Raw genomic sequence first — 467,978 nt, 5'->3', positions numbered from 1 at the left:
AGAAGAAATAGTAACACTGAGTACTTGTCAAAAGGCAAGTTGATGATTCTTAGAAATACTTAGTCAAGTTTGCTAGGTTTCCTTTTTGTTTGTTTTAAATTATGAAAAATTGCTTCTTTGTGTTGGCTGCGGATACTTCAGCCAGGAGCAGAGTGTAGAGGAATCAAAGGGGAAAGGAGAAAAACCTTACTTTCACTTTTGTTTATGGTCAAGCAATGATCACATTTTAACTGAACTGCTTTAAAAAGAAATGGTTTGGGAAAAAAAAAAATGGTTTGAGTAGAATAAATTGCTTTTCGCACAATCTAGTTTTATCTAGTTTGAAGTGATGAAAATCATCAGGTATATTTGTTCTCCCAAGACACTAATTTTTTTGTGTGTACAACTAACTGTAAAGCTTAATTTGCAAGCTAATAAGCACCTATTTAAAAGGCTTTTTTTTTTTTTACTACAAGCAAACTGATTTAGAACATTGCCTTTAAAGCTTTCTGTAGTGAAAGTGAAAGTCACTCAGCTGTGTCTGACTTTTTGCAACCCCATGGATTATAGTCTGTGGAATTCTCCAGGCCAGAATACTGCCTTTCCTTTCTCCAGGGTATCTTCCCAACCCAGGAATTGAACCCATTGCAGGCTGATTCTTTACCAGCTGAGCCACAAGGGAAGGCCAAGAATACTGGAGTGGGTAGCCTATCCCTTCTCCAGCAGATCTTCCCAGCCCAGGAATTGAACCAGGGTCTCTTGCATTGCAGGCAGATTCTTTATCAACTGAATTATCAGGGAAGTCCTTTTATTTCCAATTAGAAACTGAAAGTTTTATAAAAAGTGAATTAGTGGAGGGAGGAGGAAATGAATTTTTTAGTGGGTAGAAAGTTTGTTTTACAAGATGACAAAAGTTCTAGAGATTGGCCACACAACAATGAATATACTTAATACTACTGAATTGTATACTTATGTGTGGGTAAGATGATAAATTTTATGTGTATTTTACAATTAAAGCTTTTATTAAATTAGAATTTAAAGATTCAATTAACTCACCAAATTAACAGAATACAGAGAAAAAAAACATTATCTTAGTAGATGGCAGGAAAAGTATGTGTTAAAACTCAACATCCATTCATGACAAAACCTCTGGGCATGCTAGAACTAGAAGGGAACTTCCTTAACAATACAGAGCATGAAAAACCTACAGTTAGCCAGTTAGCATCATGCACAATGGTTTGTTCTCCATCTAAGATTTGCTTGCTTGCTCAGTCGCTTAGTCATGTCTGACTCTTTGCAACCCCATGGTCTGTCCATGGAATTCTCCAGGCAAGAACACTGGAGTGCATTGCCATTCCCTTCTCCAGGGGAGCTTTCCGACCCAGGGATCAAAGCCGGATCTCCTGCATTGCAGGCAGATTCTTTACATCTGAGCCACCAGGGAAGCCCAAACATCAAGTATTCCAGGCCAGAATACTGGAGTGGGTAGCCTTTCCCTTCTGCAGGAGATCTTCCCAACCCAGGGATTGAACCCAGGTTTCCCACACTGCAGACGGATTCTTTACCAGCTGAGCCACCAGGGAAACCCAAGAATACTGGACTGGGTAGTTTATCCCTTCTCCAGTGGATCTTCCTGACCCAGGAATCGAACTGGGATCTCCTGCATTGCAGGTGGGTTCTTTACCAGCTGAGTTACCTGGGAAATCTAAGATTTGGGGAAAGGCAAAAGAATTCTGGGCTTCCCCAGTAGCTCAGCAGTAAAGAATTTGCAGGCAATGCAAGATACTTGGCTTTGACCCCTGCATCAGAAAGATCCCCTAGAGGAGGAAATGGCAACCCACTCCAGTATTCTTGCCTGAAAAATCTCACGGACCGAGGAGCCTGGCAGGCTACAGGGCATGGGGTCGTAGAGAGTCAGGCAAGACTTAGTGACTAAACAACAACGAAAGAAATACTTGCTCTCACCATTTCTAGTCAACACTATACTTAAGACCCTACCTGGATATAAGGCAAGAAAGAGAAGAAGCATATGTATTGTAGGAAATGAAACTGCAGAAGACATCAAATGTAATGAAAATCCTAAATAGATTTAAAAAAAAAAAAACAAAAACTAGAATTAGTTTAGTGAGGTAAGATACAAGATCAGTATACAAAACTCAGTTGCATGCTAGCAACAAATAATTGGATATTGAAATTAAAAGCATGAAGTAATTAGGGAAACAGCAAAATTTGTGTAAGACTAAAAAAGTAGAAAGATATATATCATTATTGTGAATTGGAAGACAATTTTGTAAATGTTAATTGTCTCTAATGCATAATCAACTCAAAATTCTGATGGTTTTCTTTGTAAACATCATAAAATATATATGTAAATAATATGTAAATACAAATGACCCAGAATATCCAAAATGATTTGAAAAAAAAATTAGAGAACTTGATCTATCTATAGAAAGGTTTGCTATTGTTATACTGCAAGATACAATGAGATCAGGATAGATACGGATTAGTGAACCAGAAATAGACTTCCACATACATGGCTAATTGAGTTTTGATAAAGGTAACAAGGTTCCTGAACAGGGAAGAGATAGCCTTCTCAATAAATGTTATGACAACTATATATTTATGGAGAAAAGTGAACCTGTATCCTTACTTCATGTCACATAAAAATTGGATGGCTCAAGATGGATCAACCTAAACATAAAAAGTCTCAAACTTCTTGAAACTGATACAATGTTGTCAATTGGCTGTACCTCGATTTGAAAATAAAAAATCTTGTTCAGTTGCTCAGTTGTGTCCAACTCTTTGTGACCCCATGGACTGCAGCACACCAGGTTTCCCTGTCCTTCACCATCTCCTGGAACTTGCTCAAACTCGATTGATGTGGCAGTGCCATCCAACCATCTCGTCCTCTGTCGTCCCCTTCTTCTCTTGCCTTCTATCTTTCCTAGCATCAGGGTCTTTTCCAGTGAGTTGGCTCTTTGCATCAGGTGGCCAAAGGATTGGCTTCAGCTTCAGCATCAGTCCTTCCAATGAATATTCAGGATTGATTTCCTTTAGAATTAACTGGTTGGATCTCCTTGCCGTCCAAGAGATGCTCAAGAGTCTTACCCAACACCACAGTTTGAGTGCATCAATTTTTCAGCGCTCAACTTTGTTCATGGTCCAACTCTCACATCTATTCATGACTACTGGAAAACCCATAGCTTTGACTACATGAATCTTTCGGCAAAGTAATGTCTCTGTTTTTTAATATGCTGTGTAGGTTTGTCATAACTTTTCTTCCAGGGAACATGCATCTTAATTTCATGGCCACAGTCACTGTCGGCAGTGATTTTGGAGCCCAAGAAAATAAAGTCTGTCACTGTTCCCAAATCTTGAAACCTCTCAAACTTCTAAAACAAAATTTTCATGACCTTGGGATAGTCAAAGATTTCATAGATAAGACAAGCAAAATCATAAACAAAATAGTAAAATAGACCATCAACATCTTTTGAAACCTCTCTTCTTTGAAAGACACTATTTAAAAAAAAGACAAAACAGTAGAAAAAATACAAGCACTACACTTAAACCTTACAAAGTTCTTATTTCAAAAAATGTATGGATCTCTTAATAAGATCATCCAGTAATATACGGTCAAAGTATTTGAACAGACACTTCACAAAAGTTGTACAAATAGCCAATAAGTATATGAAAAACTGCTCAGCGTTATCAGACTTCAGGGAAACACGAAGTCACACTTTGCTGCTAAGTCACTTCAGTCGTGTCCAACTCTGTGGGACCCCATAGACGGCAGCCCACCAGGCTCCCCCGTCCCTGGGATTCTCCAGGCAAGAACACTGGAGTGGGTTGCCATTTCCTTCTCCAATGCATGAAAGTGAAAAGTGAAAGTGAAGTCGCTCAGTTGTGTCCGACTCTTAGCGACCCCATGGACTGCAATTAATTGATAAGAAATGTGAATACTGTTTCTTAATAGATCTTTTTTCAACATAAGTTTTTAAATTTTTATGGTTTTTACCTATGGTCTAAATTTCTTTTATTTGCTTCTATCTTTTTTATTGCTGTTTCAACTCTCGGCTTACTCAGTGGCAAGCATCTTTTTTTAAAAAATCATTTATTTATTTGTTTTTGGTTGCACTGGGCCTTTGCTGCTGACTTGGGTTCGATCCCTGGAGAAGTGAATGGCAACCTACTCCAGTATTCCTGCCTGGAGAATCCCATGGACAGAAGAGTCTGGCGGGCTATAGTCCATGGGGTCGCAGAGCTGGACACAACTGAATGACTGACACTGTTTCACTTTTTCATAGATATATAGATCTCTCTCTCTGTCTGTCTGCAGCTCAAAGGAGGGTCCTCATTTGACCACACTGGCACCCTAATCTTGTAAATTTCTGTTGTTTATAAGCCAGTCTGTGGTATTATGTTATGGCAGCCTGAATGGGCTAAGACACAGGACTTCCTTAAACAAGTGTAAAACCATAAAAAGAAAAAGTGAGACAACATTTTCCAGACCTTGGGCATCAAGCAGCACAGGACAGGGATCCTAAGAAGGGGAAATACTGGAGGTAAGCCCTGTGATTGCCCCAGCTTAAGCCCTGGAGCAAGAGTCCAAGGAGCAGCATGAGGCAGAGGAACTCGGGGAGACCCCACTGGGAGGTCAAGACAGGTAGGGTGTGCAGAGTGTGGTCCCAGAGGGAAGAGGGCTGCACAGAGATGGAGCTTGGAAGAGGGGTAAGGGGTTCCCTGGGAGTCTTCAGCTGATCTGTGCAAATAAGTGAGGACATTACCCAAGGATGAGGAAAGAACCACCAGACAGAAACACAGGGACCAATGCTCAGAGTTCACTGAGCATTGGAGTCGGTTGCCATTTCCTTCTCCAATGCATGAAAGTGAAAAGTGAAAGTGAAGTCGCTCAGTCGTGTCTGACTCTTAGCGACCCCATGGACTGCAGCCTACCAGGCTCCTCCGTCCATGGGATTTTCCAGGCAAGAGTACTGGAGTGGGTTGCCATTGCCTTCTCTGTTGGTTCTACCTAGTGAAGATTGAAAACAAGCTTAGTCCCAGAACAAAAATTCAGATTCCTGGTAAGAGTTAAAAATAATATAGCATTGCTTATTTTAATAATTAGCATTATTTTGAAAATTCTTAATCTTCAAATTTCAACTAAGATACTGATTTTCTTCCTCTAAGCTCTTCCAGTATGCTTTTAATGGCATTTGATACACCCTACATTTTATGGGTTTTGTCCAGTTGTATCGTAAGTGGGTTTTGTCTAGTCCTCCTCTGTCCAGGAGGTAGAGCATCCAAGAATAATGAGTATTTGTAGCTGTCTTGCATTGTTGATGCCTTACATGTAATCTGGTTTTAAAAGCTTTATTGCCTAATAAATGAATAACTATTTCAATAAAGCTTATCCAAAAGTATTAAGTATTAATGGGATGTTAATTGTATGATGAATATACTTAGAAATCTACATTTTGAAAAATGTAAAAGCCAGTAGTGTAGAAAATGATTCATTTGGGGGTTTCTGTGATACTCAGAAATTCCAGTTCCAGCTTTTTCCAGTTGATGTCACTATGGCAAAGGTATCGCAAACATCTGGCATAAAACAGTAGAGGGAGGAGAACACATCTAATAATATGGTTGAATCAAGAGGAAGCCTGTATGCTGGAGGGGAGCTGCTAAAACGGGAATGGGGAACAAGGCAAAACATTAGAACTCAGTTCTTGGAATCAGTGGCTAAGTGAATGCATTGATCTGATTTTAGAAGAGTCGGTGAAACAGTAAGCAAATAAGTCTGTAATGAGTTTGGAAGCTGTGGAAACTGCTGCTTTTTGCGAAAACACCACAGGTAAATCTTCCCCGTGATCTGAACTGCCATGGTGTGTTGAGGGAGCTGATAACAGCCTTTCCTCTGGCTTCTAGGCTCTCTACATGGACCCCTTGAGGCTAAACTTCCAGCAATGGGCAGGTGGACTGTCTCTCTCCTTCTTGGAAGGCAGGACAGAGAACAGAGTACGTCCAATGCAAGGGCAATGTGTATTAAAAGGAGTGTAACTGCTCAGAGTGTCTGAAAATTAACAGAAGTTAAAATCAAAATATCTGCTTGGGCACTTTAGGCTCCAGAGTAAACAATAAGTCCCTGAGTTTCAGCAGCTGCGTAGGGCCTCTTCTATGTGGTATTAGTTGAAATGGCAAGGTAAAGGAACTTACGTAAGTAACTAAAACACTTTGTCCACAACCACTTACTGGGTGTTTTTCTGAAATGGGAAAATACAGATCTGTTTTCAGATATTACTCAGCTGTGGAGGGATGCAAACAGATGTATTCATTAGCACTCCCTGCAGAGCATATTGAGATATGCACGAGTGGGAAGAGCTTGAGCTGAGGTTACACAAATGTTTTTTGTTATGAAACCTGCCTCCACAGGACCATGCTTTTCAAGGAGAATCTCATTTTGGACCATTTCCTGTTGTTACAACTTGATGTGAAAAGTGATTATTCTAATTAAGATAATAATAGGCTGCATTTTACCTTATTTCAAAGAACGACTACTCTTGGTTTTTAAATTTTGTTTCTGTTTTTCTTCTGCCTAAAAAGAGGAAATGAAATCTGTCTAAAATTCAATTTTCCACGTCAAGATACTAGATGCCCCAGGTGAAGAAAAGGGTTTTTTTTTGCAAAATCAAAGGAAATTCAAGACAAGACTACGTGATGTGGTCAGGGTTCAAGCTGTAACTAAGCACAGCAACTCAGAGTTGCTATTTCTGTTTTAAATCTGTGAACTGGTAATAATGATGAACATGGAGGACATTTATTTGGAATTCAGCTGGAGAAAATCAGAATTGTGCAGTCTTCATGGCCATTGACAGCTTAAAATGCTGAAGTACTCCATTGTTAAGGGTCATTTTGCCCAGAGAGGGGCATCAGGCTGGGTTCTTAAGGGGAAGGTATCAGTCCTGAGATGAAGAAATGGGGGAAGTCACTCTCCCAGTGCTCCCATAAGTGTTTCAGAAGCAGTCACTGAAACTATTGCAGGAAGGGGGACCCTTTCCAGGGCCCAAGAGGGGGCTCTTGTCTAACACTAGGAAATGAATTATCCAAGGAGACACACATACTGACAAAGCAAGAGACGTTTTTGGGCCAGGGCGCCTGGGTGGAGAACAGGAGGGTAAGAGAACTCAGGAGAATCGCTCTGCCACGAGGCCCACAGTCTTGGGTTTTATGGTAATGTTTTTGGTTTGTCTCTGGCCGTCACTTTGACTCAAGGTCCTTCTTGGTGGTGCATGCATCGCTCAGCCAAGATGGATTCCACCGAGGAGGATTCTGGGAGGTTAACAGGACATTTGGACTAAAGTCTCCTCTGTCCTTTTGACCTTTCCCAAATTCCTCTGATTGGCGGTAGCTTGTTAGTTCTATATTCCTTACCAGAACCTCCTATCGTTAGATAACTCATGAAAATGGCTACTATCTTGTCTGGCCAGGGGGAGAAGTTTTACTCACTGTTTCCCCTAATGAAACTATGAAATGGGTTTTAAAGGCACAGAGAGGACCTGGGTCCCCATGGCCTTGACCAGGACTTGGTTACAAATGGACCTTGAATGGGATTCCTTGGCTAGGCAGGTAGGAAGACACAGCTGATTCTAGAAAGCATCTGAGAAGTACCTTCATCCCACAGAGGAGGCAGAGAGAGAAACCCCTTGGAGCAGGACACTATTAATGACCAGAGAAAAACAGAGCATAGAAAAAAGAGGGAGAGGAAATGTTGATTCCTAGTCACAGAATAAAATGTATAAAGGAAAATAGTCTTTATGAAGCAAAATTCTGTCAAAATAAATCTCCTTTTTCAAATTTGGGTTTAGTATTAACAGCAACACACTTGCCAGTTTGTCTGGTGGGTGTGTGTTGAAGCATTTTCTTCACCCAGAATTTTTTCAGTGATCTTTCTGGGAGTTTTTGCAGTATCCCAAGGTTTCAGCAAATAATTAATTACATGTCTGCTCTGTGCTCTGATATACAAAAGAAGCATTTCTCATCCCTTTGTAAGACAAAACCGATTCATAATAAAATGAGATTCCGAAGATTTGGGGATTTCATGAAAGTGTAAAATTACACAAACAATACAAGCAAAAATATATTATTTTCCTAAGGACTGCTGTAGCAAGGTACCACAGACTGGGTGGCTTAAACAACATAAATTTGTTTTCTCACAGCTCTAGACACCAAGAGTGCCGAATCTAGTTTGGTTCGTTCAGAGGCTTCTCTCTTTGGCCTTCGTCTCCATGCGTCCTCACATGGCCTTCACTCTGTGTGTGTCTGTGCCCCAGTCTCCCTTATAAGCACACCAGTCATATCGCATTAGAGTGCATCTTAATGGGGCTTCCCAGGTGGCTCAGTGGCAAAGAATCTGCCTGCCAATGCAAAAGACGCAAGTGGTGTATGTTCAATCCCTGGGTCAGGAATATCCCCTGGAGGAGGAAATGGCAACCCACTCCAGTATTCTTGCCTAGAAACTTCCATAGACAGAGGAGCCTGGCGGGCTTCAGTCCATGGGGTCACAAAGAGTTGGACACAGCTCTGCATGCACACATGCCTTTGATCGGCCACTGTTTTTTATGAAGATCTGTGTGAGTGTTGTTGTTATTGATGCTGCTGTTTTTATTGTTGTTTCTGTTATTTGAGAAGCTGTTCATAAGGAATCAGGAACTGAGACTTAATACTGGTGGAACCCATACGAAGCCTGATCTTCATCGCACAGGAAGAGGGAACTAGACTGGTCAGATGGAATTCAGCCTGGACTGTGCTATTGATCTCCTGCTAGTGGGGCTATTATAACAGCAGAATCATCCATACTTGTAGAGATATTCTGGTATTGTACTAATGTGTTCTGATATTTCTTACGGAGGCACTGTGACCAATTCAAAGCCCAGTGGGCAAGGCTTTTGTTGAACAAAGGAGATATGCTTACCATCAATTGTCCTAGGAAGAAATGCATTCTAACAAAGGAAATTAGGATTGATGGTTCAGTCCTTAGATTGGCTTGGGAGGAGGTGAGTGGATCCTGGTTCTATTGTCTACAGATTCTATAGATCTTCTGGTGGTAGGAGAGGACAGCGAAGTCAGGAGAAAAACTCAAGGGTCCTCTTGGTGGAGGCTAATGTACCCTCTATTCTCAAGCAGATTAGGCCAAGGTGCCCAGTCAGGATGACTCTTGTCTGAAGAGCTCTGAGACCAGCAGTATCCTTTGGTAGCAAAAGGAAAACTGCTCATCTATTGCATTGAAATTATTTCCTGTAACTTCGGAGTCTGAAGACTATAACCTGTCTCATATGCATTTGTGCTGTGAGCAAGTGAAGTCTTGGTTCCATGTTTGGCCCATGTATGAAGGATTTGCAATGTCTAGACAAGATAATATATTGCTCCTGATGTAATTTAAAACCTATATTTTGTTCATCACAGAATTTTTTATGCATACACTTAAAAAAATATTGCATTAAAATATTATTTACCCCAATCACTGGGTTTTGTGGTGCCTTGGTAAATTTTGTACCTTAGTATCAGTTCTGATTCCTTCAACTCTAAAATTCCAGGGTCTGTTTGAGTTTTAAGTTTGGGAGTTTTAAGTTTCTGAGTTCACAGAAAATGAAACAAAGGATACAACAATAATGTTTTATATCACAGTTGGAAAAAGTTTAACAAAACACATAAAATATTTCATGACTATAAGAGCTGTTATAAAAACCTTCTTGGTAAATGGTACTTAACATTGAGTATAGAAGAAAGAAGAGAGAGAAAGGGAAAAACTATAGCCTTGGGGTGGCTATGGCAAATCTAAACGTGACAGTCACGTGCACAAATCACTGGTAGCATGAAATTCTTGGCCTGAAACTGTGCATTCTGATATGATGTGTTTATGCTTATTTTTGGATATGATACTAGGGCAAGTTGAAAATATTTTGACCCACATGTGGAATAAATCATTACAGTGGAAACATTATATCACATTCACTATGTTTTCTTGAGTTTAGAAAAATACAAAAATTACAATATCTGGAAGACTTCTGATTCCAGCTCCAAAATGTAAAGCAGTTGTCAGTTACCACTCCTGTCCTCACAATAAGAAAAAGCCAAAAAATATTGAAACTCTATAATTTTTCTTGGACCCATCAGAGAGTTGAAGTTGCAGGATGAACCACCATCTGAAACCTGGCAAGACAAGTGAATTCAGAAAACCAATATCTGATCAATTCCACTCAAATAGGAGTTAGTGGAGCTATAAACTGGTGGGAACACACTTAACTAGTAATCTTGATGAACTGCTTGAGACTTCATGTGGAGGAGCTTGAGAGTTAAAACTCCTGGGGTCTAGTCTAAGAGGGAATTCCCATACTTTCAAAGGTTTTTTCCGAGAATCTCATCAGGTTCTCATGATAAAACAGCCAAGAAAGATCCCTTCCCCGGCCTTGGCAGAGATAAAGAATAACTGCTAGGAAACATGCCCAGAGCATTCTCCGTAATAAAGGAGACTCTTTAGTGGACAAGAATTTATCTCAACATGTGGCAAAAATGAATAGAATGGGAAAGAGAAATACACAAATCCACAATTACAGACGGAGACTTCAACACTCCTCTCTAAGTAATTGATGTTTCAAGTAGGCAGAAAACCAGCTAGGATATGTACAAGAATACTTTGACTTCCATGGTGGTCCAGTGGTTAAGAATCTGCCTGTAAATGCATGGGACACAGGTTTGATCCATGGTCCGGGAAGATTCCACAGGCTACGGGGCAGCTAAGCCCGTGCACTGCAGCTACTGAGACCATGAGCCCTAGAGGCCGTGCTCTGCAATCAGGGAAGCGACCACAATGAGAAGCACACACGGCAACTAAAGAGTAGTCTCCACTTGCCACATCTAGAGAGATCCTGAACACAGCAGGGAAGATGTAGTACAGCCAAAAAAAGAAGAAGAAGAAGAAACAAAAGAATATAGTTAACCTGAACAGCTCCATTAATCAATCGGATCTAATCGACACAGAATTCTTCATCCAAAATAACATAACAGGAGAGGAGCTAAGATGGCAGAGGAATAGGATGGGGAGAACACTTTCTCCCCCACAAATTCATCAAAAGAACATTTAAACACCGAGTAAATTCCGCAAAACAACTTCTGAATGCCGGCAGAGGACATCAGGCACCCAGAAAAGCAACCCATTGTCTTCGAAAGGAGGCAGGAAAAAATATAAAAGACAAAAAAAGGGACAAAATAGGGAGGGACAGAGCTCCATACCGGGAAGGGAGTCTTAAAAAGAGAGAAGTTTCCAAACACCAGGAAACATTCTCACTGCTGAGTCTGTGCCGAGCCTTGGAAGCACAGAGGGCAACATAACAGGGAGGAAAAATAAATAAATAATTAAAACCCACAGATTACGAGCCCTACGGTAACTCCCCAAGCAGAGAAGCAGCGCAGACGCCTGCATCCACCATTAGCAAGCGGGGGCTGGGCAGGGAGGCGCAGCGCGGGCTGCATCGCTTAGAGTAAGGATCTGGCCTGAATACCCCGAGCGCTACCTGAGCGAAATAATTTGGGCTAGCAAACCAGACTGTAGGATATCTACCACACGAAAAGCCAGCCCTAACCTAAGACACCACCAGGCCCGTGCACAGAACAAAGGACTGAACAGAGATAGCCGGCTGCAGACCGTCCCCCTCCGGTGACAGGTAGCCAGAGCCGGAAGGGGACAATTGCAGCCCCAGAGAGACATTATCTACAAAACTGTAAGCAGGCTTCTTTGCTAACTAAAACTTCTTGGGGTTCTGGACAGTCAACATCCGCCTGAGAAGGTGCGCTGGTTGTACACCCAGATAATCCAGGGGCGGGGAGGCGATAAGTCGCAACAACCGCGCTCGTCAAACACCTCATCGTTGAAAGACAAGTATATGTCTTGTCTTTCTTATCTGAGCTGCTCGGACCTGGGAAGGGCACAAAACGCAGGCCCAACCAAGTCTGCACCTCTGAGGACTACCCGAGTGCCTGAACCTGAGCGGCTTAGACCTGGGAGGCGCAAGCAGCCCATGGCCGGCCGCGGACAGTTCCCGGTGGAGCAATCTAGAGCCTGAGCAGTGTGGGCAGGAAGGCTACACGCACCATGGGCAGGGGCAGGCCCAGTGTGGCTGAGGCACTGCAAGCACACGCCAGTCTTATTTATTTGCAGTGTCCCTCCCTCCCCACAGCACGACTGAACAAGTGAGCCTTAAAAAAAAAAAGGTGTCCACCACCGCTCCCTTGGTATCAGGGTGGAAATCAGACACTGAAGAGACCAGCAAACAGAAGCTATAACAGAGGGAACTGCCTTGGAAGTGACAGGCAATAGATTAAAACCCCGTGGTTAGTACCGACTACATAGGAAGGGGCCTATAGATCTTGAGAAATATAAGCCGGAACAAGGAACTAGCAGAAAATGAACTGAACCCACAATAACCACAACAACATCAGAGAAAGTCCTATATATATTTTTACTATTTTTACGGTCATTGTTTCTTTCTTTTTTTTTTAATTAAAAAAAAATTTTTAAGTCCTCTATTACTCCTTTAATTTTCACTTTTATAACCTACTATTACTTTGCAAAAAAAAAAAAAAAAGACCCTTTTTAAAAAAAAAAAATGCAAACTTCATATATATATTTTTTATAACTTTTGTGACCTTGTTTTTTTTTTTTCTTCTTCTTCTTTTCTTTAACATTGTATTTTTGAAATTCCAAACTCTGCTATAGATTTTTAATTTTAACTTTTTGGTATTTGTTATCAATTTTGTACCTATATTTTTTAAATAATTTTTGTGACTTTTTTTTTTCTCTCTTTCTTTCTCTTCATCTTTTCTTTAACATTGTATTCCTGAAATTCCAAACTCTACTCTAGATTTTTAATTTATGCTTTTTGGTATTTGTTATCAATTTTGTACCTATATCTTTTTTATATTTTTTGTGATTTTGTTTTTGTTTTTTTCTCTTTCTTTTTCTTCTTCTTTTCTTTAACATTGTATTTTTGAAATTGCAAGCTCTACTCTAGATTTTTTAACTTTTACTTTTTGGTATTTGTTATCAATTTTGTACCTATATTTTCTTTATAATTTTTGTGACTTTGTTAAATTTTGTTTTCTTTTTCTTTTTCTCTCTTTCTTTTCCTTCTTCTTTTCTTTAACATTGTATTTTTGAAATTCCAAACTCCACTCTAGATTTTTAATTTTTGCTTTTAGGTATTTGTTACCAATTTTGTACCTTTAAAAAGAACCCAATCTTCAGTACCCATTTTTTACTAGGGAGCGAGGTTACTGGCTTGACTGCTCTCTCCCCCTTTGGACTCTTCTTTTTTTCCACCAGGTCGCCTGTGTCTCCTCCCTAACCCTTCTCTACTCTACCCAACTCTGTGAGTTTCTGTGTGTTCCAGACGGTGGAGAACACTTAGGGAACTGATTACTGGCTGGATCTGTCTCTCTCCTTTTCATTCCCTCCTTTTATCCTCCTGGCCACCTCAGTCTCCTTCCTCCCTCTTCTCTTCTCTGTATAACTCCGTGAACATCTCTGAGCAGTCCAGTTGTGGAGTGCACATAAGGAAGTGATTACTGGTTAGCCCACTCTCTCCTCTATTGATTCCACCTCATCTCATTCGGGTCACCTCTAACTCCCTCCTCCCTCTTCTCTTCTCCATGTAATGCTGTGAACCTCTCTGGATGACCCTCACGGTGGCGAAACTTTTCATCTTTAACCTAGATGTTTTATCAATGGTGCTGTATAGAAGGAGAAGTTTTGAGACTACTGTAAAAATAAGACCAATAATTGGAAGCAGGAGGCTTAAGTCCAAACCCTGAGTCCAGGGAACATTAAATGACAGGAGCTCATCAAATGCCTCCATACCTACACTGAAACCAAGCAACACACAAGGGCCAACAAGTTCCAGGGCAAGACATACCAAGCAAATTCTCCAGCAACACAGGAACACAGCCCTGAGCTCCAATATACAGGCTGCCCAAAGTCACCCCATAACCATAGACATCTCATAACTCATTACTGGATACTTCATTGCACTCCAGAGAGAAGAAATCCAGCTCCACCCACCAGAACACCGACACAAGCTTCCCTAACCAAGAAACCTTGACAAGCCACCTGTAAAAACCCACACACAGCAAGGAAAAGCCACAATAAAGAGAACTCCACAAATGGCCAGAATACAGAAAGGACACCCAAAACTCAGCAATTTAAACAAGATGAAGAGACAGAGGAATACCCAGCAGGTAAAGGAACAGGATAAATGCCCACCAAACCAAACAAAAGAGGAAGAGGTAAGGAATCTACCTGATAAAGTATTCCAAATAATGATAGTGAAATTCATCCAAAATCTTGAAATCAAAATGGAATCACAGATAAATAGCCTGGAGACAAGGATTGAGAAGATGCAAGAAAGGTTTAACAAGGACCTAGAAGAAATAAAAAAAGAGTCAATATATAATGAATAATGCAATAAATGAGATCAAAAACACTCTGGAGGCAACAAATAGTAGAATAACAGAGGCAGAAGATAGGATTAGTGAATTAGAAGATAGAATGGTAGAAATAAATGAATCAGAGAGGAAAAAAGAAAAACGAATTAAAAGAAATGAGGACAATCTCAGAGGACAATATTAAACGCTACAACATTTGAATCATAGGGGTCTCAGAAGAAGACAAAAAGAAAGACCATGAGAAAATACTTGAGGAGATAATAGTTGAAAACTTCCCTAAAATGGGGAAGGAAATAATCACCCAAGTCCAAGAAACCCAGAGAGTCCCAAACAGGATAAACCCAAGGCAAAACACCCCAAGACACATATTAATCAAATTAACAAAGATCAAACACAAAGAACAAATATTAAAAGCAGCAAGGGAAAAACAACAAATAACACACAAGGGGATTCCTATAAGGATATTCCTATAAGATAACAGCTGATCTTTCAATAGAAACTCTCCAAGCCAGGAGGGAATGGCAAGACATGCTTAAAGTGATGAAAGAAAATAACCTACAGCCCAGATTATTGTACCCGGCAAGGATCTCATTCAAATATGAAGGATAAATCAAAAGCTTTACAGACAAGCAAAAGCTGAGAGAATTCAGCACCACTAAACCATCTCTCCAACAAATACTAAAGGATATTCTCTAGGCAGGAAACACAAAAAGGGTGTATAAATTCGAACCCCAAATAATAAAGTAAATGGCAAAGGGATCATACTTATCAATAATTACCTTAAATGTAAATGGGTTGAATGCCCCAACCAAAAGACAAAGACTGGCTGAATGGATACAAAAACAAGACCCCTACATATGTTGTCTACAAGAGACCCACCTCAAAACAGGGGACACATACAGACTGAAAGTGAAGGGCTGGAAAAAGATTTTCCATGCAAATAGGGACCAAAAGAAAGCAGGAATAGCAATACTCATATCAGATAAAATAGACTTTAAAACAAAGGCTGTGAAAAGAGACAAAGAAGGTCACTACATAATAATCAAAGGATCAATCCAAGAAGAAGATATAACAATTATAAACATGTATACACCCAACATAGGAGCACCGCAATATGTAAGACAAATACTAACAAGTATGAAAGGAGAAATTAACAATAACACAATAATAGTGGGAGACTTTAATACCCCACTCACACCTATGGATAGATCAACTAAACAGAAAATTAACAAGGAAACACAAACGTTAAACGATACAATAGACCAGTTAAACCTAATTGATAGCTATAGGACATTTCATCCCAAAACAATGAATTTCACCTTTTTCTCAAGCGCACACGAAACCTTCTCCAGGATAGATCACATCCTGGGCCATAAATCTAGCCTTGGTAAATTCAGAAAAATTGAAATCATTCCAAGCATCTTTTCTGACCACAATGCAGTAAGATTAGATCTCAATTACAGGAGAAAAACTATTAAGAATTCCAACATATGGAGGCTGAACAACACGCTGCTGAATAACCAACAAATCACAGAAGAAATCAAAATTTGCATAGAAACAAATGAAAATGAAAACACAACAATCCAAAACCTGTGGGACACTGTAAAAGCAGTCCGAAGGGGAAAGTTCATGGCAATACAGGCATACATCAAGAAACAAGAAAAAAGTCAAATAAATAATCTAACTCTACACCTAAAGCAACTAGAAAAGGAAGAAATGAAGAACCCTAGGGTTAGTAGAAGGAAAGAAATCTTAAAAATTAGGGCAGAAATAAATGCAAAAGAGACCATAGCAAAAATCAACAAAGCCAAAAGCTGGTTCTTTGAAAGGATAAATAAAATTGGCAAACCATTAGCCAGGCTCATCAAGAAACAAAGGGAGAAAAATCAAATCAATAAAATTAGAAATGAAAATGGAGAGATCACAACAGGCAACACAGAAATACAAAGGATCATAAGAGACTACTATCAGCAATTAAATGCCAATAAAATGTACAACGTGGAAGAAATGGACAAATTCTTAGAAAAGTACAACTTTCCAAAACTGGACCGGGAAGAAATAGAAAATCTTAACAGACCCATCACAAGCACGGAAATTGAAACTGTAATCAAAAATCTTCCAGCAAACAAAAGCCCCAGTCCAGATGGCTTCACAGCTGAATTCTACCAAAAATTTAGAGAAGAGCTAACACCTATCCTACTTAAATTCCTCCAGAAAATTGCAGAGGAAGGTAAACTTCCAAACTCATTCTATGAGGCCACCATCACCCTAATACCAAAACCTGACAAAGATCCCACACAAAAAGAAAACTACAGGCCAATATCATTGATGAACATAGATGCAAAAATCCTTAACAAAATTCTAGCAATCAGAATCCAACAACACATTAAAAAAATCATACACCATGACCAAGTGGGCTTTATCCCAGGGATGCAAGGATTCTTCAATATCCGCAAATCAATCAATGTAATACACCACATTAACAAATTGAAAAATAGAAACCATGATTATCTCAATAGATGCAGAGAAAGCCTTTGACAAAATTCAACATCCATTTATGATAAAAACTATCCAGAAAGCAGGAATAGAAGGAACATACCTCAACATAATAAAAGCTATATATGACAAACCCACAGCAAACATTATCCTCAATGGTGAAAAATTGAAAGCATTTCCTCTAAAGTCAGGAACAAGAGAAGGGTGCCCACATTCACCGTTACTATTCAACATAGTTTTGGAAGTTTTGGCCACAGCAGTCAGAGCAGAAAAAGAAATGTAAGGAATCCAAATTGGAAAAGAAGAAGCAAAACTCTCACTGTTTGCAGATGACATGATCCTCTACATAGAAAACCCTAAAGACTCCACCAGAATATTATTAGAACTAATCAATTAATATAGTAAAGTTGCAGGATATAAAATCAACACACAGAAATCCCTTGCATTCCAATACACCAATAATGAGAAAATAGAAAGAGAAATTAAGGAAACAATTCCATTCACCATTGCAACGAAAAGAATAAAATACTTAGGAATATATCTACCTAAAGAAACTAAAGACCTATATATAGAAAACTACAAAACACTGGTGAAAGAATTCAAAGAGGACACTAATAGATGGAGAAATATACCATGTTCATGGATTGGAAGAATCAATATAGTGAAAATGAGTATACTACCCAAAGCAATTTATAGATTCAATGCAATCCCTATTAAGCTACTAACGGTATTCTTCACAGAACTAGAACAAATAATTTCACAATTTGTATGGAAATACAAAAAACCTCGAATAGCCAAAGCTATCTTGAGAAAGAAGAATGGAACTGGAGGAATCAACCTGCCTGACTTCAAGTTCTACTACAAAGCCACAGTCATCAAGACAGTATGGTACTGGCACAAAGACAGAAATATAGATCAATGGGACAAAATAGAAAGCCCAGAGATAAATCCATGCACATATGGACACCTTATCTTTGACAAAGGAGGCAAGAATATACAATGGATTAAAGACAATCTCTTTAACAAGTGGTGCTGGGAAAACTGGTCAACCACTTGTAAAAGAATGAAACTAGAACACTTTCTAACACCATACACAAAAATAAACTCAAAATGGATTAAAGATCTAAACATAAGACCAGAAACTATAAAACTCCTAGAGAAGAACACAGGCCAAACACTCTCCGACATACATCACAGCAGGATCCTCTATGACCCACCTCCCAGAATATTGGAAATAAAAGCAAAAATAAACAAATGGGACCTAATTAAACTTAAAAGCTTCTGCACAACAAAGGAAACTATAAGCAAGGTGAAAAGACAGCCTTCAGAATGGGAGAAAATAATAGCAAATGAAGCAACTGACAAACAATTAATCTCAAAAATATACAAGCAACTCCTACAGCTCAACTCCAGAAAAATAAATGACCCAATCAAAAAATGGGCCAAAGAACTAAATAGACATTTCTCCAAAGAAGACATACAGATGGCTAACAAACATATGAAAAGATGCTCAACATCACTCATTATCAGAGAAATGCAAATCAAAACCACTATGAGGTACCATGTCACGCCAGTCAGAATGGCTGCGATCCAAAAGTCTACAAGTAATAAATGCTGGAGAGGGTGTGGAGAAAAGAGAACCCTCTTACACTGTTGATGGGAATGCAAACTAGTACAGCCACTATGGAGAACAGTGTGGAGATTCCTTAAAAACCTGGAAATAGAACTGCCTCATGACCCAGCAATCCCACTGCTGGGCATACACACTGAGGAAACCAGAATCGAAAGAGACACATGTACCCCAATGTTCATCGCAGCACTGTTTATAATAGCCAGGACATGGAAGCAACCTAGATGTCCATCAGCAGATGAATGGATTAGAAAGCTGTGGTACATATACACAATGGAGTATTACTCAGCCATTAAAAAGAATACATTTGAATCAGTTCTAATGAGGTGGATGAAACTGGAGCCTATTATACAGAGTGAAGTAAGCCAGAAAGAAAAACACCAATACAGTATACTAATGCATATATATGAATTTAGAAAGATGGTAACAATAACCCTGTATACGAGACAGCGAAAGAGACACTGATGTATAGAACAGTCTTTTGGACTCTGTGGGAGAGGGAGAGGGTGGAAAGATTTGGGAGAATGGCATTGAAATACGTATAATATCATATATGAAACGAGTCACCAGTCCAGGTTCAATGCACGATACTGGATGCTTGGGGCTGGTGCACTGGGACGACCCAGAGGGAGGGGAGGGGAGGCAGGAGGGAGGAGGGTTCAGGATGGGGAACACATGTATATCTGTGGCAGATTCATTTTGATATATAGCAAAACCAATACAATATTGTAAAGTTAAATAAAATAAAATAAAAACAAGAACAAAAAACAAAATAATAGAACATACATTCTTCTCAATGTTATGTGGAACATATACACACCAATATAGACCTTCAAACCATGAAATTGATCCAAATTCTTGGGATGCAATGAAAGCAGTGCTTACAGGGAAATTTATAGCATTAAGTGCATATATTAGAAAAGAAGAAAGATTAAAAATCTGTGATATAAGCTCCCACCTTAGGAAACAAGAGAAAGAAAAGCAATTTAAGACTAAAGCAAGCAGAAAAAATAAAATAAAATTTTGAGGGAGAATCATTGAAATTGAAAATAGGAAATCAATGGGCAAAATGAAGTAAGCTATTTGAATGAAATTAATGAAAAACTGAACTCTAGTTAATAAAATTGTATCGTTATTTATTCAATAGTTGTGATGAATGTAATATATAAATAATAGAGGAAACTGGGTGGGGGACATGTGTATCTCTGAATACTTTTTGCTATCTTTAATTTTTTTTTAACCCAAAACTATTATAAAAATTATGTTTCTTTAAAAAAATTAAATATCTAGCTTGAGAAGGTGATCTCATTACCAAACAAGCTGGCAGAACCTGCTTTTTTAGAAAGCTATAAGAAAACACTAATGTCCATATATAATATTTGGAATGACCTGGCCAATGTTCTCAGGCAAGGCATTTATTTCAGATTTCTTGAGTATAAAATTGTCTACAGTCTCTAAGCAGTCACCTCCCATCCATTTCCAAATGCAGCAGGATATAAATAAGTCTCTAGCATTTAAAATATCAGATGTAAAAAAAAAAACACAAAAGCAAGGACCTAGAGAAAAATGGAAAAATTATCTCTGGAAATAGAATTTATAAAGTGAAAGTTCAGCATGACCATAGACTTGCAAAAACTGCTTAAGTTAACAAGAGCTGGCTTTTGGCTTTTTTTTTCCATAAATAATTATGAAAGAAAGATAAGAGGAACATGTGTATTCAGTCGCTCAGTCATGTCTGACTCTTTGTGACCCCATGGACTGTAGCCTGTCACGCTCCTCTGTCCATGGGATTTTACAGGCAAGAATACTGGATTGGGTTGCCATTTCCTTCTCCAGTGAACATGAACCACATAAAGTCAGCTTTAAAACAGTGTTATATCTTCTAGTTTTGGCTTTAAGAGCAGGAACACCCCAATTAGCAGGAACTTAAACAAGATAGAAGGGCTTCCCAGGTGGCACTAGCAGTAAAAAACCTACCTGCCAGTGCAGGAAACATAAAGAAATATGGATTCCATCCCTAGGTCAGGAAGATCCCCTGGAGGAGGACATGGCAACCCACTCCAGGATTTGTGCCTAGAGAAACCCATGGACAGAGGAGCCTTGTGGGTATGTTCCATGGGTTGCAAAGAATTGGACATGACTAAAGTGACTTAACATGCAGCCAAACAAGCCAGAAAGCTCATTTCATTCTCTTATCATATTTGGAGGCAGATTGACCAGGGCTTGATTTCTATGTTTGTATAGTAAAATTGATGACAACAGTACCTGCTTCGTAGGCTCTTGTGATGACAGTTATCATCATTATTTTGTTACTCTGACTTTGAATGGGGAATGGATTGGGCATAAATGTGAGGGACAAAAGCAAGTTTTAAGATCAGAGACAGAACTTAACTCTCAGCAGGACAGGGTTTATACCACGTTCTGTCCTGGGATACTGGTTATATATTGAGTGTTTGATAGTTTCGAGAGGTAATTCTGGAAGGTACCACAAGTGCCCCCCAGTGCAATGGTAGGGGACAGATCACCGATTAATTTTAGTAGATTATATCAGGGTGTCTTGAGAAGTGGAAAACAACGGAGGAGTTCAGGAAACAAAATTTCATGACCAGTATCCACCAGTTGGCTTTCCTGGTAGCTTAATGGTAAAGAATCCACCTTCAATGCAGGAGACTCAGGCAATGCAGGATTCAAGGGTTTGATACCTGGGTTAGGAAGATCCCTTGGAAAAGGAAATGGCAACTCACTTTAGTATTCTTGCCTGGGAAATCCTAGGGACAGAGGAGCCTGAGGGGCTACAGTTCATGGAGTTGCAAAAGAGTTGGACACAACTTAGCAACCACACAACAACAACAATCCACAAGCTAAAGCTAAGCTACATCAGATAGGACTGCTTTTCTTAGGAAGGTAACAGCACATACATCTTCAGATATCTCATTTGCATTGAATGCCACTTGCTTTGAAATACTATTTTCATATTCATGCACCTTTCATTTTCTTATTCTAATAATATCCTTTTCCTAGTTTCTGGATGTGTCATTGGTCAGAGTGCTAACATTGCACAAGTGTTCAGGCCAGAGATCATCTTCATTTTACAGGTAAAAAAATGTGTGGAAAGAATTTCAAAGTCAAGTTTATTCTGTAAGTCAGTGGCAGAGACAGAGTCCAGTCTAGATCTATCGAAAGTTGATGCTTTCTCTCTCACAACCACTTCCTTCCCAAAGTGTTGCTGTATTTTGGCTTTCAATATGAGGGGCTTATGTTTCACTTTATGCTAAGCTAGCGAGTTTATTGGAGTAGGAAATAGCAACGCAACTCAGGTATTCTTGCCTGGAAAATCCCATGGACAGAGGAGCTTGGTGGATTACAGTCCATGGGCTCTCAAAGAGTCAGATACAACTGAGCATCTGAGTAGCAGCAGCAGCAAGTTTATAGTATTCTTTGCACAAATAACAATTCAATAGCTAAAAACATGGGTGTTAAAAAAATTCTATGAAAGTTTTCCTAAGAGAATGGAGCATAAAATGTTCATTTATAAGGCTCTATCAGCCAACATATGTGTGTGTATGTACGTGTCTGTGTATATATTTAGACTCACATGCATGCATACAACAAGCACAGATCTCCTTATTTAAAAAGTGCCCAAGTTCTTTCTGATTGGCAGCATAAAGAAACTACAGGAAAATGCAAGTTTAAGATGGTTCCAACCTTTTGATAATTGCTACCAGTAGTCACACAGTGATTTTATTCTTCATTCCATGTCTCTTGTTATTTATTTAGGAACTTGTCTAATATAGTAAAGGCTAAACACACACCATCACCATCACAGATACGTTAACAAGCTAGGAATCAATATGGTGAACTCAGTCCAGAAGTCCTCAAGACTTTGAGTTATATAGAAGCCATTTCTATTATATTCAGTTCAGTTCAATGCTCAGTCATGTCCAACTCTTTGCAACCCCATGGACTGCAGCATGCCAGACTTCACTGTCCATCACCAACTTCCAGAGCTTGATCAAACATATGTCTATCGAGTTGGTGATGCCATCCAACCGTCTCATCCTCTTGCACAATTGCAGTGACAGGGTCCAGTCTAGACCTATCCAACTCCAAAGTCGATGCTTTCTCTCTCACAACATCCTTCCTGAAATGCTGCTGTATTTTGGCTTTCAATATGAGGGGGCTTATGTTTCTATTGTATTAATGTTTTAAAATTTAGAACATTAACGTTTCATTACATTCCATGTAAGAAATGCCTACTGTAAGAAAAGCTTCCACTTCGGCATGAATTTCGTTGGAGAAATGTCAGAGGCATCATACCCAGAGGGAATTAGAAACAGCATGAAGCTCAAACTAAAAATATGTTTTTCAGAAAAAATTTATTCCCTGTGGCATAATTTTTTTCCCTCCCTATAACCAATTGCTATATGGAAATTAGATTCCTCTCGATTCTAGCAACCCCCAAGGAATAAGATCATCCTTCCAGCCGGGAAGGGAACTAGGAAAGATAAGTTGCTCTTTGACTTCAAATATTCTATTTTTCTGCTGCTTTCTGTACCTGCCATTAGTGGTTTGGCAAAATATTTGCCCTTTGAGGTTTTAATTTTCCTTATTGGTTGTTGCAATTCTCAAGAAAGTGAAAAGACTATGAGCCTGGACATAAAGCTGGAAAAAGTCCCAGGTTTCATAAAGGGAAAAAAAAAAAATCTCAAGACACTTAATAAAATGCTTAATGGGCTATTTGCATATAGAGTCTTTTAAAATCCATCTAATAGCCCTAAACAGCATTGTTACAAACACTTATTTATCAAAGCATAGTTACTATGCTTTGCAACACTTTCAAAAAACTAAATAAAATATTCCAACCATTAAAACTGTATTTTTCCTCTTACTTTCTTGACCTGGCATTAATACAGAATCTCCATTCAAGGGGGCCTTATTTACACTTTGGGACCTTCCTTTTATTCCAAACATACAGCGGTAATAGATGAAGACAAAGTGGAAAAGTAAAAAGACATAGTTATTATATTATACTCTAAAAAGAAGAAAAAGAAATTGATGCAGACTACAAAGCAGCAAGAGGAGAGCAAGCTGATGACCCAGGAGTGTGGCTCTGGAAGCCAGCAGAGAGAATGGGCAGTTTGGCTCTGATCAGGTAAATTGATCCACAAAAGACAGAGGCCAGAGTTAGTTCATTGGTAAAGGCTGATGTGGATCCCTGGCCTCTAAAATATAATTCAGAATTTCTGCTGCTTGACTGTTGCTTGACTCTAGGGTTTCTGCACCCCCACAGACCTAGAGCGAGAAGACACACCCTCATGAAAGGGAACTGCTTCAAACAAGCTATCCCGCTCAGTGACTGAACCGCCTTCTCTCCAATGGCCTCCTTGAGATAAACTGGTTCTGCTCTGAGGCTCAGCAACCGTCAAACCACTGGACAGTGTGAGGTGAGTCCACAAAGGAGTGAAAACAGGAACAAAACCAACATCTGAAGAGCCGGCAAACCAAATGTTCAGGAAGCATCTAGAAATACAATGCCAAGAAAGACAACTGCCAAAATCATGAGGTAAATGTGGTTAGAATAAATGAAAAATAATAGAACGGTCTGAAAAGAAGACTCTAAGATAAGTGTTTTAAGATACGTAAGGAGGAAATAAAGGGAAACATTTTCCTCAAAATGAAAAAGTAAAAGGGAGAGAAAATATTATGAAACAAAATAAGCACAAGTAAATCAAGAATAGATGAATATGAGATATAACTAATGACAAGGATTGGAAATGAAAAATGTAGTCATAAATATACTTTAAGAAATGGGATAAACTATTGAACATAATGGAAGATGAAAATTAGCTAGTGGAAATCTTCACCCAGAAATGGTGATTCGATCGAAAAGTGCTCCCATATTCCTACTGGAAAGTACAGAAAAAGAAAATGAAGGGATGGTGGAGAAATTATATTTAAAGAGATTAGCTAAGGCTTTCCCAGAATTGAAAATAAATCTAAGTTTTTAAATGAAAAGGGTATTCTAAGTACCAAAGATGATGGATGAAAATAGGTCCAAACAGGATATATTACAGTCAAACTCTCCAAGAAAATTTAAAAATGTCCAGGCAGAAAGATGGATTATCACCTATTCATGATTTATTATTATTACTATCAGCAAAGATAGATGCATAGAGACAGGAGAATTGTATCTTAAATGTCTTAAAGGCAAATAATCAGCCTAGACTTTTATATTCAGAGAATGATGGATTTACTAAGATTAAGAATTTACCACACATATCTTTCCAACTAAAAAACCAAAAACAAAAAAGCTGTTAAGAAGTGTCCTTCATCATGAAGAACATGAACTTAGAGAAAAGGCATTGGAACACAAGAAAAAACTGTGAGTATGGAAACATATAATTTTTTGGTGACAGTATTACTGACTATAAAAATAAATTATATCTATAAGCAAGAAAATGAAAGGGCAGGAAAGAGGAAATAAAGAAACAAAAAGGGAAGTGAGCAGAGAAAACAAGTAAAGAAAGAAAGAAAATATGAAAGAAGAGACAATCGCAGCTATATAAATAACTCTAAATAAAAGATAAACTTACCTTTTAAAATGGCTGAAATTAGCAGATTGAATAAAGAAACAAAATCTAGTCTTTTGCTTGCAAAAGACAAGATTTGTATTTTTGTATTTTAGAAATTTAAATATTTGTATTTGTATGTATATGTATTTGTATTTTAGAAATTTAAATACATGTCTTTAATATATGTATTAATACATGTTATTAATAAATCAATATATGTTAATTTATATGTTAATATTATATATTAATGTTAATGTGTTAATACTAATTAACATTAATGCATATTAATATATGTTATTAATAATTACTAACAAATTTAATGTATGTATTTGTATTTTAGAAATTTAACACAGAGAGTTGTATAGTTCTGCAAGATGTGGACCCTGAGGCAGGCTGAGTGGAGTGCACGGGACCTCCTTGTATCTTTTGTTGTTGTAGAGATTTATGTGAATATATAAAGATTACAAAGAGAAAGTTACATACTATTTAAAAACAGAAGCGATGGAGAAAAGATATATTTTTCGAATATCAACAAAATAAACTTTTCTATGAAACAGAAATGGATTCATAGACACAGAGAACAGACTTATGGTTACCAAGGGAGAGAACGGTAGGGAAAGGACAGACTGGGAGTTTGGGGTTAGCAGATGCAAACTATTATATATAGGATGGATAAACAACAAAGTCCTACTGTTTAACACAGGGAACTACACTAAATACTTTGTGATAAACCATAATGGAAAATAACATGATAAAGTATCAGTTCAGTTCAGTTCAGTCACTCAGTCGTGTCCGACTCTTTGTGACCCCATGAACTGCAGCACGCCCAGGCCTCCCTGTCCATCACCAACTCCCTGAGTTCACCCAAACTCATGTCTGTCAAGTCGGTGATGCCATCCAGCCATCTCATCCTCTGTCGTCCCCTTCTCCTCCTGCCCCCAATCCCTCCCAGCATCAGTCCTTTCCAATGAGTCGACTCTTCGCATGAGGTGGCCAAAGTATTGGAGTTTCAGCTTTAGCATCATTCCTTCCAAAGAAATCCCAGGGCTGATTTCCTTTAGGATGGACTGGTTGGATCTACTTGCAGTCCAAGGGACTCTCAAGAGTCTTCTCCAACACCACAGTTCAAAAGCATCAATTCTTCAGCACTCAGCCTTCTTCACAGTCCAACTCTCACATCCATACATGACCACTGGAAAAACCATAGCCTTGACTAGACAGACCTTTGTTGGCAAAGTAATGTCTCTGCTTTTGAATATGCTATCTAGGTTGGTCGTAACTTTCCTTCCAAGGAGTAAGCGTCTTTTAATTTCACGGCTTCAGTCACCATCTGCAGTGATTTTGGAGCCCAGAAAAATAAAGTCTGCCACTGTTTCCACTGTTTCCCCATCTATTTCCCATGAAGTGATGGGACCAGATGCCATGATCTTCATTTTCTGAATGTTGAGCTTTAAGCCAACTTTTTCACTCTCCTCTTTCACTTTCATCAAGAGGCTTTTTAGTTCCTCTTCACTTTTTGCCATAAGGGTGGTGTCAACTGTATATTGGAGGTTATTGTTATTTCTCCCGGCAATCTTGATTCCAGCTTGTGTTTTTTTCCAGCCCAGCGTTTCTCATGATGTACTCTGCGTATAAGTTAAATAAGCAGGGTGACAATATACAGCTTTGACGTACTCTTTTTCCTATTTGGAACGAGTCTGTTGTTCCATGTCCAGTTCTAACTGTTGCTTCCTGACCTGCATACAAATTTCTCAAGAGGCAGGTCAGGTGATCTGGTATTCACATCTCTTTCAGAATTTTCCACAGTTTCTTGTGATCCACACAGTCAAAGGCTTTGGCATAGTCAATAAAGCAGAAATACATGTTTTTCTGGAACTCTCTTGCTTTTTCCATGATCCAGTGGATGTTGACAATTTGATCTCTGGTTACTCTGCCTTTTCTAAAACCAGCTTGAGCATCTGGAAGTTCACGGTTCATGTATTGCTGAAGCCTGGCTTGGAGAATTTTGAACATTACTTTACTAGCGTGTGAGATGAATGCAATTATGCTTTAGTTTGAGCATTCTTTGGCATTGCCTTACTTTGAGATTGGAATGAAAGTTGACCTTTTCCAGTCCTGTGGCCACTGCTGAGTTGTCCAAATTTGTTGGCATATTGAGTGCAGCACTTTCACAGCATCATCTTTTAGGATTTGAAATAGCTCAACTGGAATTCCATCACCTCCATGAGCTTTGTTCATAGTGATGCTTTCTAAGGCCCACCTGACTTCACATTTCAGGATGTCTGGCTCTAGGTGAGTGATCACACGATCGTGATTATCTTGGTCATGAAGATCTTTTTTGTACAGTTCTTCTGTGTATTCTCGCCATCTCTTCTTAATATCTCCTGCTTATGTTAGGTCCATACCCTTTCTGTCCTTTATCGAGCCCATCTTCGCATGAAATGTTCTCTTGGTATCTCTAGTTTTCTTGAAGAGATCTCTAGTCTCTCCCATTCTGTTGTTTTCCTCTATTTCTTTGCACTGATCGCTGAGGAAGGCTTTCTTCTCTCTCCTTGCTATTCTTTGAAACTCTGCATTCAGATGCTTATATCTTTCCTTTTCTCCTTTGCTTTTCACTTTTCTTCTTTTCACAGCTATTTGTAAGGCCTCCCCAGACAGCCATTTTGCTTTCTTGCATTTCTTTTCCATGGGCATGGTCTTGATCCCTGTCTCCTGTACAATGTCATGAACCTCCATCCATAGTTCATCAGGCACTGTATCTATCAGATCTACTCCCTTAAATCTATTTCTCACTTCCACTGTATAATCATAAGGAATTTGATTTAGGTCATACCTGAATGGTCTAGTGGTTTTCCCTACTTTCTTCAATTTAAGTCTGAATCTGGCAATAAGGAGTTCATGATCTGAGCCACAGTCAGCTTCCGGTCTTGTTTTTGCTGACTGTATAGAGCTTCTCCATCTTTGGCTGCAAAGAATATAATCAATCTGATTTCGGTGTTGACCATCTGGTGATGTCCATGTGTAGAGTCTTCTCTTGTGTTGTTGGAAGAGTGTGTTTGCTGTGACCAGTGCGTTCTCTTGGCAAAACTCTATTGGTCTTTGCCCTGCTTCATTCTGTATTCCAAGCCCAAATTTGCCTGTTACTCCAGGTGTTCCTTGACTTCCTACTTTTGCATTCCAGTCCCCTATAATGAAAAGGACATCTTTTTTGGGTGTTAGTTCTAAAAGGTCTCGTAGGTCTTCATAGAACCGTTCAACTTCAGCTTCTTCAGTGTTACTGGTTGGGGCATAGACTTGGATTACTGTGATATTGAATGGTTTGCCTTGGAAACGAACAGAGATCATTCTGTCGTTTTTGAGATTGCATCCAAGTACTGCATTTCGGACTCTTTTGTTGACCTTGATGGCTACTCCATTTCTTCTGAGGGATTCCTGCCCACAGTAGTAGATATAATGGTCATCTGAATTAAATTCACCCATTCCAGTCCATCTTAGTTCTCTGATTCCTAGAATGTTGACGTTCACTCTTGCCATCTCCTGTTTGACCACTTCCAATGTGCCTTGATTCATGGACCTGACATTCCAGGTTCCTATGCAATATTGCTCTTTACAGCATCGGACCTTGCTTCTATCACCAGTCACATCCACAACTGGGTATTTTTTTGCTTTGGCTCCATCCCTTCATTCTTTCTGGAGTTATTTCTCCAGTGATCTCCAGTAGCATATTGGGCACCTACCTACCTGGGGAGTTAATCTTTCAGTGTCCTATCATTTTGCCTTTTCATACTGTTCATGGGGTTCTCAAGGCAAGAATACTGAAGTGGTTTGCCATTCCCTTCTCCAGTGGACCACATTCTGTCAGACCTCTCCACCATGACCCGCCTGTCTTGGATGGCCACACCTGGCATGGCTTAGTTTCATTGAGTTAGACAAGGCTGTGGTCTGTGTGATTAGATTGACTAGTTTTCTGTGATTATGATTTGTGTGTCTGCCCTGTGATGTCTCTCGCAACACCTACCATCTTACTTGGGTTTCTCTTACCTTGGACGTGGGGGTATCTCTTCATAGCTGCTCCAGCAAAGGACAGCCACTGCTCCTTATCTTGGATGAGGGGTATCTCCTCACAGCTGCCCTTCCTGATCTTGAATGTGGAGTAGCTCCTCTCAGCCCTCCTGCACCTAGTCGTGTCCAGCTCTTTGGACTCGGCATGCCAGGCTTCCCTGCCCATCACCAATTCCCAGTGCTTGCTCAAACTTACATCCATCGAGTCAGTGATACCATCCAACCATCTTATCCTCTGTTGTCCCCTTCTCCTCCTGCCTTCAGTCTTTTCCAGCATCAGGGTCTTTTCCAATGAGTCAGTTCTTCCCATTATGTGGCCAAAGTATTGGAGCTTCAGCTTCAGCATCAGTCCTTCCAATAAATATTCAGGACTGATTGCCTTTAGGATGGACTGGTTGGATCTCCTTATGGTCCAAAAGACTCTCAATCCATCCTAAAAGAGAGTATATATATATATATATGTGTGTGTGTGTGTGTATAATGTAACTGAATTGCTTTGCTGTACAGCAGAGATTAACACATTTACAACATTGTGAATCAATCATGCTTCATTAAAATTTCAAAGAAAGAAATGTAGCAATATTAATGCCATATAATAGAATGAATAGAGCAATATTCAGTTCAGTTCAGTTGCTCACTCATGTCTGACTCCTTGTGACCCAAAGGACTGCAGCACGCCAGGCCTCCCTGTCCATCACCAACTCCTGGAGTTCACCCAAACTCATGTCCATTGAGTCGGTGATGCCATCCAAACATCTCATCCTCTGTCATCCCCTTCTCCTCCTGCCCTCAGCCTTTCCTAGCATCAGGGTCTTTTCAAATGAGTCAGCTCTTCACATCAGGTGGCCAAAGTATTGGTGTTTTAGCTTCAACATCAGTGTTTCCAATGAACACTCAGGACTGATCTCCTTTAGGATGGACTGGTTGGATCTCTACAGTCCAAGGGACTCTCAAGAGTCTTCTCCAACACCACAGTTCAAATGCATCAATTCTTCAGCACTCAGCTTTCTTTATAGTCCAACTCTCACATCCATATATGACCACTGGAAAAATCATAGCTTTGACTAGATGGACCTTTGTGGACAAAGTAATGTCTCTGCTTTTTAATATGCTATCTAGGTTGGTCATAACTTTCCTTCCAAGGAGTAAGCATCTTTTAATTTCATGGCTGCAATCACCATCTGCAGTGACTTTGGAGCCCAGAAAAATAAAGTCTGCCACTGTTTCCCCATCTATTTGCCATGAAGTGATGGGACCGGATGCCATGATCTTCATTTTCTGAATGTTGAGCTTTAAGCCAACTTTTTCACTCTCTTCTTTCACTTTCATCAAGAGGTTCTTTAGTTCTTTTTCACTTTCTGCCATAAGGATGGTGTCATCTGCATATCTGAGGTTATTGGTATTTCTCCTGGCAATCTTGATTCCAACTTGTGCTTCTTCCAGCCCAGTGTTTCTCATGATGTACGCTGCATACAAGTTAAATAAGCAGGGTGACAATATACAGCCTTGATGTACTCCTTTTCCTATTTGGAACCAGTCTGTTGTTCCATGTCCAGTTCTAACTGTTGCTTCCTGACTTGCACACAAGTTTACTCAAGAGGCAGGTCAGGTGGTCTGGTACTCGAATACCAGACCACCTGACCTGCCTCTTGAGCAATATTATTGCCATACAAAATCAAATACAGGACAAAAAATAACAGGGATTAAAAGAGACCACTCTCTAATAATTGAAAAAGCAATCCATTGAGCAAATATAATATTTATGACCTTAACTACAGGGCTTCCCCAGTAAAGAATTTGCCTGCAATGCAGGAGATGCAAGTTCTATCCCTGGGTGAGGAAGATCCCCTGAAGGAGGAAATGGCACCCCACTCCAGTATTCTTGCCTAGAGAATCCCATGGACAAAGGAGCCTGTAGGGTTACAGTCCATGGGATTGCAAAGAGTTGAACATGACTGAAGCAACTGAGCATACCTATAACAATACCCAGACTTAAATGATTGACAGTCTCATAGAATTACCTGGAGACATGGACCAAAGCCATAGTCTTAGTGGTAGACTTTCATAAATCTTTCAGAAGCCAATAAATTAGATCAAAATTGTAAGGATCAGAAGACTTACAAAATAAACTAGTTTTATCTAATAGATACCTAGAACTCTGCCTCCAACAAAAATTACACAGGACATTTCAAAAATTAACCACTTACTGGATCACTAAGAAATTTCAGCAAATGTCGAAGAGTTAATATGATACAAACCATGTACTCTTATAAAATCACTTTTTAAAATACCCAACCCTAAAAGCTGCATTAAAAAGCTGCAGTCCTAAACACTTCTTCCATAAGACTTTCCAAAAGAAGATTAAAAAATATTTAGAACTGAATTACTTATCAAAACTTGTGGAATTCAAATATCTACTTTTAGAGGTAAACTTATATACTTAAATATGTTCATTGAAAAAGAAAGATTGAAAAAAGTTATCACAAGAGCTAAATAAATAAATAAGGTAAGTATAAGCATAGAAATAGAGATGGGAGTAGAAATGAATGAGATATAAAACAAGAAATAATAGAATCAAAAAACTAGAGCTGGCTCAAGTAAAAGAAAAAGAACAAATAAAAATATAAGGAATTTACAAATCATGAGTAAATGTTTTGAGCAATTTAATACCAATAAATTTGAAAAGTTATACATTTGTAATTATCCTGAAAATGATATGCATTAAAATTAGCTCAAGAGAAATGGAAAAGCTCAAAAAAAAAAAAAAAAAGGTACACATTCAAAATGCACTGATATCAGTGCCTCCCCTGATGGCGTCACATGTGAGTTTCAAATGAAAGGTCAGGATGGTAGGTGCTGAGAATTGTAGGTAGTTATTTGGGACTCAGACATTTCATGAATGGAGAATTCTGTGCAGTTTATTCCCCAGCAGAGAATTAGAGCTATTCATTTAAAGATGGTTAATTATTCTCTGTCTATGCTGGGGAGTCCAACTTCTTGTAAATAATACTGAAACAAGAGTTTGTTGGTAAGTAATCTTTGGGGCTTCCCTCATAGCTCAGTTAGCAAAGAATACACCTGCAATGCAGGAGACCCTGGTTTGATTCCTGGGTCAGGAAGATCCCCTGGAGAAGGGAAAGGCTACCCACTCCAGTATTCTGGCCTGGAGAATTCCATGGACTGTATAGTCCATGGGATCGCAAAGACTCAGACACAACTGAGTGACTTTAACTTCACTTCATGTCAATCTTTGCAGTATTGATTATTGCTTTAAGGATAGACTCTCAACTTCAGAATTTCTGGATCAAAAGTTTAGCATTCTTCACACCAAATGGACTCACCAATGGAGAAAAGACCATCCCAGTACCAGCTCCCAGAACTGCAGGGTGGTCTTCACTACAGGGTTACACAGAGCCAGAACAGGCTGGCCCTCAGGACCAACCCACCATTCTGGGCACACTGGCTCACTCAACCACTGTCTGGAGAACACACTTCAGTCAACCTTTATGATTAGGGAGATCACACAATTTATGATTTGAACCTAGACATATAGTAAATTGCATGTCAGGATGACAGATATAAATGGAGACAGTCTTGAGAAAATGGGATGTATCATCACCCTAATCATGACCCACAGTGTCCAGAACATCTCCCCATAAATCTGACTTGATCCTCTGTACCCTCACCCTCACCCACCTTCATAGTATTCACTAAGCCCTCCAGGTCTACAATCAGCAGATCCTCATACATTCCATCTCTTTGATAAATGTTTCTTTCACTTCCCAAATGCACCAGAAACCTGGCTCTCCCTGTGAAATCTCTTCTCCCTTCATATCTCTTGAGTGGAGGCTATTTTTGCTCTCATACTCTTTGATTCTCAGGGTGAGACTATTATGAGACTCAAAGCTGTCCTCTTTGCTTCTCACTGTCATTTCCAAGCCATTTTCCCACCTTTCTTGGAAGCAAAAGAAGCTCCTGCACTTTTGAGGTTTAGGCTCAGTTTCAGTTCAGTCGCTCAGTCGTGTCTGACCCCAGAGACATCGTGACCCCATGGACTGCAGCACGCCAGGCCTCCCTGTCCATCACCAACTCCCGGAGTTCACCCAAACTCATCTCCATTGAGTCAGTGATGCCATCCAACCATCTCATCCTCTGTCGGCCCCTTCTCCTCCTGCCCCCAATCTTTCCCAGCATCAGGGTCTTTTCAAATGAGTCAGCTCTTTGCATCACGTGGCCAAAGTATTGCAGTTTCAGCTTTAGCATCAGTCCTTCCAATGAATATTCAAGACTGATTTCCTTTAGGCTGGACTGGTTGGATCTTCTTGCAGTCCAAGGGACTCTCAAGAGTCTTCTCCAACACCACAGTTCAAAAGCATCAATTCTTCGGTGCTCAGCCCTCTTTATAGTCCAACTCTCACATCCATACATGATCAGTGGAAAAACCATAGCCTTGACTAGACGGACCTTTGTTGGCAAAGTAATATTTCTGCTTTTTAATATGCTGTCTACGCTGGTCATAACTTTCCTTCCAAGGAGTAAGCATCTTTTAATCTCATGGCTGCAGTCACCATCTGCAGTGATTTTGGAGCCCAGAAAAATAAAGTCTGACACTGTTTCCACTGTTTCCCCATCTTTTTGCCATGAAGTGATGGGACCAGATGCCATGATCCTAGTTTTCTGAATGTTGAGCTTTAAGCCAACTTTTCACTCTCCTCTTTCACTTTCATCAAGAGGCTCTTTAGTTCTTCACTTTCTGCCATAAAGGTGGTGTCATCTGCATATCTGAGGTTATTGATATTTCTGCTGGCAGTCTTGATTCCAGCTTGTGCTTCATCCAGCCCAGAGTTTCTCATGATTTAGGTTACTGCTGCTGCTGCTAAGTCGCTTCAGTTGTGTCTGACTCTGTGCGACCCCACAGATGGCAGCCCACCAGGCTCCCCTGTCCCTGGGATTCTCCAGACAAGAACACTGGAGTGGGTTGCCATTTCCTTCTCCAATGCATGAAAGTGAAAAGTGAAAGTGAAGTCGCTCAGTCATGTCCGACTCTTCGCAACCCCATGGACTGCAGCCCACCAGGCTCCTCCATCCATGGGATTTTCCAGGCAAGAGTACTGGAGTGGGGTGCCACCGCCTTCTCTGCATGATTTAGGTTACCTGACTTGAAAATCTCACCCTTCTTTATTGCTGTCCCTGGTGAATTCTGTGTCCTTCCTCTTCCTGCTTTGGGAATCAGTCCCTCCATCAACCTGTATCTCCACATCAATTCTTGACATGGTGATCGGCAATTTCAACCATTACTGTGACAGATTGGGTATTTGATGATATTATGATATGTGGTCTTCCCCGGTGGTGCTAGTAGGAAAGAACCTGCCTGCCAATGCAAGAGACTAAGAGACTCAGGTTCAATCCCTGACTTGGGAAGATCCCCTGGAGGCAGGCGTAGCAACCCACTCCACTATTCTTGCCTGGAGAATCCCATGGATAGAAGAGCTGGCAGGTTACAGTCCATAGCGTCACAAAGATATTATGTAGTTATTGTTAATTGTTTTAAATGTGATCATGTAACATGGATATGTGTTTTTTTTGTTAGTGACTCCTTGTTTTTTACAGGTGCATTCTGGTATATTCACAGATATCAATATGTAGTGTTTGGGTTTTCTTCCACTGGTAAAAGCAAGTTGGACATGAGCTGATAATTGTTGAAGGTGGGTGATGTATACATGGAGGTTTATTATACCCTTCTTTCTGCCTTTGTATATGCTGAAAGTTTTCCATGATAAAACATTAAATAAAGTCTCTGTAGGTGTCCCAGCCAGCACCATGGTCTCTCAGTTCCTTGACTTCTTCTCCACTTGAACCTCTTAATGTCATACTTAAGCCTTTCAACACAAATTACTGTAAGCAGATAGGGCATGGAGTCCCTGGAGAAAGAGAACCAGGCATGGCTTTGTTGACATAAGAGAAACCATTTTTGTCCTAAGCCATTTTGTGATCTGAGCCTGGGTACAGTGTTTGTCCTCTTACGAGTCTCAGTAATTAATGATCTTAAGGAAACAAAAGAAGGCAGCAACAAACTGCTATCAAGCAAGAGAAGTAACAACAGCAAAGATAATAAATCAGTTGCATAGACTCCCAGTTCTGTTTCAGTGGTAAGGATTAGCCTGAAGTCCTCAACCACCATGATAATGTTGACTTTTTCTGACTTTTGTGACTTCAGTCAACTAAAATTTGCACTCTGTTGACTTTTGCCATAATTCTATATTAAATTTTCCTGTTCAAATCCCTTCATGAATATGCATTTACTGACCAAGCACGTTCACGAATATACATGAGCCATTAGCTTAAAATTTCACCAGTCTTGCTTCTGGGGAAACACTGCTTTGGGAAAGCTCCCGGGTGTACTGCAATTATAAGTCCTTCTCCTGAACTTTGGCTTGACACTCACCAAGAAATGAACCCAGTTTGCTGGTATATTACAACCTTCAAAATCTTCAATTCAAGCTTCTCAGTCTCACACTTCTACTTCCTGTATTTTCAAGCCCACTTATTCTAGTAAATTCCAGCCTTCTCAATCTCATTAAAATCTTCATTTCACTGACCTGACAGCAACTTTCTCATATATCTCCCCGCCCATTTTTGTATTTACTTGCCCCCTCATCTATCTTGAGTGATGTAAGGAAAATTCTTGCAATGGCCTCACCTTGTGGCTCATATGGTAAAGAATCTGCCTGCAGTGGAGGCCTGGGTCCGATCCCTGGGTTGGGAAGATTCCCCTGAAGAAGGGCAACCCACTCCAGTGTTCTTGCCTGGAGAATCCCATGGACAGAGGAGCCTGGCAGATTCATGAGATCACAATGAGTTGAATATGAATGAAGCGACTTAGCACGCCCTTATTTTTTCAACTTTCTGACTTATCTGGCTAACAGAATCCCAGCACTGGCTGCAATCAACCACCTGCCATCCTCCGACTAGCACTTGAACATCCAAATGGGCTGACTGATCTCTCTTTAAGTTCTTGTGTACAACATTCAAACACACTCAAGCTGTCCAGGAATCTACCAACATTTTTCTAATAAGGCTGTCTACCCACTGTAATGACTAATTCATCAGCCTTTTCTTTTTGATTAAACCTCCATATTCTCCTGCCCACCCATTTCAGCTGACAAACTCCCTCAAAGTTTCACTGAAATGACAAAATCCATCTTACCTTATCTTCTCAAAATCCATCTTACCGTCTTGTTACCCAGCCTTCAAAACTCCTGCTTCTGTATTGGCTTCTTCCTACCTATTTCTTCCCTCTTTCAAAGACCAGTTTCTCTTAGTGCACTTGAAACATTTTGCCTTCTCAAGGATTTAGATCCTTTGATGAACTCTCCCCTCCCTCTCTACATTGTTAATCTACCAATTCAAAGCTATCTCTCTGAAGATTCTATTCACTTCTCCTAAAATGTATCAAACAACCCAAGGGTTGTCATTCAGCTGATACATACAAAGTACTCGTTGTTAAAATAGTCAAGTACTAGTTGTTAAGTATCCACTACTTTAAGCCCTCATTACTGCTATTGCTTTGAATTTCTACTAGGTTACAAGCCCCCACCTAGAAGCAAGATCTAAGACAGCACAAATTAAATGAAGTTTGCATATGAATCATCTGGAGGTCTCATTAAAATGTAGATTATGATTAAGTAGATTTGAAGTGGTGCCTGCAATTCTGCAAAATACCTCAAAACTCCAAGGTGATGCATCATTCTTTGACTAACCAGATTTTTGAGCTTTTTAAAAACAAAGTGACAGACTTCTATGTGGTAGAGGTACAAGCAAGGATGATGTTAAATATGCCAAGTACAGCAGAGGCATTGAACTCTCAGAAGGGATACAGGTCATATTTCCAGAGTAGAGCCCCAGAGCCCTCTGCTAGGTCATTTAGTCCCCACATTATGAAATGGCCCAGGAGTGCCCACTGGCAGGAATGTGGACTCAGTAAATAGTGTGGTTATTTAATAACATACTTGAATGTTTTAACAACTGGTACATTGTACAAGTATGCATGTGCCAGTTGAATGCCAACCCTTATGTCGTATCATACATTTTCAAAGAAGTCAATAGAATCATCAGAGAGACATCCTTGAACTCAAATTAAGAACATTCTTAATGTGCCAACCAAAGATGAAGCAGGTGGAGCAAAAGGAATTTCTTACCTCTGAAGGGGTTTGATCCCAGGTAGTATAAGAATTTGGTTGAGAAAATGTAGAAGTTGGACTAGGTCACTTAAGGTTCTTTCAAACCCTGGATTCTATAAATCCTACTCCAGTAGAGTCATTATCCTTCTAGGATCACCTTAAAAAAAATGGACTTCAAATTGCAGTTTACTCTACATCATAGTTTACAGACTATAAGACTTTTTCAGAAAGAAAGATTTAAAAATAATTAATGGATTAAAAATACACATTTGTTTCCAATCTTTCTAGTTGTTTTCTAATTTTCTTTTTGTTGACTTACTGCTCCTGACTAATATGTATGCAAATTTTGCACATTTGCAGGAGAGAAGTCAATGAGCAAAAATCAATTATATTTCTAAAAATTAGAGGGAAATAATTGGAGAATGAAGTTTAAGTGAAGAATTTCATTTATAACAGCAGATAGAACATTATACCCTGAAAGATAAGTTGAAAAAACTTTGTGCAAGATTTGTGTACTGAAAACTACAAAATACTGCTGGAGGAAGACATAAGTTAAGGGACAAATACACCATGCCATTGGATGGGAAGATTTAGTATTGTTAAGATAACGATTCTTCCCAAATTTATCTATAGATTCTATATATCCTTAATCAAAACTCCTTAGACTTTTTTTTCATAGAAATTGATGAACTGATTCTACAGTTTGTGAATTGTGAATTTATCTGAAGCCTCATCACAAAATACCTAGAATAGCCAAGACCATTTTGAACAAAAATGAAAGATTTACACTACCTGATTTCCTGACATAAAATAAAATATTCATGACACTGTAGTGTTGAAGTAAGGATCAATGGAATAAAATAGAGAGTCCAAAAGTAGACCACTCACTTGTGGGGTCAGTTTTTGACAAAGGTGCTAAAATAATATTTGATGAAAGGACAGTCTTTTTGACAAGTTGTTCAGAAACAATTGGGTATCTGTGTGAACAAAACTGATCCTCACCTCTTACCACACATGAAGATTAACTCTGGATAATTTATTAATCTGAATATTAAAGTTAAAACTAGAAAACTTTGAAAAGAAAATAGAACTTCTAAAACAATCTAGAAGTGGAGAAAAAGATTTACTAGGACATAAAAATTGCTTTAAAAATCATTTCTCAGCCTTTTGACTAAGATCAAGTGTAGTATGGGGGCTTTCTTGATGGCTCAGATGTAAAGAATGCCAATGCAGGAGACACAAGAGACACAGGTTTGATACCTGGGTCAGGAAGATCCCCTGAAGGAGGGCATAGCAACCCACTCCAGTATTCTTGCCTGGAAAATTCCATGGACAGAGGGGTCTGGTGGACTACAATCCATGTAGTCGCAAAGAGTTGGACATGACTGAATACCTGAGCATGAGGATGAGCGTGCACAAGGACTTTGAAAACAGTCTGGCACATTCATATTAGGGAGACATATGCTTTACATAAGACCTGCCAATTCCACTGCCACATTTTACCCAAGAGAAATGAAACCATGTCCTTAAAAGGACATGTATAGCAGCTTCACTGATAGCCCCAAACTGAAAAAGGCCCAGGTATCTTTGCAGCCAAAGATGGAGAGCTCTATACAGTCAGCAAAAACAAGACCAGGAGCCGACTGTGGCTCAGATCATGAACTGCTTATTGCCAAATTCAGACTGAAATTGAAGAAAGTGGGGAAAACCATTAGATCATTCAGGTATGACCTAAATCAATTCCCTTATGATTATACAGTGGAAGTGTCAAATCGATTCAAGGGATTAGATCTGATAGACAGAGTGCCTGAAAGCTATGAACAGAGGTTCATGACATTGTACAGGAGGTAGGGATCAAGACCATCCCCAAGAAAAAGAAATGCAAAAAGGCAAAATGGTTGTCAGAGGAGGCCTTACAAATAGCTGAGAAGAGAAGAGAAGCTAAAGGCAAAGGAGAAAAAGAAAGAAACACCCATCTGAATGCAGAGTTCCAAAGAATAGCAAGGAGAGATAAGAAAGCCTTCCTCAGCGATCAATGCAGAGAAATAGAGGAAAACAATAGAATGGGAAAGACTAGAGATCTCTTCAAGAAAATTAGAGATATCAAGGGAACATTTTATACAAAGATGGGCACAATAAAGGACAGAAACAGTATGGACCTAACAGAAGGAAAAGATATTAAGAAGAGGTGGCAAGAATACACAGAAGAATTATACAAAAAAAGATCTTCATGACCCAGATAACCATAATGGTGTGATCATTCACCTACAGCCAGACATCCTAGAATGCAAAGTCAAGTGGGCCTTAGGAAGCATCACTATGAACAAAGCTGGTGGAGGTGATGGAATTCCAGTTGAGCTATCTCAAATCCTAAGAGATGATGCTGTGAAAGTGCTTCACTCAATAGGCCAACAAATTTAGAAAACTCAGCAGTGGCCACAGGACTGGAAAAGGTCAGCTTTCATTCCAATCCCAAAGAAAGGTAATGCCAAACAATGTTCAAACTTCCACACAATTGCACTCATCTCACACGCTAGCAAAGTAATGCTCAAAATTCTCCAAGCCAAGCTTCAACAGTGCATGAACAATGAACTTCCAGATGTTCAAGCTGGATTTAGAAAAGGCAGAGGAACCAGAGATCAAATTGCCAACATTCACTGGATCATAGGAAAAGCAATAGAGTTCCAGAAAAACATCTCCTGTTGCTTTATTGATTATACCAAAGTCTTTGCCTGTGTGGATCACAAAAAACCGTGGAAAATTCTTCAAAAGATGAGAATACCAGATACCTTAACCTCCTCCTGAGAAATCTGTATGCAGGTCAGGAAGCAACAGTCAGAACTGGACATGGAACAGTAGACTGGTTCCAAATTGGGAAAGGAGTACGTCAAGGCTGTATATTGTCACCCTGCTTATTTAACTTATATGCAGAGTACATCATGAGAAATGCTGGACTGGATGAAACACAAGCTGGAATCAAGATTGCCAGGAGAAACATCAATAACCTCAGATATGCAGATGACATCAACCTTATGGCAGAAGGCAATGAAGAACTAAAGAGCCTCTTGATGAAAGTGAAAAAAGAGAGTGAAAAATTTGTCTTAAAACTCAACATTCAGAAAACTAAGATCATGACATCCAGTCCCATCACTTCATGGCAAATAGATGGGGAAACAATGGAAACAGTGACAGATTTTATTTTCTTGGGCTCCAAAATTACTGCAGATGGTGACTGCAGCCATGATATTAAAAGATGTTTGCTCCTTGGAAGAAAAGGTATCACCAACCTAGACAGCTTATTAAAAAGTAAAGACATTACGTTGCCAACAAAGGTCCGTCTAGTCAAAGCTATGGTTTTTCCGGTAGTCATGTATAGATGTGAGAGTTAGATTATAAAAAAGAAAGCTCATTGCCGAAGAATTGATGCTTTTGATTTTCGGTGTTGGAGAAGACTCTTGAGAGTCCCTTGGACTGCAAGGAGATCCAACCAGTCCATTCTGAAGGAGATTAGCCCTGGGATTTCTTTGGAAGGAATGATGCTAAAGCTGAAACTCCAGTACTTTAGTCACCTCATGCGAAGAGCTGACTCATTGGAAAAGACTCTGATGCTGGGAAAGACTGAGGGCAGGAGGAGAAGGGGACGACAGAGGATGAGATGGCTGGATGGCATCACCAACTCAATGGACATGGGTTTGGGTGGACTCCGGGAGATGGTTATGGAGAGGGAGGCCTGCCGTGCTGTGGTTCATGGGATCGCAAAGAGTCAGACACGACTGAGCGACTGAACTGAACTGTTCAACAAAATGATTCAGTTATAGCTACATATATTATTTTCCATATTCATTTCCATTATGGTTTATTACAGGATATTGAATATAGTCCCCTGTGCTATAGAGTAGGACCTTGTTGCTTATCCGTTCTACATATAATATAGCATCTGCTAACCCCAAATTCCCAACCAACCTCTTCCCCTGCTTCCACTGGCAATCACGTCTGTTCTCTATGAAATGTCCTGTATCTTCATTGTGTTGGTGGCCATATTTGCAATTAGCATTGGAGGAAGCGAGCAATGTTCTTTCTCCATCAAGTAAGTGAAAGTCAGTTTCCCAGATTCTGATAAAGGCACTAAGAGACAGCAAGCAAATTTCTTCCATTTTCTCCTAAATGCTTGGCCTTCTGTAAGAATCTTGATTTGTTCCATGACTTTTTCAGCAAGGTGCTTGAAGACCCCCTGTGGAAGCAATTCACAAATGTGAAGCCTCAGGGTTTGTGTACTGCTTTCCTGGGCACTATTTGTTTGCCCTAATCTCGTTGTAATGGCCCAGCACAGAGCCCATGGTCCCAGCAATCCTCGTATCCTTTTCCCTTGACTTCTTATCGATTCCAAACCTTGGATTCCTGCCTCTGTCTTCTGTTTCTGAGTCCAGAGTGATGCAGAAGCTGACAGAACACTTTACCAAACCCAAGTCCATTGAAAATTCCCATTGTCGTGCTTAAAGTTCATCTTTCTGAATCTCAGAAAAACTTCAGTTCATCTCTTCCAATTCTCTACCACAGTCACATGTTGACTGTGTCAGGCATCCTCTCTCTTCAGTTCTCAAAGCTTCCTGCCAGTGACTTTGCTTCTGCTGATACTGAGAAGATGAGGCCATCTTGAGGCCAATGGGACTCCCTCAGTTACATGTCTTCAATCCTCCACTTTAAAAAAAAAAAATGTTATTTTTCTGTGCCGTGCAGCACTCAAGATCTTAGTTTCCTGACTAAGGATTGAACCTGTGAGCCCTGTATTGGGAGCATGGAATCTTAATCACTGGACCCCCCAGGGACGTCCCTCAATTCTTCACTTTTTTTGTGCTCCTGTGATTACAGTTTTGCCAGGAACCTAGACCTGGGTGGAGACCCCTTTCTCTGTGTTCACTCCTGGTGTTGTAATTGCCAGTGGGATCCATTCCACAGTTACGCTGCTCATTGTCATCAAGGCTTTCATCCCTTAAAAAAAATATCTTATTCCATATATATTTCAGAACTTTTACACAAAGCCACCACTTCCTTTATCAATTGTACCTTTTATCACAATTACACCAGTTTGCCTGTCCACCAACAATATGTGAGAGGGCGTCTCACCGTTCCCAGCAGCACTATATTAGTCTGTTCAGGCTGCTATAACAGAACATCATAGACTGGGTAGCTTATAAACAACAGAAACTTATGTCTCACAGACCTAGAGGCTGGAAATCCAAGGTCAGGATGCTAACATGATCAGATTCTGGTAAGAACTCTTTTTCAGATTGCAGACTGCCTGACTTCTCACTGTGTCCTTATATGTCAAGAAAGAAGGCAGGAGAACTTTCTGAGGTCCCCCTCTTTTTTTAAATTGGGGTATAGTTGCTTTACAATGTTGTGTTAATTTCTGATGTAAAACGAAGTGAATCAGGTATATATATAATGTAACCCCTCCCTCATGAGCCTCCTTCTCACCTCCACCCCACCCAGGCCAGCACAGAGCACCGAGCTGAGCTCCCTGTGCTGTGCAGCAGGTTCCCACCAGCTGGCTGTTTTACACGTGGCGGTGTACATGCATCAGTCCCAGTCTCCCAGTTCATCCCACCCGCCCACTGGTGCACCTCTTGGTTATCTACATCTGCATCTCTATACCTGCCCTGCAGATAGATTCATCCATACCACTTTTCTCAATTGCATATATACATGTTACTATATGATATTTTATCTGGGTCCATCCACATCTCTACAAATGATCAAATATTTTCTCCTTTTATGGCTGAGTAATATTCCATTGTATATATGTACCACATCTTCTTTATCCATTCCTCTGTCGATGGACATTTAGGTTGCATCCATGTCCTGACTATTGTAAATAGCACAGCAAAGAACATTGGGGTGCATGTGTCTTTTGGAATTATGATTTTTGTCAGAGTATATGCCCATGTGGTGGATCTATTTTTAGCTTTTTTAAGGAACCTCTGTACTGTTCTCCATAGTGGCTCCATCAGTTTACATTCCCAGCAGCATACAAGAGGACTCCCTTTACCCTTTACCCTCTCCAGCATTACCGTTTGTAGATTTTTTTTGACAGTAGCCATTCTGACCAGTGCGGGGTGATATCTCATTGTAGTTTTGATCTGTGTTTCTCTGATAACTAGTGATGTTGAGCATCTTTTCAGATACCTCTTGGCCATCTGTGTGTCTAGGATCCCTTTTATAAGAACACTATTCTCATTTGTGAAGGCTCTCAAATATCCCATCCCCTCATATCATCATATTGGGGGTTAGGATTTCAACATATTAATTTTAAGGGACACAGCATATTGGTTTTTCCATAGCTTTGACTATATGGACCTTTGTCAGCAAAGTAATGTCTCTGCTTTTCAATATGCTGTCTAGGTTGGTCATAACTTTTCTTCCAAGGAGCAAGCGTCTTTTAATTTCATGACTGCAGTCACCATATGCAGTGATTTTGGAGCCCAAGAAAATAAAGTCTCTCACTGTTTCCATTGTTTCCCCATCTATTTGCCATGAAGTGATGGGACTGGATGTCATGATCTTAGTTTTCTGAATGCTGAGTTTTAAGCCAGCTTTTTCACTCTCCTCTTTAACTTTCATCAAGAGCCTCTTTAGTTCTTCTTCACTTTCTGCCATAAGGGTGGTGTCATCTGCATATATGAGATTATTGATATTTCTCCCAGCAGTCTTGATTCCAGCTTGTGCTTCATCCAGTCTGACATTTCTTATGATGTACTCTGCATATAAGTTAAATAGGCAGGGTGACAATATACAGCCTTGATGTACTCCTTTCCCAATTTGGAACCAGTCTGTTGTTCCATGTCCAGTTCTAACTGTTGCTTCCTGACTTGCATACAGATTTCTCAGGAGGTGGGTACAGTGGTCTGGTACTCCCATCTCTTGAAGAATTTTCCACAGTTGGTTGTGATCCACACAGTCAAATGCTTTGACGTAGTCAGTAAAGCAGAAGTGGATGTTTTTCTGGAGCTCTCTTGCTTTTTCGATGATCCAGTGGATGTTGGCAATTTGATCTCTGGTTCCTCTGCCTTTTCTAAATCCAGCTTGAACATCTGGAAGTTCTTGGTTCACGCACTGTTGAAGCCTGGCTTGGAGAATTTTGAGCATTATTTTGCTAGTGTGTGAGATGAGTGCAATTGTGTGGTAGTTGGAACATTTTTTGGCATTGCCTGTCTTTGGTACTGGAATGAAAACTGACCTTTTCCAGTCCTGTAGCCACTGCTGAGTTGTCCAAATTTGTTGGCATATTGAGTGCAGCACTTTCACAGCATCATCTTTTAGGATTTGAAATAGCTCAACTGGAATTCCATCACCTCCACTAGCTTTGTTCATAGTGATGCTTCCTAAGGCCCATTTGACTTCGTATTCCAGGATGTCTGGCTCTTTTCTTTTAGGAAATGCCTGTTCAATCTTTGCGAAATTGTAATGGCCCATCAATATTTTCTCCTTGATTTTAAGCTCTTGATGAACTAAGAATGTTCAAAATTTATACTTTCTATATTTTATTCTTCTCCCCATCCCCTATCTGAACTCTATTTTGGCAACTAATATAAAGTGATTTCAGCTCTTTGGAGGAGGGCACCAGTCTCAGGAGTGCTCATTATTTGGTTTGTGGACTGTTTAGCAAATAACAGTAGTGTTTCTAAAGCGAGAGTTTGGAACTAAACCTGTAAATTAAAGAATTTGTTATTCAATCTCCTTACAGATGAGGATATCACTAGAGAAGTGCCATAATTGTCTGAAAAGGACATACGTTTAAAAAGCCTATGTGGTGAATGTTAAAGGAGAAGCCTACTTCTTAAGATCAAATACTGCTTTCTGTAGATTTCCCTGGGGAAATCAACCTCCAGGAACTGTTGCCACTAGGGCCTCTGCTTCTCTTAGCATTTGTAAAGCTGAGTTGATGGGAGCTTCTGTGTGGTGTCTAATCTCTCTGATAGAAGCTTCCTCATTACCTTCCTGCCCTGTTGCAGACCAGGCCCTGGAGACAGACGTTTCACCACCATTTCTTATAGGCTCTTGCTGTAGGTTGTCCCTAGGGAGTAATTAAGGTCCCGAATGTTCTCAGTGGGCAGGCCTTAGACCTGCAGTCCCCGCCTTGAGCCCTCAGCAGCTGGTGGTGGAGTAAAAGCCATTATCCAAAAAATCTGTAAGGAGTTCATTTCTACTCAGGACCAATTGACTTTTGGAAGATTTGCTGGAGTTAGCTAAAATGTTTCTAATCTGAAAATCACTTTGGTCTTATAATTCTACTTTCTGAAGACTCTGAAAGTGAAAGTCACTCTGACTCTTTGAGACTCTGCAGACTGTAGCCCACCAGGCTCCTCTGCCTGTGGAATTTTCCTGGCAAGAATACTATTTCCTCCTTCCAATGCAGGGGGCTCAGGTTTGATCCCTGGTTGGGGAACTTAGTTCCCATATGCTTCATGGGAAAAAATATATTTTTTAAGGAAAGTAGACCATGGCAAAAACATAATTTGTCAGTTTTTGCTATTTTTCCTGAAGACTCTAAAAACTTCAGTTGGTAAAGAATACACCTGCAATGCAGGAGACTCTGGTTCAATTCCTGGGTTGGGAAGATCCACTGGAGAAGGGGTAGGCTACCCACTCTAGTATTCTTGGGCTTCCCTTGTGTCTCAGCTGGTTAAGAATCTGCCCTCAATGTGGGAGACCTGGGTTCGATCCCTGGGTTGGGAAGATCCCTGGAGAAGGGAAAGGCTACCCACTCCAGTATTCTGGCCTGGAGAATTCCAAGGGTCCATAGGGAGGTAGAGTTGGGCTGAGCAACTTTCACTTTCACTTTCCTATGCTTAAACTGCTTTATCATGACAGGTGTTCAATTTGCCCTGGACTTCTTAGTCAGTTTAAATGAATGACAGGAAGAAATGCTGCTGTCTTCAAAGAGAAATATTAGAGCAGAATGAGAATGAGGAAAGCCACCTTGCCAGAGCCTTTTTAATAAAAGAATTCTTTTGTGTGACTGTGAGTTGCTGGGTGACCTTGGGAGAGAACTAAGTACAGAATAGATTACTCAGGGGTGAAACTGGTTTTCAAATTAACAATCAGTTTGTTAAAGAAATATTTTCAAAGCCCTTGTTCTTAATGATCTGCAGATTACAAATCTTAATGTTCTACTTATCAGTCTAGCAAATTTTAATAATCACTCTTAAAAGGTGTAGTGGATAAAATTGTCCTCTCCAAATTCATGTCTACTAGGAATCTCAGAATGTGACGTTTTTGGGGCAACAGGATCTTTGCAGTTGAAAAATAGGTAAGGATCGAGATGAGGTCATAATATGTGTGTGCTTAGTCGTGTCTGACTGTTTGCAACCCCATGGACCGTAGGCCACCAGGCTCCTCTGTCCCTGGGATTCTCCAGGCAAGAGTACTGGAAGGGGTTGCCATTTCCTTCTCCAGGGGATCTTCCTCACCTAGGGATCAAACCCACACCTCCTGCATCTCCTGCATTGGCAAATAAACTCTGCCACTGTGCCACCTGGGACACCCATACTGAATCAGGGCAGGTCCTAAATATGAGAGTGTCCTTATTAGAGACAGAGAATACACAGAGCAGAGGTTCATACGAAGACAGAGGCAGAGGATGGAGGGATACTGCCACAAGCCAGGGGAAAAGCTGGAGCCACCAGAAGCTGAAAGAGGCAGGAAGGATTTTTCCTAGAAACCTCGGAAGGAATGTGATCCTGCTGATACCTGTATCTTGGGCCTCTAGACCCCAGAGGTGGGAAACAATAAATTTCTGTTGTTTTAAGCCATGTAATTTGTGGTCATTTGTTACAGAAGCCAGAAAAATTGATACAGGGGGTTTGGTCTTTGGTTTCGTTTACAAGCTTAAACTCCTGTTAGCAATTTAAACTTACATATTTGATTATCTTTTAAAACACTTCAATTATCAGACAAATAAGTGTTTCAAGATACTTAAATTCTTGTAACTCTACTAATAGACTTGAAGGGCATATCTATATCTATAATATAGGTATGTATGCATATATATGTATATTATATTATGAGGAACTGTCTCATATGATTACAGAGGGTAGGTCTCATGATTTGCCATATGCAAATTGGAGAACCAGAAAAATTGGTGCTATAACTCAATTCACATCCCATGGCCTGAGTACCAGTAGTACCAATGGTGGAAGTCTCAGTCTAAGGCAGAGACGATCGAAGTCTGAGCTCAAGCACTCAGGCCAAAAAGGAGTGAAAGCTCCTTTATACTATCTTTTGTCTACTCAGGTCCTAATGGTTTGGAAAATGCCCACCCACAAGGAGCAGGGCAATTTATTTTACTGATTCAAATGTTGCAGTAACCTGGAAACACCCTCTAAGACATACCCAGAAACAATGCTTAGCCAGTTTTCTGGGCACTCCTGATGCAGTCAAGCTGACACAGGAAGAGAACCATCACATGTGAGTTTGCCTAATCACTGCTTTTTTCTTCCATCTACTAATAAAAGACTTCAACACCGACCCAAGAGAGTACTTTACTTAATTTTGTATTTCTTTGGTTCTTAATGTATTTAAATGTTTTGCACCTTTTTTTCTAATTTCTTTATCTTGTAAGATCAATTCCTACTAGATCCAAAAATGTCTAATTGATACTGGATATTCCCTCATGGCCTGGTTGGATAATGTGGTCTCAACTCCTGAGATCATTCTAGAGTCATTTGAAGAGAAAAGCATTAGGAAAGGTTAAGAAGCAATAAACTTTAGCCGGTGCCACAGAACTGAGCTAGAGTGAAGAACTAGAAAGTGGGTATCAGTACAATAGCTGCCAGTGGTGAGAAGAGAGAAATAAAAACCAAAAAATTCATTTTGCAAAGCTCCTTGGGATGTGGAGGGGATGGGAACAGAACTTACAGTATATCTCCAAGTCAACAAAAGGTAAAAATCACCCAACCTCTAGACAGTGTTTTGGTAATTCTCCGTAACTGAGAAGACCAATCTGGCCCATGATAATGTAATTTGTGTGCTCAGTCATGTCTGACTCTGCGACTCCATGGACTGTAGCCCAGAAAGCTCCTGGGTCCATTGGATATTCCAGGCAAGAATACTGGAGCAGGTTGCCATTTCCTACTCCAGGGGATCTTCCCAACCAAGGGATGGAACTCCAGTCTCTGACATCTCTGCATTGGCTGGAGGATTCTTTACCACTGTGCCAGCTGGGAAGCTGATAATATAATCGCCTTTTCTCAAAATAGAGTTTGGGTTAGTCATGTGATGAATTGAACATATGATTACATAGTCATATACCAGACCCTTCCTCTCTGCTACCACCATAGTCTTTGGGTACAAATGGAATAGTGTCCCATTATTCACACCAATTTTTAGGCTTCTTCACCCCCTTGGCTTCTCACTGAGAAGTGACAGTGTTAACTGCTCAGTTGTGTCTGACTGTTTGCGACCCTATGGACTATAGCCCGCCAGGTTCCTCTGTCGGTGGAATTCTCCAGGCAAGAATCCTGGAGTGGGTAGCCATTCCCTTTCTTAGGAGATCTTCCCAACCCAGGGATCAAACCTGGGTCTCCTGCATTGCAGGCTGAGCCACCAGGGAAGCTGAAATTGTCCCCCTTGTCTGGAAAAGACCACTCCTTTCTTTGGCTCTGGCAACATCACTGAAGGCGACTTCCCCAAAGGCTGTTGTTCACCCCTGCTCTTGGAAAGAACATGATTCTCCTGCTAGAAAGATCCTTGTGGTTTCTTGTCCATTGCCGCCCTCTCTTTTGTGTTCCATGCAGAAATGAGGGTGCCTCTCTTCTCACTGCAGGACTCCATTTTATCATTCAACCCCCAGTGCAGCACAGCTTCCAGTGCACGTCTCTGAAAATCTCGGCTGAAAATCGTCCCCTTCAAGAATGTTCTGTAGGAAATCAGACATAGCCGTGGGACGGGCATGGAGGGCTGTGTTCTGTGGCCCTCTGTTTCTTCAGGTTGTCTCTCTCTGTCCCAAGCAACTGTGCCTCAAATGTTGATGTCACAGACCAGGTCTGCGTGCCCTGCACAGCCAATCTCAGCCAGAGCCACCAGAACTAAGGTGATGGGTATCAGGGGTATATATATATATATATATATATATATATATATATATATATATATATGTGTGTGTGTGTGTGTGTATATATATATTTAATATGTAATTGTCCAATGAATGCTACAGTCAGTATATGGAAGTTTAAAGAGAAACTGGATGTTTGTGTGGTCTTGAAGTGGTGGTGGTGGTTTAGTTGCTAAGTCATGTCTAACTCTTGTGACCCCGTGGACTGTGGCCCACAAGGCTTCTCTGTCCATGGGATTTTCCAGGAAAGAATGTTGGACTGTGTTGCCATCTCCTTCTCCAGGGGATCTTCCCAACCCAGGAATTGAAACCTGGATCTCCTGCACTGCAGGCAAATTCTTTACTCACTGAGCTACCAGGTCTCGAAATGCTCTCCTCCAAATACTGATTAATGATAAAGGGAAACATAGTAATTTTATGGCAGAGAGACCTTGCTGATACTACCTTAACCAAGTGGATCACCTGCAATATGGTATATTATCAACATACTATACCAGCTGGTATGATGCATTAAGAAGGTACATCACCACTGTGTTTCACTTCCCCAAAATGCATAATTTCCAATCTTATTAAAATTATCAGACAAACTCAAATTCAGGGGTACTCTGCAACTAACTGACTAGTATTTGTCAAAAAATGTCAAGGTCATGAAAAGTAAGGAAAGACCAGGGAAGAGATACAAAGAGGCCGAGCAGACATGACAATTAAATGCAACGTGGAATCCAGGACTGGATCCTAGAACAGTAAAGGACCACTGGGGGAGAAACTGGTGAAGTCCAAGTAGAAGATGTACTTAAGAGTCATGGACCAAAGTTAATTTCCTTGTTTTGATTTATGTCCCACCATTCTGTGAGATGTTAGCACCAAGGTGAGCTAGATGGATGGCATAAAAACATCTCTGTATTATTTTTTGGAATTCTTCTATACCTCTTTAATTATTTCAAAAATAAGATGTTAGGGCAATCTGTGATTACAGTGGTAAATTTGAAAATTGAGTAATGTATTGTTGCTGCTGTGTTGGTATCTAAGTAGAAATACATTATGATCAGGCTTATGAAACAGGAGAGTCATTCTCAGTCATGAATGTGAATGTCAGCATCACCTGGAGGTTTTGTTTGAACAGATTACTGGGCTTCACCCAGAGGTTCTGATTCAGTACATCTGGGTTGCTGAGCTGTGTTTAGTCACTTCCGTCATGTTGGACTCTTTGTGACCCAGTGGACTATAGCCCCACCAGGCTCCTCTGTCCAGGGGATTTTTCAGGCAAGAATACTGGAGTGGGTTGGGATCTGGGGTAGGGCCTGAAAAACATGCATTTCTAAGAAGATGCTTTTGAACTGTGGTGTTGAAGAAGACTCTTGAGTTCCTTGGACTGCAAGCAGATCCAACCAGTCCATCCTAAAGGGAATCGGTCCTGAATATTCATTGGAAGGACTGATGCTGAAGCTGAAACTCCAAAACTTTGGCCACCTGATGCAAAGAACTGACTCATTTGAAAAGACCCTGATGCTGGGAAAGATTGAAGGTGGGAAGACAAGGGGATGACAGAGGATGAGATTGTTGGATGGCATCACCGACTCAATGGACATAAGTTTGAGTGAACTCTGGGAGTTGGTGATGGACAGGGAGGCCTGGCGTAATGCAGTCCATGGGGTCACAAAGAGTCAGACACTGAACTGAGGAAGATTCCAGGTGATGCTGGTACTGTTGGTTGGGCAGGGACCACACTTTGAGAACCACTGTACATTAACTATCTCTATCTCTATCAAGTTAATAAATATGGGTGTGACAGAGACTCAGAATTGCTGGTTCCTTCAGAGTCATTCCAGGCAGGTGAAGTATTGGAGGGGAATGCGTCAGTGGGTTAGAGCCTGAATCCACACTCGAGTATAGATAGCCCTGAATCACAGGCTTGGCAAAGAAGATCTGCCTGGGAGGACAGAGACATGTAAATAAGATCTTTTATTTTCTCTTGGATGCACTACAAGGCTTGCAGGATCTTATTTTCCTGACCAGGGATCTTAATCAGGCCCCCTGTCATGGGAGCAAGGAGTCCTAACCACTGGACCACGAGGGAATTTCCAAGATCTTCTTTTTAACAAGAGAGCATACATGTATTTAATGTTGGAGACCAATATGCATTATTCCATTCCTGACTGAGAAATGGTTGTGAATGTCTTGAGTAAAGTCATGATGTGATTTTTTTTTCTGTGCTCTGGAGCTATGCACATAGATTTTGCTTTCTTTTTTGAGGATTTCTATCTTGATGGAGGAGGGCATAGTACTCTGTGGATTTATACCTCTAGCCATGGTATGACTCCCATTTCTGAGCTTTGACAAGAGCAGTTAGCAGTAAACCAAGGCTGTTGACATCTTGAAATAGCACATAAAACATTTCATTTTCTTCCTTTCAATTTAAAAAGACAAAACCCATTACAGAAAATTAGAAAGATATGCTGCTGCGGCTGCTAAGTCGCTTCAGTCGTGTCCGACTCTGTGCGACCCCATAGACGGCAGCCCACCAGGCTCCCCCGTCCCTGGGATTCTCCAGGCAAGAACACTGGAGTGGGTTGCCATTTCCTTCTCCAATGCATGAAAGTGAAAATTGAAAGTAAAGTCACTCAGTCGTGTCTGACTTTTCGTGACCCCATGGACTGCAGCCTACCAGGCTCCTCCGTCCATGGGATTTTCCAGGCGAGAGTACTGGAGTGGGGTGCCATTGCCTTCTCCATAGAAAGATATAGCAAGTGTCATAATTTCTTCAGTCTGATACAATCTTGACCTCTTTTTATTTTCTGCTACTTTCTAGTCTTGGGTGCTTTGGTTTTCATTTAGTTATAAACATAATTCTTACAGCTTTAAAGTCTATTATTTCCCAATAAATTCAAGTAACAAATTGTATTTCTATGTAGTCTTTATACTATTATTTTAATGATAACATTTCTATGTAATTTCTTATTATCATTTTAGTGAATACATAAATTTCCAAATGATTGTGTCCTAAATTTAGTTAGCCATTTTTTCTGTTTTGAGCAGGCTTCCCTGGTGGCTCAGATGGTAAAGAATCTGCCTGCAGTGCAGGAGAACCATGTTTGATCCCTGGGCTGGGAAGATTTCCTGGAGAAAGGAATGGCTTTTGAAATCATAAAAATATTTCTCTGATAATGAGTGATGTTGAGCATCTTTTCATGTGTTTGTTAGCCATCTGTATGTCTTCTTTGGAGAAATGTCTATTTAGTTCTTTGGTCCATTTTTGATTGGGTCATTTATTTTTCTGGAATTGAGCTGTAGGAGTTGCTTGTATATTTCTGAGATTAGTTGTTTGTCAGTTGCTTCATTTGCTATTATTTTCTCCCATTCTGAAGGCTGTCTTTTCACCTTGCTTATAGTTTCCTTTGTTGTGTAGAAGCTTTTAAGTTTAATTAGGTCCCCTTTGTTTATTTTTGCTTTTATTTCCAATATTCTGGGAGGTGGGTCATAGAGGATCCTGCTGATCCTCTATGTCAGAGAGTGTTTTGCCTATGTTCTCCTCTAGGAGTTTTATAGTTTCTGGTCTTATGTTTAGATCTTTAATCCATTTTGAGTTTATTTTTGTGTATGGTGTTAGAAAGTGCTCTAGTTTCATTCTTTTACAAGTGGTTGACTAGTTTTCCCAGCACCACTTGTTAGAGAGATTGTCTTTAATCCATTGTATATTCTTGCCTCCTTTGTCAAAGATAAGGTGTCCATATGTGCATGGATTTATCTCTGGGCTTTCTATTTTGTTCCATTGATCTATATTTATGTCTTTGTGCCAGTACCATACTGTCTTGATGACTGTGACTTTGTAGTAGAGCCTAAAGTCAGGCAGGTTGATTACTCCAGTTTCATTTTTCTTTCTCAAGATTGCTTTGGCTATTTGAGGTTTTTTGTATTTCCATACAAATTGTGAAATTATTTGTTCTAGCTCTGTGAGGAATACCATTGGTAGCTTGATAGGGATTGCATTGAATCTATAAATTGCTTTGGGTAGTATACTCATTTTCACTATATTGATTATTCCAATCCATGAACATGGTACATTTCAGATGGCTAACAAACATATGAAAAGATGCTCAACATCACTCATTATCAGAGAAATGCAAATCAAAACCACTCTGAGGTACCATTTCACACCAGTCAGAATGGCTGCAATCCAAAAGTCTACAAGCAATAAATGCTGGAGAGGGTGTGGAGAAAAGGGAACCCTCTTACACTGTTGGTGGGAATGCAAACTAGTACAGCCACTATGGAGAACAGTGTGGAGATTCCTTAAAAAACTGGAAATAGAACTGCTTTATAATCCAGCAATCCCACTGCTGGGCATACACAGTGAGGAAACCAGAATTGAAAGAGACACGTGTACCCCAATGTTCATTGCAGCACTGTTTATAATAGCCAGGACATGGAAGCAACCTAGATGTCCATGAGCAGATGAATGGATAAGAAAGCTGTGGTACATATACACAATGGAGTATTACTCAGTCATTAAAAAGAATACATTTGAATCAGTTCTAATGAGGTGGATGAAACTGGAGCCTATTATATAGAGTGAAGTAAGCCAGAAAGAAAAACACCAATACAGTATACTAGTGCATATATATGGAATTTAGAAAGATGGTAACAATAACCCTGTATGTGAGACAGCAAAAGAGACACTGATGTATAGAACAGTCTTTTGGACTCTGTGGGAGAGGGAGAGGGTGGGATGATTTGGGAGAATGGCAATGAAACATGTATAATATCATACACGAAACGAGTCGCCAGTCCAGGGTCAATGCACAATACTGGATGCTTGGGGCTGGTGCACTGGGACGACTCAGAGGGATGGTGTGGGGAGAGAGGAGGGAGGAGAGTTCAGGATGGGGAACACATGTATACCTGTGGTGGATTCATTTTGATGTATGGCAAAACCAATACAATATTGTAAAGTTAAAAAATAAAATAAAATAAACCACAAAAAAAAAAGAAAGAAAAAGAAAATAAATCATAAAAACAAAGGAAAGCAATGCTAGTTGTTACCTAACGCTATGTACATTTCTTTGGAGAGGTAGAATCTGCTGTTAAAACTAATAGCATCTGAGTTGGTCCAATAAGCCTGGTTGATGTGAACTCAGCGCTGATGAGACAAAGGTACCAAAGCGCTCCAATGAGGAAAGAAACTGTTTCCCCTTAGCTCAAAGCTCTTGATCCACTTAAACCAATGCATGCCACTGGGTTCCCAGGTGTAGACACGCCCATCCACCATTGCTCTAGGATAAAACTCAGTGTATTAGTTTGCATCTCTGATGATATGACATTCATTTTCCTACAGAGAACTTTTTTTTACAATAATATCTGAAAATGACTGAAACTTTATTCAGACATCAATCTTGCAGGAGACGCTTTCCCCAAAACAGGAAGAGTAAGACTTAGCAATATTTCATCACCAGGCAATGGCAGAAAAAGATACAGAATGGAGCATCAACATTCTAAATCTAGAGAGATATTCTAGAGAGACAATACCTCTATCTTGAACTGACTGCTCTTTTTTTGAGGAGTAAAGCCCCTTGCCTAATAATACCTCTTTTAGGTCTGCCCTTCACCACAGAACTGTTCAAGAAATGATCTGTGGTCCCAGGATCCACTGCTTGAAATGAGTCACTGGTATAACTTTCCATCAGAGACCTTTATTGGTTTGAAACGATATATTCACTAGTGGGATTATGTGATTACCATTTAAAACTCTAGTGCCTCAGTTTCCTCATCTCTAAATTGGAGATCATAACAGTACCTACTTTAGAAGTGTGATTAAATGAGTTTTATATAAGAAAATGCTTAAGACAACCCTGAAACTATAAGCATTATGTAACTGTTAGGTTTGTTTTTTTGGCTGCACCTCACAGCTTGTGGGATCTTAATTCCCCCCACCAGGGATTGAAACTCGGGGCCTCCGAGGTGAAAGGGTGGCGGCCTAACCATTGGACCACCAGGGAAAGAAAGAAAGAAAGTGAAGTCTGCTCAGTCATGTCCGACTCTTTGCAGCCCCATGGACTGTAGCCCACCAGGCTCCTCTGTCCATGGAATTTTTCAGGCAAGAGTACTGGAGTGGGTTGCCATTTCTTTCTCCAGGGGATCTTCCTAACCCAGGGATCAAACCTGGGTCTCCCGCATTGTGGGCAGACTCTTTACTATATGAGCCACCACAGAAGCCCCAAGAAATTCCCTAGCTATTACTTCTTTAGGACTGTTGGCAGGGAACATATCTTTTTTTGTGTGCACCAATACATCCCGAGTAACAAACTACAATGTCTGGCAAATAGTAGGGTGCAATAAATGCTTGTGAGTGACTTAATAACAAAAAAAATTACATAAATAGAGTTACTGACAAGGCTTTCACGGTGCCTTCTTGCCCTGTTAATTTCTTGTTTTCCCTGAACTCTGTTATTTTGGGATTAGGAGCAGCTGGCTGCCTATGTTCATAACCCAAACACAAAGAGAGCTCTGAGGGCCTTAGAGGGAGAGCCATAATATATTATAAACACTATAGCTTAGATAGTGGAAGTTTATTTCCACATTAGCTGTTTTCATCAATGAAAATTCCTTAGAACATTATTTTTGGAGTGTTAGACATTGAAAAGATTGACTGGAAATCCCTAATTTTCACAGCCACTCTCTTCAAAATTTCCTTTACAGCAGAATGAAAATGAAAACAGGAATATATCCTATGTGTATAGGAAGTATTTTGCATTCGAGAAGTCTTCAGTAAAGAATTCAATTAATTTGCTGCCATAACTTATGATTCCCTTCATGGGGTTAACTTCCCATTTCTCCTAAATAGCAGGCATACTTGCAAGGTGAAGAAGGAGAGGTCAGTGGAGTTGAGCTTTCTCTTAGATCAACAGTTTTAGTTCTGCTCACTGGAATGGATGCACTTGGTTTCAAAAGCCATGCTGCGATCCAATGGTTTAAATTGCAGTGTATTTTTCCAGAATAACAATGCTAGGTTTCAGATTTCACAACCAGCTTAAGGAATCCTATTAGTCTTACTCAGAAGTGGAATGCGATACGAAGAGTACTAGAAAATCCAGCCATCATTTGTAATTATTGCTCATTGGGATGTTTTTAGGTTCTCCATTTAGGGACCCAGAAACACATCTTTTTAACAGTAAAATTAGGGACCACATCTCTCTCCACCCTCCACTTGCTGTCTTTGAAAGTAATGATGCTTCCAATTGCTACCTAAGCAGGAGGTGGCTCCTCTGGACCACACAAAGAGTGAGCATGATAAATCAGGGGGTAACAAGGAGCCCAGGACTATTTGCAGGCTGACCTCAGTCTGAACTCAGTTTTTTAAAACCCCCGAAGCTTGAGCTACAACATGCTACAAACTCTGTTGTTATTATCCTTTATTTCCAGTGAGATCATGAGCTTCTTATTAAAAGATGAATTCCTAAAAAGACTGATCCTTGATAAATTCTTTATCATGACTGTCTAACCATGTTGCTTGTCACATATGAGGCGCTATATCATTGTTGAAATCATTGTTGAAATCGCTCCAGTTTCTAACCATCCCTAATCTATTAAGGAGGATTCTATAGTTTGATAGTTTCTCTCCTTCCTCTTAGGTAGAACTCAAGTTCTACTGTCAACTCAAGTAAGAACTCAGTTTTTTGGATGCATTTTGTGAATTTCATTGCAAATAGTTAAACAAAAATAGGGTAACAATTTCTAGCCAGATCCTGTGAGTTAGTGAAAGTCACTCAGTCGTGTCTGACTCTTTGCAACGCCATGGACTGCAGCCCGCCAGGCTCCTCTGTCCATGGAATTCTCCAGGCAAGAATACTGGAGCGGATTGCCATTTTCTTCTCCAAGGGAAAGACAATAAATAAGCCATAATGAAACAGGAAGGAAGAGGGCAAGGCACAACTTTTAAAAGAATGAATAGCCATAGGACATGACAAAGACTGATTAGAACCAACTGGGTCCAAGATGGCACATGAGTTGACTTCCACTAGACCTTGAGCATCAGTGGATCTCATTATAAACATGTGTGTACATGCCAAGTCACTTCAGTCATGTCCAACTCTTTGTGACCCCATGAACTGCAGCCCAGCAGGCTCCTGTGTCCATGGGATTCTCCAGACAAGAATACTGGAGTGGGTGGCTGTGCCCTCCTCTAGGGGATCTTCCTGACCCAGGTATCAAACCAGTGTCTCTTAAGCCTTCTGCTTTGGCAGGAAGTTTCTTTGCCACTAGAACCAACTGGGAAGTCCATCAGCATGTTAAATGACATTCTCACAGTTGCCATCACAATTCCAAAGCCAACCGTAAAAGGTCAAAGAGTGGGCAGTGTCTCAATTTTTGGAAATCCCCACCTCTTCCCCAAAGTAGCTGGAGTACTCCTCCTACTATAGCCTATGAAATTACCCACTATTATAAAAACTGACAACTCCATACCCTGGGGCTGCTCTCAGCTTCTGAGATGGCCCACACTCTCTCTGTGGTATGCGTTTCTCTTTAAATAAATCTACTTCTTACCTATCACTTTGTCATTCACTGAATTCTCTCTGTGAGGAGACATCAAGAGCCTGAATTTCATTAAGTCCCGAGACTAGGTGTGTGATCTCAATTAAAAGACTGTGAGTTCAAGTCCCAATCTGAGTGGCACAGTTTCAATAACCCTTAAAGAAAGATGTGCTGGCCATCTTTCACTGTTAGCCTGTATGAACATTGCGCCTGTGAGCAGAGGTAAATCTGAATTTACAGAGAGATTCCCCAGCCTGTGGCTGATTGGACCATAAACCACCAATCAGGTGCCTCCCAGTGGTGGGGCCCTGTTGGGTTCATGGACTCAAACATCAGACTGTGTACTTTCTGCCTTGGTTTATCTGAGATTCTTCTGTCTTTTCAGTTATTACCCCAACTCTTCTCTTTTTCTGAGCTATCATGACTGGGACTTATTTTCTTTTTCTTTTTCCAGCGGTTTTTTTTTTTTTTTTTTTTAACTTTACAATATTGTATTGGTTTTGCCATACATCAACATGAATTCGCCACAGGTATACATGTGTTCCCCATCCTGAACCCCCCTCCCTGCTCCCTCCCCATACCATCCCTCTGGGTCATCCCAGTGCACCAGCCCCAAGCATCCAGTATCGTGCATTGAACCTGGACTGGCGACTCGTTTCATATATGATATTATACATGTTTCAATGCCATTCTCCCAAATCACCCCCCCTCTCCCTCTCCCACAGAGTCCAAAAGACTGTTCTATACATCAGTGTCTCTTTTGCTGTCTCGTATACAGGGTTATTGTTACCATCTTTCTAAATTCCATATATATGCATTAATATACTGTATTGGTGTTTTTCTTTCTGGCTTACTTCACTCTGTATAATAGGCTCCAGTTTCATCCACCTCATTAGAACTGATTCAAATGTTTTCTTTTTAATGGCTGAGTAATACTCCATTGTGGATATGTACCACAGCTTTCTTATCCATTCATCTGCTGATGGACATCTAGGCTATCCCATGTCCTGGCTATTATAAACAGTGCTGCAATGAACATTGGGGTACACGTGTCTCTTTCAGTTCTGGTTTCCTCAGTGTGTATGCCCAGCAGTGGGATTGCTGGGTCATAAGGCAATTCTATTTCCAGTTTTTTAAGGAATCTCCCACTGTTCTCCATAGTGGCTGTACTAGTTTGCATTCCCACCAACAGTGTAAGAGGATTCCCTTTTCTTCACACCCTCTCCAGCATTTATTGCTTGTAGACTTTTGGATTGCAGCCATTCTGACTGGCATGGAATGGTACCTCATAGTGGTTTTGATTTGCATTTCTCTGATAATGAGTGATGTTGAGCATCTTTTCATGTGTTTGTTAGCCATCTGTATGTCTTCTTTGGAGAAATGTCTATTTAGTTCTTTGGCCCATATTTTGATTGGGTCATTTATTTTTCTGGGATTGAGGTGTAGGAGTTGCTTGTATATTTTTGAGATTAGTTGTTTGTCCATTGCTTCATTTGCTATTATTTTCTGGGACTCAGTTTCTTGAAACTGAAACACTTTGACCAAGACAACTGAGCTAGGTCTTTAAGGATAAAAACCGGAAAGCAAAAAGACTAAAATAAAATCTCATCTTCTACCTGTCAGAGGAATCTTTACAAGAACCAAGAAGAGCAGGGCTCTGAGGTCTGTAGATACATATATGAAATAAGGCATGGTGGGTAGTAGAGGGGGATAAAAGACCCGATTGGAAACGTTTGCCAATTTCTGAGAATGAAATGCCCAATCATGATGATTTAAAGCTCTTAATACTTTAACAGCCAATTTACAAAGTTGCTTTGTAAGTTTAACAACAGAAACTTGCCAGCAAGCCAATGAGCGCTTGCTCTAGTATACCACGTGGGCGATGGACAAGGGGTTGGGAAAACACTCTTAGGGCTCTTCTCCCTTTTCTCTCTTCCCTTCACATTTTGACCTGAATGGTGAGAAGTGGGTTCTCAGTTGGAAGAGACTGAGTTATCTAAAAAGGAATGAGTAGAAAAGAACACAGCCTGTGACTGCTGATGGAGAGAAGCAAAGTCTTGCCAGTTGAGAAGGTGATTAGAGTCTTCATTCATACATAGAGCTTAGCGGTGGGAGGAGCAGATCCATTGAGGGATGGATTTTGTTTTATTCTTGGCAGACTCACTTGAGAAATAAACATGGAGGACCTGTAGCACCTAAACTTATATCCCTCTTATACATTTCACCCACTATAAGCTTAAAGGAGTTAATAATTTTCACCTGTTGTATGTAAATAGGACAGAAGTTAGAACAATTACAGAGATACATTGTACTCTGAAATTCTGGACCTGCAGCCTCAAAATATGCCACTTTAGTGAATTGATTATTTTGAGCTGTAGGCACTTGCCAAACAGCAAATGCAGGGAGTGGCTTTCTCTGAACTCCCCTTATCTGCCTAAAGATATACCCTCCCAAAGGAATGTGTGCATGGGCTAAGTCGTTTCAGTTATGTCCCACTCTCTGTAACTACAGATTGTAGCCCTTCAGTCTTCTCTGTCCATGGGATTCTCCAGGCAAGAATACTGGAGTGGGTTGTCACACCCTCCTCCAGGGCATCTTCCCAAAACAGGGATTGAACTCGAGTCTCTTATATCTCCTACATTGGCAGTCAGATTCTTTATCACTAGAGCCAACTGGGAAGCCCAAAAGGAATGCCATTGTTCTAAAGCCTTTTTCTGGGAATTTCTTCAACCAGGGAAGATGGTAGGAGAGATTAGAAGTGAGAGCTATGCTCAGACAAACCTTGTCACTTACTATCATATCTCCCATCTAATCCTCTAAGGGTCCATTTGTCTTTCCTAAAAATCATTTACTTTCTTTTAAGTGGTCTACATCACCCCCTCCTTATTAAGATAATATATAACCTCTCATATATCACTCTTTTTTGGAGTTTTTATTTTTTTTCCTGAGATATCTTTGTATATGTAACTCTAAGTTAATAAATTTGTAAACCTTTTCTCCTGTTAATCTACAATTGTCAATTGATTTCACAGACCTAGCTATTGGACTTAGGAGGGTAAAGGAAATTCTTTTCTCCCCTATCATTTTACAAAAATGATGTTCTTTCACTCCCACTTTGTGTGAAGAAAATCCTCTGGAATTGTACAGCAGGGGATCCCTGCATGTAAACAACATAGGAGAATTAAAGCTATTGGTTATATATGCTGTGACGTCCATTGCTTGAACAACTTTCTCATCTTAGTAATATTAACCCACGGGGAATAGAGTTTGTTTCCGTTTGCTAGCTTTTTGGCCACACTATGTGGCTTATGAAATCTTAGTTCCGCGGCCAGGGATCAAACTCTGGCACACGGCAGTGAAAGCCCAGATCCTAACCCCTAGATTGCCAGGGGAGTCTAAGAGTCTGGGATAGAGTTTTGATTGATAGGCTATGTAGGCTTTAGAAGACATGCAGAGAATAATAGCATAGATCAATCTTCTCTGTCTTGGCTCCTATTTAAAAAGATTTTTAAATGAAGTTTTAATTTTAGAAGGGGTTTGGATTTGCAGAAAAGCTGCAAAAGTAGTACAGAGTTTTTGTATATCATAACCCCCAGCTTCCTCTGTTATTAACATTTTACATTAATATAGTACATTTGTCACAATTAGCGAACCACTGTTAGTATATAATTGTTACCCAAAGCCCACATTCTCTTTAGATTTCTTTCATTTTCCCCAAATGTCTTATTTCTGTTCTAGGGTCTCTTCTAGGAAACCACATCGCATTCAGTCAGCATGTCTCCTGAGGCTCTTTGGGACTGTGACAGTTCTCAAATTTGTCTTGTTTTTGATGACCTTAACAGTTTTGAGGAATACTGGTTAGGATTTTGTAGAATAACCCTCAGCTGAAGTTTGTCTGCTGTTTCCCTCCTAATTAGACAGGGGTTGTGGGCTTTGAGGGAAAGACCACAGAGGTAAAGTGCCGTTTTCATCATATCTCATCAACAAGTACATACTATTGACACAGTTTATCATGTTGATGTTGAATTTGGGCTTCCCAGTTGCCCCAGATGGTAAAGAATCAACCCCTGGATCAGGAAGATCCCCTGGAGCAGGGAATGGCTAACCCACTCCAGTATTCTTGCCTGGAGAATTCCATGGGCAGGGGAGATCTGGCTGAGAAGTGTTTGTCAGGTTTCTCCATTGTAAAGTTACTCTTTATCTTTACCCCTATTTTTTTTTGTTCTGAGGAATGATGATTGCAAAGAACACATGTTTCCTGGAATGCTCTTTGGCTTAATCCATGTATTGAAGCTGCTTTACTCTGGATATGGTTCTTAAGCTTAGCTGGCTGTAAAAGTTGCATTGCTGTTTTTATTTTTATTTAAGTTGGCTGAGTTGGCAGCATACAGGATCTCAGTTCCCTGACCAGGGGTCAAACCCATGCCCTCTGCCTTGGAGGCTCAGAGAAACAACCACTGGACCACCAGGGAATTCTCTGCATTGCCAGTTTTAAAAATGCACATTCTTGAGTCCCACTCCTGAAGTCTCTGATTCATTTGGACAGGGAGGCTTTGGGCAGGAACCCACATTTTTAACAGATACAGAGTCTATTCTAATACAGTGTCTCTAGACTACATACACTTTGAGAAAATGGGCCTAAACTGTAAAGGGAAATGAAGAAATCCTGGATATAATCAGAAATTGCCATTTCCATTTATCTGATGCTGAAGTAGAGGAAAATTTCATTTTGAGTTGCCCTTTTGGGCATCACCCCAAGACATACCATGTAATTAGATCTAACCCAGTGCTCTCCCCCTCTTTAAAGCACTTTGTACCACCCTTCCTCTCCCCACCCCCCATTGGATGGGCAGAACCACTTTCCAATGTGCTTCGATAGCATTTTGTTAAAACCAACATCCTATGTTAATGCAACTATCTGTGGGCTTACACAGCAAAAATAAATGAAGAAATACATTCTATGTTTCAGTGGAAAGAAAAATATTATTATTAAAGAAAAACCTCAACTGACAAGTCACATTTTTATTCTGTAAGGATAGCAGAATTCACCTCATGGAAAATCATATGCTTTTGTTTATAAGAACTACTTAGTGGGCCCTTTGGTTATAAAGTTAAAAAGGCTTGACCAAGTCAGGCTAGAGAGAAATAACAGACCAACTAAAATGATGTGCTCCTTGGAGATGGACAGCGTGACCTAGGATGGCAGCTGCTATGTGGGCTTCCTGAAGGAGTGGATGTCAGATCCCTGGAACTCAGGGAAGATGGAGAGGGAACGGCTGAAATGACATGATGGAAGAATGGGAGGTTAGAGAAGAAACAGTCACTGAGAGGGTCCCTGGGGTGAGGAAAGGTGGATCACCCCAAAGGAAACTTTAGGATCAGGACTGCTAATTCTGCCTGCTGCAAAATAATCTCTCTTAATAAAACATAAATTGAAGCATTAGAAAAGTTGTAAGGGTTCAATCCCTGGGTGAGGAAGATCCCCTGAAGGAGAAATTGGCAACCCTCTCCAGTATTCTTGCCTGGAAAATTCCATGGACAGAGGAGCCTGGTGGGTTACAGTCCATGAGGTTGCAAAGAATCAGACACGACTTAGCGACAGAACAACAACAGGAATGCTTTGGTTTTCAGAGTTATGCATTACATTAGTTTCCTTTGGTTGCATTTCATATTTTATAATTTTTAATACTCTTTGCAATATTGTGTATCTTTGAGTTCAAAGATGTCACAACAGACAGAAAATTTCTGTCACTAGGAACCTGCATGTTTGGAGCTGGCTAGGACTAATAATTTTCACCATACCAGCTGTCACAGATAATAGTCTCCTAAATTCAAACACATCGACAGAATGGATGAGCAGTCACTTGAAAGGAGACTTTTCAATATCAGTCTTCTCCCTTTATATCAGTGTTTAGAGATTCCAATTAAAACATTTTGGGAAGCAGAAAAAAAATTGCTGAGTAATGAAATTAGTACTTCTCACATTCCCCTTTCAACTTGGTGTGCATTTTTCTTTTCCTTGACTACACCACATGGAATACAGGTTCTTAGTTCCTCTTAGTTTGATTAGAGATTAAACCCGCTCTCCTTGCATTGGAAGCATGGACTCTTAATCACTGGACCACCAAGGGAGTCCCTCCTTTACATTTTAATGGAAGTTAGGTGTGCTTGTGAGAGTCAATCCCTAGAAAGGTTGATAAGAAGTCTGGGGTCCCCAAGGAGGAGAATGGGGTCTTGGGGCTCCCAAGGAGATGAGAAGGTGTCAGGAAGCATTTAACAGGAGGCTTCCTGTGTGCTGTTTTGGATCTGTCAGAAATTCTCTATTCCTTACTAATTCCTGAATATTCAGGAATTAAGAGGAGAGGCAAGACTCTCCCAGGGGCTGAGGAATCCAGGCATTTCCTTCGTTAGTTTTTCTATACGGTGATAAGTACCCTCAACCATATGATAAAAGTGATTATTTACAACTCTCTCTCTGTTTAATATGAATTGCCTATGTTTTGTAAGTCTGGAATTTTAATCTTTATCTTTGCTGAGGATAACCACAGTATATATGTCCACACCATGTTGATTAAAACACCTTTGCTCCATCAGAGCTTTGGTCCCCGTGTCTTGCTTTCTCTCTCTCTCTCTTTTTCAGGCTGATCCCCTGGAGCGCAGAGGCTCTCTGAGTTCACTTTCCTGACCGGGCTTCTAAGACCCTCTCGAGAAGGCATTCTACATGTTCACCCCATTGAGAGGGCACCTGAGGCCTTCGTGAACAGAGCAAGCCCCGCACGGGGGCTTTATTGGCTTTCTGTGTAAACCAAGGAATACCAGCCTCTTTCTCTCTCCTTTACTTTGTCGTCGGTTGACTCCAGACCACCAGGTTCTGGTCCATTAAAACACTCCAATAAGAAGGGTACAAGGCTCTCAAGGAGGAAAAAAGGACAAACATTTTTTCAATATTGCCTTGTCTTAATCAATAAAACAGTGTATCTTGCTCGAGGATATGTTTCTCCTTCACAAGAACCTTCTGACTCATCTTGTTTTCTTAAAACTATGGGAGTGGATCTGGGAAGACCTTTCTATTGTTAGTTCTAATCTTATTAATTTAAGATGCATGTTGTGGGAGTGGGTCTGATAAAAGTATATAAGGCCTTGATAAGACTGGTAAGGGGGCCACTCTCTGGCCCCTTCTGATGTCTATGTGAGAAGCTTTTTCTGTTCTCTTTTATACTTTCCAGCTCCAGTTCAGTTGCTTAGTCGTGTCTGACTCTTTGCAACCCCATGAATCACAGCACGCCAGGCCTCCCTGTCCATCACCAACTCCCGGAATTCACTCAAACTCATGTCCATCAAGTCAGTGATGCCATCCAGCCATCTCACCCTCTGTGGTCACCTTCTCCTCCTGCCCCCAATCCCTCCCAGCATCAGAGTCTTTTCCAATGAGTCAACCCTTAGTATGAGGTGGCCAAAAACTGCACTTTCAGCTTTAGCATCATTCCTTCCAAAGAAATCCCAGGGCTGATCTCCTTCAGAATGGACTGGTTGGATCTGCTTGCAGTCCAAGGGACTCTCAAGAGTCTTCTCCAACACCACAGTTCAAAAGCATCAATTCTTTGGCTCTCAGCCTTCTTCACAGTCCAACTCTCACATCCATACATGACCACTGGAAAAATCATAGCCTTGACTAGACGAACCTTTGTTGGCAAAGTAATGTCTCTGCTTTTCAATATACTATCTAGGTTGGTCATAACTTTCCTTCCAAGGAGTAAGCGTCTTTTAATTTCGTGGCTGCAACCACCATCTGCAGTGATTTTGGAGCCCCAAAAATAAAGTCTGCCACTGTTTCCACCATTTCCCCATCTATTTCTCATGAAGTAATGGTACCAGATGCCATGATCTTCATTTTCTGAATGTTGAGCTTTAAGCCAACTTTTTCACTCTCCTCTTTCACTTTCATCAAGAGGCTTTTGAGTTCCTCTTCACTTTCTGCCATAAGGGTGGTGTCATCTGCATATCTGAGATTATTGATATTTCTCCCGGCAATCTTGATTCCAGCTTGTGCTTCTTCCAGTCCAGCGTTTCTCTTTATGTACTCTGAATAAAAGTTAAATAAGCAGGGTGATGACATACAACCTAGACATACTCCTTTTACTGTTTGGAACCAGTCTGTTGTTCCATGTCCAGTTCTAACTGTTGCTTCCTGAGCTGCCTACAAATTTCTCAAGAGGCAGGTCAGGTGGTCTGGTATTCACATCTCTTTCAGAATTTTCCACAGTTTCTTGTGATCCACATAGTCAAAGGCTTTGGCATAGTCAATAAAGCAGAAATAGACGTGTTTTTCTGGAACTGTCTTGCTTTTTCCATGATCCAGCGGATGTTGGCAATTTGATCTCTGGTTCCTCTGCCTTTTCTAAAACCAGCTTGAACATCAGGAAGTTCACGGTTCACGTATTGCTGAAGCCTGGCTTGGAGAATTTTGAGCATTACTTTACTAGCGTGTGAGATGCGTGCAACTGTGTGGTAGTTTGAGCATTCTTTGGCATTGCCTTTCTTTGGGATTGGAATGAAAACTGACCTTTTCCAGTCCTGTGGCCACTGCTGAGTTTTCCAAATTTGCTGGCATATTGAGTGCAGCACTTTCACAGCATCATCTTCCAGGATTTGAAATAGCTTAACTGGAATTCCATCACCTCCACTAGCTTTGTTCGTAGTGATGCTTTCTAAGGCCCACTTGACTTCACATTTCAGGATATCTGGCTCTAGGTGAGTGATCACACCATCATGATTATCTTGATCATGCAGATCTTTTTTGTACAGTTCTGTGTATTCTCGCCACCTCTTCTTAATATCTCCTGCTTCTGTTAGGTCCATACCCTTTCTGTCCTTTATCGCGCCCATCTTTGCATGAAATGTTCTCTTGGTATCTCTAGTTTTCTTGAGGAGATCTCTAGTCTCTCCCATTCTGTTGTTTTCCTCTATTTCTTTGCACTGATCGCTGAGGAAGGCTTTCTTATCTCTCCTTGCTATTCTTTGGAACTCTGCATTCAGATGCTTATATCTTTCCTTTTCTCTTTTGCTTTTCACTTTTCTTCTTTTCACAGCTATTTGTAAGGCCTCCAGAGACAGCCATTTTGCTTTTTTGCATTTCTTTTCCATGGGGATGGTCTTGATCCCTGTCTCCTGTACAATGTCACAAACCTCATTCCATAGTTCATCAGGCACTCTATCTATCAGATCTAGTCCTTTAAATCTATTTTTCACTTCCACTGTATAATCATAAGGGATTTGATTTAGGTCATACCTGAATGGTCTAGTGGTTTTCTCTACTTTCTTCAATTTCAGTCTGAATTTGGCAATAAGGAGTTCATGTTCTGAGCCACAGTCAGCTCCTGGTCTTTTTTTTGCTGACTATATAGAGCTTTTCCATCTTTGGCTGCAAAGAATATAATCAATCTGATTTCAGTGTTGGCCATCTGGTGATGTCCATGTGTAGAGTCTTCTCTTGTGTTGTTGGAAGAGCAGCATCTTTGATATGACCAGTGCGTTAAGGATTCCCTAATAGCTCAGTTGGTAAAGAATCTGCCTGCAATGCAGGAGACCCTGGTTTGATTCCTCGGTTGGGAAGATCTGCTGGAGAAGGAATAGGCTACCCACTCCAGTATTATTCGGCTTCCCTTGTGGCTCAGCTGGGAAAGAATCCACCTGCAATGTGGGAGACCTGGGTGTGATCCCTGGATTGGGAAAATCCCCTGGAGAAAGGAAAGGCAACCTACTCCTATATTCTAGCCTGGAGAATTCCGTGGACTGTGAAGTCCAGGGGGTCACAAAGAGTCAGACAGGACTGAGCAACTTGCACTTTCACTTTTCATACTTTAACAAAACTTTGCTACACAGAAGCTCTTGAGTGATCAAGCCTGGTCCCTGGTTCTAAAGCTAAATCTTCTTTGGAGATCACGAATTCAACATCATTCACTGTAAACTATCACTTGCTTGCTAAGTTGCTTCAGTGATGTCTGACTCTGTGCGGCCCTATGGACTATAGCCTACCAGGCCCCTCTGTACATGGGATTTTCCAGGCAAGAATACTGGAGTGGACTGCAGGGCTCTCCTCCAGGGGATCTTCCCAATGGAGGGATTGAATCCACATCTCTTAAGTGTTTCCTGCTTTGGCAGGCAAGTTCTTTACCACTAGTGCCACTTGCGAAGCCAGGACTTGGTCAGTATTTCCTTAAGGTTCGGTGTGTGCAGAGCAATGTACTAGAGACTGTAGAGCTGATGTAGGATCCAGGCTCTGAAGCATTCCTGCTCTCAGGGACCTGATTGCCTCAATTCCCAAGAATAAACCAGTGGTAGGAACAACAGACTACATGACTGCAGCCATGAAATTAAAAAACACTTGCTCCTTGTAAGAAAAGTTATGACCAACCTAGACAGCATATTAAAAAGCAGAGACATTACTTTGCCAGCAAAGGTCCACATAGTCAAAGCTATGGTTTTTCCAGTGGTCATGTATGGATGTGAGAGTTGAACTGTAAAGAAAGCTGAGTACAGAAGAATTGATGCTTTTGAACTGTGGTGTTGGAGAAGACTCGAAAGTCCCTTGGACTGCAAGGAGATCCAACCAGTCCTTTCTAAAAGAGATCAGTCCTGGGTATTCATTGGAAGGACTGATGCTGAGGCTGAAACTCCAATACTTTGGTCAGCTGATGTGAAGAACTGACTCATTTGAAAACACCCTGATGCTGGGAAAGATTGAAGGCTGGAGAAGAAGGGGATGACAAAGGATGAGATGGTTGGATGGCATCACCAACTCAATGGATGAGTTTGAGTAAACTCTGGGAGTTGGCGATGCATGGGGAGGCCTGGTGTGCTGCACTCCATGGGGTAGTAAAGAGTCGGACATCACTGAGCCACTGAACTAAACTGAACTGAGGAAGAGCAGAATGTTGAGGAGTGTGTTAGTTTCCTTTTGCTGCTGTAAAAAGATCACAAATTAGGTGGATTAAAAAAAAATATCTTACGGTTCTTGAGGTGAGAAGTCTGATCTGGTCTCATTGGGTCTAGACAGAGTGTCACTATGGCTGGATTCTTTCTGAAGGGCTCTAGAGGAATTTGTTTTCTTGCCTTTCCCAGCTTCTGGAGACTGTCTCATATTCCTTGGCTCATATCTCACGTCCATCTTCAAAGTTTGCAAAGGCTGGTCAGGTTTTTCTCATGTCATCACTCTGAGTTTTTCTGTCCCTTCTTCCACTTTTAATGACTTTTGTGATTGCATACCCAGATAATCCACGATAGCATTATTTTATGGGCAGCTGACTGGCGGCCTTAATTTCATCTACAGTTTTAAATTTCCCTTGGAGACTTAACCTAACATAGCTGTAAATTCTGGGGATTAGGACATGGACATCTTTGGAAATCATTCTTCAGTTCACCATAGGGAGCAAACATACACCAAGGATCAGTCATGTGTGGACACAGTTGGGGAAGGACAGGCTGGGATAAATTGAGAAAGTAACATTGATATATATACTACCACATGTAAGATAGATAGCTAGTGGGAAGCTTCTGTATAACACCAGGAGCCCAGTCCAGTGTTCTGTGATATCTAAAGTGGTGGGGTTGGGGGGAGGTTCAAGAGGGAGGGGATATATATATATATATATATATGGTTATGTATGTTATGACTGAATCAGTTATGATTGATTAGCTTTGTTGTATAGCAAAAACCAACACAATATTGTAAAGCAATTTTATCCTCCAATTAAAAAATAAACTAAAAAAAAAAGGATGTTTTGTCCAGAAGTGTTCTGCTTAGTAAACACATTTTACTGAGCCATTGTGGTGCTGGGTGGAGTGAGAGACAACTCAAATCTCTATCTATGCCCAGTTTTTGCCTTATTATCTATCTCCACCATCCTGGTGGTGCTAGTGGTAAAGAACCCGCCTGCCAATGTAGGAGACATAAGAGACCTGGGTTTGATCTCTGGGTCAGCAAGATCCTCTGAAGAAGGGCATGGCAACCGTCTCCAGTATTCTTGCCTGGAGAATCCCATGGACAGATGAGCCTGGTGGGCTATACAGTCCATGTGGTCACACAGAGTCGAACACCACTGAAGCAACTTACCACAAATACACCATTCTCCTTTAAATCTGAACATGGAATTGTAGTATTTTCCTTTAGCTGATCAATCTTTGATTTTTAACTAGCAAAACTACAACCATTCAGAAGGGGAATATTTCGAGTGGAAATCTGAGTAATTTTTAGAAATAGCTGACCCATTAGGACGGAAATGGAAAAACAGTTCTTTGAAACACATTGCGAGAGAATACAGTGCAGTGATAACACTCTCTGTATATGTATTAATAAACTTTTTTATAAAGATCCAGTCGTTTTCTTATATATAATTTGGCTTCTTTTTCTGTAGTGGATCCCTTGTGGAAAGACTCTCCCAGCACCCGCCCTGCCTATCACATACGTTGCCATGGCCACAGTCCCACCTCATAGAAACCATTCTCAGACCTGCTGAGCGGCAGTCAGCCCCATGGCCTCACCATCCGGTGGGTGAACACCTACTCCTCGAAGCCCATTGTGTTTGCTCATCAGGAACTTAGAACTGGGATTCAAAACCTGTCTGTCCAGCACAAAGAGTGACTGACTCCCATTCTATGGGTTTTGGTTAATAATAACAATGTATAAGTATGGGTTCATCAGTTGTAACAAATACATCCCAGCAATGCAAGATGTTAGTAACAGGGGCACCTGCATGGGAGGGGATACAGGAACTTTCTGTACTTTCTGTTCAATTCCTCTGTAAATCTAAAACTGCTCTAAAAATACTCATTTAAGAACCAAAACCTCTGTCAAGCCAGCTTCTTTGAGGCTCCAGGTGTAGGGGTGATTAAATTGGGGGCTGTGTGACATAAACAAAATGTATGTGGAGGTACATGAAGCATGGAATGTGTCAGCTACAGCAGCATGTGCTTCATGGGAAGGAACAGATCCTGGTTTCAGATGCACACACAACGTAGGGTCCTCTTCAGTTCAGTTCAGTCGCTCAGTCGTGTCCAACTCTTTGCGACCCCATGAATCGTGGCACACCAGGCCTCCCTGTCCATCACCAACCCCCGGAGTCCACCCAAACCCATGTCCATTGAGTCAGTGATGCCATCCAACTGTCTCATCCTCTGTCGTCCCCTTCTCCTCCCGCAGTCAATCCTTCCCAGCATCAGGGTCTTTTCAAATGAGTCAGCTCTTCACATCAGGTGGCCAAAGCAGGAAAAAGCAACCAACCCAAAGTCTCGAATGAAATAGGGTGTCTGTTTGGAAGAGGCCCTACAAGAGAGAGATCCTGCTGCTGAAACTTCATGATCTTTATGCTAAGTCTTCCTTGACTTGTGGGAGGGCGGGTCCTGGAGAGATTGGGCAGGAAAGAAAGGAGGAAGGGGAGAGAGAAGCAGGCTCCCAGAGAGATGGACAGAAAGCATACAAGCTCCTCACTTCCGTGTCTACATTTCATTCTCTAGTGAAGCCCAGATTTGCTACCAACAATTTATCCTTTTTATTTTAAGTAGCTTGTTGGGTATGTGTGTGTTGTGGGGGCGGGGCGGGGGGTGATGGCTCAGTGGTAAAGAATAATCTGCCTGCAATACTGGAGATGCTGGTTCGATCCCTGGGTCGGGAAGATCCCCTGGAGAGGAAATGGCGACTCGCTCCAATATTCTTGCCTGGAAAATCCCATGGATGGAGGAGCCTGGTGGGCTACAGTTCATGGGGTCACAAAGAGTTAGACACAACTGAGCGACTGAACACACACGCACAGGTTGTTGGGGATTTCACTGGTGGCAGAGTGGATAAGAATCTGCCTGCCAGTGCAGAGGACGCAGGTTCGATTTCCAGTCCAGGAAGATTCCACATGTGGTGGAGCAACTAAGCCCTAGAGCCAGCCGCAGGGCAACTACTGAAACCCATATGACCTAGTGCTCTTGCTCCACGACAAGAGAAGCCACCTCAGTGACAAGCCCATGAACCACACCTAGAAAGTAACCCCCACGCACCTTAACTAGAGCAGCGATGAAGACCCAGCACAACCCCCCCAAAAAAGTTGGTTTGTTGGAACCAACCAACCAGCAGACCCAGTATCCTCCAGGGGGAGAGGAGAAGGTGATTGGAAGTGGCTCCATTTTGTAAGGGGTGCAGCTGAGGCAGAAGGCAAAGTGGAGACTGGCCCAGGAGATCTGCTTCTTCGCCCCTCAGTCCAGGGCTTCCTTCTCTCTCTTCCTAGAGGGGCTGGCACCTCCTGACAGAGCCAACGCTTTGGGATCTCATTACTTATTCCCTGCCCACGTTACTCCTTCAGGGAGCCCTTGAAATTCAATCCTGTCACCTTCGGAGACTGAGAATAATGAACTGAGTGGGAACAGGGCTAAGTGTCATCGGAGGATGACACTTTTGACAGGATGTCCAGAGGCAGCTGTTCATTACGGTGGCTTATTGAGACCCTCTCTTACCTTCTACTGGAGTGATTTGCAATGAGGGTATTTTTGAGACTTTCCCTCTGGGAAGTTTCTTTCACACTTTGATGTGACAAAGGAAGTCAACTGCCTTAATTGAAGCAGAATTCAATTGGAGGCTCTTTAAGCCCCGGGTCTGGGATACAATTGAACAATGTGGCAATAGACACATTAACACACCTCGGAGACTTGTTAGTAGGATCGAGGCTGGTGAGCGGTGGCTGGTTTTTCTGGCATTACCCTGGGGGACGTGTTGTTTCCTGCTGTGCCGCTTTCACTAGCGATGGTTCATATCCATAGAGGTAGTTTAATCCTTTGTTCTCTGTGTTTCTTGGCAGCTGCTAACTACAGACTAAGAACAGAAACTCCAAGTGTAGAGAAACAACTTACATGACTCTTTTCTGTGTTCTCAACACACTGTACAAAGTACAAAGTGAAAGTCATTCAGTCGTGTCAGACTCTGCCACCCCATGGGCTATACAGTCATGGAATTCTCCAGGCCAGAATACTGGAGTGGGTAGCCTTTCCCTTCTCCAGGGGATCTTTCCAACCCAGGGATCGAACCCAGGTATCTCACGTTGCAGGCAGAGTCTTTACCAGCTGAGCCACAGGGGAATTCCAAGAATACTGGAGTGGGTAGCCTACCCCTTCTCCAGGGGATCTTCCGGACCCAGGAATTGAACCAGGGTCTCCTGCATTGCAGATTCTTTACCAACTGAGCTATCAGGGAAGCCCATAGTAAATTTAAATTAAATCTCACTTAAAAAAGAAAAAGCAATCAATGTTTTCAAGTCAGTGCTGAGAATCTTCTATACACCAGCACTAAAGTCCTGAAAACCACCCAGCAAAGGAAGAATGATCCCCCTCCACACGGAGGCAAGGGGAGATTAAAGCAGTGTGCCTCCAGATGGAAAGTGGCAGACCTAGAATGTGAACCCAGGTCTCTCTGACTGCAGGGCCCTACTGCCTATTCTCTGTTCGACACCCCATCAAAGTACCAACCAATGCCTTCCCAAATGGAGTTCTTGAATACCTAGATCATATCATTCAGTTTTGTACTATCTATCTATTTGTAATATCTATCCCAGTGCCTATTTGTTCGATAAATGTTTCTTAAATGCATTGAATGAATGAATGACTTTTAACCCCCGCTTTGATGGAATTCCTCAGACTGGCCTCAGAAGCAGCCCTTGGGGCATTTTGGTGTCCTTGCTTGTGCTAAAGGTGCTTCTTGGAAGTTAAAGCATCTCTGCACAGAGCCCCAGGAAGCTTTATAGTTCCCTCCTCTTTCTTGGCCTCTTGGCCAAAACCAAGTGTGGTATGAGGGCTTTCCAGGTGGCACAGTGGTAAAGAATCTGCCTGCCAATGAAGGAGATGCAAGAGATGCAGCGTTCAATTCCTGCGTTGGGAAGATCCCCTGTAGTAGAAAATGGCAACCCATCCCAGTATTCTTGCCTGGATAACTCCATAGACAGAGGAGTTTGGTTGGGTACACAGTCCATGGGATCGCCAAGAGTCGGACACGACTGCAGAGACTGAGCATAGCACACATCTCCTGGGCAAGGGCCCGTCTGTAGAAGTCAGTGTGGGGCCTTTTTAGGGGACAGCTTAGACTGTTGTCACTGTCCCTTTCGGAAGGTCAGGCTGCTGCCTCCTTGTCAAGAGTGAGTAATTTGCTTTTCAGCTTCTCTGCTTTGGTGATGTGGGTTGTGGGTGAGTGAGTCAGCACTTGGTTAATCAACCTTTCTACATATTTTTGATTTTTTGAAATAATTTTTGTGGATCTATCCCTGCTTATCTCCCATTTAGCACCTCCTACACCTTGGTTCTTCTTCAATTTCTCCTCCACGTTTGCTTTCTGAAACTTGATAAAGCTCTGGGGGAAAACTACTTCTCAAGATTTCTCTGTCAAATGTTCTCTGGTAATGAGAATAGAGCTGAGTTTTCAGGTCGTTGCTATGGAGAAAGTGTGATTTCCCATTGCTCTATTATATTTGAGCATGTTCCTAGCCTGAAATCTGAGGGTGACACTAAATTTGCACCCCCAAAAGAGGTTTACTGTTTTTCAATTATATAAGCAAGCTTCAGTGTGATTTTTTTGGTTTTATTTTCATCCATTTTCATGTCCTGCTTTTGTTTTTCAGTATAACAGGTGGCCTGACATCCATGGTTGTGGTACAAGTCCTGGTTTCTCTCTTGCGTCCACACTGCCTGTATCCTGCTGTGTTTTATGTGGGAAGGTGACAGTCCAATTTTAGACTGATTCACATAAGTAACTCCGATGTGACCAGGGTGTGGAGATCACTGGTTCCTTCAGTATGCCTGATATTCAGAGGCTGTCCTCTGCTTCTGCTTCTAACACTAGCTTTATTTAATTAATAGCATCGAGTTCTTGGGCTGAAATTAGAAGATGATTGTTTCTTGGCAGGAAAGCTATGACAAGCTAGACAGTGTGTTAAAAAGCTAAGACATCACTTTGCTGACAAAGGTCTGTGTAGTCAAGGCTATGGTCTTTCCAGTAGTCATGTATGGATGTGAGAGCTGGACAATAAAGAAGGCAGAGCACAGAAGAATTGATGCTTTCAGATTAGAGTGCTGGAGAAGATTCTTCAGAGTCCCTTGGACAACAAGGAGATCAAACCAGTCAACCTTAAAGTAAATCAACCCTGAATATTTACTGGAAGGACTGATGCTGAAGCTGAAGCTCCAATACTTTGGCCACCTGATGAGAAGAGCCAACTCATTGGAAAAGATCCTAATACTGGGAAAGACTGAAGTCAAAAGGAGAAAAAGGTGACAAAGGATGAGATGGTTGGATGGCATTACTGATTCAAAGGACATAAACTTGGGCAAACTCTGGAAGATGTTGAGGGACAGGGAAGCCCGGCGTGCTGCAGTCCATGGGGTCATGAAGAGTTGGACACAAGTTGGGGACTGAACAACAATAACAGTGAGTGCTCGGGCACTAGTAGATTCTAGAACTTGACTTGTTTTCCCCAGAAGATACCTGGAGTCCAGTGGTTAAGATTCTGGGCTTCTAATGTGGAGGAAAGGGGTTCCACCCTTGGTCAGGGAACTAAGATCCCACATGCTGTGTGGAAAAGAAAAAATCCTTTCTTCAATGGAAATGGCATAGAAGCTTAAGATATGTGCTCAGTTGCTCAGTCATGTCCAACTCTTTGTGACCTCATGGACTGTAGCCCTCCAGGCTCCTCTGTCCATGAGCTTTCTCACCAAGAATACTGGAGTGAGTTGCCATTTCCTTCTCCAAGGATCTTCCTGATCCAGGGATCAAACCCATGTCTCCTGCATTAGCAGGCAGATTCTTTACCACTGTATCACCTGGGAAGCCCATAGAAACCTAAGAAAACTAAATAACTGAGGTGGGAGAAGGGGGCTTGTAGCACTCCACTTCTTTTCTTCCCTGTGGGTGTCCCTCAGGCACACTCAGGTTCTTGGACTTGCAGAATTCAGTTGGAAACCCACTTTGAAAGTTGCCACAAAGAACCCCTTCCCCTTGAAAGCTCATAGCTGAGTGGGGGAAATGAGCATAACACACAACTAGTTGTCACACAGCTTGACAGTTGCTATTAAAGGTAAGGTAGACCCTGGAGGTGGAAATGGCAACCCACTCCACTGTTCTTGCCTGGAGAATCCCAGGGACGGGGGAGCCTGGTGGGCTGCCATCTATGGGGTCGCACAGAATCGGACACGACTGAAGCGACTTGGCGGCGGCAGCAGCAGCAGACCCTGGCGGTAGCACATTCTGGTGAATGAGACAGTGGGAGTTGGAGATGGAGTCACCATGCTGGTTCTTCAACTCTCTTCATGACCTCAAGCAAATTTTTGCACCTTTCTAAATCTCAATCATGATCTCTAAAGTGAAAATGATACTACCTACTTACTTGTCCCAGGAAAAGAATAGAAAAAGGACCGAAAGGATTAGGAATAGAATAAGCTATAATGACTGTAAAGTAGTACTTAATTCAGTGCCTGGCATATTATAAATGATAGTGTTGATGACACTAATCTTGGAACTTCTCTGATAGCTCAGTTGGTAAAGAATCTGCCTGCAATGCAGGAGACCCTGGTTTGATTCCTGGGTTGGGAAGATCCAGTGGAGAAGGGATAGGTTACCCACTCCAGTATTCCTGGACTTTCCTTGTGGCTCAACTGATAAAGACTCTACGTGCAATGTGGGAGACCTGGGTTTGATATCTGGGTTGGGAAGATCCCCTGGGGAAGGGAAAGGCTACCTACTCTAGTATTCTGGCCTGGAGAATTCCATGGACTGTATAGCCCATGGGGTCTCAGGGAGTTGGACATGACTGAGTGACTTTCACTTTCACTCTTGAAAACAATAGCTAACAGTTGAATGATTTTCAAGTAGTAGTCACAATGTTCAACAGAACTAGTTTTACATGAGTCATCGCAGTGTCTTAACTTGTCTGTGGGTATCTTACAAAGATACTCAAAACCTTGCTTAGTATTTTATTCATTTGTTTTTCTACTCATTCACACAACGAATATTTCTTGAGCAACTCTTAAATGCTGCATACTGGTCTGTCTCAGTGATCTCTGCCCTCATAAACCTTGTGTTCTCATGGAGGAAACAGACTATAAACAGGTATATTGGTTGGCTGGCAAGGCAAACAGAAGTAAATATCTGAAATGATGATCAAGTTTTAATTCTGATGTTCTTACCTGATTGTCAAGGTTAAATTTGGTTCAAGGAATCACTCCTATTCTCTAAGAGCCAAGAGATCATTATTTTTTCCTGGAATCTGTGGCTAGGTCATATATGCCACATTTATCTAGAGCTACCATTTGAGGTCTCTACTTCAACTCTTCACAAGGGACTTGCTTGGAGATTCTATGCTAGTTCAGGCTTCACAGATTCAGTACATCCATCTAAATCAGTGTCAAATGTCTTCTCCTCTGGGAAACTGCCCTAAATCCTCCAGGTCTCCTCTACAGTTAGTAATTAATCTTTGATATTGCAATTATTTATCACATATCTCTCTCCTATTCTCTATGCTGCTCGAGGGCAAGGATTATCTTTATTTATTCACATTTATATCCCCAGAATCTAATACATATAGCACTGTTTTAAGCTAAAAAAGACAAACACTGATAGAAAATCTATGGATATTGTGTCTAATATTTACAAATGTCCATACTAGGAAAAAAAGCACAGCTGCAACTTCCCGTATTTTTTTTCTCCCTCTTCCTCCCAACACCTGCCTCTGGCAAGCACCAACCGATTCTCTTATCTAACAAGTCTTTTTTTTTTTTAAGCTTCCACATATAAGAGAAATCATACAATTATACAGTTTACATACATCTTTGTGTGACTTACCTCACTTAGCATAATTCTCTTGATATCCATTCACATTGCAAATGACAAGATTTCATTCTTTTTATGGCTGAATAATATTCCCATATATATTTTATATATATATGCACTTTTAAAATTCATTCATCCATCAATGGACATTTAGGTTATTTCCATATCTTGGCTACTATAAATAATGCTACAATGAACATGGATATTTTAATGGACAATTTAAGAATATTCATTCTTCCAGGTCATGAGCACAGAGTATCTTTCTATTTACTTATGTCTTCTTCAATTAATTTTATCAATATCTGTAGTTTTCAGTATATATATCTTTCACTCCCTTGATTAATTTTATTCCTAAGTATTTTACTCTTTTTGATGCAATTGTAAATAAGATTATTTTCTTTCTCTTTCTGATAGTTTGCTATTTGAATATAGAAACACAACAGATCTTTATTTGGATTTTATATCTTGCAACTTTATGGATTTGTTTTTGTTTATTTGTTTTATTTCTCAACATGTGTTTCATCACCTGCTGTTTAGATGCTGTAGTTGGGCAACCGAAGCTCCTGGCTCTCTGTGGCTGGTGATGGTGGGGTCATATGGTATTACCAAATAAGCCTTTGTTTGCATCTGTCTATTTGCTGAACCTGATTATTAGGTGCTTTTAAGAAATATGTTCATTATTTCAAAATTCTTGCTCTGGAGTATTAACAACTGTATTTAGATATTGGTGGTCACAGGCAATGCAAGCTGCCCGAAATGAATTTGTTCATCAGCCTTGTTTCTCCTAGAGAATTATTTTTCAGTGCTCTACTTATATCTCCTTTCTTCAGCTCCGTCTAGTCTCCCTCTGATGAGATTAGTCATAATAGCACTGTAATATAAATCAGCCAGCTGAACACTCCTGTATGCATGGATCAGAAATTATTTACTTGCCCCCTGAATTACTCAGTTTTGGAGAACACTGGACTGTTCACTGCTAGAATCTGCTCTTGGTTGAGGCAGACATAATGTGAAAAGTGGCCTTTGCCTCTGTGATATTTGTTTCCTCAACCTATTATGCATGTTTCATCAAGAGTCATTTTATATCTCCTGTGAATGCAGTGCTTGATGATCTCTGTTTCAGACTGTAAAGAGCCAGGAAAGAGAGGAACGCTTCAGGGTTTGCCAAGCTCTGTGTTGGAGTAACCCTTAATGGACATAAAAATGCCATTTGGCTATGGAAACAAGCTACCACAAGTCAGAACCAAATGAGAATGTGTATTACAGGCAGAAAAATAAATCAGGCACCTTTTCAAACCAAAAGTCTCTGAACATTTTCCAACATGGATAAAGAGGAGAGTCTTAGAGCTGTGAAGGGAAAGGTGGTGGGGTGGGATACAGAAGTCTCTGCTCACTTCTGGAAACTCCCATGGACAGAGGAGCCTGGTGGGCTGCAGTCCATGAGAGCGTGAAGAGTTGGACACGACTGAGCAACTTCACTTTCACTTTTCAGTTTCATGCATTGGAAAAGGAAATGGCAACCCACTCCAGTGTTCTTGCCTGGAGAATCCGAGGGATGGGGGAGCCTGGTGGCCTGCCATCTGTGGGGTTGCACAGAGTCGGACACGACTGAGGAGACTTAGCAGTACCAGCAGCTCACTTCTGATTTCACTTTCCTTCTTACCCAGCTTACATGTTTGAATTCATCATGATAACCATTTCTTTGATCTACACTGACAAGACTTATTCCTCCTTCCATCCAGTACAGCCAGTTTTGTAAATCTACAGCCCTAGACAACCATCTCCTTTTTCCTTACTTACATACATGATACTGAATATTACTGGAAAATAATCATGTAACTGAGCTAAATCTAATATTTGTGGATGGAGATTTGAGTTGCTTTAATATTCACTTTTCTTATTTTCTTAAATAATCCATGGTCCAGGAGTCCTTGATCTTTTGTTTTCTCTCTCTCTCTCTGTTCTTCTCTACTGTAATAAAATATCTTGAGCAATATGAAAAGAAGCTGAATTCTTTCATCTTGTATCACTTCAACATTACCACACAAGTTTCTCCAGAGGCCATGCTGTAATTATGTTTGATTGGTTGATAATTTCTGAAAGGCAAGCTAATTTTTTTCAGCTGTATAGATAAGCCTTAAAAAAAAAAAGCTTAAAAAAAAAAGGCCCTGTAAAATTTGATATGTGTAAGGCCTGTCTGGACCCATGACTTGCCTTGGAGCTGACCCAGTGACCAAGGACCCTCAGGACACAGGCAAGTTCACCACCATCAACAAGCAACAAGCTTCAACAAGCACCAACATCACGTCTCTCCTGTGCCTTCAATCCGATATTTCCTCCTACTGGAGAGCAAGAACATCTAGTCTCAAAGCTTATAGAAGTTGGTGGTTGCCTGGCAACATCACTCCTAGCACAAGTTTGTGGTTTTCTAAGCAGAGGAGAGAGAGAGGAACTTCCTTTCTCAGCTCCCTGTGAGCCTCTTGCATTCTCTTACTGTGTTGATCTCTGGCTGATTGAAAAGCATATAAGATGATACATGTAAAAATCCTTTCAGACAGTCAAATGTGAATGCAAGATTGGATTATTATCTCTCATTAAAACCCATTCTAATCCCTCCACCTTAGTGCAGTATCTTTGCAGCCAGGATATGAATCACTGATCTCCAGTTTCTGGTATATTCTTCTGCTGCAGACAGAACTGCAAATGTCAGCCCCAACAAGCAAATGAGCCACCCCCTAAGTTCTTTTATTCTTTCTCTTTGACAAAAATAGCATGTGTTTTTTGGTCTGTTCTTGGCCCCCTGTCTCACTTCCCAAAGCACTGTAAGGTTGGTTGTTGGGGTCTTTGGGGCCCCTCTATTTTCCAGGGAGTTTGATGTAGCTCGTTGCCTCTTTGTCTATTACTACACATTCTATTTGTTGAGCTAAATTAATTCCTAAAAAAATAGTTTATTTATTTTGGATGCACCAAGCCTTAGTTGCAGAATGTGGGATCTGGTTTCCTGACCGGGGATATTTCTACATACGCTCAAAGCTCCGGGAAACAAATGTTGAAAGGAACTAGTCTACTGCACTAGACTGATATTTCTATCAGTGGATGACATGCTAACCTACTGGCCAGAACCCCAAACCATGGTAGTCCATTGCTCTTCTCTGTTTATCACACGGTTCAGTTCAGTCAGTTGCTCAGTTGTGTCTGGCTCTTTGCTACCCCATGGACTGAAGCACACCAGACTTCCCTGTCCATCACCAACTCCTGGAGCTTGCTCATACTCATGTCCATCGAGTCGGTGATGCCATCGAACCATCTCATCCTCTGTGGTCCCCTTCTTCTTCTGCCTTCAATCTTTACTAGCATCAGGGTCTTTTCTATGAGTCATTTCTTTACGTCAGGTGGTCAAAGTATTGGAGCTTCAGCTTCAGCATCAGTCCTTCCAATGAATATTCAGGACTGATTTCCTTTAGGATTGACTGGTTTGATCTCCTTGCAGTCCAAAGGACTCTCAAGAGTCTTCTCCAATGCTGTTTATCATTATCTTTGTCTAATCACTAGTGTTATAAATATCTCTAGTCTCTTAAATACGTTCCCTATTCTCAACTCCATTAGAGCTCTACTCACTGAATTACTGCACTAGCTTTGTAATTGGTTTCTCTAATTCCTGTGTGTACATTTAAAATACATCCTATATTCTGATTTCTCTTCAGATTGTGTAAATCTTTGACCTTTTAAAATTTATCCTCCAAACTGGGATCAGACCACTGTGACCCATACAAAACACAAAACTGATGCTGTTTAAAATGCTTCGGCAGTCCCTATTCCTACAGAGAATTAAGTCCTGTACCTTAGGTGGCTGCCATGACCTGACTCTATCATACCTCTGGCCTCATGTTCATTTTATGTTCTGCAGGAGGCAGTCTGGCTAGTGAGTAAGGGCAAAGACTGTGAAGTTGAGGTTTGTATTCTGGTTGCTTCACCTATAAGCTGAATGTCCCTAGGAAAATTTAGCTAATGTTCTATGACTTGGTTTCCCATCTGTAAAATGGAACGAAGAAGAGCACCTATAAGTAAAAAATAAAATACAAAACACTTGGCAAATTGTCCAGCACAAACGAGATGTTCTGTAACTAGACCAATAACACACACCATGCTATTTGTCAACCCTTTTACCTCGCTCTATTCTGTGGTGTTGGAGAAGACTCTTGAGGGTCCCTTGGACTGCAAGGAGATCCAACCAGTCCATCCTAAAGGAAATCAGTCGTAAACATTCATTGGAAGGACTGATGCTGAAGCTGAAGCTCCAATACTTTGGCCACCTGATGCAAAGAAATGACTCATGGAGAAGACCCTGATGCTGGGAAAGATTGAAGGCCGGAGGAGAAGGGGACCACAGAGGATGAGATGGTTGGATGGCATCACCGACTCGATGGACATGAGTTTGAACAAGCTCCAGGAGTTGGTGATGGACAGGGAGGCCTGGCGTGTTGCGGTTCATGGGGTCTCAAAGATCGGACACGACTGAGCGACTGAACTGAACTGGTTCTGTTTTCCTTTGCCTGCCATGTCCTCTCCTTCACTTATGGCACTGTGACTGAGAGCAGAAGCTTTGGGGTGAGACTGAAATAGTTTTGGGTTCAGAACACTTCCATGTATTAACTGTGTGATATTGTAAAGAGCCTAGCATGGTGCTCAAAAAATGATTATCTTACTTATCTTTTAAGATTCAATTCAGGGGAAATCGTCCATGTGCCAGTTATTTGGCTATTCCTTTTAGCCCCAAACTCACTCTTCTATATTGGCTTTGTGATGCCGGACCAGGATTCTGCCTTGCCTGTGGGCACCCACTGCAGGACTGGAAGAAGAACAAGGGACTTCCTTTTTCCTGGGTGAGGCCCTCAGGCTGTCTGCTCCTAGGAACCAGCAACACTTGCTCACCTAGCTGTGGTTTCTTAGAGTTCTTTCTCTCTTATTTTAATCACAGAACAGTTAATTTACAATGTTGTTTAATTTCTGCTTTACAGCAAAACGACTCAGTTATATGTATATATTGACATATTTTTTCCATTGTGGTGTATTATAGGATTTTGAAATCAGTTCCCTGTGGTATCCAGTAGGACCTTGTTGTTTATCCATTCTATATACAAAGGTTTGCTTCTGCTAATCCCAAACTTCTAATCATCCGTCCCCCACTTCCCCTCCTCCTTGGCAACCATAGGTCTGTTCTCTATGTCTGTGAGTCTGTTTCTGTTTCATAAGTTCATTTGTGTTGTATTTTATATCTCCCATATGAGTGATATCACATGGTGTTAAGGAACTCAAAAGCCTCTTGATGAAAGTGAAAGTGGAGAGTGAAAAATTTGGCTTAAAGCTCAATATTCAGAAAACGAAGATTATGGCATCCAGTCCCACCACTTCATGGGAAATAGATGGGGAAACAGTGGAAACAGTGTCAGACTTTATTTTTCTGGGCTCCCAAATCACTACAGATGGTGACTGCAGCCATGAAATTAAAAGACGCTCACTCCTTGAAAGGCAAGTTATGACCAACCTAGATAGCATATTCAAAAGCAGAGACATTACTTTCCCAATAAAGGTTCGTCTAGTCAAGGCTTTGGTTTTTCCTGTGGTCATGTATGGATGTGAGAGTTGGACTGTGAAGAAGGCTGAGCGCCGAAGAATTGATGCTTTTGAACTGTGGTGTTGGAGAAGACTCTTGAGAGTCCCTTGGACTGCAAGCAGATCCAACCAGTCCATTCTAAAGGAGATCAGTCCTGGGTGTTCATTGGAAGGACCGAGGCTAAAGCTGAAACTCCAGTACTTTGGCCACCTCATTGGAAGAGTTGACTCATTGGAAAAGACCCTGATGCTGGGAGGGACTGGGGGCAGGAGGAGAAGGGGACGACAGAGGATGAGATGGCTGGATGGCATCACTGACTCGATGGACGTGAGTCTGAGTGAACTCCGGGAGTTGGTGATGGACAGGGAGGCCTGGCGTGCTGCGATTCATGGGGTCGCAAAGAGTCGGAAACGACTGAGCGACTGATCTGATCTGATCTGATCTGATCACTTAGCATGATAATCTCTAATTCTATCCACGTTGCTGCAGATGGCATTGCCTCATTCTTTTTAGAGCTGAGGAGTATTCCTTTGTATGTATGTACCACAGCTTTATCCATTCATCTGTTTATGGACTTTTACATTGTTTCCATGTCTTAGCTCTTGTACATAGTACTTCTATAAACACAGGGGCACATGCATCTTTTTGAATTATAGTTTTGTCTGGATACACACCCAGGAGTGGAATCGCAGAATCATATGGCAGTTAGAAATTTATTCTACATTTTCGTAAGGCCAAGATTAGGGTGAGGTCAGTGAGTCAGTTGCCTCAGGCATAGAATTAAAGGGGACATCAAAATTCTCAGGAAATCAGGCAACCTATATATTAATGCAATATTTTTCAAAACTCAAAATTAAATGCACAAAACCATGGTGAACAAAATACCAAAATTTCAGTACCATGCTGAGGCATCTTAGAGCCTGAGGCTAAAGAGAAAAATGTGCTCCACAGGCTTTTTTTTTTTTTGCTGAGACATGCAGAGAATTTTTATTTATCACATTTGTTAACACTTAAGTTTTACTTGTAGAACAGAGTCACAGATAGAAGAGCAGGCTGTTAGTAGGTATTAGTAGGGTTCAGTCAGGGATCCACTGGGTTTAATAGACATAAACTCATAAACCGAATTTTCAAAATATATGATTTTTTGCTCATTTCAAATTCTTATTGATAGAATTACCATATTTGACCATTTCTCCTGTCCAGGGGATAACCTTGAATAATTTTGAATTAGCTTAAAGTGATGTAAAATTATTATAAATTGGGTTTGGGTATAAATAAAGCATTTAAATTAAAAATAGTATTGTGAATTTCAATACACCAACTTTTCAATTTTTCATTATTTTTCAGCTAATTTAGTGTTATGGAAAAATTCACCACTTAAAAAATACATGAAATCATGTGTATTGGGGTGCACACGTTTTCCTTTCCTTTTGCCTCAGGCTTCAATATGCTTCATGTGGCTAATACTGCTTTTTCACCTACTTAGTTCAGAATATTGTATTAGCTAACTATGCTTTTTAAAAAATATTTCTAAATATTTATCTATTTATTTTTTGGCTGCCCTGTGTCTTCATTGCTGCGTGGACTTTTCTCTAGTTGCAGGGAGCAGGGCTACTCTTGGTAGATCATCCACTCTAGAGCGCAGGCTTAGTAGTGGTGCATGGGCTTAATTGCTCCACAGCATATGGGATCTTCCTGGGCCAGGGATTGAACCCGTGTCTCCCGCATTGGCAGGTGGATTCTTTACCACTGAGCCTGCAGGGAAGCCCTAGCTAACTCATCTGTATGTTACCTTCGCTCTGTTAAAACAGCGAATGTGATTTTTCTCTCCTGAATGGACTCGGAAATGATGCACCCTCCAAGTGAGGATTGAATTCTGCCTGTCCTCTTCCTCCCTTCTGAGCACTCTCCCACATTTGCTCATTTTCTGCGTCACATGAAATACAGCCTTCCCACTCCTCCATATGCATTCATCTCTTTCTGCCCACACGCAATCCATTCTTTAAGATCTGTTCACGTGCCACAAAGTCATTCTTCAGCCACTACAAAATGAATATGTCTTCTCGTTCCATGGGATGTTAGAGCTGTTTGGGCATTTATGCCATTATATTCTTCCCTGTCTTGTTGCTATTTCTGCATACTTTTTATTTCTTTGCCACCGCACATCTGGATTTTAAATCTTTGAGGATCAAGGACTGATCTCCTTCTGGTCTTACTCATCTCTGAGCTTTGGTGTGCTATGCATGGAAAGAATGGGAGACGGAGCTGGGTCATGAGATGATGGGTTTCTGCATGGAGGTGTGGGAGGCAACATATGTGGGGGAGCAAAATTTGCCCCCCCAAAATGTGTCTCTTTGACCTGAAATTTGATTGAGGCTGATTATTTTTTTCTGTTTTGTTTTTTGATTATTTTTTTCGCTGCATGGCTTGCAGGATCTTATTTCTCCAACCAGGGATCAAACCCTGGCCCATGGCAGTGAAATCACTGAGTCCTAACCACTGGACCATGAGGAAATTCCCAGAGCCTCATTATTTTTAAGTCCCAACAGACTCTGGAAGAATCTTTGACCTTCCGCCTAACTGCCTAAAGAATGTGGATAGAAAACCTGTTCATCACAGCTATGATATGAGCTAGGTGTGTAGACAGGAACCTAGCAAATTTGTTAGAATTTCTCTCTGTGTAACATTAGCCTGCCTGGCTCAGCAAACATTTGTTTACCAAACACTTGCTTTTCCATCTCCATGTGAATTGCCTTCCTTTTCTTTGAGGTCCCAAACCATGACCCCAACACTTTCATTTGTGTTTAGCTGACATGGTATTTCAGGTGAGAGCTGCAGTTGTTTTGACCAGATGCTTGGTTTTCCTGGGTCTCATGTGTGTGTGTGTGGTGTGTGCTTAGTCGCTAAGTCATGTCCGACTCTTTGCGACCCTATGGCCTGTAGCCCACCAGGCTCCTCTGTCCATGGGATTTCCTAGGTATGAATACTGGAGGTCGGTTGCCATTTCCTTCTCCAGGGCATCTTCCCCACCCAGGGATGGAACCCATGTCTCCAGGATTGCAGGCGGATTCTTTCTCACAAAGCCACTAGGAAAGTCTTAGATATACCTGTTACTAAACTTTTGCTTGATTTTCTCCTGTTAATCTGGATAGCATGGCCAACTCAATGGACATGAGTTTGAGCAAACTCCGGGAGATGGTGAAGGACAGGGAAGCCTGGTGCACTGCAGTCCATGAGGTCTCAAAGAGTTGGATGTGACTTAGCAACTAAACCACCACAACAGCATGCTGTATCATGTTCATTTATTTCTTAAACCAGCCAGAAAAACCTAGAAGGGTAGAGGAAAATTTTTCTTTCTCCCTGACAACTATTAGATGTTTAATTTTTTTTAACATTCCCAATGCTCTAAAAGCTTTCTTCCTTTTTTGCCATCTCTGTCTCGGTGCTTAATCTGATCCTTAAAAGGAGTGATTAACTCCTCTTCTTTGCTTGGCCTGCTGAACACAGGGTGCCATTTAAAAGTCAAGAATAATCTCTCCCTGGGGTTAGGAAGAGAGTGATTTCTAGGAAGCAGAAGATCCCTATACGACATTTATCTGTGGGAGCCAAATAGTCCTGCCATGAGCGGCTTTATGAACAAGTCATTTTCCTCACAGGGGAGATGGGGTGATGGCCAGATTTATTATTGAAGGGGGCCGGGGGGATGTTCTGCTTACTTCTATAGCAACAAAAATACCTCCCACAAAATCAAAACGTTAGAAACTCCCCATCTCCAGTCTTCTGCAGGGCCCAGTTTTGTTCTTTTAGAAAAGTCAGAGCCTCCCTAGGAGGTGGCTGGGTGGGGGTGAATATCGTGTCAGAAGCCAGTTTATTTATATAGTCTAAAGATGAGATCTTCAAATTGGAGCCTGGCTGATTTCAGATGACAAAAAGAATTTTCCAAAAACAAATCCACAAGGTCAAGTTTCAGAATCACAGAAGGGGTAATTTAGACAAACTTGGCCAACCACAATAGAGATGGCAGATTAAATTACTGCTGTGGAGAAGGAATGTGCGTTTACAGATCTCAGGCAGGCCTGGAACCTCAAGTACAGTCTGAACTGAGAGCTTGCCCTGAGAAGCCTGCTTCCTCGTAACACTGACCGCTGACCCACTTGAAGTCCTTTGTCCCCAGGCAGTGGGGGGAAGGTACAGACCAAATGCAGGTGGTGGGACAGACTCTCACACCTTGGTGTGTTTATGTTCCTACTGTTGTGCATTAAGTTTCCTGGTGAGGGCCATGGCTGGTTTAATTCCCAACCTGATGGCATTATCTATTGCAGAATGGGTGAGAGACCCAGAGTATCACAATATGTTCCTGGCCCTTTAACGTACCACTCCATGGGGATTAACATACACACACCGCTATATAGTGTGTAGTGTTAGTTGCTCAGTCGTGTCCAACTCTTTGCGATCCCATGGACTGTAGCCTGCCAGGCTCCTCTGTCCATGGGATTCTTCAGGCAAGAATACTGGAGTGGGTTGCTAAAATAGATAAGCAACAAGGGCTTACCAGGTGGTGCCAGTGGTAAAGAACCTGCCTGCCAATGCAGGAGACATAAGAGATGTGGGCTGGATCCCTGAGTCACGAAGATCCTCTGAATAAGGGAAAGGCAACCCACTCCAGTATTCTTGCCTGAAGAATCCCATGGACAGAGGAGCCTGGCGGGCTACAGTCCATAGGGTTACAAAGATTCAGACACAACTGAAGCGATTCAGCATGCATGTACAGCACAGGGACCACTACTCAATATTCTATAATAACCTATATGGGAAAGAATCTGAAAAGGAATGGATATTTGTATATGTTCAACTGAATCACTTTGCTGTACACCTGAAAGCAACTCAACACTGTAAATCAACTATACTTCAATAATAATAATAGAGTAGTAGGTAAAGAATCTGCCTACAATGCAGGAGACACAGGAGACAAAGGTTTGATCCCTGGGCTGGGAAGCTTCCCTGGAGGAGAAAATGGCAATTCATTCCAGTATTCTTGCCTGAAAAATTCCATGGACAGAAGAGCCTGGCAGGCTATAGTCCATGGGGTCTCAAAGAGTTGAACATGACTGAGCACGAATGGGGAACACCACTCCAGAAGCTCACTGAGGTTTTCTTTCAGAGTCACACAGTTTAACCCTTCCATCATTAGGATGCTCTTTGCAGTACCTTGGTATAGTATATGTAAAGAGACAGCTAAGGAAAATAAATCTCCCTATGCTGATTTCTTTTCATTTCACTTTTCATCCATCCATCCATCCATCATCCATCCAAGTCCTTACCAGAGCATACTATGATGTTAGTACTCTGCCAGGAGCTGGTATGTAGCACAAATAGGAAATAATCTCTTCCCTCCTTCTCCAAACATTCAAGCCTCATATAATTATTAATAAACATATTCCCAGATGTTTGGAAGGCTCTCTTAAAGTGACAGGCCCTCAAATGAGAAGCTAAGTCAAAGCATCAAAAATCTGGACCTGGGAGTTTCATGGAAAAATTGAATGTGCTTTTAAGTGGCTCCCTGTCTTAAAAAACAAAAGCAACAGAGGTTTTCAACCAGGAGATATTTTACCCTCAGGGCACATTTTCCAATGTATGGAGACATTTTGATTCTCTGCAGGGGGGAAGGGGGGCCATTAGCATTTAGTGGGAAGAGGACAGGAACACTGCTAAACATGTTATAATGCCAGGGACACCCCCTCAAGTATAGAATCATCTGGCCCAAAATGTCAGCAGTGATCTTGAGGAAGACCATCTTTTTAACCAGTACATCTATAGTAATTCATAGTTTCTTTGGTTTTAATCAAGACGGACAACTATTTTGAAAAACAATGTTATACTAACTGGCTTTATAACTTCCATCCCACATTCACAATGATGCAGCAGAAGTGGAATTTACATAGGCCTTGACTACAGAACCTTTTTTCAAGTCTTTCACTTATCGCATCTGATATTGGAAAAGAGCGAATACTTTTGAGCCTCTGTAGTTTTACTTGGCCCTAGCTTTGTTGTTGTTGTTCAGTTGCCAAGTCATGCCCGATTGCGGCCCCAAGGACTGCAGCACACCAGGCTTCCCTGTCCCTCACCATCTCCCAGAGCCTGCCCAAGTTCATGTCTATTGAATTGGTGATGCCATCGAACCATCTCATCCTCTGTCACCCTCTTCTCCTTCTTCCTTCAATCTTTCCAGCATCAGGGTCTTTCCCAATGAGTCAGCTCTTCGCATCAGGTAGCCAAAGTATTGGAGCTTCAGCTTCAGCATCAAACCTTCCAATGAATATTCAGGGTTGATTTCCTTTAGGATTGACTGGTTTGATCACCTTGCAGTCCAAGGGACTCTTGAGAGTCTTCTCCAGCACCACATTTTGAAAGCATCAGTCCTTCGGTGCTCAGCCTTCTTTATGCTGCATCTCTGCCATCCGTACATGACTACTGGAAAAACCATACTTTTGACTATACAGACCTTTGTCGACAAAGTGATGTCTTTCGTTGCTTTTTAACACTCTGTCTAGGATTGTCATAGCTTCCCTGCCAAGAAGCAATCATCTTCTCGTTTCATGGCTGTGCTCACCATCTGCAGTGATTGGAGAACCCAAGAAGAGGAAATCTGTCACTACTTCCACCTTTTCCCCTTCTATTTGCCATGAAGTGATGGGACTGGGTGCCATGATCCTAGTTTTTATAATATTGAGTTTTAAGCTGACTTTTTCACTTATGAGATTCTTTTTAATCATCAACTTCCTGCCTGTACATCTGCCCCTGTCAGCTCTCGGCTTCTTTCTCAGAAAAGTCCTGGGAATGTAGTTCCCCTGCTTGAGAGATACTGAACCTTCAACCAAAAGGGAGGGCTTAATCAAGGTCTTAATGGCAACAGTGACAGATTTTATTTTCTTGGACTCCAAAATCACTGCAGATGGTGCCTGCAGCCATGAAATCAAAAGATTCTTGCTCCTTGGAAGTAAAGCTATGGCAAACCTAGACAGTGTATTAAAAAGAAGAGATGCCACTTTGCCAACAAAGGTCTGTATAGTCAAAGCTATTATTTTTCCAATAGTCATGTATGGATGTGAGAGTTGGACCATAAAGAAGGCTGAGAATTGATGCTTTTGAACTGTGGTGTTGGAAAAGACTCTTGAGAATCCCTTGGACAGCAAGGAGATCAAACCAGTCAATCCTAAATGAAATCAACCCTGAATATTCATTGGAAGGACTGATGCTGAAACTGAAGCTCCGATACTTTGGCCACCTGATGGGAAGAACTGACTCATTGGAACAGACCCTGATGCTGGGAAAGACTGAAGACAGGAGGAGAAGGGGACAACAGAGATGAGATGGTTGGATGGCATCTCTAACTTGATGGACATGAGTTTGAGCAAACTCCAGGAGATGGTGAAGGACAGGGAAGCCTGACATGCTGCAGTCCATGGGGTCAAAAAGAGTCAGACATGACTGAACAGCAACAATAATCAAGGTCACCCAGCAGGGATTGCACTTGGGCTTTCTCTCTTTGAGCCTCTCTTTTGCCGGTTCATTACTCACTAACCACTTCAAGGGAAATGTAGAATATAAATCAGAAATGCCCATCACCTCTAGTCCACCAAGTGTGTGAAGGTTCAGGTTAGTCAGGCAGGTGATTTATACTTGTTTATATCCTTTAAAACCTCTATGGAGAATGAAGAAAGGTTTTAGCTAGAATGAGAAGGAAGGAAATCAAATATTTTAAAAGCTTGGTTGTTATTCTTCTCTAAGTATGAAAATATTATTTCTTTAAAAAGTCTGTGTGCCTGGGAAGATTTGGATCAAAATAAATTTTTGTGAAGCCATTAACTAATCACAATTAGATCAAACAGAAGAATTTGGCATTGGGCCTATTGGGAATCTCCAAAGAGTTGGCTGATCCCTCCAAGCCAAATAAACTGGACTCCAGAAACAAGAGTTGATAAGTCTAATGAGGAATGTCAGAGATTGCCTGTTAGGGAGTTTTTAAAAAATAACATGAAAGGACTTGGTTTTGGTTGTAAGGATCATAAATTAAGGTGACAATTTTTATACAAGTAATAAAATTCCAGGCTTAGTTGGACTGGTCCCTTTCTTTTCTTACTCGAGTGGGAAAAAGTTATAATTTACAGTATACATCAGGAGGTCTTCCCAGGTGGCTCTAGTGGTAAAGAATCCACCTGTCAATGCAGGAGACATAAGAGATGCAGGATTGATCCCTGAGTTGGGAAGATCCCCTGGAGGAGAGCATGGCCAGCCACTCCAGTATTTTTCCCTGCAAAATTCTATGAACAGAGGGGCCTGGCAGGTTACAATCGATAGGGTCACAAAGAGAGATGAATGAACATACACACATCAGGAAACATCTTCCTTTCCTCCTTTCAGTTCAGTTCAGTTCAGTCGCTCAGCTGTGTCCAACTCTTTGGGACCCCATGAACCGCAGCATGCCAGGCCTCCCTGTCCATCACCAACTCCGGAGTCCACCCAAACCCATGTCCATTGAGTCAGTGATGCCATAAAACCATCTCATCCTCTGCTGTCCCCTTCTCCTCCTGCCCTCAATCTTTCCTAGCATCAGGGTCTTTGCAAATGAGTCAGCTCTTCACATCAGGTGGCCAAAGTATTGGAGTTTCAGCTTCAACATCAGTCCTTCCAATGAACACCCAGGACTGATCTCCTTTGGATGGACTGGTTGGATCTCCTTGCAGTCCAAGGGACTCTCAAGAGTCTTCTCCAACACCACAGTTCAAAAGCATCAATTCTTCAGCGCTCAGCTTTCTTTATAGTCCAACTCTCACATCCATACATGACTACTGGAAAAATCATAGCTTTGATTAGACAGACCTTTGTTGGCAAAGTAATGTCTCTGCTTTTTAATATGCTATCTAGGTTGGTCATAACTTTCCTTCCAAGGAGCAAGCACCTTTTAATTTCATGGCTGCAATCACCATCTGCAGTGATTTTGGAGCCCAGAAAAATAAAGTCAGCCACTGTTTCCACTGTTTCCCCATCTATTTGCCATGAAGTGATGGGACCAGATGCCATGATCTTAGTTTTCTGAATGTTGAGCTTTAAGCCAACCTTTTCACTCTCCTCTTTCATCAAGAGGCTCTTTAGTTCTTCTTCACTTTCTGCCATAAGGGTGGTGTCATCTGCATATCTGAGGTTATTGATATTTCCCCCAGCAATCTTGATTCCAGCTTGTGCTTCCTTCAGCCCAGCGTTTCTCATGATGTACTCTGCATATAAGTTAAATAAGCAGGGTGACAATATACAGCCTTGACGTATTCCTTTTCCTATTTGGAACCAGTCTGTTGTTCCATGTCCAGTTCTAACTGTTGCTTCCTGACCTGCATACAGGTTTCTCAAGAGGCAGGTCCTTCTTTTCTTCTAAGTTTTTTAAAATTTTGTGACCACCACTGTTTATACTAGGTCTCAAAGACATATTTAGTCAAAACTTCTTAATGCTTTATTCTGCTCAAAACTTGACCAAAGTAGCAGTAGCTTTTATGTCAATGACCCCACTGAGAAATGGAGATTGAGGTGGTTAGCTTTTTTCAATGTCAATTTTTGTTGAGCATGACAAGATACTTGCTTGCAATTGGTGCATTAAAAAGGGATGCAGAGTAGTTAAAAATCCAATAGCTTGGTCTTTGATGATCTTCACCCTCTCCACCTTCCCTACGCACCTGAGTTGACTTGTTTTCTAATCAAGGGAACCTGACTCAGGATTAAGTTACATAGTCTTTCTGGATCACCAGTCTTTCTTTACATCCCTTTAAAATGTAAATGACTTTTTAGTGGTGAATAAATTTGATTTAGTGGTAAAATAAATAAATTTATTTTTCCTGAGTATGGAAATCTGAGTGCCTAATTTCATGACAAAACAACTCAGCAACCAAGTGTGTTTCTTAATTATGTTTTCATCTGAATGTTGCCTGCCTCTATTTCTTATGCTGAAAATGACATATTTAGTAACCCAAAGATAAACCTTCTAAACGTGGCACTCCTGAAAGCTAAATAACTAAATGATGCTTTTTCTTCTTTTGGCTGAAGTCAGTGTTTTCTCAGTGCAATTAGTAATTGCTTTCTGCTAAAAAGCATGCCTTTGTGTATTAGAATAGAATTAAACCCAGTTTAATATGCCAGAGTGAGGTTTTCCAGGTGGCTCAGCGGTAAAGAATCTGCCTGCCACTGCAGGAAACACGGGAGACACTGGTTCGATCCATGAGTCTGGAAGATCCCCTGGAGGAGGAAATGGCAACCCACTCCAGGATTCTTGCCTGGGAAATCCCATGGACAGAGGAGCCTGGGGGCTACAGTCCATGGGGTCGCAAAGACTTGCACACAACTGAGCACACACGCAGTGTACAGTGGACAGCAATGGGATATACCCACCGATTCAGCAAGATGACTCAAGGAAAACAAAGGCCAGTGGATTTCTGACATTATAAACCATACATAAATGCTAGTATTCCAGAAGATGGCTCAGAGGTTCTTTGAAATAATCTGGAATGAGCAAATGGAATCCAGGTGTATCTGTCCACTTCTTGTTCTAATAAATCTATTAATATAGATTCAAAAAAAAAAATAAAAAAGAGCAAACTGGTCAGAAGGATATTACAAGTGTGGACTTAAAAAAAAAGGCATAATGTAAAAACTTTGAGTCAAGTTTATTCAGTATCTTGCTGGGGACTATGGCCCAAGAGACAGCCTCTCGGTGTTGAAAAACTGTTCCAAAGCAGTAAGGGGGGAAGGTCATTGTACATGATTTCAGTGAAGAGGACACATTGCAACCAAGCGTACATCTTGATAGAAGACAGCTGCCAGTCATGAGGAGCAGACATCTTAGTTAGCAGCTCTAGTGTTTTTCTAAGTATGGGAAGATGGAAGAATTGAGGTTCTCAGAATTTTTTCTCTTGGAAATATCTAACTCTCTGAAGGCCTGTCCTGCCAGTTTTCCCAGAGCACAGATTGCTTCACTCCCAAGCTCCTTTCAGGGTGTGTTGAAGGTCAGTGATTTGACTCCAGTGGCGGGTGACTTCATTCTTGTAGAATCAAGATGGCCATCGATTTTTTTTTTAGTTGTCAAAAGTATAGGGGATGAAAGATGTCTATTTCCTTCCCTTTTTGCCGAACTTATTTCCCCTTACAAGCTGCTAATACATAAAACACACGCCAGTTCTCAGTGTCTGGGTTATATGGTAAGTCTCATTGTTCTTCATCGATTGCTTATTCCTAACGTCATGTTTTGGGTGTTTTCAGTCTAAATTGACTCAGGCTGGACACGTTGAGGTTTTCACTGGCAATAGCTATTGAGTCCCCATGAGAGTATTTAACTTTGTGCAAACAGTGGTCACAAGGATTATTGTGATTATCATCCAAAAGAGAGACAAGCTCATAATGACTCTGGAGTTTGAATGATCTGTGCTAACTTCTTTTAAAAATCTTGTACCATATAATACTATTTTTAAATCTTTTACCTTGAAATAATTTTGGATTTATAGAAAGATCCCAAAATAGAAAAGCACACTCCATATACCCTGCATCCATCTTCCCCTAAAGTTAACATCTTACATGTAATCCCCTGCTTAGTCACTTCAGTCATGTCCAACTCTTTGTGACCTTGTGGACCGCAGCCTCCCAGGCTCCTCTGTCCATGGGATTCTCCCAGCAAGAATATTGGAGTGGGTAGCCATGCCTTCCTCCAGGGATCTTCCTAAGCCCGGGATCAAACACGCATCTCCTGCATTGCAGGCAGATTTCTTACTGCTGAGCCACTGGGGAAGCCCCCCATGTATTCATAGCACAATTATAAAAATCAGGAATATCGTGCTGTTTCAAATTTAAAATAATGTATCTTAGCTGATGGTACCATTATATATTTTTTTAATTTATGCCAAAACTTATTTTTTAAAAAAAGTTTTTTTGGCTATGGTTGCTTTACAATTTTATGTTAGTTTCTGCTATACAACAAAGTGAATCAGCTCTATGTTTCCAATATATCCATCCCCTCCCTCTTGGCTCTTTCTCCCACTGCTCTCCCCCATCCCATCCCTCCAGGTCATCACAGAGCAAGGAGCTGAGTTCTCTGTGCTAGACAGCAGGTTCCCACAGGCTATCGGCTTTACCCGTGGTGGTGTGTATATGTCAAGCCCGATCTCCCAGCTCACCCCCAACCCCACCACGTCCACACGTCTTTCCTCTACACCTGCATTTCCATTCCTGCCCTGCAAATAGTTTCATCCTTACCAGTTTTCTAGATTCCACATATAAATGTTAATATACAATATTTGTTTTTCTCTTTCTGACTTACGTCACTCTGTGTTATTATTCTTTTCTTTCTTATCACATTAGATTTTCACTTTGCTTCCTCGGAAAAGATAAAACCAAATTCTGGAGACGGATCGGGTCCTAACAGGTGTGCACGGAGGACTCGTTCTCTAGCCCTGTGTGCTTTCAGCTGGATTCCACTTTTTCATCAGCGCTGGGCTCTGTGATGCCACATGCCATTGTTTTAGCCTGGAGCTCAGAATCTTGGCTTGTTGTTTCTGTTTTAAGAGCTCTTCAGCTTCTCATCAGGGCTTATATTAATCACCTAAATTTCCATCACATGCCCATGCATGTGTGCATGTTAAATCACTTCAGTTGTGTCCAACTGTTCACGACCTCATGGACTGAGGCTGCCAGGCTGCTCTGTCCATGGAATTTCCCAAGCAAGAATACTGTAGTGGGTAGCCCTTCCCTTCTCCGGGGGATCTTCCCAACCCAGGGATCGAACCCACATCTCTTATGTCTCCTGCGTTAGCAGGCGGGTTCTTTACCACTAGCGCCATCTGAGAAGCTCAGGCCCATGCATATGCTCTACTTAATAAGAGGTTAAGCTCCTTTTTAGTTATTACCACTCCTTTATAATGAAAATCTATATGTATACACAATGGAGAGTGTATATATGTATGTGATATATACATATAAATGTATACATTACATTATACATTATAACATACATATATAGTGGAGAGAATATGTTCAGTTTGGGTGTTTATTTCAAGAAGGTTTCAAACTCTAGTCTCTGGTTTCTTTAAGTAATTTTCATAATGCTTAGCTACAGTGACTCTTTCAACCTGAAGGCAAAGAGAAGCATAAATAATTTTCCTGATAAAATGAATCCAAGAAGATTTATTTGAAGGAATTCCATTTCTAGCTCATGGGTTCTTGTCAGCTTCCCTCTCCAGCTTTGTTTTGCCGTGTGTGTGTGTGTGTGTGTGTGTGTGTGTTATTACATACACAATGTGTGTGACATCTTACAGGGAGCTAGCTGTTGGTTTGGGGTCAGTGCCATCCGTGCAAACACAGGAGTGGTTTCATGTTCTCCACAATAGACAAATCCCTCTTGGGATGTTCTTCACTGGGGAATACAAGAAAAATCCATTAGAAGTTTCATGTTGATATTTCTTGCTTACAGAGGTTTGTTGGCAGAAAGTGCCTTGGTTTTCTTGATTGAAGAAATGAAGGAAAAAGCCGAAGGTGAAAAGTTCAAGGATCAGTGTGCTATTCACATTGGGAAAGATTTATTTATAAGAATCACTTATGGCATCTCTAAGATCTTTCTACTTACCATACCATACTCCTCTCTCCTCACTCCAGAAAAGAAAGGAGAGAAAGTTTTGTGGTCTGTTGTCTGGATTGTTTAAATATTCACTGGAGTATCACTCCAGTGAAATGATTAGACATCTCTGGGTTGTACATGGCAGGACCAGTCTGAGCCTCTGGCCCAGCAGATTTTAACCTGAAAGGGCTCCACACTGGTAGTTGAGAGCAGATAATTGCTGCATTAACTTTTGGAAGGTCTACAACTTTTGCATTGCTTTCTATCTGCACGGGAGAGAAAAAACACAAGATCCACCCAAGCCATGAGCCTGCTAAGTTTCCCTTTCTTTCCACTACCGGGAACACTATACGGGTTGCGGGTAAGATCTCATATTTTATCACACTAAGGTGGGGAAACTTAACCTTTTGGGCAGCCAGAGTAAATATTCTCCAGCCTTGGTTGGTCTGTATGCCCAGAGTTTTCATTCTCTTTCCCTCAAACTTTTGCCACCTTTAATCAAGCATTATTTTTACTAGTGTTATCTTATTTTCTTTCCTTTAAATGAATCCGCTCATATGTGAAAGTTAAATAGATTTATGTTCAGTGAACCATATACATTTGCCTGGCTTATCTGTAATTCTTAGGAAACTTTAGAAAAGATTTAGGGGATGGTACAGAGAAAAATATTATTCAAGAGACATTGGATTCTTTGGGGAAAGTCTCTGTGGAATTGAGGTCTATTATTGTCAAAATGATTAAACCAGCAGAGGCAACATACATTAAAACAAAAAATCATGTAGTTCTGTGTCTGAAGCTGTAAGCAGCAGGGTACTTTTTCATCCATTACTGTCATTGGAATATTTTCATCTTTTGCCACTGGGCATTAAAATGCAACTAATCCGCCACCCACAAAACCCATTAGCATAAGCAATAAAAAATGAATGGTCAGATGACACAGTGATAGCATTGAAATTAGTTTAGTAAAATGTAGATATAATGAGACTGCTGGTGTCAGAGCAGTTTGCATCATAATGGACTGAACTGTTTTGGACTTTAATTTTGGGTTCTTTTGTATAAGGCTATTGTGCCTTTTTTTTTTTTTTTTAATAAAACATCTGTGTTCTCTTACCTTTTTTTTTTTTTTTTTTGCTTTTCCTCAAAGTTTTCTGATGTTAAAATTTTGTCTGCAGTCTAAAGGAAAAATTCCCCCTAGCTCTCTCTTGAGTAAATGAGAGAATTCTGTTTCTCCTAGGGAAGAACAGGCTGCCAGGAACAGATCCACACCAGATGTGTTAGACCCTGATGCTGCGAAAGACTGAGGAGGAGAAGGGGCGACAGAAGATGAGATGGCTGGATGGCATCACCAAAAGAAGTTCAGGGTGGAGAGCAGGAAAGAGGCACTCTGTGTCCTGGGAAAAACTGCCAGAACTGGTCTTCAGATAGTAAGATATTTTTAGGAGAAGACTTTATGAGCCAAATTCTTGCATCTCCTCTTATCTAGAGAAGTACTAAAATCCTTGTTGTTGTCATCTGCTCCTGGTGACTAGCAGTTGTCTTCATGAGACTAGTAGAAACCTTCTGGAAAAAAATGCTTGATTGCATGCACTCTGTCTTTGCCAAAACCACATGCATACTGACCCTCATCCCTCCCCCCTGGTCTTCTCCTCTCACCCCCCGCCCCCCCACCACCCCGTTAGTTTCTCAGGTAAGTCCTCAGCTATCTGAAAGGCTGTCTTCTGCTCTGTAGTCCTCATTTTGCCCAAATAAAACAACGCACAACTCTCCATGTTGTGCTTTTTTTTTTTCAGTTGATATGAGACACAAACTTCATTCAAAAAAGTGAGGGAAAATCCCACCATGATATGTATTTTCTTTCCTTACCTACTTCTTCATGAGTTTTCACCTTTTAGACAGTCAATTGGTTTGGTTTGGTTCGGTTCAGTTGCTCAGTCATGTCCGACTCTTTGTGACCCCATGAATCACAGCAAGCCAGGCCTCCCTGCCCATCACCAACTCCTGGAGTTCACTGAGACTCATGTCCACCGAGTCAGTGATGCCATCCAGCCATCTCATCCTCTGTCGTCCCCTTCTCCTCCTGCCCCCAATCCCTCCCAGCATCAGAGTCTTTTCCAATGAGTCAGCTCTTCACATGAGGTGGCCAAAGTACTGGAGTTTCAGCTTCAGCATCATTCCCTCCAAAGAAATCCCAGGGCTGATCTCCTTCAGAATGGACTGGTTGGATCTCCTTGCAGTCCAAGGGACTCTCAAGAGTCTTCTCCAACACCACAGTTCAAAAGCATCAATTCTTCGGCACTCAGCTTTCTTCACAGTCCAACTCTCACATCCATACATGACCACTGGAAAAGCCATAGCCTTGACTAGACAGACCTTTGTTGGCAAAGTAATGTCTCTGCTTTTCAATATGCCATCTAGGTTGGTCATAACTTTCCTTCCAAGGAGTAAGCGTCTTTTAATTCCATGGCTGCAATCACCATCTGCAGTGATTTTGGAACCCCCCAAAATAAAGTCTGACACTGTTTCCACTGTTTTCCCATCTATTTCCCATGAAGTGATGGGACCAGATGACATGATCTTAGTTTTCTGAATGTTGAGCTTTAAGCCAACTTTTTCACTCTCCACTTTCACTTTCATCAAGAGGCTTTTGAGTTCCTCTTCACTTTCTGCCATAAGGGTGGTGTCATCTGCATATCTGAGGTTATTGATATTTCTCCCGGCAATCTTGATTCCAGCTTGTGCTTCTTCCAGTCCAGCGTTTCTCATGATGTACTCTGCATATAAGTTAAATAAGCAGGGTGACAATATACAGCCTTGCCGTACTCCTTTTCATAATTAAAAAAAGTTCCTTGTCATAAAGTATCATTCTCAGTCTCAAGCTGCCCTTTTCAACCCCTTCAACAATCTTACATTCTGCTGTGCATCACAGTGAAACCTGAGAACAAAACCTCTTTCTCTTGGCCCAGCAAAATCATGTCAGGGTTGGGGTGGGGAACTTCATAGTGCGGAGATAATGTAGGATAATATTTCAGCCCCCATGAAGAGTGTGAAAGTGTCAGTTGCTGTCGTGTCTGACTCTTTGCGACCTCATGGACTGCAGCCCGCCAGGCTCCTCTGTGCATGGGATTCTCCAGGCAAGAATACTGGAGTGGGTTGCCATTTCCATCTCCAGGGAATCTTCCTGACTCAGGAATTGAACCTGGGCCTCCTGCATTGCAGGCAGGGTCTTCACTGTCCAAGCCACCAGGGAAGCTTCCTCAATCCCCATATGTGTGGCCAATTGAGAGGTGACTTTTTAACTGATTAGCACCTAGAAGTTGGTCTTCTTCTGACATAATTTAAAAACTATACATAATATATTTAATGCCACTGTGATTTAAGATAAAGTTGGCCTTTGCAGTCCAACATTTACCATTGTGTAGAGTAATGCACATCTTCCATGGTACCTGGGGAAAAACCAAGTGATACTTTTCAGCTCCTTCTCTCTTGGGAGTCATCTCTCCTGGTGAGATTCCCCTCAGTGTGTTGGGCAAGTTCCCTGATCTACTGGGGGATGCTTGCCCCACCAGGAAGGACCCTGAGTACCAAATATGGTCCAAGCAAGATGATTGGCTAGAGACTACCCAGAAACTAGCTCCATTATGGTAAAACCTGAGACTGTGAGCCACATGGCTGAGCAGTTCTCCTGGTTTTCCTTACCTTGCTGCTCTTTGCCTGGGTGCTCCTTCCCAGTCATCTCTTGCTCTGTCATCACGTGTGTCTCCTAGGACAATTTATATCTGGAGTGCACTCCTGGGTCCCCTTCCTGCAATGGGTCTCCTTCCCCCATGTAAATAATGATCTCTAATGTCCCTCCACCTTTATTAACATTTTTGATCTTACATTTGGGCAAAGCTTCAGTAACTAGAGTGAGACATGTCTCTTGGGTACCTGAGAATGACTTCATTCATCTTTTAAAGACAGACATAAAGTGTTGGAGGTAAAGATACCAATTTTTAGAGACTCATAGAAGAGGCCGTGAGTCAGAGCCTATGGACATTTTGGCTTCCGGCAAGAGATGCTCACAGAAGATGCTGCTGATGTCTCTGCAGGTAGTCCAGTGCTTTTTTGGATTATCTTTTGGCTTGAAGAAGATTCTCCTTCCATACATGCAGACCTTTGATGACCCAAGCTTGAAATGAGCCAAGAGTGACCAGACACGTGATTATAAATCTCCACTGAGATTGGCAAGGTACGGTCTCCAGGAACTAATGGTTTTTAGGCCTATTTCCTTGTAGACCATTTTGTTTTCTCAATTCCTAAAGCTATTAAAGATTCTATACTGTCTATGCCTTGGGTTGGGTCCTCCTGAGGTATTTCTATTTCTCTAAGTTTGTCATTTTCCTCACTTCTATTAAGTGTCTATATTTCATAGTGCAATTCACCCAAGCTTTTATCATATTTTCTAAATTGAAGTAAAATTCTTCAATAATAGGTGTAATTTTCATCAAATGATTGCTTTCCTTTTCTTATTGTTGGAGCTCTATCACTTGATGTTAAAGGATTGCTGGCTGGAGATAAAACCCTCTGAATAAAAACATCAGAGGCAATTTAGAAGCTTACTTTTTGACACACAAGCTGATGAGAAGTCGATTTTCTCTGCCAGGCACTCTCGGGCCATTTCCCCCACGTCTGCATGGAGGAAACTACCACAGGAAAGAGACACAGATACAGACGTGCTATGCAGACCCAGCAAATGTACTGTGCAGAAAGTGAAGAGGAACCAAAGGGCCTCTTGATGAAGGTGAAAGAGCAGAGTGAAGAAGCTGGCTTAAAACTCAACATTCAAAAAACTAAGATCATAGCATCTGGTCCCATCACTTCAGGGAAAATAGATGGGGAAACAACGCAAACAGAGACTTTACTATCTTGGGCTCCAAAATCACTGCAGATGGTGACTGCAGCCATGAAATTAAAAGACACTTGCTCCTCGGAAGAAAACTATGACCAAACTATGAAAACTATACCAAAGTATTAAAAAGCAGAAACATTGCCAACAAAGGTCCGTCTAGTCAAAGCTATAGTTTTTCCAGTAGTCATGTATGGATGTGAGAGTTGGAACACAAAGATGGCTGAGTGCCAAACAATTGATGCTTTTGAACACACCATTGATGCTTTTCCAACAACCACAGGTGTTGGAGAAGACTCTTGAGATTCCCTTGAAATGCAAGGAAATCAAACCAGTCAATCCTAAAGGAAAGCAACACTAAATATTTGTTGGAAGGACTGATGCTGAAGCTGGAGTTTCAATCTTTTGGCCACCTGATGCAAAGAACTAATTCATTGGAAAGGACCCTTATGCTGGGAAGGATTGAAAGTGGGAGGAGAAGAGGATGACAGAGGATGAGACGGTTGGATGGCATCACCAACTCAATGGACATGAGTTTGAGCAAACTCTGGGAGATAGTGAAGAACAGGGAAGCCTGGCATGCTGCAGTCCATGGGGTCACAAAGAGTTGGACATGACTGAGCAACTGAACAACAAATAAACTATGAAGAATATTTAAAACTATTCAGTCTATGAGCGGATCTTGAGAAAGCAAAACAAGACATACAACTCTGTTGTTTCTCTCTAGTTTTTATATAATATTGGGTAAGTTTTTTTCCTTCCTCCCTTTTCTCCTCCTCTTCATTACTTTCTCTGTGCTAGTTGCCCAAGTGTGACAAGTCAGATTCATGCATTTATGTAATAAATAAATTCATGCATTTATTTAAATAAATTGAACAGCTCTCACATGTGAGATGCTGTGCTAGGCACTAAGGATTCATCAGCGAAAAGGACAGACAAAAAAAAAAAAAATCCCTCCTTTGGGGAGTTTCTGTTGGAATGAGAGAAGTGTATGCTCAGTCACTTCAGTTGCATCTGACTCTTTGTGACCTTATGGACTGTAACCCACCAGGCTCCTCTGTCCATGGGATTTTCCAGGCAAGAATATAGGAGTGGTTCGCCATGCTCTTCTCCAGGGAATCTTCCCCACCCAGGGACTGAACCCATGTCTGCCTGCATCTCCTGCATAGCAGGTGGATTTTTAACCTGCTGAGCCACCTAGGAAGCCCTGAATGAGAGAAGGACAATTAGCAAATAAGAGAGTAAAACATGAGTCAGGTGGTGTCAAGAATAAAAATGGTGGCGGTAAGGGGTATAGAAAATTCAAGGGGCAGGGAGGGAGTGTAGTTATTTTTTTAAACTTATTTGTTTGGCTGTGGTGAGTCTTAGTTGTAGCACATAGGAGCATCAATCTTCATTGCGGCATGGGGGATCTTTAGTTGTGGCATATGAACTCTTGGTTGTGGCATGTGGGATCTAGTTCCTTGACCAGGGATGGAACCTGTGCCCTCTGCATTGGGAGTGTGGAGTCTTAGTCATTGGATCACCAAGGAAGTCCCGAGGGAGTGTAGCATTTAACTGACATGGTCAGGCACAACATCATCCAAACAATGACATTTGATCAAAGGCCTAAATGAGACAAGGGAAGAAGGTGAGTGGCTCAACAGTGGCTTGTGAGTGTTGGTCAAAGCAACTGGAAGAATGGTGGTGTCATTTATTGGGAAGGGAAACACTAAAGAAGGAGCAAGACATCTGGAGTTTGACGTTGATTGCATCGAGGGTTGGATGTCTGTTAAATGTTCAGATGAAGAGATCAGCAGGCAACAGGGAATCTGCAGTTCAGGGGACAGGTCCAGAATGGAAAATGTAAAAAGAAATCGCCGTACCCAAGGGAATTAGGCCTCACTCTTCTCTGCCCCAATCTTTTGTTGCTAGTTAATTACACGGGGCAGATCAAGAAAAGAGAATGGCTGTCACCTCTACTTAGCCCAATAGATTTTTTTTTTCTAATATAGTGGTTTTGAAACATGTCCACAAGTTCTTTGATATTCTTCTCATCAAGAGATGGAGTCTCTATCACCTCTCCTTGACCTGAGAGACAGGATCTTCAATTCGCTGGGATAAACCATAATGAAAAAGAACGTATATGTGTGTATAACTGAGTCATGTTGCTGTACAGCAGAAATTAATACAACATTGTAAATCAATTATAGCTCAATAAAAAAGAAATACCCTTCTACTTGTTGGACACTCCTTCGTAGCTAATACTCATATCCATTTACAACATATCAGACAATGTTCTAAATACTCCATATTTGTTAACGAGTTGAATCTTCATGACCTCTCTATGGAGTACTTTTATTATCTTATTTTACAAATGAGGAAACCAAGACAGAGCCTGGGTTGGGTCTGTTCTCTTGAATCAGATGCTAATCTAGCTTTTACTTAAAAAAAATCCAAAGTAAGTAAAACATTGGCCTGTGATTGAAAATGTTGGTTCAAAGTTTATTTATAACAGTAACAAATTTCCAGAAGATGAATTTAATATCCTATGCAGTCATTATAATGGTTATTTTAAGGGTTTTTAAAAATGAAATGAGAATATGTGCATATCAAGGCAAGGAAAAAGCAGGATATGGGCTACAAGCTATGACCAAAAAAATGGCAAGTGAGATAAATGTATGTGATTTCAAATTACTAAAAGCATATATGCAAAGGTGTTAACAGTACTTTCCTCTGGATGGAGGGATTATGAGTGAATCTTTTTTCTTCCGGTATTCTGTATTTTCTATAATTAGCAGGCATTGCATTTATAATCACAATGCATGTTATTAAAAGAAAAATAGGAATCTGGGCCTGGAATGCAGGGAAAGGGTCTAGGTTAAATCTACTGTTTTGCACACCAATTATTACTAATATTTTCTAGGTGGCTGTGTATAGAAGAGAACCCTGAAGGCAGAGCCTTGCGGCCCACCAACATCCAAAGCAGTGATTCCCATGACATTCCTTGGCTTCTGTAATCACTGCGGGGGTGCGGGGAGTGCTCATGAAAAATGCACGGGCTTAATTTGGACTCGGGTTTCTCCAATATAACTTACAAAATAAGGACAGAGTGCTGCAGCATTCTCAAGAAACAAGAATAACTTCCCTGGAGGTCCAGGCAGACTCTGAGCTGCCACTGCAGAGGAGCACAGGGTTCCATCTCTGGCTGGGGAACTAAGATCCCACATGCTGTGAGGTACAGCCAAAAAAAGAAAAGGAAAGAAACTTAAGGATGAAGAAGCTGCACTTCAAGTTTCAAGGTCATGGAAAATCAGTTTTGAATTGCTGGGATGCCAGGACACTGTTCACAGGTGCTCTTGATGAGGAACTTATTGGAGGGTCAGCTGCATCCAGCTTAAAGATGCCTGGGAACACAAGACAGGCAGAGAGATCCCACATATTCAACTGCGGGGCTAAGACTAAAATGATGGGTGGTCAGGGATCATGGGCTGGAGAAAAACATGTCAATACCACCTGATAAAGTGGATCAAATATGACAACTACCAAAAAATGGGAGACAGAAAAGGGGGAAAGGAGAGTTAAGACCACTGATTGTTGTATAGTTAGTCAGGTGGGAGGCACAGCAGTCATGTCATAAGACTGAATGGGCCTAACTTGTCTATTAAAAGATTTCAATTTGGCTCACATAGTGAAAACTTAACTCTGTGCTGTATACAAGACGCTCACTTAAAATGCAATTGAAAAAACTAAAAATAAAGGCTTGGGCAAAGATTTACCAGGCAAATATTAACACTGAAACAGCAGGAGCTGCAATCATGAGAGCCAAGTAGACTTTAAGTCTAAAACAAAACACATAAACAAACAATTCAGAGATATAAAGTGGCCATCGGACATACAAAATAATTTCCAACTTCACCCATAATAAATAAATATGAATTAAAACTGTATTGAGAATCTGTTTTTTGTCCATCAGACTGCCAAACTTCCTGAAAATCTCATTGAACTTTGGCCTGGACAACTACCACTATAATTCTGTTTTGTAGCACTTTAGTTAAATTACCTTTTGATTAATCTCTGGACTGTCAGAGAATTCTTTCATTATATCTTAACTTGAGAATAAGATTATAAAGCCTTATTCTTTTTCTCCACAATTATATATATGTATACATAATTGTGTGTACATATATGTGTATATATATATTTTTTTTCATTAGCTTTGAAATGATCAATCTTAAAGCATGCAACTATGGGCATTAAAGGATGGCTTGGGAGTAGCATCATATGTTTGAAAAGGTTTGGTTTCATTTCATTACTGTTGCTTCATCACTGTTATATTAGGACTTGTGCTTCCCATGTGGCTCTAGAAGTAAAGAACCTGCCTGCCAATGCAGGAGATGTAAGAGACAAGGGTTCGAACCCTGGTTTGGGAAGATTCCCTAGAGGAGGACATGGCAACCTATTCCAGTATTCTTGCGTGGGTAACTCCAGGGACAGAGGAGCTCGGTGGGCTACAGTCCACAAGGTCGCAAAGACTGGACATGACTGAAGTGATTTAGCACTGATCTCCCCGCGTTCGCTACCTCTCTTTGGGTCAGACGAAATGGAGCTGTTGGTTATACATGTAAACTGTCACGTTAAGTATCTTCACATAGCAGTCATGTCTGATTGCCCTAAACTGCAAGAGGGAGACGAATATTTTGTTCTCCTGAAAATAAGACACAGTAAGATGAGTTTAATTGAGTTGTTCATACTGCATGCTGCTGCTGCTGTTGCTAAGTCGCTTCAGGCATGTCCGACTCTGTGCAACCCCATAGACGGCAGCCCACCAGGCTCCCCCATCCCTGGGATTCTCCAGGCAAGAACACTGGAGTGGGTTGCCATTTCCTTCTCCAATGCATGAAAGTGAAAAGTGAAAGTGAAGTCATTCAGTCGTTTCTGACTCTTAGCGACCCCATGGTCTGCAGCCTACCAGGATCCTCCATCCCTGAGATTTTCCAGGCAAGAGTACTGGAGTGGGGTGCCAGTGCCATAGTGGCCTGATAAAACAATTTTGATCAATTTTCTGTGCTTAGCGTTTAAAAGGCTGCCATCTAAGGCTACAAGGTGCTGGTTGGTTCTCATGTTCCCCTGTTCTCAAGTGCAGCACAGCACACCACCAGGATCAGCTTGTTCTTAGACACTTGGAATAGCAGTGACCCAGGCTTCTCCCAGGTGGTGCTAGAGCCTGCACCAATGCAGGAGACATGAGACTCAGGTTCTATTCCCGGGTGGGAAGATCCCCTGGAGAAGGAAATGGTAACACACTCTAGTATTCTTGCCTGGAGAATTCCACGGACAGAGGAGCCTGGCGGGTTACAGTCGATGGGGTCCCACAGAGTCGGACTAAAGTGACTTAGCACACACGCAGGCTTTTCCAATTAAAAATCACGTACAGTATATGCGACATTGTTTTAAAATAGACATGGAGCAGACGTTCTCAAGTGGGATGGTTTTGTCCCTCATAAGGGACATCTAACAATGTCTGGAGACATTAAAAAAAATTAATTTATCTTTGGTTGCACTGAGTCTTTGCTGCTTTTGCTCAGGCTTCCTCTAGCTGCAGTATGAGGGCTTCTCAACACAGTGGCTTCTCTTCACACAGACTCTAGGGCACATGGGCTCAATAGCTGTGGCTCATGGGCTTAGTTGCTCTGAAACATGTGGGATCTTCCTAGATCAGGGATCAAACCCATGTCCTCTGCATTGGCAGGCAGATTCTTATCCACTGTGCCACCCAGGAAGTCCTCCAGGGACATTTCTGATGATCATTACTGGACAGCACCACTGATGTGAAGTGGATGGAGACCAGGAATGCTACCAAACATCTTACGATGTTCGAAACAAGGACTTACACCCTACAATATCAACCGTGTGAGGGTTGAGAATACTGCTTAGTCGATAATGATCAGCTGGTATTTTCCTAGAACTTTTCTCTTCATATCTTATCAGAAACTGTTACAATCTGTTTGTATGTTTGTGTTTTCCCAAAATTCACATTGAAGTCCTGATGCCCACTGCAATGGCATTGGGAGGTGCACGGCCTTTGGGAGGTGATTAGGTCATGAGGGTGGAGAACTCATTAATGGGATTAGTGCCCTCCTAAGAGAGGCTCCAGAGAGGTCCTAGCCCCTTCCACCACGTGAGGACACAAGAACTCTGCGACCTTGAAGAGGGCTCTCACCTGACCACGCCGGCACCTTGATCTCAGACTTCTACCCTCCAGAACTATGAGAAGTAAATTTGATTTTTTTTGAGCTCTTTTTAAAAATTTATTTTTAAATAAATTTGTAACAAAAAGGATTAATAGCTTTGCAATGTTGTGTTAGTTTCTGCCATACGTCAACGTGAATCAGCCACAGGTATACAAGTGTCCCCTCCCTCTTGAACCTCCCTCCCACTTCCCACCGGATCCCCAAATTTCTGTTTATAAGCCACCCAGTAGCTTATAATATTTTATTATAGTAGCACGAATGGACCAAGACAGGGACAAAGCTGAGGACCAAGATATGGCAACAAAGTAGTTTGGACCAAGTGAAGACTGAGTTGGGTCTATGAAGTATTTTACTAAAGCTGGGAGATGCCTATTGGCCCTAGCGTCCAGCTTGGACTTACTATTAAGACACAACAGGTGTGGATACCCTGCATCAGAAAGCTCTCATCAGTCTTCCGATGACTCAGGATCAGAAGGTGGTTACCGTGGAAGCATTCACAACAGCACAATGCCGCTCCTCCAATAACGTATTTATTTACATGAAAACACCATTTTATACAAATTGAAGACAAATCTTGAAGGGTTTGTCCAGGCTTGCCTTCCCCATTCCCTGATTTTGTCCCTTCCACTCTCACCTTTTTTTGGTATCATAAATAAAGGGTTTTAGACTGGGTGAAAGAACCTGAATCTAACTCTTTTTCCCCATCCAAAGTAACTTTGAATATTTAACGTCCATACTCATCCTTCAAAGAAAACTCTTGCCCAGAGTCATTTTATTTAATTTATTTATGTAATACAGTGTAGAAAGCTATCATGGTCATACGCAATGATCCTGTACAATCATCCTGCAGAAAAGTTTTTTGGGAGAATTCTTGGTAAATTGAGACCAGCAGAGCGCTCCCACCCCCACCCTCCCCAACCCGTGAAAGTGCTTACAATGAACAGGGATTCTTTTCTTTATCAAAGATCTGAAGATACATGGACGAAAAAAGCTTCAATTCTCAATGCCTAATGTGTGCACATAAAACAGGCACGAAGAAATAAATGTCTATCCTCATACTTCCTATATCACACATATAGCAGGAGCAGCAATCTGTACAGTAAAATGCAATTGTGGAAAAAAAATTCCTCTAACTCATTTGGATTACATAAAAACGTTGAACTTTAAAATGCATAGTGATCAGGAAAAGAATACTTAGGCAAGAGAAGCAGCTAAACCCCCACGTTCACAGAAAGCATTCCCCCATCGTTTCTTAAAGCATGTTTCAAAGTAGGACTTAGTTGGGTCACAAACCACAAGGATAATATACAACTGGCTAAGGGGCTACGTGATAAATAATCAGGAGAAGATCTATTCATGCACTAGTTGGATACAGCTAAATTCTTTACAGTACACAAAACCCATTAATAATGTAGTGTAGAGAACGAAATGTGAAGATAGAGAATACATTACTGATTTGTATATTAATTCAAGTTCAGGCATCTACTTGTGTTACAGCACAGCTGTTGAAAGGCGATAATGAGTAAATAATAAAACAGAAGGGTTTGCTTTTCTCCACGTTATTCTCTAAATGAACACCGATGGGTGGTGAAGCAATGGTTTTGCTTCCAATTTCAGAGGCTGCTGCGGCGGTGGTCTAGTTCTGCATCTGCTCAAAGAACTTGTAAGTTGGGTTTTCGTAGCCGTTCTGCTGCATTTTAGAGAGGTGGCGCTCCTCTGGGGTCACAGCAGCGTCAACCTGCAGAGCAAGAACGAAGACAAATGAGTTTTTTTTTTTTAAACAATCTTTTAAGAGCGCACATGCAGAAGCCAGAGAAAGATAAGGTGCACTGTACTCTTTTTTCCTAAGCCAAGATTGCAGAAACCCCACAAATTTTCCTTTCTTTTCCACTTTGATGGAGAGTAGAGAAGGAGGTCTTCCCTGGAGCTCAAATGGTAAAGAATCCACCTGCGATGCAGGAGACCCGGGTCGATCCTTGAGTCGGGATCCTCTGGAGGAGGGCATGGCAACCACTCCAGTGTTCTTGCCTGGAGAATCCCAGGGACAGAGGAGCCTGGCGGGCTACAGTCTGTGGGATTGCAAAGAGTTGGACACGACTGAGCGACTAACACTATCATAGGAGAAGGCGGCGACAGAAGATGGCACCACTGACTCAACGGACATGAGTCTGAGCAAACTCTAGGAGATAGTGAGGGACAGGGAAGCCTGGCGTGGTGCGGTCCATGGGGTCGCAAAGAGTCGGACACCACTGACCCACTAAACAACGCCTGAGCCCACCAGTTACGCAGACACTCCATCTGGCCACTAGGTGGCGCTCAAACCCTTGACCGGCTGGCTTGCCTTAGGCAGCGCTCACTGGTTGCTTCCCTCCCTTAGTAGTAAATGGATACACTTAACGCAATAAATATTATTCTCTTCCCCTGTTGGCTTGAAAAAGAACAAAAGCCTTCCATGAAAGACTGTTTTACTTGAAAGTGTGGTGTCAAGCTAGAAAAAAGAGTTTTAGATTTAGCTAAGCAGTTGTGTCTGACTCTTTGCAACCCCATGGACGGTAGCCCACCAGGCTCCTCCGTCCATGGGATTTTCCAGGCAAGAATACTGGAGTGGGTTGCCATTTCCTTCTCCAGGAGACCTTCCTGCCCCAGGGATTGAACCCAGGTCTCCTACATTATAGGCAGACACTTTACCGTGTGAGCTACCAGGGCAGGTATGCTTGTGGCTCAGAGGTTAAAGCGTCTGCCCCCAGTGCGGGAGACTGGAGTTCAGTTCCTGGGCCGGGAAGATCCCCTGGTGAAAGAAATGGCAACCCACTCCAGTATTCTTGCCTGGAAAATCCCATGGACGGAGGAACCTGGTGGAGAATCACCTGGAGAATCACATGGACGGAGGAGCCTGATAGGCTACAGCCCAAGGGGACCCAAAGAGTTGGACACGACTGAGCGACTTCACTTTTCACTGACACTCAAGATCTGAACTGCTGAGTATCTCTGCACCCTTGTTTTGGTTTGTCCCTGGAGAAGGGGACGACAGAGGATGAGATGGCTGGATGGCATCACTGACTCGATGGACGTGAGTTTGAGTGAACTCCGGGAGTTTGTGATGGACAGGGAGGCCTGGTGTGCTGCGATTCATAGGGTCGCAAAGAGTCGGATATGACTGAGCGACTGAACTGAACTGAACTGAACTGAATACGTTAAAGAGGCAGACAGAAGCAGAGATGGCTCTTGGAGGGGGCTTTCCTGATCAGTCAAGGTGAGGGGGGAAAATCCAAATATATTTTCTTTGGGGTCTGTTCCCTTTAATGGGTTCCTTCAGATAAAAGTGAGTGCGCTAACAACAGAATTCTGGACACTTCAATGTGAATACAGATGAGGAACAACATTTCCTGATGAGGCAGTGGAGTCCAAGCTGCCAGCTCCAGGAGACCGGAAAGGGATACAATTTACATAGAATCCGATCCGATCAGATCAGATCAGATCAGTCACTCAGTGGTGTCCAACTTTTTGCAACCCCATGAATCGCAGCAGGCCAGGCCTCCCTGTCCATCACCAACTCCCGGAGTTCACTGAGACTCACGTCCACCGAGTCAGTGATGCCATCCAGCCATCTCATCCTCTGTCGTCCCCTTCTCCTCCTGCCCCCAATCCCTCCCAGCATCAGAGTCTTTTCCAATGAGTCAACTCTTAACATGAGGTGGCCAAAGTACTGGAGTTTCAGCTTTAGCATCAGTCCTTCCAAAGAAATCCCAGGGCTGATCTCCTTCAGAATGGACTGGTTGGATCTCCTTGCAGTCCAAGGGACTCTCACGAGTCTTCTCCAACACCACAGTTCAGAAGCATCAATTCTTTGGCGCTCAGCCTTCTTCATAGTCCAACTCTCACATGCATACATGACCACTGGAAAAACCATAGCCTTGACTAGACGAACACGGTGCAAACCCCTTGGGAGGGTGCTACCTGGAGATCTTGCTCTAGGATTGACTAATAGAAAACAACTACAGTGGTGTCAGTTTAAACTCCATGGAGGGGCACAAAGGAAAAAAACAGGCTGGGGTAGCTCTGAGAGGCTGAGGAATGGGAGAGAGTGAGACAGTCACTCTTGACGGGCAACTGTGAGATTTTTCGGCATAGGAGTCTCCCTCCCAGAAAACCTGCACCTTCCATTGATAAGAGCAAAAGGGAAACTTCTGTACCTCCACTCTGTCTGATCTGCCAACATACTGTTAACTCCATTCTGCCTTTACTTTTATATTGAAATTCTGGGAGGGGATGTTCATTTTCTCTCCCCGCCCCAGGAGGTTGTACGTGTCTTGAAGGTAGGATCATTTATATTTTTGTCTTGGTACTAAGTGTTACACATTCCTGGCAGTGCCTAAATGATCAATTTCTACTTGATTAAACCTAAGTAGATTTCAAAAAAAAAAAAAAAAGATAAACAACATACTGTTCCAGATTATTATTTTTAACTGAGCACTAAGATTCTAAATGGAGAAGGCAATGGCACCCTACTCCAGTACTCTAGCCTGGAAAATCCCATGGACGGAAGAGCCTGGTAGGCTGCAGTCCATGGGGTCTCGAAGAGTCAGACATGACTGAGCGACTTCACTTTCACGCACTGGAGAAGGAAATGGCAACCCACTCCAGTGTTCTTGCCTGGAGAATCCCAGGGACGGGGGAGCCTGGTGGGCTGCTGTCTATGGGGTCGCACAGAGTCGGACACGACTGAAGCGACTTAGCAGCAGCAGCAAGATTCTAAAAGTATGTCTGGCTAAAGATTTAAACAGATGCCCTCTGTTGATACGGTGGGTCCTCTGAGCTGTAAACTTGGTTTGGTCCTCTCAGGCTCTCTATCAGGCCCTCTCACTCTCTGCAGGCCGAGCCAGACGTCCATTTGGCACGGGGAAAGGTGTTCAGGTTTCTAGCGTATCTGCTGTACCTCAAACAGTCCACAGAAGAGAGGAAGTACTTATCTCTTTGCTGAATACATGAAAACTTACATTGTGTTATTACTGTTTTAAAACAAAAATAACTTTTCCCTCAGATACTGAAACCAGCACAGGCAAGAAGAAGTCAACTTCCTGTTGACTACAAGCATGGAGACCTTAAATTAGCTGGAACCAGAGGGCTGGTGACCTTGATTCTCCAAATCTCACCTGGCTACCGCACCACTGACCAACAGAAGGATGTCCACACCAGGCATCCTATGACCTTCTCTCTCATTGTGTCTTTAAAAACCCTTGCCTGAAAAGCCACCGGGGAGGTCGGGTCTTCTGAGAATTAGCCGCCCATACCACTTGCTTGGCCTTGCAAAACCTGTTCTCCTGAGTTCAGTTTTTTTTTTTTTTTTTTAGATTTCTCATATAAGTGAAGTCTTACAGTATTTTTCTTTTTCTCTGTCTCACTTATTTTGCTTAGTATAATACCCTCAAGGCTCATCCACGTTGTCACAAATGGCAGAATTTCCTTCCTTTTAATGGCTAAACAATATTCCATCACGTGTATCACATTTTCTTTAGCCATTCATCCACTAATTGGCACTCTGTTCCCATGCCTCGGCTATTGTAAATAATGCTGTGCTGAACACAGGAGTACAGATGTCCTTTCTAGATAGTGATTTCATTTCTGTTGGATACATATTCACACGTGGAGTTGCTGGGTTGTATGCCAGTTCTGTGTTCAGTGCATTGAGGAATCTCCATACTGTTGACTGCACCCCCACAGTGACGGCACCGCTCTTTCGGTCTGCATTATTCACTAGCCGGTGTGCTCTAGTCACGGTATAGGAATTGTCTTCCATCCCTCGACATGATGTCCTAGCACCAACAGACCTGCCCTCTGGCGTCTGTCCTTACTGGCTTCAGGAGGAGAAACGTGGTGCTACAGTTAACAATATTGTATCGTATATTTGAAAGTTGTTTAAAAGAATAGATCTTCAAAGTTCTTATAACAAGAAAAAAAACTGTAATTATGTGAAATCAAAGTTGTTCACTAAACTCCAGTATTCTTGCCTGGAGAATTCCATGGACCAAGAGGATCGTGCCAGGCTTACAGTTCATGGGATCGCAAAGAGTTGGACACAACTAAGCGACTAACTGTCACTTTCAAACTTATTTTGGTAATCACCTCACAATATGTACATATATCAAATCATAATATTGCAAACTTAAAACTAATAGTGTTATATATCAGTTCAGTTCAGTCGCTCAGTCGTGTCTGACTCTTTGCGACCCCATGAATCGCAGAACGCCAGGCCTCCCTGTCCACCACCAACTCCTGGAGTTCACTCAGACTCACGTCCATTGAGTCGGTGATGCCATCCAGCCATCTCATCCTGTCGTCCCCTTCTCCTCCTGCCCCCAATCCCTCCCAACATCAGAGTCTTTTCCAATGAGTCAACTCTTTGCATGAGGTGGCCAAAGTACTGGAGTTTCAGCTTTAGCATCTGGAATAAGCTGGTTTCCCCAAGGTTACTTTATGACTCCACCTCATGGGCTTTTCAGTCTGGGTGAGAGTTGGAATGACTGCCTTGGCTAATCTTAATGCAGCTGGAACAGACATAAAATTCCACTGGGAGGACACCGCGCCAACAGATGCTCCACATTGCTGTCCCTGGGAGAATAATCAGAGATGTTTCCCCAGCCCTTTCTCTTCCTTTGATCTGCTCTGTTTTCAACAAATGAGGTCACTGGGCTTTAATTGGCAGTTGTGTCATTAACCAGGAACTTGTAAGTTAAAACGCCATCATTAAAGATCAGCACCAGTAATGAGAGATTTCCCTCAGTCTCTGAATCTGCTTGCTGAGAAACAGCCTGTCTGCAGTCCTGTGCCGTTAGAACGTGGGCATCTTTTTCCTCTGTGCCACCTCTTAACTGAGATTTCAAAGAATGTAGAGATTAAAAAGCATCTTGCCTCAGAGATCAGGCACTGCTACGTGTCTGAGTGCAGAAGAAAACATAATGCTGCTTGATTGCTGGAGTATTAAACTTGTATTAATACAAGTTTACCTGAACCTACATCAACCCTCACACAGGCTGCATTCATCAGGGGCAGAGCAACAATTAAATAGCTGATCTTCTCTTCGAAGGCCAAAGCCAAACTCTTATTTAAGAGAGTACAGCCAGAAATGTGAGGCTCAGAGTATGTGAGTCAGACAGCTAACTTTCCTGTCTTTTCCCAGCCTCCTTCAGTTCAGTTCAGTTCAGTCGCTCAGTTGTGTCCGACTCTTTGCGACCCCATGAATCGCAGCACACGAGGCCTCCCTGTCCATCACCAACTTCAGGAGTTCACTCAAACTCACATCCATCGAGTTGGTGATGCCATCCAGCCATCTCATCCTCTGTCGTCCCCTTCTCCTCCTGCCCCCAATCCCTCCCAGCATCAGAGTCTTTTCCAATGAGTCAACTCTTCGCATGAGGTGGCCAAAGTACTGGAGTTTCAGCTTTAGCATCAGTCCTTCCACAGAACACCCAGGACCCAGCCTCCTTTCTACTTGCTAATTCTTGTGACCCGCTGCTGCTGGGAGGGTGGCTCACGCTTCCCCAGTGCTGCAGCGGGGCGGCTTGGCCCCCAGGTCTCAGAGGGCTTGGAGCTACAGGAGAAGGGATTACCTTTACAACATGGCACCCACGGAGTGTAGATGGCATCTTTTTATCCCCAGATCCTTGAAAGCTAAAGGTGGAATGCTGAGTGCTCTGGTCCATGGATAAACCCACCACCGAAAGAAGTCAGGGGGAGCCTTCCTACCCTGCAGGGCTCAGTCATCCGTCACTCACGGCTCAGCCATAGCCCTGCTGCTGGCCACCCAGCATGGTGAGGGCCAGCCCACCATGACCCTGGGTGCACGGGGCCTCAATATCACTTCCCTTCAAGTGGAGCTGGGGGAAAATGGAGCCAGTGGTGCTTATTCGGGAAGGAATTACAGGGCAATGGAGCAGGGGACTGAATTCTCCTTCCTGCTTCTTTCCCCACCCCAACCCCAGGCAGGAACCAGGTGTCACTGGCTGAGATGAAAACCTACCTGCATAGCACCTCCGAGCACCCCTTCTTTGGACTTTCTGGGAGCAATGACTGATCTGAAGTCTTCATCTTCTTCAGAGACCCTGGGACACTCTCTACACTGAACCCCAGCTTGGCTTCCATGGGCCACTGCTACTGACCCTTTTCTCTCTTCTAGTAACCTTGAAATGTTGGTTTTTCTACTGTGTACATGTTCATTTTCATGGACATTATAGAGAGCTGAGCCCAAAGAGCTCAATCCACCTGGTGCTAACACCATCTTGAATAGAACTTTTGACTACTGTTTGGCTAATGCCCTCTTCCTACCCCTCTCTCCCTGAACTCGACTCTCTGAAGCCACTTATTCCTTCACTATATGCAGAGGAATTTACAGCTCAACCATTAGACTGTAGACATAAAATCTATTTGGATCTCTCCTTAATTTCTAGACTCCCCCTGCTTGGGGGGGAGTCTTGGCTCTCATGTAGGTGCTTTAAGCTCGGAGGAGGGCCAGTGAACATCCTATTTTAATTTTATTAGGTAGGGTAACCAGCAGGGTGTGTGTTGATGGGTGACCCTTTATGCATGGCACTGAGTCCCAACAGGAGAATCTCAGCCTCTAAAGATTTACCATTTCAGGTCATCTAGGTGGACAAAGGCTTCCCAGGTGGTAAAGAATCCACCTGCCACTGCAGGAGTTGCAGGTTCAATCCCTGGGTCGGGAGGATCCCTTGGAGAAGGAAATGGCAACCCACTCCAGTATTCCTTGCCTGGGAAATCCCATGGACAGAGGAGCCTGGTGGACTACAGTCCATGGGGTTGCAAAGAGTCAGACACCACTAAGCATGCTTGTACCAGAGGTGGACAAAGAACAGAGGATAGGATAAACTAAACACGTAAAACAACCAGGGAGTGTAAGAACACCAGCAACCTGGGAAGGAAAGGACACGCTCAGAGAACAGCAATGAAGTTTTCAAGTTAATCATTTATCACTTTTAGTAACCTCGCTATGTTGGTTTTCTACTGTATACACGGTCATTTTCATAATTACATTTCCTTATTTCCCTAAGTAGCTCAGTTATACTTATTGCCTACATCAAGTAATCTCTCAGGCACACCCCGGAACTCCCCTGCCATGCTGATGCTTTCCTTTGACCTTCTAGTTTCTACTCCTGCTGTTTGCTTCCAATCTCCTGCTGATTTGAGTCTACCTTCGATTTTTCTTTCTTTAATATTTGTTTGGCTTCCCTGGTCTTAGTTGCAGCATGTGGGATCTAGTTCCCTGTCCAGGGATTGAATCAGGGCCCCCTGCATTGGGAGTGTGGCATCTCAGCCACTGGAGCACCAGGCAAGTCCCATCCCTTCACTTTTTCTTCCTGTTGCCTCCCATTTAACCTTTCCAAACTGCCAGACTGCTCTACACCCCTGTTAGTGGTTGCTAGATGCCTCCACTAAAACTTGACTTTCTGCCAGGAAGAAAGGACCCATAGCGACATAGTTTTATAATGTCACCAATCGGATAGCACACTCCTTCAAAAGAGTCATCTGCTGTATCTCCATAAAAAGCTAAATAAGGAACCCTTTTACTCAGATCAGAGATGACTGGGGGCAGGGGATAGGAGACCTCTGGTGTTCCAGTTATCAGATCTGCGAAAAAATTTTTTAAAATTTCTTCAATCAAGAGGCTTTATACCACTTTTTTCCTGTTAAAGGTGAAGTCTCTGTCCAGAAGGTATAGTGGAGAGAGCTCCAAGATATATTTGAAAATGTTCAGTGTCAGCTGACATGAGTGTAGTTCTCCTAACAGAACCTGGGGTCAGTGGGATTTGCAGAACCTCACTGGCAGGACAATGGTGGGTAATTCAGTGCGTGCTGGCATCGTCAGCCACCAGAGATGGTGTGCGCAATCTGGGGAACAGAGTAACAGAGGGCTGTCTTGTCACTCCTGGAGGCACCAGTTAAGCACTGGCATCTCCGTGAGAAACCACGACTAATGACTTACAGGCTGAATGTCTGGCTTCATGATGAAAGTAAATATTAAATCAATATTTACTGCTTAGTTTTGCACAACAAAAACTAGCAACTGCTCACCTCCAACTGGTAACGTTTCTATGAATAAAAGCCCTAGGCGTGCTTCACTTTCCCATCTCTGTGATCTTCTGCAGCAATCCTTCCCTCTAAGAAGGAGCGAATCCCTGGAGACCAAAGCTTTTGTTGGGGTTTCTCCTTCACGGCTGAATTCTGTCCTGACAGATGTAGGACCTGGTATCTGGGGATACCCATTTACTCATTTTTGTTCTTAGTGAAATAAGGTTACTCATTAATGAAGCAGGTTAACCAGCCATCTAGTCAAGGCTATGGTTTTTCCAGTAGTCATGTATGGATGTGAGACTTGGACTGTAAAGAAAGCTGAGCGCCAAAGAACTGATGCTTTTGAACTGTGGTGTTGGAGAAGACTCTTGAGAGTCCCTTGGACTGCAAGGAGATCCAACCAGTCCATTCTGAAGGAGATCAGTCCTGGGTGTTCATTCGAAGGACTGATATTGAAGCAGAAACTCCAATACTTTTGCCACCTGATGTGAAGAACTGATTCATTTGAAAAGACCATGATGCTGGGAAAGGTTGAATGCAGGAGGAGAAGGGGACAGAGGATGAGATGGTTGGATGGCATCACTGACTCAATGGACATGAGTTTGGGTAAACTCCAGGAGTTGGTGATGGACAGGGAGGCCTGGCGTGCTGCAGCTCATGGGGTCACAAGAGTCGGACACGACTGAGTGACTGAACTGAACTGAACCAGCTGCCAATAAACTTATTTCCCTGTCCTTAAGGGGGAGAAGCCCACTCAGACAGGCAGGGAAATGTGGGTGGGGGCAATCACCTGATTCGGCATGTACTCTGAGAGTAATGGTGCTGAAACCCCCTTTCATGCTGCATCACCCCACCAGGTGAGCCAGCCCAGGTGCTCAGGCTGGGTTGCAGTTCTGAGTGTCTGAATTTGGCCAGACCATCACCTTCCTGAGGGCTGGGATGGTATCCAGCGCCTTAGATGAAGATCTCTTCCAACACTCAACAGAGAGCTTGACGAAGGCTTGGGTTACCTACGGACTGGAGAGAAAGGAAGACCTCTCCAGGGAGAAAGAGATGGTTTCTGGGCTCTTCACAACATCCTTCCTTAAAAAAAGAAGGAGTTGAGCAGAAATAAGGAAAAGAAACACCAAAGGAGGTGGGGCGGTCAGTCTAGAGGTTCCCAGATGCTCTTAAGCTAACAAAATAAACAACAAGAGAAGGACTGAAGGACTTCTCTTCCCACAGGGATGCTTTCTGGCTTAAAAATTAACTCACTTTTTTCAGAATTCGTGTTAAAGTGTCAACTGCTCTAATAGTTCAAAACTGAGGAGACCTTTTTTTGCTAACTAATCAAAAAAATGTTTTTACCCCAGGAAGCTATGTGCCTGCATGCTAAGTTGCATCTGGCTCTTTCTGACTCCATGAACTGTAGCCCACCAGTCTCCTCTGTTCTTGGGATTCTTCAGGCAAGAATACTGGAGTGAGTTGCCATGCCCTTCTCCAGGGGATCTTTCCCACCCAGGGATTGAAACCGCACCTCTTATGTCTCCTGCACTGGCAGGCAGGTTCTTTACCACTAGCGCCACCTGGGAAGCTCAAGGTTTGCTTAGATAACTATATAAAAGGCTTCCCTGGTGGCTCAGATGGTAAAGAATCTCCCAATTTGGAGATTTAGGTTTGATCGCTGGGTCAGGAGGATCCCCTGGAGAAGGGCATGGCAACACACTCCAGTATTCTTGCCTGGAGAATTCCATGGACAGAGGAGCCTGGCGGGCTGCCCACGGGGTGGCAAAGAGCCAGACACGACTGAGCAACTAACACTTTCACTTTTCATATAAAAAGCAGGAGCACTATCACTAAATATATATCAGTGATTCTCAAAACTGACTGCATGCTTGATTCAGCTGTGAAAATTTTCTACACTGAGATTGCTAGCCTCCTATTCAGAAATTCTGTTTCCCAAGGTCTGGGGTGGGATCTGGGGAACGTGTCCTTGGAAATCGGTACCTTGTAAGCAAGTCTCAGCACAATCACAGCAGTCAGCTCCGAGATGCCTTGTTTCATTGCCCAGCATCACGGGGCTCTGATACGGATGGTATCCTCCCCAGATTCCCATGCTAAAGTCCTAATTCCCAGTACTTTATACATAATACCCACACGTTTGTTGGTTAGTTGCTAAGTCGGGTCTGACTCTTTGCGAACCCACGCACTGGAGCCCACCAGGCTCCTCTGTCCATGGGATTTTCCAGGCACGAATACTGGAGTGAGTTGCCATTTCCTACTCCAGGGGGTCTTCCCAATGACCCAGGGATTGAACTCATGTCTCGTGTGTCTATTGGCAGGTGGATTCTTTATCCCTGTTCTGTCTGACCTTGGCTCTACTGAATTTGACACTGAAAGAACACTGCTTTTGTCTGGGTCTGTTTTCTTACGTATAAAATGAGATCAATTAATTGATCCTTGAGATCTTTTTTGGCTCTAGCAATTCTCAATTTCTCAAGATGTATTAATTCACTATCTTTAATAGTTTCCTAAAAACTACATAAACTGTGAGGTTCTCCTCTTCTCAACCTGCATTTTAAATGCATATAAGGAACTTATTTGTACATTTTATTTTACAGTATTTTAGGTCAAGGGTTTAAGGAGTCATATTTGAATCTTGCAGCTTAATCTATTTTGCTGGTGTAACTTACTACCTCTGTGTTGTACATCCTCCTGTCTCCCACAGGTTGGGCTGCTGGGAGAGTCTCGAGGAAATGGAATTGTCACTTTGTGGGTCTTCTCTCCATCTTCAGGGCCACTGTACTAACACCTTGAAACTAGGACATTTCAGGTGTAAAGTGCAGGCTAACGATTTGACTAACTTCGTATATGTTGTTCAGCCCTTGGGTACAATGTGATTTTCTATGACGCTCTAAAGGTACGATTGGTTACTGAAAATTATTTACTATCACCTGGCTTGAGTTAGAAGTCACATGATTTATTAAAAGTCCAGGAATAGGGACATGCCTGGTGGTCCAGTGGTTAAGAATCCACCTTCTAGTGCAGGGGACACAGATTCAGTCCCTGGTTGGGGAACTAAGATCCCACACGCCACAACTAGAGAGCCCACACACTGTTGAGCTTGCTGGCGCAACAAAGACCCCAGCGTAGTCAGAAGAAAAAAAATCCAGGAATAAATGTGTCAAAAAAAGTTTTTTTCAACAAAAAGCAGCCTTCCACCTCCGTTTTTATTTGTAACTTGTTTTAAAAAAATGTTTCACGGCAGTCACAATGTCTTTAAGCTAGGCATTATCCTTAGTATTATTCTGGTATTTCAATAGAAAATAAGAAGCTGAGATAGCATATATCCCTATTGCCTTGACCACAGTAGTTATAAGTCAGAAGGAATAAAAACCAGAAGCAAGAAAACAGCTGCAACTTGAGCAGGAATGGGGATTGTTTTTCCAAAGAAGAGATACTTGGATGATTCCAACACCAAGCAAGAGTGCCTTTATGCCAGTTGCAAACAGGCAGCCAGGTTCACCTACCTCCACCACTCCATGATGGATGGATGTGTACTGTTTCTTCTTCAGCATCACCAAAGTGATGACGATCACTGTTGCTATGACAACACCGCCCACCATGAGCCCAATGATGGCTCCTTTGTTGGAACCCACGTCTTCTGCAAAGAACACCTTGAAAACAAATCAAGGAAAAGGACTGTAACTACGGGAGACGTATGGATGAGGAACGTGTAAAGTTCAGTATATCCAGTCTACATTTTATGCCGTAAGTTTGAATTGTTGGTCACTCAAATTATTTGGTACGCACTTGAAAAAAAGCCAAATAATACTGACTAAAAATGACATCTTCAGTCTGTAGAATAATGCACCACGTGCCTTCCTCAGTCCTTGGATGGCCACTCCCTCTTCCCCTTCCCCACCAATATGTCTTTAGGAAGGCAAACAGCAGCCCGCAGGGATCTGAAACCCTCTGATAGGTGGACATTCTGTTAAGTGGGGGAGGGCAGCTCTTAGATCTATCAGAAACTGGAAAGGCACGGTTCATGATTATGAAAGGAGGTCAGTATCTTCCCAGTCACAGCAGGTTTAAACTGGGAGACCTGACGCGTGACAGCTGCACCTTAGGTACTTCTCCAAACTACAGATGCCGTCGTTTTCTTAGAAGGACATTTTCAATACACAGGAACATGCAATCTAAGACAAAGGCATTAAACAGAAGAAAACAGGCATCTTGTTACCTACTTTAAGCCACAATAATTCTGCAAGACACTAATTAACCTTGAGAAGCATCATATGCTTATAAGGCACTTATTTCAAACAGAAGCAGCAGTCGGCAACAAGATAAGAATTTTAATAGCCACACATTGACATGTGCTTTCTTACTATGATGTCTCTGGCAACCCAACTAAAAATGTTTTAGTCTTGATGTTTATTTGAGTTAAACATGAAAAGAATTTAGAGAATACTGTGAAGAAGAAATTTATTCAGTGATAAATTTATTATACTACATTCCTTCATACTGTTTGTAAAAGCGAGTCATTATTTTTCATCTTTACTTGAACGGAATTATAAAAGCACACGGCAACTTTTATCATCTTTCATATATGGAGATACTCTTATGCCAGATCATCTGGTTTAATTACTACAGAATATATACCATGTTTGCTATATAAATTAATAAAAATAGCTCCCTAAATAATTTTTTTGATATAATCTCAAGATAGTAAATGACAGTGAAAACTAGAACTGACATCCTAGCAATCTGAAAAGGCAACATGAAATGCAGCAAATAAAGCAAATTTCGAAAAGAGTTTTATTCATGGTTTATCTGCAACAAAACTAGAAACTGTTCATAATCATGCCCCTTTCTAAACAAATATACTCCCTCAACATATTTGTAAAGAACAAATCATTAATTAGCTAATGATACAAGTATGAGGTAATCAGAAATGTGTGTAAGTCTGGACATCTTCCTGTGTCTTTAAGAAAATACTGTAATTTTGTAATATTCATTGCACTAATTATAGTACATTATCTTATCAACTAGTTCAGTAGAGGGAGCTGATTCTCATAATCGCTGCTGCCAGCATTAGTCACTGTCGCGTTATAGGAGTTTGTGTAATTGCGGAGATGGGTTTTCATGACACAGGCACCAGAAAACGCAAAGTCACACATTAATCTTCAGCTATCTGCCCCACCAGCATCCAATTCTTCCGCAGAATTCCCAGGTTTTTTTTTTATTAACCTCTTCAGCATCACCCAGATCAAGAGTGGCCCTGATTCTATAATAACTGACACTGGATTAACCTTCCAAGGAAAACCATGCTTCAAAGAGTTCAGTGTGCTTTTACCGAAAAGATTATGGGAGTTAAAATGCAAATCTGAGCTGCAAGTCAGTTTTGGATTTGCCCAGTCATTTACAGTGAAAAGAGGCATGCATCATACTTTACAAGTGCTTCTGTCGGAGTTTAATACTTGGATTTATAAATTTTATTCACAAATATTGGAAAGACAGTTTCCCCTTGAAAGGGAAAAAGACACATACATTTATATACACACGCAAACAAAAATAAAGTGCCTAAGAGCGTCCTTCTCAAGGATTATTACTGTTTTCAGAATTTTACTACCACCTTTATTCACTACTGAATGTGCAGTCAAATGATTTCCATTATTAATTTAAGCCACTCACTGGACTTAACTCTGAAGATGGGAGGAACCCTAACATCATGAAGGACTGTTTACCTGAGGTTTTTGGTAAAGGGCTTAAAGGAAATGATGGGTGTTTTCTGATTTACTCCAATTCTAACATTTGGGGGTGGGGAAAGGGTGAGTGTATCTGAAAAGGAAGCCACTGTCTTTCCTGGCCAAGTCTTCTGCTGAACAGCACTGCTGGGGATAGTGCTCATCCACCCCTTCTACCCACCTCCAGAGGTCCCAAACATCCTGCCCCTCAGGAAGAATTTAAAGGGTGGGGAGGGAACCGAAGGATGGGCAAGGGAGAGGCGAAAAAACCCAGGGAGAGAGTTCCAAACGTGAAATTAAGCAAACGGCCAGGAATGCTGTTTTGTGAACCTAAGTAGTATTTGCACCTGTTTATTTGAAATTTTGATCCTTCACACAAACATACCAAAAGACTGCTGTCCTAGAAAACAGACAGGAAGTTAATTAAAATGGCTGCTAGACTAGAAATTAATTCCATTTTAAGTCCTTTGTGGGTTTAACTGCTTTCTAGACCTATTTTTGTTGCTGTTCAGTCACTAAGTCGTGTCCGACTCTCTGTGACCCCATGGACTGTAGCACATGAGGCTCCTCTGTTCTCCACTATCTCCTGGCATTTGCTCAAATTCATGTCCATTGAGTCGGTGGTGCTATCTAAGCATTTCATACGCTAAGAATTACCATTTAAAGAGCCTCTTTTTCTTTTCTTCCTATTTTCATGACGCGCCTATAGGCAAGCATGTAATTTTTGTTTTAATCTTTTCCTTAACTGGATTTCTGATCCAGGAGGAATGTGAGTCATTTGGCAAGACAGAATGGCAGGAAGAGGTAGATTATGTCACCTACCAATTTTTATTTATTTTTTAAACTTTCTATTTTGTATTGGGATATAGCCAATTAACAATGTTGTGGTAGTTTCAGGTAAACAGCGAAGGGACTCAGCCATACACATACATGGATCCATTCTCCCCCAAACTCCCTTCTGATCCAGGCTGCCACATAACATTGAGCAGAGTTTCCTGGGCTCTGCAGTAGGACCTTGTTGGTTATCCATCTTAAAAATAGCCCTATGCAATGTCCATCCCACAAGTTCATTCTCTAAGTCTGTGAGTCTGTTTCTGCTTTGTAAGTTCATTTGCATAATTTCTTTTTTCACCTACCAATTTTTGATGATGAACTTCATATCCTGAATCATGTCGGAATTCTGCATCCATCTTCACTTCAGAGATCTCTTCCGTCTTGATGTTTGTTAATCCCGAACCTGTATGACACCATAAGCATTGCACCATAATCAAAACACACAGGCCAGTCCATTTGTTTTATCTATAAACAATATCATTACAACACAAAGCCTACCAGAAACTTCCTCCTAAGCCTAAAGTTAGACGAAAATAGATTAACGACTTTCTTCAAGAAAAATGACACCCTATATTTAAATCCTTAAGCACTGCCTTTTTTAAACAAAAAGAAATTAAAGATTAAAGAAATTTGAACTTAACATGCCATAATTTTTTTCTTAATGGGGAAAAATAGAAGTTAAATGGTAGTTGCGAGGGTGGCAAGGATTTGTTCCTAGAATATGCTGGCTTGGTTTAGGGGCTTACAGCTTAGCCTATAATGTGTCTTTTTCCTTCAGAAAAGGTAATAAAAGGCTTTAAAAATGAGCATTAATTACCTGGTAGAACAAAACTGCTACTTTGGGACTTTGTTCCTATTACAAATAAATTATGCTCATGCATCTATGCAGTGGAGCTCTGTAAAAATCATATCATTTATTTAGTTAAGTGATTTAGTTACAGATATTAATACAAAATGTAACTGGTTCATCTGCTGAATAAAGAACTGCAGTACATAATTTTTGAAAACTGTTTCTGTGGGACTAAGAGATTTTCTAATGTACTAATGCTTCTTTATAAATTACTATATGATCCTTACACTAATTATTATCATGAATTTAATTTTTCTGATGATAATTTGAAGTTTAAAAACAAAACGCAAAGTAATTTTTAAAACCCAAAGTGAAAGAGTGCAGTATAAATATGATTTACATGTTGTAGCATTTAAATATCAAAAGTCTGAATTTTAGGATGAGAATGGCTTCTAAAATCACCTGTTTTCTGCTCTTCCCACCCAGGGGTAAACTCTCAGCTCTACTTGAAAAGAGAGGAATAGATCTGTTTGCCTGCATTTTCAGACAGCTTTGTCTACTAGAATGGTGTTTCTTACATGAAGCCAAAATCAGTTTCCTTGTAACTTCCACTCCTTGTTCAACACAGAACAAGCCTGAACCTCCTTTCTGCACAATAGCCTTGAACAGATCAGAAACTCAAGAAGAGACGTCACGTTCCTGCTGATTTTTCTCCTACTTGGGCTCCAAGTTCCTTCAGCTCCCATGGGACCTAATTTCTTGCTTTTGGTCCGTCGCTCTTACAATCTTGTCTACAAGGTGCTGTGAACCCTGTCACACATCTTGTTAAAAGTGAAAAGCACTGTCCACAGCATATGATGGGCCAGTCTAACAGCACACTCTATACAAAAGAGAAAAGGGGATAATTTGACAAGATCCAGGGAGCTCACGCTGGTTGTGACATATCACTGATTCCTTGGCCAATTGCTCAAAGAGCTTCCATTTAACAACCTATTCAAAAACGGACCCTAGATCAATGTCAATCTCCATCAGGCGTGGCCTGTGATGCTGTCTTCTGCTCATCAGAACTATGTTTTTCTTATTCCTGTCTTCCCAGGTCTTGCTAGTCCACAAAGATCAGTGAGAGTGGTTCTATGATCTTGCCCTCTAGTTCTCCTAGACTGTGATTTACCTGGGTCCTAGGGACTTACACTTGGGTAGAGAAGTGTGGTAGTTTAAAAATATAGCCACTAATTATAGATACTCTTACCATCAAGAGGTGGGACTTAATTCCCTTGTGATTATATATAGAGACTTGCTTCTCATGAACAGAATGTAGCAAAAGTGGTCGTGTATGACTTGAGACTGGATTGCAAAGGACAGCCTCCTTTGTAATCTATCTCAGATCACTTGGTCTGGGGAAAGTTGGCTGCCATGTTGTGAGGATACTCAAGCAGTCCTTTTAAAAAGATTCACACGGGCAGGCACCAAGGTCTCCTGCCAACTGCCACGTGAGTGAACCATCATGGAAAAAAACCTGACCAGCCCAGCCAAACCTCAAGCCCTCAGACGCATGGAGCTACGATAGATGTCTTGATTGCAACTTCCTGAGAGATCCTGAGCCTTAAGCATCCAGCTAAGCCATGCCTGAAATCCTTGAAATTCATTATAAGAAGCAAAATGTTTATTTTTAAGTTGCTAAGTTATGGGGTTATTTATTATATAGTAACATAGCTATTACAAAAGACTGTGTGCTCAGGTCTGTCTCTTTGCGATCCCATGGACTGCAGCCTGCCAGGCTCCTCTGTCCATGGGGTTTTTTTCAGGCAAGAATACTGGAGTGGGTTGCCATTTCCTCCTCCAAGGGAATCTTCCTGACCCAGGGATCAAACCCACGTCTCCTGCGTTTTCCGCACTGGCAGGTGGGTTCTTTACCACTGCGCCACCTGGGAAGCCCATTACAAAGGACTAGTGCCTTCTTTTCTCATCTTCGTCTTTCTAGGGCTTTGATCTCCTTTTAACAAAAGACCACTCTCTTCAATATACACATCAAAGACAGAAGCACCATCAAAGCGGGACAATTTCTCCTTCTCTCATCTTTTAACTGGTCCACTCAGCGCACTGACTGTACCCGACCCCTAACCCTGTCACAAGAACTGTAAGGCTCTCCATTCTTATTTATGTTCCTGCCTTAAAATGAGCAGCACTTTCTAATAAATTTCATCTTATTCTGACCTCTAATCTTCCTGATACAAATTTTTATTCGGCTGTGACACTAATGCTTGTTTATCTCTCATTCGTTGTACATTTTTCTCTTTCTACAAACCCTTTTAAATCTGAGGTCCTTTTAGAACTAAAGGCATTTCTTTATACCTTACTTCTTTCTGTCATCAGGATCTAACAACGCAACAGTTAAAGCTATATTTCTGAGATTTTTAAGAAAACTGTCTTGAATACTCTTTCCTTCGAGATTTGTGAGACAAAATAACCACATTATAAAAAGGTAAAGAATGAGCTAGTTCTTCACTCAAAATTTAAAAAACCCACACTCTCAATGTATGGCAAAACCAATACAATATTGTAAAGTAATTAGCCTCCAATTAAGATAAATTTATATTAAGAATAAATAAATAAAAAATAAAAATAAAAACCCACACTCTTCCTGAAAGGATACCAAGAATACTTCCAATGGTCAAAAAATTTTCAAATTCATGCAGTAAGTCAGAACAACAGATAATTAATTATGGCACAACAGTTTTCAGGACTTTCAGCAGAAAAAAAGCTCATTTTTTATACAGCATGTATAGTCAGTCACCAAAGAGCCTTTCATTAAGCAAATCTCATTTAAAGGGGAAAAACTAATAAGCTTTCACCAGGGAAATATCATTGATAATAAAAGCTGAAACTGTGTCTAGTCATATGTGATGATTTAAGAAGATGTACATAAATCGCGTGGACCTTTCCTTGCAGGTTTACCCGATGCAATCCCTGAGCTGCTCTGATTCTACTCTAAGCCCTGCTGGGACTCTTGTTCTCTAAGTCACGGTGAGTCAGGAACAGCCTGCTGTTCATTTGAAGATGCTTTCTCAAAGGATCTGGTTTTCTTTATTAGGACTGGAGAAGGGTGGTCAAATTATAGTGGAAACATACCTCAGAGACATTGGGGATTTAGTTTCAGACCATCGTAATAAAGTTAATATTGCAATAAAGTGAGTCATACACATTTTTTGGTTTCCCAGTGCATATAAAGGTTATGCTTCCACTGTGCTGTAGTCTATTTCTAAAAAACAATGTGTGTACCTTAATTAAAAATACTTTATTGCCAAAAAAGGCTACCCATCATCTAAGCCTTCATCGAGTTGTAATCTTCTTGCAATAGTAACATCAAAGATGATTATCACAGATCACCATGATAGAATGATAATAAAGAAGTTCGAAATAACCTAAGAGTTACCAAAAAGTGACTTAGAGACACGAGTTGAGCAAATGCTGACGGAAAAATGGAGCTTGCTTATCTCAGGGTTGCCACAAAACTTCAGTTTGAAAAAAAAAATGCAATAACTGTAAAGTGCAATAAAGTGAGGTATGTCTCTATTTGTCTTCTTTATTCTGGTCAAATGCTGTAACTCGTCCTTCAGAGTCTATTTCTCTCAGGAAGTAAGGCTAGGGGAGTAGCTATAAAGGTCACTGTCCCCAGAAATCATTACTGATATTATGGTTTCCCTCTGCGACACTACATTCTAGAAGTTACTGTGTCCTGGTATTTCAGATATGAAAGTCAAGAAGTCCTTTTCCTTAGCTGTGATTATACAAAAGCCGTTTCTCTACTTGTTTCCAAGTGACGACAGTGATTGTGTAAAAAACAATGCCATCAATTGAATGACATGACGGGACAATCTTGGAAGGGTCTTCTGAGTTCAGGAAGAATAACAGTATAATTTGGCACAGTAGATTCAAGCATGTGGTCTCAGAAAGTGTGACGATGAAGAACCAAAACTAACGCTATTCAATAGAAAACGTAGGGGGAAAATTGATCCACATTTCCAAAAGGCTCATTACAAGTGCAAAAAATACAGGGCATATGTATATCTTAATACACACGCAGCAAATAAAGTTATTCAGAAACATACCTGAGTTAGAGTCTCCCTCACTTTCTGAGAATTCTTTCCCATCTATGGCCCTCTCCTGGCGGAACTCAAGTTTTACAACAGTGTAAGAAAGGAAGACTGGCCCTGGTCATTCTCTCATCCATATAGAACTATTCTCCTCTTTGCAAATGGATGTGCTCCAAACCTTTCAAAACCCATCCTGAAGTTCATCTCCAGCAATGCACCCCTCGGTTAATGGCCCACCTGCTCACATTCCAAACATCACAACACTTTCTGTTGCTTTGAATTTCCCTGTCTTTCTAATTCCATCTCATCTTTCTAAATATGCAGTGTGGTTCTTCGATGCTACTTCAAGTTCCTGAGAGCAAGGACCTTATCACTTCAACTCTTTCAACCCTCCAAAGCAGCTGAGGGGTCTTCGTAAAATAACAAAAGGAGCTATTGCCAATGTCACAACGGGGACTTTAGAAAAGGCTTCTTCCCATCTCTATATATCCACTAACGCTTAAAACAAATCGCTTTCATTGAAGAATGTATGGAGAAGTCCATTTCATGTTTTTAAAAAAAAAAAAAGACTTCGGTGGTGTTACCTCTTCCTGGGTATTTCAGTAGGAACATAATGGCCCTGTGTGCCCAATATAGCAACTTAATAAAGCTTATTGAGTCAGTGCTTCTAATTCACACTGTATGCCTGTGGATGAGAAGCATCTCTTCCTTTAAAAATAAAGTAGGAAGTGCCATGAAAAGATGGCCCAAGGCAAAGGACCAACCCGAGCCGGTCTCAGACGCAGTTAGAACGGAACCAACCCTCAGCCTTGGGTCCTACCAGTGGGCTGAGCAGGCCGGGGATGTGTCAATTCCCTGTTCCTTGAAATTCACTTGTGTGACACAGGCAATAAGGAAGACGTTAGGCGAGCTGAAGCTGTGCCTAACTTACTGTAATTTATGTCTCTGAAAAGCCCTACAGAAAGGGATCATAGAATCAAGGAGATCGGCTGTCAAGATCTGTCACTCCACAGTCCCTGATGTCCTGTTAATTACACTGCAGAGGCATGAAGAAGCCACAGGCAGACTCTGAATTTCTCCTCTCTGACGGTGGTTGGAGGCAGATGCAACCTGAACCTGAGCTGGAAGAAAGAGGGGCAGGCTCCTGCTTCTGGCCCTGCTGCTGGCTGCATCTGAACAGGGGATCAGAGGTCAACAACTCCTAGCATTAACATGTCCCTGTGAGGTTAGCGCCCTGTTCCGAGATTACTGCAGGGGACGTTATGAGGATACAAGGGAAAATATGGGGAGGGTTGCACTCTTGGGAGTAAAATATTCCCAAAATATATCCCGAGATTTGCCAATCCAGGTAACTTCTCTCCTCTCTCTGATTCACTGAAAGCAGTGGTGCTATCAGTTGGGTGAGGTTGTGCATGGGGTTAAAACCAGGCATGCATATGTTTCTGTTGTGTGTAAAAGTACATTTGAGACCTAGGTTCAATACAGAACAAAGGTGAACACGCGTTTCTTCTTAATGCTCGGGAAATTACAAAAAAAGAGAAGTGTCCATACTGGTGTTAATGGGAATTTAAAGTAGCATAAAAAATAAGGGACTTGTATGGACAGTTAGGCATGGAACTTCTGCTGTGTTTTAGACACTCATCAACAATAACCATATACAACTCACAAAAGATAAAACGGAAATATTTCTGGGCTCTAAAGATATTCCAATTCCGCTATTTTTAGGAAGGCACATCTAACAAGAACTGAAGTTTGAGCTGGGTTCAGTTAGAAACGGAACATCCAGATGCCAAATAAGAAAGGAAGAAACGAGACGCTCCTAGAAGTAACCAGGTTGCCACCATCTGAAGTCTACATCTGTGTAGGTCTCCATTTTTCCAGGAAGGATAGGGTCTCTAGAACTGTCTCCACTTAAAAAAAGAAAAAAAAAAAAAAAAATCCCAAGCATTGGAAGGGCTCCTTTTCATTGTTTCAAAAGGAATGCTCAGACAGAATTAAAAAAAAAAAACAAAACAAAAAAAAAAACACACCTAATTAGGGACTTGGGAAATGAAGTGTAAGGGAAAACAAGGGAGAGTTTTAAAGTTTGGTTTCCACGGTCCTTTCGCATCCTGCTTCTCCAACCTTGCAATGCGGAAGGACTGACCCCGGAGAAAGGGGCTGCGTCTGCGTAAGCGCGGGATGCGGCGGGGAGGAGGGTACCCGGGTTATACCTGGTCGAGTGGTCAGTCCTCGGTCGGCAGCAGGGCGGGCATCAACAGGCTCGACTGGGTACAGGAAGCAAGACACACAGAAAGCAAACAAGACAAATCGAGATGGTTAAGTTGTGGCTCCTGAACACAGCGCAGGGAAAAAAGCATGTGCAATACACAAGTCATATATAAAAAAAGGAGCAGCTAGAAAAGAACCACAGTTAATCTCGAGCATCAAGGATGGGAGGGGCACCACTTCAAAAGGCTTATCGCTATTGATGTGCCAATCCTGCTCCTTAAGTTTTCCAATAAAAGCACTCACCAGGACACGCGGCAACATCAAAGGAGAGGGGCTGGTGAGAGTGGGTTTTCCTCCCAGTGAGTTTAGAGATAGTTTCTTGGCTTTTGATTAGAAATAAAATACATGATGCCCAGTCCAGTGGAAAATCTTAAAGATAACTCCTTTTACAACTGTCCAACCTTATCTTATTTTACAGTTAATTAACTACAAAAGGACTCTGTTAAATCCCCAGGGGAAATGCAAATAGGAATTTATCAGGAGAACAAAGCTTCACCACATAATCTGCCATTTAGCGAATGAAATTTGTTCCCAGTTTGAGGGAGGCAGAGGTAAGCCAGAGTTTATCTCCCTCTCTGTGTTTTTTTTCCTCTCTGTATTTTTAAAGACTGGTTTCTATTTAATAGATGACATACCGTTGAAATGTATGAAGTGAGAGTATTTCCTTTTGTGTTTGTCGACTTTCACAATTTTGGGTTTGACCCAAAGAAAACACTGAAGGAGGCACAATAGTGTCCACTATTATTTACCATTAGCTGGTATTTCCAAAGTGCTTCTGGTTCTCAGAAAATATTAACTTGAACTTACCCTGGTCTTTCAAGAAATGGGCAAGGGAGAGAAACAAAGCTTTTAGGATTAACAATGGACAAGGGGACAGCAAAGCCAGGTCGCTTGTTGTTCTTTAGTTGCTAAGTCATGTCTGACTCTTTTGTGACCCCATGGACTGTAACCCCCCCGCCCAGGCTCTCTGTCCATGGGATATCCCAGGCAAGAATACTAGAGTGGGCTGCCATTTCATTCTCCTTCTTCCTGACCCAGGGATCGAACCCACGTCTCCTGCATTGGCAAGTGGATTCTTTACCACTGAGCCACCTGGGAAGCTCGGTAAAGCCATGAAGGAGGGATAAAGCCTCTTGGGTGTGGCCCTGGAAATAGAAAGGTAAGAAAATAAGAAAAAGTGAGCAGTGGTGTACATAGGAAGAGAAGCTGTCCTAGACGGGATGTCATTTGGATCAGCAGTTTCAACAAGACCATACAGCTTAGGGATGCATACAGACCAGGCATTCAAAGACGGGATTATATGCCCAAGTCAATTCTGAATGCCACACATTGGCAGGAACAGTGAGGGAGAAGAAAATGGCAGCAAGCCAAGTCTTCAGAACAGGAGAAAAAAATGTTGCTGAGAATACAAAGACATTTGGATACAAAAGGTGATTTGGTCCTTTATCACGCAGCCTGGCAGCACGAGAGGGGAAAGGGGGGCGGAGACAGCCAAACCTGATATTTATAGTGTAAGTGGCCAAGGGCGAATGACCACATCCGAGGCTGTGTTTTTAATAAGTAAAATATTAATAGAAATAATAACTCTTACCTTCTCATTGTAACGAGGAAACAAAAACTTTTTAAAATCCATTTCAGATTGCAATACTATAAAATTGCATTTATTAAATATCCTACTTATGAATTAATCTATGACACCTATCGTGAGGATGACTAATACTCTGTTCACTATCAAATGAAGACCTACTTCCTTCTGCAACTCACAAATACATGTGAACAATGCTGTTTCTCTGTATTTCATCCTTTTTCCGTTGCATAAGGGACTTTATTACTCCTTATAAAATGGTGTTCACGGAAGGATTATTGTACTTTTTGAGGACTTCCTGATGACAAGATGCCTAAATGGTGCTTCAGCTGAAGAAAAAGATACCAAAATCACAGAGCAAAACCTTCATCAGTGGTTAACTCATTAGCAACTGTGACTCAGGGGAAAGCAGTTGAGTTTGTGGTTTAAATCTCAGTTGAAGACCTGGTAGTCAGTCTCGGGGTCCATGTTAATGCCACCACTTGTTCTTTCTGTGTTCCTGGGCAAATGTCATTCTTCTGAACCTCACTTCTGTCACAAGGAATCTAGGTTTTCCCAGGGCTGAAACATGCACACGTATGCCAAAGACCTTTACAAATGATGAAGCCCTATTCCTTAATTACTCAAAGGAATATGGAAACACATCAACTGTGCATAGAAAAAAGCCTGAAAGATGCTACCGCAAAAAGCTATCATTAATTTATTCTGGGTGAGAGATCACGCCTATAAATTTCTCTGCCTTTTTCTTTGAAGGTGCATGTATTATTTGAAAACAGTAATAAATACTTTTTCTGTTTTTTGGGAAGATAAACAACAATCATTTTAGTGACGTAAACATTAGTTTAACAATGTGAGGCTGATTTAATATGAATAAATATTCAAAAAATACGGTATTCTTGTGTTCAGTGATCAGACACCTATGCATTTTTAAAAAGATAATCACATCACTCTAAAAAAAATACGCTGACAAGGAGTGTATTATTCCCAATCCAAAATAAATATTTCTAATTTTTCAAATAGACCATTTACTTCTTAAGCCAGAAAGTAACTTCAGTATAAAGTAACTTCAATAGTGTTCAAAACATGTTACTTTGACTGTGTAGTAAATTAAACATAAGAAACATAAAAACGTAAGCAGAAATGTGTTATTTCACTGCCTGTAGCAGCTTTGCGTCATGTAGTCCCCTACAAAAAGAGAGAAATAGAAGGATAGCAACTCAAGGACTTCTGAGTTTGTTGGTTCTGGTGTTCACTGTATTAATAATAAGCCAATTCTAAGCTAAACGTTGCCCAGCATAAACTCTCCTCCCCACCAGTCCCAAGGTGATAGAAGGGCAACAGGAAACCAGTTTTACACGTACATTAAGAGGGGCCTGAAAAGGCTTAGCTTCCAGGTTTGATGAAGGACAATATTTAATCTCATTTTCCCCATTTTAAAAGTGCTTTGTTCATTGCTGCATTATGGCTAAGAGAAAATGGACCAGGGGGCCATTTCTTGATGCAATCACGCACATCTGGTCTTATAAGACCTCTTGTGCCTCTGGAGGAATATTAGAGTACTCTGTGTACGGGTTACATACAGACAAGCTGACCGCTGGCCACAAAGACTTTCCAGGAGCCACTGCATTTTCCGGATCTTCAGCCTGGCCTGTTCAGGCAGTCATGCAAATACAGAACAAACACAAATGCTATCCACACAAAAGCTTTCAGCCAGATGATTTCATGATCCGTGAGAACAACCGTTTTAGGAACAACAGCCTCACTTTGGTTTAGCCATTTCAGTTTTGTGGCTCAGAAAAACCACAGAATAAAAATCCCTGAAGGCAAATCGCAGCTGGTCAAAGAGCTTAAAATATTGGAAAACTGTTCTGTGATACACTTATTTTTTCAATATAAATTAAAAGAACGCCTGGGTGACTGACCCTCTCTGTGGATCTGACTGATTGTTCTTGAGAAAAACAACAAATTCTGGTAGGCCTTTGAAGCTCTGATGATGATAAGGACTGCAGGAACAATGAGAGGAAATCCTCTGAGAATTTTAGATATTTTCAATAGCCCTGTATAGGAGCACATGTCGGTGAGATAAGCAAGGAACGAGGCTCTGGGGAGAGGGAGAAGAGGAATATAGGGAGAAAGAGTGAGATTTTAGGACTATTGTATGGTTTGTTACATTCATTAATTTTAAGGGTACCGTATGTCTTCTACATATGAACCTTTCAGTGGCAAACTTTCAAAGAAGTGAATGTGCGGTTGCATATTGAGTCCCGTAAGTTAGTTCACGTGTCTGGAGTACACGGTGCAGGCGGATCCTCTACAGGTGGCTGTGCTTTTCTGTAATTTACTGTGTGGTACAGGATAGAGTTCAGTAGTACAGTATCTTTATTTCAAGCCCAGGGTGTCCAGAAGCAAGTGTAAAAGCAGCTGGTACTGCTGTACTTTTCAAGGTACTGTGCTGTAAGGTGAATGTGTTTTCTTTTTTTGTTTGTTTGTTTTACTTAATTCAGTGATGTTTGGTGCTGCTGCTAAGTCGCTTCAGTCGTGTCTGACTCTGTGCGACCCCACAGACTGCAGCCCACCAGGCTCCCCCGTCCCTGGGATTCTCCAGGCAAGAACACTGGAGTGGGTTGCCATTTCCTTCTCCAATGCATGAAAGTGAAAAGTGAAAGTGAAGTCGTTCAGTCGTGTCTGACTCTTAGCGACCTGATGGACTGCAGCCTACCAGGCTCCTCCGTCCATGGGATTTTCCAGGCAAGAGTACTTTTTATGAATTGTGTGTCACTCTTTGTGACTCCATGGACTGTTGCCCACCAGGCTCCTCCGGCCACTGGATTTCCCAGGCAAGAATACTGGAGTGGATTGCTATTCCGTTCTTCAAGGGAACTTCCTGACCCAGGGATCGAACTTGCCCTCCTGCATTGCAGGCAGATTCTTTACTGTCTGAGCCACCAGGGAAGCCCCTTTTATGTATTATTTGTGTGAAATGAATTATACATCTATTACAGTACAGTACTATATAGCCAGTTGTATTGGTTGGGTACCTAGGCTAACTCTGATGAACTTATGAACGAACTGGATTTATGAACATGCGCTCAGAATGAAACTCCCATTCATATGTAGGGTACCTACTATGTACTGTTTAGCTCATAGGGTGACTCTCTGAGACAAGCTGGTAAAACTTCTCTAATAAGGTCCTGGTTCTATTTTTTTTAAAAAAGAAAGCTACCCCTGAATGTTTCCTACATTTCAAGCACTTTACTAAGAGCTTTTCATACCATCTTATTTAACGCTCACACCCTTTGAGTTAGCAATTATTATCAACTTCATTTTACAAACTAGGAAACAGTCAGAGACACTTTGTGACTTGGCCCAGATCACTCAGCTGGGATTTAAACTCTGATGCACAGCATTCTGGAGTGTGGGATGGCGGGGAATGTGGAGGTCTTTTGGATTGCCACTGTGATAGAAGTAGGGAGGATATTAACGGCATTTAATAGCTGGGGACCTAGGATGCTAGACAGAATGCACAGGGCAAACTCATACAAATAAACACTGTCCTGCATCCCACACAGCTTCCTAAACTCCTGCTGCACTTTCTGTTGTTGTTCATGTTAGTTGCTCAGTCATGTGTGACTCCTTGTGACCCCATGGACTGTAGCCCACCACGCTCCTCTGTCCATGGACTTCTCCAGGCAAGAATATAAGAATACTGGAGTGAGTTGCCATTCCCTTCTCCAGGGAATCTTTCTGACCCAGGGGTCAAACCAGGGTCTCCCACACCGAGGGCAGATTCTTGACCATCTGAGCCACCAGGGAAGCCCTGGACATTTATGTATTGATGATTATGTGAGCCCAGAACCTCACTCAGCTTTACATGTAAACACAAATCATTTCTGCACAGTTCTTACTGTAACGTGGATCTTCCCAGAGCCCACCAAAGGATAATATGAAGAAAAACTTTAATTTAGGACCTCCGTATCAGTCTGCATCTATATTTGTTACATCCATAAGGGGGCAGACACTTGACTGCTATGTTTTCCACTGGTAGTCAAGCCTGAACACTTATTGAAACATTTACTTTGACGTCCATTATATTTACTAACCCCCTAAACACTGTCAGCTCATTTTAAGATTCATTAAGGAGACTTTTCAACATTTAGAAAAGGAGGGTTGGTCTGATGATGGTGAAAACCAGAACTCAGACTCTGAGATCTTAACTATTATTGCCTCCAATATTCTTCTGCAAGAATTTGCTGTTGTTCAATAACATTCTTATTTAATGAGAATATTAGCTTTTTTAATGAAGCCAACAAAGGTCCATCTAGTAAAGGCTATGGTTTTTCCAGTGGTCATGTATGGATGTGAGAGTTGGTCCGTGAAGAAAGCTGAGTGCTGAAGAATTGATGCTTTTGAACTGTGGTGTTGGAGAAGACTCTTGAGAGTCCCTTGGACTGCAAGGAGATCCAACCAGTCCATTCTGAAGGAGATCAGCCCTGGGATTTCTTTGGAAGGAATGATGCTAAAGCTGAAACGCCATTACTTTGGCCACCTCATGCGAAGAGTTGACTCATTGGAAAAGACTCTGATGCTGGGAGGGATTGGGGGCAGGAGGAGAAGGGGACGACAGAGAATGAGATGTCTGGATGGCATCGCTGACTCGATGGACGTGAGTCTGAGTGAACTCCAGGAGTTGGTGATGGACAGGGAGGCCTGGCGTGCTGCGATTCATGGGGCCGCAAAGAGTCGGACATGACTGAGTGACTGAACTGAACTGAACTGATGTAATTTTTAATCACGATCATGCATATGTATATGAATATATATAGGGTCAAGATAAAATACTCAGGGCATATGAAGGCAGATTCATTTAACTGTTGGTACTATTTATGTTATTAATATAATAAATGCAAAGTTCAATTTCTTTCATTAAAGACAACCAAGGAAACACGTAGGCTGATATTCACATATGAAGCAGTTAAGCTCTTAATACTTGACAGAGAAAGGGAAATTTTGAAATTCAGGGAAGGCAACACCTTCAGGGATTATTATAACTTTTTGCTATTCTCTATTGTGCTGTGTGGAGCTATGCACTGCACTTCTTTGTCTTCACTAAATTTGAAGAGTTAACATAAACAGGGCTACAGTATCTTTATCTTCATTAAGCTTTGCATGATTCACATTTTTAAAGGAAATACTGAAGATTAAAACAAACATCAACGTTAATATCTGTGAATTCATTTCACTCTGCTGCTAATTCAGCTTCTGTTGTTAGCTTTATAAATCTCTTCCCATAAACTTTACCCATGAATAAATTACAATTTATAGTCTCTGTTACTTGTGTGTGTGTTCATAAAAATGATTTAGGTAAACTCTAAAGTACGCTTTATCCTACTTTTCCAAAATCAATACATAACTGAAAATATTAAATGGGAACATTTCATTTATGGAAAATATATACTTAAAAGATATGTGAGAGGTCTTAAATTATAAGCAATTGATAGGCAATTCTTTATAATTTTAGAAGCACACTGGAGATGAATAAGTTCTCAGTGGCAGGGGTAATTTTTAATAAAAATAGAGAATAATCTATGTATTTAAGTTTTTCTCTTAAAAGCTAAAACCTGGACATAAATGACAAACTACACATTTAACACTATTTGGTATAAAAAGGGCATAAAGGACTGCAATTTGCTACTAAAGTTTGTGAGACCTCATACATGTTACCTATTTTTCTGTCAATTGAACAACCCATTATCTTAACAAAAAAGAGGAAATCTTGTGTGTGTTCTATTTACAAAATGAGATTGGACATTTTTTGCAAACAATTCTCATTTGAGATTGAATGATGAGGATTTTAAATGACCAAAATATATTTATCTTTAAAAAAATGACACAAGTAGCATTCTAGTAATAATACAATTTCATAAGTCACCCAGCTCTGATACTAAATCTCCTTATATTTTTTCCATGTTAGAATTGTTTTTATAAATGGTAGTCTTAATTATTTTTATATTATAAATAACATTGCTGTTTGTATCTGATATGATTACCAAAAGGTACCTTTTTTCCAAATGAATAAAACAAATTTGTGGTGATTACCCCTCTTATGAAAGCAGTCTATATTAAAGATTTTTTGCAATGGTTCTTAAAGAAAGTTGCTCCAGTGCACTTAAGGTCTAAAACTGGATTTATATTTAGTCGGAGGAGGGCCTGACTGTATTTTGAGGTATCCATACTACAAATATCCATATTACAAATATTGCCATCAAAAGTCGTCACTTTAACAAAGAAGAGTGACAGATAAAATCCTGTGTTCTTGAAAAACAAACTATTAGTATCTCAAAATCAAGGTGTTCCCCTGTTTGAAATTTCATACTTCTGGAACATGTAATGGAATAAGAACTAAAAAATTCTCTCTGCCCAATAGATACTATTTGAAAAGTTTTGCTAAGAAATCCCTGTGAAAGAAGGTATATATATAATCCATTGTGCCAGTTTATTGACAGAGAAAATCTTGTTTCTTTGAATTATCAAAGGAAGTAACATTAAGATTAATGTGCTTCTTAATTTTGACAAATGCTTTGTATTTAACTTTCTAAACCTCAAACTGTGTTAACTCTTAAGCAAAATTACATTTCATGACCTGAGTGTTTCTCTATCTTTGCCTTTCACATTTAATGCACTCTGAAATTTAATGCACTAAAATGAATAACCGACGAGGACCTTTTGGGTCCCTTTCAAACCTCCATTTATAGAGGCCCCATCGAAATTTCTCTGTCCACTGAGTGAACTGCGATTTCCGTAATTCCATCACCTGTTTTCTTTGAAGGTGGGCATTTGAGGCCACTGTCTCAAGGACACTAACTGGATACTGTGCTTTCATTCCAGAACCAACAAAATACTTCTTGGTGAGAAAGCATTAAAAAAAAAATTCATATAGAAAGTCACCCTTTAGGAATGTGAGAGAGATTACATATGTACCAGACTACTGTTGTTCCCTCTTGGGCTTCTTACCTTCGTTTTCCGTGTTGGCGGGCACAGAGTCAACCCCGAAAGGATGCCAGGGCTGGAGGTCGTCCAGGCTGAACTCGCCATTCACGGGAAGAAGCTCCACGGTGGTTTTGGTTTCGGTCAAAGATGGCATGAGAGCATCATTGCCGTAGCTGATCCTCGGTTCACTGATTATGTTGGCCAAGACATCGTCCGAGTAGTTCTGTTCTTTCTGCAGCAGCTCATCTAAACCAAACAAAAGCCATGTCTTGGGTGAGTAACAGCAACAATTACAACAGAAGCAGTGGCAGCAGCTACCGCTTGCTGTCTGCTAGGCACAGCTGCAGGGCACGATTTTATTTACGATGTGGGTACTGTTATCACCTCCATCCTATAGACAGGAGAACTGAGGCACACGGTAGATAAGCCACTTATACAGAATCACAGCTAGCAATGCCCAAGGTGGGATTTGAGCCCTGGGAGGATGGCTTAGACCAAGGTGGATGCTCTGACCAGGTGCACCACTTCCCCTAGTGAGAAACCTGGAAGGGTCCTTCCCTCCAGACACAGGTAGATTCTCCTAGTTGACAGGGATCATAGAGGAATGGATAGGATGCTTCGGTGGGGTGTTTGCAGTGCACTGGGCTTAGTAAGCCAGATATAGTTTCTTTCAAGCTGAAGGACATATCTGGTGAATTTCTAGTCTTTCCATGAACATGTTTAAGAACAAGAAAAGCGTAAGTAACAGGCTGCCTGCTTGTTCCACTCCTGAACAGTTCTCATTGTTTTGCCTTGAAAACAATCCGTCTTCCTCAAATGCTCCCAGGGGCTGCATGATACGTGTTCTGAGGCAACAAAGCAACAAGCCCCTAGCCCTGCCGGGTGTGGCCTTGCAGACATGAAGCTCTGTGCCAGCCTTCTCTTCTGTGGGGTACACAGCCCCGCCTGCCAACATTCCTCATGGGCTCTCAACCCAAATATCCCGTCTTTCTCCTCTGCTGCATCTCCTTTCAAAACATACCATCAGACAGTAAAGAACCCGCCTGCCAATGCAGGAGCATTAGGTTCGATCCTTGGGTTGGGAAGATCCCCTGGAGGAGAGCATGGCAACCCACTCCAATATTCTTGCCTGGAGAATCCCATGGACAGAGGAGCCCAGCGGGCTACTGTCCATAGGGTCACAAGGAGGTTGGACATGGCTGAGCGACAATAACAACAAGGGAGCTGTCACAGTGGAAAATCTTACATCTGCGCTTCATAAAACACGCACAGCATTTCAGATTGCAGCAAATCATGGTGTTCCTTCATTTCTCTTTTATCTCTCATACCGTTGGCAGGAAATTTCCTCCAAATGGCCACTAAAATGTAGAGAGCCCCATGGTGGTTAATTTTCCTGGTTTATTATATTCATTTTCAGAAAATGAAAGAATGAAATATTCAAGAAACATTACATTTTCAGTAGAGTGAAAAGCACTTAGACGTGAAAGACATTTTTGGTACCAAAGTAGAAATCCACTTTTCTATCTCAATGTGACACAGGAGATTTAGAAACAGCCCCCTCTGGTCATCTCACTTGGAACAATGAAGTCAGCGTGGTGTTTACAGGAGGAAAAGAGGGTGGAAATGATGGATTACCGTTTGCGGGAATAGGATTCAATTCTGTGATCATAAAATGTCTAAGACAGCCACCGACTTATTGACATTATTAAGGGCTCGGGTTTTTACCAACTGTTAACACAATTCATACCAAACAATTTCTCCTATGATAAAAAAAAAAAATCCAGAACTAAATGCAATTATCTCATTGTTCATTCTGAGTGAAACTTTATCTTTGAATTTTATGGTCAGACTGATCACAGAGAAACCACACTTCTACTATGTTGGTGGCCCTGATGGATAATCTTTTTATCTGAGTTAATTTATTATTTTATTACAGCACTTTGATGGCATATATTGGGATTTCAAAGCTTTTAAGCATCTACATTTGCCAACTGCTATATTAAACTAAAAGACTAGGCACATTTCTCTCAAGACTCTTTATTTTCCTAAAAGCTAATTGTTACTGCCCCAAATTACAGCAGTTACCTCTGTAGTCAAATATCTTCTGTAATACCCGAGCTTATGAGCCTTGTGGTTAAAAGTGGAAATATTCAACTAAATTCAGTGATGGTAATATTTAACCTGCAGTTTAAACAACAAAAAGAAGTTTAATTTCAGATATTCAACATGCAATCAAACCCATTGTATGCTGTCCTTTCAAAAATGCTTTGAGGATATATATCAGGCATGTGCGTGCGTGCGTGCTAAGCCACTTCAGTTGTGTCCTAGTCTTTGCGACCCTATGGACTGTAGCCGGCCAGGCTGTTCTGTCTATGGGATTCTCCAGGCATGAATATTGGAGTGGGCTGTCATGCTCTCCTCCAGGGGATCTTCCCGACTCAGGGATCGAATCCCCATCTCTTATGTCTTCTGCATTGGCAAGTGGGTTCTTTACCACCACTGCCACCTGGCAAGACCATATCAGGCATACTTCTAGCAAATAAGAAAAACAAAACATCTCACCACATAGCTGTCATTAAAGATATTTAAAATATGTATTTTTTAAAAAAGCAACATCAAAAGAGATCCCTGGTTGATTTCATCTTCAAATGACTAACATATTTTGTTCTTGGAGAAGCAGTAGACTACGATGATAATTTATTTTGAGAGAAGTGGCCTCATAAAAGTGAAGAAGGAAACAGAACAGGCTCTATCTTGAAAGCAGGACTCCATCTTGGGCTGGACTGTGGACTTTGAGCTATATGCCCAGTATCTATGGAGATGACATACCAACTGGAAAACCAGGCCCCTGGAAGGAAGAGCCCCAGGGCTCTCTGTTGCCTAAAAAAAATACCCTAATTAATAGCCTAATTATCTGTGTAACCGAACAGAATCATACATTCTATAATGCTTACTGGGGTGTGACCACAGGCCTATTGATAATTGTCCACTGTTAACTACCTAGGCTTAAGGCATATGATCATGGTTAACACTGATTGTATCTTTCTTTTTCCTTTGTTCAGACTAGTTTCAGGGAACCATATACATTTAGGGTATATAAGGTTTTCACAAATGCTGGTCGGGGTCCTTGGCTAAGAGGAGACTCTGCCTTGGGCCCGCCGGTGTAATAAACTGCACTCCACTATCTGCATTGCCCTTCTGAGTGAGTGTGTTTCCTGGAACATGTGGCTACAACACAAGGGCTTCTGAATAGGAAAAGGTCCTTTTAATGATTAATCCACTTGCCTCACTCCTCCTAAAAGTTTTACTGCCACATTTAAGGTTTCATGAAAATGAACTTTATAAACATTAAGCCAGTTCTTCTACAAGCTTCAGGTGTAATTACTGAACTACCTTTTCCATCCTTTGAACACATTTGGGGCAGGGAGGGAACCTCCGTCATACAGAGGAGGTCCAACCTCTTGTCTTTCCCCCTGTGAAACACGGCTAGTAAAGGTCTGATTTGGAGACTGGTGAACATGCCTAGGCTTGCTGGTTTTTCTTTCATATAGAATTGAACTTGCATCACTGTTAGCATTTCCCTCCTATTTTCTGGTTCTGGTGGAAACAGACACATTTATCTGCAGCCTCTCCTCCAAATGGAAATTTTTTTTCAACCTTGTCTAACAGGAGAGTCTCATGTGATCATTTCTTACATTTTAATAAATAATTACTTATGTATCTGAAAGCACTGAGGACCACACCTCTGAACAATGCATTTTCCCCCAACCCCACCCTTTGCAACTGCCACAGATGCAGCAGGCATATTTGTAAAAGGGATGTAATTTTTTCCCTATTGAGAAGCTCTACTATAAATCTGCTGTCATCTGTGCTAGGCACTTTGCCCACACCAAGACTATGAGATCAGATTTAATTTTCCAGTCACAGTCCATGCATGTCTGATTCATGGCTTAGCATATAACTACCATGCTGTTCACTATATGGTACTTAACATGACTGGGCTTCCCTCGTGGCTTAGATGGTAAAGCATCCGCCTGCAATGAGAGAGACCTGGGTTCGACCCCTGGGTTGGGAAGATCCCCTGGAGAAGGCAGTGGCAACCCACTCCAGCATTCTTACATGGAAAATCCCATGGACGGAGCAGCCTGGTAGGCTACAGCCCACGGGGTCACAAAGAGTTGGACACGACTAAGCGACTTCACTTTTACTTTCAATGTGACCATGGTCTATGAAACTCCCTAAGCTTTGCGTTCCTCATCTATAAAATTAGGAGGAGTTGGATAGATAGATGGTCTTCATAGTTTCTTCACTTTGAATTCTCTTATCTTGGTATGTGGGCATCCCCCAAGAGCCTGTTGAAATCATAATCTCAGGTTCCAGCCTGAGCTAGGGAAACAGAATCTGCACATTTAACATGGTCCCCAGGCAATTTTTTAAAAAACTGTGAAGTATAGTCCATTTTCAATATTATATAAGTTACAGATGTATAATACGTTGTTGTTCAGTTGCTAAGTCATGTCTGACACTTTGTGACCCCATGGACTGCAGCATGCCAGCCTCCCCGGTCCTTTGCTATCTCCTGGAATTTGCTCAAATTCATGTCCATTTGAGTCGCTGATGCTATCTAACCATCTCATCCTCTGCTGCCCCCTTCTTTTGCCTTCAGTTTTTTCCAGCACCGGTATAGTGTTCAGTTCAGTCGCTCAGTCATGTCTGACTCTTGCAACCCCATGAACTGCAGCACACCAGGCCTCCCTGTCCATCACCAACTCCCAGAGTTCACTCAAACTCACATACATAGAGTCGGTGATGCCATCCAGCCATCTCATCCTCTGTCGTCCCCTTCTCCCCTGCCCCCAATCCTTCCCAGCATCAGAGTCTTTTCCAGTGAGTCAACTCTTCGCATGAGGTGGCCAAAGTATTGGAGTTTCAGCTTTAGCATACAGTGTACAATATAATGATTCCTGATTTTTAAAGGTTACTCCATTTACAGCTACTATAAAATATTGGCTATATTCCCTGTGATGTACAGTATATTCTTGTAGCTTATTTTATACCTAATAGTATGTACCTTTTACTCCCCTACTCCTATATTGCCCCTTCCTTCTTCCCTCTCCCCATGGTAACCACTAGTTTGTTCTTATTTTGAAGTCTGCTTTTTTTTGGGGTAATATTCACTAGTTCGTTGCATTTTCTAAATTCCGCATAGAAGTAACATCATATAGTTTGTCTTTATCTGACTTATTTCACTTAGCATGGTACATCTGATCCCAGGCCAGTCTTAAGCACATTACAGTCTGACCACTGCTATAAGGTGTATCTATACAAAGGCCTCACTGCACAATGGCCTCAGCATCCCCTTCACAGAAGACAGGCCTCAAAACAAAGCAAGGTGTCAAAGGTAAGTATGGCCCAGAAACCATGTCGCAGAAGAAACCTGGCTGCCAACGCACCTTCAAGGCATGTTCATAAACCCAACCCACCCTATTGCCTTCAAGCTACCATCATAAAATTTTTCTGAACCAGAAAACTGCAGGAAAGACTAGTTATGAATTTCTCCCCCCGCCTTTTTCTTTTTTGCCAGACTGTTTGTCAGGCAGGAAATTACATAGGAGCCAGAGCAGGAAAGTGTTCAGGAAACAGGTTTTTATTATTCAGATGCTGAGAAAAAGAATGTACTTAAAAACGCAGAGGGCACCAAAGGACATCCTTCCTTTCTGCGCTCTCCGCTAAGACCGAACGAACTTACCTCTAAGCATGGACTGCCCTGTAGTTCAATGGAGCAGAATTTGTCTAAAATTCGATCTGGGGGAGAACCTTTGTGGTGTCCAGTTGATTGCTGGGCAAGGCTGGGAGGTTAAGATCACTGTGGGGCTCCTGTGCAACTGTGTCCAGCTATAACATCTTTTTTTGTTATCTTTTAAAACTGTTACTTTACTTATAGAGGAAAACAACAGAATGGGAAAGATTAGGGATCTCTTCAAGAAAATCAGAGATACCAAAGGACCATTTCATGCAAAGATGGGCTCGATAAAGGACAGAAATGGTATGGACCTAACAGAAGCAGAAGATATTAAGAAGAGATGGCAAGAATACACAGAAGAACTGTACAAAAAAGATCTTCACGACCAAGATAATCACGATGGTGTGATCACTGACCTAGAGCCAGACATCCTGGAATATGAAGTCAAGTGGGCCTTAGAAAGCATCACTACAAACAAAGCTAGTGGAGGTGATGGAATTCCAGTGGAGCTATTTCAAATCCTGAAAGATGATGCTGTGAAAGTGCTGCACTCAATATGCCAGCAAATTTGGAAAACTCAGTAGTGGCCACAGGACTGGAAAAGGTCAGTTTTCATTCCAATCCCAAAGAAAGGCAATGCCAAAGAATGCTCAAACTACCGCACAATTGCACTCATCTCACATGCTAGTAAAGTAATGCTCAAAATTCTCCAAGCCAGGCTTCAGCAATACGTGAACCGTGAACTTCCTGATGTTCAAGCTGGTTTTAGAAAAGGCAGAGGAACCAGAGATCAAATTGTCAACATCCACTGGATCATCGAAAAAGCAAGAGAGTTCCAGAAAAACATCTATTTCTGCTTTATTGACTATGCCAAAGCCTTTGACTGTGTGGATCACAAGAAACTATGAAAAATTCTGAAAGAGATGGGAATACCAGACCACCTGACCTGCCGAGAGAAATTTGTATGCAGGTCAGGAAGCAACTGTTAGAACTGGACATGGAACAACAGACTGGTTCCAAACAGGAAAAGGAGTTCGTCAAGGCTGTATATTGTCACCTTGTTTATTTAACTTATATGCAGAGTACATCATGAGACACGCTGGACTGGAAGAAACACAAGCTGGAATCAAGATTGCCGGGAGAAATATCAATAACCTCAGATATGCAGATGACACCACCCTTATGGCAGAAAGTGAAGAGGAACTAAAAAGCCTCTTGATGAAAGTGAAAGTGGAGAGTAAAAAGTTGGCTTAAAGCTCAACATTCAGAAAACTAAGATCATGGCATCCGGTCCCACCACTTCATGGAAAATAGATGGGGAAAGAGTGGAAACAGTGTCAGACTTTATTTTTCTGGGCTCCAAAATCACTACAGATGGTGACTGCAGCCATGAAATTAAAAGACGCTTACTCCTTGGAAGGAAAGTTATGACCAACCTAGATAGCGTATTCAAAAGCAGAGACATTACTTTGCCAACAAAGGTTCATCTAGTCAAGGCTATGGTTTTTCCTGTGGTCATGTATGGATGGGAGAGTTGGACTGTGAAGAAGGCTGAGCGCCAAAGAATTGATGCTTTTGAACTGTGGTGTTGGAGAAGACTCTTGAGAGTCCCTTGGACTGCAAGGAGATCCAACCAGTCCATTCTGAAGGAGATCAGCCCTGGGATTTCTTTGGAAGGAATGATGCTAAAGCTGAAACTCCAGTACTTTGGCCACCTCATGTGAAGAGCTGACTCATTGGAAAAGACTCTGATGCTGGGAGGGATTGGGGGCAGGAGGTGAAGGGGATGACAGAGGATGAGATGGCTGGATGACATCACTGACTCGATGGACGTGAGTCTGAGTGAACTCCGGGAGTTGGTGATGGACAGGGAGGCCTGGCATGCTGCGATTCATGGGGTCAACAAAGAGTCGGACACGACTGAGCGACTGATCCGATCTGATTTCTTTGGCTGCACTGGGTCTTTTTGCAGTACTTGAGATTCTTTTGTTGGGGCACAGGGACTCTCTAGTTGTGTCACATGGGCTTAATTGTTCCAAGGATCTTAGTTCCCGTGTTGTTTAATTGCTCAGTCATGTCTGACTCTACACGAGACCATAGACTGTAGCCCGCCAGGCTCCTCTGTCCATAGGGACTTTCCAGGCAAGAATCCTGGGGTGGGTTGCTGTGCCTTTCTCCAGGGGAGGGTCCCGATCCAGGGATTGAACCCTCCTCTCTTGCGTCTCCTGCACTGAGGCAGATTCTTTACCATTGAGCCACCGGGGAAGCTTGCTCCCTTCTCTAGGTGAGACCTTACCTGTCATTCCTGTTGTGATGGTCTACCCTCAACAGCAGTTTCTCCTCTCATCCACCTCCCACATTTTTTAGATTTCTCCTCCTCTGGTAGACTGGCATAAATATGAGTGCTGCATGAACAATCATCAGGTTTCACTGATTCTGAGTCAGATTTAAGATAATTTAGACTGCTCTGGATCTTGAGCTCTTTAAATAGTCAATGCTGCCATATGTTCCAACAAGAGGAAAAAATGAGGTATATTATCACAAAGCAATACTGTTACACAAATCTAGTTTTCATTTTGACCTCCCAGCAAACTGGGTCAGTCCTCTTATTTTTAGCTACACTATCAATCCCAAAAAAATCTCTCATGGTCTCAAAATTCAGACTCCACTGTCTGAGTCGGGGTTTATTTTTCTTTAGTGGTTTCTTGGACGTGGATTTTACATGGAGCATGCTTTGTCCACTTGTGGCAACAAAGTGTCCCCAGGGAGATACAGACATAGCTGCACGTCATATGTGAGAACATTCCTTATTGCAAGTGATATTTTCCTGAAGCATCATTCGTTTCGCTTAAGATGGAGGATACAGAAGTCCCTTGTCAAGAGAAATTTCCTTTCGACTGTCAAACAACACAGATCAAAGAACTTAGAATTTACCCACGGCAGTCAGAAATCAAGAGATTTCTGATGTCAGTCAGGTTCCCCGGTTTCTAAACACAGAGTGAAGAGTTCCTTTTCATGTTTACTTGTGGAACTTTTGCCAACGTCCTGATTGTATTTCCAACTACATTAGGAGTCTTGGTCCCGCCTGGCTGGGTAGTTGGGAGTCTAAGTAGCCCTTCGGGGAAAAATATTCTAAAATGTAGCCTAAAAACCAAGTTTACGTATCACAGGAAGAATCTCGTAGTACGCTGTGTTGAGGCTGTGACTCGCATATATAAAGCAATGTCCTTGCTTTGAGGAAATAACCCACGGTGAAAAATTTAGGTGTAAAGGGCCAAGATGTCTGCAAGTTAATTACTTACTTTTTTTTTAAGGTACAAAATTACTAGGTTTTTCTTTTTTCCTAGCTTTAAGAATTTTTAAATTTATTTTTGGCTGTGCTGGGTCTTCACTGTTGGATGGACTTACTGTGGTGGCTTCTCCTGTCGCAGAGCACACGCTCTAGAGCACAGGCTCGTTAGTTGCGGTGCACGGGTTTAGTTGCTCCACAGCATGTGGGGCCTTCCCGGACCAGGGACTGAAGCTGCATCTCCTGCACTGGCAGGCAGATTCTTTACCACTGAGCCACTAGGGAAGCTCTCCTTTCCCATCTTTTTTGCAACTTACTTGTAAAAAAAGAAATTTTATGCAATGTTTTCAGAACTATTCTTTAAGTCTGGAAGTACATTATTATAAAAAGTTCAGCGACTTCCCTGATGGTCCAGTGGCTAAGACTTAAAATGCAGGAGGCCTGGGTTTGATCCCTGGCCAGGGAACTAGATCCCACATGCTGTGACTAAGCGTTCACATGCCACAACTAAAGATCTGGCATGCTACAATGAAGACTGAAGATCCCAAGTACCACAACCCAATAAATAAATATATACATAAACCTTCAGTACTATGGCACTGAAACTGTAGTGCCAGCTTTAGCCTGTACATATGTGGGTGCTTTCTTCTGCTTAATATATATAATGAAGGAATACATATTGATGGTCCAGTGACCACTATACATATAGTGATGGCCCAGTGGTTAGAGATCTGCCTTGCAATGCTGGGGACACCGTTTTGATTCCTGGTCCTGAAGATCTCACATGCTGAGGGGCAACTGAGCCTGTGTGCCATGACTACTGAAGCCCAAGTGCCCTAAAGACTGTGCTCTGCAATAAGCAAGGCCACCACAATGAGAAGCCCATGCACTGCAACCAGAGAGCAGCCCCCTCTCACCACAACTAGGGAAAGTTCGTGCAGAGCAATGAGACCCAATGCAGCCAAAAGTAAACTCTTAAAAAAAACAAATATATGTATACGTATGTATATGTATATATATAGTGAAAATACATTTATGTACATTAATGTAAGCAGATACAAGCTATATGTCTTCTACAAACTAAGATAAAAATAAATGTGATTTTTATGCCTGCATCCCTTACACACAAGTTAATTATTTCTTGTGGTCTTCAACACAGCAAATAGTTATCTCTTCACATGCTAGGGGAAAAACTGGCTGTCTTAGGCTAGTTGAGAGATGTATGCTTTTATGGCTAAGCTCAAGGAGTTTCAAAGTAATGATGATTATATGGAATTTCTTTCTTTCAAAATTTTATTTAATTGGCTGCGCCAAGTCTTTAGTTGCAGCATGTGAGATCTAGTTCCCTGACCAGGGATCGAACGTGGGCCCCTAAATGAGGAGTGTGGAGTCTTAACCACTGGACTGCCAGGGAAGTCCCCATAATTATATAGAATTTTTCTCTTCAAACCTCCTCCAGCATAAGGTAGAACTTCACTGTGATTCCTCTTTATATAAAAATGTAGTTTGGTAGTAATTAGCTATAGTCAAATTCAGTGCAAGAAATAGAGAAAATAAAAGAAACAATAATTCACTTGCCATCCCACCAAGAGCAATTTTTAAAATAGTTTTTTATTCTTTAGGGAATCAGCTATTTCATCTCATCCCATCATCACTTCATTATTTAATTTTTTATGACTGTGGTCAAGGAGACTGAATTTTTCAGGAATAGGGAAGAAGGCGCCTAGAATTGGAGTTATCAGATTTGAAGACGTAAAGAGATGAAATCACAAGAAATCAATTTCTCTCCAGTTCATTCCACACTATGTATTTCTCAGTTCTCTGGAAGGTTGTTCTGCAGTGGGTCCACTTTATTGTTTGTTTTTACTCCGAAGTCCTCAGCTATATAGTCAATTGGAAACATGAAATAAAACCTGAGGTTTGCTCTATCTGGATCAGTATCACATTTCCTTAAAAAAAAAAACTGCTTAGCTTTTAGTGAGCACAAGAAAGGAGGAGGAAGATTATTTTTACAAAGTACTCAAGTGACAGTTTAACTGCCTGTGAATACATTTTTTATAAATGCACAGTCATTCTGGCAGCTGTATACAGTCTGAGCATATATTTCCCTGAAGCCTTCACTGCAGGTGCTGGGGTGTTCCGGGCACCCACCCATCATGTCCCATTTTCTCCACCTCGGCTCTAGGCTCTGAACCAACTAAGAGCGAGCAGCTGGAGATGAAAACATCACCTTTACTCCTGAGAAAGGCCAGGCCCTTACCAGCCCATGGGAGGCTTTCTTTGGGGACTGAGTCACAAGGGCACAGGCTTGTTATGCTATGTGTAGATTGGATTTCAGCTCCACCTTGTACCCCCAGCTGCACGTGACAAGGGAGGGGGTCTGAATGAAGCCCCTACCACTGTGTCCTATCCAACCTGCACACTGTACCTGTGGTCCTGTCTGATCTGCGTGCCTGCATGCTAAGTGGCTTCAGTCGTGTCTGGCTTTTTATGACCCCACGGACTGTAGCCCACCAGGCTCCTCTGTCCATGGGATTCTCCAAGCAAAGATACTGGAATGGGTTGCCATTTCCCTCTCCAGGGGATCTTCCCCACCCGGGGATCGAACCTGGGTCTTCTGCATTGAAGGCAAATTCTTTACCATCTGTGCCACCAGGGAAGCCCTGTCTGATCTGCACCCTCTCCCAAACTTGTGAGAGGAATCTTTCTTACTTGGGTAAGAGACATCCTAGGGGGATGAAAGGAATCCAAAGGAAAGGGCAGCTGTGCCCTTCTCAACAGCTAGCAGTCATTCTCTGCTATGCAGTAAAGACAGTGCATGCTAATTGATTCATATCTGATAGATGCTTAATTGACTGAAGTCTAAACAGGCATACCTTGCTATATTGCACTTCACAGATACTGCCTTTTTTTTTTTTTTTTTTTTTAACAGATTGAAGGTTTGTGGCAACCCTGTGTCAAGCAAGTCTTTCGATTCCATTTTCCCAATAGTATTTGGTCACTTTTTGTTTCTGGATCACATTTCAGCAATTGTCACAATATTTCAAAGTTTTTGAAAAATTCTTGGATATTCTTAGATATAATCCAAGTATTATATTTGGATGGTGATCTGTGATCTTTGACAATAGCATTGCAAAAAGATTACAACTTGATAAGGCTCAGATGATGGTTACCATTTTAAGCAAGAAGGTATTTTCTAGGCAGAGTTAAGTACGCTGCATTTTTAGACATAGTGCTATTGCATACAATAGACTACAGCATAAAGTAACTTTTGACATGCACTCCAGAAATCCCCAAATTCACACGACTCACTTGATGGAAATATTCACTTTATTCTGGTGGTTTGGAACTGAGCCCACAATATCCCTTAGGCATGCCTATATTTTGAAGGATGTGAAGGATTGGTTAGCAAGGCTGGCTAGCTCATGGTAGAAAGTAACATTTTCAACATTCCTACATAGGTGACTTCACTTCCAAAGAGCCTACGATTTATGCTGATTAGGATAAGGAGCACAGGCAAGTGTGGATAAGACCAGTACAAATCATAGTGGAGGATGCTCCTGTTCCTGTAGACAAGGTATCATGTTTGTAGACGTTGAAGCTATTTTGAAAGGTTTATTTATACAGATTAAAAAAACCACAGGCCTCTATGCTCTTCTGCACACTGGCCTATTTGTGTTTTAACAGAAAACTCGTTCTGCAGGGAACATTTTTAGGACAGCAATGGTCCTTTATCTCCTGCATTAGAGGACTTTGGGATCCTCTTACAATGCAGGGGAACCAAGCCTGGTGATGGAAAGTGCTTGGCATCTGAAGCTTGGAGATGGGTGGAAAGTGACTGTCTTCAGGGAAGTATTAATAGAGCAGATGAAGTGTGGCTGAAAGGACTCACTTTACAAAAATTAATCTGGAGCCAAGAAAATTAAAATCATTTTATTATTAATTAGTGAGCTCATTAATTTATTTATTCACGCATTCAGCTGTTGAGCAATCCTACCATCTTCCAGGCCAGTGTAGGAAACAACTAAGGCAGTTTTTTATTACTCAAAGCTCAAGGCACCAGAGAAAAGATGGGCAGAAAAGTAATTCGTATACAAATGCTCTGGTAAGGGGTGTGGACAGAGCAAGAAAGAAACAAATTGGGCCCTTGGGGCTGGGATGGTGACATTACAGGTTTGCTAAGGAAGAGCGACTACAGTCCTAGTGGACACAAGTCCATGGACCAAGGTACAGAGGAAGGGGTGCCTCTGCCTGTGGGGACTCTTCTGGTTCCTGGAACACAGGGAGATGAAAAGGGAAGTAGCTTAGACAGGAGCCAAGGACTTGGAATTTGAGGGATATACACAGGGCAAAAGAATACGCTGGCCCGCAGGAAGAATATGCCGTTAGCAAAATACAGACTAAGGGTATTCCATGCGTTGAGTGAGTGGCCTGCAGTTGGTTTTTAGGTAAATTATAAAGAAAAGGACAGAGGGGGAAACTGGGGATTATAAAATCCTAAAAAGACATGTTGACATTCAAAAATGGGTGAGATAGTGGGCAAGAATGCACACAAGTGATAAAACCAGAAAGACACTACCGGACGTGATACAAAGAACAAGAAGAGCTACTTTGCAGGTGGTGGGAGGTGAGGAAGGGGAATTGTGACCAGGAAAGGAAAAAGGTGCTGTCAGGAGGCTGCTTAATATTTGCATTCTTGACTTGAGTTGTGTCCATCAAAAGAGCACAGACTGGGGGCAGAAAGACAGGTTCTATTTAGACGTGTGGAGTCTGTGATATTCCATATCACGGTGGAGAGGGTTGGAGCCCCTGGAACTATGGTCTGGAGAACGCATGTAAATGCTGCAACAGCCCACAGGGAAGCACGGGAAAGAAAATGGGAGGTTTCCCATCTTCCCAGGTATTTTGGGAAAAAAGTTCACATCAGATTCCCCCAAAGGGATTTATCATGTATTGAATTCTGCTAGATAATGAACAGTCTCATCTGCAGTGAAGTGTCATCACATGCTTAGTGAAAATTCTTTAGAGAATTTTGCCATGGTTAAAAATAACATCAGATGGTGGTTACTGTTAAGAACTACAAAATAAAGAGTTGTAGGTCTTTCCCCTCACCCCGCTCTTAAGTCAAATCATTTCAGTATGAGCACCTATGAGATGATTAAAAAAAAAAAAGCAACCTTATGCAAAGAATGAGCGAGAAGATTGTGTAGGAGATAAAAATAAAGTGGAGCTCTAACCCTTTTGTAATTTACCTTTGAATATGCTCTCCCTTTGGACAATGATGAAGGGTAAAATGGGGCTGTAATCCCTGAGGCCAGCTGTCCTTTGTCACCTGTGAACCAGAGCTGTGTTCCACTGAACATGTTGGAAAATTACCCCAGATAACCATGTCCTCACCATCCTATGCGTGAGACAACTGTTTCCATGATAATGCTGCCTGCTGCCTCTTAAGGGAGATCTTGCCCTAGTCTTTCCTTCCAAACTGTTTCTAATCTCCACACTTTCCAATCTTGGCATTAGATCTCATCCAAGCCCCTGACGCTTTTCCTGCTGAAAATTTACATAGAATTCTAGCAATGTTTTTTCTTCAAAAAAGCTGCTTAAATGTGATAGTTTCCTCTACCCTGCTCTGAAATAAAAAATAAAAAACTCAGAAATAAAAACAAAAAACAGACTTCATCTTAGATTATGATATACTGTATAAAGAGTTACCAGTTTGGTCTCAGATTTCTATTCTCTCTCCCTTTTACACAATCAAACTAAAAATATAACTAGCTTTCTCTGAATATACAGTATTAAAACATGACCATCTTCAATAAAATATAATTAACCTCAAAATTTAAAGCCCTCGACACTAATTACCAAAGGTCTCCAACAGCTTATTGTGTGTGCGTTTGTGATATAAGCAGTCTTTATTTGAATAAACTTTAAGTTTCAACAACAAATTAAAAAATGACTCATATTACAGTGCATTTATACATGTCTTTTCATCTTCCAAGTGTGGTAAACATTAATTAACCCTGGCTAATTAAAACAGTCATAGTTTACAAATTTACTTATTAATCAGCCTCAAGCAAATGCAAAGCATTTTTAAAAGTCTTTCACAATTTGAACCAATTATATATGGAAATTATTTTTTTTTAATGAAGAGGTCATAAATTAAAAAAAAGAGGTCATCAAAAAACATGCATGCAGTCCTTTGACTTAAATTTGATCATGTTTTAGAAAGAAACTTGGACAATGTTTTGGGATTGTAGAAGTCAAAGGAAATTAAAGATAAAACTGCCTGAGACTTCCCTGGCGGTCAAGTCGTTAAGACTCCATGCTTCTACTGCAAGGGGGCCTGGGTTCAATCCCTGGTCAGGGAACCAAGATCCTGCATGCCTTGCGGTATGCACCTCAAACAAACCAACAAAAGCAACTGCCTGGAATGGGCTGAATTATGTCCTGCCCCCGAAATAATACTGACATTGTAACATCCAGTGCCTATGAATATAACCTTATTTGGAAATGGGATCTTCACAGATGGAATCAAGTAAAGATCCGATCATACTGGAGTAAGGCTCTCAATCCAATATGGCATCGAGAGGACACCATGGGAGTCAGGTGGGTTCTTGGTCGTATGGAGAAGACACAGAGATAAAGGGGAGACGCCGTGTGAAGACAGGCAGAGGCTGGAGTGGTGTATCTACAAGCCAAAGGACTGTTGGGGATGGTAGCTAACAGTAAGAACAAGGAAAAGGAACAAAACAGATACTCCTTTAAGGCCCTCAGAGGGAACATGGCCCCAGGGACACTTAAAAATTTTTTTTTTTAATTTAATAATTTTTTTGACTCTGCTGGGTTTTCATTGCTGCAAGGGCTTTTCTCTAGTTGTGGCAAGTGGGGGCTACTCTCCAGCTGTGGTGTGCAGACTTCCTGTTTTGGTGGCTTCTCTTGTTGCGGACCGTGGGCTCTAGGGTACCCAGGCTCCAGTAGCTGTGGCACATGGGCTCAGGACTTGCGGCTCCCAGGCTCCGGAGCACAGGCTTGGTAGTTGTGGCACATGGGCTTGGTTGCTCCATGGCACGTGGGATCCTCTCGGATCGGGGATCGAACCTGTGTCTTCTGCATTGGCAGGTGGATTCTTTACCATTGAGCCACCAGGGAAGCCCCTGTAGACACTTTCATTTCAGACTTTAGCTTCCGGAATGGTGAAAGAATAAATTTCTGTTGTTTTTAGGCCATCCAGTTTACGGTCATTTGTTTTGGTGGTTCTAGGAAACTATAACACTATCTCAGTAAGTGAATACTGGGGCTTCCCCAGTGGCTCAGTGGTAAGGTTTCCACCTGCAATGCAGGAGCTGCAGCAGACACGAGTTTGATCCCTGGATCAGGAAGATCCCCTGGAGGAGGATACGGCAACCCACTCCAGTATTCTTGCCTGGAGAATTCTATGGACAGAGGAGCCTTGCAGGCTATAGTCCATGGGGTTGCAAAAGAGTCAGGCACGACTGAGCGACTGAGCACACACGGAGAAATTAGTAAAAGAGACAACATTTAAAAATCCATCCAATCAGGGACTTCCCTGGTGGTCCAATGGTTAAGAATCTGCCTGTCATCTCAGGGGTCATGAGTTCTTATCCCTGGTCTGGGACTAAGATCCCACAGGCCACAAAGCAACTAAACCTGCAGGCCACCGCTAGAGAGAAGCCCTCGAGCCACAAAAAAGGATCCTGAGTCACAACCAGGACCTGATGCAGCCAAATAACCAAATGTTAAAAATTCATCAAATCCTTCTAGGTCAAGGGTAGGCTTTTGATACACCCAAGTGGTTTTATATTTGAAGTTCACAGAGAGAGTGGAAGACTGCTGATGAGAAAACTGATCGCAATGACTTTGGGTAGGAAAGAGGGAAAACTTTTTAATGGCTTCCTTCGATTTTCTGAGGATGTAAGAACCCACATGCACTAAAGAAATGACGGATGAGGCATACTGAGCATGGAGTACACTGGATCTATCCCAAAGCATGGTGTAGTCAACCGTTACGGAATAGATTGTGTTTCCCCCAAATTCATATGTTAAAGCCCTCACGCTTAATGTGCCTCTATGTGGAGAAAGGAGCTCTAAGGAGGGAATTAAGGTAAAATGAGGTCATAGGGAGCCCTACGGGAACAGGCCTGGAAGAGAAAGAGACACCAGAGATCTCTCTCTCACTCACATACAGCGAGAAGGCAGCCATCTGCAAACTAAGGAGCGAGGCCTCAGGGGAAATCAAACTTGCCAAAGCTTTGATCTTGGACTGCTAGCCTCCAGAACTGTGAGAAAGAATTCTGTTGTTTAAGCTACCCAGTCTACAGTATTTTATCATGGCAGCCTGAGTGGAGTAGACACCCACCGAGTCATATCCAGATCAAAGGAAGATCAAAGGTCAGAACAGCTTTCTCTAAGGGATTTTATTGCTTTCTTCCTTCTGTTTTTTTTTTTTTTTTGGAAGGGTGATAGCTGAAGATGAGAAAAGGAGGGTAAACTGCCAGTGGGTCACCAAGAATGCGCACTGAATTTCAGGTCCTGCCCCTCTCATAAAAATGACAAGGAAGTGATCTCTGGCAAATGTGAGGCAGTCCAAGGTTGGAGAGAATATGTGACCTTCGGGGCTTTTCATTTTCTTTACTTTTTCTGGCCATTTGCCAAGAAAGTTCTAAAGTATTCTCCTTGACTACCTGACTTCACTCTAGGTGAAGGGAAAAACCCAAATGACCATATCCTCTGTGTCTAAGACATTTGCAGTTATGCCATCTATTCACTCTGGGAGAAAAAAACAGATGGTGCATGATTTCTATGCCAAGTCTCCACAGGAGATTCTTTAAGAAGCAAAAAATATAATTTGCATTCCCTGGTGGCTTAGACGGTAAAGAATCTGCCTGCAATGCAGGAGATCAGAGTTTGACCCTGAGGAAGACCCCTTGGAGAAGGGAACGGCAACCCACTCCAGTATTCTTGACTGGAGAATTCTATGGACAGAAAAGCCTGGTGGGCTACAGTCCATGGGTCGACGACTGAGTGACTAACGCTTTTACTACTACTTTCATGATCCAAAAAAATACATACACGGTTGATTAACAGAGCGAGATGCTCTTGGGTCTCATATCTAGAGTTGGTACCCAGTGTTCCTTGTCTCGGTAATTTTTTGCCCATTCTCTAAGAAGACACACACTTCCTGCGCTAGTGTTAGATTCTCTGACAATCCTCCGAAATTAGGCTTTACTATTTGTCACTTAAACTGCTGAGTAAAATGTATCAATAATATAGAAAGTGGGACGACCCAGAGGGATGGTATGGGGAGGGAGGAGGGTTCAGGATGGGGAATAAATTTAAAAAAAAAAAAAAAAGAAAGTGAAAAATCTAAAGAGGGAAGAAAAGATTCTGGTAGGTAGAATAGTAAATTCACGGTTTCTGAAAGATCAAATAAAAGAGGAAATGGGGAAAATATTGAAAGCGACAGCATTTTCTGACTGGAGCCTGCCCTATGCTTGTTCATGTCTTTCAGATATAGTTAATCAAAGTTAATAAGCCATTTATGCCAATCCCTTTTCACAGCTAATAAGAAGTTTAACGTGGAGAAAGAAAACATAGCCATCAATCCTGTCACACCTAAACAAATTCTCAATGAATTTGAACTTCAAGGTTAATAATGCTTCACTTTAATATTTTACACAATCACTGCTTTGGAAATAAGCACCACTAGAAATCCACATGGTAAATTTACCAGGACATATTAATTTTCCATGACAACAATCGCCATTCTTCTGTGTTCAAGACCAACATAAATATAACTTAAACCTTTAAGAATTCCTTGTATTTTTGCTGTTTCATATAAGCATGCATTTTTAAACTTTTGAATATTTAAGGATCACCTGAGGAGGTAAGGGGCTTCCCAGGTGGTGTTAGTAGTAAAGAACCTGCCTGCCAATGCAGGAGACACAAGAGAAGACCCAGGGCTTTGATCCCTGGGTTGGGAAGATCCCCTGGAGGAGGGCATGGCAACGCACTCCAGTATTTTTACCTGGAGAATCCCATGGACAGAGGAGCCTGGGGGGCTACAAGGGTCGCAAAGAGTTGCACACGACTGAAGCAACTTAATTTCTCTTCTCATACCTAAAAGGAGGAACCTCAGGTATAAGTAAACTTCTCCATCAAGAAGGAAAGAAAGCACTGAAGTGTTGAGAAATTGGTTTTCTGACAAAAGGAAGGCAAGAAAAATAAAGCAGACATTTAGCCCATAAATAGCCTATAAACTTGGAATATCTCCCAGCAGGGCCTGAATATTGGGTTAAAAAGGAACTCTTCCCAGACCCCACACTTTTCCTGAAACAGCTTTTTTTTTTTTCTTTTTCTGTTTTCTTCATGATAACTGCCATTGCCAACAACAGTTTGGAAAATGTTCAGATTGATTCTCAGCAGTAAGTGTTAGTCGCTCAGCTGTGTCTGACTTTTTGTGACCCCATGGACTGTACCCTGCCAGGCTCCTCTGTCCATGAAATTCTCCAGGTAAGACTGGAGTGGGTTGCCATGCCCTCCTCCAGGGAATCTTCCTGACCCAGGGATGGAACCCAGGTCTCCTGCGTTGCAGGCAGATTCTTTACCACCTGAGCCACCAGGGAACTGAGGGGGCAACTCCTGTAATTATTACTATTATCCTCAAAACACTAAAATTTGGTGGGTCTGCTTCAAGAATTCATTCTCAGTATTAAAAAAAAAAAATTGCAAAGAACTTGTTTTGACAGACAGCAACCACCTTAAAAAAATAGGATGAGGCCAGCAACAGTGCATTAGGAAGTATTTCCTTTCTTTTTTATAGAATAACAAAGAAATTGAGAGCTCTAGGGTTATAGGAGACTATTAAATTTTGCAAGGAAAAACAGAGATGGCCTAACAGTTCACTGCTCATTTAGACTTGGAACTTAAACCATTTCCACCTAAGTCTCTTGAAACGTTTTCCAGCCGACATCACATATGGCAATTTCCCCATAATTTTAGGGGCACTGAACTCCAAAATGAGAGAAATATAAACTGAAGAGGAGTCTTGAGAAGGGGAACCCAGCTCTGCTGCATGTCATTTGTCCTTCATAGTTGCTTTAAAGGCTGTGTGTGTGCTGTGTTAAGTATCTGACTCTTTGTGACCCTGTGGACTGCAGCTGTCCAGGCTCCTCTGTCCATGGGGATTCTCCAGGCAAGAATACTGGAGTGGGATGCCACACCCTCCTCCAGGGTGGGTCTTCCTCAGTGGCTCAGACAGTAAACAATCTGCCTGCAATGCAGGAGACCTGGGTTCAATCCCTGGGTCGGAAAGATCCCCTGAAGAAGTAAATGGCAACCCACTCCAGTATTCTTACCTGGAGAATTCCATGGACAGAGGAGCCTGGCAGGCTACTGTCTGTGGGGTTGCAAAGAGTAGGACATGACTGAGCGACTAAGACTTTTGACTTTCCTCCAGGGGACGTTCCCGACACAGGGATTGAACCCACATCTCTTACGTCTCCTGCGTTGGCAGGCGGGTTCTTTACCACTAGCGCCACTGTTTTAAAGGCAGTGATGCTTATTTATAAAACTAGTACTGAGGGGTTTCAAGCCCTCTCCACAGGCGGGCCAGGGTAGCCGGAGGAAGGAATACGGCGAGTATGAGCAAACTCCTCCAGGAGATGGTGAAAGACAGGGAAGGCTGGTGTGTTGTAGTCCATGGGGTCAAAATGAGTCAGACACGACCTAGTGACTGAACAACGGCAACAGTGTCAAATTAGAGAAGACTGTACATTTTAATCAGGGAGAGGCAAGTGGCTCCAAAAGAAGGTTACACTCATCTACTGATCAGGAGCTTAGGAAGTTTCTTTTCACTTAGCTTGCTATGACAGGGTATGGCAGATTTTAAAAATTATCAATTTGATAATTTAAAAAGTTATGTTTTGACTTTTAGTATCTGTGAGAAGGTGTACATCTTTTCATCTAGGACTACTTAGCAACTATGTATCTTTTTCTGGGAAGTGGAGCTGCTGTTGACTAATCAAATATATTTTTTCAATTAGGTTTATGTCAAACACTTTTTGTGATGTATAGTTTTCATCATGTGGATTTAGGACATAACAGTATGGGTAAATCGAAATGGCTTATAGGTGGGCTAGGATAGATCCTCACCTATTTCTTAATTTTTCATAAACTGAATACATTCTAAATCAGTAATTCTTAAAATTCTGCATGCATCAGAGTCACCTAGACAGCTTGTTAAAAGCCACATTGCTAGTTTCTCAGCCCAGCATTGGTGAATCAGGAGGTCAGGGGTGGGACCAGAGAATGTGAATCCAGTAAGTTTCCAAGGGATGCTGTGGTTTTCAAGAGCCACGATGCTTCCAACTGAAGACAGGTATTTGTAATACCTACTTGTACCCAGTGATTTGTTTCAAGAGAAATGAATGCAGAAGAAATCTGATTCACACCCTTCAAAGAGCTTATAATTAGCACGTGGCAATTAGTTGACATGTACACGGCAAAGGGGGCTTTTCAGGTAGTGTAGTGGTGAAGAACCGCCTGCCAGTGTAGGAGACCTTGGTTTGATCCCTGGGTCAGGAAGATCCCATGGATAAGGGAATGGCTACCCACTCCAGTATTCTTACCTGGAGAATTCCATGGACAGAGGAGCCTGGCAGGCTACAGTCCATGGAGTCTCAAAGAGGCAGACACAACTGAGCGACTGAGCATGGACACACACACGCATCAAGGCAACAGCAGACACACGTCTAAACCAAATGACCAGTGGACAGATGCTTTGTGCTAATTAAAGTTTTAAGGGAGAGGTAACAAGAGAGTTGGGGTTTTGGAAGCTCAGAAAGATCTCCAAAGGCCAAGATTGGGCAGATGGAACAGCATATTTAAACATATCCAGGGCTGGGTACAAAAGGTCAGCCTTCCTAGAGGCTCATGAAGATGAATAAAGGGGTTAACTATTTACATTTACTTCACTTGTCCAAGTTTATTGTGAGGATCAAATGAGTCTCAAAAAACAGAAAAGAAGAAAGAGAAACAAAGGAAAGCCAGTCATCAAAAGACACCAGAGTAATAATACAAATTTAGGGAAAAAAATCTGCAAAATCTTTCATTAAATTCTTTTTTCTTTCCTCTTCTATTCTTTTTTCTATATATATTTGAGTGGCAATAAATAAACTGTGTCTTTGCAGTCATGAAAATGATTCTCTCCTCTGGCTTAGGAGATGACTTAATGATGTGCATGATGTGAAGGGCTCCAGCCACTGACATTCGCAGAGCTAAACACTAAGTCAGATCCCTCACAAACGGTTAAGACCTAGCTGAGTATTATTATCTTGTGTTTTCAGAGAAATGTGTGCTTGTTCTGCGCAGAGTAAGCGAATGGCAATTATACAGAAGAAGGCACGTTTGTTGTCAGTTTTCATGCGTTCGCATATGATTTCTAAGCCAATGCAGAATAAAAATGTACAAAAAATCCTGCAAAATGCACAATGCGGCTGACACTAATGTCCTTTATGAATACGTTCACATTGACTTAAGTGTCCAAGGGTGTTGAGTCTTTGAGCTTGGGAAGCATTTATCACTGAGTAACATATGCTAAAAGAGGGCCATTTCTTGTACCCATAATATTTTCAAAGAACAGGTCCTGAAGCTGAATAAACAGCTTCCAAAATCCATTTTGGTTTAACTTGGCCTCAGCAAGGAGGCAGAACAAATACTACTGGATACACAGACACCAGAATAGATTCGGTCTCTAGTCTTATTAACCAGATGCATGACCTTGGGCAGATTATACTCTCTTTGAGCCAGTGAAATGATGGAGCTGAGCCGGTTGAAGACTAGGTTCCTTTCTCCTCTAATTATCTTCAATAAGTGATGAAGGAAGTAAGGAATGGCTGCCAGATGATGCTACCTAATGCCAAGAGACATGCGATCAACATCCCTCAGCTTAATGAGAGAAGCCTCTCCTTCAACTGTGTTTATCCAAAGTCTCCCCAAGCAGATTCCAAATTATTCAGGTATGAAAGATTGTGCCATATACCTGGAAAATGTCTGGCAATGTGCATATATCTGGAATATGGGGAGAGTGTAATGAATGCTTATTGAAGATCCAACATCCTTGGATTAATTTTTAGATGCCTTTGCTACTCAAAATGGCAAATGATATAAATGTACATAGAGAGCTACTATTATTGTGAAAAATAAATATAACACAAATCTTACTATTTTAACCATTTTAAGTGGTTAAAAGCGGTTTCAGTGGCTTTAAGTATATTCACAATCATCACCACCTTCCATCTCTAGAACATTTTTATCTTCCCAAACTGAAACTCTGTACTCATTACAGATTAATCCCCTATTCCCTCCTCCCCCTAGGCCCTGACAACTACCGTTTTACGTCGTCTCTATAAATTTACTATTCTAGATGCCTCATATACAATGGATTGAAAACATGGAAGCTTTCACAAATTTGCATGTCATACTTAAGCAGGAGTCATGTTAATCTTTTCTGTATTGTTCCAATTTTAGTATATTTGCTCCCAAAGTAAGCATCATATTATACTTCTGAAGCCCTCTAATACTTCCTTGAAATCATTAAGAGTGGTGACCAAGAATTAAGGCATTATCTAGTGACAGCTCAGTGGCAATGATAAAGTTAGTTTTCTTTTTATTTGACTAAAGCAGTTTGATTAGAAAACTCTAATAATGTAATAGTTATAACTATTACCAATGTGTCATATATAAAAATTTTAGGAAACTGATTTTTGGTATCATGGGAAACATAAACAGCAAGAAGTATAAGCTATCAGGTCATAGTCACGAGATAAAGAAAAAGTTTTAATGTAATAAAGGTCAAAGTATGAATGATTATGTTTTCAAGTCAAGCCCCACCACAATACTTTTCTTATAATGTTAAGTCACATCAAAAAGGCTATTTCGGCAACTTTCCTTTCTATCACATATGCTGACTGTCATTTGAGTGTGCGTGCGTGCATGCTAAGTCGCTTCGGTTCTGTCCAACTCTCTGTGACCCCATGAATTGTAGCCTGGCCACCAGGCTCATCTGTCTGTGGAATTTTCTGGGCAAGAATACTGGAGTGGGTTGCCATGCCCTTCTGCAGGTGATCTTCCCGACGCAGGGACTGAACCCATGTCTTTCATGTCTCCTGCACTGGCAGGCAGATTCTTTACCACTAGTGCCACCTGGGAAGCCCATCATTAGAGAGCAAACCCATTTTAATTATTTCAAGCCTCAGTCATCATCAACAAAATGAAGGCAGGTTTTTCCAAAAGAGTTACTCATTTAGAACTTCAAACAGCAATTTCTCTCTGAATGTCTCCCATCTTTGCCCCAAACCTAGAATGTGAAATTTGGTTTGCTTCTAAATAAAAACAATCTCCTAAATAAAAAGAGTATAAAATGCTAATAAGTATAATCATATTAATATGAAATGTTCCCTGTGGCACTCCCAGATCTCTACTCTTCATGCCTCGGGAAATTCTTTATAACTTGGCAAAGCTTCAGAAGCAACTAGCTACAGCCCCAGCTTCCCCTTCACTCTGCCAGCCTCTGAAAGAGAAGGAATGAATTGTTTGCCAAGGCAGGCTGGCTGGTTCAGCCTCTTGCTTCTGAGAGGTGTGAAACTTGCAGCTGGCCCTTCTTCCTTCTCTCAGATGACAGTGTCTCTGGTCTCTGTTGACCTTAGGAGCAGCTTTATCAAGTTCCATATTTAAGAGGAAGCTGAACACACAATTCCTCTATTTGCTCAAAGGGTATGGGCAGACTCGTCTCAATACCACCCAGACCAAAAACAAAGATACAGAGACATGCGAAAGATAAGACAAATGGTCACTATTTGGTGTTCCACAGAAATAATGAGATTTAACTCATGCTTTTATGAGCACATGTAGTCATAAATATATTTATAAAATTTTTTAAAACATTAAATAGTCCATTTTCAATCCACTGTCTTAGATCAATGGATCTGCAATAGTAGTTGAAATTAAGTAACATCCTGACTTTGGTCTTTTGACCACTTTCTCACCCCAAGTCCAAAAGACTCTGAATAGCATGATGATTCATATGATGTCAGCATTGCTTTGGACTTATGCCTCATAAACAGGAATGGGTTAATAGATCTCCTTTTTTTTTAAAAAAAAGGTTTCTTTTTGAAGTGGACCGTTTTTAAAGTCTTTATTGAATTTGTTACAATATTGTTTCTGCTTTATGTTTTGGTTTTTGCCACAGGAGAGGCACGTGGGATTTTAGCTCCCCGACCAGGGACTGAACCCACATGCCCTGCATTGGAAGGCGAAGTTTTAGCCACTAAGCCACCAGGGAAATTCCCGATCTCCTACTTTTGATGAGACATTATACTTTACTGTTTATTACTGACTTTATAAAGCAGACCATAGCATAGATGGCAGGAGAAGAGTTAAGAAAAAGTAACAGAGCTTGGGCTTCCCTGGTGGCTCAATAGTAAAAGAATCTGCTTGCAATGCAGGAGACAAAGGAGACCCGGGTTCTATCCCTGGGTCACGAAGATCCCTTGGAGGAGGAAATGGCAACCCACTTCAGTATTCTTGCCTGGGATTTTCCAAGAGTCCGACATGACTGAGCACGGCACAGCAATGGGGCTTACTCAGGGAGCACACTGCAAAATTGGTTTCTGAGTTATGAGCAAGAGGCAAATTAACATTCCTTCCAAACTCTTTCTCACATGTAAACACATTCATCTTTTTTCGAGTTAGACTCTGTGGAAATAAATTTCAAAATTAATCTCAATTTGAATGCATCTCTATATTCACAGCAGCAATATCACTACCACTTTTCTTCTCTTTCAAAATATGAACCTTGAAGGCAGCTGGTTGTGAAAGACAAGATAGCCAGACCTTGTTCTCCAGTGTAACATCACTGGTTGTTCCCCAGAATCTATCCCCCTGCCAATAAAAAATCAGACACATCTGCTGCAGGGTTCCCCGCCAGAAACAGTCTAGGAGCCTCTACTGTGGTCTGACTTCACCTCCCAATCATTTTAGTTAAGAATTCTTCTTGAATTTTGATTCAAATTACAGGGCCATGCATAAGAGCTGGTGAGCTCAGGGAACACCCTGGAATTGCACCAGGGATCATCACAGGCAGCCGCAGAGCTCGGGGTGGGAGGCAATGCGTCAGGTTTCATCCACGTGGTTGAGGCACGCGCGCACACACACACGTGCACACGCACACACATCAGAGGATGGCACGGAAACAGACAAAACACACCAATGTGTCCGTGTGTCATAGTCATCATGATTTAAGGAAAAGTTCACATAGAAATTTCCTTGCATCTCAGGCAGGTTTGGGATAAAGGGTATCAGTGTGCTAAATCAATTTTCCTGCTGCTTCTAAAGCTTAACCCTCCTGCATGGGAATACAGAGGAATCATCTCATAATGGATATCTCTTTAGGTAGTGACAGTGTTTTAAAACTTCATTTAAAAAATTACAATAAAAACAGAAGGAAATGAAAAGGAATCAGATTCTTTACTCATGTAGGTTATTACAGAACACTGAGAATCTGAAGTAGAATGAGTATATGTATAACTGAATCATGCTGCCGTACACCTGAAACTAACACAACATTGTAAATCAATTCTATTCCAATGGAAAAAAAGCCAAAAAAATTTATAATAAGAACACTGCCTGAATTGACCTACAGATTCAAGGTAATCCCTATTAAAATTTTGACTATCTTTTTTCTTGTAGAAAAAAGGAGAAAAGACTCTGAAATTCATATGGAAAAGCAAGGGACCCCAAACAGTCAAAGCAGTCTTGAAAAAGAACAAAGGATGACTCACAGCGCATGACGTCAAAACTCATTACAGAGCTACAGTAGTCAAAATAGTGCAGTCCATGAAAAATCCCTACTATTACAACAATAATAGGGATGTACATATAGAGCAAAGGAACAGAGTTGAGAGTCAAGAAACAAACTCTTACGTCGCTGGTCAACTGATTTTTGACAAGGGTTCCAAGACCACTTAGAATAGAAAGAACAGTTTTTTCAACAAATGGTGCTGGGACACTGGATATCCACACGCAAAAGAATGAAGCTGGATCCTTACCTCACACCACATATAAAAGTGAACTCCAAATGAATCAAAGATCTAACTATAAGGGTTAAACTATAAAACTCTTGGAAAGAAACACAGATATACATTTGACCTTGGATCAGGCAATGGTTTTTAGACATAACACTAAAGCATAAGCAATAGAAACAACAAATTGATAAACTGGACTTCATCAAAGTTTTATAATTTTGTGTGTTCACAGGATATCAAAAGAGTGCAAAAAACCTACATAATGGGAGAAAATAGTTTCAAATTATATATTTAACGAGAGGTTAGTCTCCAGAATAAAGAACTTTTGCAACTCAATAATAAAAAGGCATAAAGCCCAATTAATAAAGCAAAAGATTTTAATAGACAGCACTTAGTTATTTAGACTGAAAACATAATCCAGAGAACCACTGCAATGGCATAAAATAAATGAGATCAAGTATATCATGAGGCAAGAATGAGGCAAGAAATGAGATCAGTATATCACACTATCAATAACCTCAGATATGCAGATGACACCACCCTTATGGTAGAAAGTGAAGAAGAACTAAAGAGTCTCTTGATGAAAGTGAAAGTGGAGAGTGAAAAAGTTGATTTCAAGCTCAACATTCAGAAAACTAAGATAATGGCATCTGGCCCCATCACTTCATGGCAAACAGATGGGGAAACAGTGGAAACAGTGGTTGAACTTATTTTTCTGGGCTCCAAAATCACTGCAGATGGTGACTGCAGCCATGAAATTAAAAGATGCTTACTCCTTGGAAGGAAAGTTATGACCAACCTAGATAGCATACTGAAAAGCAGAGACATTACTTTGCCAACAAAGGTCCGTCTAGTCAAGGCTATGGTTTTTCCTGTGGTCATGTATGGATGTGAGAGTTGGACTGTGAAGAAGGCTGAGCGCCGAAGAATTGATGCTTTTGAACTGTGGTGTTGGAGAAGACTCTTGAGAGTCCCTTGGACTGCAGGGAGATCCAACCAGTCCATTCTGAAGGAGATCAGCCCTGGGATTTCTTTGGAAGGACTGATGCTAAAGCTGAAACTCCAGTACTTTGGCCACCTCATGTGAAGAGTTGACTCATTGGAAAAGACTCTGATGCTGGGAGGGATTGGGGGCAGGAGGAGAAGGGGACGACAGAGGATGAGATGGCTGGATGGAATCACTGACTCGATGGATGTGAGTCTGAGTGAATTCTGGGAGATGGTGATGGACAGGGAGGCCTGACGTGCTGTGATTCATGGGGTCGCAAAGAGTCGGACACGACTGAGCGCCTGAACTGAACTGACTGATGTAGGTCACTTGACAACACATTTTCATTTTCTCATAAAATGAGTGGTTCTATTTTGGAAGAGTAACTGTTTTGCTACAAGGGGGCCAAAGATACACAGTTATAGGTAGGCAAATAAACACCAGTCAAAACTATAATTCAGGCAGTAATACTGGAGAAAATATGAGTAAGGAGCTCTGAGACTACTGCAAGACTAAGGGAAGAACATGTCTTTGGCAATTTATGAGACAAATAAATGTCCTTATATCCAATACTTTGCCCACCTGATGGAAAGAGCCAACTGACCAGAAAAGACCCTGATGCTGGGAAAGATTGAAGGCAAAAGGAGAAGAGGGCAGCAGAGGTTGAGATGGTTAGGCAGCATCACTGACTCAATGGACATAAGTCTGAGCAAACTCGGGGAGATTGTGGAAGACAGAGGAGCCTGGAGTGCCATAGCCCATGGGTTTGTGAAGAGTCGTATACGATGTAGCGACTGAACAACAGCAACAACTGAATATCCAAATAGTTAAATCATCTCTAAAATAAAAAATCTACATATACATAAAAGTCATTTCTTATGAAAAACAAAGAATAAGAGCAGAGCAAGTTACTAGTTGTTTCACTTTATTTTTTGTTGTTCAGTTGCTAAGTCCTGTCTGCCTTTGTTCATTTTATTTACTTTTATGATTTTTTTCTCCCTGATGGCCTTCCTTGACTAACAATTATATACAAGAATACTTAAAATTCTCAGTTGTAATGAATGTTCCTTTTTGTTGGTCTGGCAAGTGCTATAAATATTCTAATTTAAACCTAGCTTACTTTGGATTCATTAAATCCCCAAATCAATAGGTTTATTAGGAGCAGAGAATGGAGACACTGTCCTTGAAGTGAACATGCTGTATTTTCCCCAAAGAGATGAAGAGTTTATCAAGGGGCCACAGTCAAATTGTAATAAAAAATTATAAGCATTCCTTCATTAACTGAGTTTCTTGATTTCCTTCCACACAGTTCAATCCTACCCCATTCACCATGAATTTGTTCAGTCAGAGATGGAATTTTCAACATCTGATTTATAATAATTCATGCTTTTACTAATTTTGAATGCTAAAAGAAAAAACAAAACAGGGTATAAAACAACTGGGCCTTCCTTCCACCTTCCCTCTTCCTGACTTTCTCATAAATTGGTCATTACAACATTCTGTGAAACACCCATTTCTCAAGAGCTGCAATGATTTTAGCCTTGAGAAAGCTACAAAATGAAGCATTTTGATAAGTAACCTTAGTGCTTACAGAAGAATAGAATTCTTTTTAGCATAGATTCAAGGAAGATTACCAAGGGTAGAAAAACACGATCATGCTGACACAGCAAATTGACAAAGTAAAAACTGAGCTGAACAATAGTAGAGATGAAGGAATTCTGCCTTTGTGAAGAGTTCAAAGATGATTAAAATATGGACATTGAAAAGAGGCATATTTTCCTTACATTAATGATTCTATCATTTGCTGAATAAAAAATAAAGTCCTAAACAGTTATTTTAAACGAATAAGGGGTTTCCCCCCTCTAAAAACAATGCCTTAAGCCCTTCTTTACAGAAAACTTCATAATTTGTATGCAAATACCTTACTTTTAAAAAGGAAGACATTAAATAATCAATGACATGGCTGGGAACTTGCACATAATAATAACTCAAACTGAACTGAAAAAAAAGTAATAAATGGCAAGCTTTTATAAGACTAATAATAGAGTAGTTCTGATAATTCATTCTTATTGGTGAAGCAAAGCAAATAAACAGATTCAGACCCTTGTTGATGGGACAGTCAAACCAGACAACATATTTAATAGATCAAGTGTCAAAATATATGAATTGGGCAGAAAACCAAACGGCAGAAGGTCATGGAAATGACAGAGGTTAATACTGTAAAATGTTATTCATTCCAGCACTGAGAACTCTGCTTGATTCTTTGATAGCTGTGCCAGCTTCACCCACTTTGCTGGCTTGATCAATTACAGCTTTAGAGAATGCTGTGCCTGAGGAAAGAGGTCTCTTCTATGCAACACTAGCTATGCTACGTGCTAAGGAAGGCATTCAGGGTGGGTCTTCAGGGTTACAGAGTCGGACACGACTGAAGCGACTTAGCAGCAGCAGCAGCAGCAAGCTATGGGTTTGTCCGGTGGCTCAGCAGTAAAGAATCTGCTGGCAGTGCAGGAGACACAGGTGATGCCAGTTTGATCTCTGGATTGGGAAGATCTTCTGGAGGAGGAAATGGCTACCCACTCCAGTATTCTTGCGGGAAAATCCCATGGACAGAGGAGCCTGGTGGGCTACAGTCCATGGGTTCACAAAGGGTTGGACACGACTGAGAGACTGAGCACCCGTGCACAAGCTATGAAGACTGATACCCACAGAGTACCAGGTCCTATGCTGGACCCCAAGGATACGAGCATGCCCAAGACATGTCCAGAAAGAGCTCACAGGATGAGGGCGGCTGGTGAACACGTCCGCAATTAAACACAAGAGTATGGTACTCAAGGTGGATATCTGGTGCTCTAGACACTGAGGATCTAGAAGAGAATTCTAGAAGAGACACTGAGGATCTAGAAGAGAATTCTACTGAATTGAGAGTAGAAAAGTGGGTAGCAGAGACAGAATAAATCTCAGACTCATGCAGACCTTGGCTCCAATGCCACTTTCCTCACTTTAACCATCAGTCAGTCAGTCAGTTCACTCGCTCAGTCGTGTCCGACTCTTTGTGACCCAATGAATCGCAGCATGCCAGGCCTCCCTGTCCATCACCAACTCCCAGAATTCACTCAGACTCACATCCATCGAGTCAGTGATGCCATCCAGCCACCTCATCCTCTGTTGTCCTCTTCTCCTCCTGTCCCCAATCCCTCCCAGTATCAGACTCTTTTCCAGTGAGTCAACTCTTCGCATGAGGTGGCCAAAGTACTGGAGTTTCAGCTTTAGCATCAGTCCTTCCAAAGAAATCCCAGGGCTGATCTCATTCAGAATGGACTGGCTGGATCTCCTTGCAGTCCAAGGGACTCTCAAGAGTCTTCTCTGACACCACAGTTCAAAAGCATCAATTCTTCGGCGCTCAGCTTTCTTCACAGTCCAACTCTCACATTCATACATGACCAATGGAAAAACCACAGCCTTGACTAGATGGACCTTTGTTGGCAAAGTAATGTCTCTGCTTTTGAATATGCTATCTAGGTTGGTCATAACTTTTCTTCCAAGGAGTAAGCGTCTTTTAATTTCATGGCTGCAGTCACCATCTGCAGTGATTTTGGAGCCCCCAAAAAACAAAGTCTGATACTGTTTCCATTGTTTCCCCATCTATTTGCCATGCAGTGATGGGACCAGATGTCATGATCTTCGTTTTCTGAATGTTGAGTTTTAAGCCAACTTTTTCACTCTCCTCTTTCACTTTCATCAAGAGACTTTTTAGTTTCTCTTCACTTTCTGCCATAAGGGTGGTGTCATCTGCATATCTGAGGTTATTGATATTTCTCCCGGCAATCTTGATTTCAGCTTGTGCTTCTTCCAGTCCAGCGTTTCTCATGATGTACTCTGCATAGAAGTTAAATAAGCAGGGTGACAATATAGTCTTGACGTACTCCTTTCCTATGTGGAACCAGTCTGTTGTTCCATATCCAGTTCTAACTGTTGCTTCCTGACCTGCATATAGGTTTCTCAAGAGGCAGGTCAGGTGGTCTGGTATCCCCATCTCCTTCAGAATTTTCCAGTTTCTTGTGATCCACACAGTCAAAGGCTTTGGCATAGTCAATAAAGCAGAAATAGATGTTTTTGTGGAACTCTCTTGCTTTTTCCATGATCCAGTGGATGTTGGCAATTTGATCTCTGGTTACTCTGCCTTTTCTAAAACCAGCTTGAACATCTGGAAGTTCACAGTTCACATATTGCTAAAGCCTGGCTTGGAGAATTTTGAGCATTACTTTACTAGCGTGTGAGATGAGTACAACTGTGCGGTAGTTTGAGCAATCTTTGGCATAGCCTTTCTTTGGGATAGGAATGAAAACTGACCTTTTCCAGTCCTATGGCCACTGCTGAGTCTTCCAAATTTGCTGGCATATTGAGTGCAGCACTTTCACAGTATCATCTTTCAGGATTTGAAATAGCTCCACTGGAATTCCATCACCTCCACTAGCTTTGTTCATAGTGATGCTTTCTAAGGCCCACTTGACTTCACATTCCAGGATGTCTGGCTCTAGGTGAGTGATCACACCATCATGATTATCTTGGTCGTGAAGATCTTTTTTGTACAGTTCTTCTGTGTATTCTTGCACTTTTTCTTAATATCTACTGCTTCTGTTAGGTTCATACCATTTCTGTCCTTTATTGAGCCCATCTTTGCGTGAAATTGGTTAAGGCCAAGTCAGTGACCTCTCTCTTGAGGTTCAGTTTCTTCAATCGTAAGTTGGGGGTGCAGACACTGAATTCACCAGCGCCGTCACTGGCACATGTGGTACTTCTGTGTGAATTACAAGAAAGCTCCGCTTCATGTGGATAGTGAAAGTGTTAGTCACGTGACCTCCGGGACTATAGCCCTCCAGACTCCTCTGTCCATGGAATTCTCCAGGCAAGAACACTGGAGTGGGTTGCCATCCCCTCCTCCTCCAGGGATCTTCCTGATTCAGGGATGGAACCTGGGTCTCCCGCATTGCAGGCAGATTCTTTACCATCTGACACAGCAGTACTAATGAATATTGGTCGGTCACACTCTATCCCTAAACCACCTGCCACATCTACATGTGATGACCCTGAACCTCAGCAAGGGTGGACTTTCATAAAGAACTCAGGCCAGCAACATCATAGGTAAGACATAGTCATCAGTTTGCCATACAGCTGTCACTCAAACACCAGCTCTTCCACCTGGCTTCCTATGCAAATTAGTCAAGGGTTTATGGGAGTGTGGGCATTTCAGCTGAGCACTGAAGGATGCTGCTTTTCAAGCAAGGAAGAACCATGTGTGGGCTGTCTTTTCATTTTAGCAGGAAGTCAGCTCTGAAGAGGAAGAGTCTGGGTAGAAGGGAGCCATGGAAAGATAAGAGGCAGGATGACCCATTGAGAGTCCAGTGAAACTCATGTGAGAATGAGGATCTGAGCTAACAACATGGGTTTACAGAGAAGGCAGTCCTCATGAATACAGGAGGTAGAATACATAGATTTCAGATTGATGAGCAATCATGGGTGGAGGAAAGGAACGCATCATGGATATGGTTTAGGACAACTGGGAGAACCCATAACTGAGACTGTAAAATGAGTGAATTTCAAGAGGGACCCAATGCTTTCTTTAAACACATAGTTTGGAGTTTGTGAAATGGGTGAAATATAGGCATACCTCAGAGATATTGCAGGCTTGTTCCAGAAAACTGCAGTAAAGCAATTAGCATGAATTTTTTGGTTTTCCAGTGCAAATAAAAGTTATGATTGCACTACCCTGTAGTCTATTAAGCGCAAATAGCATTATATCAAAGAAACAATGAACACACCTTAATTGAAAAATACTTTATTGCTACAGAATGCTAATTGTCATCTGAGCCTTTAGGAAGTCACAATCTTTTTGCAATAGTAACATCAAAGATCACTGATCACAGGTCACCATCACAGATATAATAACAATATCTGAAATATGATTTCATAGAGTAAATCAACCCTAAAAATTCACTGGAGGCACTGATGCTGAAAACCAAACTCCAATACTTTGGCCACCTAATGCAAAGAGCTGACTCACTGGAAAAAAACTGTGATGCTGGGAAAGATTGAAGGCAAAAGCAGGAGAGGGCTGCTTAGGATGAGATGGTTGGATAGTATCACTGACTCAACGGACATGCTCTGAGCAAACTCCAAGTGGTAATGAATCTGCCTGCCATTGTTGGAGACATGGGTTTGATCCCTGGGTCAGAAAGATCCCCTGGAGGAGGAAATGGCAGCTCACTCCAGTATTCTTGCCTTGGAGAATGCCATGGACAGAGTATTCTGGCTGGCTACAGTCCACAAGAATGCAAAGAGTTGGACACGACCTAGCGACTGAACAACATCAAAGATCACTGATCATAGATCACCATCACAAGTATAATAATAATGAGAAGGAATGGAATATCAAAATAATGACCAATATGTGACACAGAGACATGGAGTGAGAAAATGCAGTTGGAAAATGGTGTTGATAGATTCACTTGAGACAAGTTGCCACCAACCTTCAAACTGTAAAGAACGCAGTATCTGTGAAGCACAATAGAGGTCTGCCTGTATTGAGTCTGGAATATGTTGCTGAGAATCAGCAGACAGGCTACTGTTAGGTTTATGAATATAGGATTTACAGGAGTTAACAGCAGAATAGCATAAACAAATGTGGTTCTCAGGAAAGTGCGGTGGCTGAAAATGAGCAGAGCTGGATCTCAGTGGCATGGTGAATTCTAGACTCTAGTCAGTCTTACTTTACTGACTTTTTGATGCCACAAATTTGATGTCAGTTCTCACTTTTGCCCTTTTCTCTTTGCCGTGGCTAGCTTCTTCCTCAATTTCCTCCATGCTAGAGAATTCTACCCTCATGGGAACATAAATTACCCAGAGTAGGTAAACCTACATCACCAAAGATACTGGCAGTTTCTCAGGGCTGTTGAAAACCCTTTATCTCCAGAGCAACTATTAACCCTCATGTGACAAAACTACTGTATTTCTCTCCTGATGTTTTACAGTATTAAATATATCCTAACTGCCTGTGTTTATAAGCACAAACTTTTATACAAAAAGCATGCATTTGTAGGCTCTTTTGGATCCTCTCCTTGGACCAGTGGCTCGGAATTTTAGTATCCTTATTTACACTGAACTGACTCCAAATCTAAAATTTGATTATAGAGAAAACACAGATGCGTGTACATCAGACTAAATGACGAAGCTTTTATGCAGAAACAATTAAATGTACAAGACATAAAGTGGAAGAAAATTGTGAAGATTCTATTTAGAAAGTAAGCGACAAATCAACAACTTCTATTGTGGAAAATTTCAAGCATATACAAAAGTAAAGAGACTACTACAAAGAACTCCCACTCAGCTTAAACAATTAGCACCCATGGTCCGTCTTTTTCATCCATTTGTTGTTGCTGAGTCGCCAAGTCTGCCTCTTTGGGAACCCACAGGCTGTAGCCCGCCTTGGTCCTCTGCCCATGGAATTTCCCAGGCAAGAATACTGGAGTGGGCTGCCATTTCGTCCTTCAGGGGATCCCCGACCCAGGGACTGAATCTGTGTCTCTTCAGTCTCCTACATTGGCAGAGGGGTTCTTTGCCCCTGTGCCACCTGGGAAGCCCTGTTTTATCCATACTCCTACTTTAGGAGGAAGTTATTTCAAGATGTTCCTTCAAACGAAGAACGCTTCTATGAGACAGCTGAGCTCATAGACGAACTCTCTTCTTTGGCTTTGGTGCTAGAACCTCCAATGGTACACAGACCTATTTAATGGAGTTCATTAATGCAAGCTTCTGCTCCCATAGGAAACAGCCATTTAAAAATGGAGGCGAGAAAGATTTTGAAAATGATTATCTTTCAGGATTTGGTGTTCAGTGTACTTAGAATGACAAAACTTTTTTTGTGCTAAGTTAAGGGGTGACTTTATTTTTTATTAAGCAACAGCTTAATTGAGATATAATTCACATGCCAAAAAAATTACTGTTTTAAATGTATTAATATTTATGGGTATTAGTGTATTCACAGAGTTGTGCAGCCATTATTACTGTCTAATTTTAGAAACATTTCATTATCTGACTCTTGAGAGTCCCTTGGACAGCAAGGAGATCAAACCAGTCAATCCTAAGGAAATCAACTCTGAATATTCATTGGAAGGACTGATGGTGAAGCTGAAGCTCCAATCCTGTGCCACCTGATGTGAAGAGCTGACTCACTGGAGAAGTACCTGATGCTGGGAAAGACTGAGGGCAGGAGGAGAAGGGGACAACAGAGGATTAGACAGTTGGATGGCATCACTGCCTTGATGGACATGAGTTTGAGCAATCTCAGGGAGATAGTGAGTTTGGGAAGCTTGGCGTGCTGCAGTTCATAGGGTCAAAAAGAGTCATACATGACTTAGCATCTGAACAACAACATATTCATTAACTGTACTCTTACTACCCCCCTGGAGAAGGCAATGGCACCCCACTCCAGTGCTCTTGCCTGGAAAATCCCATGGATGGAGGAGCCTGGTAGGCTACAGTCCATGGGGTCGCGAAGAGTTGGACATGACTGAGTGACTTCCCTTTCATTTTTCACTTTCATGCATTGGAGAAGGAAATGGCAACCCACTCCAGTGTTCTTGCCTGGAGAATCCCAGGGACGGGGGAGCCTGGTGGGCTGCCGTCTATGGGGTTGCACAGAGTCGGACACGACTGAAGCGACTTAGCAGCAGCAGCAGCAGCATTACCCCCACCTTCCAAGCCCTTGCCAGACACCAGTATGATTTCTGTCTATAAATTTCCCAATTCTGCATATTTTATATAAATGGAATTATACAATATGTGATCATTTGTGACTAGCTTCTTTCACTTGGCGTAACTATTTTTTAAATGATATGCTCTTAATCCAACTTAATAGCTTTTTTAGTTTTAAAGGAAAATAATTCCTTGATTCTAGCCCTCTGAATATTCTCCCTGTCACTGAGATGTGAAGTTTAGTGTGTGGCCCGATTCTTGGGCATTTTGCAACACTCAAGACAGCTGAACTGCCATCTGTTCTGGGGAACTGTGTCTCATTAGTGGTCACTGCTTTCAGTAGTTTGCTCAATAAAAACATCTGATAATTTAATTAGAAAGAGCCAACCAATTACTGGGTGAGAGTGAAATATTCTAGTCTTGTGCAATGGCTTATTCTTCCATAGTTGTATTACTGGCAACAGCTCTAAGTCCCTTATGAAAATAAGCTTGTTAAGATGGCTAGAAGGCAAAAATACATTCACCTAGAAGATAGGAGCTTCGATTCATTAAGAATGTGATGATTTCTTTGACTTTGTCCCGTCTACAACTTACTAGAGGACTTTCTTATAGTTATTTAATAAACAGTATTTTAGAGCTTCCTTACATGTCTACCTTACAAATGTATCTGACAAGAATATTCAGTTCTTAAAGAAACGATTCTGTATGTTAACACACAATACTGAACAGACCATTGCCACTTGATGAAGTGCCAAATACCTGACCATAATACAAACTACACTTGCGAGGCATTGCCAAGTTAGAAAAAAAGAAGAGTGGAATAGCACTGGCATGAGATGGAAAAATCGAGCTGTGTTTCGGGCACTTCAAAGCAGGAATTCCTGCAACCTGTACACCATCTACAGCGTATCCTGGGTGGCCTGATTTCAGACAACCTGCATCCATTTCAAACCTAATTAAGCATCTATTTCCAACCCAATTAACAAAGGGCAGGACTCATTACGGAGAGAGAGACACCGCACACATATTGCTTATTTACAAACAGTTCATGCCCCAAGGCACCCAGATTCACACATCTATTTTATGCTGAAACATGCACGGGGGCAAATGCATCTAAGTACTTTTGTGAGATAAAGTTAAATACAGGCATTTTGGGGGTTTGTGGAGAATTACATTATGTGATACATTACTCCCTTTCCAAGAAAAATAGAAATGGGAAAACTTACTCATACAAAATATTAAAGATATCATTAGGGTCACAGGAGACAGTGGGCACACAAGATCTGTTTCCTGGTTTTGCAAATATATGGCATTATATAAGATGTTACTATGAGGAAGTCGACCCCGGACTTCTCTGTATTACTTTCCTAACTTCTTATGAGTGTGTGATTATTTAAATAAAAGTTTAATGAAAGACAGTGGGCACACAGTTAATTAAGTTTAAACAACAATCTGATTCAGACAACACTCATGACTCTGTGGTGGGGTGGGGTGGGGCAGACAACAAAGAAAGATGTATTACTGAAGACAACAATCATCTCAAAGTCAGAAGTCACAGTTTTATGGTTTTTCTGGGTTCCCTAGAGTATTCGTGGCATAGGCAAGTTCCTAAAACTGTAGATTTGAGTCCCTTCATCTGAAAAACTGGTCTATCATGCCACTCAAAAAGTATGATAATTAAGAATTAAGAGATGACGAAATGGTTGTTTCTATTAAATTGTAAAGTACCAAAGCAACATAAGGTGAAACTTACAAGACTAAGTCAGACAACTGTTGACAAGTACAATCCAGTAACAAGTGGCTCATTATCACACAAACAGACCAAAAGGCAAGTCACATTTCCCCACTTTTGTAAGCATGAAGTTAAGATCTGATGCAATTGCTGAAATGAGAGCCATTTATATTCCCCAAGGGTTTCATCATCAAAGGGAATCTGCTCTTTTTCCTTCCACCTGTTAAAACACTGGTGATTTCCGAGGCAGACTAACTCAGTTCCCTGATTTTCTCCTGCACGAGGAAAATATGTTTATATGTGCAGCATCAAAAGAACAGCTCACTCACCAACTTCATCCTGAATTTCCTCGGCCACGGCAGGAACATTGTAGAGCAGGGAGAGAGACTGGTTCATGCGTTCATAAATGACGCGGAGGTGTGTCATAACCTGTAGCAAAGGAGGTAGACAGTGCCAGGTGAACCGTCTCTGGAGTAAGGAACAGTTATTTTCCTTACCAGGCACCACAGACAGATACAAACTTCCCAAATAAAACTGACAAAATGCTGCTGGAACTTTGAACTCGAAAGGGCACCTTTATTTTTCTTGTTCTCTTATTTTTAGCTCTCCATCTTTGGACTGTTTTAAACTTCCCATTACATTAAATGTTTATAACCATAAAATATACAGCCAGCTGAAAAGACCATTTCTGCCCAATTATGATTGAGATTCCTAAATAACCTCTGATGTCCTAAATATATGTTTTTCAAATTTTCCAACAGATGGGATCACATGGATATTTCATGATAGATACTTGAAAAACTCTTCTGTTTATGGAAATTTAAAAATTTAAATTTCCGCAGGTAGATTCCAGTTGTCAAGCTTTGCAAATGACAGAGTATGAAACTTATCACTACCAAGCTACATCTAGTCTCATATTATTTCCAAGCTCCATTACAGAAACGGAGCTTGTGATTGTCTTCTCTAATTAGCTGGACCATATGTTAGCAGTTTTGGTGTATACAATTTATGTTTTTGTTGTTTTAGTCATCAGAGTTTGAAATGGTTCTTTAAGAATCAGTAGCAATAGACACTCAAGATTTTTATACTCTTTGTTATTTTTATAACTCAGTACAGTTCAGTTGCTCAGTCGTGTCCGACTCTTTGCGACCCCATGAATTGTAGCACGCCAGGCCTCCCTGTCCATCACCAACTCCCAGAGTTCACCCAAACTCATGTCCATCGAGTCAGTGATGCCATCCAGCCATCCCATCCTCTGTCGTCCCCTTTTCTTCCTGCCCCCAATCCCTCCCAGCATCAGATTCTTTTCCAGTGAGTCAACTCTTCGCATCAGGTGGCCAAAATATTGCAGTTTCAGCTTTAGCATCAGTCCTTCCAAAGAACACCCAGGACTGATCTCCTTTAGAATGGACTAGTTGGATCTCCTTGCAGTCCAAGGGACTCTCAAGAGTCTTCTCCAACACCACAGTTCAAAAGCATCAATTCTTCAGTGCTCAGCTTTCTTCACAGTCCCACTCTCATATCCATACATGACTACTGGAAAAACCATAGCCTTGACTAGACGGACCTTTGTTGGCAAAGTAATGTCTCTGCTTTTGAACATGCTATTTAGGTTGGTCGTAACTTTCCTTCCAAGGAGTAAGCGTCTTTTAATTTCATGGCTGCAATCACCATCTACAGTGATTTTGGAGCCCCCCCCAAATGAAGTCTGACACTGTTTCCACTGTTTCCCCATCTATTTCCCATGAAGTGATGGGACCGGATGCCATGATCTTCATTTTCTGAATATTGAGCTTTAAGCCAACTTTTTCACTCTCCTCTTTCACTTTCATCAAGAGGCTTTTGAGCTCCTCTTCACTTTCTGCCATAAGGGTGGTGTCATCTGCATATCTGAGGTTATTGATATTTCTCCCGGCAATCTTGATTTCAGCTTGTGCTTCTTCCAGTCCAGCGTTTCTCATGATGTACTCTGCATAGAAGTTAAATAAGCAGGGTGACAATATACAGCCTTGACGTACTCCTTTTCCTCTTTGGAACCAGTCTGTTGTTCCATGTCCAGTTCTAACTGTTGCTTCCTGACCTGCATATAGATTTCTCAAGAGGCAGGTCAGGTGGTCTGGTATTCCCATCTCTTTCAGAATTTCCCACAGTTTATTGTGATCCAAACAGTCAAAGGCTTTGGCATAGTCAATAAAGCAGAAATAGATGTTTTTGTGGAACTCTCTTGCTTTTTCAATGATCCAGCGAATGTTGGCAATTTGATCTCTGGTTCCTCTAACTTTTCTAAAACCAGCTTGAACATCTGGAAGTTTATGGTTCACGTATCGCTGAAGCCTGGCTTGGAGAATTTTCAGCATTACTTTACTAGCGTGTGAGATGAGGGCAATTGTGCGGTAGTTTGAGCATTCTTTAGCATTGCCTTTCTTTGGGATTGGAATGAAAACTAAACTTTTCCAGTCCTGTGGCCACTGCTGAGTTTTCCAAATTTGCTGGCATACTGAATGCAGCACTTTCACAGCATCATCTTTCAGGATTTGAAATAGCTCCACTGGAATTCCATCACCTCCACTAGCTTTGTTCATAGTGATGCTTTCTAAGGCCCACTTGACTTCATATTCCAGGATGTCTGGCTCTAGGTGAGTGATCACACCATCGTGATTATATGGGTCATGAAGATCTTTTTTGTACAGTTCTTCTGTGTATTCTTGCCATCTCTTCTTAATATCTTCTGCTTATGTTAGGTCCATACCATTTCTGTCATTTATCGAGCCCATCTTTGCATGAAATGTTCCCTTGGTATCTCTAATTTTCTTGAAGAGATCTCTAGTCTTGCCCATTCTGTTGTTTTCTTTTATTTCTTTGCATTGATTGCTGAGGAAGGCTTTCTTATCTCTCCTTGCTATTCTTTGGAACTCTGCATTCAGATGCTTATATCTTTCCTTTTCTCCTTGCTTTTCACTTCTCTTCTTTTCACAGCTATTTGTAAGGCCTCCCCAGACAGCCAGTTTGCTTGTTTGCATTTCTTTCCCATGGGGATGGTATTGATCCCTATCTCCTGTACAATGTCACGAACCTCCGTCCATAGTTCATTAGGCACTCTTGTCTATCAGATCTACTCCCTTAAATCTATTTCTCACTTCCAGTGTATAATCATAAGGGATTTGATTTAGGTCATACCTGAATGGTCTAGTGATTTTCCCTACTTTCTTCAATTTAATCTGAATTTGGCAATAAGGAGTTCATGATCTGAGCCATAGTCAACTCCCGGTCTTGTTTTTGCTGACTGTATAGAGCTTCTCCATCTTTGGCTGCAAAGAATATAATCAATCTGATTTTGGTGTTGGCCATCTGGTAATGTCCATGTGTAGAGTCTTCTCTTGTGTTGTTGGATGAGTGTGTTTGCTATGTCCAGTGCATTCTCTTGGCAAAACTTTATTAATAGTCTTTGCCCTGCTTCATTCTGTATTCCAAGGCCAAATTTGGCTGTTAGCCCAGGTGTTTCTTGACTTCCTACTTTTGCATTCTAGTTCCCTATAATGAAAAGGACATCTTTTTGGGGTGTTAGTTCTAGAAGGTCTTGTAGGTCTTCATAGAACCGTTCAACTTCAGCTTCTTCAGCATTACTGGTTGGGGCATAGACTTGGATTACTGTGATATTGAATGGTTTGCCTTGGAAACAAACAGAGATCATTTTGTTGTTTTTGAGATTGCATCCAAGTACTGCATTTCAAACTCTTTTGTTGACCATGATGGCTACTCCATTTCTTCTAAGGGATTCCTGCCCATAGTAGTAGATATAATGGTCATCTGAATTAAATTCACCCATTTCAGTCCATTTTAGTTCGCTGATTCCTAGAATGTCGACGTTCACTCTTGCCATCTCCTGTTTGACTGCTTCCAATTTGCCTTGATTCATGGACCTGACATTCCAGGTTCCTATGCAATAGTGCTCTTTACAGCATCGGACCTTGCTTCTATCACCAGTCACATCCACAACTGGGTATTGTTTTTGCTTTGGCTCCATCCCTTCATTCTTTCTAGAGTTATTTCTCCACTGATCTCCAGTAGCATATTGGGTACCTACTGACCTGGGGAGTTCCTCTTTCAGTATCCTATCATTTTGCCTTTTCATACTGTTCATGGGGTTCTCAAGGCAAGAATACTGAAGTGCTTTGCCATTCCCTTCTCCAGTGGACCACATTCTGTCAGACCTCTTTACCATGACCTGCCCGTCTTGGGTGGCCCCACACGGCATGGCTTAGTTTCATTGAGTTAGACAAGGCTGTGGTCCTAGTGTGATCAGATTGACTAGTTGTCTGTGAAAACAAAATTTTTATAACTCAGGAAGTGCCAAATCTCATGCTGCCCTAGGACAAGCCTCTAGAATTTCCCAGGTATTAAAGGACTCTTGCTATAGAGGTCCAACATCCATGGCTACTCCGGGAATACCTAAAGATTCAATTCAAAGGGCAAGGACACTGAATTGTCCAAGTGGCATGACTACCACACTTTGTGCTTACCTGGGATCGGATTTGAGCAGCTTTCTTTGGATCCACCATGCGAACATGTTCAAAATGCTTTAGGGTGTGTTGTCTGTCTTTCTGTTCAGCACGGACATACTTCTTTAGCATGTTGAACACGTGACGAGGCTGTAGGGGGCAAAAATGAAAAAAAAAAAAAGTTCAGATTCAAAATATTGGTTTTTCTAAACGCTTTGGGGTCAGAGGGTCCACTAATTCATCCCCTGATGTGAAAGCACTGTGAGTCATTTTTTTTTCCTCTTTTTTTGGCAATTCTCCTTTTCAAATAATTCTCCACTCCCCTCTTCCTAGGTAATTCCTTATTCAATTGGCCATTTTTCATTTCTATAAGAGCATTTAGCATTTGACACATACGATGATGGCTGTCCTTGTTAACAATTCCTTTTAAAATAGCGCCTTCTGTTGTGGAAGGAGAGTGGATTTTTAAAAAGCTTGATGATGGCTGTCCTTGTTAACAATTCCTTTTAAAACACAGAGCCTTCTGTTACTGAAGGAGAGTGGATTTTTAAAAAATTTGTGGCCATGCTAGGTCTTTGTTGCTGCTTAGGCTACTCTCTAGGTGCAGTGTGCAGGCTTCTTATAGCGGTGGCTTCTCTTGTGGTCAAGCCCAAGCTTGTGGGCATGTGGGCTTCAGGGGCAGTTGTGACTCCTGAGCTCGAGAGCACAGGCTCATTAACTGTGGCCCTTGGGTTTAGCTGCTCTGGGGCACGTGGGCTCTTCGGGGATCAGGGATCAAACCGGTGTCCCTTGCATCGGCAGGTGGATTCTTAACCCTGAGCCACCAGAGAAGCCCAGAGAGTTGATTCTGGATCTGTCAGATTTAACGTAGGTCCTTCCCGTTTTCCCACCCAAATATACAGGGGCACTTGAGACTACATTTCTATTTGTACAGTTTTAATGATTGTCTCATATCCAACTCTCACATCCATACATGACTACTAGAAATGGATGTGAGAGTCTGACTTTAAAGAAAGCTGAGCACCGAAAAATTGATGCTTTTGAACTGTGGTGTTGGAGAAGACTCTTGAGAGTCCCTTGGACTGCAAGGAGATCCAACTAGTCCATCCTAGAGGAAATCAGTCCTGAATGTTCACTGGAAGGACTGATGCTGAAGCTGAAACGAATACTTTGGCCACCTGATGCAAAGAACTGACTCATTTGAAAATACTCTGATGCTGGGAAAGACTGGGGGCAGGAGGAGAAGGGGACAACAGAGGATGAGATGGTTGGATGGCATCACTGACTCAATGGACATGAATTTGAGTAAACTCGGGGAGTTGGTGATGGACAGGGAGGCCTGGCGTGCTGCAGTCCATGGGGTTGCAAAGAGCTGGACACGACTGAGTGACTGAACTGAACTGAGTGGTTGTCTCAGCAGTTATTGCTGCACAAATAATCCTACCATCAGTAACATGTAATAATCAAAATGAGAAAAATAACAGACAATCACCACTGATTTGCAGGCCAAGGAATAGTTGATAAATTCTAAGAGACATCATATTTTCCTAGGAGAAAGGCCAATGTTTTATTTTACTCTGGAGTTTAATTAAAATCTTTCCATGAGATTAGATTCTAATTCTTTCAGCAACAATTAAGTTTCTTCTTAAGTGCTTCTATTTTTTTTCTAATTGGTTCCATTCCATTTTTATTCCAGTCTTACTTGAAAGCATTCATCCTTATTTTTTTTTAAAAAAGGACAAGGTCTACTTTCTCTGTCTTTAACAATTCTACTGCTACATGCATTACACTATGTGAGTTTTAAAAACAATTTCCAAAGATACATGCTTCCTCTTCATTAAAATAAACAAAAATTACCTGTGGAAGTCCATGTCAGAAATAGAATTTTGGCCATTTGGGTATATCTAGTTATTATTACGGAGAAGGCAATGGCACCCCACTCCAGTACTCCTGCCTGGAAAATCCCATGTATGGAGAAGCCTGGTAGGCTGCAGTCCATGGGGTCTCTGAGGGTCGGACAGGACTTGAGCAACTTCACTTTCACTTTTCACTTTCATGCATTGGAAAAGGAAATGGCAACCCACTCCAGAGTTCTTGCCTGGAGAATCCCAGAGACAGGGGAGCCTGGTGGGCTGCTGTCTATGGGGTCACACAGAGTCGCACATGACTGAAGTGACTTAGCAGCAGCAGCAGCAGTTATTATTAACCTATGGTGCCCTGAAAATCAGTTGGAAGGTACAGATTTTATTTGCAGAGATGGTGTGTGTGTGTTTCCCAATACTTTATGGAATGTGCCTCCCTGTCTCCTGTTGCTTAACTGTGGGGCCACTTCCCTGACATCCCAGGCAAAAGTGGTAGGTATCCTTTCCTTGTGCTCCCAGGAAATGCTTTGCAAACCCTCATTATTGCATTTAATACAACCTATTAAATAATATGGGCTTCCCTGATGGCTCAGACAGTAAAAAACCTGCCTGCAACGCAGGAGACCTGGTTGGATCCCTAGGTCGGGAAGATCCCCTGGAGAAGGAAATGGCTACCCACTCCAGGATTCTTACCTGGGGAATTCCAAGAACAGAGGAGTGTTACGTGTTTCTGACTGCCCTCTTCAACTGTGAGCCTCTCAAGGGCCAGGTTTGGTCTTTCTGTATTAAGAATCACACATGATAGAGAGTGCTTGACTCAGAGAGCCTGCTCTGAATTGGCTTCCATGCCTTCCCTGATAGCTCAGTTGGTAAAGAATCTGCCTGCAAGGCAGGAGACGCCGATTCGACTCCTGGGTTGGGAAGATCTGCTGGAGTAGGGACAGACTACCCACTCCAGTATTCTTGGGCTTCCCTGTGGCTCAGCTGGTAACGAATCTCCCTGCAATTCTGGAGGCCTGGGTTTGATCCCTGGGTTGGGAAGATCCCTTGGAGAAGGGAAAGGCTAAAAGGCTACCCACTCCAGTATTCTGGCCTGGAGAATTCCATGGACTGTATAGTCCATGGGGTCACAAAGAGTCGGACACGAGTGAGCAACTTTCACTTTCATGCCTTCCACAGGCGACACTCCTACACTTAAGAAAACAAATAAATAAACACAACAGAAAGAAAGTAAACCTGGGCTCATCTGCCTTCTTTCTTCCGTTTATCCTGGAAGCAATGTGCTTCTCCGTAATCTCCAAAAAAGGCAGACATCACAGCTTGAAACATAGTGTTTGGCAGCCCATCATTATAATTGTCATTGCTACTGTGAAATTTGGTTTACCCTACAAATTAGAGAATGATCTTTTAAATCTTTTTAAAAGGAGAAAAGCAGTAAAAGAAATAACAATTGACAAACTCCACTGATAATACACATGTAAAAGGCGATAGGTTTATACAAAATCAAAGTTGCTCGGTCATGTCTGACTCTGTGACTCCATGGACCTTAGCCCATCAGGCTCCTCTGTCCATGGAATTCTCCAGGCAAGAATAGTGGAGTGAGTAGCCGTACCCTTCTCCAGGGGATCTTCCCGACCCAGGGATCGAACCTAGGTCTTCTGTATTACAGGTGGATTCTTTACCATCTGAGCCATCAGGGAAGCCCAAGTTTATACAAACTTGTTTGGAAAAGGTAATTTTGAGGTCAGAAATCAAAGGCTGAGTACTGTTGAATGTGATGGATATTTTATACACAGGATTGAGCAAACAGGATATTGCATGCCCTTCACACTTGCTCCTTTATTCAGCACCAAGGCCTAAGAAACTCCTTTAGTTCTACTGCAGTCATACTTCCAAGGTTGGATACAGACAGGACTGCAAATAATTGCAGTCATCCAAGACGCCCCAGCCTCTTACTGGTGCAACTACTTGGCTGAATATGGTTTCTCAGTTGCTCAGTTTCATTTTTGAATTCTTGAAAAGGCTTTGTTGTTTTGAAGACAATAGAACTTTTTTTCTTTATGAGCTCACATAAGCAAAAAATGCTTCAAGTGACCATAAGGATTATTTTTCATCATAACTCTCTTTTCTTCTTTCTTTTTTGGTAGTCAGTCACCTATAAACGTTTCTACAAGGCCATGTGGTCCTCAGGACTGTCACCCCCAAGCATGGGTGCCAGGATGTAACGGCTCCAAATTGGTCTTGATGCTTGAAGCTAAATTCTAATAACTGACATTTGAGTCTCTTCCCCAACCCCCCGCTTTTTTCCCCTGTCACCACAAACGGCACAGACTCCCACCTGTGGTTATTAACCTTAACATCAATTTAAAAATAAACATGAGTCTCAAACTACCTAAGCCTCAGTTTCCTCATCTGTGCCACTGAGATAACGATCTTTCATAGGCACACATGGGGATGAAAACGTTGTTTGTTACTGAAACTAACATGACACTGTAAATCAACAATTGTTGTTGCTTTAGTCGCTCAGTTGTGTCCAATTCTTTTGTGACTCCCTGGAGTGTAGCCCGCCAGGCTCCTCTATCCATGGAATTTCCCAGGCAAGAATACTAGAGTGGGTTGTCATTCCCTTCTCCAGGGGATCTTCCCGACTTAGGGATTGAACCTGTGTGTCTTGCATTGGCAGGAGGATTCTTTACCACTGAGCCACCAGGGAAGTCCCCAGTCAACAATACTCTGATATAATATAACAATTACATTAAAGAATCATTTCAATGGTGAAAAGAAGAACTGATGCAAATGTACCAATATGATAATAATTTATATTTGGGTGATGGATACATAATCTATATTTTAAAAACATATTTTCATACTACTCTTTGTAGTGTATACATTTTTAATATCTCAAAATTAAAATTAAATAAAATTATATACCTTCTCTGAAGATAATTGGGGTATGTAAAACAGCACGAAGAAACTTAAAACCATTATTCTATCATTAGGAGACAAAACTGTATCAACACTGCAAATATATTTACATACTATTTTTATAAAATTATTTTATATAAGTGGGGCCTTGTTGAACAGTAAAAAAAAAAATATTGTGTTAGTTACTCAGCATAATGCTGCATCCACAGTAGCTACTCAGTAAACATTTTTTCTACAGTCTTGCCTCTCCTTATTTCTCTTGTCTAAGCAATGGCAGTTCAACATTTATTGACTGCTTATATGAATAAGACAGTGCTTCAGGGAGTTCATGCACAGTGATTCACAATCTTCCTATCAACCGTATGACAGAGGTACAGCTGGTCAACCCATTTCATTGATGAACCTAACAAGGCACAAGGGAGATAACGGGCTATGAAGCTGGTTACATTTAGTCACAGAACTAGTCAGGAGTAGAGCCAAGAACAGGTAGACCAACTCTGGCTCTACAGGTCAATCTCCGGATCACTACATGATCCTGCCTTTCAAGGAAACTCCAAAATGGACCATGCAAAGGACCATTCCACAAAGTAACCTATAGAGCTGAAAACCAAAAGAGGCTGCTGAATAGTTAGAAATTAAGAGTCTGTTCTAGATGTCCTCGCCTGGATTTCCAGTTCTTATAAGTGCAGATAATATTCTTTTGGGACACACTAATATCTGCCCTTTTAATTGTGTTGAAAATCATCCAGATTTATTCAATCTCGGAAATGCCATCCTTGGTTTTTGGCATTCTGCTGTGCTTTAGCTAATGCCTCAGATGCAGGGAGGAGAAATAGCAAGATAGAAAGGTCCTCTGTCAATCTGTTTAGTATTACCGGAAAAAGATTAAAGGCATTAATGAGAAGTTAGGCTTTTGTGACATTCACAGATTCTAATTCTAAATCCATCCTTATCTTCTACTAAAATGGATAATTAAATTGTGAATATGTTCACACGTTTACAATTGCTTATCTCATTTGATACCGACATTTCTTTATATGCTTCAGAAATACATTCAGAAATATATTCCTAACTTCCCCCCACCCCAAATCCCTAGAGCTTGACAATGAAACAGTAGCACACCAGGCTCTCAGGACAGTCCAGGCCTCTCTCTGCCCAGGAACAAAGCTCTTGGAGCACAGAACAAAGCTTTGTACTCTAGAGCCCAGGGTACGCCGTGACCTCATCACTGTTTATGTGAGCTCAGATACACATCGTGTGGGCATCTATACAGACACCAGCCTTTCCCTCCCACTGCCTACACCTCAGGACAGGAGAATTCAGGATGCTTTTCAGAAAGACACTCTGAGGTCCCTCATTAAATGAATGACAAGATTCTGTTTGGAAACATATTTCTAAAGACCATGTTAAGAAATGAAAAATATAAAAATCAGATTAGTCATTACGTTGGAGTAGGCAGATGAAGCATCCTAAATAAAATGGCAGTTATGTTGACACTTCAAAAACAAATGCTATTTTAAGTAAGAAAGAAAAATAACATTCCCCTGTACCTTTCTATTTCCATTTGCTTTAGTTAAAAAAAAGGAAAGAAAAAGAATTCTGCTTCTGATATATGATTCATGCATGTTTCATTTAAATACAGGAGTAACAGTCTTTACAACTTTTAGGCAGAATAGTAGTATAACAGGAACCTTCCATTGTTTAGGGATTTTTATTTCATCATCTTAGGACAAAGGTGAATAATTTAAAATTTTAATTAAAAGTGCAGAAACATTCACACAGAAATGATAGGAAAAATATCTGATATCTGTATAGAAATATATTCTATTAAAGTAACTATTTCTATTGTCATAATCCTTACATTTAAGACAGGATTATTCAGATGTTTAGAAAAACTAGCTTAAGAATTCAGTGGCTCATCATAAGGATATTGACAGTAAGCAGAGATTAAGAAGCATGTTTTTAACCTCTATGCATATAATTTCATTCATTCTCTTTACATCTTCTATAATAACATTTTTTTCCTGCAAATTTCTCTCATTTTACAGTACAGATGTTCTATGTATTAATACCGCAATCTGGTTATATTGCCATTGAATGGCTAATCTTATTATTAAAATTTATAGCAAAGAACAGAGATAATAAAAGGAAAAGATCTGCCCGGGGGACTAATTATACCCAATCCTTTTTTATTGTCACTATTGTTTCTGCAAGAGTGCTTAGTCCATAATTACAGAGTATCTATTTGCATCAGATGTGGCCCTTTTCAACATGCATTAAATTCACTTCACTATCACACTGAATTAACATCATTTCAAAAAGAAATTTCTTCAAGATTAAGAGTGTATGTGTGTATGCTCAGTTGCTTCAGTCGTATCTGACTCTTTGCAACCCTATGGACTGTAGCCTGCCATGCTCCTCTGTCCATGGAAGGCTATAGTCTATGGGGTTCCAAACAGTTGGACACGACTGAAGGATTAAGAATAGGCCTTACTAAAATGGATTATACTTAATCTGAAAATGGAAGATTTACATTTTGGAACATTAACCATCTCCCTCTCTTGGAAAGATAGAGTAACATATCGCCAGCTCTTGCTCCTGGCACAATTTGGTTGTCAAAAAATGCTAATTAAATTAATGAATAACCCAGAGCTAAATATAACTGCATAAGTAGTTTCAGCAGCAAAATATATCCTTCACAGTATCTCTAAACCAAGAAGAGTTGCATTCCAAATTTTCATGGTACATATCAATCTATCTTCCCTGTATGTTGGGGTCCTTCAGAGAGCTGTTTTCTTCTCAGAAAATATTTCATAGACTATAGCATATTCAAACTAGTGTCAACAAGATTCATTTCCTTGATTTCAAAAGATGGTACTGGTTGTTTTCTTGTGGTGTGGGTTTTGATGTCATGCTGATGTATGGAATTTTGTAAGAAATTTCACAGCTTTCCCCCTATAATTGTTGTTATTTAATTGCTTAGTCGTGTCTGACTTTTTTGTGACCCCATGGACTGCAGCCTGCCAGGCTCCTCTGTCCAAGGGATTCCCCAGGCAAGAATATTGGAGTGGTTTGCCATTTCTTTCTCCAGGGGATCTCCCTGATACAGGGAAGGAACTTGCACATTCTGCCTTGGCAGGTGGATTCTTTACCACTAAGCCACCAGGGAAGCCCTTTCCTATAATAGGTAATTAAAAAAATTAATATATCCACTTCTCACATGTATTGACTTTTAAACTTGGTTCTTTTATGCAATTTTATAAATTTGGTATCCATGGATTTTGAATCAATCATACACACTCAACTCAATGCCAATCACATCTGAGTGGGTAGCTTTCGATTCCACAATTCATATGGGAGGTACATTAAAACATGACCATTCAGCCCCACCGTGCCTCTTCGTAGCATTATGTCTGAAGTAGAAATCTGGCCTTTTATCATAACAGATACTTGTGCCTGAAACCATCTCCTGATGGGAGGGAATGATCTGTCAAGAGCCTTTAAAAGCCCCAAGCATAATCCTGCCAAAAAGAAGGAAGTAAATGAGTCACTTTATGGGGAAGCACCCTAACCTTTCCAGGTCACAAGGGACTTATTCAGAAAATCCTTTCCTGGAGCATTAAATTGCACCCTAGTGGTTTTCAAGACCGTGACTGGGGAAGTTAATCACCTATCAAGAAAAAGCAGTTCTCTCCTGTTTTCACAAGGAGGTTCAGGGCCATTATTTTCATAGTTCTACATCTTGGACTTTGGGCTATCTTGGGCACATAAATGTAAAATGTATAAAATCTCTGTGGGCAGATTTGAAAAACACCTTTAAGAGAGTTAAACCTCTTTCGGCTTGAGATGGTCTTGGTTGAGTTTATTCTGCCTTGGTAGACCTCCCTCAGCATTTCACAGGCATTCTCACTGTTGCAAGAAAAACCAGAAGAACAAAAACACACTTGGGGAGCTTCCACTAGAACCTTTGGATCACAGCTGTGTTCATCTTTAAAGCTAGGGCTGTCTGTCTTTGCCCCGTGCTCAGTCATGCCTGACTCTTTTCGACCCTACAGACGATAGCTGGCCAGGCTTCTATGTCCATGGGATTCTCCAGACAAGAATACTGGGGAGGGTTGCCATGCCCTCTTCCAGGGGGGACATTCCTGAATCAGGAATTGAACCTGGCAGATTCTTTACCTGCTGTGCTTTCAGCTGAATTAAATTTTTAAGTCTGCTGCAAAATCCATGCCTATTCCTTGCTTCAGAAGAGCACATAAATGCTTTTTGCAGTTTAACATGGTATAAAAAGGTGAATGACAATTCTATGTCAGGTTGAACATAGAAGTCTTGTACAAGCAACAGGAGCAATGGGATAAATTCTCATGACAGGCTCCATTCTGTGTTTCCTCCAGCTTTGGTAATATGGAGGCATTAGGTACACTCCCTCCCAGTATATCCAGATTGCTGTTTGGCTTCCCATGTCGTAAAAGAGCACAGCAGGACTCAGGCAAGGCCATCTCACATCCCTTCCCTCCTCCACAAGGCAGATGACTTCCAAGTAGGGACAAGGTACCAAAGCCTCTATATATTCTATCCTAACAAGCTTTCTCTTCTTGGGGATCCAAGTATCTTTGTACTTCACGGTCTCATCTCAACTTTATATTAATCCCTTTGTTCTTCTAATTATAGCTAACAAAAAGCTAGAAAAATGTTAATCGCAAAAAGAGTAGAATAATTAACCCCAATCTGCAAACGGAAGAGAAGATCTTCCTAATTAAGCCACTTGTTCCAAGCTGTAAGATGGCAAACTTGGAAATTAAAGACAGGTGTTTATACTCTACTCTAAAATATAGAAAATAAGGGTGGTTTTAATCCTGTCATTCACAAATGAGGGGCGTTTGGACTATTTGTCAAATCTGGTAGGTTTCATAATTTTTTTTCTGGGATAATTTGCTAGTTCTCAGAAATAACTTATTTTATTTTAGTTACTATGACATAAGAAGAAATACATGTTTGGTCTCTGCCCCCAGTTCCTGACACAGAGCTCCTAACGCCCTTGTAAAATCTGGTGACCAGAGCATCTTTTGTTTTAATATTTGGTCTTAGTCTTTGATTCCAGACAGGAGAGCTTATTAGACTCTTGGAGGGTGCTTCATGTGCTAACGAGGTGACTCTTGGAGGATGGGAACTGGATGCTGGAGGAACCAACCCTGTGATTACAGGGGTTGTAGCTTTTGGCCAGATTATCTGACCTCCAGGGAGGGGAGAGGGGCTGCAGATTGAGTTTAACCACCAGTGGTCAATGATTTAATCATTCATGGTTATCTATTGGAACCTTCGCCACCAAAAATCCCTTAAGAATGGAATGCAGAGAGCTTCCAGGTTGGAGAACACACTAGGGTGTGAGGAGGGTACCATGCCTGGAGAGGGCGTGCAGACTCCATACCCCTTCCCCACATACCTTGCTCTATAGTCTCTTCCATATGGCTGTTCCTAAGTCCTATCCTTTTTAATAAACTGCTAGGAGTAAATAAAGTTCTTACTGTGAGTTGTTCCAGGGAATTATCAAATTTGAGGAGGGTCCCCCCCACCGACTTACAGCTAGTCCATCAGAAATACAAGGTGAAAATCTGGGATTTGTGACTGGCTTTGAACCCTTAACCCATGGGGATCTACATGAACTAGGGGTTGTGATATCAGAATTCTTTCATGTGAGGGAAAACTTCCCATATATTTGGTGTCGGAGTACTGAGAGTAAATAGTTCTTCCTTTAGTTACACAGACCCAAGCTATACATTAGTGAAGACAACATATAGAACTGAAATTTAGGACCTGGTTTTTGGATCAGCTTAGATCCACTGGATACAGAGCTTGGATCTGCTGACCGGCGAGCAAAGAGGGGCCAGAAATTGTTTGGACTTGTAAGTCTTCAATTCTTATTTAGTTACTCAGTGAGACATATTGAAGCACTTAACGATGAACAGGATTATTAATGCAACCCAGACAGCAAAGCCCACAGAGTTGAAGAAATAGTAAACAAAAGATGTTTTAAAATACCAGACCCTTGGGAAGATTTGTCAAGTGGTCTGATCATCTGACAAACGCCAACTGTGACACACTCTTGACTTCTTAAGAGAGAGTTGCAGCAGTATGCTTCAATCTTGTATATTCACACTTAGATTTTGGCATTTTTACTTCACAAATCCTCTAACTGGCTACACCATGTTCAAAGATAGGCACATGTATATTTATTTCAATTTCACCCTCTTCTCATACTACCTAACCACCCTTGATCTAACCACAGGGCTCTGACTTGCTAGAAATAGTATAAGGAAACTCAAGATAAAGCTTATGTTGGGGAGGAAGAAATTTTCTTCTAGGCTTCCAGGTTATTCTGGCTGATCTAAGAATTAAATTGACATGAGACAGATTAAGAGGAGGAAAATCAAACAGAAGTTGAAAAACATGTATACATGGGAGAGACCCAGGAAAACTGAGTAATACACCAAAATGACAGAAAGCCCCACCTTAAATACTACTCTCAGCTACAGACAAGAGGATGTTGGAGGTTTGGGACTTCAAAGGGGAGGAAGGCAATTAACACGGAGGAGGGGGAAAGAAATCAAATGCTTGGTAGACAAGTGTTTGCTGGGCCATGCAGAAGCAATGGGACACAGAAGAATTTTAACAGATTTTCCTCTGTGTCTACGCACCTAGTTCATACTCCAGTTATCTATGGTGACAACTCCCTCCCTCAAACAGGTCCTCTGTCTATGTTCTTTTAGGCACTGAGGTACAAGGAAGCTCAAAGATTCTTCCTGAGTCTTTTGGGTCTCAAAAATAATCAGCCTAAGTTAATCCTCATGCCAAAGAGACACATTCCGGGGTGGTAAATTTTGCTCCCCTACACTTACAGAAATCCATATATAACCTAGGACCTTTAAACTGATCCATGGAGGAGCTTCCTAAAACGAGTGAACTTCCTGAAACCCATGTGTAGTTTTGTGTGCACACATGCGAGTTTCTAGGGAGAGGATCTCTTATTGCTATCTGTTCTGTAGAGCAGATAACTGTAAGACCAGACATTAAGTAGCTGCTGGATTATTAAATAATGTACAATGAATTTCTTTAAAAAACTGAAATATTTATGTCTTCATTATGGGTTTTAAAATAAAACATCATGAGAAACGCTGGGCTGGATGAAGCACAAGCTGGAATCAAGACTGCCAGGAGAAATATCACTAACCTCAGATATGCAGATGACACCACCCTTATGGCAGAAAGTGAAGAAGAACTAAAGAGCCTCTTGATGAAAGTGAAAGAGGAGAGTGAAAAAGTTGGCTTAAAGCTCAACATTCAGAAAACGAAGATCATGACATCTGGTCCCATCACTTCATGGCCAATAGATGGGGAAACAGTGGAAACAGTGGCTGACTTTATTTTTGGGGGCTCCAAAATCACTGCAGATGGTGACTACAACCACGAAATTAAAAGACATTCCTAGGAAGGAAAGTTATGACTAACCTAGACAGCACATTAAAAAGCAGAGACATTACTTTGCCAACAAAGGTCCGTCTAGTCACAGCTATGTTTTTTTCCAGTGGTCATATATGGATGTGAGAGTTGGACTACAAAGAAAGCTGAGCCCAAAGAATTAATGCTTTTGAACTGTGGTGTTGGAGAAGACTCTTGAGAGTCCCTTGGACTGCAAGGAGATCTAACCAGTCCATCCTAAAGGAAATCAGTCCTGAATATTCATTGGAAGGACTGATGTTGAAGCTGAAACTCCAATACTTTGGCTACCTGATGCGAAGAGCTGACTCTTTTGAAAAGACCCTGATGCTGAGAATGACTGAAGGCGGGAGGAGAAGGGGACAACAGAGGATGAGATGGCTGGATGGCATCACTGACTCAATGGACATGAGTTTGAGTAAACTCCGCAAGTTGGTGAAGGACAGGGAGGCCTGGCATGCTGCAGTCCATGGGGTCATAAAGAGTCAGACACGACTGAGCTACTGAACTGAACTGAATGGGTTTTTAAGAATGAACAAAAATAGGTACGGTAAAGAACCTGCCAGCCAATGTAGGAGACATAAGAGACATGAGTGTAATCCCTGGGTTGGGAAGATCCTCTGGAAGAGGGCACGGTAACCCACTCCAGTATTCTTGCCTGGAGAAGCCCAAGGACGGAGGAGCCTGGTGGGCTACAGTCCATGGGGTGACAAAGAGTTGGATACGACTGAAGAGACTTAGCATGGCACAGCACATGCAACTTTTGCTAGAGCAAAATATGACATATCCCAGTACTGTCTGTTTGACAGCACTGGATAAAAAGCTGTTTTGACTTAGAAGCCATGACTAAGTAGGGCTGTGCCATGGAGGGAATCTGGGTGATGAACATGGACTCAGAGGCACACGACAGCTTTCAAGCTCATGCCTTGCTTAAACACTTCTTATCTTTCTATATACTTAATTCAAATTCAATTAAGAACAGAAAACACTATTGTCTCTCATCATACACTTCCCACTGGTCTTTAGTCAGATCTCTTTATTCAGCTTGGTAAAGATTCAAAGCAAGGTAAAGAGGTAATACCGAGAGGCTTTTCCAGAATAGCATGCAAACCACACAGCATAGTTTATAGGACTTTGTCTAATAAATGCAAACTCTCCCATTTGTCTTTCTACCAACCATTTGATATGAAGTGTGTCCTTAAACGCTCTCAAGTTAACAAGTTCCCTTGTGCTTACCAATTTTTACAAATCTCAACTAAAAAGAAATGAATGGAGAATATATAAAGTACAGGGTAGTTACATTTCCCAAAGATGATTTTCAAGCTGGCAGTCTTTTAAGTACATTCTGATCAGCTTTACAAAATTCCGATTATACTCAAAACTTGAAGGTGGAATGTCAAACTCATTTCCCTCAATGCCTTCATGTATTAAGATCTCAGCAAATGACTTTTCACTTTATCCATTATAGACTGACTTAGTTGGCACTTCCTCATGCTGTCACTAGTTTGCCTGCCATGACACACCAACCAATTACTGTCCTTTTTAAAAAAAAAATTGCTGGCCTTTATTTTCTCCAATAATTGCTACTTTCTTATCAAACACATATTACCCTAATGTTAAAGTTTACATAATAGCGTCGAGCAAGATCTCAATGTAGGGAAAAAACCATGCTTCTTAATGGTAAATCTCACAAAGAATTCAGTAAAGAATTGTATGAAGACATTTCAGGAATCTCAACAAAATTTAACATTTGGCTGAACTGATCTAGTATGCTGTTACTGGGAGTGTGAATTGGTAGAGCCATTATGGAAGACAGGGTGCAGATTTCTCAAAAAATTAAAAATGGATTTACCATATGATCCAGTGATTGACCCTTCGATATTTATACAAAAGATATAATAGTGAAAGTGTTAGTCGCTCAGGCGTGTCCGGCTCTTTGTGATCCCATGGACTGTAGCCCACCAGGCTCCTCTGTCCATGGAATTCTCCAGGCAAGAATACTGAAGTGGATTGCCATGCCCTCCTCCAGGGGGTCTTCCTGACCCAGGGGGTCTTCCTGACCCAGGGGCTGAATCTGCATCTCCTGCATTACAGGCAAATTCGTCACCAACTGAGTCACAAGGGAAGCCCTATACAAAGGAAATGAGGACGCTACTTTGGAAAGATACATGCACTACATTGTTCGCAGAAGCCTTATGTACAATAGCCAAGATATAGAAGAAACCTAAGTGCCAGAGACTAGAGAAAGAACATGTGGTATACACACACACACAGTAATATCAGCCACAAAAAATAATGAAATTTTATCATTTGTGACAACAAGGATGGGCCTGGGCGGGAGAGAGGGCATTTTACACTTAGTGAAATAAACCAAAGACAAATGCTGTGGTTTTCACTTATATGAGGAATCCAACAAAACAAAAGAAATCAGCAAATGCAGCAAAACAGAAACAGACTCACAGATACAGAGAGAAAATGAACGGTCCCCAGCAGGAGGAGAGACAGAAGGGGTGAGCTTGGTGAAGGAGATCACTAGGTAGAAACTTGCAGTTGTAAAAGGAACAGTCTCAGAGATGTAATGCACAACATGTGGAACACAGTCAGTAATATTAGAATAACTGTATGATATACGATCTATAAAGAATAAAAAACACATTATTATGTTTTGTACCTGAAATTAATATAATGTAAGTCAACTACACTTCAGTCAAAAGAAAAAAATAAAAGGAAAAGAAATGAGGAAGGAAAGCGAACAGGTGCTAAAGAAACTGCCAATTTTTTTTTCTCTCAATTAAATGTCAAGAGTCTGAGTATGAAGCATCAGATACAAGCATGAAATTAAGTTTAGTATGGATAAAATGGCTGCAATGTAGTATTTAGTATTCACATTTAGTACAGATAAGATATTTCATGAGACACGGGGGAAAAAACCACTTCTGGCACACAGACATACAGATAGACAGACAGATACATATGAATGGATGTTTTCTAACAGAAGATTTAGACTGACTATCTGTAAAGACACCCAAAATTTTAGAATTACAAAGAAAGCTTCAGTTTTTTGTCTCTCATCTTCAAAACCACATTTCAGTCCACAATAATTAGGCGCTCCTAAATTTTTCCAGATCTAAGCCTACGACAGCAAGTTTATTTTAAACAGAAATTACCATGCAGCCTTTTGGGCTTCCCAGGTGGCCTAGTGGTAAAAAACCTGCCAGTGAAGGAGATGCAAGAGATGTGGCTTCAATCCCTGGGTTGGGAAGATTCCCTGGAGGAGGGCATGGCATTCCACTTCAGTATTCTTGCCTGGAGAATGCCACGGACAGAGGACCCTGGCGAGCTAAAGTCCATGGGGTTGCAAGGAGTCAGACATAACCGAAGCATCTTAGCATGCATGCAGGCTTTGGTTTATCTGTACAGGATCCCACGTAAGTCTAGTTTCTCTTCAGATTACAGAGGATTTTGAACAGTCAGGCAATATAATAATCTTTTCTCCATCTATGAAGTAGACCCTGCCAATTACAGGAGGGAAGGCTCACACAGTATATAAGTCAATAGTTCATGAAGCCAGGAGTTGCTTAAATTTGAGCTCTGTTAAAGTAAGAAGCCAAAGTCCTACATTTGGTGATGATTTAGTTTAAAGTAGTACATATGTTCAGTAGCTTAAAGGCCTCCAAGGGTGATGGAAGGTTAACCACGTGTGATGCAACTTTATTGACTATGCCGAAGCCTTTGACTGTGTGGATCATAACAAACTGTAAAGAATTCTTAAAGAGATGGGAATACCAGACCACCTGACCTGCCTCCTGAGAAATCTGTATGCGGGTCAAGAAGCAACAGTTAGAACCGGACATAGAAAAATGGACTGGTTCCAAATTGGGAAAGGAGTATTCAAGGCTGTATATTGTCACCCTGCTTATTTAACTTATATGCAGAGTACATTGGGGCTTCCCTGATAGCTCAGTTGGTAAAGAATCCACCTGCAATCCAAGAGACATTGGTTTGATTCCTGGGTGGGGAAGATCCGCTAGAGAAGGGACAGGCTACCCACTCCAGTATTCCTGGGCTTCCCTTGTGGCTCAGCTGGTAAAGAATCTGCCTGCAATGTGGAAGACCTGGGTTTGATATCTGGGTTGGGAAGATCCCCTGGAGAAGGAAAGGCAGAATATATCATGTGAAATGTTGGGCTGGATGAAGCACAAGCTGGAATCAAGACTGCCAGGAGAAATATCAATAACCTCAGATACGCAGATGACACTGACCTTATGAGAGAAAGCAAAGAGGAACTAAAGAGCCTCTTCATAAAAGTGAAAGAGGAGAATGAAAAAGCTGGCTTAAATTTCAACATTCAAAAAAAGAAGATCAAGGCATCTAGTCCCATCACTTCAAGGCAAATTGATGGGGAAACAATGGAAACAGTGACAGATTTTATCTTCTTGGGCTCCAAAATCACTGCAGATGGTGACTGCCACCATGAAATTAAGATGCTTGCTCTTTGGACCTAGAGAGCATATTAAAAAGCAGAAACAAAATTGCTTTGCCAACAAAGGTCTGTCTAGTCAAAGCTATGGTTTTTCCAGTTGTCACGTTTGGATGTGAGAGTTGCACTATAAAGAAAGCTGAGCACCAAAGAATTGATGCTTTTGAACTGTGGTGTTAGAGAAGACTCTTGAGAGTTCCTTGGACTGCAAGGAGATCAAACCAGTCCATCCATTCTTTAGAAAATCATTCTTGAATATTCATTGGAAGGACTGATGCTGAAGCTAAAACTCCAGTCCTTTGGCCACCTGATGTGAGGAGCTGACTCACTGGAAAAGACCCTGATGCTGGGAAAGATGGAAGGCAGGAGGAGAAGGGGACGACAGAGGATGAGACGATTGGATGGCATTGTGACTTGATGGACATGAGTTTGAGCAAGGTCCGGGAGTTGATGATGGACAGGGAGGCCTGGTGTGTGGCAGTCCATGTGGTTGCAAAGAATGGACATGACTGAGTGACTGAACTTAACTGATGCAACTTTGGAGAGGAATTTAACTTTTCTGGGGAAAAAAGCATACCTCTTTTTTTCTTCCAAGGAAACATATAGAGAAGTGAAAATTTTGAAGAGCTTGTCATTAGAAGAGGAGTCACTAGCCTTCTACAGATTAAGAGTTTATCCTAGTGGGGCTTCCCAGCTGGCACTAGTGGTAAAGAATCTTCCTGTCAATGCAGGAGATATAAGACACACGGGTTCCATCCCTGGGTCAAGAAGATCCCCTGGAATAGGAAGTGGCAACTACTCCAGTATTCTTGCCTGGAGAATCCCATGGACAGAGGAGCCTGGCGGGCTATAGTTCATGGGGTTACAAAGAGTTGGACACGACTGAGTGACTGAGCATACAAAAGGACACAACTGTGGTCTAATTTTTATATTCCAGGGGATGGGAGTGGAAGGGGGAGGAGGATGAAAGGACAAGAATGGACTGTTTTAACAACTGTAATATTTTAAGTATATATACATGCTAAGTCACTTCAGTCGTGTCCGACTCTTTTCGACCCTATGTATGGACTGTAGCCTGGGGTGCTCCTCTGGCCATGGGATTCTCCAGGCAAAAATACTGGAGTGTGTTGCTATGGCCTCCTCTGATTCAAAAAGTGCACTTGTAGGTTGGGCACTGAATATTAGTCAGTAGGCATGTAACTAATCAAAAAAGGAAATCTGGAACATAAAGCAACACACAGATTCTGGGACTCACAAATGAAATTCATGGTAGAGTAAGGAATTCTAGTTGCACAAATACATCATCACGTCATACTCTCAAGCTTGGGTTTAAAAAAAAATAGAAATATGGATTAAACTTAAGCTTCAAAGGGACTATGTATAAACAATGCATGCTGTTTCACACTCCCCACTTACAAAGTCTGAGACCATTTGGTACAGTATGGTCAGGGTTAGTTTAGTTCAGTTCAGTTGTTCAGTTGTGTCCGACTCTTTGCAACCCCATGAACTGCAGCATGCCAGGCCTCCTTGTCCATCACCAACTGCCAGAGTCTACTCAAACCCCTGTCCATTGAGTCGGTGATGCCATCCAACCATTTCATCCTCTGTCGCCCCCTTCTTCTCCTGCCCTCAATCTTTCCCAGCATCAGGGTCTTTTCCAGTGAGTGAGTCAGCTCTTCACATCAGGTGGCCAAAGGACTGGAGTTTTAGCTTCAGCATTAGTCCCTCCAATGAACACCCAGGACTGATATCCTTTAGGAAGGACTGGTTGGATCTCCTTGTAGTCCAGGGGACTCTCACGAGTCTTCTCCAACACCACAGTTCAAAAGCATCAATTCTTCGGCACTCAGCTTTCTTTATAGTCTAACTCTCACATCCATACATGACCACTGGAAAAACCATAGCCCTGACTAGACGGACCTTTGTTGGCAAAGTAATGTCTCTGCTTTTCAATATACTGTCTAGGTTGGGCATAACTTTCCTTTCAAGGAGTAAGCCTGTTTTAATTTCATGGCTGCAATCACCACCTGCATTTTAGAGCTCCCCAAAATAAAGTCAGCCACTGTTTCCACTGTTTCCCCATCTATTTGACCATCACTTTATGGTCAGGGTTAAGGGGATAATTATTCAGAAGGTGATATCAACTATAGAATCTATAGTAAAAACCTGGCTAATGCATTTTCTTATATTCAACTAACAATTATTAAATATTTCTTACTTTCCAGCCACTGAATTAAATATGAGGGAGATTTCAGAAACATTTTATTTATGACTCCAATACTAGACATGACCTTCCTCAGACAGTTATTGGCAAGCTCTTGATTTATGTCTTTCAACAGTAATATATAAACCTCCTAAGAAGGGATTTAGAATTTTCTCCCATTTTCTAAACTGCAGAGCTAAGTGTGTGTCAAGCTTTAGGTTAAAATTCAAATAAAACAGTCAGACAATGTCAATAACTTAACAGAAATGGTCAGTAATGGCATTGCAAAGAGTTGGACTCAGCAACTGAACAGCAACAATAATAGCTATTCTTGATCTTTGTTCTGTACAATCCCAGTTTTATTACATGGGAGAATTTTATGTATTTGTAGGTAAGACTTCAGTGTGAATACTTGGTTCAATCAATGACAATCTGATTTTTCTGACCGTAAAACAATTCTTCTTAATCCAATTTTCAATTTTCATTTCAAATAAACATGTCTAACCCTACATGATGTGATCAACAGACTCAGGGCAAGCTTAATTATGAGCAATCTGAATTTATCCCCTTTGATAACACAAGCAGCTTTGGCAAACATTCCTCTTGTTACAGTCTTTCCTGTGATGGCTGATGGGGCTGAACTGAAAGATCTGAAATGTGTGTTTGTTAAAGACTCCATTCAGTCCTCATTTTATTTTCAGCTCTGTCAATGACCATTTAGGAAAGATCTTACTTCAGAAATTGGACCTTTAGCTGCAGTCCTTCACTAAATGTCAGCTATGAAGGTTCTGCTCTCAACGCCCCCCACCCTGCCTATCTCTGGCAAATGATGTTGATGACCCAGATCTCAAAATCAAGTCCTATTAAAAAAAAAAGGGAGTGTAATTAAGGAACTCATTCTCCAAACATACTAAACAATTTTACTGAGCAGTGCTTGGACATAGTTTTGTTTTTGTTTTTTTTCTGAATAGAAAATGAAAATGCTAATGTGAATATTCTTCATCAAAAGCTTATTGTTCTGAGAGGAAGCCTGGTCTGGTAGGAAGGCACTTCAGGGGTCAACTGTGATTCACAGATCCACCCTGTCCATTACCAATGGTGTCACCCTGGACCAGCCACTCAATCTCAGTGATGTCATTGGTAGAACAAGGTCAATACTATTTCATGATCTGGAAGAGTATCAGGAGCTCTTTCATGGTTCCTCTGAGTTTTCTGCACTAAATCTTAGTATAGAAAGAAAAATAAAAATGAGGAGAATAAATGCAAGTGGGTGACTTTTTGGTTTGGTTACATAATGTAGATATAGACTTCTACTTTCAGCCAAGATTTTGAAGAGGGAACCATGTTTACTCTGCTCCTGCTAGCAACCAATAAATGGACAAAATATCTAGAACTATATTTCTGTAAGATGTCAGATATCAGGTGAAGGACAGAGACCACCAAGAAATTAGAAACTAACACTGTGAGCTCTACGATTGCCTATGTTTACTGCCTTGAGTTTCTAGGCTACGGTTCCAGGTTTGGGAACCCAGTTAGAGCCTAGTAGATTCCAGAGAGCTGAAGACTTGGACTTGGAGTCCGGAGACATGGAGGTGCCTGACAATCAAAGGACAGAATACTGGAGAGGAAGGAGTTGTTTGGAGGGAGAATCTGGAGAGGATGCCCTATGAGGATGCAGCTGACTAGTGATGGGTATTAGTTTCACACACGTGAAGGAAACTGAGGCCACAGGAAAAAAATCATCCAAAAGGATTTGAGGTAAGTGTCTGGTGTTCACACAGGGTCAGAAATAGTACTTATTCCCATCATCCAGATGGAAAAACTCAACTTTCATTGATAACCGCTCTGTTTGCAAGTAATTTAACTGCCTTCTAGAACAAAGCTCAGAAACAGTCTTTTTTTTTTGCTGTTCAGTCACTAAGTTGAGTCCAGCTCTTTGCAGTCCCATGGACTGAAGCATGCACTGTCTCCTGGAGTTTGCTCAAACTCATGTCCATTGAGTTGGTGACACTATCTAACAATCTCTCATCAAACCAGTCAATCCTAAAGGAAATCAACCCTGAGTATTCACTGGAAGGACTGATGCTGAAGTTCTAATACTTTGGCCACCTGATACGACAAGACAACTCATTTGAAAAGATCCTGATGCTGGGAAAGATTTAAAGCAGGAGAAGAAGGGGACAACAGAAGATTAGGAATAGTTACAGGTATCCAAAAATACCCAACACTCTCAAGGTGAACGTCACAATATCTGACAACTGATAAAAAAATTCCAAAGGTTCAAAAATTAAATAAAGATATGGAAGACATGAAACAAACAAAAATCCAGATTCACATTCTACATGTGAAAACTATAATATATGATATGAAAAACAGCCAAATGGGATTAAAGGCAAATTGAAATATACCAGGTTACAACATAATCAAATTGCTCTAAGCTAGTGATAAAGGAAAATATGCTAAAAGCAGCCAGATTAAAAAAAAAGACGTATTATTTAAAGAGAAGTAAAGAAAAGATGATATCAGTATTTTTGTTGCAAACAATGCAACTAAGAAGACAATGGAGCATCATCATTAAGGCAGCTGAAGAAAAACTTCAACCCATTATTCTATTCTAGTAAAAATATCTTTTAAGACAAAGGTAAACTAAAGATATTTTCAGACATTCCTGAGCAAAGACTAAAATAATAAAGAGTTAAAGTTAAAAGCCACCAAAGGATACAACACAGAATCATTAAATATATTAAATTAATCCAAAAGGTAGCCGAAAAAGAAAAAGGAATAAGGAACAACTTGGGACTAAAACCAAACAGCACGATGATAGATTTAGGCATAGTCATAACAGTAATTTCATTTAAATGGTCTTCTTAGTTAAAGGGGAAGTCCCAAGTAGGTGCTGCCCACAAGAAATGCCCTTCAAATATAAACAAATAGGCTAAACAAAGGCTCAAGGATGGAAAAATGATACAAGATGATACATTAATCAAAAGAAAGCTAGAGTAGCTTAGTATCAGACACAGTCATTTCAGAGCAAACAATGTGACTATGGATAAAGGAGGCCATTTCACAATGATTGTGGTGGAGGGTGGTAGAGAGAATGTAACAACACTGAGTATTTATGCCCCTAAAAGCAGAGCCTCTGGGGACTTCCATGGTGGTGCAGTGGCTAAGACTCCACACTCCCAATGTAGGGGGCTGGGTTTGACCCCTGGTTAGGGAGCTAGATCCCACATACTGCCACTAAGAGTTTGTATGCCGCAACTAAAGATTTTGCAAGCCTCAAGGAAGATCCAAGATGCCTCGTGCCACAACGAAGACCTGGTGCAGCCAAACAAACAAACAAATGAAAAGCCCAGAGCCTCAAAGTACAGAGAGCAAAACCTGAGGGCATCACATCAGAAAGGGATCAATCCACAATCACAGTTGGGAATTTCAAAATCCCTAAGTCGGTAATGGACAGAACAAATGGACATAATGCACACAGACTCAAGCTCAGAATGTTCCTTACATCCCATGTAAGCTCTCCTTGAAGCCTCCTTGAGGAGATCTAGGCATGCATGGCTTGGTAAGACTTTCTGGGCATTTATCCCTGAACACAAATAAACTCCTCCGCTGTGGACATCATGACCAAATAAGGCTCTTACCCCTGGAGAATATGGCTGCTGCTACCAGCAGGAAATGTGAGTTCCTCTTATTCCATGAAAACTCCTCACGACCTAGCCAAATCTCGGATTTTGTTGATCCCAGTTACATCACGTGACCAGGTTACATCTAAATTCCTTCCAGCTACTGTGGTTCCCTGACTTCAGCAGTTCTATGAATGGTCATCATCCAAGGCTTCCCAGGTGGTAAAGGACCCTCCTGCCAGTGCAGGAGACGTAAGCGATGCAGGTTTGATCCTTGGGTTGGGAAGATCTCTTGGAGGAGACCACGGCTACCCACTCTAGTATTCTTGCCTGAAGAATCCCACGGGCAGAGGAGGCTGGCAGATTACAGTCCACAGGGTCGAGAAGGATCGGACACAACTGAACAACTCAAATCAGGTCTTACACTGTGAGTCCCTGGGAAGCCCGTGTGACTCCTCTGTGGAAAGTTGTGTCTATTGTGCAGAGATGGCCCTGGGACACTTTAACCTTCAAGATAAAACAGGCTGAGGTTGAACCTGTGAATAAGGGTGCTTTTGGCATTTCTCCTGATGTCTTTCTAATGGCCTTCTGTCCCCATGTCCCCACGCCTACTGTCTGCTGTGTCCAGAGAGGTGAAGGGATGCCTACCCGAGGGGGCACAGCCTGCAGGGCGGTGATGTAGTTCTCCAGGGCCAGCCGGCGGCGGTCGTTGAGCATGGCTTCCACCCTGGCCATGTGCGTCTCCACCAGCTGCTGCCTCTCGTTGGCCGCTTCCTGCTCCAGAGACTCCACCTTCTCCTGGAAATGCTGCCATCACAAACACAGGCATGTGACAATCGGGAACTGGACAAATGGGATGGAGCAGCAGATTCAAGGCTTTTTTTTTTACCCTTGAATTATACACAGTATTTTATAAACATTATTTTAAATTTTAAATTATTTATTTAAATTATTTAATTAACATCACCAAGTTAATTAGCATTGCAAATGTTACATCTAGTTATAGCTAAGGAATAGTCTCCGTGGTGAGCTTCCCTGATGGCTCCTGGTAAAGCTAACATCCTTTCTGGTAAACCAACCTTCCCTGATGGTTCAGACGGTAAAGAATCTGCCTGCAAAGATGGAGACCTGGGTTCAATCCCTGGATTGGGAAGAAGGCCTGGAGAAGGGAATGGCTACCCACTTCAGTCTTCTGGCTGGGAGAATTCCATGGACAGAGGAGCCTGGCAGGCTACAACCCTTGATACCTCAAAGAGTTGGACACGACTGAGCAACTATGCACTCAACAGGCTCAGTAGTAAAAGGAATCCGCCTGCCAATGCAGGAGATGTGGGTTCAGTCCCTGAGTTGGGAAGATCCCTGGAGAAGGAAATGGTAACCCACTCAGGATTCTTGTCTGGGCTATCTCATGGACAGAAGAGCCTGGCGGGCTACAGTCCACGGGGTCCCAAGAGTCAGACACAACTTAGTGACGAAATGGCAGCAGCATCCACAAACACTGAGTTTTAACAAGCCCTTCAGATGATTCTGCTACTGTACTAAGTTCCAATCTTTTAAAAGTGATATCATACTTCATTCTATTCAAAGAGTTCAGTCATTTCAACATTTTGAGTAATTCATCACGTTTTATGGGTTCTGCTCACTTCCCTGCTTTCCATCCCCAGATCTAATTTCTCAACGTAAATTCATTATTTTATATGGTTCCTAAAAATCGATTTGACTAACCATAATGCAGGATAAATATATGTATTCTCGAAACTCTGAATTACATGCCTGTTAAGAAAACTCCTCTCTTACTCAAAACTTTAAGAAAATGACCATGATAATCTCATGGTTTACTGAAGGTAATTCTAAGAGGAGTTCCTGTCAAAAATTCAATTTATCATGTAAATTGGCCATGGGGAAGAAGTAGCAGGAGACTATGGCAACCTAAAAGCTATATTATTAATAAAAATTAGGCTTTAGGTAATAATATGACTTTTACAGAAATGAATTATAACAAGCTGTTTGGGAGCAAATATTAGGCAGGGTTTAAGCAACTGATTTACTAGATATTGATTAGCAACAGTTGAATTTGAGAGAAATAATGAGCAATCATGCACATGAGGTTTTAGCAGATGCTGGAAAAGGTGCAGGCACTCCATCAACACGGGTTGTGGGCATGTGCTGCTCCATGGTGGATATGAGATGGGTTTACCTGGATCACTGCCTTCTTATCAGCTTTAGGCAAGTTCTTTGCTTGACGTTCTGCCTCTTCCCACTCTCTCATGACCTACGGAAGGAATAAATCATTGAAAACCATCAATTTTTCTTTCAAATACACATTTCATGAGCTACATCACTGTTTTTTTCTACATTTGCCATTTTATTAAAAATTTGTTCTTACAGATTTTTTTTTAAATGTGAAACATTTTAAAAGTCTTTATTGAATTTGTTACAATGTTGCTTCTGTTTTATGTTTTGGCCAGGAGGCACGTGGGATCTTAGCTCGCTCATCAGGGATCAAACCCGTATCTTCTGCATCAGAAGGCGAAGTCTTAACCACCGGACTTCCAGGAAAGTTCCATACACTTGACATTTTAAATATGCAAAAAAAGAGATCACATTCTATCCCCAGATCAATAATATCTAACCTCCCACTAAGATGTAAATAATTTGTCACAGCAGTATAGTAAACATACATGCACACATTTATTGCAAGGACACGGCCCTTTGACGGCTTCCCTGGCGACTCAGACAGTAAAGAATTGGCCTGCAATGCGGGAAACCTGGGTTTGATCCCTGGGTTGGGAAGATCCCCTGGAGGAGGGCATGGTTACCCACTCTAGTATTCTTGCCTGGAGAATCCCCATGGACAGAGGACACTGGCGTGTGACAGTCCATGGGGTCGCAAAGAGTCAGACATGACTGAGCAACTAAGCACATAGCTCTTTGAAACAAAGCTGGTTTTTTTCTTTTCCTGAGAAATAGCCGCAAGTCATTTTATTTGATGTGCACAAATGCCGATTCATAAAACGTGTAGATTTTCTGAACAAGGTTTTCCAACATTATATTCAGTATACTGGTTTTAGTCTTTGGTGAAGGTAAGTTATAAAATCTCAATTCTATATTTTTCAAACAGGACAAAGGAGAACAAAACCATACATAACATTTTATGCATGTGTATATAAGCAGTGAACACAGTGCCAAAAAGAAGTACATAATGGAGGCAGGAAAGAAGACTTCTGTTGTCACAAATCCTAAGATGCCTCCCACCGAAGAACTGAGGATGATTAGAACCTTCTGCTTGCCAAGTCAGCTCATAAACAGCAGACAATGCTCTAGATTCCTCCACACATTCCAGGACAGTACACATTATAATGTTCTGAATGTAGCAGAAAGCATTCTTGGTAACACTAATTTAGTAACCAGGCTAATCTGTTTTTCAGGAAAATAAGACTTCCTCCTCTCATCCATAATGCTCACTTGGGATTTCTCTAAGAGAAGTTCACCCACTGATCTGAATGCAGAGGAAAAGTCTGCAGCTGTGGATGCTGTTGAAAGAAAATGATACTTGATTCTTACCACCTACAGCTTCCTTTTCCTTTTCAAGAGTACCACTCACTATCAAGTAGGGTTTTTAAAGTGTAGCTCATACCTGAGAAAGGTAAGATAAAGAAAAGAAAGATGCAGTAAGCAAAATAATGGTCTGTTGACAGCTGTGTACTTGTAGACTTGGTGGATACACAGAGCAGAGACAGTGATTTCTGTACTATAAGAGCCTGTTATTTACAAGCACTTATTCCTAAGGAATTGCTTTTTTCCTGACATCCTTCAAGACAACAACAACAAAAAAGCTTTCCATAAATAACTATGGATAGAGAAGTTCTATGAGAATATCACATCATCAAGACAGTTTTAAATTATTTATTGTTTATTAGCTTTGATTCATTGTAGAAAATACAGGACAGGCTTCATGTTGCTTTCATGAAATTATGAGGAAAAAGGATGGAATGAATTTTCTATCACAAGTGCAAGTGAAAGTTGCTCAGTTGTGTCTGACTCTTGGCAACTCCATGGACTATACAGTCCATGGAATTCTCCAGGCCAGAACATGGGAGTGGGTAGCTGTTCCCTTCTTCAGGGTCTCTTCCTAACACAGGGACAGAAGCCAGGTCTCCTGCATTGCAGGCACATTCTTTACCATCTGAGCCACCAGGGAAGCCCCTATTACAAGCGAAGAGCATATAAAAAATAATCTAGCATGTTCAGAGAAAAATTGAGAGACACCAGGCTGCTATGAACAAGAACAGAACACTGAAGGAATGAAACACATTCCCCCAGATACTTCGGTGGCTCCAAGAAGTTAATGAAGGGCACTTGTGAGATGAGGCAACCGAAGGCTACTTCTACTTTATAGATGAGATAAGCCTTGCAATAAAAATACTTCAATTTCCTGCCTCGAGAATGTTCACGGCGGCTGTATTCTACTATGAATTCCTCACGTAAGGAATCTCAAAATTAGTTTGAGAGAGAAATCAAATGTTTTATTGGAATGTGAAGAACTGATTTCCTGTATTACATCTGAAATTTACCATCTCCCTTTCAATATTCAGAACTTTCAGCTTTGAGCAGGGGAATCCATGGAATAATTAAGGAGACTTACTTAGCTAAAAAAAGCCTCGATGAAAGTGAAAGAGGAGAGTGAGAAAGCTGGCTTGAAGCTCAATACTCAGAAAATGAAGATCATGGCATCTGGTCCCATCACTTCATAGGAAATAGATGGGGAAACAGTGGAAACAGTGTCAGACTTTATTTTTTGGGGCTCCAAAATCACTGCAGATGGTGATTGCAGCCAGGAAATTAAAAGACGCTTACTCCTTGGAAGGAAAGTTATGACCAACCCAGATAGCATATTCAAAAGCAGAGACATTACTTTGCCAACAAAGGTCCATCTAGTCAAGGCTATGGTTTTTCCAGTGGTCATGTATGGATGTGAGAGTTGGACTGTGAAGAAAGCTGAGTGCAGAAGAATTGATGCTTTTGAACTGTGGTGTTGGAGAAGACTCTTGAGAGTCCCTTGGACTGCAAAGAGATCCAACCAGTCCATTCTAAAGGAAGTCAGTCCTGGGTGTTTACTGGAAGGACTAATGCTAAAGCTGAAACTCCAATACTTTGGCCACATCATGTGAAGAGTTGACTCATTGGAAAAGACTCTGATGCTGGGAGGGATTGGGGGCAGGAGGAGAAGGGGACAACAGAGGTGAGATGGCTGGATGGCATCACTGACTTGATGGACATGAGTTTGAGTGAACTCCGGGAGATGGTGATGGACAGGGAGGCCTGGCATGCTGGGATTCATGGGGTCGCAAAGAGTTGGACACGACTGAACTGAACTGAACTTAACTAATAAATTGAAAATAAGCATTCCTATAAAAATGAAATAAATTTTTGATTCTCAGAGCAACTGAAGAATATTTACACCTTTGTGAATAAAATAGCGTGCCTGCACCATCACACTAGGCCTACTTACTGAAAGATAGACACACAGTGGGCGCAGTAGCTCCTTTTGAACAAACGGTTTCCACTGAGGTTCACTGATAATGCATCAGATCACTCTTGACCTGCTAAATACCAGCTCCAGGATTGAGAGCTCTACAAAACCTCTTTTGTTTGATTGATTCCTCACACCAGCCTGTGAGATTAGGCATGGACATCCCCATTTTTACAAACCAGGTTAAGTTACCTGCTCAAAGTCAGGCAGGAAAAAAATGGAGAAGGACAGATGTAAACTGAGATCTCTGTGGCTCTAAAGACCATGTTACTGTCCCCTGTAGCCCAATCGGCCGTGATATAACGGCAAATCCAACAGGTGAGCTACGTTTATTTATATTTGGTGACAGGAGAAAAGGCTGTTCCTAAGATACTGATGCTTATCTTAAAAATAACAAATGCCGAGAAAGGTCAACTTCCATTTTGAAGAACTTCATTTGAAGGATATATTAAAACCATTAAATAATATGTAATAAATGATTGGATTCTTGTATTTGCTAGATACTATTCATAACACATGTGTGTGTTAGTCACTCAGTCATGTCCGACTCTCTGTGACCCCATGGTCTGCAGCCCACCAGGCTCCTCTGTCCATGGGATTCTCCAGGCAAAAATACCGGAGTTGGCTGCCATTCCCTTTTCCGTTCACAACAGAAAACAACAAAAGTCTGTAAGTTCAGAGTAATCATGCGCCCCAACAACAAAAACACTCCAAATACCCAAACCCTTCAAATTCTCTGTATTTGTAAGAAAACAAATAACAAAAACTACAATAAAAATCATTTTTAAACATGATATTTTTAAATTAAAAATTCTCCAGATCTAGACTTCACGGTGGCCCCCTATAGTCTTATAAAGCAATTTTCCACTGCATGCACAGAAGCCTCCGTATCATTTGGATTCATAGGTCTTCAAAGACTTGGCTGCTTCATGCAGAGAAAATGACAACTAATACAGAGAGATTTAGGAGGCAGGCAAGTTCAAAGTCAAACAGTGCCCAGAATTCAGTACATTAAATTATGATGATAAATGTTGATCTCAAGCATCTCATACTTCCATGATCACTGGGATGTAACAGACAACATTCTCTGCTCCAGGATAACATTCTTTAAATTATCTCAGATATGGGTAATGACTAGAAGACAAAGAAAGTCCATCAAAACATATATGAACGAAGTCATGGCTTAAACAGGTGTGCTAAACTGAAATGAAGTTACTCTTCTGGAGAGATCTATAGTATCTGAAAAGAATATTTGACATCCGTTTAATTCATAGAATCAAAATGACCAATAAATACTGAGAAGAATTCAGAATCTGTCTTTTCTTTAAAAAAATAGTGATTAGGTGGGTTCAAGATAGAAGTGTAAGGTTAGGAAGTCACCTTATACACATGTATAGGGACTGAACAATTATAATCCACCTGGAGGAATAAAACTGGCAAGCAAAATATTTAATTAAATACAAAGAGGAATGACTTTGTCCCACTCTGAGGACTATGTGACTGTGAGCAATGACTGAGAAGCGTTCACGTGAAGAAGAGTTGGTTCCTTTCCAGAGTTCAATGCTGAGACCAAAGAGAAGTCCACGATGAGCTGAACGTGTGTTGAGCAGAGTGGTTTAAGGCTGCCTATACGAGGATGTTGGCAGTTGAGGTAGGAGAGGAAGTACGGAAGGCTGGAGTTGGGGTGCAAGGGGTTGGGGTGCCTGGGCAGGCACTGGAAATGCCAAGCCGTGCATTCAGTGTTTATTTTTTTATCATTCTTTTTGGGGGCCCCATTCTCTCATAAGTGGATCCTGAGGGCAATAAGAAGGTCCTAAAAGCTTCACAAACAAGCAATGAGACCGGACTGAAGTTTCAAAGATGTCTTTTCTGTGGCAACAAGTGTGGCGGGTGATACTCATCGTTCTTAATTGTGATTCTATATTGTTTGTATCTTTCCTAAAGAATATCCTATTATTCAGAAGAACTGGCTTCAGGTGAAACCTTACTATTCCACTCTAGCTAGCTTTCTACTTTATTTTTTTTTACTTTTACTTATTTTTTGGCTGAGCTGCACAGCATGTGGGATCTTAGTTCCTTGACCAGGATCAAACCCACACCCTCCACAGTGGAAGTTCAGAGTCTTAACCATTAAAGCACCATGGAAATCCCTAGCTACCTTTCTAGTTCAATTTGCTTTTAAGTTTTCATCATAGGCAACAACTATACCTGCACCTTATACTCTAGAGCCCAAGTACTGTAATTATGGGGTTTTTCCTTTAATGTTATTATTCCTGCTGCTGCTGCTAAGTCACTTCAGTCATGTCCAACTCTGTGTGACACCATAGACGGCAGCCCACCAGGCTCCCCCATCCCTGGGATTCTCCAGGCAAGAACACGGGAGTGGGTTGCCATTTCCTTCTCCAATGTTATTATTCCTAAGTAGTTCCAAATACTCTGATGACTCATTAAAAAAAAAAAAAAGTGTCTTTCCAGATACATTAGAAGTTCTATGGTTAAATACAGGTTTTATTTTTATTTAGGTAGGTGAAGCCAACAGAGGAGAAGACCACTGCCACTGAAAAAACTTTAAGTCACAGTTCCCAAGAGGAGGTGACATGTCATGCCATGTGGCAGAGGGTCAGGGGGGTTGAGGGTGACACAGAAAAGCACCAGGGAGGTCAGCAGGCAAAGGGAGTGAAGGAAAACTGTGGGAGGAACCTTCACTGTGGCTTTTGTGGGAAGAAATGTGCAAGGCAGGGTAAGCAGGCTTAATGGGTATAAAATTGGCTAGTGTGAATACTCTGGATGGGCGCTGGGGTACGGGGGCTGTCCCGCATTGTCTGATACTTAGCCTTGGGGTGGGAAGGGCAGGTGATAGTGGACTGAAGTGTAAGAGACTGTAAAGAGGGTAGCTGAGGGGTACGGCCTTTGGATTGGTGGCTGTGATTATGAAAGGAGCCCTTGCAGGCCAGTCATCTGCTAACCCTAGGAAGTGGCCAGCCCCGGGAGGGACAATCTCCCTGGGATTAGGAAGGCCTCAGATGTCAAATCACCAGAAAACTAAAAAGCTATGACCAATGTCCTCTACTAAAGACAGATTATGATCTTACAAAATTTATGCCAGGTTCATGAATCTTATTCAGTGTTTATCAAGAGAACTTTGAAGTATATGTGCTTAACATGACAAAAATCAGTCACATCTTCTGATATTTACAAAATATTAACACCAAAAAAGTGTGGTTGACTTTAACCTGAGATCTTTCTTCATTCACTCATGTATGTTTCTTAAATATAACTTTTCCTATTATTTCTTCATATAGACTACAAGTTGGAAAGGTGATTGGAAGTAAGTGATGGACACATATTTGTTTAATGACTGAAGAATCTAGAAAGGGCTAAAATCCTCAGTATTATCTACCTCTAATTGCTCAGAAGGTTAAGAATCTGAAAGCAATGCAGAAGACCTGGGTTCAGTCTCTGGGTTGAGAAGATCCCCTGGAGAATTCCATGGACAGAGAAACCTGGAGGGCTGCAGTCCATGGATTGCAACCAACACTTTCACTTTCAATGCAATATCCAGCACCTGGTAGCAGGCATACCTTAATTTGTGGTTGGTATTACTACATACAAATTCTACAGGAGGAAATGGCAACCCACTCCAGTATTCTTGCCTGGAGAATCCATGGGCAGAGCAGCCTGGCAGGCTATAGCCTATGGGGTCACAAGAGGCAGACATGACTTAGCAACTAGACTACCACCACGTATGAATTACCTGTTTTGGATATGAATTTTTAATTTGTTTTGTTTTAGAAACAACGCGACTTTTAAAAAACAACTTTTTTTTTTTTTTTTAATGGCAATTTTCCAGTATTCTTGCCTGTGAAATCCCATGGACAGAGGAGCCTGGCAGGCTACAGTCCATTGGGTTGAAAAAGAGTTAGATGCGACTGAGCATACATGCCAGACATCCTGAAATGTGAAATCAGGTGGGCCTTAGGAGGCATCACTAACAAAGCTAATGGAGGTGATGGAATTGAGCTATTTCAAATCCTGAAATATGATGCTATTAAACTGCTGCACTCAATATGCCAGCAAATTTGGAAAACTCAGCAGTGGCCACAGGACTGGAAAAGGTCAGTTTTCATTCCAATCCCAAACAAAGGCAATGCCAAAGAATGTTCAAACTACCGCACAATTGTACTCATCTTACATGCTAGCAAAATAATGCTCAAAATTCTCCAAGCCAGGTTTCAACAGTACATGAAGAACCGTGAACGTCCAGATGTTCAAGCTGGGTTTAGAAAAGGCAGAGGAACCAGAGATCAAATTGCCAACATATGCTGGATCATCGAAAAAAGCAAGGGAGTTCCAGAAAAACATCTATTTCTGCTTTACTGACTATGCCAAAGCCTTTGACTGTGTGGATCACAACAAACTGTGCAAAATTCTTCAAGAGATGGGAATACCAGACCACCTTATCTGCCTCCTGAGAAATCTGTATGCAAGTCAAGAAGCAACAGTTAGAACTGGACATGGAACAACAGACTCTTCCAAACTGGGAGAGGAGTACATCAAAGCTATATATTATCACCCTGGTTATTTAACTTATATGCAGGGTACATCATGCAAAATGCCAGGCTGGATGAAGCACAAGCTGGAATCAAGATTGTCGGGAGAAATATCAATAACCTCAGATACGCAGATGACACCAATCTTATGAGAGAAAGCAAAGAGGAACTAAAGAGCCCCTTGATGAAAATGAAAGAAGAGAGCGAAAACATTGGTTAAAAACTCAACATTTAAAAAAAACTAAGATTATGACATCCAGCCCCATCACTTCATGGCAAATAGATGGGGAAATAATGGAAACAGTGAGAGGCTTTATTTTTGGGGCTTCTAAATCACATTTTTGGGGCTTCCTTCATAGCTCAGTCAGTGAAAATCTGCCTGCAGTGCAGGAAACCTGGGTTCGATTCCTTGATCAGGAAGATCCCCTGGAGAAGGAAATGGCAACCCACTCCAGTATTCTTCCCTGGAGAATCCCAAGGACAGAGGAGCCTGGCAGGTTACATTCCATGGGGTTGCAAAAGTCAGACACGACTTAGTGACTAAACCACCATCAAAATCACTGCAGATGGTGACCGCAGCCATGAAATTAAAAGACGCTTGCTCCTTGGAAGAAATCTATGACCAACCTAGACAGCATATTAAAAAGCAAAGACATTACTTTGCCGACAAAGTCAAAGCTATGGTTTTTCCAATAGTCATGTATGGATGTGAGAGTTGTACTACAAAGAAAGCTGAGCACCGAAGAATTCATGCTTTTGAACTGTGGTGTTAGAGAAGACTCTTGAGAGTCCCTTGGACTTATGGAGATCCAACCAGTCCATCCTAAAGGAAATCAGTCCTGAATATTCATTGGAAGGACTGATACTGAAGCTGAAGCTCCAACACTTTGGCCAGCTGATGGGAAGAACCGACTTATTAGAAAAGACTCTGATGCTAGGAAAGATTGAAGGCAGGAGGAGATGGGGATGACAGAGGATGAGATGGTTGGATGGCATCACCTACTCAATGGACATGAGTTCAAGTGAGCTCTGGGAGTTGGTGATGGACAGGGAAGCCTGGCATGCTGCAGTCCCTGGGGCTGCAAAGAGTTGGACACAACTGAATGACTGAACTGAACTGAGCACACATGCACGATTTTAAAAAACCAGGGTTTTCAGGCCAGTGTAGTGAAAAAAGCATTGTACCAGGAGCAAGATACGCTTGGGTTCCAAATGTCTCTCTGAGAAGCCAAACTCTTGAACCTTTATTGCATTATCTATCATTTATAGGACTAGATGACTAATGGGACTAGATCATTATGATGTACTTTGGTTTTAAGCTCCTATAGTCTTATGAATTAACTCTGTAAGAAATGTTAGGCTCAAAGTTTATTTCATATGAAAATATTCATCTTTGCTAAAGAACATTTTAAGGGATTTAAATTTAGGACGTCATGGTTATAGGACCACCCTAAACACAGAATGACAAAACCATCAAGAAAGATGTACATACAACTTAATTTGTGCCAACAAAATTTTACTATAGTGCTATACCAAGATCTTTCCTAGGTGGCAAGTTCAAGGACAATGCAAAAAACCCCCAAATCGGTGCCCTTATAGCAAACACTTAAAATATTATGTCTTTAAGATCTGGATCAAATTAAAGGCCCTTACCCCAGGGGGCTTCCCTGGTGGCTCAGTGGTAAAGAATCTACCTGTCAATGCATGAGACAAGGGTTTGATCTCTGGGTCAGGAAGTTCACTTGGAGAAGGAAATGGCAACCCAGTATTCTTGCCTGGGAAATCCCATGGACAGAAGGAGGCTGGTGGGCTACAATCCACGGGGTTGCAAAGAGTTGGACATAATTCAGCGACTAAAGAACAACCACCACTGACCCCTGGGCATTCGTTAGTCACAGGGCCCCTGGCGAGACAGAGACAGGGGCAAATCCAGATTTCCCAGTGTGGTAGGGCTAAAGGATGGACAGCCACAGGTACCTGGGACATCCTCTCACGGTGCTTGGCCTCCAGCCTCTCCTTGGCTTTCTGGAAATGGGCGTGTTCATTCTCATCTCCAGGAGTCTCAAGATACTTGTCAACGGCGTCAGGGGTGCTGGCTGCTGTTGTAGGAACTATAACACAGAAGGAAAGAAGGTTTAAGGAGAGTGACAGAACATCCAGTCATTTCAAAAGAAAACCTTATTTTCTGATTGTTCCAGAACAAAGAATTTAGTAAAGAAGCACGAACAAGATGTTAATGCCGTTTAAAAGACCATGAGACATTTTGCAGCACAGTATGGGTGTCTTTCACCCCTTTTAAGAATAAGGTGAAGGAAAATCTTGAAAATAGTTCTTTTTTGTGATTTTAATATCTTTAAAATTCCCTGCAAAACAAGCATGCATAGAGCAAAAACAGTTGTTTAACACAGATATGCTGCATCAGATCCCTATGTTTTGAGACAGTAATGTTTGTAATCCTGAAAGTAAATGGTGGTATCAACATCACACCTTAAGACTTCTGAAAAGGGCAAGGAAATCTCAAAATCAGCATACTGCAGAATAACTGCACCTCAGAATGAAGAAAATCCTACACTGGATTTTAGATATCTGGTCAGAAAGTATCTGAAACATTACTGAAAAATTCATAAATGTCAATACGTTCATTTTTGAAATCACAAAAGGAGCTTTCTATCTTCACAATTTGGCAGTAGTCAACCAATTCATTACAGCAGTTGTCAAAAGGAAACTGATTTCTATTTTGAATTCCACTAAGACTGCTGAGGGATATTCCTGAATTGTAACACATACTGCTATATTATGTAGAAAAATAAATACCCATAAAATTGAAGAGTGTATGTACTATAAAGCAAAGATGTCTGAAGTTCATGAGCCGAGTAAATTATAATGCCTATACCAGCAGTTTTACAAAAGATCAGTAATGACTAGTGAGAATTCAGAGCATTTATGAGCCTATTAAAAAAAAAACCCAACATGAAAAGAAAACAAGATTTTGATTTAAAGAAGAAAGCATGTTCAACCCAAAAAATGAAATTAGGTGTTTTCACTATATTCTCAAGCCAAATCAATTTAAGTGTTTTATTCAAAAGATTAGTCAACCATCACCAATCTAAGTATTCTTCTTTGCTAACCTTACCTGATTACTTTATTATTATATTTGAGACCTAATATTACAAAAAGAACTTAAGTGAGAAGAATTAATTGCTAGCTCATTTTGAAGCTAAACAGTAAGATAAGTATCTTTTACACATGTTTGGAAGATTGAAGGCAAAAGGAGAAGCGGGGGCAGAAGATGAGATGGTTGGTTGGTATCACCAACTCAATGGACATGAGTTTGAGCAAACTCGGGGAGATAGTGGAGAACAGGGAAGCCTGGAGTGCTTCATGGGGTCTCAAAGAGTCAGACAGAAGTCCATGACTGAACAGCAAGGGGAAAAAAAACATCTGGAATGTTCCCACCTAAAGGCTCTAAAACAAGAACGCTTTCTTGTTACGTAATTAAATAATGAATCTAATCTTAAAGAGAGAAGTATTCATTCTTATTTCTTCCCTTCTACTTCAATCACTGTGTAATAATTCTTTTCTAAAAAAAATAAAAGCAGTTTAGTTGTCAATCCAGATGTTTTTCTGAAGTGGAAGGAAGGAGGCAGGGCATATTACTGAAATTTTTTTTCCCCAAAATACCAGGGGATTTTTGAGTTGACTGGTCTGAAATTGGCAGAGGGTATATGTATTAAAAGACATCAGCCCCCATCTTCTGTGTAATAGACAAGGGAGTATGTATTCAGCCGCAAAAAGGAAGAAAGGAGGAAAAGAACACCAACTGTGTAATCGGGCACACCATGGTTTCAATCACAGCTTGATTCAGTCTTTCTTAGATGAGCTGTGACCCAGGGCAAGTGACTTAAGCACTCCATGTTCCAGTTTATTCATCTATCCAGCGGTGACAACATGCCAACTTATTAGGAGTGCTGGGAAAATGAGATGCCGCCCCACGTGTCTGTCACTCCACAGAAAGGGTGGTACACAGGGCGCTTCATTCACGTTAGCACCCTGCCCTTCTCCTTTGCTCACTGTTCTATCCTAATTCAAATCTTAGCACTCATCCTAACCACGGGAAGAACCAGCTACTTTTATTTCACATCTACTGAAAATGAATTACACATAGGACCATGAGGTACCATGGAGAGGAAAAAAAATATGTACTTTTCTAAAAAATCTTCAGTATGATTTGCATAAAAGGCTGAAATTACTAAAAATGTATCCTAATTTTTAAGACTGAGAAATAATTTTCAATTAAGTTTTTTTGGCTTAAAAAACAAAGGTACATGTTTTTCTGCATCAACTTAAGCAAATCAATACGCAATATGCATATATCGATATGCATGTCATGTCCCCACCTGACATGGAAGTAGTATTTAGCATTTTTCCCAAGGTTTTAATCATTTTCTCATCTTTGCTGATAGCAAATGAGAACAAATTAAAGTTCTTTTGGCATAGTATAACCTGGCAGAATGCTATAATTAGGCTAACTGTATTTTACATTTTGGATAAATGAAAATGTATAAAGGTTTAGGGTCATATTCACAGATCAAGATAGCCAACAGTTGTAATGTGCTGTAACCATAGCATGGCACCCTGTTTGGAAAACTGAAATTGTAAAAGTCACAAGTAGGAAGTAACTTATGGTTTTCTCCAGCTCTTATAATTTGCAGATCTACTGTTTTATGGAAAGAGAGAAACACTACAATCTGAATCCACTGTAATCTTATTAGCCTAAGTTGAAATGTAGCATTGTAATATTAAGAATTAAAGAATAATGAAGAAATCAGCAAGCAAGTTATATTAACAGGATGAAAAATATTTAAAGTATTAAAACAAATTTTGGGAACAAGGAAGTAAATACAAATCTTTTATTACAAATGTATTTCATTTAATTGAGGAATCTTTCTCAGTAAATCCTTGTTGCTGGCCCCTGATGCTTCCTTTGGTTGAGGACTTTAAGAGAAGCTGTCTTTCTTTCCTTTTCTTTTTAATTTTTTGGCCATGCTGTGGCATGTGGGATCTTAGTTCCCCAATCAGGAACTGAACCTGTGATCCCTGTTCATTTCCTGAAGTGGAAGCTCAGAGTCCTAACCATGGGACCACCAGAGAATTCCTTCTTTTAATTTTTAATTCAAACTTCTTAGTCATTCGCACTTGCCCTCTATCTCAATTGGTGTAAGTCATTGAAAATTTCCTGTACTCACACCAATCAGAAATCAGATCACTGTCTAGTCAAGGAGAGATGAATGATACATCTTCATATTTTAAAATGAATGTAGTATACTGTTATGATTGCCCTGCAGCTGGTGAGGAGAAAGGGGAAAATGTTTCAAGTTTGTTCAGAGAGCTCAGCATCTATGTTCTTAATTTTCCTACATCCTACAGACATGGTCACACCAGGACTGGCCGTTATTTTGTGATCAAGTCCATGGCAGGCCAGAGAGATGATAACAAGCATGGCAGGCAGGGGCAGGAAAGCCTGTGCCCTACTGCCCCTACCCTTTCAAGGTGCTTCCTTTGGGGGAAGGACCGTCAAGGAATGTCAGGAATGTTCCAGGCCACAGGGGAACAGGAAGCTGTACACCACTGGTCACTTAAACCACTTTAGAAAATAGAAACTAACTGGAGAGTTTATTTTTGTTGCATTTTTTTAAAAAACAAAAAACATAAAGCAGTTATCCTGTTCAGAGACCTCTGAGATTCCTTAAAAACTGATACAGGCTCAGATTTCCAGGTTGGCCAAATAATAATATCCTCCATTCATTAGTGTCTACTGTGCTAGGGACTTTATTGTGTTCTCATTTAATGTGTGGGGAGGAAAAAAACATTAGCCTGTTACACGTTTATTGTGTAGAAAGGAAAGACTATCAACAACTTACTCACATCCCTAGACACACACAAGTAAGTCTGAATTCAGGATTGGGTAAACCATGAAGAGGCTATAAAGTTAATATTTAAGCAGTAAGGGGCTAATCCATCGACATGTCTGGGGAACTGGGAAGGGTTTGGTTTGTTAATGAACAACCTGTATTGGCAAAAGATATGCTTTGTTATGATAACCGCTAGCCTATTTTGTAACAAATAGTTTCCTGCTCTGAATACTATCTGGTGGATGACCTCCAACCAGCGTTCAGCAGCAGCAGTAGGGCTATGATAAACAGAGGTCAGCAGAGAGAGCTCCTTGAGCTTGAATCTGAATGATCTTTTAGCCTGTGGTCTCTGTTCACGCTCCTTCGTGCCTCCTGCAAGCATGCCCACTCGGTCTATTCGCCCTTCTGAGGAAAATCAGCCTTAACCATCTTCAGCTCTAACTTATGACTTCCAGCTGCCAAATCATTAGCAGCCCACTCAATCATGTGCATAGGCATTTAACTTTTAAGGGACCTTCATATTGCTTTTCTTAGTCTAGTCTCATCACAGCTTCATAGAATATAGTTGTATTCCTTTTAATACTAAGAATGGGTGTCTAAAGTAATACCAAATAAAAACATGAAACAGAAATGCAGTTTCGATTCATAGCATGTGACTGCCACAGTCTGAAACATCCTGCTTCCAAGAATTCAGTGGCATTCTGGGTGAGTAATGCTTTCAAGAAGGTTCCTGTTGTTTTTCTTTTTTGCAACCCTGGGAGGTTAGAGGTATCTGAGAAGCTGCATAGCGGCTGGGATGTAGACTCCGCCGTCTCGAGTGTGTGCCTGTTCATTTCTTTATTCCTCCACTCAACAAATCAACAAATATTACAGCCCCTAAAACCCATGGCAGAAACCAGTGAGTGAAACAAAGACCGTTTTCCTGGTGGAGTTACAGTCTAGTGAGAGAAAAAAACAGCACTGTACACACACCAAGACAACAGTAAATCACATTGTTACAATGTGATCTGTATTGTGAAGACAAAGAAACAAGAGCAGGGTTAAGGAAAAATAGGAGTGCCAGGAAGGTGGGGGGAGACTGCAGCAGTAAGTAGGCGGCCAGGCTCGGCCTAATTCACAAGGTGAGGTTTACACGAAGAGCTGAACTGAAGTCTTATTTCCGAGTTACCTGCTGGAAGAACAGGCTGATGAAGAAACTAGCGCAAAGGCCTTTGGAGGTGAGTGTGCCTGGCAAATCCCAAGAGGAGCAAGGTCTATGTGACCAGAAGCGAGGAAGCAAGTGAGACAGGGCGAAAGGAAAAGGTGACAGACTATGAAGGGCCTTGAAGCATGGTAAGGACTGTGAGAAGCCCACGGGGGTTGTCTGGAGGAGAGAAGACTGATGTGATGTGTTCTAAGAGGATCATTTCAGGGACTTTGCTGGTGGTTCAGTGGTTAAGACGTCACCTTGCAATGCTGTGGGTGTGGGTTCGATTCCTGGTTGGGGAGGTAAGATCCCACATGCCCTGGGGCCAAAAAAACCACAACATAAAACAGAAGCAATATTGTAAAAAAAAATCCAATAAAGATCTTAAGAAATGGTTCACATCAAAAATAAATAAATAATAAAAGGACTGTTTTGTCTGCTAAGGGACAAAGCAGAAGGTGATCTTTCAAGAGTATTAATAAAGATGAAGATGAGGATGGCTTGGAAAGTTAGCAGGGAGGTGGTGAGGGGTTCTCATGGAAGGTACCCCCATGCCCACATACAGAGCCATGAGAAAGGGCATAGGTTGGCTTCTTTTTCTCACTCCTGAATGCTGTTTCCTAAACCACAGACCACAGGTAACCTAATACTAAAGGTTAGTATTGTTTTCACAAGTCGGTGAAGGTTCACTTCAGTTTTGATAACGATGCATCCATGCCTATCACAACATTTCCACTTCACACTGTAATCTCTGTTAGTATCAGCCACAGCTCTACTTTTTGAGGGGGTGAGGATGGTGGGGGAGAAAAGTGGATTTGCTTTCAATTTATTACAAACTCTGGTGCTGCACCCGATGTTCCTGCCACAAAACTCCACTACCATCATTGGTGACATGGTGCCAAGGAAACATCTTCATCCCTTTGTTTCCTCCTAGAAAATTTAATAATTTAAAGGGAAGTTACTTCAAATAAAGATGCCTATTGTCTTTGGATGTGGTGGCTGTTGTTCAGTCGCTAAGTCCTGTCCGACTTTGCGACCCCATGGACCGCAGCGCGCCAGGCTTCCCTGTCATTGACCATCTCCGGGAGTTTGCTCAAACTCATGTCCATTGAGTCAGCAATGCCATCCAACCATCTCATCCTCTGTCGCCCCCTTCTCCTCTTGCCCTCAGTCTTTCCCTGCATCAGGGTCTTTTGCGATCAGTTGGCTCTTCCCATCAGGTAGCCAAGATGGGATGTGGCAGAGATCCCTTTCTTAGCACAGATGGAGAACCCCTGTGTCAGGGACACAATCAAATTTAGCTGCAAATGCACCAAATGCTCATTTATGCTCATTTTAGTTCTGATTTTGTAATCACTGCATAATACTCCCTGTCATAGTCATAGTAAAGACAGCAAGAACTGGGTATCAGAGACATGGCCCTGATTGTGCAAAATTGCCCTGATCATTTTGATATTTGTTCATTTCCTCAATCTCTAGGGGTGACACATAATTTTAAGGCACAGGATACAAAAGGAGAAACCATCTTCAAACACTAACAACTATGACTACCTCTCTAAGCAGACACCCATGAATGGCATTTAGTCAATATATACATGTTAGATTCTAGCAAGAAAATTTGGTGGGTCTCCTTTCATCAGCAAAAAGACAATTTATCTCTATAGCATTGACAACCCAAGATAAGAGTAAATTAAGACCTACCCAGTCACTGCCCTATCACTGAAAATCCTATTTTATATGGAGCTAGCAATGCAGTCACACGAACTGACTGTGATTTATATGATGGGTAGCAATAAGGGTAATTGATATGTATGGAATAAAAGCCTGTAAAGGAAGATTTGATGAAAAAATTTCATCTCGCAACATGGCAGAGTATATAGACTGCCACCCCAACTTTAAAAAAAAAAAGAAAAAAAGTCTATTCCTCCAACTGCAAAATAACGAAAATCCCTAATGCCTTCTAAGCTCAAATATTTATCAAGTCCTAGTTAGATGAGACATTTATAATGTGCAAATAAAGTTTGTGATCTTTACATGTGATACCGGACTCTCTACAAGACAAAAAAAAAAGAACAAAAGCACTTCCATGGATATGCCCTTGTATCACGCTTATTTTATAGTCAGTGCAACCATAGTTGGCAGGTTATCGATGCATTGTGTGGACAGAAGGTAATAAAAATGTTATCTGGGCTGTGTTTACTCTAGTCAAGCTTTATTTCTTTTTTATGTCTTATGGACAAGTACTGACGGGGGAATTTTGTCAAATATGTGAAATGAGATGAATGCTGGTGTGATTTTTGTTAATATTTACACCCTATTTAGCGCAATGCACCAAAACCTAAGAGCAAGTTCAGTCTGAATCTGAAAACCATGTGTGAAGTCACAGTGACATTCCCTGGCATTCAGGACATCGTAAGCTTCAGTTACTGTATTTTTGTCAACTTGTCAGAGCTGGGCTCCATTTCATTCACAGTGGACCATAAAGGGATGACCTTCCATAGTCACCTGACGCTCAGTAGATGAGTTCAAAAAGTCAAGATCTTCAGTATTGTCCACTTTCATAGAGACTGTTGATCTCTGGGTCAGGAAGATCCACTGGAGGAGGAAACGGCAACCCGCTCCAGCATTCCTGCCTGGGAAATCCCATGGACAGAGAAGCCTGGTGGGCTACAGTCCATGGGGCTACCAAGAGCTGGACACAGCTGAGTGACGCACATAGCCATGAAAGCCGATAGAGTTCTTAACCTCTATGGAGGTCTTCAGGATAAAACTAGTTTCATTCTTTGTCAGTCTCTCACAGCAATCTTTCCCTTCACTTGTGCATTTTGTTTTATTTAATTCTGGCACATCCTTGAGTCTCATCATATTGATTAAACTGTCAGCTTATTGAAGGCAAGTATTGGGTTAACTTTTCTGGGGTCCCTCGAAATTAAAGTTAGTAGCAACATGTCCCAGGCTCAACGGGCTTATTAAATCAGGCGTTGGCCTGCTGGTCTCTTTTGCTAAATAAAGTTTTATTGGAACACAGCTGTATCTATTCATTTACCTATTATATGAGAATGCTCTCACACTATTACTGCCAAGTTGAGTACTTATAACAGAGACCATTTGCCTGCACAACCTAAAATATTGACTCACTGGCCTTTTATAGAAAATATTTGCTGACTTTCTTTTCCCTGAATTTCATACAATTTTTATTATGGTAAAATATACATAACATACTATATACTATATTCACATAACTTGGAGGTTATTTTGTATGATGACTGTGATCGAACATAATGTACATAATTTTAACTTATTTATTAAACTTTTTATTTTATATTGGACTGTGCATGTTAGTCACTCAGTCGTGTCCAACTCTTTGCAACTCCACGCACTGTAGCCCGCCAGGCTTCTCCGTCCATGGAATTCTCCAGGCAAGAATTCTGGAGTGGATTACCATTCCCTTCTCCAGAGGAACTTCCCAACCCAGGGATCGAACCCTGGTTTCCTGCCTCACAGGCAGATTCTTTACTGTTTGAGCTATAGGGAAGTCTTCTATATTGGGATATAGCCAATTAACAATGTTATGATAGTTCAGGTGGACAGCAAACAGACTCCGTCAAATATACCCATGTATCCATTCTCCCCCTAATTCCCCTCCCATCTGGGCTATCACATAACATTAAGCAGAGTTCCTCGTGCTATATAGTAGGTCCCTGTTGATTATTCATTTGAAATACAGCAGTGTGTACATGTCAATCTCAAATTCCTTAACTATCCCTTTTCCCCATTGCTGACTCTTACTGAGCTATCCACTTCTTCTTTGGAAAGAGCTAAGGAAGAGAGCACACATATGAGGGCATTTTTTACTGTTCTTAGTAAATGAGATTTTTTTTTTTTAAATGCTGGTTTGCTAAGCAAATCAATTGTTTTCAATCTTTGGTTTTTTCACTGTGATAGTCTGGTGGAAAAAAGCATTGCTTTTATCATGACAATTTCTGGATACGAAAGACATGGCTTCTCATACTTGTCAATGGAACCGAATTTATTGGCACTGATGTAGCACATAATTTAATGCACCACTGTATCTTTTAATGCTTTTAATTGTTTTTAGTAATGCCTGGCAGTTTCATAAGAAACATCAGAGTTCCATTAGTATGAGAGAATGTGCTAACAGGAACTAATATTTGCTCTTTCACAATCAGAAGAACAAGAATGGTGAAGAACAATGTTTCAAGTCTGGCCAAAGACGAGATGGCCTTGGCGTTATGACAGGGCACTGCAAAGCTGGGACAGCACCTTCTATTCAAAGGCCACACAGGGGTTATCCACTGTTTGCAAACAGCGTCTAAGGCAATAACCTCAGAGTTTGGGGACAGTGGTTTGGCCTTATCTGATGTGTTCCAATTCCTTTTATATTCTCTGGAAGTGTACTAGTCTATTTTTGTGCTCTCTGGATCATTCTGATGTGCCTAGAAATCAATCTTTACCCCAAACCTGCATGAGGTTAGAGCTAAACCTTTGCACAGACCCTATGGCCATGAACACGATCCCAAAGTGCATTTTAGATGTCGAGTAATCTGTGTAGCAAGGCCACACGGCGTGTCTACAGATGGCCCTTCTCTACCATAAGTTGGGACTCTATGAAACCAAGATGAAACAGAAGAGGTAAATCATGCACACGTCCAACCCAGGGGGTTGCTGGTTTATTCTCTGCTTCTCTAGCAGTGCTTACACTGAAGTAGAAAACTCAGAAGAGCAACTGCAACCTTGCCCTTGCGTGCATGTGTGTTCAGTCACTTCAGTTGTGTCTGATTCTTTGTGACCCTATAGACTATAGCCCACCAGGCTCCTCTGTCCAAGGGATTCTTCAGGCAAGACTACTGGAGTGGGTTGCCATGCCCTCCTCCAGGGGATCTTCCCAACCCCCAGGGATCGAACCCACGTCTCCTATGCCTCCTGCACTGCAGGCAGATTCTTTTAACATTGAGTCACCTGGGAAGCCCAACTTCTCCCTTAACTTGCAAATACAGAGAGCTAGGATAGTGGAATAACAAACTGAATTTCATAAACATATTTGAGAACTGGAGGCTTCTGACATTCTGACACTTCAGCAATGCCCTCAAGTTTATGGAAGGTTTACCTGTTTCCACCAGCCTGGTTATGTCTGAAATCAGATGTGGGCAAACTACTAGTCTAAGATCAGGGGTTCTCAATGGGGTGCCATTTTGTCCTCCACAAGGCACTGTGGTGAGATCTAGAGGCATTATTAGTTATCACAGCTGGGCTGGTGTCACTGCCATCTCATGGGTAGAGGCCAGGGATGCTGCTAAATATCCTCTAAGCACAGGACAGCACCCACAATGAATTAAATGACCCCCAATGTCAACCGTGTTGAGGCTGAAAGACCTTGAGTTAGATGTCATTTGTGCCTCAACCCCACTGCAGGGGAAGGGGCCAAAGATGAGAGTCATTGGTCATTCCCTTTGGCCAGACCCTTTGGTGCAGCTGGCTGACTAGAAATTGGCATGGCACTCTTTGAGATTAAAAGCATCTGTTTGCCTTTTGAGAAGCAGTCTGATGGGAAGAGCACTAGGGAAAAAAAGATCATATTCTCACATTTGAAACATGAACTTATCAATAAATATTTATGCAGAAACTTTATTGTTCATAGACACTGCACTGGGCCAAGTGAATGTGAAACCTTGGCATCGTCCTAACCCACAAAACCCAGGTTTCATAAGATTGTAATCCCAATGCAAAAGGGGTTTTTTAAAGGATTCAAATCCATAAATTTATGAGTGAAATCAAAGTTCTTAGCCTCAGGTCTCTACCCTCTCTACTTGTAGTTTATTATTTTTAAAAACATATTGCATTTTTCCCTTTATTTTTGGGCTGCATTGGGTCATTTCTAGTTTTGGCATGCAGGATTAATTGCCCCATTTCATGTGGAATCTTAGTTCCCAGACCAGGCATCGAACCCATGTGCTCTTCATTGCAAGGTGGCTGTTTAACCATTGGACCGGCAGGGAAGTACCTCTACCTAGGGCTTAGATTCTCATCTATGATAACAAAACCAAAAAAATATTCAAGTATCTCTTAAAATTGCAGTGTTCAAAAGTGGGTTTTATGACAAAGATTTAAAATCTAGAAATGCCTAATTATAATAATAGGAAGTGTTGATAAGAAAATTACTGTATTCATAATGAAGACCATCATACTTTTCCTCCACACAAGCAATCATCTTATCAGTTTAACTGAAGAGCTTTTTCTAGCTCGTTTCACACTTATTATTTAACTAGCAGCAACTCGGACTGAGAAGCCTAGAAGACCACCCACCTTTGTGAATCGCGATGTCCTCCAATTAGCCCTAGGTTGGTGAAGCAGCCAAGAGCAAGCCTCAGCTGTCGAATCAAACAAGCTTGTTCACCTTTCTCAGTTTGGTTCATTTTCTCGAACTCCAGCCTGCTAACTGCATTTGACCTCCAGATGACCATGAGATTTTCAATTCAAATGTACAGCTTCGCTATAAATAAGAGAGCGGAGCTGTGCAGGCTATAAATAACTAGAAATTATATGCTTTCTCCCGGCTGTTTGCACTAGAACTGCAAAACCCTTCACTTTCAGTGATTGAACAGCCTCTGTAGGTAGACAAGAAAATATAGCTGCCCTAATCACTTCCCCTCCTAGAATGGAAAGGTGTTAGGATCCCAAACACAGTACAAGTAGATGGAAAAAATGACTGGGAAAAAGAAAATTACAACAGATAGTCAATGTCTGCTGCAAAGAGTTGAGAAAACAAGTACTCCATGAAAAGAAATTTATCGAACGATAATGCTCAATCCCAGTAATGAATAAAAATAGAAAAAGATAATTTTTTATATGCTTAAAGTGATATAAAATGAAACTTAAAGTAAACATAATGACTGTTTTTGTAAAAGGGTGGGAAAGATTTAATTTATTGATTCAGGCTGTATTCATGGCATTTAGGAAAAAATGATTTTAATATTTGTCATCCATTTCCCACAATTTTCTGTGCTCTTAAAACGTGCTTCTATTTGCTAACCTAGCAAACAGTATCAGAAACTGTTGGCCATTTGGAGCAGAGGTCATAGCCACAGTATCATTTAGGTTTAAACCTGGTCCTGCCACCTGTGATGCTATGATGGCTGGGGACAAGTCACCAAGTTCTTAAAGCTTCATGTTTTTTCTTGCATGCTCAAAGGAAATGAGGAAAATGGACACAAAATTCCCAAGAAAAGAGATGATCTATGAAAAATGCCTCATAAAATGCAACACTCCTTGCAGCTCAATGTACTCTCAATCTCACAATATAAAATCTATAGTTTTTCCTCCTTCTTCTGTGTCTAGCTACTTGCCATACTTTCAACTAAAATTTATCTTTTTAAAGACAAGATCATTAGCTTCATCAATTGTGAGACTAGGGTTTTTTTTTCAGGATGATAAAGACAAATGCTAATTTTCACTGTATCCAAGCTACAACTCCAGTTGTGTCTTTCCCTCCAGCAACCACAAGCATCAGTGTTTTCTATCATCCCTAACCTAATGTTGGATGAATCTGTTTTGGGATATAATCCAAATTTTAAATGAGTGATTATGTATTTGACACCACATGTTTTAAACAAAGCTAAACAGATAGGCCAATTGAAATCATCACAATGCACAGATATTATAAGGCAGGTGTTTTGGGATATAATCCAAATTTTAAATAAGTGATTATGTCTTTGACACCACATGTTTTAAACAAAGCTAAACAGATAGGCCAACTGAAATCATCACAATGCACAGATATTATAAGGCAGGCTGACATAGGATTTCTTTATAAAGTGCTTTCTCTGCATCTTAATGATGAAATCAGAAGTTGGACACGTCTTTCCCACTAGTGGTGCATTCAGGGAGGGGAAGGAGAAGTCTTGAATTCTAGAAGTGACCGTTCACTTCCTAAAGCCTAACAGCTGTCTGTAAACACACATACTTGAAGCCTCTGCATACGTATTAGTCCACATAGTTAGTACAATGCATGCCCATTAAATGCTTACATGAGTCACTTATTCTCATGGGCTCTTGCTAAATCATAGCATCTTGTGAGCTTTAGGAAGTAAAATAGTGATGCCAAATAAAATACAAAACAAGGCTGTATAAACAGTATTTTATAAAACCATATGAAATAAAGAGGAAACTGATTAGAAATGACAAAAGCTAGGTCAAAGCTCTTAGCCTGAAGAGTTACCTGGCAAAATCACATGGACTTACAAGCAAGGCAATGGAAATAAACATTTTTGTTAAAAGACAGGTGTTCGAGAAACACAAAACCATGCAAAGGTGAGGATGCTGGAGCTACAATCCAGCCATGCAATATACTCCTCCCTCCTCCCTTCCGTCAAGTGAATGACAACATACGTTTAACAGGATCTTGGGGAAGAGGTTCCTGGGTGGTCTTGAGTAAACTGTGGGACACTATGGAGAAAATAAGAGAATATAACTAAAAACAAAAATAGGAACATGGGAATGATGGATGAAACTCAATGACATGATTCTACTGACCAAAGGAAAAAACAGAAACAAAAATATTGACTTAAAAACAAAAATGAAACAAATATCCTGAGTTTGAGCCGTAGCACTAAACAACATGGAACCAAAGTAAATATATAACATAAAATATATTTCTACAAAAAATCATGGATTGTGGATATTCTGTCTCTGATAGTACATCCCAGTACCCTGTGGAAGCATTTCTTGCTCCCATCTAGCTGCTTAGTCTCAGCATCAACAGTTCCCACCCACCTTTTCTTCCTGGTACTCCATTCATTTCACCATTCTAAGGGCAGCCCTGGCCCTCAGTTCTGGCTACTTGTTGAGGCCTTTACTGTTCACTTACATCTGTCCACTCTTGTAACTGACCTTCAGCCTCTCTTGTTTGCTTTCTTGACATTATTACTCTATAACCCATCTCCTTTGAAACTAAGTACTGACTGCTTGTCCATTATACCTTCGTTGGGAGCATCTCTTTTGCAAACTTCTTGGCAAAGGATGTGCCATGCAGAGACTCCATCTGGTCTGTGATGCCCATGGCTCTGGCTACCAGTCTGAGTTAACTCAAAATAGTCAAATGGAGATGGTGTGCTTTGAAGGTAATAGTAGAGTTTTTTTTGAGGGGGGGTGTGTGCATAATTTTTAATTTTTTTGGTGACACCCTGCAGTACGTGGGATATTAGTTCCCTAACCAGGGATCAAACACATGCCCCCTTCAATGGAAGCTCAGAGTCTTAACAACTGGACTGTCAGGGAATTCCTGATACCTTTTAATTCTTGAAGCAAATTCACAACTACTAATAATTTTTAAAACCCTCTTTCTTATTATATGTATATATTTATATATATACCCATGCATATATATTCATATTCCAAAATGTAAATACACCCCAGGGAAACAGGGAAAAAGTTGGACATCTGCCAGGAAGTCTCCCCCAAGCAGGGAAACCAGTTAGAATCATTATAACAAAAGTCCTCTGTTCAAGAGGCTGCAGGCAACAGAATCCACCACCGTCCTCCAAGTTACCTGACCTAATTAACTTTTTTGTTTGAAACTGAAGGAGTCTTCTGAGCTGGAAGCCACAGTCTTCCCTTCAGAGCCACAAAAGAAGCCCTCAGGGCCACCAGCTCCTACACCTGTTCTCACAGCAAGTAGCCAGGGCGGCATCTCTCACATAAGAGACCAATAAGAACTTTTCCAGCAGATTCCACTTATACCCGGCTTCACAAGAGAAGGTCTTGATGGTGCAGGCCCTTTGTTGTTTAGCATAATACTCTGATCACACTGGGAAACAATTTATATAATCCCTGGTAATCGTATTTAGGAAATGGCTGTCACCCTCTCCAGAATCATGCAAAAAAGGCAGGAGTCTCTCAAAAGAGAAATGCACACTTTCACTTTTACTTTATCAAGTTGAGTAACTATTCAACTATTCAAGTTGAGTAACTATTGAGCAGATCACACTGCCTCCTCATGGAATGGATAGATACATAGATAGGTAGCTTCATAGGTGGATAGAGAGATAAGATACATAGGTAGACAGATAAACAGATAAGATAGGTAAATAGATACATTAGTCAGATGGATGGATAAGTAGATAGGTAGGTAGGTAGATAGGGGATTTAATGTGGAAGGCTGTTAAGAAGAACACAGGTCCCACATGTTTGGTGTGTTACCTCCAGAAAACTACCTCTGTGGAAATAGTATCAACTTGCATGTAAATCATGACTTCATTTATTTATCCTCCTGAGTTATGAAAAACTTAAAGTGGAAGAGAAAAAGACTGGGCAAATTATATTTCCTGAGTCTTATGTCATGGAACATTACTAATGCTAAGTCAGGAGTTTTCTTCCGTCTATTTCCAAGAGAAGACATGAAAACTCCACGTTGCAAACATCCCTGGGTGAGCTTAGGGACCACTGGGTCATCTCTACCCTCTGGCATCCAATGTGCACGCCCTCCACTCAATCGGGTTCCCTCCACCAACATCACGTGTTATGAGATGACGCTCAGCCAAGGCAACACAGCTTGCTAATGCAAGGGGGGTGGGGGTGGGGCAGCACCATCAGCCAGGCTGCCCGGTGGAAGCCCTCATTTGCACGTGGAGTGCACATGCAGAGAGCCGAACACAGAGGTACACGGACGAACACGCAGGGATACACTGGCAGAAAGAGCGGAGAAGACAAAAGGGCAACTCCAGCTTGGCTCAAAAGAGAAGCCCTCCAGAGTTCCTTGAGATCGCAAGACGGGAGGCACCACAGCTCGTGCGAGATACACATCCACGGCCATGCTTTGGTTCGAGAAAGACGGAGATGTGCGCTCAGGATGGAACGTGCCCGGCGATTAGAGAACTCGGCAGAAACGTGGTTAGTGGGAGCAACACACCCCACCCCCACGCCCCCTTCGCGAAAACCAGGAAAACCAGTCAGTTACAGAGAGCAGAGTCAGTGGCGAGAAAAGATGAAAAAGGCGGCCAGGCTGGAGGGAGGTCCACTTACTGACGCTGCCACACACGGCCATGCAGTACTCCTCCGTGTCAAAGTTGTTTCGGTTGCCGCCACATCCGCCGTAAAAGAAGGGGGCGCACTTCCCTTCGGTCACATCAAAGTACCAGCGGGAGATCATTGCTCGGCATGGCCCCGTCTCGGCTTGTTCAGAGCACACCTCTAATCAGAGGAGACGTGGGGAACCACATTTAGCAAGAAAAGGTATGGCTCGCCGTTCACGCGCACGCGTTTACTTTGCTTACGTTAGTCCTCCCGACGGCAACCCGGGGCATCGGCCCAACATTTCCCGAGGAATTGAGTAACGACCTACCAGGACTTTAGAGAATGGCAAACCCACGCCAGTATTCTTGCCTGGAAAATCCCATGGACGGCAAAGCCTGGGGCAGGCTACAGTCCATGGGGTCCGCAAAGAGTCAGACACGACTGAGCGACTTCACTTTCACCAGGATTTTAGAATTACTTCGGAAACAAAGCATCGCAGGCTCCTCGGGTTTAATCAGTGTAGCTCCTCAGTACTAATAAAAAAAGACTCCAGCTAGAGGTGAACAGAGCTTTTGGCTGCCTTTTAGTCAGTGCCTAAAGATTGTCTGCACGTCAAAATAATTCTTCATGATAAAAAATAAACTTCTCTTTGAAAATAACTTCAACTTTAAAGGTGAAACGATTGTTGTAGCTGGTAATGATGGCAAAAAGTTTAACCTCGTGCAAACACCTGATTGTTTTTCTTGAATAACTGACTGCCTTGACTCTTGTAATTCAAATTACACGTATTTTGAATGTGGTCTAGTTTTTAGAGAGAAAGCCAGCCTGTTCACTGACTATATTTGAAAACATATATAAAACCTTCGAATGTGACTTAGAGTTGATTACGTTAAGTCTAATTAAAGATGAATTTGTACATTAGGAAAAATGCTCCCATATAATAAAATATAGGCAAACCACAATTTGTTAATACAAACCCGACAGTTTTTTACATTATACAGCTTACCTGCTAACATGCCTTGTCACCCTCCCCCGAATCAGGTTCATAATCCCCGGTTGACTGAAAGTATAGCAACCTGTCCAGTTCTATTTGTAAAGTTACTGCAATTAGAATTTGAACTCTACCTCCTTTTTTGTTAGAAATGAAAACAATTTTCCAACCCGGTTTGTGCCCCCACCTAGCTAGGCTTACGGAGAGCTTGCTGACACCTTAGCACACTCAGGTGTCTTATCTTAGTTTTACTAACATGCCAGGGGGGAGCACCCTTCTTCTAAAAGATAAAAGCCATGCACAACAGTAATGAATCTGCCAGCAATGCAGGAGACCCAGGTTCAAGCCCTGGGTCGGGAAGATGCCCTGGAGAAAGGAATGAGAACCCACTCCAGTATTCTTGCCCGGAGAATTCCATAGACAGAGGAGCCTGGTGGGCTACAGTCCATGGGATCACAAAGAGTCAGACACAACTGAGCAACTAACACTTTCACATTTTCACGCATAATGCAGAGATTCTTATTAATATCCCCGATAGCTCAGTCAGTAAAGAATCTGCCTGCAGTGCTGGAGAGCCTGGTTCAATTCCTGGGTCGGGAAGATCTGCTGAGACGTGACACGCTATCCACTCCAGTATTTTTGGGCTTCCCTTGTGGCTCAGCTGGGAGAGAGTCCACCTGCAATGTGGGAGACCTAGGTTCAATTCCTGGGTTGGGAAGATCCTCTGGAGGAGGGAAAGGCTACCCACTCCAGGATTCTGGCCTGGAAAATTCCATGGACTCTATAGTCCATGGGGTCACAAAGAGTCAGACATGACTGAGCAACTTTCACTTTCCCGTTATTCAACAAACTGATCCTCATCAATTACTCAAAGATCTACAATGTTGACCTAAAAGGAACTCCCACTTTACTTCTCTACACATACCACTCATTGCTCCTTCCAATCAAGGTAAAGGGGTGACAGCAAGACGAGAAGCTGCTGCTATCCTGATGATGTCAACAGAGTAGGCAGGGGGGGTGAACACCGAGCCCAGAAGCAAGTGTCAGGGTCCCTGCAGGCCCTGGGCAACAGATATCTCAGGGGATTCTGGCTCTCTCTGGATGGCTTTAGGATGGAAACATCTGATTCCAGGAGTATCAAGTTCAGGGTCACCTATCATTCAGGTCATTTCATTTGGTACAGTTCCTTTGACAGTCCATGCTTGCCAAGCCATGAGATGTTTTAGTTAGCTCTCTGCTGTATGATAAAAAGCTGCCAACCTGTTGACACAAGTATTCCATCCACTTGGCAATTTGGTTTCTCCCCCCCAATTATGGAACTATCATTCTAACTTACAAAGGGTTAAGTTAGTTTTGGTGTAGGTGGGGTCTGATCACCTCTGAGTTACTGACAAAGGAGCGTCTGGGCTGCAGAGCTAGAAGCCACATGTTGTCCATGTGTGGGATCCCTGCAAACCACAGCCATCAGCTGGCTCCACTCCTGGATGTTAATTCTCTCTCTCTCTCAGTTGTAAGGCATGGGATTAAGGAGGCTTTTCCCTCCTTCTCCTTTCTTTCTGGCAATGACTAGAACATCATCTTCCTAGAGCAGCAGAACTGATTTCAGAGGGGACTTGAGTGGAATGGATCACTTTTCATGCCTCACTCATTTCTTTCTACTGTACTGCATGACTAGATTCAGAGAAAAAGAAACCTTGAGACATTTTATTTTATTGTATTTTTCAAAAGATATTTTAAATGCTTATGTTTACATTATTATTTTTCTGATTATAAAACTTCCTAATCTATGGGAAACACTGAAAAAATTCAGTGAAAAATGTGTTTCATATTAATGACTATAATCAGCCAGTGGAAAATTATAAAATTCTCCACTAAATATAGAGCATGTAAAATCAGACCTTATATAACGGTCACCTCAAACAGAGGTGAAAATGAAAACCGTAGCTTCCTTTTTTCATCCTCATTTACTTCTCAAAATCTAAGCTAAGAAATGAAAAAATACACATTTTAAAATTATTTGCTAAATTTATTTCTGAATTTCAAGTTACCTTTGCTTCTATTCAAAGTAAATGTTGCCTATAATAATAAAGGAGAAAATTTGCCCAGAATTGAAGCAAGGATAATTTTCAAAGAGCATGTTTCAAGTTAGGTAGAAACACAGGCAAGACAAATATTTAAGGAACTAGAATCTCTGTTTATTCATATTTAATTCTTAAACTTTTAAGGCCATAAATAGTATTCACCTAGTATTCACCTAACCTGAATTCTGCTGGCAGGGAAGGCTCATCTCTTTTTATAAAAGCTCTATTCACCCCTCAAGACAAATACCATTTAATAAACTGAAATGCTAGTGTACACACAGCTGTATGAGTTTATGTGCTTAAAGAACACGCACTATACATTTTATATTTGACATTTTATATCATTTTATATTTTTTGTAAGGTAGATCCTTGCTGAGATTTGTGCTGGTTTCAACACCAAATCGCATCAATACTATACAAATACAAGATAGAGGCAAAGCTAGAGCAAAGCTAGAGCTTCCTACATTATATAAAATGATTATGCAATTCACTGTTCAAAATATAATGCTTAACCACAAATAATTAACTCTGAATAGATGTCAAATGGGAGCAAAATTTTTTGTGGACAACCAAACTTAGAAAGCTAATTTGAGACTTAAAGAAAATGTAACATGAAGACAGCTGTGAAAGTGGCAGTTAGAATGGAAAGAGAATTTTCAAGAGTACAATTATCATAATGCCTTCTTAAAAAGCAGAGTTATCAGAGTAGCAAGTAATTTGCTTTAAATAAAATAGCAAATAAAGAAGAATATAAAAATGTAAAGCTTTTTCATTATGATTTTATTTTAATAACTGAATTTCAATTATTCTCAGACTCTAGAAATGTATGTGCCATAAAACTGTGCATGACATGGAATGCAAAAAGTTTAAATTTACAAATTTTGAGAAAGTAAGCACTTGAACAATCAAACCAAACTACAGAGTTACTTATAGAAATCTAGGAATTAACTATTCTGACATTGTATAAAAAAAGAAGAAACCCAAAGTAGCATAATTCCTCCATATGATGCAAGAATATGGACACAGTTCAGGTTCATTTATGTTAAAAATGACATATCTTGCAGTTTTAAACTGGAGTAGGAAGGGCAAATACATGAAGACAAAATAGTTTGGTTTTGTAACAAATCACCTGCTTAATGTTAACAGTAAAATAAAATGAAACAATGACAGAAGTATAGAAATCTACTAAATATGCTTATCTTTAATATTTCAAATAAATGTTGAATTATCTGCCTAAGGATTCAATCCATTAATAATGAAAATGGCTGAGCTCAATGCTGTTTTATAACAACTTTACTTTTCAGTCTGATTAAATTATTCCTACAATTTTAATATTACAATAGGGTGAAACATCATGAGGCTAAGTTATTAGAATCCATCTTACAGTCTGTTGAAGAATAAGTAGGCAAATTTGTGTTTGACTTTTATAGATGAAAATTTTACAAGTCAATATATTAGAAAACAAGTTATTTTTTAAGAGTGTATTTTTTGCAACAACATATACTTTCGATGGGAAAGAGAATTTATAATGTGCTTGCACGTGGTAATAAAAAACCACATCCAACAGAAGATTCCTCTAATCAAGCAATAGTCATCAGATATTTATTACCTACTAATCATATTTTTACTAAATAGAGGCATGTAAAATTAGGCAAGCAAATTTGAACTAAATCCTTATGACAAATCTCACTTAAGCCCCAAATATGGGTTGAAATATATAAACAAATGATGGGAACAGCTGTGCACGGTAATAAAATCACTGACTCAGTACGATATGACGGGAGCCAATTTATCACGAAGTCTCTAGAAGATATCTGCCGTTGGCTTGCCTTCTACTGAATTGTGTTTATTCTCTAAGGCTACCCAGTACATGTGTCATTCCAATTATATCCAATCTGATTCTCAGATCCCTCCATGAAGAAAGATTAGTTATAAAAATGCCACTTGGAAAAATACTTGTAAAGTGTTAGACTAACCATACTCTTGCTGGTGAGCATTCACAAAAGGACACTGCTATTTGTCCTAATACCTTTGTTTCCCGTTTATTACGGGAATAAACTAATTTGTCATCAAGCTGCATGGTTCCTCTGAAGAACAGCACAGTATTACCAGAAGCTCTAAACTCTGATAAGACAAGAGCCCATGTCCTTTGCAGGAAATAAGAGGAAATTATTTTTCTTCTTTGACTGAGAGTCAGGTATGCTGGGAAATCTGATTGTGTGTCCAGAAAAACAGAAAAATTAAACACTCTGTTTTATAGAGTTTGTCAATTTCTGGGGTGTAAATACTCCCACCATTGGTATTGCAAGCCACCAATGGCTATGGCTCACAAAATTCCTCAATATTTTAATAATCAGCTTTTACAGGCTAGCAGGAGTTGGTTATATCGCATCATGAGAGAAAACAGGCACAGATAAAACTAGGAAGAATTATGTAGGTCCAGAAATTGTAAGGATTTCCTAATTTGCTTGCTCATGAGAGTTGAAATTTTACAACATTACTCAGTAAGTAGACATTAACAGGATTCTTTCATACTTGGTGACATTTGATAATGTAGTAAGAACCATGACACTATAGTAAGGATGGTTTCACCATTACAGATGAGGTTGGTTTTCTTTTTCAGTTTCTTATTCTTTGTCTCAATCTAAATCTGCACAGTATGGGGGACTATAATGCTGCTGGAGACTGTTCCTCAAAGTGTAGGCAGCCAATGAACCAGCAGGATCAGCATCACTTGGGATTCGGGATCCGTCCCAGACCTACTGTCTCCGAATCTAAGCTTAGGAAGCACTTCAGGTCACATTAATGTTGGAGAAGCACCATGACCAACTGTATCTTTTATGTGCAGTTTAAATGTGAAAAGTGGGAGAAGGAAATGGCAACCCACTTCAGTATTCTTGCCTGGAAAAGTCCATGGGCAGAGGAGCCTGGCAAGCTGCAGTCCATAGGGTTATATGACTGAGCACACATGCATGAGCGTGGAGGGAGATGGGTTGATAGCAATAAACTGGTAGAAAAAAAAAAAAAAAGTTTTTATATATTATATATGTAAAAACTATCAAAAGTACACATATACTTATATATAACATACTTTAATAGTTATTTAATGGTTATATATATACTTTTAAATGTCAAAAAATATAAAAAGTATATATATATTTTTAACATTAAAAAAGTCTATATAAAACTATTAAAGTATGTTATATATATGTATTTTTTATATATATGTGTGTGTGTGTGTGTGTGTGTGTGTGTGTATATATATATAAGATTCAACCACTGTTCAAAAGGATCAGAAGGAAAGGATCAGTAAAAAGTTGCATAGGTTTTCACTTATTAAAAGAAGTATACATATATTTGGGAAATGAGGGGTAAACATACTTTGATAGTTAAAATATTCAAATATATATATATACCAGAATCTTAAGAAATTATCATTACCTATTTCTTTTTCCTCTGAAGTTCTGTCTCATGCAAAATTAAAGCAGCTTCAATACTTCTGCCTTAAAGTGAACACCAATACAGTATTTGTCTTATTCATATTTAAGTTTATGAAAACTCAAACTTCTCAGAAACACAAATTTAAGTAATTTTGTTCTTATAATTTTTCAGAACATTAGAATATCAAAAGTTTTTATTTTTATTGGGGAAAAATAATGAAGAAAGCTGATATTAGACTGAAGATCACTGAGCTTGGAATCTGCTTCCACTGCATCACTTCTGTGTAAGAAAGGATTGTATGACATTCCTGTTACTGTAAGAAAAGGATGTTTCTAGATACAAGAGTCAAGGGTTGGGAGGATGGTCCTTTCCTGGGGGAGACCAAGTATGTCCATCTTGCCATGTTAACTTGTCCCTGTCATGGTACTGGCAGGAAAGAGTGGGTGGGTAGCTTCCAGCTGAAAACAGCAGTATCCCTGCTTGCTCAATAGATGCTAACCTCCATTTGCTATTTTACAACAGGGTACCAGGCAAGAGTGAGTTTCTTTAGGAAGAATAAAAAACGAAACCAGGAAGGCAGTTTTTCTTTCTCTCTCACTGCCTACATGGCACATATGTATGTGTAATATTTAAAAAATAATAACTGTATGTTGATTTCTCTCTAAATACAAACTATGAGACTATACATGACATATCTTATCAAATATCTGTTTTTATTTTACTAAATGAGTACTTAACTTTTTTTTAGCATATATTTTGTTTATTTTACTTTTTCTTCTCAAATTAAACCAAATGTTCACTGCTACCTACAACGTGCAAAGCACAGTCAGGTGTCATGACTTACATTAACATGAGACACAGTATCGCAGGGGTATTTCTCTGCTCATATGTTTAAAGCCAGAGATCACTGTTGATCTCAATATCAAAACTCAGTGATTTGCAACCAGAAAGACTGTGCTTTTTATCACCTTCCAAGGGACATGTATCAAGGACTAGAGATGCATTGCTGGTCATCACACCTCGGGGGAGCTCCGTAGAAGCCAGGGATCTTGCTAAACATCCTACAACGAACAAGGCAATCTCCACAACAAAGAACTGTCTGGCTTAAAACATTAATAACGCTGAGATCGAGAAACCCTGCCATAGCCCAAGCAAACACCAGGATTCATGCTGCGCTTTAGTGATTTTGCCCAATCATTTGACCAAAGCTACTGTGCTGCTGCTGCTGCTAAGTCGCTTCCATCGTGTCCGACTCTGTGCGACCCCATAGACGGCAGCCCACCAGGCTCCCCCATCCCTGGGATTCTCCAGGCAAGAATACTGGAGTGGGTTGCCATTTCCTTCTCCAATGCATGAAAGTGAAAAGTGAAAGTGAAGTCGCTCAGTCGAAGCTACTGTGCAGCAGTCAGCAACACCTCAGAAATCCTGGGTAACAAATGCTGGTAAATTCCAGAAAAGAGATCCTCATGAGAATTAGCCAGCAAGGTCTTCCTTTGCTTCTATTAATAACACGACATATCAGGAACTTAATTTCACGTGCACATAGTGTGAAATTCCTGTCTATATTCTGTTCTCAGAAATTATATCCAACAAAAGCATAAATAAATTTAAGGGAAAGAGATAAACCCATCCTCATAATTAACACCAGCACTGTCTCACTATTATTAATACAGTGCACTTTTTAACAAAGTGCACTATTTTTACCTCCTTTTATTGTTTCAAGAGTCTCCTGCTATCTTGAAGGCCAAGGGGTTTTCCTGAACATTGTTTTAATCGTTTTTAAGTGAAGTGTAGTTGATTTACAATCTTAATCGTTTTTAAGTGAAGTGTAGTTGATTTACAATCTTGTGTTAGTTTCATGTGTACAGCAAAGTGATTCAGTTATACATACATATATATATATATGTTTTCAGATTATTCTCCCTTACACTTAATATTGAATATTGAGTAGAGTTCCCTGTGCTATACAGGAGGTCCTTATTGGTTATCTATTTTATATATAGTAGTGTGTATGTGTTAATCCCAAACTCCTAATTCATCCTTCCTCCCTGCCTATGCCTTTTGCCTTTGGTGTGGCAAAGTCTATATGTATATAAGTTCATTTGTATCTTTTTAATTTAGATTCCACGTATAGGTGATATCATATGAAATTTATCCTTGTCTGGTTTACTTCACTTCGTTTGATAACGTCTAGGTCCTTCCATGCTGCTGCAGATGGCATTATTCAGCCATAAATGAACCACTGAACATCATTTTTATATGATATTTGTTCAGCTTTGCCTCTTTTTGACTTCTTACTCTTCCACTAATAGAATCAGAAAAGGTCAAATGTCAGAAGAGGTGATAAATTTTTAGGGGGACAAAGAAACAGGTGTTTAGACTGAAATCCATCCTGCTTAAAAACTCCAGAAAGCCTTTTTCTACAAGGGAACTACAGATTTCCATTAAAACACACAATTGTTACCTGCCCAAAGAATCAGAGCCTCTACTTAATGGAACACGTGGATTTGGATGAAAATGACATGTATGTTTAAATGCCCTGTTTTCTTATTTGCTGGATTCTTTCACTATATTTGATTTTTTTTTAATTGCAGATGCTGTGTTGTGAAAATATATACAATTGTCAACATTTGTGTATTTTTTGAACGGCAACTGATTTTGGAAAAAACATAAGAAAGACTAGCATTTTTTAAAAACTTAGTTTCTGGCCTTTAATTGAATTGCACTGGACATTTTGTTTCTAAGAAATTTAGACATAATTGTGTTAGAATACCTTCAGCTGATTATTTCCTTTTCTAACTGTATTAAAGAATCTTGACACAAATAAAAGTGTAGAAGGTAAAACTAAGCACTATTAGCCATGTAAAATTTCAAGCAAAAGCAAGTTAAAAAACAGAACTTTCTATGTGGCGATGAAGATCTTAGTGGATATATTAAAACACTTACTTCTACATTCCACATTATGCAACCTATATTTCAATAAATTTGTTACTAAAAAATTATATATGTAAACACATCACACACAGTCTTTTATATGGTTCTGTTTCTCACATTTTAAGTAAATTACTTGAATGAGTTTTCTAAATTGGGGCCATGAAATGGCACGGAGAGAAGCTTGTTAATGCCATGCTTCACTCTGCCTTCACCAAAGCATATATCAAACAACCTCAAAATCAATGGCTGCAGTGCCATGGGGCACAAAATAATAGGCTGCCATCTGTCACATCCCTGCCCTGTGTGGATACTAGTTCTCTCAAAGGCATGAAAAGGATGCTACATTCTGGTCCAGGAACGGGTGGAGCTTACCTGCCTGTGGTCCTAACACAGAAGGGTAAAGTCTTCCTCAAAAGGGAGCAGTCATTATTCCTTTGCCCTGTTTTCAAACCCATAAGGGAGTTTTATTTTCATTTTGAGCTAGTGTGCTGCTATGAGAACCCCAACAAAAGTATGTGAGTATATTTCCATGTCTGCAGCAAGTCAAGCAATAAAAAAGAATCCTACTAGTGAATGATGGGATACCTTGCAAATGGAACATGCATTACAGACAGGTAACACGGGAGACGTAAAAATTAGGTCAACCTAAGATGCTAAGATGGTAAAGGGTCTGCCTACAATGCGGGTGACCCAGGTTCAACCCCTGGGTCAGGAAGATCTCCTGGAGAAGGAAATGGCAACCCATTCCAGTACTCTTGCCTGGAAAATCCTATGGGCAGAGGAGCCTGGTAGGCTACAGTCCATGGGCTCGCAAAGAGTCGGATGGACACGACTGTGCAACTTCACTTCCTTTCAAGATAATAATATAAGCCATTCTGCTTTATTTATGGTACTTCTCAGATTCGTTCTATTTGGTGCTCCACTAACTGGCAAATCCCTGTTCTTTTAAAAACAATCACTCAGATTTCAACTTCTTGGCAATGCTGTAGGTGAAACTTCTGTCTCTAGGCTGGGCACTTTCCTTCCCCTGGGCTGCCAAAATTTCTTCCCAATCAGGTCACAGAGGCCAGTTTCTCCTGAAGAGTGAGTATACAGCTCTGGTTGGAAGCAACCTGAGTGAGCCACCTTCTTCATATCGCTGTGTTCTCAAGAACTGGAGCAATGCCCTAGGAGTGCCTAGTCTATGTTGGTGGAATGTACAGCAGCAAATCACACGATGCTTCTCATAGATTAATAGTAACCAGAGGCAGAAGAACAGTAATTTAATTCTGTGGAGGTTAAGTCACTTAGCCCAAGGCAACAACATTTAGATCAAACTTTTAAACTTCATCATCATATGGTATGCTTAAATTGTCTCCTCTATCAGTATCTCTGTCCATATAATAGATGAACTTCCAAGAGGTTTAAAATACCCTCAAGAAATGAAACTCCATCTTGAAATGCAATGGCATTTAAAACTATCTTGATTCAATTTTCAGCCAGACATAAAATTGAACTGCAGATATTTAAATATATAATATAGTCACAAAAGGTAATTTAATCAAGAAGCCAAGTTTAAGCTGTTTTCTCCTTAATATATGTCCATAAATAACAGCTCTATTATACAATAGAAATGGCTACATCTCATCGTTGCATTTTATAATGCAAAAAGACAGTCTGTTGGGTTACCTTTGGCATTCCTAATTAGGAGTAAGTGTTAGTTCTCTGGGGATCAAAATGATACACAGAACCAGGGCAACTATAGTTGTTACTATTCAGTTACTAAGTCGTGTCTGACTCTTTGTGACCCCATGGACTGCAGCCTGCCAGGCTCCTCTGTCCTTCAGCGATAGTAGCTTAGGTTAGTTGAGCACTTACTGTCTATCAGGAACAGTGCTGAGTGTTTCCTGTGAATTACTTCATTTATCCTCACAAAATGGTTAAAACTAGGTGGGTATTATTACATCTCATTTTTCAAGAGGGAAGCAATGAGGTATAGAGATTATTTCACTGATACAAATTTACACAGTCTGTAGGTTGTAAAGCCAGGCTTTGACTCTGAGCAGCCCTTCCTTGTAAAACATACTGAAAATTTAGAATGTGCCAGGCATTAGATGGTAAATGCGTAGCATGGATCATCTAGAGTAATCATGTAAAAAACATGCAACATCGTAACAGCATCTATAAAACACATATGAAAAAAACAGACTTACCGATGGTATCTTGGTAACTGGGCCAAGATCATAAAATTATTAAAAATTTTTCTCTTTAAGCACTTTACTAGTCTATCTCTACCCATAATAAAACCACCTTAGTGAAATTAACTTGGAATGGTAATATCTGAAATCTAAAAACTTCCTACTATGTTTCTAATGATCAGTATCAGAAGTTTCCTATAAAGGCCTGGATAGTAAATATTTTCAGCTTTTCAGGCCACATGGCATCTTTTGTGACTCCTCAACTCTGCCTCTGTAACATGAAAGTAGCCCCAGATAATATGTAAACAAATGGGATTGGCTGTATCCTAACAAAACCTTTGATTAGAAAATTGGTGACAGTCCATATTTAGCCTGTGGCCATAGTTTAATATAAAAATAAAATAAAATGATACTATTATTATATAAATAAGCATTCTAAAAGTTAGGAAATGCTCAAAGTGAAACAATACCAAGATGAACAGATGCCTAGAACAAAGGAACAAACATTTACAAGGGAACACAGGTTAAATTGAACTGCTGCTAAGTCGCTTCCGTCGTGTCCGACTCTGTGCGACCCCATAGATGGCAGCCTACTAGGCTCCCCCGTCCCTGGGATTCTCCAGGCAAGAACACTGGAGTGGGTTGCCATTTCCTTCTCTAATGCATGAAAGTGAAAAGTGAAAGTGAAGTCGCTCAGTCGTGTCTGACTCTTAGCGACCCCATGGACTGCAGCCTACAAGGCTCCTCCATCCATGGGATTTTCCAGGCAAGAGTACTGGAGTGGGGTGCCATTGCCTTCTCCATAAACTGAACTAGTGTGTATTTATAAACAAAAGGAAAAAGAAAAAAAAAATAACATTAGGGTGGTAAAAAAATACTCTGGTCCATCTGAGCCCAAATCCTGGCTTCACCACTTACCAGATTTGTGATTATGGACAAGGTTTAAAAAATTTCTCTCGGGTTTATTTGCCTTGGCTTTAAATGGGAAATAAAAATTCTACCACTCAGCACATTACAAGCATTAAAAGACAGAATCCCTGCCCTAAAGGCAAGGGGAGTGGTGATCCTGCAAACAGGAAATTCCAGCCTGATCGGCCATGACACAGTAACAGCCAGCTCCCCATCACACCTGCTACAGCAGCAAAGTGCCGAGCCATCAGCAGAGGCGTGATAAATGTGTACTTGCTGAATCAGTGAACATATAGGAAAAAAAACAGAGTTACTCTGGATGAGCAAAACTGGCTACTAAATCATAGACTATGCCGTTTATTACAATGCCCACATCTAATCAGAGTTTGGGCTCCCCGGTGGTAAAGAATCAGCCTGCCAATGCAGCAGACATGGATTCAATCCTGGGTCAGAGAGATGCTCTGGAATACGAAATAGCAATCCACTCATCTTCTTGCCTGGAAAATTTCATGGACAGAGAAGCCTGGAGGGCGACTGTCCATGGGGTCAAAAAGACTCAGACATGACTGAGCACACAGCACACAGACTTTAGGATTCAAGGTTGAGTCACAGTATACCCTCATGTCTTGGGTTTATGAAATGCAATCACTTCTCAAAACACAGAAAATTAGGAGCAAGTGTCTACATATACTAGGGATTTCCTGGTGGACTACTGCTGTGTGCAAATTGGTATTGGCTTATTCCACTCGATCAAAACAACAGATCCTAAAGTCAGATAGGTGTGCTCACTTCTCAACAGTCCCTTTTTCCTTTGGAATCAGTTAACAGAATCAGAATCAGAACTGTCATCTTCTGCTTTGATATCAATGATTCTAATACAATATGGCTGAAAATTTTATGACTATGTTGAAATGTCCTATATTTTTCTTGCCTCTGCCTGTTTCTTTCAAATTGTAATGGGTTACGAAACTATTGAGCTTTTTTATGAAGCACATTAAAGACTCATACTAGTAGCAATGTGTTGGTAATGAAGAATGTTCATTATTAAGTATGGTTATAAATCACATTTTCTCTCGGGCGCTGAAACATTAACATTGGAAACGAGATGGTAAGCCTCTTTTCAATCTCTCTTCTTTGCAAGTCATTTCCAACTTTTATTGTCAGTGGAGGAGCCAGCTATATGTTATTAGAGTTTTACAAAGTTAGCAGTCAGCTGCAGCATTGACATTGTTCATCAGGAAAGAGCTGTAACTCACTTCCTGTACCAATGGGGTGGAGGGAACGGCAGGAAACTGGTCGCTTTAATGTTACCATCAAAATCTTCTACTACTTTATCAGAATTAGTTGGGAACGCAGAAAACTCTGACACGGATGCAATATATACCATTAACATGTTTCTCCTCTTAGGCCTCCTTTCCCAGAAAGACTTGCCTAAATCACAGCTTTTGTCTTTCCTGGTGGCTCAGACGGTAAAGCGTCTGCCTGCAATGCAGAAGACCTGGGTTGGGAAGATCCCCTGGAGAAGGAAATACTAACCCACTCTAGTACTCTTGCCTGGAAAATCCCATGGACAGAGGAGCCTAGTGGGCTACGGTTCATGGGGTGGCAAAGAATCGGACACGACTGAGTGACTTTACTTTCACTTTCAGCTTTTGTCTATTTCAGGAGTCTTGAATGGAAGGATAGATAGATTCCCATTAAAGGCTCTTCTAGTTCTGGTGTACTTCTACATGATCGGGTATTTGCTTCAAGAAGGCCACTATTAATGCTGTTCTTGACATCAGCATTATTAACTTATCTTTTAAGGTTAGTTTCTTTTATTTTTTTAATCTTTAGCCCAGAGATTTTTTCCCTAAAGTTCTCTTTTAATTGTAGTTGTCTTTCTATAAAAAATTCAAGAATGTATACGCCCTCTATTTCTATTTAATATCTAATAATGCTCTTGCTCTTGCTAAGTCACTTCAGTCGTGTCCGACTCTGTGTGACCCAATACACAGCAGCCCACCAGGCTCCCCCGTCCCTGGGATTCTCCAAGCAAGAACACTGGAGTGGGTTGCCATTTCCTTCTCCAATGCATGAAAGTGAGAAGTGAAAGTGAAGTCACTCAGTTGTGTCCGACTTTGCGACCCCATGGACTGCAGCCCACCAGGCTCATCCATCCATGGGATTTTCCAGGCAAGAGTACTGGAATGGGGTGCCATTAGAGAAAAACTGAAGCAAAAAGAACTGGAATTATTCAGAATGTAACAAGACCATATTATCTCGAGAGAATTCTGTCTGGGTCTGGAATTTGGCATGAGTTTTTGTGTCATTCTCTCATATACTACATAAATTATGTCACTTACTGTTCACTCATCCTGTCAATAGCAGTAGTATAAAAACAAAAATCTCTTCATTGTTTCGAGAGTAATAAGTCCTGAACTGATTACCCTCAGTCAATACCAACATTTGCCAGCCTGGCATTAAAGGTCTCCACATTTTAGTCCCAACATACCTTCCTGTAACCCTCTGATGAAGATTTACTCGCTCTCCTTTAATTGGACTGGCTTTATCTCCCAAGCATGCCATGTACCTTCTCAAGGCACCATATTGGTTTGGCAAAGAATCTGCCTGCAATGTGGGAGACCTGGGTTCGATCCCTGAGTTGGGAAGATCTCCCGGAGAAGGGAAAGGCTACCCACTCCAGTATTCTGGCCTGGAGAATTCCACGGACTGTACAGTCTACAGGGTCGCAAACAGTCGGACACAACTGAGCGACTTTCACTCAATGACCCTAAAGTAGGCTGCAAGACAAGCTACTGGTACTTCCACCACCAGGCCTTCTAGTCTGCCTTCAAATGCCATCTTTTTCATAGACCCATCCCTGATCAGTCTTCTGTACTGTGAAGTAGGCTGTGGGCTCATACTTTTTACAACACAGACTCTGTATTTTTTTGACTTATGTTTCCTACTAGACTTTCACATCCATGAGGGTCAGCTCTCCTGTGTGTTCTCATCATATAACTGACCCACTGAGCCCAGTAAAATGGCTTATTCAAAAGAGGTACTCCAAAAATGAATGTTGATTAGGTGGACAATAATTATTATGCAAGCAGCTATCCTGGTGGAGAGCACAAGAACTTGAGTCCCACAGCAGAATACTAGCTGCTGTAATTTGCAGTCACACATCTTTTTTTTTGTTCACGTATAAATTGCTTTATTCTGTTTAATAATTGTAAACTATTCCGAAGTATGGCATATAATAATTCTTTAGCCAAAATTATATTAAAAACTTTTAGGTTGTTTACAATCTTTGTTGTTTCAAATAGTGCTCAATAAATATCTATGTATATTTGTCATTTTTGAATTGCTAGATTGGGATTCACACTTTTTACTTCTGAAATGCATTGCTAAATTGTATTACATTGTTTAAGAGCCATATCTTTTGTCCTGTGAATTGTCTCTCTTTATTTTTTATTGGATTCTTTGAGTTTATTTTTTCTTTTTTTTCATGGTATATCTTCTAAAGTAAAGTAAGATATAGTATACCTTCAAAACTAAAGCAATTTACAACCCTGAAACATAGATTATAGAAATAAAGACACTAAAATACATCTTATGATATTTCTGTAGCCATTTTAACTAGTAGAAGGCTGTAGGGCCTCCAGTTAATTTAAAAGTCTAATAGGTATGCTTCAATAAAACTGATTAAAATTCCCTTGTAACTGAATCAGTGATTAGTATCTATGAACAGTCCTATTTATCTTAAATGTATACTCACAGGTTGATCAGTGTAAACCTGAAAAGAATGTGTTATCAAACAATTATCAGGAGTGAAAGAAAAAGAAGCCCTGAAAAATCCATCTTTCCCTGCTAGGAAAACAGAAGCTAACAAGTTCATGTAGCTAGATCTGCACAGATGGTCTTAAGAGGTACACCGAAAACGTCCTGAAACACAGTGCCTCAAACAAAATGCACATTTATGTAAATGACCATCTACTTCTGTGCTAAACTGAAGAAGTTGTCCTTACACAGGGAATTACAAAATTAAGTGAGCTATTTGGTATTCTATGTATATTTTAAGAGAATAAGTGACATTGCAATAGATTTTAAGCTAACTCTGAGTGTTCAATTCAGAATAAGCTCACTTTTAAAAGCTACAAGTTAAAGAAATGGAGAACTTCAAAACTACTATGTTAAGTGAAAGAAACCAGACACAAAAGACCATGCATGACCCCACTTTTTATATTAAAAGTCTAGAAAAGGCCAATCTCTAGAAACATAAAGAAGATTAAGGTTGCTGAGGGCTGGCGGTAAGAACAAGGATTCACAGTGAAGGGGTGTGAGGACTGGGGTGATGAAAATGTTCTAAGGTTGGATTTTGTGATGTTTTCACAATCTGGTACATTTATTAATGCCACTGAATTATACACCTCTGCACTTAAGATGAGTGAATTTTATATGTAAATTATACTTCAGCAAAGTTATAAAAAAAATGCAGTGATGGGAAGACGACATACTACAGTGATCGTTAGGAATCTATGTGAAGCAAAAAGAGTAGCCTATTTTAAGCTCCAATTTAACAATGGAGCAGAAAGCATGTTCCTTTAATAAAAGTGACCATAATGTTGTAGCATTTGTGGACAGACTTTAAAAGTACCTGCAATGCATTAAAACAATACTTCTGTCTGTACTCATTCAGTCTAATCTTAGGACCATCTATTTGCAAAACAAACATACACCCTCTAGGAAAGGCAACTCAACAATTCACTACTTTTCATTGTTTAGTGTAAACTGAACCTTGCTTTCATTTCAGGGAGACAGAAAGGGGGTCTTCTCATTCGTTCCATATACAACATTTCCAATAGAAGCATTAATTAACCAGAAAAACAAAGTCTAAGATCTTCCCCTCTAAGAACCCACTGTCACTTCCCTGAGTAAACTATCGTATACAGAACACAAGTCATCCAAGTTAAATTTCACAGCAAAAACTAATGTCTTTCTCTCCAAGTGGACTTCATTTGCTTTAAAATTAAATTAAATCTAATCACAACTACTCACTCAACCAACATTTATTGAAAAGTTTGGATACGGCAAGCACCCTGCATCACACTAGGTAAAATCCAGCCTTTGGCATTAAGGAGCTCATAGTCCTGGTGATGAAAGGGGCCACGGAAAATGGAGTATAATCAACACCCACTGTCAGAAGAATGCCAAGGAGGCCACCTAACTCGGTCCTTGTCAAATGACATGGCCCCCAGTTAGGTGGAGTTCTGCAGAACAACGTGCCAAGTAGCATAGACAAGGCAGAGAAGATTCTGCAAAATCAAGATTTCACATTTTCTGAAATGAATCGCTGGATGCTTGTTCAACCAAAATGAGTTCCACAAGCACAGGCAACTGGTCACCTCCCATCACCTGGGAGGCAGTGCTGGCAGGCTGGATAGAAATGTCAAACCCTTTTCCCTGAGAAAGAAAATCCGAGTAAGCAGTGGATTACCTCGGACCACCTCTTCCACAGACTCCGTGGTGGTGGTGGTGGTGGTGGCGATGCTGGTGGTCCTCTCCGTGGCCTCTTCATAGGGTTCCTCAGCCTCTTCCTCTAGTTCCTCACCATCCTCATCATCCTCCTCATCGTCAGCTTCTTCTTCCTCAACATCCGCCACTTCTTCCTCCTCTGCCACTTCTATGACTTTGTCTTCACTGGAGCAGGAGGGAGAAATAATAGCAATAGTCATTAAATACATTTCGGGCAAGCAAAAAGAAAACCAATGACAAGGAGTTTCGGATATTTGAGAGGGAATATGGCACTGAATTAAAACACATGGGAGTCGTCCCCCCCCCCCAAAAAAAAAAAAACAAAAAAAAAAACACATGGGAGGTCTGAAGCCAGCAGGTCACACTGTGAATCCCAGCTCAGGAGATCTGCAACTTTTTAATCCCTGAACACAGATCTTAGTTTACACAGTTGCAAAAAGAGGATACCGTGATTCCAACTATATGACATTCTGGAAAAGGCAAAGTTATGGAGACCATGGTTATGGAGCTATGGTTTTTCCAGTAGTGATATATGGATGTGACAGTTGGACTATAAAGAAAGCTGATCACCGAAGAATTGATGCTTTTGACCTGTGGTGTTGGAGAAGACTCCTGAGAGTCCCTTGGACTGCAAGGAGATCCAACCAGTCCATCCTAAAGGAGATCAGCCCTGGGTGCTCATTGCAAGGACTGATGCTGAAACTCCAATACTTTGGCCACCTGATGTGAAGAACTGACTCCTTGGAAAAGACCCTGATGCTGGGGAAGATTGAAGGCAGGAGGAGAAGGGGATGACAGAGGATGAGATGGTTGGATGGCATCACTGACTCAATGGACATGAGTTTGAGTAAACCCCGGGAGTTGCTGATGGACAGAGAGGCCTGGTGTGCTACAGTCCATGGGGCTGCAAAGAGTCGGATATGACTGAGTGGCTGAACTGAACTGAATGCAGACCATAAAAAGATCAGTGGTTGGTAGGAGTCTGGGGTTAGGAAGGAAGGCATAAACAGGTAGAACAGAGGGGATCTGAGGGGCAGTGAGACTGTTCTGTAAGACACAGTATCAGAGACGATATAGAATAGTCCAACTTACAAGCATGCATTTGTGAAAACCCATAGAACTGTACAACACAAAACATGAGCCCTAAAGTAAACTATGGATTTTATTAATGATGTATCAATATTGGTTCAAGTGTACAATACCAAAGCAAAGTGTTAATAAATGGCTGAGGGAAGGCTCTGTATGTCCTGTTAAAATTTTTTCTAAACATAAAATTGCTCTTAACAATAAAGTCTATTAAAAAGTTTGGGTGGGGGACACAAAACGAAGTTTACTGTAATACTGGCATTACTTTTTGTTAAACATGCGAAAATACCACAAAGCGCCTGCATGGTAGACATTCAATACGTGGATGTGGAAACTGGTTCAAAATTACTATTGAATGTTTACACTGGAAATGAAAGGGGAAGAAGAAATTGGTTTTTCCAGTAGTCATGTACGGAATGTGAGAGTTGGACCATAGGAAGGATGAGCACTGAAAAATAAAATCGATGCTTTTGAACTGTGGTGCTGGAGAAAACTCTTGAGAGTCCACTGGACAGCAAGATCAAACCAGTCATTCCTAAAGGAAATCGACCCTGAATATTCACTAGAAGGACTGATGCTGAAGCTCCAATAATTTGACCACCTCACGTGAAGAGCTGACTCACTGGAAAAGACCCTTATGACTAACCTCGTGGCTCAGGCGATGAAGAGTCTGCCTGCAATGCAGGAAACCTGCATTTGATTCCTGGGTTGGGAAGATCCCCTGGAGAAGGAAATGGCAGTCCACTCCAGTATTCTTGGTTGGAAAATCCCAAAGACAGAGGAGGCTGGAAGGCTACAGTTCATGGGGTTTCAAAGAATAATTTGGCAAACTGGAAGTGGTCAAGCAGGAGATGAAAAGAGTGAACATAGACTTTCTAGAAATTGGCGAACTAAGATGGACTGGAATGGGTGAATTTAACTCAGATGACCATTATATCTACTACTGCGGGCAGGAATCCCTTAGAAGAAATGGAGTAGCCATCATGGTCAACAAAAGAGTCCAAAATGCAGTACTTGGATGCAATCTCAAAAACAACAAAATGATCTCTGTTCATTTCCAACGCAAACCATTCAATATCACGGAGGTAATCCAAGTCTATGCCCCAACCAGTAACACTGAAGAAGCTGAAGCTGAACAGTTCTATGAAGACCTACAAGACCTTCTAGAACTAACACCCCAAAAAGATGTCCTTTTCATTATAGGGGACTGGAATGCAAAAGTAGGAAGTCAAGAAATATCTGGAGTAACAGGCAAATTTGGCCTTGGAGTACAGAATGAAGCAGGGCAAAGGCTAACAGAGTTCTGCCAAGAGAATGCACTGGTTGTAGCAAACACCCTCTTCCAACAACACCAGAGAAGACTCTACACATGGACATCACCAGATGGTCGACACTGAAATCAGATCGATTATATTCTTTGCAGCCAAAGATGGAGAATCTGTATACAGTCAGCAAAAACAAGACCGGGAGCTGACTGTGGCTCAGATCATGAACTCCTTATTGCCAAATTCAGACTGAAATTGAAGAAAGTGGAGAAAACCACTAGACCATTCAGGTATGACCTAAATGACTATATCTGACATATAGTCATTTGACATAAAGTTGACATAAAGTCAAATCCCTTATGACTATACAGTGGAAGTGAGAAATAGATTTAAGGGATTAGATCTGGTAGAGTGCCTGATGAACTATGGATGGAGATTCGTGACATTGTACAGGAGACAGGAATCAAGACCATCCCCAAGAAAAAGAAATGCAAAGAAGCAAAATGGCTCTCTGAGGAGGCCTTACAAATAGCTGTGAATAGAAGGGAAGTGAAAAGCAAAGGAGAAAATGAAAGATACACCCATTTGAATGCAGAGTTCCAAAGAATAGCAAGGAGAGATAAGAAAGCTTTCTTCGGTGATCAATGCAAAGAAATAGAGGAAAACAATAGAATGGAAAAGACTAGAGATCTCTTCAAGAAAATTAGAGATACCAAAGGAACATTTCATGCAAAGAGGGGCTCAATAAAGGACAGAAATGGTATGGACTTAACAGAAGCAGAAGATATGAAGAAGAGGTGGCAAGAATACACAGAAGAACTGTACAAAAAAGATGTTCATGACCCAGATAATCACGATAGTGTGATCACTGACCTAGAGCCAGACATCCTGGAATGTGAAGTCAAGTGGGCCTTAGAAAGCATCACTACGAACAACGCTAGTGGAGGTGATGGAATTCCAGTTGGGCTATTTCAAATCCTAAAAGATGATGCTGTGAAAGTGCTGCACTCAATATGCCAGCAAATTTGGAAAACTCAGCAGTGGCCACAGGACTGGAAAAGGTCAGTTTTCATTCCAATCCCAAAGAAAGGCAATGCCAAAGAATACTCAAACTACCACACACTTGCACTCATCTCACACTCTAGTAAAGTAATGCTCAAAATTCTCCAAGATAGGCTTCAACAATACGTGAGCTGTGAACTTGCAGATGTTCAGGCTGGTTTTAGAAAAGGCAGAGGAACCAGAGATCAAATTGCCAACATCTGCTGGATCATTGAAAAAGCAAGAGAGTTCCAGAAAAACATCTATTTCTGCTTTATGGACTATGCGAAAGCCTTTGACTTTGTGGATCACAATAAACTGTGGAAAATTCTGAAAGATATGGGAAAACCAGACTATGTGACCTGCCTCTTGAGAAACCTATATGCAGGTCAGGAAGCAACAGTTAGAACAGGATATGGAACAACAGACTGGTTCCAAATAGGAAAAGGAGTACGTCAAGGCTGTATATTGTCACCCTGCTTATTTAACTTATATGCAGAGTACATCATGAGAAATGCTGGGCTGGAGGAAGCACAAGCTGGAATCAAGATTGCCGGGAGAAATATCAATAACCTCAGATATGCAGATGACACCACCGTTATGGCAGAAAATGAAGAAGAACTAAAGAGCCTCTTGATGAAAGTGAAAGAGGAGAGTGAAAAAGTTGGCCTAAAGCACATATTCTGAAAACTACGATCATGGCATCTGTTCCCATCACTTCATGGCAAATAGATGGGGAAACAGTGGAAACAGTGGTGACTTTATTGTTCTGGGCTCTGCAGATGGTGACTGCAGCCATGAAATTAAAAGACACTTACTCCTTGGAAGGAAAGTTATGACCAACCTAGATAGCATATTCAAAAGCAGAGACATTACTTTGTAAACAAAGGTCCGTCCAGTTTAGGCTATGGTTTTCCCAGTGGTCATGTATGGATGTGAGAGTTGGCCTATAAAGAAAGCCGAGTGCAGAAGAATTGATGCTTTTGAACTGTGGTGTTGGAGAAGACTCTTGAGAGTCCCTTGGACGGCAAGGAGATCCAACCAGTTCATCCTAAAGGAGATCAGTTCTGGGTGTTCACTGGAAGGACTCATGTTGAAGCTGAAACTCCAGTACTTTGGCCACCTTATGGGAAGAGCTGACTCATTTGAAAAGACCCTGATGCTGGGAAAGGTTGAGGGCAGGAGGAGAAGGGGATGACAGAGGATGAGATGGTTAGATGGCATCACCGACTCAATGCCATGGGTTTGGGTGGACTCCGGGAGTTGGTGATGGACAGGGAGGCCTGGTGTGCTTGCGGTTGGTTCATGGGGTTGCAAAGTGTCAGACACAACTGAGTGACTGAACTGAACTAGATGCCTCAATTTTAGCCAATATACTGCCTCCTCGTTTTTCTTCAAAATCTTGATATACTGCTAGTGAATAAAGATGACCTAATGCATGCCATGGGCCAGTTTCTTGTGTTTGAGCTCTCTTCTGTATTCAATGAGATCACAGTCACCAACACTCTGTATTTGTATTTTTAAAAGTTATTTGTTTTTAAATGAAGGATATTGCTTTACAATACTGTGTTGGTTTCTGCCATACATCAGCATGAATCAGCCATAGGTATAAGGTTGTCCCCTTCCTCTTAACCTCCCTCCCACCTCCCACCCCGTCCCACTCCTCCTGGTTGTCACTGAGCCCTGGTTTGAGTTCACTGAGTCATACAGCAAATTCCTACTGGCTCTCTATTTGACATATGTGGGCTGCCGTCTATGGGGTCGCACAGAGTCGGACACGACTGAAGCGACTTAGCAGCAGCAGCAGCAGCAGTGTATATGAAAACACAGAGAACAGACTTATGGACACAGGGGCGAGAGGGGAGAAGGAGAGGGTGGGATGAATGGAGAAAGTAACATGGAAACATATACACCAATACTCCTTATTTCTCCAAATTAAGTGGAAATTCATGGAAAACAAGGGAGAAAAATCAAATCCAATGAGTCTTCTTAAACCACAACGTGTGAAGGGTGGGTAGAATGCCAGGTTCCAGGTATGCAATCCAGGGTAAAGACAACAGTGGGCTTCTGGGTGGGATGATGAAAACTGGCCACAGGGCATCCCCAAAGTCCCCCCAACCATCTCTGTTATGAGTTGAATGTTGCATTTAAAACTCCAAACAGAAAGCATGTGTATAAAAACAGCTGTGTTTAAAGCGATCTGCATTCTGGTATGTGTCCAGCCATGAAAAAGAGTGAAATACATGCCTACCATCCATCACTGCATCTGCCTGAGCAATTTCCTGGCATAATAACAAGGAACAGAGACACAGAACAGTTCAGCTGGCTGAGGAATTAAATTACTTGGCCTGAGAGAACTCACGTCCAGTTCTTATTACCATAGCTTTGATTTCTGGAATTAAATTTAGACGTCCATGAATTCAATTATCTCTTTGGACACCATTAAAACAGTAGCACACAGCTATGTTTTAATGATGTGGCATCTTCCCCTAAAAGGCCCAACATGCCAACATTATAACTTCTGTTTGCCGTTTTCATAAATAGCTGGAAACACAGAAGGGGAAAAAATAAAAAATAAAAAAACTTTTCCACCTTCTCTTCAACTACTAGACAACTCTGTTCTGTGATGTGACCAAGGTGAGTCAGCTTTACATTTATTTTTTTATTTGGCTGTGTGTGGGGGCTTCCTGGGTGGCTCAGATGGTAAAGAATCCCCCTGCAACACATGAGACCCGGGTTTGATTCCTGGGTTGGGAAGATCTCCTGGAGAAGAAATGGCAACCCACTCCAGTATTCTTAACTGGAGAATTCCATGGACGGAGGAGCCTGGTGGGTTACAGTCCATGGGATTGCACGAGTTGTACATGACTGAGTGACTTTTATTTTCACTTAGTTTCATTTTCACTGTCATGGAGCATGTGGGATCTAATCCCTGACCAAGGAGTGAACCCAGGACCCCTGCATTGGGAGCACAGAGTCATAGCCACTGGACCACCAGCGAAGTCCTCAAGGAGCCACAGTTACAAAAAAAAAATGCAAGAAGGTCCAGTTTATGGAAATGTGAGGCTGAGCATCATAGAGCAATGTCTTATCAACAAGTAAACTCACAATAAAATAGTACTTTGCGCACACGGTGGAATATTCATTCACTCACACATTTTAGCCTCTGTCAATTTAGAGGAGACAGCTTTTCCAGCCTTTAAATTCCAATAATAAAAACAATTCTAAGGCATGAGGGAATGATCTGAAAACGCTCATCATCTTAGGAGCATCTGAATTTAATAAACAGGTTGAAGGGTCACAGGGACATTATTATGAGGAAATCAATCACCGAGGATACAATTTTGTGTGTCAGCAAGTAAGACTTTAGGTGGGTGAAGGATACACTGCATCACAAAGGTGGTGTTCAAATTTCTAAGTCTGACCTTGATAGATTTCACTCATCACAGTGGGCTCCCTAAGACTCCCTCAAGAGGAGAAAAGATTCTGATTCACTTACTAATATCAGTTGATTTTAGTTTAAGTCATGCAAAACAGTTCATCATTTGCATTCTCTAAAAAAGCTGTATGTATTCTTTCATCTTCTCCACTAAGACTGATAACTTTTCTTTCCCTGCACTCTGTAGGACAAAGGAGCGGAAATGGCAGAGAGAAAGTTGATTCCCAGGGTTTTTGTGAATCGACAATCAGGAGACCTGAACTACAGCACTGACGAGGGGAGAGTGAATACAGAGCCGCGGGCAGTTCCCAGAATGTAAGGACCCACTGGGGCCAGAAGGGCAAGTCTCAGCAGGAAGACACTCAGACACTTCTGTGTTCATCGAGAAAGGGGAAGAAAAGAGTCTCCTAGGGTAAGGGGAGAGACAGAGAAAGCAAAGTTTTCAAAAAGGTAAACAGACATTCCTTTCCCACTCATTCCAGCCCAGGTCTTAGCGCTGCCTGTTTAGCCTGGAAGGTATGATGGCTGGACACCTTTGTCCCCGAGGGAAGCAGTCCCTGAAATTATGGCTGCTAAATTAGGAAAATTAGAAGTTGCCAGAAAATGTGAGAAAGTAGGAAACTTATTATTCACGGTTCTGAGTAAATGTTGCAAGAGCGGGGACAGCTAAGTAAGAAAAAGCCACTCTCTGCCCCATCTAAAAGGCACCATTAGAAGCCTAAGATACAAGACACACTTCATATAAATGATTCTATTTATATAAACTATGAAAACAGTTACTCCTCACCAATGTTAGAACTCAGAGGAGCTGTCCGACTTTGGCGAGGGGAAGTTTATGACCGGGAGGAGGCAGAGGGGGGGCTTCTGGGAGTCGGCAAGGCTGTGCTTTGATCTGGGCGTGTCCTGTTTTGAAAATCCATCACAGGCTGTAATGCCTGTGTTAGCTGCCCTTCTCTCTGTGTACACTGTGCATGTTGAGTTGCTTCCGTCGTGTCTGAGTCTTTGCAACCCCATAGACTGCAGCCCGCCAGGCTCCTCTGTCCATGGGATGCTCCAGGCAAGAATACTGGAGGGGGGTGTCATTTCTTACTCCAGGGGATCTTCCCGAACCACTGATCAAACCCACGTCTCCGGCACTGGCAGGCGGATTCTTCACCACTGAGCCACCTGGGTAGCCCCTATATACAATGCGTGCTCTGTGCTTAGTCTCTCAATCATAGCAGACTCTTGCAACCCCATGGACTGAAGCCCACCAGGCTCCTCTGTCCATAGGGATTCTCTAGGCAAGAACACTGGAGTGGGCAGCCTTTCCCTTCTCGAGGGGATCTTCCCAACCAAGGGATCTAACCCAGGTCTCCCACATTGCAGGTGGATTCTTTACCATCTGATCCATCAGTTCAGCAAAAAGGATTAAAAAGGAGAGCACATGGCTACTCTTCTTAAATACTCTCACAGCTGGTCTAGGATAACAGCTTGTTAATGAATAAAACTGTTATTTTCAGGGCCTACAAATCGGAAGAAATATACCTCCACTTTAAGCTCCCAACCCCCTATGAGCAAAAATTATAAGGAGCTGAACACATTAAAACACAGAAGATTATAATACATATAAATTTGGCCTCATTGAATTAGTTAAGTTACTAATTCTCTAAATTAATTCATCAGTTTGGATATTTTGTAAGTAAATTTGATGCTCATAGGATTCAATCCATCATATGTTGATGATTACTAAAAAAAAATTACTTACTTTTAATACAGTGTTAGACTCTCTGTTATCTATAGGTAATAGCTAAAACTGACCCCCACAGATTTCTCTTGAGCAGTCTATTGAGTTTCAGTATAGTTGCTTTGGCATTTCTTAGGTGGTGGTGGTGGTGGTTTAGTCGCTAAGTCGTGTCCGACTCTTGCAATCCCATGGACTGTAGCCCGCCAGGCTCCTCTGTCCATGGGATTTTCCAGGCAAGAATACTGGAGTGGGTTGCCATTTCCTTCTCCAGGGGATCTTCCCAACCCGGGAATCAAACTCAGGTCTCTTGCACTGCAGGCAGATTCTTTACCAACTGAGCTATGAGGGAAGCCCCCTATTCCTTAGGTAGTGGGTATTATTAACTTGTCAATGAAAGGATCTCTGAGAATCTGACTAACCTCTCCTGAAAAATGCCCTGTAGCAGGAACTGTATGCTATGCTAAAGCCATTCTTAACTCCTTCCCTCATCCATTTTTTGACCAGAGAAAGTAAGAAACCAAATTCTCCACGGCTTTGTGGACAGGGAAAGCAAGGTGACCAAGATACTGCTGGATAATCTGATGCCAGGGGACAGCTACTTGAACTTCTAGGTGGGGCTTTCAGGAAAGTTTTTACTTTCCAGATGATCAGATTTCTACTGATGGTCAGAGCTCTTTTGTTCCTTTACCCACTACTCTTCTACTTTAACTGGTGAGGCAACAGGCATCTGTCAACTATTAGGTGATGAACATTAGGATGCAGAAGCTAATTAAGATGGCAAGGGGGAAAGATACAAAAAGGAGGGCTCTGTGTATCACCACACCAGCCCAGTGCTCCCAACACCAACGACTGGGTTTCTGTTACTTGCAGCTAAAGGCATTCCTTACAGATTGTTCACTAGCTTCCTCTGGACCCCCGGTCATAGATTCCTGGTTTAGGAAGATAAAGACCAAATTGAGACACCCAAAATTTATGACTCAGGTCTTAAGGGTGAGTTAGACAGGTCATAAACTTAACCTAAACTAGGATGCATGAACACTTACACATTTAATGAAGCCCTATTCCGGCGAGAGAATCCATACTACTTACTGCGTAGTAGATGTACCATGTACTGAATGCATTAAGAAGTCCACGGGAAAGTAATTCTTGTGAGCTAGAGGTGTCAGGGCTGGTAGGACATGAAAAGTGGGTGTGAGTATGAGGTAGGAATATCCTGATAATGAACAACCAGGAATAGCAAGTCCATCAGCCTGGCTACACCAGAATTTTCCATGGGCTCTGAGTTTTAACAGTGATAGATGCTCAAACCGCAGAGACCAGGTATCCATATATATTTTTTTCTGTAGTCAGTGAACAGTTGAGTATTTGAGTTGAGAGGGATGTGCACCAATTGATAATGAGCAAAAAAAAAAAAAAGGGGGGGGTAATGCATTAATTCACCCATTCATCCAATCATCCCACTATGTGCGTCTCAAAGCCACACATCAGTGGTTCAGTCAGCAACACTGACTGTGCTTTTACCAAGTGCCAGGTGCTGTGGCAGGCACCGGGGGTGCATGAGTGCATGTGACGGAACCTCCGCTTTCTTGGAACATGGTTTAGTAGGGAAGGCACAATATGGGCAAATAATTAACTATGCAAAAACTGCAGCAGAAAGGCAAGGCAAGTGTGTTAATCAGTGACTACAAAAGATGTGTGTGTGGTGGGGGATAGGGCAGCTTCTCAAATAGGATAGACAGGGCATGGTCATGGGGAAAAGGTCGTGGGCATGAGACTTGGAAAGCTGAAAGAGTCAAGGTGGGTGTATGGTTAAGACAGGAGTATGCGCATGTGCAAAGACCCTGGCATGGGGGTGAGCATTAGCACAACCAAGGAAAAAAAAACAAAACCCACAACAAAGAGCCAGTGAACTTGTGGAGGTGGGGGTGGGAAGACCGAGGCTGGGGGAGAAGTGTACATTAGGGGGTGGAGACAGACGGCGGGGGTGACCCACAAGGCTGTGTTGATTATGGTAAGAAATAGCACATTTATTTATTCTCGATGGGAATGACCAAATCTGATTTGTTTTAAAGATGACTCTGGTTGCAGGGTGGAGAGCAGGCACTAGAGAGATGAGAATGGAAGCCAGGAGTCTGGTTATGGACACTGTGGTGGAAGCTAGAAATATAGGGGGGCACAAGGTAATTCACAGGGACAAGCCAGTCCAGCCTAAAGAATCAGGCCTGGGTGTTCACTGGAAGGACCCATGTTGAAGCTGAAGCTCCAATATTTTGGCCACCTAATGCGAAGAGGTGACTCATTTGAAAAGACCCTGATGTTGGGAAAGATTGAGGGCAGGAGGAGAAGGGGATGACAGAGGATGAGATGGTTGGATGGCATCACCGACTCAATGGACATGGGTTTGGGTAAACTCCGGGAGTTGGTGACAGACAAGGAGGCCTGGTGTGCTGTGGTTCATTGGGTTGCAAAGAATGGGACACGACTGAGCAACTGAATTGAACTGAACTGAATAGCCCAAAGCACAATGATATCATCACCTGTAGAAACGTAAAATTACTACTGTGATAACACTTATGGAGGGCTAGGAGGCCCAAAATGAGCAGGTCTGGAGGTATATGACAAGGCATCTACAGGGAAGAGAACTGAAATGTGACCTAAATAAAGCTCAAAGTTAATGACTCCAAGGACTAAAGACAGCTCCCCAGAAGGTGGAATGCGAAGAGCAGTGCAAAGGCCCTGTGGTAGGCAGAGAGGAGACCCTGAGCACCTGAAACAGGATCAGCTGAAGAGAACACAAAGGGCGCTCAAAGAAGGACGAACAGTAGCAACGTGGAGCAGGGGGCAGCTCATGACTTGTTCCTGTGCATCTTGTGAGCTAAGGGTGATTCTCAAATTTTTCAAGTGTTGTAAGACTGGTTCCAAATAGGAAAAGGAGTACATCAAGGCAGTGTATTGTCACCCTGCTTATTTAACTTATATGCAGAGTACAACATGAGAAACGCTGGGCTGGAAGAAACACAAGCTGGAATCAAGATTGCCGGGAGAAATATCAATAACCTCAGATACGCAGATGACACCACCCTTATGGCAGAAAGTGAAGAGGAACTCAAAAGCCTCCTGATGAAAGTGAAAGTGGAGAGTGAAAAAGTTGGCTTAAAGCTCAACATTCAGAAAACGAAGATCATGGCATCCGGTCCCATCACTTCATGGGAAATAGATGGGGAAACAGTGGAAACAGTGTCAGACTTTATTTTTTGGGGCTCGAAAATGACTGCAGATGGTGACTGTAGCCATGAAATTAAAAGACGCTTACTCCTTGGAAGGCAAGTTATGACCAACCTAGATAGCATATTCAAAAGCAGAGACATTACTTTGCCAACAAAGGTCTGTCTAGTCAAGGCTATGGTTTTTCCAGTGGTCATGTATGGATGTGAAAGTTGGACTGTGAAGAAAGCTGAACGCCGAAGAATTGATGCTTTTGAACTGTGGTGTTGGAGAAGACTTGAGAGTCCCTTGGACTGCAAAGAGATCCAACCAGTCCATTCTGAAGGAGATCAGTCTTGGGTGTTCTTTGGAAGGGCTGATGCTAAAGCTGAAACTCCAGTACTTTGGCCACCTCATGTGAAGAGCTGACTCATTGGAAAAGACTCTGATGCTGGGAGGGGTTGGGGGCAGGAGGAGAAGGGGATGACAGAGGATGAGATGGCTGGATGGCATTACCGACTCGATGGACATGAGTTTGGGTGAACTCTGGGAGTTGGTGATGGAGGCGTGGCATGCTGCAATTCATGGGGTCGCAAAGAGTCGGACACAACTGAGAGACTGAACTGAACTGAACTGAAGATGAATGGGAAAAAAAAAAAAAACTCAAAGAAAAATATGTGACAGAGACCGTCTATGGCCTGCAAAGCCTCAAATATTATTTGGCTCTTCACAGAAATACTGCCGCCCCCCTGGCATGGATGGTGGGTTGGGGGTGAGGAGGGGATGGGAAGCATGGGAGGCTGTGTCCTGATCTGAGGACACAAGAGACACGAGGAAATAAAGTGAGAGTCCTCATGGGCTTTAGGAAGGCCAAGTTCCAAAATTCTATTAATACAGCAGAAACCACAGTGATCTCTGCCTGCAGCCTCCTTCAGAGAGGGCAGAATGCAGGGTTCCAGGAGGCTGGGTTCTTCAGTATGGCAGAATGCATAGAAGTATGAAGTATGGGACCCGACTGCCTGCTTCTAAATCTCAGGCCTGTGGCCATGAGCGAATTACTGAACCTCTCGAGGCCTCCTTCTCCTCATCTGTAAACAGCAAACTTGTAACAGGAAGCTTCACAGGGGTATAATGGAAAACATATGGGTTAAAATTTGCAAAGTACTTAGAAGAGCACCTGACCTACAAGTACCATGTAAGAGAGAAATAAAGGCAAGACCACATGCACAGTGCTTGGCACAACAGCTGGTCCAGGTGTGTGAATGAATGAATGATGCACGACTAAATCCCACAGAAATATTCCTTCAACACACTCAAAATCAATGTAATCGCTGATGACTACATGCACAGTTTGATTTTCTTTATCAGAAAACAAGAGAGTCAGATGTTAGGCAGTCCTAGGAAAGATCTTAAGAGAGGGGAATAGAAAATTACTTAATCTTTAAAGTTCAGAAAACCACCTTACCTGTCTCCTGAGAAGCCTGCATCCAGGACAAGAAACAACAGTTACAACTCGAGATGGAATAACAGACTGGTTCAAAATTGGGGAGGAGCACGTCAAGGCTGTATATTGTCACCCTGCTTATTTAATTTATATGCAGCGTACATCATGTGAAATGCTGAGCTGGATGACTCACAAGTTGAAATCAAGATTGCCAAGAGAAATATCAACAACTTCAGATATGCAGATGATATCACTTTAATGGCAGAAAGTGAAGGGGAACTAAAGAGCCTCTTGATGAAAGTGAAAGAAAAGAGTGGAAAAGCTGGCTTAAAACACAACATTCAAAAAATGAAGATCATGGCATCTGGTCCCATCAGTTCATGGCAAATAGATGGGGAAAAAGTGGAAACAGTGACAGATTTTATTTTCTTGGGCTCCAAAATCATTGCAGACAGTGACTACTAACATGAAATTAAAAGATGCTTGCTCCTTGGAAAAAAAGCTATGACAAATCTAGGCAGCATATTAAAAAGCAGAGACATCACTTTGCCGATCAAGGTCTGTCTAGTCAAAGATTTTTCCAGTAGTCATGTATGGATGTGAGAGCTGGACCATAAAGAAAGTTGAGCATTGAAGAACTGATGCTTTTGAATTGTGGTGCTGGAGAAGACTCTTGAGAGTCTCTTGGACTGCAAGGAGATCCAACCAGTCCATTCTACAGGAAATCAGTTCTGGGTGTTCATTGGAAGGACTGATGCTGAAGCTTCAATACTTGGGCCACCTGATGTGAAGAGCTGCTTCACTGGAAAACACCCTGATGCTGGGAAACATTGAGGGCAAGAGAATGGGGCAGCAGAGGAGGAGATGGTTAGATAGCCTCACTGACTCAATGGACATGAGTTTGAGCACTCTGGGAGATAGTAAAGGAAAGGGAAGCCTGGTGTGCTGCAGTCCACAGGGTTGCAAAGTGTCAAACATGACTGAATAATTGAACAACAACAAAGTCAAAAACCCTATGTGACAGACTGTATTTTCAGAATTCTATCACCCCATGGTCTACTAATATGAATAGAATCCAGTGTTAAATTTATGGGTGTGTTAGTTACTAAAGTTCTTGCAATTCAGAAAACAAATTGTATTCACTGTAGGATGCTAGGAATGAAAGAAAATTGAAGGAAAATTATAATAATGATAGCTTAGCATAAAAGCAACTTTGCCTTGTATCAACTTTTAAAGGCTGCCCTGTTTAATCTAGTGAGTGTCTAAAACACGAGAACAGCAATGAGATAAGAGAAGCGTTAAAGCAAGGTCTGATGTAACTGGCAGCGCTCATTTAGAACATCTGAAAAACAATTTTACCGTTTCTTCATTTTCTCAATACATACTCATAATCAGAAAAATATTCCAGGAACACAGAAACAATCTAAATAGAATCTCAAGGACATAAGACAAATCAGAGGATGGGCTGTTTCTAAGAAAACTGGTACAGTTTCTTTGTTAACTTGGTGTCATGATATTAAAAGGGCTGTTCTGAATCCTAAGAGTTAAGGATGTAAGATGCAAGGTCTGGTCTTGCCTGGGATCTGGTGTGGAAAAACATGCAGAGAAAGCCAATTCTCAGGTTTAGAAAAAATCTAACTATCTGGTGATATTTCAAAAATACTGTTAATTTTGTGGGTGAGATAATGTCATTAGGGCTCTGTTGAAAAATGTTCTTAGATTTCTGACATAGCCTAAAGTATTTAGTATACTTGCTGTCTTAACTTTAATCATAAAAATATGTGGAAAGGGAGAAAATGATATTCTAGCAAGACTTAAGAAATACTAAGGCTGGAATATAATTATTGTAAGAGACAAAATTGCTTTTTTAAATGACTATCTCGGAGGCAAGAAAAGCCATATATAATCAAAAGCAGATTATTTTCCTGACAGCTTCATGAACCAACCCGGACTAAAGAGAAGCACCTAAGGTGATTAATGAGTTTCAGAGTCATTTAAAAATCTTGATACATGAAACAAAATCTTGGTTAACTAGACATTATGCCAGAAAACTTTGAGCAAATTCCTCATATCCAAAGACGTGATTGTGTGTATTTGGGATAGAAAGTTGACAATGTATGATCCTTAGTCATTTAACATATTTGAGTGGGTTCTAGGTTCCAGTGAGTCTGTTCCAGACCCTGAAGTTATTGCTGGGAATAAAACAGACAAAATTCCCCGCCCTCCTGGTTGTTTTTGCTGTTTAGTCACTAAGATGTGTCTGACTCTTTGAGCCCCTATGGGCTGTAGCCCGCCAGGCTCCTCTGTCCATGAGATTTCCCAGGCAAGAATACTGGAGTGGGTTGCCATTTCCTTCTCTAGCGGATCTGCCAGATCCAGGGATCGGAGGGATACTGGGAGGTGGGGGAGAGATACATTAGGAGTTCGGGATTACCAGATACACACCACTGTATATAAAAGAGACAAACAACAAGGTCCTGTGTTTAGCACAGGGAACTATATACAATATCTTGTAATAACCTATAATGGGAAAGAATTGGAAGTGATAACTGAATCACTTTGTTGTATGCCTAAAACTAACACAACACTGTAAATGTGCTGTATCTCAATAAAAAAGAATAAAAGTACTAATAAGGGAATATGCCCTGAACAGGTGCCCTTTCAGCAAAGGCTACGTGCCTAGCATCCTTTTCCGTTGTGTCCACACACGCAAGAACTAATAAAAAGCTACAGATGTTTTGTGCATGAAATGGACACAAAGCCCTTTAGAAAAGCCACAAAGCAAGATCCAGCCTCACATTTCTTTTAAGAACACCTTTGAAGTACCTGCTCTTTGGAAAGGAGAGAAGCTCTCTGATTCTGTGGTTCCCCCCTCATCTCTCCGGTGAAAAAATAAGCAGTTCTATTTGGGAAGCAATGACAAGTAACGCTGTTCCTTCCTCCAGCACAGGCAGAAACTGCTTTAAGCCCTCGTCTTGCCCTAGATTCTCAGGGAGGGGCCTCCATTCCCAGGAAGAAATAGATACAGGCAGACCTCGTTTTATCGCACTTCATAAATACTGCATTTTTCACAAATTGAAGGTTGTGGCAGCAAGCCCATCAGCGTCATTTCCCAACAGCATTTGTGTCACAGTCCAGTCGTTCTCACAATATTTCCAATCTTTTTGTAATTATTATATTTGTCATGGTGATCTATGGTCAGTGATCTCTGATATTACTACTGCCCGTTAACGACTGGCTGAAGACTCAGATGATAGCATTTTTAGCAATAAAGGATTTTTAAAATTAAGGTATGCACACTTTTTTTGGACAGTGCTATTGCACACTTGAGACTACAGTATGGCACAAACAACTTATATACACCAGGGAACAAAAAATTGTGTGGTTCCCTTTGTTATGATGCTTGCTTTACTGTGGTGGTCTGGAGCCCAACCCATCGTATCTCCAAGGTCTGCCTGTACATTTGTCTACACCCAACCTCAAGTGGTACCGTCACTGAGTGGGCAGAATACAGGCTTTGGATACATTAGGAAGGAGCTTGTATTACAGACTGAGGAGTTTGCCCTTATTCGACCAGTGGTATACAGCCGTGTAGAAAAGATTTAAGCAGAAGAGTGGCAAGACTGGTTGCATTTCAACAGGTATGAGCTGGCAGAAGTATGAAGCACAGATAGGTTTGGGGTGACTGGTGGGCGGGGGAGAAGGCTCTCGAGGAGTCTAGCTGAGGAGGACTCGGGAAGTAAGAGCTTTGAGAAAATAACGACAGGACTGGTAGCTATTTGGATGGAGGGGGTTAGTGGTAAGATGAAGCTGATGTCTCCAGAGGGAGAGACTGGGCGGAGAACAGTTACTAATAGCAATGGAGGATACAGCAGGGAGAATGGATGGCCAGGAACAGAAATGCACGGGTTCAGCTTTGACCACGGTGGAATTTAGATGCTAGATTCTTAAATCTATTGCAGAAGGCTCCAACAGACAGCTGCAAATGAAGGACGAGAAATTTAGGACTGCTGCTGCTAAGTCGCTTCAGTCGTGTCCGACTCTGTGCGACCCCATGGACTGCAGCCTACCAGGCTCCTCTGTCCCTGGGACTCTCCAGGCAAGAACACTGGAGTGGGTTGCCATTTCCTTCTCCAATGCATGAAAGTGGAAAGTGAAAGTGAAGTCGCTCAGTCGTGTATGACTCTTAGCGACCCCATGGACTGCAGCCTACCAGGCTCCTCTGTCCCTGGGACTCTCCAGGCAAGAACACTGGAGTGGGTTGCCATTTCCTTCTCCAATGCATGAAGGTGGAAAGTGAAAAGTGAAAGTGAAGTCGCTCAGTCGTGTATGACTCTTAGCGACCCCATGGACTGCAGCCTACCAGGCTCCTCCATCCATGGGATTTTCCAGGCAACAGTACTGGAGTGGGCTGCCATTGCCTTCTCCAGAAATTTAGGACACAAATACATAAATTTGGGAAGCACTGTTGTTCCGTTTCCAGTAAGTACAATGGCGCTTTACATTTTTGTTTGTTTGTTTTTTGGCGGGGGCAGTGAAGCAGAAAAGGATACAGCTTTATTGCTTTTCCAGGCAAAGGGAGACACTGGGCTTCTGCCTCGAAAAACTATTTGTCTCCCTGTTGTTGCTTTTTGAAATTGAAGAGCTACCCTTCTTAAAAGATCACAGATAACAGAGCAGATGGCCACTTACTTTCTGCATTGCTAATATGTTCTGTTCCGATACCACATGTAACTAGTAACAGAATCTGGCCTTCTGAGGTCTAATTATGCCATTCCTCCCTGACACCCCTCATGCCTTACAAGCATAATTCAATCTGCTTCCCAATTCTAAGACTGATGTGAAAAATTCCTTGAGAGAATACTCTCTAGTATGGATTAACCAGGGCATTTTACTATGTTTCAGACAATAGCATAATAAAAGCTCAGTCAAAATGTTAGCAGGTACATACAGTGGACCAGGCATTCGGCTAGATTCTGAGGCTCTCAAAGAGAAAAGGCTAAGGAGGCCCCTGCCCTCAGGAAGCTTACATTCCACGGGGGACAGACAGACAATAAGCAAATAAAATAGCAACGGTGTGATTAGTGTCAGGGCTAAATACAGAGGTAGGTAAGACTGAGCATATCGGGAGGAGAATGTCTTGAAAAGAATAATCAGGGGAATTCATTTTGAGAAGCTGAACAGAAATCCAGACAACTGGGGAAAAACCTTTACAGAGAGATTCATCAGTCTTGGGGTGGGGAAAGCTCTCCATGCTGACTCGTGTGACATGAAGTCAGCAGTGGGGAGAGAGGCAGAGGGTGAGGCTGGAGACATGGCAAGGAGCTGGGTCAGAGAATCTGTATTCATTTATCTTTTTAAAGCTGTGGCAGGTGGGATCTAGTCCCCTGACCAGGGATTGAACCCGGGCTTCCTGTATTGGGAGTGCTGAGTATTAGCCACTGGACCTCCAGGGAAGTCCCATATTCTGTGAATATTTAGATTCTTCTACTCAGAGGCCATGTGGGCCTGTTTGTACTGGCACCTGGATTAGGGAGAAGAAGAGGTTATGAGGAAAACTACTACTTCTTCAACTAATGCCAATGACAGGAAAAAACCTATTTTTCTAATTAGGAGTCAGGGCTGAAGATCACAGATGTTCTATATTGTAATCACGACAGAGACGGGATATACAGAGTTAATTAAATTTCCCAACGTGTGGGTTGGAAAAGAACATTTTCAAATGGAAGGAAGTGGGAAAGCCTGTCTTGTTAGGAATGGCCTGTGCCGAAGCACTGCCAAGTGTGTTTCAGTAGCGATAACGAGCTGTATTTGAGGTTGGACGCTCAGTGGGTTAGGTATACAGAGATGCTATAAAAGTGTGGTCTTGGCATCCTGCTCCTCTCTGACCGGTTCTACCATCATTAAACTCCTCACACGCAACGTTGCTGGCCTGTGACTATAAACATTTTCATAAAACCAAAGTGCTTCATTACCACTTCAACATGCGTGTGACTTCTTGGCTCCAATTTTCTGACAATTTTAACTATAAAATTCTCCCGAGAACTACTTGAGGCTAACCGACTAACACTCAAAGGAGGTACAAACACTTAAAAAGAAACAATGAGCTCCGTGTTCCAGGAAGTAAAGGATTCAAACTTTGATATACATTTTCCCCGATTTATCAGTCAAGCTGAAGATATCATGATTCTTCTGAAACAATTTAAACATAAAATGGAAGGTCTTCACATATACAGAAGTTGAAAGCAAAATGCTTTCCTGCTATTTGAACATCTATCAAATCTCTTTTTTAAATGTCAGAAGAGCCCAATTGATCCACATTAATTTTTACAGTCATTTTCCAATCCTAGGAAATCATATTTTCTACTATTCTTTTCCTTCCCTCAATTAACAGGACTCCTGCATATTTTAAGTCATAAATTATCATTACGGCTGTTTACGATCCAAGTTTATTTTAATAAGGTTCTCAGTCTCATCTAGGACAGAAAGTGCTTAAGTCATTATCTCTTATTTTTGATTATAATAATTACAAGGCCTACAATATTTTCTAAAGACCTAATTAAAAAGGGACATGTCATAATAGCCATGATTAGCAAACCAGAGGTGGGGTATTAGTCATTGCACCCTAAGGAGAGCTTTTCTCTTTGACAGTGTGAGAGTGAGTTGATTAGGGAAACATCAGCCTCACACTGGCCTGTCCTCACAACGCCAAGCTGTGCATTATAAACAAGTCAACTGTACATTTTACACTTGAACATACATCTGTATCGATTCTTTAACTCAGTCCTGAAAGCAAGCACAGGTTATTCTAATTTTTCCCATGTTAGATGTTAAGAAACGGCGTCAAGAAAATTTTATTGGGTCCAAAGCACACTTTATTTTTACTTAATTAATTTTTATTGGAGTATAGTTGCTTTAAAATGTTGTGTTAGTTTCTGCTGTACAGCAAAGTGAATCAGCAATATTTTTACATATATCTTCTCTTTTTTGGATTTCCTTCCCATTTAGGTCACCAAAGAGCATTGAGTAGAGTCCCCTGTGCTGTACAGCAGGCTCTCATTAGGTATCTATTTTATATATAGTATCAACAGTGTATATATGTCAATCCCAATTCATTCTAACCCCTTTTCCCCCTTGATATCTATCTGTACATTTGTTCTCTACATCTGTGTCTCTATTTCTGCTTTGCAAAGAAGATCATTTATACCATTTTTTTCTAGATTCCACATATATGGGTTACCTTTCAAAGATACTTCTGAAGCAAAGATCATCTTATTCACTAACAAGTTGTTTCTTTCCTAAACTACTTGGGTACACCTACTACATTAGATTTCTGTCTCCACACAGATTTTTTTTTTTTAATGCAAATGCGTTCTATCATCATTAAATGACCATAAATGAAATATTGCCCTTTCTTTCATGAAAGAAAGTGAAAGTGAAGTTGCTCAGTTGTGTCCGACTCTTTGCGAAGCTTTCATGATGATAGTCTCTTTTCCAGGTTTGTAGCTAGTATGTGTTACCATTTTTAGTTTCCACCAACATTAATTTCATGACTACTGGTATTGGAACAGCTGTCATAACGAGATAGTAACTCTCCACTGCAACCTCTACAATCACGGTAAGAGCTCTTCACGCTGGCCTGGCAACCTGTTGCTAAGCAGAATACATTGGAAAACCAAGTTCAACTAACAGTAAACAGTGGTCTCAAATGCAAAAGAAGACTTTTTTATTTGCTATAAGGAGACACTTACAATAGCAACTCCTTACAAAATTTGAATTACTACTGCACTCAATAAAATGCTGTGCTGTGCTTAGTTGCTCAGTCATGTCCGACTCTGCGACCCACGGACTGCAGCCCGCCAGGTCCCTCTGTCCATGGGATTCTCCAGGCAAGAATACTGGAGTGGGTTGCCATGCCCTCCTCCAGGGGATCTTCCCAACCCAGGGGCTGAACCCAGGCCTCCTGCATTGCAGGCGGATTCTCTACTGTCTGAGCCACCAGGGAAGCCCATGCTCTCCTATAAATATATTTTCAAGTAACTTCTAATACCACGGTGTATTTTGGGATATCCATTGGCAAGTCATTTCCAGAATTACACATTACACTTTACTAAAACAATTTAGTCAATACACAAGAATTTATAGCCCATTCTGTGCTCAGCGTTCAGTTCTCCTTCTAACTATTTATATGGCACAATGTGCTGGATAAAACACGACATAAATTAAAGCAATGAATGTTCATGTCCTGTATCTTCGAATGTGTAAGGATAGTACAACCAGATTGATGGCCCGAATGTCTTTATTTCTTTAATTTGATGATATTATATGTGGAAATACTTTATTGGAACTGACTGTAAAGTTATATTGGGATTTTTCACTGTGCTCGGGGTCTGTGCCCCTAGCCCCTAAATTGTTCAAGGTTCTACTGTATACCTATAACTCACACACATCCTCCATTACACTTTGTCATCATCAGATTATTTTCAACCTAATACCATGTAAATAGCTTTAAGTACAAAGTAAGTGCTATGTAAATAGTTGCTGGTTGGTGCACAGTAAATTCAAGTTTTGCTTATTTGGAACTTCTTGAAAAAATATTTTTTGTGTGAATATTTCTGATTCATGGTGTGTCGTATCATCAAATACAGAATCATGAATATAGTCAGCTACTGTATCTGGAGATTATTTTCCAGATGATTGACTTCCTTCCAAGGGTTGGAAAAGTTTTGCTAAGTTCTTTGTGATAGGGTCTTGGTACTAGTTTAGACTGAGAGCGGGAAACCTCATGTACTCCTATTTTAGGGCTCCTAGAAGCCAATTTACATATAACCAAGATCAAAATAAAGTTCCAGCATGCAACTGATTGTTACCAGGGATTTGATGAGCCACATGGCTCAAGTGAAGGAAATCTTTTTGAGTATAATATGCTGTTATGTGGATTTTGAGGTCAAAAGAAAAAACAAAACAATAAACACATAGTTTTAAGGGCCACTGAGACGTGAACAGTGGTGAATTCCATCTAAACTAGGAGTTCTACATTGAAGATAACCAAATCCAGATGTTGGTTTCAACAAGGAATTAGTGTTTGGGGGCTACTACTGCCAGAAACCTGTTGTAAGGATCTGTATTTTCTTCCTTTTTAACTATTTTGTAATCCAGGAAATTTGGATAGTTTAATTAAAACACATTGGAGGGATATAAACTCAGGAATGGAATTATTGGGTCATATGGTAGTTCTATTTTTAGTTTTAGTTTTGAGAAACCTCTATATTGTTTTCCACAGTGGCTGCACGAACGTACTTTATAGTAAACAAGGTTGCCCTTTTCTCCACATCTTTGCCAACATTTGCTATTTGTGCTCTTTTTGATGAGAACCATTCTAACAGGTATGAGATAATATCTCATTGTAGTTTTTATTTGCATTTCCCTGATAATCAGTAACGTTGAGCATCTTTTCATATGTCTGTTGGCCATCTGTATTTCCTCTTTTGAAAAATGTCTTTTTAGTTCTTCTGCCCATTGTTCAATCATGTTGCCTGCTTTTTTGATGTTGAGTTTTATGAGCTGTTTGTATATGTTGGATATTAATTCCTTGGCAGTCATATCATTTGAAACTATTTTCTCCCATTCACCAGGTTGTTTTTCTGTTTTTCAATGGTTTCCTTTACTGTGCAAAAGCATTTAAGTTTAATTAGGTCCCATTTTTTTATTTTTGCTTTTTTTTGCTGTAGGCAGATGGATCCAAAAAAAAAAATAATGCTGTGACTTATTACAAAGAGTGTTCTGCCTATGTTTTTCTCTATGAGTTTTTATTTAGTCTCACATTAGTCTCACATTTAGGTCACACACACACACACACACACTGGAACACTACTCAGTCATAAAATATACACATATATATGTGTGTATATATATTTATATACAGAGATATATGTGCCTATATGTATGTATATACATATACACACATTACAGAAAACTATTCAGTCATAAAAAAGAACAAAAATTTTGCCATCTGCAGCAATATGGATGGACATTGGATATGGAAGGCGTTATCCCCTGGTGTCTTAGATGGTAAAGAATCTGCCTGCAACACGGGAGACAGGGGTTTGATCCCTGGGTTAGGAAGATCCCCTGGAGGAGGGCATGGCAACGCACTCCAGTATTCTTGCCTGGAGAATCCCATGGACAGAGGAGCCTGGTAGGCAACAGTCCATGAGGCTGCAAAGAGTCGGACACAACTGAGCGACTAAGCACACACACACATGCTAGGTGAAAAGAAGCCCAGACAGATAAAAACAAATACTGTATGATTTCAGAATCTAAAAAATAGAGCAGGAAAAAGGAAGCAAATTCACAGATATAGGGAACAAACTAGTGGTTACTAGAGGAGAGAAGGAAAGGGGGAGGGTCAATACTGGGCTGGGAGAGTGAGAGGCCAACTACTGGGGGCAAGACAGGCTCGCGGATGTACTGCGTAATACAGAGAATATATCCAATATTTTGTAATAACTGTATTCATTGCAAGGACTGATGCTGAAGCTGAAACTCCAATACTTTGGCCACCTGATGCGAAGAACTGACTCATTAGAAAAGACCCTGATGCTGGGAAAGATTGAGGGCAAGAGCAGAAGGGGACGACAGAGGATGAGATGGTTTGATGGCATCACTAACTCAATGGACATGGATTTGGGTGGACCCCGGGAACTGGTGATGGACAGGGAGGCCTGGCGTGCTGCGGTCCCTGGGGCTGCAAAAGCCGGACACGACTGAGCGACTGGACTGACTGAACTGAACTGTAGATGGAAAGTAACCTTTAAATTTTGTATTAAAAATTAAAAAAAAAAATCAATCTAAATATAAAAGACAATGGGAGTACAAAGAAGCCTTCCATGTCTCAGCAGTGTAAAATTCTCAGCAATGAATAATCCAGCCATCCAAACAACTTTTACACATGAACCATCCCCCAGCACCTCTCATTTCAGCCGTATCTGGTTACCCGGCAGCTTGCACCATCAGATCCCAGTGAGCACAAGGATCACTGCCAGATGTAGCCTGGGATGGCAGCAATCCAACCCTGAACTTCAAAGGCATCTTCTCTTCCAACCATCACCTGCTTAGAAACCTAAACAAACCCCACTGGTTTGGCCACATATCTCTTAATCTGGTTAAGGCTACTAAAGTGTTTTGTTTTTCATTTTGACGTACATGCTATTCAAGCTCATTCAATCCAGAAATTCAGCATTTTTAATAAGACCTCAGAGCTGGCAGCCAATTCCCTCAAGAGAAAATGCTTGTCTCCTGTTCATCATTTTCAAATTAGTTCCCATATTTCAGCTCAAGGCTCAGTGATACAGTTACAGCCTCACAGTACTAGATGCTGCCAACCCAGCACCATGACACTTAGCTCTCAAAGCCACAAAGATTTGATTTATCAAATCTAGGCTTTTGACTCATCCACTGGCAGAGTTTTAAGGCGGTAATGTATCAGTTGCATGATTCACGTTGTGACCCTCCTCCAAAGTTTTTGCTTTTTTTCCCCGCTCGGAGTATCTACTATCACTTTCTGAAAATGCAGGATAGAAAAGCAGCTGAAAGATTAGATATTCAACAGATTTTAACTCTAGACATCCAGACAAGATATAAAGTCAAATGAAGCGTCTCTCTCTCAGAACCAATTTTAAAGACTGAGAAAACATTGATTCACTAATAGACACACAATCTCACAACAGCCTGAGATCATATGAGGCTACGACAACTTCCCAGACTAACTGGAAGACAACATGGGCCTAACTTCCTCCATGATTCAATGACAAGTTTTCACAAACCACAAATAATGTGTTTGTGCAACGAACCCTCCACACTCCCATCTGGTGCTTATTTTCTGAGAAAACTTCTTGGAGCGCACAGACCACAGTTAATTAGACTTTCAACTATACCTAGCGCTGTGCCACCCACAAATCAAGCCTCAGTAAGAACTTCTTAAGCTGACTGCAATAGTCACCAGGATCCAGATTTTATTCCTTATGTTGAGCATCAGTCGTGTTGGTCTTTGCTTAATTTTCTGCGAAATGACTGGAAATGGGATGCACCCAGTGTTCTTAGCAACCCTCTGCTTCTGGAACAAAGGTCAGTCCCAGCTCTCTAACGGGCCTGGTAAATGGATTTAAAGAAATCTCTTTTAATGGTGCCCATGTAGAGGGTACAATAAAATGTTCCCAATGGTTGTGGCTATGTCAAGGTATTTATTGGGTCACATGTTCTTGCAGGAAAGATAGAGCAAGACACCATGAAACCATATACCTATTATTTACACTAGAACTCCATCAACGGCTCAAATGAAGCCATGGACACAACTGTCCTCAATTCAAAGTAAGCTTATCATCATTATTTTTTATACTTTGACATGTTACCTTGAGTTGGGGCTACTGGACTATCATTTCCCCTTCATAAATAGTCAGGTTAACATGATGGGCTCAAAGGTTATATTATCAGATCCATCCCTATCTTATTTGATTCAAATAATGTGATCAAATCAATAACACCATTAAAATGGCCAAGATATTGACCAAAGGGAGATGTAATGTCTATGTATATTTCTCTCTGTTCATAACAATCCCATTCTTTACCAAAAAAAAGACATATCTCTGTGGAACAATTTACACAGATATAAGAATAAGATGCCCTTCTTTCCTTTTAAAGAGAATTAGACTGAAGAGACCTCTTCTAAGGTAGAAGTTGGGTCTATAAATTCTCTGTCCCTTCATTAATCACATCCCCACTGTCCCCACAAACAAATAAATAAAAACAAGAACCTGAAGAGAAACAGCTCGCCTTTTCTCTAGGCATGTATCCCAATGTATACATACTTCTTCACATTTCCCATTGTATTAAACTAATCTAAAGCTTTAGAGTATCCTTGCCTGTAGATCTCCATGGACAGAGGAGCCTGGTGGGCTACAGTCCATGGGGTCACAAAGAGTCAGACATGACTGAGCCACTAAGCACGCAAAGCTTTAGACTGTAATACCTCCACCCCCAACTTCCCTGACCAAAGGTTCACAACTAGGGCAGATCAAACCGCATGGAATCAGCATACACCATACTATCAGTAAACACTGAAAATGTTTAACGTCTCTCACATATAAATTATTTAATCAAAATTATGTATTTTTCTGAAATGTTTTTGATCAAAAGTGAATAAGTTAATCATTATTAAAGTTATACTTTATATGTACTCTTAAGGTAGAATGAAGAAATTTAGCTGAAGGAGAAAAGTACAGATTATTAATGACATTTCATTAATGCAGAACTAATGGAATGAAAATCAACAGAAGGGTTCTGTTGGATTTTACACTTGAAATACCTGTAATATTTACTTGGCAGAAGAAAAAAAAATGTAAATTCTCAAGAAGAGATAAATGAGCACAAATCTGTTCCCAGCATAGGAAAAGCCCGAATAACATTCATTAAATCAGCCTACAAACAACTAACAGATATTAAAAAGCTGTGAACATTAGACAGGTTAATATATGCAAGGCATTCAGAACAGTGGTTTGCACATAACAAGATTATGTAGTATCTCTTACGATTATTACTACTTGTGTACAGACAAGGATATAAGAAGGCAATAAAATTTCGTCCATGCCCTCATCACATTCATAGTCTGAAAACCTGACGATAAAGGAAGGGGTCATGTTCTTAACAATGATAAAAATCCAATATTGGTGAGTATGCAATGATGAAATAAATTAACCTGCTGTCCAAACCTCACTGTAAATGGGCATAAACATTTAAATAAATGTTAAATGCTGTCAAAACATTTATATCTTTCATTGTCCGATTTTTGGAAAACTATTTTAAAGCAATTATTACCTAATTTGGGAGGCAAATCTAGATTTATTAAGGAATTCAAAAGCTTGACTTCTATAATGTAAAAAAAGCAGCAAAAAAAAAAAAATCTGAAAATGATGACACAAGTGAACAAATCTTGAAGGAACATACATAATTGAAGAGATACATGTGAAAATTGCAAAATGTATTTTCAAAATATCTAGATGTTACTTAAAAATGAAAATTTTATATTTTAAAGATAACTAAATAAAAACAAAAAAGAAGAACAAACAGAAATGTAGAACTTACATTAAAGTCAAATTACAGGTGTTTCTTTTTGGCCCAAATCCTTCTGAAAAATCACCATATTTTAAATATTTTCTAATTAGATGTAAGGGAAAAATAACTTTAGTGGAGCTTGTCTGCCAGGTCTCTAAATGCTCCAATATTTTGAACATGATCTTTTTTTTCTGCAGAAAATATGCTAATATTTGGTATAGTCAAAATGAACAGCAGTGATACTAATGAAAGGAAAAAAATAAATGACATAATGATTAGATTTAATGAAGTGACTAGGTGCAAATAAGAAGCCTCAATCACCCATTGTTTGGGAATACTGTTTCAGCTCTAAATGCACGTAGGTTTGGAAGGTTTATTTTGATCTCAAACATTTTCATCTGCACAAAAGCTGTGTTCAAAAGGCAGACTCCTGGGGTGTTTGCTTTACTGTCCACAGGAGATCAGGGTAAGACAAAAGCTTGAAATGGAAGTTGTTGGTTTGTTGTTGCTTTTTTAAGAATAATTTCCTTAGTTTTCCAGTACTGAAGAAAACTCGACACCAGTTTCTCAACCACAGCTCTACTGACATTTCTTTGTTGTGGGGCTGTCCTGTGTATAATGGGATGTTTAGCACTAACCCTGGTCTCTACCCATCAAATGCCAGGAGCCTCTGATCCCCTCCCCCACAACCGAGACAACTGAAAATGTCTGCAGACATTTCCAAAGGTCTCTTGGGAATAAAATCATCGGCAGTTGAGAATCATTGCTCCAAACTAATGTTTGTTTACTCATTAAAAAAAAAAAAAACTTTTCATTTTTCACTGGGGTATAACTGATTAACAATGTTGTGATAGTTTCAGGCGAACCTTCTAGAAGGGACTCAGCTATACATATACATGTATCCATTCTCCCCCAAATTCCCCCCATCCAGGCTGCCACATAAGCAGAGTTCCATGTGCTATACCGTACGTCCTCGTTGCCTATCATTTTAAATAAAGCAGTGCTTTGTTGTTTAGTCGCTAAATCGTGTCCGACTCTTTTGCAACTCCATGGACTACAGTTCACCAGGCTCCTTTGTCCATGGGATTTTCCAGGCAAAAATACTGGAATGGGCCGCCATTTCCTTCTCCAGGGGATCTTCCTGACCCAGGGATGGAACCTGCATCTCCTGCCTTGGCAGGCAGGTTCTTTACACAGAAGTCCCATAGCAGTGCTGGTTTCTTTTTAAAATCACACAATGCTTGCCAATAGCTAATGGAGCTGAAACTGTCTCATGACTACAACTTGTATTTCCTAAAATTTCTGTCTACTGTTATTTAAAAAATTTTTAATACCTACCATTATTTCTGATAAAGAGCTCCAGTTTGACACTAAGGAATAAAAAATGCTTGCTGGTTCAAATAACAAAGTCTCTCAAATGGATTTTTATCTGAAAGTTCAAAGAAAGATCATATTTTCATTTACAACTCCAATTTAATTTCATTTTATTCTATTTTATTTTACTTATTGAAGCAATTGAAAGATATTCAATTAGTAACTACAATCAGTTCAGTTCACTTCAGTTGCTCAGTCGTGTCCGACTCTTTACGACCCCATGAATAGCAGCACACCAGGCCCCCCTGCGGAGAAGGCAATGGCACCCCACTCCAGTACTCTTGCCTGGGAAATCCCATGGACAGAGAAGCCTGGTAAGCTGCAGGCCATGGGGTCTCGAAGAGTCGGACACGACTGAGCAACTTCACTTTCACTTTTCATTTTCATGCACTGGAGAAGGAAATGGCAATCCACTCCGGTGTTCTTGCCTGGAGAATCCCAGGGACGGGGGAGCCTGGTGGGCTGCCATCTATGGGGTCACACCGAGTCGGACACGACTGAAGTGACTTAGTAGCAGCAGCAGCAGCAGCAGGCCTCCCTGTCCATTATTGTGATCCACACAGTCAAAGGCTTTGGCATAGTCAATAAAGCAGAAATAGATGTTTTTCTGGAACTCTCTTCCTTTTTCCATGATCCAGCGGATGTTGGCAATTTGATCTCTGCTTCCTCTGCCTTTTCTAAAACCAGCTTGAACATCTGGAAGTTCATGGTTCACGTATTGCTGAAACCTGGCTTGGAGAATTTTGAGCATTACTTTACTAGCATCTGGGATGAGTGCACTACAATACAGGCGCTGTTTATAAATATTCCTATTGCCTCAGTATTTTTTCCCCAGTATTTCTGGCTTTAGAGACTTCTGATGCAATGTCACTTAATTCTTGCATATCTGGAATGATATTCGTTGGTAGTTTTTGTTTTAAAGGCCAATTAGCTTAACCTTGAGTTACCAGTTATGTCTTTGTGTGTGTTTAACATGAATGCCAATTCAACTCCAATATTTACTGAGTAGCTGGCTTGTAGAAAATTAGGTCAAGTATTTAATAAAAGTCACATAGGCCTCATAATAAATGCAATCCCTTGAATAAACAGGGTAGGCTATTAACCCTACCAACAGGGCCCACTGAACATAATTTTTACATTTTAAGTTTCATTTTGAGCAGTTCTATCTACATCTAAGGGTCTGTATTTCTGATTTTCACATTTTCTTCAAATATTTTGTAAATGGAATGAAACTCATTCTATGTTGTGATTACCATATCAATCAACTGGAGTTTTTTGATACCTAAGATTTTTTCCCACAATCTTTCTATTTTTATCATCCCAGGAGTTATTTCATCGTTACTCATTAATTATTTCAACTGTGCTAAGAAGACCAAATAATAAGAAAATAAAAGAATGAGGGAATTGCCTAGAAAGATGATGCAATAGGGGAATTATCAGAGTTTTATTATTTTGTTCCCAAAATATTGCATCATCTTTCAAGAGGCAATGAAAGAAGTCTAGGGACTTTCACTGAATGCAAGTGAAAAAAAAAAATTCTCATTTTCCGCACTGGCAAATAAGAGAAAATTGACAGGAGACATGTTACAATTATTAAACAAATCAGAAGATGACTGAAATTGATTGCATAAGCAAAACCTCAGACCATGTGACTCTTCAGTTCAGATGATGATGGTCTACATGAATTTTCTCAAGCTCAAGAACTGCAAAGTGAGCAATGCATTTCTAAGAACAAAAAGAAAATATGGTATTCTCATTCAGTTAGTCATTCTACAGGAAGGATGACATCATTCAGTATTTTGCAACAAAAACAGATAAAATTGCTAAAAACATGTGGTAGTATTCTTTCCTTCTTTATGATGTGTGTGCAACAAATTTTTATGATGTTTATACAACAGAACCAGTTCAGAAGTAGACAAATACCAAATTCATGAGTATCTTAAAAGTGATGAATAGAACCAACATAAAATGTATAAAAAAAAGGACTGGATTAATGATGTTCATGAGTGTTTATAAATCCAAACTTGAACATATTTTCTAATTTATAAAATAGAAGATAGCACTGCTTTTTCTTCAACAAAATTATGAACTCTTAAGTTGAAAAGTACTGATTTTTTAACAATTATCAAGTGCAACAAAACAACCAGGAACTACTCGGTACCTGTCAGAACCCAGCAGAGATGTATTTGATCCTGGAATCAGTATTCGTAAGATGGTTATAATTCGGGTTCATGCCTGGCAGCTGATTAGCTGCTACTTTTATTCAAAGGATAGTGCTCATTTCAGAAATCCTTACCTTCAAAACCAGGAAGAGATGAAATAAAAATCTAGCTTAACTGTGTTGAAGTTTTAATTCAAATTAAGATATTTACTACATTAATTCTTACTAAAATTTCTAAATGAAGTTATTGCTTCTCATCCTTTTAATTTTTGTGAATCGTTTGTAAAATAATTTAAAAACAAAAATTATATTAGTATAAAGGGCCCGCTGCACCCAGAGAGTCACTGATGCAGGCCTGGCTTTTCCAGTGCAGTGTAGGGCGAGTCGATCACCAGAACTGATTCAGTGAATTTCATAAGGTATTACGTGTTCCCATGTGCGCATACGCGCATGCTCAGCACCCCCCGCCCCCACCTACATAACCGAGGAAACCATCCTGAGCTACCAAATACAGCTTCAAAAAAGGACATGGTGAATTGCAGGCACAAATAATCACTCATCTAGATCTATCATAACAGGTTTTTTTTTTCAATCAAAAGAAAAAAAAATATCATCTAATTATCCAGGAAGATAGATGAGGTTACATGTCAGCACATTCTCACTAATACCTGCAACTCTCAACATATGAAGCCATGTCTTTGGATTCTTTTTTGAAAAAAATGTAAGGAAATAGTACTGAGAGGCAAAGGCTGTTATCAAAGAACTAGAGGGTCTTCCTTTAAGTTTTTTGCTCTACAAAACTCATCAACCCCTATGAAGTATGTGGTTTCTAGTCAGATTCTGCTGTACCAGATGGGAGCATCTCCAGGTACTCACTCTCAAGGTTAAACTGGATATGTGACTGGTCTTACATGTGAGTTTTTCAAGGGAATTTTCCCATGGAAAAATTCTTACCCAAGGAGGCTGGAGTCTATACACTATTAACATAAGTAAGCTGCATTACTGATCACATAACTAGGTATTCTGAGGTCGCCTGAGAACTCAGTCATTATGTGCTAAGTCACTTCAGTTGTGTCCCACTCTTTGTGACCCTATGGACTGTAGCCACCAGACTCCTCTGTCCATGGGATTCTCCAGGCAAGGATACTGGAGTGGGTTGCCATGCCCTCTTCCAGGGGATCTTACCGACCCAGGGATCGAATCCCAGTCTCTTGCGTCTCCTACGCTGGCAGGAGACTTCTTTACCACTAGCGTCACCTGGGAAACTCTAATTACAACACCAGAGAAATAAACACTGCTGCTGCTGCTGCTGCTAAGTCGCTTCAGTCGTGTCCGACTCTGGGCGACGCCATAGACGGCAGCCCACCAGGCTCCCCCGTCCCTGGGATTCTCCAGGCAAGAACACTGGAGTGGGTTGCCATTTTCCTCTCCAATGCATGCAAGTGAAAAGTGAAAGTGAAGTTGCTCAGTCGTGTCCGACTCTTCGCGACCCCATGGACTGCAGCCTATCAGGCTCCTCCATCCATGGGATTTTCCAGGCAAGAGAATAAACACTGAGTTACTTACAAATAAATTTTGGGAACAGTAACTGATTTGTTTCTACTCAATCTTTGAAAAGACTTACCTCTTTTTCAAATGAGGTCATAAAACAGGGCTCATCCCATAAAGAATGTTTCTCTAAATGCCTCATTAGCAATAGGATAACACTCAATCTTCCAAAACAAAGCTCACTACCTACCAATCAACAAAGTGCATTAAGCTGTGTATCAAATTTTATTCTGGAGGAGCAGAGTTCCTTTTTTTTTTTCCCTTTTCAAGAACTGTCATATGGTGTCTCCTCAGGACTTGTCAAGCAGGATGTGTGAAATTCTTATTGTGACTTGTTATGGAAGCAGGCAGCCACCAGCTGGCAGGCCCCCAGCTTGTGTGGGGGTCAGTGATGTAATATTTCTCTCGTTTTGCCCACTAGCTTTGCCAGAAGAGAATGAAGGCATACGTGCCTGCAGGGCTCACAGAAAAACACGTTCAAAAATGAAGTGGTGCAAGTGACCTGATATCTTAATTCTATTAGGTTCTAACCAATTCTTTTTTCTTTTTGCAGTTCTAATTTGTCTTTTTTTCTTCTTTCTTTTTAAAAAAATTTTATTTTGAAAAGTGAAACATCGTTGATTTACAATGTTTCATTAGTTTCTAGCGTACAGCAAAGTAATGCAATTATTAATATATATATATATTCTTTATATTCTTTTTCATTATAGGTATTGAATGTCCTATAATGATATACTGAATATCAGAAGATATTGAATATTAGTCCCTGTGCTATACAGTAGGACCTTGTTGTTTGTCTATTTTATATACAGTTGTTTGTATCTGCTAATCCCGAAGTCCTCATTTATCCCTCTCTCCCCTCTTTACCTTCGGTAGTCATTGGTTTGTTTTCTATGTCTGTTTTTGTTTTGTAAATAAGTTTATTTGTAACATATTTTAGATTCCACATATGAGTGATATCCTGTCTTTAATTTCACTTATTATGATAATCTCTGGGTCCATCTATGTTACTGCGAATGGCATTATTTCATTCTTTCTTAATAAATGAGTCATATTCCACTGGGGGCTTTCCTGGTGGCTCAGATGGTAAAGAATCCACCTGCAGTGCAGATCTGAGTTCGATCCCTGGGTTGGAAAGATCCCCTGGATGGGGGCATGGCAACCCACTCCAGTATTCTTGCCTGGAGAATCCCCATGGACAGAGGAGCCTGGTAGGCTACAGTCCATGAGGTTGCAAACAGTAGAACATGACTGAGTAACTAAGCACACAATATTCCATTGTGTGTGTGTGTGTGTGTATGTGTATGTGGAGGAGGGCATGGCGACACACTCCAGTATTCTTGCCTGGAGAATCCCATGGACAGAGCAGCCTGGTGTCCATAGGGTTGCAAAGAATCAGACATGACCTAGCGACTTACCACAGCACATATCTATACACACACACACACACACACACACACCATCTTCTTTATCCATTTATCTATCGATAGACACTTAGGTAGCTTCCATGTCTTGGCTATTGTAAATAGTGCTGCAGTGAGCACTGCTGGAGTTCATGCATCTTTCTGAATTAGAGCTTTCTCCAGATATGTGCCTAGGAATAGGATTGCTGGATCATATGGTGCATGCTAAATTGCTTCAGTTGTGTCCAACTCTTGTGCAACCCTATGGACCATACCCGCCAGCCTCCTCTATCCATGGGATTGTCCAGGCAAGATTACTGGAGTGGGTTGCCATGCCCTTCTCCAGGGGATCTTCCTGACCCAGTGACTGAACCCGCGTCTCTTACGTCTCCTGCATTGGAAGGTGGGTTCTTCACCACTAGTGACAGCTGGGAAAGACCAGTCAGTTATACATAGACATATATTCATTCCTATTCAGATTCTTATCCCATTTAGGTCAATACCAAGTATAGAGTCCAGTGGGATTTCTTTCATGATTTTGTAAAACTTTTTGAGAAACAAATCATCAACCACATTGTTTACACTCATAAGGTTTCTTTCCGGTATGTCTCCTTTCATGAACTTTAAGGGATTAAGTTAAAGGGATTAACGAATACTTTCTCACACTCCTTACTTGTACAAGGTCAATCTCTAGTGTGTGTTACCATGTGGGCATGGTTTCTATTTTTAGTTTTTAAAGGAACATCCATACTGTTTCCCATAGTGGCTGCACCAATTTACATTCCCACCAGCAAAAGGAGGATTTGCTTTTTATCATGCCTTCTCAAGCATTTATTATTTGTAGCCTTTTTAATGATGTTAGGTCATCAAATAGTGATGATTAGTTGTATCCAATAACATTAATACCCCAGCTGATGTTACAGCATGAATAAGAAATGGAATTAACTGGTGGGATTAAACATCAACCTTGGAAAGCTCAGAAGCAGTTAAAGGGAGAAGTTAATTTTCCCCACATAGGGAGGACTGATGAAAATATCTTTACAAAATGTTAAGGGTATCAATAAATCCAGGATATTCAAAGGAATATGAAAAAATCCTTACTCCTTGGGTCCATCCTGGCCAGAAAGAACCAAAAAAAAAAAAAAAAAAAGAAGAAGATAATGAACTAAAAGCCTGAATTGGGGAGGTGATTGTTATAAAGGAAGGGTGAAATCCCTAGGACCAGATTCGTATTTTAGGTCTAAGATCAGAAGATCATATTTAGAGAGTAATGTCAAACCTGGAAACCCTGTGGGTACAGCAATTCTTAGGGATGACACGGTTCAAGGTCTAACTGTTGCAGACAGCAGAACAGCATATAAATGTAGGGGATCAGGAAAGATCCAGCTAACATTTCTACTGAATGTCAACTTGGATGGTGATATTACAGAAAACCGAAATACGTAAGATGACCGTATGGCCTACTTTTGTCTAAGTCCTTCAGTTACGACTGTGGTACTAGTGTCAAATCTAGCTTAACACTCTATAGTTGCTCCAGTAATAGATAATGCAATAAATTAAAGGAAAAAAAAAAGCAGTGTTAAAAAACAGTATACTGGTGTTCTATAGTTTGGTGACTGTAACGAAGAAGACACAGAGTAGTATCATAACCAGAGAGATGGGTATCGAAGTAGGTATAGTTACCTACTTTGACATGGGTAAATAATAAATGAGAGACTCATAATAAATAAATGAGAGACTCCAGGCCAGAAGGGAAAGCCCTGTGGATCTCTTTCTAGGACCAGTGAGATAGGATGTAGGAAGAGAACGGGCCACTGAAGAGGGTTTCATAAGATAACAATGTTAGTAATGATTTCAATTAGTTCAGGAAGTCAGAAGGAGGGTAGGAGGAAAGGATCAAGATACCTCGAAATCTATTCCCAGTAAACAGAAGGTTTTATAAGACATAAAAAAACAAAAACAAAACACGTGTTAAATGCAGAAGAGAGCCTGGCAAAAGTCTGTCACTCTCAGGAAAAGCACAAATACCCACTTTTAATTACAAAAGTCCCTTGTGTATGAATGATCACGAATGGCGGGTCAACAACCTTGATACAGGGTTACAAGTACACAGCTGGCTCCATATGATTTTAAGAGCAGCCATGGAGCTGTCTTGGTTTATTCATCATCATCTGGGTTGTTTACTAAGTACGGAGCCAACTCAGTAATGAGACGTGATCGATCACGCATCCAACAAACCAGGAGAAAAGAAAATCGGTGAACACCCCAAATTTCCCTTTTTAATCCTGACTGCACTGACATCGGGTAGTAAGAGCCCTCACGACAACTCTTTTACAAATTCACCCTTAAACCTTCAAATCCACATATGACTGAGGAAGAATATGAAAAAGCCATGAATAAGAACTAAGCAACTCCAACTTTTAGACAAAGTAGCAATTAAGCCCAAACCAATGGACAGGGAACACAGGGGAGGGGCCAACCATGGCCTAGAATGCAATGCTCAGAAGCCTTCCCACTGACAAACCCTGTTCTCACTGATGCTTCCTGCCCTGGGAGAAGGAGTTCATACTATTTAACTTACATCTCTTAGAAACATAAGCAAAAAATGTAAGCATACAGCTCACTTCTTTATTTCTTTCTCCTGTGGTTTAGAATTTGCTTGTCCTGCTACACTGAACCCAATTTTTCTAAATCATGTAAAAGAGGGAACACAAGAAACCTTAACTAACAAGAAGAGAGTTACGGTAACAATGGGTAAGACACCAAAGAGAAGCCTGCATTATTAACTGACAAAAATGGCAATCAGGGATCCTCAGTGTACATAGATTCTTATATATCTGTAAAATAGATATGTATTTTTGTAAAACTACTTTGAAACAACAAAATTCTGTGAAGCAATTATCCTTCAATAAAAAAAAAACTTTAAAAATTCTAAAATATATTATTAAAAATCCTGTGCTTAATTACATAAAAGTCAGAAAACTTTATATTAATTACTATAAGCCCTACAAGTCATATTTAACATTCTACTTGGAAATTTGTTAATATTTGGGAACAGCTGAGAAAATACTGAAGGAAAAAGTGAAGTGTTACATCATCATCACCTTTGGGGATGTGACTAAACCAGATGGCTTTTCTAACCCAAAGATTCAGATTTTATAATTTTATGAATTGTAAATAATGAATACAATGATGCCTTCAATTAAAACTAAGAATATACAAATTATGGGATTTAGATTCCAAAGAAAATGAGGTGAAAATATATTTATTAATAATCACAGAAACCAAAGATTCAGATTTTATAATTTTATGAATTACAAATGATGAATACAAATGATGCCTTCAATTAAAACTAAGAATCTACAAATTATGGGATTTAGATTCCAAAGAAAATGAGGTGAAAATATATTTATTAATAATCACAGAAACCAAAGTCAGTTAAAGAATTTTAGCAAACGTTTATGATTGCCTCTGACCTCATTTATAAAGGACAAGATGACAAAGGCAAAAAACCCCACAAAAACAAAAACCCACACAAACAGAAACAAAATCCTTCTTAAGAAAAATTCAGATTTAGCCAATGACTGATGAAATAATCCCCAAATCCCTTCCCCAAATTTCTAAACTACAGACCAAAACAGAAGACCATGTCATTCACCCAGCTCTCAAGTCTTTGCAGAACTACCAGTGACCTATTATAATGCCAGTGGAATTTTGATCCCAACTCGTGAGGTTAAAATAAAATAGTTACAATTAATTCAGTGATGGCCGATTAATTATACTAAAATTAAACGGTAGGCTATAACCAGAACAGAACTTCATGGTTAGACTTTATTCCATAAAGGCAAACTTCGATGGGAGTGGGAGAGATCACGTAAATAAGAAATAGAAAGACATACATTTATAGAAGAAACAAAACTACATGTTAGATGTTCTGGCATCTAGGAGAGACGAAACATAAAGGCCACCTTACCTCCCATCTGCATAGTCCGTGTCTGCTCCACCCCACCAGACGTCTGAGTCATCCTCCTCTGCATCCGCGGAGTCAACATTGTCACTTTCCTCGGCCAGTGGGCAACATACAAATTCCACCCCTCTGAACTTGTCAATTCCACAGGGCAGCAACATGCCATAGTCATGCAAGTTGGTACTCTTCTCACTACAGGTCTATAAAAAGGTAAGGAGAAAACAACAAGTACTGGAGTAGATGGGCTTCATTTTAAGAAAGTCCAGTTCTAGAAAGACACAGGACCAGCACATCGAGACCAATTTTACAGTGGAAAGAATCATTTGCTTTTTGAGTGGATTTGCAGTCGTTTCTTTAGCACAAGCTACTTTGGTACCCTTAATTTTTAACTTTGATACTTATTTAATAGAGATAGGTTGTTATGGGGCTTCCCTGGTGGCTCAACAGCATAGAATCTGTCTGCAATGCAGGAGACATGGGTTCAATCCCTGGGTCAGGAAGATCCTCTGGCGAAGGGAAAGGTTACCCACTTCAGTTTTCTTGCCTGGAGAATCCTACGAACAGAGGGGCCTGGTGGAGTATAGTCCATAGGGTCGCAAATGACTTAAGAGACTAAACTATAATATGTTGTTATACTATAGAAATGAATAAAAACAATATGAGTAGAAATAAATTGGGAGCTAAGACATAGAAGAAACCTCTACAGTGAACAGTTATCAGAAAATCAATTCTTTCCAGCCTCATTAGCGTATCAGGAAGTAATGATGGTTCCACATATATATCCCCCCAACTCACTTCCACTTCCTTTATGGATGGAAGCTACTCTCACTTGGATCTACTTGGATCTATCTTACTTGAGCAACTGCAACTCTCTTGGCTCACTTTCAAAGTAAGAGTCTTAGGAAAAGAAGAAATTATCCTCTGCCATGAATCAAAACTTAAAGTCATTAGAGGTTTCTCCTTCAAATCCTTTCGCTTTCCTGGGATTTGTTAAATTCCCACAAATCAAAATTAACATAAAGCTTTGAAAGCACCCAGTGGTGACAGAGGAAAGATTAATAATTCAATACACATAAGTAAAGAATGAAATTTTACAGAGTGTACTTTGACCTCATAGGAATTAGACTCATTTTGTTTCTCAGTGGCAAATAAATTTTTTAAACTCCAGAAGAAATGAAAAATAAGGTAGTCAGATGGGCATCTGTGTGTGCTGAGCTGCTAAGGTATATCTGACTCTTTACGACCCCATGGACTGTAGCACGCCAGGTTCCTCTATCCATGGAATTTTCTAGGCAAGAATACTGGAGAGGGTTGCCATGTCCTACTTCCAGGGGAACTTCCTGACCCAGGGATCGAACCCACATCTCCTGCATTGGCAGACTGATTCTTTACCACTGAGCCAGCCACCTGGGAAGCCCAATCAGATGGGTACTGGGCTTTAAATCATCTAGGTTGTTTTCTTAATATCAATTAGCTCTGAAACATTTTTATATAAAGACAATGTTGCTTACAACATATTATTTTATAAAAGGCAAAATTAATGCTGAATCTTAAGTGGTGTTTTTTGCCTAACAGCTTTAAGGCTATGATGCAATGGGTAAATGGAGCTAGATCAGGGTTTCTCAATCTCAGTACCATTGACATTTTGGGCCAGATTATTCTAGAGGACAAGGGACACTTGTCCTGTTCACTGAAGAATGCTTAGCAGAACATTCTGGCCCCTGGCCACCAAATGCCAATGGTATCACCCCTTGTCACACAAAAAAACTGTGACAACCAATAATATCTCTAGACATTGGCTCATGTCCTTGGGAAGGGATGTGGAGCAAAACTGACCTCATTTGAGAACCACTGAACTACATCAAGGAACCTAATTCTGGGAGACTGATTTCATTACAAAGGAAAAAAAAGCATACAAATTTATCAGAAAAAAATTCATAATATATTAAAGAGACAAAGCAGTTTTAAAGGCAATAATATAAAAAATGACATTTTATGCTAATTGCTTTATGTCTTATTGGCTTTGCTAAAAGCAGGGGGTTAGCAAAAGTCAGAACTGGTGCCATAGACTTCCTCCCTATGGAGAAATGATGGCGTCAGCGTGACGCACTGAACACAAAGTTGATGGCAAAACTCAGATCTAACTGTAACTTTCATGCCCGTACTGGACAAGCTACTTCCTCCTCTACCATTGTATTCCCCAATGGATAACAGAGAAAAAAGTTAAAGCATAAAAACTTGGCACGTGCCAAACGAAAACAACACACAAATTACAAAAATTTTTAAAAAGGTATGTTTTAAGGTTTATAGAGAGTATAAACTTATAGTTTCTAATTTATAAAACATGACATAGCATAACAAATCTAACTAAACATAAAACTCATGGATAGCTTTTTAAAATAATAACTTATTGATCAACACAGCTGTTGTCTCAAGATATCCTCTTAAAATATTCATGAAGATTTTTATTTTTAACAGTAATAATTTAAAAAAAAAAACACATTTATCAACAGACAGCTGTTGCCTCCAAACACCCTCTACAGTGTCCCTGCGCATCATCCCTAGGAAACTGTCACTTGGCAAGGAGGGCAATGAAAGGGCTGGTACCTCTTTGGCCACGGTGTGCCAGTGAAGATGGGTTTCACAGACATCCATTCTCTCCTGGTGTAAGAATTTGCATTTGTCGGGAACAAGGAGGGCATCGCTCACAAACTCGCCAACTGCAAACAAAGAAAACAGCTTCACATCATTCTGTCTGCATCCCAGGGATCTTATCCTGGTGACGGTATCAAGGAAAGACAGGCTAAAAGAACTTCAGAGAAGTTACGCTGCATTTAGAATGATGAAGTAGTCAAAGCAGGAAGAAGTATCTTTAGAATTTTGAGTCCTGCTTCCGTAAACAGCCAAGTTCCTTGTCACATTACCTTGATGGTTAAATACTTTCTATGTGTTTAAAGTGAAATTTTAATTTATTGAACATGAATCTCTGTGAAGTAATCATACAAAAAACTGCCACTTAATTGCAACTAGGGTGAAAAAATTACAGATTGACTTCACCAAGGTGATCATTTGAGAAGAATCCAAATAAATAATTGTCCACCCCTCTTTCTTGGACATATTAATCTGAAACTAACACAAAAGTTAGCATTTTTTGACTTTCTAAATAAAATCTACATATACACATATGTGTATTGTATGTTTATATATATAATACTGGAGAAGGCAATGGCACCCCACTCCAGTACTCTTGCCTGGAAAATCCCATGGACGGAGGAGCCTGGTTGGCTGCAGTCCATGGGGTCGCTAAGAGTCGGACACGACTGAGTGACTTCACTTTCACTTTTCACTTTCATCCATTGGAGAAGGAAATTGCAACCCACTCCAGTGTTCTTGACTGGAGAATCCCAGGGACGGGAGAGGCTGGTGGGCTGCTGTCTATGGGGTCGCACAGGGTCAGACACAACTGAAGTGACTTAGCAGCAGCAGCAGCAGAGAAGGAAATGGCAACCCACTCCAGTGTCCTTGCCTGGAGAATCCCAGGGACAGAGGAGCCTGGTGGGCTGCCGTCTGTGGGGTCGCACAGAGTCGGACAGAACTGAAGCGACTCAGCAGCAGCAGCAGAGAAGGAAATGGCAACCCACTCCAGTGTTCTTGCCTGGGAAATTCCATGGACAGAAGAGCCCGGTGGGCTACAGTTCATGGGGTCGCAAAGAGCTGGAGATGACTTAGCGACTAAAACAACAAACAGCATACATAATACATTTGTGACCCCATGTACTGTCACAAGTACACCCCATGTACTACTTCACTACAGTATCCCCAATTTCAGTATAGATTCTGCACACAGTAGGCAATAAATGTCTTGATGAATGAAGAAATTAAATGCTATAATAGAGATAAAGTGATAGATCAATATAGTGAACACATCTTCTTGAGGATACTGGGGATGATCTCAAAGTAGAAATAACAGTAGAAATGAGTCTAAATGGATGAACAGGAATGGGCCATGTAGGAATGAATGCAATGTTAAGACAGTATCTATCTTGTTTAACATTCTACCCCCAATCCATGGTCTAGTTCTAGCAAACATGACCATACTGGATGTATGGATGGATGTATGGATGGATAGGTGAATGGACACATGGCAAAAGGAAACCTTCTGTGCAAAGGAAGAAAACAGGACAAAGCATATCTGTAGAAGAGGCAGAAGTCCACTATAGCTGGAACATAAGGTAGGTGGGGAAAAATGTCCAGAAATAAATGAAAGACTGGAGAAATATGGCAGACTCTAGTTTTAGAGTCTAAGGTTTTAAATCATTTTGGATGTAACACAGGCCACAGGACATTTTAAACAGTAATGATGCGCTCGTTTGATTCCCATATAAACTCTTTAATAAAGTGAAAGATGGACTCCTGTCATAAGATGATGAGTAATCAAGGAGACCATTGAGTAAGGTACCATGATCCTTCAAGCAAGACATGCAAGAACAGATTAAAACCAACAACTACAAACAAGCAAGGAATACAAGTTGTCCACACATCAGCAAAGACAAGAACCATTTCTTTACTTCCATAGTATGTTACATGAAATTTTCTGAAATGATACATAAGGAGATAAAGGTTCTAAGAAGGGGGAGAAAAAGCAACTTTTCAAACCCTTTAAACAAAAGGATTCCTTAAAACTACCTTTCTAAAAATGCATTTAAATTTTAGTCTGTCTCTAGTTCAAACATGCACGATGCCTCATGAAATTTAAGTATTTATTTTAATAAATAATACTTAGGTAAAAGTCTAAGCAAATCACTGGGGATAAAGATCCTTATCATTCCTCAAATCTCTGAAACAATTGATGGTGTCCACAGCATTGCATTGTGGGTCACAGAGAATGCAAGAATTATGAGACACGGTGCCCCCAGGGGCTTCATGCTGGTGGTACTTGGTGAGGAAGGAAACTTTTGAGTCCATGGAATGGCTGGCTTTCCACGTGCATCACTGCAGTTCAGCTCCACAACAGCTGTGTGATGGGTCTCTAGAGTGGGACACAGGGAGTGACTAACACTTTCCCAGAAACACACATAATGCCACCTGTCTTGAGAAGGCTATAACCAAGCCCCAGAGACAAACATCAAGATATAAATTATAAGGAAAGAAATGACATAATAATGCAAATGATGTCATATTTTCTTTTGCTTTTACATAGAATACTATAAAACAAAACAATAAATAAAACAGACCCCCCCCCCAAAAAAAAGATGAATTGGGAGAATGGAAAACAAAAATAACCTCATCAGAAATCAACACATCTTTCTCCAAGTGGACTCTTCATGGTTTCTCAGGGCAGGCAATCACACATAGCAAGAATACTTTATACCAGAGGCATCCTATTTTCAAGGCCACAGGAGGCCAGAATTGACAGTGGCCTGAAGATGCCTGCCTGATTTACCAGCTCCGAACTGTCAAGCCATACTACCATACACATCTGGGCTTCCCGGCTCAGGTGATAAAGAATTTGCCTGCAATGCAAGAGACCAGGTTCAGCCCCCGGGTTGGGGAGATCCCCTGGAGAAGGGAATGGCTATCCAACTCCAGTACTCTTGCCTAGGAAATCCCATGGACAGAGGAGGCTTGCAGGTTATAGTCCATGGGGTTGCAAAGAATTGGACATGACTGACTGACTGACTCAAGAGACCTGGGTTTGGGTGGACTCCGAGAGTTGGTGACAGACAGGGAGGCCTGGAGTGCTGCAGTTCATGGGGTAGCAAAGAGTCGGACATGACTGAGTGACTGAACTGAACTGAACTGAGCAACTAACACACACACACACACACACACATACAAACACACACACATCGCCATATTTACAAACATCAGAAATACTAAGCAATGTTTTTTTATTTTTTTACAAATTATCTGGGAAGATTCAATGCCTGGGCCAAAGCTGTTAAATCAGTTCATGAGACAATCAGAAGAAGATATCGGATACTCTCAACTTTGTCCTGAAACAGTTTTTGTGGCATAAACTGGATAACAGCTGCAGAACGACAAAGTGTCCTTTTTTACTTGACCTGAGGCCAATCTGCTAAGGAGTAGATTTTAATGCAAAGTCAAATCACTGGAAGATATTTACCTTGGTAAAATCAAGTGTTCATCAAAAGGACACGTATGACATTAATTTAATAAAAGGATATTTGATTTGTATTTTTTATTTGGAAAATGGCATTTCATTTCACTGTGTGAAGATGCCCTTAGGTTTCTAATATTGCACATAGTCAAGAAATATATGTCCCTCAAAGGAGATTGCTTTTTTAAAGGATTAATACGGGTTATTTAATAGGCCCTCGGGACTAATGGCAAAACAGTAAACTCATTGTACTCTAACATTAAAATAAAATTCATCAAAGACTGGATTTTACAGTCTTGTTTATATTACTTTCAAAACTGATGGCACATACTAGAATGTTACACATTGGAAAGGTTAAAGCAATTAAACCACAAAAATCTGTTAAAATTTATTTAATAAGGAATGAAAGAGAAGTGGTAAAAATATAACAAATCCTTTCTCAGAATCTGGTTTAGTTTAATACGGTTTACCTTTGCTCTCTTTTTAATTCTAAAAACATTATTCTTAAAAATCTATGATATATAAAAAAAAACCCAACTATGATGCAACAGGGGATATGTGGAAACTCTTTGTAGTGGCCACTCAGTTTTGCTGAGAATGTAAAATTGCTCTAAGAAATAGCTTTTTAATTAAAAAAAAAAAAAAACTGATAGTATATTTGGGGAGTTTCCACATAGAACCATGCTCACTTTTATTTTTATTTATCTTTTGCATTTTATTTATATATGTTTTTTAAATTGGAGAATAATCACTTTATAATGTTGTGTTACTTTTCTACTGCATAACCATGTGCATTAGCTCTATGTATACATATATACATGTATCTCCTCCCTCATGAGTCTTCTTCCTACTGCTCCCTGCTGCCCCCTACCCCGTCCCACACCTCTAGGTCATCACAGAGCACTAAGCTGAGTTCCCTGTGTTATACAACAGCTACCCATCGATTTGTTGCTATTCAGTCGCTAAGCCATATCTGACTTTTTGTGACCCTAGGACAGAAAGTGAAGAAGAACTAAAGAGCCTCTTGATGAAAGTGAAAGAAGAGAGTGAAAAAGTTGTCTTAAAGCTCAACATTCAGAAAACGAAGATCATGGCATCTGGTCCCATCACTTCATGGGAAATAGATGGGGAAACAGTGGAAACAGTGGCTGACTTTTATTTTTCTGGGCTCCAAAATCACTGCAGATGGTGATTGCAGCCATGAAATTAAAAGATGCTTACTCCTTGCAAGGAAAGTTAGACAGAATATTAAAAAGCAGAGACATTACTTTGTCAGCAAAGGTCCGTCTAGTTAAGGCTATGGTTTTTCCACTGGTCATGTATGGATGTGAGAGTTGGACTATAAAGAAAGCTGAGCACAGAAGAATTGATGCTTTTGAACTGTGGTGTTGGAGAAGACTCTTGGGAGTCCCTTGGACTGCAAGGAGATCCAACCAGTCCATTCTAAAGGAGATCAGTCCTGGGTGTTCATTGGAAGGTCTGATGTTGAAGCTGAAACTTCAATACTTTGGCCACCTGATGTGGAGAGCTGACTAATTTGAAAAGACCCTGATGCTGGGAAAGATTGAGGGCAGGAGGAGAAGGGGACAACAGAGGATGAGATAGCTGGATCGCATCATCGACTTGATGGACATGAGTCTGGGTGAACTCCAGGAGTTGGTGATGGACAGGGAGGCCTGGAGTGCTGTGGTTCATGGGGTTGCAAAGAGTCGGACACTACTGAGCGACTGAACTGAACTGAGGGACTGTAGCTTGCAAGGCTCCTCTGTCCATGGCATTTCCCAGGCAAGAATACTGGAGTGGATAGACATTTTGTTCTCCAGGGAGCATTTCCTGAACCAGGGATTGAATTGGGTCTCCTGCACTGGCAGGCAGATTCTTTACCACTGACTCACCACAGAAGCCCATCTGTTTAATACATAGTACTTTTAATTTTAAAACAAAATTTCTGTTTATTTGGTTTGATCCTCAGGTTAAAAAAAAAATGAACAGAATCCAAGTGAAAGAGACCACAATAAATTAAGTATTCTAATGAGAAATCATCTTTCTGCTAATGCTGAATTTTAGGAATCTGGCATCATTCAGTCCTAGCAGTTTCCCTGGTTGCTCAGTTGTGAAGAATTCACCTGCTAACGCAGGAGACATGGGTTAGATCCTTGGGTCGGGAAGATTCCCTGGAGAAGGAAATGGCAGCCCATTCCAGTATTACTGCCTGGGAAATCCCATGGACAGAGGAGCCTGATGGGCTACAGTTCATAGAGTTGCAAAAAAAGTCAGACAGGAATTAGTGACTAAACAACAAAAACAATCTCATTAGTTAAATTCAGTACACAACTGTGCATATTTACTGGTAATCACACAACCTGGTTTCTTGTTTTAAACATTTACAATTTATATTACACACACTCCAGTTGAAAAGGAATTTTCACAGCTAAGGAACAAGATCTCTGCTTGGCTTCTTTGCTAAAAAGTCTTGGCAAGGTAAACAGCAGCACCGAATTCATTTGGGACTCTGCAGGCATTGATCCACTGGCTCTTAGGTGGTCTTTGAGAGGACTGTCTTATTCAAATTACCTCATTTTGCAGATGAGAGGAAAAGAACCCAGGTCAAGTGGCTTGCCCACAGAGCCAGTTGGCAGTGCAACTGGCCTGAAAATCTGGACCTCTGGACTCCAATCCAAGTGTGGTTACTCAACTCACTGTTTTTTAAAGTCTGGTCAAACTGGGTTACTTGGCCAATTCTCTTTGGCTTTTATAAAAGTGGATTCACTTTTAGACTATAAAATAACGTTGTGATCTACAATGCGGTCAATGGAAGAATAAAACCAGACTTAAATTAGCTAGCAAGTCATATAAACAGTTAAAAATGCATTCCACTGCACAGAATGGAACGCATGGTAAACACAAAAGAGAATGCTTGACAAACAGTAGCATAAAGTCATGATAGAATTCTCTATCCCATAAGTCTCACATTAAGGGTGAAGCTGCAGCAGATGTTCCATGATGCTCTCCGAGACTAGGTTATTCCTGTATTTCTGCACTAGGGCAGTGATAAAGAATCCACCTGCAATGCAGGAGACATAGGTTCCATCCCTGAGTTAGGAAGATCCCTTGGAGAAGGACATGGCAATCCACTCCAGTATTCTTGGCTGGAAAATTTCATGGACAGAGAAGCCTGGCGGCCTACAGTCCACTGGTTTGCAAAAGAGTTGGACACGACTGCGTGACTCAACAACATCTTTCTGTTCTGCACTGCCATCCGTTGTGTGTTGGCTTTTCTCAGCATGCTTTGTAATCACAAAATAGCCACAGGATATTAAGAGATCATATTCAAGTTTCAGGCAGGAACAGGTCAAGGGATAAAGGTTTTCTGTTTGTTTTTTTTACCCTGTTAAAGCTTTGATGTTTCACTGGGAGGAACATCCACCCAGTATCCACATCCCATCCACCAGAGCTGTGTCATCTGGCCACATTGAACTGTGAGGGAATTTGCAAACAATAATTTTGGTCAAGCACATCGTCTCCACGAATGAGGAAAATCTGGAATTCTTTTTGAAAGGAAGAAGTAGGACTGAATATTAATCAGGCAAATACAGAGTCTCCGATAATATGAAATTTGAAGACAGGAATGTATTTTTCAGTTTCTTTATATTCCTTTACAAAAGACAGATGATTCCAGGGAGACAACAGAGAGTAAAAGTACTATAAGTAAAACCAAAGGGACTGTGAATCACAGCACATGGAGAAAAGGTGGGGAAGGGTGTTGGAGCAAAGAGCAGAATTTCTCAAAACTGAGTTTCCTAAATTTTTGAGTAGGAGTGGGACTGAACAGACTGAATAAAAGTTTCCAGAACCACATGTATGTTCTTCAAGACAGACATCTCAAATGAATAAACTGTTTTTCTATGAATTCACAAAGATTAAACTGGTGTTGGCTAGAAACATTTCAGGTCTTTGGACTTCTGCCCAAGGTGTAACCTCCCTTCCTTGTCTCTAAAGTGTTAAAGGAAAGGGTGAGGAAGAATTCTAGCAATGGGATTCCTGAAAATTGGCAAAGCCTCAGATAAGAAAGATAAGCAAAAGGCAAAAGAAGTGAAAGCTACAAGTTTCTCCTAAACCCTCTCTCTGACTTTTCAAATGAATGGAGCCAGGTCTTGCTTACATACACAAATGGCAGGTTGAGTGTAACAGAGAAACAGTGTTTGACCCAGGTTCCGAATAACAATCGTCTTATAATTATGAAAGCTTCCCAGGTGGCACAATGGTAAACAATCAGCCTGCCAATATAAGAGACACAGGAGAGGCAGGTGTGATCCCTGGGTCAGGAAGATCCCCTAGAGGAGGAAATGGCAACCCACCCCAGTATTCTTGCCTGGAAAATCCCATACAGTCCATGGGATTGCAAAGAGTCAGACACGCCTGAGTAACTGAGCATGCAAGATGATGGAAAGAGTGCAGAGGACATAGGTGAAAAAGACAGGAACAAAATAAGCATTTGTTAGCTCTTGTGCAGCTTTTTCAAAACCTCACAAAGGCATGAATTAATTCTGGTACTGCTCAGCAAGTGTACAACTGAAGAACTGTGTAAATAGAAGGTGGATGGTAGGACCAGGCTTGCCCCTGTCAGTGAAATGTGCAGATAAGCCAGGGGAGGAGCCAGAAAGATCCATGAAGTGACAGATCAGAGTTGGAGCCATAAGGATGAATGCATATTTAGCTTAATATCGATACAGATAGTTAGCTACAGAAATATTCATACAAGTTGGACACTACACAAATATAATGCCTCACTCTTGAGAAGCACCTAAAAGCAGATGTTCTAGTAGCCATGAGCACACCCAGTGCCCAGGTCTCTATTTTTAATATTATTCTGCAATAAAGGGAACTAGAGTCCCCTGGAGAAATAGAGCATTCTAGGATTGGGGCCTAAACATATGAGTCTGGAGCATCTTGTGGAGAAAACAATAAAAGAGGGTTTTCAAAATAGGCTCAGGAGTCAAATGAATGAACTCCCAAAGGCCAAAATTGGAACAACTTGAGCAATTATGTGTCTGTATGTGTGTGTATATATATAATTAATAAAGTAGTATTAGATTATAACACAAAATATAAAATGTCTATGAGTCACTAAAACTGAATAAATAAAATGGGTGGTAAAAGGCAAACCTGTGTAAAATTAAAAATCATCTATACCCTCAGGAGATGAAGCAAAATTTTCCATTCCTTATTTGTGGGCTATGCCTAGCGACTTTCTTCTGAAGAGTTCAGTACACGATGAGGGGAAAAGAGTAGGTTTATAGTGGAGAAACCTGACAACCACTATCCCAGCCATATGATCAAAGTCAACAGTAATAGTGACAGATCTTGTTGATCACAGGGGCTCTTGATATGATATGATGAAAAAGGCAATCTATTTCTGTGGTCTGTCTTCCAGAAACCTGTAACTCCAGGTGAAACATAAGAAAATTCCACCAGGAGCATCCTAAAAAAAAGCCTGACCACTACTCCTCAAAATTGCCAAGGCCAACCGTGAGGAAAGTATGAGAGACTGTTATGGAGCGCTGATTAGATATGGCAAGTAAATTTCACGTGGTGTGCTGCATGGGATCTTAGAACAGAGAAAGGATTTTAGGTAAAAACTAAGGACATAAATTAAAAATTGCTTGCTCCTTGGAAAAAAAGTTATGACCAACTGAGACGGCATATTAAAAAGCAGAGACTTGACTTTGCCAACAAAGTTCCATCAAAGCTATGGTTTTTTCAGTAGTCGTGTATGGATGTGAGAGTTGGATTATAAAGAAAGCTGAGCGCTGAAGAATTGATGCTTTTGAACTGTGGTGTTGGAGAAGACTCTTGAGAGTCCCTTGGACTGCAAGGAGATCTAACCAGTCCATTCTGAAGGAGATCAGCCCTGGGATTTCTTTGGAAGGACTGATGCTAAAGCTGAAACTCCAATACTTTGGCCACCTCATGAGAAGAGTTGACTCATTGGAAAAGACTCTGATGTTGGGAGGGATTGGGGGCAGGAGGAGAAGGGGACGACAGAGGATAAGATGGCTGGATGGCATCACTGACTCAATGGACATGAGTTTGAGTGAACTCCGGGACTTGGTGATGGACAGGGAGGCCTAGCATGCTGCGATTCATGGGGTTGCAAAGAGTCGGACATGACTGAGTGACTGAACTGAACTGAAGGACATAAATGAAGCATGAAAAAAGGACAGACTGTATTAATAATAATGGATTAGAATTGGTTTATTAACTGTAAGAAATGTACCATTAGATATTAATACTGGATATGCCAAAAAGTTTGTTCAGGTTTTTGCATGCTTTCACAAAAAACTGAATGAACTTTTTGGCCAACCCAATTAGGGGAGACTGGGCGAGGGGGTATATGGCAATCCCCTGGAATATCCTCTCAATTTTTATTAAAATTAAATAATATTAAAATTACTTAAATCTAATAAAATAATACAAATCAATATAAAATTTATTAAATATGATTGATTAACATAAATCAAAATTTATTAAATCTAAAACTTAGATTAATGCCTACTTAAAAAAAATTTGAAGCTTCCACATCAGATTTTGATAAGACATAGCTATTCACTTCCATGTCAAGATTCTGACTTTCAACAACTGTGAAATTACTGTCAACTGAAAAGAACTTGTGTTAAAAAGATGTTTACTTGGAGAAGGAAATGGCAACCCACTTCAGTATTCTTGCCTGGTGAATCTCACGGACAGGGGAGCTTGGGCGGGCTACAGTCATGGGGTTGCAAAGAGTCAGTTATGACTTAGTGACTAAACAACACAGTAGTGCTAGGTATATATGTCTTACAGTAGGAAAAACCTCTAAAAATTTTTCACCTTGCAAAACTGAATCTTTATAGTCATTGAACGACACTCCTGCTTTTTCCTCTCCCCAACCCCTGGCAACTACCATTTTCCTTCTCAGTGAACTCCAGGAGTTGGTGATGGACAAGGAGGCCTGGTGTGCTGCAATTCATGGGGTCGCAAAAAGTTGGACACGACTGAGTGACTGATCTGATCTGATGGTTGATTCATGCTGAGGTTTGACAGGAAACAAAATTCTGTAAAGCAATTGTCCTTCGATTAAAAAAAATTAAAAAGAGGATAAAAAATAAACTCAAATTGTATATATTTTAATAAAATTGTATCTTAATATTTTAATTCTTTAGACATTACTTTTAATTGAACACAAATTATATGAAAAATCTTGACTGTAACATCTTAATTAGCGATTTAGTGCAATGAAGGCAAAGAAATTTTATGGAATATATGACTTTTTATGAAAATAAAAGATCTTTACTAACACAGGCTTCTCTTCTATGACATCTAAAATAACTAGACAAAGCTTAGTTTTAGATTTTCCTAGCAAATTTTCTGTTTCAATAATTTGTGCATGGGTGGCATTTAAATTCTTGTAAAAACTTTCAGAGTTTTTGAATAATCACACATTTATCAATTATAAAGGAAATCCTTTAAAAAAATTTTTTTAAAGATTTTGATGTAGACCATTTTTCAAGTCTTTACTGAACTTGTTATAATATAGCTTCATTTTATGTTTTGGGCTTTTTGACCAAGAGGCATATGAGAGCTTAGCTCCCTGACCAGGGATTGAACTTGCAGTTCCTGTACTGGAAGGTGAAGTCTTAACCACTGGGACCCCCAGAGAAGTTCCTATAAAGGAAATTCTTTGCTTTCCAAGTTTAACCTTGTCTTGGAAATGTAAAAGTCACTGATCAAATTCAATTCACATTTACAAATTAGAAATCTGAAGACTCATGGGGTTTCCGCCTAGTTAAAAAGAGAATCAGCTTCAACTTTGGACCTTGACTCTATGTAATGCTCAGTATTTCAGCAAAGTCAAAGTGAAGTTGCTCAGTCGTGTCCGACTCTTTGCGACCCGTGGACTGTAGCCCACCAAGCTCCTCCGTCCATGGGATTCTCCAGGTTTTACAATATTCCATAGATTCTGAATCATGCCTTTCTCACCAAACCACCCAAGATTAGTTATGTGTTTTGTTCTGTTGCCTCTTTTTTATGGAGTTATTACTCATATTCTTGATTTTATTAATAATGGATTTTCTTATTACTCATATTTATAATTATCCCAACATCAAAGATACAGTTATGAAAATAATCTTTCCAGGTCAGAGGAGTTCTCAAACTCTAAGCCGCTTCAGAGTCAGCTGGGATGCTTGATTAGACTGCAGATCCATCCCCTTCTGGCCCCGAGACCTGGACTGGATCCATGTGCTTGGGATGCGTGTGAAAACACACTTCCCCAGAGGGATTCAGATTCACACGGTTCATAGACCACACTTTTTGAGATGATTTGGAGCAGGGTTTCTCAAGCTTTAACGTGCCCTTGAATCACCTGGGGATCTTGTTAAAATGCAGTTTCTGATTGGACAAGTCCAGGTGGGGCTGATTCTGTTTTTATACCAAGTTCCCAAGTGACTGGATTCAGCTGTTCCTTCAGGTAGCATAGATCTACTTAACAGAATCCATTATAACTAATCTTATTAAGGTTTTTTTTTTTTTTTTTTTAAGTAACAGGTTATCGCATTATAGAACCCTTTTTGGAATAGCCTTTTCTTTTTAATGGAGGCAAAATACACATAACATTCAATTTACCATCGTAACCATTTTTTAAGTGTACAGTTCAGCTGCATTAAGTACATTCACATTATTGTGAAACTAGTTTCCATAACTGTTTTCTTGTTGCAAAACTGAAACTCTATACCCATTAAGCAAGTCTTCAGTCCCCTCTCCCCCAGTCCCCGTGTCGGAGGTAGTTCCTGTGCATTCTCTCAGCTCAGACTTCTGTTCTCTCAATTTCTTTAACCCAGTATAGTGCAGTTTCTATCATTTCAACAATGTAATCAGTGTAAAAAGTTAATACTAAGACAGTCTATATACACCACCACTCCTGCTGCCAAGACTAACTCTTTGATATTTGATGGGTATATTCCGCTTACAGCACACACCACTTTGAACTAGAATATCTCAAGCACTCAATAGCCACAGGTGGCTAGTGGTCACTATTGGGCAGACTAGCTTAGTGTCAAGTTTTTGAAATCAAGGCTACCTTTCAAGGAATGATGAGTGGAATGGGGACAAGTTGAGGTTATAGGGGAAACTAACTCCAAAGAAACAGGTCTAAGCATAAACAAACATAAGACTGAATATACTGGGAAGACTATATGCACAATTCTATGTGCCATCACAATATCATATACTTAATCATTGAAAGGGATATTAAATTTGTTACTATGGTTAACTCTATTTACCAGCAAACATTGCTTCTTCTCTTATTTCTCTTTTTGCACTTCTCATATTATAATTTGTACTCATGATCATGCAATTAATTCAAATACAGAAATTTAAATAAGGTTTCCTTCATATCTACTCATCATTAGCTTCGTTCAGTCTTCTATATTTTTGAGAGATGATATGAAAGGCGCATACTGAAGAGATATCCTGTTAAATTCTCTATTTCATCTTTTGAAAATGCAAGTGTCCTCACTGGCAGCTTCCTCCTAACACTTCTCTTTCTTTCTGACTTTCTAAAAAATTCCATTAACTGATGGGTTTTAAAGATGCAATTGATTGGGGTTATATCACGGGGCTTTTAAAAACCCACATAATTGACAACAAAATACCAATCGGGCTGATGCTTGAGGACGCAAGAGAACCACCAGTGATCACCAAAACCTTAAATTATACAGAGAAGTAAATACATACAGAGTGTTTTGTCCACACACCTTACTCAGAAACCTATGTGTAAGGCAGGCTATAATCAAAACAGGAAGAGGCATTTTCACAGATAAACTTCTCAACAAAGTTATGGACTGTCATTATGAAGCCTCTGACTTGCCCTTCTTCCTGGCTCATCACCATCTGGCCTCGTTTCAATGATCTCCAATAATTCTTTTTTCAAGGTCAGTAGCAACAAATGCATGAGACTCTTTCTCAGCCCTCAGATCAGCTGTCTGTTCTCTGCCATATCACTTTCTTGCTTGAGTTATGTCTTCTCAGGCAACACTTGTCCTCCCACTCTCTGTTTGAAGCTAGTCATTCTGTCCCTCTCATCGACTCCTCTCTGAATAACTGATTACAAAGGAAGACTGTCCTCAACTTTCTGCTTGGACTTTCTCAGATTTAACAGTCATGCCCCAGCATTCAACAGCTTCCACCACTCTCCATGGTGACCTTTCAGTTACCAGTTCCATTCCTTTGCTGGACACCCACACGGAGAACATTGCTTTCAGCAACTGTACTAGATTAGAATCCAATACCAACCGACCATCAGCTCCTGGAACTGTACAATACTGTACAAAGAACAATAAGCCTTATTGGGCCAAAATCTATCTTATGTGGAAGCAATATAAGGGAAGAGACCAGCATTCAACTATTTTTTTTTCCACATACAATTCATTTGCTGTTTTACAACTTACAATTTCAAAGGCGAAAGTGAAAACTGTTAGTTGCTCAGTTGTGTCCTACTTTTTGCAACCCCATGGACTGTCGCCCGCCAGGCTCCTCTGTCCATGGAATTCTCCACGCAAGAATGCTCGAGTGAGTAGCCATTCGCTTCTCCAGGGGATGTTCCTGACTCAGGGATCAAATCTGGGTCTCTGGCATGGCAGGCAGATTCTTTACTGTCTGAGCCATCAGGGAAGCCCCATGATTCCAAAGGCTTTAGAATATCACATTTTCATAACTTGTTTGTTGGTATAATAACTTTAGTAGTTCAAATCAAGAAAGAGAGAGAGAGAGATCACACATTCTAAGCTATTGTAACGATACAATATCTAGCTTTTCTTTATAGCTGGAACTTAGCAATTTGTTTCCTCTAGTTCTGCTGGGTATTAGAGCATCTTCCTTGAATCTCTGTTACTTTGTGAGGTACCATGGTTTTTGATCTCTCACAATCACATTCCTATGACTTGTGAGAGGCTCTCTTAGACTCCAATCTTTCCTGCTTGGCCATGACACATTCCCTTCACAGCCTGCTGTAAGGGATCTCACAGTCACCCTGTCCTTTCACCTTGTAAAACCCTAGAGATGTGCTCACATTCACCATGGCTTCACTGTAGCTCTCAGGTGGTACCCTGACGATCCTGATAAGGCTGGATAAGGCCTTTCTTATCCTTTCTTTGATAAACCTTTCTTTGGAAGATGTCAGAGGACCCTGGGGGCCAACTTCTTCAAGGGGACACTTCCCCCGTCTTCAAGGGGATGCTCTACCTCACCTGTTTCATCAGCTTCCTCTCCCAACTCTCCCAAATCTTCTGAATCCTTGGGAAGCACAACGCTCAAGGCAGCGTTCTTCCTCAACTAAGAGACTCTCTTAACATTTGAAAAGGTGCTCAGGCCTTCCAGCTTCCTGCCTTTCACAGTTTTTTTCATCTTTGCACACTTTTTGAAGTTCTCATCATACACTTCTTGTTCATCATTGACAGTCACTCCTCCTTTTGGTTTTTCCCAGGATCTCTTGGCTTTGTAGTCTGGAGATGACTCTACACCCTATCACTCACCTATCACCCTGGGTGGCTTCATCCACTTTGTTGAGCTGGGAGAGCCGGGTCGGGGAGAGAAGGCACCTCTGAGGGTAGCCATTACTCTTCACCACTTCACCTTCATCCGGGTTCTTTCCCACCACTGACACCACCTCGGCTCCAGTTCTACTCCTTTCTTTCTTTCTTCCTTTAAAACATTTTTTATTTATTTGTGGCTGCCCTGGGTCTTCGCTGCTGTGTGCAGGGTTTCTCTAGTTGCAGTGAGCAGGGACTACTCTCTAGGTGAGGTGCGCGGGCTTCTCACTGTGATGGCTTCTCCTGTTTCAGAGCATAGACCCTAGGGCATTCAGGCTTCAGGAGCTGCAGCTCGTGAGCTCTAGAGGGTGATGCCTTCTATAGTTGGGGCGTACAGGCTTAGCTGCCCAACAGCATGTGGAATCTTCCTGGACCAGGGGTTGAACTCGTGTCCCCTGCATTGGGAGTCGGATTCGTAACCACCGGACCACCAGGGAAGTCCGATACTACTTTCTGATGAAGGCTCAGGGGATTTCTAAGACTGTGCATCACACAACATTCAGCATATTGAGGGAGCTCCAAAGGGTGATGCCTGCTGACAAGTTGGTTGGTTTCCCATTATACTCTGCTTTTATTTCATCCCAAAATATTTACCACTGATTCATGTCTCTAGCCCCAAGGGCTGTACCTCTCTACTCCACTCCAACTATCCATATTCCTGAAGATGGATCTCAGCTCATGTCACATGTAAAAATGTTCCGAATTCCAGTAAACCATTTCTTGAGTATAAAAACCATCATTCTAGCTCTCCCCTCTCCTTTCCATCTGTGCATCTGCTCATCATGACCCCATGTCCTGGAGTCTTCATCACTCACTAAGGTTAGCAGAGGAGTTTCACTGGCTTCATTCCGTTTTCCTGCCAGTCTGTCCCAGCACCCTTGACACTTTATTCATCACCGGTGCTTACAACCAGCTACCACTCCATGTGTTCTCCATGCCCAGACTTGGCTGTTCCAGCCCAAACCTCTTCTATTTGGGAGACCCCTTGACACCCAACTGCCACACTGTGCCCCTTGGGAGCGTATTAAGTACCTTCTGGATTCTCTGGTGTGTAGCCTAGACCTGAAATGTCTAGTTTTAGGAGACAGTGGGGGTGTCTCCTAAGAATCAGAGGAATACATGTCGCCCTGTATTTCAGGGATGTTCTACTTCAAAACTTTCCAGAAACAAAAATTATATCCTAAAAAGATGCAAAACTATTTGGGGCAAGAGGAAGTAGATAAGGAGAGAATGACGCAGAAAAAAGATATCACAGCATTTAACAAAAGAGCTAGCCAGGAAGTATCTAGGATGCGGTATTTGGAATGAGCACAACCTTTCACTGGCATGAGAACACTGCTCTAAATTCCCAGGGCTTTGTTCAAGGATAGCAGAAAGGACTGGAGTCCTGTCATTGTACTCCAATCACGACCTAGGGGAGAGGGACACAATTATCTCACAGAATAAAAAAAAAAAAAAAAAAAAAGTATACATGATTCATCAAGTTCTTCAATAAAAATATGTTTTAGAAATTACCCAGTTCTGAATCATCCTTCAAAAATCACATGTTCTTTTCATTGGGGATGGATCTGGCCATATAAGAATCTCTCCCTCAGTTACCATTCAACTGTGGACTTAGCAACTGCCACTTAGATTTGTAAACAAGGCTTAGCTTCATTACTGTAAATCAGTTTGCCAGGGCTCACTGCTCCTGAGAGAACCGAAAGAAGTGAAATTCTGGGCTTCTAAGGAAGAGCGCTTGGGGCAGCAAATTACTGCATTAAAGCTTATATATATATATATACCAAAAGGTATATCATGAACTATTTAGCAGGGAAATTGGAAAATCCTGATCTCACTCTCTAATCCCGTCTCTTATGATGGTGGTGTCTAGGTTTGGCCCTAGTGATATGAGTTCCATTTCATCTGCTGACTTGTTGTTTTTTAGTTGCTCAGTCGTGTCTGACTCTTTGTGACCCCATGGACTGTAGCCGCCAGGCTCCTCTGTCTATGGGATTCTCCAGCAAGAATAATGGAGTGGGTTGCCATGCCCTCCTCCAGGGGATCTTCCTGACCCAGGGATCAAACTCGTGTCTCCTGCGTTGGCAGGTGGGTTCTTTACCACTGCGTCACTTGGGAGGCCCCACCCCTGGTGGTGTTCACAAGTAAAGGCAAAGAAATTACTGTGGGTCTCTATGGTAATGGAACATAAAGTCCATATTTTAACAAATCAATAATGGACTTGATAATAAGGGGGTACTGGAGTCTGTTTAAAGATACTATGAAAACCCTGGGTTGGGGGGAACTAAGGTCAGTTAAAAGGTATGTACAATTTAAAGCTATCCATCAGCACCTTCCTCAATAATGTAAGTATAAAAAACTATTTCCATATTGACCAAATCCTCCGTGTTATATAACAGAATGAGAACACGGCTATTCGTGAACCTAGCGATTTTCTTTTATCACTGCAACTTCAATCATGGATGTAAATGAAAATTTCTGCTCACTTTGCTACTTTTCTGCTTGACTGAATTTTGTAATGAAAACGTCTGTCCCTTTCTAACAGAGTACAGGCATCATTCAGATTCTACTCACCAGGCAGAGGGTGAATGCATTTGTTTAGATGCAAGATCACTTAAATATGTATCACTACACGCTACGGCCCACTTAGGAATGCTGCAGTTTAAAATGTTCCTAAGCAGTAAGGCAAAGGCATCAAATGAAGGTACATTCAGGTCTCAAACATTTTTAAGCAAGTTCTTCCCATCTGAACACAGCCAGCTCTGCCCTCCTTTCCTGGCTCCCCTCAACTAGAAAGAAAGCAGTGGAACTCCGCCAAAGCTCATTCCGTTACCTAAACATCTTCCGGGTCAATGGTCCATAGTCACATGACAACTCCATCTTCAGCTGACCTCTCCAGGGAGCAAATATTTTGAAGAGCAAGAATTCTAGGCATGCAAAAGCTCAGGCTTTGAATCAAAACTAAGTCTGAACAAGCTTTTCAAAGGAAGGCCTTGTTGCACAGAAAAGGCACACAAAACATGTTTGAAGAAGGCAGATCTCTCATTTGAGATTTAACATTTATAAACGAGGAAATTATATATGATTAAGGCTTTCAAATAGAGCAGTAATTTCAGGGTATCTCTCATTCCAAACACTACAGCTTCTGTCTTTCATTCAAAATTGTAAAGATGATTAAAAAGTAAATCAAAGTAAAATTATACTGAAGGTCTCAGTTGTTTTAACCTGGAAATGTGGTTTTGGGAAAATGCTGACGAAAGACTTGATTTTTGGTAAGAATAGCTGGTTATGGGAATCATCTAGAAAAGTATAAGTGATTTGCTATTTTCTGGCACAAAGCAGACTTTCTAATAATGCAATCAGGCTAATGGGTCACTGGATTTACATTATATAAAGCTCCAGGTGACCCACTTAACAGTTTAATGTAGTGTTTACTCAAGGTCACCTTTCCACAAGGCAGGTAGGCATGTCTGCCTTTCTCCTAGTCAAAAGAAACGTAAGGTCGGTTCCCCCTCTTGGCTTGACACCCTTCCCATTAACGCTATTACATGATTTCTAGATGTTTCATTTTTGATTGATGTTCAAACTGTCTGGATATTTCAAAGCCTTAGCTTTTAAATTTCCCTAACAAAGGAGTTGGCTATTTATACAAAGCCTTGCCTGCATGTTCAGTCTAGAAAATACCTAATTTAAAATCTATATACAGAAGGTCATCTCTTTGGCAATACAGGGCTGATGTTCTGAAAAGTCAACTGTACACCAAGTCAGTACAAAAGATATCTTAATAACAGTCCTCATATGCAAATGAACAATTCACTATTTGTTGTTGTTTTTCAGTTGCGAAGACATGTCTGATTCTTTGGGATCCCATGGACTGCAGCACGCCAGTCTTCCTCGTCCTTCACTATCTCCCAATGGTGGTAGTGGCTTAGTCACGCAGTCGTGTCTGACCCTTGTGACTCCATGGACTGTTGCCTGCCAGGCTCCCCTGTCCACGGAATTTTTCAGCCAAGAATAGTGGAGTGGGTTGCCATTTCCTTCTCCTGGAGTTTGCTCAAATTTATGTCCATGAAGTCAGTGATGCTATCTAACCAGCTCATCCTCTGCTGCCCACTTCTCATGTGGGTTTTCTTGGAATTCTGAGCACTTGATAAGACTATCCTACCATTTTTAAATCATTCAGGTAGTTGGTTAATTAACATAGTACTACATTAGGACTGTTTTTCATGCTTTACTTCTAGATGATATAATTTTCTCCTTCCCAGTTATAAAATCTTAGTACAAATGGAAGATCTCCTAACAGCGTATTATGGTAATTCCAACACTGATATCACAACTATACAAAAAATGTATTTTGTAAAAAATTTATATTTAAGTTAAAATATTGAAAAATGTTTTGTAAAGTCAAATTTTAAGAGAGAATTTGTTTGACTGCATATCTTCATTTCTTTAAAAGGTGTGAGAAATGACTACGTGAATATTTCCTAGAGACTTAAGTTTATAAGAATAAGACTCATCTTATTCTTACATAGGAGTTGTCATTAACCTGCAGAAAAGCCAAGAAAAACAAAACAACAAAAACCTTTGATGATAGTGGGAGTACTTTTGCTTAAACAGCTATGTTTCTGCATTGAACTCGTTCAAATTCAATTAATTTCTTTGCATGAAATCAAGAGTCCAAGAGCCATTAAGAAAAGCTGAAAACAATCTTATCTTTTGCCTCAAATAGATTTTTATCCACCAAATAAATGATACAATAAACCAACAGAGAAAAATAAAAGATGCATATCCCATGCTTATGTGCTCTGTGTTTAATCCAAGATGCCCAAATCCGTCATTTACTGATAAGGAAATTTCATATACATCTTAGAGGAAATGTCCATGAAAGCTAAAAGCTAATACTCTGCACAGTATTAGCAATATACTGCATGCTCTTACCCTGAAGGGATAAAGCTAATTATCAAGATTCTGGGAGTCATAGCAAGTCTGATGACCAGTAAGTACTTGGAGGCCTGGCCTGGATTTAATAACTCAGGATTCATTAAGCCAGGCCTTTGGGAAACCAAGGCACTGATGAGGTTTCCTAGTAAGGGTCCTGTGAGAAAATGAACAACCCAGAAGGACCCATATAAACATCAGTATTGAGAAGGCTGCAGAAAAAATGAGCCAGAGGAAGAATGGGAGTCAGCAGAGATTGACAAAGCCAAGAGCACAATAATGGTGCGGGGAGAAGGCAGTGATCAGCAGGGATAGATACTGCTGAGACACTGAGAAGGACAGAAAAATGTCTGAGCCAAGACCTCATTCACCGGAGCTGAAGGGATAGATGCTTGACAACAGCTGACTGGAAGGAGGTGAATGCTGCAAAGATAAAATAGGAATGGCTGACTGGCATGTTAAGAAGCACAGCTGTCAATGGGTAGAGCAAGGGTGGATGTTAAAGACACGGGGTTATGTTACTGACATGAGGACCCGGGGTCTCTGATGGACAGGAAAATATGAGAAGGCTAAAAATTGCTGATATAGCAAACGAAATAAAGGGCTTACTGACCAAAGGTCATAATGAAGTCAAAGATCAGATACGATGAAGTGAAACAACTTACTGAAGATAATTTGTGCACTGGTGTGTCTGTGCTCAGCTGTGTCTGACTCTTTGCAACCCCATGGAGTGTAGCCCTCCAGGCTCCTCTATCTATGGGATTCTCCAGGCAACAATAATGGAGAGGATTCCCATTTCCTTCTCCAAGGAATCTTCCTGACCCGCGTCTCCTGCATCTTTTGCATTGCTAGGCGGAGCCACCTGGGAAGCTGTTATGCGCTCTGCTACCATGCTTCGACTGAGGATTTGGACTGAAAATTTGCAATGAGAACCAAGAATAGAAAAAGAAAAATCAGCTAAAGTTATTTAAATGGCAAAACACAGGATAACTTCTTGGCAGACTGAACATTGAGGCTACTGTATTAAATACGCTTAGAGAATGCAGAGTATCATAAGCCCTGAATAACAAGTAATTCTGCTTTCCGAAAAGCCAGAGGAAAGAGTCACTTGATCCACTCACAGAAATCTAGCAACCTAGAGCTAATGAAGCTATCATACAATAAAGAAGATCTTCAGTGACAGCCAAAAATAATTCCTCAAACCCAAAACAAGGTTGGACCATATTCTGTCAAAGTAGTCAAGACTGAAGGGGAAGATTCAAGGGAATTCCAGCTGGGTAATGTTTTTGAAAATACATGTACCCCTAATTTATAAATCAATAAGATGGTCCACATTTTAGTGTTATGAGAATATTTAAACCTCTAAAAGGGGAATAATTAATATCTACACATCAAACACCTACTCAGTACCATATTCACCTCATCACTTAAAAAAGGCATTTCAATATGATAGGAATTAATGATTAGTTTACATACAGATTAACCTAACTCTTAAGATACAACATAAAAATCTGAAATAAGCTTTTAGATTATCATTATAAATGATACTTAGAAGTGGGTTTCTGTTAAAATAATCTCTTTATTATTAGAATTAAAAGCTAAAGATAAGGACACTGTCCCCAAAGAATCTAATGGTATGTCTTATTTCTGAATTCAGATGCCTCTGATAACATGGGTGTCAATCTTTAAAATGTAACAGCTAGTTATTTTACCAGCAAAATGAGTTTATTCTGGAATAGCAGAGGAATTGCAATTTGGGATAATTCTCCAAGCCAGGCTTCAGCAATATGTGAACCGTGAACTTTCAGATGTTCAAGCTGGCTTTAGAAAAGGCAGAGGAACCAGAGATCAAATTCCCAACATCCACTGGATCATGGAAAAAGCAGAAGAGTTCCAGGAAAACATCTATTTCTGCTTTATTGACTATGCCAAAGCCTCTGACTGTGTGGATCAGAATAAACTGTGGAAAATTCTGAAAGAGATGGGAATACCAGACCACCTGACCTGCCTCTTGAGAAACCTATATACAGGTAAGGAAGCAACAGTTAGAACTGGACATGAAACAGCAGATTGCTTCCAAATAGGAAAAGGATTACGTCAAGGCTGTATATTGTCACCCTGCTTATTTAACTTCTATGCAGAGTACATCATGAGAAACACTGGGCTGAAGAAGCACAAGCTGGAATCAAGATTGCCGGGAGAAATATCAATAACCTCAGATACGCAGATGACACCACCCTTATGGCAGAAAGTGGAGAGGAACTCAAAAGCTTCTTGATGAAAGTGAAAGAGGAGAGTGAAAAAGTTGGCTTAAAGCTCAACATTCAAAAAACTAAGTCATGGCATCTGGTCCCATCACTTCATGGCAAATAGATGGGAAAACAGTGGAAACAGTGTCAGACTTTATTTTTCTGGGCTCCAAAATCACTGCGGATGGTGACTGCAGCCATGAAATTAAAAGACGCTTACTCCTTGGAAGGAAAGTTATGACCAACCTAGATGGCATATTCAAAAGCAGAGACATTACTTTGCCCACAAAGGTTCGTCTAGTCAAGGTTATGGTTCTTCCAGTAGTCATGTATGGATGTGAAAGTTGGACTGTGAAGAAAGCTGAGCGCTGAAGAATTGATGCTTTTGAACTGTGGTGTTGGAGAAGACTCTTGGGAGTCCCTTGGACTGCAAGGAGATCCAACCAGTCCATTCTAAAGGAGATCAGCCCTGGGATTTCTTTGGAAGGAATGATGCTAAAGCTGAAACTCCAGTACTTTGGCCACCTCATGTGAAGAGTTGACTCACTGGAAAAGACTCTGATGCTGGGAGGGATTGGGGGCAGGAGGAGAAGGGGACGACAGAGGATGAGATGGCTAGATGGCATCACTGACTTGATGGACTAAGTTTGAGTGAAGCTGGGGAGTTGGTGATAGACAGGGAGGCCTAGCATGCTGCGATTCATGGGGTTGCAAAGAGTCGGACATGACTGAGTGACTGAACTGAACTGAGCTGAAGCTGTAGCAAAAATCAGGCTAGCCTGGTAAATGAAGGAGAGGAAGGTTACTTTAAACAGGAAAAGAAGGAGTTAGGAGTGGCTGATCTAACAAAAGACCACTGAAGGAAAATGGAGCTTTCAGGGCGGGGATGGCTTCTCATTGGCCGTGTTGCAGAGTCTTCCACTGACTGCGCCTGTTGTTGGGCCAGGAGAAAATCTTTCTTCCTCCTGCTGTAGTATCAGAGACATTCCTGCTCAGAAATGTAAAGCTGTGACAGGTGGTGTGTGCATGAGAGCTCCCACTTCAGGGATGCCTGACTCCGTTTTATTTTTTTTTATTTAATTAAAATTTTTTTATTTTATGGACAAGTTGCACAGCATGTGGCAGATCTTAGTTCCCTGACCAGGGATCAAACCTGCGCCTCCTGCAGTGGAAGTTTGGCATCTCAAGCACTGAACCACCAAAGAAGTCCCCTGACTCCATTTTATTTTATTTTACTGAGATTTGAAAAGAATTTTTGTTTTAAGTAAAAGATACTTGTAAGAGATTCAAAAAGCAAATCCCCCCAAAAGGAGAAAATATTTGCCATGCACGTTGCCATAGAAGAATTCTGATCTAGTAAATCCTACAAATTAAGGAGAAAAACAACAAACTTTTTAAAGAAATGAGTGAAAAACTTATGCAGGCTTTTAACAAAAAAGGATATCCAAATGGGTGAGTAAGCTTATAAAAACTATTCAAAGTTATAAATCATCAGGAAAACACTAATTAAAACCACAATGGAGGGTTAAGGTGAGGGAGGGATCTGATTCTATCTTAAAAGAGGCTTTCTTCTATTAATTTTTATACTGTCTTTAAACTAGGTATGTCTAGGTTAGACCCTGTTCCTCAAAAATAAGAGTTTAATGTTCTCTAAGCCAAGTTAAAAAAAAAAAAAACCAAAAAAACAAAAACAACCTGTTTTCTACCTATTCTGAGATTCTTAGGTTACTTCTTGGTTGTTAAATAAAACCTGTTCTTCCTCTATTCATCAATATTTATTTTTGTAATCTTATAGATTCATTTAAGCATGTGAAATTATGGTTTTATAACCTTTGTCTTCCTAGTGATTAGGCTATTCCTTCTTTAAGTTTTCCTTCCTTTAAAAATATTCAGCTAACTCCTCAATTCATTCATTGAATATGCACTTATTCAATGTACCACGACATACTTAAAACTCTTGAAATATGTTTCAGTGAATGAAACAAAAATTTCAGCTTTCAGAGAGCTAACATTTCTGCTTAAAAACAATTATTTCCAAAGTTACAGGCACTGCAGGAAAGCCTTCTTAGTCTTCAGCACCACATATTGTTAATTCACAATATTGCTCTATGATTATTCTTTTCCCTCAAAAGGCCCTCAAATACACTATTAAAACTTTCTCCAACCTATTACTTTCTCATGGATTTGCTATTTAAATTCAAAAGATGTTGAGGCACTAAATGAATAGGTTACTAGAATTTATGGAAATATTACTCCAGAGTATAAGGAGTTTTTCCTCTAATCTAATTGTACCATCTATTTAAAGAACTGGCATAATTAAAGGCTTAAAACCACATGGACTATTCAGATATTTTTCCAGACACCACATAAAATAAACAATCAAATGAATTCAACGTCTTTGTGAATAAAAATGTGATTTCTATACTATTCCAACATTCAAAGAACAAAGATCATGGCATCCAGTCCCACCACTTCATGGCAAATAGACGGAGAAAAAGTGGGAACAGTGACAGGTTTTATTTTCTTGGGCTCCAAAATCACTGTGGACAGTGACAACAGACACGAAATTAAAAGACACTTGCTCCCTGGAAGAAAAGCTACGACAAACCTAGACAGTGTATTAAAAACCATAGACATTACTTTGCCAACAAAGGTCCATCCATAGTCAAAGCTATGGATTTTTCCAGTAGTCATGCACAGATGTGAGATTTGGACCATAAAGAAGGCTGAGCACTGAAGAATTGATGCTTTAGAACTGTTGTGTTAGAGAAGACTCTTGAGAGGCCCTTGGACTGCAAGGAGATCCAACCAGCCCATCCTAAAGGAAATCAGTCCTGAATATTCATTGGACGGACTGATGCCGAAACTGAAGTTCCAATACGTTGGCCACTTGATGTCAAGAGCTGACTCTCTACAAATGACCCTGATGCTGAGAAAGACTGAGGGCAAGAGGAGAAGAGGGAAACAGAGGATGAGATGGTTGGATGGCATCACTGACTCAACAGATGTTAATCTGAGCAAACTCCAGGAGATAGTTAAAGACGGGAAGCCTGGTATGCTGCAGTTCACGGGATTGCAAAGAGTCAGACATGACTTAGTGACTGAACAACAACAAATACCATTTCAAACTCAAATAATCAACAATCTTAGTTCTAACTTGCCAACAATATGCACCAATACTACCAACACAAATTATGGTCCCCAGAACACATTTTCTAATTCATATCTCTTCATTTTCTCTCCATATGCCTTAGGATCCATACCATGCCGCATCCTCTTTCCAGGAACCTCCACCGTACACTCCAGTTTTACCTCCTATTTTTACAGCAATCGCTCATTTTACAGAAAAAGTTGTTACCATCTGGTAATAAAGCAAATCATGAACTGGAATTAGAAATTTCAACACAATTGTGTTTAGGAAAAAACTTCTGGGGAAGAGGAGTGGAGTTTTGATGATGCTGTGCTTGGGTCCTTGTCGTGAAATCAGCAGAGAAGACCAGCATGTTTCCAGAATAAAAACAGTCACAACTACAAACCTCTACAACATCTAAAACAGTGGAATTCTGCCCTAAATTCTGTGAAATAGGTACATATATATAAAGGTAAGTTTATATAGAGTTATAAGTTTCATCCAAGGAGACACAAACACCTTCTAAAGTTGGTACACAAACTCAGCTCCATGAAATCACAGTTTAACTCTATCCAACTCAAAGTAAGCTAAATAAGGACACCCCTAACACTAGTTTCACTCACAATTTCTAATCTTAAAAGAAAATTTCTAGATGGAAAATAATGCCTGCAAGCCTAAACTCAACTTCTTCCTGTCACAGGCCAACTTGATAAATTTCTCTGTAGTAAAAAGAGGTTAATAAAAATCATTTAGCTGTGTCTCTACAGAGTTTACTGCTGAACTCTGTACGTAAGTAGTACTGAGTTAATAGTATAAAATAGTATTTTCTTTGATTTTTCCCCCTTCCAGTCTTCCATATGTGAAGGTGGGTCCATTCCTCCCCTTCCCACATTCCTTCTAGTATACTTTTTATCATGTCTATGTTCCCTGCTGGCTCAGATGGTAAAGCATCTGTCTACAATGTGAGAGACCTGGGTTGGATCCCTGTGTTGGGAAGGTTCCCTGGAGAAGGAAATGGCAACCCACTCCAGTACTCTTGCCTTGAAAATCCCATGGACAGAGGAGCTTGATGCAGGCTACTGTCCATGGGGTCGCAAAGAGTTGGGCACGACTGAGCGACTTCACTTCACTTCACTATGGCATCTGTATTGCTCAGACCCGGGGAATGGCATCTCCTTTCCTTTTATCTTGTAACTGTTTGCTATCTTTTAAATTTAGCTTTTTGTTTACATAAAGTTAATCCTCGCCGCATTTTTATATTTGCTTCATCTTCTCTGCACCCATCAGTACTGCATCTTTTGTGAACTCTGTACCAGAATTCTACAACCACTCAAGTACAGGCAGGTCCAACAGTGCTATTTTTTCCCTGGAGCCCTCCCTCCTGGGATCCGCCCCATTCTCCTCCAATCTGGACTGGCTTCTCTCCAGACTGCCGCACAGCTGTTGCCTTGGGACTTCCCTTCACCATCAGGTTTCACAGCTAAAGCCTGAGACTCAGTGACAGGGGGTGGAAAAAGAAGGACATATTGCACCACCAGCAAGAGCTGACACTTATCAAGGGATGTAGAAGAGAGGGAAAGTTTAATGAAGCTGCTTGTGACTAGGGTGATAAACAAAGATAACAATTTATTTCTAGACTCTACATTGAGAGCTTGCTCTGTTGAGTACTAAAATTGAACATGTCATCATATCCTTTGATACTGAAATTGAAAAACATCTTTACTCGGGCTTCACATGGACTGTCATCTTTATGACATTTCTAACATTCATGGTTTTTTCTTTCTGTGCATACTTCATGCCTCAATGCTTTATGGTCAATTCTTTCATGATATACAAATATGAAATTACTTTTTAAAAATGTGCTAAACTACCTCAGAGAAATTATTTCCCCAAATTTCACTTCACTAAGCTTGAAATAATTAACCTTTCCCTTTCTAAGAAATATCAGTTCAGTTCAGTTCAGTCGCTCAGTCGTGTCCGACTCTTGGCGACCCCATGAATCGCAGCACGCCAGGCCTCCCTGTCCATCACCAACTCCCAGAGTTCACCCAGACTCACGTCCATCCAGTCAGTGATGCCATCCAGCCATCTCATCCTCTGTCGTCCCCTTCTCCTCCTGCCCCCAATCCCTCCCAGCATCAGAGTCTTTTCCAGTGAGTCAACTCTTCACATGAGGTGGCCAAAGTACTGGAGTTTCAGCTTTAGCATCATTCCTTCCAAAGAAATCCCAGGGCTGATCTCCTTCAGAATGGACTGGTTGGATCTCCTTGCAGTCCAAGGGACTCTCAAGAGTCTTCTCCAACACCACAGTTCAAAAGCATCAATTCTTCAGTGCTCAGCCTTCTTCACAGTCCAATTCTCACATCCATATATGACCACAGGAAAAACCATAGCCTTGACTAGACAAACCTTATAGTTATACTTTAACGGGTACTATTCAGAGATATTATAGAGATATGCTGTTCCTAATTCACAGGATCAAAAATAAAATTCTTTTAAGTCCACAAAAAAGCATTTCTCAGTTCTTTTCCTAAAGAAGAAATACATCAAAAATTTCCTATACTTTGTGATGGCATTAAGTTCATGTCTAATATATTTTACATATTATTTATATAAAATTTAAAATGTATTTAGCTAATTAAAATATAATGGAAATGAGGGCTTTGTGGCATAGTCTGAGTTAACTAACTGAATTCCATTTGTTACCCTGTGTTTAAGCCACTCTCCTGTCCTAGGAAACATAACAATACTTGTCTGTACCACTCTGAGAGTTTTTCTGACATATTCTCTTTCTGGTTACAGTTATTCGTATGGTATAAAGCTAACCATGGTGCCCTAAATCCCCCAAAATCTTGCAAAATTGTCATATATAAGTTGTATTTTCCACAACAGTCCTTTGAAAAGTCATTTGCTAGAAAAAAACAGTAAACAAAATCAGAAAAGATCTCAAATGTGTTGTTTTGAGAAATAACATGATGAGAATTGAGTTGTAAACACAAAAAGGAAATTCAGTTTCCTTTCTCGGTTGTAGGTAGAAAGTGATGGTAAGCAGCAAACCACTTAAAAAAGACGTTCCCAGAGTGCAAAGAGAATTCTGATGGACGTCCATTTCTTTCTTGACTCCCTATCATAATCACATCAACTCAGTCACACCAGGAAAAGCCTATGAGGAAAGACACAGTGTGAGGTTAAAAGCTGGAAACATCATGGTCCAGCGTATTAAATTTATGCTAAAACAGCAAGCCAACAATTTCCAAGATGAAATTATGCAGATGTAACTAGGAAGCAGCTGTTTACTGGTTGGCACAGAAAAGTAAATATTTCCAGACCATCAGATCTGATATGATAGTACTGATTCCAAATACACAGAGAAATTAAAAACTCAAAATATCCTACATCCACTCTAGCTGATGTGTTACTAAATCTAAAGGCATTTTTGCTCTTTTAAAATAAGGTAGGTGGGTAGGTTTAGTTGCTAAGTCGTGTCTGACTCTTGCGACCCCCGTGGACTGTAACCCACTAGGTTCCTCCGTCCATGGGATTTCCCAGGCAAGAACACTGGAGTGGGTTACCATTTCCTTCCCCAGGGGATCTTCCTGACTCAGGTATCGAACTCGAGTCTCCTGTAGTACAGGCAGACTCTTTACCGACTGAGCCACCAGGGACGTTACTTTTTAAATAAAGTGGGTGAAAATGTGACCACATGAAATTTAAGTTCCAGGTGACTTTCTAACTTTCTTGGATGTCAGCATCTGTCTATCTCTTTGTATACATGGAAACAATCTAAAAACAATAGAAAAAAATACAAGCAATAAAAACAGAATATACTTTTCATGAGTTAAGCTGCTGTTTATAAAAGCAAACAGTACATTATTGAGGTCATAACTTACTTGTATGAAGAACCTCTAATAAGCTCAACTTAAAAAAACTTCATATCCCATTATCTCTTGGAGAGAGTCACCATACATATATACAACTCAAACAGTGCTGGTATTTCATATAAAAATGGCAACCAGAGCAGCAGATGATTCCAGAGTTTCTACTCATCTTTTTTTTGTGTGTATTATTGAATTATTAGCTTTTACTGGACAGTGGCAAATGCAGAAAAGCATCAATTTCAATAATGGATCTATGACACCAGGAAAAGTAGTAATCCAAATGGAAAGGAGTCAAACATTTTGCAAAGAAAATATTCTCCTTGAATAATAACGATGTGCTTGAATCCTGTATGAGATAATTAATAAAATGTTCAAATGACTAAGACAATCTTACCGTCTGGTGCCTGAGGCATAACTAAAAGCAAAGCGTGAAATGAGAAAGCCAGCTGACTCCCAAGAGAAATCATCTACTTCATGGGAAGAAAGTGACAGCAGCAACCTAATGCACTTTTTCCATCTAGACAAGGGATACAAGACACTGTAGAGCAGGGATGCCCACGGCAAATACATGGCTTAGAGAAAAACAACCTAGGGCGGCACTTTCCCTGCACCTGATAAGAAGGTCAGGAAGGTTACATGCTGAATGTGACAGGCATTTTTCTCTCTTCTAGCTTTGTTTTGAATTTTAATACGCTTAATATTAAAGACAATCTTATTTTGCTTTCCAGGTAGTCTGAGAATTAACTTTAATAAAATAATCTCTTTTGTGTAAAGGATTTATTTGGATACAGCCAGCAATTTTAGATGGTACTTATGGTAATTCTTTATTCAAGCAGGAGGTAACACATAAATGTTCCTGTGTGCTCAGTCGCTCAGTGGTACCTAGATTGTAGCCCTCCAGGCTCCTCTGTCCATGGGATTTTCCAGGATACTGGAAATACTGGGGTGGGTTGCCATTTCCTCCTCCAGGGGATCTCCCTGACTTAGGGACTGAATCCATGTCTCTAGCATTGGCAAGCAGATTCTTTACCAGTGAGCCACCTGAAATTGGAAAGACTGATGCTGAAGCTCCAATACTTTGGCCACCTGATGCGAATAGCCAACTCATTGGAAAAGACCCTGATTCTGGAAAAGACTGATGGCAAGAGGAGAAGGGGGTGGCAGAGGATGAAATGATTGGATGGCATCACCGATTCAATGGACATGAGCTTGGGCAAACTCTAGGAGATGGTGAAGGACAGGGAAGCCTGGCGTGCTGCAGTTCATGGAGTCAGACATGACTTAGCTAGTGAACAACAAACCACCCCTGAGAAGCCCCATATGTAAGAAGGCTGTCTATCCCCACCATAAAGTGGACACCTGATCACACGAAGAGAATCATGGAGCTTCTAGGGATATGGCTGTGGCCTTTATGAGACATATCTACAGTGGGATTTTTTTTAGGTGTTCGTTATTGCCTCCAATTCATAGTCTTTCCTCTATGATTTGATTTTATAAATCAGGTGGTTATTGGCTCTAATACAATTTTCTGCTGATACTGGAAGGAATGCTGGATTGCGAATCAAAAATCCTTGGGCTTTGGTCCTGATTCTACTGCTAAACTGATGTGTGAGTTACTGCAAGAAATTCAATCTTGGTGACTTTCAATATTTGTACCAGTGAAGTGAGACTGAAAAATCCAACAATCACCTGCCTCACAGAGTAAGTATTTCAATGGGTGCCCTATGCAACTACAAAATGCTTGATAACCTCTCTGTGTAACAGATGTTCAATCTAGGGAGGCACAAAGAGGGAAGGAAAGAAGAAAGGAACAAAAGGGAAAGGAGAGGAAGAAAACTAGACAAACAATATTCAAACTATTGGGACCATGCAGTATGAATGGAATTAAAAAAATACATAAATTATACACGTGTTTTTCTATTCCTTTTCCGGAAAGCAAGACATATTCATTAGGGTTATATTATGTACCACCTTTTGTAATACTTTTAGATACAGAATGAAATCTTTCCTTTTGCAACAACATGAATAGATCTGGAGGGCATTAATGCTAAGTGAAGTAAGTCATACAGAAAAAGACAAATACTGTATGATACCACTTATATGTGGAATCTAAAAGATACAACAAACCCATGAATAAAACAAAAGCGAAGTAGACTCACAGATAAAGAGAACAAACTACTGGCTACCAGTGGGAAGAGAGAAAAGGGAGGGACAGTATGGGGCAGGGCAAAAAACGGGTTGTTATGGGATTATATGACATCATGACTGTGAAACTTTTGAAAATTGTAAAGCACTACAGAATTCCCCTGGTGGCTCAGCTGGCAAAGAATCTGCCTGTCATGTGGGAGAGCTGGGTTCGATCTCTGGATTCAATCATGAAGATTCCCTGGAGAAGGCAATGGCAACCTGCTCCAGTTTTCTTGCCTGGAGAATAACATGGATTGAGGAGCCCTGTGAGCTCTAGTCCAGTGGGGTTGCAGAGTTGAACACAACTCAGCAAGTAACACTACTACTACACAATTTAAAGAATATTTTGTTCAATTTGAAAAATCAGGGGAAAAAAAAAAAACTTATGGAAAATTTGCCATCACCTAGGAGTGAGGTAGTACCTACAATTCTTAATTCTAATCTAAGCTCAGTAACAAAGTTGGAGGCATCGTGTAATCCACTTGTCACTGTCATGTTAAGCTCTAATTTTGGGTTCAGTAGAAAAATACCAGAGATTCATAAAATGAGAAAACATGATAAAAGGTTCATATAGGCCAGGTGAAGTATATAATGTGGATATAGGCCTACTAGAAGTATATAATGATCATCTAGTCCCATGAGTAGTCAAGAAGAGGTGTTGTTGATGTGCTAAGTTAACACCAGATACTATACCAGGCCTGGGAAAGTGGCTAAACACATCACAAGTGTTGTCTTCTGTAATTAGGAACCAGGAAACTCTTTAACTGCCAAATGTTTAAGAATCTGGTTTTGCATATCTTATCATAAATCCACCAGATGAAATCTTCATTCATTGGAGATTAGCCCAGTTTCCTATTAATGTCTCAAAGTGTGTGCAGCCATCTACAGTAATCAATAGGTTCTTACAACATTCATGTTTGACCCAAGTATTACAGAATCTTTGTCATTCTGAATTTCTAAGTTTGCTGTTGGGGACTTTTTTTTTAAAGACCCTTTTTAGTTTTTACAAGACATTGTTGGAATGTGTATCAATACTTGTCCACATTGTTCTCAGATAAATCCCTATGTCCTTATTTACAACCACCTTGCCAATGAATATACTTGTGGAAAACATCTAGATGCTGGCTATCAGATCAAAGGCTGCTGATTTCCCCATTGCCTAGCTACATTAAAAAAAAAAAGAAATCACGCAGGAAGAAACTAATAACCAAGACAGATTAAATGTGGAGTATGATAGTGTTTCCAGAGGAAAAAACACAATACCATATAAAGCAACTCAGTTTTTAGAACAACAGTTTAAAGTCAAAGTCAGTAAAAAGTGAAAGCACATATTTAAATCTGAGTGATCAAACTGCTTCCTCTAGTTTGATGTAAGCAGAATAACAAAATTTGCTCAACTCTAATTCCCCAGTTATCATCAAACAGGAAGAGTGGTGGGCTGTTGTAGAAAGCGCTTTTTAAGGATTAGCAAAATGTACATTAGGCTCTCTCTTCTATGAAGAATATGTCAAGAAACATACAAGGTGTGAATTCTACTAATTCTAGACAATTCAGGTACAGGAGAATCACCTACAGAAATCAGTGAAACTAAGATTCCTGGGCCCCACCACCAGATATTTTCATTCAGCAGTTGTAGAAGAGGCCCAAGATTTTTAATTAAAATAAACACACTAGGTAAATTCATTCTGAGGCTGGAAGCCTGGAAATACTGCTCCTTTATTGTTAGGACACAGGATACTTGAATAAGAGTCCAAAATATAGTCCAATACAGAGTGGCAATATGCTGAAGGAAGAGCCTGCATATCTGATCTAATAATTAGAGCATCCTTCCCGTTTATGCCCAAAGCCCATGGCCCATCAACGCCGGCTCCAAGGCCGGTCAGCTCACCCAGGCAGCGGTAGGGAATGACCATGTGTGCGTGGGTCTTGCACTGCTTCCGGCCCCTCTTGCACCAGTTCTGGATGGTCACTGGTTGGTTGGCTTCCACCACATTGGTGATCTGTAGTTCAGGGTAGACCTGGGAGAGCACACAGAGAGGGTACATTGTTACCTGAGGCAGGGCTGGCACACAGGCACCCGATGAACCACAGCTGTTATCCCATGGGGTATAGGCTGGCCCTATGCATTCGGTATCTATGTACAAACAGCCTATATATATATATACAGGCTGGCCCTACACATTTGGTATCTACGTACATACAGCCTATATATATACAGGCTGGCCCTACACATTCAGGCTGGCTCTGTATATTCGGTATGTATATATACAGGCTGGCTCTATATATTCGGTAGGCAAGCTTGGGCTTCCCTGGTGGCTCAGACAGTTAAAAAAAAAAAACAAAACTGCCTGCAATGCAGGAGACCTGGGTTTGATCCCTGGATTGGGAAGACCCACCTGGAGAAGGTAATGGCAACCCACTCCAGTATTCTTGCCTGGAAAACTCCATGGACAGAGGAGCCTGGTCGGCTGCAATCCACGGGGTCACAGAGAGTTGGACATGATAGAGTGACTAACACTTTTGGGGAATTCAGGGTAAAGAAAACGATCGTTCACTCAAAACATGACACAATCTAACTTTTACTTTACACGTACTCCTACTTTATAAACGCCCATTCCAGCTTAACATTTTTTTTTCTTTTTTTAATTTATTTGGCTGTGCTGGGTCTTAGCTGCAGCACGTGGGATCTAGTTCCCTGACTAGGATTCGAACCTGGGACCTCTGCATTAGGAGCACATAGTCTTAACCACTGGACCACCAAAGAAGTCCTTTAACCTATTTTCTAGTGGTTTTGTGGTTTAGTCACTTAGCTGTATCTTAGTACGACCCAATGGACTGTAGCCTGCCAGACTTCTCTGTTCAAACATATTTTCTAGGGGAGATAAAAAAGAAAGGGAGGAGGTGCGAGTGTGCTAAGTCACTCAGTCCTGCTCAATGTGACCCTATGGACTGTAGTCTGTTGCCGGGGGGCCCTATTAAAAGTATGGGGTCATTTCAATGCAAAGTAAATGGGTGTGAAGATAGTCTGTAATGCCCAAAATAATTTTTAAAAATATTCTTATTTATTTATTTGACTGTACCAGGTCTTAGCTGCAGTACATGGAAACTAGTTCCCTGGCCAGGGATCAAACCCCAGACCCCTGCATTGGGAGCATAAAGTCTTAGCCACTGGATCACCAGGGATATCTCCCCTAAATAATGTTGTGGTAAATACACCTGAGAATATTACCGTGACTGAAATTCAACCCAACCCTGTCTTAGTCAACTAGGCAAACATTTCACACACAGGATATGACGCATAGCAAGCTCTCTCTGTAAAAATTCCTCTCTTTGTTCAAAGTAATTTACATAAGAATAATTTATAAAAGTTATCATGAATCTTTAGATAAAGAATTGCATTTATGAATCTCTTCCCTTGATAACTAACTACAGCTCTTCACTCTGATTACTGTTCTCAATAAATCATGGTGTTTACTGAACACTTGGAAGAAATGTAAAACTTGATAAACTGAAATGGGTTTATGAAAATATCAGATCACTTCTATTTATTAATAATAATGAGAAGAGATTTGAAGGAAAAACAGAAACATAAAAATTTGTTTCTAAAATGGTCTTGCCCTTGTATAAATCTTGCATGTCACCAGAGTTGCTGTTTTGCCAGTTAAATACAATGAAGAGAGAAAATATAAGAGAACTGAGGACAGAAGCAAGGAAATGGCTATAATGATGGGTTATAACAGAATCTAAAGTGGGGATGCAGGAAGAGTGGGATACACAGTTCAAAGACTGTAGTATTAGGACTTCCCTGGTGGTCCAGTGGCTAAGACTCCACGTTCCCAAAGTAAGGGGCCTGGCTTTGATCCCTGATCAGTCCCCTCAATTAAGATGAAAGATCTCACATGCAGCAACTAAAACCCATCACAGCCAAATCAATGTAGTATCAATGAGTCCTGCTGTGGGCTACAGAATTCTGTCCTAAAGGTACCAAAAAAAAAAAAAGTGGGTTGGATAGAAGCATTAGTTGGACAGTCAGAGTTGAAATTAAGATTCTGGAGGAGGTACAGTCACTGGTATCTGCAAGGACTATAATATGAATTTCAGAGGGAATGGCTGAAGAATGATGAAAGCAAGGTCACTGGAGGAATAAAAACCAAGGAACAGAGAAACTGGAATCTTGGAACATCTAGGTTGATATCAAAATCAGCTAAGAATGACTAAAGATGCAGTTGGCTGAATGACAGAGAGTGAGGGCCTAAAATCTTTGAGGATTGAGGGGGATGCCCCTGAGGCAGAAAGAGCCCTGTGGATGCCTCCAACAGGTGGAGGACAGGTGGGAACTAGTCCATCCACAGGTTGGGTGGGGGATGTTTTTTAGGGAGGAGGAGGAAAGTATGGTTTGGAAATGAAAATTCAGGAGAAGGAAGATATCCCTATGTCAATGCTGGGAGGGCTGCAAGGAAAGAATGACCTGAGAAGGCTTTGAGAGAAGCAGTGACTTTGGGGAAGAAGCAGGTTTCAGAGCACGAAGATACTGTCCACAGTGTGGGTTATGGATAGAAGGAATTTTGCTAATGATTGTCAGTGACGTTCAGAGGGAACTTTCTGTCTTTAAAATGTTGATCTTTTGTTCACTGTGGAGTTGGGGCATTAATTTTTGACCTTTAAATAGTGCAGGAAAATATGACTTATCTTAATTCCTGAGTGCCTCACTTGCCTTATCCTATCCCAACCCCGAGGCCAAATCTATTAAAAAATTAAGGCACTGAAATGAGTGAAAACTGTGGTCCATCCAGACAACGGATTACCCAGCAGGAAAAAGAAAGGCATTATAAAGCCATGAGACACAGAGGAATCTTGCTGCTGCTGCTGCTGCTGCTGCTGTTAAGTCACTTCAGTCGTATCCGACTCTACTCGACCCCATAGACGTCAGCCCACCAGGCTCCCCCGTCCCTGGGATTCTCCAGGCAAGAACACTGGAGTGGGTTGCCATTTCCTTCTCCAATAGAGGAATCTTAGTTGCCTATTAAGTGAAAGAAGCCAGTGTGAAAATACATGTGTGAGTCCAACTATGTGGCATTCTGGAAAAGGCAAAACCAGGGCGACAGTAACAAGACCAGTGGTTACCAGCGATTAAGGGGAAGGAGGGATGAACAGGAAGAGCATAAAGGATTTGGGGGACAGTGAAATTATTCTCTGTTATACTCGATACTGTAGTGGTGAATGCATGTCATTATACATTTGTCCAAACTCATAGAATGTACAACACCAAGAGTGGACCCTAAGGTAAACTACGGACTTTGGATGATCCTGATGTGTCCATGGAGGTTCATCAATGGTACTTCCCTGGTGGCACAGTGGTTGAGAATCTACTTGCCAATGCAGGGTACATGGGTTTGATCCCTAGTTGGGGACTGAAGGTCCCACGTGCCTCGGGGCAACTTAGCCCATTATTGTTGTGTGCTGTGCTCAGTCCTGTCTGACTCTTTGTGATCCCATGGACAGCAGCCCACCAGACTGCTCTGCCTATGGGATTTTTGAGGCAAGAAAACTGGAGTAGGTTGCCATTTCCTCCTCTAGGGGATCTCTTCTTGACCCAAGGATCGAACTCACGTCTCCCAAGTCTCCTGCATTGTAGGCAGATTCTTAACCCGATGAGCCATCCTGGAAGCCCAAGCCCCTGGGCCATAACTACTGAAGCCTGAATGCCTAAAACCAGGGCTCTGCAACAAGAGGCCACAGACACAAGAAGCCCACGCACCACAACAAAGAGTAGCCTGAGCTTGACACAACTAGAGAAAAGTCCAAGACCAGCAACAAACACCCAGAGCGGCCAAAAAGAAATATACGTAAATAAATAGTGTACAAAATGTACTATTCTGCTGGGGGATGTTGAGAAAAAGGGAGAAGCTACACATGAGTCAGGGCAGGGGGTACAGAGGAAATCTCTGCACTTCCCTCTCCATTTTGCTAGCATCTAAATCTGCTCTAAAAAAAAAAGAGCGCTGGTCAGTGTGAAAGTGAAAAGGTAACTCAGTCGTGTCTGACTCTTTGTGACCCCATGGACTACACAGACCACCAGCTCCTCTGTCCATGGAATTTTCTAGGCAAGAATAGTGGAGTGGGTTGCCATTCCCTTCTCCAGGGGATTTTCCTGATCCAGGGATCAAACCCGTGTCCTGCATCGTTTATTGTCTGTCTTTCCTTCTAGAATATAAGCTCAACAAGGGCATCAACTTTGTATTTTTCTTGTTCACTGTTCCCCTCCCAGAACTTAAAATAGTGACTGGTACATTGTACAGTTTCAGTAAGTTTTTAATGGATGAAAACCCCTACCTTAATGTATGGGTACTATCCAACTGACTCAGAGAAGGCAATGGCACCCTACTCCAGTACTCTTGCCTGGAAAATCCCATGGATGGAGGAGCCTGGAAGGCTGCAGTCCATGGGGTCGCTGCGGGTCGGACACGAATGAGCGACTTCACTTTCACTTTTCACTTTCATGCATCGGAGAAGGCAATGGCAACCCACTCCAGTGTTCTTGCCTAGAGAATCCCAGGGACTATCCAACTGACTAAAATTTTACTGAGTACCTATGATGTGTCGAGCCCTGTGCTAGTAAAGTGCAGTGACAGAGTGGTTATCATCTGTGATTTTACAGTGCTAACAATCACAGATAAAATTTCAGGCAATTTTCTACTGAACAGGAATATTTTATTATTGATAAAATGTTATGTGATTACTTCGTTAAGATTCTACATAATTTAGTTCATTTAGCAACACTTTATAACAAAAGTTTATCTTCAAAATGCTGTACTCTTACCCTAAGATCCCAAATATTTCACAAACTACTTCAATTACTTTAAAAAACCATCTCTGTTCCTCTATCACGGATTAAGTGATGTCAGCAATAGTAGTAGACTGAATATATCCTAACTAGTCTCTACTTTTGGAGAAGGCAATGGCACCCCACTCCAGTACTTTTGCCTAGAAAATCCCATGGACGGAGGAGCCTGGTAGGCTGCAGTCCATGGGGTCGCTAAGAGTCAGACACGACTGAGCAACTTCACTTTCACTTTTCACTTTCACGCATTGGAGGAGGAAATGGCAACCCACTCCAGTGTTCTTGCCTGGAGAATCCCAGGGACGGGGGAGCCTGGTGGGCTGCCGTCTATGGGGTCACACAGAGTCGGACACGACTGAAGCGACTTAGCAACAGCAGCAGTCTCTACTTTCAAATTTCTCCCAGGCACTCTCCTTTGATACTTTTCCACACATCTTCTCTTCAATTAAAAAATATAGGTAATTTTATCTCATTTTTTAAAAAAATGTTGAGCACTTCTTCCCTATATATAATATGTTCGTAGAGATAATCAGACCTTTTGAAGAATTACACACCAGTTCCCCTGATCATAGTAACTTTGCAGTATGCTGATATTACTCAAAGTCTGGCAGGCAGCTTCCAATTGTCCCTCACAAAACACGTGGTAATAACGATGAAACACAGGCCCTGAGTCACGGGGATCCTAACGGACCAAATGGCTCAATACGCTTGTCTTTACCAGGATTTCCCTTAGTCCATGCAATTCTCCAGGCCAGAATACTGGAGTGGGTAGCCTTCCCCTTCTCCCAGGGGATCTTCCTAACCCAGGGATAGAACCTAGGTCTCACATTGTAGGTGGATTCTTTACCAGCTGAGCCACAAGAGAACTGTTTTTTAGAGCAGCATCTAAAACTGCTCTAAAAAACAGAGCCGCTGGTCAGTGTAGTCTGAGGCAAATTCAATCCAGGAGGAACAAGCTATGTAAACACACAGAGACGGATATGTAAATCAGATCCTGGATGCATATTGAGAAATTTACTCTTCCAAAACCCTCGCCAGCAACTTAGCTCTACACGGAAACAGCTCCTTCCCCTGATTTTATTTTGTTCTTAAGTAGCTTAACACTTCAACGCATGCATTTCCGTCACAGACAATGTTCAACTTGAAAATGCCACTAAAATTTAATATCCCCATGGCTTTTTCTTCCAACAGAATAAAAGGTGAAGTGGCTTTTGGGACAGGAATATAATTCTCCCACCACCTCGTCTTGTTTATTACATCACAAAAAGTACAGCATTCATGAGTCATAAACTCTGTGACACCAGAGAGCTTGCCCTGAGGGACACGACATTGTGTGCAGTAAAGTGTGAGTTACTGCATTTTTCTAAAGGGGTTCCAGCTGCCACTTCACAGAAATACTACCCTGCTGAGGCTTTTCTCAGGAGCCTTCGCTTTCTACCAAGGAGGACTATGCCTTCAGGAGGCACAGTCAAGTCATATTTTCTTCATTTTAATTCAAAACCAAAAAACTATCTGTAGGGTACATATTGATAAGAAAAAAATATGTATATACGTATATGGCTGGTTCACATGCCTTCCATCTCAGTGTCCTAAGGTAATAACTGGTGCAAAAAACAGTAACTTATTTGGTGGGTAATTTTCTAGCAGAGTGAACTGCACATGGACCAGTTAAGATGAAGGAGTGCTGAGGAACTGATGCTTTCCAACTGTGGTGCTGAAGAAGACGCTTCAGAGTCCTTTGGACAGCAAGGAGTTCAAAACAGTCAGTCCTAAAGGAAATCAATCCTGAATAGTCACCGGAAAGTTTGATGCTGAAGCCGAAGCTCCAAAACTTCACCTGATATGAAGAGCAGACTCATCAGAAGAGACCCTGATGCTGGGAAAGATTGAGGGCAGGAGGAGAAGGGGGTGATAGAGGATGAGATGGTTGGGTGACATCACCAACTCAATGGACATGAGTTTGAGCAAACTCAGGAGATGGTGAAGGACACGGAAGCCTGGTGAGCTGCAGTCCATAGGGTCACAAAGAGTTGGATATGACTGAGCGACTGAACAATAACAACAAAATGATCAGAGAAGACAGGGCTTATTCCCTGAAGGCCACCAGAGCTCTACAAAGTGATCAGCCAAACACAGAATTTCCTTCCAGTTTCCATCCTAAAATCTAGGGCTATGTGTTATTTCCTGTGCTTCACCTTCTTTCTCTAGGACGGGGACATTGGGGATTGTTAACCGACAGTTTGAGGAGATTGCGAAACCACATGAATCCCATGCATGGTTTGCCTACTGCTTAACAATGAAAAGGGAAGTGGCAACTTCCACCCAAGCAGCCACTTTTATCCTGAGACAAGGAGCTATTAATTCGAATTTGCCAAAGAGAATAAAAAATTGCTGTTCTCAATTCAGGAAGTTTATTTAAAAGGGGGGAGGCACACCAAACATTAAAGACACGCAGTTTCTTCTGAAGTACATCTAGTTCCAATTAGGCACAGTGATTACCACAAGCACAAGGAACTTCCAAGTCAGAAAGAAAAACCTAACAAAAAAAACCACAATATAAACCATACTGAGATTTCTGACAAAAATTTGAAATACTATATATCTTCCTTGGTGGCTTAGACGGTAAAGAATCTGCCTGCAATGCAGGAGACCCGGTTTCTATTTCTGGATCAGGAACAGCCCCTGGAGAAGGGAATGGCTACCTACTCCAGTATTCTTGCCTGGAGAAGTCCATGGACAGAGGAGCCTGGTGGGCTATAGTCCACGAGGTTGCAAAGAGTTGGACTGCATTTTTTATTAAACAGTGCCAGTATATGACCAGAGACAAAGAAGCATTTTTACGTTATGAGACAAATAATTTATGACAAGCATTCTATGTTTTCTTTGTGGCGTCTCATGCCTTAACATAGGAAATAAAATATCTGAGATCCCTAAGCTATTTCATTTGTATGTTGCATCACGGTGTGCTCACACAACAAGCATTGCTGAGAATTTGCTAAAACAGCAGGTATTAGCAAAGCCTGATTTTTATAGGGCCCCCATCCTTTTCCAAAATGTCTCCTATTTGATTCCACTGATCACTATTTTTTTAATTATAAAAAAATTCAGATGATGAGAGCTTCAGTAATCAATACTTATAGCAGAAGCAAATTTAGGCTTGGGTCAGTTCCTTGAAAAGCAGACAGTCCACAGTTCCTAAAAATTACACAAGGCAGTCACTGAATAAACATACTCACTGTGCAACAAGCACACTCTTCTTAAGACCCTTACTCTGCACTTCAAATGCTTAGGTCCATGAGGGTCCTCCCCCGTGGGCAAACCTTCTCCACTCACAGCGTAATAGATGTGAATCCTTCTCGCCCACTTCAGGAATGCTTTCTGGTATTTATCGCAGTGTGCCTGACATTCGGGTTAAGTACATATGTGCACCACCTCCCCGTTGCAAATATACTTTCCACGGGCAGGAAATACAATGAGACCCCCACTCGCAGCCTCCCCGAGGTGCTCCACCTTCATGAACTTGGCTGAATTGGTCAGGAGGCTGCCAACATGCCTGCCCCTCTCTGCAGCCCTCCAGCCCCCACCCCCTTTCTCAGCAAGAGCTTTCCTAAGTGCCCATATTTTAACTCTGCAGCTCCGGCCCCAAAGCTGATGACAGCCAGAGGAAAGCACTCTGTCAAGTACGTTCTCCTTGCTTAAGCGTTGTGAACAAACACATCCAGGCTCTGGTTAGCTAAGGCTGGCAGGCAGGGGAAGTCACAGCCAGAGGTGGTGCCTGGCAAAACCATGAGGGGACAGCAAGCAGGCAATTGGAAGAAGCAAGAAAATAAGATTGACAGAGAGAGATAGTAGGAGGAGACGTCTGTGGACCCAAGTCACAGAGATACAGAGCGGATGAGACAGGGACCACCTGATTACCTGTAACTCCAGTGAGGAGTGATGGGTCTCCTTCAATAAGCACACCCACTTTTAAATACGTATTTATTTATGGCTGTGCTGGGTTTTCCTTGCTGCGTGCGGGCTTTCTCTAGTTGCGAGCTGGGGGCGGGGAGGGGAGGGTGCTACCTGCACTGTTGTGCAGAGGTTTCTCATTGCACTGGCTTCTCTTGTTGCAGGCAAGGCTTGTGGGCTTCAGTAGCTGTGGTGCACAGGCTCAGTTACCCCGAGACATGTGGAATCTTCCTGGGTCAGGGATCGAACCCATGTTCCCTGCACTGGAAGGTGGATGCCTATCCACCGTACCACCAGTGAAGTCTAAAAAGCCCAAGTCTAAAAAGCCCCCCTCCTTTTAAACATAAGCTATTCTGGTACCTTCTTCCTTCCGAATGAACAAAACCCAAGAAAAATGCCCCAGCTCAAAAGTTGGTTCACTAATATTCCCTTTCTTGATCCCTTCTTCAATCTCTGAATCCAAAGCACTTTATGCCATCACTTTTATCTGACCACCGGCCACTCACCTATTATAATGATGCACCTTCCTGCCCCCTTAGACTATACACACACTCCTTGAAGGCAGGGACTGTATGATTCATTTTCTGTTCCCTCAATGGTGGTCAGCACTGTAACAGCACAGTGAGTGCTTGATCAACAGGTAACAAATATTTCTGGCTAAGTTCAGAATCCATTAGACATAGGGAAATCTAGCATATATTAAGCACCCGTTGGATATTATCAATGTGTATGTAAGATAACCTGAATGGTATGATATTAGTGTTGGATCATAAGCTTTTGAGAAAAATAAGCACCTCAGTGTCATCTAACATTGTTTTCTGAAGTATGATGTGGCCACTTAGTCGTGTCCAACTTTGGAGTCGTGACTCCAGGACCTATAGATCACCAGGCTCCTCTCTCCATGGAATTCTCCAGGCAAGAACACTGGAGTGGGTTGCCATTCTCTTTTCCAGGGAATCTTCCCAACCCAGAAATCCAACCTGGGTCTCCTGTGTTGCAGGAAGATTCTTTACTGTCTGAGCCACTAGAGAAGCCCTACCAATAACAGTATATTATAAAAAAAGCAATGGATTATTGTTAATACATGTAAAAGTCAGGCTCTCCCTAGGCTAAGGGGGCCCATCTGACTGGGCCAGGCATCTATAACAAGCAGCTAACTACTCTGGCCATATAAATATGTATCTTTGACAGCAAATCTATCTGTACATAAATTTAAAAAATTTAAGTGAGTTGAAGAAATTTCAAATACCAACAACCAGGAGAGGTAGAGTAGAAACCATCTTCGATCCATATTAGAAGGTTATGGTTGGTAACATAATTAGCTTTCCCAGGAAAATACCTTAAAAACTTGGTCACCATCAGAACATTTTCATTCTAAATTTAAAAAACCTAGAGTCTCCATTTCTCTGTTTATCTGAATTGAAAAAATATTAATCTCAGACAAGATGACATTTAAGTTGTTAAATATGCAAACCAAGAAAAGATATGGATGATATTTAAGAAAGCCAAGAACTTACATATACAAAAATGTAAAAACTATATCTTTAAGATACATACTATTAGAGTCCTACAAAAACGTTCCTTCGTTGGAAATATTAAGGACAAACAGGGGACCCCTTGGAATATCATTTTGCACCAGGCCACCTGGGACAAGGGATTAATGAATGCCAAAAGTTGTATTTACACACAACTTGACTAAACCACCACCACCAGGTACCAGGTACCAAATGCCCAAGGATATTTCCAGACCACAAAATCAAATGTGGCCAGTAAAAGACTGAACACAGGGTTAATGGTCAGGGTTGTGTGCGTTCATGCTAATTCTGAAAGGAATTTGCTTACTGTTCTTTCTGGTCTTTCAACACTTAACAATCAACTTTTAATCAAATTCTCCAGGATATTTCTTTTTGAAAAAAGCTTCCCCGGTGGCTAAGTGGTAAAGAATCTGCTTGTAATGATGGAGATGTGGGAGATTTGCGTTTGATCCCAGAGTCTGAAACATGCCCTGGAGAAGGGCATGACAACCCACTTCAGTATTCCTGCCTGGAGAATCTCATGGACAGAGAAGCATGGTGGTCTATAGTCCAGAGGGTCACAAAGAGTCAGACATGACTGAAGCGACTGAGAACACATGCTACAAATTATGCAGTGTTGTTAAAATGGTGTTTTAAACATGTAAGTCAGAAGTCAATAAATAACATGTGTTACTTTACTTTATCTTCATCAATTTACAGCTGCAAAAGGGATGAGCTTGCCCAAAATAATGCATGGCATCTGGAGGTAAGGTAGAGAACTGGGATTCCAGGCTTTTCCAAGAACAAGAGCAAATAGATTTTATAATTATTGGAGTGATGAGCACAGAGGGAATACAATACACTATTCTTTCTATTTTTACACATGTTTGAAATTTTGAATTAAAAAGAACCAAAAGTTTAAAAGGACTTCCTGAGTGGCTCAGACAGTAAAGAATCCGCCAGCAATGCAGGAGACCTGGGTTGAATCCCTGGGTGGGGAGATCCCCTGGAGAACTCAACATTCAAAAAACTAAGATCATGGCATCCGGTCCTATCAATTCATGGCAAATACAAGTGGAAACAGTAAGAGATTTTATTTTGGGGGGCTCTGAAGTCACTCTGAATGGTGACTGCAGCCATGAAATTAAAAGACACTTGCTCCTTGGAAGGAAAGCTATGACAAATCTAGACAGTGTATTAAAAACCAGAGATGTAACTTTGCTGACAAAAGTCTGTATAATCAAAGTTATGGTTTTCCTAGTAGTCATGTGCAGTGTGAGAGCTGGACCATAAAGAAGGCTGAGAGCTGAAGAACTGATGCTTTCGATTGTGCTAGAGAAGACTTGAGAGTCCCCTGGACGGCAAGGAGACCAAACCAGTCAATCCTAAAGGAAATCAACCCTGGATATTCACTGAAGGACTGATGACAAAGCTGAAGTCCCAGTCTGTTTCTGTGTGTGTTCAAGTCTGTTTCTGATCCATCTGTGTCATAATTTAGATTCCACATACCACTTAGCTGTACAGCACAGATTAACACAACATTGTAAATCAACTATACTTGGATCAAATATTTTTTTTTAAAAAGAAAATATATCATAAACTTAAAAAAAAAAAAAAAAACCTCAAATTGGTGACAGCTCTGAGTATGCAGAGAGCATACTAATTCTCAGTTCTAAATAACTTTCACTTCAGCATCAAAACTGAAACAAAGCATGTCCAAGTCAATCTATTTCTCTTTCTGGATTAAAATAACATAGTCTCTCCTCTACAATTTTCTGGAATACAAAGAAAAATCCCATCTCAAACTGTTTCTTAACATATATTCTTGTAATAATGAGAGATATTAGAGGCTATATCTAATTTAATTGGAAAAGAGAACTGGAAGCTGAAATTGCTCTCTGATTACAACTTAATGAAGAGCTGAGAGGCAAGACACAGCTGATGAAACACCACTGCAATAATGGGAAAGACGTGCACTGCTGTGTTTTCACAATGACGACCTCATCTAAGAGCAAGGGACAGAAAACGCTTCAGGGCACCAGCCTATTTCCCATTAATGTGGTCCAAGTCTGTTTCTGACACTGTATGTAAATATACTGTCATATGCATACATTCATACAGAGTTGGGAAATATTGTGCAAGAACCCTGTTTAAAGTATGAGTCACTATTATACCAACATGCTGAATGTAGAGACAAACGCGGGAGGGGTATACCAAAATAAACAGGACAGGACACGACTGAAGACACAAATAGATGTGTCCACATATAGCCAAGATCCTCACTGTCTTTCTGTTAACTTAGGGCTCATTTTCTCATTTTTAAAATGTCCAACGTATTGTTAACCAAGTATGCTCCAATACAAAATAAAAATTTTAAATGCATATAAACAAACAAGCTTTAAAAAAGCCCATAAAAGGAACAAAATTGGGTCACTTGCAGCGATGTGGATGAACCTAGAGTCTGTCATATAGAGTGAAGTCAAAAAGAGAAAAACAAGTATCATAATATTAGTGCATTTATAGAGAATCTAGAAAAAGGTACTGATGAACCTGTCTGCAGGGCAGGAATAGAACACACGTAAAGAACAGCAGGGGAAAGAGGCGGGGACAAGCTGAGAGGGCAGCACTGATATATATACGTGTGTCAAGTGCCCAGTCTACACAAGATTATTTGTCATTTCTATCTCAGTAAAGCTAAAAAGAAGAAAGAAAAATACAATACAGGCAAAACAGTTTTAATAAATAAGAGGTCAAATATAAAAGTCCATAATATTACTGCAAATACGTAATAATTGAGTATGCATTTAGGAAACAGCTAGAGAGTACCAAGGACAAAGTTACATGAAACATTAATCTGATTAAAAATGATTAATGGTGTGCAAAGAAATATCCAGACTGATTTCATCTCTTTCACCTCTGAATCCTATGGTTTGTGCAAGCAATCCTTATAACTATACAGACCAATAATGCAGAACATGTATCTGTACTCATGCACAGGTGAAAGGTGCTCAGTCATGTCTGACACTTTGCGACCCCATGGACTATACATAACAGCCCATGGAATTCTCCAGGTCAGAATACTGGAGTGGGTAGCAGTTCCCTTCTCCAGGGGATCTTCCCAACACAGGGATCAAACCCAGGTCTCCCACATTTAGGGCAGATTCTTTACCAGCTGAGCCACCAGGGAAGCCCACTCACACATCCATACATGACTACTAGAAAATCCATGAGTTTGAGCAAGCTCTGGGAGTTGGTGACGGATAGGGAAGCCTGGTGTGCAGGAGTCCATGGGGTCACAGAGAGTTGGACACGGCTGAGCAACCGAATTGAACTGAACTCATATACAGGTAGGGTACCTCTATTCAAAAAATTTTCACATAATATGAATTTTTGCATCTTTCAAATACTAAAACAACTACTCATAGGTGCCTGTCATTTCTGGGTCAATTTTAAGCCCACAAAGGTGGACGGCACACACAGCAAAATAATAATGGCCAAGAATATTTCAGTTTCTACAATAGCAGCATGTCTCCCATATGCCCTCAAAGTTGATTAGATTAAAAGGACCACATGTGTTCAATTAATTTTAACTTCACATAACTAAAAAACAAAGACAGCAAAGTTGACAAAGAAGTCTTGTCTGGGGTTATATATTTTAGAGCAGACAGTTGGGTAAAGGAAATTGCTTTGTTCAACTCATCAGCTTTTGTTTGGGCCAGGCACTGGTGTGCTTTGTCTTATGATTCTGTTAATTTATAGACAAAACAACTGTTCATTTAGAGCAAGGAGGTAAGAAACAGAAAACACATACTGTTAATTGTGGAAAAGAAAACACTTAGGAAAAAGAAAGGATAGCCATAATCTAATAGAAGAGACTAGAAGCAAAGCCATATGCGCATAAGTTTCCCAGCTGGAAATCTCAGCCAGTGCTCAAGGCTTAACCTGCTCAAACTCCCTCCAGAGACCTGTTCCCAGCATAAGCAAGCAGAGTCACTGACACCTGCTCTACACCCCTAAGTCCCAGAAGGTACTTTGCATATTAGAGAGGGTCAAAGAGCCTGTGTTTTAACTTTTTCCTTACAACAAGAGAAAGAACAGTACTCAGACTTTTATAATTTCTCATTTAACTGACAACATTTAACTTTTACAATACACACCTGTGCGCTCCTATCATAAAGGTGGGACATAGTCTAAGATCCGTTAGGCAGCTTTCCTGGACTGCTCAGGTGTCAGAGTGAAGGCTTGCATTTGAATGCAGGTTCAAAAGAGAGGCCCATGCTTCCCTTTCACTGCACTTGACCCTAAGAGTTCCCTTGTACCAGCATCTGGATGTGAGAGTTGGACTATAAAGAAAGCTGAGCGCCGAAGAATTGATGCTTTTGAACTGTGGCGTTGGAGAAGACTCTTCAGAGTCCCTTGGACAGCAGGGAGATCCAACCCAAAGGAAATCAGTCCTGACTATTCACTGGAAGGACTGATGCTGAAGCTGAAACTCAATATTTAAGCCAACTGATCGAAGAACTGACTCATTTGAAAAGACCCTGATGCTGGGAAAGATTGAAGAGGGGAGAAGGGGACAACAAAGGATGAGATGGGCTCCGGGAGGTGGTGAGGAATTCTCCAGGCAGGGATGCCTAGCGTGCTGCAGTCCATGGGGTTGCAAAGAGTTGGACACGACTGAGCGACTGAACTGAACTGAATTGAGGTATCACATATGTGTTCATCTATACAAGAGCGATGGGCAGGATCATCTTTCCCATGCCTTTCACACTAGCATCTTGAGACTTGAATTCCCTTCTCTTTTTAAATATTTATTTATTTAGGCTGTGCTGGGTCTTAGTTGCATTATGCAGGATTTTTGTTGTTTTTGCAGCTCTCAGGCTTAGTTGTTTCCTGGGATGTGGGATCTCAGTTCCCCGACCACCAATCAAACCCACATCCCCTGCACTGCAAGAGGGATTCTTAACCACTGGACCACCAGGGAAGTTCCCTGAATCCCCTTCTCTTCTCAATCCAGATCACCCTTGCATATAGGTTAATCTTTCTATTAGTATCGTGAGCAGAAAAGTCTTGCTGAAAATAATCACATAGCCCTTACTCACTTCTAGGGTTAGATCCCAAATCCCCACAATCAAAATCGTCTACTTCACAGCCTCATCCACATTTTCAATTTCCTCAATTCTTTTCTCAGTTTATCTCATTGTATACTTAGAAGCTCCTTAAGAGCCAACAGAGGCAGTAAAGAATCTGCCTGCAATGCAGAAGACCTGGGTTCAAGCCCTGGGTCAGGAAGATCCCCTGGAGGACGGCATGACAATCTACTCCAGTATTCTTGCCTGGAGAATTCCATGAACAGAGGAGCCTAGCGGGCTAACGTCCATTGGGTCACAAAGAAGCAAACATCACTGAGCAACGAACACTTTCACTTTCTGTGAGCCAAGAATGATGTCTGGCCACTCAGCAACACTTTACACAAAATCCTATCCTGAATCAGTAAATATTTGCTCAATTGGCCTGAATTAAATTTGGTATAAGAAGAAAAAATTGGGGATGGAATGATACTTCAGACGAAGAACTGAAGTGTATTTTCAATTTTTTCTTCTCTCAACCTAAAGCCTTTAGTTTAAATAAAACATTATTTTTTAAAGTCTCATTTCATCCAAAAGAAAGAGGACAACAAAATCTAAAAATTCTAATTTTTCTTCCTAGCCTTTATAACATATGTTTCGAGGGGAATACTATCCTAGTTTGGATCTACTTATATTTATAAGACTCCTAGATTCCTGAGACCAATGGCTAGATAATATAATAGTTCCTTAAGGCAAGTGGCCACTGTAGGCTGTTAGATGATGAATAATTTATATAGTTATTTTCAAATTGTTTCTGTGATGGCAGCACTTTCTCCATCTAGTATAGAATGAAGGAATTTTTTTTCTACCAGAGGACTACCAGAGGACCACAAACAATCATCAAGGGAGCGTCTGTTGTGGTCATCTATTATTGCACACAAACTATCCCCAAACTTAGTAGCTTCAAACAGGAAGCATCTCTTATCTCACAGTTTCTGTGGGTCAGGAATCTGGAAGTGGCTTAGCTGAGTGATCCTGACTTGTAAAAGGGTGCAGTCAAGATGTCAGCTACGGCTCCAGTCAAATGAAGCCTTCACTAGACTACAGGATCCACTTCCAAGTAGTTTCCTAGTTGCCTGGCAAGTGAGTGTTGGTTGCTGGCAGGAACACTCAGGTCCGTATTAGCACATGTACATGTCTCCGGAGCTGCTTGAGTATCCTCACGACCCGGCGGCTGGCTTCCAACACAGCAAAAGTATGCAAGGTAGAAGCCACGTGCCTTTTATGATCTAGCTTCAAACATCACATGCATCTTTTCTGTAGCATCCTCCTGCACAGTGGGAGGAGACTATGCACGGATGTGAATTCCAGAGGGGAGGTGAGCACTTTGGGAGCCAACTTAGAGGCAAACTGCACCATAATAATTAGAACTCCTGACAACTCTGTGAATTGACCAAGTGATTCTTCTTCACATGCTATCAGCTAGAGTATCGCAAGGAAGGGCAACTGAATGAGGGCCTCCATTCTCTTCCACTCGGGTTTCTCCCCATGGCTTCCTTCCCAGAGTGCAAAAGGGGAAATTTCCAGGCCTTCTTAAGTCTCACACCCAGAAGTAAACCAGTGTCACTACCATTCCATTCTGCTGGTTAAAACAAGTCTCATGTCCAACCAAGACTGAAGGGGAGGGGGTAACTGCTGGAAGACACAGTTCATCAACAGGCAACGGTAGAGCTAGGACTTCCCTGGTGGTCCAGTGGCGAAGACTCTGAGGTCCCCAATGCAGGGGGCCCAGGTTCTAGCCCTGGTCAGGGAACTAGATCCCACATGCGGCAATCAAGGATTCCTCATACCACAACATAGATTAAAGCTCCCATGTGCTGCAAATAAGACCCAACACAGCCAAACAAAAAGAAATAAGTAAAAATTTAAAAAAAAAAAGAAGAAGAGTACTACTAAAAAAAAAAAAAATTCAACAGAATGTATTACCACAGGGTCACATAAAGAATAATCTAGGGTTTGCTTCCTGTTTTCAGGGAGTGTATTTAGTGATCATTTGGTAGGTTTAACTGAATATTGAAGACCATGTTTATATGTTTATTGAGCGTTATCACAGCACCTGCATCTTAACTGGGCAAAAATAAACTCAGGGCAAATGTGGATGATGGGCCAACAACCCTCAATTCTTGCTAAAAATTTCTTTGGAATTCTGTCAATGGAAAGAAACAGTCTCTGCAGGAGAGGACCCCAAGGTCATTTTATGGAGGGGGCTCTGTCATTTTATGAGGGGTTTCCCTTGTGGCTCAGCTGGTAAAGAATCCGCCTGCAATGCGGGAGACCTGGGTTTGATCTCTGGGTTGGGAAGATCCCCTGGAGAAGGGAAAGGCTACCCACTCCAGCATTCTGGCCTGGAGAATTCCGTGGACTGTAGAGTCCATGTGGTCGCAAAGGGTCAGACAGGACTGAGTGCCTTTCACTTCACTGTCAGTGCAGGAAGCAGTGCCGAGCATCAGCCTCATTCAGTCCCAGTCTCTGTGCCAACAACAGGCCGTCCACAAGCAGCTGCTAAATGATGACTCATGCTGAGTCAGGGACAAGTGTTGGTTAAAATGTTTTATAAAGCAGGATCTTTAGGAACTGTAATTCTCAGTGACACCTTGAGCCTATAATCCTTTTGCCCAAAGGAGTTAAAGTAAGTCCCAGTCTTAGCTCAGGCTACCGTAACAAACTCATCAACTGGTTGGCTTAAGTGACAGGAATTTATCTTCTCACAGTCCTGGAGGCTGGAAGTCTTGGGTGCCAGCAGAGTTGAGTTCTGTTGAAGGTTCTCTTGCTGGTTTGCAGACTGCCACCTTCTCTCTGGGTGCTCACCACCCCTCTTTATGTGAGCAGGGCAGTAAAAGCAAACTCTGCAAGTTCTCTGGTGTCTTTTCTTATAGGGGTGCCAATCTCATCGTGAAGGTCCCACCGCCATGACCTCATCTAACCTTGATTATCTACCAAAGTTTCCACCTCCAAACACTATCCCAGTGGAACTTAAGGCTTCACCATATGAATTTTGGGAAAAAGTGAGTGTTAGTCACTCAGTCGTGTCCTACTCCTTGTGATCCCATGGACTGTAGCCCAACCAGGATCCTCTGTCCATGGAATTCTCCAGGCAAGAATCCTGGAGTGGCTTGCCATTTCCTTCTCCAGGGGATCTTCCTCACCCAGGGATCAAACCTGGGTCTTCCACACTGCAGGCAGACTCTTTACTGACTGAGCCACCAGAGAAGAATTTTGGGAAAGACACAAATATTTAGTCTATACCAGTCCTCAATACACATTTGATGGAGAAAAATAAAAGAATGGTACTCACTGTGCTAATTAAAAAAATGTAAAGAAAATTTTTATATTTCAAAAGTGCCCAGTATTTAAACGATGACTAGGCAGAAACATAACTGTATGGGTATGTTTGTATGGGTACCAAGAATGTGGATGAAATGAGATAAAATGCTGATTACACAAACTTAAGTTTCAAACTATTTTCCCAATCAAACTTTATAAGGGCTTTTCACCAGGAGTTAAGGTGCATGCTCAATGGCTCAGCTATCTCAGACTCTTTGTGACCGCATGGTCTGTAGCCTGCCAGGATCCTCTTCCATGGGATTTTCCAGGCAAGAGTACTGGAGTGGAATGCCATCTCTTTCTCCAGAAGATGTTCCCGACCCAGGGATTGAACCTGCATCTCTTGCATTGGGAGGTGGGTTCTTTACCACTAGTACCACCTGGGAAGCCTCAATTTTTACTTTTTTCTTCCTAACCTTGCCCACGACCAATGATAGGACCAAAGAAATCAGGAGGCAAAAATGCCAGTATTAATAATAACAACCAGGACTTCCTTGGTGATTCAGTGATTAAGAATCTGCCTGCCAATGTGGAAACATGGGTTCGATCCCTCGTCTGGGAAGATCCCACATGCCACCGAGCAACTAAGCTACTGCACCCTAGAACCTGTGTTCAGCAACAGAAGAAACCACTGCAATTAAAGGCTCATGCACCAAAATTAGAGAAAGCCCTTGTGTGGCAATGAAGACCCAGCACAACCAAAACACAAAATAAAAAAGAAAAATAATAATAATGACAAAACAACCAGTAGCAGGGAATATAAAACGAGAGAAGCATGAGACTATAAAGGACATGGACTAGATAATTCACCATCAAAATAATAATATTTGACACATCACACTACGCTAAGCACCAACAGACAGGAGGTGCAGCTATACAGGCAATTCTTTGGAAAAACAAATTAACAAGTGAGTTAAATTGGTTAGCAAAAGGTCAAAATGAGGTCATAGTCATGAGTTCAGTTGCTTTCATTCTGTCCTAGGATCACAGACTGCTCACAGCTGCCTCTCTGACTCAGCCAGCTGTCTCTAAAACATCTGTGTTTTGGTCACAAGAGGAACTGAGAACATAAAGAAAAAAATGATTCATCACTATTGAGAGAAAATAATCAGTAAATGAAGAGCACCGTAAATGGAGACAGTTTGGTATATTAAAAAATGGGAATCTGCACAATGGTAGGTCCCAGGATATATATACCTTAAAGGTGCTAAACAAAAATACCTGTCAACCTGGAATTCTATACATAACTAAGTTATTGTTTAATAAGAACAACTTGTGGAAATAACTAAGATGACGGCAGGAGAAGGCAATGGCACCCCACTCCAGTACTCTTGCCTGGAGAATCCCATGGACGGAGGAGCCTGGTGGGCTGCAGTCCATGGGGTCGCTAAGAGTCGGACACGACTGAGCGACTTCACTTTCACTTTTCACTTTCATGCATTGGAGAAGGAAATGGCAACCCACTCCAGTGTTCTTGCCTGGAGAATCCCAGGGATGGCAGGGCCTGGTGGGCTGCCATCTATGGGGTCGCACAGAGTCAGACACGACTGAAGCGACTTAGCAGCAGTAGCAGCAAGATGATGGCATTCAAAGAAAGAGAGGAATCAAAAATATAGAAAATGAGATCCTTTGCTGAAAGGATTGGCTGCAAACAAGGAATCAAGTTAAAGGCAGAACCTATGACTGAGAATTATGGCAATAGAACAGACCATAATATTAAACTTTAAGAATACAAAAATAATGTATCTTACAAAACCTGTGAGGAGAGCTGAAAAAATTATGAACATTATTTTCCTTGGTTATATTAACAAGGAATCAAACAATCATCTAAAATAAAAACATGGAGTTTAAAAAAAAAAATGGAAAAAAAAAACCATTTCCCAACAGCCCACAAAAGTATTCAGTCTTACAAATGAAAGGTATTTCTAGCTATAAAAGAAAAATTTCAGACTACCTGCAACATGGCAAATAGTAGGAAGACTCTAAAATACAAATAAGGAATGTTACAAGTTGACCATTTAGGAGGTATTATTCAATAGAAAAAGTCAAACACCGTTTAAAGGTTCTGAGCGAATATCTCACCAACAACACCGCCCCCTCATACCTTCCCAAAAGTTGTTTAAAATCATGATGTACTCTGAATTTCCTCAGATGGCAAGAGCTCCTCTCCCTGCACCAGGTGGCTCTGCTTGGCTTACCAAACAAACCATACACCCTCATGACCACGACAAGCCAGTCCCAGTACTGAGTCCTTGGTGGCTATGATGACGGGTCCCAAGATAGGTGCGTGACCAAAAGCAGGAACAACGGGAATTCCCTGCTGGGAATTAAGCGTGCGAACTACCAGGATGAGGTTGGAATTCCAAGCTGGGAAGACACATTCCCAGAGCTACTGGCTGCCATTTTCCCTGACCTCCTAGGGGAAGCCCATCTTATGCAGATATAATGAGGTGAACATAAAGGATAAGAATAAGCAGATAACAAGAGATCCCAACAGAGAAATTCCAGGAAGCACTGAGTTTCGGTTCCAATGTCTGAGGATCCAGTTTCTGGATGCCGCTTTAAAAATTCTGTAAGTTATCCCCACCCTAAGATTCTCTCCATCAGTAGGAAAAAATATTCTCCATGTACAAGTGGATTTCAAGCACCTGTCAATATAAACTGACTAAATTCACCCTTCTTCCTCATTTTTCTTTTCTAAGACTCAGCTAATCACTTATGAACAGGATCTCATTTCTCTCTATTTTTATTAACACTTGAGCCTAGTTTTCATATGATGGACACCTACTCTTCCTACAATTTCCTCAGCTTAGGTTCCTTCCCTTTAAAAGACAAAGCCCAACAAAAAACAAAGCCTCTCCCTTTCCCGTGAATTGCTCACAAGTTCTTTGCCTCTTGGTCTTTCCTCAAAGAGGCCACAGATGGCTGCATCACCCAGACATGTTATTCTTCCTGTAACCAACCACAATTTCACTTTCCTCCCATGCTATTCCCTCAAAACTGCTCTCCCATTTGCCAAGTTAGGAGGCTGTTTTATTATAAAACAACGTCCATGATTCAGAAATGGACAAAAGTGATTATGTACTGGGTGTCTCAGCAGTGAAATACAGGTGTTGTCTTCCAGAGTCTGGGAGTGCTGGGGAAACGAGATCTGATTCAATGGGGTATGTTCTTCTGACTGACTGGCTGTAGGTAAGCCTGTTGCAAAGAGCAGGACATGGGGCTGGGCAACTGGACAACAGCAACAAGGCTACCTGCAGGGGCAGATACTGATCTGATAGCAGTGCAGATGCTTCCTGCTTCATGCACTGCAGATCGGATGAGTCCTATTCACAGCCCTGGGAATGAAGTCTGTTGAAAATGAATTTAAATCTCTTCAAGTCAAACTGCATAACACCTTAGAGGTTATCTGATTGATTAACGAATTGAGGAAAGTCTTTGATATGCATTCATTGTGCAACACAGTCATGATTTGCCTTGTCAAAAATTACACTTCAACCACTTCTGGTTTGATGCTGGGAAAGACTGAAGGCAGGAGGAAAAGGGGACGACAGAGGATGAGATGGTTGGATGGCATCACCGACTCGATGGACATGAGTTTGAGCAAGCTTTGGGAGTTGCTGATGGACAGGGAAGCCTGGCGTGCTGCAGTTCATGGGGTTGCAAAGAGTAGGACACGACTGAGCAACTGACCTGAACTGAACTTGTGGTCTTAATCCCATTTGCACCCCCATCATTTCTCTCGTTTAGATACTAACCTAGCTTGACTTCCAGCACACAATACCTCCTGGTTCTGAGCCTTAGTTTCTAGCTACTGCTTATCTTCCATTGATTTACTTTAATTCTCTTAAGGTTGCAACTCACCAGGGTTCTTTCTTAGGATTCTTCCCCAGAGGCATCATGAGGGTAAAATGAGGGCAAACACCTGGCAAGGTAGCTTAATACCTTGTTAATGCTCAATAAAATTTAGATGGCACTAGCATCATCAACATTATCACCATGTACCAACATCATCACCATTCAATTTTCTGTAAGCCTTTCTTGCCCCTGAGATCCTCCTTTAAGAACAGGTCCTGTGTTCTACTTGTTACTGTATCCTTGGCACCCAGAGATATATGTTCGAAGAAGGAAGAGAGAACCATTGGGCTCTAGAAAAGTATTTATATAATCATCTTGCACTGAAATATTTTTAATGAAAGATATATTTTAAAAGCCACAAACAAGCATTTGTCTCCTAACATCTGCTGCTGCGACTGCTGCTAAGTCGCTTTAGTCGTGTCCGACTCTGTGTGACCTCATAGACAGCAGCCCACCAGGCTCCCCCGTCCCTGGGATTCTCCAGGCAAGAACACTGGAGTGGGTTGCCATGGCCTTCTCCAATGCTGAAAGTGAAAAGGGAAAGGGAAGTCGCTCAGCCGTGTTCGACTCTTCCCGACCCCATGGACTGCAGCCTACCAGGCTCCTCCGCCCTTGGGATTTTCCAGGCAAGAGGACTGGAGTGGGTTGCCATTGCCTTCTCCCTCCTAACATCTAAGCACCAGTAAAATTCCTCGGGAAAGTCTGGGATGACTCCTCACTTCTGCTCCCTTCTCCTACCTGCTAGGTCATGGGGTCTAAAACCTTGACAGCCTACAGTCACTGGTGGAATAGGGTGAGGGGGAAGAATAAGCTCCAGTTGGTCCCCAGGAAACTGAGAAATTGGATATGCAGTCAGAGTGACCAAGCAAGAGGGAAATGCTAATGTAGTTATTCTCCTTAAAAAAAAAAAACAAAAAAAACACCTTCAGGGACACTTTTGTTGTCACAGACGTGAAAGTGAAAGAAGAAGTATTAAGTCACTCAGTTGTGTCCGACTCTTTGTGACCCCATGGACTATAGCCCAGCAGGCTCCTCTGTCCATGGAATTCTCCAGGCAAGAATATTGGAGTGGGTTGCCATTTCCTTCTCTAAAAGTAAAAGTTGCTCAGTTGTGTCTGACTCTTTGTGACCCCAAGGACTATATAATCCATGGAATTCTCCAGGCCAGAATACTGGAGAGGGCAGTAGCCTTTTCCTTCTCAAGGGGTACAGTCCATGGAATTCTCCAGGCCAGAATACTGGAGTGGGTAGCCTCTCCCTTCTCCAGGGGATCTTCCCAACCCAGCGATTGAACCCAGGTCTCCTGCATTGCAGGCAGATTCTTTACCAGCTGAGCCACAGGGAAGCCTGTTGTTAACAGAAGAGACCAAATTCATTAAAAGGGCTCACAAGGCCTGATGTTTGGACCCTTTCTTACTTCTCTAGCCTAACTTTTGTCTAATCCATCTTAAGACTCTGGCCTGTATGCATGCTTGTACATGATCTCTGTGGGTGGTGAGCTGAGACAAGCAGGTAAGACCAGAATTTCAAGACGAAGGAGAAACACCCAAGGGCTCATTCTCCCTCTCCCCACCCACTCCCACCACGCTATGACCACCAACAATCTGGCAAAGTCTGGGACTGGAAAGAACAATTCTGTGGCTTAGCTCTGGGACAAGCAGCAGACTAAAACAGGAAGCGAAGCTACCCAGGCGTTAGTGGGATCTCTAAGTGGAGTGGGAATAAGGGTTGTTCTCAGGGTTATGAAGAGTGATTTTTATAGAGTCATCATGCAAGTAAAAACATCTGACTATTTATAACTGACACTGAAGAAAACCTTAGATGCTAACTATGATATGTACATCAAAAGGGTCATTCAACAGAAAATGATACAATCAATGTCATTAAATAAATGAGTTGCAGCCTTCAGAAAAATGAATTTAATATTCATTAATCTGCAGGTGTATCCAGAAAAGTAAAATAGTATCTAAAACCTATAAGCATGCATGCAGAGTCCCAATTTACCAAACTCGTAATTTACCCACAAAACTGTACTATAGGAACTCTTCAATTGAATGTGAATATTATTTCCAAAAATGTGTATTTTAGAAATGTCATAGCTAGGCAAAGTAAATTTGTTATCAGCGCTTATATAATAAATTTTTTTAGAAAAATATAAAGAATGCAAATATTAGTGATTTCTACTTAAGTACAAAGAAGTATCTTTTCACATCATGGTTCATACTCCTTCAAGACAGAAATAACTTGATATGCAATAGACTGTGATAACACCATGCCATTTTGCTTTTCAAAACACAGGAGAATTTAGAGATGGTCTTTTCTTATAGTGCTATCAATGAAAATATACATGTGGGTATATATATATATTTCATTAACACACATTTTGAATCCAAAAAGGTCAAAGAAAATCTTCTTGTACATAAAAGATTATAATAAAGAAAACGTTGGTAGGTTATCTCTTGTTTATGGAAGATAAGAAATTTTGCTTTGTCAAGAGGTATAAGACTAATTCCTTGAAAAGTTCTTAAAACACAAAGAGTCACATATTGTAGGAATATATAACTATCTAGAAATGTGGGATAACATGCCTTGCTGCTGCTGCTAAGTCGCTTCAGTCGTGTCTGACTCTGTGCAGCCCCAGATTTTCCAAGCTTTCCCGACTCCAGTTATTTTAAACTGAATTAATTTTAAAAAATACCCTATACAATAATGGCAAGAAAATTGGAAAATGGCAAGAAAAAATGGAAAAATTACATGAAGGCTGAAGATCTCTACAAATGGCAAGGGAGTGATTTCCAGGATCTAAAAGTTATGTTAAAAAAGCAAAGCACAGAACAGTACTTACTGTAAGCTACCTTTTTTATAAGAAAAAAAGGAAAAGTATCCATTCTTTCTTTTGCAAGAAGGATAAATCAAGAATGAAGAAAATATTTATTAATAGAGGATGGGTGGCAAGTGAGATTTCAGAGGGCAACTTCTTACTTTAGTGTTTCAATAATCTAAGTGTTTTACATTTTCAAATAGTAACAAGAAGGAGTGAAAAACTAAAATTAAATCTAAACAGATAAACAAGCTAAAATATATCAAATTGATAACAAAGTTAATTCTAGTCACTTTTATTTATTTCTAGAGAGTTTTTATTGGAGTATAGTTCATTTATGTTAGTTTCTGCTGTACTGCAAGATCAGTCGGTTATCTATGTTCCTTTTTAGATTATTTTCCCATGGACCATTAGTGTTGAGTGGAGTTCCCTGTGCCGTACAGTAGGTTCTTATTGGTTATATATAGTAGTGTGTATGTGTCAATCCCAATCTCCCAATTTCTAGTTACTTTTAAACACAATACCTTGACTACACAGCCATAGTGGGATACACTCTAAAGATAAACAGAAGTGCCAAGATACCTTCAAGTTTGCTCAGTTGAGTGTTTCCTCTTTTTTAAAAAAATGGAAGTATATTTTACATACAAGATTATACTTAAATTGGTTTTACTAATAGTTTAGGAAATTTAGTAAATAATTTCAAAAATATTCATGCATACTGTAGGATACAGCCAATAAATATGGTATGGGGAATCATTAGGAACCAAGATGTTCACTGCAAATGATAAAATACAAACATGAAAGAAGTTAAATGAACAAGAAGCGCGCATGTGGCCCAGCATGAACCGCCGGCCAGCACGGAGACTCACTTCCTGGCAGTACTGCAGGATGCCCTCCTTGGTGCCGATGCAGGTTTTGGTCCCCGACGGGTCCGACTCCCACTTCCCGTTCTGCACGTTCATGTGCATGTTCAGCTTGCCACAGAACATGGCCACCTGGGGTTCCGCAAGCAGCCCGGCATTGCCGTCAGTGGGCACCTGCAAAAGGAGCTTTCGGTTAGTTACAGAAATCCATAGCTCTGGGGTGGAGGCTGGAGGAAGGGCTATGAAGAAACATGGCATGGACATATGCAAAAAACAGCTCTATTCTTGGGAACTCTCAATTATCAGTCTCCATGGGTAAAGCTTTATGTGTGCTGGGCTTCCCCGGTGGCTCAGATGGTAAAGAATCTGCCTGCAATGTAGGAGACCTGGGCTTGATCCCTGGGTCGGGAAGATGCCCTAGAGAAGGGAATGGCTACCTACTCCAGTATTCCTGCCTGGAGAATTCCATGGACAGAGCAGCCTGGTGGGCTATAGTCCATGGGGTTGCAAAGAGTAGGACAGGACTGAGCGACTAAGCACAGCACAGCATATATATACACACATATTGGCCACGCCACACAGCTTGTGGGATCTTAGTTCTCCGAGCAGGGATTGATCCTGGGTCACAGCAGTGAAGCACTGAGTCCTAACCACTGGACCACCAGGGAATTTCCCATATAAATATTTTTAAAAGGGGAAAATGGAAGTTCTGAAATATCCACACTACCCCACTTACGAGGTTCTGATAGCTCAAAAAGGAAAAAAAAATCAGCAAGAGATGAAAAATAAATTGGCAAGAGTGAAAGTCTTATTCAAAACCAAAGTAGCAAAAGACAGGACATGGTGGCCAAGTAATTCCTCCCTGGTTAAATCCAGCTGCAGAGGAAATGTGTGAGGTCCATGCCAAGAAGAGTTAACTCCCAACAGAAGCCATTCATGTAGCTGGGAACCGGGCGATTCTAGAATAACTTGTATCATGTCTAAAAATTGCTCACAGGAGGGAAAAAAACAACAACACTAAAATTACATCAAGAGATTTCGGTTAAAGAAAGAGCTTCCTGACACTTCTTCCCACAGAAATGTAAAAATAGATCAAACATCTGTCCATTCTAGTCATCATCATATATATTTTGTCCATAAATCCCTAAGAGGATTTTTATCCTTTAAAAAAAAAAAAAAAATCTTGCAGTAAACCCAACTGAGACCTCTCAGACCTGAGCAAAAGCTCCTGGGCACAATCTCTAAAACCATGTTTCAGGTAACATTTTCAACATTTCTAGTTCTGCTTTGTAAAATGTATTTAGTAAGATTCTGTTTCTCTGATGCCCGAGATAACAAACAGCAATGCAAACCATAGTACTGGATCATCAGCAGAGTAGCTGGGATCCCTCAGCTCCCCAGTTTGGGGCTTTACCCAGCATCCGTCCATGGGATTTTCCAGGCAAGAGTACTGGAGTGGGTTGTCATTTCCTTCTCCAGAGGATCTTCCCGACCCAGGGATTGAAGCCGGGTCTCCCGCATTGTAGGCAGATGCTTTACCATCTGAGCCACCAGGGAATTCCTCTGTAATTTCCAGGTCGGAAACCGAGAGGCCCATGCTCCAACAGACGCAAAGAAACCGTCTGAGCAGAATGCTCCACAAACGTTAACTTTCACAGTTTTCTTGACGGAATAAGAGTAAATTCAATGCCTTGATCCTCAAAAAACAGCATAAAAATTTTGTCCATTTTACTGAATTAAGTAGTAAGATAATAACATTGCAAGAAAGTCAAGTAGTCAGATACCTATAGACAAGGCCCCCCATATTAGATGCAATGAAGGACATAAAATATATTTATAATATAAATACATAAAATTTATGTATTAATACATTTATTTTTAAATTCCACTGTCAAGGAATTGAAAATCTAACAATGAAATCACCATTGTATTCGCCATGGTACTTTATTCTGCTCAAACTCATTCTTGTCCCAAAGACTTCCAGTCTAAGAATCTCGAGAACTTACCCCTAACTGAACAGGGAGACTAATGATCTTTTACCATGGTTGGCAATAATTTTGTTGAATAAACTCCCCCCCTCTCTATTTCAGCATTTCTCTGTACCTCAGATTCTCCACAGTGAGTTCACCACAGTTTCTATCTCCTTGTCAACACGAAAGCCCTTCATTCCAAATCCTCCCCTCAAGGAACATGAGGTATCAATTTCTCTCCCCCATGGCAGCCAGTTTCCAAGAGTCCCACTAGTCCCTACTTCCTAGATTAATGCTCTCATCACTGTCATCCATAAAATATTCAGGGTTTTTCTGCTGCAGCAAATAAAATAGGGCAAAAATGATATATGTTTTCCAAGGCAAGGCTGTAAAGGGCATTAGGGTTGCTTCGCTGCTCTCTGGGATCACTTGGTATTGGGAAGGAGCGGGTGTCCAGCTGCCACTTTGAAAGGACACTCAAGCAGCCCTTTGGAGAGGCCCATGTAATGTGGAATCGAGGTCTCCTGTTAACAGCAACATTAATGAGCCTGGAAACACCCTACAGCCTCATCAAGCCTTCATCTGCTGACATGACTGAAACCTCAAGAAAGAACTCGAGCCAGAACCACCCAGAAGACACTCCCAAATTCTCAATCCACAGAAAGTGAGATAATAAGTCTTTGTTATTCTAAACCATTAGTTTTGAGGTAACCTATTACACAACAATAAGATACCCAATAAGTTCTTCCTTTTCTCCAGCTTCACAATACATCCACAAACATGCTCGGATCTCCTCTACTGAAAAAAAAAAAGCAAATAGACAAAACATATTTCCTTCCATTCTGTTATATTCTAGAGCAGGGAGGGTCAACATATTTTCTATGTCAAAGGCCAGATAGTAAATATTTCAGGTTTTGTGAACCGTACAGTCTCTCGTACCTGCTCAACTCTGTTGTGTGTGCGCTGAGTCGCTTCAGTCATGTTGGACTCTCTGCAACACTATGGACGTCAGCCCGCCAGGCTCCTCTGTCCATGGGATTCTCCAGGCAAGAATACTGGAGTGGGTTGCCGTGCCCTCCTCCAGGGGATCTTCCTGACGCAGGGATCGAACTTGTGTCTCTTATGTCTCCTGCATTAGCAGGCAGGTTCTTAACCGCTAGCGCCAACTGGGAAGCCCTTACGTCCCTTGCTGCAGTGCAAAAGCAGCCGCAGACAACATGGGTGTGGTGCTTCATAGGAACATTTTCTTCATAAAACAGGCAATAGACCAGATCTGGCCAGTGGCCCCCAGTTTACCTATCTTTGCTCCAGAAGAACTATTATTTTTTCATTTTTTCCAACAAATCCTATCAGATGGTGATTTAAATACTCAGTGATACCACCTTCTTACCTGCTTCTTAAGACTCTTATAGTGTGGTTTACATTCCCACCCTTGGAACAATTTTCTCAAAGGTTACATATAACTTCCTGAGAAAGGGAAGTATTTTTCTCCAATACCTGTTACTTTTCAGTTTCTTTGCCATACCTGAATTCTTCCTTGCAAGTCTTTCCCCTTGGCTTCTGTTGCAATGAACTAGCCTGGCTCTCTATTTTTCTGATTATCCTCTTACTAACTCAAAATCCTTCAATGCCACAAATAGGACATTCCTAAAGATTAGGCCATTGCTTCTCTTTTACCTACTTGAAGAAGTCTTTCACCTCCTTGCTGCTGAGTGGCAACTAAAATATAACAATGGCAATAATACATAAATAAAGCAACTAACATTTCTTCATTCAGTAAATGTGAGTATACAATACATGCTAGGCACTGTGTCTTTAGGGACAAAGCAGTAAGTCAGGCAAGTGCTTATCCTGATAATAACATGACCAACCAGTCTGCTTGGGACTAAGGGGTTTCCAGGATATGAGCCTTTTAGCGCTAAAACTGTCAGAGGCACCGGTAAGTTGAGACAACTGGCCACTCTATCAGACAAACACATCAAATGTTTCTCCACTTTTCCTACCTTGACTTTTTACCGTCTTTCTATTTTTTCCATTCTTCATTATTCTTCTGTCTTTTTGACTTTACAGTTATTTTAATTGCCATCTGTTTGTATGTTTCTATATTCCCACTACCAAGTGGTGGTAATCATTCTCTCATTCCCCTCAAATGAACTGATTATGGCCCTATCATCTTACTGGAATACATCTTTAATTGCGTATGGTTTTCTCCTTTTGACAATGGGAGTTAAGAAGACATATGCTTCAATTCCTTTCAGATTTCTACCAGATGAGATTTAGTATTAACTTAAAAAAAAAAAAAAAGTATGGAGAGTCATGATCATTAACATGCCCACTTTCTTAGAATGGAGCTGTTTAATAGTTCAAACCTTGATTCCTGAATACTTAGGACAACTTATTATGCTGGAAATTATAAAATTGGCTGTATGTGCATATCTGTGACATCTGACATTACAAGAAGCCCTTTATAAATAAATACTTCAATCACAAAAACATATTTCTCAGGCAAAAATTCTTTTCCAAGCCAACACCAGCCATGCGCAAGATCAGAGTAAGGGAATAGTAGAGAACAAACCGAACCTGACACTTTTCTATTCTTAATGAAGTCTGCCTGCAAAGAATTTCAGGTTTTAAGTAACATATCCCTGGTTCAGTTAATTAAGACAAACAACCCAGGATCCTTACTGGTGTCAAATAACCCATCTAAGAAACAAAGCCTGGTTTCTGAGAGCAGCCCACTCACTCGCTGGCAGTCAAACAGAAGGAGACCATGACCACGCCAAGGGGGTCACACAGAAGATAATACCTAGCCTTCCAAGGGCCCAACAGGTTCACCCAAATCCCTTTCCCTGAATGAAGCCTCAAAAAATGGCTTAATACATCATACACAATGTCCTTTTCAGGGCTTGTTAAAATGAACACTCTTAAAACTGAAATCTTTCCATCCTAGAGTAAATTATTTGCAGCTAGTGACCAAGTCATCCTAAAGGTAATTATTCCTAACTTTTACAAAACATTTCTCTTTTTAATAGAAACGATAAACTCTTGAGTGGATGGGAAATATACCCACTTAAATAACTATTACTTTAATTTTGCTTTCATCTTAACACCATCTAAAGTAACAACTTAATGTTACTTGGCAGAAATCTAAGACAACACATAAAAGATTGGCACCCTGCTATAAGCGGCCATTCATAGTCTCTGCATTTCAGAGAGACTGAAGACGAAGATAATTCGTATAACTTGAATGACTTTCCACTGACATCATAAGACCAAAGATGCTTTCCCATGGGAAAACAGTGCTCAATGACAAGGAACAGAATAACCGGCCGAAACAATGGCGCATGCACATTGCCTCAGAAGCAACAGGCTATTTACAGAATGCTCTGAACTACAGAGACCCAAAGCTACACCTAAAAAATGCTGTCAATCTTTTAAAACCAACCATTTGCTGCCAGCTCCGTATTTTAGGGTCATCACATACAGACAAGCTGCCCAAGTGAAAATGGACTTTCCAAAAGAAAGTTAGCTAGAGAACAGCTTTTAAAAAGCTGAAGGAGAAATTAAAACAAACAAACAAAATATATATACCTAATCTGGGCCACTCTGCTGAAGTGACCCTGGAAACCTACACCTAGCCAGAATCGGTGCAATTTACAAGCACAAAACCAACTTCTCAAACAAGTTCTCTCACTGTCTTTCAAACTGGGTGTTCCCTTTCTCCAAAAAGTTTCTCTTTATTATCATCAAGGAGATCAAAATTCCTTATAGAGCTGGCTTGGCAGCATTCCTCCCCACACAGTCCCAACTAAAAGAGAAAGGGAACAAGGAACTCTCTGTTTCACTGGCCGAGAAGTCTAACTTGGCAAGGAGAAGGCACAGATCCATAGCTTAGTGCATCCGTGGATTTATGTAATTTTAGGGTTTGTGGCTAACGAAAACCATCTGGTTTCTGCATTTAAACGAACTTCTCACTGGTCTGAATAGCTGGCCTCCTATAGCTGAGTACTGACTACTATTTAATCAGTACACAATTTCCTTGGAGTGATTAGATTTTATATAGTGAGTATCTTTTAAAAAGTACAATATGATGCTACTTCTATCACAGCCATGGTTTCCTCATATAAACAATTTTCCGTTAGCCTGGGCATAATACAATTATACCCCTTGCACACGCAGAAAAATATTTTAAAACATTCAAATTTTCCATTTTCAGTGTAATTATTCGGCAGCATCACAATCAAGAAGATTTGAGCATGAACTCCTTTCAAGGCCAAATAAAGTGCCTCATTTAATCCTTAACAAACAAATTTTCAGTCTCCAAAGGAAAAGAAGATCTGTAAGGCTTTCCTTCAGAGAAGGCAATGGCAACCCACTCCAGTACTCTTGCCTGGCAAATGCCGTGGATGGAGGAGCCTGGTGGGCTCCAGTCCATGGGGTCACTAGGAGTCGGACACGACTGAGTGACTTCCCTTTCACTTTTCACTTTCATGCATTGGAGAAGGAAATGGCAACCCACTCCAGTGTTCTTGCCTGGAGAATCCCAGGGACGGGGGAGCCTGGTGGGCTGCCGTCTCTGGGGTCGCACAGAGTTGGACACGACTGAAGCGACTTAGCAGCAGCAAGGCTTTCCTTTAAATGCAAAAAAAAACAAACAAACAAAACCCAACAACAACAGTAACTTAAGCAGAAGCAGACCATCTACAATTGCCCATTTTGTCTCCAACAGAGGAGAAATGAAATTAAAATCAGGACCACAGAACTGAAACAATCTGTAAAATCATCTGTCTCAACTCTAAGCAGAAGGAAAAGGCTCTGAAGGAATTTGTTTAAGGTCACAGAAGTATGAACAGGCAGAGCTGGGAGCTGGACCTATGCCATCAAGGGTTTTGTTGATGTGACCAGGGTGACTCTCAAATTAAAATGGAAAATTGTAATTTTCCAAGGTTTGGCCCCGGTGTGTGGGTGTGTGTATTTGTAGTGAGAAAGAACAGAGGAGCTAATCAAAGCATACAGGAAACTGAAATGTGATTACTGAAACTGCACACACAGCTTCAATTTACCTGCGTGGAGAGGGGCTACACGCCTTACACTCATTAGCTGCTGTACAATTATTTCAGAGCTCGACAACATGACGTGCGTAATCAGTGATGTCCAACTCTTTCGTGACCCCATGGGACTGTAGCCCGCCAGGCTCCTCTGTCCATGGGGATTCTCCAGGCAAGAATACAGGAGTGGGTTGTCATGCCCTCCTCCAGGGGATCTTCCTGACCCAGGGATCAAACCCGAGTCTCCAGCATAGGCAGGTGGATTCTTTACCACTGTGCTACCTAGGAAGATCAGAGCTCGAGTTTCAGGCTTAAAAATGACTTGTCACAAGTGAGTGAAGAAAGAAGGCATCCCTTTCAGAGATCTAATCCACATATTTCACTCCTTGAAATCTGTATTCTTTTGGGGACACCAGTGAACTGGCTTCAAATGACAGTTCTAGCTCCTAGATGGATCCATGGCCTCTGCTGATACTGATAAAACTAATTCTTAAACTGAGACACACAGCATGGAGGCCATCCCAGGGGTGCAGCCCACATCACAAGTCTACACCTACTTCAGCCTGCACGTGAGGGAAACACCTGTCAAGGAATCCTAACACACAATCACAGTCTTCCAGCTGAGCGTGAGTTTGATTTACCCTGAAAATAGAACCTGCTAGCCACATAAGGCAGAGAAGGCAATGGCGACCCACTCCAGTACTCTTGCCTGGAAAATCCCATGGACGGAGGAGCCTCGTAGGCTGCAGTCCATGGGGTCGCCCAGAGCTGGACACGACTGAAGTGACTTAGCAGCAGCAGCAGCAGCAGCAGCCTTGTAAGGAAATTCCCTTCCCGACCTCTCTAGATAATCCATTTCCATATTGCCTCTTTTAAAGTTCTATTGATACTATGTATAAAATAGATAACTAATGAGAACCTACTGGGTTGTATTTTGCTAACAAAGGTCCATCCATATAGTCAAAGCTATGGTTTTTCCGGTAGTCACGTACAAATGTGAGAGTTGAATCATAAAGAACGCTGAGTGCCGAAGAATTGAAGCTTTCGAATTGTGATGCTGGAAAAGACTCTTTGGAGAACCCCCTGGACAGCAAGGAGATCAAACCCATTAAACCCATTGGAAATGAACCCTGAATATTCATTGGAAGGTCTGATGCTGAAGCCGAAGCTCCAATACTCTGACCACCTGATGTGAAGAGCCGACTCATTGGGAAAAAAACTCTGATGCTGGGAAAGGTTGAACTCAGGAGAAGAAGGGGGAGGTGGAGGATTAGATAGTTGGATGGCATCACTGACTCAGTGGACATGAGTTTGAGCAAACTCAGGACATAGTGAAGGACAAGGAAGCCTGGCGTGCTGCAGTCCATGGGGTGCAAAGAGTTGGACATGATTTAGTGCTTGAACAACACTGTGTAGCACAGAGAACTCTACTCAGTGCTCTGTGGTAACTTAAATGGGAAGGAAATCCAAAAAGAGGGGAAATTTATATACAGATAGCCAATTCACTTTGCTGTACTGTAGAAACTAACACAAAATCACAAAGCAACTATGTGGGCATGAGTGCTGAGTCACTTCAGTGGTGGTCGCTCTTTGCGACGCTATGGACTGTGGCCCTCCAGGCTTTCTGTCCATGGGATTCTCCAGGCAAGAATACTGGAGTGGACTGCCACGCCCTCCTCCAGGGGATCTTCTCGACCCAGGGATTGAACTCATGTCTCTTATGACTCCTGCACTGGTAAGCAGGTTCTTTACCAGTAGCGCTACCTGGGAAGCCCATAAAACAACTATGCTCCAATAAAATTTAATTTAAAACACTAAAGCTCTATAAATTCACTCTTGCACCAAATGTCTTTACAATAGTACTTATAAGACACTGTACTCCCCCAATCCATGGACTGTCTTTCTCTGAATGAAGGACATCAAACTTATTACTAAATTGTTTTAGTTTTGTTATTTGATAGTATCAAACTTTTTTTTTCTGCTTAAAGGATAGGTATTCTAAAATTGATCCCAGATTCCTTACAACAAAGGCCTGTAAATAAATTCTTGCTGCTGGTGCCCAGCAGAAAATCAAGAGTTCTCTTAACAGAAAAGTTTGCTATTCAACACTCATGGAATTAATTACCCATGTTTACAGCACAAATTTTAGGCAGGCCCAAGAAGAGTGATGCCCACTGCCTGGAATAGATATAAAACTGGAATTAAAAAAAACAAAGCCTCATGTAGGTCAACCAACCAAACTCTTAGGCCATAGTTTTCTATCCAATTAATGCCCATTTAGTCCTAAAGAGTAAATGTCCGATCTTTTAACTGAATGCATATATACATATACATCATATACATACTATACCACGTATAATTGTGTTTATTGTGCTCTGATGTAACAATCAAAATTCTTTTCAACGTCGGTCACTTTGATGTTTATCTCTTTAATTCTATCTTGTAGTTTTCCTGCCATGTTTCACATACAAAAACATACTGTATCATGATTTTTCTATTATTTTGACTGTCAATATTGCTATATCTCATTAGCCTTGATCATATGCACATGAAGATAGAAACAGAGTTAAGGGCAAAAATGGAAGCAGCTGCTTAGGCCTTTCTCATTTGACTCTCAGAAGAACCAAGATAATTCACTTCCACATCTACTTAGATAATCAGAAATGCTCAAAACCTCCCTAAGAGTCTAATTACTGTTGTTTACTCCAAAGTCCACGCTTACTCTTTTTCATAGTTAACCAGCTGGCATTCCTGCTACTAGTTCTCAAGCATTTTTATTTTCGGTTCTTGAATATTATTTTCAAATAAGTTTTTCCCTGGTGATAGTAGTATCTTGCAGTTCTTTGCTACTGGCTCTTAAAAATATTTTTAGACCAAGTAAAAGGGCAACAAATTCAGTTTTAAAAAAGATTTAAATGTTTAATCTGCATTTTCTAAATTAAACTCCTAGACGTTAACACTTAGTAACCTTTGGTAGCTTCCTCTTTAAGAAGTGAAGTCGCTCAGTCGTGTCCGACTCTTTGCAACCCCATGGACTGTAGCCCACCAGGCTCCTCTGTCCATGGGATTTTCCAGGCAAGAATACTGGAGTGGGTTGCCATGTCCTTCTCCAGGGGATCTTCCCGACCCAGGGACTAAACCTGGGTCTCGCTCATTGTAGGCAGATGGTTTACGGTCTGAGCCATCAGGGAAGTTCTCCTCTTTAAGAAGCTGCCCCAGATATGAAAAGGGAAAACTTTCTCTTAAATTAGTTCTTACCTTAAATCAGAAACAGCTAATCGAATCACCAAAGTAGGGGCCCAGAATTCCCAACAGTCCAAATTGTGAATGCATGTCCCTTCAAGGCTTATGTTATTTTATCTCTGTTTGCTAATTTCTCAACAATGAGCACATTCACAGGCAATGAGCATATCTATATATGCATATCCCTGTATGTGTGTTAGTCACTCAGTCATGTCTGACTCTTGTGACCCCATGGTCTGTATCCCACCAGGCTCCTCTGTTCATGGGATTCTCCAGACGAGAATACTAGAGTCGGTTGCCATTTCCTACTCCAGGGGATCTTCCGGACCCAGAGATTGAACCCGGGTCTCCTGCATCAGGCAGATTCTTTACCATCTGAGCTAGGGAAGCCCCATATTCCTGTATTATATCTACTATAAAGCCACCTTAAAATATGTAGTAATGTGGTGTTAATAGCAGTAATAAACAGAGTTTACAGGTAGAGAGCAACTAGAGCAAATCTCAAAAGACAGCGTTTTGCTAAAGGCACACTCTAGAGTTACTGCATTTAAGCCACATTGCTAAAAAGCTGAAGGACGTGGAAACTGAGCTCCATGGGGATGCTGGTTTGAATGGCATTCACTATAAAGGAATCTTATGGTACCAAATGAACTATTTTCCAGTATGATTTCCATTAGTTCTGACAGCTAGGGTAGATAAGCATTCAGCCCATAATGCTACAGAGAAAATTGAAACTTTATTACTTCTCACACTTTAGATACAAGAGATAATTCATTCAATTTCAATTTTTTAAGTATTACTATTTTATATCAAATTTGGCCAAGCTCAGCCAAGATCTTCTTAATCAAGGGCTTCCCTGATAGCTCAGTTGATGAAGAATCTGCCTACAATGCAGGAGACCCCAGTTTGACTCCTGCGTTGGGAAGATCCCCTGGAGAAGGGATAGGCTACCCATTCCAGTATTCTTGGGCTTCCCTGGTGGCTCAGCTGGTAAAGAATCTGCCTGCAATGCGGAAGACCTGGGCTTAATCCCTGGGTTGGGAAGATCCCCTGGAGAAGGGAAAGGCTACCCACACCAGTATTCTGGCCTGGAGAATTCCATGGACTGTATAGTATAGTCCATGGGGTTGCAAAGAGTCAGACATAGCTGAGTCACTTTCATTTTTCAGCCAAGATCAGGTGACTCATAGGCGTGTGAGCTATAAAAACTGTTATTACTTTAAGCCACTGAACTTTGGGTTGGGTTGTGGCTTAGCAGCATTGTTGTAGCAAGAGAAATTAATACAGACAAGTATTATATACACCAATAAATAAAGTACTGACAGAACCAGGGCCCAACGTTATTTCAGAAGGAACACAATCAAACTGAATTTTTAAAGTATATGTGTGTTAGCCGCTCAGTCGTGTCCAACTCTTTTAGACCCCATGGACTGTAGCTCACCAGGCTCCTCTGTCCATGGGATTCTCCAGGCAAGAATACTGGAGTAGGTTGCCATTTCCTCCTACAGGGGATCTTCCCAACCCAGAGATCGGACCCGCATCTCCTGCATTGCAGGAGGATTCTTCACCGATGAGGTTGTTTCCGCAAGTTTTTAAGCACTAGGACCTTATACTGAAGTAAAATTTTGTGTGACAGCCTCACAGCTAAGTTCCCCGCTTGGAACCCGGATGTCAGCCCTACCAGACTGCTGAGGTACTGGTCCCCTAGAAACTCTGCTTTTCTATTTGCTCTATTGTTACCCGATGGGTCTTAGTGAATTCTCAAAATGGTTATAAGGTTCCTCAGTACCCACAGAGGATTTGTTCCAGGTCCTCCCCCCTGCCCTACCCTCTGTATCAAACCCGGATGTTCAAGTCCCTTATATCAAAGGACATGGTACCATCAGCATTCCTCGGATACTGAGCCCCCAGTACCCAGGGCTAACTATACTGGGAGCACCAGCTGGTTCAACAGAGGAACTGAACTGTTCATTTGAGTTCACTGTAATTAACATAAATTTAAATTGAAAAACTGATTACTTAATCCTACTATTGAAAAATTTTAAAGCATATTTAGAAAAACTTGGATAAGCAAATCTACCCTGTGATTGTAAATTTTATATACTTTATGAAATTTTCCCAGCCAAAATTTAGTGTTCCAATTGAGATTTTGATGATAGGATTTTTCTTTTTCTTTATATGTCTGTAGCTGATAAACAGTTTGCTTAAATGCACTGGCCTTAAAAAGAAAATAAATGCATTTTGTTTTAACTCAATTGGCTTTTTTTCAATTGAAAAACAGTTGCTATACAATATTATATGTTATAGGTGTACAATATAGTGAGTCACAATTTTTAAAGGTTGTACTCCATTTATAGTAATTGTAAAATACTGACTATATTGCCCATGTTGTACTGCATATCCCTATAGCTTATTTTATACATAATAGTTTGTGCCCATCCCCTATGTTGCTCTCCCCCTTTTCCTCTCCCCATTGGGAACCACTCGTTTGTTCTATATGTCTGTGTCACTCAATGTTTTTGAAAGGAAATACTTTAATAAATATGGTGTAGTGCTATTAAATAGACGATGCTTCCGCTCACATTTTGTATGTGGCTGTGTGAATACAACATCAGCTCCAATACTTTAGCCACCTGATGCAAAGAACCAACTCACTAGAAAAGACCCTGATGCTGGGGAGAAAGATTGAAGGCAGAAAGAGAAGGGGACAACAGAGGATGAGATGGGTGGATGGCATCACTGACTTGATGGAGAGGAGTTTGACCAAGCTCTAGGAGATGGTGAAGGACAGGGAAGCCTGGCGTGCTGCAGTCCATGGGGTCACAAAGAGTTGGACGCGACTGAGCAACTGAACAAGACAACATTCTAATTACACTTTTTCCAGGAAAGGGCATGCAGATTTCATCACCAATTACTCATGCCACTAAGAACACAGTCCACCAACCACTTTGTGATTGCTGAAAGCGGTGGAACACAAGCAGGGAGAGTTCTTGCCACACATAGCCCAGGCCCAGCTGTAGGAGGCAGGTGTGTGTGCAGAGAAAAGGGCAGGGTGAGAAATGGGGACACAGGGAGTTCTGGAATGCTGTGGTAAGCACTTTGATACCTCACAAAGGGATCATACCACTTGGCACCAAACAAGTCTCAAAGTTAAAGTCTCAGTGTCACCTGAGTTTAGTGTACAGACATAGCTAAGAAGTGGAACAGTTATGAACTCTAGACATAATTGATTTTATTGCCTTGGGCTGATGAGATGGCTGGATGGCATCACTGACTCGATGGACGTGAGTCTCAGTGAACTCCGGGAGTTGGTGATGGACAGGGAGGCCTGGCGTGCTGCGATTCATGGGGTCGCAAAGAGTCAGACACGACTGAGCGACTGATCTGATCTGATCTGACACTATCCCTACATTACTTTCAAGCTAAATTGTTAGGACTATTCCTAAGGTGAGTCCTCCTAATATGAGACCCTGGATGTTGACAAATTTGTGGTACCTCACTCATTAACCTGGCAGATTCACAGAGCCTTTATCTTTTACTCAATATCATATGCCTCACGATCTAACACAGCTCTAAACTGGACTTTTGTCAACAGCACCTTATCTACAGCACTACAATGAATTTTCAAGAGCATAAAACTTAGGCTTAAGGTACAAAACTTAGGCTTAAGGTACAAGTTTTAATATATGTGTTCCTGAAGTGAGCACTACAAATTTTTAAAGTTTGTTAGTTCTTTTTTTCCTCTTTATTTCTTTCACTTACTGCAATGATGTAAAGCATAGAAGAAACAGAGGCCCCAGGGATTACTAGGTGGAGAGGGAAAGACAACAGTGTTTGAACAAGTAGCAGGAGGGAACTAAGTGGAAAACAAGCTTCCAGAAGAACTCGATTTATAAACGGAGCCAGATCATTTAATGAGAACATGCACAGTAAGGTCATGTACCGTACATAGACATGGATAGTACAGAAGTAGATATATTCATAAGAGTTACCCACACTACTTGGACAAGGGGGAAAAGAACATACTTCTCTGCTCTTTGTCAGCCCAGAAATTCATCTCTATTATTCTTTATAGCCTCTACTAGGTTCCAGGTTTCAAGTCACTGTGAAACCAATGTAGGTGGAGAGACAACGAGGGCAAAAACAGGGAGAGGTAGTTAATGAGATTCCTAGTCTTTGGCTGTATGTTGTCACCCTATTTATTAAAATTATATGCAGAGTAAATACATCATGTGAAATGCCAGGATGGATAAAGCTCAAACTAGAATCAAGATTGTGGGGAGAAATATCAATAATCTCAGATATATATGTTGTCACCCTGTTTATTAAACTTATATGCAGAGTAAGTACATCATGAGAAATGTCAGGATGGATAAAGCTCAAACTGGAATCAAGATTGTGGGGAGAAATATCAATAACCTCATATATGCAGATGACACCACACTTATGGCAGACAGTGAAGAGGAACTAAAGAGCCTCTTGATGAAAGTGAAAGAGGAGAGTGAAAAAGTTGGCTTAAAACTCAACATTCAAAAAACTAAGATCATGGCATCCGGTCCCATCACTTCATGGCAAACAGATGGGGAAACCATGAAAGACTTCATTTTCTTGGGCTCCAAAATCACTGCAGATGGTGACTGCAGCCATGAAATTAAAAGATGCTTGCTCCCTGGAAGAAAAGCTATGAGAAAGCTAGACAGCATATTAAAAAGCAGAGACATTACTTTGCTGACAAAGTTCCTTCTAGTCAGAGCTATGGTTTTTCCAGTAGTCATGTATGGATGTAAGACCTGGTCCATAAAGAAGGCTGAGTGCCGAAGAACTGATGCTTTTGTACTGTGGTGTTGGAGAAGACTCTTGAGAGTCCCTTGGACTGCAAGGAGATCGAACCAGTCCATTCTAAAGGAGATCAACTCTGAATATTCATTGGCAGGACTGATGCTAAAGCTGAAGCTCCAATCCTTTGGCCACCTGATGCAAAGAGACAACTCACTGGAAAAGACCCTGATGCTGGGAAAGATAGAAGGCAGGAGAAGAAGGGATGACAATGGACGAGATGGTTGGATGGCATCACTGACTTGATGGACATGAGTTTGAGCAAACTCCGGGAGAGGGTGAAGGACAGGGAAGCCTGGCATGCTGCAGTCCACAGGGCTGCAAAGAGTTGGACACGACTGAGCAACTGAACAAGTCTTCGGCTGCAGTGAGGGAGTCAGTATCCATATCTGGACCCAGTACATTTCAGACTATCCATATCCCTTAGTACCTTTAAAGTTTCTAATACTAAAATAGCATGAAAATACTCCTAAGGTTGAAGATCCTTACAAAGATGCTCATTTTCCATTAAGATATAATGCTGTCCTTCAATGATAAGGATAATAAAATCTCAGAGCAGTGGTGTAAGGAGAGAATGGGACAAATTGTTGAGAGTACCACTAAAACATATACACTGCCATATGTGAAACAGATAATCAGTGGGAATTTTCTGTATGATGCAGGGCACACAAACCCGGGGCTCTGTGATAACTGAGACGGGCAGGATGGGGTGGGAGGTGGGAAAGAAAGTGAAGTCGCTCAGTCATGTTCAACTCTTTGCGACCCTATGGACTATACCCCCCAGGCTCCTCTGTCCATGGGGAGAATACGGGAGTGGGTTGCCATTTCCTTCTCCAGGGGATCTTCCCAGCCAAGGATCGAACCCAGGTCTCCCACATTGCAGGCAGACTCTTTACCCTCTGTGCCATCAGGAAAGCCCAGGGAAGGTGAGAAGGAGGTTCAAAAGGGAGGGTACATGTGTATACCTATGGCTGATTTCTACTGATGTATGGCAGAAACCAACATAATATTGTAAAGCAATTATCCCGCAGTTAAAAATAAATTAAAAAAAATAAAGTTTTGAACACATTTCAAAAAAGAAATCTCAGAGCAGCTCACAGAGGGATGAAGGGCACTCATGTGAACCTCAGAGCCCCACTAAACCCTCCAGGAAGTCATTTCCATCAGATTTCCTACTAGCCTGGGGTGGAGCGGTTGAGACAGCTGGCATGCTGTTATACTCGCAAAATTTAAGATACTTGTATATTTCAGCATGGGCCCGACAAAAACAGGGGCTTGTGTTTTATAAGATGATACCAACCAGTCCTTGCCATTAGTACGTGACCTTCAATTAAGAGTGTGAGGAAGATCCGAAGTGGAAGTGGATAATTAACACCTTTCATGAAAAAGTTTCTGAAAAATCTTTAACACAAGTCACATTACAGGTGATGAGGTAAATAGGAAGAGGATGAAGAAGAAATAAAAGAATTTACTCTGTGAAAGCGAATTGAGACAGAGGATTTCAGATATTTATTATTTACTTCTGGTCTCTTCTCTTCATACACACACATATGCACATACTTTCATATTCATGTTCAGAGAATAAGAAGCCACCCTGTTGGAGTAAGACAGAATGTAAATAAATACATTATATGGGATAAGAGTTCAAATATCTATGAGGTACATTAAAGAATTCATGGTCTTAGAATTTCATCTCCCTCTTTTCAGAATACTGATAGAATGATTTCAGGAAACAAAAATCATGAAATATTTTGGAGAAACACAATGGATATTTACATTCTATCCTTTGGTTTCTGTCCTTTCACCAAAGTTGCATAATATTTACCTATCTACCTTTTCTGTCTGCTTATCACTTTCATAGCACTGTGCTTTCATTCCTGGGACTTTCTGGCATAGAAGAAAACTGCTTTGCAAACATAACAGAAATCAGAGAGAATGTTAAGTTGATGTAAAAAACCTAAGATAACTTTCAAACAGCATTCTTGCTCATTGTTCCAAGTGTTTTCTGTTAACTTATCATTTTTAGTGTTAACTAAGATTATTTCTCTTCCTCCAGGGTTATAACTGAAAAATACTCAAGGCTCAAGTTTCAGCCTATTTGCTTGATAAGCATGGGTAGGTTATCCTTCTTAAATAAGGCGCCAAGGCACTTTAACGGGAAGAGAAAATAATTCAGAACAAAGGGAGCAGTGGATTTCTCTTTTCTCAGCTACAAAACAAAATCTTTGCAGAAACAACAGAAAACCAGGAGTCAAAAGAAAAAAAAAAAAACACACACACATTGGTGTCTTACTTTTCCACTTACTTTTAATGTTAGTTTCAGTGAACACAGTCACTTAGCCTTAGTTTCTTTACCTCTAAGTGAAGACAGAACCCAGAGCGCTGTTCAGGGGTCCAGATATGACCTACATGGAAACAATCTGAAAGCAACAGTGACAGTATTATGGGATGCCATAATACCATCTATTGGAATAAAGATAATAAATACTATCTGTTGGGATAAAGATAATGTCTAAATGATTCAAGTGTGCGGGATAAGCATTCCTTTTTTTTTTTCAACATAAATACAAACAGATGAGGAACTTCACTGTCTACTGGACATCCACCTTGATCTTTAACTATTCACCTCTCTCTCTCTCTCCCCCTCATATAAAGGCATTCAATAAATATTTATGGAAAACATTAAGGAATGTCTGACATGAAACACAACAACAGTAAGAAACTCAAATGTAGAAAGTGTAATCATCAATGAGGGCGTGGAACAGTAATTCCACTTAGATGCTTGTGAGATTTTGTTTTTTTCTTGTGGCACCAGGAGAGTGAATTCCTCAGGTGGAGAAATGAAACTGCAGAACCCACACTCCTGCCTTTACCAACTCCCACGTGCCAGTGACAACTCAGCTTGTTCAGGATCCTCAGACTCCTCTTAGGGGGAAAAAAAAATAGGGCACACAAAGCGAGGTGGTTCCACAAGGTTTAGTGTTAATTTTCTAACTCTTTGAGAACACATTCCTGAAAAGAGCATGATTTTGCAATTCAGGCAGCATTTTAAAAATCAGATTATCTCACTAGACTCCAAGAATTGCATGAACAGTGTGGACAGCCAGACTCCTTCGAGATAGCATCCAATCAACTATTAAAAAAAAAAAAAATTCTGCAGCTAAAAGCCCTCAGTGGCACAGAACTGATCCTCAGAGATTTCAGTGTAATGTAACACCTCAAGTGAAGGCTCATGTAAAAAAAAAAATACACCTGAAAATACAACAGGGAAGAGAGAGAAACTATTTGTTGAACAGTCGGGCCAAATAGCATATGCTTTTGATTATCACACAGCTGCCCTTCCCACTACAAACACACAAGCTTTCAGAGTCGTTGGACTCCTAGGTTAAGTTTCAGGAACGTGCTGGCTTGAGGCCATATATTAAGATAAACATTTCCCTGGAACCAAATTCATTCAAGGTTGGGGATGAAGGGGTGAGCTGAACACCGCTGACTTCAATGAGCATGCAATGGTGGGGATGAAAATGAAGAGGATCCACTTGCTGATACAAGATGCTGGTGTGATTAAGCATTGACTAAGGTTAGATTTGCATAGAGAGGAGAATGGAGTTTGCATAGAAGTATGCAGAACCAGAAACTGGTGCAGAAAATCTACATAGGATGAGCTGGGGAGAGGAGGTGTAAAAGCGAGGACAGTGTTGGGCCTGAACGACCTTGAATTTGTAAGCAATCTCCAAAGCCACAGGGAGCAGCAACCGCCACACTTCAAAGAGAGCAAGAACAGGATCCTATCCTTGTATGAAGGGGATGCGTGGGCTTGTGACATCTTCCCTGAGCCCCTTCCTCTCTAAAAAGTTTATTAAAAAAGCTACATTCGGTGGGAGGAGGGAGGTTCAAGACGGAGGAGATATAGATATGCTTAAGGCTAATTCAGGTTCTTTACGGCAGAAATCAACACAACATTGTAAGTCTGCTGCTGCTACTGCTAAGTCGCTTCAGTCGTGTCCGACTGTGCGACCCCAGAGACGGCAACCCACCAGGCTCCCCCGTTCCTGGGATTCTCCAGGCAAGAACACTGGAGTGGGTTGCCATTTCCTTCTCCAATGCATGAAAGTGAAAAGTGAAAGTGAAGTCGCTCAGTCGTGTCCGACTCCTAGCGACCCCATGGACTGAAGCCTACCAGGCTCCTCCATCCATGGGATTTTCCAGGCAAGAGTACTGGAGTGGGGTGCCACTGCCTTCTCCAACATTGTAAGTCAATCATCATCAATTAAAAATAATTTTTTTTTTTTTAGAAAAGTTACATGTGGGAGGACTTCCCTGGCAGTCCACTGGTTAAGACTTCATCTTCCGATGCAGAGGATATAGGTTAGATCCCTGGCCAGGAAGCTAAGATCCCACAGGTCTCAAGGATAAAAAACAAAGCATGAAACAGAAGAGCAAATTCAATAAAGACTTAAAAAAATTCTTTACAAAAAAAAAGTTTCATTTGGGGACTGTGTTGGTATAAAGATGAGGGTTATTCAAGCTGAGTCATGAGCATATATTCATTATTATAGCCATTTTTTTCCTTCTGATTTGAAAAGAAATGAACACTGTAACCTTTTCACCCAAAGCTTTCACTGTGCTTACTATGCACAATGGAGAGTGGGCCCTGGGATGTAGGGACAAAGGAGATGGGCACAGGCAAGACCACAGAAGTAAGGCACGAGCAGTGAGGGCAGAACATGGCAGTGGAGGCAGGGAAGCTGGGAAGACTGGTCAATTTCAGGAGCAAGCACAGGGGGTGGTGGCAGGGTATGAGTCTGCAGTGCCTTCCTAGCTAACAACAACGGGCCTCAGGCTAGAGGATGCGAGTTCGTCCCCAGGGGGTGGAAGAAGTAAAGCAACACTCACACTGGTCATGGCTTTCCTGATTTATTAACAAAACAACCTATTCTGCCATACGGCTGTGCGCCCCAGACCACACCAGGAGGTCGTATACTCAATCTGGTCCCTCCACCCATCTACATTTCCTTGCCTTGAGTGATAGGAAATTTTAATTTTCAAAACTATAGATGTTTAATGGAGCTGTGTAGAGTTGCTGTTCCGTCATGGAACACTGTGGCTATGTAACCAGGGGACAGGAGGATCCAGAATCTTGCATTGCTAACCCATTCTCTCGAACCACAGAGATGTCTTTCTTACATGTTTACAGAAAAATAAGCCCTAAGACAGAGAAAGAGTTTTCAATATAATCTGTATCCTGCTGTTAAGGGAGAAAGGTATTGTGTTGCGCTGGCAAGATTTAAGTTCCACCAAGAAAACTAAGTATGGACTGCTTACGTGGGCAAGACTTTTTAAACATATTTGTTCAAACAAACCGAGAGGCACACAGCTGTGATCTCTCTCATTCTTTCTCTCTCTCTCTCACAGACACACATGGTATATAATTCTAAGAAATAAGAATCTTAGTAACTGGAATGGAAGTACCTTTTCAGATTTGTTCAAATGTTTTACAGGCATTTTTCTAAAGAGGGAATTATGCTTGTGTGCACATAACACTAAACTCTTCTGGCCTAATGAGGGTGAACTCTCAAATATCCACAAGCATCTGCTTTCTTTTATAAAGCATGGCCAATCTTCAGTAAAGCAGTGCTTTACCCTGGCACCAGCCTTGCCCATGTTATTCAGCTGTTCTCCATCATAGAAAGCTTGTTCCCTACACGGATCATAAGCCATCTTGCCTTTTGAGCCCCATGAACTGATTCCAGTGGAGGACGCTCAAGGATCTTGGGAAAGCTGGTTGTTACAACTCAGGTGGTACTGTTGGTAGGTGGAGGGGAGGGATGTTTCTAAAGGTCCCACGAGGCACAGGACAGTGCCCCATATACACACACATGAAAGGGAAAGTGAAAGTCGCACAGCCCTATCTGACCCTTTGCAATCCCATAGCCTGTAGCCTGCCCAGCTCCTCTGTCCATGGAGTTCTCCAGGTAAGAGTACTGGAGTGGGTTGCCAATTCCTTCTCTAAGATCCCAGGGGATCGTCCCAACCCAGGGATCAAACCTGGGTCTCCTGCTTTGCAGGCAGATTCTTTACCAACTGAGCCACTAGAGAAGCCCTATACATACACATATACATTTTTGAAGGTACCTGAGAGATCAAAAGTAATTCACATTAAGCAGAATAACCACTCTACTCAAGAATAAGCCATAATTATTTTGTACAAATACTAAAAAATTAACTTTATTAACTGCCTATTTGTCAGTCTATTACAATTATCTCTCAAGAAGTTGTGAGGGTTAATTATTCAACCTACACACACACACACACACACACAAACACACACACACACACACGGGTGGTAACTACATCTGAGCAAAATTCATGTAGAAGTAGGACCACACACTTATAACTAGGGTTTCAAGACTAAGGAATCCAGCCAGATCATCTCTCTGTGAATAGACTTTCTAATACTATCCAATAGCTTCATAATGAACGAGCTGGGCAAAAAGAGAGAGGGCTAAACCACTGGCATTCCTTTAAATAAGCCATTAACTCTACTGGAATAACAAGCATACACTAACAAGCTACATACATCAATAACTGTATGACAAGTCATGACTAAAAATTGCCTGTTTCCAGAAACTTCTTTATGTCCTGTACTCTCAACTATGAACCTGGTTTAATCCATCACTTTCTAAAAGAGCTCTTAGAGACCTCAGGGGACTTACAGGTTCAGGGTGCCTGTAGGAGGGACGGGCTGAGGGAACCCACCCCTGAAGTTACCATTATAAACCTCGGAATCAAAAGGAAAACATGCTGTGTCTAGCATGTAACTTCTGTTTGGGGGGCACTTGTTAACACTTGATTTCCTTTATCTCTAAAGTAGATATGTTAACACCTGACCTCACAGGTTATTATGAGGATTAAATTCAATAATATACATAAAGTGGATGGTAAGCAATTTGTTTTAAGAGTGAACCACAATGACTCAGCTTGTTTCTAGCAAGAAGAAAAAAAGGAAGGAATTCCAGTATGAGAAGCTTCTGGACACATCTGAAGAGACTGAATGAATGCATTTCTAGTCCTTAAAATCTCCTGAGAGTTATCTCCACAAAGATGTCTGCTGTTTATTCAAGAATTCTGAGAGGGGATTTTCTGCTCTCAAGAAAATGCTGACTGTATAACCAGATATGACACATTGGAAAAGAATGTCTTATGCCACTTGAAACAGACAATCTTCCCTCATTTATCTGCAAGATGTCTGCCTGCCAAGCTGTTTCTATGAGACAAACCAGTAACGACAACACCCGTGTGTCCTCATTCACAGCTATGACCTACAAGCTCAGTGTGGCAGGTCTGACTCACTAGGTCTCAACAGTGTTTTCAAACCATCTAAGATATTTCATTCAGGCAGGTTAATGGCTATTTTAGCTCTTTTCAAAATGTCTAATATACGTTTCATGAAGTCTACTCAGCTTACTATCACAACAATTCTTATCAGGGTGAAAGAGCTGTGGCAAATTTCAAGATGTTAAGAATTTTTCAGTCTGTTTTTTTAGCCGCAGTATTAAATTCATTTTACTAGGAAGTTTATTTTGCATTAAGACATTTTTTGTTGCAAGTTCATACCAATAAATTATTAAATATATATATATATATAGAGAGAGAGAGAGAGAGAGAGAGGACTTCCCAGGTGGCTCAGTGGTAAAGAATTTGCCTGCCATTGCAGGACACACAAGAGATAGGGGTTTGGTCCCTGGGTTATGAAGATCCCCTGAAGTAGGAAACGGCAACCCACTCCAGTACTCCTGCCTCGAAAATTCCATGGACAGAAGAGCCTGGCGGTCTACAGTTCAGAGGGCTGCAAAGAGTCAGACACGACTGAGCATGCAGGTATGCACGTGTATATATTAATATATACACATATCTCACTAATAGTGTATACTCAAAATGGCCCGGTAGAGTTCAAGACACATTTTTCAAAGTATTTATATACGCCTCAATTAATTTCTCAGTGTTCTCAGAAAGTTTCCAGAAGATATTTAGTTATTTCCTACTGGAGGGGGAATTTCATTGTTAAACACATATGAGAAGTGGAACCTTCAAGATGGATATTGGAGACTTTGAGAAAATCCTGTAATAATGAAGCTAGTTCAACTTTTTCTACACCAAGGTTTTGCAAACATATTTGGCCATGAAACCTTCCACTGTGGCACATTTAACATATTTGGAAGAGCTTGAAAAACACTGAAAGAGATTTGCAATGGATGATCAAGCAAAATTTAAGCAAGTCATTTTAAGTAAGACAAAATATTGATAAATAAAACCGGAAAGAAGTCTTGGAGGGAATGAGAGCAGTGAGTGTTACCAGGTGCCCACAGAACTTATTATAAAGCATCCTATTTGGCTCTAAGCAGCATAATGATATGGCATATAGAATGCAAAGCAAGAAAAGGGATGATAGGAAAGATGTGTGCACACATGCCCCAAATACTCTAAAAGCCAATCATAAGCATTCAAAACATGCAAGAAAATGAGAATCGAGAACTATATAAAGTCCCATAAACTATACAGTTAAACTGAATTAAGGTTTGTTAAGTCAGATTTTGACTTATATCACAAATACCATATATTAATGCATATATGGGGAATCTAGAAAAATGGAACAGATGAATCTACTTGCCAAACAGAAATAGAGACAAAGGTGGGATGAGTTGGAAGATTGGGATTTATGTACATACACTACTGATACTATATATAAAACAAAAAACTAATGAGAACCTACTGTATAGCATAGGAAACTCAATGTATTGTGGCAGCTACATGGGAAGGAAATACAAAAAAGAGGGGATATATGTACACATACGGCTGATTCACTTTGCTCTGCAGTAGAAACTAACATAACACTATAAAGCAACTATATTCCAATAAAATTTTTGTTAGATTTTCATTTAGTGAAATAAATGTGAGAGGGTTGATGATAGGTGCATGTACTTAAATCACATCCTGGGATTCCAAAATCGAATTTCTAAAATGCATTAAAGTGATGCTAAGTAAAAACAATGGGTGAATAAGGACTAAAAAAGAAAAGGCAGAAGACACGGATATCATAACTCTGAACTGAAGCATAAACCCAGAGGAGAAAGAATTACTGCTTTTGTTTCCACAATACACTGCATGAGAATTACTAGTGATGTCACAATGGAGAATACAGATTCTTTCTGACTTTCCCATTTTTATACAAGTGAGAGAGAGGTCAGCCCAGCTCCTAAATAAGGAAGATCTTATTTTTTTTACAGATGTTTAAACATGTGTTTTCTGATACTGGGGAGCTCATTAACGGTGATGAGTAAAAAGCACTAGATAAGTAAAGGGTAATTAAGATAATACCCAGAACCTCACTATTTCCTAAATGTTTTCTGTAATTATGACATGAAAAAGTTGTGCTAATTTTCACTATGGGCTTCCTTGGTAGTTCATCTGGTAAAGAATCTGCCTACAATGCAGGAGACCCCTGTTCAATTCCTGGGTAGGGGAGATCCCCTGGAGAAGGGATAGGCTACCCACTCCAGTATTCATGGGCTTCCCTGGTGGCTCAGCTGGTAAAGAATCCACCTGCAATGCGGGAGACCTGGGTTTGATCCCTGGGTTGGGAAGATCCCCTGGAGAAGGGCACAGCAACCCACTCCAGTTTCACTATAAAGAAGCTAAAAGCCTTCAACATCACACAAAAGCCAAACTACTTATGTTTCCAAACAAAAACGCACAGAATATAATTCATATGAAGGCTATATTCACAAAACTAGACAAAGAGCATTATGTAATTAATGTTTAAGACATCAGAATTTGTATTGTCATTTTTTAAACATAAATACTACAATTAGGCCCCTTATAGGTTGTCACAGATTACATTTAGTCAAAAGTTTTATACCACCTACAAATTTTTCTTGTCTTAAATTTCTGTTTGAAGATTGCTGAGTTTCTCAGGTTTCTCTGGATAGCAATGCATAACTTTTCAAGGGACAAGCAATTCTCTGTAAAAAGAACGAGGACTATCTTCATAAGGAAATACGCTGGTCCCTGCTAATAGCAGCTTCTAGCTGAAAAGCACACCAACTAACAATTGTCTTTGAATTTTAGGCACAGGCTCCGAGCAGCAAGTACCTCATATTTATAAAATAAATATAAAACTCATAAAAGCCTCCAGAAAAGTTGTTTTGGGTATTGAGAATTTCTATAAGACATTCTGTAACATTAAAAATACTTAGAAATGATTCAACTGTTTGATTATGTGCATAGTTGCTCAGTCATGTCTGACACTCTGTGACCCTATGGACTGTAGCCCACCAGGCTCCTCTGTTTATGGGATTTTCCAGGCAAGAATACTGGAGTGGCCTGCCATTTCTTTCTCCAGGGGCTCTTCCTGATCCAGGGATCAAACCTGCATGTTCTATTTTTTCTAAATTGGCAGGTGAATTCTTTACCCAATGAGCCAACAAGGAAGCCCTGATTATAATGATGGACAAAGGCAAATTTCTATTTCTAAATGTGTCAGCTCTGGACAGCACAAATATATGAGTTTATGGGACTTCCCTGGTGGCTGAAATGGTAAAGAATCTAACACCCCAACAAAGACTTTACTTCTATTTAGCAATTGTATTTTTATCAGTAAGTCTCCTTCCTACCTCCCTCACCACTACAGAAAAGAACGAAGCAGGAATTTTTTTTTTTTTTTTACCTTAACAGTCAACACTAACTTTTGACGGAAGTTCACTACTAAGAATAAATTTTGTTATTTTCCTTTGAGTGTACCCATTCTTCAGCAATATAAATTTATGTTATCAATAAAGTAGTGAAAAGGCCCATAAAATAAAATGCTCATGGCTGTCTAGCAAAATGTAACCTAAATTCTACAGTTTACAGTGGTTCCATGAACTTTTTTTTTCTTTAAAAACAACTGAGTCTAGAACAACATATTTAGCCAGTTAATCAAAATATTTGTTGGCTCCTTTCCCTAAGTCAAAACAAAGATTATTAAACTCTTGCAGAAGCATCAACTGTAATGGAGACATGTCTAAATAGTAAGAAAATGTCTAATGTATAACGTAAAATTTCAGCATTGATGGACAACATTTGAGAGCCAAAATGAGCTACTCAGTAAAACACCCAGTCATAACAAACTCCTCTGATTATAGATCTTAGTTTATTGACAACTGACTTGAAATAATACCTAATTCACCTCAGAAATTCAACTAATTGTTCTCATAAGTGATAACTGTATAATATAAATGTTATATATAACACAATATGGTTGAAAGTCTGGAATCTCAAACCTTCAGAATGATAAACCATAAAGTTTATCATTTCTAAATTTATACAGATGGGTATCTACTTCACAAGAGATGGTCATAGCTTATTTTCCTACTCAGATCTTATTTTCCAAAACATGGAATACTACAACAGACTCCTTATCAGATTAAACAGCTACAAAAAAAAAAAATCCAAGCTGCCAATCTGATCTTTAGATGACAACTAATAGATCTAGCTCTGCCCCTAAATAAAGGATTAATCTTGCAAATAGGGACAATTAAAAACAAACCAACCTAAAAAACAGCCCTACTGTGGTAAGAAGGTATACATACTCTTAAATGGCATTTAACGTTCACCAGCCCTAACGTGTGGCTTCCCTGGTGGCTCAGTCAGCAAAGAGTCTGCCTGCAATGTGAGAGACCTGCATTCGATCCCTGGGTTGGGAAGATTCCCTGGAGGAGGAAATGGCAACCCACTCTAGTATTCTTGCCTGGAGAATTCCATGGACAGAGAAGCCTTGGTGGGCTACAGTCCATGGGGTCACAAAAAGTCGGACACAACTGAATGAGTAACTTTTACTTTCAGTCATAATTCACTTTAAGGGGAAAGTTAAACTGATAATAGGTAAGTCATGTGCCTGAATTCTGATTTGAACTCAGCCTTATAATTAAATTTGTACCTTGTACTGATTAGCTCATTCGGCAAACTAAAGCTCTTTCAAACCAAAATCTACAAAGGGAACAGGGACCCATGTGGAATGAATTAAGACTTTTACAGTCCAAGATGTAAAAGTCACTCTTATTTAAGAAATTAATTTTAGTTCTCCCATATAGTAGGAAAAAACCTCTCCTACTCCTGAATTACCCAAGGACTTCACATTTCCACTATGTAGTACATGATTATCTGCCTTAGTACCTGGCTATCTGTTTAGCATCCACAGTGTACATTTTATCTCTAAGTCCTGAATCTGCTGACATAGTGACACCTTGCTCAAAGACCATACACATATTTGGTTACTTCAACTTAGTTTTTTTTTTTTTTAAGTTAGTTACATAGTATTTAGTTTTAAAGCCATATCTAAGGAAAATACTCTGTGCTGACTCACAACAGAATTCTCCTTGATGCCTGTGTTAAATTCTAAGTGCAAAAATCCCAAAGGTCAAAATGAATAAAGAACTGACTTGATCTGATATGAGAAAGCTAAAAAATACTTCCCTGGTGGCTCTGACGGTGAAGTGTCTGCCTACAATGCGGGAGACTCAGGTTCAATCCCTGGGTTGGGAAGATCTCCTGGAGAAGGAAATGGCAACCCACTCCAGTATTCTTGCTAGAAAATCCCATGGACAGAGGAGCCTGGTGTTTACAGTCCATAGTGTCGCAAAGAGTCGGACATGACTAAGCAACTTCACTTTCACTTTCACTGAATGGTAAGTAGTCTTCTAGCTCATATATCCTCTACATTGCTGCTGAAACAATGTCAAACACTAAAAATCTGATAATTCCTGAGTAATCAGAAGGAAACTATTAACATCATATATGCAATTTTTATTAATAAACGGTGGTCAACACCTCGATTTTAGGACTACCCTATATTTGTGTGATGCTAGATCCAGCGGAGAAGGCAATGGCACCCCACTCCAGTACTCTTGCCTGGAAAATCCCATGGACGGAGGAGCCTGGTGGGCTGCAGTCTGTGGGGTTGCACAGAGTCGGACACAACTGAGTGACTTCACTTTCACTTTTCATTTTCATGCATTGGAGAAGGAAGTGGCAACCCACTCCAGTGTTCTTGCCTGGAGAATCCCAGGGATGGGGGAGCCTGGTGGGCTGCCGTCTATGGGGTTGCACAGAGTCGGACACAACTGAAGCGACTTAGCAGCAGCAGCAGCAGATCCAGACCATGTTTGAATGTCTTAACTGTTCATTACAATGAGTAAGGAGATGAAATCACTAGACTATGGATTAGGTGCACAATCTTGTTCCTACATCTTTTTGGCTGTTAACTAATTAACAATTAGAATAAGGCTTCTCTGGTGGCTCAGTGGTGAAGAATTCACCTGCTAATGCACGAGACACAGGTTTGATCCCTCGTCCAGGAAGATTCCACATGCCACAGAGCAACTAAGCCTGATAATGGAGCCTATGCTCCAGAGCCCAGAAGTCGCAACTACTGAATCCCATGCACCTCAGAGGCCAACAAGAGAAACCACTGCCAGCTAGAGCATAGTCTCTGCTCACCACAGCTCAAGATAAAGCCCGCATAACAGTGAAGACCCAGCATAGCTGTTAATAAAGAATTAATTACTTAAAAAATAAACAATTAAAATAAAGGAAAACCCTCCCCTTTCAACATCAAACCAATCAGAACCAGAGTAAGAAAGCTTTTCTCCATCGAAATAGGGATCTGTTTTGGATGACTAGATAATAAATCTCTCTTCCTGGCCCTGATCTAGAACTTTAACTTGATTAACCACTTCGATTTCAGACATCTAATAAAATAACATTCAATATTTTACACTGACCTCTGTGATGCTGGCATCCCTTTGCCAGAATTTTCCAAAGGTGCTAAGGCAGCACAGCATTTAGAGGAAAAGCAATGTTAGCCTGTCTACAATTATTTATATATTTGCTTCAGTATCCAGTGCATCTTTTATGTATTCTTAAAAGCATCATTCTAACATATACTCTTAAAGATAATTACTGAGAATAACAAATATGAAACCATCACTATTAGTAATATCTGTGAAAAGATAGCTGCAAATCAATTAAAAGAGCACATAATTAATTTAATTAACAGGTAAGCAACACATTTTAAATGGACAAGAAGGTCATTTTCTAAAAGCAGAATTTAAAAAAATATTCACCCATTCTTGAAATTCTTCCTATGGAAGTTTTCAACCCTTAGCAGTTAACAGGAAATATAAAAGCTTTTCATAGCAATTTTCTAAGTGTGATTCTAAGGGAAAATACAGAGTCCCTCATTTCTTCCCTTCAGTTCCTGTCCCCTGACCCAAGAACACTGATAATAATTATCCATGATTTCTTTGTAAAACTCTATTGTGAATAAATAAAAATTCAGAATGAGACTATTGTGTTTTTAACACAAGATATACAAATATTTCTCCCCCCAAAACACTGCTGACCATTTTCCTGGAGTAAAAATATTTGCTATTTCTTATAACTTAAATGTCTCCAAATATCTAAGGGGTCAGGAAGATTAAAAATAAAATTTTTACCATTCCATATTCAATAGGGGCTTCCCAGATGGCTCAGTGGTAAAGAATCTGCCTGCCAAAGCAGGAGATGCTGTTTCAATCCTTGGGTCAGGAAGATCCCCTGGAGGAGGAAATGGCAACCCACTCCAGTATTCTTGCCTGGGAAACCCCATGGACAGAGGAGCCTGGGGATCTATAGTCCATAGGGTTGCAAAGAGTCAGACACAACTGAGATTCTCCTTCAAAATGGTCCACCAATTTAACCTTTCATCACCTCTCTGTATATATGAGTGCCCAACTCCTAGTATTTTTAGAGTTTTGCACTCACACTATTGCTAGTGAAGAGGAATAGCAAGTGAATAGCAAGTGATATTATCCCTTATTATAATTATGCTCTGTGCATAATCAGATAGTAAGACGAAGATAAAGCCAGGATTAGAATGCCTTCTTAAATTCTTAACTTATCAAGAAGGTAAAGCTGGCAAATATGGATGATTACCTCTAGAGTAGCCTCAGAGTTTCTCACCCAGGAATTCAACACCCTCCCCATCTATCAGAGAGCTTACAGAGACTGAAAACAGCATGCTACATACACAATTTTCACAACTTAGGACATTCAAGTATGTATCAATATAAATCATTTAGCTGTATACACCTTCCTAACTAGTAATCATAGAACCATGAAAAAATAAGCAAAATTCAGAAGCGCTCTTTGGTTAATTTAATGCAAATTCAATTCAATTATTTCACATAGACCTACTTAATTTTAACTATCATAAATTCTCACTTTTTAAATTTCCCTATTCATGTTTTTTAAACATTTTAAACATTTTAAAATTCCCTATTCACAGGGCTTCCCCAGTGGCTCATCAGTAAAGAATCTGCCTGCAATGCAGGAGAAGCAAGAGACGCAGTTTTGATGGGTGGGTTGGAAAGATCCCCTGGAGGAGGGCATGGCAACCCACTCCAGTATTCCTGCCTGGAGAATCCCCATGGACAGATGAGTCTGGGGGGCTACAGTCCATGGGGTCGAAAAGAGTCGGACACAACTGAGCACAGTACACACGTTCCTATATCAGGAAAAATGCAAACTAGTTAGAGAAGTGAACACACTTGGGCTATTATCTCAAACTCATTCTTAAGTAAATATTTTCATTTGCCGCATGGGGAATCCTTAAACAGAAGGTAAATGAAAGCCTCACATGGAAGATACTGGAAGTCTAAGAGCTGTATTTGCCTTTCCCTCTAGGTTAAAGTGTCTGCCTGCAATGCAGGAGACCAGGGTTCAATCCCTGGGTTGGGAAGATCCCCTGGAAAAGGAAATGGCAACCCACTCCAGTATTCTTGCCTGGAAAATCCCATGGATGGAGGAGCCTGGTAGGCTACAGTCCACAGGGTCGCAAAGAGTTGGACACACTGAGCGACTTCACTTTCACTTTCTTTCACTTCCTTATCTCAGACCTCCATCTCCCCATCTTCACCAAACTGGGGGTGTTTTGCATACATGGAACTGTCTGTTAGAAATAGTTTTGTAACATATACATTTGTCATCCTCTCATACCGCACCCCATTGCCTCTTAATAACACTACACACATATACACACAAATGTGTTTACACAGATATATATATACCCTCCTCACACCCTCCACATACCACACCCACACCTTGCACACAACCTCCCTACCCCTACACACACCTCCACACACACCCCTGCACACACACACACCCCACAGAACCCTCCGACATACCACACCTACATATATACCACATTCCACACCCTCTCACTTTGCACAATCCCTCCCTACCACACAAAACACACACACACACATCCTACTACACACATATGTAATCACCAGACAGTCATGATAAATCTTCAAAAAAATAAATAACTTGATGATGTTATTTTTTAAATGGGTACAAGCTTATTTAGGCTCTTAGTTACTGCACTGTTTTATTCCCTTAGAAAAATTAAAATTTGAATTTAAGACAGAACTATACCTTCGTTTCATCTTTGGCATCTACAGCAATTCGATTCATAAATGATTTTCTGGAACATTATTGTAGAAATTTGTGCTGATCACTTTCCTGTGTCTAAGCTTTAGGTAACTTACAAAGCAGACACTGTAACCAGAACACAGGCTGGTTGTTTTCCCAAAAAACAAAGCTGGTTTCTAAGCTTGGATCATGTCTTGGCCCTGACTCCAAGCCAAACCTGTCTTCTGCTTCTAGATCTGTAAAAGATTAGCAAGCCCCTTCCACAGAGAAGCCACACACTGGCCCCCTTAGACAACTGCTTTTCAAACTGTGCTCTCAGGAACCCTAGAGCTCCTTAAAGGTTTTTCAGTATTTGAAAGGAGGCCAAATTTTAAAAAGTTTTCAATGAAAGCAAAAAAATTTTAAACCTATTTTATAAATTGAGGTCCTACCCAATCTATATTTTTGTTTGAAAGAATTGGACGTTGCCTTTTCTTTAAAGTCCAAGTGAAAACCCATGCCCTGTACATGGACTAAGTGTGTTGTGTCAGTCGCTCAGTTGCATCCAACTCTGTGACTCCTGTATCCCACCAGGCTCCTCTGTCCACTGGGATTCTCCAGGCAGGAATACTGGAGTAGGTAGTCATTCCCTACTCCAAGGGCTCTTCCCAACCCAGGGATTGAACCCAAGTCTTCTGCATTGCTGGTGGATTCTTTACCACCTTTAGCCACCAGGGAAGCCCACATGAACTAAAAATATTACAATTAGAAGTAGGATTCTGTAACTAGGTATGATGATACATGTTAACTAAATGTATTGGGATGATCACTTCCCAGTTTACACATATATTTAATCATTATGTTGTTCACCTGAAATTAGTATAAGTCACTTATATGCTTTTTTTAAATAGAAAAATCATACTCCAATAATTCTCACTGTCACAGGACAAATTAAGGGGATGGGTTGGGGTGAGAGAGGTTCCTCATCAGGAACTCTGATCAAGAAAATCAAGAAAAGAAATCAAGAAAAATCAAGAAAACTCTCCCAGCAGGACCCCCTCCCTGTGGGGAATGAGAGAACCCTGCAGAGGCTGAGAGCAGAAATCAAGACATCAAAACCAGACAAATTAGAGCAGTTACAATCGCTTATTTGAAAACTCTAGATAGAATAAAAAAGAAAAGAGTATATATTTCTAAAATTCAAATAATATGTCAAAATTAAAAAAAAAATACCTAGCAATAACATAAAAATATTCTAGTCACCCATCCCGGGGATAAGTTAAGAACACAGAAGAGGGATGCTATTTCTGTTTGTTTAGTGGATATGAGTCACGGCTGTCTCTAGGACTTTACTGATGAAACAAAAGTACCTATTTGTTCTATAAACAAAGGGCTTCCCTAGGGAACTCCTCTTCTCCTGAAGTGAGAGAGGTCTGAACTTACATGGACTTTAATGTATTTTACAATGATGGTATAAATTAATATTAAAACATGCAGTATTATCTGGTGGCTTTTACCTTGTCTATACTGTTTGAATTATATCAAATACTTTTAGGAGCCTATGGGCAGAAGTATTTACAAATAAAATGATACGATGTTGTTGTCGCTTAGTAGCTCAGCTGTTTCCAACTCTTTGCGACCCCATGGACTGGAGTGAGTTGCCATTTCCTTGCAGGGGATCTTCCCAACATCCCCTTGCAGGGGATCAACCCACGTCTCCTGCCTTGGCAGGGGAATTCTTTACCACTGTGCCACCAGAGAAGACCACGATGCTTGGAACTTGCTTTAAAATACCACACAAAACAAAAAATGTGTGTGTGTTGGGGGGTGTGGTGAGCAGATCACTGAAATATAGCCAATTGCTGAAGCCAGGTGAAATTTAAGTTTGAAATTTTCCACAGGAAAATTTTTAAATACTTTTGGAAAACAATAAATTATATATAAAGTACACATAAATATTATACATATGCTAAGATCAAAACAGCATTAAACCAAAGGATTAAAAGAATTTATAAACTATCTTCTCAATTTCACAAATAATCTGTCAGCAGAAAGTTTCCAGTGGATAGAGCTATATAGTATTAGTTACTCAATAGTTATCAATGACAAACACAAAACTGAATTCAGTGAGTCAAAAAGCAAACTCAGGTTTGTTTGCTTTGCTTACTTGGTTCATGAGAAGGAAAAGGCAGGCTTTCTTTCGCATTAGTGCTGACTTTCTTGGCAAGCACTAAGGTCTTTACAATTTTATGTAGACTGGAGGAAGACTGTGACGTCGTTATGTACACACACAGTCGCTCAGTTGTGTCTGACTCCTTGTGACTCCATAGACTGCAGCCCGCCAGGCTCCTCTGTCCATGGGATTTTCCAGGCAAGAATACTGGAGTGGGTTGCCATTTCTTACTCCAGGGGATCTTCCAGACCCAGGGATTGAACCTGCATCTCTTGTGTCTCCTGCACTAGCAGGCGGATTCCTTAACAGTGGGAAATACTGGATTACTCTGAATCATGATTTCAGATGCAGTCTGTATATTTTTATATCGTAGAAAAGGCTGATCAGTATCTTGAATTAGAAGGGCTAAAAGAAACACCATGATATAAGTAAGAGATGAGAAGGAAGAAAAGGTGTGTCAATGCCAAAAACCAAATAATTGGAAATAAAAGGACGGAAGAGCCAAAGATGCATGCCCGAACTCAACTTGAAAAGAATGTGTTTTATCATGAGGATATACTTTAATTTCAAAAGTATCTCATTATCAAATGATTATGTAAAAAAATCATCCTTTACCTTGCCAAGGATACAAAGCATTGTTTCTTCTAGAAGCTCAATCGTCAACAGACGGGAGCTCTACATGTAAAACTACACTGTTGTTAGTTCTCAAACTTTAGCTTGGGTCCAAATCAACTGCAGTGGTCCCTAGCCTTTTTGTCACCAGGGACGGGTTTCATGGAAGACAGTTTTTCCTTGGACCAGACGCGGGGGTAGTTTTGGGATGATTCAAGCACACTACATTCAATGTGCTTTACTTCTATTATTATTACATCAGCTCCATCTCAGATCATCAGGCATTGGATCCCAGAGGCTGGGGACTCCTGAACTAGAGGGATTGTTAGATAGATGGCTGTGCCCACCCCCAGACTATACTTTGAGACCTATGGGATATTCCATGAACATTTCCTGCAAATTATCAGACTTTACAAGCGGCTGCAATTTCTTAAAAACTCAGTATATAAATTATGAGAAGCATTTTATTAACCAGAATTTTCAGGCAGAGCAAGGGTGTTTTACAAAGAGAATTATCACCTTGGTTAGAGAATTGCATTTCACAGACTAACAAATTAAACAGGTACCAAGGAATGGGTAAACGCCATCCTCATTTTGGTCATTACGTATTTTAAAAATTTTTTACTTTATGTTGGAATACAGCCGATTAAGAGTGTTGTGATAGTTTCAAGTGGACAGCAAAGGGACTCAGTCATACATATACATGTATCCATTCTCCTCTAAACTCTCCCATCCAGGCTGCCACAAAACCTTTCTATAATATTGCAATTTACAAAAAGATAGCAATTTCTGAGAACAGAGTTCTCATATACAAACCCAAACAGGACCTTAATCCTGCCTTCACAGAACTCATTTAAACAGCTGATAAACAGAGTGCCAAGGCTTCTGATTGGTCCCTTTGAAGCCGAGAGAGGGCTGGCCCCCAACACCTTCAATTACATCAGCAGCGTGGAATGCTCCCTGTGGTCAACAAGCCCTTGCTGCAGTGACCACAGCTGACCCACCTCAGAGCTTCCCTCCTTGGCAGGGTGAGTCAACCGAGCATCAGAAATAACTAACCAACCCCATTTCCTCTTGGCACAGCACAGCGTGGATCACAAGCCCTGGGGACCAGAGATGGTACAGAATCAACGATGGACAGCGACAGCTGGGGTATCTTAAATCAATTTCCTTTTGTAAATTTCTTCACACAAAGCCCAGTGTCAGGCATGGGGGAGGAGGAACAGAATCCTAAAGAACTGTTGGTCAGAATTCTGCCTAAGGGTTTACCAGTGATTTAATTCCCACTAATTCCTAACTCTGGGCTTCCCTGCTGGCTCAGAGGGTAAAGAATCCACCTACAATGCGGGAGACCTGGGTTCAGCCCTGGGTTGGGAAGATCCCCTGGAGGAGGGCATGGCAACCCTCTCCAGTATTCCTGCCTGGAGAATCCCCATGGACAGAGGAGGCTGTAGGTTACAGTCCACGGGGTCGCAAAGAGTTGGACATGACTGAGTGACGAAGCACAGAACACAGCACATACACAATTCCTACCTCTGACTTCCCAGACAGCTCAGTGGTTAAAGAATATGCCTGCCAGTGCAGGAGATGGAGGAGATACAAATTCAATCCCTGGGTCAGGAAGAACCCCTGGAGAAGGAAATGGCAACCCGCTCCAGTATTCTCGCCTGGGAAGTCCCATGGACAGAGGAGCCTGGTGGGCTACAGACCATGCAGTCGCAAAGAATCCCATACAACTTAGCAGCTCAGCACAGCAGCACAACTTCGACCTGTAAATCAAGCTTTTGATAAACAGTTGTTAATAATGCAAGGTTTCAACAATCCAAGATGACATTCCGATTTCAACAAGTTCAAAGTCTACTGCATCTGTATCAAAATAAGAATAGTGTATGTTAATCAATACAGGAAGACTATGAGGCAGATGACAAGTGAATGAACACCTTTAAAAATTCTGGTTTTAAAAAAGCAGCAACTTACACTACCTTCTTACCAGGTTTTCCTGCTCGTGTCAATTCACAGGCTTTCCCTTAGTTTAAACTCAAATTACCTCTTGAAAGAATGGCAACAAATACTGCAAACATTATGGGGTGTGGTGGGCTTCCCAAGTGGCACAGTGGTAAAGAATCCACTTACCAATGCAGGAGATGCAAGGTCTGATCCCTGGGTTGGGAAATGGCAACCTACTCCAGTATTCTTGCTGGAAAATCCTATGGACAGAGGAGCCTGGAGGGCTACAGTCCATGTGGTCACAAAGGATCGGACACCATTAAGCACGCATGCACAGGGGGTGTGGCTGTGCTTAAGGTTCTCAAGTTCCTTTCTAGCTTTATCACTGTAAGTCTAAGGAAACAATTTATTTATAGGCTTTCTAGAGTAGAAAAAAAAAGGGAACTTGAAATCAGACTGCATAGGCTTACATTCTAACACCTAACTGTGATTCCTGGACAAAAGGCTATGATTTGAGCTCTTCATCTGTAAATTTGGGGATAAAACAGTACCTCCCTCATAGGAACAGAGTGAATGAGCATGTCAATTTCTTAAAAAGTAAAAACAGGCATTTGACTGAATAAGATATTCAGACTACTAATTTATGTCATTTAGGTAGTTGAGATTACATTAAAAAATGCTTTCATAATAACATTTGTTTAATGTGCTTTCTGATTGCAAAATTCTCTATTACTATTGTATTGTTTGGATGACTAATACATTTGGTAATGAAAGATGTCCATGATCCTGTCTGACAGAAACAGTAGGTTACAAAACAGTTTGTGTAATACAAACCCATTTTATTAAAAATATGCTTATGTAAATAAGTAAATGTATTGAAAAAAATGGAAATACACCTTCTAAAATGTTTTAGAAAAAGAAGCAAAAATAGCGATACTGATGATGTCATGTAACTATGAAGTTGCAAACAACATAGTCTAATTAAAATTTTCAGAAAATTATCTGTCACTTGTCCATTACCATGAGCCTCAGAAATTTTTACAAGCCACAAATCACCCTGAATCTGACTTAAATGTTCTACATTTAGTATGAACAGCCTGACAGTATATTTTATAATTTCCTGACTTTTGTCTGCATTTTGGGTATGGTCACATTATAAGAGGAAGTAAAAGTGAAAGTATTAGTTACTCAGACATGTCTGACTCTTTGTGACGGTATGGACTGTAGCTTGCCAGGCTCCTCTGTCCATGGAATTCTCCAAGCAAGAATACTGGAGTGGATTGCTGTTCCCTTCTCCAGGGGATCTTCCTGACCCAGGGATCAAACCAGGGTTTCCTGCATTGCAGGCAAATTCTTTACTGTCTGAGCCACCAGGGAAACCCCTTATATGAGGGAAGAAAGCAACAAAACCAAAGGAAAGATAAACTGATTTTAATTTTCTATTGAAAAATAGAACTGCAAGACAGATGGATGATTGAGACTTCCCTGGTGGCTCAGACAGTAAAAGCATCTGCCTACAATGCGGGAGACCTGGGTTTGATCCCTGGGTCAGGAAGATCCCCTGGAGAAGGAAATGGCAACCCACTCCAGTATTCTTGCCTGGAACATCCCATGCATGGAGAAGCCTGTTAGGCTACAGTCCGTGGGGTCGCAAAGTGTCGGACACGACTGAGTGACTTCACTTTCACTGCGGAGGTTAAGAGCTGATGCTGAAGGCAGAAGGTTAAAAAGCCTATTACATGCTTGTCACATACACATGTCTGTGTACCCTGGCAGAGCCAGGGAAAATGTCTGGCAAATAGAAGGTGTTATAAGCCAATCATCAAGGCTGACTGGCACAGAAGTAATTCTGACTATATACTACGTCTTACAGGCTGTACTATTTCTTTTAATCCTCACAACAGCTCTAGAAGTTATGTACTTTTCTAATTATTCTCACTTTACAGATAAAGAAACAGAGAGGTGTAAGGTAAGTTTTCAAAAGAAATGGATAACAGTTATGACATCAAAGAGATTCACAAATAAAAAGCATTCAAGAATTCAGAAAGACTTGTGCAAGGCCCTTGACCTGCACAGATGGCTGACACCTCAAAGACAACCAATTGTGTCTGCCCAGTTAGATCACCTCTACATGGTTGGAGGAGCACATGTGAGTTGCCGAGTCATACTATGTAATCTAAGAACAAGGCTGCAAAATGAAGGAAAAGAAGTGGTACCCAGAATCCAGATGTTAGTACCCAAGGATGGGATATTAAGAAAGGAGCTTCTACAACCATTAGGATGACTGTGCAGAAACAGACTCACAGACTTAGAGAAAGAACTTATGGTTGCTGGGGGAAGAGTAGGGAGAATAGGGGGAAGGGATATTAGGGAGTCTGGGATCAACATGTGCACACTGCTATATTTAAAATGAAAAACCAACAAGTTCCTCCTGTATAGCACACGAACTTCTGTTCAATGTTATGTGGCAGCCTGGATGGGAGGAGAGTTTGGAAGAGAATGAATACACGTATATACATGGCTGAGACCCTTTGCTGTTCATCTAAAACTATCACAACGTTGTTAATCAGCAACAACAGTGTCCGGCGCTCAGTTGCTCAGTCGTGTCTGACTCTGCGACCCCGTGGACTGTAGCCCACCAGGCTCCTCTGTCCATGGGATCTCCCAGACAAGAATACTGGAGTGGGTTAACAGTTCCTACTCCAACCAGTGTCTCTGCAATCTCCTGTATTGACAGATGGATTCTTTACCACTGTGCCCCCTGGGAAGCACTATATTACAATATAAAATATGAAGTTAAAAGAAGATTATGTTGGAGTTTCATTCTAACAGGTTTCTTGGTTTAAGTGGCTTGGTAAATACACATTGGGTGTTAAAGCTGGAGACCCATCCAAGACAGATGAAAAACCTTGGCAACCAAGCTGAGAGCACTGAGAAACTAGGAAAACTCAAGTTGCACCACCAGACATTCTTGGCCTGAGGTCTCTTCTTGATGAGCTTTGCCAGCAATGTCACTGCTGGTTCACTGCAGAAACTAACACTTTTCTAAGATGGGAATATCATGTGCTATTTTCATCAAGCTTCATATCTATTATTCTCCAGAACCACTTCAATCCTATTAGATGTTTCCCCTTTCGAATTAAGGTAATGTCACTGAGCATCACTTACAAAAATTAGTGACTATAAATCCTATCTGTATTTCAGAAGCAGGCAAAACTTACAGTGAAAATAGTCAATACTAGATTTTTATTAAAAGAGGATGAATTTTTTCAATCACTGACCTTACAAGAAATTTAAAAATCTTTATTCAGAGTCAAAGAAGCTTTAGAAAAACTCAGCATTACTTTACTTGCTATAACTTCCAACTTTTATAACCAATGTGAAATGGAAATGAACTCTAATAGTTCTAATCCATTCTAATAGTTCTGATCCATAAATATTTAATTTATATTTAATAAATATAAATATTTAATATTTATACCAAAGAAAATGGTAAGTAATGAAGATGCCTTCAAAAATAATGAAGTTTTGAAAAGGAAAACTTACTGGTTATTGCCCTTTTAGCCTTTACCATAGGAGTTACTGGAGAAGGAAATGGCAACCCCCATTCCATTATTCTTGCCTGGAGAATCCCATGGACAGAGGAGTCTGGCAGGCTGCACTCTATGGGGTCGGAAGAGTTGGACATGACGTAGCGACTAAACCACCACCACAGGAGTTCCATACAGGTAACCTGCTTAGGTCACTCCCATATTAAGTAATAAGAACCTGGGTTCTAACCTCAACCCAATTATCTACCACTATTTAGAGCAAATTATGCAGCCTCACTGAACCTAATTTTGTTCATATTTTATTTTGAGAGAGTTTTTGCCTTGCCTTTCTTATGTACCTATAAAGAATATCAAATCAGTGAATCTTTATACTACAAACATCTTTGCAAATTGCAAAGAATATCCTCCATGTTTCATATTTGGTTTACATTATCCCCAATACAATCTTAATTTACAGTCTTAATTCAGCATACTACTGAAATATTTTCTACCTTACACAATGTGCATTTTATTATACTTCCCCACACCCAAAGAGTCATTAAAACATTTGTTATTACTTTAGGGGGTCTCTCTGTTCAGTACAGTTCAGTTGCTCAGTTGCGTCCAACTCTTTGTGACACCATGAACCACAGCAACGCCAGCCCTCCCTGTCCATCACCGATTCCCAGAGTCCACCCAAACCCATGTCCAGCAAGTCAGTGATGCCATCCAACCATCTCATCCTCTGTCGTCCCCTTCTCCTCCTGCCCTCAATCTTTCCCAGCATCAGGGTCTTTTCAAGTGAGTCATCTCTTCACATCAGGTGGCCAAAGTATTGGAGCTTCAGCTTCAACATCAGTCCTTCCAATGAACACCCAGGACTGATCTCCTTTAGGATGGACTGGTTGGATCTCCTTGCAGTCCAAAGGACTCTCAAGAGTCTTCTCCAACACCACAGTTCAAAAGCATCAATTCTTCTGCACTCAGCTTTATACTCCAACTCTGACATCCATACATGACTACTGGAAAAACCATAGCTTTGACTAGACGGACCTTTGTTGGCAAAGTAATGTCTCTGGTTTTGAATATGCTGTCTAGGTTGGTCATAATTTTCCTTCCAAGGAGCAAGCGTCTTTTAATTTCATGGCTGCAATCACCATTTGCAATGATTTTGGAGATCAGAAAAATAAAAGACAGCCACTGTTTCCACTGTTTCCCCATCTATTTGCCATGAAGTGATAGCAACGGATGCCATGATCTTAGTTTTCTGAATGTTGAGCTTTAAGCCAACTTTTTCACTCTCCTCTTTCACTTTCATCAAGAGGCTTTTTAGTTCCTCTTCACTTTCTGCTGTAAGGACGATGTCACCCGCATATCTGAAGTTATTGATATTTCTCCCGGCAATCTTGATTCCAGCTTGTGCTTCCTCCAGCCCAGCGTTTCTCATGATGTACTCTGCATATAAGTTAAATAAGCAGGGTGACAATATACAGCCTTGACGTACTCCTTTCCTGATTTGGAACCAGTCCGTTGTTCCATGTCCAGTTCTAACTGTTGCTTCCTGACCTGCATACAGATTTCTCAGGAGGCAGGTCAGGTGGTCTAGTATTCCCATCTTTTTAAGAATTTTCCACAGTGTTCCACAGAGGGTCTCTATTCAACTTTAAATTAAAAAGTCAGTTATAACTTCCATTTGTTAAGAAAGTATAAAGTAAGGTTAAGACAAATATTTATTATGGTCAGGTCTTTTCAATAACTTCGGGGGTTAAAATGCAGAAAACATAACAAGTCTCAGAATGAAGTTCAGTGGGGAGGAAATAGTTCCACTAAATTGATGAGAGTTCTATCACTAGTATTAGTATCACTTTTACAAAGTATATTGCAAGCACCAATGCTAAACATGGCATTGAGGGAATTACTTTGTGATATTCAATGTAGGGCAAATGAGCCTGAAGTAACTTGGCAAATTGGAAGTGGTCAAACAGGAGATGGCAAGAGTGAATGCCAACATTCTAGGAATCAGTGAACTAAAATGGACAGGAATGGGTGAATTTAACTCAGATGATCATTATCATCTACTGCGGTGGGCAGGAATCCCTTAGAGGAAATAGAGTAGCCATCACAGTAAACAGAAGAGTCCGAAATGCAGCACTTGGATGCAATCTCAAAAACAACAGAATGATCTCTGTTTGTTTTCAAGGCAAACCATTCAATATTACAGTAATCCAAGTCTATGCCCCAACCAGTAACGCTGAAGAAGCTGAAGTTTGACGATTCTATGAAGACCTACAAAACCTTTTGGAATAAAACCTCAAAAAGATGTCCTTCTCATTATAGGGGACTGGAATGCAAAAGTAGGAAGTCAAGAAACACCTGGAGTAACAGGCAAATTTGGCTTTGGAGTACAGAATGAAGCAGGGCAAGGCTAATAGAGTTTTGCCAAGAGAACGCACTGGTCATAGCAAACACCCTCTTCCAACAACACAAGAGAAGACTCTACAATGGACATCACCAGATGGCCAACACTGAAATCAGATTGATTATATTCTTTGCAGCCAAAGATGGAGAAGCTCTATACAGTCAGCAAAAACAAGACCAGGAGCTGACTGTGGCTCAGATCATGAACTCCTTACTGCCAAATTCAGACTTAAATGGAAGAAAGCAGGGAAAACCACTAGACCATTCAGGTATGATCTAAATCAAATCCCTTATGACTATACAGTGGAAGTGAGAAATAGATGTAAGGGACTAGATCTGATAAGAGTGACTGATGAACTCTGGACAGAGATTTGTGACATTATACAGGAGACAGGGATCAAGACCATCCCCAAGAAAAAGAAATGAAGAAAAGCAAAATGGCTGTCTGAGGAGGCCTTACAAATATCTGTGAAAAGAAGAGAAGTGAAAAGCAAAGGAGAAAAGGAAAGATATACCCATTTGAATGCAGAGTTCCAAAGAATAGCAAGAAGAGATAAGAAAGCCTTCCTCATTGATCAGTGCAAAGAAATAGAGGAAAATAACAGAATGGGAAAGACTAGAGATCTCTTCAACATTTCATGCAAAGATGGGCTCGATAAGGACAGAAATGGTATGGACCTGATAGAAGCAGAAGATATTAAGAAGTGGCAAGAATACACAGAGAACTGTACAAAAAAGATCTTCATGACCCAGATAATCTTGATGGTGTGATCACTCACCTAGAGCCAGACATCCTGGAATGTGAAGTCAAGTGGACCTTAGGAAGCATCACTACAAACAAAGCTAGTAGAGGTGACAGAATTCCAGTTGAGCTGTTTCAAATAGTAAAAGATGATGCTGTGAAAGTGCTGCACTCAATATGTCAGCAGATTTGGAAAACTCAGCAGTGGCCATGGGACAGGAAAAGGTCAGTTTTCATTCCAATCCCAAAGAAAGGCAATGCCAAAGAATGTTCAACCTACCGCACAATTTCACTCATCTTACATGCTAGCAAAGTAATCCCCAAAATTCTCCAAGCCAGGCTTCAGCAATACGTGAACCGTGAACTTCCAGATGTTCAAGCTGGCTTTAGAAAAGGCAGAGGAACCCAAGATCAAATTGCCAACATGCACTGATCATGGAAAAAGGAAGAGTTCCAGAAAAACATCTATTTCTGCTTTATTGACTATGCCAAAGCCTTTGACTGTGTGGATCACAATAAACTGTGGAAAATTCTGAAAGAGATAGGAATACCAGACCCTTGAGAAACCTGCCTCTTGAGAAACCTATATGCAGGTCAGGAAGCACCAGTTAGAACTGGACATGGAACAACGGACTGGTTCCAAATTGGGAAAGGAGTACGTCAAGGTTGTATATTGTCACCCTGCTTATTTAATTTATATGCAGAGTACATCATGAGAAACGCTGGGCGTTGGAATCAAGATTGCCGGGAGAAATATCAATAACCTCAGATATGCAGATGACACAACCCTTATGGCAGAAAGTGAAGAAGAACTAAATAGCCTCTTGATGAAAGTGAAAGTGGAGAGTGAAAAAGTTGTCTTAAAGCTCAACATTCAGAAAACTAAGATCATGGCATCCGTTGCTATCACTTCATGGCAAATAGATGGGGAAACAGTGGAAACAGTGACAGATTTTATTTTCTTGGGCTCCAAAATCACTGGAGATAGTGCCTGTAGCCATGAAATTAAAAGACACTTACTCCTTGGAAGGAAAGTTGTGACCAACCTAGATAGCATATTCAAAAGCAGAGACATTACTTTGCCATCAAAGGTCCATCTAGTCAAGGCTATGGTGTTTCCTGTGGTCATGTATGGATGTGAGAGCTAGACTGTGAAGAAAGCTAAGCACTGAAGAATGGATGCTTTTGAACTGTGGTGTTGGAGAAGACTCTTGAGAGTCCCTTGGACTGCAAGGAGATCTAACCAGTCCATTCTGAAGGAGATCAGTCCTGGGTGTTCATTGGAAGGACTGATGCTGAAGCTGAAGCCCCAATACTTTGGCCACCTCATGTGAAAAGTTGACTCATTGGAAAAGACCCTGATGCTGGGAAAGATTGAGGGCAGGAGGAGAAGGGGACGGCAGAGGATGAGATGGTTGGATGGCATCACCGACTCAATGGACATGGGTTTGGGTGAACTCCGGGAGTTGGTGATGGACAGGGAGGCCTGGCATGCTGCAGTCCATGGTGTCACAAAGAGTCGGACACAACTGAGCGACTGAACTGAACTACTTTATGCTTCCAATACTTTTAAAAGCAAGTCTCAATATATAAGTATCACTTACCTATGAAAATAGATATAATTCACTGAAATGACCTGGTTTTATGAAATAGTAATTGCATCAAAATAAAATTAGAGATATTTTTTAATGGAAAAGGATGGCTTGTCTCTGGAAGGAGGTCTTAGGAAACAACTGTTAGAAACCGGTTGATGACCTAGCAGGAATGACAGAACCAAGGAGTTATATATCCAACATGCGATCTTGGCGGGACCCCTCTAAAACATCTGCTTATAGTTAAGAAGATCCAAGTATCACAGAAGGTAAGTGATAAATAAACATGTACTACTTTCTCTTCCATTCCACTATCTCATCACCAACAGGCAAGTTTAGTTAGATTTACTTGAATATTTCAGATATGTTCTATGCAGTTAAATTTTATTTTATAAATAAAAGTTCCCTTAATTTATGATGCCTGCTTTCTGAAAATTTCTCTTCTTACCTAATACTATATTTCATTTATGGCATAATATTCCAGTTTGGTGCAACACAGTGAAAAAAACGTATGTAAGTGATAAAATAATGTTCCACTAACATCCTCATCTGCGGGCACTTATATAATATCCTATAGTTCTAATTCCTAGAATTGCTAAATCAAGGGGTGTGCACATAAAGTATTGAATGGCTGCTCTTGTAGCATTGACAGAAGGAGAAAATATGTTTTGTCACATAGTTCCTGACTCTGGCAAGTCTTTAGCTTTCTGTCGATCAGAATGTTAAAAGAAAAAAAAACACACAACTTATCTCACTGTTTTAATTTGCATTTCTTTGACTACTAATGAGATTTAGCATATCTTTATAGGTTTATTAGCTATGTCTATTTTTTTTCCTAAATAATATTACTTATTAATAGTTCTTTGCTTTTTGGAGGGGAGGGTCCGTTTCAATTCTTTCAGAGGTTCATAATGAAATATGTATAAATAAAATTATTTATTTATTTATACCACTGAACTTATTTCAAAATAACCCAGTGAGGAAGAAGAGGATGAGGAGGGGATGTGTTTACAAGAAGACAAGATAATAATAGATAATAAAGTTAGCAGTAAATTTGTAATTTCTGAGACTGGGTGACAGATACCTAGGGTTCATCACCCTTTTCTTTTTTGCATATGTTTTAATTTTTTCCATAATACTGACAGAAGTTCTTTCAAGTGTTTTGTTCCTTGTTCTCTTGTGAGGTTCATATGTAATACTTTTCATAATTCTTTTCCATTATGGTTTATTACAGGATACTGAATATACTTCCCTGTGCTATACAGTAGGACTTTGCTGTTTATCCATCCTATATATAATAGTTTGCATCTGCTAATTCAAACTCCCAATCCTTTCTTTCCCCATCCTTCAGCAACCACAGGTCTGTTCTGTGTCTGTTTTTGTTTTGTACAAAAGTTCATTTCTGTCATATTTTATATCCTACACATAAGTGATATCATATGGAATTATCTTTCTGACTTAACTTCACTTAGCATGATAATCTCTAGGTCCATCCATGAAGCTGCAGATAGCATGATTTCCTTTATTTTATAGCTGGGTAATACTTCATTGTGGGCCTTCCCTGGTGGCTCAGTGGGAAAAAATCTACCTACAATGCAGGAGATGTGGGTTCTATCCTTGGGTCAGGAAGATCCCCTGGAGAAGAAAATGGCAACCCATTCTAGTATTCTTGCCTGGGAAATCCCATGCACAGAAGAGCCTGATGAGTTACAAGCCATGGGGTCACAAAAAGAGTCAGCCACGACTTAGCGACTAAACAACAATATTCCACTGTATACATATATACACCACATCCTCTTTACCTATTTGTTGATGGATATGTAGGTTGAGTCCATGTATTGGCCATTCTATAACAGTGCTGCTATGAACACAGATGTGCATGTATGTTTTCAAACTATAGTTGTCTGGATCATGTACAGTCATTGTAATTGATTTGTAAGAACACTTCGCAGAATATAGAAATTTACCTTTTGTTACAGAAACTGTAAATAATCTCTATGGACAGATAATCAACAACATTATTGAATAATCCATCTCTTCTCCCTCTGATGTGCAAAACCACCTTTATCTTAAATTCATTTCCAATTTACAGACAAGTTTATGTGACTTTCATTTTGTCCTTTTGATCTGTCTTTGCATATGCTATGTAGTTTTAATTTCTATATCTTTACATATTTCCTGAATTTTTCTGTCCGTTTTTACCTGGTGATTTTCTAAGTACCTATTATACTTACAAATATCCCTCCCTCTAAAACTGCTTCTCTAACACAGTATAGTTTGAGTTTCTCTTTGACATCAGTATGTTTTCATGTTTCTACCTGGAGTCTCATCTTTGCATTCAGATTCTGAATTCACTTGGCTAGCACATAAATGTTAATTCTTTTCTTAGTGCAAAAAATATTTATTTAGCTACTGTGAAAGGTTAAACAGCAGAAACAGAGTGGTATAACATTTGAACACTACCATTTATACCAGCTTTATTTTTAAAAAATAAGCATCTGAGTAGAAATTCAATAGAGGAGTGTGTCGTAATCAGTCAGACAAAGACCTTAAAATACAATAAAGTAATATTCGTCTTAAGCATTTCAGTTTTAGTTGATTGGTCCACGGCTTCATAGGAAGATGTGACTTCTTAAAGAGAAAAAATATTTTTTATATGGCTTGATCCACTTATTAGAAATAAGTAGCAGAGAGCATCTGCGTTCACACACCAACTGTTAAACTAATCTACGTGAAGTCAGCCTCAAAGCACTTGACTGCAGCTACAGGATGTAGATGTAACAGGATCGCACAGACTAACATCTGATAGGGCCATACATTTGCCAGGTCAGAAGGAAGAAATGGAGAAGAGGGGATGTATATCCTTCTAGAATCAAAACATCAAATACCCCTGCAGTCTCTTGGAATTGTCTTGAAAAGCTCAATTCCTCCTCAATCCAGATTAACTCCCATTCTATAATAACCCTTCCCCAAACAAAAACAGGCTGCTTCATTCAATTCATACATTGTCAATTAATAAAATGTAAGAGTCACCTGAAACCACCAAAAGTGCGTTGTGATTTTTTCCCCTGAAACTGATGTCTGTATGACATGAGAAGTGCACTGTAAAATGTGAAGAAAAGGAGACATTTCTAATACACAGTATCAGAGACATGTGAACAGGTCCCCAGGGATTTCAGTTAATTCTACCTAAAGTCTGAGCACTGCTGCTGCTGCTGCTAAGTCGCTTCAGTCGTGTCCGACTCTGTGCGACCCCATAGACGGCAGCCCACCAGGTCCCCCGTCCCTGGGATTCTCCAGGCAAGAACACTGGAGTGGGTTGCCATTTCCTTCTCCAATGCATGAAAGTGAAAAGTGAAAGTGAAGTCGCTCAGTCATGTCCGACTCTTTGCAATCCCATGGACTGCATCCTACCAGGCTCCTCCGTCCATGGGATTTTGCAGGCAAGAGTACTTGAGTGGGGTGACACTGCCTTCTCCGAAAGTCTGAGCACTACCATTCCCAGAAGCTGCTGCAGGTGCTAGAAGCCACAGGTGCACCAGAAAGAGCTCCCAATTATCTCCTGTCCAGTCCCCTTTGATATGTGACAATCTCTTTATTTTTAGAGGGGTTAAGAGAGATCTTTGGAAAAGACCCTGGTGCAGGGAAAGATTCAGAGCAGGAGAAGAAGGGGCGACAGACAATAAGATGGTTGGATGGCATCACCGACTCAATGAACATGAGTTTGAGCAAACTCCGGGAGATAGTGGACAGGGAAGCCTGGTGAGCTGCAGTTTGCAGGGCTGCAAAGAGTCGGACACGACAGAGCAACTGAACAACAGAGATCTTTGGAAGCAAGCAGCCAGGAATTTTGTGGCCGCCTCCGGCTGGTCCCAGCAGCCAAGGCTGTCACTTTTGCAAGGTCACTGCTGAATATGCCAAGGAAGGGGCAGGGCCGGGAGGGGCAGGAAAGTGGACAGGGGAGAGAGTCGCATCCTGGACACGCAGGCTTGACATTTCCTTTCCTACTTGGTTTTCTTCTGCGTTCACAAGCACTTCCAACTCGAACAATGTGATCCAAGTTTACGCAGGAGTTAAAATAGGTCATTCCTGTTTTCAGATGTCAGAAATATTATCAACGAAATGGTGACATACTACATGCAGCCTTCCAGCTATCTGATAGCACTGAAATGTGAAGCTGAACAGGGCAGTGCCATGGGCCACTGGGCCGCTTCCCCAGCCTTGGCATCGTCATGGGGTAAAGTGGGGCTGACTTGACCATCAAGGATATTTGCAAAAGATCCAAAAAGAGGAGAAGTTACAAAGAGACTTCAAATGGAAACCAGAGCCATTTATTCTTTCAGGGCTTCCTATAGGGTCAGGTCCCATGCTTCGTTCCTGATTCCTAACTGGCTTTTCCTCCTGACCAGCTCGGCAGATGTGGAAATTTAGGTTTAGGGAAGTTAAGTCATTTTCCTGCTATTGAAGGAGTTGTGACTCAAATCCAAGGTCGGAATGACTCCAATGTCTACGCTCTGGACAATCTTATTTGGGGTTGAAAGGGAAGAGGTGGGATTGAGATGGAAGGGGAGGATGTAGAAGGGGAGAAGACACCATGTAGAGACAGCGGGGCTCAGAAGTTCCTGCCCGTGAGGCTGGAGGAGGAGATGCTGCCAGGAACTGAAGGTGCAACAGATGAGACATTTCCAAACAAGCAGCCACTGTAACCCTAGCACTTCCTCGAGGAGCTAACTGCCTAGTCCAGGAGGAAACACCAGCTGAACTCCATCCGTTACTCCATTTTGCCAGAGGCAGACGAGGGAAGTGGTTAAGAATACAGACAGGGAAGGCAGAGGGCTTGAACCTCGTCCATTTCTAAGCTCCTTCCCCGCTGATACTTCATTCAAAGGGGATGATTTAGCAGTAGCTCCCTCATGGGCAGCTGCTGACTATATAAGAAGCCCTTCCAACAGTGCCCAGCTCATAGAAAGAGCTAGATAATTGTTTATTATGATTGCAAAAGCCAAGAAAGCATCTATTTTTACTTATGCCAGAAATAGAGGTGTTTATTCCAGAACTAATAAATCACAACAGTGTGACATGATTGACTGCCAAATGTCTAATGCTTGCTAGAAACAAAAACAAAAACCCTGAAATAGCTGTAGAACAGGAGTTCTCCCCGTCTTACATTTTTAAAGAGAAGCAAAGCTGAATTATTATATACTCGAAGAACTCTTTTAAAAAATGTTTAGAATACAGAACGTCTTGCATAAATCCCTCTTGATTAAAACATGCATTCTTCTCCAACACTGAGTAAATTCAATATGGAAGACACTGACCATTAGTTTCACAAATGATTCAAGAATGTGAGCCATCACTGATAAATTATAGACATAATTCATGAGATATTTGTAACAATTCACCGACTTATTCAGACACCTCATACCCTTTGCATTTATTAATACTATTCCTCCAGCTGAATACTTGTAGGAGTGGAAAACACTTTTTTCTCTACCCTGTTAGGTTTAGTTCCTGGGTCTGTGCAAATTAAACTGACAAAAGACAGATTAATGGAGAAAAAGCATACACATTTGGTTTGGTTAACATTTTTACATGAGTTGAGGGAGACGGAGTATAAGAAGAGGTTCATAGAAGAGACAGCCCTAAAGAAATAACTAGGTCTGAGAGACTATATATCATTTTAATAAAGAGCGGTTAATTGTGGAGATATGACAAAACAAAGAAAAACAAGTTTGGGCTCGCAGGGGTAACATTTATTTATTGCCTATTTACAGTATTCAATTTCAGCCAACAACATAATCCTTACTCCAAAAACCTATGAAATGAAATATAGTATTCTGTAATTGTCGATGTGAATAGCAGATAATAATCAAAGATTAATACGGGTCTGGCTGAATGTGTTCCACAGCCCTAGGCAGGGTTCTATGGAAGTGGCACCTCACCACACACATTTTTAAATTTAAAATCAAATCTTCTTCTTTTTTGTAGCTAAAGATTCTTACCTTTGGGAACTTCATGGAATACATCTTCCCAACTTTTTTTTTTTTTAATCAGCGTGATTTTTATTCCTTTATAGATATTTTTATATTCATTTTTGGGTCTGCGGAGTCAGATAGCTAGACAGAAAACATGTTTCTTATTTGCCCAACTTATTTTTCAACCACATAAAATGAGGAGCAACTTGAACACCAAGGAGATGAAAGGAGGAAACTTTATTTACATCTGTGTAAACACGTTACCTAATTAGAGCTCCTAATGAGGGGCTCTAGAAACTGAAATCACAATTTTACTGACTTCTACATTCGAGCCCTGACTACATTTGCTTGTCAGGATTAATAGCGTCTTACAAACTTCTTTCTACAAAAGTGATCATGGAACTACTAAATAAGAGGACTGCTTGTTTGAATGACGAGGTCAGGTTTCCTTTATTTCTTTATCCTTGTTAATCTCTACAGTCCTTGCTCATCTCTTTTCCTTTAGGTCATTTACAGCTGAAGGACCACTGTGTTGAACACTACTCGAGGGCAGCAATTTAAATCATTCAATAAATACTTAAAATATTAACAAGTATTTGGTGCAAGCTCCCTCCCTACATCACTACTTTCATCCTAACCTCGGGTTGGAAATGCCAAATAAGAAAAGCACATGTCCACAATTACATAGCTCCTGATGCCCTAAACAGATTCATATATCCATTAGACACTACATTTACAAAGAACTTATAATGTCAGAAGATTTAATGTTAAGGAATAAAATGCAGGATATAAAATGGAACCTACAGCATGATCTGAAAAATGCTTTAAAACGTGAAATACAACAGGCATTTACAGGTGGTAGAATTATGCATGTTTTTATATTTTCTCTAGGTTACCTACAATGGAACCTGGAAAAGGTCTTTTCATTCCAGTCCCAAAGAAGGACAATACCAAAGAATGTTCAAACTACTGGACAATTCACATGTTAGCAGGGTAATGCTCAAAATCATTCAAGCTAGGCTTCAACAGTACATGAACCAAGAACTTCCAGATGTACAAGATAGATTTAGAAAATGCAGAAGCACCAGAGACCAAACTGCCAATATCCCTTGGATCATAGAGAAAGCAAAGGAATTCCAGGAATATATCTACTTCTGCTTTATTTACTACCTTAAAGCCTTTGACTGTGCCGATCACAACAAACTGTTGGAAAATTCTTAAAGAGATGTGAATGCCAGACCACCTCATCTGCCTCCTAAGAATCCTGTACGCAGGTCAAGAACAGCAGTCAGAACTGGACATGAAATAATAGACTCGTTCAAAATTGAGAAAGCAGTTCGTCAAGGCTGTATATTGTTGCCCTGCTTATATAACTTATATGCAGAGTACATCATGAGAAATGCCAGACTGGATGAATCACAAGCTGGAATCAAGATTGCTGGGGGAAATATCAACAACCTCAAATATGCGGATGATACTACTCTGATGGAAGAAAGTGAAGAGGAACTAAAGAGCCTTTTGATGAAGGTGAAAGAGGAGAGTGAAAAAGCTGGCTTAAAACTCAACATTCAAAAAAACTCAGATCATGGCATCCGGTCCCATCACTTCATGGAAAACAGATGAGGAAAAAGTGGAAACAGTGACAGATTTTATTTTCTTGGGCTCCAAAATCACTGTGGATAGTGACTGCAGCCATGTAATTAAAAGACACTTGCTCCTTGGAGGAAAAGCCATGACAAACCAACCAACCTAGACAGTGCATTAAAAAGCAGAGACATCACTTTGCCAACAAAGGTCTGTATAGTCAAAGCTATGGTTTTTCCAGCAGTCATGTACGGATATGAGAGTTGGACCATAAAGAAAGCTGAGCGCTGAAGAATTAATGCTTTTGAACTGTGGTGTTGGAGAAGACTCTTGAGAGTCCCTTGGACTGCAAGGAGATCAAACCAGTTAATCCTAAAGGAAAGTCAACCCTGACTGATGCTGAAGCTCCAATCCTTTGGCCACCTGATTCAAAGAACTGACTCATTAGAAAAGACCCTGATGCGGGGAAAAGACTGAGGTCAAGAGGAGAAGGGGACAGCAGAAGATGAGACAGTTAGACACCATTGCTGACTCAATGGACATGAGTTTGAGCAAACTCCAGGAGACAGTGAAGCACAGGAAAGCCTGGCCTGCCTGCAATTCAAGGGGTCGTAAAGAGTCAGACATGACTGAGCGACTGAACAAGATGACAACAACCTATAATGAAATCGTACTACTTTTCTAATTCAAAACAATCTAACATATATAATTTGAAAAAATAAGATTCCCCCAAACAGTTTAAAGCTTTAAACTTCTGTACCTCTTGGTTATATTTATTATGAAAAATATATGGAAAACTGGTGTTAAAAAAAAAAGTGGATCTTTTTAAGCTTAAAGACAAATTTTTTTAAGTTTAATAGTCAACCTCCAAAGGAGATTCAGATACCCTTTTACTTTTAGCTCATTCCTGCAAGCCCTGAATCCTCTAGGCATTGTCCCACAGATTAGCCTTTGCAAAGTGCAATTATTTTTGCACACAATATGAAGAAAATACATGCTTAACTTAAAGATCAATTACGCCTTGTGGGTAAAGTCTAGCCACAGACGGAAAGTCTTAAGATTTAAATAGAAAAATTGTCAAGTTAACACTATATCTAAAATCACTAAGCCTAAGTCACTGAATAAACGTGAACTCTCTTTAAAGCACTCACACCATCTACGATATCCAGGCTGATAAATATTTTACAACTACTTCCAACTTTAAAAGTTCACTCATGGAGCTTCTTCATACCATAAAATAAATACTTAACAGCAATGATCCCAGAAGTACATCAATCCCCTGTCTTTACCAACTCACAATGCTGTGGGGTAACCATTCCACAATGCTTGCATTTGGAAAACAACTATTTTATATGCCACTGGGCTTAAGTTGTCAAAAAACATCATACTTTAAATATAACTGGATAAGAATTATTGGCACACACATGGGCAGCTTTCCAAAAGAAGGGAAGAAAAAAGAAAACTTAATCCAGTGTTTCCACGAACAGACCTCACACACACAACAAACTGTACATAATACATAATGCCTTGCTGACCTCTTTTCCTTTCAGTGGGCAGATGATATTTCAGTGAGTTCTGAGTCACATACTCTGGGTCCCAAAGGGTCCACCCAACTTGTACTCCAGCAGTGCCCACACCAAAAAAATAAAACTGAGTGCTGGACCCAGCATCACCTCACATTACTATTCCACTGAGTGATTCTCAGTATGCCTGCTAATTTTATTTACCCTGCCCCCAAAGAGTTGTCTTGATCACAAGCCTTGCCTTCCTCAAGTGGGCCAGATTTTCTTAAAGCTCCTGGCTCAGTATTTAGTTGACAGCAACCACCAAATATGAGTACATATTCAAATGGACACAGCAAAATAGAAAAGAAGAAGGAAGAAACAGGATGAAGAAGAAAGGTTAGAAACCACAGGACAGGGATTAGGGCTCAGACCATTAATTTTCAAGCGATTATCATTCAACTAAGTATCATCAGATCCCAGTTTCTTCATCTAACAAGGGGGGATAGAAAGGAGGTCCTATGGATAGTATCTGCTCCATTCTTTTCCTAGACAGTCGTAAATTGATTTGGCCCTTCTATAGCTGCACTGTCCAATATGGTAGCCACCAGCCAATGTGGCTACTGACTGCATGAAATACGGCTGGTTGGACTTAAACTATATTCTATGGGTAAAATTTTGAAGACATAAAATGAAAAAAGAGTGTAATATATTTCATGAATAATTTTTATATTGACCATATATTGAAATGATATTTTACATTTATTAGGTACAATACACTAATTTGGGCTTCCCTTGTGGCTTAGCTGGTAAAAAATCTGCCTGTAATGCAGGAGACCTGGGCTCAATCCCTGGGTTGGGAAGATCCCCTGGAGAAGGGAAAGGCTACCCACTCCAGTATTCTGGCCTGGAGAATTCCATGGACTGTATAGTCCAAGGGGTTGCAAAGAGTTGGACATGACTGAGCGACTTTCACTTTCTTTCAGTGTTACGCACTACTTTTGCCAGTTTCTTTTGAATTTGAGGTGGACACTAGAACATTTTAAATTATACCTGTGGTCCCGTTATACTTTTATTGAACTGCTTTGTTTTGGAGTTAGGCCTGGCAGTAAGGGAGGGCCAGAGGAATTTTGAGATGAAATGACATCAGGAAGGTATCTGAATGGAAGTTGCCATTCCCTGGTTCTTCACTATTAGGACCTGGGGCATATCACTTCCAGATAATATTTACAAACCTCTGTTTTAAAGTTTTGCTTTTGTTTTCTTATTCTACTCACCAACAATGAATCAATAGCAAACAATATTGGGCCTGAAAATAATCAATACCACTTCATTTACTCTAAGGCTAAACCTTAATTATCAGCTGTAGGATTATAGGATTGAAGCATAATCTTAAATGGATGTGTCTTCATAGAGGCACAACTGTTTTCCATTTCCTTTGAACTGAATATAAATTTAAAGTAATAATTGAGTTTCCTTCATAAAGATGATCACAATCTTCTTTTTAAAACTCATATTCAAATTTAATAGGAACAATTAAAATAAACTTGCATGGGTGAAGCATGTTTCACTGACACCTAATGAGAAACTTTTCACTGATTTTTGCAATCTGTATCAATTAATATATTCTAAATGATCAAAGAAGCAGAGATCATTTCTATAGAGTTTGTTTACTTAGCAATACAGCAGATTATGAACCAAACCAATAAAATATTTGTAAGACTCGGGTAAGTCAAGAATGAATATTCTCAGAAAATTTTCTTGGACTTTTGCAATTAAGAGATCTTAAAGAGATGGAAATACCAGACCACCTGACCCGCCTCTTGAGAAGCCTGTATGCAGGTCAGAAAGCAACAGTTAGAACTGGACATGGAACAACAGACTGGTTCCAAATCAGGAAAGGAGTACGTCAAGGCTGTATATTGTCACCCTGCTTATTTAACTTATATGCAGAGTACATCATGAGAAACGCCGGTATGGAGGAAGCACAAGCTGGAATCAAGATTGCCAGGAGAAATATCAATAACTTCAGATATGCGGATGACACCATCCTTATAGCAAAGAGTGAAGAACTAAAAAGCCTCTTGATGAAAGTGAAAGAGGAGAGTGAAAAAGTTGGCTTAAAATTCACCATTCCGAAAACTAAGACCATGGCATCTGGTCCCATCACTTCATGGCAAATAGATGGAAACAATGAAAACAGTGACAGACTTTATTTGAGAGGGGCTCCAAAATCACTGCAGATGGTGACTGCAGCCATGAAATTAAAAGATGCTTGCTTCTTGGAAGAAAAATTATGACCAACCTAGACAGCATATTAAAAATCAGAGACATTACTTTGCCAATAAAGGTCCATCTAGTCAAAGCTATGGTTTTTCCAGGAGTCATGTATGGATGTGAGAGATGGACTATAAAGAAAGCTGAGTGCCAAAGAATTGATGCTTTTGAACTGTGCTGTTGGAGAAGACTCTTAAGAGTCCCTTGGACTGCAAGGAGATCCAACCAGTCAATCTTAAAGGAAATCAGTCTTGAATATTCATTGGAAGGACTGATGTTGGAGCCGAAACTCCAATACTTTGGCCACCTGATGCGAAGAACTGACTCACTGGAAAAACCCTGATGCTGGGAAAGATTGAAGGTGAGAGGAGAAGGGGATGACAGAGGATGAGATGATTGGATGGCATCACTGACTCCACGGACGTGAGTTTGAGTGAACTCTGGAAATTGGTGATGGACAGGGAGGCCTGGTGTGCTGCAGTCCATGGGGTCACAAACAGTTGGACACGACTGAGAGACTGGACTGAGAGAATGAACTGAACTGAACCAAAACAAAAGTATCCATCTAACTGCCTATAAAATTAACTACCAATTGTTTAAAAGCAAGCAACAGTCCCTAACTCTGAAATCCAGAGCCAACTAAAGGCACACGCTTTTCAGACTGGGCTTAAACCATGGCCAGTATTTAAGAACAATATTTGCAGATATATGAAAGCAGAACAGATTTCAGAATACTATATATCTGTTGAGGAAATTTTAAATAAAAAAGTTTTAAAATAAAGTTTCTCAACTTAGATAAACTATGTGACCATTATAAAACTATTCAGAAATTAAAAAAACAAGACTTTCTTAATTTTCAAATTCCAGCTAATATAGTTCACACAAATTTTCAAACTTTCATGGTATAAATTATTACTCATTCTTTTTATGGGGGAAAAAGTATAATTTCAAGGGTGATGGGAGATTTATGTATGTATTTAAAACACATATTGGCTCCTCTTTCTGATTCTCATGATTAACCAACAACTATTTCAGATACTACAAATTGTCAACTATATTTCAGAAGGCAGTCTCTTAAGTGATGAGACAAAATATTTTCTTTGCTAGACCCTCTAAAAATAAAAGGAAAACCAAGATGTAAAATGATCAAACTTGAACTAAGCTTTTAACTACTTAAAGAGAACCAAGGGTTCAGAAAGAAATAATGCAGAAAATGAAACCAAGAGTAGTTTTTGAGAAACCAGGATATTTTAGACATTTCCTTAAGACAGAACCATGTACAACATGTCAAACTATGAGGATGCAATTTAAATAAACCTTGAAGTGCTGGTAAAATGCCTGCTCTGTGTGTGCGTGTGTGTGTGTGTGCACGCTCAGTTGTGTCTGACTCTTTGTGACTCCAGGGACTATAGTCCACCAAGCACCTCTGTCCATGGAATTTTCCAGGCAAGAATACTGGAGTGGGTTGCCATTGCCTCCTCCAGGGGATCTTCCCCATCCAGGGATCAAACTTGCATCTCTGCAGTCTTCTGCATTGGCAGGCAGGTTCTTTTCCACTAGCACCACCTGTTAAGCCCATGCCCATATCAGGCATACTTAAAAAAATAGAACAAAATACCTCACCACTTAGCTGTCATTGAAAATGGCATTGGCATGTAGATTCTTTACCATTGCACCAACTGAGAAGCCCCAAAATGTCTGAAGGTGAAGTGAAAGTCGCTCAGTTGTGTCTGACTCTTTTGCAATCCCATGGACTGTAGTCCATGGAATTCTCCAGGCCAGAATACTGGAATGAGTAGCCCTTCCCTTCTCCAGGGGATTGGGATCTTCCTGACTCAGGAATTGAACCGGGGTCTCTTGCACTGCTGGTGGATTCTTTACCAGCTGAGCTACCAAAAGCCCAGAAGTCAATCACAAACGCCCTGAGAAAATCTGAAATAGAGACAAAACATCCTGCATTAAACTTTCCCCTCATCTGCTAACAAGAATCAATCGACTGTCTGGGTCAGCATTTCACATGTTACATTTCTGAGATGACTAAGCAAACCAGCAACGGAGGTTACGTTTTAAGGTTTCTTAAAAAGCATAAACAATTTAACAATGGCAATAAATCCTGAGGATATTTTAAGCAAAGTCTTTTTCTCTTCTCCAGGAAAAGAAAAACAAACTTAAGCTAAAATATTTTTCTCTTCATTGGCTATTTATGAAGGCAATAAATACAACTAAGAACATACACACAAAAAATACTTCCAAGAAGCTGAATACTTCCCATCTGTATCCTTTTACAGCACCACCCAGAAAATTCACAAAGAAACAAATTTGACCTTTGTCCAGGCTCATGAAAGTGAAGTGAAATATTCAAATGGCAAATACAGACATGGAAAGGAATTTCTTGGGAACTGGGTGGGTCTGCTTCCTACCTTGTTTATTTAAGAAAGTCTTCCCTATTCATTATCTTTGTCCAGGATGTCTGGAATGGCCCTGTTGACTAATTACTCAGTCCCAAGTTTCAGGGACTTGCACTGTTTAAAGGTAACTCTACCTTAAGGTAGCTTTTGCTTCTACTGTTTGAGCCATCTAGTCACATGGTCACCCTCTGAGAATTCCCTCCCCGCATACTTCACTGAACAAGTATGCAGTGATTCCAAAATTACAGTTTTGTCACAAATGTACTCTCTTGAAACTGGAGCCTTTCACAATTCCTCACACCAACAGAAATACACAAGCTGCCTTACTATTCAATCATCTTATCAATTAGCCAAGACTCTGCCCTGCACAAAACAACTACAGGGTTTTAAAATTTAGTTCACTTTTATTGGATTGAAATTTTCTGGATTCCATGGTGTAAGAGGATTTAACACCTGGACACAAAACATTAAAAACAACCCTGAGAAAACCCTGGTAAAACACAAAGTTAATCATAATGACCTCAATTAGATTTTCAGTGCCTGTCAAGTTAGTAGCATATAGTGATATTGGCTTAAAACCCTTGAAGTTGAAAAGCACAATTCCTTAAGAGAGTAGAAATAATAGAATTTTAATTTTTTTCTTAAAGGGCCAATTTTGATCCTAGTTCACACTAATGTAAAAGGCAAGTATTAGCAGTAAAATGGCAAAAAAAAAAAAGAAGCAAACTGCAAAAAGCCAAATTATAATGAAATTTTCATTTTGATGGTCGCTCAATTTCACTCCAATACACAATGTCTTCTCTTCAAATTTCACTATCTTGATCAAAGAAAATCATTTCTAAACACCTTCAACTGAAAATGTCCCAGTCAATCAGAGGATTGACGAAATATTTCAAGAACAGGCATTGTTTTCCCTGGGTCAACTGAATGTCTGAAATAAAGAGTAGCAAATGAAGTTACTGACAGCATTTCATATCCTTTTCACAATAAAATGTTTTAGAAAGACTGAAAGAGTAAATCTTATTTAAAAGGCTTAATTTTTTTTTGTAGACTTGTAGTTAGGTGTTATTCACAACTTTTTTAAACATAAGAGAAGCTAGCTGTCAAGAGTCAAACATAATTATCACTACAGTATAAAATTCCCAGAGTCTTCCTTTAGAAAATTTGTAAAGTATTTAGTAAACACTAGATGTAAGGCACTGCAGTGAGTTATGAAACAAATTACAGAAATAGTTTGTGATCAAGTTTAACATTAACTTCTCTGCCCCACTATTCTATTTTTAATATCTAACCACCAAAGTACATCCTTGTTCCTGGTTATGGTTTTACACCAAAGTGAATAAATAGTTCTTTCCTCCAGATATCTAAGTTTACATTTGGGTCAGAGAACTTTCCTGATAATACCACATAAAATATCACATTCATGGCAGATTTCCACCTAGCATTCACCAATGATATCCTTGCCCAACTTAATTTTTTCCAAGTTTTCTACTACTTTTTATTCTTCCATTGCTATTTATTCTGTCTACCCCTCATTATACTGTAAACTCCCATGAGGGGAGGGACCTCAAAAATACTGGTTAAATGAAGAAGTGAATTTTCCTTTTCTGGCTGTGCTCATAAAAACCTAAGTTTCTATGTATGAAAATACACTAGTAACTTCTCTATAAAATCTGATTTTAATTTTAAGTTGCTCATTCATCTAATATGTATCAGAATAAATTATTCCTAGAATGGTTAGTCTACATATTTGCAAGTTTCTGTGGAAGTTTCTTAAAAACTCATCACTTACATCTTCAAACCAATACACTGCAATGACAAAACTATTCGCCTAAAAAAATAACAAGAAATTAAGAGTTTCAGCATGAGAAATATTAGCTCTCAAATATAGCTTTTCCTATAAGTTTTTATGTTAGTCACTGAAGAGTTAAGCAAAGATTTCAAAAAGTTTGTATCAGTTTTAAAGGCTCAATCTCCAAAGTAGATAAGGATTTTTTTTGAAAGATGAAAAAAATCAATATGTTTACTACAGCAGTTATCTATCTTTATCATGTGTGCCTATTAATTCCATTACAAAACAAAACAATAATTGTGCTTTTGAAGAGCCGTCCCATTGATAAGAACAAATACAAAAAGTCCTTTTTTGGACTAACCAAACCTCAACCAGGACTACTATTTTCTTCATTTTTGACGAAAGTAAAGACTACGTTGTCCTGTTAATTTCATCGTAATCCAGTCATATGCAGACGGGAGAAACAACAAATGAGTTAGTGGTCACTTGAGGGTAAGAGGTCAGGCCTAAAGTAGACAAATGTATCTCAAGGGTAACCTCTTGTCTGTATTCCCATAAAATGTCACTCTGGGGTCAAAATATATCAATCTTTTAAGCTTTGAAATTTAACAAATCAGCAAGAGTAACAACACATTTTCTTCACTTTATGCAAATGACTTTTCCTGATAGAATATAGATTTCTTATTCTTATAAGCATCCTTCCCAAGAATACTGGAGTAGGGGGATTTTCCCAAATCAGGAATCAAACCAGGGTCTCCTGGGTTGCAGGCGGATTCTTTACCAGCTGAGCTACCAGGGAAGCAAGGATGAAAAGTAATTTACCAGTCTTGATCACCAAGGATACCTTAAACATTCTTTAGTAAGGATACAGTGTAGATTTCTATGGAAGCAAAATGAAAACACAGGAACATACTATTAGATTCTCCATGGAAGAGACTCAAGCAAAGAACAATTTCGTATCAATAAAATAAATCATTAAAAAATTTTTTTCTTGATCAAATTTCTCAGCTAAATGCCATCTCAACTAGGGAGGAAAAAATAAATCGTGAGAGAAAGACCACCTGGAAACGAGAAGATACAAACACCGGGGTTCATCACTAATAAGACCTTAAGAATTCTACTATTTGCTCATCTATAAAACAAGCTTGTTGTTCTTTTCCCTTTTCTGAAAAGTTCACCTTGCTTACTCTCTCCCTCTTCTCACAGACCCTGTTTATGTGGTTGTGGTACTTTCATTCCTTACTGTATCTACTCTTGAGAAGCATGTTTATTTCAAACATAGCTACAATAACTGCATAGTCCTACTTGAACCCACTTTTTTGATCCAGCAGGGCAGTGATAAAAGAAATACATGAATTGTAGTGACAAGAAAAAAAAACCATATAAACTCATTTGGACTTCACTTATTGATTCTTCAATACGTTGATCATACCCTAACCACAGTATCACCAATTTGGGGTATCCTTAAATATCTTCAGCCTAATTTTGAAACTGGGATTGCAAACCTTTCATTTTATAATGAGCAGAGTGTGCTGATTTAAAAAGTATGCTTTTAATTAAGCAGTAGGTCACTACTAAGTTTTATAGTAGATCACTATAGAATTTATCATCATTTAGCTATTAATATCCGGAGAAGGCAATGGCACCCCACTCCAGTACTCTTGCCTGGAAAATCCCATGGACAGGGAAGCCTGGTAGGCTGCAGTCCATGGTGTCGCTAAGAGTCGGACACGACTGGAGCGACTTCACTTTCACTTTTCACTTTCATGCACTGGAGAAGGAAATGGCAACCCACTCCAGTGTTCTTGCCTGGAGAATCCCAGGGACGGGGGAGCCTGGTGGGCTGCGGTCTATGGGGTCACACAGAGTCAGACAGGACTGAAGTGACTTAGCAGGCTTCCCTGGGGGCTCAGAAAGTAAAGACTCTGCCTGCAATGCAGGCGGGTTTGACTGCCTGGGTTGGGAAGATCCCCTGGAGAAGGGAATGTCTACTCACTTCACTCTTCTTGCCAGGAGAATTTCGTGGACTAAGGAGCCTTGTGGGCTACAGTCCATAAGGTCACAAAGAGTCGGACAAGACCGAGTGACAAAGATAGAGAGATATTAACATAATTCATTTTATTTTGAAAGTTGGTTTCTTCCAGAAGTGTTGCCATCTCAGGCAGTCTTGCTTTTAGGTTTCCTTGTCCTCTGGTGAAAATTATTTACAGCTTCCAGTCTAGGTAGGACCAAAATTCTTTTGCTAGCATCTGATATCTTCCTTGGCCAAACTGGTTTATTCATTTTCTAGAGAAGGTTATGCTGAGAATTAAACCAAGTTATTCAAAGCTCTCTGCACACAGCGGACAGTCAACTAACAGCTGAGTTAATAATCAAGCCAGAATATAAACTCACTCAATTTCAGACATGTGTAGCTAGCTGCCAGGGTGCACACATTTAAAGTAGGTCTTACTCATTTGTGTAACAACTGCTTATGTTTTTTACATATTTCTGTACTGTTCAAGTTTTTCTGTAAGCATGAATTGTTTCAGGGCTTTTCAAAAAAGCCAACTAAAACACAAAATAAATATGAATATTTAATAAGTTTGTATATGTTTTAATTTTGTGATACAAATTTTATCTCCAATGTCTTTTTTAAAATTTAAATCAAATTAATTCATTCTTCTCATGAACAAAGTGCCAAGTTCCTATACAGTCTTAACTGGTTGGTAAGTGCATTGGTCAGTAGGTGAAACATCATATAAATTTTTTTTTAACTTTCAACAATATATAGGACTAAATGTATTTATTTTACATCATCATCAACATCATAAACAATAATTGTAACTAACATGTGCTTATAAGATGCCATCATGTTATATATTAACTCTTTAACTATAAACATTAACGCTTCCACTGTTTCAAGCATTTTACGTACATATTAACTCAATCTTCAACAACCGTAAGTATTATCCCCATTTTGCAGAGGAACAAACTGAAGTATGAGTTAGCTCACAGTCAATAGCTTGACCAATGTGGAATGCTGCCTTCCTAGGAAACATGAAAAATTCCACTACTAAGTTTCTGACCTGACATCCTACTGGTTATCAAAATCAAGGCTATAAATGTAGGAACGATTACACTACTTTCCATAGAGCTGGCTTTTAAAAGCCTCTCATTTTGCTCATTTCAACCACTATCTTCTTCCATAAAATACTATAATCCTAGAAATGCTCAAGCTAAATCTGTATTTCATGCTTCGTCCAAATGTAGCCACACAAAATAAGTCTAAGTAAAATAGCCTCTTAGTTCCCATCTCAGCTAAGAATACATACATGAAACTGAATCCTCTGTACCCCATTCTAACTATTCAGAATCCCTTTTTCATAGATCTATTAGTTCATAAACACATCCAGGCTGTTTTTTTTTCCTAATGAATTACTTTATTCCTAGAGCAGTCCATTCGAATCCAGTTTATGGTACATGTCTACTTCTAAAAAGGTAACAGTAAGCATATCTATTCACCTTTAACCTGAAGAGGAAAATTCATGAGATCTTTTTTCAAAGGAAAACATCAGTGTCTTCACCAAAATGGTTGTTTCTTAAAGCATCCACATTAAACTGAAGAAATAGTTACATAACATTTTCCCCTTCATCCTGGTTTTCATTTCCAAATTCAGTTTGAGGATTCAGGTACTATTTGCTTTCCTTTTACTAACAAATACAAGGAAAATGAAGAAATATACATTTTTCTGGCTTAAGCTTGCTACTCATTCAGGAGGGCGGGGGGTCTGTTCATTCCATCACTTTGGCCTCCTCCGCCTGCCAGCCTGTCTTCCTCCAGCCACTGAAGAGGGTGTATCTGGATACGAACCATTAAGTCACAGGGTGACAGCGTCCCCAAGTATTTGCAGAAGCTGGTGTGAGTATCAATTCCCACCCCATCCATATGGAAGAATGTATAGAGGAATACTTCCACAAGTATGTGAGGTCCTACTATGAAAAGAAAACCATTTCATAGTCAAGTGGAACATGAAGGTAGAAAAGCACCAGGAAAAGAATCAAAAAACAAAAGGAACATTTTCCCCATGCTCCTTGCTGCTGCCCAGTGAATCAGTTTTTTCATCGGGTACCCACTTCTTCAGTCAAGGTTCTAATGAAGATACTGCATCAGAGCTCTTGGCCCCTCAATCCTTATTTGGAATTTGCTATTCCTCTCCAGGGCCTCCCTCGTGGCTCAGGAGTAAAGAATCTGTCTGCCAAGGCAGGAGACCTGGGTTCGATCCCTGGGTCAGGAAGAGCCCGGGGAGAAGGAGATGGCAACCCACTGCAGTACTCTTGCCTGGGAAATCCCCCAGACAGAGGAGCCTGGTGTGCTACAGTCCATGGGGTGGCAAAGAGTCGGACATGATTTAGCGTCTGAGCAGGCACTCCTCTCCAGAGTGTATCCTACACCTTTGCCATCCATCTCACCATCTGTCACAGTTCATGAGCACACATGTAGGATGATTTGTTTATCCTCCGTCTTGCCCACTAGACTGGAAGCTTCCTGAAGCAAGTGATGGTTTTTGTTCACCAGGCTATCTTCAGAGGTACAGACCAGAGCTTGGCCCCAAGAGACTCAACTTAAAATGGCCCTAATGAATAAATAGGGACACAAGGAAAATTAAATCCCACACTGGCTCTGCCCACATCCTCAGGGGTATGTGCTCGCGAGACAGGTATGTAAACAGATACTATAAATGCAAAGACTTAAACTCCCTTCCCCAAACCTAAGATACAAATCTGGCTGGAAAGGAATCATTAGGAAATTCTCGAGGATTATCTCATCCCATGGTTCCTTTATTCCTTATATACAGATGTTTATACTGTTAATATTTTACTCAGTATACCACTTAATCAGTACTTTCCTCTTGGTACTTAACATTTTCTGTTTTCTTTTATAATCATGTGCCTGTCTTATTTACTCTGCAAACTTCCTGGGAACAGGAGAATACAGTATGCAAGTCAAAGTAAACCTTACATCCTAGAGCTTTATTTATAAAGTACATGTATAAGGTTTACCTTTGCATTTGTAACTGATACAACTAGGCAGAGATTAGAGAACTATAGTAATCAAAGATACTTTCTAAGTCTCTTAAAGTAATACATATCCCCACCTAGATCAAATGTGCAGAAAGAGACTGTAGATTTCTACTGAATTTTACCATACTCTTCAATGGTAGTTTAACAGCCACAGGAAAAGTATGTAATAGCTCTGCTTATTTCAAGAATGACTGACACCTTCATCTTCATACAAATATCTGCACAGAAGTCTCTAGTACACCATAAACATAAAACACCATAAACATAAAACAGAGGCCCTCTAGCAAAAGGGAGAAAGCCTTTTTCATGAGGATTACCTCCACATTTTTCTTTTTTTTTCTTTTCCATATGGTTTATTACAAGGTATTGAACATAATTCCCTGTGCTACACTGTAGGACCTGTTATTTATCCATCCGGGTATATAAGAGGTTGCACCTGCCAGTCCCAAACTCCCAATCCAATCCCCACCTTCCCCTTAACCCTTAGCAATCACATCTGTTCTCTATGTATAGTCTGTCTTATTTTCCTTCAGACCAATGGACCACATCCTTTCTTTTCAATCATTCCTAATTTAACCTTGTGATCTATTTAGTTGTATGTTTCTCTTTATTTCCCCAGTCAGAACCAGGAATCATTATTCTGTCTGGAGTACTTCTCTGCAGTACTAATGGCCTCCCAAGTGCCCATCAGGTACCTCTGCTCAACAGGGTGACAAGACAGCTGCTTGGGTGCCCTATGGTTATCATGGCTTCCTACTGGTCAGCCAGAAATGGTGACTCCTTATAGCTCACCATCAAATCTGAGCTTCCTGACTGTGACCCCAGGCATCCACCATTAGGGCTGTTCTGACCAGTGTGAGTAGGTATCTATAATCTCTGAATTAGCACCACAATCAAAGCAGATACTTGTGAATTAGGTTAAACCCCACAATACTGGAAAATAAAATTTAAGAGGAAGCCAGTTGAAATAAACGTCAGGGCCTTTTTAACTCATACTCTGTCACTGTCCCAGGGAAAATCATCAGCTCCGGTAATGATGCTTTTCCCAGAGGCCGAGCCCGCCCCCCATCCCGTGATCATTGCCCTTATTCATTTCTTGTCTCAAGTCATCTGCAGCAGACCTATTTTTTAAGCCCTACGAAAGACAGTCAAGTCATAATTAACATCTTTTCAGTGGACAGTGACTTAGCTCCAGAAATCCCCTCAAACCTCATCAGAGTGAACTGCCTACCTTAACGCTTTGCAAAATGAATTAATATGCATCTCACCTCCACCCTTTGAAGGAGGTGACAGTAACCAGTGAAAATGTCCAAAAAGATGGAAGAGCAAAAACTGTAATCAAACAGGCTGAAAAAGAAATCTGAATCATATTTGCCTCTTTCACACACAAAAATATACTGCTCAAAAAACTTAAACATCTACTTTTTGACAAAAGCTTATAAAGGCTTTTAATTACTTAATTTGTGTCTTTCAACGTGTAATAAAACAATGAGAAAACAAATAACTGTAGGAGTAAATTTTAAGTAATGGAAAAAGCCTAGCTCCCTTAATTAAATGCATTTTTTAAAACCGAATAACCAAATTCTTCAACTCTTAAAACAATCTGCCTTAACGAGCCCCGAGGTGATTCTTGAGCCACTCGTAGGTAGAAGAAGAGGAAAAAGTTCGATGACCTTGTAAATTAGGGACTAAAACGCTGTCCGGGTGTGAGAGTCAGTACGGTCTCAGTGGAATTACAGGAAAACATCTGTCCAGAAATTGTTTTTGGGGGGGAAATTACCATGAGGAAGGGGAAAAGTTGGAGGTAAAAACGGGGAAGGGAGGTGACGAATGGTAAAATACCGAATGGGAACCCAAACGATGCAAAATTACGACCTTTTTTGCCCCAGCTGTCAAGCAAACAACTTCTAAGCATCTTCAGATAAAAAGGAAAACAGTGATTTGGCACAGGCGTCAGCTGAATGTTGGGAGAGTTGGATGAATGGGGCAGACTTGTTATATACACCTAGTGGTGGGTGGATTTCCCAGGCTGCAGCCTCCACAGCTTTTCTTTGCTGCACTGCAGAGGCGCCATCTTCTCCGTCTTAATCTTCGCTCAATTTCCAGCCTTTTATCTGCACCCTAAAAAAAAAAATGACCCCGAGGACCCTCCCCAGCAGCCCGCGCCCCCCGGGGGGAACTAAATCACAGTGCCCAGCGCTGCCAGGGAAGTGGCCGCGCCTCGATCTGACAAACGCCTCCTTTGATGCACAGGAGGGGAGAACTCGTGCAGCCCCGCCACCCGCCCCTGCCCTTTCCAGACGCACGCCGCACTCTCCGCGTATTTTTCCCCCAAGGACTTTGCAACCGAGAAAAGAATGAGCCAGCCTGGGAGGTGATGGGGAGAAGGAGGGAAGATGAGGGGTTCCGAGACGCCGCCAGCGCGTCCCTCAGCAGCGCCCCAGCCCCCTCCGGGACGGACTCGCAGCGCGGGGAAGGGAGTCAGGCGGGACGCTCGGTGGCGCACAGACCACCGCGCCCCGGGGCTGGCGAGGGCGGAGTGTCGCGGCTTTTGTTCCCGGGGATCTTCTCCCTCTCCGGGTGAATCCGAGGGTGCGCGCGAACGCCCTAGATGTCTAGGCTTGGAGAACGTGCGAGGTGGTTGTGGGTCTCCGACCCCTCCCATCTCTCGCAACTTAACACAAAAGGGAGACGCCGAGAGGCACAAAGTTTGCCCGCTGAGGGTGGTGCGCGACCCTCCTTGGGGTCGCCCTCGGGAGCCTCCGCGAAGAGGAAGGAGGAAGAGGTCTGGCGAGGAAGGGGTGGTGGGGATGCGAAAGGAAGGTGAAACAGGGCGGAAAAGGCCAAGGGAAACGAAGGGGTGGGGTGGGGGTGCCCAGCTTCCCCGAGCCGTCCCGACTCCTCCTCCCCGGGGCCCGAGAGAAAAGAAAGGGCAGCGATTAAGAGCTGGGGACAGAATACAGGGACTCTTGCGTTTTCGGTTTTCCCCACGTGTTCTCTCGCCCCCCACCGCCCCATCTTCCATCTGGATGTCTCTTGCCTCCCCCGGCCCCCGGCCCCGAGGAAAGGAGTGAATCAGGATCTGAGCCTAAGAGAGCCTCCTCCTCGACTCGCGCCCCTCAAGACTGGCGCGGACCCCGGGGCCCGACGCCTCGCCGGATCCCTCTGCGCCGGCCGGAGCGCGCGTCTCCGGGGCAGGGCTGGGCCGGAGGCAGAGATGCGCAGGGCGCCCGCAAGCGGGGGCGTAGGGCGCAGAGCCGAGAGAGGGGCCCCTCGATCGCTCCCCCCCCCAACCGCCCCGCTTCTCTGGATGAAAGAGGGAGCAGGTCCCCTCCATTCTCCACCCCCCTCCACCGTCACCCCATTCCGAGGCGCGGCACTCACCTCCAGCGCCCGAGCCGTCCAGGCGGCCAGCAGGACCAGTGCCAAGGCGGGCAGCATCGCGACCCTGCGCGGGGCACCGAGCGAGCTGCCGTGCGAGGAGGATCCGCCGCGCCCTTGCTCTGTCTGTGTCGCCGCCGCCGCCGCCGTCTCCGGTGGCCCCGCGCTCTGCTGCTCTGGGTGCTCGCTCTCCTACCGCTGCCGAGGAAACTGACGGAGCGGCGGCGCGGCGGCGGGGCTCGGAGCCCGGCGAGTCAGCTGATCCGGCCCACCCCGCTCGGCACCCGAGAGAGACCCCTAGCGGAGCCGCCGGGGAGCTGCGCCCGCTCGGCCGGGAGGGGCCCGCGCCCCACAAGGCGCCCACAGGTGCGGCTCCCCCGGCTCCCCGGTACGCGCCTTCCCCGGCGGCCGACTGCCTGGGCCCCGGAGCAGTAAGAGGGAGAAAGCTGGGGTCGGAGAGGGATGGTGCAGGGGCAGGGAAAGGGGAGTCCTAGAACGTCTGGGTTCCAGAAAAGTCGAGGGCGCTCTCCGCTCCTAGCCGCCAGCTTGACTCATCGGACTCCGCAGGCCTCTCGGGGGTGTAGTATAAAGGACTGCTGCTGGGTGCGTTTTAATCCGCATTTCGGATTTTTTTTTTTTTTTCCCCGTCTCTGTCTCGGTTTGGAGAGGTCGGGGAGGCGTTTCTGGAAGAGAACGAAACAAGCTTAAAGGAAATAGGATTTCTTTGCAATCAGGAGAGCAAAGCCTCCCCCCTCCTCTGCCCCGCCCCAGTCAAAAGCAGCCACGAGGAACCTGGAATTTCTATCTTTAGACCAAACCGAAGGAGAAAGGCGCCGGACCTGGAGAGGAAGCGGCGACCTATTTAGTTCTCCTTGAGAGAAGATTTTGTTTAAAAAAAAAAAAAATTGTTTTGGTTTGAGAAAGGGAAGACCATATGGGAGGTGGTGGTGGTGTTTTTTAATCAGGCAGGGATGTAATATCTGAGATGTGGGTGAAGTGAAAGTTAAGAGGGGAAGGGTCTCGAAAGATGACTCCCGTTCGACCCCAATAGCTCAAAGTCTGTCCTTGTTCTTGCTTGTGCCTGTCCTAAATCACAGAAATGAACCTTCTGGGAAGCCACTTTCTCCTCGATTAAACACAAACCATCCAGTGTCGGGTTAGTGTCCAATGAACCTAGGATGGTCTGCTGCTGCTGCTGCTGCTAAGTCGCTTCAGTCGTGTCCGACTCTGTGCGACCCCATAAATGGCAGCCCACCAGGCTCCCCGGTCCCCGGGATTCTCCAGGCAAGAACACTGGAGTGGGTTGCCATTTCCTTCTCCAATGCATGAAAGTGAAAAGTGAAAGTGAAGTCGCTCACTCGTGTCTGACTCTTCGCAACCCAATGGACTGCGGCCCACCAGGCTCCTCCACCCATGGGATTTTCCAGGCAGGAGTACTGGAGGGGGGTGCCATTGCCTTCTCCACTGCCCAAATGTATCCCCTGCTCTTGACCTAAAAGGGCCTCAGTCACCGAGGCAGGGTCCCCAGCCGGCCTGGAGGGAAGGGAAAGAAGCCAGGGAGTCAGAGGTGGGATCTTAGCTCAGCCAGAGGGTGCCTGCTTCCTTCCGGAGGACCCTGTTTCTCTGCCAGCTGCCTTAGACGTAGTCTTCTGTCTTCAGCCCCCTAAGTATACAATTCAAGCCTGACTCGTGGATTACTTTTTCCCATGAATGACCTTTGAAGGTCCTCCACAAATAATAACAAATAATGTGTTGCCTCGAATTGTTTGTTTACCTCTGTTATTGTTGAGTTGCGCAGACACTTCCACTCTTTGCGCCCCCATGGACTGTAACCCACCAGGCTCCTCCGGCAGTGGGATTTCCCAGGCAAGAATACTGGAGTGGGTTGCCATTTCCTTCTCCAGGGGATCTTCCCAACCCAGGGATTGAACCCGTGAATTATTTACCACTGAGCCACCAGGGAAGTCCATTTGTTGACAAGCTTTATGTCATTTCCTTTCCATGGAAGCTCGTGAGGCCCTTACTGTTATTCTTCTCATTTATAAATTAGGACTCTGAAGACCTCCTCCCAAATCTGACAGCAAGAAAATGACAAGTAGTTGGGACTACAGGGGCAAAAAAGCCCCAGTCACAGCAAAAACCCAGTTTCTTCCAGACATGTTGACCCACCACTACAGTTCTGTCTATCCTAGGTTTATAGGAGCAACTGAGGGCAGTTCAGTTCAGTTCAGTCGCATGAATTGCAGCATGCCAGGCCTCCCTGTCCATCACCAACTCTGGAGTTCACTCAGACTCACATCCATCCATCAGGTCATCTGCATGCGGATAGGAGTATGACTTAAAGATGGGGATGGAGCCGGGCCAGCTACACAATTTACAGGGTCCAGCACAAAACTAAACAGTGGGACCCTTTGTTCCCAAATTAAGAATTTTAAGATGGTAACAGCAGAACGTTAACCACACATGGTGCCCTGAGCACGGGACCAAGTGTGACCCAACAGACTGCATGTCCCTGGAGCTAGTCCTGGCAGGGAGGAAGCATTTTTTTAAGAGTTAAGGGACTTTTATTGGGCACAAAACTCAAACATAGAGAGGTGAGGTTATAATCTCTGAAAATACAAGTTCTTTGGTGTGGCATATGCCCTTCCCACTGTTGAGACCCACCTCACTCACCCATCCCTGAAAAAGACCTTCCCCAAGGAAAGATGATTAGCTGCTGACTGAGTCGGAATGATGGTCATTCTTCACTCTTTTTCCTGCTTCATCACCACTCAGAGATTCTGTTGGTTTTGCTTTTCAGCCACTGTCTCTGTTCTGCTGTTAATGCCATTTCCTGCCCCGAGGTTATCTTCAGGATCCTCTGAGGAGTAAATACCAGAACTTCTCTAGTTAGAACTGTAAACCCTGGGAAAGGGACTACCGACCCATTGGCTTCGATCTCCACATTTCCAGGCCAGACCCAAAGGCCCCAGCTTAGGAGACATTCACTAGCTCTTCAGACAATGCATTGTCTTTGGACTGCTCTGGTTACTCCAAAAGTCTTAACCCTACTTAAAGCCCACATCCTTTTCCTGTAACCTCCCACTCAGATGTCCCTGTTGCAGTTCTGTGACCAAGCCAAGCCAGTCTTTTCCACACCACAGACCTCCACATCAATAAAACCAGCAGTTTTCATGTTACTCCAGGGTCCTGTCTTCAGAAAGTAACACAGCCGCTCCCTTCAACAGCTGTGCAAATGGCACAGTGGCACCTGTTTCTGGTTCCTTCCACACTCCTCTGAGTGTGGTGTGTCTCGTGTCTTTTCACAGTGCTCCAAGGCTGCTGTGGTCACTGCAGTGTGAAGGAGTCCGTTGCCCACCTCAGTCTGCAGGTGAGTGTTGAATTGGATTGGGTGGCCTCACGTTGGTCACGTTTGCTACCACACCTCCCGTCTGCTTTATGTATAGTGCTGCTGAGCTGCATCTCTGTCACCTTTTTTTAGGGTGTTATCTGTGCCCTGCCGATATCACCAAAAACAATCATTTTTTTTTTCTAACTGGGGTATGTGCGTGTGTTAGTTGCTCAGTCATGTCCGACTCTTTGCAACTCCGTAGACGATCACTCGCCAGGATCCTCTGTCCATGGAATTCTCCAGGCAGGAATACTGGAGTGGATTTTCCCAACCCAGGAATTGAAGCTGGGTCTCCTGTATTGCAGGCAGAGTCTTTACCGTCTGAGCCACCAAGGAAGCCCTTACTGGGGTATAGTTGATTTGTAATATAAGTTTCAGGTGTGCAGTGTAATATTCACAGTTTGTAAAGGTTATGCTCCATTTATAGTCGTTGTAAAATATTGGCCATATTCCTTGTGTTGTATAGAATATCCCTGTAGCTTATACATAGTAGTTTGGACCTCTTAATCCCCTACCCCGGTCTTGCCCTTCCTTTCTTCCCTCTCCGTGCTTGGTAACCACTAGTTTGTTCTCTTTAGCTGCAAATCTGGTTCTTTTTTGTCACATTCACTAGTTTGTTTTATTTTTTCCATTCCACATATGAGTGATCTCATACAGTATTTGTCTTTCTCTGTCTGACTTATTTCTCTTAGCATAATACCCTCCAAGTTCATTCATGTTGTTGCAAATGGCAAAATTTCCTTCTTTTCTGTGGCTGAGTAGTATTCCACTGTGTGTGTGTTTGTGTGTGTGTGTGTACCACATCATCCGTTCACATGTTGGTGGACACTTAGGTGGCTTCCATTATCTTGTCTGTTGTAAATAATGCTTCTGTGAACATCGGGGTGTGTGTGTCTTTTTGAATTAGTGTTTTCCCTTTTTGGATATATACTCAAGTGTGGGGTTGCTGGGTCCTATGGTACTTCTGTTTTTAGTTTTTGAGAAACCTCCTTCTGTTTACCACAGCGGCTGCACCAGTTTAGACTCCCGCCAACAGTGTACCGGGCGCCCTTTTCTCCGTATCCTTACCAACACTTGGTATTTGTGTTCTTTTAGATTTGTATGCTTCTTTCTTGCTTTAGCTGTTCTAAAAGGTATGAGGCAATATCTCATTGTGGTTTTAAATTGCATTTCTCTAATGACTAATAATGTCTAGCATCTTTTCTTGTGAGTTTTAGCCATCTGCATGTCTTCTTTGGAAAAATGTCTATTCGGGTCTTCTGCTCATGTTTTAATCAGATTTTTTTTTATACTGAGTGGTATGAACCGTTTATACATTTTAAATATTAAACCCTTATCAGTCATATCATTTGCAAATACTTTCTTCCATTCTGTGGGCTGTCTTTTTGTTTTGTCAATGAGTTCCTTTGCTGTGCAAAAGCTTTTAAGTTTAATTAGATCCCATTTGTTCATTTCTGCTTTTATTTCCTTTGCTTTAGGAGACAGAGCCAAAAAAATATATGGCTACAATTTATGTCAAAGAGTGCTTTGCCTATGTTTTCTTCTAGGAGTTTTATGATTTCCTTCAAAACCAATTATAGTCTGAACCAGAAGGTGGGGGCTGTATTAGTTGGCTAGGGTTACCATAACAAAGTATCACAGTCTGGGCAGCGTCAACAGCAGCAGTTTGTTTTCTCACAGTTCTGGAAGCTAGAAGTCCATGATAAAGGTGCTCATAAGGTAGATTTCCTCTGGGGCCTCTCTCCGCTTGTAGACGGCCACCTTCTTCCTCTGTCTTCACGTGGTCTTCTCTGTGTGTCTGTGTGCTGATTCTCTCTTCTAAAGACACAGGTTGTATTAGATTAGAGGCCACCCTGAAGACCTCATTTTAACTTAATTACCTCTTTAAAGACCCTATCTCTGGAGCTTCCCTGGTGGTCCAGTGGTCAAGACTCCGAACTGCCAGTGCAGAGGACTAGGGATCCATCACTTTGTTGGGGAGCTAAGATCCCGCATGCTACACAGCATGGCCAAAAGATTTTTTAAAAAAGGCCCTGCCTCCAATTGTAGTCATATTTTGAGTTACTAGAGGTTAAGACTTCAGCATAGGAATTTGGAGCAGGGGGATGGAGATGCAATTCATTCTAGAACAGGTGCTTATTTAGAACAGCTAAGACTTGCTCTATAATCCTGCCACTGTTCTTTGACATTTAGTACCAGTGATCAGTGGTTCATCTGCCCTTTTCAGTTGGAAGATCATTCAGCTCAATAGAAAGAAATTGAGGAATTCTACTTTCCTTCCATCGTTCCTTGACGTTGCATCATGATCCCAGCAGCTAACTTATCCAAGCAACCGGCTTAACCAAGATCATCTGGTTCTGCAAGTAAAGAAAATGTTCTTTTACGTTTCTTCTTTGATCATTTTTAGCAAAGCTTAAGCTTATATTGACATTTAAAATCTGTATTAGTTTGTTAGAGCTGCCGTAACAAAATACCACAGACTGGATGGCTTAAGCAACATAAATTTGTTTTCCCGGTTCCAGGAGGCACAAGTCCAAGTCGGGGTGCTCGCAGGGTGGAGGCCTCTGAGGCCTCTGTCCTTAGCTTACTGCTGGCCATGCTTGCTGTGTCCCCACTGGGCCTTTCTTCTGTGAATGCACACCTTTGGCTTCTCTTTCTACACATCCTAATCTCCTCATCTTCTACGGACCCTGCTCAGGTTGGATTAGGGTCGACTCTGATGACCTGCTTTTAACTGAAGCACCCCTTTGAAACCCCCTATCCCTCATGAAGTCACATTCTGAGGTCCCGGTAACTAGGCTGCAGCATATGAATTTTGGGGGAACATGCTTCAGTCCATGTCAGAATCCCTAAAACTATCCTCACATTTAAGCTACTCTGCTATTTATTCTTGAGGGTAGATTCTTGCCACCTTTTATTCACATCCTTTTGAAACCAGCATGCCTCCTAGGTAACCAGAGTGGTTTCTTTGGCTGCCTTTCAGTTGAATATTTAGATGTCTTGGTTACTTCAAATTTCTAATAGTGTTGTAAATTATGGTACCTTCTGTAGAGGTGCTGGCAGGCTGAGTATTAGCTGTTATGACAGATACTATGATGTATTTGAGAGTTTCACATGCTTCTCAACCCATCTTCCTTTCTAAAAATTCATGCTGATTCCTCTTTGTGGCCCAGAAGTCAATCTTGAGTTGCATGTTTCTCTCATCTCTTTTTACCTTCTCTAAGACAGAGGGCTGGAGAAGGCAATGGCAACCCATTCCAGTACTCTGGCCTAGAGAATCCCATGGATAGAGGAGCCTGGTGGGCTGCTGTCCATAGGGTCACAGAGTCGGGCATGACTGAAGCGACTTAGCATGCATGCATGCATTGGAGAAGGAAATGGCAACCCACTCCAGTATTCTTGCCTGGAGAATCCCAGGGACAGAGGAGCCTGATGGGTTGCTGTCTATGGGGTCGCACAGAGTCGGACACAACTGAAGTGACTTAGCAGCAGCAGCAGCAGCAAGACAGAGGGCATTATATATTTCTTCATCTCCACTACAGCCTTCAGTATCTACAGAAGTCGAAACTGTACATAGCATTCAAGGTTTTCATAACAAAATTCTTTCTCTCAAGAATGGGTGCAGTTTTTCACATCGTAGGATGTTTTTTTCTTTCTTGTTAATGAGCAGCTATAAAGACATTTTAAATGAATAATTAACCCTTAACATGCCTGTATTTAACTGCACATAGCTAACAGATCTTCGTGTATATAGACGTTGCAACATTTTATTTGCCCTATTTCTTACGTTACTTCTTCATTCATGGACCTTAACTTCACTAGTGCATCTAAGAGTTCATATATCTTCAAACAATACAATACTTTACAAATTAGTCCTCTGCAATCACTACACAAAGGTGCTTCAGAGACAGCCTTCAGCTTCAGATAAGAGATAGTTTACAAATAAGCTTAATGTATTTCAGGAGTAATTCTATGCGACAATAATATTAATATTAAATGTTTAACCAGAGACCACTGCTGGCAGCTGGTTTACATGACTTGTTTGAAGAATGATGGTAATTCCAAGACTGCCACAAGGACTCAGTTAAAAGAATATTCCTATATTTTATGGAATAACAAGAGTGGAGAAAAAAATAGGCCATATATGCCAACCCCAGAGGTAAGAAGTGAGAAAAATCGATCCAGTAGCAAGAAGATTTAATGGAGACCATATGGACATTACATGGGTTTGCTTCTTTAGAGGACTTGGGTAATAGGGCACCAACGTGCATTAATCATAAAGGACTCAGACTTTGAGAAAACCTGAATACTTACATTTCACTTTTGGATATAGTTGTGGGACCTACCAGAACCTCCATTTCTGAATATTCATCAGGTGATGTGACAAATGGAAATCACCCAGCACCGTGCATAGTTTGCAATAGAAACCAGTTCTCTTTTCTTGTGAGAACAGGAGTTCACATAGCTGTCACTTGGGTGACCAGGATAATAATATCCTTGGATTAATCTTACATTGATCTTCCCAGGGGCTGTCAGTGATCACAGTGACTTTTAACCCAGAGTAAGTTAGGTGGGTCCCCGAGTAATGTGTTGTTAATAAAAGTTCCAGATTTGTGAGTGATTTACTTTTTTTGACACCAAAATGAGAGCAGACTCAAGGTTACTCTTTTATCAGACTGCTCATTTGTATTCCAATAACGTAGAATTGGGCAATATGCCAAGAATTAGGGGGAACCCTCCACCACTCGCCAGGGCATGTGCCAAGTACATGAAAGGCAGGCGTCCTCTCTGTGGAGGGCACAGTGCTTGAAAAGCCTGCTTGCTGGAAGTATTGAGAGGATTGCATGGGGCTGACCACCTCCTGCAGGATGGAGGACCAATCACATCCCATTCATGTGGTCAGGAAGAGTCTCTCCCCTAAGCTGCTGCCAGAAGTCCCAGCTCACACCAGGATTTCCATGGCCTGGGGCCACAGCCAACACTCAACAGTGAGATGAACATTGAGCCTGAGGGCTCTTGGGCTCCAAGGCAACCAGGCCTCTTTATCTCCACACATCATGCCTTTTCATACTGTTCACGGGGTTCCCAAGGCAAGAATACTGAAGTGGTTTGCCATTCCCTTCTCCAGTGGAAGAAAATGGCAAAGCTTTGGAAGTTGGTGATGGTCAGGGAAGCCTGGTGTGCTGCAGTCCATGGAGTCGCAGAGTCGGACACGATTGAGCGACTGAACTGACCTAATGCCTAGGGGTTGTTGCCCATGGTCTCCTTTTTAAAGAGAGAGAAGTTCTTGAGTCTCCCATGAGTGGATTCAGCTTTCAGAATCCTAGTGAAGGCTGTAGCTAGACAAATGTTACCTATACTAAAATGATTGGGAAGATTCCAGGCAGATAAACCTTGAGTATTCCTGAACGCATTTTGTAAATAAACTATATCCTGAATGACAGAACAAATGCACAAACCAACAACCAAATAAATAAAAGCTTCACAGTTATTTGGTATACAACTTTTGCCCCTAAGTAACTACCCCAACTTTGCTATAATCTAATTTGGCTGTATCCCTCAATTAATATTTTCTGTTTCATGTGTAACTTATTCCAAAGTAAATGTAACACTAGGCTCAAGAAGGAAAGGATATATATACACACATACATGTATACGTAATTATAATTATGGCTGATTTGAGTTGTTGTACAGCAGAAACCAGCACAATATTGTAAAGCAATTATCTTCCAATTAAAACATAAAAAAATAAATATAACTCTTAGGAAAGAAAGTGTGTAGTATTGGTGTGCTTAGTTGCTTCAGTTGTGTCTGACTCTCAATGACATGGACTGTAGCCAGCCAGTATCCTTTGTCCATGGGATTCACCAGGCAATTGGATCAATCAAAAGTTTTTACACTTCCACTGTGGGCAGAGTGAAAAACTGATACATTCACTTCCCTTAAAGAGCTTATGTTTATGTGAGAAAAGTATCTGCAGGAATAAAAGCCATACTGAATGGTGATTATAGTTAACAGTACTGTAGTGTGTATTTGAAAGTTGCTATCAGACTAGATCTTAAAAAATTCTCATCACAAGAGAAAAAAAATGTGTAACTGTGGTGGTGAAGGATATTGACTAAACTTACTGTGATGACGGGGCTTCCCTGGTGGTTCAGTCAGCAGAGAGTCTGCCTGTAATGAAGGAGATGCAGGTTCGATCCCTGGGTTGGGAAGATGCCCTGGATGAGGGCATGGCAGCCCACTCCAGTAGTCTTGCCTGGAGAATCCCCATGGACAGAGGAGCCTGGTTCGCAAAGAGGTGGACATGACTGAAGGGACTGAGCGCACACACATTGTGGTGAGCATTTCACAATATATCCATGTATCAAATCATTCCTGTATAGTTAAAACCAATACAATGCAATGTGTCAATTATCTCAATTAAAACATTTGTAAAAAGGAAGAGTGAAAGTGTGCATCAGGAAGTACAGCTTGCGAATGTATATGTGAACTCATCAGAGGAAAATTAGAATCGTAGACCTGTTTCATTGGAAATGGTTAATCAGAGACATGACGAAGAGGTGTTCAAAGAGGAAAATGTTTTAAGGAAAGGTTATATGAATACATCAAGAGTGTTCTTGGTGGAGCTGATAAGTGGGAGTTAGCGGTGGGGGAGATGTGTTAATATTTCAGGAGCTGAGGAACCTTGGTCAGATGAACTGGGGTTGGGGGTGGGCTGTTCCTCACTACAGGTTTTCGAATCATCTGACATATTCTAACATTTCTAAAGCAGGGTCTGTCAGTAGAGAAGTTGTAGGGGAATTTGGAGGATGACAAAGTTGGGATTGGGAAAAACAGAAGGGAATTCCACAGATTCCAGGTATGACTGGAAAAAGTTTGTGAAGACATCATGGGAAGGCACTTTATGACTGCTAAAGCGTCGAGATTGCTGTTGACCAAGCTGGGGACTTTAGACACAGGATCTCACAGAATACTTACTTGTCTGTGGTATTGGGTGACCCTCCATGTCACAAATGAGGAGGTGAGAGAGGTTAAATCAACCAAAAAAGGATGGCGGAGGGAAGATTTGTACCTGCTTTGTCTTACCGGCACATCATTGATTATGATTTTTTTAATGAGGGGAATAATAAATTCAATTTTTAGTTTTTATTTAGGGGTCAGAAGTACATACAAGAGGAAGTACCTTAAGTGTGACAGAGAAAAACAAGGAAAGGCAAGTGAGAGATGAACATTGAAGATGTGACTGTGATTAATAGATAATTTACCCCCAGCCGGTGAGCTGTTGACAATTCAGATGAGGTGTTTTGTTTTTTTAAAGAAGACGTGCTTTCATGTTTACTTATAAGAACCAACTAGTCACTTGGAAATTTCCTATTTGTGAGATGAACCTTAGATACCCCTGTAAATACAGTGTGAGAAAGAAGTGAGCTGTATTTCTATCTCGAGATTATTTTCCAATAGAGGAATGCATTGGAATTATCCTTTTTGGAAGAATGAAGAGTAGGGACTTCTCTGGTGGTACAGTCGTTAAGAATCCACCTGTCAAAGCTGGGAACATGGGTTCGATTCCTCAGTCGGGGAAGGTTCCACGTACCGTGGTGCAACCAAACCGGCGAGCCTCAACTATCGAAGCCCGCTGGGTCTGCAGCCCACGCTCCGCAAAAAGAGAAGCCACGGCAGTGAGAAGCCCATGAGAGTAGGGCCTACTCATCATAACCAGAGAAAGCTTGCTCACAGCCTTGAAGACCCAGGGCAGCAAGCAATAAATAAATAAAAATTTTGAAAAGTGAAGAATTTTGAATTTTTGAAGGAAAAAATGGCATCATCTAGCACAGTTTCCAAACTGTGTACTGTGGAACCCTAGTATAGCAGTGTATTACCATTTGTTTGTTCATACAGGAAAAGAGTCTGTAATCAAATAAGTTTGAGAAATAAGCGGTTAAATAAAATGAAACAAATACCCTTTTCTTTAGAATGCCTACAACCCTTTACGATGCTGCTGTGCACTTTGAATTTTAAAGAGGGTAGCTTCTGAATGTTGTTTGTCCCCCTCCCCTGTTTTTGTGTTGTTTGCCGCATCGACTCCTGGTACCAGTGTTGCCTGCTGCAAGCTTTAGGGAACTCTGCTTCAAAGGCATTTAATAGACTCTTGGATTATTTATTTATTTATTTACACCTTTGCAGAAATGAAGGTTTATAGCGTACATTTTTGCCAAAGCAGATGGGTTCTTTCCACTGAAAGGTGTTTCCACGCATGACCTTGAAGATAAATGAATAAAGGAAAAAGAGTAAAAATATTAGGTTGACAGACATTTTAAAGTAGGGCATAACAGATGCCATAAAAAGCATTCTGAAAGTTTAAAGTAGGAGTTAAAATGTGTATTATATGGAAGATACCAGATTAGAGTCTTTGAATATTTATAGTCCAAACATGCAAGTATTTGACCAGCTCCTTCCCAGTTTGGGGGAGAAATGGGACAGAATCCAATTCACAGTTGAGACTGACTCCCTTTAAGTTTTCTTATGTGAAAAGCAGGAAGTGTTGCTAAGTTTACAAAGGTAAGCCTCAGGATAAGGCTTGAGTTTCCTGTCCTGCCTTTAATGTTTTGAGATGGGGCCCTTAAGAAGCAGCCAGGACCTGATGTTGATACCTGAAGAGTTCCAGGAAGGAGACTTGAAGGAGACAACTATTGGATTAATTTTAAGATGCTTTTGCTGAAAATTTTCATAAAGAATACATAGAAAGGAGACTTGACGGTGGCTCAGTGGTAAAGAATCCGCCTGCAATGCAGGAGACACAGGAGACCCAGGTTTGATCCTTGGGTAGGGAAGATCCCTTGGAGGAGGAAATTGCAACCCACTCCAGTGTTCTTGCCTGGAGAATCCCAGGGACAGGGGAGCCTGGTGGGCCACTGTCTCTGGGGTCGCACAGAGTTGAACACGACTGAAGTGACTTAGCAGCAGCAGCAGCCAGTATTCTTGCCTGGAGAATCCCATGGACAGAGAAGCCTGGCTGGGCTATAGTCCGTAGGGTTGCAAAAGAGTTGGACACAGCTGAGTGACTGAGCACACATGGATACATAGAAAGCAAAGGCATAAGGAGAGAGAGGACTCTTTGGGTCAAAAAAATAAATCTGAACTTCTGCAGTTTTTCTCTGTTAGTCCTTATTGAAAAATTCATTTACCACTAATGGTGTCAAGGGGCCCTGTCAACCTTCATTATTGTACCAAAAAGAAAAATAAGGAAAAGGCTTAGGGAGCCCTGTCAAGAAAGGAATGTTGTCATTTCTGTTTTCCAACTATCAGTAAAAACAGGTTGTGTTATCTAAACCTCATGGGACCATCCAGATAAGCACCTTGCTCTGGTGAGTTTGTGAAGCCTGGTAAGAGATACTGATGGAATAGAAAGGGGAACCAGGCAGGCCTGCTTCCTTTCTCAGAGGAAGAGTAAAATGAGATGGAAATAAACAGGGACAATGGTGAAAACACCAATCTTGGTTTCAGATAATTCTAGAGCCCAAACAGCTACCCTGGATTAAATCTTGGAGAGTATAAAATTCACTACTAATTTTGGACCTACATACCAAAAGAGGTCCTAGATTTGCTTAAAATCAGTTATACCATTTCAATCTCAACTGCTTGGAAGCTACTGGGAATTTAACAAAATCAGATTCAATGCACATTGCTTGGTACTTTTCCACCAAAATCTCTAAACAGCCCCCAAAACCATATGCAGGCCATACGTAGCAGAAGGGAGACCAAGATGTTACAATTGGAGCTGGAGTAACTCAAGTCTTTACGGCTGTCTTATTAGTCTCAATTCAACACCTAGGAAATGTCCATGAGAGGTGTTTTTCAATCAAGATGAAGAAGCTCGGGGAACTTCCCTGGTGTCAGTCAGTCAGTTCAGTCGCTCAGTCATGTCCAACTCTTTGTGACCCCATGGACCGCAGCACACCAGGCCTCCCTGTCCATCACCAACTCCCAGAGTTTACTCAAACTTATGTCCATTGCATCGGTGATGCCATCCAACCATCTCATCCTCTGTCATCCCCTTCTCCTCCTGCCTTCAATCTTTCCCAGCATCAGGGTTTTTTCCAGTGAGTTGGTTCTTCACATTGGGTGGCCAAAGTATTGGAGTTTCAGCTTCAACATCAGTCCTTCCAATGAGTATTCAGGACTGATTTCCTTTAGGATTGACTGGTTCCAGTGGTTAAAAATCTGCCTTGCAATGCAGGGGAAGAGCTTTTGACCCCTGGTCTGGGAACTAAGATCCCACTGAGGAGCAACTAAGCCCGTGAGCTACAACTACTGAGCCCACGTGCCCTGGAGACTGTGGGCCATAACGAAAGATCCCACAGGCTGTAATGAGGATTCTGCGTGCTGCCGCTTAGACCCGAACTAAGACCTGCAGGCAAATAAATAAGTAAATATTAAAAAAAAAAAAAGATGCTCAGGCAGGCACAGTGGTATGCATTCACTCACAGGCTGACTTCTTTTTGGAATTAGTCTTCGGTGATAATTATTCCGTGTATGACTGAGTCTCCAGGTTCCGCAGCATAGCCAGCTCTTTTTTCAGTCCCTTGGGAGTCAGACACATTTCTGGGTATAAGTAGCAGTTTCATCCTGGAGCTCCCTCACCTTTCACACCATTCAAAGAAAAGACGTTGGATGGCTGGCCCTTAGGAACTTTTTCTCTCATTCCTAGACACCTCTGGTAGAAAATAATTTGATTTAACATGATTTTCCTTCCATGTGAACATGCCAGGGTGCCGCCTCCCTATCTCATAATACCCTGTAGCTGTCTTTCATCTCCACTCTCTTCCAGTTCCTATGAGTTGAAGAAGGACCTAGGGTTACAGTGTTTAGAACAGAAAGGTTATAGCACTCATCTGTGCCAAGCCTTTATTTATTTTGATGTGGAACTTTTGGAACTTTCTGGAACTTTTTTTCCAAATATGCCATTGGTTGAATCCATGGGTATAAGAAGGGTTGATTATATAAGTAACAAATAAAAATAGCCTATTTCTGCTGCTATGTAATAGAATATGCATTGTGAATATTGCGATAAAGCTAATGAAGCTCTATGCCATCACGTACCCTAGCTTTTCATGTAGCTGGTATTTTACAACTCTTTATTGTTTGTGAAATTGTGACACATGTTAAGATTCTCTTACGAACAGCAGAATATCAGAGAGTGCAGAATTAGTTTATTGACCCTCCCTCCTCACACTGGAGCTCCGCACACAGGCAGATTTATAAAGTAATAAAGGCAGTGAAAACCCCTGAGCCTGTTCCAAGTTGGAATTAGCATTCCAAAGAATTCCACACCATAATAGGTTACATGATTGAGAAGCCTTGGTGACGTTAGCGTGCCCACACACTCATGCCTGACCTTAAACTTCTGGCGCCCCATGCATTTTATTTGGATGAAAAGTATGCATGGAAGCAGTTTTCTGTATTCCTTCTATAAACCACATGCTGAGATATTGACCTCCTCCTGGCTTTTAGGTGATGCAGATGTTTGGTGTTTTTTTTAAATACTGAGATAATTTTAAAATCTCACTTCATGTACAATATTTGCAGTCATCCCCACATTTGATATACTTGCCTTGGGCAGCTTTATGTAAGTTTGTGAAGACAAGGCTACTAAATACCAATCAGTTATAAGGTTTTTATTAAGATTGTCCAACCAGGCATGACTATATCTAATTATGTTCTCATCTAACTCAATATAGCTTGTCCAAAGAAGTGTCACGAGAGTCTTAGTCGTATGTTCTGTTAAAGTCCAAAACCGCCAGGCCAGCCATGCTTATCCAATAGAAGTGAGTCTGGCATGCATTTCCTGATGAATCTGTGCCAACTTTGGCTTCCAGAGATTCCTGCTTCTTTTTCTACCTGTTCTCATGTCAGTCTTTTAATAATCAGGTCTACATGTTTGCTGTCACTTGTGTGGAAGTGATCTTATTTTCTGAAAGCTGAAGTTCCTGACTTTAGAGGAGAAAAGAGGATGAAAAAGTGAACAACCACTTGCCATATAGGTGGTAACAAAGCTGGAGTTAATTGATTTGGACCTGAACTTAGTATTCTAGAATATTGCAAGCAAGAAGGAGCTTGCATTTCATAGAGGAGCAAATGACGGGAAATTGGCCAGTCTGCTTTCAAAATTGCCAGTTGGGGGAGGTGGGGAATGCATCTAAAGATGCACCAAGGAGAAGGGGGGAAAGGTGTAATATAGAAAAAGAAGCGTCCTCAAATATCCTCACACAAAAAAATAGCAAGGATGACGATTAGGGAATAAAACATGAGTGATGCCTCTGATTTCTGTGCCAATGCTCATTGTATGGGCTTCCCCCGTGGCTCAGAGGTTAAAGCGTCTGCCTCCAATGGGGGAGACCCGGGTTCGATCCCTGGGTCGGGAAGATCCCCTGGAGAAGGAAATGGTAACCCACTCCAGTATTCCTGCCTGGAGAATCCCATGGATGCAGAAGCTCAATCTATAGGATATAAGCAATTGGATATCTTAACACAGAAGGTAAATACGGCTTTAGAGTAAATTTGGCACCGAGTGTTGGTGGAATAGGGCTGACAGTGAGAACTGAGAACAAAAACGTGAGTCTTTTTCAAAAGAAATTGACCTGGGCATGTGCAAGTGCTTGCTCAGCTAGAACAAGGATTTAAAAGCTCCCTCTTCAAGCAGCCCGCCCGAGTGGTCCCAGACCTGGAAAAACTCTGTCACTGTTCAAGCCATTAGGGCAGGCTTTTAAACAGGAATTTTACAGCGCTGTTCCACGGTGGTACATCAGATCATGTTGTCTTTATCAGACAGTCCATCCTCTCCTTCTTTATTCCGTCCCTTGTGCTACATTTATGCGTTTCTGTCTGCCATGCTAGACTTTGAGGACACAAACTGGCAAATAGAGCACAGATCATGTAAATCACACACGTACCTTAAACCTCGTTCTTTCAGTTCACACATAGTGATACCATGGCAATTAGCTAAGCTCTGTCCCATATCGTTCTCTATAAAATGAAGTGATAGGACCTGCTTCCTGGGGTTATGGTGAGGCTTAGAGATGACATATGCTAGGTGCTTGGCACATAATGGGCATGCAATACATGTGGGTTTGGAATTGAAACTATGGATGTGGCATGGACAGGAACTTTTATGTGGTTCAGCTGTTTATACCCAACAGCAAAAAAAAAAAAAAAAAAAAAAGAAAAGGGCTCACAACCTAGTAGCCGGCTTAAACAGGTTGAATATTAATGAGCTCTGACTGGGGCCTTGCAAATAAGCTGGGTAGAAATGAATCTGGAATATCATCAGCAAATGCCTGAAATGAAATGAATCTTATTAACATACTGGGAGGATTGATACGCGTGGCTTTAGTCTGAGATACTTTCAGCATTCTCTCTCCCTCTAGTTTTTAAACAGTGATGCGGAGAGCTGACTCACTGGAAGAGACCCTGATACTGGGAAAGATTGAGGGCAGGAGGAGCAGGGGACGACAGAGGATGAGATGGTTGGATGGCATTACCGACTCGATGGACATGGGTCTTGGTGGACTTCGGGAGTTGGTGATGGACAGGGAGGCCTGGCGTGCTGTGGTTCATGGGGTCACAGAGAGTCAGACACGACTGAGCGACTGAACTGACTGACTGATTAAGGTATAATTCATATGGCATACAGTTCACCCCAGAGCATTAGTGAAGTGTACAATTCAGTGGAAATTAGTATATTTACAGATGTGTGCATCTATCGTCACAGTCAATCCATCATCTCTAAAAGAAACCCCATCGCCTTTAGCTGTCATAACCTACTCTCCCTCACTGCACCCTAAGCTGCTGCTCATCCATTTTCTGTCTCTATGGATTTCCCTGTTCTGGATATTTCCTATGACTGGTATCATGTAATATGTGGTCTTATGTAACAAGCTTCTTGCATTTACCATGTTTTCAAGGTTTATCTATGTAGTAGCATGTATCAGTCCTTTATGGCCAAACAATATTCCTTTATATACATATATATAGGAGAAGGCAATGGCATCCCACTCCAGTACTCTTGCCTGGAAAATGCCATGGACGGAGGAGCCTGGTGGGCTGCAGTCCATGGGGTCGCTAAAAGTCGGACACGACTGAGCAACTTCACTTTCACTTTTCTGCATTGGAGAAGGAAATGGCAACCCACTCCAGTGTTCACACATCACAATTTGTTTATCGCTGTGTTGGTTGGCAGACATTTGGGTTGTCTCCTGTCTTCTGGCCATTATGAATACTGCTGCTATGAATGTTAATGTATATTTTGTGTGTGTTTGAGCATATATTTTTATTTCTCTTAACTGTATACTTAGGAGTAGAGCTGCTGGGTTTCAACCCTCTTTTGATACTCATAATTGGGAACATTGAGTCTGTGATTCTAGCCTAATCTCCCTAAAACACTTTCCTGTGACAATCCTAGATTTTCTGCATTTTATTCACTTAATAATTACTGAGAAATTATTGCAAATCGGGTAATGTTTTAGGCACCAGACAACTTTGGTGGGTTCTTTAGGTTTTAGACTCTTCAAGATCTAGCTGGAACCTGACAGTTGGGGTATTACATTTTTCTGTACCAAGCATAACTGTAGACCACCTTATGCAGGAAAATAAATATAACTCTTAACCTGCCTCTTTTTTTATGATCCAAATAAACTATCACCTTTTCTTAACTCCTTTGTACACACTGTCTATAAGTTTTTATAGAAGCTTCTGGTTCACACTGCTTTTTCATATATTTGTATTCATCCATTCACTCACTACAAATCTAGTAAGCACCTACACTCTGTCAATCATTATACCAGACTTCATCAATATAAAGATAAGACACTCACTGCTCTTTGAAGAGAAACCATACATAAATAGGTATTGAGATGTTCCTAACCCATTTTGGCGTCCCTAGGAAAGTCTTCCTGAAAGGTGAAAAGGTGCAACATGGATTTAGAGACAGGCCAGAGTGAGACGGGGAACTTTCCATGAAGAGAGAACAGTGTAAGGAGATACATAAATAAGAAACATTATGGTAAAGTAGTTAAATACTGCTGGGTCATAAACTGCATCTAAGATAAAGAATTTTCAAAGGGACAATATAATTACTTAATATGTAGCCTGCCAGTGGGAATTAATGATTAAAAGAACATGGTTATCCAATAATGTACAACTGCCCACTAAATAGCTCTGTGACATCAGACAAGCCATTAACCTCTCTGTGCCTGCCTCATTTGTCATCAAATGTTAGGTGGGAAACAGATTTTATGAATATCTCCTTTCTAAAGTGACACATAGATTGCTTTTTAAAAGTCCCAAAGAGCATTCTAGTATTGTCCCAACATAGCCAAGGCTTGGACAGATAGAACTGTATGAGATGAAGGAGATAAGTCATAGATAAGATTTTTGATTAAACAGATTGAAGTGAAGAACTCTGAGTAAAGGAAGCAGATGAATTTCAGACCTGGCTTGGTGCCCCAGTAGTGCTGACTGCCTATAGAAGAGAAGTCCCAACTCCTACATTCAAGTCTGCACTTATCCTTCGCAAGCCCCACCTTCCATGATGCATGAAAAGGGCACACCTATTTTCTGACCTCAAATCGTCTCCTGATACTTGCTTTGGAATCTTGGATGTGTCTCTGCAGACTGTGGGTTGTGAGCCTATCCCATTCTATTCATAGTACACATTGCTTCACAGATCAAGTGTTTGCTCTGTTCTCTTGTGAAATTTGGATATTTCTATGTCTTCAAGATCGTATACGAGACTCTATCAGGGTCTATATCACATTTTTTTTCTCCAACAATTTTACTGGGGTATAGTTGAGTTATAATGTTGTGTTAGTTTCTGGTGCACATTTTATACTTATTTGTATGCTTGCAGTGGTCACTGGTTCCTCTTTTCCTTTTTGAAAGCTATACATAGTTATCTTTGACCTTCATTTGCTGCCTCTAGGTCAAGGCAGTGACACAACAAGCAAATACAAAAGAAAGGGCCTGATACTGCCACAGAAACCCTTTAAGTTGGGCACATGCCAGGCTCCAGAGCCTTGGCTCTCATACTTTGGTCCATACTGATAAGCCACAGGGGACACCAGGGGTAGCCTTGGTACCCATACATAAAGTCCCCAAACACAGGCTCAGTCACAAATGTACAGAAGCACAGGAAAGGAGGAGAAGAGCTCTTGCCAGTTCTCCCACCCACTTGATATACCTAAGAGATAGTCTCGTTTTGCTTCTTTAATAGTTCTTTTTATGGATGAGTAATATTCCATTCGGAGAAGGCAATGGCACCCCACTCCAGTACTCTTGCCTGGAAAACTCCATGGATGGAGGAGCCTGGTGGGCTGCAGTCCATGGGGTCGCTAAGAGTCAGACACGACTGAGCAACTTCACTTTCACTTTTCACTTTCATGCATTGGAGAAGGAAATGGCAACGCACTCCAGTGTTCTTGCCTGGAGAATCCCAGGGACGGGGGAGCCTGGTGGGCTGCCGTCTATGGGATCGCACAGAGTCGGACACGACTGAAGCGACTTAGCAGCAGCAGCAGCAATACTCTATTATATACATATACCACATCTTCTTTATCCATTCTTCTGTTGATGGACATTTAGGTTGCTTCTGTGTCCTGAGTATTGTAAATAGTGCAACCATAAACATTTGGGGTGCATGTATCTTTTTGAATTATGGTTTTCTTTGGTTATTTGCCCAGGAGTGGGACTGCTGGGTGAAATGGCAGTTCTGTTTTTAGTTTTTTAATGAACATCCATATTGTTTTGCATAGTGGGTATATCAATTTACATTCCCATCAACAGTGCATGAGGGTTCCCTTTCTCTGCACCCCCTCAAGCATTTATTGTTTTGTAGATTTTTTTTTTAATAGATAACTAATGAGAGCATGCTGTATGGTACAGGGAACCCTACCTAATGCACTGTGGTGACCTAAATGGGAAGGAAGTCCAAAAGGAGGGCATATATGTATACGTATGACTGATGCATTTTGCTGCACGGCAGAAGCTGACACATTGTAAAGGAACTATATTCCAATAAAAATTAATTAAAAATAGTCCGTTTTGTAAAAGAGGAACAATCAATGGCATGCAAAATGAACAGGGAAGAAGGAATGATGAAACCTGCAAGACACTAAATATGTGTCAGTTCAGTAACTAAACTCTGTCACTCTAAGATCATATAGTGCTCTAGGATCATATAGTACCGTAAGATCATATAGTGCTCAATGCGAAGGGCCACTGGTAAAGTAAGCCCATTGCCATTAGTGAAGAGAGAATTTACCTTGGTAAAAGGAAAACTTCTACCTGTGCTGGTAAGTCTGCTGCTGACTTAAATGTGGTACAGAAGCTTCTGGAATTACTACCACTTGTGGTAGTAAAAATCTGAGAGTCATTTTATGTTTTTTTTTCTTTTATAAAATAAAAAGTTGCATTATTTACTGAAATTTGTACTCTGTACAGAACTGAATTCCTAGGATAGGCTGCATTTGGAATTTAAGGTTTTATTATAAGCACCACTTATGCTTTCTATTTTTATCTGCTTTGTAATTTTTTAGTTGTCAGTGGTGGGTTGCCAAATCACTGCCATTTTATTCAGTAAAATGTTTACATATTGAAAACATGGTTCGTGCCTGTATTACTAAGACAGCAAGACAACCATCAAGCCGTCGGAATCTCTGTTTTTTCCGGGGGAGTGTGTCAAATTAAATACCAGGAAAAAACGCTCTGGGAGGCTTGCGTACCCATCCCAGCTACTGTGTGTTAGCTGCTAAAGGCCACCGCTGCCCCATTTGCTAGAGAATTTATTATAGGGAAGAACTGATGCCATGTTGGATCTGTTTCTTTTGCTTTAACCTTTGCTTCCTATGGCTTTCGTTCAGTAAAAGCATACTGTTTATACATAATAGCCTACCTTGGGGAACTCTTCTCTTCTGCCTGAATGTTAAACCAAAATGCTTTTGTTCAGTACCCTGTCCACCTGTGGATGGCTACAGGAAGGAAGAAATTAACACATCCTCTCCCCAAGGCTGGCCATTCCAGGAGATATTTGCAAGAATAATGGCCTTTTTACTACACTTCCTCAACAACCCCCCCACCACATTCTGTAAAAGAACCTGGCATCCAGACCCAGTTAAGATGGTTATTTTGAGACATTAGTCTGCTATCTTCTCAGTCTGCTGGCTGTCCTAATGAAGTTGTGTTTCTTGGCTCAACACCTCTTCTCTTAGATTTATTGGCCTCTTGTGCAGTGAGCAGAGCAATCAGTCTTGGATTTGGTAACAAACTGACCTCACCAGAATGGCCTGGAGGAAAACACCCCTCACCCCCAACCAAGGGCAGCACGCAACCAACTTGATAAGGAAATACGAAAGTCCTCCTCCTTTGTCTCAAGGTAGGACAATGTCAAGGTATGACAATGACTCCTAGAAAAAGACCCTGATGCTGGGAAAGACTGAAGGTGGGAGGAGAAGGGGACAACAGAGGATGAGATGGTTGGATGGCATCACCAACTCAATGGGCATGAGTTTGAGTAAGCTCTGGGAGTTGGTAATGGACAGGGAGGCCTGGCGTGCTACAGTCCATGGGGTTGCAAACAGTCGGACGTGACTGAGCAACTGAACTGAACCAAAGGACAGTGTCTGTGGTGTCACTCTTGTTTCAAAACTCTCTATGGGATCAAACTAAGACTACAATTCAGCTGAAACCATATCTTTTCTTTGCTTTCCCCCCTGCTATCCTTCACTTCCTTCCAAGTGAAGCTTCCTTCACTTCCTTCCTTACTACTTTCTTCTGAAATGCTTCTACAAAGAATTAGTGACTTATTTATCCTTATCTTGTGCTCAGCCTCCCAGAAACTCAAATGAAGACTGTATGTGAAAATGTTTATCAGTCCCAGGTGAGGATAACTTTTAAAAAATGTTAAAGTGATATAAACCATTTTCAGAAAAAGGACATTTACAAAGTATTATAATAAAAGATATCCATTTAAATATATAAAAAATAAGCATTTATGTTTGGAAATTTTGACATACAGTGACAGAATAATGTGAAAATTGTGTACAATTGTTGATACTCAAGTAATAGAAACATAGAAAGTCAAAGGTTAGACATAGATGACTCCTGTCAAGAACAAATGTGTTTGTCCATGAACCTATTTTTAATGGCCATGACCTTGTCAGCTACATCCTATTTGACATTTACAGAAAGATGTGTGATAATAAGATTGATGAATTTATTAGCATCATGAATCATGCAAAAACAGAATCTTCAACACATTTTATTAAGCATTGACTAAAAACTGTTGGTTGGGGGAGGACGAAGATTAGAAATGTTTTAAATTGGTTTCCCAAAGGGCAAAGAAGTTGAATAATTTCTCTAAATGATTCATAATTTTCTCTAAATGATCAGGGGATGGAAAACACATCTCCCTGCCATATTGTCCCTCTGTGGATATATGGCCAGAGGAGTTTATGTAAGTCCAGAAGAGCATGATACTGGGGAATGAGCAGAAAGGGAAATGTCATATTGCTGAGTCAAGCACTGAACAAGGAGTTCTGTTTTGATTTTTCAAAAGAAAAGGACTATAGATTTGAGATTGAGGCTCATTCATTGATTGATTCAACCAATATTTAGAGAGCACCTCTTCTGTGCTGGAGTTCTGTGCTTGTTGCTGTGGTTACAGACATGAAAAGGCAGAAATGAGCTCCCAAGCCAAGTTTGCTGTATTGTAATCTTTCCTGGTCTGACTTCCATGCTTTTTTCAAATGATTTCTGGAGTTTAAAGGCTCTGTCTGCATTTGTGTGGTTTTCTAGGGTTTTCAAATATTTAACCATGTCTAGGCTTTCCCCAATTGCCTGAAGCTCTTCAGTTAATTCTCATTCCAATATTGTCATAGGAAAAAATTAATCTCTCTCCTACTCCCCTTAACTAGCCCAACCCTACAATTATGATAATTTAATGGTGAATAGTGTTCATTAAATATTCTGTATCTTAATTGTTTTTCCCAGAGAAAATGAAAATGCTACTTCTATTTCTGAGAGTCATGTGCTGAGTGCTGGCATCCAAGTTGTAAAACTGTTCAAGATTTTTGGACCCAAGAACTCCCACGTGTGAGAGATCAGACCATCTTGTGTCATGCTTTAGAATTTAGTGTCTCATTTTCTTTAGTCTTTTCTAGCCCTAATTCATCTGTATTTCAGTAATCACAGCGACTAGCTTTTATAGATATATTTTCATTATACCTGATTTGTCACAACTTTGATTTTATTTTAGTAAATTAAGTTTTTTAAATTTTAATTACTTTTAATTAAGGGTGCATAGTTTTGCAGAGTAGAACAGTTAGGATTCTGAATATGGCATTAGAATGTAACCTTCTAAAGAACAGGAGTTTGTTTTATTGTGCTAAATAGTTTGTTACCTTTTGATGAATATTTTGACTCACTTCAGAGATGAATTAATAGGGATAAATTTCCCAAGTTCTTTAAGTAAAATCATTTATGATGGTTCTTACATCTGTTACTGGAATAATGTTATTTTTTCTCTTAATGATTGTAAGAATTTTGTATCTTAATTTTAGAACAAAAATACGTAAATGAAATTTGGGCTTTGAGAACCAAGTACTTTGAATTTCCATAAATGACTTTCTTTTCATAAACCACACAGTATGAGAACTCGCACACTATTGTGCCTTCATTTAGTGTGCAAACAGAGTCTTTGTAAGTTATCTTTATTGATAGAACCTTGCTAGTGTGTTTGTGCCTATGTCAACTTAATTCTTATAGAATCTCTGAGGATTTATGGGTTATTGGATTTTTAAAATCCATTTGAAGCAAGTGGATTCTCAATAGAAGAGTAGATACCTAGTTAAAAAGAAAAGCAATATTTTACCTGATGTTACAAAGAGCTCTTCATTTTTGACATTCAATCACTGAGTAAGTTAACTTATGAGGAATAAATAGTATTATTTAGCAATCTTCATTTTACCACATCATTAAAAGGTTATATTCCACAAATAATTCACATAATGAAACAATGGGCATAAGTCATATATGTTAAGGAAGGTTAAAAATTCAAATACTTATAACCTGATTCAAAGGTCATTTGTTCTAAATCAGTACTTAGATTGTTAATTTCTAAGAAAATAAATTTCTAAGTAAATTGTTAACTTATAATAAAACCTTTATTAATGTTTTACTTTATTCAAGAATATCTTGAAGTAGTAAAGATATGTTTTATAGAAATTCTATATTTGATATTTTCCATTCACGAATTCTACAATACATATATTTCTACTATAATATATTTACTGATTGATAGCCTATAAATAGCTTAAACTTTTCACATGGTTCATATTCCTGGGGTTGATCTTCAGGTGTACATATCAGAAAACAAACACAGAGATGGCTGAAATTGAGCAGGTTTTTATCACTCCCAGTGAAGAATACATTATCCTAGTGAGTGCAAAACTGAAATCACAAATTGAAACAGCACCAAAATAAGTGTGCTTATTGTGTATAATTTCTGCACTATTGTAAAAATTTTCTACAAATTTAAGACAAAGATATTGACAATTTGTTAACATGTCTGAGGCCCTATGATAAACAAAAATCTCCAAAAAACCACAACAAAAAAAAATTGTACTAGACAAGTTGAGATAATGAATAAGAAATTAAAGTTGGTCATTTACAATTTAAATAAGACAATAACTTGAATGAAAATGAAGAAGACATACGGCAAGTTCAAAGAAACATAAGAAATTGTCTTGCTTGGTACTCCAGTATTTTAGGAGTGGGAACTGAGACATACCAGGATTAAGTGATTTATCTGACATCATGGTGAGATTGTGGCAGAGTCTGCTCTGGACTCTTCCAGTCCACTTTTTCGTTGCTCACCACTATGACAGGAGGACAGGAGGACACATGCCAGATAATGGTAAGTGCTTAAGAGAAACCAGTTGGAAAATGGCGGACTGTAATCACATATGGGTCACAATAACAGTATTTGGGAGAGGAAACACCATTCTGGAACATCCATCTCAGACTTGGCAAGCTGGAATGACAATCTGCAACATTATTGTTTACCAGTTACCAATCACTGGTACAATGAGACAAATGCTACCAGAGAAACTTAATGAACCAAATTTTAATACAAATCTTTAAATCTTTTACAAAGAAAGGAGGCTGTATTTTCTTCAGCCATAAAATTATTTCCTTCTTCCTTTTGATTTGATGTAACGCAGTCAAATCTGTATGGAAGAATCCAAAGAGGGCCAAACAAGTGCGGCAAATCTTATTTTTGCAAGAGTATGAAGCTAAATAGAACTATATTCTATTGAATGATTTCCTCAACTTCTCCTTAGGTGTGGGTGAAGGGATAGGCAATAGCTGAGTCAAATTTAATTTGTTCAATTTCTCCCCATTCTCTGTATTATTTATGTCATACAGTAAACTAACCTGCTTTTAATTTGTTTTAATCAGTTTGTTTTGATCTCAACTTTAAGGTAGGGTTTGGGCTTCCTGGTGGCTCAGTGATAGAGAATCTGCGTGCCAACGCAGGAGACACAGGTTTGATCCTTGGGTCGAGAAGGTTATCTGGGGAAGGAAATGGCAACCCGCTCCAGTAGTCTTGCCTGGAGAATCCCATGGACACAGGAGCCTGGTGGGCTACACTCCACGGGGTCGCCAAAGAATCGAACACAACTTAGTGGGTGTCACAACAACAACAAGGGTAGGGTTTAGAATGAGAACATCATTTAAATGAGAGCCTATTTATGTAGGTTATACACATTTGTTTCATTTTATGGGAGTTAAAGTTCATCTATTTTATGCCCTTATAAATTTATACCAAATATTTATTATAACAACTCATTAAACTTAAAATTTTTTGAAACAATCAGGAAATTATAGGAAGTTGAAAGAGTAGTACAAAGAATTTTTGACCCCCTAATCTGTTGAACGCAACTTGTCTAATATTACCTTGCACGAGAATTCATGCATCTTTGGAAGGAATATCACAAGAGTGGTACTGCTCTTTCCCAGTGCATCGTGTCAGTGGTATAGGATTGTGACTTGTCCAATTACAGGTGATGTTCACTTTGATCATTAGGTTAAAGTGATACCTACCAGGTTTCTTCACAGTAAACTTAGTCTTTTTTCGTTTGTGAATAATAACTGTCTTATGGTGACAGTTTTAAAACAACACAAACATCTCAGTCATCTTCAGATTTTCAAGTTATTCCTTTATTTGTGTATCTATTTATGAACTATGGTCAACTATTTTATTTTATGGACTAAAATCCACTGCTGCTGCTGCTGCTGCTACAGCTGTCGCTTCAGTCGTGTCTGACTCTATGTGACCCCAGGGACTGTAGCCCACCAAGCTCCTCTGTCCTTGAGATTCTCCAGGCAAGAATACTGGAGTAGATTGCCATGCCCTCCTCCAGGGGATCTTCCTAACTCAGGGATCAAACCCACATCTCTTATGTCTCCTGCACTGGCAGGTGGATTCTTTACCACTAGTGCCGCTTGGGAAGCCCCAAATCCACTACTGTCTTTATTTATTTTGACGCTTAAATTATTGTTATGGGAGCCACTTTGATTGTTTATACATTTTTTTTGATGCTTCTCTGTTATTCTTTGAGCATTTATTTACTTTCTAGTACCACATAACATTTGAGGCCTATCTTATACATTCCCTGGTTTATCTCAGAGTTGGTCATTTTTCTAAGAAGTCTTGTTTCTTTTCAGTGAGAGTAGTATTTAGAAGCCAAGAGCAGGTGTTTAATGTGCTTATTGCTATTGAGGTGTCACTGCTTTCACAGTATCTCAGAGGGCAAAACTAAGGGAATATATGATAATATGCACACATATACACATATATATTTCTTTTTACTTCAATCAATCAATCGATGTATATATTAAAATCCATGAATTCATACCAACATTTTCAGTGTCTGGCCAACATCACTGAGCTTTCCTGGTGGCTCAGAAGGTAAAGAATCTACCTGCAAGGTGGGAGACCTGGCTTCTATCCCTAGGTTGGGAAGATCCCCTGGAGGAGGGCATGGCAACCCACTCTAGTATTCTTGCCTGGAGAATCCCCATGGACAGAGAAGCCTGGCAGGCTACAGTCCATGGGGTTGCAAAAAGTCAGACACAACTGAGTTACTAGGCATACATCCAACACCATTGAGTTCTTTCTGTTTTTTCCATTTCTTTATTTGTGTCTTCCCTCTCTAACAGTGAGTAGCTCCAATTATATTGAATGTGTGTACTTATTTGATCACCTCCCCCATATGTAACCCGGCTTCCATTGCCCCTGCTATTCCCTGCTCTGCATGGAAGCTCTCCTCACTCTGCTTGGCCTCCCATACCCTGTGCCAGATGACCCTCCTATGAGGATGCTTCTGCACTCTTTGGGCTGTGACACGATACACTGGGTAGCTTTCCCAAACATATGTCCTTCTTACTCATTTCTGTTTCTGGCACCCTGAGCTGGACCATTCAGCTCTCTACATCCCAATCCCTACTGGCCTATTTGCTTACTTTACTGCACCCTATGTCCTACTTACTGGATTTATTATTAAATTGTTGAAGAAGGAGAGGAAGAGAAAGGGAAAACAACTCATTAGATTTTAAAATTAAATGTCAAACTTATAAAATATTTAAGTGACTCAGTATGTTATTAAAAAAGAAGGATGAAATGTATTCCTGGAAAGTTTTTTTTTTTTGTATTGGTTATAAAAAGAATGCCTGATGAAGACTAAGAAGACTAAGCTTTGCTCACAAAGTTAATTTCAACACCTGGAATAAGAAAGCCTTGATTAACAGCTTAAAGTTGGTAGAGTTGAGTGACCAATATGATTTCTGCCAAGGACAAAGCTTTAGGACCTTCTTCTCTTCCTTTGGTCAAGATTCACTTAATCATCCTTTTTTTGTTGTTGCAACGATTAACTTTTTCATTTGTTACTGAGAACTGGTCCTGGATTTTGTGATCACAAAAGATTTGCTTTTCTGTACCATCAACGTTAATGCTCTTAAGTAATATTTTTTGATAGTGTAGCATATTGAAAAGCAGAGACGTTATTTTGCCAACAAAGGTCCGTCTAGTCAAGGCTATAGTTTTTCCAGTGGTCGTGTATGGATGTGAGAGTTGGACTGTGAAGAAAGCTGAGTGCCGAAGAATTGATGCTTTTGAACTCTGGTGTTGGAGAAGACTCTTGAGAGTCCCTTGGACTGCAAGGAGATCCAACCAGTCCATTCTGAGGGAGATCAGCCCTAGGATTTCTTTAGAAGGAATGATGCTAACGCTGAAACTCCAGTACTTTGGCCACCTCATGCTAAGAGTTGACTCACTGGAAAAGACTTTGATGCTGGGAGGGATTGGGGTCAGGAGGAGAAGGGGACGACAGAGGATGAGATGGTTGGATGGCATCACTGACTCGATGGACGTGAGTCTGAGTGAACTCCGGGAGTTGGTGATGGAGAGGGAGGCCTGGCGTGCTGTGATTCATGGGGTCGCAAAGAGTCGTACATGACTGAGCGACTGAACTGAACTGAATTCATTTAAGTGATTTTTTAAACTATTCCCGGTCACAGAGTACCAAATACATTTTATATGAGGGATGGGAATCCACTTCCAAAAAATATTAATGTAAAAGCTAATAAGACAAAAGCATAACAAAGTGAACATAGTCAGACAGAAGCAAGTCACGGGGTGTCCAGTGGACCTACGGAGGAGCCCTAGTGTTTATACCATACCATGTACTTGATTAATGGTCACTTGTTTCCTGAGCGTCAGCATGTCTCTAAGATTTGCTCTAGTCAATCAGGCAAATGCAGAATGCCATTAAAGTGATAAATTCAAACAGCCCACACAGAATTGTTGCAGTCTGTCATGTCAGGTCCCACTTTAGAGAGATTTTTAACTTTATGGATCACTGATTTGATAAACCAAAATGAGTCCTTTAAAGCTCTCCTTTTTTATCAGGTTGTTGAACTTATCAGGATTGCATGCTCAATGAAACTCTGTTTCCTGGAGTCTGAACACCTCAGAGGTGACCAGTGTCTCTTCTTGATTGACTGAGGTATTTACTTGTTTCTGCTGTTCATTCCATGAAGGTGAGATTTCGTGTTTGTCTCTTTTTTTTGAATAACATTGCTGAGAAATGTGCTTCTACTTTACTCTGGAATTCTTGAAATGATTTTTGAGGCATTCTTCATAGAAGTGTTAATACTTATGAGACAAAAGACCTGGAGCTGGAAGACCTAGATTTGGATTCTGACATTGCTACCTATTAGCAGTGTGGTCTCAGTTTCCTTGTTTGTGAAACTGGGTATTATCATTATCTCACAAAGTATTTTCTGAGCCTCAATTAAAAAAAAATTCAAGTTAAAGTCATTTCAGTACTTGAAAGGACCATGCAAATGTAAGGTATTGTTAGTATTTTGTGAAAAAATCATTTCTTTAAAGGTATAAGAGTTCATTAAGGAAGAGTCCAAATGAAAGCAAAGTAATAAATAAAATTACTGTAAGAACTGTTGAGAGAATTTGTGTTTAACCAATGAAAATTTGTTTTCATATTAGTAAATGCAAATACATTTACTTTTTAAATGTTTAACTAATACTATTGTAAATTTTTAAAAGTTTCAAGAATGTTCATTGCAAAAAGTCTCTGCCTTGTTTTGAAAGATTTAATTTCAAGGACAATATACCTACTTTTTCCCCAAATCAACTCTAAGCAATAAGTCTAATAGTATTAATGAAGGGCAGGTGTTGAGTCTTAGAATGAACTGAACAGTGGATACAAGTCACCTAGCATATATTCTGCTGCTGCTAAGTTGCTTCAGTCGTGTCTGACTCTGTGTGACCCCATAGACGGCAGCCCACCAGGCTCCCCCGTCCCTGGGATTCTCCAGGCAAGAACACTGGAGTGGGTTGCCATTTCCTTCTCCAATGCATGAAAGTGAAAAGTGAAAGTGAAGTCACTCAGTCATGTCTGACCCTCAGCGACCCCATGGACTGCAGCCTTCCAGGCTCCTCCATCCATGGGGTTTTCCAGGCAAGAGTACTGGAGTAGGGTGCCATTGCCTTCTCCGAGCATATATTCTAAGGCAGTGAAAATGAGGAACAATGATTTAGAGATTCAAAAAAAAAATGCAGTCAGATGTTACTATTTGTGGGCCAGTCATTGTAACTCTTTCAGCCAATATGTGATAAAATTCTTCATCATGGGAAAACTGTATTGGCCCCAGCAGAGTGGCAGACATATATCTCCCTAAACAAACCTGATGTTGTTAGACAAAAGGAAGAAGAGTTTTGATTGTCATCATCCTAGATAAGGGGACTATGAACTTTAGAGTGTCTCACTCATGATTTCCAGTTGTCATCAAGAAGACAGACTTAATCTGAGTCTCCCTGAAAGCAGGGCATGAGACAATACGTGGGCACACATGGTTTACTTGAGTTGATCCCAGGAAGCAGGGGTGAGGGGGTGGGGCAGTGAGACACGGTATGGGAGAAATGCCAAGTTACTGAGCTGGCTTCTTCTGTGGACAGTTGGTAATCACTTTTATTGGAGACCTTTGAGAATTCCGTTAGGGATGTTCCAGTGAAGGACAGGGAGGCTGGCTCCTTTAATTCGTGTCTCCTGTTGGTTGGATGCTTCCCAGATGGCTCAGTGGTCAAGAATCTGCCTGTCAATGCAGGAGACGCAGGTTTGATCCCTAGTTTAGGAAGATCTCCTGGAGAAGGGAATGGCAACCCACTCCAGTATTCTTGCCTGGAAAATCCCATGGACAGAGGATCCTGGTAGGCTGTAGTCCAGGGGGTCACAAAGAGTCAGACAGGACTGAACACCTGAGCACACCTGTTGGTTGAGGGTTGCTCCTAGAGATGCATTTGCACGATCCACTGCCAAGCTGTGCCTATTTGGGGTAGTTGGGGGCTTTAGAGTGACCTTAGCGAAAGCCCCAAATCTGAGTGGTGCTGCAGTGTGGCTTGAAATGGGATGCTAGTCAATTGCACAGTATTGTTCTTAACTGCTGAGTGGAAATCTGATGGGCCAGGTGATGTGGGCAAGTGTCTGCTATAAGGAAAAGAAAGCAGACCATGTAAGAGATGTCATTATCTAGTTATTTATTACAGAGGCAAGATAATCTGGTAGTTGTAGTATCACAGGCTGTTTGGAGTGGGAAGTGAGCATTAAAGTGGTTTCTCTAGATATTCATCAGAAGAGAGAATGCTGTGATTCTTATGATTAATGTTGAGCATCTAAATGGATACACTTCTGTAATGGCTGAAGTCTTAACGGAGGTGCACAACATTGTATAGGAGACAGGGATCAAGACCATCCCCAAGAAAGAGAAATGCAAAAAGGCAAAGTGGCAGTCTGAGGAGGCCTTACAAATAGCTGTGAAAAAAAGAGAAGTGAAAAGCAAAGGAGAAAAGGAAAAATATACCCATTTGTGTGCAGAGTTCCAAAGAATAACAAGAAGAGATAAGAAAGCCTTCCTCAGCGATCAAAGAAATACAGGAAAGAATAGAAAAAATATTGCATATTAAAAAGCAGAGAAATATTGCAAAGGAATGCAAAGAAATAGAGGAAAACAATAGAATGGGAAAGACTAGAGATCTCTTCAAGAAAATTAGAGATACCAAGGGAACATTTCATGCAAAGATGGGCTTGCATGAAAGCAGAAGCATGAAGCAGAAGATATTAAGAAGAGGTGGCAAAAATACACAGAAGAACTACACAAAAAAGATCTTCATGACCCAGATAATCACAATGGTGTGACCATTCACCTAGAGCCAGACATCCTGGAATGTGCAGTCAAGTGGGCCTTAGGAAGCATCACTATGAACAAAGCTAGTGGAGGTATTGGAATTTCAGTTGAGCTATTTCAAATCCTGAAAGATGAAGCTGTGAAAGTGCTGCACTCAATATGCCAGCAGATTTGGAAAACTCTCCAGTGGCCACAGGACTGGAAAAGGTCAGTTTTCATTCCAATCCCAAAGAAAGGTAATGCCAAAGAATGTTCAAATTACCACACAATTCCACTCATCTCACACGCTAGTAAAGTAATGCTCAAAATTCTCCAAGCCAGGCTTCAGCAATACGTGAACTTCCAGATGTTCAAACTGGTTTTAGAAAAGGCAGAGGAACCAGAGATCAAATTGCCAACATCCCCTGGATCACGGAAAAAGCAAGAGAGTTCCAGAAAAACATCTATTTCTGCTTTATTGACTATGCCAAAGCCTTTGACTGTATGGATCACAATAAACTGTGGAAAATTCTGAAAGAGATGGGCATACCAGACCACCTGACCTGCCTCTTGAGAAACCTACATGCAGGTCAGGAAGCAACAGTTAGAACTGGCCATGGAACAACAGACTGGTTCCAAATAGGAAAAGGAGTACGTTTAGGCTGTATTTTGTCACCCTGCTTATTTAATGTATTTCAGAGTACATCATGAGAAACACTGGGCTGGAAGAAGCACAAGCTGGAATCAAGATTGCCGGGAGAAATATTAATAACCTCAGATATACAGATGACGCCACCCTTATGGGAGAAAGTGAAGAAGAACTAAAGAGCCTCTAGATGAAAGTGAAAGAGGAGAGTGAAAAAGTTGGCTTAAAGCTCAACATTCTGAAAACTAAGATCATGGCATCTGGTCCCATCACTTCATGGTGAATAGATGGGGAAACAGTGGAAACAGTGTCAGACTTGGGCTCCAAAATCACTACAGATGGTGACTACAGCCATGAAATTAAAAGACACTTACTCCTTAGAAGGAAAGTTGTGACTAACTTAGACAGCATATTAAAAAGCAGAGACATTACTTTGTCAACAAAGATCCACCTAGTCAAGGGTATGGTTTTTCCAGTGGTCATGTATGGATGTGAGAGTTGGACTATAAAGAGCTGAGTGCTGAAAAATTGATGCTTTTGAACTCTGGTGTTGGAGAAGAGTCCCCTGGACTACAAGGAGATCCAACCAGTCCATCCTAAAGGAGATCAGTCCTGGGTGGTCATTGGAGGGACTGATGTTGAAGCTGAAACTCCAATACTTTGGCCACCTGATGCGAAGAGCTGACTCATTGGAAAAGACCCTGATGCTGGGAAAGATTGAGGGCAGGAAGAGAAGGGGACGACAGAGAATGAGATGGTTGGATGTCATCACCGACTCAGTGGAGATGGGTTTGAGTAAGCTCCGGGAGTTGGTGATGGACAGGGAGGCCTGGCATGCTGCAGTTTATGGGGTTGCAGAGTCGGACACAACTGAGGGACTGAACTGAACTGAACTGAAGTCCTACAAGCTATTTTAGTTTGTAGTAAACTAGTTTTCAGAAACACAAAGTCATATGTTTTGATCTTAAGTTCATTAATGAATGTCTGATCTGTGATTTTGTTGCCAAATGTGAGTCCATGTGCCTAACACATAGTGAGGTCACAGAAGCTGAGATGTCAGAGTTCGGAGCAGAGAAAGGCTTATTGTAGGGCCATGCAAGGAGAAGAGGTAGCTCATACCCCAAACCCCCTGAACTCCCCAAAGGGTTACAGCAAAGCATCTTTAAAGGCCAGGTGAGGGCCTGGTTGGTTGGTGAAACTTCGTGCTGTCTAGATCATTTGTTTTTGTGGCTGCCCTGGTAGGTCAGGTCACGATGTTTCTGCAAACAAAGCAAATGCTGTTCTCTGTTCTGCAACTTTTTAATCTCTATATAAATGGAAAAGTATTACAGCCTTAAAAGTCAGAGCCTTGAGAATGGACTATCCTGTATATTTCAGGCTATAGCAACATTCTTAACTGAAGCAAAAGCAATAGAATTCAGAGATTAAAATCAGCAGATGCAGTAAAGGAGTCAGATTTGTTCTTCCCTGTAACAGTTTGGTGTCCCAGATGAACCTACCCTCAGACAGGGAGTCTCCTGTGCAAATGGCTGTTTTTCAGCGAAGGCTTCAGATGGAATGCCATATTGGAGATTTGGCTTAAGGCAGCCTCTTGGGGGCTTATTATCATGTTTCAAACTCTTATCATCCCAGAGAAACCCAAATCCCTGTAAATTGAAGGGTTATTAGTTTAATAAGCATTTCATTGAATCTGAGAGTTTGAGGGACCATCATCTGAGCTGCATCCTTTATCCTACAGAGGCTCACAGGAATTTCATCATTTATCTAATATCAATTGTGAGTGGACAGGCTGGGACCAGAACCTGTCCTTCCTGGAATTCAGTTCAATATTCTGCAACAGCATCTCAGATAATATGCACTTGCCAATTTGCATAATCAATCCTTTGCATCACGCAGGGTTACTGTTGAAATATGTAGTGATACACTTCCTGACCTTTAGAATTTTAAATCACTGGGCTTAGTGAAATTCCCCAGACACCTTTAAGAACTTGTGAAAAGGAAAATGAATGCAGGCTTTTAGAATGTTTTGAATACCAAAAGCCAAAGCTGCACAAGTAAATGACAAGAGTTTAAAAAGAATGCCTTAACAGCTGGCTGAATAAATCAACCAAAGTTGAAATGTTCACTTAACTTGTCTGGGAAGAAGGTAACAGGTAAGCACTTTCACCTCTTGCCTCCTCAGCAAACCCAATGCGATGCATATTTTTTCATATGCACTTGCTATGTATAACTTAACACAAAACTAAACTTTATCATCCAAGGAGACCCATGGTGTGGGATTCAGACTGCCATGTCTGGGCAGACCTAGGGCCTTGCTGTCAAAGAAACTTCTGCAACAAAATAATGTACCAGCCTCTGAAGCAGTATTTCATGAAGGTACTTCATGCCTTTAGCATATACTTTTGTTGCTGGGGATATAGGATTTCTGTTTCCTCCTGTTTAGGACCAGCCTGCCTACCAGTGTGTCATTGTGGCTAGCCAGCCAAGGGATTTTCCTGCTCCGTTTGGGTAGGAAGAGAACTTCATTTTCCCTTATACATCTTCTGTGAATCACTTGAGTCCTTGGAATGGTCCTTCTGAAGTATGGCAAGTGAAGAATTGATCCAAACCCTGGGTAGAGGGGAAAGATACAGATGCTAAGGACTGATGTTGAAACTGAAGCTCCAATACTTTGACCACCTGATGTGAAGAGCCAATGCATTGGAAAAGACCCTGATGCTGGGAAGGATTGAAGGCGGGAGGAGAAGGGGATGACAGAAGATGAGATGGTTGGATGGCATCACCGACTCTATGGACATGAGTTTGAGCAAGCTCTGAGAGGTACTGAAGGACAAGGAGGCCTGGCGTGCTGCAGTTCATGAGATTGTGAAGAGTCGGATACGACTAAGCGACTGAACAACAAGATGCTCTGGGTATCTAGATCCAGATGTGGGTGCCCATGGCAGTGGGTGATGCCCAGGGGTAAAGGAAACCTATAGCTGTATTCAGAGCTGCCATTAGTGGCACTCAGAGTACATCCTGGCCTCCACTTGAGGGGAAGATATCATTAGGTAACAGTGCTCCATGGACTTCTTCCTTCTGCCAGAGATGCCCTTTCCTGGGCAAAGGTCCTGGAGGGAAATGAACAATGAGAGATCCAGGACTGAGAGACCATAGAAACAGTGAAGACTGATATGGACTGTGCCCTGAAGACATTAACAGACACTGTAGGGCAGGATTTATTAAAACACTCAGAGTGAAAATGCTTTGTATATGGGCCTCTTATGTGTTAATTCAGTTCAGTTCAGTTCAGTTCAGTCACGCAGTTGTGTCCAACTCTTTGTGACCCCAGTGTTTTAATTATAATTATTATTTTTATAATTAACGTCTGTGTCGATATTTATTGAATGAGAACAATGTATACGAACGATTAGGTAAGAGCTAGAATGAATGCTGAGTAATAAACTTAAAAAATACATTCATAATGGAAAATTTCAAGCATTTTCAAAAAGAGAGAGGAGTAGAATGAACTGCCTGTACCCATCTCTCCAACAATTATACAATTATCAGTCCTCAGCCAGTTTCATCTGACCTATGTCCACTCTCCATCCTTTTATGAATTGTTTTGAAGCAAATCCCAGATATAATAGTTCATCTCTATGAAGTTTGTCTTTAATAGTTTTGATAGATTTTTTTCAAAGACCTATGGCTGATTCTTGTTGATGTTTGACAGAAAACAACAAAAATCTATAAAGCAATTAAAAAATAAATTATTTAAAAAACCTAATTCTAATAAAATTGCTACACCTAAGATTTAATTCCTTAGCATCATAAATGTCCAGTGTGTGTTCAAAATTTACTAATTTCTCCATAATCAGTTTGTTTGAATAAAGATCCTTATGAGACTCACACACTGCAGGAGGCTGACATAGCCCTTAAGTCTTTTAATGAAAGAGACTCCTGGTCTCTTTTTCTTTTTTTCTGACCTCTTTGTTGTTATTTAAAAATCTAGTTTGGTTTTAAAGCAGAGTATTGTCATTTAAATTTATATGCCATTGTTACTGTGATTGGTTTGAGTTAAAAACTGATTAAAGACAATTTAGGTGACATAAACTTTCAAACTGTGGTGCTGCAGAAGACTTTTGAGAGTCCCTTTTATAATAAGGAGTTCAAACCAGTCCATCCTAAAGAAAATCAAACCTGAATATTCGTTGCAAGGACTGATGCTGAAGCTGAAGCTCCAATACTTTGGCCACTGATGGGAAGAGCCGACTCATTGGAAAAGGCCTTGTTGCTGGGAAAGATGAGGTCAGGAAGAGAAGGGGACGACAGAGGATGAGATGGTTGGATGGCATCATTAACTCAATGGACATGGGTTTGAGCAAACTCTGGGAGATACCGATGGACAGGGAGGCCTGATGTGCTGCAGTCGTGAGGTTGCAAAGAGTCAGACACGACTTAGCCACTAAACAACAACAGCAGGAGGAAGTGAAAAAAACAGGGCTCTGTACCCTCTGTAAGTACACTGTTTGATGTTACAGCTGATATCCATGTGGGTGTGGTGCAGTGATTCCTACAGCTGGTCTCTGACTGGCTGCAGCCTGAAAATACAGACTCCTAGAGCTATACTTGGGAATCTGTATTTTACAAGGCTCCCTGGTTTGTAATACTTAGAGCCATTCCTTTGGTAGTAAAATGAACCCTGCTTTGGCGTCAGAAAATCTGGCTTGAAGTCCTCACTCTTCATTAAAGCATCAGATTTTTTTTTAGCTCCCACTGTGTGCCAGACCGTGAACTAGATTCTGAGCTGCTATAACAAGGAAATCAACAGTTATACTTTGCACCCTAATGAGCTTGCACTCCAGAAGAGGCAGGCATGAATCAAAGAATCCTGTTTATCAGTGTTCTTCATCCACTATGCCAGGTGCTAGAAAGAGAACACAGAATGCTATGAGAAGGGTCTGACTTAGTCAGCATGGGGTCAGTGGTTCACTTTTCCCCAAGAAAATGGCCTTCAACTGAGACGGGAGGGCAGGATGTCTGCCACTGGGGCACCCAAGGTCAATATGGTTTAGAACTCCAGGAGAGAGGGCCGAGGTTGGGGAATTAACCCCTCAGCATCTGTTCTCCTGCAAACAGCCAGAGGCTCTGGTTCTCCAGCCATCCTCCTTCCGCATTCAAATGTCTCACAAGTCTCTAAAACATCTTTTATGATTCTGTCAATTACATTGAAGCTCAAACAATCAGGCTGTTAATAGGCCTTTCTTAAAAAGTGTTAGAATTTTGTTTGTGGTTCTTAAGGTTTCTCTCCATTCTGGTGGGACTGGTTAGTTATTTACAAAATGATATGCATAGCGTGGGTTTGATCCCTGGAGAAAGAAATGACCACCCACTCCAGTATTCTTGTCTTGGAAATCCCATGGACAGAGGAGCCTGGTGGGCTACAGTCCATGGGGCTGCAAAGAGTTGGACAAGACTGAACGACTAAACAAACAACAAATGCATAACAGAGAAAAGCATCTGATTTCATATCACGGCTCCTGAAGAACTGTGTAGTGCTGGGGCATTTGTCAAGTGTTTTTACTTGACAGGTTTCTCATTTATTTCTTCTTCACCAGAGCCTGAGAGAGATGGATTATTACCGTATCCATTGTACAGATGCAGAAGCAAAAGCTGAGACAGATGCAGAACCCCACTGTGGTCATAGTGGAAAACAGTGCAGTGGCCACCTGTAAGTCTGTGCAGCTGGAACCATTAATTGCTACCACTGCGTTAGTTCTGAGCTCCAGATATATGCTTATGTATCGAAAATACACAATTCAGACCCACCAACTTCCCAAAGCCTGTCTCAATCCTAAAAGTGAGTTTCTATAGAAGACTCCCTATGTTTCTTCTTCCACTCTCCAAAGCCAACAAGATCTCCTCAGAAACCTGCAGCTCTCAGCCCAAGGCAAAGCAAAATGAATTGTCCTAAAGGTGCAAATGATAGAAAGTTTAGGTGTTATTAAGAATTCTACACATTTGAGCTGGAATTTTGCTTTACCCCTGGATGGATCTTTTTTTCAATATGAGTAATATTTCTACTCTTCTCCCTAGAGATTGCTGCTGAAATTGGACCATGTGGGGAGCCCTATAATAAGAAAGGCTTTTTTCTATACATTAGGGACTGTAGGTGACAACGTAGCATTGTTTATTTTAAAGGTTGCAAGACTGCTTACTTCCCTCTTGATATGTTTCTTCCTATCTTACTGTATCTTACTAATTTTATAGTGCATGCTGTTTCTAAGAGTCATTCCTTGGAATTTGAAAGACCTTGTGTAATAAAAAATTCCTGTTAAAATAGCATGCCGCCTTAAAAAATTAACCCTTTAGCATCCATTAAGGCTTAAGTGTTAAATCATAACCATGAAGTGTGATGGCTAAATGCCTAAATGATTTATTACGAAGAAGCCAAAGGTTTCTAGATATGAAGGAATCCAGGGACAGAGCCAAAGTTTGAATGGTTCTAATGGTGCAAAAATATCAATAAATTTTTGGATATCCCTCTCTTTCTCTTTATCTATCCTACTGCTAGTATTTGTTGATATATGTAAGTGTTAATCATGTCAGATACTATAAAGTCATCAAGGATAGTCTAAAATATAGACTTTTTAGAGTCTTTTGTGGAAAAACTGATTTTCTCAGTTTTTCCCTGAGAATTTTGCTTGGCTGTTGTGTCTGTTCTAATGCTGCAGTTGTTGGTCTCAAGTTGGAAGAATGCCATGGGACCTCATCTTAATCAAATAATATTTTCTTATATGATCCTTATCTTTGATTTTTGGTTATATGTTTTATTCTATTACTATTTTATATTAATAATATATAATATAACAATAATATATATATAGTGGTTCCTAAGGCTTCTCTCTATTCTGGTGGGACTGGTTAGTCATTTACAAAATGATATGCATAGCTGGGGTTTGATCCCTGATTCAGGAAGATCCCCTGGAGAAAGAAATGGCCACCCACTCCAGTATTGTTGCCTGGGAAATCCCATGGACAGAGGAGCCTGGTGGTCTACTGTCCATTGGGCTGCCAAGAGCTGGACATGACTGAGTATATATGTATATAATATATGTAATAATATATAACATTAATAATATATTAAAATCTATAATATTAATTATATATATTTTATTATTGATATAATAAATTATCCTGAATTTTGCCTCAAAATTTAAAACATATTGAGGGTCTAGGTTTTGCCATGTTAAATTCCAAACCCTGTTAGTTGAGTTAAGACTTTTTGTGACCTTGTTGAATTGTCAACAAAGGTTGGTGGATTTCTGATAAATTGGGTGCATTCTTATTCTCTCTAACAAAAAGTGGAGGAAGGGATATCGTTCGTTGCCCACATCGAATGGCACCATCATCCTAACTTTATTAAATTTGTTTTGCAGTGTGTGAGACCCAAGACAAAATCTGCTTCTCTTAGCTCTAGTTTAGCTTCCAAATAAAATACTAGTCTGTTAGTTCATTTCACTATATAGCATCAAATTTCTATCACTGTGCTGATGCTAGTCTGGATCCTGACCAGGCGGGAAATGGACAAAGTACTTTCTGATGGAGAAAACAGAGACTTTCAGAGCAGGGGAAGGAGGGTTAGGCTGCTTCGGTTGGGTATCTCACTTGATCCTCAGGAGCCAAGAAGCTTCAGTTTCCCATGCGTGGTTTGGATCTCGAAGCTACAAGTGAAGAAGGCATAGGAAGTGGGAGACAAAGCGCAGGTTATTTCAGTTCACAGCTTCATTTTGAGAATAGCCCAGAGCAAATAAAAGGAAGCAAATTCTTACCAGAACCTTCAACACTCCTGTTGTAAAGGCCTGTCTCATGCAAGCATGTACTTGGGATTTATCATAGGAAAACTTGGCTCCATTTAAGCAATGCTCCAGCCATTTGAGAATCCAGGAAAACTTCAAACACCCTGGACCCAGCTGGAAAGCCTGTGATGGCCGCTCTGTGAGTACACGCATGATGAGCCCAAGGGCTCATCCCAAACTGGAGCAGATGATCCTGTAGTCCAGAGATTCTTTTTTCTTTTATAATTTTATTTATTTATTTTTGGCTCTGCTGGGTCCTCGTTGCTGTATGGGCTTTTCTGTAGTTTTGGCGAGTAGAGACTACTCTCTAGTTGAGATTCATGGGCTTCTTATTGTGGTGGCTTTTCTTGTTGCAGAGCATGGGTCTCTATGGCCTGCAGGCTTCAGTGGTTGCAGCACGTGGGCTCAGTAGATGCAGTTCCCAGGCTCTAGAAGACAGGCTCAATAGTTGTGGCGCATGGGTGCTCCAGGCATGTGGGATCTTCCCAATTCAGGGATCAAACCTGTATCTCCTGGGCTGGCAGGTAGATTCTTTACCACTGAGCCACAAGGAAGCCCCTAGTCCAGTGGTTCTTAATCAGTAGCATTAGACCACCTGTGTCAGAAATTGATGTATATTAAAATGCAGATTCCTTGGCACCACCTTGGGCCAACTGGAACAAAATTTCCACAAAGTGAAGTCTGACAATTTGCATGTCCACAAACAGGCTAGAAGCTTCTTATGCATACTTAGGGCAGATATCCCTGGGGATATGTCAAACCCATATCACTTGGGAGTGAAGGCAGAACTTTGAGCCTGCAGCTCACATGGGCTGGGATATTTTTGATAAAGCTTCTGTTACAGATAAAACAGTAACAGTAGTCACATCAGTAGCAAAAGGCTTCATAAAACATTCCAGTCTCCATGGGTGGCATAATTTCTTGTTGTTTTCAAATCCTGACATGTTCTAGAGAAATTTCATTTTTTCATCAAGTTCTCTCAGCTAAATCAATGTGCTGAGGCCCTGAATATACTTCTGGTTTTTGCATTGGAATGCAGTCTCATAGAATAAAATCTTATAGAGCTGTTTGGATAACATAGTAGGATGAATGGATTTGTGTCCATGCACTTACATAACTTCACATTTTTCATATTTGTATGTTGTATTATTTAACAGATATGGGCTAGGTACTGTCCTGGTGCTTTTTAAAAAAGTTTTTTTTAACTGTTTTTTTGTATTGGGGTATAGCCACCAGGGCAAGCTTCCCTGGTAGCTCAGTTGGTAAAGTGTCTGCTTGCAATGAGAAGATCCCCTGGGGAAGGAAATGGCAACCCACTCTAGTATTTTTGCCTGGAGAATTCCATGGACAGAGGAGCCTGGTTGCACTACAACCCATGGGGTCACAAAGAATCAGACATGACTGAGTGACTAACACATAGCCGATTAACAACGTTGTGGTAGTTTCAGGTGAACAGTGAAGGGACTCAGCCATGCACACACATGTATCCATTCTCTCCAAAACTCTCTTCCCATCCAGGTTGCCATATAACACTGAGCAGAGTTCCATGTTCTATACAGTAGGTCCTTGTTGGTTATCCATTTTAAATGTAGCAGTGTGTGTACAGGCAACCATAAGTTTGTTCTCTAAGTCTGTGAGTCTCTGTTTTGTTAGTAATTTCATTTGTATCATTTCTTTTTTGATTCCACATATAAGGGATGTCATATGATATTAATTATAATTTAATCTGATATTTCATTATAACTATAGTATTAAATTATAGTCATTTAATGTTGTTGTTCGATCACTAAGTCATATCCACCTCTTTGTGACTCATGGACAGCAGCATGCCAGGCTTCCCTGTGCTTCACTATCTCCCAGAGTTTGCTCAAACTCATGTCCGTTGAGTCAGTGATAACATCCAACCATCTCATCCTCTGTCGTCCCCTTCTCCTCCTGCCCTCAATCTTTCCCAGCATCAGGGTCTTTTCCAATGAGTGGGCTCTTCGCATCAGGTGGCCAAAGTATTGGAGTGTCAACTTCAGCATCAGTCCTACCAATGACTATTCAGGGTTGATTTCCTTTAGGATTGACTGGTTTGATCTCCTTGCTTTTACAATTTTAATAGTATTTACTTTTGATAGAAGAGTAGGATTGAAGTAGCAAGAGCGATCTGACATGAAAGACGTTTCACCTGCCTTCTTTGGGGTGGCACTTGGCACACAGACAGGCGTTGGTCCTGGCTTTCCCGCTTGCTGGTTGTGTAACCTTCGGCAGGCTATTTAACATCTCTAAATCTCTGCTTTCTCAACTATGAAGAGAGGACAATAATATGTTATTTCTATAGTATAGAAAATTACCTTAATAACTGTGTCTGGAACATACCCAATGCTCAAGAAATATGCCTCCCCTCATTGCACTACAGGAAGGAGTCAGGTGGCACGCTGTAGCTTCTGTGCGCTCAGTGATGGTCTCTTATTGAGGAATATTTCATCTTTTTTTTATTCTTAAACTTTTCCTGTATCCATAATGCCACTGTTCCCTTCTGCAGGAACAATGAAACACGGTACCAGCCTTGCTGCGTTATTAATTTTGCCCTGAGGGTGCTGACAGTGACATCTTCCACAGTAGCCTTCACTGCGTCGTCTTAAAAATGTCTCATAAAGGTCGTCCACTGAGTGTGAGCATTATTCTCCATCTTCCCACTGCTTCAGTGCGGCAGTCATCAGTAATATGTACATTTGCAGTTTGGCTCAGGTTTCCTTCTCTGCTTTGCTCAGAAGGTACCACTGACCTTTCTAATTAGCTGGGTTGCAGATGACCGAGCTTGTACACAGGAGAGCCAGTGAGAAAATAAATCTTCCCTTTTTCTGTCTAGTCAGTCATCAAGAGTCAGGAAAAATTCCACTCAAAGTCCATAAATCTATCTTCCTTCCTGAAGGGATATGAGAGAATAGTTCTCCTGTCTTTATGCATGATAGCATTCCTGAATGCACAGGGAGGGTTTTTTATGTCAAATTTTTGTGCCATATTCACAGGTGGTAAGAGTTAGCATCCTGCAGGTAGGAGTCAAAATCGATTTGGATGGGTAAAGGACAGTGGTATGTTTTGGGCTTGTAGATCACCTGAGCTCCTCAAATGGGCTATAAGTAAGGGTATTTCTCAAGATGAAAAATCCACAGTGAGCAGGAGGATCTACCTGGGCTCAGGAATAAGGTCTGGAATCTATCTAAAGCATCAGGAGAGAGGGAGGAATTGAGGTCATGGACTCCATCATCCTATTCCAGATAGAATGGACGTTTCAGCCTGTCCAAAAGCACAGAAAAGGAAGCTGAGCTGCCACCTCACTCCAGCACTCTTGCCTGGGAAATCCCATGGACAGAGGAGCCTGGTAGGCTACAGTCCATGGGGTCGCTAAGAGTCAGACACAACTGAGCGACTTCACTTTCACTTTTCACTTTCATGCATTGGAGAAGGAAATGGCAACCCACTCCAGTGTTCTTGCCTGGAGAATCCCAGGGACGGGGGAGCCTGGTGGGCTTCTGTCTTTGGGGTCACACAGAGTTGGACACGACTGATGTGACTTAGCAGCAGCAGCAAGCAGTTACACCAGCTGTTACAGAGGAAGTACAGACGTTATTATAGGAAGCACCACAGGCCAGGATATACGAGGGCAATCCTAGGCTTCTGGACCACAGGGCTCTCTAGATGAGAGAAAGAGGGGTTGGCAAAGATCGGGAAAGGCTTTTCTTACCTAAGAAACCACGTCACAGACCTCTCCAGAGGGCCAGAGCATTTGCACAACTGAGATGCTGCAACCCAGAGCCAAGGGGCTGCTCTCTGGGGGCCAGAGCTGGTGAAAAGCCTGAAAACTCAAACCCGAAAATTCTGCCCATCATCCCAACAGGCCAGCGTGAAATGGCTGCAGGTTCCACTGGTGAGGTGAGGCAGTCAGCCTGCGAATTGCTTCTTAGGTCCTAGGTGAGTAATTCAGAGTAAACACAGAGAAAAGTGAAAGTGGCTCAGTAGTGTCCGACTCTTTGTGACCCCATGGACTATAGCCCACCAGGCTCCTCTGTCCATGGGAGTCTCCAGGCAAGAATACTGGAGTGGTATTCTCTTCTCCAGGGGATCTTTCCAACCTGAGGATCAAACCCAGGTCTCCTGCACTGCAGGCAGATTCTTTACTTTCTGAGCCACTAGGAAGCCCTAACATTGAGAGACTTGATAGCAACTTGACATTGCTATGATATCTAAGTGTGGAATCGGCAGGCGCATATTGTGTCTGGACTTTTAAGATCGTATTTCTGTTGTGTTTGATTTTTAAATATAAATTGGAAGAAAGATTGGCCCTTCCTCCAGATTGTCTTTGTGCCCACCTATTTTTATGCCCACTGTTGTCTTTTTCTTCCGGCTGTCCCACTACCCTTATATCCATCCTCCATGGCTCATCCTCACATAGACAAGCTCACGACTTTAGGTTTCAGGTTCTTCTCCCCTCAAGGCACCTCTCTGATTCTGCACCCAGTTCTCAGATGTATGTATATGGGCAAATTTCCCACACCACCAAACAAGTCTCCGACACCAGCTGGGTATCTTGCAATTCAACTCAATTCTGACACTGTCTTTGTGGGGACAGCATCAGATCCCACCCGTGAAGGCTCAGTCCTATAACACTGCTCCCTCCCCCAACTTCAGATGTCAACCGCAAGTCCAGTTTATCACTTGTGCTTCTGACTGATCAGCTAAAGTGACCTCCCTAGTTCTAGTGATCTCCTCAAGTTTCACTAATTTACTACTGCAGCTCAACGAACTCAGGGAAGCATTTTACTTACTAAGTTACCTGTTTATTCTAAAAGGATATAACTCAAGAAGAGCCAGTGGAAGAGATGCACAGGGCGAGAAAAGGGGAAAGGTGAGAAGCTTCCATGCTCTCATGAGGACCACTCTCCCCAAATCCTTATGTATTCACCAACCCAGAAGCTCTCCCAATCCTGTCCTTTTGGGTTTTTATGGAGGCTTCATTACTTAAGCATGATTGATTACATCATTGGCCACTGATGATTGAATTCAGTCTCCAGCCCCTCTCACCTCCTTGGAGGTTGAGGGTCCGTGAGACTGTAAGTTTCAACACTCTAATCCCAAGCTTGGTTTCCCTGGCCAACAGACCCCATTCTCGATATTTTGAAAAAGTCACCCCATTAATCTAACAAATCACCTTTAGGAAATTCCAAGAGATTTTAGGAGCGCTGTGCCAGAAGTGGGGACTAAGACCAAAAATACATTTATTATGAATAACAGGGTCATATCATTTACATGAATGCTGAGTGCTGACTTGACAGCAATAACATTTCTTTTGAAATTTTCAAGAATATGATCCTCAATGAAGCAATGAAACTAGTTAAAAAGTTCATACCACTGTCAGAAAAAAATGCGGCATTTTCCCATATTAGTAGTAGCATCAGGGCTTAAAAACCCAAGGAGGAACTGGTTGGCTTAAAGATGTTAGGAGATGATCTTTAATGGAGAAAACGATTTTGCAGACAGATTACTATTTAATCATTCAGATGGTTCTTTTGAGTTACTTTAAGATCTGTGAGGTTGATGCAGGCTATAAATTCAATAGCTTGTCACTGTAAGCTGTACAGTTTTACAGAATATTGTATTAATTTTTTTCGAAGGCAGATGCAATCGGAGTGTAATATCTTAGCCACATCCTGCAAAACAATCCAAATGTACATTTTTCAAACAGAATTGTTAATTGCGGTTGAGGTGGCAGCCCTATAACTGAAGTGGACTGATTTCTGTATAACTGATTTCTTTGTGGCATTTAACCTGGCCAGACTTGGGTCCTGCAGCCCTAATGGATCCAGTTTCTACCTTTGCTCAGGTCCCATCATGTCCCAGGAAGTGATGTTGAGAAGAGTAAGGAATTTGATCCACCTAAGCTG

At 41.0% G+C, this 467,978-nt stretch overlaps 1 protein-coding gene and 2 non-coding genes across 9 annotated transcripts; all 3 read right to left on the bottom strand.

The window, feature by feature from the left end:
- Window positions 1-108,784: 108,784 nt before the first annotated feature.
- Window positions 108,785-421,600, bottom strand: APP (amyloid beta precursor protein). Of its 7 annotated transcripts, XM_019960087.2 has the most exons (18): window positions 421,380-421,600; window positions 352,801-352,968; window positions 326,382-326,511; window positions 292,971-293,083; window positions 290,370-290,563; window positions 252,559-252,761; window positions 234,555-234,722; window positions 231,924-231,980; window positions 218,397-218,530; window positions 208,534-208,608; window positions 206,985-207,143; window positions 183,768-183,896; window positions 179,577-179,676; window positions 140,668-140,889; window positions 132,014-132,067; window positions 125,219-125,319; window positions 121,866-122,012; window positions 108,785-110,008 (listed from the first exon to the last, which is right to left on the bottom strand). In XM_019960087.2, the coding sequence occupies exons 1-18, from the start codon at window positions 421,434-421,436 to the stop codon at window positions 109,907-109,909; spliced, it is 2,313 nt and encodes a 770-aa protein (XP_019815646.1). In that variant the 5' UTR covers window positions 421,437-421,600; the 3' UTR covers window positions 108,785-109,906. The 7 variants fall into 7 exon arrangements, with proteins under 7 accessions (XP_019815646.1, XP_070642222.1, XP_070642229.1 ...); XM_070786121.1 differs by lacking the exon at window positions 132,014-132,067; XM_070786128.1 differs by lacking the exon at window positions 231,924-231,980.
- LOC139185271 (U6 spliceosomal RNA) lies at window positions 164,140-164,242 on the bottom strand. The gene has a single exon (XR_011568879.1). It is a non-coding gene; the product is annotated as a U6 spliceosomal RNA (small nuclear RNA).
- On the bottom strand, window positions 327,185-327,257 carry TRNAR-CCU (transfer RNA arginine (anticodon CCU)). Its single transcript has one exon. It is a non-coding gene; the product is annotated as a tRNA-Arg (tRNA).
- Window positions 421,601-467,978: the final 46,378 nt, after the last annotated feature.

This window comes from Bos indicus, chromosome 1 (assembly GCF_029378745.1).
Source record: "Bos indicus isolate NIAB-ARS_2022 breed Sahiwal x Tharparkar chromosome 1, NIAB-ARS_B.indTharparkar_mat_pri_1.0, whole genome shotgun sequence".
NCBI classification, from domain to species: Eukaryota; Metazoa; Chordata; class Mammalia; order Artiodactyla; family Bovidae; genus Bos; species Bos indicus.
The sequence above is the reverse complement of the archived record's forward strand: the minus strand, read 5'-3'. Positions and strand labels throughout refer to the sequence as shown.

Excerpts from the sequence above, each read along its gene's own strand:
- APP (XM_019960087.2), bottom strand. The coding sequence starts at position 421,436 with ATGCTGCCCGCCTTGGCACTGGTCCTGCTGGCCGCCTGGACGGCTCGG. Across the intron at positions 183,897-206,984 it reads TGCAGGCTGTGCCCCCTCGG|CCTCGTCACGTGTTCAACAT; the intron begins GTAGGCATCCCT and ends TGCCCCCTACAG. Across the intron at positions 132,068-140,667 it reads CGCCAACACGGAAAACGAAG|TCGAGCCTGTTGATGCCCGC; the intron begins GTAAGAAGCCCA and ends TCCTGTACCCAG.